The 576716-nt window shown below is 45.9% G+C and overlaps 1 protein-coding gene across 7 annotated transcripts; it reads right to left on the reverse strand.

Annotated features, from left to right (window-relative positions):
- Nucleotides 1-73062: 73062 nt before the first annotated feature.
- RFFL (ring finger and FYVE like domain containing E3 ubiquitin protein ligase) lies at nucleotides 73063-440792 on the reverse strand. 7 transcript variants are annotated; one of them, XM_086954727.1, is made up of 7 exons: nucleotides 440389-440598; nucleotides 397033-397226; nucleotides 258198-258381; nucleotides 197195-197596; nucleotides 169511-169594; nucleotides 99909-100119; nucleotides 73063-74099 (listed from the first exon to the last, which is right to left on the reverse strand). In XM_086954727.1, the coding sequence occupies exons 3-7, from the start codon at nucleotides 258372-258374 to the stop codon at nucleotides 73918-73920; spliced, it is 1056 nt and encodes a 351-aa protein (XP_086810853.1). In that variant the 5' UTR covers nucleotides 258375-258381; nucleotides 397033-397226; nucleotides 440389-440598; the 3' UTR covers nucleotides 73063-73917. The 7 variants fall into 7 exon arrangements, with proteins under 7 accessions (XP_086810853.1, XP_086810850.1, XP_086810851.1 ...); XM_086954724.1 differs by lacking the exon at nucleotides 397033-397226 and adding an exon at nucleotides 370480-370557 and having other exon boundaries at nucleotides 440389-440542; XM_086954725.1 differs by lacking the exon at nucleotides 397033-397226 and adding an exon at nucleotides 370450-370557 and having other exon boundaries at nucleotides 440389-440542.
- Between the last annotated feature and the right edge of the window lie 135924 nt (nucleotides 440793-576716).

Raw genomic sequence — 576716 nt, forward strand, 5'->3', positions numbered from 1 at the left:
AAGACAAGGCCCATGCAAGACTCACTACCCCTGGCTGGGCATAAAGGTTGAAAAGTAGGCAAAATGGTTGCAGGCCTAACAACAATGCCTGCATTCAAAATGGCCACTTGCCTCCCTGCACATGGCCAGGGCCTGTAGCAGCACTCAAAATGGCCCCCAGCCACATGGCATGTCCCTCCCCATGTCCTGCTGCTAATGCCAGATGAAGTGGAGGATGTGGATTGCCGAACTTCAGTACGTTTTGCACTTTCACCACCACTAATTGAGGTCGAGGTGGATGGAGGTCCCACTCCCTTCTTGCGAGGAAGAAATATGGACGAGGAGGAAGAAGACGATTCAAACACTTCACTTACACCCAGTACCCCTGTCAGCAGCACACCCCATGTGAGCCACACTAAGAGTGTGGGAGAGAGTGAGACATCAATGCGAAAAAGTTCATCAGCGAGCGTAACTGGGTCGAAGATATCATCATCATCCCGTAAATCCTTGGTCCAGGGCAACATTAAAAAGATGTTGTTTACAGAAGCACAATATGAACGCAACCACCCACTGACGCGTCTGTATAACACTAAGCTGGCTAAAATGCTAGCTCTGGACCTTCTCCCTTTTTCTTTTGTAGAAGGGGTTGGTTTTCTAGAATTAGTGGCAGCGCTCTGCCCTAAATGGAAGGTTCCTAGCCGGTTCTATTTTGCCCGAGTTGCGGTTCCAGCACTATATGAAGATGTTCTGAAGGTGATTGGGGCAGCTTTGCAGAAGAGTGCTGTTCACACTATACATCTGACAACAGACATGTGGACCAGTGGCGCAGGCGCTGATTACATGTGCATCACTGCACACTGGGTCTCTTTTTCAGGGGCTAAAGCAAAGCTAAACGCAGGTGTTGACGCGGACATTGTTTTTAAAGCTGCTCGGAAACATGCAACACTAGCCATGTTTGGTTTGGAGAAACGTCACACAGCAGAAAACATTTTGGATGTCTTTAACACAAAGGTCCTTAAGTGGCTGTCCCCAAAAAAACGCCAGGTTGGTTATGTTTCCACGGACAATGGCGCCAATATAGTTAAGGCCATGAGGCTGGGTGAGTATTTCAGAGTGCCGTGTTTGGCGCACTGTATAAACCTGGTTGTCCAAAAATTCTTGGGTAATAAAGACAGTGCAGCGTACAGAGTATTGGACACCTGCCGAAAAATGTGCAACCATTTCAGCCATTCTTTTAAGGCCCGGAAGCAGCTGAGGAGCCTGCTATATCAACGTCAAATGCCAGTGAAAGCACTCATCCAGGAGGTAGTAACACGTTGGAACTCAACCTTCTACATGCTTGAGCGTCTGTATGAGAAGTATACGGTACTCGATCAATTTTTCTTAACAGAGGGTACAGCTCAGGAGGACCTGAGGATGGGTGCGGCGCAATGGAACATAGTTCAAAGCCTGACACGCATGCTTCGTCCTTTTGAGTTCTTCACGCGTGCAGTCAGCAAGGAGGACTGTAATTTGGGAAGAGCTATCCCATTGTTGTACATGCTGGAGCACCAACTGAAGGAGGTGTGTTCTGTGTTTGAAAAAGATATAAAAAACCAAGACTCTTTTGTTCTGGCTGAGAAATTATTAGAGCTCCTACAAGGTGATGAACGTCTTAAAATGATCCACTCAGAACAGCATTACATTTGTGCTACTATTCTGGATCCACGCTACAAAAAGGCGCTGACAGGCCAAGCATTCTTTCCTTTTGATGATGAACATGTTCCAAAGTACAAACGTTGGCTAGCCTTGTCAGCCAAGAGGTTTGAAAGAGAACGGCAGAAAATTGAAGGAAATGGCAGTACATCAGCATCAGCAGGCCATCCCCAGTCAAAACAATCCACTTCTGCACCTGTGGCTGTGGCACAAGTGACCTCTCAGCCGTTAAAGACACCGGCAACCGGATCATCTGCACCAGACACAACAGAAACATTGGAGGCTGAAGAGGATTGGCTAGCTCGGCTTGGGTTTGGTTCTCAAAAGGTCAGAGGCACAGCAACAGCTAAGCAAAGTGGAGGAACCTTGGATGAGGACCTTGAGTCGATGGTGAAGGACTATCTGAATGACTCAACAGAGGTCTATGTTAATGCTGACCCATTGGCGTATTGGCATGGGAAAAAAGAATTGTGGCCACAGCTCACCAACCTGGCTTTAAACTACTTGTCATGCCCACTCGCAAGCGTGTCTTCTGAACGTGTTTTCAGTGCTGCTGGTGGCATTGTAACTTCCAAATGGAGCCGCCTCTCGCCCAAAAATGTGGAGAGGTTAACAATGATCAAGATGAATCAGCACCTCATACCACCAGATTTCAGAGTACGAGAAAGCGCGCCGGATGAAGACTAGGTGGCCAGCAACATAGATGAGGGAATTTCTACTCTGTCAGGTGACACTGAGCTCACCCTGCCTGAATTTGCAGAGTATGATGACGAAGCCTTATTCTTATTCCTGGACCGTGATACCGAGCCCTGAAAATCAGACAACGAATCAATAACTTTCTTTTTCATCCTTATTCACTTTTATTCCTGTGTGTCTGTCTTTCTTTGTTGTGCACAGTTAATATAATTCAAACTTTAATCAGATAATCACAAAAACAAGCCCATCAGCAGAACTGTCTTCACTTGTTTGCTAATTGATTTGAAGGTGCCGCAGTCTGCATTCCTCAGGTTCACAAGTTCAGAAGAACATGCTCCTCTATCCTCCTCCTCCAGACTCCTATTTCCATCTAAGCAGAGGGCTGGTTCACGGCCAATGAAGAAAGACTCAGCACTTGTGGGGGTGTTGTTCTACCTCTTTGCAGGTGAGTTGACGGCTCTGGGGCCATTGTTGGGAAGCTCTAATACCGGATAAAAGTGGTTTGGACCAAATCAGAGGCGCACATTTTTTAGTGTTTTTGCTGACTTGCTTGCCTTTGAGGTGCTCTTAGGGGGGGTTCCGTCTGTTTGTGGGCGAGTTTCGGGGTCTGTCAGCACTGCTGGGATACTCCAATCTTGATTGCATTTGCTTTTCAGGAAATCCGTGGTGGCAACCCCGACTTATGGCCTAGCTACGCAGCGCGTTTGGACCGAAGGCCGAGAAATATTGTAAGTAGGAGATGTTGCTTTTGGCCTGTTTGGGGGTGTTATGCTTTTTGGCGGATGGGTTGGCTGGTCTTGGGGCATTCCTGGGAAGGTCTAATACCGGGTAGAAGTGGTTTGGACAAAATCCACGCCGATTTTTTTTGTGCTATTTCTGACATTTTGCTCAATGTAGCGTTTTCGGGGGCCTGTTTGGGGGGCTTCCTGGTGTTTGTGGGTGAGTTTCGGGGTCTGGGAGCACTGCTGGGACACTCTAATCTTCATTGCATTTGCTTTTCAGGAAATCCGTGGTGGCAAACAGGACCTATGGCCTAGCTACGCAGCACGCTTGGACCGAAGGCCGAGAAATATTGCAAGTATGAGATTTTGCTTTTGGCCTGTTTGGGGGGGTTATGCTTTTTGGCGGGTGGGTTGGCGGGCCTTGGGGCATTCCTGGGAAGGTCTAATACTGGGTAGAAGTGGTTGGGACAAAATCCTCGCGGAAAAGCCTTTTGGCACTTTTTGTAACTTAGGGTTCGTTAGGGTTAGCCCTAGCAGCAGGATTGCATGTGTTTCGGGGTGTTCTAGATTTTTGCAACTGAGTTCTGGGGTCTTAGAGCACTCGTGAGAATGTGTAATTTTGGTTGCAAGTCATTTGAAGAAAATCCATGGTGGGAAAGGGGGGATTTGGCATAGTTAAAGAAAGCCTTTGCCACAATTCTTAACTTAGGGTTCGTTAGGGTTAGCAGTATTTCTATTGCATGTGTTTGGGTGGGGGGGTTTTCGAGTCTTGGAGCGATGCTGGCTATGGATACTTTTGCTTGGCTGCTTGCAAGTGGTTTGAATGCAATCCACGGTGGGTAAGGGGGTACTTGGGCCTACTTTTACTTTCAAAGTACGTTTTGTCACCAGTTTTCTGCTAGGCCTCGTTTTTTGAGATTTGATTGGGGTCTTCTACATTTTTGCGACTGGCTTTAGTAAGGGTCTGGGTGGGAGCACTGCTGGGAAGATCTAATTTTGTTCTAAAACACAGTTTACAGTACACCTAGCTTGAGGGGAAAGATCCGCTACATTAATTTGCCCATACTTATTTATCCTTCAAAAGGTGACTCAGACAGAGTACGCACTTTCAAAAATATTGTACTGTCTACTAGGAAAATCAAAGTGTGACTTTTTGCACTCCACAGCCTACATACCTTATATTAATTTATCAGTGGTGTTGTAATATTATATCACTTCCTGTTTTTCGTTGAATAATTACAGGCCGGGTTTCAGTCTGTGCAATGGGGAAAAAAGGATGGAGTCAGGCTTCACATTAGCGAGTAACAATTCAGCATCAGGCAGGCAGTGGACAGGGTGTCTTCTGGTCACCAACATTGATGGACGAAGCGTCAGCTGCAATGGAGGAGTGCCGCTAATGAGAGGAATTTGTTTCTGCATGCAACTTACTTACCAAATTCAACAGGACAACTACAACAACATACAGATACAGTATCCTTTGTGTTTTTCTCTGACTGTGACTGCATTTCTTGGATCTCTCTCTGCTTCTAAATTGATCCCTTAACACATCACTTAGTCCACTCCACAATCACATTTGCACCACACATAGTAATTTGTAAGTGCTCCTACGTAATTCGCAAGTCGCAGCACGCCCCAGCCCGTAGAGGACTGGGATGGCCCCAATGATGAAGCATGTCACCAAGGAGCAACCCTGGTGAGTGAGGGGACACCTAGAAAAAGAGCAATTTCTCCTTTTCTATCTACTATACCTTCCAGACCAACCCCATTGAGTGTTGTGAATGGATTTATAGTGACTAGCAAGGCTCTCAGGTATCTGGTTATAGAGACCTTATGTTGAATATAGTTATTAATAATTCCACACACGCCCTGTACTGTCGCATTCTTTCTTCCACAGTTGTCGAAAGTACTACTTACTTTTCACTGACATGCATGCAGTAGTGCATGCACTTTCAAAGATTGATGGATAGGTTTGTACCCAAAGATTTGTTTATGTTCAATTGTTTGTCCATGCTGTGCTTTTTTTACAGGGTGTCTTCTGGTGACCAACATCGATCTTGATTGCATTTGCTTTTCAGGAAATCTGTGGTGGCAAACCAGACCTATGGCCTAGCTACGCAGCGCGTTTGGACCGAAGGCCGAGAAATATTGCAAGTATGAGATTTTGCTTTTGGCCTGTTTGGGGGTGTTATGCTTTTTGGTGGGTGGGTTGGCGGGTCTTGGGGCATTCCTGGGAAGGTCTAATACCGGGTAGAAGTGGTTGGGACAAAATCCAGGCCGATTTTTTTTGTTGCTATTTCTGACATTTTGCTCAATGTAGCGTTTTCGGGGGCCTGTTTGGGGGGCTTCATGGTGTTTGTGGGTGGGTTTCGGGGTCTGGGCGCACTGCTGGCTATATATACTTTACTTTGTAAGAGGTTTGAAGCAAATCCATGGTGGCAGAGGGGAGTTAGGGCCTAGCTGCGGAGCGCGCGCGGAGTGATTTGGGAAATTTGGAAAAAAATGACTAAGTCCCCATTTTTGTACTTTTGCTCTTTGGCTGTTTGGGGGTCTTCTACTCGTTTTCTCCTGGGTTGACGGCTCTGGGGCCATTGCTGGGAAGCTCTAATACCGGATAAAAGTGGTTTGGACAAAATCCACGCCGATTTTTTTTGTGCTATTTCTGACATTTTGATCAATGTAGCGTTTTCGGGGGCCTGTTTGGGGGGCTTCCTGGTGTTTGTGGGTGGGTTTCGGAGTCTGGGCGCACTGCTGGCTATATATACTTTACTTTGCAAGAGGTTTGAAGCAAATCCATGGTGGCAGAGGGGAGTTAGGGCCTAGCTGCAGAGCGCGCGCGGAGTGATTTGGGAAATTTGGAAAAAAATGACAAAGTCCCCATTTTTGTACTTTTGCTCTTTGGCTGTTTGGGGGTCTTCTACTCGTTTTCTCCTGGGTTGACGGCTCTGGGGCCATTGCTGGGAAGCTCTAATACCGGATAAAAGTGGTTTGGACAAAATCCACGCCGATTTTTTTTGTGCTATTTCTGACATTTTGCTCAATGTAGCGTTTTCGGGGGCCTGTTTGGGGGGCTTCCTGGTGTTTGTGGGTGAGTTTCGGGGTCTGGGAGCACTGCTGGGACACTCTAATCTTGATTGCATTTGCTTTTCAGGAAATCCGTGGTGGCAAACTGGACCTATGGCCTAGCTACGCAGCACGCTTGGACCGAAGGCCGAGAAATATTGCAAGTATGAGATTTTGCTTTTGGCCTGTTTGGGGGGGTTATGCTTTTTGGCGGGTGGGTTGGCGGGCCTTGGGGCATTCCTGGGAAGGTCTAATAATGGGTAGAAGTGGTTGGGACAAAATCCTCGCGGAAAAGCCTTTTGGCACTTTTTGTAACTTAGGGTTCGTTAGGGTTAGCCCTAGCAGCAGGATTGCATGTGTTTCGGGGTGTTCTAGATTTTTGCAACTGAGTTCTGGGGTCTTAGAGCACTCGTGAGAATGTGTAATTTTGGTTGCAAGTCATTTGAAGAAAATCCATGGTGGGAAAGGGGGGATTTGGCATAGTTAAAGAAAGCCTTTGCCACAATTCTTAACTTAGGGTTCGTTAGGGTTAGCAGTATTTCTATTGCATGTGTTTGGGTGGGGGGGTTTTCGAGTCTTGGAGCGATGCTGGCTATGGATACTTTTGCTTGGCTGCTTGCAAGTGGTTTGAATGCAATCCACGGTGGGTAAGGGGGTACTTGGGCCTACTTTTACTTTCAAAGTACGTTTTGTCACCAGTTTTCTGCTAGGCCTCGTTTTTTGAGATTTGATTGGGGTCTTCTACATTTTTGCGACTGGCTTTAGTAAGGGTCTGGGTGGGAGCACTGCTGGGAAGATCTAATTTTGTTCTAAAACACAGTTTACAGTACACCTAGCTTGAGGGGAAAGATCCGCTACATTAATTTGCCCATACTTATTTATCCTTCAAAAGGTGACTCAGACAGAGTACGCACTTTCAAAAATATTGTACTGTCTACTAGGAAAATCAAAGTGTGACTTTTTGCACTCCACAGCCTACATACCTTATATTAATTTATCAGTGGTGTTGTAATATTATATCACTTCCTGTTTTTCGTTGAATAATTACAGGCCGGGTTTCAGTCTGTGCAATGGGGAAAAAAGGATGGAGTCAGGCTTCACATTAGCGAGTAACAATTCAGCATCAGGCAGGCAGTGGACAGGGTGTCTTCTGGTCACCAACATTGATGGACGAAGCGTCAGCTGCAATGGAGGAGTGCCGCTAATGAGAGGAATTTGTTTCTGCATGCAACTTACTTACCAAATTCAACAGGACAACTACAACAACATACAGATACAGTATCCTTTGTGTTTTTCTCTGACTGTGACTGCATTTCTTGGATCTCTCTCTGCTTCTAAATTGATCCCTTAACACATCACTTAGTCCACTCCACAATCACATTTGCACCACACATAGTAATTTGTAAGTGCTCCTACGTAATTCGCAAGTCGCAGCACGCCCCAGCCCGTAGAGGACTGGGATGGCCCCAATGATGAAGCATGTCACCAAGGAGCAACCCTGGTGAGTGAGGGGACACCTAGAAAAAGAGCAATTTCTCCTTTTCTATCTACTATACCTTCCAGACCAACCCCATTGAGTGTTGTGAATGGATTTATAGTGACTAGCAAGGCTCTCAGGTATCTGGTTACAGAGACCTTATGTTGAATATAGTTATCAATAATTCCACACACGCCCTGTACTGTCGCATTCTTTCTTCCACAGTTGTCGAAAGTACTACTTACTTTTCACTGACATGCATGCAGTAGTGCATGCACTTTCAAAGATTGATGGATAGGTTTGTACCCAAAGATTTGTTTATGTTCAATTGTTTGTCCATGCTGTACTTTTTTTACAGGGTGTCTTCTGGTGACCAACATCGATCTTGATTGCATTTGCTTTTCAGGAAATCTGTGGTGGCAAACCAGACCTATGGCCTAGCTACGCAGCGCGTTTGGACCGAAGGCCGAGAAATATTGCAAGTATGAGATTTTGCTTTTGGCCTGTTTGGGGGTGTTATGCTTTTTGGTGGGTGGGTTGGCGGGTCTTGGGGCATTCCTGGGAAGGTCTAATACCGGGTAGAAGTGGTTGGGACAAAATCCAGGCCGATTTTTTTTGTTGCTATTTCTGACATTTTGCTCAATGTAGCGTTTTCGGGGGCCTGTTTGGGGGGCTTCATGGTGTTTGTGGGTGGGTTTCGGGGTCTGGGCGCACTGCTGGCTATATATACTTTACTTTGTAAGAGGTTTGAAGCAAATCCATGGTGGCAGAGGGGAGTTAGGGCCTAGCTGCGGAGCGCGCGCGGAGTGATTTGGGAAATTTGGAAAAAAATGACTAAGTCCCCATTTTTGTACTTTTGCTCTTTGGCTGTTTGGGGGTCTTCTACTCGTTTTCTCCTGGGTTGACGGCTCTGGGGCCATTGCTGGGAAGCTCTAATACCGGATAAAAGTGGTTTGGACAAAATCCACGCCGATTTTTTTTGTGCTATTTCTGACATTTTGATCAATGTAGCGTTTTCGGGGGCCTGTTTGGGGGGCTTCCTGGTGTTTGTGGGTGGGTTTCGGAGTCTGGGCGCACTGCTGGCTATATATACTTTACTTTGCAAGAGGTTTGAAGCAAATCCATGGTGGCAGAGGGGAGTTAGGGCCTAGCTGCAGAGCGCGCGCGGAGTGATTTGGGAAATTTGGAAAAAAATGACAAAGTCCCCATTTTTGTACTTTTGCTCTTTGGCTGTTTGGGGGTCTTCTACTCGTTTTCTCCTGGGTTGACGGCTCTGGGGCCATTGCTGGGAAGCTCTAATACCGGATAAAAGTGGTTTGGACAAAATCCACGCCGATTTTTTTTGTGCTATTTCTGACATTTTGCTCAATGTAGCGTTTTCGGGGGCCTGTTTGGGGGGCTTCCTGGTGTTTGTGGGTGAGTTTCGGGGTCTGGGAGCACTGCTGGGACACTCTAATCTTGATTGCATTTGCTTTTCAGGAAATCCGTGGTGGCAAACTGGACCTATGGCCTAGCTACGCAGCACGCTTGGACCGAAGGCCGAGAAATATTGCAAGTATGAGATTTTGCTTTTGGCCTGTTTGGGGGGGTTATGCTTTTTGGCGGGTGGGTTGGCGGGCCTTGGGGCATTCCTGGGAAGGTCTAATAATGGGTAGAAGTGGTTGGGACAAAATCCTCGCGGAAAAGCCTTTTGGCACTTTTTGTAACTTAGGGTTCGTTAGGGTTAGCCCTAGCAGCAGGATTGCATGTGTTTCCGGGTGTTCTAGATTTTTGCAACTGAGTTCTGGGGTCTTAGAGCACTCGTGAGAATGTGTAATTTTGGTTGCAAGTCATTTGAAGAAAATCCATGGTGGGAAAGGGGGGATTTGGCATAGTTAAAGAAAGCCTTTGCCACAATTCTTAACTTAGGGTTCGTTAGGGTTAGCAGTATTTCTATTGCATGTGTTTGGGTGGGGGGGTTTTCGAGTCTTGGAGCGATGCTGGCTATGGATACTTTTGCTTGGCTGCTTGCAAGTGGTTTGAATGCAATCCACGGTGGGTAAGGGGGTACTTGGGCCTACTTTTACTTTCAAAGTACGTTTTGTCACCAGTTTTCTGCTAGGCCTCGTTTTTTGAGATTTGATTGGGGTCTTCTACATTTTTGCGACTGGCTTTAGTAAGGGTCTGGGTGGGAGCACTGCTGGGAAGATCTAATTTTGTTCTAAAACACAGTTTACAGTACACCTAGCTTGAGGGGAAAGATCCGCTACATTAATTTGCCCATACTTATTTATCCTTCAAAAGGTGACTCAGACAGAGTACGCACTTTCAAAAATATTGTACTGTCTACTAGGAAAATCAAAGTGTGACTTTTTGCGCTCCACAGCCTACATACCTTATATTAATTTATCAGTGGTGTTGTAATATTATATCACTTCCTGTTTTTCGTTGAATAATTACAGGCCGGGTTTCAGTCTGTGCAATGGGGAAAAAAGGATGGAGTCAGGCTTCACATTAGCGAGTAACAATTCAGCATCAGGCAGGCAGTGGACAGGGTGTCTTCTGGTCACCAACATTGATGGACGAAGCGTCAGCTGCAATGGAGGAGTGCCGCTAATGAGAGGAATTTGTTTCTGCATGCAACTTACTTACCAAATTCAACAGGACAACTACAACAACATACAGATACAGTATCCTTTGTGTTTTTCTCTGACTGTGACTGCATTTCTTGGATCTCTCTCTGCTGCTAAATTGATCCCTTAACACATCACTTAGTCCACTCCACAATCACATCTGCACCACACATAGTAATTTATAAGTGCTCCTACGTAATTCGCAAGTCGCAGCACGCCCCAGCCCGTAGAGGACTGGGATGGCCCCAATGATGAAGCATGTCACCAAGGAGCAACCCTGGTGAGTGAGGGGACACCTAGAAAAAGAGCAATTTCTCCTTTTCTATCTACTATACCTTCCAGACCAACCCCATTGAGTGTTGTGAATGGATTTATAGTGACTAGCAAGGCTCTCAGGTATCTGGTTACAGAGACCTTATGTTGAATATAGTTATCAATAATTCCACACACGCCCTGTACTGTCGCATTCTTTCTTCCACAGTTGTCGAAAGTACTACTTACTTTTCACTGACATGCATGCAGTAGTGCATGCACTTTCAAAGATTGATGGATAGGTTTGTACCCAAAGATTTGTTTATGTTCAATTGTTTGTCCATGCTGTGCTTTTTTTACAGGGTGTCTTCTGGTGACCAACATCGATGGACGAAGCGTCGGCTGCAATGGAGGAGTGCCGCTAATAAGAGGATTTTTTTTCTGCAGGCAACTTACTTACCACTTTCAACAGGACAACTACAACAACATACAGATACAGTATCCATTGTGTTTTTCTCTGACTGTGACTGCATTTCTTGGATCTCTCTCTGCTTCTAAATTGATCCCTTAACACATCACTTAGTCCACTCCACAATCACATCTGTACCACACATAGTCATTTGTAAGTGCTCCTACGTAATTCGCAAGCACGCCCCAGCCCGTAGAGGACTGGGATGGCCCCAATGATGAAGCATGTCACCAAGGGGCAACCCTGGTGAGTGAGGGGACACCTAGAAAAAGAGCAATTTCTCCTTTTCTATCTACTATACCTTCCAGACCAACCCCATTGAGTGTTGTGAATGGATTTATAGTGACCAGCAAGGCTCTCAGGTATCTGGCAACAGAGACCTTATGTTGAATATAGTTATCAATATTTCCACACACCCTGTACTGTCGCATTCTTTCTTCCACAGTTGTCGAAAGTACTACTTACTTTTCACTGACATGCATGCAGTAGTGCATGCACTTTCAAAGATTGATGGATAGGTTTGTACCCAAAGATTTGTTTATGCATTGTTCACAATTGTTTGTCCATGCTGTGCTATTTTTTCTTGCCTCCCAAAACCTTTCCCAAAAACCCCCGTACCCATCCATTTTTCAAACCCTAACCCTCTTCCCCCAGGCTGTGTGGTTTTGATTGATGTGTGACTAAATTACAGCAATAAATCCACACACTTGCTGGGGAGGATAAGGTGATAGCAACAGGCTGGTGAAGAAATCCGAGGATATATTCTTACTCTGCTTGACAAAGACTCATGGCTAATGTCAAAGAACTTCAACCGAATTAGTAGTTATACTTTACCATTTTTTAGGCTACAATGTGGCACTGTTCTAGTGTACTTCTGTCACCTGCTATATTCTCTATTGTACCGTTGAATTGCTCAGGAGGACAAACCAGATATCATTTTCTTTTTTTTCATAGGCATGCAACTGCCACTGTGTCACACCACTAGTACCACCGCTATGAGGAAATTTTATCCGCCCAGGATTGCCAACCTTATTCGCTGTTTCCCGTGGAGCCAGCCCTGGGTCTAGCCCTACTTTCAAACACAAATTACGGGTAAGATAAGCGTTTGGTGGTTTGGGGGTATAATGGAGTATTAGGAGAGACGAGAGACTGACGGTAGTACTACTACAGTCCTAGGACTCTTGAATGCACTTCACTTACTCTGTGGGAGGCACTTAGGGTTGAAAACATTTGGGCATTTACACTTAAAGGAAGAAAATGGAACTAAACTTTCAGGAAAACAAAGTCACTGTTAAACCCCCACCCACCCGGCAAGCAGTAAAAAACAGGTGTTCTCAGATAAAGTTTGAAAAAGTATATTTATATCCCTAACAAAATAATCTCCCGCAAGACCCTCCCTAACCCCAACGATTGTCCTTCAAAAGTCCCCAAAAACCCAACTCCCAATTCCCACCCCCCAAAAGTCTCTAAAAAAGGGGCAAGGGACACTATGGGTGGATGCTGTTTACTTTTTGGGCCAGGGCATCATGCTCCTGGCGGAGCAAGGCGTGCTCTACGCGGAGCCCCTCCAACACGTTTGTCACGCGGTGGAGCTCCTGCTGAAGGCGGGACACCATCAGGGTACTGCGGCGCAGGCGTGCCTTCACTGCCTTGCAGGTGCAATGGCTGTGAGAGGCAGCTGTTGTCCTTGCTGCTCGGCGGTGGCGTTTGGCTTTGGCAGCCCGGCTCAGTCTGGGTGGAGCACTGTGCTGGGTGGTAGCCCGTGGGGGCACAGAGGCCGATGCAGACGATGTTGTTGTGGTCGACTGCACACTTTCTTCGTCCTCCAGGGCCACCAGCCGCCGGTATTCCGCAACAGTGGCATCGATCCTCCGTTGCCGGGCCGCTCTAGCCAGCTCCTTCCTCCTTGTTCGTTTGGAAGGAGCATCTATATGAAGAAAGAAAGACATAGTCTGTAACCAATGCTCTTTAAGATTAACTCAATCATTCAGCAGAAATTTGTGTTGCAGACAGTACAACTAGCAACTTGCAAGCGCATTACATAACTATTGAGGCCAGTATCTATCTAACCTCCCACTTCTTCATCCTTGCTCTAACATTAGTGGGAGTTTAAGGAACAAATTCTACGAGCACTATGGACTTCCATTGGAGTCGACTATGAAAGTACACCAGTCTTATTCTTCTTCTTGTCTCTTGTTTAGGAAAATTGGTACGTTATCTTCTGCAAGCCGGCATAATGCCAGCGCAGTGAACTTGCACCCGAGAAAAAGAGACGCACGCCATGATGAGTGACCTAGACTTGCGTTGCGTTACTGTACCCGTCCAGTACATGCAGGTGGTGAAGCTCTTGATTTTCTATTACGGGTGGCACTGAGAATACTCTGTTACAAGGGCTACTGCTTAATTAATTTAACTTTCACCCTACAGTGCAAATGAGTACTAGAAATGGAAAATTGAAGAAGATAACTAATCACTTCACATGGGATGTTTTTGCTTATATATGGGATGACTTTAGGTGCTTTGCTTTTTGTTGAGTGACCAGTGATACATCCACACATGAATGACTGAGTACTACTAAACTTATTAAGAGAGGTAGGGAGTGGCCACCGTAATAACCGGATCTATACTGTGCTTGCAATACAAACTACTGCTACTATTGATGGTAGTATTTGGACAAAATTAAAACTTCTTTTCCTTGCCTTTCCTACACTGGAACGGATGTGCGGGTGCAGTGTTACATGCTCTTCAAAGTTACACTTAGTTCATCCACTGACCGTCTACTCTCTCTAGATCATGGGTACTCACAAACTTTCTCTCAGGGGCTAAATTTACAGTGTAGTTTGTGGCCGAGGGCTGCACTGGTGGGGGCGGAGTCAGAGGGGGCGGGGCTAAAGCAAAACGAAAACTTGTGACCATGAGGTTGCACACAGGTCCCTGCAGCAGATGCCTTCATCCACTGAGCCACCAGACCCAGCATTTACATACATCTCTCTCCCTCATGCTCTCCCTCCTGCCCTCCCTCTCCATCTCTCTCTCCCTCCTGCCCTCCCTCTCCCTCCCCCTCTGTCATCTCACTGTGTGTGTGTCTGTCTGTGTCAGCCTTCAGCCCGGGTTGAGACAGCTTCCTCAACGCGCACACACAGACAGCCACACCAAAGTACTTAACAGGTCTTTAAAAGACCATTAACATATTATTGAGGCTTTGTTTGTTGTAGCGCCCCTGCATCTCCACCCTGACAATCACTGCTTGCCCGGCCCCACAGAGCAGAGGCTTTGTTCTATTTCACCTCTTTGTGGCCCTGCATCTCCACTCTGCTCTGTGGGGGCCGGGGGAGCAGTGATTGTCAGGAAACCAACAGCTAAGAACAGCTTATTGTCCTATAAGAGTTACCATCCTCAACCGTTAAGGGACAATTTACCATATAGCCAATTTTTACGGTTAAAAAGGAACTGCAGTCAAAGAAAGGACTATCTGGCCCAATCAAAGGAACTCAGCAGTAGACTGTTGCAAAGGGAGTACAAGACATCAACTATAGCAAAATGCAGAAAAAGAGCAATGAACCAACCTAGAGAAAACCTCCTTAAAACTTTCGAAAAAAGTGAAACTGTGGATCTCATGACATGCGTAACCACCTTCTGTCCAGCTTCATACCAGGTGAATAAACTCATCCATAAAAACTGGCATATTGTCAATACTGGAAGATTCAAATGGCCAAAGCCACGCATGGCAAACAAACGCACAAAGAACCTACGGGATATGTTGGTACATACGCGACCAAGAAAAACAATCACGGCGAAATCCACAATGAATGCCCACATGGTCCCAGTAACAGGACACTACCCATGCGGATCCTGTTTGGCCTGCAAATCCACTACGAGTACAAAAACCTTACAACTGTCCCCTACACTGAAATGGACACAGAAACAACACAGTAATTGCAATTCATCCCATGTAATCTACATGGTTACCTGTCCTTGCGATAAGAAATACATTGGGATGACTTGCAGAAAGGTGAAACTACGTATAGGGGAACATAAAAGTAATATCCGCCTAAAAAAGAATACCACCAAACTTTGTTCGCATTTCATCGAACAAAATCACAGCATTGAAGACCTGAGATGGACGGTAATAGAAAAGATATCGGAAGCGACACCCAACGCAGAAAAAATACTATATGAGAAAGAACAACGTTGGGTGGACCGTCTTAAAACCAATAAGTTTGGTTTGAATGACGAAATCTCATGGCATCACTTTGTACGCTGAATTACTGAATTACTAAGCTAACATAGTCCTGTTAACATGAGCCTTAAAAACCTAATACAGGCCCCACACATCAAAGTGATATATTAATATCATAGTGACAAGCAAAGGGCACAACAACCACTTCTGTTGCCGATTTTTTTGCCGATTTTTCTAAAAAACCACCTAATTAAATTTTTTATTTTTTAGTTCTGACAATTGTATAAGAACCATGATAAACACCTAAAAATTATCGATTGTCAAATTAGAGGGAGATAACTGCATTATTTGTCCCTGTTGCTACATAACAATTGTCCGCTTTCCCTCTCTATGAGTAAACATAGTGAAAACGCCATCGAAAGCGTGCTCCTAGCGTCCGGGAGGCAGAGCCAGCACAAGACGCGGAACACGCTTCGAGAGCGGGTGAGTGTTTCCACCTCTATCGCCGAGTATCAGTTACCGGCATACACTCGAGTGACAACCTCCCTCTTAATGTTTCTACAGCCTGTATCCTCCTGCTGCAATGCGGTAGATCTCTTTATAAGGTAAGACCTCATTACGAGGTAGAAAGCCTACTCACAAATAAGAGCGACTTTGCTTTTCCATCGCCCCTCGCTACAAAAGCGCTCTTAGTCATTTAATCTAGTTACTTCACCATATATTTAATTGTGCACTGCCGTGATATCGCCGTTTCTTCCCCTTGTTTTAACTCACCACAATGTCAGTTTTGTTGTGCGTTTTCTCACACTAATGTTTGCAGAAATTATGCAATAAGCATATTGACACAATGCATGTCTTTACGACCACTTTTCTAATATGAAATAGTAATATAGCCATCAATTACTCCCACTTTGTAATATTTCTCTTAATTCCCCAGGTATTTGAAAACCTTCAAGGGTAAGACTATTAAATAATAGATTCCCTTATGTCATAATTGTGGCATCCCATTTTAATCACTTTGTGTTTTCTTGTGTATTTTGTCCTGACGAAAGCTCTTAGACCCTCGGGCCGACAGAGCAGAAACATGTCGACGTTATTTTTTTGTCCAATTGACTAATGCTAAGGATTCCTAATTATCCCCAGAGCATACCGAATAATTTTTAATAAGTGGTCAAGTGAACTGAATAAAACCTATAATCACCTGCACACTTTTTTATTTATCACTCAGCTTCTGTGGGGTAACTCGCTTTTTCTCTGGATACTGCCACAAAAAACCAGAGATTGCCTTGGGTGAGGCTGGCAAGACACTGACTGACTAAGCCCAATGACTGTTGCCATAACGCTCGCGTGGGGCGGAGAATAAGATATACCGCTTCTCGAGATACGCAGCGTTTATGAGGGCTTTTTCAAATCTCTTGGAATAAGTGGTCACAAGTGTCCTATCTCCTTCTGATAAACTGTACCTTGATTCGGGGAACCGATAGGACAGCCATTCCTCTTCCCTCCTATTGATAACTAAGTACGTACTATGAGTACCCCTGCTCTAGATACACATATGCTATCTAAGAGTCAGATAGTAGCATGATCCAGGTATATGGACACCCAGGCTGTTGTCCTTCCACCAATCATTGCTTCATCATTCACCCAGCCATGCATCTCATATTCTTTCCTTCCCAGCCACGTCTTCAATCTCAATAAGTAAGGAATATATAAGAGCTTACCTCTGCCTGCCACCACCACCGTCTGAACTCTCACAGCCGGCACTGGAACCGCCGCATCCTCCCCTGAGGAATTGCCCTCCGCCTCGAGCACCACCACCTCCGCGTTGGCCCCGCCACCAGATGTTCCACCTACAAAGTACATTTAAGAATGTTAGAATAAACCACTCACTAGTATTTGGTCTAGGAATGAAGACATGTGAAAACAGTGTAATGCAGCACTTTTTGGCACAACTGATGAAGGCTGGCTTTTTAACACGCACCATTTTTTCCACACAGACAGAAGATGGACTTCTAACAACAAGATCAAGTTGAAACAAGGTGAGAGCTCGGCTCGACCACAAGAAATGTCTTCAATTAATCGTCAGCACTAACCACTTTTCCATTCTCAGTTAAACGTTTCGTTTTTTTATTATGACTTCATTTTAATAAATGTGTTTACTTTTAATAAAGCTTTTAAACTTAGAGAGACTCTGTGTTTTTTGGTCCAGACTAGAGTGACTGAGTGAAAGGTTTTGCAATTTTTGCAAGCATGAGTCCGTGCCTCTGACACTTCTTGACTCTGACTCCGTACTCTTCAGCTACGTTGGATAATCATCATTGGGGATCAATGATCGATGAATTTGGGAGGTAAATGACTGTGCCACACTATGTAGTCAGTCAGTAAGGACATTGGGGGTTCAAAGTCTGTTATCACAGAGGTATGTGGAAACTCTAACAGCGCCTATTATAATTGATAAGCAATGCACTATTTATTGTCCATAGTTCTGTTTCTGCAGAAGAATTGTCCGCGCCACTGTAGTGGTATGGATTGTCCTCCTATCCAAACCAAAAGGTAGTATCTTATTCTTTCTTGGTGGTCATTCACATTTTATAGTTGGGAATTTTCAAAGCAGATAGAACACTTCAAAAGACATTATGGACAATCCCAGAGGACTGCACTAAGTTGATAGAGCTATTGCTGACTAGAATGGGAGTTTCGCCAACCGTGCAATCTTAGTTAGCTACACAGACAGACTAATAAGAATAATCTAGTAATACCACAGGGAGTCATAGTAGAGGCAGGATAAGAATTTTGATACAGTCTACAAGAAGATCAAAGACGATTTTGAAAAAATCAAATGAGGAACGATAGGAAAAATAGGTACTAGTCTAAAATGAAAACTTACTGGGGCCAGCAAAGGAGCCCTCGCCTGCCCGATCCTGGCCCTGTTCAACAGCATCCGCCGCCTGCTGCTCCTGTGTCCTCCCCTCGCCCCTGGGGGGAGCTGACGTACAACATGAAAGAAAGAACAGAAAACATGGATGATTGTTGCTTGTCAATGTCAACCAAATCAAACATTTCAAAACAACAATAACAAAATATTTCCGCGAAATTATATTGATTAGGGTTAGTTTTCATTGATTTGCGGACCTGTGACTTCGAAAGTCACGTAACTCACTAAACAAAGTACTGAAAGGTTCACCTAGGACAGGCAGGCGGCAGTCCGCAGGCAAGACGCAAAGTGACAGACAAACTCCATTGTGATTTCAGTCAGATCAGTGACAACACTAACAGTTGCCTGCTACATAACCAGTCATTTAAATAGTCAAACTATCAATCCACCGCCACTATTTTTCTTATTGTCAGGGGTACAAAGGAAGGGGCAGATTTAAGCCCCTTGCGGCTCTTTTGCTCCGTTCTTGCGTGACTTTTGTGACGCAGCAGCTAAACAAAAGAGGCGCCATGGTGCGGCGTATAATATTATAACAACGTGACGCATTTGGGAGATGCATCCCGTTATAAAGCCCTGCGCCATCAGGGGGCGTTCCGGCGCAAGGGAGGGCATTCTTGCGCTGGAACACATCCTAAAAGTGGCTGAGGGAAATCTACAAAATTTCAGTCACCTTTAGGACAATGATGCGTCACACAAACCCTGCACCTGCTTGAAGCAGACGTACGGCTTGACCCAGCATTGGGGAGATAGGGTACCCCAGAGCATTGCTGGAGCTGCGCCATCGTTGCGACGCAACTCCAGCAGTAAAGCTTCGGTGACGTTTTGGGCCCATGGTGCGCCGCATTGCAAATACGGCGCACCATGTTTGGTGGTGGTAGCGGGCCGCACAATTAATGGCGCATCCCTGCTACTTTGCAGGGATGCGAAGGTAATTGCAATTCTGCCCCTTAGGGGCATACTTACTTACGCGTTCTGGCGCATCTCCAGAGATGCGCCAGATCAAATGCGTCACGCAAAACTACCCTTGCGACACGGCAAATGCGCCTCATTTACAATGCTATATTTACAACAAGGGGTGGTGAGGGACAGAGTCTCTGAATTAAACAGAATACTCTCACCCAGTCAAGAGATCAGGGCTAGATCCAACACCGTTTTTTAGCTCACTGCACCATCCCAGTTTCAGAACCTGGCTGTATGCAAATTAGTCTGTTCCTGTCCCAGTGCATGATGGGAACAGGGCAAACCAAACTACAAAAGCCAATTCTTACACTGGGAAGGAAACAAGCTACCGGGGACCGGTTTCTGGCATTTCAGCCTCTTCGGCCCGGCTTGCTTGAATCCTGATGGTGCAATGAGCAAGGGACTCACATCTGAGTATACCCTTCCACGCTTAGGGTGGACAAAAATATTTACAACAAGGGGTGGTGAGGGACAGAGTCTCTGAATTAAACAGAATACTCTCACCCAGTCAAGAGATCAGGGCTAGATCCAACACCGTTTTTTAGCTCACTGCACCATCCCAGTTTCAGAACCTGGCTGTATGCAAATTAGTCTGTTCCTGTCCCAGTGCATGATGGGAACAGGGCAAACCAAACTACAAAAGCCAATTCTTACACTGGGAAGGAAACAAGCTACCGGGGACCGGTTTCTGGCATTTCAGCCTCTTCGGCCCGGCTTGCTTGAATCCTGATGGTGCAATGAGCAAGGGACTCACATCTGAGTATACCCTTCCACGTTTAGGGTGGACAAAAATATTTACAACAAGGGGTGGTGAGGGACAGAGTCTCTGAATTAAACAGAATACTCTCACCCAGTCAAGAGATCAGGGCTAGATCCAACACCGTTTTTTAGCTCACTGCACCATCCCAGTTTCAGAACCTGGCTGTATGCAAATTAGTCTGTTCCTGTCCCAGTGCATGATGGGAACAGGGCAAACCAAACTACAAAAGCCAATTCTTACACTGGGAAGGAAACAAGCTACCGGGGACCGGTTTCTGGCATTCAGCCTCTTCGGCCCGGCTTGCTTGAATCCTGATGGTGCAATGAGCAAGGGACTCACATCTGAGTATACCCTTCCACGCTTAGGGTGGACAAAAATATTTACAACAAGGGGTGGTGAGGGACAGAGTCTCTGAATTAAACAGAATACTCTCACCCAGTCAAGAGATCAGGGCTAGATCCAACACCGTTTTTTAGCTCACTGCACCATCCCAGTTTCAGAACCTGGCTGTATGCAAATTAGTCTGTTCCTGTCCCAGTGCATGATGGGAACAGGGCAAACCAAACTACAAAAGCCAATTCTTACACTGGGAAGGAAACAAGCTACCGGGGACCGGTTTCTGGCATTTCAGCCTCTTCGGCCCGGCTTGCTTGAATCCTGATGGTGCAATGAGCAAGGGACTCACATCTGAGTATACCCTTCCACGCTTAGGGTGGACAAAAATATTTACAACAAGGGGTGGTGAGGGACAGAGTCTCTGAATTAAACAGAATACTCTCACCCAGTCAAGAGATCAGGGCTAGATCCAACACCGTTTTTTAGCTCACTGCACCATCCCAGTTTCAGAACCTGGCTGTATGCAAATTAGTCTGTTCCTGTCCCAGTGCATGATGGGAACAGGGCAAACCAAACTACAAAAGCCAATTCTTACACTGGGAAGGGTACAAGCTACCGGGGACCGGTTTCTGGCATTTCAGCCTCTTCGGCCCGGCTTGCTTGAATCCTGATGGTGCAATGAGCAAGGGACTCACATCTGAGTATACCCTTCCACGCTTAGGGTGGACAAAAATATTTACAACAAGGGGTGGTGAGGGACAGAGTCTCTGAATTAAACAGAATACTCTCACCCAGTCAAGAGATCAGGGCTAGATCCAACACCGTTTTTTAGCTCACTGCACCATCCCAGTTTCAGAACCTGGCTGTATGCAAATTAGTCTGTTCCTGTCCCAGTGCATGATGGGAACAGGGCAAACCAAACTACAAAAGCCAATTCTTACACTGGGAAGGAAACAAGCTACCGGGGACCGGTTTCTGGCATTTCAGCCTCTTCGGCCCGGCTTGCTTGAATCCTGATGGTGCAATGAGCAAGGGACTCACATCTGAGTATACCCTTCCACGCTTAGGGTGGACAAAAATATTTACAACAAGGGGTGGTGAGGGACAGAGTCTCTGAATTAAACAGAATACTCTCACCCAGTCAAGAGATCAGGGCTAGATCCAACACCGTTTTTTAGCTCACTGCACCATCCCAGTTTCAGAACCTGGCTGTATGCAAATTAGTCTGTTCCTGTCCCAGTGCATGATGGGAACAGGGCAAACCAAACTACAAAAGCCAATTCTTACACTGGGAAGGAAACAAGCTACCGGGGACCGGTTTCTGGCATTTCAGCCTCTTCGGCCCGGCTTGCTTGAATCCTGATGGTGCAATGAGCAAGGGACTCACATCTGAGTATACCCTTCCACGCTTAGGGTGGACAAAAATATTTACAACAAGGGGTGGTGAGGGACAGAGTCTCTGAATTAAACAGAATACTCTCACCCAGTCAAGAGATCAGGGCTAGATCCAACACCGTTTTTTAGCTCACTGCACCATCCCAGTTTCAGAACCTGGCTGTATGCAAATTAGTCTGTTCCTGTCCCAGTGCATGATGGGAACAGGGCAAACCAAACTACAAAAGCCAATTCTTACACTGGGAAGGAAACAAGCTACCGGGGACCGGTTTCTGGCATTTCAGCCTCTTCGGCCCGGCTTGCTTGAATCCTGATGGTGCAATGAGCAAGGGACTCACATCTGAGTATACCCTTCCACGCTTAGGGTGGACAAAAATATTTACAACAAGGGGTGGTGAGGGACAGAGTCTCTGAATTAAACAGAATACTCTCACCCAGTCAAGAGATCAGGGCTAGATCCAACACTGTTTTTTAGCTCACTGCACCATCCCAGTTTCAGAACCTGGCTGTATGCAAATTAGTCTGTTCCTGTCCCAGTGCATGATGGGAACAGGGCAAACCAAACTACAAAAGCCAATTCTTACACTGGGAAGGAAACAAGCTACCGGGGACCGGTTTCTGGCATTTCAGCCTCTTCGGCCCGGCTTGCTTGAATCCTGATGGTGCAATGAGCAAGGGACTCACATCTGAGTATACCCTTCCACGCTTAGGGTGGACAAAAATATTTACAACAAGGGGTGGTGAGGGACAGAGTCTCTGAATTAAACAGAATACTCTCACCCAGTCAAGAGATCAGGGCTAGATCCAACACCGTTTTTTAGCTCACTGCACCATCCCAGTTTCAGAACCTGGCTGTATGCAAATTAGTCTGTTCCTGTCCCAGTGCATGATGGGAACAGGGCAAACCAAACTACAAAAGCCAATTCTTACACTGGGAAGGAAACAAGCTACCGGGGACCGGTTTCTGGCATTTCAGCCTCTTCGGCCCGGCTTGCTTGAATCCTGATGGTGCAATGAGCAAGGGACTCACATCTGAGTATACCCTTCCACGCTTAGGGTGGACAAAAATATTTACAACAAGGGGTGGTGAGGGACAGAGTCTCTGAATTAAACCGAATACTCCTTTCTGGTAAAGAATTGGCTTGGTAGTTTAGTCTGCCCTGTTCCCATGATGCACTGGGCCAGGGACAGACTGATTTGCATATAGCCAGGTTCTGAGCTGGGATGGGGCAGTGAGATAAATAACGGTGATGGATCAAGCCCTGATCTTTGGACTGGGTAAGAGTGTTCTGCTCAATTCAGACACTCTGTTCATCACCACCCCCTTTTGTAAATCGATTTTGGCCACTATAGGTGTGGCAGGGTATACTCAGACATGAGTCCCTTTCTCACTGCTCCATCAGGATTCAAGCAAGCCGGGCCGAAGAGGCTGAAATGCCAGAAACCGGTCCCCGGTAGCTTGGCTCCTTTCTGGTAAAGAATTGGCTTGGTAGTTTAGTCTGCCCTGTTCCCATGATGCACTGGGCCAGGGACAGACTGATTTGCATATAGCCAGGTTCTGAGCTGGGATGGGGCAGTGAGATAAATAACGGTGATGGATCAAGCCCTGATCTTTGGACTGGGTAAGAGTGGTCTGCTCAATTCAGACACTCTGTTCATCACCACCCCCTTTTGTAAACTCATTTACAATGCGGCGCGCCCTGGCGCAAGGGTAGGCACTTGCGTGACGCATCTCGTCACGTAAGAGCGGCGCATCGCTGGAGTCACGTCACCATCGCAATGCAACTCCAGTAATGCTCAGGGCCACCCAATACTTAACATGATGTGTCAGTCCTTACGCCTGCTTCAAGCAGGCATAAGGAATTGAATTGACGTAGCAGCGTCGCCGAAGTGCCTGCGTTAAATCTTGTAGATTTCACGCAGGCGGCGCACAGCCGCCGGACCGCCCACCCTGCGTACTAGGAACGCACCCATTGTGGTGCAGGCCCATGGCTTTATAACGTGACACATCTCCCTAGATGCGTCATGCTGTAAATGACTCGCAGGGATGCGCCACGTTTATGCCGCTGTTGCGTCACGCAAGGCAACGTAAACGTGGCGCAAGGGGCTTGTAAATGTAATCTGCCCCCTAGTGTCTAGCATTACGCAGTTCTGTAAAGTACACTCATACATAATAGTTACTCAGGCCAATGAGACCACAAAACAGAAAACAAATAAGCATAGTAGCAACGCCACTGAGGAGAGCAGTGCACCTGAAATGCACAGAAGATTTTGAAATATAATTTAACTACAATGTAATCGTCATCAGCGGCATTATTGGCTTGCTCCATGTAAAAAACAAATATTTGCAATACAACAACACAGAGCAGGAGAAAACATCATAGTAGTGAGTGATGAAATAGCTACTACTACTCACCAAGCCCCGGGATCTCGAAGCCGAGCTGGTCCAGCAGGTCGCGCTCCCGGTCCAGGAGGTCCGTCCAGCAGTGGGTGACCTGGCTGTAGGTGCGCTGGACCCCGTAGAGGTGGGATATGGCCCAGCACACCTTCTCCCACCGCTTCCGGCGCTTCTTGATGTTGTAGCCGCCGGCCGCGATCCTGCCGCCTCCCGCGATGGTCCCGGGCAGGCGGCGCTGGACGAAGTAGACCAGCGCGCCCACTTCCTCCGGGCTGAAGATCTCCCATCGCGTCACCTGCTCCCCCCTCAATCGACCGCATCGGGCCTGGCACGGGGTCCAGGACTCCTCCTCCCCGCCGCCACTGCGGCCCTCAAGTGCCTGGGCAGCTTCACGGCGCCTGGCTTCACCATGGTCTGGGCAGGTAAGGTAGGAAGTAGAAAATTAAGAAGGAATAGGATAGGGAAGAAGAAAAGAAAAGAGTTTAAAAAAGTAGTTTAAAAGTAAAGAAAAATAGCAGAAAAGACAAAAATATACAGCTAGGAAAAGAGAGGGATAGATAAGAAGCAAAATTGTTCAAAAAAAACTGAAAACAAGCAAAGGATGGCAAAGTTAGCAAGAGGATTAAACACCATGCCCAGACACAGGAAATGAATGAAAAACAAGATGGCCGCCCATTCACGAGCGCAAAAGTAAGTTCGCACGAGATTTTCCTCGCGATCTCGTGCGAACTTGTACTCGCAATGCGCTTACTGCGCGAGATTATACATAGCGGGCGGAAACGGAAATACGTCACGCAAACAAAATGGCCGCGCCCGTACTCGACCTTGGGGTAAATTCGCGTGTTGCGCTGCAAGCGGCTCGCGAATACTGCAAAAAAACTCGCGAAACAACAAGCCGCAAAAAAATATAAAGCTCATTCGCACGAATTGGCGGCTTCCGCGGTCGGTTTCGCACGACGCCGCGCCTCGCGAATAGCGCGAAAAAACCGAAAAACGATTTTTGCAAAAGCAATGAGCAGGTGCAAAAGGTCAACCTCATGATTTGTAACGATTCCCTGTAGTGCTTCCTGAGGGGCCCTCCAGAATTCGGTTGCCTGCTTGCAACTATTGTGTGACCCTGCTCTGACCTTAACTGTATGCCACAAAGGTCCTGATTTACAGCTAAGGGAGCAGACAAGCAGGTGCCAGGCTGGAACTTCAAATTCAGTGACACATTAATTAGCCCCTAATTCATTATTGTCAGTTGGGGCAGGGCAGGTGTTGTTAATAAACTAACCCCAAATTAATTCATGTCAGTTCAAGCAGGGCAGGTGGGCTTGCTTTTCCCCCCCATCTTCTACAGTGATGATGAACCAGAGGGTGGCATTGATGTAACAGAGGGTGGCATGGGTCAAAGAGAGGGTGGCAGTGGTGAAACAGAGGGTGCTGGGAGGCTGTGATGATGAACCAGACGTAGAAACAACATAGTCGCGACCGTTGCGAGCCGACAAGTAAGTTCGCAATTGCGAACTTATACCAAATCCTCACGAACTGGCAGAAACATTTGCGAACACACAAAAAAAATCCGCAATTTAGCGGGAATTCGCGGATTTTGCGGTTTGCCAGTTCGCAAATCCGCAAAATTTGCGAACGTGAGATTCGCAAAATTCGCCCATACTTAATCCTCTTTCTTCAAATCTCTTACACATTAGTAATTTTTCTGCCATAAATTCTCTATCAGTGCTACTGTTCCTTTTGTCTCTGATCAGTTACCTGCTGTTGGACCTGGCCCTTTTTGCAGGGTCATCCCTGAACTTTTTGCCTTCCTCCTGTATTTTTTCTGAACTGTTGGCTGTTTTATGACTCTGGGCACTTCACTACTGCTGATCAGTGCAAAGTGCATATGCTCTCTTTGTTATATTGATGTATAGATTAGTAACTCCATGATTGGCTGGTTTGGTTTACTTGTCAGACCCTAGTACAGTGCACTGAGTGGGCCCTGGGCTGGTAAATCAAATGCTGCTGGTGGGCTTGCAGCACTGGTTGTGCCACCCACAGAAGCAGCCTGTAAAGTGTGCCCCAGGTCTGCCATTGCAGAACCTGTGTGCAGTCTGGTACAGCCATGTTGACTGGGCAAGTGCACTCACTTGCCAGTCCCTAAACCTTCCCTTTTCTGCATATTAGTCACCCCTATAGTAGGCCCAAGGGCAGGGTGCATTGTAGGTAAAAGGTAGGACATGCCCTGATGTGTGTGGCATGTCCTGATAGTGAATTACAGCCATTTCCGTTTTTCACTGTTGCAAGGCTACCTGTTCCCCATAGGCCAAAATGGGCAGTTTAATTATAACATCTTATCATCCTCACTGACTCAGGGACCTAGGTAGAAATTCGAGTTTAGTATGCCTGAACTCAGAATGATAAAATACATCTTTTAGTGAAGTTGGTTTTAACATTCTATGTTTGAAAATACCACTTTTAGAAAGTAGGTATTTTCTGGCCTAACTATCCAAGCCTACCTCTGCTAGGTTGTATATTCCTTGTCTGCAGTTTGAGTGACAGGGACTCCAGGGATTCCAGGAAACAGGGTGAGTCAGTACAGGGCTGAATAGAGCTATCTGCATATAGATGGGTTGGAGGAGTTCCACCTGGGACCTGAATAGGGCTGTGCATGCCTTCCACAATGCTGGCTCCACCTCCTGTGGTGCGTCTGATGTCCCTGGCCCACAATGTCAAAGGAAAGAAGGAGTCATCAACAAAGTGCTCTAGGACTGAACATAACTGGTTTGGAATAGGCACAGACACTGCCTTCAGAGACAAAGGATTTTGGTGTATAAAAGAGGGGAATCAGACCCCAGAACCTTAGACCACGTTTGGGGAAACAAGAAGAACCTTTGCGGAGGAGAGTACCAGAGAGAAACTGAAGGAGGAGACTATCCCTAAGCTGAGTGCCGTTTGGGGGATTGGCCTGCAGCAGTTGCCTGGCTGCCAAAGAAAGGAGAAAGGTACTTTGTGCTACTTTCATCAACTTGTAAATGATCTCCAAGGGCTTGGAAATTCCTGCTGAAGTCCCAGGGATAACAGACTTCACCAACCAGCTCCCCTGAGTTCTTTTGAAGTGCCTGCTGTTGTGCAGGGCCTCCTGAGGAACTGTGAGATGCCATCGCAGAAACGCCTCGCATCGCCGGAGAAGAGTGTCGCCATTGCAGCAGACGCTGTCACATCAACGAAGAAGCGTGTCGCAGGGCCTGTTGTGGCTCAGAAGATTCGTTGAGTCGGCGCATGACTGTCGGGTGTGCATGCATCATTGTCGCATCAAGAAAACAACACCATTTTGTTTCATTACACCGGATCTTCATCGCATCACGGGCCACATTGCGAAGGAAGCGCAGTAAGAAACCGACGCATCACCTCCCCATGCAGAGAAGAACCGAGGCATCACCGCCCCCTACACAGCAGTAGGGAATCAACGCATCACCATTCTTGCGCGTAAGGAACAGACGCATCACCTTCCCTGCAACACTTTCATTGTATAGCGTTACGCATTCAAAGGTACATTGAACTTAAAGTGTCGTATTTTACATCTCAAGAGAACTAAGCTATTTCTACCATTTTTAAGGACAGTATTATGGATTTTTGTAGTTTGTGGTCTTGTGTTAAGTCTATAATATATATATATAGTGATGCTATATATATATATATATATATATATATATATATATATATATATATATATAAACATATATATGTGTGTGTGTGTATATTACAGACTATTTTGGGCCTGTCACTTTTAAATATAGATTTTTATACTACTGAAATGTGTGCAATTAAAGCACCAAACAAACATATAGGAAACAGATATTTCCCAATGTTTTTGCTCCCATTTTCACTCCCCACAAGGTTTTAGTCAGAAATAATCATATCACCTATTGGACTCACTCATACAAACTGTATAACTGTTTTCCAAAATTGGAACCATTGCTGTAACAGACTCCTGAGGCAAGTTCCCTTTGATCCACAGAACCAGATAGGTGAAAAGCCTTAGTCGTAGCACTGATGACAATAGCAGTGAGCTGCATGGTGGCTTTTGGTTTGTTGGCACCATGAGTCACTCTGACAATGGCTAGCCTTCGACGTCAAGGCCCAGCAGTCGGGGCACGATTTGTCGTTGTGGTCGGCCCCTAGACAGTAGAGACACTGGCGTCACACGGCTTGAAACCGGGCATCCCTACCGGCATCAGGAGTCGATGTAGACTCGAAAAAGATAGACCAAAAAAGTCCAAAAGTTAGTCAAAAAGTGACTACGGGTACGCTCTTCACGGATCTGCGCTTGCTGGAGCGGAAAAAAGAAGAACTGACGTCAGCAAACGAGGGCGGCGTCATCCTGGCGATCACGACACCGACGACGGACGCGGAGCACAGACGACGCCTACCGACGCCCAGGGGTACTGCTGACAAAAACTTTCCGGATACAGTCTGACGCCTGTGGGTTATTCTAAGGTAAGGAATCTAACAAACGTGTTTCTTTCAGATTATAAAACTTTACAGAAACTGGACAGTTAGTTATGAGAAGACTTACGCTTCAAGCTTCAAGGGTTATTCCAGTAGGTCAACTACAAGGGACCGCAACTAAAATCGCCCACAAATGCTGAACCCGATTATGGGAAGGATGCCCACTAAACATGAGCAAATTCCCTTCTGGATAGCACAGAAAATAGCACAGCTAGCAGCAGTGTTTCCACACACAGGCCCACAAAAAAACCCACAGAATACTAACAATCAGCTTGCCAATGGGGCTAGTCCCTCAGATAGAGGATTGTACCACTTGGGTTACAGTCTTTGCTGCCATCTATACCAGGACTCATGGCACCCCTTCAACAGCGGTGATGCCAGAAGTATTAAGACAAATACAGAATGAGTACGGGGCAGAACCTGCCCTGAACTTAAGGATGAAATTAATAGGCCTTTTTATCTACAATTAGGTTAGCAAATATTAAAGGGGAGGCAGCAGTGGTGGCTATATGCTTCACTGGGTAGAGATCATTTGGGAGCTAGACCTGTGAAGCCACAACTAATGGCAAATCCTGAAAAGGAGAATTCCAAGCAAGCACCTGATTCTTCTAAGATGAAATGGGATAATAAACAACAACAAAAAATAGGCAGAATGCATCACAATCACGGGGTGGATCTCCTCAACAGGAGCCCTCTGAAAGGAGGTATAACCTTAGGAACCGTGATGACATTAAAAAACATGCAGGTATCAGGATACATGTTCCTCTCGTTCCTTTCAGGGTTCATCCAAACCGGTCAGAACACAAATCAGAAGAGTGAGTCAAGCCAAGAGACCCACATCGCACTTCAGAATACATTATCAAAAAAGAAAATAAATCAAAATCAAAAACTCAATTCAAAAAGAAGATGGCAGCTGGCCTTAAAATAAGAAATGTCTAGGCTACTGAGGACCAACTCCTGAACTGGAATGGGCTCTGATGATGTAAGACAGCACATCAGAAGTAACAATAGCTCGAAATACCCTGATGGAATTTCTGGTGACAGCAGCGTTGAATGAGCATATCACGGTGGAGACACTTGATACTAGGGTAAGCGTCCCACATCAGTTATATGAAATAACACTTTAAATGGAGGGGGACATCTCCAGAAAATGAAAAGGCTCTTCTGGGAGAACCTGACTTTTGGATACGATATCCTATTGGCTGAAAAAGATGGGCCACCTAAATTTGTCATGGACTGCCCAAATGGAAAAAAGTAAGTTTACCGGCTTTCTCCGACCTCGTTCCAGAATCAATCAAACATTCATACGAGTAGGAGTGGGCGGTAGTGCTAGCTCCGGCATTATACCGTAATCATGTAGGATGGGATGCTGAGTCGCCTCACCATGAAATCCCAGTAAAAACGACTCCAAATCCAGAGACAGTACCCAAAAAAACAGGATGCGAAAAATCAAGTCAGGGAGATCTTAGATCAACTTGGATACCAGGGTGTAATCAAAAATTGCACCTCTTCAATGAATAATCCCGGATCACGTATTTTCAGTACAAAATGCCCACGGTGCCGCATTAATGAATTAATGAATAACAATGTACAAAAAAAACAAAACACTAGGGTCCCGATGTAGGTAAATCTCAGTTACCGACTCTAGAATACCGAATTTTACCGATTCGGTATTCTAGATTCGGTAAATGAGATGTAGGAAATAATTAGGTAATTACCGAATCGGTATTTACCGATTCGGTGATTGCCATTGATTCCTATGGGGCTTGAGGCCCATAGGAATCAATGTCAATTACCGAATCGGTAAATACCGATTCGGTAAAATTACCGAATTGTCAAAGGGGACAGGGTGTCACTTTGACACCCTGTTGCATCCCTGATTCTGGCTAGTGTGCCATGCCCTTTGGGCATGTATGTGTGCCACATGGCACAGGTGTACATGCACAGATGTGCATGTACACAGGAATTCGTCATTTACCACAAAATATTATTTTGTGGTAAATAACGAATTCTTCAGGGCCTGTGGCACTGTTTTCAGTGCCACCTACATCTAAATTTACCGATTCGGTAACTTTACCGATTCGGTATTTTACTGAATCAGTAAATTTACTGATTCTGTAAATTTTAGGCACCCTACATATCAAAAACCAAATACCAATCGGCAACGTCCAAAATCGGCCGATACCGACCGGTATTTGGTGTCCTACATCTGGCCCTAGATATCTAAAATGGAGTCTTTTGCCAAAATATCGCCTCTGAAAACAGATATTTAACAGCATTTTGGCCCTAAGTGCTCAGCCCCAATTCTTTAGATTGCCCCAAGGGTATACGAATAGCCCCAGGTTATTTTCAGCAAGAGTATCATAGTTACTTCCAAATTTTGACGAAGAGGCATTGTCCTATGTAGATAATATTTATCTGACGGACAATGAACTATTGAATCTTTTGATCAGGGTGAACAATATCATTTTGAGGTTCACCTCTGAGGGCTACAAATTTAACATTAAAATAATCAAAAATTGCCCACCTCAATGTCCTATTTTAGGATATGAACTCTCAAGTAAAGGGAAAGCATAGCAGCTAATTTTGTTTTTGAAAAGTGTGCAAACTTACAGTCCATTTTAGGCTTCCTAAATTTTGGAAACAAATAGTTGTTGTGACTCCAGTACCAACCTTAGAGGCCCACCCACTCCGCCTGCCACACTCTCGACCCCCTCTTCTCCGCAAGCCCCCACGTCTCTTTCAACCACACCACGAACTCCACTGGACCGACCATCGCCATATCCACTTCACCTTCCGGAAGCCCAGCACACACCACCACACCCAACAGATGCCTCGCTGCTGCTGGAGCAAAGTCACCGAAGACCAGCTAACCACCACCCTCGCCCAGAGCCCACTCACCGACCCCGACACCACCGCCCGCAACCTCAGACAATGGATCAACGACTGCGCCAACACCCTCACCTCGTTAAAAAACCTCCAATAGCCACACCAGTAAGAAAGTCAGCTGTTTTACTGAAGATCTCCAGCCTACAAGCAAACCTGCCGTAAACTAGAAAAGAACTGGCTCCGTGAAAGAACACTGGACAGCTACGAAGCCCACAAGACGGCCACTCTCAGACACTTGCACCTCATCAGAACTGCCAAAAGGGCCTCCTTCAAAGACGGCCTAGACAACAACGCACACAACAGCAAAGAGCTCTTCAACTTCGTGAAGGAACTCTCCAACACCAACGAAATCCCACCTTCGCAAGACCTGTGCGACTCGCTGGCCACCTCTTCCTTCGCTGAGATCCACGACAGCTTCAACACCACAATCGCCTCGACAACCACTGAGACCTCCGCCCCCACGACCACCAACCGCACCAACCGCCTGCTCTCCTGGAACAACACAAACAACGACGACACCATCAAGATCATGAACACCATCCACTCCGGATCTCCGTCAGACCCATGCCCACACCACATCTTCAACAAAGCCAGCACCGCAATTGCACCCCATCTCTGGAAAGCCATCAACATCTCCTTCAAGACAGCAACCTTCCTGGAGAGCTGAAAGCATACCGAGATCAACGCCTTACTCAAGAAACCCAAGGCGGACCCCCAAGGACCTGAAAAACTTCGAGCCCATCTCCCTGCTCCCTGTGAAGGTCCTCGAGAAGACCGTCAAACAACTGACCCGCTACCTCTAAGAGAACAGCATCCTGGACCCATCCCAGTCCAGTTACAGCAGCAACCACAGCACCGAAACTGCTCTCATCGCCACCACCGATGACATCAGGGCCCTGCTAGACAACGGGGAAACCGCAGCTCTCATTCTCCTGGACCTGTCAGCCACCTTCGACACGGTTTGCCACCGCACACGCCTCCACGACGCCGGGATCCAAGAGAAGGCCCTGGACTGGACCACCTCCTTCCTCTCCGGCAGAACACAGAGCGTCTGCCTCCCCCCCTTCGGCTCTGAAGCCACTGAGATCATCTGCGGCGTACCCCAGGGCTCATCCCTCAGCTCACCGCTGTTTAACATCTACATGGCACCGCTCGCCCACGTCGCCTGACAGCACGACCTCAACATCATCTCCTACACTGATGACAACCAGCTGATCCTCTCCCTCACCAAGGACACCCACACCGCCAATACCAACCTCCACGAAGGAATGAAGGCCATCGCTGAATGGATGAGGAACAGCCGACTGAATGTGAACTCGGACAATATAGAGGCCCTCATCCTCGGATCCACCCCCTCAGCCTGGGATGACTCCTGGTGGCCGACCGCACTGGGATCAGCTCCAACACCCACTGAACATGCACGCAACCTAGGGGTCCTCCTCGACTCCACCCTCTCCATGACTAAGCAGGTCAACGCCGTCTCTCCCTCCTGCTTTAACACCCTTCACTTGCTTACAAGTGGATGCCTACCGAAACAAGAACAGTCACCCAGGCCCTCGTCAGCAGCAGACTGGACTACGGAAATACCCTCTGCGCAGGAGCCTCAGATTCTTCAATGCATCCAGAACGCCTCTGCATGCCTGATCATCGACATCCCTCGCCGCACCTACATCACACCCCACCTGAGAGACCTGCACTGGCTCCCCGTCAACAAGAGGATAACCTTCAAGCTCCTAACCCACGCACACAGGGCACTCCACAACACCGGACCAGCGTACCTCAACAGGCGACTCAGCTTCCACAACCCCACCCGCCAACTCCGCTCCGCCGCCCTCGCCACAGTCCCCTGCATCCGAAGAGCAACCTCCGGCGGCAGATCGTTCTCCCATCTTGCAGCCAAGACCTGGAACCCCATCCCCATCCACCTACGGCAGACCCAAGACCTGCTGACCTTCAGAAGACTCCTCAAGACATGGCTCTTCGCGCAGTAGCAGCTCTCCCCACCCCCCGCGCCTTGAGACCCTCACGGGTAAGTAGTGCGCTTTACAAATGTTATGATTGATTGATTGATTGTTACAAAAGTGAGCGTTCCAAACGCAAAAGCATTACATCCACGATGGATACAATGGGGGAATTCTTTCACTGCAACAGATGTAGACTACAAATTTGATTCTACGTTAAAAACACAAGTATTTCTGCATTACGAACATGAATATCCTCTCCTGAATGAAATAATGCCTCTAGATCAGTATGAATACATAATTTACACTGACGGTTCTGCTCAACCGGCCATAGGAAATAAACTCAATGCAGCGCAGCATGTGCGATTGTAAAGGGATGTATGCGGTACGGTAAGTGCAGTCCTACCAATACACAGACTCAGTCCTACAATGCATATCTTCACTAATGGGGCCAGAATGAGTTTAGAGATTCCAAAGGTTGCTCAATAAAGCATCAGTTGCTTTAGGAACAAGTGGCAGAGCTGAAAAAGGGCTTACATGGGGCTCACATTATTTATACGCCGAGTCATCAGCGTGTTGGCGTACACGTTGAAGGGAATTCATTGGCTGATGAAGTCGCCAAGGCTTGCAATCACTCGTTCTAGCATGAGGATAGATGGACAGATAATGGTAGCTGTCAACGCTACGCGTAATAACAGCTCGGCCTTGCCAAAAGGTTTTCCACTCATGTACTCCAATAAGTTAGATGCGCAAAACATACCATATGCTCAAATTCCATAAGTGGGGACTAGAGTAACACCAAACATGGATAGCAGATTAGGTTTAATAGCAGCTGCACACGAGGGTCTGGGCTCAGAACATACAGTTATCACTGAGACAGTTTAATTACTGAAACAACGTTATTGGTGGCCAGGTCTTACCAAGCAGACTAAGAGTTTTGTCCTTAAGTGCAAAATCTGTCAACAGATGAAGGGTTCCACAGTGGCACGTCCACCACAAACACCACTGGTGATATCAGACAGTCCACTCGTGTGTCTATTTGGACCACTGCGGCCCCTTACAATCTGACGGGGCTTACAAGTACATCTTGGTGGCAGTGGATTTACGCTCAAGATTCCTGTGGATTTGGCCACAGCGCTCCGCTGATGTTCAAACTGTTATAAAGGATTTGCAAGTCTTCATAGGGACATACGCAATTGGCACATTACATTCTGACCATTGCCTTGCGTTTCAACCAATCAATCAATCAATCAATCAATGCATTTATAGAGCGCGCTACTCACCCGGGAGGGTCTCAAGGCGCTGGGGTGGGGAGGGGTAAGTTACTGCTCGAACAGCCAGGTCTTGAGCTGCTTCCTGAAGGAGAGATGGTCCTGGGTTCGCCGAAGGTGGGTGGGGAGGGAGTTCCAGGTCTTGGCTGCCAGGTAGGAGAAGGATCTTCCTCCGGCGGTGGCTCTGCGGATGCGAGGTACGGTGGCGAGGGCCCGGCTGGTTGATCGAAGCTGGCGGGCGTGTAGAAGGTCATGCGGTCGTTGAGGTACTTGGGGCCCAGGTCGTGGAGAGCCTTGTGTGCGTGGGTCAGGAGTCTGAACGTGATTCTCTTGCTGACGGGGAGCCAGTGCAGGTCTCTCAGGTGTCCGGTGATGTGGCTGTGTCAGGGGATGTCCAGGATGAGTCGTGCGGAGGCGTTCTGGATGCGATGGAGTCTTTTTTGAAGTTTGGCTGTGGTTCCGGCGTAGAGGATGTTCCCGTAGTCCAGTCGGCTGGTGACGAGTGCCTAGGTGACGGTCTTCCTGGTTTCGGTCGGGATCCATCTGAAGATCTTGCGGAGCATGCGCAGGGTGTTGAAGCACGAGGATGAGACTTGTCTGGTCATCGACAGGGAGGAGTCCAGGGTGAAGCCCAGATTGCGTGCGTGGCCCGTTGGTTTGGGAGCGGTGCCCTGGGCCGGGGGCCACCAGGAGTCGTCCCAGGCGGAGGGTGATGATCCCAGGATGAGGACTTCCGTCTTGTCTGAGTTCAGTTTAAGGCGGCTGCTCCTCATCCAGTCAGCGACGTTTTTCATCCCTTTGTGTAGGTTGGCCTTGGCGGTGGTGGGGTCGTTGGTGAGGGAGAGGATCAGCTGGGTGTCGTCGACGTAGGAGATGATGTTGAGGTTGTGTTGGCGTGCGATGGCTGCGAGGGGTCTCATGTAGACGTTGAAGAGGGTTGGACTGAGTGAAAATCCTTGAGGAACGCCACAGAGGACTTCGAAGGCCTCGGATCTGAACAGGGGGAGGCGGGCTCTCTGCGTTCTTCCGGGGAGGAACGAGCTGATCCATTCCAGTGCTTTCTCTCGGATTCCGATGTTGCTGAGGCGCTTCACTAGGGTGCGGTGGCAGACTGTGTTGAACGTCGCAGAGAGGTCCAAGAGGATGAGGGCCGCTGTTTCCCCGTTGTTGATCTGGGTTCTGATGTCGTCGGTGGCTGCGATTAGGGCGGTCTCGGTGCTGTGGTTGGCCCGAAACCCGGACTGTGAGGGCTCGAGGAATCCATTTGTCTCGAAGAAGGCGGCCAGCTGTCTGTTGACGGTCTTCTCGATGACTTTGGCCGGAAAGGGCAGGAGCGAGATGGTGCGGTAGTTCTTGAGATCGGTAGGGTCCGCCGTTGGTTTCTTCAGGACGGCGGTAAGCTCGGCGTGCTTCCAGCTCTCCTGGAAGGTGGCGGTGTGGAAGGAGGAGTTAATGATGTCCCAGAGCTGGGTGCGATGATGGCGTCGGCTTTGTTGAAGACGTGGTGTGGGCAGGAATCGGTTGGTGATCCGGAGTGGATGGAGTTCATTGTGCGGGGGGTGTCTTCCGTGTTGATCGGGGTCCAGTTGCAGAGGGTGGAGGTGGCGGGCGTTGGTTCTGCGGTAGGGTGCGTGGTCTGTGCGTCGAAGCTGTTGTGTATGTCTGTGATCTTGCTGTGGAAGAACGAGGCGAGTGAGTCGCAGAGGTCTTGCGAGAGGGTGATGTCGTTGTTTCCGGCGCTGGGGTTGGAGAACTCTTTGACGATGCTGAAGAGTTCCTTGCTGTCGTGGGGGTTGTTGTCCAGTCGTTCTTTGAGTGCCGCCTTCTTGGTGGCGCAGATCAGCTGGTGGTGTTTGCGGGTGGCGTGCTTGAGGGCGGTCCTGTTGACTGTGGTCTGGTAGAGCCGCCAGGCTTTCTCGAGGGTGCAGCAGTTCTTCTTGGATTGCTTGAGTTCGTTGGTGAACCAGGGGGTTTTCTTGCTACCGGTTCTGCTGGGAGGGTTCTTTAGTGGTGCGAGATCGTCGGCGCAGGCGGTCAGCCACTTGACGAGGTTGCTGGCTGCTTCGTTTGGGTCCGTTGTGTAGGTGGGTGTGTTCTGGCTGAGGGAGGCGGAGAGCTGCTCGGCGGTGATCTTGCTCCAGCTTCGGCGGGGAACCTGTTGCGGGTGGTGGTGGGTCGCTGTTTTCCTGTAGCTGAAGTGGATGCAGCTGTGGTCGGTCCAGTGGAGTCCGGTGGCGTGGCTGAAGGAGATGTGCTTGCTGGATGAGAAGACGGGGTCAAGCGTGTGGCCGGCGTAGTGGGTGGGAGTGTTCACCAGTTGCTTGAGTCCGAGGTTGTCCAGCAGGGTGGTGGTGTTTCTGTAGTTGTTGTTTTCCAGGTGGAAGTTGAGGTCCCCTAGGAGGATGTAGTTGGCGGAGGGCAGGGCGTTTGGGCTGATGAAGTCCGCGATGTCTTTGCTGAATTGTGTGCGTGGTCCTGGTGGTCTGTAGATGAGGGTGCCTCTGAGTATGGTCTTGGGGTCAGTGTGTATCTGGAAGTGATGGTGTTCGGCGGCGGTGAAGGTTTCGTCGGAGTTAGTCGAGATGCGGATGGTGTTCTTGTGTATGATGGCGATGCCTCCTCCCGTCTGGTTGACGCGATCCCTCCGGGTGATCTTGTATCCGCCCGGGATGGCTATTGCGATGTCGGGCGCTGAGGACGCGTTCATCCAGGTCTCGGTGAGGAAGGCGACGTCCGGTGCTGTCGCGTCGAGCAGGTCCCAGAGTTCTACGGCATGCCTGTGGACGGAGCGGATGTTCAGCAGGATGCACTTCAGGTGGTTGTTGCTGGTGCTCAACTTGGCGGGGTGGTGCCGGTCCGGAGGCAGGTGAATTGGCAGGCTTGGCAGGCGAAGGGTCCGTGGGTGCGTTTCGGGGTGGCTCGGTAGCAGGCAGGGTTCCGGCCGGTGTTGAGTGTGGCGGCGTCGTAGGTCCGTCGGGTCGTCTTGCATCGGCGGGGGCCAGAGGTCCTGGCACTGGGCGCGGACGGGCGCAGACGGGCTTGCCTTTGGCGCGCAATCGGCGCGCCCGCTGCGTGTGACCGCTGCGCATCCGCGCGGTCGCCATTTAAGGCTAAGTGGGAGGGAGGAGCAGCTGGGAGGCGGGAGCGGGGAGGGCACAGAACACAAAGGGGGTGTGGCCGGCGGCGGGGAGCGGGCGGGAAAGGCACAGGGGGGGGGGGAAACGAGCACGATTTACAGAAGGAAAAAGTACAAATTAAACAGAACAAAAGGCAATACAATCTCACAAGGCTGAAGAACAACAAAGAACAACAAAATACAGTCAAAAACCGGCGGAGCTGCGGGGGCAACGTACAGCGAGGCGGGCAGCTAGGGCGGCAGGCACACGGAACAGCGAGGCTGCGAGCAGCAGCGAGGGGCACACACACACAGCTGGTGGCCGTGCGGCGCGGGGGTGTCCTGAGAACAGGTCACAATCACCTGCGCCGCGCGGTCGCCATTTAAGGCTAAGTGGGAGGGAGGAGCAGCTGGGAGGCGGGAGCGGGGAGGGCACAGAACACAAAGGGGGCGTGGCCGCGTGGCCGGCGGCGGGAAGCGGGGAGCGGGGAGGGAAAGGCACATGGGGGGGGGGAAAACGAGCACGATTTACAGAAGGAAAAAGTACAAATTAAACAGAACAAAAGGCAATACAATCTCACAAGGCTGAAGAACAACAAAGAACAAAATACAGTCAAAAACCGGCAGAGCTGCGGGGGCAACGTACAGCGAGGCGGGCAGCTAGGGCGGCAGGCACACGGAACAGCGAGGCTGCGAGCAGCAGCGAGGGGCACACACACACAGCTGGTGGCCGTGCGGCGCGGGGGTGTCCTGAAAACACCTCCTAGCTCTTCGGCTTAAAAAGAAGCTATGGGAAGTTTGGGTGTAGTCTTAAGATACTCCTCTCTATATCATCATGAGTGAAAATCGATTGTGGAAAGGAAAAACCGGGACTTAAAGCAATCCTTAACAGCAAGAGGATTATGCTCGGTGGCAGTTGGGTCAATCCCCTACATAGGGTCCAGAAGGCACTTAATAACATGCCAAGAAGTTCCCTAGGTGGCCGTACTGCTTACGAGATTCTGTTTGGGATGAGAATGTGGGTACCCAACCTCAATTGTGGCAGCACAGTGGTGGATGAAAGAGCATTTGACATCAATGATCGTTTGGCTGTTTTACAGGAACTCAATGAATTACAAAGCAATGTACAAATAAAACACATCACCACTGGGGAAGTGAAAGCTGTTCCGGCAAGACCTGTCTAGGTTCCAAAGATCAGGGACCTGGTCAGAGATAACAATGTGGCCCCCAAATAAATGTGGGCCATCTTACAGCGTGCCTGTACCTTTCCTGGCTGTCGAAGGAACAAGAACAGTACTTCTACCGCCACTTGCCGCAAAAAAGAAAAGAGATTTGTCTCCATTGATCTGATTAAGCCACACTATGTGGCCGATGCTGAATAGCAGGCCGCATGGCCTCCTGGGTAGCCTTCAATCTCCTCTTGCTACCATACAGGAAGTACAGACAGAAAAACTAATAACATTTGAAGATTCTACTCTGTGAAGTAACTGAGTTGCCAACAATGGAATGGAACTTGTGCCTGCTGAAAATGAACAACAAAATACAAATGAAACACAGATCTCAATTCGGCCTAATACTGACATCTATGTGAATATGTCTCGAAAAGAGTCATCTGCCAGTTCATCGAAACCTGCTGAGATACGAAAGATAGATCGAACAGCGTCTGACTATTTCATCCATTTTTATACCTTTTCTCTGGATCCGAGTGAACCTGAGTCGCTGCCAGCTTCTGTTCTGTTCCTATAAAGAAAAAATATATGATCTCTACCATTAGCTGAAAAATACTTCCATTGTTTCTCCATGGCTACAGCTCTGGATTGCAATTGGTCTACTTTTCCTAGTCCTCTGCATAGGTGTAGTGACTGTCTTTTTCCTGCTCCTGAATGGACACTATCTCCCAGAACGCTCCGCAGTACAACATGTGAATTTGGTCCTGAAACCACATACATCATCTAATCGTGAACGAAGTGAACTGCCCGTTGTGAACATTACAGCAGCTCCGATACCTGAAGGAATAGTTTGGGATAGGGTTTTATATGATGTATTTGGTCCCACCGAACTTCTGAAAATACCACATGTATTTAAAATTTATTTTAATGATAACATCACCACAAGTACATTCTCTGATGATTGGGACTTTGAAACTGTGAATAGTATGCTGTCTGATTTAGAACAATCTGCTGTATTCTCTAATAATGAATTGTATGATGATGCATCTGATTTTGACACCATGTATTGTTACCAACATTATGGTCATCATTTCTTGCACAAAGCAAGTATCCCACCTAACATTTTCACTTACCGTCAATGGGAACATTGCCCAACACCACTGAAAGGTAGTTCACAAACGTTTGCACAAAAGTTTGCTTACTTTTCTGGGTTGAACACTTCAGACCCGACCTCAAATAATTATAAGGCTGCACCTACACCTGCAAAGAAAAATATGCTCACTAATACAAAACAAATCTACTCTGCTTCCTTTATTTCTCTGCCGTCTTTACAAAATCTCGACTTTTAAAGGCACACCATAGACACAAAATCTGTCTGGGGACTAAATATTGGCAAGTTCAGGGAACTGAGGCATTATTTCGAGCCTGCCTCATACTACATCAAATTATCTTCCTGAACAACACAGTGCAACAGACTTCTTGTCTTGGACTATCCAAGATCAAGGATTTGAACACCCCTCGGAATCCCTCACTTACACACTTTGAGGGATGGCAAAATTACAAACAACATAGTGAGGATAAACTAAATGATATTTTACATGATGGTTCATACAATTCATCAGACCCCAATTGGAAGGTATGGTTGGTTTGGCTGATTGACTCAAAACGATGTCAATCAAGATTCAAGGGTACTATCGAAGGATTTCGCATCTATAGGCCTGACCAACGATATGTAAAAAGGGAACACATAGGGGTGGTGACATCCTACTGTGTTTGGGAAGTTATGCCTAGAGTGGCTGAGACCCTCAACATTGTCCCAGGTGAAACAATACTTGTCCTTACCTTCAGATGACATGGATCTAAGGGATTTTTTGTTAGGTCCCCGGAAACCAAGGCGTAAGTGCTTCTTATATGCTATTTACAACGAAGTATGGAAAATCTCTCAACAGGAGGCTGCAGTGAGATTGCGTGAAATTGACAGGGTTAACCTAGAAAAGGATTTGGCAGTGGTCGACAATGGAATGACCACACTAATTTCCAGGATATATTCACGGGGCAACATTGTGTCTTCTGCAATAGATATAATAGAACAGGATCTGTCTATTCTTCAACATGGGCAATCGCAGCTGCGATCCATTCTATTATTACTCTGAACCCTACAATCATTGCGCTCTGGTCACGTGCCTTGGGGGTATATCAACAGTACTTCTCGGTTTTCTGCATATAATCTAACATAAAGGCAGACAACAATGGCACAAAGAGATGCAAAGTATACAATGCTGCACATTGAAAAATTGGACCAATTACCTTTCACAGTGGCCGAGTCACCTTCCACAGAATGGTTAATCCATGGCCATATTACATTGCCAGTCACGAAATTCCAATTTCTATATTGTCTACAGTACCATCAAGTAGGCAGGTATGAAGTGTTGGGTAAGGAATACATACATGAATCTTGGGAATTACCTTTCAGTTTTAGATTCAGGAATTGGAACACTGAAGTCTCTCAGAGGTTCAGACTGTGAGAAATCGTTAAGTGGGTCTCTAATATGTCAGGATATTATGCTTCACGGAGCTTATAATGCTTTGGTTGCAAACCTGTCATGCCACTTGAAAAAATCCCCAGCTGCCGTGAATTATTCAGTGTTCAAACTGCTCTCAAATGGGAGTTATTTGATGTTGAATGATCAAGGTTATTGTGGGATGCTGCCAGGCATCGCCTATCTGGACACAATAAGTTACAGGGTTCCATGTTGCATGCAAGTATTGTTCTAATCGACCCACACAGTCAGGGAGGTGCCGCTATGGCCTTCATTGAATGTTTCCCTTATACGGTCTAATTCTCCGAGCAGACTGAAAGCCATACTTTTAGTGAAGGAGGTGGCCTTAAACTTAGCCCGAGAGACTTTTGATCTTTAGGTTGCAAGGTCTTCAGCTGTGATACGGGCACGAATCCGAATCAACTTCCTGCTCCATTTTAGGGAAATGGTACATCGTATCTTTAACATGTTTGATATCAGTGGGATAGTACACCTATTTAAAAGCATGGGTTCTGGGCTATTAAGCACCTTCCAGACGATCTGAGAAGTTATTCCATCAGTGAAACACTCCTCATTGGGAAGTGTTTTTGGAGGGCTTTTGCTGGTCCTACTACTTGTAGTGGGTATCCTGGTTTTAATTTTCCTGCTCCCCAATGGACAACACAAATTCCAAGGAAATGGAAAAAGCACTCTTGGAGCAATGTTGACTTGAAGGCAAGGTACTCCATCTGGGCGCACCTTGGCTTCAGGAGCTAAGCAAGCATTAGTTTTGATCGTTCTGATCAGTCTGGGTTGACAGAGTCTTGCTTGTACTCCACTGCTGATTCTGCGGATACGAATGCATGTTGGACATCTGTCTAACACTTCCATTGGTTGCGCCTCCAAACGTGGATGTACTGCTGGACCCATTTAAGGCCAATTAGTGCAGGGTCCTCCGCGTATTCCAATGTTGATGTTGGCATTCTTAGAACCACCACGGGACGCTTCAGCTCCTGTTGGAATGGACTACGCTATTGAAATACAATGGTCTTCAACCATTACTTTCACTTAAATTGAATTGATCAATACATATTCAATATTTCCACTTAGTTACGGGATATGTCTCACAGATCAACCCTATACATTCAATGTGTTACAACATTTACGAAAAGAAGGACAAAAATGCAACAGCAATAATTACAAAATCAGGGGCAAATTTAATTCATTGCATTTATAACTATCTCTATGTAAGAGGCTTTTACGTTGCCCAAAGAGAGCGTGCATGAGATAAAGAAATGTCAGGTGCTTAGTAGAAAAAGAGGAATAAAGGAAGGCATAGAAATATTTACAATTATATATTCACAATCGATCGGTTGACACAATTCACCGTCTTGCAGCAACCTGGCCTGTGATATAAATTCTATACACAATTTTCATTGAATGGAGACATTGCTTCCAAGAATCTATTGCACCAGAAAATGTGTTTCACAATCCAGGTATTAAAAGAAAGGAGCGTCGACGTTTCGACTCGTCTTAGGGCCTAAAGGTAAGTTGGACCGTGGCCATGCGAGTCTTCATCAGGACTAATACATTGGGCAACCAGAAGAGTAGTGTGGGCCCTGAAATGAAGTAAATATGTACGTTAAGCTGTTGCACTAAAATTGCGACCAATTTCAGTATCGCAAAAAAACAAGGGCAAGAAGAACAAAATTGCTTACCCTACAGTGGTGGCGGACCAAGTGGAAAATCTTCACTCTTTGTCCCAAGATTAATTAATAATTCCTAAAAACATAATAGGGTGGTCATTTGACTCACTCTCTTGTAATTCTTCGATAGTACGCTAAACCAAAGAATTCTGGACGTATCATTACCTTGTCCACGGAACGTAGATGTGAAACTATGTTCTCATGATGTAGCAGGCTTTAAGTCTCTGCATACTCAATTTTCAAAGGGATTTAATGGTGGTCCTATAAATGAATAGAGGAACCAAGCACACTTTAATGTTGTTGTTGTTCCAACAATATAAAAGAATACTTTGATATTTAAATTATCATTCTTCGGTATAAGGGCTGAATAATTGAATACACAGGGTCCCTTGATTAATATTAAAAAACTGAGAACCTCTTCCTAGCGTGTAAAATATGGGCATAGGGATTCAGAAATATGCCTTACCCGTTAGCCAATTGTTTTTTGAAAGCTTATTTTCTCTCAAGGAGTCATATGTCGCTCAAACGATAGATTTACGAGCAGGAGTAAATCCGCTGCAAGAATGACAAAGTGCGAATCAGTTTGATACAATAAAGCAATGGGGATTGAAAAGGCGACTACTTAACTAAGCCTCAAAGAGAAATACAGTCACGGAAACTCACCAAGATAAATCTAGTCCGTTCCAAAACATTTGGCGTTCTGCAGTGGCCGCTGTACGCACGCCGTGTTTGTAATTGCATGCGTCGATATAGAAAGCGGACTGCTAGAGGTACATTCGAAAAAACCCTAACCAAAGAAGTCATATCGTATATAGCGGTCGGGGAACCACATGATTCATTGTGAGATTGCTTGCATTATTTTGGAAAAGTAATAAAATTCAGCAATAAAATAATGAGCGTATTAATAAATTTGAATAAACGCTCGAAATTTCAGCTCCGCCATGTTGAATTGGGAACTTGCTGATTCATTAGTAGAACTACATCAGATATTTTTTAAAACAGAAATGACTGAGAAGTATTTATTTCTGATGAAAAAAGGAACATCGAGAGTTCCACTAGATCCTTTTGGAACCATACGTTCATATCTCGTATACCAAAATAATATTGTGGTTACAAAGCTAGATGTCAGTAACCATTTTGGCTGTACATTTTGTGACGTAGAGGAATATTAAAATTCGACAACATAGTTGTTAGCGTGTTCATACATTTAAGTGTGCACTTGAAAGGCATATATAATTGGGAGCTTACAATTGCATGGGATAATTTGTGAGCCAATATTAGCGTGTTAATTTGAAAACATCATGTTCAACATCAAATTCAAATTGCATGGGTAGATATCAGTAACAATGCATTTTGAGACATTGAGAGGCAATGATATGTTACGAACTATTGCATAAAGAGTTACTTTGATCTATCAAAAAATGCTGTAATCCATCAATTTCTATACCTGACACTGAGCCCAAGTTGGCATATTGAATTGAGACTAGAAAAGATTCATTTCTAATACAAATAAAGAAGCAACCTGTGCATTCACGAGTTCCCCTGAATCGTTTGGGGGCCCACATCATATTGGGGTTCAGTAACCCGTATTCTTAACATTTCATGGCATAGAGGGCATGTTGCATACAAGAAATTGGTAAGATCTGTCAGTAATGCAAAACAGTGACTCACAAAGATGGTAAACGCTTCTAACAATACCCGATTTCAAATCGTCTACCCCCTCATTGTAACATTAGTTGTTATACTTAAAGATCATACATTTCATGCCTATAAGTATGTAATTTTCAACTAACACAATATACAGGCAATTCGTCGAATGGCTACTACCCAGGATTGACAGAATTCCACTTTTCTAGATCTTAAGGAGAGCCACCTGCCTATTAATTTCCTCCTGTTCGTTAAGCCCTTTATTAACTTTGTTCAGAGAGTATATCCATTTGCATTCTCTCAGATTTAGCACATTGTCAGTCACCTCCCCGTGAGTGAATTTCCACCTTCTCTATCACGCACCATCGAAGGCTGTTACAGTCATGTCCAAAGGTGATGAAATGTTCAACCAATGGTGCGCCGGGTGTTATGCATCGGATGAGACTACAATGCGGCAGGATTCGACATTTTACTCTTTGTGTAGTCTGTCCTACGTACATAAAACCACAAGGGCATGAAATAGCATAAATGACCCCTGTGGGATTGCAGTTACTGTGCTGTGTCAGGGTATATGTTTTGTTGTTATAGGTAAATGCGGTACATTCATTCGTTAAGGGACATGCCAGACATGTGCCGCATTTAGTAGGTCCCTTAATCGAGGGAAGACCCCAGAGTGTGGTCTGACTCACAGTTTGGTTTGTAGGGAGAAGCGATCGAACCAGATGATCCCTAACATTCATTCCTTTATGGTACGCATGTAAAGGAGGCGGTAAGCCTCCTAATTCATCACTGATAAGATGCCAGTGGCGATTGATCGATTTCTTTATTGCGTTACTTTTAGTATTGAATGTGGTGACACACCCCAGACGGTCTTCATTTTCTTTTTTTGGTTTGGGGACCAATAAATGTTCACGATGGTTATGCCAGGCCCTTTTACAAACCTTTTGTAAGAGTCGCAGTGGGTACCCTCGTTCATTAAGCCTTACAATAAGTAGGGAGGACTCTTCAAAATAATCCTCCTTTTTAGTACAATTCCTCCGCAACCTCAGAAACTGACCAAATGGCAAATTATCTCTGAGGTAGCGGGGATGATGACTCGTGTACCTGAGTAGTGTATTTCGCTCAATCCTTTTCCGGTATAAGGTAGTGTACAGTTTACCTGAGTCTGTCTTGATCTGAATATCAAGGAAGTTGATTGAGACCCTGTCATGTTCCAATGTCGACTGAATGTCCTCTGAGCATGTATAGAGCCACTCATGAAATTTCGTCAGACCCTCATTATTTCCTTGCCCTGTTGGAATGGACTCCGGCTCTGTACCAGGCTTACAGGCAAGTGCTTCCTCAGCAACAGCTGTGGGAAAAGAAGATCACCTTTGCTTCATTGACCTGATCCAAGATGTGTTACAGGGACAGTCATCTGAAAAGGAAAGCAGTAGTGATGCAGCCTCTCCCACACAGGACACAAACATTTGGCTGTGTGTGTGATGGGTACAATTCAGCCTTTTTTTTGTAAACAACCTAAATTGGAATTCAAAAACAATTTTGTGTTTTTTTTTTCCTCTTTTGCTCTGGCTGAGCACTATGGCTTTCATGGTGCTCAGTTAGTCTAGCAGTATATTAACTATTTAGAGGACTCATGGAGCTTTTTGACTTCTGCTTCGTTTTTGCACATACCATGTTTTTATACTCATATCTGAGCTATGTTGTTAGTGAAACGGCCAATACAACGCAACCATTTCCACAAAATCCTTTACCACGCGTACCTTTACTACGCGATGCATAGTACAGGCATGTGTGGTAAAGAAAAATAAAAAATGGGGGCATCGGGGGTCTCCCCCCTCAAAAAAAAAAAGAGAATAAAAAGGGGGGTTTGGGGTTCCCCCTTCACCCCGCAAAATATAAAATTAAATGACGAACCAAAGTGGAGACAATCTACAATCAGCGTCGTTAGAGAGGAAATGGAAAGAAACAACTGCTTCCTCTTTACGACGTAGGACGTCATCAATAAAGATGAAGGAGAAGAGACGATGACGCTAAGAGGTAAGGGGAATTAAAAAATGAAAAAAAAAAGATTGAGGGTTAAGGGCAGGGGTAAAGTACGAAGGTTTGGGGGCTGGGAGACACGTAAGGCTACAGGGGAGGGGTATAACCTTTCCCGAGTTTCCCTTACCATGCATAAATTAACAACGAAAATCGTTTTTAATCTAAGCGTGGTAAAGGAATATTCGTGGGAAAGGTTATGCGTAAAAAAAGCATATCGTTGTAACGCATGCGTGGTAAAGGCATGTGTTGCAACGGAATGCGTTGTAACAACATAGAACAATATTGTTATGCTTTTTAACCAGGCATATTTTAGCATTTGTTAGTCAGATAAGGAGTGGGTGTTATTAACCTCAATATCGGCCCAGGTAGCTGCACGACCTTTTAACTACATTTGTCCTTCCTTGCTCTACATAACCGTTCTGGCACTGACCTTTTACCTAGTTAAATGCCAAATAAATGTTGTGTGGTTTTCTCTGAAAACTAGCATTATTTATTAATCATGAGAGATTCTTAGTATCACAGCAGGATTACCATTTTCTGTATAATAACTCTGTATAAGGGTCACCGCTATTGTCATCCTTGGCCGACATTTCCACAGTGCCCTGGCACATCTAGTTAGAACCCCTGAGGATACCTTTTGGGAATAAAAGTACCACATCGTTGCTGGGCAAACCAGAGGAAAAAAGGCTTCCATGCTGACAAGAGACGCCTAAGTCCCTGGATGCAGACACTCCGGCACACTGTGTTCTGACATTCCTTGTGGGATGTCCAACTCGAGACCAAGATGGAGGTCCTTAGCCCCCTCCATCAGGTAATGGGGTTGGCTCTTTCCTAGAGGGGTTATTGGCTTTACACCTACATACATGCTAGGCACACTTAGGTACGCTTAGCTAGGTTTAGCATTATAGGAGTATTACCGATTATTGTTAAGTGTCTATATGCCTGCATATATTCACTTTTTTAGCACCATGGTAGAATTCTACCTTTTATTTTTTCTGTTGGTGCTTGTAATCGTATATATCGGTTTTTGTCTAATGGTTGTTGCAGCACACGTATTTTATACTAGAATTATGCTGGGTCAAGAAATACATCCCCACCGTTTATTCTGTATATCTCTCTGAGAGCGAGTGAGCACGAGTGACTAAGCGAAAAGTACGGCACTGTTTCCACGATCTCGGAGGGGTCAGAGTTGCCAGAAAACATTTGCTCCTTGGTAAGGGTATGGGGAATGTAGTGGCACTTTCAGCTAGCTGGTCTACAGACTAACATATCCTTTGGAGGTGTCTGGAATCAGTCTGGACATCAATCCCTTAGTTTATGTTGTCCAAAGGCGCAGATCCTATATAGATTTGTAGGACCTACATGACAACCTGAATGGTAGATTTGTACACCCCAATATTTGAACGTTTCATGGCACCACTCAAGTCGAAATCTTGGAAAGGCCCCCCTGTCCTCCTCAGGGACTGAGAGAGGGGAAACAAGCATGACTTAGACCAGTTCACCCGGAGGCCCGTAATGTTTTCAATTTCCTCTAGTGTCTCCATCAGGGCTGGAAGTGAGGCAGTGACATACTGCAAAAAAAACAAGGGCATCATCTACAGTATAAAGAGATTATATGGAATTTGTCATGCACCAATTGTCACCAGTGCTGAGCTTGCAGGTGGCAGCCCAGGTGCTCCATGGGCAGGGCGAAGATCAACGGAAAAATGAGATTCCCCGGCTTAGTGCCCCTCTTCTTGTCAAAGCTGTAAGATATCAACGGTCCCGTTCTGACTCTCATAGTTGGTTTCTTATAAAGAGCGTGAATCCAACGAAGGTAGCCCAGCCTGATGCCCATCCCCTCCAGCGTGGCCAGCAGGTAATCCCACCAAAGCATAACAAACGCCTTCTCTATATCAAGCGACACCGCTACCGGTTCCCTCCTCTTACTTGAGGCAAAGTTCATTAGACAAAGTAGTCGGCGTATGTTGAGGTAGGTATTGTGTTTGCGAATACAGATTGATCTTCACGCACTTAGGTACTAGCAACAGGAGTGGCTTATTTGCCAAGGCCTTCCCTAATATCTTTTATAAGCTACATTTAAAAGGGATAGCGGACGATATTAGTGGACGTCAAAGGCATCTCAGCCTATTTTAAAGAGTACCACTATCAGATCATCACAAAGCAAGTCCAGCAGCTGATGCTTTTCCCTTGCCTCATTAAACACTTCCAAGAGTTTTTGGGAAAGGTGCAGTGGCAGCTGGTGAAATTTGTAAGTGGTGGGCGAGAACTTCGAGCACAGCTCGCATTCCCCATTAATGACTGAAAAACAGCAGTGAAGTTGCACTTCTTGCTTCACGTTTCCTTATCTGCCTAACTTGCTGAAAAAGTAAACTTGGTAAAAACAATTTCACCCTATTTTTGAATCATTGAGACTTGTCTACATGTTTTTTATTTCAAGTACAGGACAGCAAGAATACATCAATCACCTGGTGGTTGTTGTTGCGGAAGTTACAGGAGGTATACTTGTTGAACTAGCAGTGCATGACAAAGAAAAAGCGTGTTCAGTGAAGACAGTTTTAAAAGTAAATAACATTGATATAAATCCACTCACTAGAGTCGGCTGAACTGGGGAAAGACGAAGAGCTGTTCACAGAATGCAAGACAATGTGCTTCTGACTTGATAGAAACTGAATGTTTGAATGTTGATTTCTTTTTGCAGCCAGCCCCTTTGCTTTAAGAAGGAAACCAACAGCGGTTGATAGTGGAGGAGGGGAATCACTCACTAAGCTGGTCACCATCCACTCCTTCCTTTAACTCATTGGTCTGCTCCACCCCTGCCCTTTGGATGAAATGAATTCTTCTGACCCCGCCCTGGGCACAGCAGTAAATGTCCAAATGGAAACCTATGTATCAATGCTGAACTTAGCCTCGTCCATCAGTGTGATCTTACTGCCCTGCCTTGTTACTCCAGGAAGAAGGCTTCCTCGACAGAGATTTGCGCAATCTAAGGTGAAACATCACAAGCATCTTCAAGCTCATTGTGCTTATATTTCCTTCTCTTCCTCCTCTCCCATGATGGCAATGCAACGCCCATCCATCAAGCCCATGCAAAGGTGTGCGCTGAAGGTGGCATACTATTTCATTGAGAGGCTATCCATACGCAGTTTTATTAAGGGATTTTAGGTGATAGGAGCAAGTAGTTCCTCAATTTGAAGGGGTTAATCTAGTTCTGGCAGTTGGAGCAGATTCAACTGGGGTAGCCGAATCCTATGAACACCCCTTGATCAAGTCAACTGGAGGGGGGTGGGGTAACAGACCAGGGCCACATACAGGGAGCAATAGTACTACGCAAAATTGGCATTAATGGGCACCTGTGCACTGACCACTGTTCCTCTCCCAAACTTAATTGCCCCTATCGGAGACTATACCCGGTCTCTTTAACCAGCCCCGCCAATAGCCTGCCCGAGCAATACCCTTCCGCATAATGAAGGGCAAGGCGGCACTTACAATTATGTGTCCCCTAACCCCACAAGGTACCTGTGACTCTTTCTCACCTGGTGGGGCTGTTCCATCTCATCAGTCGCCAGAACACCTTAGTCTCAAGGAGTCTCAACTCCTGCTCCAGAAGCTCCTCACTCAAAGCCCAATGAATTCCAGGTAGTGGCAATGCACTATCCTCGCACGCACCCTTCATGGGCCTCCCACTCCAGCTCTCTGGTGAGCGTGGCGCCCCCACGGAGTTCAAAATATTGGGCAATGTGATGATATAGCCTTGGGTGGTCCTGAAGTGCCTCGGTATGAAGAATCCAGGTTGGTATACTAGGATGCGTCCTCCCCCAATGTATCGTCATCAGTAGGAAGCAGTGATCGGAGAGGGTATGTGCTAAGTACTCTGCCCTATTTATCTGCATGCCCAGCAGTTTACTTCAGAGAAAAAGATCCAGCCTGTGAACCATCCAGTCCCAAAAGTATTGCAATGCTGAGGCACACGGAGCAAGCACCGTTCAGAGGAGGTGTAGAATGGTCCCGGGCGACGTCCGAAACACAACTGAAGTTGTCGCCTTATATGCCTGGAGTGTGTGGGTGCTGGAAGAGTGCCGGGGTTAGGAGATCTAAAAATACAAAGTCCTCCTCTCCCCAGGGGGCATCTGGGCACAACCACCTGTGGCTCAGCGTAGGCTGCTACAGGCACAGATCGCAAGGCACCCGCTGGTTGAAGGAACTGTGGGCCCCCACTGCGTGCTTCCTCACCGCAGGGCACCGGGCCGCAACGCTGCCTCTAGCACCAGACTATCCTATGCGGCAGGTGGAACGCCACTCAGTGGCCTCCTCCAGCCCAGCTCAGACTTGCATTAACTACACAGACGAAGGACCTGTTGCGTACCCAACCCTCTCAACCATAATAGTCAGCAGAAGCAGAAGGGAGATTGCTATCAAGCACCTCGGAGAATGGGGGCCTTCAGATCACCCGTACATAGATGGTTACTTCCGGGATAGAGCTCAGTAAAGCACGGCTGCTGTGGCCACAATCTTGGCCATACACCCTTCTAGTCCGCTGTAATTCCTAGTTTCAATTATTTGAAAGAAATCTGTGACGGGGTGGGCCCCATAAAGGGGGATCAGACTATGGACTGGTGGTCCGACCCCGCTATTTCACGTGCCTCCGTTCCCTCCCTGCAGCAGCCTCGCCATGACGTAGACGATGACTGGCGGACTGGAGACCCCGAGTACTGGTGGCCGACCGCGGACGGGAATGCGCCCTGTCTCTTTAAGGAATCAGATCCCGCAGTGGTAGGCCCGCCCCTGTGGAGAGACGCGCCAGCGTCAAAAGAGGCCCAGAACCAGGAAGCGACGGACGGCGTTTCCCCGGAGGCGAGGAGAGAAGGCGGAGAACGAGTGAGCAGTTACAGCGAGGAGAGGGAGACCAACCCGAGGACTGGAGAGGAGACAGAGAAGCCAGGAGGCCAACGGAACTACGAGCCGCCCGCCACGTTCCCACAGGAGGAGCGTGGCTCCAACAGGTACGGGCCGTGTGGCGGGTTGGATGGGACTTAGAGTCCCGCCTATTGTAGAGTCGTAGATCTGTACAGACCCGTGTAAAGTTCTCATCCCTAGTCAAGTCAAGTCAAGTCAATAAATTTGTATAGCGCGCTACATACCCAGAGGGTCTCAAGGCGCTTGAAGAAGGGTGGGGAATTACTTGTCAAATAGCCACGTTTTAAGTTGCTTTCTGAATGCTAGGTGGTTCTTAGTGAGGCGAAGGTGAGTGGGAAGTGAGTTCCAGGTTTTAGCTGCCAGGTAGGAGAGGGATCTACCTCCCATGGTGGATTTGTTGATGCGAGGTACAGTGGCAAGGGCTTGGTTGGAGGATCGTAGCTGGCGGGAGGGTGTGTAGAAGGACAGTCGTGTGTTGAGGCATTCGGGTCCGATTTCGTAGAGTGCTTTGTGTGCGTGGGTTAGGAGCCGGAAAGTGATCCTCTTATTGACGGGAAGCCAGTGGAGGTTTTTCAGGTGGCCATAGATGTGTTCTTTACGCGGGATGTCTAAAAGGAGCCTGGCTGAAGCGTTCTGGATGCGTTGAAGTTTTTTCTGGATTTTTGCGGTGGTACCGGCGTAGAGGGTGTTTCCGTAGTCAAGTCGGCTCGTGACCAGAGCGTGAGTGACTGTTTTTCTAGTTTCGGTGGGGATCCAGCGAAATGTTTTTTTGAGCATGCGAAGAATGTTGAAGCAAGATGAAGAAACGGCGTTGACTTGTCTGTTCATCAAGAGGTAGGAATCCAGGATGACGCCCAGGTTCCGTGCGTGGTCCGTCGGGATAGGTGCTTTTCCAAGGGTCTCTGGCCACCAAGAGTCATCCCAGGCGGAGGGGGAGGTGCCTAGGATGAGGACTTCTGTTTTGTCTGAGTTCAGTTTCAGACGGCTGTGCTTCATCCATTCGGCTACTTCTTTCATTCCTTCATGCAGGTTGGTTTTGGCAGTGTTAGGGTCTCTGGTGAGTGAAAGGATCAGTAGAGTGTCGTCGGCGTAGGAGATGATGTTGAGGTTGTGTTGGCGTGCGATGACCGCGAGGGGGCTCATGTATACATTGAAGAGGGTGGGGCTGAGTGAAGATCCTTGTGGTACGCCGCAGATGACTTCAGTGGCCTCTGACTTGAATGGTGGGAGGCGGACTCTCTGGGTTCTTCCGGTGAGGAACAAGGTGATCCAATCCAGTTCTTTTCCATGGATTCCGACGTTTCTGAGGCGTTGTAAAAGGGTGCTATGACAGACCGTGTCGAAGGCTGCGGAGAGGTCGAGGAGGATGAGGGCGACTGTGTCTCCATTGTTCAGTAGAGTTCGAATGTCGTCTGTTGCTGCGATGAGGGCGGTTTCAGTGCTGTGCTTGGCTCGGAAACCGGATTGTGAGGAGTCGAGGGATTTGTTGGTTTCGAGGAATGCGGCGAGCTGGTTGTTGACCGCTTTCTCAATGACTTTGGCCGGGAATGGAAGGAGTGAGATAGGGCGGTAGTTTTTGAGTTTGGTGGGGTCAGCTGTGGGTTTCTTCAGAAGGGCGCTGAGTTCGGCATGTTTCCAGCTTTCCGGGAAGGATGCGGAGTTGAGGGAGCAGTTGATGACCTCTCGGAGGTGCGGTGCTATAATGGAGTCTGCTTTGTTAAAGATGTGGTGAGGGCATGGGTCTGTGGGGGATCCTGAGTGGATAGAGTTCATCAGACGGATGGTGTCCTCAGTGGAGATTGGCTTCCAGTCATTGAGGATGTTCAGGGGGAGTGGGGGTCCTGCAAGGGGTTGGGTGGGTTGGTCTTCGGGTCGGTTGTCGAAGCTGTTGTGGATGTCTGCAATTTTGTTGTGGAAGAATGAGGCTAGGGAGTCGCAGAGGGCTTGGGAGGGGGTGATGTCGGAGTTGGCCGAGGGGTTGGTAAATTCCTTGACGATGTTGAATAATTCCTTGCTGTTGTGGGCGTTGCTATCTAGTCGGTCCTTGAAAGCGGCTTTCTTGGCATTCCGGATCAGTTGGTGGTGTATGCGGGTGGCGTTTTTGAAGGCGTCCTTGGTGCTGGTGGTTGGGTCTTTTTTCCAGGCCTTCTCAAGGGAGCGGCAGAGTTTCTTGGATTTCTTAAGATCATCGTTGAACCAGGAGGCCTTCTTGCTGCCTAGTTTGATTTGTCGTTTTTTCAGTGGTGCTAAGATGTCGGCGCTGTTGGATAACCATTGGGTGAGGTTGGTGGCTGCTTGGTCTGGGTTTGAGGAGTGGGCGGGGGGGTTTTGAAGAAGCGATGAGGAGATCTGGTCGATGGTGATTTTGTTCCAGTTTCTTCGCAGAGTAGGTTGGGGGTGGTTGTTGGAAGTGGGCTTGTTGTAGGTAAAGTGAACGCAGCTGTGGTCAGTCCAAAGGAGAGCTGTGGTGTGGCTGAAGGAGACATGTTTGCTGGAGGTGAAGATAGGGTCGAGTGTGTGACCTGCGATGTGGGTGGGGGTAGTGACAAGTTGTTTAAGTCCGAGGTTGGCCAGGTTGTCCATAAGGGTGGTGGTGTTGCGGTCGTTGTTCTTTTCAAGGTGAAAGTTGAGGTCTCCCAAAAGGATGTAATCCTCGGAGGGGAGCGCGTGTGGAGTGATGAAGTCCGTGATGTCTTCACTGAATTGTGCACGGGGTCCTGGTGGCCTGTAGAGGAGGGTGCCTCTGAGTGTGGTCTTGGGGTTGATGTGGATCTGGAAGTGAAGGTGTTCAGAGATGGCGAGGTTGACGTCTGAGCTGGTTGAGATGCGGATGGGATTCTTATGGATGATAGCGATACCGCCTCCTGTGTGGCCGGTACGGTCCTTGCGTATGATCTTATAGTCTTCCGGGATGGCAATGGTGATGTCTGGGGCTGAAGTGGTGTTCATCCATGTTTCTGTTAGGAAGGCGACGTCCGGAGAGATGGTGTCTAGTAGATTCCAGAGGTCAATGGCGTGCCTGTGGACCGATCGGGTGTTGAGCAGGATGCATTGTAGGTGGTTGGGGTCGGATATCTGTTGTGTGTTCGAAGATGAGGAGTTGTTATTGGTGCCGTCGAACTTGCAGGAGTTGCAGGAAAAGGGTCCATGGGTGTGGCCAGGAGCAGCTTGGACGCAGTTGAGGGAACGGCCGGGGTTGAGGGCTAGGAGGGTGGTGGCATCGTAAGTAATGCGGGAGGGGTGGTCTTTACGAGGACCAGGGGCTCTGGCGCTGGGCGCGGTCCAGGCGCGGACGGGCGTAGACGGGCTTACCTTTGGCGCACCTTCGGCGTGGCCGTAGCGCGTGGACGCTGCACGTGTGGACATCTGCCATAAATGGAGAGAGGAGGGGGCGGAGCGTGGGAGGGGCAGCAGCTGGGAGGCGGTAGCAGGGAGGAGGGGCGGGCCAGGGAACACACAACAAGATGGAGGGTCAAAGGGAGAGTAAGGCAGGGGCAGCAGATGCACCACGGCACCGGGGGAACAGACCAGTTCCCAGCGTGATGCAAATTTAATAAATAAATCACAGCGCTAGGTATATTAAATAATAAATCACAGCGCTAGGTAAATTAAATAATAAATCACAGCGATAGGTAAATTAAATAAATAAATCACAGCGCGAGGTTAATTAAATAAATAAATCACAGCGCGAGGTTAATTAAATAAATAAAAGCAGTTACAACTCTGCAGTCTCGATGCGGTGCCACCAGCAGGGCAGATCGTCAACAGGAGCTGGGATCAGGGACCGTGGGGGGAGCGACCGTGCTGGATGAGGTCCAGGTGATCCCTAGAAACCCTTAACTCACGAGCACTACCCCACGAACCTTGCTTTGTAAATACACTTGTCACCGGTTTCCCTCACTCCCGGCCCTACAACGGGTAGTCCCTATAACCCGGTCCTAATACGTCCTTTGTCTCTTTCTTTGCATACGGTGACACCTGGCCCTAAGGACGATCTGACCTGGCATCCGAGGCAAGCTGGATCCTACTCGCACCACAGCCTTTGGTCCAGCAGCGTTCGCCAGAGAACGCATTACAAGCAGGAGGAGAAAAACATATACGCAAATAAAGCCTTCATTGAAAAGTCTTTTTAGGTTCTCTGGCTCTACTTCACTTGAGCGTTCACCCAGGGTCGTTCCTACGGTACAAGAGGCTAGCCCGATCCCCAAGTCCCCACTCACCCCGGGACAGAATCAAAACCTTAATTTCGCTTTAGGGCCTAATCATTCTGCTCATTATTCTGTTTTACCGGTCTCTCACCCAGAAATTGAGAAGCATGATTATTTTGTAAAGTCGGAAACTTTGTATGAGGCTGTTTAAATGTGTGGTTAAAGTGAATGTTAAAGTTGCACATTTAGCTGGTAAATAATCTACAGCCTGCTTTGAAAAAGGTTTAAATGCGTTCTGATTTTTAAGTGTTTATTTCCTCCTGCACAATGTGTGTTTCTGGGAACCTTCATGACTGGTTATAGGAAGTGTATGTAAAAACGTAGTGGCAAAATGGGTGGGGAAGAACGGAAAAGCACGAAGCTTTTTGTATTGTTACAATTGGGTTAGATTTATGGCTGTTAGCACAAAATAGTATTGTAAAAATGGGCTTGCAGCAAGTGTAATTTGATATTGACTTGTGCTTTTCTTATGGTGAGGTCACTTTGCCAGCTGCTTTGTTTTGTGCATATGCAATAAATGTGCTTGTCCTCCCTTGGTTACAGATGCGGTCATTAAAGATTTTAGCTACATAAAGGATATTTCCCGACATCATTGCAAGCCAGCCAGGAGATCCCATTTGATACGGCTTTCCACTTTGGAGATTCCCCTGCGGACAACCAGTTTATTTGTGCACAATACGAGGAGGAATACAGATGCCTGATGAGACAAAAAATCTGTTTTTAGAGGACAGGAGTACTGGTCTGGGGGACGTATGCAGTGCCCAGATAAGGTAGGAAAAAAGGGCGCTCATCAATTCATTATGTATTGATCCACAACAATTACAAATGGAGATGTGTATTTAGTTAATCCTGGACATGGAGAGAAAGGACCCTTGGTCCACGATTTCCACATTTCCAGGAGACTCTGATAGAATAAAAAGACATTGTCAGGAATGGGCAGAAGGTACAAAGACTTCCCGGGTTCCTTGGCCCCCAGTGGGCTCTTTTGATAATACAGTGATAGCCCATGTAATATTGTAAATATAAAGTAGATAAAAGAAAAAATAGATTAGAATCATTAGAGATGTGGAAGATATTCAGTCAGGATTCCCATGTGGAATCTACATCACCACACCAACATATTCGGAGATTATTAAAGGGCCCTTATGCAGTCAGGGTATGTATCCATCATTGTCAATGGAAGATAAGGAATACACTACCTCAATAGACTGAGGGGCCACTGATGTGCCGGCTGTAGGATACAAAGACCCGACATTAACACCCCCGACTGACATAAACAAAATTACACCAAAGGTTGACATTTTGTTAAATACGGGGGAAGTTGATTTTGCTCAAAGAATTAATAAAGACTCTCTAAAACCAGAAGGAATATATGAGGGAACAGTGTCTCTAACAGGAGACATTTCAGTAAAATGAAGACAGGACAATAACAGAAAATTGTTGGAACAAAAGTCAAGACATATTGGAATGGGCTAGTAGGATACCCCAAAAACTCGAGTGAAGGAAATGGATACTATACCCCACAGGTGTAGTTTGACTAAGGTACACGATCAAAGATACAGCAGGAAGGAGGTAGGGGTTATCGTGACATGACCATCCGTGTAAAGGGAATACAGAGCAGCACAATTAAGATACTAAGTAATATTACAGATGACTGTTCAAATATATGAGAATCCATATTATTTAAGCCAGTTGCGAGGGATATGGGGTGTGATGTGGAAGACAAGAATGTGACAGGAGAAAATGAGGAAGAGATAAGCTTAGTGGGGAATAAAACTAGAAGAGTTCTTCACTGTTAACGCATAGAATTGTGGAAAGAGGCTGAGAACAGAAATACTGAAATAAATAGAAGATAAGAGGAACAAAGTGCCTTTAGAGAACAAACAAGCGTTAGAGCAGATGTTTCCCAGTAGTACAACAAGGTCTTGGCGTCCCTTTCGAACAGAGGGTATAATAGAGTTAGGACAAAGTTCTCCTGTGACTGGAGCAAGATCTCTTTATGTACGAAATATGCAGGGAATGACGAGTTTTAAACACAGACAAGAACGGAAAGGAACTAGTGACCTGACATCCAATGAAATAGTAGCAAATGGAAAAAATAGTTGGTATAATGTTGTCACATTTACTAATAACCTTGCAGGGGAGACAGAAGGAATAGTGCTGCAGATGAATGTGTGGCCAAGAGCAGGATCATTTGACCCTGAATAGATAAATGTGGCTGGTTTATGTATTTTACAAGGTTATGGAGACCCAGACTGGGATTATGAGTACATGCGTTAAAGTCTGTGCGAGTAAGACACTTGCAGAACAGCCTATGTTCAATGGCAATACATGAATAAAGAAAATCTAAAAGAGGGCCTGCCCCTATTACATGAAGGAGCAGGGAAATGGATAAAAGCATTTGAAAATGCAACAGCTGGGATACCTTTCATTCTTGGAGATGTGAAGAGTCTGCTGAGCTCCATAGTAGGGGGATGAGGTGGGAAGTATAATGAGAAGTACAGGGATACAAGGAGTAACTATTACTGAGTGTCTGCTTTTGGAGTAACGGGCTCTCGCGTGTGGAATGAATTAAGCAACAGGTACCCAGACCGTCCGGAAATACGGGCATTGATGACACAACTATGCCTTCAGAAAAGTCCTTGGCAGACTACATAACGATGATGAAGAAAAAGTGGGAAGCAGAAGTGGAACCTGTAGACACGGGAGGTAGTTGTAGATTATTCTACAATGTTTTAAAACAGGGGTGCCAAGAGACATACCAGACCATTTAGATCAGATTGTGGCCTTAGATGTGAAACCTGAGCAGAATTACAAGCCCATATTATAGATGTTTGTAGAAAAAAAGATGAAAAGGAGAGGAAAAATAAAAACCAAAGTGACAGAGCCCAAGCCAAACTAGTGACACAAAAAATACAGAAAAGTTAGAAGTAAAAGACAAGAAAAGAAATGACTGTGCAGGTTCCTGTTAACAGGGAGCAAGGAAATGGTCAAAGAGAGGGGAAACAGATACCAAGAAGGAGACATTTTAAATACAATTACTGCAGTAACATCGGACATTTTATTACTGAATGCCGCTTTAAGAAGAGTGTTGAAGCACAGGGAGTGACAGGGAGAGGGAGGGGACGACAGATGCGAATACGTTATGGCCAGCGCCTCAATGTGGCCCTTACCAGTATGTCCCTGTGACGGATCCACGTCCCCTACCTCGTCCAGGCTGCCTCGTCCCTCGAAGCCCCGGACTTTGCCATTCGAACCTGTGGCGTCCATAGCAACCGGACTCCACCCCTCTCTCCTTCTTTGCAGGAGCCAATAGCAACAAGCGGAAAACCGGAAGGACTCGCCAGTGACCCCGGAAGTCCCTCCCCCAACCCTGAGGCGGAGAGCGGAAAAGCCGGAATCGAAGAGAGCAGTGTGTACAAGCAGGAGAACTCGTGGCAGGAGACAGCGTGCGAAGAACCTATGGAGACGAGTGGTGAAGCGGAAGAAGAAGACGAAGTCTGGACCGAGGACTAGTGGAGTCTGGTGGAGGAGGCTGGAGAGCGGCCGCAACTCGCGGGAGAGTTGCGGCGGGGCAAGTGAGTACCGATTCCCCCTGTACAGAGTGTAAATAGTGGCATGTAAAGTAGTCAAACCCCCACCTTGCACCCAGCACTGTAGAACTCTGTATATTACCCGTTTGAAACCACAGGCACAGTTGTATATAAAATCCCACACTCGCCCGACACTCCATCACCCTTCTGCCCTCCCATTCTTCCTCTTTCCCCCTCTGGACCAGTCCCCTACCTTCCTCACATTCGTTCAAAATCCCGCACCCCCTTGGTGAAGGTATACGGCATCAGCCGGTTATAGTTTGTTGGACTAACGGCCCTCTTTCTCTCTCTCATTCCCATACCTCCGAGGAGCTGCCGTCCCGGTGACCAACCGACTACTCCCTCTGGAAGAAGCCCTCAAAACGACTTCCTGACAAGCACCTTCCCTCCGCGAAGAGCCATCGTCTCGACATCGGGCCAAGCACCGCTTCAGGACACTGTTCCTCCCCCCCCCCCCCCTTCGAACTCTGTACTGAAAATAAAAACCGGCTAAGAAGATAGCCCACTATATACGGCCACCACGCCTGTTATTCCGGTCCGCCTACACCCCACAATCACAGTCCCCTACCCTCAACAATAAATAACTCTACTACAACAGTTTTATAAATCACAAGAAGCAATTTGCCAATGTACCTCTCCAAGGAATGCCAGCCCCGTTAGTAGAGACAGGAGCCGACTACTGCAGTGGTGAGCACTGGGAGACAAGGGGGAGTAATTGTTGAAGGTGGAAACCTCTTTTATCGTACAGCTTGATGGGCTGCACCAGGGAATCCCAATTGCTCTGTGGTAGCTAGAACACTTGACCTCGAAGAAAAACCAATTGGAGAAATGATCATAAGGGGACAGAGGTATGCTTTAATGGTTGATACAGGGGCAACAAAATCTTGCGTCTCAGAAAGAAATGTTCCATTATTCTCTGCCGCCATGGATAGGCAGGACTTCTCTGGTGAAGTACAGCACATTCCATAAATTACATATATGCCTATGGAGATGGCAGGAGTGCAAACTCAGGAGAGTCTCCTTTATTCTCCAAACTCACCAGCAAATTTATTAGGAAGTGATATAATGTCTTAATTAAACATGACAATAAGGTTTTCCTCTGATGGGTCTAGGACATGTGAGATACCAGGTCAAGCGGAATGTGGGATACATCTGCTAAGAATACCAGAGAAAAACGTGGTTGGATGGGCAGAGCCAGTGCATTATAAATTACTAGCAGAAGCAGTACTTAAAGTCCTGAAGACAGAGGAAATTCTTTCAGGGAGATGGATGCAATTGACATCTAGACTCATTTTTCGGAGGCAAGTTAGTGGTGACAAACTGGGACAGGTGAACACTCTTTGCCTTGAGTGCATGGAAATAAGAAGTAAGTGGGGAGCGCTGGTGGCATCAGATAATGATGGAGGAATTTGTAAGGCCTGATTTTTCTTAAGCCTGGTCTGAGACTACTGACATTTCTGACTCAGAACTCTTTTCATACGATCCCACCAGAAATTATATAGTTTACACACTGCACTCTTGTTAGAGAGTGTTTATCGTGCACAGACCACGTAATAAGTTGTGCCACCCCCTCCCAGGACACTGAAGCACTTGCAGCGATCCCACCTTGTCTCTGGACATCAACACCAGATTAGGTAGGAATGGCACTGTCTGCAGAACCATTTAAGATAAAGTTGAAGCCGGGTGCCCAATTGCCTTGTGTAAAACAGTATCCACTGTCCAAAGAAGCAAAAGAAGGTATAAGAATGTCAATACAAAGACTGAACGATCAGGGAGTCCTGTATTCCTGTCCATCCCCAGGAAACACTGAAATGTATCCTGTGAAAAAAGCTACAGGAAATACTTGGAGGATGGTACAGGTTTTCGTCACCTTAATGTCATAGTATTTGCAGAGTACCCCATAGTGCTGAAACCCATCTGTAATATTGACTAATATACCAAGTGACAACAAATGTTTTATTGTAGTGGATCTACAGAATGCTATTTTTAGCATACCTTTACATCCTGACATTCACTATTTGACTGCGTTCAGTTTCAATGGTGAACATCTAGTCTACTCTCGCCTTCCACAAAGCTAATGTGAGTCTCCATCTGTGTTCAATAGAGTGTTGAGAGCCAATTTGTTAAATTTCCAGTCAGAAATTACAGTCCTGCAAATATGTAGATGATTTACTAATATGTAGTTAAACGGAATATGAATGTGTTTTAGACACTGTCAATCTATTAACGCTACTTGCTACTAAGGGATACAAAGAGGACAGGAAAAAAGTACAGTTTGCGCAACAGAACATGCTTTATTTGGTCCAAGTGTTGTCTGCAGAAGGCAAAAAGATAGCAGGTTCTAGAATACTATACATGATCAACCTCAGCCCAAGACCGAAAAAGACATGCAAAAATTTCTAGGTCTCTGTAATTTAGTTAGTTGATGGGTATTTGATTATGCTAACATCATACAACCACTATTATATGCAATGAAGCAAGCTAAAACTGATAACGCAGACATACAGTGGACTGTTAACAGCGTAAGTGTGTTTGAGACATTGAAAGAAGCAATTACTTAAGCCCCAGTGCTAGCAAATCCAGACTATAAAAATATTTTTTTTCTGTTCTCCGCTGCCACAGAGTATTCCATGATACCAGTCTTTCCTCAAAAATACCAGATGGGTCCCAAACTCGTTGCCTACTTTAGTGGACTGTTAGATCCAGTAATGAAAGGTCACTTTCCTTGTGAGCGAGCACTTTTGGCTGCAGCTTTAGCTGTAGTACTATTACTGCAGGATGCCCAGTAACGTACCTTGAGCACTCTCCATTTGCTTTGCTGCAGAAAAGTACACTGACCACTCAAAGAACGACAGGTTATGAAGTAATACTGTCAAATCCTTCTATCTACTTTGAGCAACTACACGCAGTCAATCCTGTAACTTTTTTAGTGCACCCACTAGAGCCCACTCATCATGACTGTAGACTAACATTGGAGGAGGACTATTACCTGGCACATGCGGACCCCTTTTCTGATGGCCAACAATTGTTCATTGATGGTTCCTCAAGGATATACCAGGAAACAGGCAAAAGGCGTACAGGTGCAGCTGCTGTTGAGGCTATTGGTACATCTACTGATTATACCTTACACACATTGCACCTCTGACCTTTGCCATCCCAAGACAGCCCAAGTAGCCGAGTTAAAGCATCAATAACTGCCCTACTAGCTTGTCAGGATCAGCCTGTAACGATATACACTAAGTCAGGGTATGTAGCCTTCACAGTTCACTCAGGACTGAAGAGATGGTAACAACAAGGATTTCTCAAATCTGATGGGACACCAGAGGCGCACCATCTCTTAGCTGACCTTACTGCTGCATTGCAAATACAATGTTAAGCAGCAGTGGTTAAGTGCCAGCCACATACAAAAGGAACAGACTTGATGTCTAAGGGAAATTAATCTGGTGATGCTGCAGCGCAGGAAGCTAGTTCATATGCAATGAAAACATGCAGTATGCACACTTTAGATGCAGGGGATGAAGTTGAGATCAAACACTAGGACAATATTTCTACAGAGGCCTTATTAGACATTCAAAACGCAGCACCACAACATGAAAAAGATCTCAGGAAATTGAGGGGGGGAGTGACTGGATTTCAAGATCTCTTTTATAGATCAGCAACTTCAGATAGAGCTATAATGCCCCAGTCCCTACTTATAACAGCCCTTCGACAACTTAATTTACCAACACACAATTTTAAAAGAGAAATGATGGATGAATTAAACAAAAGCTGGTTTATCCCTAATCTAGGCACACTAGTCGACTTATTCCAAGTTTCATGTCATGTGTGTTATCAGTACTCTAACAAGAGATCTCCAAAAATGCCTCCATTCTCCATTCCAAGACCAATAGGTCAGTTCATAGAGTTACACATAGACATTGTAGATAAGATAAAAAAATGTAATGGATATAGGTACTTATTGGTAGTGGTCTGTCCTTTTTCACAATGGATTGAAGTGGGACCCTGCTCCGAATGTGATGCTGACCAGGCAGCCAAATTGCTGGTGATAGAGGTGGGGGATTCCAGCGGCAATATGCAGCGATAATGGCTAACACAGTATTTCAGCAAATTACTAAACTACTAGGAGTGGAACACCAGTTTACCACCCAGAGAGTAAGAGAATTCTTAAGAGGATGAATGGCTTATTAAAGGAGAAAAGATTTGTGAGACATTGAAAAAGAATTGGCTTTACTGCCTTCCCCTTGCTCTGTTTGCGTTGAGAAATTAGCCTTCAAAGGATCATCATTTGACCCATCACCAAGTTGTAACAGGTAGATATTCTACTTTTCCATTTAAACAAAATCAAGTGATTTGTTCTGATACCAAGTCTGCGTCAGAAAGTGTTTGGCAAGAAATTAATTCATACATGTCTGCCTGAACAAAAACTGTACAGGTTAGGTTCAGCTGCAACAGGCTGACAGTACTGCACCACTACTGTTTTTGTCTTCAGCAATAAGCATTGGTTCCTGTTTTTTTTTTGCGAAACTTCACGAGGACAAGGAGGGACTACAAGTTTCTAGACCCCTAAAAAGTAATACAGAGCACATTATAGTAGTAAAAGTGGAGGGGATGCAGAACTGGGTGCACGTAATGGACCTTATACCATTTTCAGCCAATGACAATGAAGAGACAGTTAAATTATATTTTTCGTATTATAATAATGAGTTCAGTGGTTATGATTATTTCTTTGATAATTTGCTGTAGTATTTTGTGTTATGCAGATGCAAATGACCCCATCCATAGGGATAAAATATTACGCCTTTGCAGAACTGTTTTTAATGAAACAGATAAACATCCTTCGCATGATTCTTTACTTGATTATATGTGGTATAAAGATATGCATAATATAGGTACTTATATACAAAATGATAGTTGGTATGTATGTTCTCTTATACCTCATGCCATTAGAACGCCACCTTTAGTGTATCCTAAAAAAGTGCCTGTTACCATAATGAATTGTTTATTGCATCTTTTCTTGTGTAGGATAAAAGCACAGTTACAGCCAACTTGTGTTAGTCCTGTTATTGCCGGAGTTAATACAAGCAAATTTGATACAACTCCTGAAGGTTTACAAATTCTGACAGATAAAACAGAGATCATGATAGAGGTATCCAGAATGAAGGGAGCAGGGCAGAAACATAGTTATGTAAATTGGGAGAAAGTGGCATTGGAACTGTATTCTAGGGATACAGCACAGGATATAGCATAGGGATACATGGGCACAGCACATGCATGGCTTGCATTATTCTTGCAGGGTAGGACACAACGAGTGCAGCTGGGCGATTTACTCTCCACCCCGCGCCGATCACCTGCGGGGTCCCACAGGGCTCTGCCTTGTCACCCCTACTTTTTAACATCTACCTGCAGCCACTAATTGCTCTCCTGAACAGGATGGATTGCCTAGTGTATAACTACGCCGATGACACCCAGATTATCATCCGGCTGGATGATGGTCCAGGAGCATCCACTAGGCTACAGGACATACTGAAAACCACAGTTAATTGGATGTCCGAGAACTCTCTGAAGGTCAATCCGGACAAGACGGAAGTGTTGCCCATTTCCATCTCGGGCAACCCCTGGAGCGATAAATTCTGGCCTAAGGAGCTGGGTACACCACCTAAACCGGCAGCCGCAGTCAAAAGCTTAGGCCTATATGTGGATAACAAATTATCCATGGAAAAACAGGTTTCCACCGTAGTGGGCACCTGTATAGGCCTCCTAAAACAACTAAGGAAGATCTCTGCATTGCTTTCATTCCCTACTTTGAGACACGTGGTCTCAGCCACAATTCTGGCTAGGCTGGACTACGGGAACTCCCTATACCTAGGCTTGCCTCAGCGGCTGCTGGACAAGCTTCAGGGAGTTATGAATGATGCAGCTAGGCTCATATTCAAAAAACCCAGGACTGCACATGCCTCTCCCCTGATGCAGGAGCTGCATTGGCTCCCAATACGTCAGCGAATTGTATTCAAGGGATTGTGTATTGCTCACAAGGCTCTGCACGGCAAAGCACCCAAATACCTGAAATCCCGAATATCCCCCTACACGCCGGGTAGGACTTTGCGTTCGTCGGACGCCACTTTTCTGTCCCAATCTCGCTTCAAATTGACCACGGTGGGGGGCCGTGCGTTCTCCAACATGCTCCCAGCTTTATGGAATAAATTGGATTCAGATCTCAGGAAGGAAAGTAACTTACTTCTCTTCAGAAAAAAACTAAAAACTGTGTTGTTTAAACAAGCATGGAGTAGCTCTTAGGTGCACAGCTGGTTTCAAGTGAATGTAACATCTCATCACGCAACATCTTTCACGTAAATCTGGACAGACAGCGCTTAGAGACCCCTGTGGTTATAACGCGCCATACAAATTAAATAAATTAAATAAATAAATAAATATCTAATCCCTCATCCACATGTAGTAAATATTCTGCCAAACAACTGCCCCCCCGATTGTGCAGTCAGGCCACTATTAAGTATTGAATCATCAGTATTTGACAATAATAAATGGCTTACTGGAGCTAGGTTCACACGTAGGGCCAAATATTTATGGAATGGCACAGAAACAAATAATCATTTGAGATTTGATGATGTAAAAGCATCCAGTGAGAAAGTATGGAATGAAAACATACAGAGATGTACCTGGACTGGAACTAAACATCACACCAAGCTAGCTGTGAAACTAATGTAATTCTCCCTTTGCTTACAGGGAAATGGAATTTTTAAAGTGGACGGAATGTCATTTTTGGCTCAACTACATATAATGCCGATATACAGGGCGGTACCTCCAGCCTTATGGATTTATTCTGGAAGTGTGGTGCTCAAAAATACACACACTAACCCCCGTCCCCCATTCCCCCCCACTGACTGGAGTGAACTTTGCTCCTTGGAGACTCTGCACATCCCATTCATGGTAATACCAGCAAAAGGAATACAATATTTACATCTGTATTCTATAAGTAAAGCATCAACTTTGCTGCATCATCACTGAAGAAAAAGGATGGCGGGGTACATTGGAACTTCTGTGTGGCAAGAAGTGCCTAGAGAGTATAGGCTGTTCAATGATGCCCAAACATTTTTGGGAGTCTGCTTCCCATGGTTCAAGCAAAAGCAACTATGCGCGGGGTGCAGATTACCCATTGGTCTTTGATGAAAACAAATGCGATTGAAGTTGGCTTTAATGCCATTAGAGAGGAACTGTGTTCAATCAGACTTATGGTAATGCAGCATCAATATACATTTGACTTGATGACAGCGATCAAAGGAAGGGTGTGTAAGGAGAGGAATTCCTTATGCTGTACTTATATACCAACAAATGATGAAGAAGAAGGAAACCTGACTCAGGCCATATTTACTTTGCATAACTTGCATACACAAATGATTAAAGAGAGGGGTGCTCTGGAAGAGTGGTTCACTGGCTGGTTTGACTATGTGCCATCCTGGATGTAAGGTGGCTGTTTTAGGCCTTGTTGCCTATAATAGTTCTTTCTGTTGCTATTGATGTGCCTAGTATTTCAGATTATTTTAGCATGTTGCAAGAGGGTTGCAGCTAAGGTGGGAGATATGTTTCCTATAATAAGAAAACAGAAGAGGGAGACATGTACAAAGGTAGTGAAGAAGTAGTCGAAAAATCGAGTAGAATGGGGAATGAAAGGAATCAAAGCCTTGATTTAGCTTTAGGGTCTAATCATTCTGTTTTACCGGTCTCTCACCCAGAAACTGCGAAGCATTATTACCATGTAAAGAAGGAAATTCGTATGAGTCTGTTTAAATGTGTGGTTAAAGTGAATATATAAGTTGCACAAAGGTTTAAATGCGGTCTGACTTTTAAATGTTTTTTTCTCCATGCACAATGTGTGTTTCTGGGAACCTTCATGACTTTGATATTTTGCAGGAAACTCAAAGCAGCAGAGGATGTTCCAAACTTAAGATTTGTATAGGTAGTATGACTGCTAGAGTCCCGAAGACAGGAAAGCTGATCTACGAGGAAGTGTGTGTATTTACGTGGATATTTACAACAAGGGGTGGTGAGGGACAGAGTCTCTGAATTAAACAGAATACTCTCACCCAGTCAAGAGATCAGGGCTAGATCCAACACCGTTTTTTAGCTCACTGCACCATCCCAGTTTCAGAACCTGGCTGTATGCAAATTAGTCTTTTCCTGTCCCAGTGCATGATGGGAACAGGGCAAACCAAACTACACAAGCCAATTCTTACACTGGGAAGGAAACAAGCTACCGGGGACCGGTTTCTGGCATTTCAGCCTCTTCGGCCCGGCTTGCTTGAATCCTGATGGTGCAATGAGCAAGGGACTCACATCTGAGTATACCCTTCCACGCTTAGGGTGGACAAAAATATTTACAACAAGGGGTGGTGAGGGACAGAGTCTCTGAATTAAACAGAATACTCTCACCCAGTCAAGAGATAAGGGCTAGATCCAACACCGTTTTTTAGCTCACTGCACCATCCCAGTTTCAGAACCTGGCTGTATGCAAATTAGTCTTTTCCTGTCCCAGTGCATGATGGGAACAGGGCAAACCAAACTACACAAGCCAATTCTTACACTGGGAAGGAAACAAGCTACCGGGGACCGGTTTCTGGCATTTCAGCCTCTTCGGCCCGGCTTGCTTGAATCCTGATGGTGCAATGAGCAAGGGACTCACATCTGAGTATACCCTTCCACGCTTAGGGTGGACAAAAATATTTACAACAAGGGGTGGTGAGGGACAGAGTCTCTGAATTAAACAGAATACTCTCACCCAGTCAAGAGATCAGGGCTAGATCCAACACCGTTTTTTAGCTCACTGCACCATCCCAGTTTCAGAACCTGGCTGTATGCAAATTAGTCTTTTCCTGTCCCAGTGCATGATGGGAACAGGGCAAACCAAACTACACAAGCCAATTCTTACACTGGGAAGGAAACAAGCTACCGGGGACCGGTTTCTGGCATTTCAGCCTCTTCGGCCCGGCTTGCTTGAATCCTGATGGTGCAATGAGCAAGGGACTCACATCTGAGTATACCCTTCCACGCTTAGGGTGGACAAAAATATTTACAACAAGGGGTGGTGAGGGACAGAGTCTCTGAATTAAACAGAATACTCTCACCCAGTCAAGAGATCAGGGCTAGATCCAACACCGTTTTTTAGCTCACTGCACCATCCCAGTTTCAGAACCTGGCTGTATGCAAATTAGTCTTTTCCTGTCCCAGTGCATGATGGGAACAGGGCAAACCAAACTACACAAGCCAATTCTTACACTGGGAAGGAAACAAGCTACCGGGGACCGGTTTCTGGCATTTCAGCCTCTTCGGCCCGGCTTGCTTGAATCCTGATGGTGCAATGAGCAAGGGACTCACATCTGAGTATACCCTTCCACGCTTAGGGTGGACAAAAATATTTACAACAAGGGGTGGTGAGGGACAGAGTCTCTGAATTAAACAGAATACTCTCACCCAGTCAAGAGATCAGGGCTAGATCCAACACCGTTTTTTAGCTCACTGCACCATCCCAGTTTCAGAACCTGGCTGTATGCAAATTAGTCTTTTCCTGTCCCAGTGCATGATGGGAACAGGGCAAACCAAACTACACAAGCCAATTCTTACACTGGGAAGGAAACAAGCTACCGGGGACCGGTTTCTGGCATTTCAGCCTCTTCGGCCCGGCTTGCTTGAATCCTGATGGTGCAATGAGCAAGGGACTCACATCTGAGTATACCCTTCCACGCTTAGGGTGGACAAAAATATTTACAACAAGGGGTGGTGAGGGACAGAGTCTCTGAATTAAACAGAATACTCTCACCCAGTCAAGAGATCAGGGCTAGATCCAACACCGTTTTTTAGCTCACTGCACCATCCCAGTTTCAGAACCTGGCTGTATGCAAATTAGTCTTTTCCTGTCCCAGTGCATGATGGGAACAGGGCAAACCAAACTACACAAGCCAATTCTTACACTGGGAAGGAAACAAGCTACCGGGGACCGGTTTCTGGCATTTCAGCCTCTTCGGCCCGGCTTGCTTGAATCCTGATGGTGCAATGAGCAAGGGACTCACATCTGAGTATACCCTTCCACGCTTAGGGTGGACAAAAATATTTACAACAAGGGGTGGTGAGGGACAGAGTCTCTGAATTAAACAGAATACTCTCACCCAGTCAAGAGATCAGGGCTAGATCCAACACCGTTTTTTAGCTCACTGCACCATCCCAGTTTCAGAACCTGGCTGTATGCAAATTAGTTTTTTCCTGTCCCAGTGCATGATGGTGATGGATCAAGCCCTGATCTTTGGACTGGGTAAGCGTGGTCTGCTCAATTCAGACACTCTGTTCATCACCACCCCCTTTTGTAAATCGATTTTGGCCACTATAGGTGTGGCAGGGTATACTCAGACATGAGTCCCTTTCTCACTGCTCCATCAGGATTCAAGCAAGCCGGGCCGAAGAGGCTGAAATGCCAGAAACCGGTCCCCGGTAGCTTGGCTCCTTTCTGGTAAAGAATTGGCTTGGTAGTTTAGTCTGCCCTGTTCCCATGATGCACTGGGCCAGGGACAGACTGATTTGCATATAGCCAGGTTCTGAGCTGGGATGGGGCAGTGAGATAAATAACGGTGATGGATCAAGCCCTGATCTTTGGACTGGGTAAGCGTGGTCTGCTCAATTCAGACACTCTGTTCATCACCACCCCCTTTTGTAAATGTATTTACGTGGAGGCAGAATTGGTGGGGGTTAACTGAAAAGCACAAAGCTTTTTCTATTGTTACTATTGTGTTGGAGTTATGGCTGCTTGCCCAACATTTTATGATAAGAATGGACTTGTAGCATGTGTAATTTGAGACTGACTTGTGCTTTTCTTATGGTGCGGTCAATCTCCCAGCCATGGGTGTCCGCGGGGGGGGGGGGAGGGGGGGGGGAGGGGGCAAGAGGGGGCGAGGGAGACAGAGCGAGGGAGACAAACAGAGGGAGGGAGACAGACATACAGAGGGAGGGAGACAGACATACAGAGGGAGGGAGACAGACAGACAGACAGACAGGAGGGAGAGAGAGGGAGGGAGAGAAAGGGAGGGATAGAGAGGGATGGAAAGGGAGGGGTAGAGAAGGAGGGATAGAGAGGGAGGGAGAGAGAGGGAGGAGGGAGAAAGAGGGAGGGAGCGAGGGAGGGAGATGGAGGGAAAGAGACAGAGGGAGGGAGAGGGAGAGAGAGTGAGGGAGACAGAGATAGATGGAAAGAGAGGGATGGAGAGAGGGAGAGAGACAGAGGGAGAGAGACAGAGGGAGGGAGGGAGAGAGACGTAGGGATGGAGTGAGAGGGAGAGAGACAGAGGGAGAGAGGGAGAGGGAGGGTGAGAGAGAGGGAGGGTGAGAGAGATAGACAGAGTGTGTGAGACAGAGGGAAGGAGAGGGAGGGAGAGAGAGAGATAGAGAGAGGGAGGGAGGGAGACAGAGAGAGAGGGAAGGAGACAGAGAGAGTGGGAGGAAGACAGAGAGACAGACCGAGAGAGAGAGAGAGAGAGAGAGAGAGAAAGAAAGATGTGTGTATGCCGGGTCTGGTAGCTCAGCAGATGAAGGCGTCTGCTGCAGGGACCTGAGTTAAACCTCATGGTCATAGTTTTTTTGTTGCTCTAGCCCCACCCCCCTCCCTTCCTGACCCCGCCCCCACCAGTGCGGCCCTCTGCCACAAACCACACTGTAAATTTGGCCCCTGAGAGAAAGTTTGTGAGTACCCATGCTCTAGAACCGCATCAACCTGATTTAGAATGTTTTAGTTTTTTTCCAGTCATTTTTAGTTTTCCCTCTGTTTTTTTACTTGCCAGGTTGTCTGATGTGGCGCCTCACAAGATTTTTCTCTTCCCCCTATGGATTTCTTTGTTTATTTAAGCTCTTTGTCTTATTAGATTTTTTTAAATGTATTTAATACTTGTGCTCAATCATGTCGGAGGATGGTGATGAAGTTAAAATGTTGCCCCCCCCATGAAACATTTCTGCGGATGCCCATGCTCCCAGCTGCTTTATTTTGTGCATATGCAATAAATGTGCTTGTCCTCCCTTTGCTACAGATGTGGTGATTTATTATTTTAGCCACTTCAAGGATTTTTCCTGACAATTTATCTCCATGAACAGGCTCCACGGCTCTTGCGCCGGTGTTTAGTGGTAATGAGCACCTGCCATTGTTTTTTGAGACCAGCTCTTTTCTTCACCAAACTCACTCAGAGAATAGGAGAAAGAGGGAGAAAAAAGAAAGATAGAAAAACTGTAACAAAAGGAAAATGCAAAGATGGTGGAGAAGTGCCGAGTGGTAGAAGAAAGAAGCATGAAGTACAATCAAGAATAGGCATCCTTGGTTTTCAGAAACCTCTGTTTTTCAGGTGTGCTCGAGGCTGCTTACACTAAAAACAAAGGTTCCTGCGCTTCTTTCAGGGCTTGCAACCAGAATGAATTGTATGCCTTTGTGGCCTTTTACTTCTTAAGATGTTTGTACTTACTTTCCTTGGGCATTCATCAATAATCTGAGTTACCACTCGTACAGACAGTCCGACATCTGGCAGGTGCCACCATTACTTCAAAGTGTTAAGGACTAGCCTCCCCTATTGGTATTAGTTTAGAGAGAGATGCACCCATGGCATCCACATCAAGCACCCATGTGAATGGCACTTAGATGGTACCTAGACTGCTGATAGGCAAGACAGTGAGGGAATCGTAACTAATCCTTGACAAACCCCACAGAATATTGATAGACTTTAAAACAATTATGTACATCACGGAAAGAAATGTTGACAAGCGGTCTTGATTGTACAAACGTTGGGCAGTGAGGCACGAACAAGCAATAAGACATATAATGTAGGAAAGATCAGAGCAAACATGTATGCAATCAGTGACAGATATTGATGTAAACAGACTCTAAGTCAAGTAAATGTGGTGTTTGCAGATCGACAAATACTGATGCCGAAAGGACATGAGAAATGTTGTATCATCTGGAAGGCAAGTAAACAATTTTTATGCAGGAAAAAAAGTATGCAGGTCATAAAAGTTCTGAAAGACCCTGAATAAAACTTTAGTTGGTAACTCTAGAGAACAGATGTTTGGCAACAAATCACAGTTTGACAACAGTCAGCTGTTTTCGATCTACTCTCCCACCCCAACCCAAGGAATGACAATGAAAACTAATGTTACCATTGATGGTAGTTCTATTACACACTGGCTCAGACAGACAGAGTTTTTTGGAATTGTCACTCTAGAGTCATGCAAGTTTCATATTCCAATATTCCTCGACTCAAATGGATAGATGTGTGTAATAACTTGTTATGCCATTTCTCAGACATTAACTTGTCAGCACAATGCTCCCATCAGGTCCCATTCGCAATTTTCAACAAGAAGGGTGCCAGAACTCCTAGTCAAATAAAATGTTTAAATACGTTTTTATGTTCAAAATCATTTCATTGCTCTTTTATTTTGTGGCTGACACGACCTGCAAGGTTGGAATTCTACTATAGATTGTTGATGCACCTCTTTTAAAGAGATGAAGGTTATACCCAACTTGACTCACCTATATGCCATTCAAACTAAGCAGCAAAAAAAGAGACATCAGACAATTCTACCATCCTCCCCCTCCATTTATTTGCACAAATAAAACAGATTTTAATAGAAAGATCGCGAATGTTTAACATTTGCACCTGATTAGTAATGAATGATCCCATTACCAGTTGAGAAAGGTGAGCAAGAACCCAGCTTGTCACAGGCACAGTGGTGCGATAAAGGCATACAGGAATGAAACATTGTCCTTGGCTTCCCGTCTTTTTCTCCCATGTCCTTTTTGCAGGCCTTCCTCTACCTGAACATTTCTGCTAACCTGTGCTATAGTCTCTTGTTAATTAATTCTACAATTCTGCAAACATTACTGGAAGCTGTTTCTGGTGTGTGCATTTCTAGTGCACAATAGAATTTCAAGTCCAGAAATATATTTAACCAGGGCAGTGTGCCATTTAAGAGGGTCGCCATTTTGTAGTTGGCAGTTAGTTTCAGCTTTGCTGTATAAAGTCTTGCTTATTTTGATCATATTTGATGGGCGGCAAAGGAACCTGAAGCTTGTGTAGAGATGTAACCTTCTCCCAGAGGAGACATCACCCTTATAAAGGCACAAAGGTATTGTGGAATGGTGTTCTAATCACTTAGACCACTGAAACAACATTACTAAGGCGTTCATAAAATATCCAGTTGTCCATCAAAGTCCAGCAAATAATTGAAACCCTCCTCCCAAACAAGATGCTGGAATAATCAGTCAACAGATTTATAGCAGAATATATATGCAAATACCAGAACTCCACACCTTACCATTGCCAGGACGGTGTTTTTACTGGCAAATGCTCCAGTCTAAAAATCAACTCTATATCAATTTCAAGTTCATAGAAAGTTTATATTCACTCTTCTTCACATCGTGTCTACTTTTGTCAGGATCGAAAGACATGAACAGCTCGCACCACGTACTGCCGACAGATGGGGCATTCGCTCATACGCTTGCCACATTTGGTGCAGGTCACCATATGCCCACATTCCAGAAGGACGCAATCAATTGGAGAATCCATGCAGATTTTGCAGAGAGGGTCTTCAGAGCCAGGAAGGACAACTTCAGCTGGATGAGGGAAAATAAATTAAAGTTCAGAAACAGGTAGAAAATTCACAAAAGGAAAGAGAAAAGTTACTTGCCTATAACCGTAGTTTCGTAGCATAGGCGAAGTAGTTTGTGGTTTACACTTTTTTTAATACTGGTTTACATCTTTCAGAGAACAGCTGGACTGTGGTTGAACAAAATGTGCCTTCTGTCAAACCTATGTGGGGCTGGTGTCATGGACAAAGCAACAATGCAGGCAAGTCTTTTTTTACAACAACACTGGTTGTACATAATAAAAATAAAAGTAAAAAGGATTGGGGGAAAGTTTTAGGAGCGTGGGAACATATTGCTCATTAAAACATGCAAAAGCAAGGGTCACTGGGGTATAAAACAGAACACTGGACTTGGATGGCAGGATGAGGACAAAGCTGATGAATGGACCTCAGGTATGCAAAGTATCAGTCTAGTCTCAGTCTAGCTAGAGTTCTAGCCAAGACCAGAATAGTTATTAGTTTAGCTATCACTATGTTCATGGCAGCACTTGTCAGAGACTCCTAACATATGCATGACCAGACACTCCACACTGTAACCTTTCACAATACACAACAGCACTTGCCACCAAGAAACAGGAACGTTAAAGCCCTGGTGCAAAATCATCACTGAATTACGTTTCAGTGACAAAGAATAAATTCAAATAACCCATAGAAAGCACATGAAAGATGTGAGTTTCATGCGTAACCGAAGGACGGTCATTAATTAGCGCACATTTTAGTGTGTCTTAATCTAGAACCGGGGGATGGGGATCAGATGGTCCGCATCATTACAGCCCACCATAACACAGTTACCAGTGGATTCTTCTTCCCAGGTGTAAGCTGCAGGGGCTCCATTAGGGCTGAAAACTTCGATAGACAAAGCCTGGACAAATCAATATTTAGTAAGTCATCTTTATATTACCCAATATGATCTGGTGGACAAGCAACAGATAATGACCTACCATTCTCAGAAAAAAACTGACAGTATGTCTGCCAATGAGCACAGCCGGGCGTGGCTTTGCATTTGTGTCTTCAGCTCTTTCCTAAGACAGAGCAGGGTGGATGGCTACATGGATGACGTTCAAGATCTTCGGTATATAGATAGAGAGGGCCTTTTCCTTTAATTTTTTTTTTTTTCAGGGACATTACACTTGGGTATGGCACGTTGACCCATTTTCCACCAAGTAATGTTAGGGTACGCATATCCACTTCCCCTGAGGTCCCCACCTGCCTCACCCAACCATTTTTGAAATGCAGGTTCCTAAAGTTTGAAATGCCTCAGAGTAATCATAATGGGTGGTGATCACTGCTCTATTTGCTCCAGTTTAAAACGTTTAAAACAATTACTGTACCCCAGTGCAAGAAGGTCGGCTGTCAGTTGAGAGGGGTGAGAGCCCCACTCAAGTAAACACAATCCTAGTCAGTGTGAACCACAATAGTCACTAAATAAAACCATGTTTAACCTTACGGTGGCTTAGCTCAAAAGCAGTAAGACTTAACTTAGAGGCAATGCATGTCGTATTTGCGCAGCACTCAAACAGTAATTAAGTAAAACCACAACACAAGAAAAACAGAAAAGTACCAAACCAATTTAGAACAAGTAAATAAAGTAAATAAAATGTCACCAAAAAGACAATAAAACAATAAGCAGAACCGGAGTTACGATTTTTTTAAGTTCCAGCTAAAAATAGCACCAAGAAGCACAATTGACAATCACATTTATCTGGTTGGTTGGATTGGGTCAAAATCAAATGCTCAGGCAGACCCTTATGGGAACAAGTTTGTCCCTGTGGTCAGTTTAGATTCTCACTTAATCCAATTTCATGTAAGGAGCCTCTGCCAGAGCTTTGCGTTGGCCACAGGAAGATCATTATCGGTGAGAGGAGCTGGTTGCCGGTCAGAGGTTGAGTGCCAGGAGATCGATGTTAGCGTGAAAAGCAGGTTGCCAGTCAGAGCTTTGAATTGGCAGGAGCTGCAGGCAGTGGTTGCGAGTGTGAAGAGCAGGAGCTTTGCGTTGGCAAGAAACACAGGCGAACCTCTGTGGATACAAAGAGACCACAAACTCTAGATTTTAACTCCGAGAACCAGCAGCAGGGCTCATGAGGGCCCAGTTAGTGCTGGTCAGATCCCGAAAAGACCTCTGGAAGCCCGTTTTGTCCCTGTGGCTCAAATAGGAGGTCAGCCAACTGATCCTTAGTTTAGTCGTCCTTCTTCAGACAGCAGGGCAGTCCTTCTTCTGAATCTTCCACAGGTCCATTAGTGTTGTGATCCGAGATTTTGATGGTGTTATTTTTAAACCCGGTGCCAGCCTGTGTGTATGGGTCTCTCTTTTTGTCTACCCCTAAATTGGTGTTGGTCACTGGAGTGGTTCCCTGGAGTTTGGCTCCAATCTGTCAAGGGTAAAGAAGGGCAGGTAGGTCCAAGTGTGGGCTGCATTGGCCAGTGACAGGGCAGGAAGTTTCAGAAGTCAGGATAGGGGGTGGTCACAGCTCTCAAGTTGCCCTTTAAAGGCTGGCAGGCTGTCCTCCTCAGGAGTGGAAGACCGCCCCCCCATCAAAGACTCCTGTCTTGAAAAAATACAAATCACACCACAGAAAAGCCATTGACAGTCATGTGACCCTGGACACTGGCAGAAAGACACATTTGGTTTAGACAGGAAAATGCCAACTTGTAAAAGTGTCATTTTCAGAATAGTAACTTAAAATTTGACTTTACCATTAAAGTGGATTTTTTCTCATAATACAAATGGGTTGAAGACATATTTCTTTATCTGCTCTCCAACTGAAGGTAGAAGTTATTAAGTTTAATAATATAACCCAGTGTTAGTCTATAGGAGAGTTAGCCGTGCTTCATTGAAAAACGACGCTGGGAGTTATTCACTGCTAGGGCATATACGCCTTCAGTACCCATATACTACATTTTAAATACCATGCACCCTGCCGTATGAGATTTTAGGGCCTACCTTGGGGGTGTTTTATTATTATTATTATTATGCTGTTTTATTACGCGCTCAATTACTCCAGAGTATCCTGGCGCGAAAATGAAAAGGAGAAACAGAATACAAGCAGAACGATGAGACAGAGGGCAGCTAGAAGGCCAACCTGAACAGGTGTGTTTTCAACGCTTTTTTGAAAGAGCCGAAGTTCGGGGTAGCTCGCAGGAATAATGGAAGTTCATTCCAGGCCAAAGCGGCCTTTACCGCCACAGATTGCCCTCCAAGCCGGGCACGCCGGAAGCGTGGAACCAGCAACAGATGTTGAGTGGCAGAGCGCAAGGGTCTATTAGGAGAATAACGACAAAATCGTTTCATCAGATAGGCAGGACCTTGCCCATTAATGGCTTTATGAGCCAATGTAAGAATTTTAAAGATAATCCGTTGTGGGACTGGCAATCAGTGCAGACTCTGCAAGTGATTCTTTACGCTCACCCGGCTGGAGATATTGCCTAACAGTCTGGCGGTCGCATTTTGAATCACTTGGAGACGCCTCACCAGGAAAGCTGGGGAGCCACTCATTTAGAGACACTAATAACGATACGGAACCCCTCGTGCCCACAACCTCTGACCCCTGTGTTTCTTGTACACTTGATACAATTCCTCTCTTGGACACTCTTGGCCTGGATAAACTAACCTCCAAGATCACATCTGGCTCCCCCAACGACCCAGCACCCCCTCAAACCCTCATTAAGGTCATGGACGTTATTCGCCCGGTCATATTGGACGTTCTCAATACATCCATCACCTCCAAATCCGTACCACCTCCTTGGAAGTGTGCGATGGTGAGGGCTCTATTGAAGAAGCCCAATCTCGACCAGAACAACTTGGCAAATTACCGTCCCATCTCCTTACTCCCCTGGCTGAGCAAACTACTGGAGAGGCACGTAAATAACACCTTGGTGGACTACTTGGAGTCCAACAGCTTGCTGCGTGCCTCCCAGACAGGGTTTCGCCCTTTGCACGGGACCGAAACCGCCCTTCTAGCGGTAACGGAAGAGGCCAGAGCCGTGTTGGACCGGGGTGGAAAAGTCACCATTATCTTACTAGATCTCAGCGCCACGTTCGACACGGTCAACCATGTCACGCTATTACAACGACTGGTGGACATGGGCGTGTCGGGCGCGGCCTTGGAATGGCTGACATCCTTCCTGGCCGACCGCTTCTTCCAGGTCTTCGAGGGTGAGACGGTGTCTCCCAAACACCCACTCAGATGTGGGGTCCCCCAGGGCTCCTCCCTGAGCCCCACCCTTTTTAATGCCTACATGGAACCCCTAGACCGGATAGTCCACCCCTTCGGTGTGCGTATTGTCACCTACGCGGACGATACCCAACTGGTGGTCTCCTTAGACCACTCGGAGGGATCGTCCCACACCTTAGGCCCCTGTCTAGAGGCTGTCGCCAGATGGATGCAATCTTCTTGCCTAAAACTCAATGGGGAGAAGACAGACATCATCCTACTGGGCAACCCTTCTCCCTCGGCCCTTGCATCCATCTGGCCACCATGTCTGGGCCCGCCTCCCGTCCCCAAGCCTCAAATAAAGAGCCTCGGGATCTGGCTCGACACAGCTCTGGACTTCTCGGTCCAAGCTACTAAGACCGCCGCCACCTGCTTCGGGCTCATGAGGATGTTGCGGAAGGTGCTCCCGTTGCTCCCACTCCATGCAAGAAGGGTCTTGGTCCAGGCCCTTATACTCTCTCGCCTGGACTACGGGAATGCCCTTTATATGGGAGCCCCGATTTTCGTCACCCAGAAGCTCCAAGTCACCCAAAACAGTGCGGCCCGCCTACTCTATAACCTTCCTCGCTGGCAGTCAGCGAGAAATGCCCTAAAGGAGCTTCATTGGCTCCCTGTAGTGGCAAGAGTACAATTCAAGGCCATGTGTATCTTACACAAAGCCTTCTATCGTACAGGTCCTGCAATCCTACATCCCCTGGCTACTCCTTATGTCCTGTCCCGCTCCCTCCGTTCCTGCACCCTCCAGCTGGCCACTTCCATCTGAGTCAGGAAAGCCCGCTAGGGAGGACGCTCTTTCTCCGACACTGCGACTAAACTCTGGAACTCCCTCCCTCTATCTCTTCGAGGTAAGAGTAACCACATGTCCTTCAGGAAAGCCCTGAAAACGCACCTGTATGTCAGAACCTGATGAACTACCCTGAGCTCGCACGAAGCAATCAGTCACAAGCGCTGCGAGGCCTCCGGGTAGTTTAGCGCTATACAAGTGCAATTTTCATTCATTTCATTCATTCACTCAGCAAGGCATTGGCATAGTCAAGCCGTGAGAGGATTAAAGCTCTCGCTACTGACTCTCTGGCTTAAAAGGAAGATAAGGGAAAAACTTCCGAAGCGCTTTAAGGGTCCCAAAGCAGCCACCCGTCAGATTCTTAATGTGAGCCTCGAACCGGAGATCCTCTCCGAACCAGACCCCCAAGTTCTTAGCAAGGACATTGACTGAGCAGGGCATCGGAAAGCCAGCTGGCCAGAGAGATTCTCTGAAATTAGGGGGAAAATGACCATACAGCAGAATCTCTGTCTTATCCGCATTACACTTCAATTGTGAGGAAGCAAGCCAATTGAAAACTGAGGATAGGCAGGACTGGATTCGCGCTGTGTCCAAGATATCGCTAGGCCACGTAAATAGCAGCTGCGTGTCATCCGCATAGGCAATAATTTTGGCCCCCAGTTGTTCTGCCAACTTTATCAAGGGGGTCAAATAAACATTAAAAAGCAGAGGGCTCAGTGTGGAGCCCTGAGGGACCCCCGTCGACAGAGGCTTGGCCGTAGATGAAAAGGGGGGAAGCCAAACCTGCTGAGATCTAGACGAAAGAAAGGAGCTTAGCCAGTCCAAAACTAAGCCCGTGACACCAATATCTGCAAGCCGGGCGAGGAGGCGCTGATGAGGCACCGTGTTGAACGCGGCAGAGAGGTCCAATAAAATTAGAGCCGCTCTGCCGCCGTTGTCCAGACACTCCCTAACCGCTTCGGAGATCTCCACCAATGCAGACTCCGTGCTGTGAGCCGCACGGAACCCCGATTGTGCCGGGTGGAGAGCCCCTGACGATTCAACAAACTCATTCAGCTGCCGAAATGCCATTTTTTCACCAATTTTAGCCATAGACGGAAGCAGTGAAATTGGCCGGTAATTGGCTAGTACTGCAGGATCAGCACCCGTCTTTTTGAGCAAAGGCAGCAGCTTAGCCTGTTTCCAATCGGCCGGTACTATAGCTGACTTGAATGAAAGGCCAACGATATGTGCAACTTCCTGCACCACTACTTCAGCTATACCGGCAAGCACCCGCGCCAGACAAGGGTCAGTAGGCGACCCAGATTTCAGAGCTTTAATCACGGCCAGAGTGTCCGCTGCTGAAGGGGGCACAAACTCCACCATTCTGGGCAAGGATGACCCTTCGGGAGATGAGGGGTTATAAATACCATCCAAGATGTCACTGGAGCTAAAAGTGGACTGAATCGCAGTGATTTTTTGCTCAAAGAACATGGAAAGACTCTCACACCACGCCCCGAGGCCGGGACCGTCCGTTGCTCTGCGCAGGGGGTGAGAAAGCTCTTCACAATCGCAAAGATCTCACGACTGCTGTTGTTAGCCTTATCAATCCTGCTGGCAAAGTATTCGCCTTTAGCTGTTCTAATGTAGGCATAGTAATCCCTCTGAGCCTCACGCAAAGCTGCCTTAGCCAGAGGGCAATAGGCTTGACGCCAGGCCCGTTCTAACTTTTTGCAAGCCAGCTTATGAGTGCGCAACTCAGGGGAAAACCAAGGTTTAGAAGGGGTAGAGCGAGCTCTCCCGGTACTACCACCTTTGGAAGAAGAAGCCACGCCCACATCAACCCATTCATTGAAAGTCAACACCGCCTTGTCAAGCTCATTGCCGAGCACAGGCCTACTCTCATTCAGGGTAGCAGCTAAAGTGCACATATTGATTTTCTTGGTGCAACTCGTTTTAGCCGCTGTAGTGGTTACTTTCTGGGCTGACCATGCAAATCTGATCAGCCGATGATCCGACCACGTAAGAGCTTGCGGGGGTTCTACCCGAGGAGGAAAGTATTAAAAAAGAAGGTTTGTCCTAGCAAAAGGGTTTATTTTGCCAAGTCGAAATGGCAGTTTAAAACTCCACTACAGGCTGAAGTGGCAGGCCAGAGGCATGATTTATACAGCTACTTCAGTGAGTGTCGCAACTAGTGCTGCAGCAATATCATTTCATTCACATGCCCGGAGTGCAGGTAGTGCCATTTACTAGGGACTTTCAAGTAAACCACATGGGGAAATTAGGTGTATACCAATTTTACCATGTTTAAGGGTGACAGCACACGCACTTTACCACTGGTTAGCAGAGGTAAAGTGCACAGTGTCCTAATGTCACCAAAAATGGGTTCAGCAAAACAGGGTAGTGAAGGCAAAAAGTGTCGAGGGAATACAATGCCAAAGGTGTCAGGTCACCCAGTACTCGTCTGGAACTGGATATCAACTCTTGACACCCTAAAATCACCATTTAGTTTGCCTTGGATAGCATCATTATTGGTTGGTTTGTGCGTTTTAGGGCAAAGTGATTTTTTTTAAAAAGGAAATTCAGCAGCTAGGGCGTTAGCAGAGTTGTCCCATTTGAACCCACAGTCAGAGGACCAGATCTACCATACATGTTTACTAAACCTGTTGTAAACCGAACAAGTATTGAAGGTAGTTGGGAGCTTACAAACATTCCTCCATAGAATACCACTGGAAATGTTCACTAAGTTGCATTCTGTGCTGTGATGTATCAGAGTTTGTAACCCTCCTACCACAGATGATGAACCTTGACATCTCGAATTCATTACCACTCAACTTCATTCCCAATTGCAATGCAACAGCATTGATGGCTGTGGAGCTCTTGTAGTAACAAAAAACGTCACCACCAGAAGCACTGCCATGCTGACTGCTGCTAAGGCTCCAGGAAAGACCCCATAAGGCCCATGGAATTTGCCCGCTGCATCGGTCATTGGATCACTGAAGGAGGCCACCTCAGGCTTCACTCCTCCCTCTTATAACAAGAACAGTCCGGCCATTTCTTTGAGGACTTACAAGGGGCCTATACAGTGACTCTGCCCCAGCTCCTTAGGAAGGCTACCTAGTTAGAAGCTATTCCCCCCACTCTGCTGACCCCAGGCTGGTGAAGGTTCCCTTCGCCTCATTACAGTGGACCCTACCTGAATGCCTGGGGGAGCGAAGAACAACCTTGGAGGGATCTGAGGGACTTCGCTCCTGCAGTCACATGCTCCCAATGGGATATTCACACTTAAGGGGGATTCCCTTTTAAGGTTACTATTGGAGGCCTCAGCACTTTCAGCATGGCTTAACAACAACTCCTGCAATGAGGGGGAAATTGTGTTAACCCCAAAACGAAGGTATTTAAGCAGCTATGCACAGCTGTGATGTGTAATTGGGAGGAATTTATTAAAGATCCATTCTTGTAGTTTAGAGGAGGACACACCTGTGAGAATCATAAAGCCCCATGATTGTCACGCTCCTGCCCTTCACACCTACCCTCTTTCCTAGTTCTCCCACAGCAATGCATGCACCTGCAATCAGGGCTGCTTTACTTTCTCAAACGCCGCCCACTCGTTCCTGTCGAAGGTTCTGGAAGGGCGGGCGCTGGTCCCCGCAATGTGCAGGAAACCCTCTGTGCTCTTTTTAACATGGCCAATCCGCCTGCGTTCGCTTTAAGGCTCATTTATGAGAGTCGTGGAAAGCTCCAAACCTCTTCTTAACTGCTCTCTTCTTCTGTTTGTTGCTTTCAGTTTATATTTCAGAAGAAAAAATACATCTGCTTTTATTCACTTCCCCGAGGCTTTTACTGGCATCACCATAAAAATACTGGCCAATTCCGTAAATTACTCGGCGACTGATAAGTAACAGAAAACAGCACGCCTTCTATATGAACTTGTATTCGTTATCCGACCCCGACAGTTAATCAAAGATAGGAATGGTAGGCACGATCATCTAAAGCAACTGTCAGATACTATACAGCAGTGGGGGAGTCTGGTAAGCGCAAGAGTCAGTCATGCACTGAAAGGAATCACCATTTTCAATAGGTTTCATTTAGGTCGTCCTAGAAGAGCCAGGATTCCTTTACTATAAATAGGTATTTGTTCTCTACCGTTAGATGGCAGCATTGCTCCTAGTAATTACGCTTCCTCAGTTATGAGATGACGGTTCCTTGTTTCATTAAACAATATCTTCTAGTGTACATGTTCCGCCTATTAAAGATTACTTACTCGCTATTTGGCTGAAAAACGCGGTAAATCACGCGACAGAGAGGTTGGCTTTAGATTCCACATACTGGTCTTGAGTGCTGTATGCCGTGCACAGCATTTCACTTCTCACCTAGAGAGGTAAAGTAGAACGACCACTCTCAGTTTGCCACTCTGTTACTCACAATTTAACTAATAAGAGCGCCCGAGCGGGAAAAACAAACTGCATTCATTACAGTGGCATGTGCATGACCAGCTCTGCCACGCCAGAACTAACCAACCAGCTCGTTTTGTCATTGGGGCCAAAATAAGTGACCACATCAGACCCATACTTTTTTCTCTTCGATGGCTTCCCATCGAAGCAAGATCAATCTACAAGCTAACCTGGATCACCCACACAGCCTTGCACACTTCCTCCCCTCGATACAGGCAAATAAACTTAAAATCTCTGGAGGCTCTAGACCTTCACGTAGTGCGGAAAAATTAATGCTTGAGCCCCCCACCTTCAAAAGGGAAACATCGATGCCTCAATCCTTCTCAGGCAAGGCGGTCAGAATCCGGCACTCGCTCCCTCCACTACTCCGTACCACCACCTCTACCCGGACCTTCAAAACGGACCTCAAATCTCTTCTAAAGTTCCAGAATTAATACATCCCTTTTCATGCCCCTCAAGGAAGTTCTTAGAACGTTGTAAATATGTAACCCATGCCTGTATGATCCTAATCCTATTGTAACGTGTAAGTATGTAAATGTCCCCATGTAACGTACTTGGTTCTATTGTGAAGCGCTCTGACAACTTTGGGTAAAGTCTGCGCTATATAAAATTGCATTAAACAAATAAATAAATAAAATGAATCAAGAAAATACCCTGAAAGATGGCACATGGCTAGTAAAGAAGTCACAAACAGATTCACAAACACAGGTTACCGAAGTTGCAGAACAAATATGAGCCACTGCACAGAGGAGGACCCTGTGAATCTGGAACAGCCACAACCAGAGCTCAGCAGTGAAAGAAAATTGTGAACCTCTAATAGGGCGAGAATGGAGGCATGCCAGGAAATAGTAACCAGAAGTGTTCCAATACATCGTTTTTGGCCCATGCCATCCACAGAAATGATTGCATTTCCATGTGGCAGGCAGACCCGAAGCGAGGGGCGCAACTAAAGCTACATTTTGGGGGTGGGAGTCTAATATTTCCAGCATTGGACAGCCAACTTTCAGGGGGAGCGAATACTTCCAGCAATGTGTCCTTATATAATGTAACTCGTGCGCAGGCAAAAGTGCCTCAATACCTTCGGGTGGAGTTCGAGTTGTATAAAACTGCAAAAGAACAAAGTCTAAGGTTGCTTTTCAGGAAATGCATTCTCACACTGTGGCAGCAAAAGTAATTTGCAACTTTAAGGAATTGGCAGAATGGAGATGCAGGGGCTCTAGGAATGGGTGAAATAAACATGTTATGCAACTATCAAATCGTAAGAAAGAAAAAGGAAATGCTATTCAACTGCTTAACAGGGCGGTCATAGGTTCTTTCTACTTAAATAAACTACAGTAAACCAATGGAAAGGTACAACTGTCACTTAGGTGTACACCGAGATTTTTAATGCATACCAACAGACATCCTGATCGACCCTTCATAGCCAATGAACATTCATACCAAAGTAGGTTGCATACCCAAGGGTATGGAACCTACTTATCCTAAGGTTTTTAACTTACATACACTGAGAAACAATTATTTCATTGTTCTTAACCATAATAGTAATTTCATTATCCAATTTCTTTATACAATACAATACAAATGACTTTTTTTGATTCAGACTACAACTGAGGTCAACAAGTACAGTTACATAAAAAAGATGTTCGATTATATCTTTTAAAACGATTTATAAAAACTGTGCGTAAGAAAAAACAGGTAAAAAAAGTTTGTGGTCCGCAAGAACAACATACAATAGGTAAAACTATTAGATTTGAGCATTTTTCTTTAAAATAACTTCAAGAAACTCTTTAAAAATTTAAACAAGTTGTAGCAAACAAATTCATTGGAGGGAGACTTACACACTGCGATTAGATCTTGTGCTCAAATATAAACGGATTGGCTTTAAGAATAGACTCTACCAATCTCGTAGTAGGGCAAATTAGTAATACGTGGTAGAGATCTTGTGATCTGCCTTTGCACACGTCACATTTGCCTAGAGAATTATTTGGGTGCCGCTCGTAGTCGATTTGACATTGGATTTCCACTTCGCCACTTCCAGAGGAATTAAGCAGCTCTTGCCCTTGCTGGGTTACCAAGTGTGTCCGTGCTAAGCTACGGGAGACCGGGACTGCGAGGCCCACCAGGCAGTGCGCTCTGACATCTCGCACACCTGCCGCCTCTTCCTGGGTCTCCTCCCCTTCAGCCCTTTGCTCAGTACTTTAGGCGAACCCAGTGCGCGTTAGCGGGACGCGTGTGCGGGACGCAGCTCGGGACGAAGCCCGGACAAAGGGCGGGCCCTCTGAGGCCCTCGTAGGCCAGAGAGGCTGGGCTGGGCCCACCCATTTACATCTGTAGCCCAGTGGTCCGTGCTACAGGCAGGTGAATGGCTATTCTGGCTGAAGAGGAAACCCCTGGGAAAAGAGGAAGACTACGCAATGGGTCTCTGGACAATTACTTTCCTAAGGTTCTGTGTGAGGGTGACAAGGACTCTATTTTGGCTGAGCGAAGGGCTGAGCGGGGATGTTCAGTCGAGAGTATGAAAAATAGATCCCTTACTGACAGTACTCCTCTTGCTTTGGCCCGGGAGGGAGGTTTACTAGACACGAGTGGGGAAAATGCTAGCCAAGAAGGTGTCCCTCTTCTGTTGCGTGATTGTACACCTACACCCTGCTTGCCCTCAGACCATATTGTAATTGTTTCCCCTACTCCTAGTCCCGGCCGTATCACTGTTACAGCGAAGCCGAGGAAGCCGAAACCCAAGCAATTAGTTGTTGCCCAGATTCACCGCCCACCACCTAGTAAAAAAAGGAGGAAATCAAGGGCGGCCCTAGGTAAAGCTAAAATCCCGCACTCTGACTTTGGTAAAGGGTTAAAAACTCCCATTTCAAATGAGAGTGTTCTAGTAGAGGGGCCAGATTTTCCATCAGCTGAGGCACCACCGCCAAAAACCAAATCACCTGAAATAGTCACACAGGTTGTGGATTCTGATAGTAATGTTGGGGTCGTAGCATCAGATATTCCATCTCCCCCCACATTAATAGGGAACTTGGAATTTTTATTGAGATCTCTCCTCTTACCTATTAATGAGACCATTAAAAAAGTTGAAATTAGACTGACAATCCTGGAGACTGCTATAAACAGCATGGTTACTTTAACCAAAGCCCAGGGGAGCGGGGTGGTGCATCCCATACCTACAGTTAGGCTACCCACTAACAATGTTGCTAATACCCCAATCGCCCCACCCCAGCCGACTAAACAGAAGTCACAGCCCCAGGGTAGTGCTGAGCCCGGCTCTCAAAATCCACCCCCTCCTAAACACAAATACTCCAGTAACTGAAACGGGTGGTGACCCCAAAAGGCCAGTGTTGAAGGCCCCCACAAGTAACAAACGGGACAAACACGGGGAAGGTAGATATATTAGAGACCCAAGAAAAAAGGGTCCGCAAGTGGAAATTCCCCCAGAAGCATTGCCCTTTGTGGTAGTTTTGACCGGGGTTCCACCGTTAGCAGGAAACAAGAAGGAGGGATATGCTGAATTAAAAAATAAAATCATTCACTGGTTGAGGACATATAGGCCCATAGCACATAATATAGATGGGGATATAGTGCATGTCAGGCGGATCAACTGGCTGGGTAGCAGACGCAAAGATATTGAAGGGGACATAGTGGTGGTTAACTTCAGAGACCCTCGGGCAGTAGACTACATCTTAAACTGGCCAACTGGAAGTGGGGGCACTCGTATCATCCCTCGGGCCCTAACTTATTTCTATCCCAGGTCAGAGGCCTTTCCTCCTAAATACCAAAACAAGTTCCACTGTTATAGACCAATCCCTCCTTTACCATATAGCAACACTTATTCTCAGCATGGGCAGTACCCTGCCCAGGCTGCTGACCACTTTGCCTGGATTACAGTGCCCCAGAGACACACAATGAACCACGACACTAGGATGGAACATCTAAGACCCTTTACTCCTCTGGATACTTATAATAGGTTTTCACAGCTCTCCGGGATGGAAGACTGCGATTGAAGTTCACAGTCTAAGGGGGAGAGATGTGGTCAGTTAGGTGTGGAGGCTCCGCGGTCAGGTGGCCGAAAAGATATATGGCAGGAGGGATCCCCTGTAGTTCAAAATGCCGCTACCACCAGCACTATTGGGGCTCCATTGGTAGCTGCGAGTACGGTCAGCGCGGTTGGCTGTACTGTACACCCCAAATCTCCTATTCGGGCAGTGGGTAGCTGCACGACCAAGGTGGGTAATGATGGGGGGAGTAAGGGGGTCCATACCAAAGTACCCAAGGGTCGACGGGTAATAAACCTGTTATCTTGGAATGTAGCGGGGTTAAAAAGGAAGCTGGACATCCTGGAATGGCATACATTCATCGAGAAGTTCGATGTTTGTCTGTTTCAGGAAACCTGGAGCCTGCTACCCATAAACAAACCGGGTTATACCACCTATTTTTCTCCAGCAGTAAGCAGAGGGAAGGGCAGACCGGCGGGAGGCCTCACGGTCTGGATAAAAATTGATTTAGACTGGGATGTGACCCACCACGACTCTGAGTGTAGTGATATACTTCATCTCTCCTCTAGGGGTCACATTGAGGGATGTAGGCTTGAACTATTCAATGTGTATGCCCGAGGGGCACCAGGGGATACCACCTCATCAACCATATCATCTCTAGATTCAGCCTTAGCTAACTGCCCTCCTGCAGCTAAAATCATTGTGGGGGGGGGATTTCAATTGTACGTTTAAACCCCTCCTCAGAGACGACCCCTTGGGTATTGAAGAAGACTCGAAATGGTCCATCCCAACCCTGTCTTTGCCCCCTATTAGAAAATGGTCTGCTAGGGCAATCCAAATCAATGCACTAACCAGGGATCATAAGCTAAGAGCTCTTAACGGTAGGACTACGTCCGACCGGGCAGGTGCATTGACCTTTAATAGGCTCATAGGGCCGTCCCGAATCGACTACATCCTAATGGATGTTAGTTTGTGGACTGACCTAATTGACATGGAGGTGTTACCAAGTCAGGATAGCGACCATAATCCTTTGTGTAGCAAGTTTAAGTGGGGTAATTTTAAAGATAGGAGGGTGAGTGCCCCCATAAAGATAACTAAAGAGATTATTCCATATAACAATAATCGTAGATTGAAATGGGATAAGGCAAACTTGAAGGAGGACGAACTAGGGACCATTAAATCCCTTGTGGTGGGCCTGTACTCGGATCTGGAGGTTTGGATCGTGAAAACGGGATTAGCATGAACCCTCCCACTTCCCTTGACACAGTCTATAAAGCCACAATTGAGCAAGTAAGTCACTTCTTTATCTCCAAAGGGAAAAGCCATAGGAAGAACACCACACCCCCCATCTCAAGTAAACCTTGGTATTCGGACCAGTGCAAGGGTAAAAGGAAAAATCTGACAGAAGCCCTACTTTCAAGGGATCCTTTACTAGTTAGAGCGGCTAGGAAGGATTATTTGAAAGTATTAGCGCTGGCTAAACGCGAATGGGAGGAACAGCATTGGAAAGACCTAACAAATGCCGTGAGCAAGAGGAACCCGCATCTTTTTTGGGACTTAATCAATAGAGCTAGACAAGGGAGATCGCAACCATTAGCAGCTCACATAACTAGCCAGCAATGGTTTAATCACTTTTCAGCCTTATATGGCGGAAATGAGGACATAAATAGCCTCGGGGTAGCCAGCTGTGGTGATGGGGATCCTACAGGGGAGGACGAGCTCCCATTTACGGCCTCTGAAGTTGCAGTGGCTATTAGACATCTAACCCCCAAGAAGGCGGCCGGTCCGGATGGGATCCCTGGGGACCTCTTGATTGCGGAACCTTTGGCCTGGGCCAACCTAATCGCCACAATAATGAATCTGATTGTAAGGGGACACCCTGTGCCTGACTCTTGGAAGGGGGCCGAGGTGGTAACAGTGTTTAAGAAGGGGGCAAGAGATGACCCTGCCAATTACAGACCTATCAGTTTGATAGATGTAATCCAGAAAGTGGTTGACAGGGTCATTATCTCAAGGGTTGGCGATTGGATGGAGGAGGCTAGCATCCTCTCCCACTTCCAAGCTGGATTCCGAAGAAAGGTAGGCACGATGGACCAGGTCTTTCGCTTTTTTGTTATCTATTGGAAGACAGTTATCATCAAAAAGGGCAGTCTATATACGGCCTTCATAGATCTTAAAACAGCTTTTGACCTGGTCCCTCGGGTTAAATTGTTGGGAGATCCTGGGAGGGATGGGCTTCCCCGGTAGACTCTTGAGTTTAATTGTAAAGCTCCACGAGGGGAACTATGCGAGGATCAGATGGGGTACCCGGGACAGTTAACGGATAGGGTCCCTGTGAGGAGTGGAGTACGCCAGGGCTGTGTCATGGCCCCGACCGACTCTTTTCTCCTTGTTTGTGAATGGAGTGGTGGACCACCTGAGAGGGGAAGAGTCGGATGCCCCATCCCTGGCGGGGGAAAGAATCCCCACCCTACTCTTCGCCGACGACACTTTATTGATCTCCAAATCCCCAGTTGGTCTGCAAAAACTCTTGAATCGATTTAGCTCCTTTTGCACAAACAGAGGCTTAACCATCAACACCTCGAAAACCAAGCTGATGGCCTTCTCATCTTCCAAAAGATTTAAAAATAACTTTTCGCTCAATGGGGCCCCCCTGGAGATGGTCGACTCATTCGACTATCTAGGGGTGCGGATAAACAGTCGAATGACCTGGAAGGACCATCTGGCCAAAATGTTACTCGGTCACAAAAGAGTATCTGGGGTGACTCTGAGGGAGCTTCGTGAGTCAACCAGTAAACCTGTCTCCCCGGCCATGGCCATTTATGAGGGCCAGATACTCCCGGCGGCATTATATGGCTCTGAGCTCTGGGGGTTCGAAAATGTTTCGGAACTTTCCATAGCAGAAAATAAGTTCTTGAGGGAGGTGGTGGCTCTTCCCGCCTCTACTCCGCTGATCCCCCTGCGACTAGACTTGGGTAGACGAGCCCTTAAGGACCTAGTGAGGCTGCGCCCATTGCTCTTCTGTGTCCGCTTAAGAAGGACTGAAGAGCTTGTTAAATATGCTGAAGGGTTGGATGACCTATTACTGCTTGACACTGGCAATACGATTGGATGGCTGAACAATGTGAGAGACCTGGTTTTCAAACTAGGACTGAGAGATGCATGGGAGTCACAAATGCCGCCGCCCAAGCTAGTGATCAAGAAGCTATACTGGGATTGGGTACAGGGCGAGGCATTACGTGGAACGGTTGGGGGTTCACTCACTGAACGGTTTTTAGAATTCAAATGGGTGAGAAAGCTGGAACCCTTTCTTGATCTGATAACCAAACCCTTAGACAGAGCGCTATATTTAAAACTAAGGTACGGGACCCTCCCGGTTCATGAATTTACCACGAGGTGATCCAATTCTGGTGCCCCCTTGCGTTCGTGCCCTGGCAGCGCAGCACCTAAGGAGTCTGTGGCTCACCTATTTTTTGCCTGTCCCGTCTACAAAGTGGCCCGGAAGATCTGGCTGAAACCTGTATGTAGGGAGTTGGGGTTGAGGTGTCATAGTCTGGCCTTACGTGTACTCTCTACCGATTCATCATCCACTGTCATGATATGCGGGGTGGCAAAATTTTTGAGGAGTGCATGGCTGACGCGCTCACGGTTACTGAAGTTGTATTCTAGGTTACCAATTGATTGACTGCATGTAACTGAAGGCTCCTTTACTTAACCTAGTGACTGTTGAGTATGCTTCATCTCAGGTTTATATTAATAATGCTGCTATATTTTATCACTGTTTTTTAGCGGGGGAATTGTATATTTATTGTGTATATGTATTCTTTTATGGTGATCAAATTTTACCGAATAAAGATCTTCAAACAACAACATATTTGGGGCATCCCATCTGGCGGAATATGTTTTTAAAGGGAGAATACCCAATTGCAGAAGTAGAATACAGTGCCTTAGTCTGTGCTCTAACTGGAGCTGTAGATAGTGTTTGGGGTTTTTATATACTATATTTTCTGAAAATGTTTTGTAACGCTTTAATTGGATACAATATTCTTTGTCCATTTCAAAGCTTATTCTCGGCATCATACAAATACACAACCTTCAGTTAATCTAACATTTTTCCAAATAAATAAAATATAAATGTAGTATAGCCATTATACAAATGTGCGTAAAAGATCCTGATATGGGGATTCCCGACTCTAAAGTGCATTGGTGATCTAGCAGCATGACATAACAGTTCCTACCCCTAAGTATTCCATATAGTCCGATATCATTAGGGCTCCTGACCATAAACTGCATTAGTGGTCTAATAGCAGGACATAGCAGTCCTAAACTCAAAGTAAATTAATGGTGTCACAGCAACCTATAGTTACTTTAGTGGCCTCTTAAAATCAATGCATACGACCACCCTCTCATTAAATAGCCTTAAACCTGGTTATTTTATCTAAAAATTGTCCTAATCTGAAACACAGATTTATATTTTTACATTTAATAACCATACTACGTAATGGAGCAAGGAACCTAATCCCCAGAGCTTTAAAAACCAGAAGTCACATATTCCTCCTATCTTGTAAAAAGGCTGTTAAAGACCCAGTAAGTGATTAAGTGACCAGTAAGTGATTAAGTGACCACTGTATAAAATGGCGGTTTTTAATGTATTCTGTTGAATAAATGTATGCATTTTTTAGGATAATTCAGACTATGGATTGTGGCACCTGTCCTAATCTGAGCTTCATCATCCATCGCCTAGTCACCCTTGCCTTTATGTCTGTTAGATATTGCTGCATTTTACCTATATCTACAGAGTTCAACATGTGTGCAAGATGGGGACGTTGACTGCAGTCCATTTGATCATGTAAAGTAGCTGACTCTTTAACCAGGCATTTAATTATCTTCTTCCTATCAGCTCTTAGACAAAAATCTTGATCTAAACACCTCTTTAAATCCATATCCATGGCGCAGTAAGACTTCAGTATGTATCTAACCATGCCATTTTATGCTTCTGTAATACTGTCTCAATAATTTAGGAGTCGCCGAAAATATTTGTATTTTCCATTTATAAGACCCAACTCTTGGCGTAATGTTAAGTTGACGGACCCCCTTGGTTGACCTAACCACAGCTTTCAAATATTCATTTCAAGGACTTCCAAACTTTGGATATCCTTCGCTACCAAAACTCCTGACCCATAAAGAAATTCAGTAGTAATTTTCAGGCTGTACGTCCCTCTCAACACCTCCACCAAGTTCTGATCAAATTCCTTATCCATTCTACCCAGTGCACCTGCCACTGCTTTAATCCTCTGTTCTTGCAATCGGAGATAGTTTTGGAAACTGGGATTCCTGCTATAAATCATCCCCAAATACTTCTAATCTGGGACAAACTCGACCTGTTGCCAAATTAGCCACATTTTACACTTGTATGTTTTGGGCCATTTCAGCAGAAAAGACATGGCTTTTGTTTTTAACACATTAATTATCAGGTCATTCTCAGCACAATAGTCTGCAAAAGCCTCCAACAGCCAATGCATACCAACTATAGTTTTCATGCGTTTATCCTTTTCAGTCCACTTTATTCGCTGCACGGCTTTTCGATGTAATTTTCTCGCTTACTTGACTGGTACATCTCTCTTAAATGGGCCAAGTTTTGGGGACTTCCTTATGCTCGTATTTAAAATAGCTTTATCTTTGCCATTGCACGATTTCCTATTTGATAATATTTTACAGGCTTGCACCACATCAGAAAAAAATCTTATATGTTTTTATCAGATTGCCATTGTCTTGAATTATCTCCTTATGGGTATACAACTCATATTCGACCAGTATACCAGATATACACATTTTATTTTCGGATATCATCTTTGGTGACCACATAATCCTGCTATGATTCTTAATTTGAATCCATTTGCTATTAACCCATGTATACCTATTACTCAGATCATAGTGGATATTTAGCTGAAAGATATAATCGTGCAATCAATTAAAGAGGTTCTTCTGCCATTGTCAAATGTACTTTTTGTGGGGCAATTACTAATCAACCTCCCGTTTATGACTGTCAAATTAAGTCTGGCTAAGGCATGCCCTATTTTCTTTCCTCTGAGATAACTCTTCACTTGACCCAGATCTTGTCCAGGGACACTCAAGGCCCTCTCACATTCAAACTTCTCCCTATTAGTATTATTAGGCCTGGGCAGTGAACTTCGCTCAGTTCGCGGATTTTTCTGCACTACTTCCTCCGCGGAGCTCGCGGACTGCAGAAAGCTCCGCTTCGCGAAGTGCAGTGGAGTTTTTCCCCCGATCGGAAACGGTAAGTTCGCAAGCTGCCGCTCGGGTAGAATTTCTTTTGTAGTTTTTGTAACTTCACGGATTCCGCGTAGCAAAACTCTGCGAACTACGTCAATGGCATAAGTATTATATGAAGGAGGAAGTTTTATATTAGAACCTCCTAATAATATCGAAGCAGCTGGATATCTATACTTAATTTCCTCGACTAAAAGCATCAACCCAGTTAATTGTTGACATTGCTTTTTATTTGCTGGCAAGTATACATTCACAATAAATAACATTGTCATATAGAAGACCTTGAACCTCTCAAATCTGGTCTTACTATCAGGCACTGCTATTTTAAGAAAGTCAGAAAATTCCTTAAAAATTCTGAAGCTTTTTACATCCTTCTGCACAGCAACTAATGTTAAAAGTCCCCCGTAGGCCGACCCAAAAAAACCCTTAATTGCTTTTTTATAGTATACTGTATAGTCATGAAAAAGTGGCTCATCTGTCACCTAGGTTTCCTGGCAAGCAACTACTGTGCACCTGTTTTATTTTAACTTACTTTTAACATGCTTCTAATTTCTTGTACTTCCTGCTACATTCCCCAACAAAATACCTAAAGTGGAGTGATCAGGACAAAAATACTTTACGCCTAATAACCTAGAATTATTTGATTCAGCCATACAATTCCATACTGGTGTATTGAATGTCACATAAAGTGTATCCTGGGTTTCTGTGACTATCTTGCGCCCTGCATCTGATGTAGTTATTTTTAGTTTTTCGAAACCTAACTCTTACTGGGTACAAATGCTCTCACTTCCTGAGGGTGTTGCAGTAGGATGTCATCCTCATCTACCTCTCTATTGCCTAATAACACCCCCCCCCCCTTTACTTCATACATGTCAAAACCAGAGTGTATTTTAGCATCCATGGCTTTTAAAACCACATCAAAACAACCCTTGAAAGAAAATTAACTATGGCATATGCCCATCCAACACTGCCAAGATTGTCATGTGGTAGCGATACTAATGATATGTATTTTGTCAAAATGTTTGATAGTGAGGGAATTGACTTAAAAATCGTCAAGATTTTGGACCTGTCCATAAAGGGATTAGGGGCCCGATCAGCGAATATATCTACTATTCTTAAAGACAGTGACTCGTCCTCCCTTCAATGAGGCCTGGGGTCTTCGTTCAAGCTTAAATGTGTAGTAGAGCGATGAAACCTTGTAGTGCCCCTGGCCTTCCTAAAAACCTATAACCTTCTTTATGGAAAAACTCTTTCATGATAATGTTTGGTTCACAGTTGGTTGTATACAGTTGTCTCTCCACTATTAGCCCCCACTGATTTTCCCGGAATTTACATTGCCTTCTCTATAATCTGAAGGTTTCCTTGTGGTCCCATATTGGATGCCAAGTTAAAGAGCTTATTAGTATCAGTATCTCCCTCAACTTAGCCTGTTCTAAACAGATTTCTAGTTGTTGGGAAGCTGCAACCACTGATTCGGTGGTGTCAAGTTGTTGATTTCCTTGTGGCATCATACTCCGACTCAATATTAGAACAGCCCTCCCACCTACAACAGACTCATCCAAGCAGGCTCCTAGTTGTTGACAATCCTCAGCCACTAATTAATTTATGTCCTGGAGAGCATGAAAGCACCCTTTCACTTTTTGGGATATTCTCTTCTTTTAGAATAGATTTTTCCCTAGATTTATTGATTTGAAAAATTGGGAAGACTTATGCGGCAGCTGTCTTTCCCTTTGTTTCTAATGTTATTCTTCCTATTGCTTCTACTTTAGCACTCATACTGTTTTTTAAACAGTCTCCAATCCTCCCTGCTTTATTTTGGGATGAATTAACTTGCCACTGTTTCCCTCTATAGTGGGTATTAGATCGGTTTGAGTAGATATATTGTTCTTCACCTCTGCACAGCATCTGTAACCCCTAGAGTTTGTGTACTGCTGTTTGCTTTTGACACCTTTCCTACTGCTCTGGCTCCTTTGTCAGACATGTTGGATTTGGCTTCAGTTAGACATTTCAAGATGGCTGAGGTGACTTCAATGTTATGGTCTGAATCTTCTACCACTATATTAAGAAAATTTAAAATAGATTGTAGAATATGTCAATGAAGACCTAATAGATGGATTGTTATCTGTTCCGCTACCATCTTTGCCTATTTGGATAGTGGGTTTGCTTTCTCCCACCCAATACTACTATGTAAACTGCTATTAGTAATTGATGTGTCAGCGTTGTAAGGGAGAGAACATCTTCTCTTTTTTATATCAAGATCATATTTCATATAATCATGACTGAGTTAAGGGACCCATCATAATCCTACTTGATGTTTTATTTGATTATAATACTTCAAGTTGACCAGACAGCATTGAACAGAGTGGAATGTCCCTAAGATTCCGATCCCCTTGTAAATTTCAGGAATACATTTTTCGCTTACTGTATTAAACTCCAGTTTCTGTTGCTCCAAGCATTTACAATCAAGGTTCAAGTGTGTCCATTGTGCTGGAGTACCTGCATTTTGATACCGACTATGGTGTCCTAACATAGCTGTTGATTTGACTGGTTCATCTAATACAGTTCATGAAGTGAGCAGTACCTGTTGGGTTCTCTTTACCCCCACAAAGCTCTTGCTTGTCCTAACCAACGTTTAGGTACATCACGCATTTTGGACCCAGAGGAACCTTAATACGCTCCCTTGCAAGGGACACTATTATCAATAGCCCTTGCTCTGCTTTCTCCTCCGGTAATTATCACAAGTTCTTTTGGGTCCCTGATGGATCTCTGCGTGCATTCGAAATTCAGACTTTTGGGGGAATATAGAGTGGTCAGTTATATGGACAACATCAGTTAGCCCTCAACTACTACATTTCACATTTCCATTGCTCCCATGAAAATCAATGCTCACTTTTTGTACTTCATTCACTTCCAAGACATCGAGGGCCACTGAAGAACAATTTTTACAAATCCCAAAACCTTTGTTATTTTTCTTCTCATTGTCATTTTGCTCTGAGCACACTTCATAATCAGTATTGGTCCCGTTCCTGGCTGCCACTGTCATCCCGGGCCGAAAGGCTCAGCGGGGCTCTTTATTGCTAGGAAATAGTCCATTATTGAACCATTGCTAGGACTCTGGCCCCCAGCCCTCATCCATCTTCTTTGTTTAACAATAATGGACTCAAACACTCGGTTGATTTACTTTTAGCTTCAAATGTGCCCTCCATGTATGCCTATTATTGGCGGCAACTCGGGCCCAGTAGGGCTTACATTACTAGAGGGACCCAGTGTATCGCAAAAGACCCTCCTTTGACATCAAGGTTTCCTGTGGACGATCAGCGATTTCTTAAGTTGTATAGGTATGATTGTTTCCAATGTATTAGTAACAAATTAGATTTTGCTTTTAGGCAGTAATGTGTTTACTTTTGCTCTTTGCTGTACCAGTCTGTAATTTGATTTGATTTATTGATTTATATAGTGCAACATATGCCCGAAGGAGAATACTCTAAGACCGTCTCGACCTTTCCCTGGGGCATTGTCCATCTTATCACCTGGGACGCTTTTTGTCTCGGCATGATTATCATCCATAGACTCCCTTATTAATTAATTTAAAGGGTGTTTTCCCCATCATCCTAGCTAGCCCTCCTCAGCATCCTGCAGACCGAGTGTAGACTATTTAGTATGAAATATGAAGATAAGTAATGCCTCTAGACCGGCCTAGTGCCACCAGGCTCCCCGAGATCTCAATGCCAAGATAATTCACAGCAGCCACTTTTTGAACCCCCGGACTGCGAGCTCTCTGCCCTCCCCAGCCACTAGACTCGCCCGACTCCTCAAGCTGTGTGTGTGTGTGGGGGGCATGGAGCAGGTTCGTCATGGTGCTCTCCAGCCCAGGGTTAACCAGGTTCAACATACTGCTCAGCTGCTTATTGATCACAGACCTGGCATGAAAACACCTACAGTCTGATTCACAAAGGTAAACTGAGACAAAAGTCTAACTTTACAACTTTCTTTCGGTATTCACAAAGGACATTTACGAGTAGTAAAGTTAGACTTTTGTCACGGTTCAACATAAGTTTAGGTCTTAAGTTTAACTGAGACCAAAACTGAGACAAATGTCTAACTTTACTACTCGGAAATGCCCTTTGCGAATCCCTAGAGTTGTCAAGTTAAACTTTTGTCTCAGTTTACTTTTGTGAATCGGGCCCCTACTGTATCAGGAGCACCAAGACTCTGCGGCACCACTTCTTGGTGGATTTTCTATTTAACAATTCTTAAGAGCTGTAGAGTGAGCTGTAGAGTGAGCTCTACCGTTCTTGTGCACTGTCTTATCTGCTGCAGAAATCGCAGATTCCAGTCTACTTCTGATTTTCCCAGTGTTCTCCAGCAACTGCGTGCACTGCCAGCACAGTGGCTGCCCCAGGGAAGCAGGGCCTTGACAACGCCTACATAATATTTCAGCGCACCAAGCAAACTCCATACAATTCGGGCAACACCGACCTCAATGACACCCGTTACTCGGGCTGCAGCTTGCCACCTCTACAACCGCTTCATACCTTGCTGTGGGAGGAATCCATCTCTGGCCGCTACAGGCTTAAAATGTGCGCAGAGCAGGCAGGGAGAAAAAGCAGGGAGGGGAGTCAGGGGGAAGAGCAGTGTGGGGAAGTAAAGCGGCTACAAGTAGCACCAGCTATTAGCTCAGCCTGGGCAGTAAATTCCGTTCCACTCGCGGAATTGGTTTAATTTAGCGTTCCGCGGAGAACACGGAATTGCCAAAAATTCTGCGATCCACGGTTTCCCGGAATTTTTTACTTGTTCGCGCTTTCAAAATGCATGTTTGTGAGATATTTCTCCCCGAAAACGCAAACAGCATTCGCGAACAGGAAAAAAGCATTGCGAACGGGCGGAACAAGCAATTCCGTTTGTTCGCGGAACTTTTGCGTGCTTGCGGAGATTTTTTCTGTTTTGCGGAGCTTTACGTAGCACGTCTAGACAAATTCTGCCCACCCCTAGTATTAGCTGATCACTTCCGCACCAGGTGTCGCTCGACCCAACACGGCAAGAACTTAGTGCAATGCTCGCTCCGGCACCTCTCCTGGTCGGATCTGCACGAATCTCTGTCACTGGCCTGTCAGTCCGCTGGCCTCCCCACTAGCCCAGCATGAGCCGGCCCGCTGCCTCTCTTCTGCCTTAGCCCTGCCTTCACGTCCACATCAACCTGCTTAGTGCTTTTATGCACATTGGAAACAAACACTGTTGATCTCCCAACTTCTCGTAGGAAGACCTCCAGCCCAGGATATGAATCTGGAGTCAGACGATATTCCCTTTAATTAGTTCTAGGCTTTCACGTTTCATCTGAGAATAATCAAACTATATTAATTGTAACAATGGTCTTTTTGGGGGGTTTCTCATTGCCAGTAGGGTTCAAATAGGGACTTTTTTCCGATAATGAGGTGACGTGGATACAGAACGTGTTTTACTAGTCTGGATCCTTTTGGTGCAAGGTGACTAGGAGTTTCATATTCGCCAGGACATTCTTATGTTTTCACCATCTGGTTGGCAAATTTCAGTAAATTTAGCGTGTCCCGACTTTCAATGTGAATCGACTAAACACAAACCGATTCAAGTTTTCATGTGTTCCAGTGCAGAAGTAGTTGACACAACCCAGCATGTAGAAAATGCATTACCAATGGTGATACTGTGTGTAACACATGGAGTGCGTTTACTTTAGTGGTCCCCTGAATGTGTATCTATGTAGGTAAGGGCTGTCAATTGTCATCTGTGCCCCTTGGCAGATACAAAATTGTAGTCCTATTTCTATGTTTGTGGAATGTACTCATTTTTGGTTTTCAAAATCTCATTATACTATTCTGGGCTCAGAAAACATTCTAAAGGATTGTACTCTAGAGAAAACAGTGGCGGAGAGGCAACATACACGCTCTATTACAAGGGCTAAACGGTGTATTACATCTAGTAATGCAAACACAATCATCCAAGATGGCTTGATGGTCAAAATGAAACAGGAAAGATGTGTGGAATTGTAGGGGCCTAGACTTGACCACCCACCGCATGCTGCCTTACCCTGCTGGCGTATGTCCTGCTGTTCGTTGTAAAGCCGAGTAACCCGCTCCATCAGCTCCCACTTCTCGCAGCAACCTTTGTAATTGACAAAGTTGCGCGCCAAGATCTCCTTCAACTGGCGCACGGTCAAGGCTTCGATATCCTCAGCGCTCGAGAGGTCTGAAAGCGAGCATCTCCGTCCTGGTACCAGAATCTCCTCCGAATCTGTGGACTGAAAGAGAATCGCCTAAGTTTTAATTGAAGACAATCTGACATAGGAAGGCCACAGGTACACATTTCAATGGGCAGCAATACCAGCATGGACCAAAAGCCCTTAGAATTACCAGCCACCTTCATTCGATTTATTTTTTCACTGTTCATAATTTAATATGCATTGTACTGGTAAGCTCTCCTGCATTCATAGAGCAGAACCTTGGTGTGTCTTGCTCACAGACAAAGAAAACAGTGTTTTTAGACTACTGTGATTTTTACGCTGAGAGCTGATTTTACAAGCTGTCTTAATTTTTCCTTTGTCAGTGGTATCATGGACCTGCCAAATATCAGTGTGGGAAAAGCATTCTTCCCAAGGTCGAAGAACATATTTCCATGCACACCAATATTTGACGATCTTTAACAATTCTTCATAGCATCATGACATGCACACCATTGTGTCCACATTGTAGAGCAAAACCTACATTTCCTTCTCTTCAAATGTTATAAGCACAATTATATAAATCCAGGGTTTGCAGTAAACCTTTAGATATCACTTCAAGGCGCTGAACACTAGCATTCAATCCGTTTTTAAGCACACATTGTTTTAGGCAAGTACCAATACACAGTTTTTAGAAAGATGACCCAATTTGATCGAGCTGAGAGGTCAATGTTAGAGCTCCGTTCTCCTACATATATTGTCGATAGGCACAGTTTTTGTCCTGCTTGAGAATTGTATAGCACACGCATGTGGAGGCAATCTGAGTAAGCTATGTTCTGCATACTGGCATGCATTAATATTGACTGACATTTATTCGAGCTGTTCAGTAAATATATTCACAACAGCTTAATGCATTGAGTCAGTTCGTTAGTCAGCATGCGCAGGACACAATGGGCATTGCCAGTAATTGGTATGTACTCCTTTATCGTGTAATCTTGTTTTTATTAAGGTATTTGTCTTTGTCGAGCCACAATATGACTCTACACCTCAGTGCTTCAAAAACATTATGCAGGCATCTTCTTATTATAGTGACTTCATTAATTCTATTTCTTAGCTTCCTTAAGAAAACAATATAACATTAAAGGAAGATGCAATACTAATTTACACCACTCAGGGACATCAAAGAGGTATGAACTAAAATTCAGAGTAGTGAAGCACACATTCATGCAATGAAGGCAGACACACCCTTGGTAGCAGCACACAATGGGGAATACGGGGCTGAAGAGATATCAAACAATAGGGCGGTTTGGGGTTATTACACCCAATGACAGAAAAGTTTCCGAAGAGTGCAACTAAGTAGTTTAAGTTTTTGTTTGCTTTTTTCTTTTTGTTGTTAATCAAAATAAAAATGTCAACAGAAATGCAGTGCAGCTTGAAGTTTGAGCATGATACAGTGTTAATTTTAGGTCAAAATAAATAAGACAGAGGTCTATAAGGCAGTCATGTATTACAACAATCCTGATTGACAATGTGGAGGAAATCGCATGTATACAAACACTATGGTGTCGGCGTCTGCCCAGTGGAACCGGCTGTTCCCCTGTTTGTGACACATATGTGTCGCTGTTCGTGTTGTAATAGGCCGTGCTGCGTAGCCATGTCTTCAATGTGGGTGCGTGTTTGCTGCCCTAATTAAGGGCTACTTCTCTTTTGGCAAGGAGGTGCGCAATGGCGACAAACTGATGCCTGGATTTGGGAAGGTCATGTGTGTACCCCATAAGTGCAAGCAATGGTGTGGGTGCAAGCTCCATCTGATCATGTGGGAGATTTCCCCAAAGACTACCCTCCAATATCTTGCCATTTTATCACATGTCCATGTAATGTGTGCAAAGTCTGCTTCTGGGGAGCAGCACCTAGGGCAGGAGTGTGGACGGGATGGGTCTACATGGTGTAGTGTGTTTGGCGTCATGTAGGCCCTCCAATGGAATTTAAAATGCAGCAGCTTGTGCCAGTGATTAGGGGGAAACTCTGCGGATTTGCGTGCAGCAGCGACTCCACTGTGAGTCGGAGATCGGATGGTCCAGGTCTCGCTCCCATGCCACCTGCACCCCAGTGTCCCGGCTGGCTAGCATAGACACAGCAGACCTGTATAGTCTGGACATAAGGTGAATCCCACTTGTGTCTTTGATGATGCATGTCAGCAGGAGGAATTTGGGAGCTTCAAGCGGGTAACTTAAAATGTTGGCCCTCAAAGCCCTTTTGCTGTACGAAATGATCCATTACTGTGGCCTCACGAAAACAGGGGTCTTCTGTACGCGAGAAGATATGGCCACTGAGGAACAGGTCTTGCAGGCTACTCCGTCTTCTTTTTCTCTTGTGCATTTATCTTTCTGGGGGTGTGGTCGCCTCATATGGCAGGGAGGAGTTGGCCTAACGGCTAGGGCTGTCGCCCTAGAAACTGGGGATTAGGGTTAAGCATGGGCGGAAAATCCGTTCCGCTCGCGGATTTTGCGGATTTTCGGGAAATCCGCAATCCGCGAGATTTGCGGATTTCCCGCAAAATCCGCAAATTCGCACGCAGCGGATTTTTTTGGCGGCGCGCGGCGTTGGTGATACAATTTTTGCGGCGCGCGGCGTTTATCATCGTTTGCCGAGTTGTTTTTTTCGATAGTTTGCGAGTGCTGCGCCATTTTGGATCTTGCTGTGTGATCCCGCGGGAATTGGCGAGCGCGATTACGTCATCGCGGCTTGCCAGTGATACTTTGTGAACGCGAGTACGGCGAGATCACGTCTCGCGGTACTTCGCAATTGCGAGATTTGAGATGCGGCGCGCGAAAATATAAATTTGCAATTCTGCACAAGAAATCCACCAGCAAGCAGCATAAACCTTCTAGAAATGATGATTTTTATGTGAATAACTCCTTAGTTTGACATTTGCCTGCACTTTTTTAGCGAGGAGTCCATTTTGGGGAGGGGGGCAGGGGGGTGGGAGGAAGGAAGTGCCCCATAGTCTTCAACTTCCTGTTCCTGTTCAGCAGGCTCCTCCCAGTGCTTTGTCCATCTCCTGGTCACTTTTCATTTGGATGTGGACCTGGAAGGATTACTTTTTGTGGATGCTGCTGGATCTTTGGATTTGAGGCCTTTTTGACTTTCTTTGGATCACTGTTGGATTAGAAATTTTACAAGTAAGTTTGTTTGGGGCATTACAGTTGCTGCAACTAAAATTTTGGGATTTTCGATTTTTGGGCTGTTTTGGGGCCTTTTGCCCAGGGGTACTCAGTGGTGGGTGGACTGATTCTTTCTGTGGGTTGTCTTGAACTTAAACATCATGGAGGCCATAGATGAATTGGGATTGTGCTGATTTTTCTGTGTTTTTCGATTTTTTTTTTTTGTAAAATTTTGTGTTTTTCGATTTTTGACCTGTTGTTGGGGCCTTGACCAGGGGTAGTGAGTGGTGCATGGGCCTAGTCTTTCTGTGGGCTGTCTTGAATTTAAACATCATGGAGGCCATGGATGGAATGGGATTGTGCTGATTTTGCAGTGTTTTTCGATTTTTGGGGGTGTTCATGGGGAGGGACATGCCATGTGGCTGGTGGCCATTTTGAGTGCAGCTACAGGCACTGGCCATGTGCTGGCAGGCAAGTGGCCATTTTGAATGCAGGCTTTGTTGTTAGGCCTCCAACCATTTTGCCTACTTTTCAACCTTTATTTATGCCCAGGGGTAGTGAGTCTTGCATGGGCCTAGTATTTCTGTGGGTTGTCTTGAATTTAAACATCATGGAGGCCATGGATTGAATGGGATTGTGCTGATTTTGCAGTGTTTTTCGATTTTTGGGTGTGTTCATGGGGAGGGACATGCCATGTGGCTGGTGGCCATTTTGAGTGCAGCTACAGGCACTGGCCATGTGCTGGCAGGCAAGTGGCCATTTTGAATGCAGGCTTTGTTGTTAGGCCTCCAACCATTTTGCCTACTTTTCAACCTTTATTTATGCCCAGGGGTAGTGAGTCTTGCATGGGCCTAGTATTTCTGTGGGTTGTCTTGAATTTAAACATCATGGAGGCCATGGATTGAATGGGATTGTGCTGATTTTGCAGTGTTTTTCGATTTTTGGGCCTGTACTTGTGGCCTTTTCACCAGGGGTATTTGAGTCTAGCATGGGCCTAGTCTTTCTGTGGGCTGTCTTGAATTTAAACATCATGGAGGCCATGGATGGAATGGGATTGTGCTGATTTTGCAGTGTTTTTCGATTTTTGGGCCTGTACTTGTGGCCTTTTCACCAGGGGTATTTGAGTCTAGCATGGGCCTAGTCTTTCTGTGGGCTGTCTTGAATTTAAACATCATGGAGGCCATGGATGGAATGGGATTGTGCTGATTTTGCAGTGTTTTTCGATTTTTGGGGGTGTTCATGGGGAGGGACATGCCATGTGGCTGGTGGCCATTTTGAGTGCAGCTACAGGCACTGGCCAAGTGCTGGCAGGCAAGTGGCCATTTTGAATGCAGGCTTTGTTGTTAGGCCTCCAACCATTTTGCCTACTTTTCAACCTTTATTTATGCCCAGGGGTAGTGAGTCTTGCATGGGCCTAGTATTTCTGTGGGTTGTCTTGAATTTAAACATCATGGAGGCCATGGATTGAATGGGATTGTGCTGATTTTGCAGTGTTTTTCGATTTTTGGGTGTGTTCATGGGGAGGGACATGCCATGTGGCTGGTGGCCATTTTGAGTGCAGCTACAGGCACTGGCCATGTGCTGGCAGGCAAGTGGCCATTTTGAATGCAGGCTTTGTTGTTAGGCCTCCAACCATTTTGCCTACTTTTCAACCTTTATTTATGCCCAGGGGTAGTGAGTCTTGCATGGGCCTAGTATTTCTGTGGGTTGTCTTGAATTTAAACATCATGGAGGCCATGGATTGAATGGGATTGTGCTGATTTTGCAGTGTTTTTCGATTTTTGGGCCTGTACTTGTGGCCTTTTCACCAGGGGTATTTGAGTCTAGCATGGGCCTAGTCTTTCTGTGGGCTGTCTTGAATTTAAACATCATGGAGGCCATGGATGGAATGGGATTGTGCTGATTTTGCAGTGTTTTTCGATTTTTGGCCCTGTACTTGTGGCCTTTTCACCAGGGGTATTTGAGTCTAGCATGGGCCTAGTCTTTCTGTGGGCTGTCTTGAATTTAAACATCATGGAGGCCATGGATGGAATGGGATTGTGCTGATTTTCCAGTGTTTTTCGATTTTTGGGCCTGTACTTGTGGCCTTTTCACCAGGGGTATTTGAGTCTAGCATGGGCCTAGTCTTTCTGTGGGCTGTCTTGAATTTAAACATCATGGAGGCCATGGATGGAATGGGATTGTGCTGATTTTGCAGTGTTTTTCGATTTTTGGGGGTGTTCATGGGGAGGGACATGCCATGTGGCTGATGGCCATTTTGAGTGCAGCTACAGGCACTGGCCATGTGCTGGCAGGCAAGTGGCCATTTTGAATGCAGGCTTTGTTGTTAGGCCTCCAACCATTTTGCCTACTTTTCAACCTTTATTTATGCCCAGGGGTAGTGAGTCTTGCATGGGCCTAGTATTTCTGTGGGTTGTCTTGAATTTAAACATCATGGAGGCCATGGATTGAATGGGATTGTGCTGATTTTGCAGTGTTTTTCGATTTTTGGGCCTGTACTTGTGGCCTTTTCACCAGGGGTATTTGAGTCTAGCATGGGCCTAGTCTTTCTGTGGGCTGTCTTGAATTTAAACATCATGGAGGCCATGGATGGAATGGGATTGTGCTGATTTTGCAGTGTTTTTCGATTTTTGGGGGTGTTCATGGGGAGGGACATGCCATGTGGCTGGTGGCCATTTTGAGTGCAGCTACAGGCACTGGCCATGTGCTGGCAGGCAAGTGGCCATTTTAAATGCAGGCTTTGTTGTTAGGCCTCCAACCATTTTGCCTACTTTTCAACCTTTATTTATGCCCAGGGGTAGTGAGTCTTGCATGGGCCTAGTCTTTCTGTGGGTTGTCTTGAATTTAAACATTATGGAGGGCATGGATGGATTGGGATTGTGTTGATTTTGCAGTGTTTTTCGATTTTTTTGTGCTCTATAACTGAACTGATGTTCCTCTGTCTTCCATTTTTTTTAGGTGCACAAGACTCAAGAGAACCACCAGTGCCTGGAAGAAGTCCTGCAGCGGTGTGTGTGTGCAGCATAACGTCACGCGACGTCACGTCTGGCCTCAGACAACTCTACAATTCGTGCAACTGCGGCCTGCTGTCTGACCTGCTCTGAAGAAGATGGCCCCGCCCCCAAAGAAAGTTCTCCGTAGCTCCTCTAGCAAGAAAGTTGCTAGTAAGGAGCAGAAGAAGCAAGTTACCAAGGAGGCTGGTGTGCCACCCGCCACTTTTTTTGGGAGCAAAAAAAAAAGTACGCCTGCAGCAGCAGGATCTGCTGGGGACCAAGCTGGGAGCAGCACCCCTGCTCCATTGGGTTCAGTGCCTCCACCACCACGCCAACTTAAGTCAAAGCCCTTGAGTGCTTCAGAGGCAGTCAGTGTACTTCTCCAATCACCATCGACCAGTGATGTTGGCTCATCGCAAGAAAGTAGCAGCAATGTCCCTGAATCAACACAGGTTGTTGTAACTCATCTGACAAGTGTTGAACAACCACAGCCGCAAAAACAACACCATGTGCAAGTACACGCCCAAGTACATGTGGAAGGAGAGGCAGCAAAAGGAGATGCGCAAGCAAAGGTGCATGGAGGTTCACAAGTGCCCACAATAGTTGTTCCTCCCGAAGTAGGGGCACATTTGGAAATCGACAATGAAGCCGAGGTATCATTGGAAGCCACTCCTCCTGATGATCATTCATTGTCTTCCACATCCCTAGCAAGGAAAAGATCAAGGGGGGTGTCTACATCTTCTTCAAGCCCACCTCGTTCTGGTGCAAGTGATCTGTCTTGGGAACCACAACTGCGGTCTGACAGTGAGGCAGAGGCACACCATGATCTGACACCGGTACCTAAGCGTAAAAGGAAGGTCGTCCAAAAACTCAAACCTATGGAGTGTGATGAGGCTCAACAAGAAGTGACAGATACTGCTGGTGATGAAGCCTCTCACGATGACGACGAGCCAGTCATCACAAAGGTCACTGCAGCCCCACCGGGCATGCAGCAAAGAGACATTTTGACCCTATCCCGAGAAGCTGCTGAGCGTGATGATGATGTCGGCGAGGAGGCAATGGAAATGGAATCATTAGATTTGGAGTTAAGTAGTACACCAAAACCTACCGCTTCCATATTTCTTCCTCGCAAGAAGGTACCCACCTCGTCCTCGACCTCAATTCGTGGTGGTGAAAGTGCAAAACGTACTGAAGTTCGGCAATCCACATCCTCCACTTCATCTGCCATTAGCAACAGGACCACCACCACCAGTATCGCCGCCTCCTCTGCCCCCCGAAGACATTTCAAGTCTCCAGTTTGGGACTTCTTTAGTGTTTGCCCAAAAAATGAAAACATAGCCATTTGTAGCATTTGTAAGCTTCGAGTTAGTCGTGGTAAGTTGGGTTCCAACTATGGTACCGGAGGCCAGAGAGGTCATCTTAGGAGAACGCACGATGTCCAATGGTTTGCGCACCTACACACGATCAAGGAAGCCGCAATTGCACGCAATGAAAACGTTGTTTTTTCATCTGGTGATGACGAGGAGGTAGAAGACGATTCAAACACTTCACTTAAACCCAGTTCCCCTGTCAGCAGCACACCCCATGGGAGCCACACTAAGAGTGTGGGAGAGAGTGAGACATCAATGCGGAAAAGTTCATCAGCGAGCGTAACTGGGTCGAAGAGATCATCATCATCCCGTAAATCCTTGGTCCAGGGCAACATTAAAAAGATGTTGTTTACAGAAGCGCAATATGAACGCAACCACCCAATGACCCGTCTGTATAACACTAAGCTGGCTAAAATGCTAGCTCTGGACCTTCTCCCTTTTTCTTTTGTAGAAGGGGTTGGTTTTCTAGAATTAGTGACAGCGCTCTGCCCTAAATGGAAGGTTCCTAGCCGGTTCTATTTTGCACGAGTTGCGGTTCCAGCACTACATGAAGATGTTCTGAAGGTGATTGGGGCAGCTTTGCAGAAGAGTGCTGTTCACACTATACATCTGACAACAGACATGTGGACCAGTGGCGCAGGCGCTGATTACATGTGCATCACTGCACACTGGGTCTCTTTTTCAGGGGCTAAAGCAAAGCTAAACTCAGGTGTTGACACTAACATTGTTTTTAAAGGTGCTCGGAAACATGCAACACTAGCCATGTTTGGTTTGGAGAAACGTCACACAGCAGAAAACATTTTGGATGTCTTTAACACAAAGGTCCTTAACTGTCTGTCCCCACTAAAACGCAAGGTTGGTTATGTTTCCACGGACAATGGCTCCAATATAGTTAAGGCCATGAGGGACGGTTACTATTTCAGAGTGCCGTGTTTGGCGCACTGTATAAACCTGGTTGTCCAAAAATTCTTGGGTAATAAACGCAGTGCAGCGTACAGTGTATTGGAGAACTGCCGAAAAATTTGCAAGCATTTCAGGCATTCTTTTAAGGCCCGGAAGCAGCTGAGGAGCATGCTATATCAATGTCAAATGCCAGTGAAAGCACTCATCCAGGAGGTGGTAACACGTTGGAACTCAACCTTCTACATGCTTGAGCGTCTGTATGAGCAGTATACGCAACTCGATCAATATTTCTTGAAAGAGGGTATAGAGGAGCTGAGGATGGGTGGGCCGCAATGGAACATAGTTGAAAGCCTAACACGCATGCTTCGTCCTTTTGAGGTCTTCACGCGTGCAGTCAGCAAGGAGGACTCTAATTTGGGAAAAGCTATCCCATTGTTGTACATGCTGGAGGACCAACTGAAGGAGGTGTGTTCTGTGTTTGGAAAAGATGACAAAAAGAAAGACTCTTTGCTTCTGGCTGAGCAATTATTAGAGCTCCTACAAGGTGATGAACGTCTTAAAAAGATCCACTCAGAACAGCATTACATTTGTGCTACTATTCTGGATCCACGCTACAAAAAGGCGCTGGCAGGCAGAGCATTCTTTCCTTTTGGTGATGAAGATGTTACAAAGTACAAACGTTGGCTAGCCTTGTCAGCCAAGAAGTTTGAAACAGAACGGCTGGAAATTGAAGGAAATGGCAGTACATCAGCAGGCCATCCCCAGTCAAAACAATCCACTTCTGCACCTGTGGCTGTGGCACAAGTGACCTCTCAGCCGTTAAAGACACCGGCAACCGGATCATCTGCACGAAAGACAACAGAAACATTGGAGGCTGAAGAGGATTGGCTAGCTCTGCGTGGGTTTGGTTCTCAAAAGGTCAGAGGCACAGCAAGAGCTACGCAAAGTGGAGGAACCTTGGAGGAGGACCTTGAGTCGATGGTGAAGGACTATCTGAATGACTCCACAGAGGTCTATGTTAATTCTGACCCATTGGCGTATTGGCATGGGAAAAAAGAATTGTGGCCACAGCTCACCAACCTGGCTTTAAACTACTTGTCTTGCCCACTCGCAAGTGTGTCTTCTGAACGGGTTTTCAGTGCGGCTGGTGGGATTGTAACTCCCAAACGGAGCCGCCTCTCGCCCAAAAATGTGGAGAGGTTAACAATGATCAAGATGAATCAGCACCTCATACCACCAGATATAAGAGTACGAGAGAGCGTGCCGGATGAAGAGGAGGTGGCCAGCAACATAGATGAGGGAATTTCTACTCTGTCAGGTGGCACTGACCTCACCCTGGCTGAATTCGCAGAGTATGATGACGAAGCCTTATTCTTATTCCTGGACCGTGATACCGACTTCGAGCCCTGAAAATGAGACAACGAATCAATAACTTTCTTTTTCATCCTTATTCACTTTTATTCCTGTGTGTCTGTCTTTCTTTGTTGTGCACAGTTAATATAATTCAAACTTTAATCAGATAATCACAAAAACAAGCCCATCAGCAGAACTGTCTTCACTTGTTTGCTAATTTATTTGAAGGTGCCGCAGTCTGCATTCCTCAGGTTCACAAGTTCAGAAGAACATGCTCCTCTATCCTCCAGACTCCTATTTCCATCAAAGCAGAGGGCTGGTTTACGCCCAATGAAGAAAGACTCAGCACTTGTGGGGGTGTTGTTCTACCTCTTTGCAGGTGAGTTGACGGGTCTGGGGCCATTGCTGGGAAGCACTAAAAGTGGTTTGGACCAAATCCGAGGCGGAAAATTTTTTGTGTTTTTGATGACTTGCTTGCCTTTGAGGTGCTCTTAGGGGGGGTTCCGTCTGTTTGTGGGTGAGTTTCGTGGTCTGAGAGCATTGCTGGGACACTCTAATCTTGATTGCATTTGCTTTTCAGGAAATCCGTCGTGCCAACCCCGACTTATGGCCTAGCTACGCAGCGCGTTTGGACCGAAGGCCCAGAAATATTGCAAGTATGAGATTTTGCTTTTGACCTGTTTGGGGGTGTTACGCTTCTTGGCGGGTGGGTTGCCGGGTCTTGGGGCATTCCTGGGAAGGTCTAATACCGGGTAGAAGTGGTTGGGACAAAATCCAGGCCGATTTTTTTTTTGGCTATTTCTGACATTTTGCTCTATGTAGCGTTTTCGGGGGCCTGTTTGGGGGGCTTCCTGGTGTTTGCGGGTGAGTTTCGTGGTCTGAGAGCATTGCTGGGACACTCTAATCTTGATTGCATTTGCTTTTCAGGAAATCCGTCGTGCCAACCCCGACTTATGGCCTAGCTACGCAGCGCGTTTGGACCGAAGGCCCAGAAATATTGCAAGTATGAGATTTTGCTTTTGACCTGTTTGGGGGTGTTACGCTTCTTGGCGGGTGGGTTGCCGGGTCTTGGGGCATTCCTGGGAAGGTCTAATACCGGGTAGAAGTGGTTGGGACAAAATCCAGGCCGATTTTTTTTTTGGCTATTTCTGACATTTTGCTCTATGTAGCGTTTTCGGGGGCCTGTTTGGGGGGCTTCCTGGTGTTTGCGGGTGAGTTTCGTGGTCTGAGAGCATTGCTGGGACACTCTAATCTTGATTGCATTTGCTTTTCAGGAAATCCGTCGTGCCAACCCCGACTTATGGCCTAGCTACGCAGCGCGTTTGGACCGAAGGCCCAGAAATATTGCAAGTATGAGATTTTGCTTTTGACCTGTTTGGGGGTGTTACGCTTCTTGGCGGGTGGGTTGCCGGGTCTTGGGGCATTCCTGGGAAGGTCTAATACCGGGTAGAAGTGGTTGGGACAAAATCCAGGCCGATTTTTTTTTTGGCTATTTCTGACATTTTGCTCTATGTAGCGTTTTCGGGGGCCTGTTTGGGGGGCTTCCTGGTGTTTGCGGGTGAGTTTCGTGGTCTGAGAGCATTGCTGGGACACTCTAATCTTGATTGCATTTGCTTTTCAGGAAATCCGTCGTGCCAACCCCGACTTATGGCCTAGCTATGCAGCGCGTTTGGACCGAAGGCCCAGAAATATTGCAAGTATGAGATTTTGCTTTTGACCTGTTTGGGGGTGTTACGCTTCTTGGCGGGTGGGTTGCCGGGTCTTGGGGCATTCCTGGGAAGGTCTAATACCGGGTAGAAGTGGTTGGGACAAAATCCAGGCCGATTTTTTTTTTGGCTATTTCTGACATTTTGCTCTATGTAGCGTTTTCGGGGGCCTGTTTGGGGGGCTTCCTGGTGTTTGCGGGTGAGTTTCGTGGTCTGAGAGCATTACTGGGACACTCTAATCTTGATTGCATTTGCTTTTCAGGAAATCCGTCGTGCCAACCCCGACTTATGGCCTAGCTACGCAGCGCGTTTGGACCGAAGGCCCAGAAATATTGCAAGTATGAGATTTTGCTTTTGACCTGTTTGGGGGTGTTACGCTTCTTGGCGGGTGGGTTGCCGGGTCTTGGGGCATTCCTGGGAAGGTCTAATACCGGGTAGAAGTGGTTGGGACAAAATCCAGGCCGATTTTTTTTTTGGCTATTTCTGACATTTTGCTCTATGTAGCGTTTTCGGGGGCCTGTTTGGGGGGCTTCCTGGTGTTTGCGGGTGAGTTTCGTGGTCTGAGAGCATTGCTGGGACACTCTAATCTTGATTGCATTTGCTTTTCAGGAAATCCGTCGTGCCAACCCCGACTTATGGCCTAGCTACGCAGCGCGTTTGGACCGAAGGCCCAGAAATATTGCAAGTATGAGATTTTGCTTTTGGCCTGTTTGGGGGTGTTACGCTTCTTGGCGGGTGGGTTGCCGGGTCTTGGGGCATTCCTGGGAAGGTCTAATACCGGGTAGAAGTGGTTGGGACAAAATCCAGGCCGATTTTTTTTTTGGCTATTTCTGACATTTTGCTCTATGTAGCGTTTTCGGGGGCCTGTTTGGGGGGCTTCCTGGTGTTTGCGGGTGAGTTTCGTGGTCTGGGAGCACTGCTGGGACACTCTAATCTTGATTGCATTTGCTTTTCAGGAAATCCGTCGTGCCAACCCCGACTTATGGCCTAGCTACGCAGCGCGTTTGGACCGAAGGCCCAGAAATATTGCAAGTATGAGATTTTGCTTTTGGCCTGTTTGGGGGTGTTACGCTTCTTGGCGGGTGGGTTGCCGGGTCTTGGGGCATTCCTGGGAAGGTCTAATACCGGGTAGAAGTGGTTGGGACAAAATCCGCGCGGAAAAGCCTTTAGTTTTGGCACTTTTTGTAACTTAGGGTTCGTTAGGGTTAGCCCTAGCAGCAGGATTGCATGTGTTTCGGGGTGTTCTAGATTTTTCAAACTGAGTTCTGGGGTCTTAGAGCACTCGTGAGAATGTGTAATTTTGGTTGCAAGTCATTTGAAGAAAATCCATGGTGGGAAAGGGGGGATTTGGCATAGTTAAAGAAAGCCTTTGCCACTATTCTTAACTTAGGGTTCGTTAGGGTTAGCAGTATTTCTATTGCATGTGTTTGAGTGGGGGGGATTTCGAGTCTTGGAGCGATGCTGGCTATGGCTACTTTTGCTTGGTTGCTTGCAAGTGGTTTGAATGCAATCCACGGTGGGTAATGGGTAAATAGGGTACTTCGGCCTACTTTTACTTTCAAAGTAAGTTTTGTCACCAGTTTTCTGCTAGGCCTCGTTTTTTGAGATTTGATTGGGGGTCTTCTACATTTTTGCGACTGGCTTTAGTAAGGGTCTGGGTGGGAGCACTGCTAGGAAGATCTAATTTTGTTCTAAAACACAGTTTACAGTACACCTAGCTTGAGGGGCAAGATCCGCTACATTAATTTGCCCATACTTATTTATCCTTCAAAAGGTGACTCAGAGTACGCACTTTCAAAAACATTGTACTGTCTACTAGGAAAAACAAATTGTGACTTTTTGCACTCCACAGCCTACATACCTTATATTTATTTATCAGTGGTGTTGTAATATTATATCACTTCCTGTTTTTCGTTGAATAATTACAGGCCGGGTTTCAGTCTCTGCAATGGGGAAAAAAGGATGGAGTCAGGCTTCACAGTAGCGAGCCACAATTCAGCATCAGGCAGGCAGTGGACAGGGTGTCTTCTGGTGACCAACATCGATGGACGAAGCGTCGGCTGCAATGGAGGAGTGCCGCTAATAGGAGGATTTTTTTTCTGCGGGCAACTTAGTTACCACTTCCAACAGGACCAATACAACCACATAGATACAGTATCCCTTGCCTTTTTCTCTGACTGTGACTGCATTTCTTGGCTCTCTCTCTGCTTCTACATTGATCCCTTAACACATCACTTAGTCCACTCCACTATCACATCTGCACCACACATAGTCATTTGTAAGTGCTCCTACGTAATTCGCAAGTCGCAGCACGCCCCAGGCCGTAGAGGACTGGGATGGCCCCAATGATGAAGCATGTCACCAAGGGGCAACCCTGGTGAGTGAGGGGACACCTAGAAAAAAAGCAATTTCTCCTTTTCTATCTACTATACCTTCTGTCAGGTTACGCAGCCCCTAAGCGCCTACCGTACTATGAAACTACATTTCCCATGAGTAGGCGGGAGACTTGCAGACTATTTAGTGAGACTATATGAGAGTACCCTTGTATGTTAGGACAGCACTTCACTGATGCCTGTCTTGTCTTCTGTTACAGGTATCCTTTCCCTGCTGACCCTACCTTTACCCATCCCACATTTTTTATTTTAGTTTGTTATTTTTCTCCCCCGCCTAATGCCTCGAACACCCTGTGTTTACACTTCTGGGTGTTGGTGACATTTGGAGGTGGAACCATATTTGCATCGACTGGATCACGGGGAGTAAACCTGACACCTTCCAGACCAACCCCATTGAGTGTTGTTGTGAATGGATTTATAGTGACCAGCAAGGCTCTCAGGTATCTGGCTACAGAGACCTTATGTTGAATATAGTTATCAATATTTCCACCCACGCCCTGTACTGTCGCATTCTTTCTTCCACAGTTGTCGAAAGTACTACTTACTTTTAACTGACATGCATGCAGTTACAGTAGTGTATGCACTTTCAAAGATTGATGGATAGGTTTGTACCCAAAGATTTGTTTATGTTCACAATTGTTCGTCCATGCTGTGCTACTTTTTCTTGTCTCCCAAAACCTTTCCCAAAAACCCCCGTACCCATCCATTTTTCAAACCCTAACCCTCTTCCCCCGGGCTGTGTGGTTTTGATTGATGTGTGACTAAATTACAGCAATAAATCCACACACTTGCTGGGGAGGATAAGGTGATAGCAACAGGCTGGTGAAGAAATCCGAGGATATATTCTTACTCTGCTTGACAAAGACCCATGGCTAATGTCAAAGAACTTCAACCGAATTAGTTATACTTTAACATTTGTTAGGCTACAACGTGGCACTGTTCTAGTGTACTTCTGTCACCTGCTATATTCTGTATTGTACCTTTGTATTGCTCAGGAGGACAAACCAGATTTCATTTTCTTTTTTTCATAGGCAAGCAACTGCCACTGTGTCACACCACTAGTACCACCGCTATGAGGAAATTTTATCCGCCCAGGATTGCCAACCTTATTTGCTGTTTCCCGTGGAGCCAGCCCTGGGCCTAGCCCTACTTGCAAACAGAAATTACAGGTAAGATAGGCGTTTGGTTGGAGGTAGTATAATGGAGTATTAGGAGAGACGAGAGATTTGATTGACGGTAGTACTACTAAAGTCCTAGGACTATTCAGGAAAACAAACTTACTGTTATGTTAAACCCCCACCCACCAGACTCAAAAGCAGTAAAAAACAGGTATGGTCAGATAAAGTTTCAAAAAGTATATTTTTATAGCCCTAACAAAAGAATCTCCTGCAAGACCCTCCCTAACCCCAACGATTGTCCTTCAAAAGTCCCCAAAAATCACAACTCCCAATTCCCACCCCCCAAAAGTCTCTAAAAAAGGGGCAAGGGACACTATGGCAGGGTGCTGTTGGAATTAGCAGCCAGGGCATCATGCTCCTTGCGGAGGGTGGCAAGTTCGAAGCGGAGGCCCTCCACCACGTTCTTATAATTATGGACCTCCTGCTCCAGGTAGGACAGTCTGAGGGATAAGCGGCGCCGGTGTGCCTTGCAAATCCTGTGAGGGGCAGCTGCTTTCTTTGCTGCTGGGCGGTGGCGTTTGGCTTTGGTAGCCCGGCTCCGTACCGCTGGAGCACTGCGCTGGCTGGCAGCCCGCACGGAGGAGGAGGCAGCTGTCCCAGTGGACGTTGTTGTTGTTCCAGACTGCGTCTCCTCCTCCTCCAGGGCCACCAGCCGCCGATATTCAGCAACAGTGGCATCCAGCCTCCGTTGCCGGGCCATTCGAGCCAGCTCCTTCCTCCTTGATGGTGTCTTGGATTTGGAAGGAGCAACTACATGAAAAAAGAAAGACATAGTCTGTAACCAATGCTCCTTAAGATTAACACAAAATGATTGAGCAGAAAGTTGTCACAGTACAAGTAGCAAATTGAAAGCACAGTGCATAACTATTGAGGACAGTATCTATGTAACCTCCGACTTCTTCATCCTTGCTCTAACATTAGTGGGAGTTTAAGGAACAAATTCTACGAGCACTATGGACTTCTATTACAGTCGACTATGACAGTACACCACTCTTATTCTTCTTCTTCTCTCTTGTTTAGGAAAATTGGTACGTTATCTTATGCAAGCCGGCATAATGCCAGCGCAGTGAACTTGCACCCGAGAAAAACAGACGCACACCATGGTGAGTGAGACAGACTTGCGTTGCGTTACTGTACCGGTCCAGTACATGCAGGTGGTGAAGCTCTTACTTTTCTATTACGGGTGGCACTGAGAATACTCTGTTAAAAGGGCTACTGCTTAATTAATTTAGCTTTCACCCTACAGTGCAAATGAGTATTAGAAAAGGAAAATGAAGAAGCTAAATTATCTGATTATCTATCACTTCACATGGGATGTATTTGATGACATATGGGATGACTTTAGGTGCTTTGCTTATTATTGAGTGAACAGTGATACCCCCACACATGAATGACGTACTACTACTAAACTAAAGTTATTAAGGGAGGTAGGGAGTGCCCACCGTAATAACTGGATATATGCTGTGCTTGCAGTTGCAATACAAACTACTGCTACTATTCATGGTAGTCTTTGGACAACGTTACAACTTCTTTTCCTTGCCTTTCCTACACTGGAACGGACGTGCGGGTGCGGTGTTACATGCTCTTCAAAGTAACACTTAGTTCATCCAGTGACCGTCTACTCTCTCTAGATTCACATATGCTATCTAAGAGTCAGATAGTACCATGAATGATCCAGGCATCCATCCATTCAAAGTATATTGCACACATACAGTTTCTGTCTCACCCACCCAGGCTGTTCTCCTTCCACCCATCCTTGCTTCATCATTCACCCAGCCATGCACCATACCATTTTCTTACCTTCCCAGCCACCTCGGGGACCAAGCAAACACATATCATTCTTCTTTGCCAGTCATCATTACATTTCTCGTGCTTCCACACTTACTTACACCCTTCTTTCGCTTTTCGTTCATCCCATCCATCAAGTTCACCTCAGATCTGATTGGGATTCTTCTCGCCAAAAACTTCACAGCTAAGTCGAAGTACATTTAGAGGAGGCTACTACCTGCTTTTTTTATAATACACCCGTGCAGAAAGCACACTCTGCAGTCTTCAATCTCAATGACTAAGGAATGTATAGCTTACCTCTGCCCGCCACCACCGTGTGAACCCTCACAGGCATGTCCTTTTCCGGCACTTGCACCGCCTCCTCCCCAGAGTTGTCCTCCTCGTCCAATGCCACCACCTCCGCGCTGGCCCCGTCTCCAGATGTTCCACCTACAAAGTACATTTAATAATGTTAGAATACACCACTCACTACTATATAATATTTGGTCTAGGAGGAAGAAAGAAATGTGAAAAAAAGTGTACAATTTAATAATTTTTGACTGTGTACTCTAGAGTAAAAATGTCCCTTTTTCCAGGGAAGGCTGTTGTCTTGCTGCACTTTTTGGCACAACTGATGAATGTTTGCTTTTTACTTTTTAACACGCACCACTTTTTCTCCTAACAGACAGAACCTTGACTTCTAAGAACACGAGCAGGATCAAGCTCAAACCAGGTGAGAGCTCGGCTCGACCACAAGAAATGTGTCCAATTAATCGTCAGCACTAAGCACTTTTCCATTTTCAGTTACACGTTCACTTTTATGACAAACTTTAATTTAATAAATGTGTTTACTTTTAATAAAGCTTTTAAACTTAAATAGACTCTGTGGTTTTTGGTCCTCCAGACTAGAGTGGATGAGCTAAAGGTTTTCGAATTTTTGCAAGCATGAGTCCGTGCCTCTGCCATCGGTGACTTTGGGAGCTAAATGACTCTGCCACACTATCTAGTCAGTAAGGAGATTGGGGGTTCAACTACAAAGTCTGTTATCACTGAGGTATGTGGAAAGTCTAACAGTTACAGCACCTATTATAATTGATAAGCTAAGCGATGCATTATTTAGTGTCCATAGTTCTGTTTGTGCAGATTTGTCCCTGCAACAGTAGTAGAATGGATTGTCCTCCTATCCAAACCAAAAGTAAAGTAGTATCTTATTATTTCTTGGTGGTGGTCATTCACCTTTTTATTGTTGGCAATGGTCAAAGCATAAACATTTAGAATACTTGAAAAGACATTATGTACAATCCCAGAGGACTACACTCAGTGCATACAGCTATTGGTGACTAGAATGGGAGTCCAATGGAAATGCCAAATGTGCAATCTTAGTTAGCTACACAGACAGACTAATAAGAATAATCTAGTAATACCACACGGAGTCATAGTCGAGGCAGGATAAGAATTTAGATCCTGTCTACAAGAAGATCAAAGACGATTTAGAAAAAATCGAATGAGGAACGCTAGGAAAAAATAAGTACTCTATATTAAAATTAAAACTTACGGGGGCCAGCAAAGGAGCCCTCGACTGCCCGGTCCTGGCCTGCATCGACAACAGCACCCTCCTCCTCCTCCTCCTGTGTCCTCCTCTTGCCCCTGGGGGAAGCTGATGTACAACATGAAAGAAAGAAAAACAGAAAACATGGATGATATTTCTCAACCAAATCAAACATTTAAAAAAGAACTAACAAAGTAACAAAATATTTTTGCGAAATAGCAAATAGGTAACGACTCCACGGGATATATTATTGACCAATCTCATGTGGTCGACTACGTCATTACTTTAGTATTGCTTGATTTGCGGACCGTCGAATTGGAAAATACCCTATGTAACTCACTAAACAAAGTACTAAAAAGGTTTGCCTAGGATTGGCAGGCAGCAGTCCGCAGCACGCAAAGTGACAGCCAAAGTCCATCGTGATTGAAGATCAGCGACAACACTAAAGTTTCCTACTACATTCACCAGTCATTAAAATACTCAAACTATTAATCCACCACCACTATTTCTTCTTATCGCCATGTGTACAAAGGAAGGACTGGACTTGAGTCTGTAGGGGCTGATTTAGAAGGCCCTTGCGGCTCTTTTGCTCCATTGTTGCGTGACTTTTGTGACGCAGCGACAGCACAAAAGAGGCGCAATGGTGCGGCGTATATTAACAACGTGACGCATCTGGGAGATGCATCACGTTGTAAAGCCCTGCGCCAATAGGGGTGTTCCGGCGCAAGGGAGGGCGTTCCTGCGCAGGAACGCATCCTAAAAGTGGCTGAGGGAAATCTACAAGATTTCAATCAGTCACTTTGAGGACAATGATGCGTGACTCAAACCCTGCGCCTGCTGGAAGCAGACGTACGGCTTGACGCAGCATTGGGGAGATAGGGCACCCCAGAGCATTGATGGAGCTGCACCATCGTTGCGACGCAACTCCAGCAATGCGCCGCCTTTACGGCACAGATGCGTAACGCTTTGGTGACGTTTTGGGCCCATGGTGCGCCGCATTGTAAATACGGCGCACCATGGGTGATGGTGGCGTGACGCACAATTACTGGCGCATCCCTGCAACTTTGCAGGGATGCGCCGGTAATTAAAAATCTGAACCTTAGTGTGTAGCATTACGCAGTTCTTTCAACTACACTCATACATAATTTCACAGGCCAATGAAATGAACACAAAATCTAAAACAAATAAGCATAGTAGCAACACTACTGAGAAGAAGGAGAGCAGTGTACCTGAAATGCACAGAAGATTTTGAAATAAAATTTACCTACAATGTAATGAGCAGCATTATTGCTCTTGGTAAAAAACAAAAATTTGCAATATAATAACACAGCAGGAGAAAACATAGTAGTAAAGACATAGCTACTACTACTCACCAAGCCCGGGGATCTCAAGGCCAAGGAGGTCGAGCAGATCTCGCTCACGGGTCAGGACATCCGTCCAGCGGTGGGTGGCCTGGTTGTAGGTGCGCCAGACCCGAGAGTGGTGGTAAATGGCCTGGCACACCTTCTCCCACCGCTTCCGGCGCTCCCGGGCCCCGTACCCGGCACTGATCCTGCCGCCTCCCATGATGGTCCTGGGGAGGCGGCGCTGAACATAAAAAATGAGTTGGGCCACCTCCTCCGGGGTAAAGATCTCCCGTGGCATCACTAGCTCCCCCCTCAAACGCCCGCACGGGAGCCGGACACGGGGTGCGGGACCCTTCCCCTTCTCGGGATGCTTCCCGGCTCCCTTCACCATGGTCTGGGCGGAAAGGAATAAAGAAAATAGAATAGGGAAGAGAAGAAAAGAAAAGAGTTTACAAAAGTAGTATAAAATTAACCAAAAGTAGCAGTAAACACAAAAATATAGGGCTAGAAAAATAGAGGGATAGATAATAAGTAAAATAGATAAAAAAAAACTTCAAACAAGCAAAGGATGGCAGAGATTGACAGAGGATACAAAGACCATGCCCAGAACCATAGCAATGAATGAGAAACAAGATGGCCGCGCCCGTTCACGACCGCGCGGGTAAGTTCGCGCGAGATTTTCCTTGCGAACACGCGCGAGACTGTACTGGCAAGCCGCGGACTTTGCGAGATTACACGTCGCGCCCGGAAACGGAAATACGTCAGGCAAACAAGATGGCTGCGCCCTTGAACGACCGCGAGGGTAACTTCGCGTCTTGCGCTACGAGCGGCTCGCAAAAACGCACAAAACCTTGCCAACTAACACGCCGCAAAAAAAACAAATTGCATATTCGCACGAATTTGCGGCTTCCGAATCCGATCTCGCGCGTGTTCGCACCCCGCGAACCCCGCGAAATTGCAGAAAAACGAGTTTTTCAAAACTGAAAGCACTCGGCAGGGGCAAGAGTTCAAACTCATCATTAGTAACAATTCCCGGTAGTGCTTCCTGACTGGGGCCCCTCCAGAATTCAGTTGCTAGTTGCAACAATTGTATGACCCTGCTCTGACCCTCACAGCAGGCTCATACAATAGCTACAAGTAGGCCACAAAGAAGGTCCTGGGGAAAAAAAATGCACTGCAACAGAAAGCAAAATTACAGATAAGGAAGCAGGTGCCAGACTGGAATTTTAAAACAGTGACACATTAATAAACTAACCCCAAATTAATTCATCTCAGTTGAAGCAGGGCTGGTGTGCTTGCTTTTCCCCCCCATAATCTACAGTAATGATGAACCAGAGGGTGGCATTGATGTAACAGAGGGTTGCAGTGGTGAAACAGAGGGTGCTGGGAACCTGTGATGATGAACCAGACGTAGAAACAACATAATTCGCGACCGTTGCGCGACGAAATGTAAGTTCGCAATTGCGAACTGGTACGAAACCCTCGCGAACTGGCAGAAATCCTTGCGAACACAAAAAAAAAAAAAAATCCGCAAATTCGCAAGAATTCGCGGATTTTGCGGATTGCGAGTTCGCAAATCCGCAAAATTCGCGAACGCGAGATTCGCAAAATTCGCCCACGCTTAATTAGGGTTCGAGTCTCGGCAAGGACGCTGAACTTCCTGTGATTCTGGGCAAATCACCTAATCTCCCCGTGCCTAACAAAAATGAATGTGACATCATGTAACGTAACTGGTGCTATGAAAAACACTCTGATACCCGCTATCGGGTCAAGTTTGCGCTATATAAAAGTCCCCAAAAATATATATGGCAGATATTCCATATGGGAGCTTAAAGTGGTTAGACAGTATTAAACTTTACATACTAGTAACCCTGATCAACTTTCACTACTTCGTTTTTTCCCACTCTTCGGACACTTCTGATTTGGCTGGTGTGGGGAGGTAAACAGCCATGGGTTAGCTGGGACTAACGCTGCCGTACGAGAGAGGTGGGCTTGGGGTGCCAAACCTCCGAATTTACTCCTTGGTAGCTCAGGCAAGCTTTGCCTGGCACTGATATCACGCAGATGCAAGGATTCCATACGCGAGAAGATATTGCCACTGAGAAACGAGTCTCTGAACGTTTCCAAATGAAATTTTACCAATTTCCGTTTTACCAACGTCTCCTGCAGGATGGGGATCCAGCCCTTACCTACTAGTGGTAGTGCGGCAGAGTAAAGGAGGTGGGAACCAGTTTTTTAGGTCTGAGCTGGATAGCGCATGCGCAGTCTCGAAGACACTTGGTGTATTGAATCTGTGGACTTCGTCCCTCCCATAGGCTTAGCATTTACTCACTCCATCGTCGCTTTCATATCCTTTGTGCCCATTTGTCCATGGCATGCATGCGTCATGCCTCTTCTTAATTTTAACCCTCCCCCGGAGCATGGGCCAAGTACTTGTGTCAATCCACTGCTCCAGTTTTATGAGCTACTTTTTTCTTTGTCTTTCAGCACTCCACACTAGTGCTCATGTTTAAGTTAGCTTGGTCATCTGCTGAATCGTTTTTGTCTGCCTTGTTTCATTTTTGTGAAGAACTCCTCCTCACTCCCATGTTGCTCTGAAGCACTCGGTGCTTCTATGCAACCCAACGCAAAATGTTATGGCTCACTGTCTGTTTTTGCAGCACTCCCTCACCCGCGCTGCTATTCCTCACTCTACCTTGTGTGCTAGTGCATGCCTTTTTATAGTGGTCTCACTCTTCTCCCCACTCACTATGTCGTTCAAAAGTGCTGTGTGCTTCTCTGCACCCACCATGAAATGTTACGGTTACGGCCTTTTTCTTTTGCTCCCCTCCCTCACCCCACGCCACTATTTCTCTCTCTACCCTGTGTGCTTCTCTGTGCTAAGCTCCATTTATTCCTGTCTCGTTTGTGTGTTTCTCTGTGGCATCCTAGATCACAGAGTGCAGCTGACAGAATGCCAAGGCTGAACAGCATGATTTCGTGGAAAAAAGAGATAGATTGGTGCACAGTAACAGCATACAGGGAAATATGGACTGCCAGGCAACTTTATGGGACCTGCCCCCAGGACATTTCCCATGCAGGAATTGCTCAGTCTGTCCGTTCACGTCCCATACATAAATGATTGACCGTGGGCTTACTACTCCCTGGGAACAGAGCGCGCATACAAATTGCAACAGTAAAAACGTGAAAGACATTATCTCTTGTCCCTGTGATCTCAAATATGTTGGTATGACTACCAGAAAAATTAAAACCCGGATTAGCAAACACAGGAGTACCATAAAATGACAAAGAACAACAACCAAACTTACAGCACACTTCCTGGGAAAAAAACACAATGACACCGATATATATACTGGTCCATTATAGAGAAAGTAGAACACCAGATTGGGAACAGTAAAATACCCCTTAAGTAAGAAACAATGCCGGGTGTATAGACTTCAAACACATAAAATAGGATTAAATTATGAGATTCCCTAGAACCAATTGAATTCTGTATCCTTAAGCTTATCACCATAATTTTTCCATACGATACCTATATAAACCATGATGACACCCAAGTTACTAATCTTATGTCTTCTTTCTACGTACATGTCCAATCTTTTGCAGAGAATTTTCTCAACTACTATACTTAGTAATTAGTTGAGGCCATGGCATTAGGTGCTTGTACTTGTAGGTCCCGCATTAGGAACATGGCATTTTAAACGTTCACGGGTTACATTCCCTGCCGTATCAACTACTTTAACCAGAATCCATCCCTCCAGTACTACATACAAACGGAGTAGGATTGTTCAACACATACACCGTAGTGAGCATGCTCAGTCTCGCCCCATGGACGAGCCCCTGATCTTTTCGTATCGTCGCCCTATACGTGCTATGGGGTGTCACCTTGCATGGAACGATGGCCTGGACCGGACACTCTATTCCAGCCTCTTTGCGCCGGACCCAGCTTAACTAAGAAGACACGTAGCCCGGCCAGTTCTACAAACAAGCCTCCGGCCTTGCCCTATCAACGCCCTTTAAGCAATCATTGGCGTTGCCCTGTACAAAACCGAGGCATTACAAAGGTGCCCAATGCTGGATCGATCTAATTCAAAAGGTATTTAATACACCCTGCGTCAGTCAGAAACCCATTGCAAGCAGTGGAGCTGAGCCTAAGTTAGGTATGCAGACGGGATGGGACTTTTGACATAAGTATGTCCTTTCTAAGCCCCTTAGAACCTGGTGCAAGATTCTTCCAATTCTACTAACACTATGCCACTATGAGGAGACGCTGCTTTGATCTTGTTGGTTTCATGTCCCCCCAGCTCTACAGAGTTTGACTACAAGGCCTCCCTCTCACGCTCCCATGAGAACGTATGTAACACTCGGTTTGGGTGAGTGGCCCCATTCATATCCCAAGATGTGCATTCACCAGGTGATTACGCGTGGTAGATATTTTAGTGTGAAAGAGTGTTATAACCCCACTATAGGTTTTGGTTTGCAGGTTTGAATTCTATGTCAGGACCGGAGGCTTCAGATTATGCTTTTCTCTCTTCGCTGTTTATTAACATAACATCGCACAGCAGCCAGAAAAGCATCAAAACGTGAATTTTTTTTTAGTATTCCCAACACAGGAATATCAGAAAACATTGTAATAACATCGTTTAATAACTACAAATCCCACGAGATGAACATTAGGCAGTCCTTCTTTAGTGTCCATAAATCCCAATATAAGGCGTCCAACCAACGAACTCCTCCTCTTTCTTCGCTGCTTCGCAGCCAGTTAAGTGCTATTCTCCCTCTCTTGCACATTTGTGTTTGTTGAGGTTTTGTGTTTTTCTTCTATTCTATTTGCATTGATTGTTGCTTTGGGGGGCCTGTGGGGTTTTTCTTCCCTTCCAGAGCCCCTTCCATCGCAGGGACGCCTTCGCCCCTTACGCGATGTCCCCGTGTATTCCGCGGTGTTGAGTTCACCGCTAGAGGGTGCCGTTGCGTCTCGCCTGCACGCGCGCAGCTTTCGTCTCACTGATTGGAGCCGCGCTGGGAAGTCGACATCGCAGGTGCCCTGCTGCCGCCTAACCCTGACGCCCTTTGGGTTGTACTGTCCCGTGCTTGAACGCCCCGGTGGGGTCTGTATTAGTGGTTGTAACCACGTTGCCGCCTGCGGGCGATTTTCAGCACCTTTTTCTGCATCAGCTTCCGCTGGGGTGTTCCCCGCTCGAGCGCGCTGGGAGGCGGTGCGGCCCGGTCTCTGGAGAGAGGGTCGGCGCGCTGTGAAGGCTGGTGCTGCCTTTTAATTGCCCGGTTCCACCGGCCTACAACCCTTGCCAACCTTCGGTTGGCCCACACGTGGCCGTCTGTGTACGCCATCGGAACCCTCAGTTTCCAATTTCTTATCTACTGCGTGGTGGACGCCATGGCTGAGGGGTACTACGTCGAGGAGGAGGAGTCTCACCAATACCTCCAGGACGACGAGTTCTATGCGGCTGTGGACCAGTCGATTTACCGGTGCGTGCAGGAAATCGTTGGGCCTATGGAGGACAGACTTTCAGCCCGCATTGTCGTGGAATGTGCCAAGTTGGCACCGGGCCTAGGGGGTTCCCCCGCCAACGACCCTGGCCAGCCTGCGGCGGCCAAAAAGCCGCGTGGGGACGCGGGTCCCAGTGGTTCGCAAGGTGTGGACAAGGACGCCTTCGAGCGCCTACGCGACGCTTTCCTGGCTAAAGCGTCTGGGTCGGCCTCCGAGGCGCCTCCGCCTCAGACCCCTTCAACACCGGCGGACGTTGTCTCGGTCTCCCCGGGGGGGGCTTCCCCCGCGGATACGGACGACGACGACGAGGACTCCGTGCGGTCATGGCGACCGGCGTCCAATTCGACGGAGTTGCCCAAAGACACTTCGGGCATGCTGGACCCGGACGAAATCATGCACCCGCGGTCGGCTGCCTGGGCGCCTGGTGACAAGGTGGCGCAGTTTGTAGCGGGCCGCCTCCGCAAGCCCCTGGAGAAGGAGGCGCGCAGCTGTTTGAGGGGCGAATGTCCTCGCCCGACTTTGGATGGGAAGGTGGCCATGACGCCGGAGCTCGATGGGAAAATGGCCACCTTCATGGCGAAGTTCGTCAAGGACCCCCGGAAGGGGATCGACCGTTCCTGGCGCTCCTGCCAGGACAAGCTCTTGGACACCATTGGCCCCCTCACCAAGATTCTCGATATGGCCGAGGAGGCCAAGGTGTCGGGCAGCGCCATTTGCCCGGAAGTACTGTCCAACTGGGCGCAGCGGGCGGTTATCTTCCTGGGGAATGCCAACTGTGCCCTTTCGACCGAACGGCGTCGGTCGCTGCTGATAAAACTGGATCCCAAGTTGGGCGATTTGGCTTCGTCGGAAGCTGGCGCTGTTGCCCAAGGAGGGCTCTTTGGCGAGCCATTCATAAAAGAACTGGGGAAGTTTGTTTCCACCTTCACCTCCCTGGATAAGGCCCAGTCGACTATCAAGCGGGTCTTCCACCAGCGTTTTTCCCGGGGGGCTGGTCGTGGTAGGGGCCTCACGACCGGCCGTGGTGGTCAGCAACAGCCCGGAAAAGGGCATGGCTCCGGCAGAGGAGGCTACAACTCCTCCGCGAATTACAACAACTTTTACCCCACCAGAGGTCAGCGTTTCAGAGGACGCGGAAACTTCCGGAACGACTCCGGCGGCAACAATTCACACGGTGAGTGTTATCCCTGCGGATCAGGTTGTTATTGGGGGGAGGTTGGCGTGTTTCCCCCAGGCGTGGGAGGCTATTACAATGGACGCATGGGTCCTTCAGACCGTGCGGGGGTTCCGCATAGAGTTTTACGACCAGCCGTGCCAGGCGGAGCCTCCTCGGCCCATAACGTTTTCTCAATCGGACGCGCTCTTGATCGACGAAGAAGTCTCGGCGCTGCTGCGCAAGGGGGCTATTTGTCGAACAACGCGCCACCCCCGGGGTTTCCTGAGCAATATTTTTCTTGTGGAAAAGGTGGACGGGGGCAGACGACCAGTCATCAACCTCAGGGAGTTCAATGGCTGGGTGGTGTACAACCATTTCAAAATGGAGGGCATCCATCTTTTGAGGGACGTTTTGCTCCCGAACGACTGGATGGTCCGTCTGGACCTCAAGGATGCGTATCTGGTGGTTCCGATTTACCCCCCGCATCGTCGTTTCCTTCAGTTTTGCTGGAAAGACATGGTGTTCGAGTTCAAGGCCCTTCCGTTCGGTCTTTCCTCGGCCCCTTGGTGCTTTACAAAAATTCTGCACCCGGCCATCGAAACCCTGCGGAGTCAGGGGATTCGGCTTCTCGTCTATCTGGACGACATCTTGCTGTTGGGCCAGGACCCGAGCAAGTTGGCCGCCCATCTGTCTCAGACAGTCTCCCTGTTACAAGGTCTGGGGTTTATTGTCAACAGGGAGAAGCCGGTTTTCACCCCCGCCCAGCAAATGGTGTTTCTGGGCTTTGTGGTGGACTCGGTGAAATCGACTCTCAGTTTGCCGTCCTGAAAGATGGCCAAAATCAAGCATGTGCTACGGCAAACTATCTCCAAATCGCACACCTCCCTCCGGCAGGTGGCCAGGGTAGCAGGCCTTCTCTCATCGTCCATTCAGGCGATATTCCCGGGCCCTCTTCACTATCGGGCTCTTCAGTGACTGAAAGCGCACCATTTGCGCAGAGGACTATCCTACGACCGCTTGATCCCCCTGTCGGTGGAGGTCAAAGAGGAAATGTCTTGGTGGCTCGCCCACATGGAGGCGTGTAACGGCCGCGCGATTTTCGGGTCCGTTCCGGACTTGGTGATCGAGTCGGACGCCAGCAGGTCTGGCTGGGGCGCCCGCTACGGGTATTTCTCCACAGGCGGCGCTTGGTCGTCCGACGAACAGCGACTTCACATCAACTGCTTGGAACTTCTAGCAGGTTCGTTCGCCGTCCGTTGCTGGACGAGGGACTCGGTGAAGTCATGCGTCCTTCTGCGGATGGACAATGTCTCAGCGGTTCGGTATGTGAACCACTTAGGGGGTCCGCGATCAAGAGCCCTTGCGGACCTGGCAAAAGACTTTTGGGATTATTGTCTCGCCCATCAAGTCTCGGTTACGGCAGAATACCTGCCGGGTCGGGCCAATCAGGTGGCGGATTGGCACTCGAGATATCTTCGAGACTCCAGCCTGTGGAAGCTGGATGTTCAAGTGTTCCGCTGGCTGGCGGCATGCTGGGGACCGTTTTCCATAGACCTGTTTGCGTCCCGTCTGGACTTCCAGCTCACGAGGTTCTTCAGCTGGAGACCGGACCCCTTGGCGGAAGCGACGGATGCGTTCCTCCAAGACTGGAGTCAGGAACGGCCGTATGCCTTCCCGCCTTTCTCCATGATAGTGCGGGCCGCGGCCCAGATTCGCCGTCAGAGGGCGGACGTGGTGATGGTGACGCCCGTGTGGAGGTCGCAAGTGTGGTTTCCAGTTCTTCTGGAACTTTCCTGGGATTCTCCAATCCTACTCCCCCGGCTTCCTCGTCTTCTCCTCAATCCAGACGGGGTCCCTCACCATCTCCTCCAGGGTTCTCTCCGCCTCATGGCATGGAGGCTTTCAGGCGACGTTGGTCGCTCCCTGGCCTTTCGAATTCAGCTCAGCATTTTTTGTCCAAGGCCTGGGCAGGCAGCACTGCCAAGAGGTATAGATCGGCTTGGACCAGGTGGGTTCGTTGGTGTCTTCGACGGGGTTTGGATCCCATGGTCGCAGGCCTCCTTCCTATCCTGAATTTTCTTGCAGAACTCTCTACCTCCGGCTTCGCATACCGGACGATTAATACGATACGTTCTGTCATATCAGCGGCTCATGTGCAGATAGATGGAGTGGCGGTTGGGGAGCATCCCCATGTATGTCGACTCCTTAGAGGAGTGCGTCTGGCTTTACCGCCGGAGCCACGGTATTCCGTCCTGTGGGATGTTAACGTGGTGTTGAACCTTTTTCTTTCCTGGCAGCCTAACAAGTATCTTTCCCTAAAAGAACTGTCAGCTAAACTGGCGATGCTCCTGTGCTTAGTGTCTTGTCGCAGGGTGTCTGATGTGCGTGCCCTGGATGTCACGGCGAGAGCGTTCTCCCCGGATGGGGTGACCTTTACCGTGGGACGCCGCACGAAATCGGCTACGAGGTCTATTTCCTATCCGGCATTTGCAGATGCCCCTAAGTTGTGTGTGGTACAGTGTTTGAAAACCTATGAGGATGTTACAACGGAACTTCGCCCTCCGGGCGAACGGCAGTTACTGATTGCGCTGCGCAAACCGCACAAGGCTGTCTCTTCCCCCACTATAGCCCGTTGGGTGATGCAGGAAGCTGGTATTGATACGAGGCAGTTCGGAGCTCACTCAGCAAGAGGGGCAATGGCCTCAAAAGCTTTTGCCCTTGGGGCACGATTAGAAGACCTCATGCGCGCTGCGGACTGGTCTTCGGACTCCACCTTCAAAAGGTTCTATTTTAAGCCAGTGGTGGATATTGCTAGTTTGGTGGTGGACAAGCTTGAAACAAGCATAATCTGAAGCCTCCGGTCCTGACATAGAATCGAAATTTGCCTAGTGTAGTAACGGTAAGTTTCAATTCTATTAAGGACACGGAGGCGAGGATTATCCCACCCATACCTCCTGCGGAGATCCCGCTCGTACTGGAGTAAGTAATCCATTTTTCGACTTGCAGTATGATTACTGTTTCTTGGGTTGCATGTCGATTGACTTGATGCTCTGCTTTGTTGATTTGCCTTCATGCTTAGCGGGTATGGCTTAGCTCACGCTGTTCTTTTTTCCGCCAGGAAATGATGGTGCGAAACGAGATGCTTGAGACTTTGGCCTGACTCGCCACGAAGAAAGAGGAGGAGTTCGTTGGTTGGACGCCTTATATTGGGATTTATGGACACTAAAGAAGGACTGCCTAATGTTCATCTCATGGGATTTGTAGTTATTAAACGATGTTATTACAATGTTTTCTGATATTCCTGTGTTGGGAATACTAAACATTTTTTCAAGTTTTGATGCTTTTCTGGCTGCTGTGCGAGGTTATGTTAATAAACAGCGAAGAGAGAAAAGCATAATCTCGCCTCCGTGTCCTTAATAGAATTGAAACTTACCGTTACTACACTAGGCAAATTTCGATTAGTGGTTATATACTAAATGTATGTCATTGTTCTATGTGAATCACGGAGACAGACAATAGTACAACATTGTCTCTAGCTGGATAGCGCATGCGTTCGTATTTGTTTGTATGAATGTGATCACAAATAATGGAATGGTCCTTTGCATACAACTATGATGAATTGCACGATTTAATGCACTTTTGGGACCTTCTTGGCATGAATTGCCACTCCGAATGCAGACTACTTGCCCCTTGTAATGCATGATCTTTATTTATAGCCGACAATTGTTATACTGTTTATATCTTCTGTTACAGGTTATCCCCAGCATACGTACTTTACGAATGCTCTGAATGCTAATTGCATGCTTTTAGCAATAACCACACCTTAGTCACATCATTGGTGGAGTGACCTCTTTGCAACCCACTCTGACGAAAGCCCAGGACCTCACACAGGCCAGTAGAACAGGGCTTAAACATTTTGGTGGTTTAGGGTCATAGGACCATCATATCCCCACACCCTTAGAATATATTTGATCCTTCCCTCTCATTCTACTAAAAATGGATACTTTTGGAGTGGGAGAGGAATTTTATCTTTAAAGTTACGCCCCCTTACACTCTAACTTCATTAGTGCTGCCTGGAATATGGTAGAGCCCACTCTGAACATTAGGAATCGAGGTGAACTCGATGATGAGGTGGATGAGGGTTATATAAAGAAAAGAGTAACTTTTCCCTTCTCACCCCTAACAGTGGGTGTACCATCATGTGGCATACCAGTGGTCCTACATTAGCTAACAAGGAGCCAGACGCGTTCTGGAAGGGATACCTTTTGTTCAATAGTATTTCCTAGAAAAATACACTAGGTTTCTTTCTCAGCTTCAAAAAAACCCATCAGAAGCCGAAAGGACTTGGGCGCAGAGCACCTGCATGTTGCAGCAAATGAAGCAGCCCTCACAACAAACCTGGATTCACAGAGGTTAATTTATAGCCAGATGTTTCTTGTTAAGCACATTCATTCCATACCTTGAGTTGACCCTCCTACTGCCATAATCTCCATGACATCCTGTTTTCCAAACATTTGCTGGCTTGGCAAAGCTAGTCAACCATGCACCATGAAAACTTAAGAGCTTTGGCATATACTGCAGATGTTTATTAATGTGCATACAGAGAAGGTTACCATGGGGCTATTCTTCCCTGCTGCACACTGAATAGGACAGCAATCTGCAACTCTTTATACAAGGCCAGAGAATGCTGCTATATTGTCAGTGGGAAACAGGATATCTGGACACAATCTACTAGTTGAGGAAACCATTAATGGAAATATCCATCAACAATCTCTTCCTCATGAGACCAAGGAGAGGAATATGCTAGTTGACACACTGCTCCTGCTACTGGTGACTTACTCATGGCTTGAAGGGCACCGCTGGAAACAAAGTCCAAAGCGATATTAGTGAGCCCAGCCATTGCCCTGCTAGCCAGCCTCAGCTCATGACAGGTTAGAGTTCAAAATGAAAAAAGAAGGACAAGATAAAAAAATTATAAAAAATGATGTGCTTAGTTAGATCCCTTTCTCCGAGGGCTACTGCGGTGTCCCTCTTCAGTATGTGACCAAGGTTTTAGGGGGCTTAAAATTTGTAATGAGAGCTCACACAAACCGGTGCTCAATGAAACATTTAATACAGACAATGTCCAGCAGTCTTTTAAGAAGGAATATGTTTTCATACTTTTCAATTAATTTATTATGAATCAAACAGATTTAAATAGTGCTTAGTCCCGAGGAAGACTCAGTATGGACAAAAAATGTTAAAAAAGTAAAATGTGTCCACATCTTTAACTCTGCTAATGGTGAGAGAGAAGGGACCCCCGTTTATCTAGTTGTGGCAACCATTTTGTAGCTGACTCTAGATTCCCACTTTGTGAGTAATTGAAGTGAAAAAGATGTATCCAGTACCTCGAACAGCATCCCAGTATTCATTGAGACCACCCAAACCCTATTCAAAATTAGGAACGAGATGAGGCCATACCTCTTACACTATAATTATTCTCCCAGAACTTGGCTACCTCTTCAGTCCTCTATTGTACGCATCTTTGACCATGCAGAGCCTCCTACTGCATTTTGATTTGATTCACTCTATACAAATACCAAAAAACATATATAGCACAATCGCAGGTACAGCTTGGGCATTATAACTTACTGTTTTCAAACTTTTGTCAAGCACTGTTTGAAACTGGGGCGAGGACGTCCGCCAAGAACCCACCTTTAAACCCAGAATGGCTATGACTCTTATGTAATTCTAACATATAGGAATACGGATACATTTCTTGAAAATAAAAATATGGTTTTTCAGTGGTGTCACAAATTCATGTTATACCACTGACACTGCTCTCAAAGCAGCATATATTTCAACAGGATACTCAGACTTCACACAAGTCCTAAACATGCTGTATTACTTTTTATAGTGCAGCACGATTCCCCATGGGCCTTCTAGTGAGACACATATGTAATAAATATGACATTTTGTGCACCGCTCAGTAGGGTTGCCTCTTAAAGAAACAGAAGTTCTGTAGTGGGAACAAAAGAGAATACTGATCCTAAAGACATGTTGTAGCATTGGGGTCTTTTACTTTCAATGTGTGTACCAAATTGGCAGGTCAATAATGCCATGTATGGAATGCGCCACAAAATCGGCCCTTACTTGACTAATATGTGAAAATTAACCATAACTTGCTAAGAAGTTTAGTCAACCCTGATGCATTATTTGGTCCTCCACTGATGCATAATTCCAGTGGCTCTGGTAAAAAGTATAGTGACATTTTAAGCGTATACCCAGTGGCGGCTGGTGGAATTTGAAACTGGTGTGGCGTATGCAGACCGAATCAACGCATGCAAGCGCCGCAAGCGAGCCCGACGGCAATAAGGGGGGTTCGGGGGGGTGCAACTTGGCAGAACGAATTTCAGAATAACACAACAGCAAAACGCATAGTTATAAGAGCGCAGCTTAACATGATAGGCCAATGCAATGTTACTTATATTAACACTTACCTACATCTATAACACAGCGAACTAAACTAACCTACCTAGCATAGAGTAACATGGCAGCACAAATAGTAGCATTAGATAAGAGTTCACAATCGCAGTACTAATAGACATTGCATAAACGCAAAGGGCAACACCAAAGCGCACAGAGTATTAGTCATTTTTAGTCTCTGAATTATATTTTAGGCGCTTACTGCTCAAGACGAGATTGGGCCCTCCTGAGTATCGGCTAACTTCTTCCCTACCTCGCTTCTCTAGTCATCTCTCTGCCCTTCTGCCCTGCACTTCATTTTCATCTGCTTCTGTTTGACTCGCTTCCTCTCCGTGTCCTTCTTTGTATCTTCCTAGCAGCGGGGTACCACCAGAGCGTAACAAGCCCAATTCAAACAAGGAAAACAAATGTGCTCTCCATCTCCTGGCACGGCAGTAAAAGACAGCCACATTTTGGGTGCATTGTGCCCTTCACACTTCTTGCTCTGTGCCAGTGTACCTGCTTTAAGAATTGTACGTACGTCCCAGCGTGCTACTTCCCCACACCAACCCCACATCTAGTTGTTTTTATCAACCTAGTTACCTTGTTTTTTCTCAGCTCACAACCTTTCTACTTCACTATCTTTTTATCCATTGTCCCTCCCTCACCGTTCTCTGCCTAGCTGCTTCGCTACCTTATTACATGACTCCGAGTCAATAATGCATGCCACAGGCACCTCTGCAGTGCCCCTGCTCAGGAGATGGCGTCGAGAGGAGGCCAGCCTTCGTGAAATGTCATAGACCCCTCGTCAAACCACACAGAGCAGGCCCACCATTTTGTGACACATGCTGATCTCACTTCCCCGTCTAACCTTTACCTTCAAGCTATTTTATTTACTCCACTGCTTCTTTAACTCATACAGCTGAACCCTGTCCTCCCGCACCACCTCTGCTCCGACCTCTGAGGCACAGAATACCGTGCAGGTCATTCTCTTTCTCTCTCACCACACCACATTAAAGTTCCTGGCGCTGGATAAGCATTAAGCAATGCAAAACTGTCGCGTGCGCAGCAGTCTGAGATTATTGGATTAGCTTGAAATATATCATCTAAATTGCGACGGCCCCAGGTCAGACAGTCACCCACCTACGAACGAGACCCTTTTGGTGAGTTCTCACCAGCCACTGCACCATGTAACAGTATTTTCATAAATCCCACAGTCGCGGTCTGCATTACGGGCGGGTGGGGGCGGTGGGGGGTTTGGAAATGGGGTCGCACTCGCGACGACCTGAGGGGATGAGGGGGGAGGCGGGAGGGGTTTGGAAACAAAGCAAAGAAATATATATAAAATAAAGTAAACTAAATTACCGTCCGGAGACTCCGTCCCGACTCCCGGCGTCCTCGTTTTCAAGTCCCGCAGCACGTCACCAGGAAGGCGACGCGGCGGGCAACCTCCCTCTCCACCGCCGCGGTTTTGATTGGTGCGGCCGGCTGCCCCACCTACGTCATTTTCTCTCTGTATGCTGCTGCTGCAGCACACAGAGAGAACAGGGGGGAGTGGCTTTCCCACTGTTGTTAATAGTGTCTGTTTGGGCGGCCTCAGGCTGCCCAAACAGTCCGTATTAACAACAGTGGGCAAGCCACTCCCCCAAGCCACTCCCCCCTGCCCTCGAGTAACACACCGCCCACTCTAAACCAGGAAGTTCTGCTTTCTCGCGGTGCGAGAAGGCAGAAACAAATCACAAATGGTAGTTATATTACGGCAATAACTACCATTTGTTTCTGCCTTCTCGCACGGCGAGAAAGCAGGGGGGGCGGCGACCATACGCCCCCATGGAGGAACCGCCGTATACCTGTAGTAGATTCATATGTTCTTCAGAGCTTACGAAACAGTACCTCTCTGTGGAGCGGAATTGCATTAAACTAAAACCTTAAGCAATGTTTGTAAATCATGTTTGTAACACAATTGGTTGCTGTGTTGGTGCACTGTCAATGCAAACATAAGGTGTCCTATTCTCAAGGCTTTTTGTACATGCACATTAGATTTACAACTGAAAATAGCCTCACTTACATGAGTTTAACAACTTTTATAACTCAGAAAAGATGGCTTCATGTTGTAAATGGATTTTCTCGCCTGTGAGTAAAGATAAAAACAGGGCTGTGGAGAAGGAAGGAATGTTCAACGGCTTCACAAATTCATATCTGTATCCATCCCATCTTGGAAAATGTTGGGAGAAAATGTTGGGAGACGTACTGATGTCAACGGGTTAACAAATTCATATCTGTATCCTTCCCACCATGGAAAATGGTGGGAGACGCACTGATGTCAACGGTTTCACAAATTCATATCTGTATCCTTCCCACCTTGGAAAATGTTGGGAGACATACTGCTGTCAACGGGTTCACAAATTCATATCTGTATACTTCCCACCTTGGAAAATGTTGGGAGACTTACTGCTGTCGAGAATGAATTCCTTTCGAGTGTGGCAGAAGAAAGGGAACAAAACAGGAAAATATTTTGACAGAGGGCAAAAATGCTATTGCACACGTAATTAAATTTCCCCCAAGTAAAACTGAGCACTGTGTACATGCAGAAACGAGTTTGCATGGTCACAATTGCCAACTTGTTACAGGAATAAGCCTGGAAAAACCAACGAAGAACACATTTTATGCCCATGAGCGGCTGTAAAGCTCCGAGTTAGATTTACCTATTTGTTTGCAAATTAGGCCCATTATCTTCTAAAGGTGTACAATAGATAACCACAAAGCAGGCTTCCAAACGTCAACAAGATGTAGGTTGTCGAAAAATGCCAGGGTGTTACCTTTATTGAAAGTAGAATGTGGTCTAGACGTACAAGAATAATTACCTATTAGTAAGCTTGCATCACTTGTTATTACAGCAAACTACCAAATGTTCCAACCCAGACTTTGAAGCAGCTCATGTGCTTCATGTCCTTGTAGGAAAGTACCCCTTTAGGCATGATTACCCACCACTCTGATGTTTCTTTGCCTGAATGTGTACTGGGTTCCAGCTAACCAGGTTCCCAGTGCCTGTGTTCTTTCCCAAAACTGTATCTTTGTTTCCACAACTGACACACCACTGGCCCACATATAAGTCCCTTGTAAAAGGTACCAGCGGTACCAAGGGCATTGTAACCAGAGAGGGTCTCTAAGGGCTGCAGCATGTAAATATGCCACCCTCAGAGACGCTTCACAAACACATGCACACTGCCACTGCAGCCTGCGTGTTTTGGTGAAGGAAAAAGTGAGTCAACCTGGCATACATCCCTGTGTACCAGGCCTACCAGTACTGCAACAGGCATAGGTAAGTCATCTTTACAGCAGACCTTACAGCCCTAAGGCAGGGTGCACTGTGCACTATACCTCATGTGAGGGCATGACAGCATGAGCAGGTATGTCCCTATGGTGTCTAAGCCAAATCTTAGACAAGTGCACAGTGAAGCCATACTGAGTACATAGGCTGGGAGCTTGTCTCTACAAGTTCCACAGCTCCATGATGGCTTCTCCAAATTCAAAGATGTTTGGTACCAAACACCTCAGATTAATGAGCCCACATTGATGCCAGTGTTGGATTCATTAATAAATGCACTCAGAGGGCATCTCAGCGGTACCCCCTCAAAACCTAACAACCCACTAGTGTGTGCCTGAGTGGCTTGCACCAGCCTGCCACCTCTAGACATGTTCCTGATATCCTGAGGTAGGAACCTTTTGCTATTGTGGGTCAGAAACAAATCCTGCCTCGGTGGAGGTGTTTCACACCTACCCCCAAGCAGGAACAGCACTGAAAGGTGGCGAGCCTCCAGGCTTCCCATCCTTTGTCATGCTGACCAAGGCCTCTCCAGCCAGCAAGTGAAGATAACTGCCCTGCCCCCCCCCCCCGGCCAGGCCCCACTTTTGGTGGCAAGGTCGGTGGGAAAATTTGAAAGCAAGAGAGGTGTACCCCCTCTCAGCCAGGACCACCCCTAAGGGGGGCTGAGCTGAATTGACCCACTCCTTTTAAAATCCTCCATTTATTTTTGAGGATTCTAGCCAATAGGGTTAGGGTCTGACCCCTCCCCAGAAATAGTGGACATACAAAGGGTGTAAGCACCCTAAAGGTAAGTAGCCCGTTGGCTACTACCTTCTAACCCCTGTTACGCATCTAAATTGAGTATTTAGGGACACCCCTGAACCTTAAACCTCAGGTTACAGAAGGCCTATGAAGAAGAGGACAAAGAAGAGCTGTGCAGCAGTGATGACTGAAGACATCAACTGACTTGGCCCCAGCCCTACCGGCATGTCTGCAGCCCTCAAACTCGATTTACAAAAGGGGGTGGTGATGAACAGAGTGTCTGAATTGAGCAGACCACTCTTACCCAGTCCAAAGATCAGGGCTTGATCCATCACCGTTATTTATCTCACTGCCCCATCCCAGCTCAGAACCTGGCTATATGCAAATCAGTCTGTCCCTGGCCCAGTGCATCATGGGAACAGGGCAGACTAAACTACCAAGCCAATTCTTTACCAGAAAGGAGCCAAGCTACCGGGGACCGGTTTCTGGCATTTCAGCCTCTTCGGCCCGGCTTGCTTGAATCCTGATGGAGCAGTGAGAAAGGGACTCATGTCTGAGTATACCCTGCCACACCTATAGTGGCCAAAATCGATTTACAAAAGGGGGTGGTGATGAACAGAGTGTCTGAATTGAGCAGACCACTCTTACCCAGTCCAAAGATCAGGGCTTGATCCATCACCGTTATTTATCTCACTGCCCCATCCCAGCTCAGAACCTGGCTATATGCAAATCAGTCTGTCCCTGGCCCAGTGCATCATGGGAACAGGGCAGACTAAACTACCAAGCCAATTCTTTACCAGAAAGGAGCCAAGCTACCGGGGACCGGTTTCTGGCATTTCAGCCTCTTCGGCCCGGCTTGCTTGAATCCTGATGGAGCAGTGAGAAAGGGACTCATGTCTGAGTATACCCTGCCACACCTATAGTGGCCAAAATCGATTTACAAAAGGGGGTGGTGATGAACAGAGTGTCTGAATTGAGCAGACCACTCTTACCCAGTCCAAAGATCAGGGCTTGATCCATCACCGTTATTTATCTCACTGCCCCATCCCAGCTCAGAACCTGGCTATATGCAAATCAGTCTGTCCCTGGCCCAGTGCATCATGGGAACAGGGCAGACTAAACTACCAAGCCAATTCTTTACCAGAAAGGAGCCAAGCTACCGGGGACCGGTTTCTGGCATTTCAGCCTCTTCGGCCCGGCTTGCTTGAATCCTGATGGAGCAGTGAGAAAGGGACTCATGTCTGAGTATACCCTGCCACACCTATAGTGGCCAAAATCGATTTACAAAAGGGGGTGGTGATGAACAGAGTGTCTGAATTGAGCAGACCACTCTTACCCAGTCCAAAGATCAGGGCTTGATCCATCACCGTTATTTATCTCACTGCCCCATCCCAGCTCAGAACCTGGCTATATGCAAATCAGTCTGTCCCTGGCCCAGTGCATCATGGGAACAGGGCAGACTAAACTACCAAGCCAATTCTTTACCAGAAAGGAGCCAAGCTACCGGGGACCGGTTTCTGGCATTTCAGCCTCTTCGGCCCGGCTTGCTTGAATCCTGATGGAGCAGTGAGAAAGGGACTCATGTCTGAGTATACCCTGCCACACCTATAGTGGCCAAAATCGATTTACAAAAGGGGGTGGTGATGAACAGAGTGTCTGAATTGAGCAGACCACTCTTACCCAGTCCAAAGATCAGGGCTTGATCCATCACCGTTATTTATCTCACTGCCCCATCCCAGCTCAGAACCTGGCTATATGCAAATCAGTCTGTCCCTGGCCCAGTGCATCATGGGAACAGGGCAGACTAAACTACCAAGCCAATTCTTTACCAGGAAGGAGCCAAGCTACCGGGGACCGGTTTCTGGCATTTCAGCCTCTTCGGCCCGGCTTGCTTGAATCCTGATGGAGCAGTGAGAAAGGGACTCATGTCTGAGTATACCCTGCCACACCTATAGTGGCCAAAATCGATTTACAAAAGGGGGTGGTGATGAACAGAGTGTCTGAATTGAGCAGACCACTCTTACCCAGTCCAAAGATCAGGGCTTGATCCATCACCGTTATTTATCTCACTGCCCCATCCCAGCTCAGAACCTGGCTATATGCAAATCAGTCTGTCCCTGGCCCAGTGCATCATGGGAACAGGGCAGACTAAACTACCAAGCCAATTCTTTACCAGAAAGGAGCCAAGCTACCGGGGACCGGTTTCTGGCATTTCAGCCTCTTCGGCCCGGCTTGCTTGAATCCTGATGGAGCAGTGAGAAAGGGACTCATGTCTGAGTATACCCTGCCACACCTATAGTGGCCAAAATCGATTTACAAAAGGGGGTGGTGATGAACAGAGTGTCTGAATTGAGCAGACCACTCTTACCCAGTCCAAAGATCAGGGCTTGATCCATCACCGTTATTTATCTCACTGCCCCATCCCAGCTCAGAACCTGGCTATATGCAAATCAGTCTGCCCCAGAGACTCTGTCCCTCACCACCCCTTGTTGTAAATATTTTTGTCCACCCTAAGCGTGGAAGGGTATACTCAGATGTGAGTCCCTTGCTCATTGCACCATCAGGATTCAAGCAAGCCGGGCCGAAGAGGCTGAAATGCCAGAAACCGGTCCCCGGTAGCTTGTTTCCTTCCCAGTGTAAGAATTGGCTTTTGTAGTTTGGTTTGCCCTGTTCCCATCATGCACTGGGACAGGAACAGACTAATTTGCATACAGCCAGGTTCTGAAACTGGGATGGTGCAGTGAGCTAAAAAACGGTGTTGGATCTAGCCCTGATCTCTTGACTGGGTGAGAGTATTCTGTTTAATTCAGAGACTCTGTCCCTCACCACCCCTTGTTGTAAATATGCAGCCCTCAAAGACACTGCTAAAGGAGAGAATCATCCCGCAGTTCAGCGACCTCCAGAGCCATGGGGGGGGCTGTCTGCCTTCTAAAAAGACTCCTAATCTCCCGTAGACAGTGGACCTGTCCAGAAGAAAAACAACTTTACAAACAAAGTGCTCTTCCTGTGGAACCGCTAAACCGACTACCTCTGCACCAGAATGCCCAGGGCCGAGTTTCAGTGGCTCACCGGTCCAGCAAAGGTTCCCCAGCGATTTACAGCAAGAATCCACTGTGGGTTGACCACTGCCAGACTCCACTTTGATGGCTGCAGCCCCTGCATGACGATCCCCCACACCTCCCAACCGTGACCTGCAGCTGTAGGTTTCTTTCATCCAGCCTCCTTGCCTGAGCCTGCAGTCTTTTTTCAACTTCGAGATTCTCCATTTGTTTGCATTAGGCGCCCGATGCTGTGTTGGCACTCTGCACCCGACAGTCTCTGTGCTGCTGAGGGTGTATGTTTGGTGCTGTCTTGTGGCCCCCACCCCTCTGTGCTTACCTTAACCCCTGGAGACTGGATTACCAAACTGTTCTGCTTACCTGCGTGTAGTACCACTTTCATTGCCCCCTTTCTTTATTAGATAACATTGGCACCAGATCCCGAGTTTGACCTTTGCTACTGGCTGCCCCAGTGCCGCTGATGGTGCAGTTTTGTCACTTACCTGAACCTTGCCTTGTGCTGATTCTTTATCCAAAAGCTCAATATGATAGTTTGTTTACTTACCTGCATATTGCTGATTGAGTTTCCTCCCACTGAATAACATTGTTGATTGAAAAATGCACTAAGTGCCTACACGGGGGACAATCAGAAACTTCATGTTGCTAATGTCAAGGTACGGGAAGGCAGATAGCAATGCAGTTTATTCTTTAGGTAGTGAGGGGCATTGTCCATCAAGGACTAATGGGTGAGACAACAGATTTAAACAGAATGCACTAGCAGACAGGAAGCCAATGGAGATCTCTAAGAATGGGAGAACGATGAGGAGCCTGATGGGATTTTACAGGGGCAGCTTTATTTTGTACCACCTGGAGTTTACACAATAAGGTATCATTAACTGCCATGAATAGCGCTAAACTGTAGTCCAGGCAGTTAAAAAGCAGAGTCTGGACCAATGTTTTCCTAGCAGAGGATGGTAGCCAAGGAAAGACCTTCCTCTGAAGTCTCAGTCACATACAAGTGCCACAGGTAGCAACGAAATGGTTCTTCATGGAAATTTCCTGAGGCATTTTGACAAGCCAGATTTTTTACGGTGGAACATGGCGAAGGCCGGAAGTGTCGCCCGTGTCACCTGAATAGACGCCACCTCGGTGCACTGACATCAATAACTAAGACTTTCCACGCCAGAAGCACAGAGCCATGAAGTGAACGGACACTGGTGTGTGTCCAAACTGGGGTCCTAAAAGGATGGACCAGGCCTGACCCTAGAGATCTGTCAGCAGAGCAGGGAGAATATATATATATATATATATATATATTTTACAATGTTTTGTATAGTGCTAGCTAGACCTGTGGGTATCAGAACGCTTTACATACACAAAGGAAAAGAAAAAGTTGCACTACATCGCTGGACATGAGGATGCATAAATATTTAAGCAAAGACATCACACTTATATAGTGAAGGAGGGAAAAACGCATGAGGTTGAAACAGTCAGATAACCCACATCCTTGAACGTCAGAGAGAGAGGGGAGTTCATTAGTCTATTGATGCCTAGGTTGGTTGGCTTGGTTAGAGAAGTATTGGTTGAGGAGCAGGAGTTTCAGGTCCTTTTTGAAGCAAGGGAAGGAGGTGTTGCATCTGAGGTCAGTAGGGAGTGTGGTCCATATCCAGGGAACATTACCAGAGAAAGATCGGCATTGGGTCGCTTTCCTTTTCAATTTCGGGGGGATGAGAAGCAGTGAGTTGGTGCTTCTCAGCGTTCTTGATTTTTCTGCTTTTACCAGTATGCTGTTTAAGTAATTGGGGGATTGGGCATGGAGGGCCTTGTGTGTAATGCAGGCCAGTTTGTAAATACATCTGCCTTCCATGGGAAGTGAGTTTAGGGTAGGTGTGATGTGTTCAAATCTTTTTCCATCAGTTATGAGTCGAGCCGCCATGTTAAGACCTGACCTTAGGGGGGCAAGGTGAGCTTTTGGAGCACCTGTTAGAATGGCGTTCCCGTAGTCCAGTTTAGAAAAGACTAGGGATTGGACAACTGTCTTAAGATCATCTTGGGGAATGAAAGGTTTGATTTTCTTGAGGTGTTTTAGAGAGTAAAGCGCGCCTTTTGCAGAGTTCTTGATGTGGTCTTTCATTGACAGGTTCTTATTGAGGGTAATGCCTAGTGATTTTACCGAGTCAGATAAGACGAGGGGGCAGTTTAGAGCATCAAGATTCTTGAGCCAGCCTTGAATAGGTCGGTGGTTACTTTTCGGCGAGAACAGTATTAATTCCGTTTTGTACAGGTTGAGCTTTAAGTGGTTTGCGTTAAACCAGGTTTGAATCTTGGTTAGCGTGGCATTGAGGTGTTGGACATCCTTGGGTGATTTGATTTTGTGGCATATTTAAGTGTCATCTGCATAAAGGTGGTAGGTGAGTAGGTACAGAATTTGCAGCTAGATATAGTTTCTACCAGATAGGGCATTATCGAATGAGAGTAACTTGTTCATCTGATGGATTGGCCCACAAGAAATGGCGTTACCAATTTCGGCAATAAAGAGGCCCTAGTGTGAAGCACCAGTTTGTTAGGATAAACTGAGAAGAAATGAGGCATGGAAGATAAATCCTGCAGATCACTCAGTCCCCCGGACAGATGTAATCGCCACAAGATAGGCTGTTTCGATGGTGAGCAGCCAGAGGGGACAATTGTACAAAGGCTCGAAAGGAGCACACATCAAGAATCTGAGAACCCTTCAAAAACCGATTTACAATAGGGGACTTGAAAAGGGAGGGATGGTCTGGCAGCTGCATGAAGACCGAAAGATAGCCCTTCAGAGTGTCCAGAGCAGAGCACTACTGGACAAGGGAAAGAATGAAAAATAGTACCTCAGAAAAAGGAGCAGAAAGCGTATCAATTTGTTTAAATTAATATCATGCCACAAATAGTTTCGAACAGCAGGCATATACCATCTTGGTGGAGGGTCTCCTGGCTGAAAGAATAACATTACAGACTTCAAGCGGAAGGTTGAAAGTTGTCAACTGCTGTTGTTCAAACTCCACACAAGAAGGTGGAGAGTGGGCAGGTTTAGGTGGAAGACCCTGCTGCTGAAACAGAAGATCCTCCCGAAGGGGTAGCCTGATCGGAGGATCAACACTCATGTTCAGGATACCAGACTCTCCGTGCCCAGTCTGGAGCCACATGGATGACTTGGGCCGATCGTTCCTGATCTTCTTGAAAACTCTGGGCAGGAGTGGTAAGGGCGGAAATGCATACAGGAGGCCTGAGCTCCGCTTACGATGAAAAGCATCTCCAAGCGAGAGCCGCCTTGGAAACTACAGCGTGACATTACGCATACTCGAAAACAGATCTAACCAAGGGTCTCCCAACTGCTGAAAGAGACCTTGCGCCACCTCTCTGTGGATACGTTATTCGTCATCCGCGAGGCATTGACAGCTGAGTTTGTTCGCAAAACCTGACGTGAGTACCCTCAGATTAAAAGAACGGCATGTATTTGACCATTTCAATTAGGAAAGGCCGACATGTTTCGTTGCCAATCTACTTGCAGTAACTTCATCAGGGTTCGGGGACCAGTCTTCACCTCACTACATGCCGGCCGTTATTTTAATCTGAGGGTTCTCACAGCATCCAATAAAGTATCAACATTTGCAAGTGAGTCATAACTCATTTTAGCTTGGAGAGGCAAATTTATTTTTCTCTTTTCACGACGGGGTCAGTTGGCATAGAATGACACAACCACTTATAGGTCATTCTTATACACATCAATTCCTTCTTTTCGTCACCTCTTAAATTAGTACACTCTTTCTTTTTCTTTATGGTTATGAAAGTTACAAATAATGATAGCGTGGTGAGTACCAAACAGCAGCTCCCTTGGTGATGCTTACGTGAGGTATTTTCTGACCTTTCACACATTTCATCTTCTTGGCTACATTTACAAATTGAAATGCTGCCTGGTGTATTGACAAACAGTGAAAAATTGAACACTTGGATCTGGAGGTGACTGGCAAAAATATTTTGAAAAGCCAGCCCGTGGGCAGAGATATTGTTAAAACTTCTCCGGATATCCGTAAAAAAAATGTTTTTGTGTTCGTGAATAATCAGGCTTTGTGTATTCACACAAGACCTGAGCCAATGTGAGCAACTGGAACTGGATCTATGATGTTACAGCGCGTTATTTTACAACGCATGCTGTAACATCGCAACTTTTACAACGCAGGTTCCATTACATCGGATGCCATTACAACGCAGGACATTACATAGCAGATGGTATTACAACGCATACCATTACATCGTAAGTATAGGTAAGTATATCTATTTTAAAAAAATGTAATTAAGTTAATTTAATTAATTTAATTTAACTAATATAATGAAATAAATTTAAAAATTGTAATTAATTTAATTTATTTAATTTAGTCTAATTAAATTTAAAAATGGAATTAATGTAATTTAATTATTTTAATATAATTTAATTAATTTAATTAATTTTATAATTGTAATTATTTTAATTTATTTAATTTATTTAATATAATTGAATAAAACTTAAAATTGTAATTAATATAATTTAATAAATTAAATTCAATTAATTAATTTAATTTAATTAAAGTCGTACTTTAAAAATAATAAACCCTAAAAATACCCCTGTACCCCAAAACCCAAACCCAGCCCTAAAACCTAAAAATACCCCTGTACCCCAAAACCCAAACCCAGCCCTAAAACCTAAAAATACCCCTGTACTCCAAAACCCAAACCCAGCCCTAAAACCTAAAAATACCCCTGTACCCCCAAACCCAGCCCTAAAACCTAAAAATACCCCTGTACCCCAAAACCCAAACCCAGCCCTAAAACCTAAAAATACCCCTGCACCGCAAAACCCAAACCCAGCCCTAAAACCTAAAAATACCCCTGTACCCCAAAACCCAAACCCTGCCCTAAAACCTAAAATTACCCCTGTACCCCAAAACCCAAACCCAGCCCTAAAACCTAAAAATACCCCTGTACCCCAAAACCCAGCCCTAAAACCTAAAAATACCCCTGTACCCCAAAACCCAAACCCAGCCCTAAAACCTAAAAATACCCCTGTACCCCAAAACCCAAACCCTGCCCTAAAACCTAAAAATACCCCTGTACCCCAAAACCCAAACCCAACCCTAAAACCTAAAAATACCCCTGTACCCCAAAACCCAAACCCAGCCCTAAAACCTAAAAATACCCAAACACCCCAAAACATATACCTCAGTACCCCAAAACATATACTCCTATACTCATACTTATTAAAAACATTACTTAAATTAATAAATTTGATTTATAATATTAAAAAACAAATATATTAATAATTAATATTAATTAAATTAATTATATAATATTAAATAAAATAAAAAAAATTATATACTTACCATTACTTACGATGTAATGGTATGCGTTGTAATAGCATCTGCTATGTAATGTCCTGCGTTGTAATGGCATCCGATGTAATGGAACCAGCGTTGTAAAAGCTGCGTTGTAACAGTATTCCGATGTAAAAGTTGCGATGTAACAGTAACATACCACTGGAACTTTTCCTTTCTGAGGAAGTAGATGAGGGCTTGGGGGGCTAGAATAGGGCAGAGGCCCAGGTCCTTTTTGGGAGTCAGAAAGTAGCGCGAATAGAAATCACAGCGTAGGTCACCAGAATTCTCTCTAAGGCTCCCTTAGCCAAGAGAGTCATGACTTCCTCACGGAGCAGAGACAAGTGATCCTCCATCAGCCGGTCATAAGATGCTTGCATGGAGAGAGGTGTAGTCTTTTTTTTTTTTTCTAAATCTTTTTATTGTTATTATAAAAAACGAAAAACAATAAGAGCGTAACAAGTGCAATGCAGTCCAAAACATACTAAGAATCAAACAATTGAAAGGTCGCAATATCGGCAGCCGTTGAAGCAGGACACTGAGACTCTAACACACATTTGACGAATCAAGATTATAAAACTAGCTGAGTTAGCCTATATCAATGCGTGCTACCCACAGGCCCCTCCACCCACAAAATCAGGATATCAATGATCATTGCGCCCCTTGATACTAAAATCGTAAACAGGATAAAGTACAGACACTTGTATGCAAAAATGGACAAATCAAAATAATAGAGCTCGCATTGGCACCTTAATACTGAAAACAAAGTCAGGATATCCAGTAAGTAAAGAAAGAAAAAAAAAAAAAACAACACGCGCAACACCCCACCCCCCACCCTGCACCCCTGCATGTAGCTTACGCCTGACCCCAACTATCAGTGTGCCCGTCGCCCCATCTAATCTACAAATACTAAAAGAAGTAAGTGGAGGAGGGCCATTCGTACAGGCTCCCGGCCTCTCCTCCCCCGCTAGTTCTAAGCCTCCCCTATTACGGATATATTATCATTTCACTATCAAGCGAAAATAGGAGGATACATTACTCGCCTACACTGCCTCCTGGTACCAACATCATAGAGAGAACCCCACACTGCCACCATTTGAATAAAAGTCTTGAAACGATAGGCCATTCTCAGCCTTGACCCGCTCGATCAGGTACACGAATGTTCTTCAACCGAACAGCCGCCATCTTGAAAAATTCGAAAGAACAGTAGCGAGCCAGAAATAGCTGGGCTTTCTCAGTCTCATTGTCCCTGGGTCCCATCTGTGTCGATAAGAACCACGGATGTTGTTTAAAGTCCAGGTACACTGAGTTCGGAAAGGGATAAAGGGCTACCCTGTCGAGCCACTCCTGAGTCATCACATGAGTCATCAGATACATTGCCTGGTGCGATTTACCCTCAGTCGATTATAATATTGTGAGCACTGACACGACCGGGACCTCCAATACACGGGCATTAGCTAATTTGCAATCCAGGGTCTCTCGCATCACTCGTTTTATGGGGTTGCTGCCCGCCATCAGTCCGGGTGGTGTGGATGTTGTTACTTCCGCAGTGCCATTGAATTGAACAAAAGCTATGTCACTATTTCCCAGTCCAAAAGCTACAGCGTCCAATTTGCGCTCCAAGGATTGGGCTTTCCAATTCAGGGAGAGATGAAGACCCTCGATCGCCACCATTATAGCCCCAAGCGTAGGTTCAACCCTTCTCAGCACTAGTTGGTCCCCCTCGATAGGGAAATTCTGGTCCGGTCGCAGAGATCCCTTAGATAGGATAACGGAGGATCGGGTCCGATTCACACGAAGGCCGATATTGAGCGCCTTTTTGCGCATTTCGTTCACGGTCTATCTTTGGGCCCTTCGGGATAGACCCAGTAGAATCAGAAGCACAGACACACGTTCCAACCCCTCTGCATGCAAGGATATTGCGGAGCTGTCTTCAGGATATTTCCGAAACCATCAGGTCGCAGTTTAGACGGTACCAAGCCGTTTATATTCCGGGCTCCGACAACCAATTATTCAGCTCGCATCCGCAGTATCATTGAGGTGCCCAACTTCGGAGCTAATCCATACGGATATTTGATGTTGAGATCGGACAAAATGTACTTTCATTCAGTGGACCGGCTCCTCCCAAACTCTTATGGCCGATGTTGTTCAACTAGAAGCCGGCTGCATTCTTACTCGAGGCCCCGGCTTCAATGCTGATGTAGGCCGCAAACTTCAAGGTGATGTTTCTCCGTTCTTGAAGCATGTGGAACTTTCGGGGTCACTCGGTGTAGTGTTATTTCGTTTCGTCTACCCGGGAGAGTTGCATAGTCACAGGATAACTGGCAGGATCTTGTAGCAAGATGAGAAGGTCTGCGGAGCCGGGAGCCTAAGCGGCCATCTTGGTCACCAGCTTGGCTCCTCCCCGAGAGGTGTAGTCTTGAATGTGAGTGAGTAGCCCCTTCAGGCGATCTGCAAAACCCACCTGTCCCACGTTCTAGACTGCAAGTGGTTGAGGTGATGGTGAAACCTGCCACCAACTGGACGCCCAAGAATTAAAAGGGCAAGATTAGGAAGGTTTGGAGGATGCAGCAGGTTGGGGGGGGTGTGTGAAATTGGCTGGCAAGACCGCTGGCTAATCAACTGAATAGCCCAGTAAGAACCGCACCCTCGTCCACGTGGAGGCTGTGAGCTTGTGTAGCTCTGTGGCTGCCATAGGGTTGGCACAGTTGAAAACCCCTTCTGTGTCCATGAAAGGAGCGAAAGCAGACTGGGATGATGTGGGGTAAAAGAGAGGCCCAAGGGCTTGATCGAAGCCTGCGAGTCCGAAGAGATTGGTGCTATCGAAGGGCATGTCCATGAGGGAAGTTTCGACATCCCAAGAAAAGCCAGACGTTCTCAGACAGGCTTGGCGTCTGAGGGTCACTGTTGATACCATTCTGCCCAGCGAGTCAGTTGTGTCCAATTCACAGCGTATAGTGAACTTCACTGCGTCTCTCCTGTCTGTGTCTGCTTGGGATAGAATGGCTCTGGGCCTCCGCCGGGGCCTATGGTAGCACATGCACAACCGTTTCTCACAGCAAGTGGGAGGCTGGTGGAAGAAAATATTTCTTTCCTTAGCTGTACAGCCTCTTGGATTCCCTGACCGCAGGAGCGGCAGGCAGGGAACGCACCATGGGAATTGGAGGCTTGGACCACTTTCCAGGGTAGGTTGCTGGTGAGAAAATGTGGGTCCCCTGCAGCAGACAGTGTCGGCTGACAATCGTCCAATTCACAGGAGCCCCTGTGCTGGGTTTGGATCATGTCCCCAGAAGGACGTTGGTGAGGACTTAGTTGAATGGGAGTAAGGGTTCAGAGAAGGAGACTTCCGGTTGCAGCCCTTTTGTCAAGCTGTTGGTCTCGACTGCCACCGAGGACAACGGAAGGTCGTGGACCTCAGCCGCCATTCACACCAGCATTACGTATATAGCTCCCTCCTCCGTAGTCATGGTGGAGGGAGAAAGCATGCTGGTATCAGGAGACGTATATGTTATGTCTTGAAACGATAGGCCATTCTCAGCCTTGACCCGCTCGATCAGGTACACGAATGTTCTTCAACATATATGTTATGTTATGTTATACTTTTATTTGTATAGCGCACAGCTACTCAGAAAGAGTGTCCTGGCGCTTTATGCAGGCAGCTCAACGTAAACAAACATAACAGCATAAAACAGAAACAAAGGAAAGGAGAAATAGCCTAAAGGTTAAAAAGCCAGGTCTTAAGGCTCTTCCTAAACAGGAACAGATTGGGAATACTGCGTAAAGTCAAAGGTAAGGAATTCCACAACTGGGGGGCCCTGAGACTGAAGGAACAGCCCCCAGTGCGAGCCTTCCTCACTCGAGGGACCACGGCCGTGAACAGGGATTCCGACCGAAGTGAGCGAGCGGGGCGATAAAAGGCAAGCCTTCGCTGCAGATACCTAGCTCCCGAGCCAAAAAGTGCTTTATGCACCAAGGTCAGAGTTTTAAACATAATCCGCTTCCAGATGGGCAGCCAGTGAAGCGAATGTACCAACCCAGATGCTCTCGCTCGCCTATGAAGGCCATAGATGGCGCGGGCCGCGGAGTTCTGCACCACCTGCAGGCGCTGAACCAGATAGTCCGGGAGCCCTAAATATAGGGCGTTGGCATAATCCAATCTAGAGCCTATAAAGGCTTGAACAGTGACCTTTCTGTGCTCTTCTGTGAGCAGCGGTAAGAACTACCGAAGCATCTTCAAGATGCCAAAACAGGTGCCCGTCAGACCAAGAATGTGTGATCTTAGCGTGAGGTTGTTATCAAACTTGACTCCCAAGTTTTTGGCCACCAGAGATGGCTGAGCAGGGGGACACATGTCCACTGGCCACCACTCGCGCCATTCAGGGTCTGCGGCGCAGCCAAAGAGCAAGACCTCAGACTTTTTGGAGTTGGCCTTGAGGCTGCTCCGCTGGAACCAATCAAAGACCATCCCCAGGCACCCCCGGATACTCTCTCCATCAAATGCCTGATCTTTCCTGCACGTGAAGAGCAGTTACGTGTCATCCGCGTAGGACACGATCTGGGCCCCAAAAGACTCCACCAGTGCCGCCAGTGGGGTCATAAAGATATTAAAAAGAGTCGGGGTCATAAAGATATTAAAAAGAGTCTGCTGGCAACACCCAGTTCCTCACACCAGTCCATATCCTAATCGCAGCCTGCTATTCTAAAGAGCCCAGCGATTTCTCCCATTCTCCCACTCCCCTAGGCATAGCCCTTCAGCCCTTCGGAATAGGGCGTAGGATCTGACGCCACTGACCGTCCAATTCTTCCTGAATGGGGCGACTCTTGAGTCTGCAATTTGGGATCAGAGAAATGCATGAGGACGCCATTCCCAGAAACGACTTCAACATACGAACGGAAACGGACTCTTTTGAACAAATGAGAGCCACTAAGCATAGAATCCGCAGCTGACGTTCGTGAGATACAAATGCTTTGGCTTGTGACATAGCCAGAGTGGCGCCTAGAAAGGTCCTGCAGGGAGCTGGGTTGACCTGAGACTTCTCGGTATTGATGGAAAGACCAAAGGAGCAAAATAAGGTCTGACAGAGTTGAGTGTCTCGAGACAGCTGGTTGCGAGACTGCGACTTGATGAGACAATCGTCCAGGTATGGAAAAATTTGAACGCCCTGTAGACGTAGGTAAGCCACCACTGGCGCCAAGACCTTTGTGAAGACACCAGGGGCGGAGCGCAGGCCGAAAGACAGCACCTTGAATTGAAAGTCTCTCCACCCCACCCGAAGCGCAAGTACTTCGGGTGTCGAGGAAGAATTGGCACATGGAAATAAGCGTCCTGGAGGTCGATTGTGGTCATGAAATCGTCCTTGCAGAGAAGACGTAGAATCTCCACCAGCGTGAGCATGCGGAAGGATTTGTTCAGTGCCTGTAAATCGAGGATTGGACGCCAGTCGCCTGTCTTTTTGAGGATGAGGAAAAATCGGGAATAAAATCCCATCCCTTTCTGAAGTTCGGGAACCACTTCGATGGCACCTTTTTGAATCATGATGTAAATCTACTGGAAAAGTTATTTTAGGTGCGCTGGAGGTGGACCAGTTGGAGGAGTGTGAGGAGGAAACTTTACAAACTCCACAGCATGACCCTTCGATACAATGTCCGGCACCCAACGGTCCGAGGTGATTGAGGACCATTTAGAAAAGAACCGAGAGATTCGACCTCCAACCTTGTGCGGGGAAGGCAAATCATTGCCTTTTGGAAGTGGATCCTCTATAGGAAGACTTTCCTCGATATGATTTGGAAGACTGATGACGAGAGGTCTGTTGTGGTTGGTTGGAATACTGCCGATTTCCCTGGCCGTAGGAGTGATACTGATTAGATCCGCCATGAAAGGAAGAGGTGGTGCCGTGTCCGCGTGCACCACGAAAGGGCTGTTTGCGGAACTGTAAAGTGCCCAAGGAACGAGCAGTGTCCGTATCCTTCTTCATAGTCTGCAGTGCCTCATCGACATTTTGACCAAAGAGCGACTCGCCGTCATAAGGCATATCAAGAATTTTCGCCCGAATCTCCTGGCGAAAAGAGGTAGAACAGAGCCAACCCTGACGGCACAGAACAGCTGCCCCACAAGCTGACGGAAGCTAGTGCAGGCGATATCCATGGAGCAGTCTATGATCTCCTCTGACGCGCTTTCACCCTCGTGAAGAATTTTAAGAGCCTCGCCCTGGAGGACTCAGGAATGAGGGCAACAAAGGCAGACATGTCAGACCACATTTGACGGTCGTAGCGTCCCAGTATGGCCAGAGCATTAGCAGCCCTTACAGTTGTGGAAGCCATAGTTGAAAACTTTCGCCGATAGCATTGAGGCAACGACCCTTACGATAAGGCGGAGCCGTAATCGTGGAAGATGGGTTTCTGGAACGGCGCCGGGCGGCTTGGGTGACCACGGAATCTGGCTTCGGCTGCGCCACCAAGCAAGCTGGAGAACCCTGTGGCGCCTTATACTTTTTCTCCAAACGCGGTAGTTGAGCCGGGATGGAATTCGGCGTTTGCATCAAGTTGACTACCTCATTCCAAATGAAGTCGATGATGCGGACTGTCCGAACCTGTTTGAAAGGTTGACTCTTAAAGTCGTAAAGAAAGCAGTCTTCTTCCCTTTGGACCATAGGAAGCTTAAAGCGGAGTGCCGCTCTGTCCATGAGTTGGTGAAAGCCTGCGATGTCAACTGGAGGGGAATCCCCAGGAGTTGCAGGAGGCGGGGACAGTGTCTGAATCTGATAATCGTCCCAATCTTGCACATCACCATCACCGTCCTCTTGAAGCTCGGGTTCCTCTTTGTCTGGGCGAAGATTATCATCATCATCCCCTTCGTATACTGTAGCGTAGACCTGAATAGAGATCGTAACCGGGGCAGATGGCGGTGCCGGTTGCGGCAGTGGAACAGCGGCCGAAGCCGGTGCAGGTGCTGTAGGCAAAGGAGAGCCAAGGCGAGATGGCGGAAAACGCCAGATGTAATCCTCCAGCATATACTGGAGATTGGAAATGAGGGAAAGTGGAAGTGTTGCAGTAGGAACCTGAGTGGAGGGTTCCTCCTTCTGAAAAGACGAATCCTCATGATCATCCCCATAATCCTGACACTTTAAGACTAGTTCAGAAGGACTTTGTGTTGCCTGGAAGTGATCATCTTCGTCTTCCTCAGAACCAGAGTCCTGTTCAGAACCTGTCGCAAACAGGGGTGACAGAGGGTGCGTGTCCCCTGGAATGGCAAGTTGTTCCAAAGGCACCTGGCGACGTTGGTGTAGGGGGTCAACGGTGGAAGAACCAGACCGGGATGAAGGAAGCGGCACCAGAGGCAAGGATGCGAAGGCTGATGGAACCACCGTCGACGATATCGTTGTCTAAGTCGTCGACGACGACAGTACAGACGTCGACGAAGCCACCGTCGACAGAGTCGTCACCGACGGGGCTATCGTCGACGAAACCGCTGTCGAAGATCCTGACAACGACGAGAGACTTTTCTTTGACGTCGAGTTGATTGGAATCCGAAGTTGTCGACACAGTTGTCGACGATGAGCCGGAGACGGCAGATCTTGTCGTCGGGACGATAGTCGACGCTCCAGTCGACGATTTTGCACGTTTTGTGGTTGAAATATGCTTAGAAGAAGCCGTAGATGCCTGAGAGTCACATCTTGGGGGCGTAAGAGTAGCAGGAGGAGGTGTAAACACCACAGGAGCCTTCAAGAGGGAAAGTTTCTTTTTCTTCAAGAAGGGAGAAGGTAAATCCTGTACACTGCTACACTTTGAGGTGGCTTTAGACGTACCTGACACCAGGCTGTCTGAGTCAGAGAGAGCTGAATCCTTGTCTTTCAGGCTCTGTAACCAAAGGAGGAGACAACCCTCTCTATCCTTTAGGGTTTTGGTGGAAAAAGTCCTTCAAATTTTACATTTGCCTACCTCATGGTCAGGTTAGAGGCAGTATATACACTTCTTGTGGGGGTCCTCAGAATAAAGTCTTAACTTTCCACAAGAAGAACACGTTCTAAACATAGACTTCTTACTTGAAGACATTGTAGAAAAACACTGGAAAACCAGAAGAAAGTAGAAAACTGAGCAGAGCTCAGGGATACTCCCTTCACACAACGTGCGGTAGAAAACCTGAGGGGCTGAGCCTCTGAGGAGAAGGTTCTAGAGGGGTGCTTGCGCCCGATTGGCTGTAGTTTGGACTAACATAATGACAGGGATATGTTACAAAAGTTTTCTTTCGCTCTATGTATTCCTATGTGAGAATACTAACCTGGTACTTACAAGTATTTCTGGTTTGTGTATTTTTGTGTTATGTTTTTACATACATATTTTATTGGGATTTTATTGCTATTTTATTTACTGTGGGGCTCCCACTTCGACGACGGGGAGTATTCAAGCATGTGAATCTATGAAAGACACCGTAATACTGGAGAAACATACTTTCATTGGACCAATTCGAAGCCCTGAGGATATCTTGCAGACCTCCCGCCAAGAAGAAAGCTTTGGAGGCTGGGGCACTCCTAAGGAAGCCTGCACCAAACATAGTAATGTCTACACCTGTTTCTTTCATTACTTCCTACACCCACCGTGCCAAGGTGGGAGAAGACACTGCTCTATGAGGAGATCTATAGGATATTAGCAATTGTTCTGTATTTCCTCTCATACTCTCAGTCCTTCTCTCATATTTCATCAAGCATTTCACCACACAAAGTTTTTCATTCTGTGTAAAGAAGGGGAAGAAAACAGAAGTTGACATGGTCTTTGTTCATCTTTTTAAGTAAAAGCTAACCCCTTCAGGTTGGTATGCCCTGCTGGTGATGTCTAGGGCTTTTACATCTGAGGTCCATCTAAAAGATACCAGGCATAGCAAGACAGTGAGTTTATAAGAGATACGTTTTAGGGATAACCCAGAATTATTGCCTCAACTGTAGGACATCTCTAACGTCCCATAATGCAGCGTATTTTGTAGAAGGTGGGTTTAGTACCTGCATACTTCACATGATTTTTTTTAACATTTCTATAAGAGAGTCAAGATGTAAATAAGCCAGGTAAATAATTAACTACATGTACTAAATCAGTTGAAAACGGATTGTAGTTCCTTCAAAGACACCAACAAACCAATTTCTTCCAAGCCTGTCTATATGCTTTCCTTGTGCCATGTGTCCATGGCTCCGATATGAGTCTGAAAGTGTCTGCCGAAAGGCCTGGGATCTGCCTGTGTCTCTTGAAATCCTTCAGGCCATTAGTGTCAGTCATCCTTGCTCTACAAGAGAATGTGACTCTCCTTATGGGCCTGTAATCGTTCCCCTGAACGTTGGAATTAACATTGTATGCTCATTTCTAATAGGATTGGGAACCAGGCCTGTGACCTCCAAATTGGTGTTATCACTACCATGACCTCTGTGGTCCTGTGAACGTGCAACAGTAGTCTTGGTAGCATGACAAAAGGAGAGAAAGCATAAGGTGCTAGGCTTTGCCAATTTTGAAGAAAGGCATCCACTCCAAGGGATGAGGGTTCGGCCTTCTGCTGAAAAGTTTTGATAGTTGAGTGTTCAGTCTGTCCGCAAAGAGATCCACCCAGAAGGGTTCCCATATCGACTGGATACTGAGCTGAGGAAAATGTCCTTGTTCAACCTCCAATTGCTGGAGTCTATGAAATTCCGGAAAAAACAATCCAAAACACCGGTGCTCAATCCCAGAATATGCTCCACTGCTACTGAAATGCCCTTGCTCAGACAATAACTCCAGAAGACCTTGGTTAAATCTGCAAGACCCTTGACTGAGGGCCCCCCATTTTGTTGACATATCTGATAGCAGATTAATTGTCCATGCGTAACATCACAGAACACTTCATTTATTCTTTGGTGAAGCAGCAAATTGCAAATGAACCTGACAGTCATTTCACACAGTTGATGTGCAACTCCTTCTCCTGTTCTGTCCGATTCTATCACTATCTTCCCCAAAAATGGCTCTGCCATTCCATGCTTCTGAGTTCCTCAGCCACCGAAGTAGTTCCTTCTTTGAATCTGGGTCCAGAGACAGCATTTGAGAATAAGAGTGACATGTTCTCAATGCTTTGGCTTTGAGTCTTAGAAGTGCCTCGCAGTACAAGGGACCTAGGTAAACTGCTTGGAGTGTTGAGGACAGAAGGCCTAGGATCCTTGAGAGAGCCCTCAAGGGGAATTTCTTTCTCCCAAAGAGTTTCCTCAATTCTTTGCGAAGTTTCCTTAACTTTTCTCCTGGTAATCCCAATTCTGCCCTTATTGTGTTTATGACAAACCCAATATCACCCTGCAAGATTTTTTCCTGTTTATGACAAAAACCCCAGGTGTTCCATCTAATGGTAAGATCTGTGTGGCGTAAGACCACTTCTCTGGACTGTGCCATTATCAGGATATTGTCCAAGTAAAGTATTGCTCTAACCCCTCTTGCCCTCAGCCATCCCGCTACAGGTCGAAGAACCTTGGTGAAACACCATGTGGCTGAGGAAAGTCCAAAAGGGAGACTGTAGAATTGCCAAAGTTTGCCCATCCGGGTGAATTGGAGAAACATTTGGGGTGGCGGCCAAATTGGGATGGCCAGGTATGCATCCTTTAGATCTAACCAATTTAGTCAATCCCCTTTCCTTAGTACATTTCTTAGGAGGTGCACCCCTTCCCATTTTGAAATGGTGGTAGACCAGCCATTCGTTTAACTTTTTTAGGTTTATCACAGGTCTCCTCCTTTTGTCCTTCCTCTCTACTAGAAAGCTATTGCTGATAAAACCTGACTCTGTTCCCTCACGTATTGCCCCTATGGTCTATAAATCCTCTACCTTTTGTTTTGCTAACATAGAAATGCCTGGTGATAATATCATTTCTGGGGGAATTTCCCTTCGTAGTGGTGTATCTGTAAATTCGATCTTGTATCCCTTCACTGTCTCTAGGACCCAAGGGTCCTGAGTCACCAAATTCCAATTTCCATAAAATTGGGCTAGTCTGTCTCCCACCTTTATAGGGATATCTGAAAGGTCTTTCAAAGGTTCTTAGCTGCTGAAAGGCCTCTTTCTCCACTCACTTCTGAAGCCTCTTCCGTGAGGTCGTTGTTTCTGTGGGTGTAATGAAGAGTGTGGAGCCAAGTTTTTTTGTGCACAAATTCTGGTCCCACGTAGGTTCTTAAAGAGCTTTGGCCACATCCAAACCTGTGTTTTTCCGGCCCTGCCAAAAACCATATCCTGGAAGATTTTCTTAATGTCTTTCTGGGACTTCTTAATCGAGCAAAATACTACCATGTACTTAGCCATGTCCCTGATAAAGTCATCCCTTATCAGTAGACCCTGGTAGGCAGTTCCTCCTCTTGTGGCCAGTTCAACCAATTTGGATCTATTTTTAGCAATATGCTTTTGCTTCTCTCTTTGGGGAGTGCAGCCCATTGGCGCAATACCTTGGGGTCAATGAGGGCATCTTCATGATAAGCCACTTCAGCCATCTCAAACATTTTTGGAGTGGGCCAGTAATATCAAGTAGACTGTCTTGGCGAGACTTGAGGCCTTTATTGATACCTTTCTTAGGGTCCTCTCCTCCCTTGGCGATAAACGGCACCACCTTTTGAGTCTAGCTCTGGGGTTGACATAACTGTATCAGAGAGGGAGGGGCGTGGGCATCCAGATCTAAGACGGGACCTGACCTCTTTTTGGATTTACTTCCTAAGCCAACAGGAGAAGTACTCCGCAATATGCTGCAATGGAGCCCACTCCAGAGACAAGGGGTATTTGATATTGCGCGGGTCAAGATAGAATACTCTGATCTGCAATGCCCATTTTTGACCCGGAGGCCTTTGATGCCTTGTCAGTTGTACACATAATCCTCACCTTTTTCTCATCAATAGCCATATCAAAGTCGGAGGAGTAGGATAGGTTAATTTCATCCTCCAGTCTTCATCACTATCAATAAGAATAGGTACTTCTGGACCTTTTTCTTGCCAATCTGCAGTGTCCGAGGCACCATCCTCGTCACCGCCAAAGCATGAAATCTTTGTTTTGGGGCTTTGGGTCTATTTTTTATTTTTGTACACACCCTTAGGCAGGTTTTTCAATGCAGCCCTTTTCCTCTGGGCCTTAACTGCCCCATCTGCCCCTTCTGGGTGTCGTGGGACAGCAACTGGCCAACCCTTCTTGAAGAGAACCTCCAGATTTGTATTAATTGTCTCATCCAGTGACTCCATTAGCTTATCCAGCGCGTTATTTATAAGTCCTTTCAGTCTATCCTCCATACTATTCTCTGAAGGTTCGAGGGGCATGGCAGAAGGTAAATATTAATTAGTTCATTGGACTACAATTGCCAAAATTCAAGCAGTTTGCCCAAATAGTTAAAATGGCCACTGTAGTGTCTTTACTAGGGTGTCCCACTCTCATAAAATGGGCCCCGGCACCAGATCATCTCTTAGGGGTTTTCCTCTACTTGTGAGGTCCTTTCTCTATTATTGTGCCCTAGTCTGTTTATCTCTTGTTCTTTTTTTGTTTATTAAACTGTACAATGGTTGTGCATTGCACCGTTGCCCTTATTTACATGGGCTGGCAGCTGCTGAAGGGAGAGGAGGACGGGCGTCTTTGTTATGCAGGCAGACTCCCTTCAGAGGCAGCGCCCCCAAGATTACTCCACCGGACTACTTCTGATGGGTGAATCACCACGGTCAGGTCAACAGCCTCTGCGGGAGGTGTCCTTTGCGAGCCAGTCTTTGTGTAGAGTCAGCTCACAGGTTTGTTTTCTTCCCAGAAGCTCCAGCTACTATGGCAGTGGGGCACAGGCTCAGGCTTTTCAAAGAAAGCCAGCCTGCAGCAATAAATAGTGCAGTCTGGTCTTTGAAAGAAAAGACCGGTCCACAGTGAGGATATTTTGCTCGGCCTTAAGAAGCCGAGGGAAAACGCCAAAAATTTGTGTCGGGTACGGAGGTAGTAGGACCTGCGATCCGATGCTGTAAGAGGAAAAGATATAAAACAACCACCCTTCTTCCCAGGGTTAGGAAAAGACATTAGGAGACATTGGGAAGTTACACAATAACCTGGTTGAATGCGTTAGTACCAGGGTAAGAGGGGATATTAATATTTTATTTAGGAGAGGGTGGGATATGTCAAGGTAAAATACTTATGGTAAGTATTAGTATTATAAAAGCTATACTTATCTTTTGAGCAGCAGCAACAAAGAAGGGAGAACACTGCGGGTGGAGGGACATTACAGCCTATTAGAATGTTATTAAAGTGCTATATTCTTCAATTGTTGCTGCTTTGAGCTGGCAATAAAGGAGATTTGCTTAATGGTAGCCTCAGTGTCATGCCATAAAATCCAGAAGGACAATGGCCTAAAGCAAAGGTGAGTGCTCGCACCCCTATTATTCAAAGTGTATACAGCTGACATGTGAGCAGCACTGAAACACCCAAACTAAATTTAGCAAAAATTGGAGATACCGATGTCACAATATAACAATATGCAGACCACATTGTCCTGCTGGATCCCTCCAGAATCACTCAATACTCTTCAAAAATACAACCTGGCCGAAAAAATTGCTGCAACTGCTGTAAGACCAAAGTATTCGTCTTTGGTAGACCATCTAAGAAATTAAAACGCAATTGGAGCCTGGGTCCACTAAAAATGCAAACTGCTGATTCATAAAAAATCCCTAGGAGTCAGGCTATCACCAAAGGGAGGAGTCAAAATGCACTTGAGGCACTTAGAAACAAAGGCGTAATCAATCATCATTATAATGGGCCAAGTGAACAATTCTCTAGAAAGCCCATCCAAAGGCCTAACGGGAGCAACTCCCATACCCATGACCAAAAATGTCAATGAAGCCTAGCCAGGTCAGCTTGTCAACACCATGAAAAGATTCTAATTTAAAGCCTACAAATGGGTCTTTAGATTACGGATATACTTACAGGGATGCCTGTTAAGGCTGGAATTTAGACTGGAGGGTCAAACATGGGCCAGTATGGTGTCCTTTGTAAACTTCTACTACAGGATCGAAAAAGCACAGCCTAAGAGCCTGAAAGTAATCTTACAGGATATCTTCAAATCAGAGGGGAATCCCTGGTCACACTATCTTCAAAGATCAATCGACACTCTCCAAATTGATCAGATGGTATTAAACAAGTTACAGCATTCGCACACAGCAATACTGAAAAAGCAAACATGGATATTTTTGAAGGTAAGTGGCATAGGCCGACTTAAGAACTCAACATTATTACCAGATGGGGAAAAACTGTACGCCAAAACGCAGCTACACTGCCTCAGTCTTCAGCCATATCTCCTTTGAAAAAGATGCATCAAACAAATAATGTTTGCAAGGCTAATAAGCCTACAATCTAAATAACTAAATCCCAAATGGCTTTCTATTGCCAAGATCGACAACTGCATACTTTGCACTTATAAGTTTGAGTACTTCAACCATCTACTATGTTGCTGCCCGACACTTCTTCAAGCCCATCGTACATTGCTAAAACCACTCTTTCTTGCTCACGGGATTAAAACTTGCAAAGAGGCAAGGAACCTGGTGTTCACTACCACTGAGCCGACGGAGGTAGCCACATTTGGCAAATACATCAGCATCACACAAGCTCATACAGAAGAGGTGAATTAAAGCTGTATTACATCTCTGGAGAAGGACAACCTTGGAACTGGCTAACTATTTATTTATGTATTTATATTAAAATTTATAATGCGCAACAGCTACCCGCAGTGGGTTTCCCGGCGCAAGGGATAGACTGAAGAAGAAAAGCAAACCTCTCAACAACACCATGAATCAGCTAAAGCGGCAAGCAGATCATTGGAAAAGTATGGTTTTCAATTTTTTCCTAAAACAGAAAAGGTTGGTTTCTGATTTCAGAGTGATGGGTAGCGCGTTCCAGTATTTGGGCCCTAGATGGAAAAAGGCCCGACCCTCCATCCTTACAAGCTTGAATCTTGGGACCACAAAGTCGCAGTTGGCAGAAGATCCTAATGTGCGACTAGGCTTGTAGGGTTGGACCAGACTCAGCAAGTATTTTGGGGCCGAACCCTGCTTGATTTTAAAGAGATAACACAGGGCTTTGAATTTAATACGGCTGGGGATCCTGAGCCAGTGTAGATCGCGAAGAGCCTGTGATGCAGATAATCTCCTCGGGATGTTACAAGGAAGTCGGGCCAACAAATTTTGAACAACTTGGAGTTTGTTAATGGTGGCAGCGTCAGCACCGAGATAGAGGACATTACCATAGTCCAGGCGAGATGTTACTAACGCCTGGACAACAGTTCTCCTGGTGGCATGAGGCAGCATCCATAGAATTTTCTGGAGCCATCGCAAGGTGGCAAAGCAGATGGCGGCCACCTTAGTGGCCTGCTGTCTCATAGAGAGTTTGTCGTCTATGGGGAATCCGAGGTTGCTGTAGTATCGGGTTCCCAAGGCCTACATGCTCCGAAGATAACCCACTTACATCGAAAGAACTGTTGGCACGGAAACTGAAAAATTCAAAGAACAAGTTTATTAAGACCCCATGGGGTGGTGGTACATTCCTACAGCACCCTTCGGTAATGCAAGAAGTATCACACCGAACATCGGTGTGACTTGCTCTTTTATACAATTTGCAGGTAATAAAACAATAGGCGGTACAAGGTTACAAAGCGTTATGTACATATATGGTCATCTTTGGAACACAGCCAGCTCATTGGAGGGGTTACAACTCCGCTGGTCAGTTTAGGCGGCACATTCCAGAGGGGTGACTGGTCAGTGGGGACTGCGCATGTACGGGCTTGACCAGTACTAAAAATAGCCTGTTGCTGGGCAAACTCGAGTGGTTAGTGGCACGGACAAAGGACTAAAGGCCATGCTGGCCACGAGGCCGCTTATGATCTAAGATGGCCGCCGTAACACACAAAATGGCGTTTCCGAGTATGGCCAAGTTAAACGGAAAAACGTGTAGCACAGCTAAGCGCTAACTCGGCCATCGCCAAATTACGACATTGCGAACCACAGAAGTTGGCTGGGGAAGGAGTCCCATGTCACTGGGCCAATGTTGGGGGCCCCACAGATCTTTATGCTTCCCTAAGATGAGAATCTCAGTTTTTTCACCGTTTAGTTTGAGGAGATGCCTTTGCATCCACTCAGCTATACGTGACAATCGGTTTTTAAGATCGATACACTGTTGCACTCGCTGCTGGAAAGGAAAAAAACTATTTGGGTGTCATCGGCGTATGAAAAAATAGTCAGCCCGGCGTCCTCCGCGATGGTAGCCAGGGGTCTCACATAGATGTTGAACAACAAAGGGCTGAGTATGGACCCCTGCAGAACACCGTACGCCGATGGACAAGTGGCAGATGTGGCTTTAGAGGAAAGGACTTGGAAAGTGCGCTCACTTAAAAAGGAGGCAATCCAGGCCAATGCCAGACCGTCCACTCCCAGGTACCGAATCGAATTCAAAAGGATGGAATGGGACACGGTATCGAACACCGCGCTCAGGTCCAAAAGGATGAGTGCAGATGTTTCCCCGCGGTCGATACCGTGTCGTAAGCTCTCCGTCACCCCGAGTAGAGCGGTCTCTGTGAAATAATGCGCACGAAAGCGTGACTGGGAGGAGTGTAAAAATCCCGAACTTTCCACGAGATGGTTTAACTGAATGTTAACATGCCTTTCCAGCACTTTTGAGAGAACGGGCAACAAGGATATAGGTCTGAAATTGGCGAGATTAGACACATCGGCTCCTGCTTTTTTTAGGAGAGGAACAACCATTGCATGCTTCCAATCCTGTAGCAATTGAGATTCTATTAATGATGCATTTAGAAGTCTCATGAGAACCCGCCCAGGTTCAAGATCCAATTGTTTGAGAATTTTCGCAGGTACAGGGTCACGAGGTGAGCCAGATCTCACGCTGCTTAGGCAGGAGAAAAACAAGGTATCATCGAACAATTGCCAGTTTGTAACCTTCGCCATAGGAAGTGGCTGTTCAATCCCTGCGACCTGTCCCGATTGATGTTCATTTGCAGTCGGGGGAGCGCTCATGGAGTCGTATATGCGCTCAACCTTGGCAATGAAAAAGTTCGCAATGGCGTTACACTGGGCTTCCTCTAAAGCTGGGGGTGTCGGGATACGGTCCGCTCCTGTCAATTTTTTGACAACGGAAAAAAGGGTACGTGGGCAATTCTGAGCTTGCGTCACTGTACTCACAGTGTAGGCAGCTCTCGCAGTTTTACATTGCGAGTAGTATTCCTTTAGAGCCTCTTTATAAACAGTCTTCCGTGAGACCGAGTAAGTGTGCCTCCATTTCCTTTCTAGGGCCTTACATTTGGTTCGTAAGGCCTTCAGGTCAGCGGAAAACCAAGGTGCCGGGAGACGGTGGGACCTAGAATGTTTCGAAGTGAGCGGAAGGAGGGTGGTTACGGCATTGGTAAGCCAGTGAGAGACAGCGGTATTCAATTCCATGACTGAAGCCTCATTGTCCTCAGGGCGGGTGTTCATAAGGTGCTGGTTCAACTTAGTAATATCAAGTTTACCCCACCGATGTATTGATTCACCCTTATCGCGGCCACTGTTTACCAAGTTCTTAGTGTAAGGTAAAGAGAAGTGGACTGCGAAATGGTCGGACCACTCCAGTGGGTGGGCACTCTGAGAACAATCAAAGGGAAGATTAGAAAGAATGGGGTCCAGTTGATGTCCAGCAGAGTGAGTGGATCCAGAATTAAGCAGCGGAAGGTTAAGAGCCTCCAGATCAGATAAAAACGCTTGCTGGTGGTACATAGTGGATCTTCTAAATGCAAATTGAGATCGCCAAGAATGGTGAAATTTGCTGCCCTAAGAAGTAGAGGAGCTATGGTCTCAGCAAGTAAAGAAATCCAGGTGAGAGTATTGCCAGGGGGGCGATAGACCAAGAGGCCCGATAAAGTAAATTGGGGGTTAATTACTAGTTTGAAAAGAGCGGTTTCGCTTCCGGATAGGGGAAAGGCTTCAAGCTTACAAGTGTAGGTAGACTTGAAAATTATGACAATACCCCCTCCTTTCCCAGAGTCTCTGTCCAGTCTCACCATTACATAGTTATTAGGGACAGCAATGGCGATATCAGGACCAGAAATATCCTGAAGCCAGGTTTCAGTAAGAAATAACGCGTCGAGCTGCTCTTCGACAAGAAAGTCGTGGATGTAATGTTTGTGTTTCGGGAGGGACCTGCAATTAATACTCCAGAACAGGAGTGTAGAGCAGTTAAGATGTGTTTTAAATCTCCTCCGTCTGATAGTGGCTAATCAGTAGACCACCCAGGATAGTGGCTAATCAGTAGACCACCCAGGGACTGTCTAGCAATCAGCCTGTTTTTCAAGGTAGATCAAATGACCGAGAGTAACTGGACTTAGCCCATAACTTGCTAAACTAGGTCATCCATCGCCCTGAGTATGTATAACCGCTGGTAGATAATTAAACTGCACTTTCTCTTTTGATACCAGCACAACATTTGACAATAGTACTCCGCACTACTTTAGTTCGATTTCTTCTTGTTTTTAGGTTTCCTCCTGTGGCTACTGATGTTCTACTCCACTGAATATATTTGCCTGCCTGCAACTATATGCACTTGCCTTTTTATTTCTTGCAAAGATTCGAATCACTTATACAAGCACTCTATCGCTTTAATGTGATTCACAGCTGCTTCATTTGACCCCATTTGCACATCTAGAGGTTTTATTTCATTTTAATAGACTCTGGTTCCCAGTGATTTTATGTATTTGTTCTTTCAAGACTTGAATATTGTAAAGATGTAAATTAGTTACACAATAAAGTCTTACTTACGACAACTGGAAAATCGAGCAACTCCATCACACTTCCAATTAAAGGGTAGTAGTGTGCTGGTAAATGTGTGAATACTGGTCTCTCTTTCGATCTCCTACAGTGTTCTTTATAGAGAGTGCCTTAACTCTTTAAATGGTTAACAAGTTAATAATAGCAACTAAGAAAAATGAGGGCCTATTTCTGAATATGTTCAAAAGGAGCCACAAATAGCCTTACCACTGCGCTTAAAAACAATAAATGACACTAGCAGCCTCCTTGGTGGATTCAGACTTTTGAGGGCTTCTATGAAATCTAGATTTGCTGATACTTTAAAAACAATGATTCTTTTTTTTTTACCTCACAATAATATCTGCACTTCGCTTTTACATTCAGGATCACACTCAAAGAGCAAAGATTGAATCAGCTACGTCAGAGATCTATCCGATCACGGATGGAGTTCCACAAGGATCCCAATTCAACTGAACATTATTTCTTAGTAATGCGATTCAACTAGATAAGCTAATTTAATCTTGCGGTTATCAATTTATGATCTAGGCAGATTACACAGAGCTGGTTATATACCTAGATGGGGGATTTAGAGTACAATAGTACCTCTTTTAAAAGAGTGTCTCTTTGCCTCTATCAATTGTATGCAAAATAACACCTTGAAATTTAACTCAGATAAAATTGAAGTACTGGTCTTTGGGCAAACAAATTAACTTGGTCAGATACCTGTTGGTCTTAATCTCAACTTTAAGGTTTTTCTTTTTTTCTTTTGCCTGTCCTGTTCCATATTTAAGTCCTATTGATTTTAGCTCCTATGCTTATCATGACATTACCCCTTATGGTTGCTTAATATGCATCACAAGTTAGCGGATGATCAAAGCCAATTTGTTTATTTTCTTTGGCATAGTTCTCTAATTGTAGCTTGATGGTGGCAATCTTATCTAGATCCCATACAATTTCTCGATTCATACACCAAAATGTGTTCTCCTATTTGGGTTGTTCCAGTTAATAGATATTGAAATTGCAGGGTGGTAAAAAATAACATTTGGTTATATATCTGAATTTGATTATAGTAGTGTGTGGAGGTGATTGCCAGGGAAGCAGAAAAAGGAGATTCTTGAGTGTGACTAAGAAAAATGTGAAGTCCTTTTCGTCAAGATGTTCAATCCTCTACGACTTTAAAATTATACTAGGATCAAGGCTGCCAAACATTTGATGCATCTTGCGTGGTCAAAAGCTGCAGTTCGACATTTTATCTAATGTGCTCTCCAAAGGTAAACTGAAATCCCCTCCAACTATAAACATTTAGTCTGGCTGAACTACACTAATGGTATCATCTATATTACACAGGAATTTTGTATACACTGCGTTGGGGCATAGATGTTAAAGCCACGAAAAGGTATGCATCTTTTCTAAGTTTTACTAAGTTCCATCTGCCATTTTCATCTGACAGGCTAACTAATAATGTGATATTTGCTTTCCGAGCTAACACGACGATGATCTGTTTATTTTATTATTTGTGTGAGAGTAGGTGAAGTCATTCACCTATTCTCCTTAAAGCAGGAAATTTCCGATGTCAGTGTTTTAGTCTCATGGAGAAAGACCAAGTCCCCTTTCTTTTATATAAGTAGTCTGAGATCTTTGTCTTCTTGGCTTAATGGTTAAAAAGCTTAACGTTTAGCAACATTACTTTAAGAGTACTACCTCTGCTATACTGAACTGAGAAATAGTGCAGCACTGCTCTAGGTAATAATATGGAAGAGATTTGTGCTTACTTCTTTTGTTCTCATTAGTATGTTTTGGCTATGAAGACCCCAGCTAGCTTGTCTAGGATGGAAAACAGGATGGTTGAACAACAGTGGTAATAGAGTCAGGAAACGTAGGAAAGTAGCAGGGTGTGAAATCAGACAAAGGAATAACAAAGAACATAATACCCTCCAAAACTCTAGGGGCACCCTATCCCTCTGCCCATCCTTCCCTACCTCCCCATCTGAATAGGAATTGTGTGAAGAAGGGAAGAACATCCTCCATGTACAATCACCCTAAGTTCAAGCTTACAGATTTACCTAGCTAGTACATCAACAAAACTGACTGAATATTTTAAGAACTTAACCATGTACTCAGCTAACACGAAGGGTTAAGTCTGGTATTCAGTTAACCCTCAACAGAAACGTATTAATTACTGCACCACAATTTTGTTCCAGAGTGAGATTGTATATCTTCAGTTAACCCTTCTGTATTTAGATGGCCTAAATAGGTGCCAGAGTTTATCGAACAACAGAGCAGTTCATAAGGTTTTGGGTGCTGTAATGACATTTCAAATTCTGTAATATTGTTAATAAAGCTCGAACTTTCCTTGGTGTCATGAAAGATCTCCAACTTCACTTTGTATATGATTTTTAAACTTTGCTGGTCCGACGAAAGAGAAGGGGATGTTGAGATTGCAGAGTTTTGTTCTCAGGGTGAAGAAGCCTTTCATTTTGAGGATAGTCTCTTTTGAGTAGTCTTGATATATGTTTATTCTTTTTTAGTCCCAAGTGATGAATTTCGGGTGGCAGACATACTTACAATTACTATTTACTCGCCATTCCAATACTCTGTTTGTGCACAAAGAGTGTTAGATGATTCCTGTTAAGAATGTTTTGTAGGCAGGAACTCTGTGTGCTCTTTCGAGATCAAGGTCTTTTTTGAGGGACATACTCACTATTTTGTGGATCCAATGCTCTAAGAAGTCCACATAGAATCAATGATTTTCCCCTACTCCCTTTGAATCCCAAATATCCTTAGGTTTCCTCTTCTATTTCTTTCTTCAGGTTCAGCTAGTTCTTTCTGGAGCATAGATGTCTTGGTCTTAGTCACTATCAGATTCTTTCTGAATTGATCTCCAGGGTCTTGTAGGTTGCTTATTCTATTTTCGGTTTCAGCAATACCCCTCATCAAGTTGCATATTTAATATTACCTCTTATGCTTCCGATCTGTACTTACATCAGGTTGGTGATTTCTTTTGGTCCGCTGTACTAGGTCAAGAACACCAGAGTTTTATTAGAAGTGCATCCATTGTGCTATTAATTTCTCCCTTGCCCTTTATCACAGTCAAGATATTGAGCATCAGCTTTTGTTGCAAGGAGCTTCCTTTTTTCTCCATCATCTATCCTACATGTTACTTTATAGGTAAGACGTGTTTTCCGATTTTATGATCCCACATATTGAGTGAGGCAATCATAGTTTTGGCTCGACAATCTGTAAGATATTGGTTAAAGTTTCATTATTTCAAGACACCTAGTATGTATTCCGAGAATTCTTAAGACTATATCAAGTGGCAATAATTCTGCACAATTGCCCAAAGTTATTTCAGTTCTGAAGGACACCTGAGAGACCTGCACTGGCTCCCGGTCAGCAAGAGAATCACCTTCCGTCTCCTCACCCACGCACACAAAGCCCTACACAACCAAGGCCCAGGATACCTCAACAGCCGCCTCAACTTCTACGCTCCCAAACGCCAGCTTCGATCGACCAGCCACGCCCTCGCCGCCGTCCCCCGCATCCGAAGAGCCACCACAGGGGGACGGTCCTTCTCCTACCTCGCCGCCAAGACATGGAACTCCCTCCCCACCCACCTCCGCCTGACCCAGGACCACCTCACCTTCAGGAAGCAACTCAAGACCTGGCTGTTCGAGCAGTAGCGGACCCCCCCAGCGCCTTGAGACCCTCTGGGTGAGTAGCGCGCTATATAAATGCGATGATTGACTGATTGATTGAAGATTGCAACACACATTAACAGATGCAGTATTGTAGTTACCATTTACCATTACAACAGTTGGATTTTGTGTATCTCTCAAACTGGAAAAGTTTAATGTAATGCGCACATCAACCCAACGATTCTGTACAGTGTGCTGGCCTAATTATAAGTTCTGTCTCCACCCAATCACATCCTGTATTCTGTACTAAAGTCTCAATTGGACACTGCACCATGCAGAAACTACTATTATAATAAATGTTCTGTGTAAAGCACTCCGATGCTCTTTTGAGATGGGAAAACATACATAAAATACTGACTATCTTCAGTGCTTTACCATTAATGTCATGAATTGTGGAATTTTAAGGGCCTGGACCAAACAGCTCATCTTTAAGTATTCCATGAACCAGATTCATATCTTCATAAACCGAGATTCCAATTTCTGCTAGTTCTAAGATAAATAAAAATGGGTCCATAACTGAATTAACTGTCTATACCAAATATAGAAATCAAGTATACAAGCCAACCACGAAAACAAGTACAAGGATGGTTCAGACACACTTTGTCTAACGTTTGCATAACCTTTGCCATTACTGTATGCAGTTGAACAAAGGGATGCAAAGGCGTAGTCTTGTCTTCTGAATCAGGAGAATCAGTGTCCACATTTACTCCTGGTCTTTTAGAGGGAAGTTAGCGGTGGAACAGTGTTAGAACCTTCTTGAGTTTTTTTTCAGTTGATGTGCCTTTTGCAGATAAACCACATTGAAAGTCTCAATTTTATGTTTTCATTTTGATCTGAAAATTTTTCCCAAAAAGTACCAAGACATGCATGCAGTCATCTTTGTCTGCTGACTTCAGAATACCTGTGCCTCTCTGGTAACAGGAGGGTGCTATAAAAACGAATATTGTCAGTGTTCACTCTACAGTGTAAAACATTCAGTACCACTGGCATGAACATTTGACTGTTAGTTAAGAAACTGACGGACAGAGAAGATATCCAAAACATCTGAAAGGCGCGTGTGGCTGAAGAGAAAATGTAACCAGAAGAAGTAAACTGTACAATTAGGAGTCTGCATTCATCCCCATGAGAAGCAAGCACTCCTCAGGCAATAGTATATGATGGAGTAATATGAGGTATTTAAATCCACAAATTCCAGTTGAACAATGTTAATTGATTCAGGTTGAATTGATATCGAATGCCGAAAAACAACCTTCTGCACTTGAAACAATTCACTACAAATTGCCCAGGGTAAATCTGTGGGCTAACTATGGGCATTTCTGGTACTAATGCAGGTAAAGACTTTTTTAAATTCTATTCCCGTTTCTTAATGTAGTGTTTCTTCTTGTTTTATTTACATCAACGAAAACAAGGAACTGGACCAACAACAATCTCATCTTCTAATTTACACTCAGATTCTGGTGCCTTACTCTTTTTGTGCCCTTTATAGAGCTCTTTGTGAATTTCAGAATTATTTTTGGGAATTTGTATGGGATTCAGAACTGCACCAAAGCTAGATAACACCATATAGCATCAGAGTCTGATAAAGCACATCTATGAAGCATTGCTTAAACAATCAGTGAAGTAAATGTATAAATATGGACATTTTGATAGGTACAGTAAATGGGGAAAATGGGATTCTACACACCTGCACCTCATCTTCGACTCCCCCTTCCGCTTGGCTTGCTCTGTCTTCAATCGATTGTGTAATGACAGGAACAGGTTCATTTGTCTACAATAAAAGTGACAGAAAATAAGGAAACATTACTCATGTATAGAAAAAAAGTGGACTAGTAGGTCCTTATTTAGAGTTGAGAAGCAATGAAAGAGTAATTCTCTTCCGTAGAAATGTAGAGGAGAATCAACTAGGGAGATTTCCTTCAACATATCTTCAATATGGTGTTCCTCCAGAAGAGTGCTTTGCAGATATAGAACACTCTCCTGAAATGTAAAGTGTTTCCAAACCACCCATCTTCAAATTGAGCATTTGGTAGTCATCTGCTCCATTTCCCTACCTGCTACCATCATCTGATTTTTTTTTGGGGGGGGGCGGGGGCTAATCTTTTTTAAATATAAGCTTGGCAAAACAAGTCACCCATCGTGAGAAGTGCATCGTCATTATGCAAATATCCATAGCATTTTACATTTCCAGTTTTCGTTACAGTATAAACTTGCTACAACAGGGTATTATAGGTCCCAGTTACAATGTAAGTCTCTTGAGCCCTTTTCATAGTCTTGATTGAACTTCTCAGCTAGTCTCACTGAGTTGGCATTCCTCCTCCCTTGGTTCCATAACCACCTGGATCTCAGTGTCTTCTGTAGGCCAGCCATCTGCCCCAAATCTTTTGCCATTTCTTTTGGCATCCCCTACTTTGTTACACCAATTTTTCAGCTACGCAGCACCAGTGTAAATCCTCTTACCATTCAGTGACCCCTGGTGATTGGGCTGCTATCCATTTCCATGCTATATTACTTTTAGCTACCATTGCAGGTATCTTGAGCCATAGTGCTGTGTATTTAGGCCAATTGTTTTAGTCTTCCTTACATAGTATGTGCCATCTAGCCTCCCTTGGGATTTACTGGCCTACTACATCAACCTTTACCTGTAAGATTACTTCCCAATATTGCTGAATATTAGGACAAGCCCACAGCATGTGGAAAAATGTGGCTGTTTCCCCACATCCCCGGTTGCATTGGTCAGTATCACTATGGCCCATTTTGTGGAGAAGTACCTTTGAGGTGTAGGATCTATGTAGGATTCTTAACTGTATACAGTGAAATCGTGATCGACTTGCAACCTCTCTAGAGCTCTGTATTGCCTCTGTACTGTCATCTTCTTCCAATGTAGCTAGGTCCGCTTCCCAACACCCTCAGAGAGTTCTTAATGGGTCTGGTATGTTGTTAATTATTTTTTTTATAGGTGAGGGAAGTGGCCTTATCAACCATGGGATCAAATAGCAGTCTATCCTCCAGTGGCGTGTACTCAACTATATGTTCGCCCACTGAGATGTGGTATTACAAAGCGTGTTTCAGTTTGATACATCTGTAGTATTCGGTGTCTGACAATTCATATTACGTTTTAAGGTCTTCGAAGTCAATCATCTTTTGTCCCCTACATATATCTTCCAGGTAGTCAATACCCAGTAGTTTCTGCTTGCCAAAACCCTTTAATCCACCCAGTTCCCTGAGAAGGTCACTATCCCACAACAGAGTCCTTCCTGTGAACTTCCCCTCCTATCATAGGGATTTTATTGCCTTTCTCCATATCTTTATTACTTTTTGCATAAATGATGGTAATTGGGATCCCCTCGATTTTGGTAAAGGTTATCCCCTTTGTCCCATTGACTGGTGGTCGACCCTACATGCTGGGTCGCCTCTGTCCGCAAATGTCCAAGCATTAATTGTTACTAGCTGTGCTGCCCAGTAATATTGTTTAATCTCGGGAATGGCCACCCTGCCCTCAAACACTCCCCTCTGCAGTTTTTTAGGGTTAATCTAGGGCTTCCTCCATCCCACAGCAATAGTCTTATTTCCCTGTTAATTTTCCGCAAGAAGTCTGGTGGTACCCTACATTGGTTATTTTGTAAAACATAGAGGAGTCTTGGTAGCGCCATCATTTTGAACAATGCAGCCCTACCCATTAGAGACAATGGTAGTTGTCTCCAATGCATCACATTGCTACAGTCTGTTTATTTGTGGGAGTATATTGTCTATTAGAAATTCAGTGTCTGTGGTGGAGATCACGATTCCCAGGTATCTGAATTCATCATTTACTGCTAGGTTTCGGGCAATGGATGGTAACACCTGCACTGTACCCACCAGCACAAAGAGGTGTGATTTATCCCAGTTTATTTGATACCCTGAGTATCCCCAAAATAGTTGAAATATGTGGAGTATCCGGCCTAGGGACGATATCCGCTTTGTAATGTATAGTAGTATATCATCTGCGTACAGTGATATTCTCTCATCCCAGTCGTTTCCTCCCGTGTATCCCCTTTATCAGTGGGTCACCTCTGACCTACACAGTTAGTGGTTCCAAGGCTAAAGCAAATAGCATAGAGGCTAGTGGGCAACCCTGTCGGGTACCCTTAGGTAGGGTTATTAGCTACAATGTTGCCCCATTTACTCTCACCCTGGCTAGCCAGTTGGTGTATAAGAGGCGGATCCATGCGCAGTACTTTGGGCCCAATCCCACTTGTTCTAGCACCGCGAACAAGTACGGCAATTCAATGCTATCAAATGCTATACGTGCATCCAGTGATATGAGTGCTACATCCTCTTCCACCTTTTGCTTCGTAAGATGGAGCACTCTATATAGCTGCCGTGATGTAAGTCTAGTGCTTCTGTGCGGCATGAAACCTGATTTGTCGGGGTGTATAATAGATGTTATTACCATGTTCAATCTCGTCACCAGCACTTTTGCCAGTACTTTCGCTTCTATATTGAGCAGTGAAATTGGAATGTAAGAGTAACAGTTTGTCGGTGGTTTACCCTTTTTCGAAATAACCACAATGGTGGCCATCGGTTGGTCTTCTGGGAGTATTCCATGCTCCAATGCCTCCTAAAACATGTTTAGCAAGTATAGTGCCACTACAGTCGCCACTTCTTTATATAATTCGGCTGGTATGCCATTTGGTCCAGCCGCCTTCCCTATTTTCAAAGCTCTACTTGTGCTTCCTATTTCTTCTACTGTTAAGTCTTTGTCTAGTTCTGCCTGGTCGTCTGAGAACAGCGTGGGGAGTATAACTTCTCGAGGGAGGTCAACACAGTCCGGTCCCGTTCTGTTTGTGGTAGTTTGATACATGTTCACGCAATGCAAATGTCAAGGCTATCTCTTCTGCTGTCTTCGGTATTTCGCCTCCTAGGATGCGGATCTCTAACACCCAGTTTCTTTCTTTGTCTCGTTTCTCTAGCCAAGCCATCAGCTTATTAGCTTAATACCCTACCTCGTACAATATTTTCTGGTCGCTTTAGCTTGTGCCTGGCCTTTCCCTCCGCAATGTCCCTCAAATCCTGCCGCTTGAGTCGAATCTGGTGTTTAAATTGGGCGTCTAGCCCCCCTTCATTTCTATCTTTTGTTTCAAGTTGGGCCAGCTCAGTTTCTATAGTATAGTATTGGAGCCTCTGTTCCTTCTTTTTAGTTCCTGTTATAGCTTGCACGCACATTTTAATCACAGTTTTATAAGCTTCCCACACTATGCATGTCGAGTGTACAGTGCCTACATTTTCTTGGTAGTATTGCTGTGTCCGCTCTCTCACTATTTCTGGGAGTTGCTTATCCCTGAAGAGCAAAGGGTCTATTCTAGGTGGCAGTGTGGTGTTTTTAGAAGGTTCCTTCATGTGCACCTCCACTGGCGTATGATCGGATGTGCCCCTTGCCTCGTGGGTTGTCCCCCAAGCCACCTGCTGTGATGGAATGGGTCATTAAGTAGTCTAGTCGAGAGTATCCCCCGAGAGAAGAACATGTATTGTCTGTGCTCTCCATAGATGTAACAATCGGAGGACCTCCGTAAATGCTTTCAGGGGTTATGTGTTTGATCCCTATCTGAAGTTGAAGTTCTGTCTTTTGTGGGATCTATTGTATCATTCATGTTGCCTCCCAAAATTAGGATACCAGTCAGTAGTTCTATCAATAGTGTACTAATGAGGGCACATTCACCAACAGCTATGCTAAGAAATACCCTAGTTCATCAGGAGAGATACCAATCGACTGGTACCTAGGGTTCCCATTGGCTTCTCAGGCTGTGAAACTTGGTGGTATGTATACGGAAAATATGTTGATGACTTTCCCCTCCCAGTTCCCAGTCAGCGACATATCTGCCTATCCGATCGCTCCAACCCCTGCCTGGTATAAAGGGAAGTGCAGTTCATACCAAAATCCCTGTTCCCCGTGATCCCGTTGTGAATCCTGCGTGTGCTAGGAGTTTATGAAGGCCCCTGTCTACGGCTTTGTAGTTGTTCCCTTTTAAGTGCGTTTCCTACAGCAATACAATGTCTGGGCTGTGTCCCTGGAGATATTGTACTACCATTGTACATTTTATTTTGTGGCCTAGGCCATTGATATTCCAGGTCATTATTTTCAGGTCTGCGCTAAACTGTGAGCCCTCCTGGTGTGCTTGGGAGCCCTGCCTTTTCACCACTTGTTGTCATGTGGTACACATGTGTCGTGTGGGTATATATGCCAAACCAAGTGGGTGGTTGTCTGCCCCCTCCCTTTGTACCATGTCTCCCCCATTCTTCATGTTTACCAAGCTGAACATCTAAATATAACTGTAAAACCAGGCCTCCTTGAACGTGGCTGCTTAACTTAATGCTGCCCAACTCCCCCTCCCTGCTACCGTGCATAATGGGTTCAGTACTACCCACCCCCTACCTTGCAGAGCGCCTGTCACCCCGTAACAATAACACCGTAGATCAGGCGGTTGTAGCCGTGTTTGTGCCCGCCGGACGGTCCCCAGTCCCTAATATGTATGTGCCAGGCATATCATAGCATGTCTTACATCCTAAAGCAGCCCATTATATCCTGCTGCTAACTAATTATACATCAACTTAGCTGTGCGTGTAATCTCTGTCCGTAGCATCCTCATTTCTTCTGTCCCCGATATCTCCTTCGACGTCTGTACATGGTGTGCTCATTGGACATATTTTCATTGATTGTACAGTTTCACAGATTATAGTCATTCCCTGCCATTCTTTGAGGGATCTGAGCTCCGTGATGGGCCCTCCATTTGATCCGGGGCCAACCGTGTCCGCTCCTTGGCCAATTTATCGGTTTCTGAGTGTTTTTCCCCCAGGCATTTCCTGCAGCCCTCCAACTGTCGAGCCAATCCTCTTCGGGAGTTGAGAAGCGCCAGACTTTCCTATCTGAGACTATTCTGAGCGTTGTGGGGAAGAGCATGGAGTATTTGATTTCTTTTTCTCATAGGGCTTTTTTCATCTCCAGGAAGCTCCATCTCTGCCTTTGTACTTTTAGAGTGAAGTCAGTAATGGTAGCGTAGTCAAACTTAAGCGGCGAGGCACTTTGTGCAGTCTATAATATCACATCCCTGTCTTGAAAATTGAAGATCCTCCCTATAATGGGGCGCAGAGGCACTATCAGCTTGGGTCAAGTGCCTGGGAAGCAGTGTGCCCGCTCCACTGAAAAGTATCTGGATAGTCCCCTTTGTTGCAGCATTTTGGTCACTAGTTCCTCCAAGAATAGGTCTACTGCTGGCCCCTCTGCTTTTTCTGGCACCCCTATATTTCGAACGTTGTTGCAACTGGAGCGTCCTTTCTGGTCTTCTATCTTGGCCTCTAGCTGTCTGGTCACTTCTTCAAGTTCACTGACCTGTTTAAGGATTATGATATTGTGTATCCGTCGTCAGGCTGGCTGTGATCCGTTCCACCTCCTTTACTCTGGACGCCATATTTTGCATGTACGTTCTCAGTAGGGAGACCTCTGCCGGTTCACAGCGAGGTCCGTGCTGACCTCCTGGATAGGCCTCATGATGTCTTGCAATGTGGGTTCCTGCGCTGCAGATGGGGTTAACATAATGTGTGGTCCGCAGTCCTTGTTCCTGGACCTGCCATTGCATCCTCTGATAGGGTGTATTTGCCCAGTTTGGTTTGTTACGTGAGGAGGTGCCCCCTTCCCTCGGTCATCGTGTTACCGCGAGTCCCTGCTGGTACTCTTCGCCTCCTGCCTAGGCGCAGTGTTGCTCACCTGTCTGGTTTCCAACCCTGGGTCCCCCTGCTGGTAGATCTCAGGCACTCAGTTCATTCTGTGGTGTCCCGCCTTAGGTGGTCTCTATTAAGAGTCTCAGGCCTTGCTCTCTGATCAAACCCCTTCTTCAGGGTGCCACTCTCTACACTCCTTTGTGGATCTTTTGCTGATGTGTTGAAGAAAATGTTTTTTCTCATGTTGGGTGAGAAATTCCCCTTACACCTTTTTTTTTGCACTATCAAGGGGGAGGCCAAACATATCACATAAACCTGCTAAAAGCGTGGGAGGGCCCCCAAAAGACATCCCCAAATGCAGACACGTCAGTGCTACATGTCATCCTCACTCAACCCCTGGATATCCCCCTTGCACCTCCATCTAGCATAGAAAATGATCCTGTACGCCTCGGTGACCAACTCTCCCTCACCCAAACACAGCAGATGCAGGCTTTATGTAGTGAGTACACCAATGTATTATCAGGAACACCAAGAAGGACGTCTCTGGTAGAACATAAAATAGACACCGAGGGGGCTGATCTGATTAAATTGAAACCCTAACGTATACCTGCTGCACGAAGGCAAGCCGTGGACCAAGAGATGAAGGATATGTTTAAGGCGGACATCATCGAGCCCTCACATAGACCCCGGTCTTCCCCAGTCCTTCCCTTTCCCAAGCCGGACAGGAGCATACAATTTTGCATCGTCTTTCGCAGATTAAACACTAGGTCCAAGTTCGATGCTTACCCTATGCTCTGTGTCGATGAGCTGATTGAACGACTGGGGGAAGCAAAGAATGTCTACAATTGATCTCACAAAGTGATATTGGCAATCACCCCTTGCCAAAGAAGACAAAGAAAAGTAGGCCTTCTCAACTCCATCGGGCCTCTGCCATTTTAAAGTTCTTCCCTTCGACCTTCATGGCGCACTGGCCACCTTTCAGAGGTTAATGGAAGTTCTCCTGAAAGAACACCATACCTACGCTGTGAACTATCTGGATGACATTGTCGTCACAGCCCTGACTGGGAAACCCACCGTATATATCTGAGGGCAGTACTAGATACCCTGAGAAAAGCCGGTCTCCCTGTTAATCCCAAAAAAATATACATTTGGAACGGATCATATTGAGTATCTCGGTTACGATATCCAGGCTGGAAAGATCAGGCCCCAGATGAACAAACTCGAAGCTATCACCCACATTCCAGGTACAAACAATAGGAATGATGTCCGTTCCTTCTTGGAATTGGTGGATTATTACAGGAGATTTATTCCCTGTTTTTCTGACATAGCCTCCCCCCTTACTGACCTCCTAACTAAAACCACGACAGGAAAACCCTTCCAGTGGTCCCAACCTCAGGAACATAGTTTCACCCTACTAAAGACAATGTTATGCAATTCTCCGGCCCTTACCTGAACTGACCATACCAAAACATTCGTTCTTCAGACCGATGCTACATGGAGGGGGCTTGGGGCTTGAGGCTGTCCTATCCCAGCCAGACGACAAGGGTGAACTGAGCCCTGTGCTTTTCTAAGTATGAAGCTTTTCTTTAGGGAAACCAGATACGCTACAATAGAAAAGGAGTGTTTGGCCATCAAGTGGGTAGTGGAAGCATTGCAATATTACCTTCTTTGCAAGCGATTCCTTCTTTTGACCGACCATGCCCCCTTGACCTGGCTCTCCATGCATAAAGACTTAAACCCAAAGGTACTCGGGTGGTTTCTTGCATTGCAACCCTTTTCTTTTTGTACCTTACATGTCCCCAGGAAACTACAGGTGAACTTGGACTTCCTCTCCAGATATACTGTGACTGAATGGCCCACACGTCCATTCCTGGATGGAAGGCAATGTGGCGGTTTCTCATCAAGGCAGAACTACACGGACTCCTCCAACATGGTGGACAAGGGACCCCAGAGAGGAAGTGGACTCAGCGGTCTAAACGCTCATTCCGGAACCTACAGGTCGGAAGCAGCAAGCCCCTGTAGGAGGGGCTAAAAATGCTGTATTCGCGCTACAAGGAGAGTTCAAGGAGGAAAAGCAGGAGAGCACTGACCGAGAAAACATGGAAGAAAGCCCGGAATCCGAGAACACGAAGGCGGAGGAAACACCACGATAGCGGGAACAGTCCAGACCTGAAGTGAAGACCAATGAGGACAACCGGTCTGGGAGCAGCGCTCACGAGTCCGGTACTCCAGCAGGGGAAGTGGAGGCTGCAACTCCCCTTCCCACGACCCAGGAGGGTCGTGGGTTCAGGCAAGTGCCGGGATCCTCTTTGTTTTGGGGTTGGTGGGCGGGTATACGGGGCACAGCACACTAAATCACTTAGGCACCGCACAGTTAGGTTCAGGTTGCGGTAGCACTAACCCCTTTCAACATTTAGAAAGCCCAGGAGACCTGACATTTCTTTTCATGTTTTTTTCTTCTGGTTCCCCATCCGAGGATACGGGTCCCCAGTACCTCAAGAGTTGAACAAACCTGGAGTACCTCATAGCTAAGACAGCCAGAAGGACCAAGAAGGACCCCTCCCAGACATAGAGACATTCTAAAGACAATCACTTAACAGTTATTTCTTCTCTGATTCTTGCTAAACTGGATTACTGTAATGGTCTCTATCTTGGCATGCCTGAGAAACAACTCAATAAGTTGCAAATGATTCAGAATGAATGTGGCCGCAAGACTTCTGCTGGGAATCCCTAGGCACTTATCAGTTCAAAAACATCTGAATAAGCTGCATTGGCTTCCAGTCAGGAACTGCATCTTTAAAGCCATCTGCGTTACCGATAGAGCACTTCGGTATGTCCCAAGAAGCCATTTGCGCTCTGAAGGAGCTAAATTGCTAACAATTCCAAGAGTTTCCAAATCTGATTGGGGTGGCAGATGCTTCAGTGCGGCTGCCCCCAAGCTCTGGGATGCACCCCCTTTCTCCATTAGAACACTACCAACTTTATTTGCCTTTAGGAAGGCCTTGAAAACTTGGCTATTTGAGGAAAAGAGACCCACGCCTTACAGGAACCTGCTTACTCTACCCTTTAGCACGAATACACCTTCGGGTATTCGCGCACGTAATAAATATATTAACAGAACAGAACAAGATCGACTGTGCTGCACTAAAATGGAAGTCAGATGGGTAGTGATGGAGCGCCTACGAGTTGTAGTTTTGGATCTAAGTGGTTACAAATGTTTCAGGACACTTTCTCAAACAAGCATTGGCATAGCCAATAGGTCCCGCCCTTTGGGACCTTATGCGTTTAGCCAGAACTTTTGGCTATTGTAGAGCATTGTGGCTGTTGCGCATCATGTTGAAAAGTTATAATAAAAAGTGTTAAGCATTTTTGTTACCTTTATACAAACCAAGACAACATTATATACAACTTAACAACTTGATTAAAAAAAGATTTTAACATGAAAAATGCTTTTTGTACTTTCACTGCTGGCAACTTCTTCCTGCCTGTTCTCATTCTTGTTTGTTATAAAAAAAATTGCTATGGGGGAGCGTGACATAAATAACAGGGGAGTGGAGGTTGGAAAGATGTAATTTAATTAGAACACGAGCAGCGGACGGACACTAGGGGAGAATTAACAGATGCCAGATTCCGAGGTCCGACTGACGTGATGCTTGGGTGATGTTTAGGTGATGCTTAGGTGGTGCGCTGATGCAAAATCGTGGTGGTGAATGATGATTGGTGCTCAGGTGGTGCCACTATATGGTGTGGATTGGAGGTACGTTGTGGATTGTGGAGTTCAAATATGTTGTTTGGTGTGTAATTATGTGGTGTGTATTGGAAATGTGTGGAGTTGAACTGTGTGGCCTGGAACTGTGGTGTTGAGTGAAATTATGCTTAGTGAAATTGTGTCATGGTGTGGAGTGCATTTATGTTGATTGGTGGAATGTGGCATAGAGTGCATTTATGTGGAGTGTATTTATGCTGCATGAAGTAAAGTGCATTTATGTGGGGTGTAATTATGTGGCACTGAGTGGTATTATGTGGAGCGTATTTATGTTGCAATGAGTAGAGTGTAATTATGCGGCTTGTAATTATGTGGTACTGAGTGGTATGTGGGGTATTTTATGTTGGTATGTTGGGTATAACTAGGTCACACGGAGTGGTATTATGTGAAGTGTATGTTGCATTGAGTAGAGTGTAATTATGTGGTGTGTAATTATGTGGCACAGTGTTATTATGTGAAGTGTATTTATGTTGCATTGAATAGATCAATTTGGTGGCGTGTAATTAATTGGTGTGTAATTATGTGGCATTGAGCGGTATTATGTGGAGTGTATTTATGTTGCATTGAGTAGAGTGCTATTATGTGGTGTGTAATTATGTGATACTGAGTGGTATGTGGAGTGTATTTATGTTGCACTGAGTAGTGTAATTTTGTGGCGTAACTATGTCGCACTGACTGGTATTTTGTGGCGTGTATTTATGTTGCAATGAGTAGAGTGTAAATATGTGGTGTGCAATTAAGTGGCACAGTGGTTTTATGTGGAGTGTATTTATGTTGCATTGAATAGAGTATAATTATGTGATGTGTAATTATGTGGTACTGAGTGGTATTATGTTGAGTGTTTTTATGTTGCATTGAATAAAGTGTAATGTGATGTGTAATTATGTGGTACTGAGTGGTATTAAGTTGAGTGTATTTATGTTGCAATGAGTAGATAGATAAGATATATTTATGTGTACAATTAGTTAAAATCATTGCAATTCATACAAAAAAAGACGTAAAATAGCACTTTCCACTCTCGACTTAAGAGTTTTTTTTTTTAAAGGAAAAAGGAAGAAGTTCATAGGTAACACAGCGGAGGTTCATGGGTGATATCTGCAGGTAAAATTGAGTTTATCTTGATCATGAATTTTACAAATCCGGCAGACATCTGAGCTGAGTCCCTTTCATACACTCCTCTAAGGCTTCTTGGCATGTCCACACGTTGAGAATTCTCCAGATGGGACGCAACCAAAAAATTCGAAAGGGGAGTAGGATTCTACAGATGCACAAAATGTGTATTACGTTTTCTTCCCAGTTGTTGCAAAAACGACACTGAGAGGGCAGATCTACCTTGTACCCCCGACCATACTTGTACGCCATTAGGGGGCGTAGTCACATTAACTGGTGTTTCACTGATGGCTTCATAGAGGATGACAGATAATATGGTAAGGTTTTAAGATCATAAAGTTTTGACGCCCATCTGCCATCGATAGATTTTTCACGGCTGATGCATCGTGTGCCACTGAAAGAATCTTGGCTCATTTAGTCAAAACTTTAGGAGCCACCCCTATGGGCAACAAACTTGCCCATAATTCATGAGCTTCTCTTGCGTCCAAGCAGAATATAAAAAACTTAATCCAGATATTTATAAGTGGCAACTACCTCTATATGTCTCCCAGCGATGTACCAGGGGCGCTGTCTTGCTCGACGTCTCGAGACTACCATCACCTTAGTTTTAGAAATATTGATCTTCAGAGCGTTTGTTTCACAATACGATGCCAGGGAACCAAAAAGTAGTTGAAGGCCCATCTGAGTTTGATCAAGGAGAATCGGGTCACCAGCATATTGCATGGACTGGATTTTAACAGATACGATTCTGGGGGGGAAAGCTCGAGGGCGGGCCAGCCACTCAGGCAAATATGCAAGGTGCAAATTAAAGAGTAGAGGAGCCAAAATGCATCCCTGCTTTAGGCCTCGGTTGGTCAGCATTTTATTGGTTGTAGAACAACCAGTGGAAACTTTTATTTTGACCCAGGTATCAGAATAAAGAGCGTTGAGGGCATTCAATAGGGTCTGCGGGATACCACATTTGAACAATTTTTCCCAAAGCCTGGGACGGACGACGCTGTCAAATGATTTTCCCTTTGTTGCAAGAGTATCCTCGATCATGTGGGCTAAGCAGATCAGATTGTCCTCGCTGTGACAGCCCTTTTGGAAACCGGTTTGCGTAAAGGGTATTAGTTTTCTGTCTTCCGCACAGCTGGTCAATTCTTGTAGACAGATGCTTGCATAGGCTTTGCCTTCAACGTCAAGGAGGGCAATCAACCGATAATTATCGGGATTAGACCGCTGGCCTTGTTTGTAAATTGGGACGAGGAGAGAACCTTGCCAAGAATCAGGAATGGGTCCGCCCATTCTGCATGCCTTAGATAGCGGGGTCAAGAGCGCTGCCCACTTGTGAGTAGAAGCTTTGTATATCTTTGTTGGTAACCCATTTGGGCCTGGGCCCATCCTGGACGCATTTGCTTTATAATAAGTACAACTTGTTTAGGGGCGATCTTGATAGTGGGTGACGTTCCAGTACGGGAATTAGGGGGGGGGGGGGGGGGGGGGGAGTAGAGCTGTGATAGTTAGTTCAGTTGTGTCTGTCGGGCTCAACGTAAAGTACTTCAATATAAGCCTCCCAATCAGTGGGAGAGGTATTTGTTGCGGAGGATGGTTGGTCCGATCTAACAGTCTTATTTACCCAGCTCCAAAATCTCTTTTGATCCTTTGATTTTATAATTTCATGGGCAAATGTCCAGTGCTGTTCTTCTTTTATCCTCTTATACTTGAACCTTGCCTTCCTATACTCTTTACGACTAGAGTGTAAATATGTGGCATGTAATTATGTGGCACTGAGTGGTATTATATGGACGAAGGAGGTGAAGGTCAAGTGCCTCAGCAGCCCTCCTAATAACAGCAGCAAGTGTGTTTGTCTTCCCCTTGGAGTGCTGCTCTCGCCCATGTGCTTCTCCCTGCCCTACTCCGTGATGTGCTCGCTGCTGACCCATGACGCTCTTACCTGTGTGCTTGTCTCCCCATAGCACCCTTACACTCAGTCTTGCCCGTTTGCTTTTATGCCTCGCACCCCATGCTGCTCCACCCCTCAGTTGCTTCCAGTCCCTCGCCCGTGTTTCCCCCTTCCAGTTTTGTCCCTGTGGCTTCCACCCTCCACTCGCTTCCCAAAAAACAAACAAAGAAGGTTTCCCACTTTTTTCTTCATTTTGTATGAGGAGGATGCGGTAAAACTAGGCTAAAAGGAATTGCCAAAGCCGGGAGTTAATTGGCTTAAAGGTAAGGCAGTAGAATTAGTTGAGATGTGATATGATGGAGTGCTTTTAATGGAAGCCCCTCCTTTTAAATGCCCTTCCTTTTAAATGCCCTCTTCTTGGGAGACTCCACACAGCCCCTCTACATTTTACACAGAGAAAGACGGTCTGATGCTCTCCTGGGAAAGGTGGCCTGATGTTCCCCAGCCAGGAGTGAATGGAAATATCTATTGCCCGTCATAGAAGACCGTAGACAGTAGAAAGCCTCCTTACAAACTATAAAAGCGCTTTAGAGCCTCCAAGGTAGTAATTACTATATAAATGCCTATAATATTCATGAGCCGGCATGTCTGCATTCCTCCTTTACTGAGTCTTATCCTGGACAAAAACAATACACACACCTTAAGAGCTGGAGCCTCAGGGTTAGTAAAATCGACACATGGATGTCATCTATACAGATGTCTACAGTACCAAAGCTGCAAATCACAGGTGTTACTTTAATCCACTTTATGCTGTCATATGGTTACTACGTTTCCATATATTGTGTTAAGTTAGCATGTGCTTATTAAATGTTTAAACGCCATATTTTCTTTCTGCTTCGGTTTGCACACGACACCTAATTGTTATTGTAGCTTTAAACCTAGACGAAAGATGTGATTTATTTGAGAATAATATGTTATTGCCCTGGTATCAGTCGTGCTTGGTACACTTGGTACAACTGTCTGCACACTGTGAACTGCACACTCTAAGAATAACCTAACACAAGGTTGCTGAAGGCCTGATCCTCGCACCACGTTAGTCATAACACAAATAATGTTGCTGCCAACATTGGGCTCTACGTGGGTTTAAGATAGAGTTACAGGGAATGAAACAACACACTTGATGCTTCGCATGCTGAGAGCTGGTAGCGGTTGATGTGATCTCCTCCTACTGAGAATTAGAGGTATGGGTCCGCCCTGCTAAGAAACCAGATGAGACCTTCTTAGATATAATATAATATGCTAATTAGGGTGCGCGAAATATAGGTGATACATATTCTATAGATTTTTGCATCATAACATGCTATCACCTTTTGCTTATTATGGATTAGTGACTATGCTGCTAACTCTGATTTTTATAATATGTATGTTGATATTATACAAGATACTGCGTTTGAGAATGTTGCATTGAAAAATAAACATTTCAAACTTGCACGTGTGTTCTCTGCCTCCCAGTTTCGGTTTGTAATGATTATATAACGAATAAGTGTTCATGTGTTTCACGATACCTGAGGTATTCTAAGTTCATGTTCTGGATTGTCTAAGTCATTGGTAAGTTATTACTGCCAATGAGACACTGTAGCTAGCTTGGTAAGGGGATTTCTGAAACAAAGGTGAGTTTTGGGTCACCCTAACTCACCCAGGTTCTAGATCTCTGTGCACAGTTCTGTGGGAGAACGGAAACCATGCTACATGGCGCCCATACGTTGATTGGCCTTATATCATGACACTCGAGTAGTATATCATTCGGACCTTAACGCCTTCATTCCCGTTTCCGGAAAACGGCAGTGTCGGAAAAACCTACCTATTTTTGAAATAGGTCTTTTTCAAGCTTGAATCTATCTGTAAACGGTTTCTTTGAATTACTACCCAGTTGTGCTACAAAGTAAACTTTGTGTTTTCACTTTCCTGTGCTGACATGGCACAAGCCGTGGACATCCCGCAGCATAGTCGCATTGCGGTGCGTGACCATTTGCGGATGTATGATGTTCCTGTGGAAGGCTTGGCTGTCGTTCTGGTAGTGAGTGCGGAACATGCTTACTCGTACGAACTGTTTTATTCGTGGGTGACGTTTCCGCCAGTGGACGCTAATTCTGGAGTGTTCCATTCATACACTGCTACAGCTGTACCGGCTGCGTATGCTCCGTACAGAGCACTGGAAGTTCCTATTGATGCATGGCAGCATGGAGTTTGGTTTGGTGGCGCCCTACCACACTCATTATCGGCTTCGAGGTTAGGTCCTTTGTCCATTCCGGGCACACCTTGGCCCGCTTTGGCTGGGTTCACTCCTCACCCTCAACGCGCCACTTGTAACGTGGCTGATCTGCGGCGGCTTCATGAAGTCGCAGTGGCAGTGATTAGAGCGCTTGTTCATTACACTAGCCGTAATGTTCAGGACGCGGCCCCACGGGGCGCACAGCTTCGTGCAGAACATGCTGGTCTGAAAATCAATCCGGTCATGGTAAATTCAGTGATGGGTAAAAAGCCCCAGGAAAAGGATGATTTTCCGTTCTGGCTTGCTGAGAAATTCGGCCAGCTGGAAGCTGTGTTTCCCAACACGAGTCCGGGTAATAAACACAGGATTCTTACACTAAGTTTGCCTAAGGATTTGGCTCCTGAACTTGTTGACTGTGAGACCTGGGGCAAGACTTTTGGAGCGGTCTATTGGAGGTGCTATGGCTCCCCGTCGGTGACCAATCTAGATGGGGTCCTTAAACGTGTTCAAGATGAACACGGACCGGAGTCGGCTGTTGAATTGGGTATGCGCCTGTGTGGCTCCTTTGATGTAGTTTGCGATCTAATCCTTGCGAATGTCAAGGGGGATGCAGTGAACTTTCAGGTTGCTAACGCATTGGCGTTGGTTCCCGAGGCCGAACGACCCCGACGGTTGGCAAGGATAATTGTAGCTGCTTACAAAATGGTTGGCCGCAATGCAATGGGGGTTAAAGCTTTTCCTGAAAAGGAGAAGAAGCAGCCCCAGGGCCAGACATCGGAAACTAGTGGTCAACAAAAGTCCAAAAAACAAAATTGGCCTAAAAAGCAGAATCAGGGAAAGCAACAACAACAACAAACACAGGTTTCTGCTCCTGCGTCTCCGTTGCCTGCGCAGTCGGATCGTGTTTATGATTTGCGCGACAGCGCGATGATTAAATCGCCTGAGAGATTTCAGGCTTCAGACCAACGCTCTCCTCGTTCCTTTCAGGACTCATCGGCTCCGTCAACCGGTGGTGGAGGGGGCGGCAGGGGCCGGGGTGGCCAGCAAGGACGTGGTCAGCCCTGCCCGCGAAACAGTGGAGAGCAGCAGGAAGGCTCTACGCCCAAGAGACCCCAGTTTGCCACGAAGAAAGTCGCCGCCCTGACAGCGCATCGTTATGGCCCAGATAGTGAGAACGCGGCTTCGGAATCTGACGTGGGCTCTGACCTTGCTGGACAGCGCAGCAGAGATTACCATAGTGTGAGAGGCCCTCCGTCCACTGTTGAAGGTGACAGCGACTGATACTTATGTTGTGATTGAAACAGCTGATACGCATGTTGCTCCCCCTGAACGTCTTTTTGAAATTGTCCTGTTAATTGAAGGTGACATGCAGCGAACTGTAAAAGGGGTATTTTGGGAAAATCTCTCGTCTACGTATGACATTTTGCTTTCGGAGGCTGACTGGCCCCCACCTTTTGTTCTCGCAGCTCCGCGAGGGGAGGAGGTAATCCTGCCCAGCTTCGCGCACACTGTGCCGAGAGTGGAAGCGCTGCATTTTGCAGAAGAGTGGGCTCTGGCGCTTGCGCCGGCTGTGTACCGCAATCAGTGTGGCTGGGATAAATTGTCACCAAGCCACGAGATTCCTTTACGGTCTCAGCCACAGCCTCAACCTCAATATCCCATACGGCGTGAAGCCAAAGCTTCAGTCGCGGCTATCCTTGAACAATTGGAATATCAGGGTGTAATTGAAACGTGTGTGTCACCGATGAATAACCCCCTTTTTACTGTAAACAAGCCAGACGGCTCATATCGTTTGGTTTTGGATTATAGGCATTTGAACTCGCATTGCCGTAACTGCGCAGTACAGAATACTCATGGCTCTGCGTTAGTGAATAGTCTTGAGCGTAAACGGTTCAAAACCACGCTTGACATTTCCAACGGTTTTTATGCCCATAGATTAGACGGTCTAAGTTCCCAATGGACCAGTTTTACATGCGGCGGTGTGCAAAAAATGTTTTGGCGTCTCCCAATGGGCTATAAGAACAGTCCTGGAGTATTCTCCGCCCGCATTGTCTCTCTTCTGGAGAGCTTCGACCCAGTTGCTTGTTCGTATGTGGATGACATTTATCTAACAGACGACGATCTTTGGGAGCATCTGTGTCGAGTAAATAGCATTATTTGTAACTTTGCTGACATAGGTTACAAGTTTAACTTTGCAAAGTCGCACATTGCAGAGTACACAGTGTTGTTTCTAGGTTACGAGCTTAACAATGAGGGGAAGGGTTTAGCACCCCATTTCCTGGAGAAGTGCGCACAGTTGCGCTCTCCGACAACACTGAAAAAATTACAATCTCTGCTGGGCTTTTTGAATTTCGGGAGGACTTACATTCCGGAATATGCCCAGCGTATCAAGCCTTTGTATGCTTTGATACAACCATCTTTTTCCAAATCATGCTGGCTGCCTGAGCATTCGGCCATTCTGCAGTCTTTGCAGGCTGATTTGCTCGCTTCTGAATACTTACAGACTCGTGATAACCAAACCAACCTGGTGATAAGAATTATCCCTGGGGCGGTGGGTTTCACGTACCTGACTTTTAATGAGGGAGATACAGTACCTATTGCTTACAAGTCACACTTGTACACTTCGGCTGAATTGCGTTTTTCCACTGTGGAGAAAGTTTTAACGGCTGTGCAGATGGCGATTCTTAAGGAATGTGCCCTGTCACAAGGGAAGCGCATGTTGGTTGTAACCCCGTGTCCTGCCTTAGAGGCAGTTACGAAAGCCAGTGTACCAAATTCAAAAGCTTTGCACCCTCGTTGGATTCAATGGGCTGCATCCTTGACGTCACAAGATGTCACGTTTATTTTTTACGCCACTTTACGGTCGCAGGAGTATTTACAGTATGAATTTGTTCATCCTGCTCCTTTAGCAATGCGGCCGTTGGAGGATTTCCATTGCATCATTTACACTGATGGTTCGGCGCAGGTTGCGCATGGCTCTAAACATGCCTACGTTTCCGCTTGCGCCATTGTGGTCGGTGCCATGGTGAACGATGAGTTCAAGTCCAGTGTCGTGCACACGCAGACGCTTGGGGACTGCACCGCACAATTAGCAGAGCTTTGTGCTCTGATGCTTGCATTGGAGTACGCAGATCCTAGTGTGACGACTTTGATCGTAAGTGACTCTTACTACTGTGTCCAGTCTTACAATGAAAACTTGTTCTTTTGGATTCAGAATGAATTTCGTGATTCCAAAGGTAGCACAATAAAACATAAAATGATCTGGGTCCGAGTGGCGGAACTTAAAGAGAAGCTGCCACCCGTGTTTGTGATTCATACTCTCGGTCATCAGCGCGTGGGGGTCCACGCTGTTGGCAATTCGCTTGCTGATGAAGCAGCGAAGTCAGCGGTATCAAAATACTTAGTTGCAGCAGTCACGAGGTCCAAAAGCAAAATAGATGATGACATCTTAGCAGCAGTTGCTGCAACAGAGAAGGGAAGTAAATATCCTGCGGGGTTCCCTTCTAAATACACATACCACTTAAGTCCCGATAAGGTTCCTTATGTGAAAATCCCTGATGTTGGCGAACGTCTAGTTCCCAACTCGGATCGCTGGGCTGTTTTGATTGCAGCGGCTCATGAAGGTGTGGCGTCTGCGCATGCGGGCGTCTCGGCCACTGTAACTCAGCAAAAACAAAGATTCTGGTGGCGGGGACTGTACAAACAGACGCGCAAATATGTTCTTCAATGTGACATTTGCCAGCAGATTAAGCCTTCAACTGCTGCGCGTCCGCCTCAGACACAGTTGTATATCTCGAATAAACCGCTTGGATGCGTTTATTTGTTTCACTGCGGTCCATTTTCTTTTGATACTGCATACAAATACATCTTAGTAGCAGTAGACTCATGCACACGCTTTGTGTGGGTATGGCCACATCGGAGCGCTGATTCACGTACTGTCATTAAGGATTTGCGAGTCTTTGTGGGAATTTTTGCCTGTGGTACCTTCCATTCGGATCAGGGTCCGGCTTTTGCCTCTAAGGCATATAAGGATGCTATGGTTTCGATGGGGGTCCAAGTCAAGTTTTCGAGTCCCTACAGACCCGAGGGTAACAGTGTAGTTGAACGAATGAACCGCGACTTAAAGCAATCTTTGACAGCTCGAGGTATAGGCACTGGCAGAAACTGGTTAGCCCACATCATAGGCGTGCAGCGTGCGCTTAATAATCTCCCTAGAAGGTCTCTGGGTGGGCGGACCCCATACGAAATGCTCTTTGGTATCAAGATGTATGTTCCTGACCTCGATGGGCTGGACTACAAGGCCCAGACCACGGCCTTTGACGTAGATGAACATTGCAATGTTTTACAGAATCTACAAAAGACCGGAGACAGTCTTGCAAAGGAACATTTGCCCTCCACATCGGATGATGCGCTGCAGATCCCGGTAGTTGGCTGGCTACCCCAAGTTGGAGAACTGGTTCGAGAGAAGATCGATAACAAGAAAGAGTTTGGTCCCTCATATCGAACACCGGTTCGAGTTCTTGGAGTGAAGGGCACAAGAACAGTCATTTTACCACCACTTCCAGGTCGTAAGGAAAACAGATTTATTTCTATTGACAATGTCAAGACACACAGGGTGGCCGATTCTTCATAGCATGACACCGGCTGTATCCTGTCCTTCCATGGTGAGGCACTCTGTACTAGCAATAACATCTGGCGCAGAACAGGAGGTGTCCCTCGAGATGCCTGCCATATCCAGTCCTTTATTAAATACTATTCCTGCTACTGACATTGATGAGTTAAACTACACTTATCCTGCTGATTTATCGATACCTGATTTACAGACCCGTTTGGCCAACCAGTCCAGATTCTCTTTTGACTCTGTTTCGGAACCTTTAAAGAAAACCTCGAACATTGCAAGATATGCCACGTTGTTTAAAAAACATTTTTGGATTCCCCCTTGGACATACATTTGGTTGATCCTATTTTCATTTTATCTTTTTATGTCAATTGGTTTTGTGTTTTATTTTTTCCGTCTGATTGATGGTCACTATGTTAAAGAAAGAACAGGAATTCGGTACCTTAATGGAACATTGGCCCCTCTTTCCTCTTCACATTCAGCGCACAGACTGAAACGAAACTTAAATACAGTTAACATTACTGCTTGGCCTGTCCTTGATGGGATTGTGTGGGATGCGGTAGGTTTCAGATACATGGGCCCACTGAAGTGTTTAATGTTCCGAATGTGCTTAGAGTAAATATGGGAGATGTAATTAAACAGAATATACGTTCTGATGATTGGGATATTCAGGCCGTTGAAGCATTATTCTCTGATTTGAAGTATTATGCTGCCTTCGATGCTGAGGATCTGTACACAGATTCTATTAATTATGGAGATTTGTTTTGTTTTCAACACTATGGTAATCATTTTTTACATAAGACAAATTCCAGGAGGGTTGCTGTAAATTATACACAATGGGAACATTGCCCTGCTCCATTCGGTGGCAGTTCCAATACGTTTCTGAAAAAATATACCTATTTTACTGACTTTAATCAGTCTAATCCCGAGTCATTTTATTTTAAAATGACACAAAAGTCCATGTCCAAAGTTAGACTTACCGATACAAAATTGCTGTATTCGAAGTCCTTTCTAGACAGGTTGGCTGTAGATGGCTACGAGTTTTGGAAAGGAACAATTGACCTTAAATCGGTTTGGGGTACCAAAGATTGGCAGGTACAAGGCACTGAGGCTTTGCACCGTGCATGTCTCATCCCGAATCACATGTTGTTTTTAAATCCAACCATTTTCCAAACAACATGCTTTGGATTGGCAACTTCTAAAAAATTAAATACACCGACCATCCCAGATTTAGAGGCATATAAAGGTTGGGGTAATTTTACTGATTTGTCCATTCATGAGTTGCAAACTCTTTTACACAATTCGTCCTTTAACATTTCCAGTTTGGATTCCAAGGGTTGGCTGGTATGGCATAGGAGTGCTGATTCTTGCCAACGCCGTTTTCTGGGTTTGGCTGAGGGGTTCACAGAAGTCAGACTCGATCCCCGTTTTGAAGAAGACTATACTGTCACGACTTATTCTGTGGGGAAGCTGTGTCAGAATTGGTTACAACATTCCACATTAGCTGCAGTTAAACTACATCTATCTCTATTAAATGATAATGTGGATGTGAACGATTTTATTAAAGGCCCGGCTAAAGGTAGATCTAAACGATGGCTGTATGCGATTTGCAATGAAATTTGGAAAGTTACCCAGGTTGAGGCTGCTAAACGCCTGAGAGCTATTGATCAAGCAAATTTAGAAAAGGTGCTTTCAGTTGTTGATAACAGTATTAACACGCTTTCTTCCAGAATTTACACGTTAAACAATATTGTGTCTTCTGTTGTTGACATTGTACATGATGAAGTGTCCGTGTTATATCATGGTCAGAATCAATTACGTTCTGTGATGCAGTTTGCTTGGACACTACAGACTCTTAAGTCTGGTCGAGTGCCTTGGAATTTTGTGAACGTCTCATCACTATTTGCCCCATTTAATCTGACTGAAAAACAGCGCATGCTATCAATGAGAGATGCGACATTTTCTATGTTACACATTGAAAAATTAGAATCCTTGCCCTTTTCTGTGGCTGAAGTGACCACTGCTACATGGCTTATCCATGGTGTTATTACCTTACCTTTTGCTTTGTATAAATTTACAAATTGTATGAAATATATAGCCATTGGGCGGTATGAACCATTAGGCAGTGCTTTCCTCCATGAGACATGGTCTTTACCATACACTTACAGATGCCTAAAAGAGGGAAGTGAAGTGAATCTGAATGGTGAAGAATGTACACAGTCACCTGGCCGCTCACTAATGTGCAGACACATCCAGTTGCATGGTTCTTGTAATCAGGACAAACCTAATTTGGCCTGTGTTTTGAAAGGGACACTAGTTCCTGCAATAGTTCCCACGTTCACTTTGTTGTCCAACGGTAGTTATTTACTTTTGAATAACGAATTTTGTTGTGGGTTAGAGGCTGGTATCGCTTATGTGGTTACCGTGTCAGAAAGGGTGGTTTGCTGCAAGAATGTGTTATATCCACCCATGCATGGGAATTCAGATGTTTTAATTTGGCCAAGAATACCAACCTTGAAAGCTGAGTTCAATGGTTTAGGCCGTATAAGAGCCCTATTGTCTCAAAAGCAGGTGGCCCTGAGCTCTGCCCGCGAAACTTATGTCCTTCACATAGCAAACACACGCACAGAAGTACAGGCACTTTTAAGTACTGATTTGCCGTTTCATTTCTGCGAGCTGGTTCATCAAATCTTCAATGCCTCCTCCACAACGAGCCTGGCTCATTTTTTTAAAATGGTTAGCAGTGGTCTCGTGACTACATTTGAAAAAGTATTTGGTATTATCCCTGCGTTCTTTCATTCTATATTCGCTAGCCTGTTTGGCGGATTTCCTGTTTTGCTGGCTTTGGCTGCAGGCGTTCTGGTGATATTTTACTTTATAAAACATGGATGCCCATCCTGCGCAAGGAAACGCTCAGCCCCTACTGATGCAGTTTCGCAACCGGATGCTTGATTACTATGGCTCCCTGCCGCTTGAGACTTTAAGCACGGCTTTTGGATTATCCTTCAGATTTTCCTATTTCACATGTGTCCAGCCCGTGTTTCATTGCCTGAGCTGTGATTTCGACTGGGCCATTGATTTGTGTCTCTGTTTACAGACTTCTCCTGACGTCAACTTTGATCAGCTGATGAACCCCGTAGTGGCTCACGAGCTGGTCTGTTCTGGCGAAAGGGTTATGGCTGTGGCAGCGATGCATGGACTAATGGGTCAGTGGGACATATTCGCAGCGGCGCATGACTTTCTGGCACAGAGCGTTCTCGAGAACCCACTGAGTTGTCCTCTGATGTTGCTAGAGGAATCGGTGTTGGAGGAGCACGTATGTTCTTTCCCATTGCTTAATTGGATGGCTGAACTGTTTTCGGATGATGACAGTGATTTCATGTTGGAAGCTGTAGCTACCTATTTTGCATATTCATTCAACCATGAGTGACTTTGAAGACTTCCATCATTATGGCACGTGACTTTTTAGTAATTCTGAATGGTGCCTTTTTTCAATACGAACATTCGATTTTTTCATATGTTCTAGGCCTATTAACAGAGTAGGCCTTAAATTAGAATTTTTATTTTGTGTGGCCACTATAGGCATTCATACATAAATTTTGTTTTTGAATTTTACATACATTTGCATACATTTAGCTTGGCTCAATATCATTGAACTCTGCTTTCATGTCTTGCCTCTCATAGAGTATTGGCTTATATTTTTCGTTTTTAACCGTCCTCGGATCATTGGGGGGGTGTCATATGGTTACTACGTTTCTATATATTGTGTTAAGTTAGCATGTGCTTATTAAATGTTTAAACGCCATATTTTCTTTCTGCTTCGGTTTACACACGACACCTAATTGTTATTGTAGCTTTAAACCTAGACGAAAGATGTGATTTATTTGAGAATAATATGTTATTGCCCTGGTATCAGTCGTGCTTGGTACACTTGGTACAACTGTCTGCACACTGAGAACTGCACACTCTAAGAATAACCTAACACAAGGTTGCTGAAGGCCTGATCCTCGCACCACGTTAGTCATAACACAAATAATGTTGCTGCCAACATTGGGCTCTACGTGGGTTTAAGATAGAGTTACAGGGAATGAAACAACACACTTGATGCTTCGCATGCTGAGAGCTGGTAGCGGTTGATGTGATCTCCTCCTACTGAGAATTAGAGGTATGGGTCCGCCCTTCTAAGAACCCAGATGAGACCTTCTTAGATATAATATAATATGCTAATTAGGGTGTGCGAAATATAGGTGATACATATTCTATAGATTTTTGCATCATAACATGCTATCACCTTTTGCTTATTATGGATTAGTGACTATGCTGCTAACTCTGATTTTTATAATATGTATGTTGATATTATACAAGATACTACGTTTGAGAATGTTGCATTGAAAAATAAACATTTCAAACTTGCACGTGTGTTCTCTGCCTCCCAGTTTCGGTTTGGAATGATTATATAACGAATAAGTGTTCATGTGTTCCACGATACCTGAGGTATTCTAAGTTCATGTTCTGGATTGTCTAAGTCATTGGTAAGTTATTACTGCCAATGAGACACTGTAGCTAGCTTGGTAAGGGGATTTCTGAAACAAAGGTGAGTTTTGGGTCACCCTAACTCACCCAGGTTCTAGATCTCTGTGCACAGTTCTGTGGGAGAACGGAAACCCTGCTACAATGCTATTAAATTTTATTGCGTCAATAGTATGGTAGGTTTAATACGTTTTGTCATAAATCACTGTATTCGATGACGGTGAATGCCCAACTGACTATGCCATCATTCATGTTTATAAAATGGCAGTGCAAGATAGTGCAGATCTTTACTTATCTTGCCACATAGTCATTAATGGGACAAAACAATTGTTTACGTAATGTTGTGGTACCTGTACTAGAACTGACAGCTTCACGCATAAGGAAAACACGAATACTAAAAAAGAAAGTGCTCAACGTAGTTATTTTTTTTGCAGCTATTCTTGAAGCTCTATGGTCTTAGTTAATGTCGGCCAAGCCGCAAAATAATCTCAGTGTGACGCAGAAAATTTGGAATGTGTGCAATCTCAGCCAGTGCATGACACGTCATTTAAAGTAATTAAGTCAGCATATAACTTTATATTTTCATACATGAAGCACAGCAGCAGAGCCCGGCACTCAATATGTCACTGGCGCTAAAGGCTTACTTCTGTCACACACATGGGAGAAGCGAAGAAGGCATGAGTAGGGTGGGTTAAAGTAGGGGGTAAAGGAGGAGCGGGTGAGTGAGCAGAGGGGAAGAGCAGCTCACGATGGAAATAGAAACACAGGGGCTGGGGATGGACTCACACAGGGGCGTGGGGGGGGAATATAGAGCATAGGGTGAGGGAGAAGCGTTCTAGAGGGGGGGGGAATATAGAGCATAGGGTGAGGGAGAAGCGTTCTAGAGAGTCAGCAGCAGGCAGAGGTGATAGCAACACTGGGAGCGGGGAGAACACAGAGCCTGGGGGAGAAGTACATGAGAGAACAAGTAACCCGAGACTAGAACATGGTTCAACAATGATCTAAAGACCATGAAATCCAGGTGCAAGCACTTGGAAAGAAGATGGCGTAAATTCTATGCCCCCAATTGTAAGTCTGATTACAAGGCCGCCCTTAATATGTACCACCTGGCCTGCAAGGCGTCAAAAGCCTCCTTTGTTTCGAACACCATTATCAACTCACTGAACCGTCCGCGAGCATTATTCTCTATGGTTAAGAAGCTGGCAGGATCCAACACCTCACCTTTGCCACCCGCCCTTGACGAGACTCAGTGTAACAATATTGCAAATTTCTTTATCAATAAGGTTGAGACTATGTACAGAACATTAACGATCTCCACTCCCGTTAACACCAAGAGTCTCTTGTCCGGTACGACCTGCGCGAGCCACCTACCCCTAACAGCGAAGATCTCTACATGGTTTCCTTTTGACAACAAATCTTTTTTAGACTGCCTAGCCAGGGTAGAATCCGGCTCTCCTCGAGACCCCTTACCTGTTAAAATCCTGCAACAGCTTTAACCAGATGTCCGTGGAATTCTTAAAGAACTTCTAAACTCTTCTTTACGAGAGTCTTTCGTTCCTCTGGACTAGAAGCGTGCTATGGTGGTCCCCTTGCTAAAAAAGTCCAGAGCCACAAGCGTACCGAAAATTAGTTAACAACCTCCCAGATCCTACGGTAGTCCTACCTAGCAAATGGGAGGTGGAACTAGGGGACAAAGAAGACTCGGACTGGATGGATGCATTGGCATCGGCCAGAGAGGCGGCGATCCCGTCTCGTTTGAAATTAATACAGCTCAAAGTCCTGCATCGTGTATATTACTCCCGCACCATGATACACAAACTGGGGCACGCACCCGATTCACTATGCTTTTTTCTCTTCCAATTTCTCATCTACTATCCGGTCATCTGCGTACGGAGTTCCCCAGGGGTCCACTTTACGTTACTCCACTCAAGGCGATTATGTAACACCCAGTTTTAAACTAACCAGAATGGGTGGCCGTTCCTTTTCATGTCTTGGGCCTAGACTCTGGAATTCCCACCCAAGTTCTATGAAACACGAATCTACTTACCTCAGGTTTCGCCGAGATCTCAAGACCTGGCTTTTCTCTCTGTGATTAGCTCCCCGTTTATTCAGTCTGCAGTAGTGGACATGCCTGCGCCGGGAAACCCTGTCAAGGGTAGCTGTGCGCATTACAAATTTAATTGAATGATAATAATAATAGAATGCAGCCTGCCCTCCATCTGCTGCTGCTAATTAAATACAGATGGCACCCCGCCACGCTGCTGTTCGCTCACGAGCTCCCTAGGCCAGGGGAGAGAGAAGGCAGGACATGCACCCGCCTTTGGCCAATTGTGTGCTGTCTTTCTTAGAAAGACGCACACAACGGCCAATAGCAGGGTATGAAAAAAAAAAAAGCACACATACAAGTATGTGTTCAGAGTTTAAGGTCCTTACTAAAAGCCTCACAGAGCAGCGCATGCGTGCTGGCTCAGGCGAGTTTAAAAGTGAGTTCGCTTATGGGTCAAACATAAAAAAAGCCAATGGGATTCAAAATAATTTGTTTAAAAAAGGGTAATATTTGGTTCGACATGAATGGCTGAATATACCCCTGACAAAAGGTGCATTTTCCCAGTAGGACTCAGAAATCCGCAATCTGGGTGATAATGCTTGCTGTCAAGCAGGCTGTCAGATTTGTCAGAGTATGCTGATGGTCGCATTGTAGCTAGAAAATCATGGGATCAACTTGTTTCAAGGGAAAAGTTAGCAGATAGTAATCCAAGAGAAAGGGCATGATAGAACATTAGGTAGATGTTGGTGTTTAAACAGGACAGGCGACTAACAGGCTGAACGTGATCAGTAAATGAATTACTTATTTTAGACACCATCTTGAAGGAATTAAGAAAGAGCCACTAGGGTAGCTGGAGGGTCAGCATTTCGTTAAGCCACTGGGAAAAGCTACCAAAATTAGTTGTAAGCTGAATTCAGTAATAGCTTCTTACGTAGATTGAGTAGGTTGGACTTTAAGAGGCAGCTTAAAGGATTTAGCTGGATGAGAGAGTTTGGAAAATGTGCTTATTTGAGAGTAGCAAAACTATCACAACTCGCAGTAGCAATAGAAGAGTAAGCAGCTGTTGCTTCCTCAGTGCAGCCCAGCAGCGGTACTAAGGAGAAGGCACCAGTAATTGACGAAGTCAGCAAGTATAGCAACACAGAACTGAAGGATCACTGAAGCATGGGAAAAAATAAACCATTGTTATTCCATTTTTTAAATAAGTGCTGCCATGAATTGGCTTCTGCAGTTTATTTCTCAGGTTATGAGAGTCATATTTGTTAATCTATGTGTTAGTCTTGGTGTAGAGGACAGCTAGCATTTTGTATCATTTGAGAAGTCAATACATTGAAGGGAAAAAATTTGATAACTGCTAAACAGAAACTCAAAATATCTCTACTTGCTTAGTATCATATTGCTAATTGTGCACAATACTGAAAATCAAATATCACCTACACAGTAGTTACCTGCGTTTGTTCTGTCCTGTCGCTGGAGGGAAGTATCTCAGAATCTGATAAAGACGAAAGACTTCCTGCAAACCTCCTATCAACCGGGGTCTGTGTTGGAAGGGTGTTCTCCTCTGAAATGCCTGGGTTAAGTAAGGTAGAGGAAGTCCGTGGGTCTCCCGCCGCAAGAGGCTGCTGGTTCAACACCAGATCAACTAAGTCCGCCTTCTCACGACACAGCTCAGTTGAAACATCATGCAGGGTCAAGTAGTCCCGAAGATCCTTCACTTTCATCTTCATCAATTCCACTCGCAAAAAGGTCGTTGTTCGGAAGCGCCTGCAGAGGCCGCACAGCCGGGGACCACCAACGGGCTGGGTGGAGCATGAATTGCAGAAGTTCTTCCCACAATCAATGCAGCTGTGCTGTTAAGAGAAATTAATACAAATATAAAGGTTTATAAAAGTCTGGTATTATCTTAATCACCATATATCTGAAAAACAGCACCCATAGATGGCTAAGACAGGAGACAAACAGTGATTCAATCATCCTATTCTGCTCTTTAATCCCAAAGTCTACAAAACGAAACCAACTCTACAAAGTGCAAATGTCTTGTATTCTTATACACGACAGAATGATTTTCGTTTGTCAGCGTAAAGTAACTGGAATTCATTAAAAACATTTTGCTTGTCCCTTAACATCTATGGGCATCTATGGAACTTATACTCCTCTATGCCAGAAAGTCTGTGAAGTGCCCAAATCACCATGCATTAGTCAACAAACTTTTTGGAAACAGAATCAAAATAGCAGGTCATAGAAGCCATTCTATACAACAACCAACAATCGATGTGGCTCAGGGGAAACTGTACAGAGGAGGTAGTCATGGAGGCTACGTTCTTTTGCTGCTCCATGATGGAAGTACAGGCACGCAGGAGAACAAATAGTTGCCATGCTAAGAAGCCTGGTTTATATATTGGCGGTACCCATACTCCTTCACAACAGAGATGGAGCATACTTACCGCCCATATAATGTGGTCCATTTGCCAAATGTATATGTGGGCGGATCATAGATTTTATGAAGTCGACTACTCCATCTCCTCCTTGGCCATCTCCGATGGGCCATCTGAGAATTAGCTATATGTCTGCCTGCCCAAATTAGAAGGATGGACATATAGCTATTTTTTTTTTTACTGCCCATTGGGCAGTAGTAACCAAAAATACACCCCTCGCCATGGGAGATACCGCTTATGACGTGGGGGGCATTTCTTTTTTCCAAAACGAAAATCCAACTTCTGAACAGGGCAGGTGAGGAATGTGTAGTTAGATAGAGTCTCTACCAGAAAAGATGTTACGGAAGGTAAATAACTTGTTCATCTGATAGAAACTTCTAACCACAGATTCCCCACCATCTGAATAGATACCAAAGCAGTACCTCCTAGGTGATGGGTCAGTGGAATGATTCAGACCAAGCAATCTTGTAGAATAGATCAGGCAAACTGCCCATCCCGCTGAACTTGGCTGTCTAGGTAGTAGTACCTTGTGAACGTGTGGAGGAATGCCCACCTACCAGCCTGATACATGTCAAAGACTGGTAACGTGCTAGCTCCCTGGTACAAGCCTTTATTCTGGTCAAGTGAACACGTAAACCCTCTGAGGACTGCTTTTTGGCCAGTCCATAGAATCCATCTTGAAATAATCCTTTTGTGTTCCAGGCCTTTGTGTGTTCCAGAAAACCAAACAGGTAGCTGATCGTCCTGTCTAAATTGCCAATTTCACTCTATGTAAAAACTAAAGGCCCTATTAGGATCGAGACTATGTAATCGTTACTTCTCCTTTGAAGGATGAGGTGCATAAAAAGTTGACAGGGTGATGGATTTCCCTGCGTTAAAGGGAGTGACTACCTTGGTCAGGAATGCTGCCTTTATTCAAAGGACTACTTTGTCCAGGAAAAAAGGAAATTCATTGTGGAAAAGAAGTCAATGCCTGAAGTTCACTCACTCTCATGGTAGACATAACTAAGAGGAACACCATTTTAAGCGTAAGTAATCATAAAAGACAACTGTGCATAGGCTCAAAGGGCAAGCACATCCGGTAGGTCAAGACAAGTTTAAGATTCCACTGTGGTATTTTAAAAGGAGTAGATGGGAACATATGGCGCAGCCCCTTCAAGAAACACATCACAACAAGTGATCTTAAGAGGATAAGTAACTTTTAACTGAGGCCACAGCCAGGCTTTTCTGGGTCAATGATAAACAAAACAATAATATATCAGACAGGGAAGCCTGTAGGGATTGGAAGTGACAAGAAGAAAACCAAATAACAAACTTCTTCCAGCATCCTCCATAAACAGTCTTTGTAGAAGGGTGTTTAGCTACTAGAATAACACCAACTGCATCGAGAAGAAGATCAAATTCCAGCAACTGTGGTTGATCAATCTCCACGCAAGAGGTGTACATTGTGTAGACTCCGGTGTAGTACCATTCTATGCTGCTACGACAGGCGATCTTCCAAAAGAGGTAGCCGGATTGCAGAAAGGAATATGCTACTTACCAGTATGCATCTGTTCTTGGTATGGAGGGCTGCAGAGTGGTACATTATGAACAGATCGCCATCTGGTGTTGGGCTCGGATGATTGCACTTGTTTTTCTCTTGGAGAGTCTTTTGTAGACTGGCGACTCCTCCTTTGGTTGCTAGTGCGCATGGGCATCGGCTCCATCCTTAGATTGCTTTGCCATAGTAGGGTTAGATGGAGTAGTATGATAGAATACAGATAGAAATGCCCATGTAAGTGTATCTAAATAAGATAGTGTTGGAACAGACACAGGTTTCCGGGGAGGCTGGGAGGGCATGTACCACTCTGCAGCCCTCTATGCCAAGTACAGATGCATACTGGTAAGTAGCATATTCCGTTCGAGGCATATGGGCTGCAGATGGTACATTATGAATAGACTATACAGCAGTTATCTCCCTAGCGGTGGTCCCCCGTGTCTGTTGCAACAGTCTGAAATAAAACTTTAATACAGCTTGTCCCACTCTAGCTTGTTGTGTTGTCTGCACATCTACACAGTAGTGTTTTGTGAAGGTATGCGGCGTAACCCAGGTAGCTGCTTTGCATATGTCATATAGTGGAATGTTTCCTAAGAATGCCATAGATGCTCCTAGTTTACGTGTAGAGTGAGCTCTAGGAGGAACAGTTAATGTTCTATTTGCTTTTAAGTATCATATTTGAATACATTTTACAATCCACCTGGCAATGCCTGCTTTAGAGATGGGATTGCCCTTATGTGTAGGAGAAAACGCTACAAATAGCTGTTTTGTTTTTCTGAAAGTTTGTGTTCTTTCTATGTAGTACAATATTGCCCTTCTGACATCTAATGTATGTAGGGCCCTTTCTGCTACCATCTGTGGTTTTGGAAAGAAGACCGGTAGTTCCACTGACTGATTGATGTGGAATGCTGAAATTACTTTTGGCAAGAATTTTGGGTTTGTTCTAAGAACCACTTTATTTTGGTGTAACTGCATAAATGGTTCTTGTATTGTAAACGCCTGCAATTCACTTACTCTTCTGAGTGAAGTGATAGCTATGAGAAAGGCCACCTTCCATGTGAGGAATTGTATTTCACACCTATGCAAAGGTTCAAAGGGTGGTCCCATTAGTCTGGTAAGTACTATGTTGATATTCCAGACTGGGGAAGGTGGTAGTCTTGGTGGAATGACTCTCCTGAGGCCTGGTACTTTAAACAGGGAAAGATGTTGTCTGTTTTGTAGGTACGCCGCTATAGCTGCGAGATGAACTCTAATAGAGGTGTATGCTAGGTTACATTGCTGCAAGTGTAGTAAATGGCAAATAATCTGTTTAGTGAATGCGTCCAGAGGATTGATGTTATTACTGTTACAGTATACAGCAAACCTTTTCCATTTTGCTGCATAGCATGCTCTGGTGGTAGGACGTCTTGCTTGTTTAATGATTTCCATACAGTCTGGAGGTAAATCTACGTATCCAAATTCTATGACCTCAGGAGCCAGATTGCTAGGTTCAATTGTTTGGTATCTGGGTGCATTATTTCTCCATGGTTCTGTGTAAGGTGCATGGGTAATAATCTCAGCTTTTGATGTGGGACCTATGAGAGTTGCAGTAGCGTGGTGAACCACAGCTGTCTTGCCCACGTGGGTGCTACTAGTATCATTATCATTGAATGTTGCTGCAGTTTCCGAACCACTAATGGAATTAGCGGGAGAGGGGGAAAAGCGTAAGCAAATTTGTTGGACCAATTTATCCATAGCGCATTGCCCTGGGACCGGTGGTGTGGGTACCTGGATGCGAAGTTTTGGCATTTTGCGTTCTGATGAGTGGCAAAGAGATCTATCTCTGGTTTCCCCCATCTTTGGAAGAATGGCTGCAGTATTTGGTCGTGCAGTTCCCATTTGTGTACTTGTTCTGACTCTCTGCTTAGGATGTCTGCTATCTGATTCTGAACTCCTGGTAGGTGTTCGGCTAATAGATAGATCTTTTGAGGAATGGCCTCTCTCCAAATGTCCTGTGCTAGTCTGGATAGTTGGAGAGAGTGTGTCCCCCCTGTTTTTGAATATAATACATTGCAGTCATGTTGTCTGTTCTGATCAGGACTGCCTTGTTGGGTATTTGCATTTGGAAAGCTTTTAATGCTAGAAAAAGTGCTAGTAGTTCCAAATAATTGATGTGCAGTCTTTTTTGCTGTACACTCCATTTTCCCTGCACTGTGTATTTGTCCATATGTGCTCCCCATCCGGTGAGCGATGCGTCCGCTGTCAGTATCACTTGTGGAATCGGTTCTAGGAACGACCGTCCCTTGGAAATGTTTGTTGTGTTCCACCACTTCAGAGAGCGATGTGTGCGGTCGTCTACCAACACCAGATCTGTAATCTGACCTTGAGCCTGATTCCACTGTGTTGCTAGACACTCTTGCAGTGGACGCATTTGTAGTCTGGCATGTGGTATAAGCAGTATGCAGGAGGACATTATGCCTAACAGCTGCATGAACACTCGAGCTGGTAGTGAGTGTTGTGGTTGAAATTTTTGGATCAGCGTGATCATTGTTTGGATCCTGATTGTATTGGGGTATGCTTTGGCTCTTTCTGTGTCTATAGTAGCCCCTAGGTATTGTTGAATCTTGTTTGGTTGTAGGTGGGATTTTTTGCAGTTCACCGTAAACCCTAGCTGGTGCAGCAATTGAATGGTCTTCTGTGTGTTGTGAAGACATTCTTCTTGTGACTTGGCCTTTATTAGGCAATCGTCCAAGTAAGGGAAGACATGTATTTGTTGTCTTCTTAGGTGTGCTGCAACTACTGCTAGGCATTTTGTGAACACCCTTGGTGTCGTTGTGACTCCAAACGGAAGGACTTTGAACTGATAATGTTGTCCTTCTATTACAGTATTTTCTGTGGACTTTGTGAATTGGGATGTGAAAGTAAGCGTCTTATAGATCCACTGTAGAAAGAAAGTCCCCTTTCTTCAGTAAAGGAAGTACCTGTTGGAGCGTGACCATGTGGAAATGTTCCGAGTTTATGTATGCATTGAGAGGTCTGAGGTCTAAGATTGGCCTTAGAGACCCGTCTTTTTTGGGGATTAGGAAGTATAGAGAGTATACTCCTGTCCCTTGCTGATGTTTTGGAACCTTCTCTACGGCATGCTTTTGTAACAGTGATAGTACTTCTTGTTTTAACAATGTCAGATGGTCTTGACTCATTGGACGCTGTCTGGGGGGCATGTTTGGTGGGGTAGCTGTGAGTTCTAGGCAATAACCATGTTGGATAATTTGTCTCACCCACTTGTCTGATGTGATGTTTTCCCAGACAGGTAGGAACTGTGATAGACGTCCCTCGACCGGTGTTATGTGGTCTGGGGGGAGTTGTATTAAGTCACTGTTTTGGGGTTGGGGAGCTGCAGTTGTTATTATTTCCGCGACCTCTACCCTTGTTGTTGTTACCTCTGTAACTGCCTCTTGAATTACCTCTGGGTGATGTTGGTGTAAAAGAGGTAGATTGCTGACTTGTGCCTGTATTTTTTGAGCCCCCTCTATAGGTGGATCTACGAAAGGAACCCCTTTCAGTTGGCTGTTGTAATGCTCCCATTGACTTAGCCGTTTCTGTGTCCTTTTTCATCTTTTCTAAAGTGTCATCTGTACCTGAGCCGAAAAGTGTTTTTTGATCAAAAGGTTGGTTCAATAAAGATGTTTGTACTTCTTGTTTGAACCCTGAGACCCTAAGCCATGCATGTCTTCTTAGCATGATACTGGTGTTGATGGATCTTGCTGCTTTGTCTGCCGCGTCTAAGGCGCACTTAATGGAAGTGTTGGTTATTATCTTTCCTTCCTGTATAAGCTGATCTTCCCTTTTTTGATGTTCCTTAGGAAGATGTGTGATGAGTTTTTCTAACTCATCATAATGCGCCCTATCATAGCGTGCAAGTAGCGCTTGCGTATTAGCTATGCGCCAGCTGTTTGCTGCTTGGGATGCTACTCTTTTGCCTGGTGCATCTATTAACTTGGACTCCTTATCTGGAGATGGGGCTTCTCCTGTAGATAATGAGTTAGCTCTTTTACGAGCGTTTGTAACTACAAGCGAGTCCAGAGGTACTTGTCCTTTGATAAATATTGGGTCCTTTGGGGCTGCCTTATATTTTTTATCAATTCTTGGATTTAACACCCTAGCCCTCACTGGGTCTTTGAATATATCTGCTGTGTGACTGAGAAGACCCTTCAGCATAGGTAGAGTGCCTGATGTTCTTTGTGCAGCAGGTAGTGTTTCTAATAGGAAATCCTCTATTTGAGGTTCTGTATGTAGATCTACCTTATGGTATTTGCTGCCCTATTAATCAACTGCACAAAAACTGTGTTATCATCAGGTGGTGAAGGTTTTGAGGGGTATAACTCTGGGTCGTTGTCATCATCTGACCCTGCATCATAATTCTCCCATGGGTCTTCCTCATCTGGGATAGTGTCGTCATCCCCATGAGGTTCTCCCTCCCCTGTATCACTGTCTTCATCTGTTTGAGGTGTAGATGGTCTTGGTGTAGAAGGTGGAGGAATAGCTGGCATAGTGTGAGGAATAGGAGAAGAGGGTGTGACTCTAGGTCGAGGAGAAGGAGGAGGAGTTGTATTCGTCCCCATTGTTCTCTTTTTGGGAGGAAGAGCTTTGTCATCTAGCTGTTCATTCTTCCTTTTATTCTGTGATTTTGTCACTACTTTGCCAGTTTTCGGATCGATAAACAAAGTATTTTGTTTTGGATCTATTTGCTGCTCCTGTGTCGGTACCGAAGTTCTTGGTTCCCAAAGGTGCCTTTGCTTCTGACCGACAATGTTCTGTGTTTTCGGCACCGAGGATCTGCTCGATTCCGATTTTTTCGGTGTCAAGTGAGTCTTCGACGTCGAAGCATGTTTCGGTTTCGACATGGAATGTTTCGATGCCGAGCTTTCTTTTGTATGGAGCTTCGGTGTCGAAGTCGATGTCGACCGTTTCTCGGATCCGACATGGTGGGAGAGGGAGAGTTTCTGTTTCTGTTTCGGTTTCGTTGCCGAGCCCGAAGGCGGGGCGTCGGAAACTTTCTTCAGTGGTCTGACCGGGCTCGAAACCACACGGGGTCGGTTTTTTGGTAAGGGGACGTCGTCACTCACGGTTTGTTGAACGTCGATTTCCTCGTCATCCGACTCGTCCACTTCCGACCCCGACTCTCCTTCATGTTCCTCTTCTTCTACGAGGTGCTGGTCTTCGAACAGCTCCGGGATTGCCTCCGACTGCATTCTCGAAACCTCGTGTCTTCGAGCTCGACGGTTTCTAATCGTCGACTTGGAGGAGAATGCTGCACAGGCTTCGCAGTCCCTGGATTCGTGTTCAGGTGATAGGCAGGGATTGCACACCTCGTATAGGTCCTTGTGTGGGAACTTAGCACCACACGTTGAACATTTCTTAAATGGAGTCCTTTCCATGGACTCCGGGCTGGACTACGTCGAGAAAGGCCTCTCGGTCGTCGACGTAGAAGAAAATGTTTATTGTTGAAGTCGAAACGCGTCGGAATGGCAATGAAATCGCGTTCGATAACACTACCGTCGAATTGGAAAGGGAATACGCGCCGAAATATCACTTCTTCTCGAAGTCGATCTGGAGCGCCTCGATCCTCATCCGAACCCGATTGCGGAAAAAAACAATCTAAGGATGGAGCCGATGCCCATGCGCACTAGCAACCAAAGGAGGAGTCGCCAGTCTACAAAAGACTCGCCAAGAGAAAAAAAAGTGCAATCATCCGAGCCCAACACCAGATGGCGATCTATTCATAATGTACTATCTGCAGCCCATATGCCTCCAACAGATGCTTATGGACAGAGGTTCAGGGTACCACACACTCCTTGCCCAGTCTAGAGCCACAACGATGACTTGGCCACGGTCTTTCTCGATCTTTTTCACCACTCTTGGCAGCAGAGGTAGGGGTGGAAATGAATATAGGAGTCCCGTGCCCCAATACAGGCGAAAGGGGTCTGCAAAGGACGACTGCCTTGAGAAATCAAACACAAAATTCGGGACACTGCGCGTTCTCTGCAGTAGCAAAAAGATTATACTAGATTTCTCCCTATTGCTGGAAGACTTCCCGTGTCACCTCAGAGGGTAACCTGCCACTTGTGATCCGCTAGGCAACATCAACAGAGTTTGCCTGCTCTGGGGTTTAAAGATCCCACCAGGTGCGGGGAGTGACCCACGCTACTTGCCACAATCCTGATATTTTAGAATTGCTTTTAAACAAAAGGTATTCTTGTGTTTTTTTAAAACGTACTTTACCCACTTTCTCATTTTGCACATCCGCCTGCTCCCGGTTAGAAGTATACCGCAAGGTCTCTGCAGGACTTCCGACACCAGGGAGGCCATCTTGAGGGGATTTAGGTCAGCGGGCTAGGTGTCATGGTCCTCACAGTACTTAAGAGCACCATGCCGCGAGCGCGCAGCGGATGCGCTGCCGGTGCGCAAAAGGCAAGCCCGTCTGCGCCCGTCCGCGCTCGAAACGCGCTCAGCGCCAGAACCCCTGGACCAAACGGGACAGACACGACCCCAGGTATAAGTTATTCAGCTGAAGACTATCAAATTTAATCCCGCCTCCACTACCCAGAATTGTATTATCTTTCACCCTGAATCCATACGCCCCATGGGTCCCGTCAAATGTTTGGGGTGCAATGCCAACCTACTTAAGTTCATTGCTCAGCCAGTTTGTGATAGAAACCAGGCTCAACCCTCAACTAAGCAGGACACCCCCAAATGTCCTTGGAAATTTGCCTCATTTAATGCTAGGTCACTGGTGAAACATAGTATAGAAATCGCCTCCCTTATATCGGATGAGAGAATACACGTGGCTTTCATCACGGAGTCATGGACAGATATGGGATCTGGACCGGATTTAGTTAAAGCTACCCGCCTGACCACTTCGGTCACAAACTCAATAGACAAAAGAAACGTGAGGGGGCTTGCTATTATCTACCATCATTCTATCTCTGCTTCTTTTAATTCCCTAACTGTAAAAGAGTATGAAGCACTAGAATTTTGTCTTAAACTCTCCCATTACTATACTTTTAGAGGCACCCTTCTGTACAGAGCACCAGGCCCGAGAAGCCCTTTTCTAACTCAACTCAGTAGCATATTAGAAAGGGGTATTTGCTCCAACTCCTATACCATCGTAGGTGATTTAAATTACCATCTGGAATTACCCTTGGATCCGGACACATCTAATGTATTAGACCTCATGAGAGCTGGTAACTTGGAGCAACTTAGTTCATACACTAACTGATTCCATCACTCCCATTCCTAACAATTTAGATCATATACTAAATGGCTGGAAGCTGCAGGGAATAAGTTAGCCCCCCTAAAATGCTTCAACCATACCAGACAGCATCCCTCTGTCCCATGGTACTCGAAGGACCTGAAGGACCAAAAGCTGGCCTGCAAACACTTGGAGAAAATATAAATTATAAGAAAATGATAAAAAAGGAATATAAAGTAAGCTCGGCACTTTACAAACAACTTCTTAAAAATCACAAAACAAGACGTTTTTAGCAATAAAATTTCTTCAGCAAAAAACCCCCCTAAAGAACTTTTTAAAATTGTAAAATCGTTGGCTCACCCCCAGACTCCTCCACTCGTGGCCAGTCAGGAGCTCTGTGACAGAATTGCCCAAAGTTTCTTTGACAAAGTCAAAAGTATTTTCCTTACATTTTCAGAATCACTGTCTGACTACAACATCAGTCCAACTGAATGTCCTCAGGCTACTAATCCTGATATGCCAACTCTTAACCGTTTTGCCAACTTGGAGGTAGCAGATACTCTTAAACTTCTGGACAAAGCTAAATCAGGTTCTCCAACGGATCCTTGTCCGTGTTCAATTGTAAAGATGGCAGCTAGGCCTTTTGCTACACAATTAACCGACATTTTTAACAGCATTTACCAAGAGGGATATTTCCCTAAGGAATGGAAACACGCCTCCATCCTACCCCTCTTTAAAAAAATCTTGGATGTTGGCGATCCCAACAATTTCAGACCTATTTCTAGGCTACCCCCTCCCGAAAAACTCATGGAAAGTAATTTGAATTCTCAACTCAATAAATTTCTGCAGGACTCACTGGACCTTCACCCAACCCAATATGGGTTTAGAGAGGCCCACAGTACAGAAACAGCTCTTTTGAAGTCCACAGAAGAAATGTTAACTATTTTGGATCGAGGGGGAAAGCCGTATTGATCATGCTAGATCTATCTGCAGCTTTCAACACGGTTCATCATATTCTGTTGATGGACCGGTTGGACAAGCTAGGGATAAAAAAACAAGGCCTGGAAACTTCTTAAATCATTTCTCAATGATAGAACCCAAACAGTAACATTAGATGGATTTGAAGCCAACTCCTTCTCCCTGCCCTGTGGTGTGCCGCAGGGGTCGTCATTGAGCCCTACTCTGTTCAATGTATACGTGTCATCTCTAGCCCCCCTGATCCAAAGCTTTGGGTTTGAACTAATCTCATACGCTGATGACACCCAAATCGTGGTGACACTACTTCCCGGGAACTTTTACGAAACTACAACTAAGATTAAGGAATGTATGAAAGCATTAGGAGACTGGATGTTCCAGAACTATTTGAAGCTGAACACCGGTAAAACGGAGGTTGTTCTCTTTGGAAATGACCCTACCTTCTGGACACCTAGCTGCTGGCCAGATGAGATGGGATCACTACCTGTACCTATAAAAAAAAGGTCAAGAATCTTGGAATCTTGATCGATGACAAAATGAGTTTTAGAGATCAAATAAACCAGGTTGCCTCCACCACCTCATACATCCTCAAATCCTGCAAAAAAAATCATGCCCATGCTGCCCAAGGAAGCACAACAAATTATACTCTCTGCCCTCACAATGTCTAGATTAGACTACTGTAACAGTCTATATCTCATGGTTCATGTAGGATCGATGAACAAGCTGCAGAAGCTGCAAAATGCAGCAGTCAGACTTATAACAGCCACACTAAATACAAATCTATCTCAGCCAAAATAAAACAAGTTCACTGGCTGACGATCAGTAAACGTACCCAATTTAAGTCACTTTGTCTCGTTTTTAAGGCACTTCATGGCATCGGACCTGATTTTCATCAACAACGCTTCATTTGGTATAAGCCTAAGAGAGTTTTACGGTCTGCTGACCAAAAACTTATTAGCATCCCTCGAGTCAAAAAAGCTAATTGGGTGGGAAGAAGTTTCACGATCAATGCGGCCCTAACATTGTACATCAGAAGCATTCCCAATCTTCTGCTTTTAGAAAGGCATTAAAAACATGGCTTTTTTTAAGATAACCAGCTAGTTATATGCTCGACCCACAGTAGGTCTTCTATACAGCGCCAGGACACCCACGGGTATCAGTCTGCGCTCTACAAATTCATATAACATTAACATCAGAAATATGCCCTGAACATTCAGCCACTTCCAGAGACAAAGAGCTTCCTAGCACACAGCGCTCAATCCCACTCCAGCCTATTTGTTGTACTACCACATGGCGGTGTATTGTCTGTACCACATCCGTTCTCCTACAACAGTAGGGTAGAATTTACAAATCACTCACAACTTCAGCTGGTTGATGTGGAGAAGAGCTTTCTCCAGAGACCAGAGTCCTCTGATCTGCACCTCTCTCAGATGACCTCCCCAAGGCTATAATGATGAATCTGACATGGTCGCTAACTTTGGGTGGGGTCAAAAGAGGGGTCTGCCACGGGTTCAACTGCGGTTGAGCAACCACCACTGCAGATCTTTTGCAGTTTCCTCCCACACCCGGATAGAATATGACAGATTTCCTTGGTGCTCAGCCCACTAAGACTTCAAATGCCACTGCAGAGTCTGCATGTGCCATCTGGTGTGAACCACAAGCAGGATGCAAGAGGCCAAGAGGCCCAGAAGCTTTAGAGCCACTCTCACTGAGACACAGCTCACAGGACGAAACACTGGGATCATAGTCTAAATGTCTTGGACGTGTTGAGGTGAAAGAATTGTTCAGAAGATCTCTCCTTCCAAGATGTCTCCAATGAAGAAGAGTCGCTGTGAAGGAGTCAGGTTTGACTTCTGCACATTGGTGGAGAAACCAAACTATGTCCACAGGTTGGCCATCATCTGGAGAGGTTTCGTAAATGTTTGAGGCAAGCCCACCTTCAGTAGCCAGTCATCGAGGTATGCAAACAATGGTATTCTCAGCCTCCACAGAAGGGCTGGGACCACCACCATCACCTTTGTGAACTCTGAGGTGCACATGTCAGGACAAAGGGGAGTAATGAGAACTGAAAGTGCTCCAGACACACCTTAAACTGCAGGTAGCACCTGTGGGATTGCAGGAAGGAAATGTTGTAGTATGTATCAAACAAATCCAACACTACCATCCTGTCTGACGGATTGAGGACAGAGAGAGCTTGGGCCACTGTGAGCATCTTCAACTTGTCTTTCCTTAAGAAAAACCTAAGAGTGTGAAGATCTAGAAAGGGATGAAGGCTGCCAACCTTATTCAATATCAGCTAGAAAAGGGACTAACAACTAGTCCGGATTTCTGAAACGGCACCCTCTCTATTGCTCCCTTAGCCAAGACCTAGAACTTCTCCTTCGAGTATACACAAGTGGCCCTCTGAGAGATGTTGTAGTGTAGGGGGTGTGTCTGAAGGATAGGTAAGAAAGGGTAGGGAATAAACATGTTCCACGACCTGGACTACATATCAATTTGAGGTAATGCTCCTCCAACCGGAGAGGTAAAAGGCAATTTGAACTGCAACCGAGTGATCGTGGGATGTCAAGCTCAAATTAAAGAGGTTCTGATGCGGCTGCGGAAGGAGGGGGTGTGGTCTGGGCAGAACACTGCCCTTTAGGATCTGAATGTTGCAATTCTGCTCCCCAACCAACACTTCTAAAGGACTGGGCGGGGTACTGCAATTGAAACAAATACTGCCTTTGTCTCCGTAGGTTTACTCTTCCAAAGTCACGAAAAAGATGTTGCTGTTGGGAAAGCTGATGGAGCCAAAGCCAGAGAGCGGGCGGTTGGCTTTGCTCTCTTCAAAGCTTTGAAGGGCTGAATCTGCCTTTGCTCCGAATAACCTAGAGCTATAAAAAGGTATATCCATCGGTAATTGTTGCACATCTGTAGAAAGGCTTGTGTAGCGAATCCAAGCGTGGTGCCTAAGCAACATGCTGACACCAACTGTCCTTCCTAGACAGTCAGTTGTGTCAAATAATGGAAAATTCAGCCTCATCCTGGCCATCAAAAACAAGCAGATGTTTATTAGGCAAGCAAGGCTCATCAGGACAGCAGCTAATAACACATCAGTCACTTTATCCAACAAAGCATGGGAGTATGTCCGCAAACGACATAAAATACTTAAAGACTCAACAGCCAAACTGGCCATCTTTTTTGCATATAACTTTATCTACTTTCATTCCCTATCAGGGGGAGTTGTTAGTTAGTTAGGGGGTGTTTTATATAGCGCTCATCTACTCCCAGGAGTGTCCCGGCGCTTCAGACCCAACACGGACAAGGGCACGGAAAGAGGGGGTGCTGGCGCTACTGAACAAACAGTCAGGATTTTAGATCCTTCCTAAAAGCCAGCAAGTTAGCGTTCCTGCGAAGGGTGACAGGCAGGGTGTTCCACAACTGAGGAGCCAAGCGCTTAAATGACCGGCCGCCAATCCGCACTCTTCTTATGACCGGAACCGACGCCAGGGCCAGCGACTCTGACGTCAGAGATCTAGAAGGCTGATAAAAAGCCAGGCGCCTTTGAATGTATTTGGCGCCGGAATTGTGAAGAGCTTTGAAGGCCAGAGTAAGTGCCTTGAAAACAATCCGTTTTCGAATGGGCAGCCAAGGAAGAGTCTGCAAGAGATCAGAAGCTCTAGTTCTCCGATGTAGGCCAAAAATGGCACGCGCAGCCGAGTTCTGAACTATTTGCAGGCGTTGGAGAAGATACTCTGGCAGTCCAAGGTACAGTTGTAGGAAAAGCATTAGGGTTGGTAAGGCTAGCAGAAGCTTGTATGACAAAGCTTTCCAGCATCAATGCTGCAAAAGCAAATCCGGTACCCAGGAGCAGGTCTTAGCGTTCTTGCAATATGTCTATTTATTGAGGGGATGGGGGGCCGGGGGGCAAGATACTGGCTTAGCCCAGGTGCCCATCAACAATTGTCAGAACCTCACTGAATGTGCTGGGTCCAACATTTCTGTATACAAAGTAGTTTTGACCTCTTGAGTAAGTAGAATAAAATCAAGAGTTTCTACCCCCTCCTCATTATTGCAGCAACAAGGGCTGCATTTAGGTGGTCATAGCAGGATTGGGTGATGCCTGTCCGATTTCAGGTGAAGTGTCCAGATCACTTGCGTACTGCAAATCCTCCATCCTATCCTGAGTATAAGGCTGATGTACAAACAGATACTACTTTCTAAAAAAATCAGGCTCAGACTAAGCATAAACCCTACTAGTAGGGAGGGGCTTTTGCTTCAGAATACAACAATATAATTGGATCTGAAGCCGAAGTCGGTGATGCCGATATCCGCAATGGCCAGGGCAACAGTGGCGGCATGGCACCAAAGATGAAGCCAAATACGTTGTTGGGCCAAGATTTGATGGACCTAGAACCAGCACCGAGCTTAACTTCAGAATGAGGTCAAGAGGCACAGCTGGACATAGCTGCACAATAGAGAAGATGTTCAAGAAAATCACAAATCTGTCAAATGACTGTTGAAGCTCCGGATCCGTGTCGGTTGGAGCAGAAAGGAAGGACATCACAGAAGCGTGAGCAGGTGACTTATATATACTGGTCCCGATGTCACATCCGTACAAGACAGGGCAGCACGAGGTAGCGTGACATGGCCTGGCGTCACCTGCCGGCGCTGTATGTCCATGCAAAAGTGTACAGATCCAGATTGGCACCCGGGGACATTCATAAGGTGAGGAATCTGCGGTTAGAAGTCTCCATGAGAACAAAAGAGCAACCCTACAATCTTTGGTCCAGACGAATCACACAAGGCCTTTGAATACAGGCACACATCTTGGAACACTTTCATCATCTTCTGGACTTTAATGATTAATTCAAATATAAGAACACTAGTGGTAGCGTGCGTAATAAATGGCATGTACAATAACATTTTGTCATATCCTTAATGTTATGCCACAACGTTTTTTAATCACCTCCAGCATTGATGGCAACAACAGTTGACTCAGGTTCTATGTTAAGGACTGCCCTTTCTTCACCCTTATCTGTTTTTTAGCATTCAATATACCTCTCCTCTGCCAGTTGCTTAACACTAAACAACATCATCTACCTACATCTACTTTATGTAACCGTCTTCAACACAATTACGCACCATAATAAAAGGGCTGGTTCCCTGCAAGACATCATGCTTTTATCTAGACCACTGGTCTTCAAAAAGTTTCATGTCGAGCTAATGTTGAGTGAAACAAAATGCTAGCACGCCAAAATCTGATACAAGCTGCTCATAGGTTGTTCTATACGTTTCTGTACACTTGCATCAAACAAGGGCTCCCTGTACACATAAATACAACGTATACCCCTAGGTCAGGGAAAAAAACATAATGGAAAGAACAACCTAGGCGGAGATCTTAAATTGCCTACGCAATGGTCACAGGACAAACAATGGGAAAAAGGGGGGGGGGGGGCAGTTTCCAATAAGATTTGTACTATTGTTATGTATACTAAATAAAGTTTATTTTTAGACAGAAAAATATAAAATTGCATATATTTCAATACAGAATAAAATCACATTTCATAAACACAAATACACAATAAAAAACATATGATTTCTTTCACAAAGTTGGTGTGTCAAGTTGACACACCAACTTTGTGAAAGAAATCATATGTGATTTTATTCTGTATTGAAATATATGCAATTTTATATTTTTTCTGTCTAAAAATAAACTTTATTTAGTATACATAACAATAGTACAAATCTTATTGGAAACTGCCCCCCCCCCCTTTTTCCCATTGTTTGTCCTGTGACCATTGCGTAGGCAATTTAAGATCTCCGCCTAGGTTGTTCTTTCCATTATCTATACGTTTCTGTAGGCACACCCAGCTGACTAGGTCTGTCTTTGCTGGCCCTCAAAAGCACCTGAGAGAGCCAAAGATAGATCCCAACAGAAAAACAGTAGACAGACGTCCTTAACACCTCCCACCCTTACAGCAACCAACCTAGAATAGGCTGTCAAGAACTTCTCCGCCTGGATCACTGACTGCACCAACAGAGTCGTCCCCATCATTTCCACCAAACTCAAGAGATCCCCAAAAAAAGCCAGTTGGTACACCACTGAATTGAGAATCACAAAGCATTACTGGAAAGGAAATGTCGCACCACCAAGGAACTCACTGACTGAGCCACATTAAAGGCATCCTTCAACCATTACCCTCAACTCCTGAAAGAGACTAAAAGGAGTGCCCGCCGACCCCATCAAAGCCAGTTCTTACCACAGAAAAGAACTCTTCAACATTGTCAGAGAGTTCTTCGATCCCTCTGCCATCGGAAACATCATCACCCCTTCCCAGGCACTCTGCACCAACCTAGTGAATTTCTTCCACGACAAGATCTTAAACCACAGCCGGACTGGCCATAACGGGTAGCAGGCATTTTTCTAGTAGGCTGGAAGGGTTAAGCGGTGTGGGTCGTTTTTGTTACTGGGGGCCAGTTTTGCAGCAGTGCTGCAATATCAGCACCCTGTAACAAAAGCAGGAGCAGGGCTTCTCACTAATATTTCGGCCCCCCTCGCCCCTCTCCCCGGGCCTGTCCATCTGAATTGTAAGGGCTGGTTTGTGTTCCAAGTCCTGCCCTGTCTACAACATCTACAACTTCGAACCCCAAATCATCCTCAGCCTCCTCTTACTCCCACAGATACCAACCCTGACCACATGCCCACCATATGGGGCTAGCTCACCACTCAAATAAAACAGCCACCATGAACTCCGTCTACTCAGGAGCACCCACAGACCCCTGTCCCCACATTTTCAACCTCAGAAGCAAGACAATCAGCAATGAGCTTAGAGTCATCTTCAAAGAATCCATCACCACATCCACCTTCCTTGAAGAATGAAAACACGCAGAGGTCAAACTCCTTCTCAACAAACCACCCGCCGACCCCAGTGAACTCAAGAACTACTGTCCCATCTCTCTGCTCCCTTTTCTCGCCAAAGTCCCTGAAAAGGCCATCAACCGCCAACTCATGGAACATCTGGAGAACAACAATCTGCTTGACACCTACCAATCTGGATTCTGTACCAATCACAGCACCGAAATCGCCTGATCGCTGCCACAGATGACATCCGAACCCATCTTTACCGGAAAGAAATGGTGACCCTGGATCGTTCCCGACCTCCTAGCAGCGTTTAACACTGTATTCCACAACACACTTATCAAGAGGCTTCAGCACATTGGAATCCAAGGGGGCGCCCTTAAATGGATTGTCTCCTTCCTCACAGGAAGATCCCAGACAATCCGTCTACCACCTTAAACCTCAGAACTTAAGAACATCATATGAGGTGCCTCTCAAGGCTCACCCCTCGGCCCTACACTGTTCAACACCTTTATGGTCCCCTTGGCCAACATCGTCAATACCCACGGTCTGAACATCAGATCTCACGTCAACGAAACCCAGCTCATTCTCTCGCTGTTAGAGGATCCCTCCACCACGATGGCCAACTTCCACAGGTGCATGACAAGCGTTGCCGACTGGATGAAAGACCACTGCCTAAACCTCAAAACTGAAGTATTCATCTTTGGGAACAACCCCTCCCCATGGTGCAATACCTGGTGGCCTTCTGAACTAGGACCCTCACCCACTCAGGCAGACCATGCCTGCAACCTTGGCATGATCTTGGACATCAAGTTCACCACGAAAAACCAGATCAATGCAGCATCCTCTACTTGTTTCCTCACTCTGCGCATGCTACGTAAGATCTTTAAATTGCTCCCCGAAAACACCAGACGAACCGTCACTCAACCTAGTCACCATCCTGCTGAGCTATGGCAACACATTCTACTTAGGAATCACATCGAACCTCCTGAAAAGATGGCAAACCATACAGAATTCAGCGGCCAGATTCATCCTCAACCTCCCAAAACGACCCCACATCACCCCCCACCTCAAGACACTCCACTGACTCCCCACTCAGAAGAGATGTCAATTCAAGATGCTGATCCTCACCTACAAAGTCCTACACAATCAAGGACCAGCATACATCAACCACAGCCTGAACTTCCACCAACCCTCCAAACACCTGCGCTCCGCCTCCCTCTCTCACCTTCCAGCATCCACCAAAGCAACAGTGGAAGACGTTCCTTCTCCTACCTTGCTACAAAGTCATGAAAAGACCTCCACCTCAGGACCTCATCCTCGCTGTTGGAACTCAGGAAGGGTTTGACTTGGCTGTTCAACTGAACCTTCCCTAAGCCACAGGTTCACAGTAACTTGATACCCTCACAGGTGATTAGCCGTGCATTATAAGTCCTCTTTGTTTGATTGATTTTGTTAACGGAACCACGAGGAACCCTGGTGGGCCCTCACATAGGCCTCACAGACCTTAATCAGGCTATTGCAGAATCTTGGTATGCTCTTTTAGACCCTCATCAACTTCACCAGCCACACTGTTTTGCTCACCAAAAACCCTCAAAGAACTCTTTAAGAGGCATTAAAAACCAATCACCCAACCCTAAAGACCGCCACCACCAGCCCTAAAACACTCTCACTTGATTCCCATATAAGCCACAGAACATCTGCTAGTTCTCAGGCCCGCACTCTGACTCTAAGAGATATCCATGTTGTGACCCTCAGGGTCATCACAAAACCCCTTGATCCACTTGCCCTTAAAGTGAAGTGACTCCCTGCCAGTGTGACCTCAATCTCCCAGCGGAGACAGGAAATGTATTATTATGCAGCTAGTAGAATACCAATATCCCTTCAAACAAAATCCAGAATTTAAGCCTGTCCAATCACAATTGTAACATTTTCATTTTATAAATCCCAGGTTCAAATCCTAGTAAAATATCTTTGTGGACTGATGTTCAGTGTTGATCTCTATGTAATCTACATATCACAGGTTTCCATCCGATGGTTATACATCAGCTGCAACATCTGAATGGCATCTGTATGACATATGTATAAACTGATGCTAGGCGTAATTTTTCAAAGATGAATTCAATTAATACCATGGAGTTGGGCTTTTGTAGTAATAATTCCATTTGCACTCCGTGGATGTTCATGGTCAATATTAATACAACTACCAATATATGAATGAATCATTGCACATTATTGAATGAATGAAGACATGACGCAATACAGCAGTTCTTTCTATTGCTCTTCTGACATTGTCACTCCCATCAAACCATCCATTCATCACTCTTATCAGGCTGCAACCGCACAATCACATCTCAGCCCGATACAATATGTGAGGCACTGAGCTATGCTTTGCAGTGGATACCAGGATGTAAGGCGGCTGGTGCACAAACTCCTCCGCTGTTCTGTAGAAGTGAATATGAAGCCTATTCCAGAAAAGAGAATGTGCACACAGAATTTCAATACCTCTACTAACAGCACCTGCGGCCGAGATGATTGCACAATTTTAGGTGGTAGTTGCCTAGAAGATATAGGATGGAGCTAAAGTAAGTCCTCCTGGCAGCACCCCTAGGTGATCCAACACCTCTGCCTTACTGAGGAGATATTCCTGCCCTGAATGTACTTACACTACCCAATAGCTTTAAACTAGTCACTTCTGCACACTTTATCCAGATTAAGCACCTTCAATTCTTGCACATTAAGCACCTCAAAAATTCTTCGCAACTGATACACTTCTGATTTTTATCACATTATTTAGTTTATACTTTAAAGATACATCTTTGTTTGTTGTATAAATGCTATGCAAGAAATGTTCCACAGAACTTAACCTCGCTAAAAAACAATCTTTTCTACTTAAGGTATTGTTCTGTTCATTTTGCACCCCTATGATTTTGCACCCCTATGAGGCGGATTGCTATCATGGAGAGACCTTGAGCAATTGGCTAACGACAAATGGTTTTAACATACATTAAGAGGGTCTTTGATCGCTTGCTGTTTATTCGGATAGGACATTAATATTGTGTCTATTTAATGATCACTCACTTGCCTGTGGGAGAAGTCAGTAAAGGCTTCAGGAGAAAGTTATGTTATGTTATGTTATTGGTTTGTTTAAGCACGACAGCTGCCCCAGCAAAGAGGCGTCCCGGCGCTAGAGATCAGCAAGTGCAGTACCGATAAAAGTGAAAGGCTGGAACGACGAAACTAAGGGGGGGGGCAGATGGGTCTTAACGGCTTTCCGGAAAGCAAACAGGTTCTCCATAGAGTGGATGTTCAATGGCAAGGAGTTCCAGAGCTTGGCTCCCAGCACCCTGAAGGAACGGCCGCCCATGCGACAGAGTTTCGTGCAAGGTACGGTCACTAGATGTTGACCCAGTGAGCGCAGACTGCGCTGAGGCACATATGGTGTCAGAAGCGGGCATAGGAGTTTAGGGCAGCTGAATTTAAGGATCTTAAATGCCAGGGTAAGAGTTTTAAACTGAATACGAGATTCAATAGGAAGCCAATGCAGCTTTGTGATAGTAGCTCTGGCAGAGCATCTGCGAGGAAGACCCACCAGAGTTCTTGCTGCCGAGTTCTGTACTCGTTGGAGTCGCACAATCTCGACTTTGTTAGCACCCAGAAGGAGAACACTAGCATAATCCAAGCGAGAGAGGATTGTGGCCTGTACAATGAGCTGTCGAACTTTGGAGTAAAAAAACGTTAGCATTGGATTGAGACTACTCAATAGACCCACACACGTAGCTGCCACTCTTTTAGTGTGGGTCTGAAAACTGAGCGTGGAGTCCATCCAGACTCCAAAGTTTTTCACCAGTGATTTAGGTGGTGGGATGGTACCCAAAGAAGATGGCCACCAGTGCTCATTCCAATAGGCGGTATTCTTCCCGACAAGCAGCACCTCCGTTTTGCCTGCATTAAGCTGCAGGCAGTTGTCCGTCATCCACTGGGCTACTGCAGCCAGCCCATCCCTAAATCTCGAGGTCGATCTAGATGACCCCTCGGTAAGAGTGATGACCAGCTGAGTATCATCTGCATAGAATACCAGCGTACGGTCCCACTCTTTAGCCACTACCGCAAGTGGCTGTACGTAGAGATGGGCTAAGTGCAGAGCCCTGAGGGACTCCCTGGCCGATGGAATGAGGCCGAGAGAGCTATGGGGGAGCTGACACCCGGAAGGATCTGTCCTTTAAGAATGAACGGAACCATTCCAGGGCAGGACCGGTAATCCCCACTGTCGCCAGACGACATAACAGAATGTCATGTGATACCGTATCAAAGGCCGCGCTGAGATCTAATAGGATCAGCGCAGCCCTCTGACCGGCATCAAGAATCGTCCGGAGATGTTCGGTCGTGGACAGTAGGGCAGACTCGGTGCTGTGGCAAGGCCTGAACCCATTTTGAGATGGGTCCAGGATGTTGTTTTGGTGCATATATTGGGACAGCACATTATTTACGTGGGACTCCGCAAGTTTGGACACCCATGGGAGCAGGGAGATAGGCCTAAAGTTTTCTGGTTTGGAATAATCCGGGGTAGGCTTCTTAATAATAGGGGAAACCCATGCCTGTTTCCAGGCAGTAGGGACACTAGCCGAAGAAAAGGACTGATTGAGTATAGAGCCCAGAGGTCGCAAAAAATGCGCCAGTGACTCAGTAAATTGTACCGGCCGCATAGGATCTGCTGGAGATCCAGACTTGACTTTCCTGCAGAGTATAGTCAGGTCATCAAGTGTGATTGCTGGTATGAGCGCCAACCTCATGCCACCGGTGTTGGTATTAATAGGGTTATGAAGAACTGCAGAATGCTGGGGGAAAGACCTATATATTTTGTGCACTTTTTCAACAAAAAAAGTGGCAAGGTCCTCACACTGCTGTGCAGAGGTGATACTGGAGACAGGGGTTCTGCTGCTCTGGAGTTCTTGTACCAGTTTAAAAATACATTTGGTGGGATTAGGACTAGGGGTAATTTGATCCGCGTAAAAAGAGACACGCGTAGAACAGATTCCTTGTAAATGTAAATGTCAAGGTATTTGTAGAGAGCACTGTCACCAAGCGGTTTCCTGGCGCTATTACTCATACCACTGAGGAACCCATCCTGGCTTTCCCTGTGAAGTGTCAACTCCTGGGCACCCCCAGGGTGAAGCCAGGCATCCTAGCGTTGTTGGGGCCGATGTGGAGGTTAAGCAAGCTATTGCCCAGAGTTGCAGTGTGGGGCCCATGATTAGAATAGGCACAGAGGCGAGAATTGTCAGGTCTAAGGAAATTAAGCCCAAGACCCGCCGAGGCGGAAATTGAACCCTGGTCCCGGGCCAGAGCTCTGCATCAGGTTCTGCCGCTCTAACCATTGAGCCACACTCCTCCTTTGTGATAAGGTTTTTGTTTGGCCAGGTACAGTACCTTATCGCTGTCTTTGTAGTCCCTTCTCCAGATTCGCTCAGCCTTTTTACAATCTTTCTTCATGGTTCTCAAGATGTCATTATACCATGGGTTGGAGGGAGATCTACGCCCTTTAGTCCATTTGGCTGGAATAAGGGCATCTAATCCCCTGGTGATCCAGTCACGGAAGGCAGTATATGCCATATCGGGGTCCCAATTGTCCTCACAATTAAACACTCCTAAGGTAGTGTGGAGGTCTTTGGATTTAAGTTTATGCCAGGGTCTTTTGAGGAGCCTGGTCGGCTCATCCATAATAAATGGTTCCATGATCATCATGGTGACATTAATTAAATAGTGATCTATCCATCCCATGGGTTTAGGCACATAAGTCCTAACCTCCAGGATGTTAGTGAACACAGGGTCTAGAACATGTCCTGCCTGGTGTGTGGTGGTCTGAATCTGTAAGGCCGCTAGATCGACCAGAAGATTTTTAATAATGGGGTCACACGTCAGATCAAAATGGAGATTTAGATCACCCAAAATTATGCAGTTAGCTGAGCCCACAACCAGAGAGCTAGCCACCTCAAGAAGAGAATCAATAAACTTAGCGGCAGGTCCAGGGGGTCGATAAATGTAAAGCCCTGACAGTACAAAATGTGGGCCTATAGTGATCTTAAATCTGGCACCTTCGCAGCCCCAGATTTCTTCCTTAATAAAGGAGCAAGCATATTGATTTTTTAAAATAACCGCTATACTGCCACCCCTAGCAACTCTGTTTAGAGTCCTAATCAGATAGCCATCTGGCAGCGTAAGGTTCGGCAAGCTAGCTATGTCATCACGAAGCCACGTTTCACATAGAAAGAGAACATCAGGGGATTCGTCAAGGATGAGTGTGTGGACCTCTAAGTAAGGTTTTACAAGGGATCTAACATTCAGTTGGAGGACAGTGAGAAGAGTTTGTTTAGGCGAGCCTGCCCTGTGTCAAGGCAGACATGGTGAAGGTGCAGAGAAGTCACAAGACTTACATTGTAAGCAAGTCTGTCCAAGATGGCTTGGTAGCTCACCACAGGTCTGGCCCGGATTCAGTACAAGCAAGGACTCCTTAGCATAGTAGCGAGTTTTCTGAAGACTTTGGCCAGGGGGATAGGCGAGAGTAAACGGTTTGCAACTCCAGTACTGTCGAAGAATGCAAATGCTACTTACCAGTATGCATCTGTTCTTGGCATGTAGGGCTGCTGATATTCATATCTGTGCATAGTCCGCCACCTAGTGTTGGGTCCGGATGATTGCACATTGTTGTCCTGGAAGAGTCTTCGAAGTATCACGAGATAGGTGGCTCCTCCCCTGGACTACAGTGCGCATGGGCATCGCCTCCATCCCCAGATTGTTTTTAGCCATTGGCAGAGATGGAGTGAAGAATGTGAGTGATGACCATGCTATGAGCATATGTGTATATATGAATAAATACTGCAGCTGCTACAGGCGCCGGGGAGGAGGGTGGGCGATATGAATATCAGCAGCCCTACATGCCAAGAACAGATGCATACTGGTAAGTAGCATTTGCAGTTCGAGGCATGTGGGCTGCTGAATTCATATCTGTGCATAGAATACATAGCAGTCCCTCCATTAGCGGCGGCCGCCCGTGCCAGCTGCAGCAGTCTGAAAAAGTGTTTTGAGAACAGCCTGACCAACAGCTGCCTGCTGTTTGGAATGCACGTCTACACAGTAGTGCTTAGTGAAAGTATGAGTGGTAGACCAAGTGGCTGCTCTACAGATGTCTTCTAAGGGAATGTTACCTAGGAAAGCCATAGAGGCCCCCAACTTCCTAGTGGAGTGGGCCCTTGGTGGGATAGTGAGAGTGCGCTTAGCTTTAGCGTAACAGATCTGAATGCACTTTACTATCCATCTAGCAATTCCTGCTTTGGAGATAGCGTTTCCCTTGTGTTGTGTGGCAAAAGCAACAAAGAGTTGTTTGGTTTTGCGGAAATCTTTTGTCCTGTCCACATAGTACATCAAGGCCCTTTTCACATCAAGAGTGTGGAGCATGCGCTCCGCCAGCGTCTCTGGGTTTTGGAAAAACACCGGCAATTCGATTGTTTGGTTTATGTGGAATTGTGAGACCACTTTGGGTAAGAATTTAGGGTTAGTGCGGAGCACAACCCTGTTAGCATGCACTTGGAAGAAAGGTTCTTGGATGGTGAGCGCCTGCAGCTCGCTAACCCTCCGTAGCGATGTAATTGCTACTAAGAACGCAACCTTCCAAGTCAGAAATTGAAGCTCACAAGAGTGCAGTGGCTCGAAGGGAGGACCCATCAGTCTTGTAAGAACCACATTGAGGTTCCATTCTGGAGCTGGTGGGGTCCTTGGTGGAATGACTCTTTTGAGTCCTTCCAGAAAAGCCTTGATAGCAGGGACCTTAAAGAGTGACAGGTGCTGCCTATTCTGGAGGTATGCTGCCATAGCAGACAGGTGAATGCGGATGGAAGAGTACGCTAGATTACATTGATAGAGGTGAAAAAGGTAACATATAATGTTTTGAATGGAAGCATCTAGCGGGTCAATGTTGTGGTTCACACAGTAGATGACAAACCTCTTCCATTTAGCCGCATAACAAGCTCTAGTAGTGGGCTTCCTTGCCTCCCGAATGATGTCCATGCAATCGGGAGGAAGATTGAGGTAGCCAAACTCTAGGACTTCAGGAGCCAGATCGCCAGGTTGAGCTGTTGCGGATCTGGGTGCTGAATGTCGCCATGGCTCTGCGTCAGAAGGCTGGGAGTGAGATGGAGCCTTTGATGCGGTACCACGGAGAGTTCCAGAAACGTGGTGTACCATGGTTGGCGAGCCCACGTTGGAGCAACTAGGATGAGCGTCATCGAGTGTTGCCTGAGCTTGCGTGCCACCAGCGGTATCAGAGGTGCTGGGGGAAAAGCGTACGCAAATCTGCCTGACCAGTTCATCCACATCGCATTGCCCTGTGATTGGGGGTGTGGGAACCTGGCGGCGAAGCTTTGGCATTTTGCGTTCTCCTTTGTGGCGAACAGGTCTATCTCTGGATGACCCCACATTTGGAAGTACGGTTGGAGTACTGATGGATGTATCTCCCACTCGTGCATTTGATGGCTGTGTCTGCTGAGCAGATCCGCCATTTGATTGTCCTTGCCCGGGAGATGCTCTGCCATGAGGAAGATGTTCCTCTGAATGGCCCACTTCCACATGCTCTGAGCCAGATGAGACAGCTGTGGAGAGTGTGTACCTCCCTGCTTTTGGATGTAGTACATGGCCGTCATGTTGTCCGTCCGGATCAACACGACCTGGTTGCACAGATGTACTTTGAACGCCTTTAAGGCCATGAAGATTGCCATCAGTTCCAACACATTGATGTGCATCTTCCTTTGCTGAAGTGTCCATAGTCCCTGCACAGTGTAGTGGAGTACATGCGCTCCCCATCCCTGGAGAGAGGCGTCCGTCGTCAGGATGATCTGTGGGACAGGCTCTTGGAATGGTCGGCCCTTGCAAAGGTTTTGTGGATTCCACCAATGCAGAGAGTTGTATGCCCGACCGCTCACCAACACTAGGTCTGTCAGTTGCCCATGAGCCTGAGTCCACTGACGTGCCAGGCACTCCTGAAGCGGACGCATATGTAATCTCGCGTGCGGGACAATGGAGATGCAGGAGGCCATCATGCCTATCAACTGCATGAACACCCTTGCTGGAAGCGAGTGTTGGGGTCTGAACCGTTGGATCAGCGCCTGGATACTGGCGATTCTCACTGAACTCGGCTGCGCAGTGGCTGCCAGAGTGTCGATTGTGGCGCCCAGATACTGTCGCACATGGGCGGGCTGGAGATGGGACTTTGGGTAGTTCGGAGAAAATCCCAGATCGTGCAGGAGGTGAATGGTGCGAGACACGTGGTCTACGCACTGCTGTTCCGTCTTTGCCTGAATAAGCCAGTCGTCTAGGTATGGAAAGACATGGACGTGCTGGCGACGGAGATGCGCCGCCACAGTCGCTAGGCATTTTGTAAATACTCTTGGTGCCGTGGTGACCCCGAACGGCAGGACTCTGAACTGGTAATGCTGGTCCAAGATTGTGAATCTGAGATACTTTCTGTGGGAAGGATGCAGGGGAATATGAAAATATGCATCCTTCAGATCCAGCGTCGCTAGGAAGTCCCCCTGCTGAAGCAGGGGAAGCACCTGCTGCAATGTGAGCATATGGAAGTGCTCCGAATTGATGTACCAGTTCAGGGGCCTGAGGTCCAGGATCGGCCTGAGTGAACCGTCCTTTTTGGGGATTAGAAAATATAGGGAGTAAACCCCCTTTCCCCGTTCTTGCAATGGAACGAGCTCTATTGCCCCTTTTTGCAGCATGACCAGAACCTCCTGCTGCAACAAGGTCAAGTGCTCGTTGGACATAGCACGGCTTCTTGGCGGTATGTCCGGTGGAATGGACGTAAGTTCTAGACAGTACCCGTACTGGATAAGAGATCTCACCCACCTGTCCGTGGTGATGGACCTCCACGCCGACAGGAACTGCTGGAGTCTCCCCCCGACAGGTGTCGTGTGATCGGGGGGGAGTGACAAGACGTCACTGCTTGTTGGTGGCGGCGGACCTGGATGCATTGTTTCCACGTCCCCTGCCTTTGATATTATTGCCTCTGTATCCACCCCTGCCCTTGTTGTTGTTGTACGAGGACTGGGTGTTACCCTTGAAGTATTAAGTGGACTGGGATGCCTGCCCCCTTGAGGCGCCTCTTGAATTGGAGCGGCGAAAAGAACCACCCCGAAACTGCTGACTTTGTAACGCCCCCATAGATTTGGCAGTTTCGGTATCTTTTTTCATTTTTTCTAGGGAGGCATCCACCTCAGGTCCGAACAGGTGGTCAGGATTCACTGTTTGACCCAATATTGTGGTTTGTATGTCGGGTTTGAACCCTGAGATGCGAAGCCAGGCATGGCGTCTAAGTAACACACTTGTATTGATAGCCCTGGAGGCAGTGTCTGCTACATCTAGGGCGCACTTGATGGATGCATTTGTAATTAATTTACCCTCCTGAATGAGCATCTCCCCCGCCTCCTTGTATTGGTCAGGCAAGTGTTGCAGGATGGCCTCTAATGTGTCATAATGGGCCCTATCATAACGTGCAAGCAGGGCTTGAGTGTTAGAGATCCTCCAGATGTTTGCTGCCTGAGCAGCAATGCGTTTGCCTGATGCCTCAAAGATCTTAGACTCTTTGTCTGGGGGAGGAGCGTCACCGGTAGTCTGCGAATTCGCCCTCTTTCGAGCGTTGGAAACCACCAGGGAGTCCAATGGCAGGTGTCCCTTAATATATGTGGGATCCGTGGGCGCCGCTTTATATTTTCTGTCGATGCGAGGATTGACCACCCGCGCCCGGGTGGGCTCTTTGAATACCTCCTGCGCATGCTTCAGCACCCCTTTAAGCATTGGTAGTGTCTTGACTTGCTTTTCGGCCACCGAGAAGGTGTCGACCAAGAAGTCCGCATCCACGGGGTCTGAGTGCAGTTCTACGTCATGGTTTGCTGCAGCTCTCTCTATTAAAGCATTGAAGGCCGCCGAGTCCTCCGTTGGGGACGTCTTAGCGGCGAAAAGTTGAGTGTCCTGCCCCGACTGCGGGTCGTCTGCGTCGCCCCCTGCTGTCCAGGGCACATGCTCCTCGTCCGGATCCGAGTACGCAGGATAGGTGTACTCGGCTTCTTCCTCGTCCACATCAGGCACGGGGGAATGGGCCGGCGAGTGTTCCAGGGCTTGTGGAGACAGAGGTTCCATCAGAGCCGAAGAGTCCGCAGAGTACCTTTTGTTCTTGAGCGGAATCCTAAAAGGTTCCAAGGCCGGCTCCGACGTAATCTTTCGTTTGAGGAGCGACAATTTTCCGGTGTTGGCGTCGATGAGCACCTCACGACGTTCCTCCACCGCAAGCGGCTGGAGCCGAAGCTTCGACACCACCAAGGCCGCCTTCGGCGTCAATACTTCCTGAGAGTGTCCGCTCTGCTTAGGCGCGAAAGCCTTCGGCGCCGACTTGGGAGGAAGGGTAAAACGAATGGGCTGTTGCTCTTTAGCAGTCTTCGGCGTGGGCCTAGGCACCACAGTGTCCTGGCTGGGAACCACAGTGGACTGTTGGATCCGCCTTAAGGATTCTCCCACCTTCTTTGTAAGGGATGCCGAGGGCTGAACCGTCTCGAGCGACTCTTCGTCTCCGATAGCCCGGCTGCCGGTAGGCTTCTTCTTCGGCGCCGACGCCCCATGGCCTGACGCACCGTCGGCGGGACGTTTCTTCGAAGCCGTCTTCGGGTCCGCGACCCCTTTCGGTGCCGACGCAGCCGCGTCGGACGCTTTTGCTTTCGGCGCCGACCCCGAGGGCTTCGGGTCGGCCATTTTGGCGCGGCTCTTGTGGTCGGCCATTTTGGCGTGGCTCTTCAAGTCGGCCATTTTGGGCTTCGTGGAAGTTGACGCCTCCAGAACCTTCTTCACCAACGCCACTTTCGGTTTCGGTTTCGCATCCGAGGGTGCGTGACCAGTTGGCTTCACTTTCGGTTTCTTATTTGAAATGTCCGTGACCGGGCCCGGAGGCGGGGACGTAGGACTTATAGTTAGATCTTGGGTAAGGCCCGGAGGCGATCCCTCGACCTGGGCCGTATGATGGGGAGTAACCCCAGAGTCCGGTTGGGGATGCTCTTCCTCCGAGCTATCTCCCATCGTGGCACAAACCAGTTCGTCGTCCCCTACCTCGTCGGAGGCTTCGTCGCCGGCCTCCTCATCCGCGTCGTAGGTTTCTTCCTCGGACGCGGGGCCAGGGTCCGACCCTTGTACGTCGTCTTCTTCCTCGACCGATTCCTGGAAGATGTCATCGGGTGGGGGTGCCGAAGCCGACAATTGTGCCTGGAGCCGATTAGCCCGGCGAATCTTCAAAGTCTTCTTACTTCTAAATTTCGAACACGCCATGCAGGTGTCTTCACGGTGATCCGGTGACAAGCATGTATTGCACACGGGGTGCACGTCGAGGTGCGAATATTTAGAATGACACAGCGGACACTTTTTGAACGGAGTCCGCTCCATAGTAAAGGGTGTAGTGTAGGCCCGTCCGCGTCGAAAGCACGTGGAAGGGCAGCGAGAGATAGGAGCTGAGAGTCAGTAAGAAACCCGAACGCAACTATACCGACGCCCAGCCTAAAGACCTTTTGGTCTCGAGTAAAAGTTAGAACAACTATCGGTTCCGACAGAGGGAACCGAAACACATCCGAACCCAATGGCGGAAAAAAACAATCTGGGGATGGAGGCGATGCCCATGCGCACTGTAGTCCAGGGGAGGAGCCACCTATCTCGTGATACTTCGAAGACTCTTCCAGGACAACAATGTGCAATCATCCGGACCCAACACTAGGTGGCGGACTATGCACAGATATGAATTCAGCAGCCCACATGCCTCGAACCATGTTTACCAAACTGGGAAAGGTTTCCCATCAAAGCATGGAGACAACTGCAAGCTATCCATGACATTGCTGCCATATACTAACAATCTTAATCATGTTTACATTCCTGACCCACCATGGAAGGATTGCAAATTAGTCTCAGCCAGAGGCAATTTGTCACCACAATGACTCCAGCACAGGCGCCTCTTCGCTGTAAAGAAAAGTGTACCCGACTGAAAGAGCAAACTCCTGATTTGCTTCCATCTATCAATGCACCAGGATAATCTATCATTTGCACTGATATAAGATATGATCAACATAGATCTATGTGAAGTTCAAGATCTTTCTTGCAGGTGTCAGTGTTTAGTAGCTATTCGTACAGATGTAGGTAAATAAAGATTCCCCATCTTTTGAGACACTGAGAAACAATGCTAAAACCGAAGAGGCATCAGGAGGATAAACTTGGAACTTTAACTATAAGTAGTTGTTATTCACCACACCCCAGTAAAGTGATGAGAGTTGTGAGGACATTCTTTTATCAATAGCTAGCATCCAGACATGCTCTTTCACATTAATACAGTTTTCAGATTTAGATCCTGCTTTTCTTATTGTTTCCCTCCTTCATAGATGCATATAAAACAAGGGACCCGTTGTTTTTTTAATCTTGGGCATTTACTCTATTGCCTGTTCCAATTGTAAACAATACCTTCTTGAAAGAACTTGTCCCATTGTGCGACTACTAGACTTTGTGGATGGGATGTTAAGAGATGGAAACCTAAACTTCAGGATATAGATATGCCTCACAATATTTAATACCCATCTGTATTTTGAATTCTTCTGCCAAGTTTTCAGGTGTTTACAATGTTCCCCGTCCTCAGTGAAGTGCGAAGGCGAAAAAGAGAAATAACTATTAAGCTGATGCCAGGTACTTTCAGTGAAAGGCAAATTGTTGCTCGACTCATATTTCCTTTATAGTCTTCTCTGAAGGAAGTGGTGTGGGAGGTGGTGATGCTGTGAATCATGATGCCCGAAAGGCTGCATACTACTGTGGGAGTGCTTCTCTGAAGATGTATACTAATGACTAATAACATATCCTCTCTTTAGGTCGAGCATGCGTGAACAAGTGCTAGCGCACACGCTCTCCTTTGCAAAACTTTTGTGTTCAATAATGGGCTAAGAACCCTCCCATTCTTACCATTTGTTGGAATCACCGTCACTGTTCTTTCTGCTTTCTAATTTGGCAGTGCTTGCCATGCAAAACTTTCTTTTTTGTGTTGCTCATGGACCAGGCACAGATTAATTAAGTTTGATCAGAGTCCCTCAGTTGGCCTTCTCCTGCTGGCGCAGTGATTCAGGAACTATATCTTCCAAAAGAAAACTCTATGATGTGATCAACACTGACTGCATAAAAGAGTTCTATGTTTACCTTCTCACCACCCAGTTCCTGTTTCTTCTTCCCCCACTTGCAGCAATTTCTTCTCACATCCCACCCACCCCAGCCCGTTTCTGCTCCCCCCTTTTCACCCCCCCATCCTGTTTCATCTCCCGCTTTTCTTCTCCCCGGACTGCCCCACCCACCCTCAACCAACTCTGTTTATTCTCCCCCTTCAAACTGACAGAAGGACAAAAATGTTAAGAAGCAGCCGCTTCATAGTGCTTTTTCTAACCGTCCTGTTATCCACCTATGATACCAAGCCCCACCCATTTTCCAAAACCAATAGCCCGTCTGTTAGACCTGTCAGCCTTAGGTTGGTCTTCCCCCAAACTTTTCGCTTTGGAACTCCACATTTTTGCTGCATCTTTTAGTTGACCTTAGGACTTTGAGGGCTTTACCACTGCTAGTCAACTCTAAAGTGCATGTGCTTCTTCCCTAAACAGGTTTGTGACTGGTATATACCCGATTAACACATTTAATTTACTTGTAAGTCCCCTGTAAAGTGGTACATAAGGCTACTAGTGGGCTTGCAGCACTGATTGTGCCACCCACAGAAGTAGACTTTCAAACCTGTCTCAGGCCTGCCACTGCAGAACCTGTGTGAACAGTTGACTGCCACTCCGTATTGGCATTTAAAACCTACTTGCCGAGCCTTAGACTTGGCAAGTATAAGTCACCCCTAAGGTAGGCCCTAGGTAGCCCTAAGAGAAGGATGCTATCTATGTAAGTAAAAAGTAGGACATGCACCTTTATGTTTTGCATGCCCTGTAATTCCTACTTACTTGTGAGGCTGGATTTAACTTTACTATTTTAGAAATGCCACTTTTAGAAAGTGGACCTTTCTCTGCACTTACTGCTCTGTGTGCCTGACAGCCTGTCTCCAATATCAGTCTGGGCTTGGAGACAGCTAAATTTGTGCATTCCCTCTAGACAGTCACAACACGGAACACTCAACTGCATCTGCATTCATCTACATACTGATGTGTCATCCTAGGCAGAAGGGAGGAGAGAAGGTAACACTTCATTAAAATAGGTAGTGTCCTGTCTCCACACAAAGGCTGATTTGTCCTCCATAGCTAGGCTGGCAGACAGGACTGGGCTGAAAGGGGACCTCTGCACTTTAGAGAGTTCTTTTGAAGTCACCCCACATCAGACACTTTTGGTATAAGTACTGGGTCTCTGAACCCATCTAAAGGAGAAATTCTTTGTACCTGTATCCCAGACACCACTGGCTCTACATCTGCACATTGCCAGAAGGACCTGCTACGCTGCCAGGTAGGACAGTCACTCTGCTAATAGCTTTGCTGTGTTAGCCTGCTGCATTTCGAGCTGCACGAGGGACGGTCACTTTGCTCTGTGCCGTGCTGGCCTGCTGCTGGTTATATTTGTGCTATGCAGACTTTAAAGCAAACACAAGAGGATAATAACAGAGTGCTGAAACTTTTCAGACACTCACACCCAGTCACCGATCTTGGTTGAATCCACCATCATTCTTTAGCACGCTTCGCCACCCCAGTTCAGACACAGCTATATGCAAATCAGCCTTGACCTTGTGCCTCATGGGAACAGCCCAGACCGATCTGCCAAGCCATGTCTTCCCTGGACCAGAAACAAGCATCCTGGCACTGGTTTCGGAGAAACACCTCTCATCAGCCAGGCTAGCTTGAATCCAGTGGCAAAGTGAGCAAGAAACCCACGCCTGGGCATACCATGGCAACTTAGGGCGAACAAAGCAAAATCGGTCTAGAACCTGTGCTTCATGGGAACAGTGGGACAGGTATGCCCAGACGTGGGTCCTGTGCTCTCCAAGCCACCGGATTCAAGCTATCCTGGCTGATGAGGGAGGAAAGCCCGAAACCGGTCCTAGGATGCTAGTCTCCAGTCCAGAGAGGACCTGGCCTGGCAGTTCGGGCTGGACTGTTCCCATTGGGCGCAGGGTCAAGAATGATTTGCATTTGGCTAAGTTCAAACTGGAATGGTATGGTAAGCAATAAAACGATGAATGTAGGCCCAGATCTGTGTACTGGGGTGAATGTATGACATTGTTCTGCATTCTGTCCATCAATTGTTCTTTTTTCATTTGTCACGCCGAGTGGGACGGGTATGCCCAGACGTGGGTTCAGTGCTCTCCATGCCACTGGAGTCAAGCTATCCTGGCTGATATATGGGTGAAACCCTGAAACCGGTCCTAGGATACTGGTTTTCAGTCCAGGGAGGACCTGGCCTGGTAGTTCGGACTGGACTGTTCCCATTGGGCGCAGGGTCATGACTAATTTGCATATGGCTGGGTGCAAACTGGAATGGTATGGTGAGCAAAAAAACAATAGATCTAGGCCCAGATCTCTGTACTATGGTGAATGTATGACATTGGTCTGCATTCTGTCCATAAATTGTTCTTTGTGCTGACTTTAAAGCATTCTCCAAAGGCTTGTTAGCTTATACTGTGTTCGGGAAATAACAGGGCCAACAAAAATGTTCTTTTCTTACTCCCACCGTGGGACTCTGCCACTTGAGAGTCAGGTAGGTGGCTGCCAACAATAATCAGAACACGTCTATCGATAAAACCCGCTGGTAAGTAAAGCAAACACTCCTATTTGGCTTCGGTTCTCTTGCTGTGTGTGACCAAGATCAGTTCTTTTCATAGGACTTGTGCTGCCCTCCCTGCTGAAACGGCATTCCTATGATTTCCGCCCAGCCCGGCCCCTCAGCAAAGCCCTCCCAAGATGCATTGCCTGGGTTATCCAGGCCGTCCCCGAGACGCACGGCTGGTCAGCCGCCTATGACCGCTGGAGTAGCGCCTCATTGCCCGTCTCTTCCAGTAGGAAGCCAACCTCAATGATGCAGCCCTGCTCATAAGGCCTGCCTACACTATCGACACTTGTGTTTATTTATTTTATTTATTTTTAAAGTTTTATATAGCGCGAACAAGATCTTTGCAGATATCAGAGCGCTTTACAGAAACAGTAGGTAGGAAAACAAACTGTTGAAAACAGTGTAATATTCGGTAGGGAGTGAGTTGCAAAGTAGGGTAGTAATCGCACAAGAAGATGCACACTAATAACAATCAAGAAGCAATAATATTGACGCCGTGCAATGACGATTCGAGTAAGATTATAGCACCCCAGAGGGTGAGTAAACACACTGTTGAGAACAGAATAGTAGGCAGTAGTGAGTGGATTGCAAGTTAGTAAGGCACTCAAGTCACAGTGTATAGCCCTAGTAAACAATCTGGAAACCAAATAATAAAGCATCCGTGCTATGATTTTGGTCCAGTAGCAGTCGTAAAAGAGTCTAATATAGATAAGCAATCAGGTAGCCGGTAGACTAGGAGCCCTGTACTGTCATTGATCTAGTAGCAATAGGGTTCAGGTGAACTTAGCCATAAGGATGGCTTTTACCTCTTTCTTGAAGAGCACAGAGGAGGGGATAAGCCTAGTTTCTGGCGGGAGTGCATTCCAGATCCTGGGTGCCATTCCTGATTGTGCTGCCCCATCGAAGCTCGGTTCTCCCCCCACATTGGCGTCCCCACCAACAAGGTACAGTGCTCAGCGAGTCCTGGGGGGAAACCCGTAATTAGTTGGTTTGCATGCATGAGTGGGTGAGATCAACTAAAAGTGTGGTCTTGGAGAGACCTGGTACTACCTTTCGGTGTTGGGTGACTTTATGCACATATAATTCCAGATCCCCAGTGGGGGTGTCATGTCAGTCACCCCGGTCCTGAGTGATCGCAACTAAAGTGCTAGACATCAGTATTAAGTTAAATACTGGACTCTCCTGCACAAGGAGATAAGATATTTGTAACTTGATTTTAATGTGATTTTTAAACGTGCATAGCTCGAAAAGTATACAGGTGAATTGTTTTGATCTGGTTTAGTTCAGAATATAGAAAGCTATTTTTCTAACCAGGTGTGGAGTCTTTTTGTGGTGTATTTATTGTGTTATTGAGTGTTGAACAAATACTTTACACATTGCCTTTTGAGATAAACTTGCCTGCTCTATGCCAAGTTACCCGAGGGTGAGCACAGGTTATCCTAGTAGTGTATCTAGCCTACTCTGACTAGAATGGTGGGTTCTGCCTGGATTGGGTGTATAACTTAGCCAACCAGAAACACCATTTCTAATGCTCACTGATGACACCTATTGGCTTTGTGAAATGCTTGTTTCAAATAACTGCCTAAAAACGGTGAAAAGCCAGGGTATGCATTTGTGTTAAACATTTACATATCTGTAATTCATCAACAGATTAACATATCAAGAAGGTTATCGCCATATCCCTTAATAGTTCTGCATATTGTACTTCACAGACTGGTTATTAGAGATGTTTTTGTAATGGACATAGGTGTTTCACAACATTAATCTTTTTCCTGAGGTTTTCTTCTTTTTTTCAAATCATAGGATTTTAAGCCATGCAGTTTCTCTAAAAATCTGCAATTTCCTCAAAGGAATTAAAAAGGAGGTTCTGTCCAGGGTGGTCTGTCTACTGTAAGATAGTCGCTATCTTTCTTTCCTGACTGAGCCTTCCTAGAACTGCATTTGCAATCATCCTCTTTGCAGACTCATTCAGATTGGTTAAGTGGATTGGAGAAAAAGGCTGCTCAAATGGACCATCCTTGGGTTTTAGACTGGGAACCCGTGTTCCCTGTAGAACTTCGTCCCTCTTCAGCCCAGTGTCTGTCATGGTGGTCTGTGTACTTTCTGGTAGGTGTTCAGCCTAAAGATCATGGGGAATGCTAATTACTTTTTGATAAGTGTGGTAGGCCTATTTCTCGGACTACAGGGTGCAGCAAAAGGAATTTTCACCACTCTGGGTTGTTACATAGATCTCTTCATCATGAGACTAAGCTCCTGGCTACACCGTAAGTTTACATCCCACTATAATACTTTATACAGGTCACACATAAAAGCCACAACCAATGACATCCACAGATATCTCGAAGACATCACCCTACCACAAGTCACGTCTGAGCAAAGGGCCGAATTAAATGACCCCATTCTTCTAGAAGAAATCTGGCAGGTATACGTTCACTAGCGACGGGAAAAACTCCTGGTCCGGACGGCCTGCCGGCGGAATATTATAAAGCTTATGCGGACACCCTGGCGCCCCAATTGCTGAACATATATGATGCAGCGATTGCGGATTCTGCTTTCTCTGACTCACAAAACGAAGTGCTGCTGCTCTCCCTCCCTAAACCTGGCAGGAACCCGGAAAGGCTGGGCTAATACAGGCCACTGGCTTTAGTCAATACGGACTATAATAGTCTAGCGTCCATTATAGCGGCCGGACTAGCCCCATCAGTTCAGACTTTGGTACATGTTGACCAAAATGGTTTTGTCCCCACCAGGAGCACAGCTCTCAATATCCGTAGGCTCTTCCAAGTGCATCATTATGCAGCAGATGTCTGGCGTGACCCGGCTGCAAGGTCTTAGATTTAGAAAAGGCCTTTGACTCTCTCGAGTGGCCGTACCTTTTTTATGAGGTGCTGCAGGGGTATGGTCTGGGCGACTCATTTCTGCACATGATCCGGCTGCTATACATGCAGCCATCTATCAGATTCCGGACCGGCCGACTGATATCAGAAAAAATCCAGATACACAAAGGGACCAGGCAGGGTTGCCCTTTATTGCCACTTCTTTTCTCACTTGTCATTAAGGCACTGGCGGCGCGCCTGCGCAAGGAGGGTGTAGACCTGGGCATTCAGTTGGGGGATAACTTACATGCGGTTTCTATGTACGTCGATGCTATTATATCCCCGCTACTATTGTGGATACTTTACATAACTTTGCAGAGGTCTCTGGTCTCCGGGTGAAACGGGGAAAAGTCAGGCTGTATCCCTTTCGAGGCGGAATCAGTAATCCCAATGTTCGTATGAACGATTCCCGTCTCTGCTGGCACCTGTCTACATTCCGCTATATTGCTGTTTTTATATACAGAGACCCCACTGATATCCTGGAAGGTAATCTAATTAGAGCAATATCTGCCATTGGGGTGCAGATCCAGTTTTGGAAGACACCCCCATTGACCATGATGGGTAGAGTAGCACTCCCTAAGATGGTAGTCTTGCTGAAGCTGCTGTACTACTGTACAAACCTTCCAGTTTATGTTCCAGCCACTATCTTTCACGACTAAGAACAACTAATCCATGATCTCATTTGGAGCCGAGTTGGTCCCGGATGGCGCTTTGGAAGCTTCATGCCCCTATCAGCGGAGGTGGCTTGGAGGTCCCCCACTTGGAGTTGTATTACCTGGCGGCACAATTACAGTGGGTGGCGAAATGGCTGGCGGGTATTGGCCTAGATGACACGGCCACCACACAACAGCTGTGGTCCCAATTCCAGATATATCAACAGTTTCACCCTACTGCTCAGCCCTTGCGGCAGACATGCCTTGCTCTGGCACATCTTTGTTACAGCAGAAGCCTATACCTCACTAGGAACATGATCCCTTATGCCCCGTCATTGCCACTTCTAGGAATGCCCAGGGGCAAAACGAGCATCACCAATGGGGCACAGGTGTGCTGGCATGAGGCGGACCTGCATACGTTGGGTGACCTTTACACCTAGAGTGTCTTGATACTATTTGAAGAACTAGCAGAGGACTATAATTTACCCACAGATCAATTCTCACTATATAATTCCATTTTGCAATCACTCACTGCTGCATGGAGCGACATTAACATTGAACCTGAAACACAGCTCCTATTGCAATACTTACACATTGTGGGTAACGGGTCCCACAACATTCACTGGTTGGCGGAAGCACAACTTATACACACAACACAACCTATAACGTCCCACCGCTCTAAATGGGAAGAAGACAGAGGTAACCCATGGATAGACCGATCAGGGCCATGATACGGGCCACAAATATACCACGGAATTCCAGATTCGGACTTATATAGACATATATTGTAAATAGGGCATATCTTTCTCCAGAGAAAATAAACACATACTTCACATAACTATATCAGCATGACCCGCTGTCTTCAGGTGAATGAAGACTTTTCACATGTTGTGGTCCTGTGCCTTCCTGCATACATACTTGAGGGTGGTTAACGTGGCACTCACAGCATGCACTGAAAGGGAATTGCCACAAACATGGGAGGTGTGCTAATTCAATCAATCAATCAATCAAAGCATTTATATAGCGCACTACTCACCCAGAGGGTCTCAAGGCGCTAGGGGAGGGGGGGTCCGCTACTGCTCGAACAGCCAGGTCTTGAGTTGCTTCCTGAAGGCGAGGTGGTCCTGGGTCAGGCGGAGGTGGGTCGGGAGGGAGTTACAAGTCTTGGCGGCGAGGTAGGAGAAGGACCGTCCCCTTGTGGTGGCTCTTCGGATGCGGGGGACGGCGGCGAGGGCGTGGCCGGTCGATCGAAGCTGGCGTTTGGGAGCGTAGAAGTTGAGGCGGCTGTTGAGGTATCCTGGGCCTTGGTTGTGTAGGGCTTTGTGTGCGTGGGTGAGGAGACGGAAGGTGATTCTCTTGTTGACCGGGAGCCAGTGCAGGTCTCTCAGGTGTCCGGAGATGTGGCTGTGGCGGGGGATGTCGAGGATGAGTCTTGCTGAAGCGTTCTGGATCCGCTGAAGTCTCTTCTGGAGCTTGGCGGTGGTTCCGGCATAGAGGGCGTTGCTGTAGTCCAGTCGGCTGGTGACGAGGGCCTGGGTGACTGTCTTCCTGGTCTCGGTGGGGATCCACCGGAAGATCTTACGTAGCATGCGCAGGATGTTGAAGCACGACGAGGAGACGGCGTTGACTTGTCTGGTCATGGAGAGGGAGGAGTCCAGGATGGAGCCCAGGTTGCGTGCGTGGTCTGTTGGTTTGGGTGCGTTGCCTAGGGCGGGGGGCCACCAGGAGTCGTCCCAGGCGGAGGGTGAAGATCCCAGGATGAGGACTTCCGTCTTGTCCGAGTTCAGTTTCAGGCGGCTGTTCTTCATCCATTCGGCTACCTCTTTCATCCCTTCGTGTAGGTTGGCTCTGGCGGTGGCGGGGTCGTTGGTGAGGGAGAGGATCAGCTGGGCGTCGTCGGTGTAGGAGATGCAGTTGAGGTTGTGCTGGCGTGCGATGTCTGCGACGGGGCTCATGTAGACGTTGAAGAGGGTTGGACTGAGCGAGGAGCCTTGAGGTACGCCGCAGATGACTTCGGTGGCTTCTGATCTGAACGGGGGGAGGCGGACTCTCTGTGTCCTTCCGGCGAGGAAGGAGATGATCCACTCCAGTGCCTTCTCCTGGATTCCGACGTTGCTGAGGCGCTGCACTAGTGTACGGTGGCAGACTGTGTCGAAGGCCGCGGAGAGGTCTAGGAGGATGAGGGCTGCTGTTTCTCCGTTGTCAAGCAGGGCTCGGATGTCATCGGTGGCTGCGAGAGGTCGAGGAATCCGTTTGTCTCGATGAAGGCGGCCAGCTGCTTGTTGACGGTCTTCTCGATGACTTTTGCAGGGAAAGGGAGCAACGAGATGGGGCGGTAGTTCTTGAGGTCGGTGGGGTCGGCTGATGGCTTCTTAAGTAGCGTAACCAAAACTAGGTCTGGGCTCACGGGCAATAAGGACAAGCCTCACTATAAACTGAAAAAACCAATAACGAGCACCAATATTGCCGTTTGTGTTTATAAGGGGGGGTAATTGATGACCACTTGGTCTACTGATTTAAACAGTACACCTCAGGACACTTTTTTTAGTCCAGAATGAATCTATTTTAATTTTTTCAAAGTTCAGCAAACACAAAATTCATAAACATTTCATAAAATTCAACAATACATTGCCTATACTACTCAAGATTCTCTCATACAAATACACAGTCATTCACTCATCCACACAACCAGTACAAAAAGCAAACATAGAAGTAATATACAAAAAACCACTATACATCAGTTATTATACATTTTCAAGTCAAAAATCACAATATATACAGCAAAGGAACAATTTTTTCGCAATTAGAATATTTTCCTTTTTAGAACCCTAATACTGTAGGAAAAGGTCTACGCGTTTCGATGACCCTTTGACTCTAGGGAAATCTCGTCAGGACCACGTAGCTGCGAATGTAAAAGAAAAGGATTGAGTCTGTCTGCTAGAAGACCCACCCTCTGTCACTCTTAGAAAGGGAAGGGAGAACTAGCCTACCTCACAGGTGCTCGTTACTCTGTTGAATCAAAATCTAGAAAAACCAAAAAGACAAGTGCAAACTCTACTTAGTAACCATCATTTTCAAGTGCATTTCAAGAATAAGCAAGATTCAAAACATACTCACAGGCTCCTCATTTATACCAGCCTATATATCAGGAGAACGGACTCTGTTTAATGAAAGAGGAATGGATCATAAACGAGCAGTTTTCGAAAAAGAGGTAATTAATAAACAGTTTCAACAGAGCCTCGCTTACTTGTGACTCGGCGGAGTTCCTCGGAATAAAGTTTTAATTTGGAACGAGGGCGGAGAACAATTCACGCCTGGAACAAGCGTAAAAACAGAATCAAATCGCTGTATACACGGGCAGTAAGTGATGCGCGCTGTTGTTTAAAATGAATAAGGTGTCAAACACCTCTCGCTGTTGCACAACGTATTACACGCTGGAAGTTTAGAAAGTCGAGCTGAAATTACCTGAAGTGCCCGGTCAATGAAGCACCGTAGGGAACTCCTCCATCCGTCTCTGCCTCCAAGTACGAGAGACTGGTGTGGCTGCTGCTGACCTCGCGTTGTCATATTACCGCGTCGGACTGCTTCCTGATAGTATGGGCTTCTGGGATTTGTAGTTAATTGAGATGCACGTGTCAATTTTTCTTCTAGGTCACCGCCTCTTGGGTCTTTTTCAATTTTGGCTACAACTGTCCATTTCAGTTCCTCAATCGTATGGTTCTTGGACATCCAGTGGTTAACCAGAGGTGCAGTAATCACGTTGTTTTTAATACGTGATTTATGTTGGCTTATTCTGCAGCGGACCTCTTGGCTCGTTTTACCAATATATAATTTGTCGCAAGGGCATCTTATGCCATATACCACAAATCGTGTTTTACAATTGGTACATTTTTCATGTTTCCAATGTATCTGATTATGTGAGAAGAGGGTGCCCTCCTCTGTACTTGAGCAGCAGCTGCAATCCCCGCACTTCTTCTTTAGCTGATTTGATTTGAGGCGGTGACCTAGAAGAAAAATTGACCCGCCATGAAGCTCTATTAATTGTGAAATTTAATACAGCTATCGATGGCCTCAATGAAATGTCAGAAATTCACCGATTGTAAATATGACACCCCTTTAAAAATGATACACTTCCTCTCACAACATTTTGATATTCAAAACCCTGTAACTAGAGCTGTCTTTTTCATACGATCTAGTGACCATTCTAAATGCACTCTCCTGCTTTCTGAATCAAGCCAAGCACATGGAGGCAGAGACGGATGGAGGAGTTCCCTACGGTGCTTCATTGACCGGGCACTTCAGGTAATTTCAGCTCGACTTTCTAAACTTCCAGCATGTAATACGTTGTGCAACAGCGAGAGGTGTTTGACACCTTATTCATTTTAAACAACAGCGCGCATCACTTACTGCCTGTGTATACAGCGATTTGATTCCGTTTTTCCGCTTGTTCCAGGCGTGAATTGTTCTCCGCCCTCGTTCCAAATTAAAACTTTATTCCGAGGTACTCCGCCGAGTCACAAGTAAGCGAGGCTCTGTTAAAACTGTTTATTAATTACCTCTTTTTAGAAAACTGCTCGTTTATGATCCATTCCTCTTTCATTAAACTGAGTCCATTCTCCTGATAAATAGGCTGGTATAAATGAGGAGCCTGTGAGTATGTTTTGAATCTTGCTTATTCTTGAAATGCACTTGAAAATGATGGTTACTAAGTAGAGTTTGCACTTGTCTTTTTGGTTTTTCTAGATTTTGATTCAACAGAGTAACGAGCACCTGTGAGGTAGGACTATTTCTAAGAGTGACAGAGGGTGGGTCTTCTAGCAGACTGACTCAATCCTTTTCTTTTACATTCGCAGCTACGTGGTCCTGACGAGATTTCCCTAGAGTCAAAGGGTGATCGAAATGCGTAGACCTTTTCCTACAGTATTAGGTTCTAAAAAGGAAAATATTCTAATTGCGAAAAAATTGTTCCTTTGCTGTATATATTGTGATTTTTGACTTGAAAATGTATAATAACTGATGTATAGTGGTTTTTTGTATATTACTTCTATGTTTGCTTTTTGTACAGGTTGTGTGGATGAGTGAATGACTGTGTATTTGTATGAGAGAATATGAGAGAATCTTGAGTGGTATAGGCAATGTATTGTTGAATTTTATGAAATCTTTATGAATTTTGTGTTTGCTGAACTTTGAAAAAATTAAAATGGATTCATTCTGGACTAAAAAAAGTGTCCTGAGGTGTACAGTTTAAATCAGTAGACCAAGTGGTCATCAATAACCCCCCCTTAAAAACAAACGGCAATATTGGTGCTCGTTATTGTTTTTTTCGGCTTCTTAAGTAGAGCGCTGAGTTCGGCGTGCTTCCAGCTCTCCGGGAAGGTGGCGGTGTCGAAGGAGGTGTTGATGATGTCCCGCAGGTGGGGTGCGATGACAGCGTCGGCCTTGTTGAAGACGTGGTGAGGGCAGGGGTCGGTCGGAGATCCGGAGTGGATGGAGTTCATCGTGCGGACGGTGTCTTCGGTGCTGATCGGGGTCCAGGTGCGGAGGGTGGTGGTGGGGGGCGGTGGTTCGGTCATGGCGTGAGTCGGTTGGGTGCTGAAGCTGTTGTGTATGTCCGCGATCTTGTTGTGGAAGTAGGAGGCGAGGGAGTTGCAGAGGTCTTGCGACGGGGTGATGTCGTTGTTTCCGGCGTTGGGGTTGGATAGCTCTTTAACGATGTTGAAGAGTTCTTTGCTGTTGTGTGCGTTGTTGTCCAGTCGTTCCTTGAATGCAGTTTTCTTGGTGGCGTGGATCAGTTGGTGGTGTTTTCGGGTGGCGAGCTTGAGGGCAGTCATGTTGTCCGGTGTTGGGTCTCTGCGCCAGGCTCTCTCGAGGGCTCGGCAGTTCTTCTTGGAGCTCTTGAGTTAGTCGGTGAACCATGGGGCTTTCTTGGTACCGGGTTTGCTAGGCGGGGTCCTCAGGGGGGCGATGTCGTCTGCGCAGTCGCTGATCAACTTCGTGAGGTTGGTGGCCGCTTGGCTGGGGTTCGTTGCGCCGGTGGGAGGGTTCATGCTCAGGGAAGTCGCGAGCTGGTCGGCTGTGATCTTGTTCCAGCTTCTGCGTGCAACCTGTTGCTGGTGGTGGTGGATCGTGGTCCTTCTGAAGCTGAAGTGGACGCAGCTGTGGTCCGTCCAGTGGAGTCCGGTGGCTTGGCTGAAGGTGATGTCCTTGCTGGATGAGAAGACGGGGTCGAGTGTGTGTCCGGCGTAGTGGTTGGGGGTGGTCACCAGTTGCTTGAGTCCGAGGTTTGCGAGGTTGTCCAGCAGGGTGGCGGTGTTGGGGTCGTTGTTGTTCTCCAGGTGGAAGTTGAGGTCCCCGAGGAGGATGTAGTCAGCGGAGGGGAGGGCGTGCGGGCTGACGAAGTCAGCAATGTCCTCGCTGAATTGTGTGCGTGGTCCCGGGGGTCTGTAGATGAGGGTGCCTCTGAGGGTGGTGTTGGGGTTGATGTGGACCTGGAAGTGCAGGTGCTCGGCGGGTGCGAGGGTGTCGTCGGTGTTGGTCGTGATGCGGATGGTGTTCTTGTGGATGATGGCGATGCCTCCTCCCGTCTGGTTGATGCGGTCCCTCCGGATGATTTTGTAGCCGTCTGGGATGGCGATGGCGATGTCGGGCGCTGAAGAGGCGTTCATCCAGGTTTCCGTGAGAAAGGCGACGTCTGGGGCTGTGGTGTCGAGCAGGTTCCAGAGCTCGACGGCGTGTCTGTGGACGGAGCGGGTGTTGAGCAGAATGCATTTCAGGTGGCTGCTGCTGTTGCTCGTCTTGGTCTTGGTCGGTGCTGGAGTAGTGCAGGTCCGGATGCAGGTGAACTTGCAGGAGTGGCAGCAGAAGGGTCCGTGGGTGCGTCTCGGGGTGGCTCGGTAGCAGCCCGGGATTCGGCCGGCGTTGAGTGCGTTGAGTTCAGTGGCGTCGTAGGTCCAGCGGGTGGGCGGGTGTCTGCGGGGGCCAGGGGTCATGGCACTGGGCGCGGTCCAGGCGCGGATGGGGGCAGACGGGCTTACCTTTGGCGCACCTTCGGTGCTCAATCGGCGCTCCCGCTGCGCGTCAACGCTGCACGTTCACCCGGTCGCCATATATGGCGAAGTGGGAGGGAGGGAGGGAGGAGCGGGGAGGGTACACAAAGAAGAGGGGGCGTGGCCTCGAGCAAGGTGGCGGGAAGCGGGGCGGGGGGCACAGGGGCACAGGGGCACAGGGGCCCAGGGGGAGCAAAAACACAGTGATTAAGCAACAGACACAGGCTCAGGGGGATACAAGACAGCAAATTACACTGGAGAAAAAAGCACGAAATCACCGAGCACACTGGGGAGAAATCCGATTAGCGCGGCAACAGTCAGGCAGAGAGAGCGATCCCGCTAGTGCAGCGGGGGCGGGGTTGAGGCGGCAGGCTCAGCGAGGCTGAGTGAGGTAGAGGGCAGGAGGGGCACTCGCTGCAGCTGGTGGCCGTGCGGTGCGGGGGTGTCCTGGGAGCAGGACACACTCACCTGCGCTGCACGGTCGCCATATATGGCCAAGTTGGAGGGAGGGAGGAGCTGGGAGGCGGGAGCGGGGAGGGTACACAAAAAAAGGGGTCGTGGCCTCGAGCAAGGCAGCGGGGAGCGGGGCGGGGGGCACAGGGGCACAGGGGTAGCAAAAACACGGGGATTAAGCAACAGACACAGGCTCAGGGGGATACAAGACAGCAAATTACACTGGAGAAAAAAGCACGAAATCACCGAGCACACTGAGAAGAAATCCGATCAGTGCGGCAACAGTCAGGCAGAGAGAGCGATCCCGCTAGGGCAGCGGGGGGCGGGGTTGAGGCGGCAGGCTCAGCGAGGCTGAGTGAGGTAGCGGGCAAGAGGGGCACTCGCTGCAGCTGGTGGCCGTGCGGTGCGGGGGTGTCCTGGGAGCAGGGTTTTTACCCCAGATCAAAGAAACACAGGGTTACATCTAGGTTTATTGACCTGGGCCTTATTATAGCTAAAAGGCTAATCACCAACAGATGAAAGGATGCCGACCCTCCCACAGCAGCCAGTTGGAGAAATTCACTTCTAGTATTGGCACGTGTGAAAAGCACGTCATTATATAGGGAGAAAATAGCAGGACTATGTAAATACCCTAACGCCCACTTATGGGATGCTATAAATGCAAATAAAGATATTTAAACAAAAAAAATGAGACTAAGCTCCTGGCCTTGCAACGCATCTTCTCATGCAGATGTTTCAGCGGAGAACCAGGAAAATAAGTCCATATTAGATTGTAGAGATCCCTGACTGTGGAGCACTGTAAATGAAAAAGACTGAAGGGTTTAAAACAACTGTTAAACTTGGTAGTTATTGTCCTTCTGGTGAGATAACCAAGTAAGTGGAGAATGGTCCCTCAGATATAAAAAAGCGCCGTCCCAAAAAGTAAAGGGGAGGGATGCTTCTGCCCACTTGATGGCTCAGTAATCCTCGTCAATCGTGGCAAAATATTTTTCATGCAAAAACTTCCAGCTAATGAACAAAACTGGATACATCCCATCCTCCCATGTATGCAACAGAACAGCAACAAGGCCAGTACCGGAGACATCAGTCTGTAGCGAAAACCAAGACACCTAAGAACAGGGTCACCACTCTCATTTTAAGGATATAAAGTGCTTCTCCTGTGGGGCATCCCAAACTATTTATTTTCTGTTGATGTTCTTCGAGTAGAGTTTTCAAGAAGAAAGACAAGAAATGAGGATCGAACTTTATATAACATAAAACCCAGAAAGGTCTTTATCCCTTCTTCACTCGAGGCCTAAGGCTTTTTTTTTTTAATACTTCTATATTATCTACCTGGGGTTGTATCATATAATTCTCTTAAGAATATCCTAGATATCTGACTGAAATGGCAAAAGACCATTTAGAGGTATTAATAATCAGTCCCGCCCCATGTGGTGAACTGAGAACTGAATCTAAGGCCTTGTCTGAGGCTGCTAGTCGGCGCTAAAGATTACAGTGTCTTACAACTAGGCCAATAAATATGCTTAAAGAGGGGATGAGATGCGGTCCATTAGACGTTTGACTGTTGCCTGGGCTCCACGCAGGCCAAAGATAGGCATGGTAAATTGAAATATCCCTGAAAGGGTATAAAATACCGTTTGGTACAGATCAGCAGGTCTTAGGGGTATTTGCTAGTACCCCTTTGTCAGATTGAGCTTGCTTATGTACGTGACTTTTCCTAGTCTCTCAATTAAATCCTTCACCCCCAGCAGGGGATATGCATCAAAAGCACAGAAATCTTTAATTTGTAAGAAATCAAAACCTGATTGATTGTCACGTCCTGAAACAAGTATGATAGGTGATGTCCCTGTGCGTCTGGAGGATTCAATTCGGTTTCATTTCTACATGCTTTTGTACCTCTTGTTGCAATGCTCTTCTCTAAGCATCAGATATCAAGTGGAGACTTTTGAAGACTTTTTTTCCTTTAATTTTGTATACCATGCCTATTTTCTTATACTGTTGCTAGAGTGAGCTATTCCTAGCACAAGCATTACGGACCGTTCTTCCCATTTTGTTACTAAGTTAATGTGGTATAACTATGTGAAATGTTTTCAATATAGATGTTCTACTCAATATGTGACAGAACCTACTGTTTCCAACATATTGAAGGGGCAATGCCACTCTGCCAAAAGGCTGTTAGCAACCAGATTTGAGGGGGCAGTCCTTATGGTATCTGTACATCCGTTAGACTCCGCTTGAGGACTTTTCCACCAATCCATGAAGATCATATCAAGTAAAGACCAGGGCGGTCTTCCAAACAGTAACTCAAATGGCCTGTATCACGAGGAAAACGATAGTGTACTTCATAGAATCAACAAAATCAGCAGCAGCACATTATCGCAATCCTTGCCATTTTTCCAATAGCTTTACTTAGCATTTGTTTTGTTTGTTTAAAGCGTTCCACCAATCTGCCCGTGTGAAAGTGGTACAATGAGGGCTTGATATGTAGTAAAGTCTTTAAAAGTTGTGTCATTAGTGGAGACATGAAGTTGGTCCATGATGATTTCACAGGGGACACCCATGCATGGAAAGAAGGGAATAAGGATGTTGCATATGTGGGCCACTACTGTCCTCCACAAGTGCTTCAGGGTAGTTGGCCGCATAGCTCGTGATCACGAGGATATATTTATGGCTCTTCCCTTAGGGCTTTACTAGGTCAACTAAATCTATTCCTACTCTTTGTATTGGACTTAAGAGCACAGGTGATGGCTAAAGCTGGGCTCTAGGGATCCTTCCTGGATTCATTAGCTGACATTCTGAACACTGCTTGCGACACCAGACCATCTACATATACACTTCAGGCCCCTTCAAATGTAGCACGAGGTACATTGTTTTTTCAGCTCCCTAAGACTGTAGGTGAGTTGCAGTACAGCTTTGCAAAATTATTTGGGCACTAGGAGTTGTTTTGGGAGGTCTGAGGCACAATTATGTATCCTAGTCCCTGTTCTGATTGCAAATAAGGATAGGAGGAAGTTTTGGTAGAGTAGTCTTCCTTTGTGGCCCGTAGTAAGGTATATTTTAGAGCAGTACCATTTTGCTGCTCTTGTGTTAAAGTTTATTTTCTGTCAAGGTAACAATCAATGGATTTAAGTTGCTGCTTTTTGGCAATTTTCTGAAACACGGGGATTATTTCTTCTCATCTAGTTTCTACTCTACCAGGTTTCGAGATCCCTTTATCCGATGTCCTTGTGAGCAAAAGGGCGTCTTCCTACTAAATATTAAGTGAGTTGGTCACATAAAACAATTACCTGAAATTATGAATAAACAATTCTTTGAAATCGAAAAAATATCTGACCAATAACCACTTGTATAGATAAACTGGTTAAGATGCCTACAAACATGACCATAGTACTACCAGCTCCCACTAGTATAGCTTTCTAGATGGGATGTATTTTAGTGTTGCTATGGAGATAGGGTAGTGGGGTGCTCCTAATACCTAACTTTAGGCTGTGGATACAGGTGGGATCCCGTCGGCACTCATTCTTGGGGATCAGTACTTATTTATTTCTCTGCAATCTTTGATCCAATATAAGACAGAAAAAAAACAAAAAAAGGGGGGGGGGAGAGAGGAGGAAGAGAAAGCAGAGATCGAAAAATCTGCAAGAGCGAGCTTAAGAGGCAGAGAGTGCCTGGTGGGGGATTTAAGAGGAATGAGGTGGAATGAAGACTCCTCCTTTCGTGGTATTCAGCGACCCGATATTGGAAAGTGCCGGCCACATGCTTCTGAAACAAACTTTGGGCCCAGCACTTACTCTTTTATGCCTATGGGGAAACTGGGCAGGGTTCAAGAGCCGGCAGGGTTATTATCACTGGATGCTGAAAAGGCATTTAAATCTCCCGAATGGCCATACCGAATAGCAGTCCTCCAAAATAAATTGGCCTGGATGTGGTTGCTGTACTCCCTGCCAGGTGTGATGTTGCCAGTTAATGGGACACAATCAGAAGAATTTCAGCTAGGTAGAGGGATGAGACAAGGTTGCCCTACCTCACCCTTATTGTTCGCTCATGTGGCGGACCTGACAGCAGAGTGGGTGAGATAAGCGGTGTTGGTGAGGGGTCTCCATTGGGACCCACACTGGGAAGATGTTATCAACATATACGTGGACGACCTCTTGCTGTACCTGGCAAAGCCCAAAAACACGATTCCAGGGTGCTAGAAATACTTGGACTCTTTGCACAATATGTGGGCATAAATATTAACTGCCACAAGTCCAAAGCATATTTCATACCATATTCCCTGACCAGCTAGTAGCCCCCCACAATATGGGACTGACACTCACAGTGGAGAGCCGTGGGTTTCAAGTATCTTGACATTTTTATTACAACAGACCCCAAAGACTTTATGCGTCATAATATTGTCCACATCCTAGCTAAATATAAAGCAATGGGGAAAGCATCACTATATAAATTGGCTAAAACGCCTGTTAGAACGCTCTTTAACTATACAAAACAGGTTGGGAGCTAGTCACACGACCACTCAGGTTCATGATGGTCGAAGTCCTCTCTTTAGCAGCTCTGAGGTGCAGGAGGACAGTAACCTTTTGCTTCCAGCAATCTCTGGGTGCAGGATGCTGAAGATGCTGGTAATTCTGCAGACATGCAGATAGTGTTCTTGGGGCCACCCTGGTATGCACGAGCATCATAGGAAGTCTCTGACCTCAGTTCAGTGCAAATGCAGTCGCCACTGGTCACCTGGTCTTCAAGTTCCGGCGGTCTTCAGCGGATGCTTGCAGGTAAGTTTCTCTTTCTTGGTGGTCCACTGGAGTTCACTTCAACTTTGGTCATGGGTCTCACGAGGATAGGGACACCACAGGCAGATCAGGACTCTGGCTCCCAGCAGGCACTTTGGACTCCAGGACGGGGAGGCTTTCCTTTATAGCTGGGCCCTTGGGAGAGCTGGTTTCCTTCAGCTTTTGCATACATGATGCTGAACAGGGTTGCTATTCCTCGAGCCCTTGAAGTCACTTCTTCAGTCCAGGCACCAGTGGCGTTTCGTTAAAAAGGTGGGTGCAGCAGGCACAGTCTTCCAGGGTGCAGCAGATTCAGTCCAGTGAAGCATCTCTTTGTTGGTTCCAGGGAGAAGCAGGGCAATCCTTATTCGGCCTTCTTTTTGCCCAGTAGTGATCTGAAGACTGTGGGTCTGGGAGCCACTTTTATGCAGTCTTCTCGTTTGTGGGAAGGGAGGACTCACTAGCCAATGGGCAATAGTTCTCACGAAGTAATTCTTTCCACTTTACATAATTTCCTGAAGGTCAGGCCATCAAACAATCCCGGGATAGTCCTCTCTACACTAAACCAAGAAAGTGAAAGACTTGTTTCCCTGTGAGGAGTTCTCAACACATTCCTGGGGTGTACCCAGCATTAAGAGCTACTCCACCATTTCTTTCTTCATTGTTCCTGGGAGAGCTTCACACTTCCTAGCAGGGAGGCAGCATGTTGACTCGGATGACAAATGCTACAGATAGATAGGAAAGGCTGCCGGAGGTCCGAAGCAACAAAGTGGTGACTTTCTAAAGTTATCGATCTTTTAAAAGTTATCTTAATTCTGATCTCAGCAAGTCAAGTTTAATGTAACAAATAATTTGACACCTCAGAGTACTCTCTTTGGTGGTCCCAAATGGAAGTTAATACTTAGTGAAGTTGTTAGTGCAAACCCATACAGGGCCGTACTGGGAACTACAACCGGCCCTGGCAAAGTGCTTGGCTGCCCTCCCCCCACTCGGGGGGTTGGAGGTGCCGCCGAACACTTTGCCGGGGCCGGTTTTCGGGCGATTATGGTACAGGGCCGATTTTGCAGCTATGCTGCAAAAACGGCCCTGTAATAAAAACGGCACCCAGGGGCCCAAAACCGGCCCCCACCCGTGCGGCGCATTGGGGATTGCCCGGTGCCCGCTATGGCCAATCCGGCCCTGAACCCATATTAGCCAATGGGATCAGCGGCACTGCTACAGTAAAAACAGCAAATTCGCATTTTCACTGTCGGGGCATGTGAAACACAAAAGGAATATACCCTTCTCTTGAATATTGAGGACCCCTGCTTTGTGGGCTACCAAGGCCTTACCTAAGAAGGACTTAAAAGTGTTTATTCTGCCATATCAAAGTGGCTGTTTTAAATCTGTTTGACTAGGCTACATTAGCAGGCCTAGAGTCTCGTTTTCACCTTGTCACTGCAGTGGTGGCACAATTAAGTACTGCAGTCCCCTAGAAACAATTAACTTACCAGCCTTAGTCACTTGTTGGTAAGTTAAATGAGCCAACTGGGTTTTAGCCAATAGTACATGTACTTTAAAGGGGGAGTCAGAGAATTTGCAATGGGCCTGGAAAGCAGGGCCCAGTGCATTAAATAATTTAAAAAAACAGTAGCATCAGTCCAAAAACATTGGGGGGGGGGGGTTGGAGGGGAGGGAAGATGATAATACATAAAGAGGTCCTTTCCTACACCTTGAAAATCCCCTTATGGGAGTCAGATACTATCAAGGATCTGACAAAACTAGAGGAGTTTCAGAAATGGGGCCATGTCTGCATATTAAGGTTGGGTGGTGTGTGGAACTTGCGGCATGCTGCCCATTAAAGTGCTCCAAGCACAGTTTTAGCGGACACAACTGCAATGGTATAAAAAATCTGCAGATTAAAAACACACTGGCCAAAGGTGCGCTGCAAAAGGTAGAGGAGGAATCACGTTGGAATAAAGGGTGGTGCTGACACCACTCCATTTGCGTTCAGTTTCACATATCTACAAAACTTAGTTAAGTAACTGCCATCGACCCCTGGCAAGACTGGAAGAGAGGTGAGAACAAGATCGTGGCAGGCTTGAGGACTCATGTGTTTGGAAGCATGCAGACACCTAAGGGAAGAGGTGACTAGAATAGATTTCAGACTAATACAACAGAAAACAATACACAGAGGTATTACACTATACCCATACTGTATAAAATAGAAAAGCCAGATGACAATTTGCGCTTATGAGGGTTCCAACAAGAGTGTACAGCGACGCACGCGGTATTGGCCTGACAGTCCTCCGCAGGGGCTCTGGCAGGGAATACATCAACTCCTTACAAAGACCGTGGGGTTGGAGCTTGATCTGAATGCCCAGGAGGTGTGTTTGGCAATATGGGGGTGAGCAAACGTTGTCATGGTATGCACTACTGTTTGATTTGATTTGATTTGATTATGGATTTGTAAAGCGCAACGAATGCCCATAGGCGTCTTGGCGCAAGATGGAATACTTGACCAAGCTGCTCAATCGGAGCACGACTATCCCAGACTGAATAACCATGTTTTTATCTCTTTCCGAAAGGAGAGTAGAGAGGGGCAGTTCTTAATTGAAATTGGAAGCTGGTTCCACGCCTTCGCTGCATACAGCAGGAAGCTTCTCCCTCCCCATCTGCATTGTTTATATCTGGGAACCTGGATCAGGTTGAGGTCACTGGACCTCAAGGTCCTGTTGGGCTGGTACCTACCCAGGTGGGTTTTTAGAGACTGTGAGCCTGCACCAAGTAGGGCTTTACATGCCAGACACAAGGATTTAAATTTTATTCTGTTTTTCATGGGTAGCCAGTGCAGAGCTCTCAAACCGTGGGCTACGGACTCATGTTTGGGTACGTTCAGCACCAGTCGTGCTGCTGTATTTTGTAAGCGTTGGAGTTTCATGAGATGTTGGGACTTCCCGCCATAAAGCGCATTGCAGTAGTCTAGTCTTGCTAACGCCAGCATTGTTACTACTGTTTTGCATGATGTCAGCGGGATGAAAGGTAGCAGCTTCCTGATGATCTTCAGGATGAACCATATTGATGATGATAGCTTGTTAGTTTGTGCTTCATAGGACAGTTTGTTATCAAGGAGTATGCCTAAGTTTTTTACCTTGTGTACTGGTGACGGGCATTGCCCTAGATTATCTGGCCACCAGTCCTGGGACCAAGATTGCGAGTCTGAACCTAACCGCATCACTTCGCTTTTGTCACCATTTAGCTTGAGGCAGTTAGTCTGCATCCAGCAAGTGATATGTTCCATGCAGTATTTAAAACTGGTCACTGTCTCTAGTGTATTGTCAGAGATGGAGACAACTATTTGCGTGTCATCTGCATATGAAACTGGGAGAAAGCCACAATTCCTAATAATAGCCGCCAGGCGCGCCACATAAAGGTTGAAAAGGGTGGGGCTTAATGACGACCCCTGGAGATCGAAAGGCTTTGGATTTGGCTTCTCCCAGTTCCACTGTAAAGGACCTGTTGGATAAGAAGGATGCTAGCAGGGCCTGGGCCGACCTGTGTAATCCAGCCTCATTGAGCCGGTTGAGTAGAGTGTCGTGGTTTACCGTGTCAAAGGCCCCCGAGAGATCCAACAAAATCAAGGCGGCCTTCCCCCGGCATTCAGGACACTCCTGAGCCCCTCGGTAGCCATCAGCAATGCAGTCTCTGTTCCGAGCCCTTCAACGAAGCCGAATTGCGAGTAATCCAATACATTTGCTTCTGCCGGGAATTGCGACAGCTGTCTGTTCAGAAGCTTTTCTAATACTTTCGAGGCAAACGGTATCCTAGCAATTGGTCTGTAATTTCCTGGTTCTTGGGGATCTAAATTGGATTTCTTGAGAAGGGGTAGAACCGAAGCTGTTTTCCAAAGTGTGGGGAAATGGTTAGATTTGATTATTTTAGTAAAAAGTAAGTATAATTGCTCGCTCAGGAGGTCGTCAAAGAGGTGCATCACCTTCGGCGGACAGGGATCAGATGTACCACCTGATTTTGTTGACCTGACCACCTGAAGAATCTGTTCAATCGAGGGGGGCCGAAAAGGAAAACTGTGACCATGTGAATGGCATGAACTCTCTTCTTGTGTCTGTATTTTAGTCTGCTTGTGCATATCTGCCTCCGATCCTCCAAAGGACACTGTTCTGTAATATCGCTCGAAGAGATATTGTCAAACTTTGGGGGAGCGCTGTATTTTGCCAGGAGCAGCTGTGGGCATAAAATATGGACAGGTGCATGAGGTAGAAAAAAAAACATATTCCTTGCAAGGAGTTGCCCTCAAAGGTTAGTGAAGGTCTAGAGCCCCCCGCTGGAGGTGCGGGAATACAAGGAAATCCCCAGGATTAGAGGGTATTTAGGGAGACAAGGGCAGCAGCCTCGATGTCTGGTTCACTTAGCTGGGACTGTAGCCAATAACTAGGTCTTTGGAAATACATTAATCTCTACAAAGATTGGGTGAGAGCCACCTCTGCAGACAATTCCCAGACTGTAATGTGTTGTCAGTTATTCTGGCGAACATTGGATGTAAACAAGATTGCCATTAGGTTTTGTTTTATGTATGTTACTTTTTAAACAATTAAATGTTTTTTTTTAAATCATCCATAGTGAATATGATGTGTTAGACCTGGCATCTTTGGCGTGGTTTCCCCTGACTTTTTTCCTCTACCTCCTATATTTTTGACGCGATGCTGGATTTCGTTTTTGCTGGTTTAGATGCTTTGGGCACTTTACCACTGCTGATCAGTGTCAAAGTGCAAGTGCTCCCTAGGTAAATCGTTATTGTGATTGCTTATCCATGATTGGCATATTTGTTTGACCAGTAAGTCTCTTGTAAAGTGCACTAAGTTTTTCAGGGCTGGTGATTCAAATGCTACTAGGGGGCCTGCAGCACTGATTGTGCCACCCACATGAGTAGCCCTAAAATGGTGTCTCAGGCCTGCCACCGCAGTGCCTGTGTGCAGTTGCTAACTGCCATGCTGAACTGACCAGTGTCCCTACTGGCTAGGCCTAACCCTTCCCTTTCTGTACACATTGGACACCCCTATGGAAGGCCCAAGGTACCCCCCCTGGGAAGGGTGCAGTGTATGTGAAAGGTAAAGCATGTACTAATGTAGGTGACATGCTCTGATAGTGAAATACCGCCAATTTCGTTTTTCATATATAGCCTGTGCCATGGGGAAATACATAAAAATGTTAAAGAGCTCCTAAAATGTAAAAAGTACTGATGAGGGTTAGATCTTTTAAGTTACAAGGACAATGAGCTATTAATGGATAGAAGTAATGTGTGAGACATAGTTGAAGGACTATGTACCTTTAAAATGAAATTGTTGGTTTTAATAAATCTTAAATTGTCTTTTATCTTCTATTCTAAATATATATTGATTATAGGCTAAAGGAGGTGTATTGAATATTCTATGATTCTGACTTGCATAATTTATTGAATGATATGCTGCTTATTTGTACACTTTTATGGTTGTAAAAAAACAAAAAAAGTTTTACTGACTGACTGACTGACTCCAGCGCTTTCACAACATTCTTGGCAAAACTAACCTAGAAGTAGTGTCCAAAGAGCCTTCCATAGAAATGGATGCCACAACATCACACCTCTTGATACCAGCCCCAAATGGTATGAATGATGGTGGTGCTTCCTTTTTACTGACCTGACCCGTGGGAGATGGTTAACAGGAATTCTTCTAGAATGTTGAGGTGGGGGCAGCCACTTCTCCTGGTCTTTCTAAGAGGTTGTGATACCACAGCAGACTTGAATTAGACTTTTTGGGATGTTTGTCAATTTGCCCTGTCCTTTAGGATTCTCATCATCTAACATAATGGCCATTCTTCAACAGTAGGACAGTCTTGTAGGCTAAGGATAGAGGAGGCATGTGCACGGTGCTCTGATTTTTTTGGGTCACAAAATTGACACATCAGAAGGAATGACGTCATTGTGATCCTGTAAGAAAAGGGTTAACAAGCATTTACAATGCAATGGTTTCGCCTTTGGATAAGTTAGAGCTATTGGCATTGTAAATGACAAAATTTGTATTTATGTGTTAGTTTTGAAAACAGATAAATAAATGGCATTGTCATTTACATTGCCATTAGCTTAATCTCTCGCAAATGTGAGACCTATTGTACCCTACGGACGAGCTCAGCAGACAGCAGTTACTACCACACACACACCCAGAGCCACACACAAGGTTGATTTGTGGAACGGTGAGATTAGAAATCAGCGGGTTTAAGGCAGTTTTTTGTTTCTGGGCTGAGGGTGCAAAAGAAAGGGCGATGATCTCTGATGATCTCAGATGTTCATTGCAGCGAGGTGGATGACAAAGGTTTAGCTAATAACTCCTCTCCACAAGGGCCTGGTCAATTAACTCCGGGCTCTGCAGTTTACTATCACCATTACTCTGTTATGCGCGTCTCTGCTTTTCGAGTATTGTAGAATGACTACCTCTGCAAACAGCACGTGTTCTCCCAAAATAGAACCCTTTCCACCTCGATTGAACATGCACATCTGTGAGTAAAGCCTTCGACACAGTTTTAATGTGATTGATAGCCGTCTAAATCAATAAATATGATACTGTGCAGTACGCATAAACATTTTATGGGCGCTATAGGGAAATCGGGAGATGCCCTCCTGACAGCGGGTGCCCATGAACTCCTGAAAAGGAGGGTAGAGGTATGGTTGTTTAACGTGAAGTTGTTAGAAGCATGGGCATAGTCACCCGCTCTACGGCACAGCTGGGACACTTTTTGACAGCTTTGGGCTGGTGCGCGAGTTTAATTGTTATGTTGAATGTTTGGATGGCGCTTTTGAGAATATAGCGTTACTTCGAAGCGCCCGGAGAAGCAAGAGGGATGGAAAAGATACAGGCGGGGGCTAGAAAGCGAGGAGGGGGTGTTGGATGAAAGCAGCTTCTCCAAAACGCTGGCAACGCACTGGACTGAATGACAGCACTTTACGGGAGCGCCTGGAGGGTTCTTGCAGGAAGGGAGGAAGATGAGCTGGAAGGTAGAGGAGAGATGACAGCAAGAGGGCAGGAGGAGAGGGGGGGCAGTCAGGTGATGGTGCGAGAGAGCACAGTTTGGGGAGTCCAGACCGGACTGAGTGAAACATCACAGTACGCCGGCTCAAAGATAGGTGTGACTGGGAGTCCAACAGGGAGACCCCCCCCTCCCCCTCCCACACTCTGCTTTTAATGGGGGAACATCTCGTGGGCCCTGGGCTTATAAGACGCAGCACCTGAGTGAATGAAAAGTAAGGCGACGGACCCCCCTCAGACCTTGTCTAGTACTGCCAGTGCCTACATGCCAGGGAATGAATGAAATAAGGCAGTGCGTCCAGATGGCATCACAACCTTTGGGATAGCCCTGTGTAGCATATACAGGCTATTCACCCACACAGACCGCTAGTAGGGTCGGTGCAGCAGCTTCTTAGGGGCGGTGTCTCTGAGGGCCGCTTGGCCCGGGGCAGAGTCACCGTCCCCTCGAGCTCCGCCTGACTTGGCCCTGGCGCCTTTGGTGTGTGTCAGCAGGGGGTGAGACGGTGAAGAGCTGCCAAGGGGGGGTATTGGGATGGTAAAAACAGTGCTCACTGTGTGATAATGAGGGATTAGAACCACTTTAAACTGGAAAATCAGACAGAAACATGCACACATGGATAAGGCTGAAGCAAGATGCTGTTGGCATTAACTTAATGCACACAGCTCCCTGCGCCCCTCTATATTGGCGGCCACCCATGCTAAATGAAGGCCCTGGGTTCCACAACTGTTCAATGAGGATTCTCCCATTACCACTGTGTGACACTGCGCTTTATCAAACTGCACCATGACATGCTATATTCTTTTGTATCAACACAGTTAGGAGTGTGCTGCGTTTTGAAAAGTCTTGGCACCAGACATGGCAAGGTGCATTGTAGTAACTGTACTTGGCCTACTTGTTCTTCGAGAAGTATGCAATTAGTGTTTGCACAACCTCATGAGCAATCGGAGTTGGACAGGTACTAGGACACTGGATAGGAATTAAACTAGACTGCAATAAATATGAAGTCTTAACGTCTTGGAAGTTTTTATTGAAACTTAACAGACACCAAGTGACAAGGGACCCATTAAGGATTGCACTGTATGCACAGCAAAAATGTTCTGATTTTTATATATTTATATAGATACACACACATACACCCATACACATATACACCCACACACCCATATATACACATACACCCATACATGTGTGATATCCAAACTCTTCCACAAATTACCGGACCCTTTGCTCTCCTCCCACACCCAACCCCTTACATTTCCGATCGACATGAAATGGGGACCTGAGGGTCTGGGAGCAAGCTAGTGATTTCCAAAATAGTACCGAAAAGCTCTACTCTGAGCCATTTAGCAAGGTTTAATATCTCTTATGGTGTAATAAGTAATCCGTTCCGAGAGTAAGACGCAACTGTGACGCATATGGGTATAAAAACCTAAACGTCCCTTACAAGAGTCAAAGGATCTAGTCAGGCAAACTGCAAAAAGATGCCTTGACTGAAAGAAACACGGTAAACATGGAGCACATAGTTGAAATGGCGAGAACAGTCAGTGTGTATAGGAACTTCATAAACGAAAAAATAAACAGCAAATGTTTTAGGAAAACGCTGACTAAATGGGCCTTAAACCACAAAAGGAAGCGTGACAAACCAATGCAGATTCAGTCATCCACTTGGGAAGGGCAAGAAAGCTAGCGGTCGCTCTGTCGGGAACTCATTTAACGAAGTTAGGGCCTGCAACAGAAGATGTGCGATTTTCACAACCTGCAACACAAAACGACAATTTAGACCAAAAAAAATACTTTTCCGCACTGCCTCGTCAAATCAGTTTCTAAACATTAGCATCCGCCGTTTTTCATAGCTTAGTGGTTTGGCATTAACTTCTATACATTAACAAGAGTGGGAACATTTGAAGAAATTTTGTATAAAATATGCTTCTACTTCCTATGTGTGCCTTAGGCTGCGTAAGTTACCCGCTCATACAAATTACTTTAACTCTTGCATCGGCTCAGACTACGGATTCCCCCAGCAGAAGTGACGTCTCGAATTTGTCAGAAACATTATTAAAGATACCATTTGTAGGAGTCAACACAGTTTTCAAGGAGGCCTCGATAACGATGAAAAAGGCGTCACGCTAAAAAAAAAAAGGCTTTTTTGGAGGGATGGAGAAATGCGTCGGTGTATTGTGAATTCAGTGCCTCGCAGCCCTCCTACCGATCAATTTTCAGAGTCGACCATGACGTTAGGATTCCAAGCATAGCACCTTAACACAAACCATATATTGTTGAATGCACGCTGCTCTGGAGCGTACACCCACAGCTCTTAAAGCAAACTACGTAGGTTGAAATCCTCCTCCATCGCCCTCCCACCACTTCACCTCCCGCCAACCCATTTCCCCAAGGGTATGAAACCGTGAGCGGCGCGTTAATGTTTAAATCTTACCTCGACAGCGTGTAAAAGGCAGCAGTCGGACGAGCAGGACGGCATATTTAAAGTAAGGATTGTCCGGAGAGTTTACTGCGCGGTCTCTTCCAACCCCTGGCGAGCCCGAGCTGCACCGTCAAGGACGCCAGACCGTGTCAACGGATTACTGTACCGTACCTGTCACGTCGCCAGTGTTGCATGGCACCGCTCCTGGGGAGGAAGGCAACTCTCGAAGCTCGCCTCTCAAAGGGTTACAGAAGGCTTTTAGGTAGTGAGAGAAACTGCAGACGGCAAGCCAAGAGCAAGGGAGGTGCCGGCAATGCCGGACCAGACACGGGGGCGTTCCCGGCGTCCCGTGACGTCGGCAAAAGCCAAAGAATGTCGGGAACGCCCCCGTGTCTGGTCCGGCATTGACGGACAGGCCCCTCGTCCAATGGCAAGGCTCCGTTTACGGAGCCAGCCAATCAAGGACGAGGGCCGAACAAAGCCACCTTACAGTTCTCAACAGGATTTCGCCTGCGCCGAAAAGATGCGCAGAGCGCATCCTTCGGCGAGGCGAAACCTAAAAATGGCAAAAATGCGTGTCAAAATGCTGAAAAAGGAAAGGTCAATGGTCAGCAAGCTTGCTCCATAGAATGGAAAATTAACTTTTTCAGCTGCCACAAACATTACACATTATGCAATTACATTTTCGGCTGAACGGAGTGGGACTGGCTGACTTAAAGTGACAGTAACGTTTTTCCACTTTATTAAGCAGTAAATATCTTCTCCATCTTTATTGTTTAAAACTGGAAAAAACGATGTTGCTACGTTTAAAAATGTTCTTCTGAAGAATTAAATTATTTGTTTTTTTAAGGAGAGTATTTTACTTCATTAACGTGTTCGACGATCCTGTACGTTGGCAGAGACAGTTAGTGTTTATGAGTTCAGTGTAGCTTTCATAATGGCAGGTCTAGGAGCCTAATCAGATCATGTCCTTCAATACATCCACACGTACAGCATTCACACAAGGGCGGAACAGCATTCTCCTTCCTTACTCCAAAGGTATGGACTGATGTACCTTAGTACCGAAGAGAAGCGAGCCATCTAAGCTAAGGATTGAAAGCCTGGCTGTTCAGTCAACTGTCATTTTTGAGGTGTTGCGGTATGCTAAGGACAGATGAGTCCCCTATTTCTGCAAATAACTATTACTTTTCAATTGACTCTCCTTAGCACCAGCACATCCCATTCGCAGTATTAATAGCATTTTCATAAATATTCCATCATCATCCTCAATTAAGAACATGGATCAGCCACTTACTTTTCTTGCAGCATTTTCAAAGCGCCCCCCACAGCCTCTGCAGTTAGACGATGGCATGGAATTGGGGTGTGTGCTGTAGCCAGGGTTCGAGTATGCCTGTGTTCGGTTTCCAGCATGTGGTGTGATTTCCTCTGGCTGGCTGTCCAAGCAGAACCAATTACAGCAGGCAGCCCACATAGTGGAACTAGGAGGAGTGAGAAAGAGTGCAAAACAATGAAATGTTGCATGCTAACAGGATGGCAAGCTGTGGACTGCAAGGCTACAACATTACATGGAATAAAACTGCATGGCTGAGCTACGTGACCAGGAAACACTTGCATGCCAAACTCTGGTAAGTTTGGTACTGAAGTATGAATCTCGTAGACAAGATACATCTCAACTATATATCTCCTGCAACAAGTTCTTCAGGTCTCAAATCACTCAGAATGCTTGAGGAAATAGCAATAAGGTGGTCAGTTGCATGATAGAGAGAAGAACAATTGCAAGTGGCTGGAGTGTGAGATGCTTAAGGAGTGCCACAGACATAAGAGGGGATGTGATATGCGGAGAATTGGTGAGGTCCAAAGGATGAATGGCGCATACAAGATTCGAGTCTGAGAAGGATAACAGAGATGAGAGGATAGTGACAGATGAAAGAGTTATACAACATGGAATGGGTGAAGAATGGATCTAGAACTCATGCAAGAGATGGAAGTTCAGAACGAGTAGGTGGGTGGTTGTGACAGTCTGCTGCTTCTCAGTGTCAATCAACTGTTTAAAAGGGTAGCCCGAAGGGCAGAGAAGTGGTGAGGCCAAGAGATGTGACAGGAAATTGTGGTAACTGGAGTTTCTAGTTGTCTGGTGATGGGTAACTTTCTAGCCATCACCAGGTGGTATTTTTCTCAGAACTTCCTTAAACGTAATCTACTGAAAATGATTATTTTGCTTGTACCTGCAGACTGTGCTCAGCGACTCGAAACTACCTGGCCTGTAGTGATGGGCCCACGTCCAGCTTCTGTAAAGTCTGTAAAAATGTAAGCATCTATCTTGACTCTTAGCTCCAAGGTGGACAAGAGCTGCTTTCTCCAGCTAAAAAAACTTGAAAAACGTCTTCCTCATCGGGATCTCGATTTTCATATCCCTGTCATCAATGCATCAATTCAGTTTTGTCTGGGCTATAGTAATTGATCTGGCATTGCCTTCCAAACTAGTCCACCTTCCTCAGCTCCTGCAAAATGCAGCAGCTCTTCTTGTTGATTGTGCCAGATGTAACCAGCCTACAGGGACATGTCTCCATTGGTTATCTATGCATATAACATATTTATCTTCAAATTCATGGCCAACATACAGAAGGCTGTTCATAGAAAAACCTCCACTTTTCTACCTGCTAAATTGTCCTGGCACAATCCAGAAGAAATCTGCATTCAGCTACTCGTTTCCTTCTTACTTTCCCTCGATCTAACAAGGTTTCTATTGGTGACTGGGCCGTTTCCACTGCTAAGATGCAGAATTCAACGCCCCTCTCACCTCACTATCAAGGTAGTTGCCTCAGTTTCAAGAATCAATTGAAAAAATGTTTTTTTAACCAATAATCCAGTTTTACATTTTTCAATGGGCTGTGGTAATGCACTACAGCACGAAGGGCCTCTTGCATATATGTGATATGTGCCCTTCATATATACTACACACATAAAATACTGGAAAGGGTAATCGGAGTTCAGATAAAGTTGGCAGATGAGCTACAGCATTAAAAAGCATGATAAACTGAAACTAGGTTTTGAAGGATAAGTAGGTAGTATGTTAATGGACAATATGAGATGAGTGCAAGTAGAACAACGGGAAGGAAGGATTTTCCAAAGGCAGGTTTTGAATAACAGATTATTTTCAAATGAGCGTATTAGACATTACAGAGAAAGAGCTGGAGGAAAAAAAAAAGACCATGCTTTAAATTCAGGGAGGACACTCATGAAAGGTTTATAATTATATTAATTAGCAAATATAATAAAAATAGAATGAGAACCAAGTGTTAGCAGGCTATCTATGGCGGGCTCTTATGTCCAGAATCTTACTTTAGATAGCAAAACTCATTTGCTCAACTGAAAACTGCTACCACATTATCAAAGAAAGACATGCAGCTTTTCACTCTTTTCGATTAATATATACTCCAACTGAGGCACTAAGATAATGCTAACAGAGGGAGAAGGGTTAAAGCACTATGGCTCGCTAATATTTTTAAAATTTTTATTTTCATTCTCAATAAAAACAATGCAGACATATACAGCAAGTTGTCACTGTCCATGCAAACTAGCCTGGCATGTACACAGAAAGCGCAACTATAAGTGTTGCGCATAAGGCATCATAACAGTGGACTCACAACCAGTGCTATTCACGCATATTTGGTGATCACTAGAATGTGCAGTTACCTGTCGATTTGAATATGAAGGTGTTCAGGGTCTAAGATTCAGACAGCCAGGTACGTATGGAGCGAGGTTCATGTATTCTTAGGTCTGGATGAAGGAGGGAGAAGTGTGCTATAGTTTTCTGCAGGCTTGGTGCAGTCAGTAAAATCCCAGAGCCATTAAACATATGTAGGGAAGGCTTGTGATTTTCAGTTCATGACTACCCTACATTTACCCAAACGCAGGGCCAGGACTACAAGTTTACGGTAGAGCTTTGCCATGTCCTTAACATAGCCAAGGAGTGCCAGCATGGAAGTTCTGGTCAGACCTAAGTAGATCACTGCCTGCAGTTCGGTGATACGTTTCTGCTAGTAGTAATAGATTGTAGGATATGCCCAGGCCATATGCAAGAAATTTGCAGCGAGTGTTCTGTACCTCCAGCACTTTGTGTCATGGGGAAAGGCAGTATCTAAACATAGCAATGGGAGTAAGAAGTTTACATGTATGAATCTAAACCGGTCAGTAGAGGATTTTTTTGGGGTCTGATAGCTGCAATATGCCCATTGTGCGTCTGCCAGTTCTTGGCCGAGTTCGCATTCCTGGATGAATTCAGTGTACACAGTGGCTGACAGTGTAGTGGATGCTATTGCATTATACATCAGAGATTTTAGCTTAGTGGCCATAGGATTTGTGTAGTGCGTTTACAATAACAGCCATTCTGGGGGGTGCCTCCCAGAATGATGTGTACAGCTCCCGCATGACGTTATGGAGCCAGGGGTATGTCAAGATGTGCCGTAGGTTGCCTATAGTGCCATGTAGGCATTCCATGTATGACATGAAACCATAATTTATAAAGAGGTCGCCTACTGTATGTAATGATTGTTTTTGCAGTTGTCTTTCCACCATTACCTCCGTCATCACAGTCAGTAGCGGGTTGTTTGGCAATGAGAAGTATAGAGAATACAAAGCTTTGGATAGTGTAAGAGTGGACAGTCTTGCCCATGCCCATAGCATGCAGATGACAATGAGTACTGCCTCTCGAGAACAAGGGAGCTTTAGTAGGATGTCTTGGCGCAGCAGGGCGAGATAAATAAAAGCAGACACCACATTCAAGTGGAGGAGGGTGGCGGGGAGGCGCATCTGGATCCAGTAATGTGCATATTGTGCCTGGATAATTAGGTAGTAGACTTCAAAGCTTGGGGTGGAGAATCCGCCATGCTTGTAAACCAGTGGCATTACTGACCATGCTATTCTGGGCTGCTGGCCAGCCCAAACCAGTCTTAACATTAGGGTTCTAAGTTGGTCAAAGAATGCTTTGGTGACTGGTATGGGGAGATCCTGAAATAGGTAAAGTAGCTTGCGGAGGCTTACTCATTTTCATGAGGGCCAACTTGGCCGCCACCAACAGCTTTGTCCAGCAGTCCACCACAACTGCTATGCCGGAGATGCATCGGTCATAGCTTGCCCGGGTAACCGCTATGTCTGTGTGCTATTGGATACTTGGGTATCTCACCAGGTGAGTTTTCCTCCGGAGTGAGTACGAAGGTGTGGGCTGTAGGGTATTCAGTTTGAGGGGCATTAATATGGATTTCTCCCAGTTTATTTGTAGGCCAGACAGTGTTCTGAATTGTGTGATTTTGTCTAACATAGGCGTTTGGTGTACAGCTGGATGGTTAACTATAAGTAGGATGTCATGGGCGTACATTGAGAGCACCAGTCTACAGGTGCCCATTTGCATGCCTCTGTGGTGATGGTATTCTCAAAGGATACAAGCCAGGGGTTTCACAGTCCGGTCAAAAATGATAGGAGACAGGGGGCAACCCTGCCTCGTCCTTTTGCTGATGGGAAATGGGACCAAAAGAAGGGAGTTGATGCTGATCCTGGCCAATAGGTTGATGTATAGCAATGTGACCCACTTTAATATGTTCCTCCCGACTCATTTGCTCGATCACTGTTAGCACGTAGGTCCATTCGACTAAGCCGAATACTTTACTTGCATCGAGAAATGTAGCCTCCATCGGCAGAGCTTGGTCGGCTTGATGGGTAAACAAGAATAAATTGTGTAGGTTGTCGGGGGTGGTTCTGATGAGGATGAAGCCCGATTGATCCAGTCATATCATGCTAGGTAATAATAACGGGAGGCAGTGGGTGAGTATTTTGGCCAGTATTTTATTGTTGACTTTTATGAGAGGCAGATGTGAATCGCAGAGGTGCGTTTGCTTACTTTGCTTCAGGAGGGTGATAACTATGGCTTCATGTAATGTAGGCGGAGGGAGCCCTGTTCAAATGCTTCATTATAGACCTCAAGCATTATCAGAGCTAACTCTTCAATATAACTTTTATACATTTCTATAGGGAAGCCGTCTCCGCCAGAGGCAGAACCGTTCATCATGGAACTGATTACCGATTTGATCTCTTGCATGGTGATTGGCTGGCAGAGCAGCTCATGTTGGTGTAATTCTAGCCAGACCAAAGTGGCTATGCTTAGGTAGTCAATGATGGAGTGAGCAAAGTTGGTGATCTGTGTTGTGTAAAACATGGCGTAGTGGCGTACGAAGAGGGTAAGTATGTCTGCCATTTTCTACTATGGGGTTGCCATTGGCTTAATCTACCCAGAAGATGCCCAAAGCCGCCCACTGAGGTTGGATAATGTCAGCTAGCTTTTTACCGTTAAGTTGCCCTCTCCATAGCAGCAGGCTTCACTGGATTTATTGAGAAACTTCACCTCCCTCTCAGCTTCTTCGTGGCTCTCTATAAACTTCAAGCTGAGTTTGGCTAATCAAGGAGGGCTGGGCCTACCATCATCAATGAATGAATGAATGAATTGGCAATTTATATGGGTGCAACTTAACCCGAAGGCATCAAGGCGCATCAGATGGAAGAATAAACAGCTGAATGGTCGGAGGCAGAAGGAGGAAAGAGATCTTACAGGTAGGATTCTGCAAATAGCCGGGTTTTTAAATTCTTCCGGAAAAGGGCAAGAGATGACTGGCCCTTAAGATAAGCGGGAAGGGTGTTCCACAGTTTGGGGGCGAGGGAGAAAAAAGCTCTCCCTCCCCATCTGGCCTTAAAGATCCGGGGGGTCGCCAAGAGGTTTTTGTGAGCCGATCTCAAGCCCTACCCGGAAAAGGACACAAGGTAACATCAATCTGTTCAAGAGAACGTATTTACGGTCTCCAATTTGTTAAGTGAGGCTCATAGTGAATTGAGAATACTGTGCACGTTCAAAAAACATTCTTCACGGATCACCTCTTTGAAGGCTTCCCATAGAGAGGCAGACTGAATTTTTGTTGAGCTCAAAGTATGAGAGTATGGCGATGCGGATTTCCGAGGCGAATACTAGCTCCAATATTTCCGTTGGCTGCAGCCTCCACAATCCAGATGGGCAAAGGGTAACAGGGATCCGTAGTGACAGTAGTGTATGGGAGTGATCAGAGTGTGTTCTGGTTATGTCACAGAGTCTAGCCAACCAACCACGTCTCGGGAACCCAACCAGCCATCTAGTCTGGATTGAAATCCATGAACCGCAGAGTAAAAGGAGAAGTCAGCGGCGTCCGGGTTGTGCACGTGGTACAGGTCTAGAATTTGAAATTGAGTGAGGATATTTTTCAATCTGTCTCATGTCATGGGAACATGTGCTTGTCCAGTGCACTGCCTTGTAGTCTAGGTGTGGCTGTAGGATAATATTGAGATCTCCAACCCAAAGTATTGTGCGGCGAGTGGCAGTTGTGAGGTCTTGTGCGATAGACAACAACAATTCAGGGTTGTCACTTTGCAGCCCTTGGGTGTTTAGCAGCGTGTATATATAGTCCATTCAGCAGGCCCTGCACTTGAACGTATCTTTTCTGGTCACCCATTATGTGATTGAGTAATTTGAACTGTGTTCCCTTTTTAATAGTATAGCAATGACCCTCAATTAGGTGGAGGAGAAGTATTTGTAGACGCCCCATTTGCTAGAAAAGCTATTTTTGTGGGGCTTAATCAAGTGTGTTTCTTGGATGAACGTAATGTCAATTGCATGCCTGGTGAAGATACGCCAATGTGAGGCATGCCTTACAGAAGTTGCTAATCCCATGGACATTCTAGGACAATATCTAAATCGAGGTCTTTGGATGGCTGTTGGTAAGTGTGAAAGTAGCCGAGGGAGTGTTTGTTATGCGGGTAGCATCTACCATGCCGGTCGTGCAAGTGATGCATATGACAGTCTCTGTGTCGTGTACTGTATGCATAATCTGGCTATTAACCCACTCCCTAAAACCTTCCCATGTCACACTCAACCTCCTCTACATATTTATCCAGACAAAACTGATAATTAGAACATAAGAACATATTCACTAGGTTTGATTTATCGATGATCAGTACTTGGGTCACTGAGATAAGCCAGATGTATCTTGGAAAAGTCACGGGTCCCGAGCAGCAGTAAAATGAGAATGTCAAACCATGCAATTGTTAAAGAGCACAGAGCAACAGGGGCTCCCTGGCATGCCGCGTCTGCCCCAAGAGGAGTGTGAAAGTTGCTGCTAGTTTACGATGGTGTCAGCCCCGGGTTTCCACCGTTCAGAGAACGAGAACCTGGCCTGGCCTCTCCACTGACCGTCATGACTTTAGCGATGAAGAGGTGCAGTCAATGCCCTATTATGTCTGTTGACAGTTATTAGTTTGGTTGTCGTTAACGTCAAATTATCGAACATGTTGGGTGACGAATCGGCATCACGTGGGCTAAACATTCTGCGTTTTCTAGATATCTGTTTGACAAGTTTGGTGGCATCGTCCGGAGAGTCTATGATATGGGTTTTACTATTTACAGTTAACACACAGTTAGGGATGGCATAGCATGGCATAAGGCATTTCCATCTCCTGTAGTTTCTTTTTGACTGGAACACATTTTCTGCAGGCTTCTTGAACTGGCTGGGTAAAGTCTGGATAAAAGTAGACCACCACATTGTGTCTAATGTTGTGTTTTTGCAGGCCATCTGAAGTATTTTATCTTGGTCTATGTAATTTAAGAATTCTGTGTTTATTGGGCATGGATGGACCCGGTTACTGGTTGGGGTGCAAGCAAGTGGTGCATCCTTTCAACAACGAACATCTGGAAGAGACTCTCACTGATGAAAACCGCAGTGAGCAGTGTTTCGATCTAGGTTTCTGCCCGTTGCATACTCATGGGTTCTGGGATGCCAATGATGCAGAAATTAGATGCATTGAGAGCATGCTTCCATTCAGTCTGTTTTTGGTGCTGTTGAACATTAGCATGGCCTGCCTTCCGTCAGGTTTGTCCATTCTGGCCAGTGGGGTGGATTTTTCAGCCATGTGGTGAGCCAGAGCTTGCCTACTGGTTTTGGTGCAGCGTAATGGACAACGGGCGTAGATGGGTTGAGGTCGCCTTCCACCTCCACGCCCAGATCAGTTATCAGGCCTGCTTGACATAAGCTCTGACCTGGAGGAAGATGTGATGCTTTGACAGGTGTCACTAAGGAAGAGCACAAGCCCAACAGTCAGTGTGCCAGGATTGGGGAAGCACCATACTAGACTGAAGTCTTGCCACAAAAGGCCGACGCAGCCTGCTCCGGGCGCTGCTATCCAGCACCCGCCCACCCAGCACTCACACTGTGTTAGTTGATGTGGGCACACAGCGCTCAGCGCGAAGTATTACAAAGCCCACCGTCGCCAAAGGATGTTGTTGCAGGAGCATGATGGTGCTGGGAGTACAGCCTCTCTGAGGCAAGTGCCGCCGGCTGGCAACACTCTTCAGCACCATGGGCTGACTGAGCCCCACTCGGCCACATTCTTCCTCTGTGCCCACTTTTTCAACAGGCCGCAACCACTCTTCTTTCTTCATGAACCAGGTTACTAGCTTTCTTTCCCTTTTCATGCAATTTATTTCTGTGTAGCCAGGTACAAGGCGCTAGCATCATCATGTACTGCAGATCTGTACTCTTCTCACAGACACCCCGTTGTCTTAGAGCTAACTGCAGAGGAAGGTTCTTTATGGATCTCTCTCTCCTTAGACGATCCTCCTTTAGTTTCCTTGCATTTTTTTCCACACTGTTGCCTATTTGTGATGTACTACAGCTATGGCTAGCCCTTAATCACAGCCTTCTATCCTTCCTAGAGGACCACTATACAGCTAACTAACCCTATGTTGTCCTCACTATCCCAGGCCGATTGTCTAGGTTTTCCTGACGCTTCTTCGCCTTTGAGTACCAAAGCATTCAGTCTCGAGACTGTTCTTTGCCTAAGTACCTCACTTTGTACTAATAAATGACGAAAGATTAGAGATCCTTATTGCCAAGCACTCCCAAAATCCTTGGGCACTCCATACTCAGTATAAAGAGATAATCCAGACTGGAGAATGTGCAGTGAGCACCTATGAAATAGGAATATTGTGACTTTCCAGCATACTTTCATCTCACTACATCCACCAGCTCCTAGTTACTGATGAATCTCTCCAGTCTTCTGTTACCTCCTCCTCTGCCCTCACTCCCCCTTGACCTATCCATTCTGGCGTGATCACTTGGATAAAACAATTAAATACACCATATGAGGTGTGTCGAATTAGAGGTGTCAAGCAGTAGAAGATCCCCCTTGCTCTAAATTTTCTCCTGTTAATTAGGGATGGGAGGGGGAGGCTAAACACTAATAATAGCATACGACTGCCACTCCTATATGTCTGTGACCCTTGGGAAGTAGCCATTTGTGCCAGACCAGATTTCCATGATGGGGAATGGGATCATTTTCCTTGCAATTACCATCACCCCTCTTAATCCCCAACTGGACCTGGCATGCCAGGAGCATATATTTAGTTTAAGTGTTCACAGTTATTGTCCCACTGTTGCTCTCCCAACCCGATTGCATTCCACGCCATAATTATAAACCCAGTTTCGGACCCCTCGTTCTTCCAGCCATATTGCTCTTGTATTCCTTCCTATCATATACATTTTGCAAACTCGAATCTCCTCAACCCCTTCCTTTTCCTCACATTTTCACCTGGTGGTTCCGGAACTACCCCTCCTTGTGTTGGGAACACCAAGTATGCGACCCTTCATGAACTTCGTTGCTCCCTGTAGATGTGCCTCTTCCCCACCCGCCCCTTCCTTCATTCCGTTTCACAAACTTATGAGCAACTCGGGTCCCTGGGATCTTTTTTTCCCAGCTGAATCTCACGTTCACAGTTCCATGTTGTTGTAGCCTGATCCTCCTCCTTCCTCCTCCTCTCACTGGCTCCTGCACCTGCTTTTTCTGTTTACATCTCTCCGGGACTACTGTCTGCAATCAGTCCAGTAAATTGCGAGTAACCTCTTCTCGGTTTCCGCTTCTTTGGCCTAACCACAGCCTTTTAAGTTACCTTTCTCTCCCGTCTCCCACTCAGCTCCTTGTTCTGGTCTATTCTTTCTGCCAACCTGCAGCTTGCATCTTCATTAGTACCAACAAGCATTTGCAATGCAATATCCCTTGCATTTGCAAGCGTTTAAGCTATTGCCATTCTAAATGACAATGCCTTTTATCTATCTGTTTTGCTAATGAACACATAAATAAAAGGCATTGTCATTTACAATGCCAATATCTCAAAGTCTCGTAAATGTGAGACTTATTCAAAGAAGCGGCCGCCATTGTCCGGGGCTGCTTGGAAAGTAAAAGAGCGTACGGCGCGCTAAATGTTGCAGGAAAGCATGTCGTGCCTACAGTAGAAGAAACTCATTAAAGAAAATAGTGTGTACAGACTGAAAAAGACGTACTGTGTAACAACTGAAATAAAAGGTCCAGTCCTCATGGGAGGTTACAAATGAAGACAAGGTGGTACTAAGGAGGGACTAACAACCCTATTAACGAATCAGAAGCCAGTATTTACGAAGGGCGATGACACAAACCAATGATAAATATGAGCGGAGAGTGGACGGGGCTTCTATTCCATGCGCGAAGAAGTGTGGTTCAACGGTTAGAGGCGGCAGACCCAGAGGCAGAGGTCGGCCCGGGACCAGGGTTCAATTCCCGACGCGGCCGGGTGCAGGACCAATGTCAGCGGGCCCGATACATCTCGCCTCGGTGCCACTCTAACCATAGGGTGGGTCCCACGCTGCAACTCTGGGCAATAGCTTGCTTAGTCTCCACTCCGGCCCAATCACCGCCGGGGATGCCTGGCTGCACCTTGAGGATGCCCAGTAAAGGGACCATCTCACAGGGAAAGCCAGGACGGGTTCCCCAGTGGTACAGCGCTGGGACGCTCCATAGTAACCACGCGCTCTATAAATCCAACATTAATTAATTAATTAATTAATTCATTCATTCATTCATTCATTGCAATACAGCATGCCGCAGAGCAAGCGCTGCCCAGGCTCAACCTAAAATGGTGGTTCTCGAGTTATGTATTACTTTTAGCTTGGATAGAAACGGAAGGAAATAAATCAGTTGCATAGCTTGATGTTTCTCCTTTACATCGTCAAAGAACGTCCTCTGGTGTCATTTGGGATGATTCGAATATCACCTTTTCTCTCTTCCTGGCTGCTCTCAGACTAGCATCCATGTAATTAGGTCTCTTGGCTATAAATGATATGGGGTTGGGAGGGAGTCTTGGAGGTGGCTGAGACGCTAGAGCCCGATAAGCTCGTTCCCCCACAAAGCAGTGTGGGTAAGATTGCCCTTAACCACTTCTCAGGAAACAATACTTGTTTTGTGTTGTCCACCACCTCTATACCAACTACTATCCTAAAAATGATTATCTTTACCTTCCCTTCTGCATCTTCTCCTACCAGTAATTGCGTTGTTTTTTTCTCCCCAAGTGCCTCATTGTGTCTTACAATCTGATGCTCTCTCCTCTGCACTTGTGAAGTGTCCGAATACACAACGAAGGTCTTTGCAGAGTAGTGCCATGTTTGTGCTTACCTCTGTGATTCTAATCCCCAGGGCCAGGTGGGTGTCCCTTATGGTCCGCAATATCATTTTCGTGTTCCACTCCTACGCAGGCCCCTCACCTCCAGCCATCAACGCAACAGGCATGCAGTACACTGGCAGAGCAGTTACTTTTGCGTCCTTGTTTATTTTACCTTAGTTCATGGGTGCCTCAACTTTCTCCTTCGTCTTTTTCCAGTGTGTCAGTTCTAGTAGACTGAATAGAAAAATACTGAGTTACTTGATTTTTTGCCCCCACGCCTCTTTCTCTTCCGTTTGTTCTTTCTCTTGCTCCCCCCGTCTCGGTCCATGCGCTCTATTTCGCCCCTCTATTTGTTGCAGAAGAGGGAGAGCCCAGTAATGTGTTCCACTCAGCTAGTGGATGTACAGTCTGACTTCCAGGTGCTCTTTGTCAAGCCAAGAATGGAAAAGCCTCTACCCTAAAGAGGAGTGGACCCCCGATCCCCTTCATGAACTACTTTCTCCTTGGCACCGGCACCCTTTATGCTTCAGTCTTTTTCCCCATCGGAGGGGGAGAGAATGGGAGGAGATAGGGGAGATGTCCCCAGACCCTGTCCTCCAAAAGTTTGGAGGCAGAAAGTAATTGAATATAGCAGGACTGTTGGAAACTGTTGCTGCATATTTTAAACTTAAAGCGTCCAGAATGTCATTGCAATGTGGTCCTGAAATATGCTCAGGATCTTGTTTTGTTGGATGACTCAGGGATGCATTTTGCAACAGCTCGATGGATATACACCTGCTACATGCGTTGGACAACACACATTGGTTGACCCATGAACGTACGTCAGCTATTAACTCCTACATACCTTCCTCTCCTGTGTCATAGATTTTCTTATTGTGTTCCTTATGATCTTTACCATTGGCCACTAAAAGTGGTTCATTCTTGTTTTTCCTAATTAACAAAGGTGAGGGATATGAACTTGACTGACTCTAGCCTTTGATGGGTATTCAGCTTTCTTATAACTCCTGAACAAATTTCATGCAGTCGATCGTGAATTTAGTTATGCCTGAAATGACCGGTCCGCCTCTAACATACGACTACTATAGCTGGTAAATGTTTTAGCCCAGATGGCTAAGAAAGAAAGAACATGATTGCTTACATATCTGTAGTGCGATGATCGGACACGGAAATGTTAAGATCTAAAGCAAAGAGCAAGACAACTGTACCCATGTACCCTATAAAAAGTTGCACAATTCGGGGAGTGCGGGGAGGATGGGTGGGTGGGTCGGTAAGGAATCTGCAGTTAGATCATGTCTCTACTAGTTAAGGCATTACCTAAGGTAAGTAACTTGTCCATCTGATACAGACACCTAGCCGCACCTAGCCGCAGATTCCCTATCTTTGAACAGATACGCAAGTAATACCATACCCGGAGGAGGGTCTGTGGAAAGGTTTAGAGCAGAAAATTCTGCAAAACCGAGCAACTGAACAGGCCCTCTCAGCTTACCTGGGAATCCAGGCAGTAATGGCTTGCAAACGTGTGCTGTAATGCCCATGTGACTGTTTGGCAGATTTCAGAAATGGGAACACCACGCTGAAGAGCCGTGGTGGCCGCTTTTGCTCTGGTGGAATGGGCTCTAAGCCCTTCAGAGGAATCTTTCTTCGCTGAGGCGTAACAGATTTTTTTATACAGAGGATAACCTAGCGGGATATAGTCCACTTTTCAACAGCACACACTTTCTTTGCAACCAACGTACCCTATAAAGAATTGGTCATCCACTCAGAACTCTCTGGTTCGATTGTGGTAGAACATTAAAGCTCTTTTTGGGTCCAGACGATGGAAACGCTCCACTTCCTTGGAAGGGTGCAGAGGTGCATAGAAGGTGGGTAGAGTAACCGACTGCCCCATATGAAAGGGTGTTTTAAGCTGTGGCCTCCCACCATGTCCGTTTCTGGTATATAAGGCCTTGACTCATACCTTTGGACAGCTGTGGGGAATGGTTAGGGAGGAGCCTGAGTTACATTCTGTTTTATATTTGTTTTATACCCTGGGCACCGCGTCACACAGAGTGAAGTGGCACTACATCTCCTTGCACTTCACGACCCTCACTCCATAGGGAGAGCTCCGGGGAAAATGGGAAAAAGTGGTAGACAGGGAGCTTACAGATGCAGAATGGGGTAAGATTCTTAAAATCTTCTAAGAAGATCTCTCAAATATACGAAATTCAACTACCTACCCATGACCTGTACGACGCGGATGCGAGAGACCTCCACCAGGGCAAGGTCTACGGAGCGGAGGGTCCTCTTGGGTACGTGGAAGGATACTCTCTCGTTGAGGTATTTGGGTCCGATGTTGTGGAGGGATTTGTAGGCGTGGGTGAGGAGTTTGAAGGGGACCCTCTTTTCGACTGTGTGAGCTAGTGGAGGTTTCGTAGGTGTTGGGTCATGTGTTTGTGACGTGGTGTCCCGAGGACGAGTCTGGCTGCGGCGTTCTGGATGAAGTCTGTGTAGAAGAGTTCTGTTGATTCCGGCCTATAGGGCATTGCCGTAGTCCACTTGGCTGGTTAGGAGCGCGTGGGTGACAGTTCTTCTGCAGTCGAAGGGAATCCATTTGAAGGTCTTACGGAAGATTTGCAGGCACTTGAAACTAGTGGAAGCGATGGAGTTGATCTGGTGGTTCATGGAAAGGGAGGAGTCGAGGATGATGCAGAGCTTGCATGCATGGTCTGTAGGGGTGGGTGGATTCCCGAGAGTGGAAGGCCACCAGGTGTTTTCCCAGGCGGAGGTACAGGGTCCGAGGATGAGGACCTCGGTCTTTTCTGAGTTGAGCTACAAGCAGCTGTCCTTCATCCAGGCTGCCACTTTCTTCATTCCTTCCTTGAAACAGGGTCTGGTGTCTTCAGTATTCGTCCTGAGTGAGGGGATGAGTGGGTGTCGTTAGCGTAGGAAACAATGCTGAGCCCATGCTGTCTGATGATGGCGGCGAGGGGGGCCATGTAGATGTTGAAGAGTGTGGGGCTGAGCGATGAACCTTGGGGTACTATGCAGTTGAAATGGGTGTTTAAGTAGAGGAAAGGAGAGAGTCTGATCCTCTGGGTTCTGCCGGAGAGAAAGGATTGGATCTAGTCGAGGACGGCTCCTTGATTCCCTGCGTCATAAAGTCTGTAAATGTGAAATGGTGCAGAAGGCTGAGGAGAGGTCTAGGTGGATGAGGGCTGCAGTGTGTCCCTGGTCGAGTAGTATGCGGATGTCATCAGTGACGGCGAGGAGGGCGGTCTTGGTGCTATGGTTGCTCCGGAATACAGACTGGGAGGCGTCTAGGATGGAGTTCTCTTCGATGAAGGCGGTCAGCTGGGAGTTTAAGAGTCTCTCTGTGACTTTGGCCGCAAAGGGGAGGAGAGAGATGGGTCAGTAGTTTTTCAGGTCCATTGGGTCAACCGTTGGTTCCTTGAGGAGAGGTTTAACGTCCGCTTGCTTCCATTCGTCTGGGAAGATGTCGGATCTGAAGGAGGTGTAGATGGTGCGTCCTAGTTTGGGTGCGAAGGCGGCGGCCTTAACATATAGAAGACATGGGTATGCCATGGACTAGAGTGGATAGCTTTCCAAAGAAGAGAGGCTGGAGAGAACAACATTTACCTTGAAGTGTGAGTAATTGCAATGTATCTTGACAGAACAAAAGCCAATAATCAGATTGTAGAATCAAGATGGACCTTGTACAATGTTGTCCCATGTAAGAAACAAAACACATAATTGGAAATCTGCTTTATATGTATATATTAGAGTTTTTTAATACAAAATGTCAATAAAGATTGATTTTAAAAATAAATAAATGAGTGTTACCACCTTAGGCAGAAAAGATGCCCTTGTACGGAGCACCACTTTGTCCGGAAAGACCGTCCGGTAAGGAGGTTGTGAAGCCAGTGCCTACAGTTCACTTACCCTCCTGGCAGAGGTTATTGCCACCATTTGATGGTGAGCAACCACAGAGGGCAGTTGTGCAGCAGCTCAAACGGTGCACACATTAGAAAGGTGAGGACCAAATTAGAGTGCCACTGTGGCATAATAAAAGGTGAAGAAGAAACAAGTGGGTTACCCTCTTCAAGAATCTGCACCAGAGGTGATTTGAAAAGAGAAGGCTGATCAGGCAGTCGTAGAAAAGAGAAAAAAGCTGAAAGATAACCATTCAATGTACCCAGAGCATAGCCCTGCTAGGCCGAGGAAAGTATCAACAGAAGGACTTCAGATAAAGAAGCTGATAGGGGGGTCAATAGACCGGTCTGTACTATATTTACAAAATGTGTTCCATCGGCAGGCGTATAATGATTTTGTGGAGGGACGCATGGCTGCCAGAATAACCTCACAGACTACAATCTCTACGCAAGGTTCAAGTGAAGAATCCTCCCCTGCTGCTGCGACAGAAGATCCTCCCGAAGGGGCAAGCTGATGATTCTCATATCTAGAAACTCAGGATAACAATGTCTCTGTGCCCAGTCCAGAGCCACAAGAATGACTTGTGCCTGGTCGCTCCTGATCTACTTGAGCACTGTGGACAGGAATGGTATGGGCGGAAAGGCGTATAGGTGGCATGAGCTCCACTTGCGGTGAAAAGCGTTGCTGAGCAAGAGCCACCTTGGAAACTCCAACACGCAAAACTGCCAACATTGCGCATTCTCTTTAGAGGCGAATAGATCTAACCAAGGTTCTCCTCACCTCTGAAAGAGACCTTGTGCCACACTGCCACTTCCGGATGGAGGCACCATTTGTGTTCCACAAGGCACCTTTAGCTGAGCTCACCCATCCTGGAATACTGAGAACTGGCAAGACGTTCAACCACCAGGAAAATGCCCTGCTGTTCCAGCCAAATCCAGAGGTGCAGGGACTCTTGACAAAGAATCCATGACCTCACTACGCCCGGTTTGTTGCAGTACCACATGGCGGTAGTGTTGTCCGTGAACACCAGTACGAGCCTTCCCTTTATTGACGGCAAGAAGGCCTTCAGTGCCAGTCGGCTCACCAGAGTCCTCTGATCTCCACCTCCCCAGATGGCCACCTCATCCAAGAAGGGACGCATCCATCACTACTATGAGATCTGGGTGGGGAAGGGAGAAGGGTCGGCCCTTGAACCAATCAAGGTCTGTCAGCCACCACTGCAGGTCTCTCGCAGTGCCCTCTGAAATCTGAACCAGGTTGGTGAGATTTCTTCTATGCTGTGCCCATTGGAACTTCAGGTCCCACTGCAGAGTCTGCATGTGCCACTGTGCATGGGTTACTAGCAGATTGCAGGATGCCATGAGGCCCAACAGCCTCAGAGTCAGTCTCACCGAAATCCAGGAGAGAGGCCGAAACATCAGTATCATAGCCTGGATATCCTGGACTCGCCGTTCGGAGGAATAGGCCCGAAAATGCACTGTGTCCAGAACCGCTCCAATGAAAGGGAGCGTCTGAGAGGGGGGTTAGGTGTGACTTCAGCACGTTGATAGTGAACCCCAGCGAATGCAGGAGGCTCGCCATAGTCTGGAGGTGGGAGACAACTGTTTGGGGCAAACCCGCCTTCATCAACCAGTCGTCAAGATAAGGGAAAACTGAAACCCCTGATCTCCGCAGATGGGCTGCGACCACTGCCATCACCTTTGTGAACACCCGAGGGGTACTGGTGAGGCCAAAGTGGAGCACTGCATGAAAGTGCTCGTGGTCCACCATAAACCCCAGGTAGCGACGATGGGCAGGCAGGGAGGGAATATGAAAATAGGCATCCTGCAAGTCCAACGCTAGCAAGTGTACTAAAAAATTCTTAGGCAACTATATATATCAATACCACTGGCATAATACTCTGCTGTATTTGGGGCATCCTAACGTGTGACCAACAAGACGCAGGTTATAGTCAAATACATCACGTTTATTGTATCAAAAAGATAATTAATAAATATATTCATATCAATATATATACAAATTACACTTTATACTTTTTCTAAAACATATCATCCCTACTATTTATCATATGGCTCTCGGCCATACAATCATTCATCCACATTCTTCGATATTAAACAATGAGTCACCACTATATGATATCGCAATATTCGTACATAGTTAGAACATGCTTTTCTGTTGTTAACAATGTTTATATCACTGTGGAAGTGCGACTAGCGCCGGTACGGACCAGGGAGCGGGTCCAGTCGGAGGCCATGGCACCGGGACCGGAGCCGCAGGCACGGAACCCACAGGAACTCTTCCATTATCCAAGCCTGTGGGGCACGAAGGCACGCCGGCAGGGTCAGACTGCCCAAATATGATGCACATGGAGTCGTAAAACTCTTTAAGCTGGGCGGGGGTGGCTCCCGGACCCGGAAAGGGAGGGAATGCAGAGCTGACCCAGGCACCAGGTCCGCGGAGCCTCGAATGTGGAGGTTCCTCCGCCATGTCGCCAGACAGGAGGGACGACTTCTTGTCTTCTTCCTGACCCTCCTGGTATGTTGCTTCCCCTCCGCACAGCTCCGCCTGTGTGCCCCTGCCGAGGTCTCGCTCGTAAGTGTGCTTCTTCCGTCTTGGTGCCCCGTTTTTTTTGCCTTCTGTGCCACTGTTTTCCCCCTCCTTGTGCCCCGTTTTTTGCCTTCTGTGCCACTGTTTTCCCCCTCCTTGTGCCCCTTTTTTTGCCTTCTGGGCCACTGTTTTCCCCCTCTTTGTGCCCAGTTTTTTTGCCTTCTTTGCCACCGTTTTCCCCCTCCTTGTGCCCAATTTTTTTGCCTTCTGTGCCACTGTTTTCTCCCTCCTGTGCCCCATTTTTGCCTTCTGTGCCACTCGTCTCCCCGCCGCTGTGTCCCCTGCGGCCCCGCCCCCCTGACTGACCACTGCCCATTTGCTGCTCCCTCCTCCCACCTCCCCATTTTTGCCGGACCCTGCGAGGCCGCGCCGCAAGTATGGCTAAGGCAAGCATGTCTGCGCCCGTCCGCACCAGGACCGCGCCCAGCGACAGGAACTCTGGACCCCACACACACCATGACACCCGCCTCCGCTACGACTCCAGCACTCTCCAGGGACTCATAGCCGGACTATCTCGCACCTGCTGCCTGGCCGCCCCAAAACGCACCAAGAACCCTTCTCCTGCCGGAACTACAGCTTTACCAGCATCCGGCCTGCCAACCCACCCAACATGGGAACCAACTTCCTCAGATGTAGCCTGCTCAACACCCGCTCCGGCCACAAACACGCCATTGAACTCTGGGACCTACTCAACACCAACGCCCCAGACGTCGCCTTCCTGACTGAGACCTGGCTGACCCCCTCCTCGGCACCTGACATCGCTAAAGCCATCCCGGAAGGCTACAAGATCACCCACAAGGACCGCACCAACGGAATAGAAGGAGGAATTGCCATCGTCCACAGAAACACTCTCAAAAACTCGATACACGAAGACGACACACTCAGCACCGCCGAACACCTGCACTTTCAGATCCACACCAACCCCAACATCACCCTCAGAGGCACCCTCATCTACAGACCCCCCGGATCCTGACCACAGTTCTGTGACTTCATCACCGACCTCGCCGGCACACACGCCCTCGACTCCACGGACTACATCCTCTTTGGGGACCTGAACTTCCACCTTGAGAACAACAAATGTGAGAAGTTAGCCTGGCATATGATGTCCACTATTCTAGTGGGCACCTTGCACCAGTCTAAACGACCCATATTAATGGCGGTTGTAAAGTCAACCTTATAGACAAGCTATCCTAGTGGTAGCGTGGACCAGCAGTCTTGGGCTAAACCCCAAAGAGCATGTGAAGCGGTTTGTTTTACCAATTATAATCCCTTGAATACCAAATGAAAGGACAAAACACAAGGTATATATCAAATATATATGTATTTATTTCTAACACAACCCCTCTGAACTCTTTATGAGGTCAGAGACCGAAGTACATCACAAGTTATTTAAATAGCATACGATAAGTTGCACATATACAGTTTTGCCCCAGGGGCCTCACAAACCATATACTAAGTAAATGGTATAAGAACCACTTCAGAAAAAGTGAATAGGCCTAGGGCCTAGGGAATCGCTGGGGCTACACTAGACAACCAAAGGTTAGGAAGTAGGAGACCCGCGGGAGACGCGTGCAGTGTCTAAACACAGTCGTGAGTTACCATTGACTTATAATGGAGAGCGTAAAAGTTACAACGTTATAGATTCAGGGCACTTCCGGATGGACTACGACAAAACCACTTTAGACTACGACACTTGGATAGTCAATACCCACGGAAGCACCGGAGTACTAGAGTTACCTCACCCAGGGAAGCCGGGTGCATAGGTGTCTTTCGGTGTCGGGTTTCGTCAATGTTTTCTATGGAGATCTGCAGAGAAGTGCTGCAGGCGACCAGAGGAAAAGTGTCCGGAACCTAAAAGTAGAGGGGACATAGTCTGGGTCACTGGCCAGTGACCAGGAAGGAACCAGGCGATGTCGAGGAGATTTCTGTTGAGGAGGTGAAGCTTGTCTCTGCAGCCACGAGGACCAGGAGGTGTTGACGACGACCAGGAGCTGGATTCGAGCTGTCCCACGAAGGATCTAGTTGACTGCAGCGTCGGTATCCGGATTGGACCCAACAAGCCTTGACAACCGCAACCCACGCAGGAAGTGAAGATTGGCTTAGAGACCCGACCAGCAAGGTCTGGGGAGCTTCTCCTTTGGAGGGAAGCTGCAGCAAGCCTGGAACAACCAGGCCAGCGGTGTAAATTCAAAAAGAAGTCTTCAGAGGGCTAACTAGCCAGCAGGCAAGCAACCAGGAAGACGCGTCGAGCTGAAATGCAGGAGCAGGACGCACGCGGCAATTGTGGAGTGTGGAGGGCTGAGCTTTGGTGCAAATGGCGCTCGGGTCTGGGGCTTCTCATGCCCCAATGCACAACTGCGAGGGTACCTCGGGAGTCGAGCAGTTAGCAAAATGCAGGAAGTCCAGGGTGTCCGGTCCCACGTCTCTCGTGTTCGCCACGGGTCTCAGCTTTGCTGTGGATGTGGATCGGAGTCAGAGAAGTCTGGAAGTCCAGTTCCTGAGTTGCTGAGTCTTCGGGGTCCGACAGGAGCGTCGACAAAGCAAACCGTCAAGTTACTGGTGGTGCCTGTTTGCACAGGGTGGTCACTCCTTGACCACAAGGGAGATGTCTTCAGTCTTCTAGTTTATATAGAATGCTGAAGGTCCAAGAGTTTCGTATCATAGTTTCATTCCAGGATAATCTAAAGTCTGTAGACACCGCTCCTATCTTTATACTGATTTTAGGGGCTGGATTACCTGCTAGGTCCCTCCTATGGGTGGACCTGGGAAGGGGGTGGTTACACCCAATTCCCTTTGTCCAGCTTTGTGCCAGAGTGGGGCTGGAGTGCCCCAGCAACTGGTTTGAACCGGGCTATGCATGGAGCACCTAGTGTGCCCCAGGCAGTGTCTAGAAAAGCATCTTTCCATTCAACCCACCCTGCCCCAATAAACTACAGACTGTATGGGGAGGTGCTAGCACCTCCCTCGACAGGAAACCTATTGTCCAGGCCTCCCTTGCCGGAGTTTCCCTCAGCAGCAGGAGGTCAGACTCGTGTCTGTGGCAGCAGCATCCATTTTGTGATGCTGAGGCACTGTTTAACTTTAACCGGGTAAAGTAGTAACTACATGTCTTTTCCCTCTAGAAGGGTGGAATGCTACCCCCGCCGCCAGAACTGGCGGGGGGGGTAGTATTCCAAAGTGTTTGACGCCTTACACGACATGTTTTGATAAAGCCAAACCAAAGTTAGCATTAACCACGAGGATTATAATGCATCTAAGAGTATATGGTATGGCTATATCATAGAACAGCTATAAGGAGATGGTTCCGAAAGCTGCAGAAGGGCTCAGCTCATGCACTCTGCCTCCAGGATTGTTAAGGCCTGCCATAGGAGTGACTTATAGGTTACTATGTGTCTATATATAAGGTAGATATAGATATACTATATCTAAGTAAGGGGTGATTTGTGGTAAATTCTAATTACCGGTGCTTAATTTCTATGCGGTAAAATCAATAAGAATAACTCATAATAAATAAGAGGCAAAATCCGTGATATTTGAGGTTTCTCAAAAGGGTTTTATTCCTATAAAAGGAATTGGGTGATTAGCATATTGGCTCGAGCCAAGGTGGCATACCATTCCGTCACCACATGGGTTCGGGAAGGGACTGACAGACAGAGTCAATGGTAATATGCAAATATGCAAGTATGCGACAATACATTATTGACAGGCATTCATATATATAGTCAATGCATTACAGTAAAGGCATATGCAGGAGGCGTAACAGCTGAGAAGAGAGATAAGAATGCATGTACGTAATACAAAAGGCGTTACAATAGGCGTGCATGAAGGCATGAACAAGAACGTCATTTAACATGATGTCACAGATAGGCGGATCCATGAGTGAATCCGGCAGTGTCAGCAGAAATACATGGCAGAGATGCGCGCGCAGCAGTATGACGTGTAATGTACGTGTAACTCGAGGGGTGAAGGGGGATTTGACATTTAGCCCTACAAGTGTAGACGGATGTCTGGATGTCAGATCAACCTAATCCCAAATCGTATCTAATATCTCATGTTTAAGGAACTGTATTATCTGGAGGGAAAAGGTCTCTCGGACAAGAGGCTATTCTATACTGGCTGTGAGTGCGTGTATGAGCGTCTACGTGTCTGCATGAGACGCGAGGGGTGCGAGGGAGGGCATGGGCCTACCATGGAAACAGAGTTGTGAATCACTTACATAGAGACAGTGAGGCCTAACCCTTCGCTCTGCAGCTGGAAGGATGTTGACGTGAATCTACCAGACAGGAATGTATTTTCGAGGAGTGGAGCAGATAATTCGAAGGTTGAATGCAGTCTTGGCAGGCAACGGGCTGAGCCGAGCACCGTTAGCCGCGCAAGAAGTAGAGCAAGGGTCACTGGCACAGAGGCAGCCTGGGCTGAGGCTTTCAAAGTCAGAAGGCAGGAAAAAGGCTCGATGGCAGAATTCAGGCCTACTTCGCCAGAGCTGAAAAACGTGTAAGGTATACCACAAAAAGACGTTGGCATAGCATATTTAGGAACTGAATATCCAATCCGTTCATGGCGGATCGGAAAGAGAACATGTTAACGTTGGACGCAAATGTATTTGCGTCTTCATAGCTGGCACAGGAGGGAAGTTACATGCACTTCAAGCTAGTACATGGAGTCGGTGGGGTCTAAGATAGGGGACACAATCGATCATAAAATTTATATTACCTCATTCCCTCCTTGTCCCCTACGGACCCTTCATGATATATCGATCTGCATGAACCGATCAATCTGTTCATGTAACATCATTTGCTCTTCTTTCTTCTTTTGACGTTTTGAATGGGAATTTGAATGCGGAATACATGATGTGGCGCACAAGCCGCAAATCGCTGGCCCACATTGTAAACACAGGCAGCAACTGAATACTATGAGAAGGCCAATGCCTAGGAAGGATAGGATCTTCCATCCCCAAGCGGTTAACGTTGTCCAGAACCAACCGGACCAAGTCCAGGTGCCTGGATTCTGATGTATCAGACTTGCAATTTTATGGAGACGTGTCATAGCTTTATATACCGTTGGCGCGTTTTCTGGAATGAAAACACAGCAACTTGACCCGATGACCTTACAAGCTCCACCCCTATCAGCTAGGATGACGTCAATGACGAGACGATTTTGAAGAACAACAACCCGCATGGCGGACTGCTCCTCTGTTAAGTTGCCTAAAGCGGAAGTAGTTTCGTTCACTACTGCTTCAAGGGTTCTAGTTAATTTGCGTATCAGTTTACTGTTAAAAACAGCACCTAAGTAGGGGAAGAAACCTTTATTGAAGTCTGTGTATTGCTCCCATGCCGTTTCAGTGTAGTCGACAATCGGGAGGTCTCTTCGGAGTCTATTGTTTACTAGATTGGTATTTCTGTGATAATCAGGAGGAGCTAGGAAAACAGGTGGCAGAAGGAATGCAATGTAACAGGTACCATCCCAATCTGGAGGCAAACGTATGTATGCGATATGACCACAAACAAAGTAGGAATGACGTGTAGCTCTAAACGTGGATTTGCCTTGATCACTGAATTCGATCACGGTAGTACATTTACTATGACCTAAGTGTATGGAACCATTCTTTCTGATACATAATTCACCTTTGACTGGTAACACTGACATAGCAGGCAATACTGGTGCAGTTTCAGATTCAACAGTAAGAATCATGAGGTTAATTGTGTAATTTCCCAATCCATATACTTCATTTTCTAGATCAGTTCCTGTTCTAGTGGGAAGTCCTTTCTTGTCAGGGTAACAGACTTTAAGTAGAACTGAGATCAGGTTTCCCCAAACCCAATTCCCATCATAAACAGCAATGTCAGAATCTAAGGAATTAATCAATCTGAACCATGCCCCACAGGAGCCATTGTGAGTGAACGGGTACGGAAAAAGGGGCAGAACTCCCTTGTATTTCTGGTAAGGAGGGAGTCGGCCACATATCCAACAGTTTGTAGCATTGTTAGTCTGATGAGAGTGATGTAACATACTAATGAATGTGTTGTTGCGCAGCGCAAGTCTGTAAGAAAGTTCGTGTGGAGGTAACTCGCTAAAGGAATGTTCGGCAGTGACGTTATAAGCAGATTGTACATGCTTGAAGATAGGGTAGTAGATGTGCAGCAAGATACTAGCAGCAATAATCAGAAGACTTAGAAAAAACATAATTAATAATGTCACTATACAGTGACTACGGAGTGATTTACAATATGCACGTTTCTTGAGTATTCTCTGTCTATCTCTCTCTCTGTCTCGATCTAGGGGATACATGTCAGAAACTAATTTAACCGATTCACCTAGGGGAGGACTTAAACAATTAAACTGTCTGACTTGCTAGATCGTAATTTCAGTCTATATTCTTCAGAAGTCGTTTTCTCAACCAAAGGGAGTTTTGAGTCAGTTTGCGTAGGAGGGCAGGGCTTAGAGTCCAAGTCCGAAGGGAGTCCGTGGAACTTTTTTACGTGGCTGGAATGCAGCCACCCCTTCCTGCCCTCTACTTTGACGGCTGTCCTCGTTGTTAGAAGAACCAATTTCGGGGTTTGCCAGCGGGGCTCCAACGGACTTCTCCGATCGAAGTTGCGCACGAAGACATAATCCCCCGGGACCACCTCGTGGGGCTTCACATCGGCGTTGTCGGGAAAGGCTGCAGCTACCTGTGAACGACAAGATTGTAGTGCAGACATCAAGGAGGCAAGGTAATCTGTCAGCATAATACCGTCAACATCTGTAATTTTTCGCGGAATAGGCGTCCCCCACATATTCGGAGGCCTGCCAAAGACCACCTCATACGGGGATAGCCCGGTTCGAGAATGTGCAACCATCCTCATATAGAAGAGGGCTACCGGCAAAGCAACTATCCAGTCAACGCCCTTCTCTCTACAGATTTTGGAATGTCGGATTTTTAGGGTCTGATTATGACGCTCCACGAGACCTGCTGCCTCGGGATGCCGGACACAGTGGAACTTCCACTGATAGCCTAACAGGAGTGTAATGTGTTTCACAAGCTCGGATGAGAATGGCTGACCGTTATCTGAGTACACGATACGGGGCAAACCGTACCGCGGGAATAACTCGCGAACCAGTTGCTTGAATGTTGTCCGAGCGGTATAATCTGGGACTGGGTATGCTTCTGTCCAGCGGGAAAGTGCACATACGACTACGAGGACATACTTGAATCCTCGGCAACGGTCCATCTGGATATAATCCATCTGGAGGACTTCAAAAGGGTGATCGGGAGGCTGAAATCCACCTTGCTCTACAGGGATGCTTTTACCTGGATTAAACTGACAACAAATCATGCAAGTACGCACTTTTTGTTTCGCTGCTGCTCGTAAGTTCTTGTTGTACCATATGTGTTGAATGCTATCTAGCATTGCCTTTTCTCCTAGGTGTGCTGGACTATGTATCGTGTTAATGATGACCTGAACCATAGAGTCGGGGAGAAACCATGTAGATTTTCCCTTCGTCATCCATCCCTGATCTGTTTGGATCCCTCCTTGTTCAGTCCACTTCTTGATTTCGTCTGGTGTGGCATGTGTCTGTATGTCGATTACATCATGGGCGGGATCCCTGACTGTCATGCAGTGTAATGGTGTCGGAACTATTGTCTTTGTCAAGTCGGTTGCATGCATTCGATTCTGAGCAGTTTGCTTAGCTGTTCGGTCTGCCAGGTCGTTACCCTGGGAGATCGTGTCGGTAACCTTTGTATGTGCCTTACATTTCATGATAGAGATTGCAGTAGGTAGATGTATTGCATCTAATAAACCTTGAATAAGGGGACCGTGTTGGATGTTGGCACCGTGAGAAGTTAAGTAACCTCTCTCTCGCCAAAGGACTCCAAAGTCGTGAACGACTCCGAATGCATAACGTGAATCAGTGTATATGTTGACTCTCTTATTCTTGGCTTGAATACATGCTTGTGTCAGAGCGATGAGCTCTGCTGCTTGAGCTGACAGGGTGTCAATACAATTTGTTTCTATAACTTCGGTGTCTGTAGTGACTGCGTAGGCTGCCACTAATTCTCCTGTACCTGTTCTCATACATGAACCATCCACATAAAGTGTCAGGTCTGGATCTGGTAATGGGACATCTGTCAAGTCTTGTCTGGGTTTTGTTGTAATAGTAATGACTTCAATACAATCATGTGCCAATGGATCTACTCCATTTAATGGCAACAGTGTGGCGGGATTTAATGTGCTGCAGCGTCTGATTTCTATGTGTGGTTGAAACAATGTCAATTCATAACCTGTCAGTCTTGCTATGGTCAAGTGTTGGGTCTGTGTACGATTTAAGAGAACTTCCACGGAATGTGGAACTTGTACTGTCAATTGATGCCCTAATACTATGGCATCGCTCTGTCTGATTGCTAAAGCTGTCGCTGCCACTGATTTCAAACATGCAGGTAAAGCTTGAGCTACTGGATCTAATGTGCTAGAAAAGTAAGCACACGGTTTGTGTGAACCTGCTTGTTCCTGGGTGAGGACTGACAAGGCAGTACCTTCACGTTCTGTGACAAAAAGTGTAAAAGGTTTACTGTAACATGGTGTTGCTAAAACTGGTGCTTGGCATAAGGCTTTCTTTAAGTTTTCAAAAGCTTGTGTATGTTCCTGAGTCCAAGGGAGGACAGTCGATGTCGCTGCCTCCTGGGTTGTCAACTGGATGAGTGGCTTTGCTAGAAATGCATATTGGGGAATCCATTGTCTACAGTACGAGGTGAGGCCTATGAAAGCCCGCACCTCCTTTTGTGTCTTTGGTGGTGCCATGTTTACGATTAACTGAATGCGGTCAGGAGTGAGCTGTCTCCCCACTTTGGACAGCAAGTGACCCAGGTACACAACTTGCTGAACACAGAATTGCAGCTTCGAAGGGGACACCTTGTGCCCCTTGTCGGCCAGGAAATTCAGAACCGTCAGTGATGCATTTTCACATTCGGGTTCGCTCCGTGCGGTGATCAGTAGATCATCGACATACTGGAGTAGGGCAGTGTTAACTGGCATATGAATACTGTCAAGTTGTCTTTTCAGTGCTTGACTATAGATGCTGGGGCTTTCTGTGAATCCTTGAGGTGCGCGTGCAAATTTGAAAGATCGCCCATTTAAACTGAATCCGAACAAGTATTGGCTTTCTGGATCAATTGGGACACTGAAGAAGGCGTTCTTGAGGTCAATTACAGTAAAGAACGTCGCTTCTGAATCAATAGCTGTCAGTAATGAAGAGATATCTGGGACCACGGGATACTGTGGTACAATGCATTTATTCAACTCGCGCAGATCAATAACTAATCGATAAACTGGTGGTGCATTTGGATCAGTACGTTTAAGAACTGGGATGATAGGAGAATTACATACATTGGAGTCGGTTTCCACAACCACTCCTTGTGCAATGAGCTCGTCAATAATTCTCAGTAAAGCCGCTACAGCATCTGGAGGTAACTTGTATTGTCGAATTCGTGGTAGTACCACTCCTGCTTTGAGTGTGACTCGATATGGTGTAATGTGCATACAACCTACATCAGTGGGGCCTTGTGCCCACAAGTGTGCAGGTACATTCTGTAACCGGGGATCCATGTCTCTTAATACATAATGGCCTTTAAAATCTCGCAAAAATAAGCGTACTCCTTCCGGAGAACAGCATATAATAGCTCCTAGAGCTTTCAGTGTCTTTATTCCTAATAAGTTTTCCGGGCATGATTTTGTGAGCAATAAATCTGTCGTCCGTGTCAGAGGACCGACTGCAAGGGGGAGTGGCTGTGATACTTCCTTAATAATAGGTTTTCCTGAAAATCCAAGGGAAACATTCTGTGAGCCTGAGAGGGGTGCCCCTGGAACCTCATTGTGACTGATGGTGGTCCTGCTTGCCCCTGTGTCAATTAAAAACTTTCGGTCTTTTCCTAACACCTGACTGTGTACATAAGGACCCTCTTGATCTACGGGAACTTCAATAAGGGGCAAGCCAAATTCCCTCTCTAGGCTGTTTCATGTGTATCGTTGATAGTCGGGATAATCATTTTGTGCGTACTGGTACATCTGTTGTGTTGTGTTGTGTTCTGTGTTGCAGTAATAGGCTGTTGCTGTGGCACTGCTACAGTTTGTGATGAAGCTGGTATAGGCGGAATATGTTGTATATTCTGTGGTACTTGTTGCTGGGCCTGATCTTGTCTAGGTGCGCGCGGTCTCTCCTTGGTCTTACCCGTGGAGATATTGTGTTTCAGAACGGCACAATCGTTTACATAATGACCTGGCTGTTTGCAGTAGTTACATGTCCCTTTAACAGGAGCTGTCGTATTACTAGGCTGGGTCCCACCCTTTTTATGGCCATCGGCGGGAACTGACTGAGCAACTAACATTTTCATTTTCATGTCTTTCATACGTCTTTGTTCATGTTCTTGTTCTTCTCTAATTCTATTCTGGTGGTACTGTAACATTTGTAACATTTGTGAAGGGGTGTTAGCTTGCCAGGTGCTTTCGACTTTCAGTACTCTGTTCTTAACCTGGGGCAGTGAATTCTCGACTAATTTTGTTACAAAAAGATGTGGATATGACTCGCTACTTGCTTTCAGACCGCTATTAATGCCAAAACATTTTTCAAATCTGGTATAGAAATCACTGGTATCTTCATCGGGTTTCTGTTTACAAGCTGAAATGGCACCCCAATCTTCCTTTTTAGTACTTAATAAACGTGGCAACACTTGTACTAACAATCCGGGTAATGCTTTAACTTTATCCCCGAGCCCTTGGCCCGGAATTCTAGTACTTTCTTCGTTTTCTAATGCAGCCCAATCAATCTTTGTGTCTCCCACCTCCCACTCTTTTTCTTTGAGTTTCTCGTATATACCGGGAGGCAGTAATACTTTCAATATTTTCATAATGTCGGGATAAGTATAGTCACCCATGAGTATCATGTCTTTTATTTCACGGTGGAAACCTGCGGGATCTTTGTCATGACTAGGTACTAATTTTTTCATTTCCAATAATTCGATTTTAGTTATGGGTGTGTACACAAACACACGTCGAAATGTATTGTCTGCGTTCTGTACTGGGTGCACTTCTCGCAACGGATTCTGTCCGTCCATGTAATACATTTTTCTTTCCATGACATGTGCTGACTCGGTCTGTGGACATAGGAAGGCGTTATATCTGTGTCGGTGTTCTAGAATTACTTTAATTAGATCGGTACCTAGACCTCTCCATTTGTTCATGAGCAGTTCTATTAATATATCAGGCAAGGGGCCTGGATCAGAATGCTGGCTTCTATATAATAAGAGCAGGTGTTGTATCATGTATGTACCAGCTAAACGCTGTTCACTCGGTGTCAGGTTCAAAAACGTATGCGCTAACGCATCATCACCATATTTCTCAGAATTGTCAGCCCATTGCACGGCTGACCTGGCTAATTCCTGTTCGTCCATGGAATCGAGTACATGGTACCCCATTCGTTCTCGAAGTCTGTTATCAGTAGCTTGGAATAAGTGTTCAGGAGTTCTTGGATTACACATGGCTTCTTGGAATATTCTTTTACTTTCTGGACGCACTGGGCGCATTGAATTATTGAAAGGTCTTCCCTTACCTACATATGCTATCGTTTCTCTGACTGGTAATTGTGTCTGCTCTGGGGTCTGGTCTGGCTCGTCCTCCTCCTCTGAGGATTCAACTTTGTCTGAATCTATTTCCGGTGATGGCTGTCTTTTCTCATGCATCTTCTTTATTGCATTTCTGATTCTTCGGTACATATTTTCTACACAGGCATCTTTATCGTGATTCCCAGCTGCTATATTCTGGCCCCACCGGTGGAGCGCTTTTATGTCTTCCGGGTTCATACCCGGCCTATCCACTTCCCTTATAAAACAGTTTATAAGAAACCGTAATATCTTGGCTTTAGTATCCACTTTCTGATAGGCCATGGCCTCCTTAATACTTTCAGGCCCTACTCCTGTCTGTACAAACTGATATATTCGATCTAGATGATCTACCATTCCAGGTAGTGTTAATAAGAAGTTCGTGACTCGTCGCAAGCGTATTGAGGCGAGCAACATTCTTTCGTCATTCTTTTTACCAGGTACTGGATCATATCTACAGTCTCCAAGATGATCTCCATATAGTGTAATATCGCCTGTTCTAGGTGTACGTTGCTGTGCTAGGTCTCTATAGGTCAGCCGATGGGCGGATGGCGGAGTCTGGAAACCTGTCGCTCCTCCGGACGCGCCTCCTGAGGCGCCCGCTCCGAAGGGGTTCGTTGGGTGTGAAACGGGGGGGGCAGGACCAGGAATAGGTGGAAGGACAGCTGGAAGACCAGGAGGAACAGGAGGAGGAGTAGCTTGTCGGGGAGGAAGAAGCTGACCGTCTTGGCCGGCAGGAGGAGGTGTGTGTGGCGGTGCGGTATTTACATATGCGGGGGCCACATCGTCTAGATAGGACGAAAGGAAAATGTCCTTTGCTGTTTTCTGGTGCATTTTAATCGGGAGCAGTGGGGGTGGTAGTTCTTTCGGTACTTCCGGGGTGGCTTTAGGCAAACCCTCAGTCAAGAGGGGGTACATGCCGTTCATGAGTGTGTTTCGCTGTCTGTCTACCTGTTCTAATTTTACTCGGGTACCTTCCTCAACTAATACGTTTTCCTGGGCTTTCTCTGGATCCTCCCTCCTTTTCTCTTCTTTTCTAAGTGCTTTTTCTGTACGCCTATGTGATTCTTTACGCCATAATTCAATGGCATCCTTCTGTGACTGTCTGGCTTTCTTTTTCCACAATGCTTCCTCTACTCTCATGATGCAATCTGCATCCCATGTCCCAGCAGCAGGCCATCTCTGATTCTCGGATAATTCTTTAGTGTAGTCCACCCATAAGTCAAGGAATAAAACGGCATCTAGGCCATGTTTGTGGTACATAAAGTACCCTGGAGTGTCCCTAGGTGGAATGGGAACAGCTTCTTCTAGTACCCCTTTTCTAGTTTTTATTTGTCTTAATTTGGAGAACAACGGCATCCTGAAATCTGGCTACTTGGTTCTTACTCAGATATGAACACACTGAACACAATAATCACAATAATTACGATCGAACAATCACTCATACCACGACATTTTGAGACACATTAGAACATTTTAACATGAATGATGACAATTAGAAGGTAACTTGCTAACTGCATAATACTAGATACACTGCTCAACAGTGCAAACTGGATATACTGCTAAACAGTACAGATACACTGTCTAAAACAGTGCAGACCAGGTCTGTGTACCCACACCTGTCTTGACCGGCACAAACTAATGCGCACGTCTAGATGCGTCCCCAGCAACGGTACTCACCGGGAAGCACGGAAACGGAAGGCCTCGGAAACCCTGGACTGGATTCGGACTGGATTCGGACTCGACTCGTGACGCAGATACTTCGGAACTTCGGAACCTGGTGGGCCTCCGTATACCTCGGATCTTGCTCTCTCAGCTAGGCTCTGGTCGGGATCCTCCGCACTTCTCACCGCCTCGTCTGGGTGTCGATCGCAGCCTCAGTCACCTCCGTTGGCCTGAGGGAGATACAGGAAATCCTGCGGGTACGCGTAGTTGTCCGTCCGGCTGTGGCAGGGGGCCAGGCCTGCAACGCACCACCGGCGCGTGAGATGGGGGAGGTGTCCCTATTCGGGCGCCAAAATGTGGTAAATTCTAATTACCGGTGCTTAATTTCTATGCGGTAAAATCAATAAGAATAACTCATAATAAATAAGAGGCAAAATCCGTGATATTTGAGGTTTCTCAAAAGGGTTTTATTCCTATAAAAGGAATTGGGTGATTAGCATATTGGCTCGAGCCAAGGTGGCATACCATTCCGTCACCACATGGGTTCGGGAAGGGACTGACAGACAGAGTCAATGGTAATATGCGAATATGCAAGTATGCGACAATACATTATTGACAGGCATTCATATATATAGTCAATGCATTACAGTAAAGGCATATGCAGGAGGCGTAACAGCTGAGAAGAGAGATAAGAATGCATGTACGGAATACAAAAGGCGTTACAATAGGCGTGCATGAAGGCATGAACAAGAACGTCATTTAACATGATGTCACAGATAGGCGGATCCATGAGTGAATCCGGCAGTGTCAGCAGAAATACATGGCAGAGATGCGCGCGCAGCAGTATGACGTGTAATGTACGTGTAACTCGAGGGGTGAAGGGGGATTTGACATTTAGCCCTACAAGTGTAGACGGATGTCTGGATGTCAGATCAACCTAATCCCAAATCGTATCTAATATCTCATGTTTAAGGAACTGTATTATCTGGAGGGAAAAGGTCTCTCGGACAAGAGGCTATTCTATACTGGCTGTGAGTGCGTGTATGAGCGTCTACGTGTCTGCATGAGACGCGAGGGGTGCGAGGGAGGGCATGGGCCTACCATGGAAACAGAGTCGTGAATCACTTACATAGAGACAGTGAGGCCTAACCCTTCGCTCTGCAGCTGGAAGGATGTTGACGTGAATCTACCAGACAGGAATGTATTTTCGAGGAGTGGAGCAGATAATTCGAAGGTTGAATGCAGTCTTGGCAGGCAACGGGCTGAGCCGAGCACCGTTAGCCGCGCAAGAAGTAGAGCAAGGGTCACTGGCACAGAGGCAGCCTGGGCTGAGGCTTTCAAAGTCAGAAGGCAGGAAAAAGGCTCGATGGCAGAATTCAGGCCTACTTCGCCAGAGCTGAAAAACGTGTAAGGTATACCACAAAAAGACGTTGGCATAGCATATTTAGGAACTGAATATCCAATCCGTTCATGGCGGATCGGAAAGAGAACATGTTAACGTTGGACGCAAATGTATTTGCGTCTTCATAGCTGGCACAGGAGGGAAGTTACATGCACTTCAAGCTAGTACATGGAGTCGGTGGGGTCTAAGATAGGGGACACAATCGATCATAAAATTTATATTACCTCAGATTACACCACCTTACCCAAGCTGAGTGATCAGCCTGTGGTGTCAGTTTGGATGGCCAGCCAGGGGTGGCATAATACATGCTGCAGCCCCTGGATGCACCTATGCACTGGGTACCAATGGTACCCAGGGCATAGGTGCATCCACCCTGATCGACAACCTCGGACAACTCGTCACAGCACCCACACAATACCCTGGTCACACGCTTGACCCCATCTTCTCAGCTAGCACCCATGTCTTTTTCGACCGCACCACTGAGCTCTACTGGACCGAACATCGCTGCATCCACTTCACCTTCCAGAAACCCAACACACACCACCGCACCCAGCAGATGCCTTGCCACAGCTGGGGCAAGATCACCGAGGACCAGCTAACCGCCGCCCTCGCCCAGAACCCACCCGCAGACTCAAGTGACCCAGACGCCGCAGCCCGCAGCCTCAGACAATGGTTCAACGACTGCGCCAACAGCCTTACCCCGCTCAAGAAACCCCCGAACACCAACACCAGCAAGAGAGCCAGCTGGTTCACCGAAGACCTCTAGGCCTCCGAGCCAACCTGCCGAAAACTAGAAAAAAACTGGACCCGCGAAAGAACACCGGAAAGCTACACAGCCCACAGGAACGCCACCCGCCGACACCACCAACTCATCAGATCTGCTAAAAGGACCGCCTTCAAAGATCGCCTAGACAACAACGCACACAACAGCAAAGAGCTCTTCAGCATCATGAAGGAACTCTCCAACCCCAGCTCCAACACCAACAACATCCCACCGTCACAAGACCTGTGCAATTCGCTGGCCACCTTCTTCCATCGCAAGATCACAGACATCCACAACACTTTCGACGCCTTCACCACCCCGGCAACAGCCCACACCCCTCGCTCCCATGACTACCACCCGCACCAGCCGTCTGCACGCCTGGACCAACATAAACGACAACGACACCATCAAGATCATGAACACCGTCCACTCCGGTTCCCCGGAAGACCCCTGCCCACACCACATCTACAACAAAGCCAGCAGCACCATCGCACCCCACCTCTGGAAAACCATCAACATCTCTTTCGAGACAGCGACCTTCCCGGAGAGCTGGTAGCACGCAGAGATCAACGCCTTACTAAAGAAACCCAAGGCAGACCCCAAGGACCTCAAGAACTTCCGACCCATCTCCCTGCTCCGGTTTAAACAGCGAAGGTCATCGAAAAGGCCATCAACAAACAACTGACAAGCTTTCTCGAAGAGAACAACATCCTGGACCCATCCCAGTCAGGGTTCTGCAGCAACCACAGCACTGAAACTGCCCTCATCGCCGCCACCGACGACGTAATGAACATGCTCGACAACGGAGACACCACGGCCCTCATCCTCCTGGACCTGACAGCCGCTTCGACACAGTCTGTCACCACACACTAAGAGCACGCCTCCACGACGCCGGAATCCAAGAGAAGGCCTTGGACTGGACCACCTCCTTTCTCTCCGGGAGAACCCAGAGCATCTGCCTCCCCCCCTTCCGCTCAGAAGCCATCAAGATCATCTGCGGCGTAACCCAAAGCTCATCTCTCAGCCCAACATTGTTCAACATCTACATGGCACCACTAGCCCACCAGCACGACCTAAACATCATCTCATACGCTGACAACACCCAGCTGATCCTCTCGCTCACCAAGGACCCTCACACCGCCAAAACCAACCTCCACGAATAAATGAAGGCCATCACCCACTGGATGAGGAACAGCCGACTGAAGCTGAACTCGGACAAGACAGAGGTCCTCATCCTCGGCTCCACCCCCTTGGCCTGGGACGACTCCTGGTGGCCCACGGCACTAGGAGCACCCCCTACACCCACCAACCACGCATGAAACCTAGGGGTCCTCCTTGACTCCACACTCTCCATGACAAAGCAGCTCAACGGCGTCTCCTCCTCCTGCTTCAACACCCTCCGCATGCTTTGCAGAATCTTTAGGTGGATCCCCACCGAAACTAGAAGGACGGTCACCCAGGCCCTTGTCCGCAGCAGACTGGACTACGGCAATGCACTCTACGCAGGAGCCCCGGCCAAACTCCTGAAACGACTCCAATGCATCCAGAACACCTCTGCACGCCTGATTCTCGTCATCTCCCAAGCAGCCACATCACACCCCACCTGAAAGACCTGCACTGGCTCCCCATCAACAAGAGGATAACCTTCAAGCTCCTCACCCACGCACACAAGGCACTCCACGACACCGGACCAGCGTACCTCAGACGACTCAGCCTCTACACCCCCGCCTGCCAGCTCCACTCTGCAGACCATGCCCTCGCCACCATTCCCCGCATCTGAAGAGTGACCGCCGGCGGCAGATCATTCTAGCACCTCGCCACTAAGACGTGGAACACCCTCCCCATCCGCCTACGGCAGCCCGAAGACCTTCTAACCTTCAGGAGACACCTCAAGACCTGGCTCTTCGAACAGTAGCAGCACCCCCCGCCCCCAGAGATTTGAGACCCTCACAGGTATGTAGTGCGCTTTACAAATGCTATGATGGATTGATTGCTTTTTGTGGAACCTCTTACCTGACTTCAAAGATTTTGATAGAGGACTTCGATTCACCAGAACGGTGATCGGACCTTCCTATCGACCAAGACCTGGACCGGGATCGAGACCAACGAGGCGACCTCTGCGGTGCCAGATGGCGGGCAGCTTTAGGGACCACTACCTCTTCCGGATCTAGCCTGACGCCTGGAAGTTCAAAGGTAAGGAATCTGCGGCTAGATGTCTCTTTCAGATCGTGTTGTCAATTTGAAAAATGCTGGAAAAACAAATGAACAGACGGAATGCTGAACAAATCAAACATGCACCCTTAGTCAAAAGATGTGGCTTAAATCCATTGTTCTTCTCCTCGCCATGCCACCCCAGTTTGGAACCAACCATATGCAATTTAGTCTGCGCCATGCTCCTTATGGAAACAGTGCAGCCCGAACTGCCAAGCTAAGTCCTCCCTGGACCAGAAACAAGCATCCTGGGAGCAGGTTTGAAGTATCAACCATCATCAGCCAGGCTAGCTTGAATCCAATGGCATAGTGAGCTCGGTTCCCACTTCTGGGCAAACCCATCCCACTTAGGACGAAAAATGCTGCGCAAGCAAATGATGGACGGAAAAGTGAACAAATCAAATATTCACTGCCAGTTATGAGATCTGCGTTAAATCCACTGTTCTTTTGCTCACCATGCCACCCCAGTTTGGACCCAGCCATATGCAAATCAGTCTGGACCCAGCTACTCATGGGAACAGTCCAGACCCAACTGCCAAGCCAGATCCTCCCTCGGCCTGAAACAAGCATCCTGGAACTGTTTATAGGGCATCAACCCTCAGTCAGGCTAGATTGAAACCAGTGGCAAAGCGAGCAAGGAACCCACGTCTGGGCATACCCATGATCCCACTTATGTGAAGAAAAGAGCCGACCTTAAAGCCATTCTCACAAGGCAGTATAATGCTATGTGTTTTTGTTTCATTATTAGGGCTGGTTTCCTAGCGACTACCCTTTCAGTATGCACGATTGGGATTTCCCGCGTGATCATTGCTTTGTCTCATTCCTTTTTTTTAGCTCATTGTGTCACTGCTAGAGCGACGAGTGCAGAGATCTCTTTTGTCACTCGCAGAGCAACGGTTCCAGTATCGCAAGGATCGACTCGAACTTTCATCTAACAGAGTTCAATACAGGAAATGACTAATTGAATATGAAATGGACACCCGTATTTAAAAATGTTAGAGGCAAAAAACTTAGGACAAAAAAATATTACAGAAACTGCAGTATGCGATGGGATTTGGGAAATACGTGCAGTACTGTATACGAAAACGAGGAGCGACACTGTGAGGGAGACAGAAGCCCGGGCCTTTATTGTTTTCTGTGCATGCTTCAAAAAACATATGGTACGCTATCTACGGTCCTAAGGCGGTAAAACTTGATCACCTTTAGTTCCTACATATTTTTTTTGTTTTAACTGTCCAGGGTACCTCTAAACCAAACAAAGGGGATCGCAAGGTCTGCAGAATCACCGAGCCAGTTAGGAGTAGAAGAGAGAAACGCCTCCCTAAAAGGCACCAGCTCGTCAGAAGGAAATACACAGGATTAGATGGCGGGAAAAAGGCCCTTTGGGAACCCAGTGAGGCATCCACCCAAGACGGAGTCTGCTGACGTGCGTCACGCCGCGCGGAGGGCTGCTCTTCAGTCAAGGCCCAATATGCAAATCACCCCACTACTTGTAAATATAAAATATAAGGCCACAACATCACTCCGTATTCATGCGTTCCGCATAACTTCCGTGTCTTGGACTTCGCTTGTGTTAGGGTGACCAACTGGCATTGGTGCAAATTCAGGACGGTGAGTGTAAAAATTCAGGACAAAGGGTCAAAATTCAGGACACAAATTCAGGACAGGAGGTCAAAATTCAGGACAAAACTTCAGGACTATAGGTACGTTTTACAGACACATCAGAGGCCGCGCAATAGTATATAAGTAAGCCCAGCCATTTCCAAACATATTCAACCATTTGCAAACCTATCCATCATGTATCCTTCCATCTATCATTTCACTCATCCATTCCCTTCATCCATCCCCTCATCCATCCTTTCACTCATCCTCCATTATCCATCCATCCATCCACCCTTTGACCCTATCCATCTGTACACTTATCCATCCACTCTTCATCCCATCCATCCATTCAGCCATTTACCCTTTCACCAATCCAGCCATCCTTTCACTTACTAATCCTTCCACCCATCCACTCTTTTAGTCATCCATCCATCCTCCCTTTCTCTCTCCATCGACCCTTTCACTTAGCCTTCCTTCCATCCATCCATCCACCCACCAATCCATCTACTCATCCACTCATCCACTCATGAATCCATCCATTGCCCCTATCACTCATCCATCTATCATTTCACTCCTTCACACATCTATTCATCCTTTTGTCCATCTACCCTCCCTTACACTCACTCATCCATCCTTACACCCACCCTTTCACTCATATGTCCATTCATTCACCCTTGCACTTATCAATCCATCAATCTATCCATCATTTCACTCATCCACCTACCCCCCATCATCCAGCCACCCACCATCTCATCCATCCTTTCACCCACCCACCATCCATCCATCTGTCCTTCCCCTCATCGTCCATCCATCCTTCCCCTCATCATCCATCCATCCTTTTCCCTCATCATCCATCCATCCTTTCCCTCATCATCCATCCATCCTTTTCCCTCATCATCCATCAATCCATCCATCCATCTGTCCTTCCCCTCATCATCCATCCATCCTTCCCCTCATCATCCATCCATCCTTTTCTCTCATCATCCATCCATCCTTTTCCCTCATCATCCATCCTTCCCCTCATCATCCATCCATCCTTCCCCTCATCATCCATCCATCCATCCTTTCACCCACCCCCTCATCATCCATCCATTCCCTCATCATCCATCCATCCTTTCACCCACCCCCTCATCATCCATCCATCCATCCATCCATCCACCCTTCCCCTCATCATCCATCCTTTCACCCACCCCCTCCTCATCCATCCATCCATCCTTCCTTCCCCTCATCATCCATCCATCCATCCTTCCCCTCATCATCCATCCTTTCCCGTCATCCATCCATCCTTCCCCTCATCCATCCTTCCCCTCACCCATCCATCCATCCCACCCATTTATCCTGCCCCTCATCTATCCATCCCCTTCCCCTCCATCCATCCATCCATCCATCTCATCATCCATCATCCTTCCCCTCACCCATCCATCCCATCCATTTATCCTGCCCCTCATCCATCCATCCATCCATCCATCCATCCTTCCCCTCCATCCATCATCCTTCCCCTCATCCATCCTTCCTTTCATCCATCCTTCCCCTCACCCATCCATCCATCCCATCCATTTATCCTGCCCCTCATCCATCCATCCTTCCCCTCCATCCACCCATCCATCCATCCTTCCCCTCATCCATGTATCCTTCCCCTCATCCATTCATCCATCCATCCATCCATTTATCCTGCCCCTCATCCATCCATCCTTCCCCTCCATCATCCTTCCCCTCATCCATCCTTCCATCCATCCTTCCCCTCCATCCATCCATCCTTCCTTTCCCTCATCCATTTATCCTTCCCCTCACCCATCCATCCATTTATCCTGCCCCTCGTCCATCCATCCTTCCCCTCCATCCCTCATCCTTCCCCTCATCCATCCTTCCTTTCATCCATCCTTCCCCTCACCCATCCATTTATCCCATCCATTTATCCTGCCCCTCATCCATCCATCCTTCCCCTCCATCCATCATCCTTCCCCTCATCCATCTTTCCCCTCATCAATCATTTAGCTACCCTTCCACCCATACAGCCAGCTATTTACATTTTCTCTCCATCCTTCCCCTCACTCATCAATCCATCTATCCTCTCTCATTATCCATTTATTCAATCTTTCATTCATCCATTCACCCTTTCACTAATTCATCCAGCCATTCACACATCCCTTCACTTACTTACTCGCCCACCTTTCCATATTAATTTTGAGCTGAGCCCTTTTGAGAAGAGGCCCATCAAGAACTTCACCCTCGCTGCAGGAGACATTCCAGGACTGGGACAGAAGCCACCCAGGGCGGAGACAGGATCCACCACAGGGGGGGACAAGAGCCATCACAGGCGGGGGTGGACTGGAGCCACAACATGGGGGACAGGAGCAATCACAGGCGGGGGTGGGGGGTGGACTGGAGCCACCACATGGGGGGACAGAAGCAGGAGTCATCACAGGAGAGGGAACGTGATCCACCAGGGTGGGCATGCAGTATTCTAGTATAACCTTGGGCTTCTCGCCCCCTCCTGCACAAGACAACGAGAAGACAGGCTCTCTGTCCAAAATGCCATCCTCCACTGTGATATACAGTACTTACAGGAGATACTCTAAGAGAACTGATTGAACTGATTGTCCTCCATACTTTGTTAATCAGTGTGGGTGCGATTGTGCCATTTCTTTATTGTATTACATTATGCTTGTTTGAAGAACCGAGGTTTGCTTAAAAATTAGTGACAGTAATTAAGCTCTGTGAAGAGAAGCAGGTAGTGCCTCGTGTAATCAGCGGTGTAATCTGGCCGAGTCTAGGATGTTTGGGGCCCTAGGTAGAAATTAAATGTGTGAGCCCCCCTCTAAATAGCAGATACAAGACGCATTCAGGGCTGTATACATGTGAATAGATGCCCCTGCTCCGAAGCTGCAGCCCCTCCCTCTCAGTCACCTTCAAGCACCTCTTAACAGCTCATCAAGGGCTGGAGGTGTGAGGGTTGCCATCCCGCTGTGCCTCTACTGTGCTGCTGGGGGTCTGAGCTTTCATACAGCATAGGAGTCAAGAAGGGAGGTGGGGGCAAGCTGTGCCCGGTTAAAATTACGGACAAATGGCGTCCGTTAAAGAATCCTTCACGGACAACGGACAGACAGCCAAAATTACGGACTGTCCGTGAAATTTACGGACGGTTGGTCACCCTAGCTTGTGTGTGCTGAGGGAGAGGGAAGGGGTGGGGCCTGGAGGTTAACTTGTCAGTGGTCAGACTGAGGAGCCCGAGGAATAGTGGCGGCAACAAAACGTAATGAAAAATAAACCTGGAAAAATAACCTCAACAGCTGTATTAAGTATTCAAATGTGTGCTTATTAAGCTATGGAAGCACCTTATATTCCGCGATGGATACGCATGAGCGAAGCTTCGAGTATTAACGTCAGGTGATAGTGGCGGGAGGGAAATGTAACCTGAGAGCTCTCTCCGGCATAGAAACCACCTGTCTCACTAGGGAATGGAAGAAACTTTCCGCAAAGAGCCGGCAGTCACGCGAGAAGTAATTCAATCGAAGGGCTGCAGCGATGGAATCCAGGTCACCTTAGTGAGAATGGTTTCATACGAGGAGCCAGATGGCGAGCGGGGGGAGGGGCGGGGTCACAGAGGGCTTCCAGGCAAGCGGCAAACTTATAAGCAATAGGAAACCTAGCAAATTTCCGTCAAAATCCGTAGCAGTTTTGCCAAAACAGTGAAACGTGAGTCAGAATGACAACATCGACCCACTTACTTAAAATAATATACCATCCCTCTTTAAAGGCAAAACCCAGCAAGAACAATATTCCTACACTAAAGGACAACCTCTTTTAAGCGCCACCATTCTCGCAGTAGGCTGAAAAATAGGTTGAACATCCTGCGAAAAATTAAACTGGTTTACTCGATTAACCGATCCGACGGCAACATTAATACTCCCACCCACCACATCGGAAGAGGCCAGCACCTGTAGCCATTACTAGAGTGGCTAACCATGCACTTCTACCAGAGGCCTTTAGGGTATATAAAACTGCGCTGAATTTTCTGCTACAGCTGCAAATCGCATCAGTTCCAGTGGCGAGTCAAAAGCTTGGCTGGAGGAAGCGTAGTAGATAGCTGCCTTCAATTAATGTCGGTAATAATGCTGCTACAATTGTTCCGACATTTCAACCGCTAAGGCAGATCTGAAATGGGCGTACTGAGCGGTAGGTGAAAATGTGGCAACATCCCCGTGTTCAAAAGAACATGTACCAGCTTTTACAAGGTTTTGTTTTACTGTTGGAAGAAACACAATTTGTTCAAAGGCCTGTGGAAGAGAGGTGTGGAGAATTTGCCTGTTCCTATTAATTTAACACACTGATCGATCTGGGTAGAAGTGGAATTATGAACGAGCACACAACGTTTACATTTAATCTCTACAAAATGTATATTTATTTTATTCATCCAGGCTAACTAGTTACATCCAAAATATCTCACTCAAGACACCACCATCTTCATAGATTGAAGCCGGGGTATTGTAACAAGGGAATAGTGCAAATCAGTTGCAACACCAAGTTCAAATAGAGGAAGGTAAAGAGAAGTAATTTATCACCACCACATAGGAGATATTTAATGGTCACTTTCATCTTCGAAAGCGGGACTGAAGTAGGTTATAGTCAAGCAAAGACATGCTAAAGAACTGCCCCATACACTTTTCACCAGTCCTGTTGCTAGTGTAACAGAACAAGCTATTCAGCCTGTGTAGATTTCTCCAATTAAAAACCGTGGCTACTGTGGACCTTGCTAAATGAGCCAATAAGCGCGAAAGCAATGTGGCGACGTCTAGGAAGGTTATGATATGAGAAAATGCAGACCACTAATTCCAATTGAAATACTTTAATGTGTGATTACTGAAAACCATTACAATTTTTGTTTAAGGAAAAATACGTACAGGTCATGTGTACAAAAAACAGAGTTTTAAAAGACTCACATTGATACTAGTATTTACAACAAGGGGTGGTGAGGGACAGAGTCTCTGAATTAAGCAGAAAGCTCTCACCCAGTCAAGAGATCAGGGCTAGATCCAACACCGTTTTTTAGCTCACTGCACCATCCCAGTTTCAGAACTTGGCTGTATGCAAATTAGTCTGTTCCTGTCCCAGTGCATGATGGGAACAGGGCAAACCAAACTACAAAAGCCAATTCTTACACTGGGAAGGAAACAAGCTCCCGGGGACCGGTTTCTGGCATTACAGCCGTCTTCGGCCCGGTTTGCTTGAATCCTGATGGTGCAATGAGCAAGGGTCTCACATCTGAGAATACCCTTCCACGCTTAGGGTGGACAAAAATATTTACAACAAGGGGTGGTGAGGGACAGAGTCTCTGAATTAAGCAGAAAGCTCTCACCCAGTCAAGAGATCAGGGCTAGATCCAACACCGTTTTTTAGCTCACTGCACCATCCCAGTTTCAGAACCTGGCTGTATGCAAATTAGTCTGTTCCTGTCCCAGTGCATGATGGGAACAGGGCAAACCAAACTACAAAAGCCAATTCTTACACTGGGAAGGAAACAAGCTCCCGGGGACCGGTTTCTGGCATTACAGCCGTCTTCGGCCCGGTTTGCTTGAATCCTGATGGTGCAATGAGCAAGGGTCTCACATCTGAGAATACCCTTCCACGCTTAGGGTGGACAAAAATATTTACAACAAGGGGTGGTGAGGGACAGAGTCTCTGAATTAAGCAGAAAGCTCTCACCCAGTCAAGAGATCAGGGCTAGATCCAACACCGTTTTTTAGCTCACTGCACCATCCCAGTTTCAGAACCTGGCTGTATGCAAATTAGTCTGTTCCTGTCCCAGTAGTTTAGTCTGCCCTGTTCCCATGATGCACTGGGCCAGGGACAGACTGATTTGCATATAGCCAGGTTCTGAGCTGGGATGGGGCAGTGAGATAAATAACGGTGATGGATCAAGCCCTGATCTTTGGACTGGGTAAGAGTGGTCTGCTCAATTCAGACACTCTGTTCATCACCACCCCCTTTTCTGAATCGTTTTTGGCCACTATAGGTGTGGCAGGGTATACTCAGACATGAGTCCCTTTCTCACTGCTCCATCAGGATTCAAGCAAGCCGGGCCGAAGACGGCTGAAATGCCAGAAACCGGTCCCCGGTAGCTTGTCTCCTTTCTGGTGAAGAATTGGCTTGGTAGTTTAGTCTGCCCTGTTCCCATGATGCACTGGGCCAGGGACAGACTGATTTGCATATAGCCAGGTTCTGAGCTGGGATGGGGCAGTGAGATAAATAACGGTGATGGATCAAGCCCTGATCTTTGGACTGGGTAAGAGTGGTCTGCTCAATTCAGACACTCTGTTCATCACCACCCCCTTTTCTGAATCACATTGATACTAGAACAGCTAAAAAAAGAAAGGGATGTGATTAAAATATCCTAGTATTAATTAATTACCGATGGAATTCAGCCCCTAGGTTGCCTTATCAGTCGAAACATCACTTTTTAAAATCTGGGGCGGAACAACTAGACTTACAATGTCGAACAGCCATGGAAATAAGTATAAACAATCAATATTTGGCGAGAAACAGTGTCCAGTGGCAATGCCAAACGGTCACGAGTTCGTATGACCACTATCATTTCTACTCATTAACCAATTAAGACAGAAACAGCTGATTTGGGATTTTTAGAATGGTTTAAATTTACTGTCAATAATTACAGTACATGGCTTTATAAAGCCTAAGTAAGAACAGTAGCTAAATAAAAAAATCATGTTGGTGTTATTATGACATGGGCTACTGAGGTAGCCCTTGGCACAACTTTACCTAGGTGTATTACATAAAGAGGACAATAAAGAGAGCATAGCATGTACACTTAACTATGCTAGTGGTAGCTATTTGCACCATATGAGGATAACGTTTGTTATCGATCACTGCTGTACCTTAGTGATACTTTTTGCCATTAGTGTTGCTGGCTTGTTATATTTGTCAACGGGAAATTTCTAGCCCCAGAACATAAAGATGGCAATTAAAAGTGCCACCAGGCTGAGTTATACGGTTTCTGGTTGGAAAGCACTCAAAAAGCTCCTGCTTTCCTTAGCCCTAAGGGTAACTATCATAACTCACTAGTAAATAATAGTGACCACTGGTTGGTACCAGTGCCAGCTGGCATAATTTGTGGGTACACCTGATTTTCAAGTCCACCTAAGGGTAAGATCAACCACCGCTCTCTCCTCCCTCTAACCTACACCTGAAAAAAATCAACTGCAGTTTGGCCTAAGCCAAATTCAGATACAAAATGCATTTTCTATATTCTAGGACTCTGATTGCTGGTATGTATGTATGAGAAATCGTGTTATGCACTTCAACAGGGCCAACCCTCACCTATGTGTGCCTGTGCTGTGACTCAAGTTGCCAAGGTTCCAACTGGGGTCAGGCACAGCCCCTTTGTTACTCACGACCTTGCCCAACATTTTGCTGACAGCACTAGTTTTTGTGCAATGGTAAGGCTTTCATGGCTGAATCCTCATCATTCCCTCAGCCCAGCCTCCACAAGCAGAAACTAGCTTTCCAGAGTGCCAGCTCAAAACTCAAGGAAAGTTATATTAACCCATCTGTGTCCTTTACTAGAATGTCAAAAAGAGAAAATCACTGATTATTGAATTTGGGTTTGTCAGAACCCCTTTCAGAGGGCCTTATGGCAGGAAGGGGTAACTGGGCCCAAGTGTGGGGGTTGAGGCCTTTTACTCCGGATGTCACTAGGCCGACTTACTACTTTTCTACTGCTACCAACAGAAAGGAAAAATACTACATGAACAAACAATCATACACCTGCCCCTGAGGTCGGGGATCTAGTGTTTCTCTGGTGATTCCCTGTCCGACTCTCTCCTCGTGTTAGCTACAGTGATTATTCCCCATTCACTACTGGCAACATCCAGGACATGTCCCACTAGTAGTCTGAGTCTCAAGAGTCCATTTTAAATCGAAGTTAAAGTAAACAGTGTTCTAGTGCCACTAGCAGTAAGTTCCCTCGGGTCCGACAGGTCCGAATTCAGTCTTACCCTCACCAGCAAACTTGCAAAGTTTGACTATCCAGAGCCCGCCCCATCTATGGGCGCTCAAAGCGGCTATAGCAGAGTTCAGGTGAGTCTGCCGTACGCAGCCCAGATGACTGCACTCAGAATGCGGAGTCCCTCACTCGCGGTGGTGCTCCAGAAGTGACCAGTGGTTCTCTGCAACTCCTCCCGCTGGTTAAGTGTCCAGTTTGGCTCCTGGTGGCGCACGGTTGGGATTATCCTATTGTGGGTTCGATGCCTACTGAAGGTGAACAGGTGCCCCCATGACATCCTCAGTTTTCCAGCAGGGGAATTGCAGGTCAGGCCGCAGTTCTTGATGATACCTGTGAGTCCCCTCTGGCATGCGGTGTCACCATACCTCACAGTACACAGGCTCCCATCCGATCAGCACAGTGAAATCCTCAGCCCTCCCTCACATATGGGGTCGCGGCCCACTACCATACAAGGCAACGGCCGTTATCTCACAGCGTTTTTTTCCCATCAGCCCCTCAAAGCATACAGGGTTTCTGAGGCAGGACTACGCAAGGGGCCAGACTGGCACAGAGCGCCACACGGTTCACTTCATGAAGGCTCTCCGCTGGCATACAGGGTTGCAGACACTGTCCTGCACACAGGTAATGACCCGATCAATGCAACAGCCATTTCCTCATATCTCACAGAGGGTATTCACACCACAGGGCTTATCACTGGACCTCGCTCCCTCCAACACTCTCCTCTTTCTCACAGGGCATCCTGATCTTGGCTAGCAGGCGCTGGTGCTCCTGACTCAGGGCAGGTGATCTTGGATTTCCTGGGTGACGTACACTCAACCAATAGGTATACTAGCATGCCTTGGCCCCCACTTCTGGTCACAGGCCGAAGTCTTGCAGAGCTTCCCCTCCCCATGCAGCCCATCTGGCTGCTTGGCAGATGACACTTTTTGGGTCCCAAACTCCCCTTCTTATAGTCCATATCCAGGCCCCGTATGTGATTTAGGGTCGGAGTCATTGTAATTTTATGTTGGGGTCTGCCTCTTTTGAAAAATCCACTCCTTTGCTCTCTTTTCCTCTGAAAAGCATTCTGTCACAGCAGGAGCAATACCAAAACAAAAGCTGATAGTCCCACAACACAGGCCACCGGAGTGACTAGAGTTCACACCTGGATGTCAGCCACAGTGCAACCAACGGTTAGTCCAAGGACCCCAGCCCTACTCTTTATGATTCTGTTATCAGCCCCAAATCCTCTGTCAGATGCATCTAGGCTCTACCTCTGGCATAATCAAAGAGCACCCATTAAAGCATACAGGGGAAGCCTGGCTCTCCCCTCCCCGTTGTGTCCCATCAAGCGTACAGGAATGCAGAAATACACAAATCTGTCCAAGGGGAGGAGGCGGTTTCACCACCTCCTCTCCATGTTTCACCATGCAGGCCTCTGCCTCTGGATTGTGCAGCACTTCACAACAAACCGATGTAGGCCTAGGGCGAGTTAAAAGCAAAAGCAGCAGATCTTTAAAAATGAGTGAGCCTGCAGGCCTACCTCCAGTGACATAGACCTGCTCACTCCTACTGATCACTACAGAGTATGCTGCCACCACCACCACCACACTTGTGCAGCTTATCTCCTGGTGAAAACAGTCTCCTTCCATCACTATGAGGGCAGTGCTTTGGGTGCCCCTTCTTGTGCAACAAGATTACAATCCATGAGACAGGTCTATGTCATGGCACATATGCATGATCCACATTTACCTATGTCAACTAAAAAGCATTAGGGATCCAGACATCAGTACAGCTGGGCACTTGGAGCAGGGGTGCACATCCATTACCTTTCAGAGGATTTTTCCGTCCAAACAGGGTTCCTGTTCAACTTTCACCAATACGAAATATATGATGAACAGTTGGGCATACTTGTAGAAGCTTTTAACCTCTACTTGGCATGTGGGATCTGTGCTTTTGAACCTCTGAACATGAAAGAGGCATTGTTGCTCAGTTCCCAGCTTGAGTCTAGCTGGGTGACGCTCTACTCAAAGGACAGGCTGCCTAATTAAGAGTCATGTGTAAAGCAAGAACCCCCGCTCCCACTAACTTGAGTAGCCATCAGAAGTCCAGGACGGTCTGTCTTTCCTATCCCCAAGTTTATGAACAGTTCTTGAGTGAGAAGAACACATACAGCAGCCCATAATAACTTCAATGATGGCAAAGGACAGCTGAGCCAGCCCCAATTAGGAGACCCTGCGAACTTGGCTTGTGAATCAGTGTGCACACTAAGCAAACTTATTTCATCCCCACCAAGTCAAGCCCCAGAATCACTGTTCCACCTCATCCACTTCCCCTGCCTCTCCCTCTGCTCTGCAGTCTGGGATCAACTCTCATCCTGCCCTCTACATTTGCTATGAGGTTGTCAGAAGACACAATGGAACTTTGAGGGCAACCTTTTGTTTGCCTTACATTCCTGTGGGTCTTGAACCTGGAGATGCATCCCAAAATGTATTTATTTATTTATTTGGCGTATAAAGCGCACTGTCACCTTGCAGGCATCCTGGCGCTGATGGCTACAGGAGGGGAAGGAGGGGGTGTCTGGCGGGCAACTGGAACTTGGCCTTAGGAAATAGCCTTATGAAATAGCCAAGTTTTCACACTTCTTCTGAAAGGGAGACGCTCCCTGATTTGCCTAATCTCCCAAGGGAGGTTGTTCCAGAGTTTGGCCGCTGCCACCCCCAAAAGATCTTCCCGCAGACCTTGCTTTTTTAAACCTAGGTTCTCTCACCAGTCTAGCTGATGAGGAGCCAAGAAGTCTGGTGGGAGTGTACCAAACACATTTAGATTGCATAACTTGGGGTCCTAGCCCATGGAGAGCCTTAAAAACGAGGCAGAGGGCCTTGAATCGAACTCTTTGCCTAAGGGGAAGCCAATGTAGTTCCGCCAGAGCAGCAGATGAAAACGAGTTACTTACCTGTAACTACGGTTATCCAGTATTGGTATCTTTCATAGATTCACATGCCTGAATCATTCCCCGTTGTCGAGGCGGGAGTCCCACAGTAAAAATATATACAATAGCAGTGCCTAAAAATTTCTTGTAGTAGGCTGGAAAAGCCCGAAGGCCTAACTAGGCCTCAAAACTTAGCAGCCTATCTACATCATTATGTAAGAAGACCTGAAATATTAGCCTCAGCCAATCAGCTGTCCTCACCCTCTAGAACCTTCCCAGCTCAGGCAGTTCTCCTCAGATTTTCCCAGCACAAGTGAGAATGAGTATCCATAAAATAGAACTGCCCTGCCGGGGAGGAGGGTGGGTGCATGTGAATCTATGAAAGATACCAATACTGGATAACCGTAGTTACAGGTAAGTAACTCGTTTTCTTATCCAGTATTAGGGTATCTTTCATAGATTCACATGCCTGAATCAGAGTAGCAAGCAGTAACATCATGTCTGTCGATAGAGGAAGGTGGGAGACAAAAAAATCATATATCTATCCCCACTCAACCAGGAAGGTAATAGAGTACAAACTTGTTAACATAACACATGCATCAAAACCTTCATAAAAAACATCATTGATAGGACAGCATTATAAATACTTAAACTTTAAAAGAAGAATAAAAGACCATAAGTTATCCAACCTTAGTGAAGAAGATGCTGCAGCACCGCATCACCAACTGCTGTATCATCATGAATCGCCGACTGCAGACAGTAATGTTCGGTAAAAGTGTGTACACTTTCCAAGTCGCAGCTCGGCAAATGTTCTCCAGCGTCACTCCAGCAGAAAGGGCCGTAGACGCTGACATTGTTCTCGTGGAATGCGCCTTGACTTTCATTGATAAAGGTTTGTTGGCCTTGTCATGACAAAAAGTAATCGTAGAAGACAACCACCTAGCTATAGTTGCTTTTGTGACAGCTTGACCCAAGGTGGCTCTGCCATAAGCAACAAAAAGTTGCTTAGATTTGCGGATTTCCTTTGTCTTCTGAAGATAAAACTTCAGGCACCGTTTTACATCCAGAGAATGTAAGACTTTCTCCGCAGGAGTTTTAGGATCCGGGAAAAAGGTTCTGAGTTTGACCGGTTGATTGATGTGGAATTGAGTTGGTACTTTAGGAATGAACTTTGGATTGGTTCTAAGCGTAACAAAGTCTTTAGAAAATTGCAAGAAAGGGTGAGTAATAGTGAAGGCCTGTATTTCACTAACTCTGCGAGCTGAAGTAAGAGCCAGCAAGATAGCCACTTTCCAAGTAAGAAACTTCAGTTCCGCTTTATGAATCGGTTCAAAAGGCCTTTTTAGAAGCTGAGAAAGAACACTATTAAGATCCCACTCAGGTGGAGGACGACGAACTGGTGGAAAAGCTCAAAATAGTCCCTTATGGAATTGTTTGATCAAAGAGGATGAACATAAGGATGGTTTGTTGGAACTCTTCCTGAATCTGGATATCGCTGCTAGGTGCACCTTAATGGAAGAAAAGGCTAGACCAGCCTTGGCCAAAGACAGTAGGTATGGAAGGATGGCTTCAGGAGGAGCCTGAAGTGGATGAACATCATTGTCTCCACACCATGAGCAGAATCGCTTCCACTTAAAACGATATGTTTTGATGGTACTTTGCGCACATGCTTGCGACAAGATCGCTCTGCAGTCCGAGGAGATGTCTAAGTCCTTGAACTCTAGGAAGTCAGGAGCCAAGCGTGCAAGTGCAGCGATTGAGGATCCGGATGACGGATTTGACCTCCCTCTCTTGTCAACATCGACACTGTCGGTTTGAGACAAAACGGAGGTTGTTGAGAGAGCAGAAGGAGCTCCTGAAACCAAAATTGCCTTGGCCAACGGGGAGCAATGAGGATGAGAGTGCAGTGTTCCCTCTTCATCTTTTGCAGTACCTTCGGAATCAGCAGAATCGGAGGATAGGCGTGTGCAAACATTCCGGTCCATCTCATCAGAAGGGCATTTCCTCTTGACCCCCGCTGTGGGAACCTGCTGGCATAAAACAGGCATTTGCTGTTCTGTTGTGTGGCGAACAAATCCAGCATCGGTGTCCCCCAAAGTCGAAAGATCATCTCTATTTGATGTTGTTCGAGTTCCCATTCATGACAGTCTTATGAATGGGCTTATTGCAATTGGTCGCCCACCCAGGCTGAGGATTTAGATCATGTATCTTTAATGTGTATTGGAAACATACCGAGTATGGCACCGAAAAACAATGAAAACGAAGGATTTTCTTTTAAACTAGTGATTCACATATTTTTACCTTACTATAAAAATCCCATGCCGCTAATGAAGTAGCTTGTCTTTGGATGTACAACGAGTCCAGATGAACACTCCCTCTACATAGTTTTTGAAAACTGAGTCAATCTGAGCTTCCTTATTAAATCGGCACGATGGTACAGTCCTGAAGAAGGCACGTTAAAGTGTCGAAACGCGTAGACAGGAGACAGGAAACCATCCAACAGTTTTTATATTTATGAATTATTTGAAAATTTAAAGTTATGCATATGCTATAATGCTACAAATTTTTTATATCTTTTGTGTATAATTATGTATCAATTTTAACAATTATCATGTTATTGTAATAAGTATTAAATTTGTATTCTAAATGTGTACAAACAGTAGTGGAATATCATTTCTTTATGTGGCCTAAGCCACTCTTTATGTGTTAGTTGGTTCAAAAATTTTCCTGGGTATTTTACTCACACATGCTATTTGCCCTGACCCAGGAAGTTGAACGGTATCAGGGGGTCCTTGCTGTCTCGCATATTGACATCCGGCAAAGCTCATTGGCGCTTGTTGGAATCTCGCCCTTGATTGCTTGAGCGTCGTTTCCCTCCTTGCCGAGAGAAAGAACCAGAGGCAGGCTGCCTGTATGAGGACTGATAGTAAGGTTTGTTGTAGTTAGATTGATACTGACGATTTTGTTGGTTGGAATAATTGCCTCTGGAGGAGTAACCACGGCCTCTTGCTCCTCTAAAGGATCCCCTCTTGTATTGCAGGGTACCAAGAGATTTAGCTGTATCAGTATCAGTTTTTATAGCCAGCAAAGCGTCATCGATGTGCTTCCCAAAAAGTGAATCGCCATTGAATGCCATGTCCAAGATTTTGGTTTGGACCTCAGGCCTGAAGGTGGTAGCCCTGAGCCAACCTTGACGCCGAAGTACAGCTGCTCCAGCCAATTGCCTGAAATTGGTGTTTGAAACGTCCAGGGCGCAATCAATGATTTCTGAAGCCGCCCTTTCACCCTCCTGTACAATTCTGCGTACCTCCATCTGATGATCCTCAGGGATCAAATCAAGATATTCCGTGAGATCAGACCACATTTGTCTATCATAATGAGCCAGGATAGCCAATGAGTTAGCTGCTCTAATGGAGGCTGCTGCATTTGCTGAAAACTTCTTTCCAATTGCATCAAGTCTTCTGCCCTCCTTGTCAGGTGGTGTTGAAATGGGAGCAGAAGGATTTTTGGATTTCTGCTGCGCAGCCTGGGATATGACAGAATCAGGTCGAGGGTGACCTATTAAACAAGATGGAGTATCCGATGGTGCTCGATACTTCTTCTCTATTCTTGGAAGGACTGCAGGAATGGAAGCGGGTGTTTTCATTATGTTGAGGCCCTCCTTCCATATATAGTCAATAATGGGGATAGACCTGGTAACTCTGCGATATCCCTCTTTAAAGTCATGTAAAAAGCAGTCCGACTGCTCAACTGTGACGGCCAATTCAAATCTATTAGCAGCTCTCTGCATAATATCTTGAAAACCGCCAATATCTTCAGGTGGAGAATCTGAAGGGCAGGGCGCAGGTGGCGAAGGCATAGGAATAACATAATCATCCCAAGGATCCACAGGTGTTTTATCCGGCAACTCGCCTTCTTCCCTGCTTTCTCCGTCATCATTAGAAGAAGTGTCCGTATCATTTTGAGGAGCTGGACCAGTATCTTGTCTTGGTGACAATGAAGCTCTTGGTGACGGCGGTCTTGGCACGTCAACTGGAATAGGCGACCCAGCGGGTGCAACCGGGGTTGGTGGAAATCTCTGGCAATAATCCGCCAACATAGCCTGCAAATCCTGAATTAAGGAAGTTGGCAAATGACTAGTGTCCTCAGACCGAGAAGGTCTAGTATGAGGTGACTGATCTGGCGTAGAATAAACGGCATGTGTATAATGACCATGGACATCCTCGTCATCATCCTCCTGATATTTAATATTTAATTGAGAAGGGTGACGGGCAATCCCAAAAGGCCCATCATCCTCTTCCCCTTCATCTGACTCCTCCTCCACGTATGTCTCCAAAATGTGCGATGGTAAGAGTGGAGAAATGTGTGAATAATCTTGCCTTTGATACGTTTTCATCTGAAAATGAGTGTATTGTATCTTTGTCGGAGGTGAACTGTGCAACAGATGAGCAGATGTCACTGCGGAAGCCACTGTTACAGGGATTTCCGTTGACGGTCCTGTCAATGACAAAGATTTTGCCTTTGACGGGGTCGTCAATGGTGTCTTCGTCGACGAACCCTTCGTCTTCGGGACCGTCGATAGCGTCTTCGTCGACGAGTCCCTCGTTGTCGGTACCGTCGATGGTGTCTTCGTCGACGAGCCCTTCGTCGACGGGTCCGTCGATGGTGTCTTTGTCAGCGAGTCCTTCGTCGACGAGCCTTGCGCCGACGAGACCGTCGATGATGTCTTCGTCGACGAGTCCTTTGTCGACGAGGCCGTCGATGGTGATTTCGACGATGAGTCCTTTGTCGACGAGGTCTTCGTCGACGATGATGTCGGCTTCGCTGACAGAATCGTCGTCGACGGACCAGAAGATTTAGCCGACGGAGACGTCGACGATGGCATCTTGTTTTTAGTCACCGATGGTTTAACAGACATCAATGGTGAGGTAATAGCCGAAGTGGTAACCGTAGATGTAGATGAGGAGGCAGAAGTCAAAGTAGTAGTAGGTACAGACACCAGAGAAACAGTCTTAGCCTGGGTTGTACTCACAGTTGTTAAACCTGAAGAAGCCGATGCACTCTGAGGGTTCTGAAGTTCTCTGAGAGGTTTTAAGTTTTTTCTTTCTCTCAGGAGAAGCACTTTCTCTGGATCTAGCTCTCTTGCTGGAGGTAGAGCCCTAGTCCTCATCATCAGTGGAAGAAGACTTCAACCACAAAAGAACCCTTGCCTCCCTATCCCTGATAGTTTTCTGAGGGAAGGTACGGCAAATCCTACAGTCCTTCACAATATGTCAAGGGTGCAGACAATAAATACAATCAGAGTGCTGGTCATCCACATGGACCCTCTTCTTGTAGCAGGTTCCACAAGCTTTGAAAAGAGCCTTCTTTTAAGACATTTTGAGGAAAAAGATCAAAACTGAGTAGGCACTCAGGGAGACTCCCTTACACACGAAGTGCGGTGAAAATCTGAGGAGAACTGCCTGAGCTGGGAAGGTTCTAGAGGGTGAGGACAGCTGATTGGCTGAGGCTACTATTTCAGGTCTTTTTACATAATGATGTAGATAGGCTGCTAAGTTTTGAGGCCTAGTTTGGCCTTTGGGCTTTTCCAGCCTACTACAAGAAATTTTTAGGCACTGCTATTGTATATATTTTTACCGTGGGACTCCCGCCTCGACGACGGGGAATGATTCAGGCATGTGAATCTATGAAAGATACCCTAATACTGGATAAGCAGATGATCTTCGAGACAGCCCTAAAACTAACTTAGCTGCAGCTGATTGGATTCTTTGGAGTCTATCCAACAGGAAGCCAGGGGATTCAAGTAAGAGGGCATTGCAGTAATCGAGTCTACTCAAGATAGTACATCTAGCCACTAAAGCCCATGCGTGGGAGGGCAATAAAGGTAAGATCTTCCGAAGGGACCTGATAATTGCAAAGCAACAGGTGGTTGTTTACGCAACCTGCGCTTCCATGGAAAGCTTATTATCCAACATAATACCCAGATTGCGGACAGTTTTAACTGGGCGCACCTTGATCTATGTTTCAGGAGGCCAGAAATTACCAGGGAATTGATGAGGAATCCTGTTCCCTGCACAGAAGAACACCTCGGTCTTGCCAGCATTAAATTGTAGGGAATTATTCTGTAGCCAGCCGGCCGTATCCCGAAAGCACTCGTTAAACACCTCCAGTGGCGTCGAGTCCACACCCTCAAAGGAGAGAATAAGCTGAGTGTCGTCCGCATAGTTTATAATATCAATCTTATGAGATTTGATGACCGTCATCAAGGGTTTTGGGTAAAGATTGAACAAAATAGGGCTAATTGCCGAACCTTGAGGAACTCCATACGGCACAGAGGAGAAAGCGGATTGAAAAGGGGGAAGGGACACAGCCTGCTGACTATCCTGCAGAAAGGAACGAAACCACCGCAGGGCGCACCCACTCACTCCAACCTCACTCAGTCTTTTCAGAAGGATTTCGTGGTTCACCGTGTCGAAGGCGGCAGACAGGTCTAGCAGGATCAGGGCTACTGCCTGACCCCTGTCTGCACGCCTTTGAAGCTCGTCCACAGCGATCACCAAGGCCGTCTCGGTCCCATGGGCCGGCTGAAATCCAAATTGTACTTCCTCCAACAGCTGATGCTGCTCCAGATGTTTGGAAAGGGAAGTGCTAACCGTGCGTTCAATAATTTTTGCAGGGAAAGGTAGCAGGGAAATCGGCCTGTAGTTTTTTGAACACTTCGGGTCCAGGGAAGGCTTTTTCAGCAGTGGGGAAACCAGGGCCTGCTTCCAGTGAGAGGGGACTGTGCCGCTGGCCAGTGACTGATTACAAATTAGAAGAGTAGGGAAAAGTTCCTCTTCATACTCTTTCCAGATCTTATGTGGGACCGGGTCCAAAGGAGAGCCAGAGGAGATCCCCCATACCAGCCTGCTGAAATCCTCCTCTGTTAGCGGTGGAAATTCCGATAGTTGGTCGGAAAGCTGCATGATGGGGCCTTTATCCACAGCCTCAGAGGCCCGGACCCCAGGAGCAAGGACACTACTGGACTAAATTAACCCCCAAGTATGTAGGGACCAACTAGTTAAAGAACTCTTTGACCCAAACTGCTGTTTGCCACAAGAACAACAGCCTTTGATGTTTCTGTGGTACACCATTGTGTATCTAGCTGCTGGCTCCTAAGAGGTACTGCTATATTTTGACTTTAGCCAACCAGTTTTGTGTTCCTGGTAACTAATGCCTAACTATTAGGCTCATCTGTTAACCCTAAGCCTATGAAGACTTCAGGACACAAATTGACTATGGAAAAATATTACCCAGTAAACCTATGTATAAAAGGTACACTCAAACCCACCATTATTGACTTTCTCAGTTGGAAGGCAAATAGTTTTACTACTGCTCCGCTGAAGTATTTCATTGGCTGAGACTTGAAAATATCAACACAGTATTAAATGCACTGTGGGGTTGAGGGGTGGTGATCACAGGTCATAAGTAGCACATAAAACTGAAATCTTTATTAAAACCAAATTGTAATAATCCGAATCCACAGCTTGATGGTAGAAAAGGGCACAGCATGTGATCTACAGCAACATATACCACAAACACAAATTTCCTGCCATATGACAAAACTGCATCTAAAATCCATAAAGCATTGACAAATTTTCATACCAAACAGGACACATAGCAAACAAGGCAATAATATAATTGGGGGAAGGTGTGAGAATAATATAAATATTATATAAGCAACGTCTGGTTATACGGAGTAAACTATTCAAAATCTAGAAGAAAATTTGGAGATTTATTTCTGTATGTCACAGGAAGGCACACAAAGGCAGAGAGAACGTTCCTGCAGTGCAGTATTCAGAAAAACCAGATGTAAATGAATACCTTTTAACTCCTTAAACAGAGCACATATTTCTCCACAGATCATGCACTAAGTAAACTTGCAAATCAGCAAAATGTGTCCCAAAAGCACTATCAATTGTCAATTTCTACACGTGTGTGGTGGTGACAAACAATCTCATTGTCAATGGAATGCGGACTATTAACAAGCTACAGCATATGAAAACGGATATACTGTGCCTCCAAGAAACACATTTAATGACTACAGAGTCCCACAAGCTACAAGCCTTTGGCTATAAACTGGTCTGCGCCTCAGAGCACGAGGGACCAACCATAGGCATGGCTATGTCGACCCGTAGCAAAATATGGTCCTACGTAAAATTAGAATGTGACAGCTGCTGTCGTTGGGTAATAGGCTACATGAAAACAGTGGTGGATTAACACAATGTACACTTAATAGTGCAAATAGGGATGACCAGACTATATATCAACAGCTGCTTTGTGAGCTCTAAATCTGGGAGCAGCCACTGATCATTTGTGGAGATTTTAATTCAACTCTTCACCCTCGAGCTGACTCTACTAACGCTGAGAGTTACATACATATGCATCAAAGCTGGAAGCTGTTCCGGGCCGAAGAAGCCTTTTATTCCACCATGCATTTCCTAGGTGCGCTAAAGCCCTTGGAGGCCGGTTTGGAGAGCCCAGGGCAGCTTCCAGTGCATTGGTCACTTTCCCCAGCTCCCCAGGGTTAATTGCAGCGGCCACAGGGAGTCTTTGTAATAGAGAGCAAGGGTTGAGAGAAATCGATCATTCGGGAGAAGAGAGTGGAGAGAATGGATGGATGGCTGAAAAAAGAGAAATTGTAAGAGGAGACAAAGGGAGCGGACTGGTTTGAGCATTTTTGCCAGGGCTGCTTTTGGTTCCCCATTACAGCCCTAAAGTTGTGCAACATTTAATGGACACACATGGTCTGATGCTTGACGGTATACTAGACCTACCTCTACAGCCTTTACATTATATTCTCGCCCTCATAAACAGTACTGTTGGATAGATGTAATGCTTTTTTCACAAGTGATAGTATTGTCTGTTCTTCCCATTGTGATTTCCACTTATTTTACCAGCCCATAACCCGCTGGCTATAACAATCACACAAAAGGGTCGATTGGAATCCTTGAGTGAGTGTAAGTGGACATTTGATAGACCTCTCTTATCAAACACGCAGTACTGTCAATATATGTTAGCTGTGTTATATTCTTTTTTCATGAAGAATCGAGGCTCAATCTCTCCCGACAGTGTATGGGGTACCTTGAAAGCTGTTGTACAAAGAGCTACCGTTAGTTACAAGTTCCAACAAGATCTTGCAACCTGAAATAAGCAGAGAAGCTGCATCAAGCCCTTATGGCCCTGACAATCCTGCAGGCTGATCTTCTCTTCTGTAAGAGGCCTGAGCTAGAAATCTCTCCAATCTATCAAAACTAATCTCTGTTAAATGCTGCTGCAAAGGAATCGCTGGCAAGGAATAAAGCTGTTCAACCTGCGCCTCAAACATTTTGAGAATAGTGGGGACATGGAACGATTTTTAGCTTTACATGTCAGGGAAAAGGAAAATAAAAAACAAGCATTTACAATGCAGAGGTTTCGCCCTTTGGAAAAGTTAGAGCTATTGGCATTGTAAATGACAAAATTTGTATTTATGTGTTGGTTTTGAAAACAGATAAATAAATGGCATTGTCATTTACATTGCCAATAGCTAAATCTCTCGCAAATGTGAGACCTATTGTACCCTACGGACGAGCTCAGCAGACAGCAATTACTACCACACACACACACCCAGAGCCACACACACACACACACACACACCCAGAGCCACACACACACACACACACACACACCCAGAGCCACACACACACACACACACAAACCCAGAGCCGCCACACACACACACACACACACACGCAGAGCCACACACACACACCCAGAGCCACACACACACACCCAGAGCCCCCCCCCACACACACACAGAGCCACACACACACACACACACAAACACACACACCCACCCAGAGCCACACACACCCACCCAGAGCCACACACACCCACCCAGAGCCACACACACCCACCCAGAGCCACACACATCCACCCAGAGCCACACACACCCACCCAGAGCCACACACACCCACCCAGAGCCACAGCTATTCGTTTTAGACAACTGCCCAGTGTGCTCATTTTCTGCAACTCTGTACTCCTGAGAGGTTCCACAAGACATAAATGGTTAATGATATTAGAATATCCATGTGATGTTTTTAGTAATGGGTGCCATGTTGTAGCGTGCTTGCCAGTGCCCCAAATGCAAGCATGAACCAAGTGCCCCATGCACCTGAGCTAGTGTTAAAGGACAGGCCTCCTCGGGGTGAAGGGACCCCAGTGCCACTGTACCTGCTGCACAAAAGTTAACTATGTTTCTGAACGGGGTGGTTATTCATATCCAACTTAACAGAACTCATTTTGTTGTCCTGTGTGGACTGAGACTGTGTAGACTCCCTGCTGGGCATCGAGCCTGAGACCTCTTTGTTAAACATTCACTGAGTTCCTTCCACACTTTGCCGCCTGAGAGCCACAATAATATTGTGCGTTGGGCCGTTGCATGGCATGAGCGTCAAGCAAGACATTGGCATTTAGTTCTCCGGCCACCATTTTCTGACGTGGATCCTTGACTTCCGGTTTGGGAGAACACCTTTCTTGCACTCCCTAGCGCTCGCCGAACGTAGGCACTGCCTGGGGAGCGGAGGTAAAACCCATCAACAGCCAGAAAATTGTAAAGCTTCACAGCAGGGAAAGAATGACTGCGGAGGAGGGGGATTCTTAAATGCCATGGTTGCGTGGGAGTAACAGGTGAACTTGTACTAATAATGCATACTTTTCAGAAAGCGTGGGAAACGGAATCTATACTTGGGCCAAGAATGGAAGAAAATTTAAACTAGTCAGATTTGTGTTTCTGGTGTTAGCTGTGACTGCGCTGTAATCTGGAGGTCTCTGGTTGGTGTAAAAAAATACACGACACCACACAGACTCTCACTAGCAGGCCGAAGTCACCAGTCAAACGACCCCCGTACCTGCTTCAACTCCGGTCAGCGAGAGATCTTCATCCGAGTTCCGACTCGCTACCACGTCGTCCGTGCATGTCGAGTATCCGGCCCTCCCAGCGAGACCTTGCAGGACCACTAAAATCGCGCAGCCCACCCCGGCAACAGACACGTCGGAAATGACAATAACATGCCGAGAAAAAAAAAAAAAACATCCGCCCACCGCCGCAATGACGATCGCAAAGGGGGGAGAGCGAAAAAAATCGCCGAACGCCCACGAATCTGCTCGGGCAATGAGTGACGCATCTCTGTTCCAATGGCTAGCCTCCATTTATGGAGCTAGCCAATGGAACAGAGAGGCGGGACAAAGCCCCAGACTGCTTCTCAAAAGATTTCGCCTGCGCAAACGCTGCTGCGCAGCGGACGCCAGGCGAAACCTAACGAACGAAGGCTATCAGAGCACGATGGTGGCCTGAGCCTAGACAATACAAACGCATACATATGCAACATTCCCTCACAACTTCAAACAGCGCTGTGGCGACACATGGGGCTCCTATAGTAAAGGAAGTGCTGCCCAACCCCCCCACCCCATTCTGTAAAAGTGGAAACAAAACATATCAGAAGTGTATTATATAGGAAATGTCACAAGTCACACCTGTAATGCCGCTTTGGCACTGCGTACATGTAGGGAGACACAAAAAGTATAGTACGAAAATAATAGAATGCTCTGCTGTTATTGTTATGTATGTTTGAATCTGTTGCACAATCTTTAACCACCAGTGCGGACAAATTCAGGCAGATCGTGCCCAGCACTACTTACCGGCAAACTCATTGAAGTAATACACAAGGTGTACAGTGGGGAAACACGAACTGAAATGTACGATTGCGAGTATTGCTTGAACAACAAAACTGCTCAAAACCTTGTACAAGTATGCAAATGTCATTTATATAATATGTAAGCAAATGTTTATTAACAAACTTCAATAAACAAATGTTTACAAAAGTCATAGATCACAATGGTAAAATTCAGACAAATGCTAAAAATACTATTAAGGCATGTATATTATCAATAATTTGCATAAGAGAGGGATGGAATCTTCCTTGAACAGACTAATCAATATGTTGGCCTTGTGATGTCCAATACTGCCTATGAGGCAGAAAGTAACATTCAAGATGCACCATTCGCTCTACAAGATGTTACCAAAGCTATTGATCTTTAACAGATGTTAAGGCAGCTAGCCAAGATACAACCCTGGCAGAATTGTATAAAACGATTAATGGAATTTTATTCCCAAAATTATTTTTGCTACTTCTGCATATTGAAAAAGATTAGGGCCCGCCCACTTCATGGTGTGAAACCTTCATTACCATCTTTTTTCAAAATAGGGAAAGAACCCACCGCTCTCTCATCCTATCGACCAATTACTTTAATCAATATCAACAGTAAGATTTATTCAATGCTTCTGTAGAATCAATTACCTCCATGAATTAATAATTAGGTAGATAATAAGCTAAATCAGTTTATCCCCCAGACAGACACTTTAGCACATATAAATCTGGCCATCTCCGTTTATGGTGTAACTAGGACCCTGGGGGTCCTGGCTACTATGATTATGTCAGATGCAGAGGAGGACTTTGGCAGAGTGGCCTGGCTGATCCTACTGGACACCAAGTTAAATAATGGGTTTGGGGCACGTTCTATCCATGAAGCAAGTTTTGTATAGCAAAATGTATGCTCGGGTGACATGCATGAGGATATTTCAGAGATAATTTCCATAGCTCGGGGACCCGATAGGTATTTCCTCCCTCATCAGTTCTATTTGCATTCTAATTGGAGCCTTTCTTACGACATCTAAATATGTCAATTCATTTTCATCAATTGAAGATCAGCTATTAACATATCTGCCAACACAAATGACATCGCAGTTCTCATCTCCTCCAATCCACAGGAGGCAATCAAGGATTTGGAACTAGAAGTTGGCACCTTTGGCGAACTATTTGGGTATAAATTGAATACTTCGAAAACTCAAATTTTATAATTATGCTGACCTCGCAGTGGAGGTCAGCATAATTATAAATGCAAAATTATGCATGTTAAACTGCTGCATATCATTGTGTTGAGCTGTCTCTTAGAATTGATACAACCGCTACATTGAATTACAATCCATTAATTGGTAAAAGCTAAACAATGCTTGGAGAGATGAAATAGGCAACCCCTCAAATTAATTGGGTGTTGTAACTTGATCAAGATGATTGTATCTTTTTAGAGCGATAACTTCCTAATACTTGGAATAGGTTCATATGTGAAGTGTGAAGTAGTGTGGCTCATCGGTTAGAGGCGGCAGACCCGAGAACAGAGGACAGCCCGGGACCAGGGTTCGATTCCCGGCGCGGCAGGTTTCTGGACCAGGGTCAGCGGACTCGATAATTCTCTCGCCTCGGTGCCCACTCTGATCAGCGATCACACTCGGCAACTCTGGGCATTAGCTTGCCTCATCTTCACTAACGGCCCCACCAGACCGCCAGGGATGCCTGGTCTCACCCTGGAGATACCCATTAAGGGACCATCTCTCAGGGAAGCCAGGAAGGGTTTCGCAGCGGTCGAAGCGCCTTGGGACCCTACGGGTAAGTAGTGCGCTATATAAATGCCTATACATTTACATTTACATTTAAATATGGCATTATAAGCTTCCTCAACATGCACTCTGCTTTTTTCAGCTTCCGTTAGAGAAGGGAGGGCGGGCTCTCCCTATCCTTAGATTATATTTTGGGGGGCATTTGTAGATTGATGTGTTCTGGTCTTATCTATTTGGAAAACATGACCTTTTCACTCACTTTAAAAGGACAACTAGGCCTAAAATTGGTTGTAAGGAGCCTTCTTACTTCAAGCGTTCCCGCTTAAAGAGGTTATTAGTATTTGTACAGATCTGTTCCAACTTAAAATCCATGGTCTACATTCCTGATATCACCCAATATATTTCTCACATGACCACTTCACTGCAGAACGGTCCCGCTCTAGATTACAAACAGATGAACAACTCTTGGACTGTCATTGAATGCGATATTTCATCCGAAGAGGAAAGTTTAGTGTGTAGCTCTGGTTATTTTGTTGATTAGTTCAATAGAACTTCAGTGGTACTTCATTTTATAGCAAAAGTGCACGTTAGCTCTCGTGGTACACTCATGTGCAGAACACAGCATCAAAGTTATATAGATTGCCATGTGTTAGCACCACAACCAAAAACAGGTGTTCCATCACTTGAGGAATGGTGCATAGTCCTAGCAAGCACACAGCACTCCAAGCTTATGTAACAGTGCACCACAGCAAGGAGGAGATACCCATGTGGAAGGTTTAGGTGCAACAACACACAGGACATTGAAAATATTTCTTAAAGAGTTGTTCGAAAATAAAGCATTGTCATTCATACCAGCGAAAATTGAGAAAAACAAATCAACTGACTATCCTTGTTGCCACCAGACTGAAATGGGCTTAGGTATAGCTGCCACACATCTGAAAACTTAAATGTAATGAGAAGATTGAATTTTTATTTAGCTAATCATAGATCCTGCTTTAAAGAGGAGTATAAGGATTTTTATGGATTTCAACTTGTAATATTGAAAAGATCCAGGTTTTGGGATGCTGCATTTGGTCATGTTACAATGGGGCGATTCAAACCAAGCTTTAAGTTTGTTACTTCCCTATCCAACCGGAAAACCATCCCAACCACTAACCCGCTTACGTAATCTGGTTGACTGGTACCTGAAGTAAAATCACTAAAACCAAATAGAAGGTTCGTCAAAAGAGGAAACCATACAAGAATACTATACTTGTGATCTGACATCACTCCAGAACCTATAAAGCCAGCATCAAAAAGACACAAAGATTCCACAATTCAGATTAAGTTTCTTAAACTATTTGGTCTTTTAAGGAAAAACATAAAATTATTAGGGAATTCTAAAACTTTAAATGCATTATCTCAAACGTTGACTCTTCCATAGGAACTATGTGACCACTTCATTAAAATACCCAAAAGCCTGGAATACATAACTTGAGAAGAGAAATGAAGAAAATGCAATTTCCCAGTAACACCTAACCAGCAAAACTAGTTGAAGCCCAAAACTACTCCAATCGAACACCCTTTCCTTGAAGACTACACCAAAACCAGACAAGTCTGCAGCTCAACTGGATCACATAGCTAACAGATATTTTCAAGGATACCCCCCTCAAATGCACTGCTGCTATTCAGATCATCAGCCACATCTTGGTGACTGGAACCTCCACAGTGAACTCAAAGCCACTGCTGAATATCTAAAGGTCTGTTTCTAAGCAAACTCATCTAAAAAGCTGGCTTCAGTCAGTTCAGTTCAAATAACTTTATTCGATTCAATCGAATCATAAAAGTTTACATACATACATTAAATAATAAAATAAAAATGCTTCGGAAAATTTTGTGCAAAGGGCAAAGAAGCTCCTACCATTCTGCAAAACATTTATACAAAATACCAAAAATTAAAAACCCCTAAGATCTCTAAAAACTTTAATTCATTTTAGGATTTATAGCGTTTTCTGATTAAAAAAGTAATTCTGATGAAATTAAGCACCGCGCTGCAAATAACAGCAGTAGATAATGATCGCAAATAATTAAAACCCTCCTGGTAAGTGCAGGGACGAATTTCCTTTACACTGGACTTGATAAAACGTGCCCTTGGGCCTTTATAATGTGTGCAAAACAACATAAAGTGCATTGTACTCTGATGGGCTAAATGATTGCAAGGACAAGGGGTTAGGCTCCGACACTAACCCGCCTGTATAGGAAAAAGCCACAAGAAAGTGCACTGTGCAAAGACGGAGTCTAGTCATAAGGAAACACGAGTGATCATGCATGGTAAAAGACAATAACATTGCTGTTGGCTTTGAGACCCACAATCTGGTGTTCCAGTACCCTGATTAGACATACATAGTTCAGTTCGAAATGCTTTTTTTGTAACCTGTTTCACGTTTGATTGGATACCATCGGGATTATCATAATCATTTTCCAAGCCTATTTTATAAAAAGTATCTTTATTATAACGAAGCCAAGGGAGTGACACTGCGTTATCAAGATTCATACAGTCTAGGATGATACTTCTTGAGAATAATAGGTCCTCTGAAGCTCAGATTTTACCCCATAAAATCAATGGGGCAATATTTATCCTATCTTTCAAAAAATCCAAACCTACTTCAGAGTGGTAAAAATGTGTTGGAGAACTGCGGGGAATCATCAATAGTCTTTTTAAAAATGTGTTCTCTAGAATCTGAATCTGGGAACTTTTGTGGTAACTCCATATTTCTGCCCAAAGGTGGCTACCGATAGACATTTTAATTTATATATAGTTATCATTTCAGCTACCGGCTTGTGTCCAAGCATACAAGCAAAGTGAAAAAGACTCTCTATTGTTCTGCTGGTTTGCTGAATCCTAGCCACAATTTGGTGTTCCCAGTTTAATTTATTATTAAAAACATTCTCCAAGTAGGTACAATTTGACACCTTTTGAATAACTTTTTCCCTTACTACAAATGTCCTTGTTTTTGTTTGGTTGGGGCCGCATACCATAATAAATGATTTGCTAAAATGTACCTTTAGGTCCAATGCCAAGATATATTCAGTAAACACATTCAGACATTTTTGGAGGCTATTGGCCGTTAAGGACATCGCTGCCTTCAGTCAAATATCTGGGTTCAGAAAAGAACCTTCTGTCACAACTAACAAAATGTGTTCCAGCCTGGTCGTGGTATTGGCGCAGCGCTGACCGCCATGTGGGATGCTATAAAAACTACCACTGACTCAAGCGAAGCAGCAGCAGTTTTATTTGCAATTCCGATGCATCACACCTCAGCACCCTACACTTCAACAGAGACAGCATTTCAATGGATTGTCCTAAATGGATGCCTCTTACCTTAATGATAGATATCTAAATCCTCTTTTCTCTCCACCATTCAAATCCATGGATGGCATACCCCGAGACTCAACAGGTGGTCGTTTTGTTAAACGTTTACCTTTAGCCCGTATCTGAGCTACTCTTGCAATGTAAAGCATTTTTTTCTATTAACTGAAAACGTTAAAAGTGGCATTACAGGCTGAAGCATGTTAACATAGTGTGTGTTTGCAAATTAAATAAGGGACTTTGTGTGTGCTCATGTGGAACAAGCCTGAAACGCAGGCTCTTGTTTCAAGCCGATGGTCTAGTCTCTGCGAGTAATATTGGCACATTTTCTGTTCTACACTGTTTTCAGTCAAGAAACATGATTAAATTACTTGCTAAACATTATCAGTGGCTACAGCTTTGAACTCTGCAAACGGAACCTGAGACAAGCTTCAACTTCTTAGGCCAACTGATATTTCCGCGATGTTTTGTGTCAAAGCATTGTTTTCAGCTTGGCGTTGCAAACATGGCGTGCCGAGTGAACAAACACCATCTGCTTCAGAGAAATCCAAAGTAAAGAAAGAAAGGTATAAAAACTCCCTCTAATTTGGGAGGGGCAGAATAAGAAACCAGTTGCTGAGAGGCATGCTGCCATTTGGCATACGGAAGAATAGGGCATATAGGTTGTTTTAGACTAGTCGGTTAGGCATATGTGGTAAACACGGTTTCAGTTGCATTTCTTATTCAATCTGGTAATATTTGTAATTGCTGGGGTTTTAGGTTCGAAATTCTTATTTAACTTATTTGCAGATGAATATCTCATAACAAATACTCTTAAACAACGAAATGTGCTTTGTGCACCGACTCTAAGGTTTCAGTGTGGTCCATTTTGCAAGAGATTGCATGACTCAGACTCAAACACCCCTGGACTGAAAATTCTGAGGTAGGGGGTGAAAAACGTGTGATTTACTTTTTTTCATAGAGGTCACGGTTTTCTTTGGAGGATGGAGAAATCTATCCAAGTTTGAGCCCTAAAACCGTGGGGTTCTCATAACACTCTTCCAATTGGAAAATCCACCTGCCACAGCTACATTGATGACATGCAAATTATATTAACTCTTGAACAGCCATCAGATCTGGAGTTTTCCATCACATAGAGCAATCAATGAAATTGGACTGTTGCCCCTGCAACTGAAACTTTAACCACATCTCTGAAACAAACCAATTAAGTGCCAGGCTGCCCCCTCTTTTGACCATCTCACCCTTCAAAATGTCATAAACTGATGAAAGGTCATCCTCCATCCACAAGACAACCTCCCTGACTCCCATTTCCTGCTTGAATAAAAAGAATCACCAATCATCTGGCATTACAGAGAGCAGTAGAGTACTAATTCTTGCCATCCAGATGACTGAGTATATCATTTGAAAAGCTGGTATGCACAAATTCTTGTATTGTCAACCTTTTAATAACACACAATACTTATGGAAACAATGCAGGCAGCATCATGTTTCAAGCAAGCATTTGAACCTCAAACGTCCCACACAGCACTGCCAATCTAGGACATATTACATCCAACATCTTTCCAACAATACCTTTTAAATGGGAGCCTACGAATGTAATTCCAATCTGAGCACTTCTGGCCTTGAGTGGGGTATGAAGCGCCACTCAAAATATACAATAAAATCCAATTGTACTTGCTTAATTTTTGCTGCTAGCGTGAGAACTCATGGGGAATTTAGAGAGTATAAGCATGCAAAGTGGTCACTAATCGCATCTTAATCTGGAGAGTAGTGGTATGACCGTGCGTTTAGAAAATGGGTTCTCATTTGAATGATTACCACAGATTAGACTTTAAAGACAATTGTAAAGGAGTGGAGCCCTTGGAAAAGACCATCCATGTGTGTGAGGCAATTAGTGAGTTGGCATGTAGCTTCTGTACTGTAAATCTATAGGGAGATCGGCAGAAAACTGACATGCAGGTAAGACAGAAATGGAAAAAAGTGGTTTAAATAGAGAGCAATACACAAGCAAAACAAGCATTTGCAATGCAATAGGTCTCAGATTTTGGAAAGTTTAAGCTATTGGCATTGTAAATGGCAATGCCTTTTATTTATCTGTTTTGATAATTAACACATAAATAAAAGGCATTGCAATTTATAATGCCAATAGCTCAAACTCTTGTAAATGCGAGAACTATTTAATTTCAAATAAGCGGTCACCATTGTCACAGGCTGCTTGCTCTTAATGTTGCAGGAAAGCATGGCGTACCTGCAGTAGGAGAAAATCATTAAATAAACAAGCATTTACAATGCAATGGTTTTGCCTTTGTTAAAGTTAGAGCTATTGACATTGCTCTTGACATTATTTTTATTTATGTTTTTTTTAACATAAATAAATGGCATTGTCATTTACAATGCCACTAGCTTTATCTCTCGCAAATGACACACACAAACACACACAGAGCCCCCCCACACACACCCACACAGAGCCCCCCACACACACAGCCACACAGAGCCCCCCACACACACAGCCACACAAAGCTCCCCACACAGAGCCCTCCACACACCCACACAGAGCCTTCCACACACACCCACACAGCACAAGCTGGCAACAGGGGCACGAAAACGGAGGCACAAGCAGGCAATAGGGGCACACGGAGGCACAAGCAGGCAACAGGGTCACGAAAACATGCACAAGCAGGCAAAAGGGTCACAAGCAGGAATTGTAATTTAGACGGGGCTGAAGTGGAGAACGGTCAGTAGGGAAGTAGTGCGGCTGGTGCAGTGGTACCAGGCTGAAAGGTGAGAGGGGCTGTCTGCACCCCAGTTTGGACAGTTTCCACTACCTAACATCATCATCTTGGTTCACTGATGTTAAAAAACAGGAGCAGCCACGATTTAAAAAACGTTAGAAGAATTTAATAAAATTGTACCTGCGTCAGCTTAGGTGTGCCTTCTAATTAAATTGTGCCGGAGGAAATCAAGGCGGGGATTGAGCCTAGTGTATTAAGACATGGAAATGATGAACGGTCTGGCGCACTTAGCATACAAACAATTAAATGAAATTCATAAATTAACCTAATTCACTGATAACTATTCAGGGCACATTCCATTCCATCATTGTCATCTTATTTATTCTGTTCTAGCCAGCACCCAGCTGCATTCGAGTCAGTCTTGACCACTTCCTAAAAGGGCCAGTACAGCCTGAACTGCAAGGATACAAGCGCCCTGAATGGTAGAAAGTTACCCCAGATGCGTTTCAGCTTCATCAGCGAGGTACAGTTGGGGTTACAATGCCACAGCCATCTCGGGTACAAATGGGGTTACACCCAAATCATTTGGGGCGACTAAGGCCGCAGGAGCATTATGGATGGAATGACGGAATCAATCTGAACCTCTGGTAATTATCTCAGGGCATTCTCCACTGTTTTAGCCCATGGTCATGTGAGACCGTGACCAACCACAATAAAACCAGCGTTAGCCACTACAGGATTGGGCATAGTTTCAGGAGCACAACCAACATTAAAATGACTGAATAGAGTAAAAAAAATCCACACTGTAATGATAGTACACGAGCTTGATACACCAAACACAAAAAGTTGGAAAACACACACAAAAAAAATTGGCATCCACTACAGATTTGCCAAGCTCATATAAACTCATAAAATAAAAAAAAGTCTGCCCTGTTCTTCATGAGAGTTATCACGCTGGAATCATCTCTTGGCTTTTTAGGCCTGGCTTGACAGCGCAGCAATTTATAAAAATTAACTTGCATAGAGAAGTATTCTGATCCACACACAGGTAGATGACTCATACCAAATAGCCAATGGCGCAAGGTACCATTTCATCGTCCAGGAAGTGCTTCCATTGGAAAGTACGCCATATCATCAGGCAGTTTGTCACTTCTAATTCTTCATATTTTTTATGGGCTCTAAACAGAAAGCACTTTTTTTCACTTTTACGCAATCATTGGCAAAGCCAATAGGGCAGTCTTTTAGTGTGCTAAAACGCATTTGTGCTTGCATTGTACACAAACGGCATCAGTGGATTGAGGCACCCTATTTGAGATAAAACCAAGGAAGCCTTTCAAAGTGGCAAATTCTAAGAGGTATATACGGGCCAAGAGAACAGCACAGTTGGTTACAGTATGCATTTCAGCATGGAGATGCCAAAATGTGCAGAATACAAGGCCTCCCAGGTGCAGTCACTCATCACTACAATGGGTGAGACAGCATGGGAAGCTGGGGTGCCACCACACTGGTTTTCAGGAGTAGTCTCCTCCTAGAGACTCCAGTGGGGACCTCAGTGTCAAACACTGAAACCATCAAGGGGATCATGAACTTCAAAACGGAGGGGATATTAATGTACTGAGTAAATTGGGCCCTTGTCTAATATAATGCTCAGCCCAGTTACTGAGCAGCGTCCCTGCAAGTCATTTGAACAGCTGAAAGATGGTGGATCAGAAGTCAGATTTACAGCTACACCACAGTTACGCCTTGCTCTCAGGCCAGAGTGTAGAGGGGTAGGTGGCTGCAGGGAAGCATGGATAGAGAGGAGAGGTAGGTAGGTGGATGGAGGGAAGCATGGACGGAGAGGGTGATAAGAGGTGAGGGGGGTAGGTGGATGGAGAGAAGGATGGATCGACGGACAGGGGACAAATGGAAAGAGTATAGATTGAAGGGGTGGATGAGAGAAGGGTGGACAGAGGGACAGACACAGATGAGTGGGTGGATGGAGCTAGGGATGGCTGGGAGGGAGGAGAGAGGGACAGATGTATCAATGGAGAAGTGAGGGATGCCTGAGAGAAGGGTGGATATGGAGAAGGAAGGGGAGCAGGTCAGATGATGGAGGGAAGGAAAGAAGGGTGGAGAGACGGGCGGATGGAGAAAAGAAGGATGGATGAATTATGGATGGAAGGAAGGAGGGGAAAAGACAGGCACAAAATAATAGAAGGAAAGAAGGATGAATTGGTGGAAGAGGACTGAGAAAAAGATGAGAGAAAGAAAAATGGAAGGATGGATGGAAAAAGACAATAATCGAGAACTGGAAGGACTAAAGAAAGACGGTCCCACACCCTGCTCCCCGGGCTAGTGTCGACCCCACCCGCTGGTTCAGTGTTTCTTCGGATCCGTTCCAAGTGGGGAGCATCCATTTTTCTTGTGACGCCCCTCAAGAAAACTAAACCCACAAGCACCAGAATGCAAAGGTGGTTCCATTGCTTGGAGAACTCCCCAGGCCCGGGTGGGGGCTTCAGTGTGAGTGCAGGGGGCATGGTACCTCCCTCCTTCCCGCCCTGCTTACCCGGTGGCAGTCTCTGCGCTGCGCCCTCCTACTCCGAGTACCACCTGAGCTGAGCTGCCCGGCTGGACAGACTGCCCACCGCCAGCAGGTCGTCGGTCAGCGCGCGCGCGTCCATCCCGGGTCCTGGCACCGTCCCCGCGCCCGGGGATCCGACTCCTCTTCCCACGGCCTCAGACGGGAAATGCCGCCCCCTCGGAGGCGCCGCAGCTAGCACCGGCGAAAGTGAAAGCACCCGAAGCCGAGTGGGCTGAGTATCGGTGGCCCACACGCACATACCAACCCCGAAAAGCCCAGCCTAATTTTAGAAGTGGGCTTGCGGTTAATTATCCCGGCTTCCCCAGAAGGCAAAGAGAAAGCGTGTGATCTTGTGCACACCGATTTATATAAGGCGAGGCGCCTCAGATAAATCGGCGAGCAGCGCTGCACGAAATTTACGTGCAAAGCAGTGCACAGCACGAGTTTTTCAGTGAGAGCTGAGAAACAGCAGGATGTAGCAGGAGGGGCGATTCTCACCGAAACACAGTTCATTTATCTGTAATGTCAAGAAATAGACTCAACAGCATTTTATCTTGACGTGCTCCAGTGGTTAAATTGGCAGCTTAAACCCAGTGTAATGGGAGGAATTCTTGCAAATAGTCGAACCGCGGACAAACGCTCTGGGACAGGAAAGCACCTGCCCCCTCTCTCCCAAAGGGACAGTTTGTCCACCTTGGCCATTCCTCTGCAAACCCCTTACCTCTCAAGTTGTTTTCCTTTAGGCTGGGTACTGTTTGAGTTTTGCGCCCGTGAGCACATTTCTGCGGTGATGAAGGCCATAGTCAGCGCTCTGCCACTCTCCATGAAATCTCCGGCGCATCTATGCTGCGAGGCGGTGGACAGCAAAGCGCCCTGCCCGGACACTCGCATGGTGACACTGCGCAGCCCTGCTGGATCCCTCATTTGTTTTGGTTTGCCGCTAACCAGGCAGCTTTCCTGGTAAAACCGGTTTAGGAAACAGGGATTTCAATTGAAGGCAGCCACACACTACCTCCAGGGATCCTTTGAGGCAACGTCCTCCGCATCTCCCGGGGTTCCCTCCAGGCCACGGGAGCCCCGCGGGCGCCGCCATACTGCTGCTGTCTTCTTCTCCTTCTTCCCCCGGGCTGCGGGGGGCGGGCACTTCCGGCCGGCCGCGCTAGGATTGGCCGGCCGGCCAGTCACGGGGTTAGGAGAGACGCAGAAGTGCCGGCAATGCCGGACCAGACACGGGGGCGTTCCCGGCGTCCCGTGACGTCGGCAAAAGCCAAAGAATGTCGGGAACGCCCCCGTGTCTGGTCCGGCATTGACGGACAGGCCCCTCGTCCAATGGCAAGGCTCCGTTTACGGAGCCAGCCAATCAACGACGAGGGCCGAACCAAGCCGCACTATTCTTCTCATCAGGTTTTCGCCTGCGCCGAAAAGATGCGCAGAGCGCATCTTTGGCGAGGCAAAACCTAAAAAGCACTTACAGACTAAATAAGGCATACCGTGGGAGATTACAAATGAAGACAAGGCGGTACTAAGGAGGGACTAACAAACCTAATAATGAATTCGAAGACAGCATTTAGGAAGGACATTGTCACAAGCCAATGACAAATATGGGCGGAGAGTGGGTGGGGCTTCAAGACTAAACTTGATTGCAGCATGCTTCGCAGAGCAGCGCATCCGATGCCCAGGCTCGATCTAAAAATGAGAAAGATGGCGCAGAGCAAGCAATAAGGAGTTCTTTGTTAAGAGGTCTCAAGATTAAAAGGAAATCGCAGTAACAACGTGTTACCAATACAGAAGGCCTCACACAACTTCCTTCGTGGTTTAATAAATTTATCTAGGTCCTGGGTAAGGTTTAAAACAAAAATCCTTCATTGTTTACTTTCTTACCTTATTATGCCCAATTGTAAGATGAAGTTGCTCACACAGTCCTTGTTATTAAGTTAAATCAAGTCATATGGAGGATTAGATGAACATTTAATGTTGGGGAAAATTTCACACCAAGACACATTTTTAGGAGCTTAAAAGATTTTAAGAAATTTCACTTTAGTAAATTCTTCCTGCATTTCTACTGAACACATGTAGGACATTGGTTGTGCTCTGTTAAAAAACAGTAAATTGATTAAATATTTTCAAGAATTTTATATTCAACAACCTTGCTAGAGTCGTACTTAATGAGTCCTGTTACAGTGGTAATGAAAACATTAAGCAACCACATGACCGAGTCGGAGGTCGCATTCTAAATGTACATACGACTACACCTGCTAAGGGGCAAACATCTGAACAAACTAAAAATCCTAAGTAACTGAACTAAATACAGTTGTGGAGGACATGACTCCGCAGCCACTCTTCAAGCCCATCAGATACATTTGCTTCCACACTCTTCCCTTACACATCATACGCTGCATTGCACACCAACAAGCAAAAGCCCAAGAAATAATTCCACTCACGTCTGAAAGCTGCAGATTACCAAATGGAAACATTCCCTTGCAAACCAAACAACATTAAATCTTCTTCGTTTGTAACTTCTATTTACTCCTTAGTGAGAGCAAATTAGAATTCCCAGTGACTTTACTTGCTGCATCTCTTGTGATTTAATTTAACTGGACCTGAAAGGAATGAAACACAAAAAAGGTAATGATACTCAATGAGTATCTGTAAAACCTCCTCACTTGACACTAAATTTAGAAAGGAAATGACAAAAAAAATCTTAAGGAGTCACAGTTTAAACAAGCAGTGTCAAAGCAAACAGGTCTTGCCTTGTGTGCCTTTTGGCTCTGCCAATGATTTGTTGAAGAGGAAATAAAAAAGAGGGAGACAAGGCGCATAGACTCAGCTGCCTCATTTTGTCAGTGCGCTCCTGTATGATGATACATGCATCACATACGGAATAAAGAACTAAATATTTTATTTTGTCTTTATTTGCCAACCCAAAGTGGCCACTTACATCTGGAAAGAGCTCTTAGTATCACGGGGCGGGCATTAAGCAAATGACACCTGTCTGACCCACCCAAGTAGGTAAAATGAACACATTTATTTCAAGGACCATGAGAAGCAGAGGGTCAAGTGTGAGTAAAGGGGAAGCAACAGGGCTATGAGTATGGGGAGTGTTAGAAATGGGGGTCTCGATTTGGCAGAGGTAAGTACCTTTGTCCAAATAGGGACCCTTGCTTCTAGTCAGGGTTAGCAGGATACACACTTTAGATAAATCCCTGCTCACCCCTTGGTAGCTTGGCAGGAGCAGACAGGCTTATCTCAAAGGTAATGTGTAAAGTATTTGTACCAACATTAACAGTAAAACAGTGAAAACACCACAAATGGACACCACACCAGTTTAGAAAAACAAAATATCTTTATCGAAACTAAACAAGACCAAAACGACAAAAATCCAACATACAGATGTCTTTAAAAACGGTTGTTGCAAAAAGAAACTTGTAGATGGTAAATGCAACACTTTTCTCTCAAAGTATCTTGGATACGTAACACAGAACAAACAAAAAGGTCGCAGAGAAGGCGATGCATCGCTTCTTCCTGCGCTCCGGTTATGATGCGACAAGATGGCGCCTCGATGTGTTGCGACGATTCAGTGCGATGCGACGAAACGGCGTCTTTGATGCGATGAGTCACGTGGATGCAATTCATGCACGCCTGACGGCGATGCGGCAAAATCAGTGGTTTCCTTAGCCGCGACAGGCCCTGCAACACGCTTTTCCGGTGATGCAATGGCGATCAGCGGCGGCACGCTCCCTTAGCGATGCGACGGCCCTGCGAAACGCTTCTCCGATGATGCGGCGGCGAACAGAGGCAGCGGCAACACGCTTCCTCGGCAAAGCGACAACGGTAGCTGCTGCGGCGGTGTCAAGCTTCTCCCTCGTTGCGTCACGCTTCCAGGCCCCAACAGCAAGGTCCTCACACACAGTTACAGGCACCTCTGGGCAGGTCAGGGCTTCCAACAAGGAAGTCAGGGACGCTGGGGGTGAAGTCCTTCTGTGCCTAGGACTTCAGAAACAGGAGGCCAGCTCTTCTCAGGCCCTTGGAGACTTTTCCTCAGATGGATACAGCAAACAGCAAAGTCCTTCTTCAAGCAGGGGAAACATCACACAGCAAAGTCCCTTTGGCCTCTCTTCAGTAGAAACAGCAAACAGCAGGCCAACCCCAGACACACAGCAATGGCAGTACTTTTCCTCAGTCTCTTCAGCTGTCCTCTTTGGCAACAGGTTCCTCTTGATCACGAAGTAGTCTAAAATTCAGGGGTTTCAGCTCTCATATTTATACCCCAAAAGTCTTTGTTCTCTATGTGTGCGGGGTCCTGGAACCAGTCAAAACCAGTTCTGGGTGCACTCGGCCAGTGCACAACTTCTTCCTTAGTGAATGTGGGCCAGGGTCTTCAGACGCACAGCAAGAGATGGAGCCAGGGTTGTGGAAGGCAGGCACAGGCCTATTTACGCCCAGGTGCTACTCCTCCCACCACTCCAAACGCAGCTCGATCTTTTCAGCCTAGTGCTGACTCACCCCACCCCAGCCCCTGTAACTCCCAAACCAGACAGTCAATCCACAAACAGGCAGAGGCACACAGAAAGGTTGAACAAGAAAATAGCCATTTTCTAATAGTGCTATTTTCAAACACAGAATTTAAAAACCATCCTTCCTAAAAGATGAGTTATTACATTCCGAGTTAAGGGATACCAGACTCCAAGTTTCTTTCTCACTCCTTTGGGAAGATATGCAGGTAAACATGTTACACGGCATTCCCCATTCTGTCCTATGAGCTAGTTAACCTTTCAATAGTTAAAAAACGAAACTGGCAGTATTTCACTATCAGAATATGTTACCCACACTAGTACTTGTCCTACCTTTCACATACACTAGTGGAGAAGTGTGGCTCACTGGTTAGAGGAGGCAGACCTGGAAGCAGAGGTCAGCCAGGGGCCAGGGTTCAATTCCCGGCTCGGCGGGGGTCTTGAGTCCTAATAACGTCCATGGACTCGACAATTCTCGCTCCGGTGCCTACTCGATTCACGGGTTCACACTCTGCGACTCTGGGCAACAGCTTGCTTAATCTCCACAACGGCCCCTCGCGGCGGGATGCCTGGCTTTCACCCTGCGGATACCCTGCCGGGGCTATCTCACAGGGGAATACCAGGACCGGTTCCCTAAGCAAGCGCTTAGAAACCGCTCGGTGATTTGCGCTATATAAATTCCTGTACATTTACATACACTGCATCCGGCCAAGGGGGATACCTTGGGCCTACCATAGGGGTGTCCTATGTGTATGAAAAGGGAAGGGTCAGGCCTGGCAAGTTGGTACACTGGCCAGGTCAACATGGCAGTCAGCAAACTGCGCACAGGCACTGCGGTGGCAGGCCTGAGACTTCTCTTTGGGGCTACTCATGTGGGTGGCACAATCAGTGCTGCAGTCCCACTAGTAGCAATTGAATTACCAGCCCTGTGCACTTTACTAGGGACCTACTGATAAAACAAATATACCAATCATGAATAACCAATCACAATAACAACTTACACAGAGCGCATATGCACTTTAGCACTGATTAGCAGTGGTAAAGTGCCCTAAGTCCTAAAGCCAACAACCACAGGTCAGGAATAAATAAGAGGAAGAAGCAACACGTTTGGGGATAACCCTGTAAAAATGGCCATTTCCAACAAGGAGGATAAGCAGCATATGAGAGAGAGCAAGAAAAAACGTGCACTCTTACAGAGTGCTTAATGAAAAATAAAAAAGTAGTTCCCTAAATGTGAGCAGTGGAAGGACCCCAGTTTTATGGATGGATTTATAAATCATGCCAACAAAGACCCCTAAATACCACACGGAGAGATCAAGATGTTTGCCTTGCATATGACCCATATAGGCCATGTGGATACCAGCAGTATTTGTGCCTGGGCTCAACTCCACTCAGGGAAACCTTCTAAACTCAGACATTACTGAAAGCTAGACACCCAGCGCATCCAGACTGGAGTAACTTGCATGAATCCCACAACATTGTATTCCCAAGCATATCCTTCAGCCCTTCATCTATGGCTAAAATCACTTATTTCTTCACATTTCTGTGAGAAAAAGTTCCGGAATCTGCCTGAAGCTACAAAACTCTTATGGCAACGTGTTCCCTCACTTTTAGAAAAAATGGTGCCCCACTTGTGAGGCTGGACCTATCGCCGACAACAGAAACAAATGAAAACTGTTACCATGTGAAGTCTCTTGCTTGGGTAATCAACTCAGGTGTATGACCTGGAGCCTGAATATTGCAACCATTCTCCATGGCAAGCTGAAAGAATGTAGGCGTTACTCCTCTTTGTCGGCAAATATGCTAAAACGATGCCCAAAAGAACCCTAACCCAATTTCCTGTTTCTTACCATGGGGATGCTTTAGGTCACTGGAGGGAAAAAAGACCGATATCAGGGCGAGTCAGCCCAAACACTTATTATAAAAAATAAAAAGCACACACACATCCTTAGTTCTTGCAAGGGGCATATTGAGGGTAAACTCAACAGAAAGAAAAACAAAAAAAGGATTGTCGGGCTCTTTTTGGGTAGGCTCCAGTACTCTTGAAAGTGAAAGCAGTCGGTGCCTGCTGTCAATTTGTTATACTGTGACGTCAGCGCGCTATGCACTGCACTTCTCAGTGACAAAAAAAGGAACACGGGAGAGCTCTTCTATCATGCTTTTGATTATTTTTAAAAATATATATATGTATGTATATATATATATATATATATATATATATATATATATATATATATATATATATATATATATATATATATATATATATATATATATATTTATAGTTGTTACTGCATTTGACCAACCGCTCATGTCAACCACACTACAGAGGTAGAATGCTTCACAGGAATATGCTAAAGAGAAAGTACACTAAAGAGAAAGTACACTTGACATGAACGCTTCATTAGGTGCACCTATGAGGTTAATGTAACTAAACAGTCTGAAATAAATACCCCAATGAAGAGGCTCATTATTTTCTAATCTCAGTGGCATTAAGGCTTATATTCGATTTTCAGCAAAGCAGTGGGTGGGGATAGTACTCCGAGGCAGCAAATCACCAAACTCGTCAGATGAATCTTAAACAATGAGAAGGATGCTTGCTTGGACGAAGTGAGATGGAGCTCCTGCGGTGCTTCCTTTTTGGGGGTCAGGGTGCTTATAGCCTTATTGTCCTTACCAGAACGGTAATAACCTCTCTGGCTAATGGTTCGACCCTAACAGGCAACGCTCAGGAACAATAAAGGCAGCTAGTACCTTGACTGTGAAAGCATCTCCCTTGGAACGGAGAGGGAATCTTTGATGGAGAACAGATAAGACATATTCCTTCAAATGGGCGACCCATTACCTCATGTTTTTCGATTGATTGTGGGTTTCATGCTATTGCAACGATGACTGAGCAGTCTTTCAACTCCTATTTCCGTTCTAGAGGTACTACTTTCACTGACGTACGTCTGAAATTTCCCTTGAAGGTATGCGAGAATATCACACCGCAGTGGATATCCTTGCCGGTATCACAATCATCCCCAGTTGTACTACTTCTTCTGGAACAGGGTGTAGCTTACCTATTGGTCATCTATGTCACTCGCAAATGAAGAACAGCATCTATGCATGCACTGGCCTATTTGGAATCTACGGGTGGGGATTAAAATGAATGTTCGATTATTCCAACACTCGATGAGCAGGGCAAAAAGGTATATGGAAACCAAATAAAATAGGCAATACAAGTCTAGCGATGGTCGCCACTGTCAAGCAACAATTCCACAAAACGTTATCCAAAACATATGCAAATATGCCATAGGCTGCACCACCATGAAAGGTATGAAAAACAGTAAAAAAAAAAAAAACATTTTTGAAAAGCACCTACGAGATAAAAGCTTCAGGCATTTATGCAGCCCTAAAAAAGGCACCATTCAAATGTGTGCATTTGGATGTAAAACTATGACATTTAAGGTGAAACACACTGTGGTGGCAAAATCAGGGTGGAGTGGAAGATTCAAGTATATTGGCCTACTCATCCATCTTCAGCTTTTCTTTCCAGCTGATTTCTTGAAGCCCTGGACATCCTCGATTAGCACTATCAAAGTTTATAAATACAAAATATACTCAGAAACACTGAAATATACACACGATACAAAGTACTGTGTACCCTGGTAAAGGTGACACAACTAGTGTGTAATGCATGTTTGATCACGGAAAAACAAAATGTGAAATGTACTACTACCATAAAAAACAGAATTTACTTTTACCAGTCATTCAATATTTGCATTGAACGCTTGAACCATTTCTAAAATTAGAATGAAATAGGAGTGGAAAAGTATCTTAATAAAACAAAAACAAATAGAAAGCCCAAAGACAATTAGATAACTAGGACATGTCATTTTGAGTTAATAGGAAGTGTAATTAAAGTGCTTGAGAGAGAAATTCTCCTCCTTTTCCCATCCATACCTATACACACGCAGTAAACATCAATAAGAAAAGCTGACCTGTTAACCGATTATCAGAATTGTCAATGTTGCCACGGAAACAAACCCAATCATAGAAAAGAAGATGAAAACTATTCCCTACAAGCATCACGAAGGCCACTACTTATACAAGGAAATAACCACTAATAACCATTGGCAAAGCCAATAATTCTGGGGTTAATGAACAAGTTACTTATCTTTGGTAACACTCATTCACAAGGATATTGTAACCTAAGATTCCTCATCTTAGAATAACTTCTAGACACCAAAATGGATCTGGAGAAATGCATAGCAGTATTACGGAGTCGCTAGGTGGTATTTGTATAGCTCCACACAGCAATAGAAGTGATGGAGCAAAAATAAATCCAAGCACTACCCCTGCGTGCAAACATTCTCGTCTGATCCCTTTCCACACCGTCAGTAACATTATACAGAGTGCTAGGTTGGGATGTTTTAAGATGTTAAAAAGGGGCACCTCCACAGACCTGGGAGACAGGACGGCAGTGAGGAATCTGTAGTTAGATACATCCTCCATCAGAAAGAGCGTTATAGATGGTAAAGTAAGAAAACAAGTTACTTACCTGTAACTTTGGTTCCCCCAGTATTGGTAACTTTCATAGATTCCCATGCTTTGTACCATTCCCCGTCGTCAGCCTGGGAGCCTCGGTAAAAAGAAAATACCATAGCAATATGCACAAAAGAGAAAGCAAGGCCTTGGCCTCATCTCATTTGTAGCCTATCTTCCTCTTTTTGTAAAAGAGACCAAATTTTTGCAACAACCAATCAGATTAGCCTCACCCCATAGAACCCTCAGGAGAGAGCCTCAGAGCCTCAGATTTTCGCAGCCGTTGTGTAACAGTAACCACTTTTGCTGAAGGCTGAGCTTTGCCCGGGTAGGAGGATGGGCGCATGGGAATCTATGAAAGTTACCAAAGTTACAGGTAAGTAACTTGTTTTCTTGGCCCAGTATTGGAACTTTCATAGATTCCCATGCTTTGTATCAGAGTAGCTAGCAGTAAAACCCCCAATGCACATTTTGTTACAAACGTATCCCAACATTTCAGCATAAATATTCTCCTAAAAGCATATATACCTTAACCATACATGCAGAAAACGTATGCGATACAAAATGTGAAATCATAGGTAGGAGGGATAGAAGGGAAAGCTTACCTCTCATTGGGAAAAGATCCCACAGTACTGCTTGTCCGAATGCCGCTTTGCTCCTCATGAAAGAGTCCAGGCAGTAATTTTTTGTAAAGGTACGGGCACTGCTCTATATGTCCGCCCTACAAATGTACTTTTCGAGGTGCACTAAAAGCCACAAAAAGTTGAGAAGATTTTCTAAAATTCTTCGTCCTTTCAAGATAAAATTTGAGACATCTCTGGACATCCAAAGAATGAAGAGATCGTTCTGCAGGCTTCGTAGGATGAGGAAAAAATGATTTTAGAACCACTGGTTTGTTCAAATGGAAATCCGAAGGGACCTTTGGGATACATTTCGGATTGTTCCTTAAAAACATAGAATCCTTCTTGAACTGTAGAAAAGGTCCCAGAATGGAGAGAGCTTGCAATTCTCCCACTCTCCTAGCTGAGGTAAGAGCCAGAAGGAGAGTTAACTTCAAAGACAAGAATTTCAAGTCCGCTTTGTGAATTGGCTCGAACGGAGGTCTCATCAGATGAGCCAGAACTAGATTAAGATTCCAGGTCGAAGGTGGCGGCTGCACTGGTGGAAAAACCCTGAAAAGACCTTTCAGGAATTGCTTGATAATTCTAGCTGACCAAAGAGATGGACCCGAAGTTGACCTTCTGTACCTTTAAATAGCCGCCAAATGAACTTTGATGGAAGAATGAGAAAGGCCCGATTTAGCCAGTGATAAAACATAGGGCAGTATCTGATGAGGAGCAGAAGAGAATGGATGGATGAGCTCCCGATGACACCACAGGCAGAATCGTTTCCATTTAGCACTGTAAGTCTTATTCGTACTTGGTGCGCAAGCTTGAGACAAAATCTCTCTGCATTCCTGAGGAATATCTAGAAAGTGGAATTCTCTGTGCTCAGGAGCCAGGCCTTCAAATGGAGAGAGCTCGGATCTGGATGAACCACCTGTCCCTGGGACATTGTCAACAGAGATGGGATGGGACAAAGGTGATATGGATGATCCTGGGAAAGTAGGAGGAGTTCCGTGAACCAGAACTGGCGAGGCCGGCCACGCTGGTGTTATTTAAATCATCCTGCAAGGTTCCATCTTTATTTTCCTGAGAAGCCGTGGAATTAGGGGAATTGGAGGAAAGGCGTAAACAAATGCGCCTAACAAGGACATCGAAAGAGCATTCCCCAGTGACCCTTGATGGCGATCCCTGCTTGCATTGAGTTGGCAATTCCTGTTTTCTGGAGTCGCGAACGTGTCTATTGTTGGAGTTCCCCAACGTTGAAACACTTCCTCCAGAGTGTCCTGATCTGATTTCCACTCGTGACAGGAAGATTTTAGACGACTCAGGGTGTCTGCTGTTGTGTTGAGAGTGCCTGGTAGGTGCTCTGCCGAAAGCACTACATTATTGAGAATCGCCCATTCCCATAACATCTGGGCCTCTTTTGAGAGCAGAAGGGATCTTGGACCACCCTGTTTGTTTATGTAATGCATGGCCGTTGTGTTGTCTGTCCTGACCAGCACAGTTGTATTTTGAACCCTCCGTTTGAAAGCCTGCAAGGCTAGGCAAATCGCTCAAAGAGATGGATATGACGAACGCTCTTCTGCCTTCCAGCGATTGCTTACTTGGAGATCTTGTAAGACTGCGCCCCAGGCTTCCATTGAGGCGTCTGTGGTTAAAAACAGAGGGGACAGAAACATTCTGAATTAGAAACCTTTCGAGATATTCTTCTTGACAGCCCACCAACCTGCTGCTTTCTGAATGAGAGGGGTGACCTTTATCCTGTACTCGAAAGAGCCGTCCACCTGGCGCCATTGCTTGTCCAGTTGTTCTTGCAAAGGGGCGCATTCGCAGTCTGCAATGCTGAACAAATGGTATGCAAGATGATATCAATCCTAGAAAAGACTTGAAAAGACAAACTGATAGGGATATTCTCCCTTGTAACCGGATTGCTGAGGAGATTAGCTTTTTCTGCCTTTCTTCCGAGGGAAAAGCTTCGCAACTTCTTGTATCCAGAATGGACCCTAGGATCTTGACCCTCCTGGATGGAATAACGACTGACTTGTCCTTGTTGAGACGCAGACCCAGGCATCTGAAAAGATGGATGCAATTCTCGACTGCCTTTGACGTTGCCTGAGAAGACGGAGCCTTTATCAACCAATCGTCTAGGTAAGGGAAAACTTCTAGCAATTGTTTCCTTAAGAATGCCGCTACAGGGGCCAATGCTTTTGTGAAAATCCGCAGAGTAGATCTGAGCCAGAAGGGCAGGACTTTGAACTGAAAGTTGCTCTTGGCTACTGTGAAGAGTAAGAATTTTCTGTGAGCTGGGTGGATCGGAACGTGGAAATATGCGTCCTTGAGATCCAGAGTCGCCATATAATCCCCTGGGTTTAGAAGACGTAAGAAGTCTTGAAGAGATACCATTCGAAAGGAGAGTTTTATGAGATAGGTGTGTAGCTCCCTCAGATCTAAGATTGGGCGCCACTTTTCTTCTGGCTTCTGAATGAGAAAAAATCTGGAATAGAATCCTTTTCCTCTTTGCGAGAGTGGCACTGGTTTCATCGCTCCCTTGGTGAGTAAATTAGAGGCTTCGAGACGGAGAAGGTGCAGATGTTTTGATTCTGTGGCGCGAGGGGCTCTTGGGGGTGGTAGGTTTTGGAACTCTAATGTATGGCCAAATTGAACAATCTGTAGGACCCACTGATCTGTTGGTATGATCTTCCAGCAATCGAGAAAATTCGTAATCCCTCCCCCTATCGTTGGAACCAGAGGTGAAGGACCAATAGGCAGAGCCAGGAAGCCGCTATTGACGTTTAGAGGTATCTCTACCCTCCGCCCCTGTCTGCCTCTTGAAGATTGGCGACAGAAAGACGCCGATTGATTTTGTCGTTGAGAGTACGGAGGCTTGAATGATTGAGAGGATTGCGAATAGGAGGAGTATCGTTGCTTATAGCCTCCCCTATAAGTAGAGAATCCTTTGCCTCTTGCACCCCGGAAAGGTACTTTTCTGTATTGAAGCGTTCCCAAGGATTTTGCCGTTTGGGTCCTTCTTAATGTCCTGCAAAGCGTCATCTACATGCTTGCCAAACAGAATGTCTCCATCAAATGGCAGATCCAGGATTTTATTCTGTACCTTAGGGCGAAACCAGGTACATCTCAGCCAACCTTGACGCCTCAGGACCGCTGATACCGCTAAGGTACGAAAAGCCATTGTAGCAATGTCCATTGCACAATCTATAATTTCCGATGAAGATCTTTCCCCTTCCTCTAGAATCCTTCTCGCTTCCGTCTTGGCAGTCTCTGGAAGTTGGTCAATGAAAGGAGAGAGATCGCACCACATTTGGCGATCATATCGTCCCAAAATTGCGAGTGCGATCGATGCCCTAACCAGGAGGCTAGACATAGAAGAAAACCTCTTCCCTACATTATCCAAGTGCCTGCCTTCTCTGTCTGGCGGAGCCATCAGGTGTGCCGTCGGCTTCCTTGACTTTCTTTGAGCTGCCTAGGAAATGACCAAGTCCGGTTTTGGTTGGCCAATAAGACATGCAGGACTGTCATCTGGGGCCTTATATTTCTTCTCCAGCCACGGTAGAACCAGAGTTACGGTAGCTGGAGACTGCATCCCTTTCTTACCCTCATTCCAAACATGTTCCACTATTGGTATGGAATGGATTGATTTCTTGTAAGGCTCCTTGAAATCGTAGAGGAAACAGTCTGACTGCAAGACAGGAACAGGAAGGCCAAATCGTTTAGATGCCCTTTCCATAAGGTTATGGAGCCCCCTATGTCCACTGGAGGCGAATCCACAGGGTCCGATGATGGTGATGCCGGAACTGAGATAACTATCATCCCATTCCGTGTCGGGATTCTGAACATGTTCTCTATCTTGGTCCTCATCTGAAGTGTCATAATCGTCATCAGGCACTGTAATCACATCATGACCCTCTGTCACAGGCTGTCTGAGAGGTTGATGCCCCAGGAGTAGATGAAGCTTGCTGAGGTGGAGGCGGAGGAGGCGGAATGGTTTCAGAGGTCTGAGATGGGAACCTCTTCTTATAATCTAATAACATCAACTGCAGGTCGGTTATTAATCAAGTCGGCATGGCCACCATACCTTGGCCAGATGTTTGCTGAAGTGAGACCTGAGGAGAGAGTTGAGATTCTGGATGATGTTGATCCAGGAAATAATCATCCGAATCAGAGTCCTGATACTTTACTTGAAGTTGTGAAGGACTATCTCCATCCCCAAATGGATTTTCCTCATCATCAGAATATTCCTCCTCTAGCAGAAGAGGTGGAGGTAATGGTGTCAACCTACGGGGTGATGTAATTTCCGGTATTATTAGTCTCTTTCTGATGGAAATATTTACTTTTTGGATAGTCGACGGAGTCATCGACGAGGGATTTGTCATCGCTGGAGGCGTCGTCGACGGTGGAGTAATCGTCGACTGAGGGCTGATCGTCGATGGTACCGTCGACGAGGTGACGTCAGGATCATCGTCGCCGTAGTCATAGTCGTCGACAATATTGTTGGCGACATCACCGTCAACGTCGAGGTTGTCCGTCTCGTCGACGTAGGATGTATCGTCGACAAAGTCATCGTCGATGATGTCGTTGGCGAAGCACTCGACGGCGGGCCCGTCGACGCAGCAGAAATCGAAACCAATTGAGTTTTTGACATTGTCGTCGTCGACGTACCTGAGGAAATTGTCGTCGACGGACGAATCTTCTTCTCTCCTTTCGCTTCCTGAGGCGTACTCAAACGCTTCTTAAAGATATTCTCCTTTTCTGATGGCGAAGAAGCAATAGAAAGGCCTTGACTTGCCTTTTTTCCATTTGACACCTCAGGAAGCTGTCCCTCCTTCTCCTTTGGGTGATGAGGAGATTTTTGGGGACTAAGCCTTTTAGACCTTTCAGAGGTCTTTTGAGAGGCTTTAGCAGAAGGTTCTGGAGACCTACCCCTTTTTGTAGACCTCCTCGAAGATGTTGCAGAGGAGGAATCGTCACTATCACTGGACCGAACCTCTTTTTGAGACTTCATTTTCTGTAGCCAAGTCAGAAGTCTTCCTTCCCGGTCTCTCAGAATCTTAGTTGAGAAGGTCCTGCAGATCTTGCACTCAGTGGCCTTGTGGTCTGGGTATAAGCAATAAATACAATCTTTTTGCTTATCCTCCACATAAAGTCTTTTCTTCGAACAAGTAGCACAGGCTTTGAACAAAGCTTTCTTTTCAGACATCCTGAAGAGAAAAAATGGGGTAGAAAACCAATTGAAGAGAAAAAACTGAGCAGAGCTCGGTGGAGACTCCCTTAGCACAACGGTTGTTTCAAAAATGTGGTCTCTTTTACAAAAAGAGGGAGATAGGCTACAAAATGAGATGAGGCCTAGGCCTTACTTTTTCTTTTGTGCATACTGCTATTGTATTTTCTTTTTTACCGAGGCTCCCAGGCTGACGACGGGGAACGATACAAAGCATGGGAATCTATGAAAGTTCCAATACTGGGGCAACTTGTTCTTCTGAAGGATACTTCTAACCACAGATTTCTCACCTTAGAATAAATGCCAAAGCCAACGTGGAGAGTTTGTAGAGTAGGCTCAAACCAAAAAGTGATGCCGAACCAAGCGCTGGACCCAGCTGTCAAGGCAGTAGTGCTTCGTGAACATATGCACCAACTCCCATGTTGAAAGCTGGTAGATATCAATCAAGGACAGGCACCCTTTGTGTCAACGCCGTTGTAGCGGCCTTGTCCCTAGTGGAATGGTCTCTCACACCTTCAGGGGATTGCTTCTTGGCCAATGTGTAGCAGATCTTAATACAGAGGATTATCTGCCTCAACAGGGTTCTCTTCTGCAGAGCTTTCACGTTCATTGCTTTGTAGAACCCAAAACAAGTTGATGGTCTACTCCATGGTACTTGGTACAATATCTGTAATAGTTTTTAGCACTTTAGGTTTTAAATGATGGAGCCTCTCCCCCTCTTTTGAGGGTCAGTAAAGAACACTGCTCGAGTCATGGATTGTCCAATGTGGTAGAGAGTCCAGACTTTCATCATAAAAGGTCCCCAATGGCCTCCGCGATAAGTTGCCTGGAAAAAATGTGGTGTAGGGTGGTTGCACTGATGGTGCCTGCAATTCACTCACAACAATCTGACGTAATCACAATGAGGAAGTCAGTCTTCAGGGCAAGCAGACAGTGAGCAGCTATGCATAGGCTCAAAAGGAGAACACATGAGGAATGTCAAGAACATGTTAAAGTCTCACGCTGACATCACAAACTGCTTTGGAGAAAACGTGTCAAACCTTAAATCTCATCACAGCAGTTGATTTGAACAAGGGATACAAAATGAACAGTGCCCACTGCAAGGCCTTGCAGGGCTAAAGACAAACAAAGGGCATTCAACAGTTCTAAACAGAAAGGGAGGTCTCCTCTAAAATCCAATCCAGGGACGAGGAATTAGGGGAACAGAAGAAAACAGGGTAGACCCTCTTACTTACTCAAGAAAAGGGGATAGCACTTGCTTGTATAATGCCACTATAACTCACGAGATCTTAACAATTGAAGCCACTCATAACAGTTGTTACAAATTCAAAAACAACAATTCAAATAAAATGTCTCAATGATTTATTAAAAAAAGTTTTTTTACAATGTCAAACATCAGATAACTGTGCCACAGTAGAAAATTAAAAAAGAGTGTCAGCATCATGCGAAAATGATGTACATCTCTCAAGTATTCACAATACAAAATTTAAAAACAGCAGTAGATTTTAAACAACAACTTGTTTTTAAAATCTACTGCTGTTTTTAAATTTTGTATTGTGAATACTTGAGAGATGTACATCATTTTCGCATGATGCTGACACTCTTTTTTAATTTTCTACTGTGGCACAGTTATCTGATGTTTGACATTGTAAAAAAACTTTTTTTAATAAATCATTGAGACATTTTATTTGAATTGTTGTTTTTTAATTTGTAACAACTGTTATGAGTGGCTTCAATTGTTAAGATCTCGTGAGTTATAGTGGCATTATACAAGCAAGTGCTATCCCCTTTTCTTGAGTAAGTAAGAGGGACTACCCTGTTTTCTTCCATTCAACAGTTCTGCCAGTAAAGGAATCAGTGATCTGAGCACGAGAGCAGGCATCAAATTTTCCCCAGCGCTCTGAAAAATTGGAATAAGTAGAGGGAAATCTAGCGGCCAGGATGACAAGTGCCACTTCAGATGGCAGATCGACAGCAGTTAATGGTTGTCACTAAATCGCACGCATGAAGGTAAGTTCAAGTTTGGTCTGGAGCCCAGGCACCAAAGGCACACCAGGGACAGATCCTAGACCGACATCTGCTTCCTGCAGTTGCCGCACAGCTTGAGTCATATTGTTTTCGGGGTTGGGGGAACATTGTTCCCTACCACACTGTGGAAAAGTTTTGGATTTGTCATAAAGTCGACAATGTCAGGTGCGGAGCTCAAGAATAGTCAGAAGGTGCTGAAAGAAAGAAAATATTACAAAAAATGGGGTCACCCAAAATGGTCTTGGACCTGGGTACAATCTGATACAAAAGACAATGGTCCTAGACCTTACTTGTAAAAAAGAGATTGATCAGTTAACCTTTAGTGTATTCAATAAATCATTTCTGAGCATGCTAAAGAAAAATACATCTGCTCCTAATACTTAATAAATGGGGCTCGGGGTCGTGTAACTAGTTAGCATAATGACCGAGACTCCTCCATGCTAACTAGTTACGCGACCCCCAGCCACCAATTGACATGAAAATAAAATGCATAGTGAAGTAGAGTCTGGTTTGTTGCACTTCTCGGTTTTTGTTTGATTAATTTATTAAGTATTATGAGCAGATGTATTGTTCTTTAGCATGCTTTTAATAATTTAGAAATTATTTATTGAATACAGGTTAACTGATTAATCTCCTTTTTACAAGTAAGGTCTAGGACCATTGTCTTTTGTATCAGAAAGAAAGAAACTGAAATCAGCCCACAGGAGTTGCATTTGTATGCAGCTCCACTCCAACACTCATGGGATGGTATTGAGCCAGCACAGAGCTACACAACACCACCCAGTTGTACATGGGACTACCGCAACCAAATTCTATGGGTCCAGTCTGGGGGATATTCTAAGGTGAGGAATGTGCGGTTAGAAGTATTATACCTCCTTAAATTTCATTTGTATACCTCTTATGCCTCTCATTGATTGACTGTATTACATTTTGTATTTATGCTATGTTTTTGGTTTCAATAAACTTGAACTTAAAAAAAAAAAGAAGTATCCATACGAAATGCTAACACATGCAGTGTTAGCAGCAGGACATTGGAGGAATTCAGCAGGAGTGGAAAGATGTCAAGTAGTCCCTCATGTAGTTTAAGGCACGCAGCGGAGTGGAGGCGGAATGTCCTACCCAAAAAGTCAACAGCATTAGGTTAGAAATAAATACTCTACCAGTTTCCTCCAAGAAATGACTGAAAGTCACAAGCGAAAGGGTGAAAGAAGCTTGTGGAATAAAGATAATGTTCTAGGTGTGGAACCAAAGCCCACTCCATGTGTATTGTTAACAACAGGTAAGATTGACAACTGAATTCAGTATACATACTTCACAATGACTATGTCTAAATGTTGGCACATAATGGGACCTATTCTGTACTTTAGAAACATCAATAGCCAACAAGCTAAAGCAGACAATTAAAATGATTACCGTGGCCTTTTTTCGACATAAGATACTGTTTGGATTTGTTGATAATCAAAATACCAAAGTGTGCATACAAAAGCGATATACGGTCCCACCATGAGTAATTAAAAGCTATTGCTACTTGATGTGATTTTGTGGTTGTGCACGTATCTATCTGTGTTCAAATGTTAGGAAGTTCAGAGAGCAGAACAAGGATGGATATTGGTAGAATTAATGGATGTGTATAGTCAAAGGTATCATTATATTAATACCGGATTCAACTTAAAAATTGAATGGTGGTAGGTGGGAAGAGCAGAAGTACACTATTGGGGAGGAATGTGAAATGGAAAGTGAACCATACGAGGATGAAAGGTTGCAAGACAGGAGTCCATTATTAGAAGTAGTTGTAAACAGAGTCAGTAGGGAGTGGGCATGGAATGGTCTGAGGTGAAAAAGTCACAGTAGTTAGAAGTACTTTGTCATCAAAAAAATAAGAAAAAAAGCACTGACAATGCCAACAGGTCTATCTTTAAAAGAATGTTGTATGGTAATGTGAAACATTACAAGTAAATGTCATGGGACTGGATATGTATTTGTGTGGAAGCAAAGAACTGTAGAATGATATTGGTGTAGGTTTAAAGGTCAAGTGATAGTTGCACTGTCAAGCCAGACCTAAATATCCATGTAGGTTAATGACTGCCCCCTTCTCCCACCTGTGCTGTTGCCAGAGAAAAACAACATAAATGATCTAGTTATCCAGACACTTTAACAGCATTACAATGTCATGTGTGCACCCGGAGAGTTCATGCTCAGGCAGCAGGATAAACACAAGGATCAGTCTTGTGTGGAGGGCAAGCACATTTTTGTGGAAACTCACAACTTTAGCCCAATCAAAACGGTACTCCGGGAACCCAACACGTGGACGGAGTCAAATCCCCTCTCCTGGAGGTTCTCACGTATTTGTCTGGGTACAGCTGCGCTATCATGCCAGACCATGAAAACTACCTAAATACTAGTGCTGCATAATGCTAAACAGAGGACAGCTGGAAGGTTCTAGAAGGCTAAGAAGAGAACGTGATTTCCGAAAGTGACAAACAGTGCTGCATATTGATACAGATACTTCTCACCAATCGGTAATTGCAATTGCATTTATATAGCGCTTCCTACCCCTGACGAGGCGTCGAAGCGCTTTTTCGGGGAGTGGCACGCTAATCCGAAACTAACAGAAGCAGGGCTGCTGTGCAATATTCAGTGCATATTCTGCCGCTTCTGTATTTCCGACGAATACCACTGAGGCCGGGGCCGCACGAGTTGCAGTAAAGGCTGCATCTACCAAACAATAGTATTCAAAATGACAAATTCTATTTTTCTGCGTGCACAGTGAAAGTAGCGATGCAAAAGGGCATGAACACAATGAGGCGACCAGTGCAAAGGCCGTGCGCGCACACAGCAGCGCTTCGCCGCCTGACACCACAAACACTTGGTTATTGTTTAACCATCATCAACCTCTCTGCCAGGGACGCGCATCTCGGGCCGCTCGGACAATGCGTGCACACAACTCACTGTGAAAGTACACTTGGGAGAAACGCAGGCACCGTTCTTTTAATGCACAATTAGCACTGGTCGGTGGGGCGTCCGTCCATGGTTTGACCGATGCGTTGAGCCCAAGATCACAAGATTCGAACCCGTGGCCCTCTCTCGTGCACTGTTCACTTCTAAACCACAGGACATGGATGAGTGATGACAGCCTTGTGTCACCGGTGCAAGTGTCGCGATGCGGCACGCCGGCATCCATTAGAGCTGAATACACCCAGTAAATCTCTCCTAGTGCACAGAAGCTTTCCAGTTTTGACTACATTTCTGGCCGACATCCCTTCAGCTTTCAAGGCAGGCACAAGTGTTCCTTACACGGTCCCCAACTATTAATACGTACGTTCTGCTCTAGGCAACGATTTAGTTATCATTGGGTCGCTCCCAAACAGGTCTCCAAAAGCAGATGGTTACTTTGGTGTACATACTGTTCCACTAATTACGTGGCACCCAACTACTCAACAAGCATTGGCAAACCCAAACGGTCTGGCGTTGGCTGCAATTGCTTTTGGCTTTGACAACATTTCTTTTTTTTGTCATGTTTTTGCAAAACTTTATTGTTGGGTTAGCAGTGGGGCCCTCATCAATCTATAAAAAAAAACATTGGCTAAAAGCAAAAAAAGCATTTTTTGGGGCTCGAAAAGCACGTTACCCATTGTAGTTTCTGACAATTGAGGGAACTACTTTGTTCGTAGGGGGTTTTCCTTGAAGGATAGAATGCTGTCTCTCACAGTGAAGTCAGCCAATGACTGAAGAAGACTGACCTCTTGTTCAATGCTGTATACTGTACTGCGAAGAAGTAAATGTGAAACAAATGGAAGAAGTCTGGCAAAAGCTCATGTAATTAGATTATGTATATAATTTCAGCAACATAAAAAATTCTTAGCTAACGCCAGACAAACAAGCATTGGCAAAGCCAGTAGGTCTCGCCTATGTGAGAGCTACTGGCTTTGCAATATCTTTAGCCATGTTGTACAGCAGCGTGGCTGCTGGTCAGCATGGCTAGTGGTGTAGAGTAGAGTTACATGAAGGAGAGGGGAGTGGAGTGATGTACAGTAGAGTGGTTTTGAGTGGAATGGCATACATTGGAGTAGCGTGGAGAGAGTGGCGTAGAGCACAGTGGCTAGAGTAGAGTGCCACTGAGTAGCGTGGAGAGGCATGATTGGGGTAGAGTAGAGTGACGTAAAGTGGAGTAGAGTGGCATAGAGTGAAGTGATGTAAAGTGGAATAGAGTGACATGCAGTGTAGTGGTGTAGAGTAGTGTTGTGTAGAGTTGCATTCCGACCTAGAAAAAAACTCTACTCTGGTGATATCAAGTGAGTGTTCAGCTTGTCTGAGCTCACACCGGTAAGACATCTTAGGCTCAGCGTGGTCAAGATATCACTTTTAGCTGATTGACAATTTATCAAGGACTGCTTTCGATTGAGAAATGCTGTTCCGGACTCTTTAAAATATCTGATCTGGAAAGAACAGCAAGCTTAACTGAAAATTCATAAATGAAACGGTATTTCGATTCTGAATGTCATTTTAAGTGAGCTGCCGCTCTAGGAAGTCTGGGACCACAAGACAGAAGAAAATAATTTTAAAGATGTAGGTAAAGGTGGCTGCTAGGCTGGATTCTTATTTGAAAATTATTGAGACCTTGGCACAGCAATTATTATCCTCAAAATCCTCGTAGTCCCCTTGACCATATCTCCTGATGAATATGAAACAATCTTTGCGAGCCATATATATTCGGTTCGGGTCCCCATTGCCACCTATCAAATCATTTGAAACCTGTAACAATCGTTCTATATGTACTTGCTGCAGAGGGAGTGTTTGTTGGAAGGATGACTATCACACATAATTTGCATTGGTCTATTTTTACTGTTCCCAAGAAGAAAGCTCCATTAATCATAGTTTAAATTGACTAGGAGCCGGTCATTATAATTCCTGGATTTAAAAGAAAGAAAACCTGGCCACCCATGCCACTTCTTGTGCACTTGACTGAAGACTTAATGTCCTGGAGGTGGGCACACAGAGTGTGGCACGTGTGACTTCAGGGCGTAGGACAAGTATGGCTAAGAATATGGAAATCGTGTTTTTTGATCTTTTAAGAGCGTGGCACTTTACTGTACAATCAGGTCTGTTGCTTATGAACTAAATGGGCCTAACATGCACTCAGCACTTTAAACCAGTTGCTGGGTTATTGATTGACTCTCGAGATCCAGACAATAATTCAGAAAGTGAAAGACTTAAGACAATCAGACTGAATATGCACAGATCACTTTATCTATATTTTAGTTGCATTAAAGTGGCTCACAAGGTCTTTTTTATAGAGCCCCACATGCACTAGGCACCTTATCTTTACACCAAATGTTTGAAGTGAGCAGTTGCTGGCTTATGATGGTGTCCTGGAGAATCAGGTAATAATGTTAGAACGGGAAATCCTTGAAATATAGGACAGATTGCACCCATTGAATTGTTTTGCTTTTCTGTTATGATGCTAGAAGGAAATCTGTATTTTTCAAGGTTGGATGGAATGTTCTTAAAGTACGAGTTACTTACCTTCGGTAACGATGTACCTGGTGCAGACGATTGTAGCTGCAGGTTCCTTGATGTAGAATTATCCCCAGGCGTGAGACTGGATCCGGAAACATTTCTGCCACAGCATCCCTGCGCGCCAGGTGGGATGGCACCACGTGACTCCGCCCTGATGTCGTCTGCGTTTGTGACGTCAGCGAGGATACAAAAGTCCCACCCCAGCACGCCTACGTCAGTTTTCTTCTGAGAACTTTTCTGCGCCACAACGCGGAGCCATCACAAACGAAACTGTGAAAATACTGGAACAGTGTGCGAAAACCCAACTATACAGAAGGGAAAGAAATGAAAGGTGAGGAACAGCATCATCCAGAAGAGTGCCAGGCACTGAGGCACCAAGTCATGGAATGAAAGAATAGAGCGCAGCTACTGCAATCAAGCCTGCAACCAACAGAACAGCCTCCCTGGAGGCAGAAAGCATGTGAAAAAGGGCACAGCAGACGAAGAAGTGTGCAACCATCGCCCGGAGCCAAGAAGGGTCAGGATAGAAAAGCAATGACCAGTCATCCCCCAAAAACACCAACAGGGGGGATCCCCCAAAAGAACCAAGGGTCAAGACCCAGCCAGGGGACCTCAACCCCAAGGACTGTAAGAGTCAGAAGTGCAACCAACACAAGGAAGCAGGGCACAAACAAACCCTACATTGGAGACCAAATGCATGGACACCGAAGCACCCAGGCATTCGTCACCCAATCACCAGAAAGAAGGAATGGAGCAACAACAACAACAACTAGGCGAGCATCCTCATAGGGAGGAAGTAAGAAAAAAGGCACTCGCAGTGGACCGCCGTCCTGAAGAGGGCGAGTGCAGAAGACCGAGAAGGGTCCTCGCAGAAACAGGGAGGAAGGGCGGGTTGTGAAGGAATCTGCGGCTAGAATCGTCTCTACCAGATACATCGTTACCAAAGGTAAGTAACTCATACATCTGATAGAGACTAATAGCCGCAGATTCCTTAACGTAGAATAGATACCCTAGCCATACCCAAAGGGGAGGAGGGTCTGCAAGAAGGCCTCTCCAGCTCAGACGAGCACAAGACCCCCAAGCAGGGGACCAGTCATGGGGACAAGGAAAAATAACCCTGTCCACCGCAACAGGGGATGAGTCACAGGCCCTCAGCTGAAGAGAACCTCAGCATTGTGGAGGAACACCTGCCCCACAGGGAAAATATTAGAACGACAAAAAAGGCAACCCAGTCTTCACCAACAGGAGAAGCAAGGGTAATACGAAAGAGGCCAAAACACCTCAAGCTCAGTCAACGTACCAGGGACCTCCACCAGAAGCACCAAGGTACCGACAACGCAGAGGAAGAAGAGCCACCTACAGACTCCAAGGAGAAGAGGCAGAAGTACGGCAAAGCACTCCACCGGGAAACATACCCAGTGACAAGGGCAGCCGAGACCATCGCAGCCTGAAGACAAGACAGAACTGCGCCTCGGCAATAGGGCGGGCGGAAGAATAAGAACGTAATCTCACAATGGCCCCGCAGGACAGAAGCATGAGCGCCAGGGCCCACGCCAAGGCCTCTTGCCACACAACAGAAGAGTAAGTGGGGCAGCCAGCCGCTGACAACGCTACAAACTAAACGCCCGGACCATGTCGGGCTCAAAACAAGGGCAAGGCCAGTAAACTGTCGCTAACGACCCCTAAAGGAGACCGCCCTGGACAAAACTGATCCACGAAGCAGTGTGATCAGCTAGAAGAGAAAAGGAGAAACAAGTAGGACAGACCAGGCAGTCAACACAGAAAACGTCAGGCAAAGGGCAAAACGCCATGGCACAACGCCGTAGACGGCCAAGCCATGTCCAATAAGGGCCAAAGACTGCACCATCGTAATACAGCCCCACCAGGAAGGGCGACGAACCCGCAAGGTGGAGTCCACACCCTCCCCGCATAAGACAGGGCTATACAATAGCTACATGTACCCCACATAGGGTAGGACACATCCCAAGAAAGCATGGGAACCACTCTAAGGGAAAAAACAATCCCGCATCAGAGGACAAAATCATCGACTTGCGGCATAAACCACAGAAGGCGTAGTAATCAGCCAGAAAGCACAGATGCACCAACAAAGGGGGATGGACCAGCAGCTAACTGAAGAGAGGTGTCAACCAAGGACCTCAAGGGCACAGTAACCCTCACAGAAAGTATAACAGCCATTCCAAAAACCAAATACCAGGAGTAAGTGAGACAACGCCTCCCACCAAGATCCGGAGGATCAGCAAACCCACTTACTGAGGAGAAGGAGGAGGAGGTCTGAGCCCCGCAAGAAGACGATGAATGGCAGAGTCTGCATGAGTATTAAGCCCCGTCAAAAGGGAGGTCGACCAGACGCTCTCTAATATTTCCAGGAAAAACAGCATCGCGTAGCCAAGCATGGCGAAGGAGAGCCACAGAAGTGGCAATAGCACAGCCAATAGCATCAGCAACATCCAAAGCCGCACAAAGAATACATGTGGCCAACTCTCTACCATCCAAAACATGGCCCACAGTTCAGCATGGACACCCTCATGGGAAACATGAGAAAGAAGGGACTCCACAGAATCCCACAGTCTAGAAGTAGCCCTGGTCAGCACACACAAAGTGTTAAGTGCCCTCAAGGCAGCACTGGACGAAGCAAAGACATAACGATCCCATGAATCTAACCTCCGGGCCTCCTTGATATGCTCTCTTTTTTATGACTAACTTCAAAGGAAAGGAAGGTTGGAGAAATAGGAACCATCTCAAGAGCCAAAAAAGGGTTAGCACATGCCTAGGCTGGGCTCCTTTAGAACAATTTAAAAAATAGTAGAAGGGGCAGAGAGGTTGGAGTAATTTGGTATTAATCTTGGATAATACCCCAGAAGACCAAGTAAGGCCCTCAAGTTAAAGTCTCTTTCATTATTAGGGAATGGTATCCGAGATAAAGCTTAAATCTTCTCCTCTTGAGGACAATAACACCACCTCCTAGGAGGTAACCCAAATATTTGACCTTACCGCAAGCTATCTTGAACTTCTTGAGGTTGACATGGAAGCCAGCTTGTTGAAGGGTTTCAAGGACCACTGTTAGATGGTCATGTCAACTTGGACTAAAAATAACAATATTGTCTAAATATGCTGCAGCAGATTGACAATGTGGTTCTGGCAGTCAATTCGCAAATCGTTGGAAGGTAGCTGGTGATCCATGTAACCCGAATGGTAATAGTATGAAGTTAGAATGGGGAAGACCCACCCCATTGTTTTATTAAAAATATATATTAAAGGCCACAGTGGGCTTCTACCCCCTTGGGGGGCAGATCTGGGTTAACTACCATCATTTGCCCCCAGAGGGGCAGAAAGACTCTTGCCCCATGGCCATTCTCATGCTGGGTAGCCCCCACCCCAATATTTCAAAGAAATAAAAACATTACCTGGCATTTAGTGGGTATTCTGCACCCTCAGAGGAGCAAATAAGGGGTAGTTCTCCCAAACTGCCGGGGGGGTCGGGGGAAGGGAGCAGAAAGACTGGTGCCTCTTTCAGTTGGGGTGGGCAGCCCATACCCTTTTAATATCTATATAAAAATAAACCTGGTGCCTAGTGGACTTTCTCCCTCCTCACAGGGCAGATCAAGGGTAAGGGCCTCCATCTGCTTCTAGATGGACAGAAGTCTCAAATAAAATAATTGCCAAATGGAGAGCATAAGCCCTTGCCTAAGGGGGTCACTCCCCCTATCCCTGGTGTCTAGCGCTAGAAATGATCCCCAAGCAGGGCTACTCTGGGCAGAGGTACTATTGAAAAGGGAACATTTCATTACAAGACCAGAGGCTATCATTATGCATGAACCTTTATTGCTGTCCCAACATAACACACACATCATAAAGGAAAAATATTCCTTTCTGGAATCATGGTGCAGTGTATATATAGCCATGGCAACAACCATCTTCCTCTTTTATTAGCTGTTCCCTCATACAGATAAGTATTTTTGCCTTAGCTATATAAACTGTTATATGAATGGGATATCAGAATTATTTAGAGCTATTCCAATTTATGGAATAAACTCTTAGCTTTTTCCTGGAATTTTACATGAATTTGCATTTTTATATATTGTTATTGTTTAAGGGTTTGTAAAATTCTTGGGGGCTTTTTCATACCAGAAGGTAAATCAGTCATTATTAGACTCAATCAGTTTTTGCCACATATGTTTCAATTTGTTTTGTAGAATGTACTTATTGGTAATTCCAGCGCTCCATTGCGGCGGATTTAAACAAGTTTTCAAATTCACTCTCATCCCGTGCAGTCTCCCCGCACTTGGCTGGTCACTCCTGATGCCTCAGTTGTGCAGGGACTCAGCCGGAGGCAAACAACTGAGCCACGCTCAGACGAGGCCGCGACCTCCCTCACAGTCCCCAACCGCAGCAGTCACTTCTTAAATAAGCATCGGACTGCCCAGGTGCATCTGATGGAGCAAGGATTCGCACGTTACGCAACTTGCTTGTATTCTTGAACCTCGAATAACGTTAACGTCATAAATCAACCTGTTTGTCTTACTAATATTGCACTTTTACACTACACAAGGGTGTCCCAGTGATGCTTGCCTATGTGTTTACTAATCCTAACTACGCTTGCATATAAAATGGTCGCTGCTTTGCGGGATTCTAGTCTGCGCATGCGTCGGTCATACCCAGGTGATGTGACGCACTCGCAGTTCTGGAGGGAACTTGTCGCTCATGCTCAGTACTGCTAAAGATGGCTGCTTTGTTTCTCACATGCTCTTCGCTTGCACTGCTGCTTCAGCACAGCTGTTTCGTTCTGCTTAACTCCTAATGCTATAGTTTTTATAAAGTAAGGGGTGTAGTATAGCCAATCATGGTATACAGTGTATTCATTTTTTCTGTGTTTCTAAATTGTTTTCGCTTACTTTTCATGAAACACTCTCCGGGGGCCTGGGAGAGGGGTGCCATTCCATCTTGGAAGCCCGTGCGGTACCAATCACGTGATGGGGGAAAAGCGAGTCTTGCAGCAGTGGAACTCAGCCAGCTGGCTGCCGAAGCTAAGATGCTCCTGGGAAACTGACCCATGCCCAGCGAGAAGAAATCAACCCGTACCTGCACTTGATACATTTGTGATATTTTTCTGTATGCTCTATTATATTCTGAATTTCTATGCCATGGGAACTGGAATGTAAGGGGTGGGTTCGAAAATTGAATATTTAGTCTGGGAAAGTGCAAATTATAGGTGGTGTCATGACCTAACCACCTCTCTTGTCCAATCCGAAGTTAGGGATCCTTACACTTGCAACATTGGTGGGTGGTACACTGACCCGAAAAACAGTATAACTAGCCTAGGTTTAGCTAGAGAAATTGTCCGACTTGTCCGAATAGCTGACCTGTCACTGACCCTACGAACTCTATAGGTGATTGATACAGAGAGCTGCGGAGCACTCTGTCCGTAATTTCCACAAACTCAGTCTGGGGTGGAGAAACCTTAAGTGCTGGCGAAGCACTTTGCTGGGAGATTCGAGAGCCCAATCGGGGTTATTGGCAGATTCCTTGCAGAGAGGGAGTAGCGCAGGCGTTGCATCCGAAGCTGCAGGTGTTGGTCGTACCCTTTGGTGAGCCCAGTCCTGATCCAAATCCTGGGATTATCCTGTCTTGACTGTCCATAAGCTGTACCTGCTCGCCTACTGGCATCCTAAATCCTTGAGGGGGGTCCTTTCCCGCCTTTCCCAACTGACCCGTGGCCAGGGTTAGTCTCCGTCCTGTTCTAGGTAAATATATTCTGTGTGGGTGTTTGTCTATCTAAAACTTTCTCTCTCTCTCCCATTTCTTAAATAAAGCAAACTTGCGCATGTCAATTTCTCTGTCATTTAACTCTCACGTAAAGTATTTTACTAGCATGTTCCATATTTTCTCCCTACCTTTAGTCAAATACTGAACTGTTTGCATATATAGTAAGTTCCATTCTTACCCTTCCTATAGAAAATAAGCACATCTTGATAAGTTTTGTTTCCTCTGAAACGTTAGTATATTTCGAAAGTCAACATTGATTAGTATGTTCCCTTTTCTTACCCACCTTTAGTAACGTTGTGAAAGTCTGTTAAACAAAATTTAGCGTGTTCCTTATTTTCCCTTTCCTTTATTCTTCGATTTATAGATGATTCTTACTTTAAGTCGTAGTTACACTATATTCTTGATTTTAGTTATAGATGTTTTGATCTGTGTGAATTTCATTCTCATGGCATATAAAGAAAATGATGATTAGATAAAGGTTTTTAAAAACGTCTTGCGTTTGTGGTTATTTCAAAAGTGCAAAAAGTTTTCGATTGTATATGGTATTTGGTTTGTGTTATCTTCCTACCCTCTGATAGCTCCTGATCCATTGAGATCTTAGGTACCTGTGACAAGGAGTGGTAAGTCAGGTACACGGAATTAAGAATAAAGGAACAAGGATTACTGATAGCGGTGTGTAGGTTACCTGACCAATGAAATATAATGATAAAACACGTTATGGGCCCAGGAGTGCATATTTGTGGAGAAGTGTGGCTCAATGCTTAGAGCGGCAGACCTTGATGCAGAACGCTGGCCAGGGACCAGGGTTCGATTCCCGCCTCGGCGGGTTTCGGGCTTAAATTCCTCTGACCGGATATTCTCGCCTCAGTGCCGATTCTAAGCATGGGTCCCACGCTGCAACTCTGGGCAATAGCTTGCTTAGTCTCCACAAAGGCCCCCTGATACACAAGGGATGCCTGGTTTCACCATGGGATGCCCAGGAGTGGACACCCACAAGGAAAAGCCAGGAGGGGTTCCCTTGTGGTAGGAGTACAAGCGCCGGGATGCCTCCGGGTCACTGTTCGCGCTATACAAATACGCCACATTTACATTTACATTTACATTTACATTTGGTAAAATAAGAGTTGGGTGACCTCCGCGCTCTATCAGTAATTTTCTGGTAGCAGAGCTATGGTTAGGACTAGTTAAGATAGGTAGATAAATTACTTGCTGATAAACTGTAAAAAATTTAAAGTGCTGCAAAAATAATTGCTGCTAATATTTTTTTTGCCCCCCAAAACCGATCGGATGTATAAATACTGTTTTGAAATGTTATGAAATGTTTTTATAATTTATGAAATGCTGCTATATTAAGTGTTTATTAACAAATTGTTAGTGATTGTTATATGTTTGTCTGGAAATTCCCCGGGGATAGAATAGCGGGTGGTGGGTGGAAGCCACTCCGCGGAGAGGTCACTTGCTGTGAGGAAAATTAGTGCATGGTTAGGCAGAACTGGAAGCGCTAATAAGGGTTTTCTGAATGAGTAGTTGAATAAATGTTAGCAACGAGTTCGCTAGTGAAACTTCAGATGTGATATAACCTAGTAAGGGTCACACGAGGAAGGAGTAGTAGGTTCATTGAAGCTTGAGTGATAGCAAAGGAGTTCACTGGTGAAACTTTAGACTTAGTATATATCCCGGAAAGAGTGGATGAGTCAAAAGAAGTAACAGGTTCTCTAATGCTTGTATGAAGGGTAGGCAGAAGGGTCTATCCGTAGTGTATGAAAAGTAGACAGAAGAGGTTTACTTGCAGTGAAACAAAGTGTTCTTTATAGACACTCGAGTACAGTGGCGAATGTTATACGTTGTATATTAAAACTGAGCACTTGCACTTAAAGAAAAATTCAAAAGTTTCTGTTACCTTGTAAAGGAGGGAGTCGGTCGCGGAGCTGCGCTGACGTCACTCTGTGCCGCGCTGGTATTGGTCGAAACAGCGGGTGTGTAACAAAGCTAGTATTGTAAAGGAGGGGTGAGTGCCGGAGCGTGAGACCGCATCTCGCGAAAAAGGCCGCGCACCCATTGGTCAAAACATTTGAAATCACAGTGCTGATTGGTTGTTGAAAGGTTGAAAGACGCGCTAGTATTGGTAAAGGATTGTAAACAAAATACGTAGTTTCATACGCAAACTTAGGTTACGAAGTATATGTGGTATCCCGAATTTTTACCTGATCCGCAACACTTAGGTTTTCGTAAAGATCAGATGCTAAGAGGCAGACCTTACAATATGTACGGAAGCAATATGTACGGAAGCAAGAGAAAAATGTCTTTCACAGACAAAGTCAGAAATTATTTCAAGAAAGATAAGTTCATTAAAACTAGAGAAGGTGTAATCATTCCACCACCTAATACTCCTGCGTCATTTATGATGTTTGACAAAGGATATCATACCTGTGTATGGTTGGAAAATTGGGTAAAGTATACCAAGGACGACGGAATCTTAGCATTTCCCCTAGATGGTACCTTTAATAGTAGAATTCTGTTTAATTTGAGGACCCGAATGAATTCCTTACACCCCAGACCAAGATTGACGCAATATGAGGCTTTAGAGGAATGGGAAATTGAGGCCTTGGAGCGAGACAGACCCAGAATGGATAAGGGAATAAGTAAATGGTACCCGAAAATGCAGAGAGAAACAAAAGAGAAAAAGATGAAACAATGGAGACAGAATATGATGGTTGAGGGATTATTTCCAGTATTTGGTGTAGACGAAACAATAGGAGGAAAAAGCAAAGAAAAAACCCGACACCAGATGGTTGCGGATGATTCAGAAGACGAATACTTGGAAGATTTATTTATGAAAAATCCACCCCCATATGATGAGGAGTCTAGGTCCCTGAGTTCGAAAAACCCATTTTTCAGACATCCTAGGAATAGAAGGGCCAGTACCACTGAAGCGACTGGACTAGGCTGCAGACCAAGTGGCAATGTGAGATCAAGCATGTCTGATCCAACTATTCCTTGTTATAGACCGATTTGTGGTGAGGGAGTAAGTAGGACAGTTCCAACTGCCCCGAGTCTTTACCCTCCTTTAGTTCCGCAGGTGATACCTGAAACCTCTATGGAAAAGATTTTACAGGAACGAGAAAAGGAAGCCTTAGAGAAACAGAGAATTGAACTAATTCAGAAAATAACCCAGCTAAACACCAGTCCTGAAGCTCTGACCATTCCAGTAACTATTGGCCCAGTTGTTCCTCTCTATGGGGATAGACAGGCTAGTCCAAAAACTCCAGTTATTACTCCAGCTGTAGTACCGCCCAGAAAAAAGCCTTTAATAATTGATGACCATGAGTGGGATTTCAATGGAAAAGATGTAGGATTAATGGCAAATGTAGACACGATCCAAATAGCCATAAAAGCAAATGCAGTTTACCCAAATACCAAGCAGTATAAAATGAGTGCAGAAGTGAAAGCAGGGGTTGCCATTGAAATAAAAAGACTGCTAGAAGCAAACATCATACAAGAAGTGATGAGCAGTCCTTGTAATTCGCCCATAATTGGAATTAAAAAGCCTAGTGGGAAGTACAGGGTAGTGCAATACCTGAGCAAGGTAAACAAGATTGTTGTCCCTTGTTGTCCTATTGTGCCAAACCATACAGTGAGTTTGAACCAAATTCCATGGAATGCTGGATGGTTTACCGTCATTGACTTATGTCACGCATTCTTTTCCATCCCATTGCATCCAGACAGCAAATTTCTTTTCTCATTTGAATTTGCCAGTCATATTTATGTCTGGAATCGTGTTCCTCAAGGGTACACAGAGAGTCCTTCGATTTTCAATCAGATTTTGAAAAGATGCCTTGAATCATTAGTCCTACCTGGAGAATCAGTCTTGGTCCAGTACATAGACGACTTCTTGGTGGCGTCTAAAGGTCGGAACGACTGTGTTACAGATACCATTGCTTTATTGAATCATTTAGGTAAAGGTGGACATAAAGTCTCACCAGACAAATTACAGTTCTGTACAAATTCAGTGAAATATCTGGGGCACCAGATAGAAAAAGGTATCCGAAAAGTTACTTCAGAACGAATTAGGATAATTCGAAACATGGAATTGCCAAATACTCAGAAAGAAATCAGAATGTTCCTGGGAGTGGTAGGATACTGTAGACAGTGGATTGTGGGATTTGCAGTCCTAGCAAAGCCATTAATAAAAATGACAAAGAAAGGAGCAAAAGATCCAGTGGAATGGGATGATGAAAGCATGACATCTTTTGTGAAATTGCGAGACTGTCTATGCACAGCTCCTGCATTGGGAATGCCTGACTATTCAAAAGACTTTGCTCTATTTTGTGATACCCGAGACAATTGTGTACTCTCAGTCTTAACTCAAATTCATGGTCTGACTAGACGTCCAGTGGCATATTTTTCTGCTACCTTGGATCCAGTGGCTGCTGGATTGCCTGGATGTCTGAAAGCAGTAGCTGCAACTTGCATGAGTCTCGAACAAAGTGAATCCATTGTCATGGGACATCCTGTAACTGTATATGTCCCACATGCAGTTGTAATCCTACTGACCCAAACCAAGACTCAGTACCTCACACCTAGTCGGCTGACTAAGTATGAAAGAATCCTAGTGGGTGCAGCAAATGTAACCATCACTAGATGTAATATACTGAATCCAGCAACTCTATTACCAGATACACTGGTTGCAGAAGTCAAAGAAGAGGTCGAGCATAATTGCATTGACCTGACTGAATTTAGCACAAAACCACGCCCAGACATCAAGGAAACGCCCCTGCCTATAGAAGATTTTGAGTTTTTTGTAGATGGTTCATGTTTAAGACATAGGGATGGAGGTCTAAGTGCTGCCTATGCCGTGTGCACTCTAGAAAAAACAGTAGAAGCATCCTACCTATTTGGAGTAAAGTCTGCACAAGTAGCTGAATTGGTTGCATTGGCAAGAGCCTGTAAAAATTAGAAACACAAAAGAGTAACCATATACACTGATAGCAAGTATGGTTACGGGGTTGTGCATGACTTCGGCCAATTGTGGCTGCAAAGAGAATTTATGACTTCCTCGGGTACCCCTATCAGAAATGGGAAAGTAGTGCAGAACCTACTGGAAGCAATCCAGTTACCAAAAGAATTGGCAGTGGTCAAGTGTGCTGCTCACAAATCTGGCAATGACGATGTGACAGCCGGAAATAGATATGCTGACCAAGTAGCTCAACATTGTGCAAGACATAGAATGTCAGTGAATATCAAATTGGGGGGAATCGGAAACAGCTGCCAACTTATGGTGTTTGAGGATGTATCAACTTGGGAGGAACTGAAAGAGTTGCAAGGGGCAGCAGAACCAGAGGAAAAGGAAAGATGGGAAAAATCTGGTTGTCGGCCAAGGAATGAAGATGGTGTCATTGTCTGTAGTGATGGTATGCCTGTGTTGCCAGACAGCTTGATTGCTCCTATGGCTAGACTGATACATGGAGACACACACATAGGGAGAGATGCAATGGTCCGTGTTTTCAAACAGGAATGGTACAATTCGAAGTTCAGAAACATTGCAGAGGCACTCTGCCAGAGGTGCTTAACTTGTCAGCAGTTTAATCCTGGGAAGAAAACAGTGGTGTTGCCAAGTACAATTGGAAAAGCAGAGGGCCCTTTTATCAGACTACAAGTTGACTTTATACAGTTACCCCGTTGTAAAGGAATGAAGTACGTCCTTGTCATAGTCTGCCTATTCTCAAAATGGGTGGAAGCTTACCCCGCTAAGAAAAATGATGCTATTACTGTAGCAAAATTGTTACTAAGGGAACTGATACCTAGGTTCGGTTTTCCGGTCACAATTGAATCAGACAGAGGTGGGCATTTTTCAAATGACGTAATAAGTCAGCTCTGTGAAGCATTCAAAATTACACAAAAACTGCACTGTGCATATCATCCAGAGGCTTCTGGAGTAGTAGAACAGCTGAATGGTACTATAAAGTCCAGATTGGGAAAAAAGTGTAACTCTACTGGATTGAATTGGATAGACGCTTTACCCCTTGTCCTGATGGGACTTAGAAGTATTCCAGACCGAAAAACAGGCCTGAGTCCCCATGAGATACTGATGGAAGAGTGATGCGGCAAGCATGGGTACCAGGACACAAACTGCTAAGTATTTCTGATGATTTGGTACTAGAGTACTGCAAGCAATTGGGTGACCAAGTGCGTTCTATCTCTCACCAGATTTGGGAAGACGCCGTCGCCAGGCCAACAACTCCAGTCCATAATCTGAACCCAGGTGATTGGGTTGTTCTAAAGAAACACACCCGGACGAGTTGCCTTGCACCGAAGTGGGGAAAACCAAGACAAGTGATTCTTGTCACCACAACCGCGGTGAAGTGTGCAGGTGTGTCAAAGTGGATCCATGCCAGTCATACCAAGAGGGTGACAGAAGAAGAAGCAACTGAGGCTGAAGGTTGTGCAGCTGAAGGGTCTCCAGACGTTAGTCCTGAAATAGCTGATGACGAACAACAGAGCACCAGTCAAGACGAGTGGGTCCCAGTAAACGATCTGACTCTCGATCCAATAAGAACCTGAAGATACACCTACTTAGATAGAGAGTGGGAGAGTGAGGACGAGACAGGATTAGAGGGAGATAATCAGATAATCGAAATTCATGTCAAATCTGATGAGGAGGAAGGTCAGATAGGGACAGGGCAGGTTATCGATACACCTCCAAGAACTCCAGAGACTGAAAAGGGACAGTTATAAATTAGGGCTGAAGTTCATGCGGAAGAAAATCAAGGGTTCGAAGTACATGAACAGGATCAGATAGAAATAGACGAAAGTGTTCAGGAAACAGAATCTGAAACAAACAAAAGTCAAAATCAGTTCACCCCTGAACAAGGCCAACTTAGTAACCAGGCAGAAGAGACTGAAATAAGACCTGGAACTAGTCAGACAGGAAGGGAAGAAGACAGCGTTGAAATAAATGTGCCACAACTGAATGAAAATAAACGACCGTTAGAAGAAAGCAAAACCACAGTGCCAGTTAAAAGACTCAAAAGGAAGAAAAATGAACCGAGATTCATAAAAAGACAGACTAAGCTTGAAAACTGTAGAGGAAAAGCTAGAAGACAGAAAAAAGGCCTCCAGTGAAAAGGAGAAAGCCGGAGCCAAGCCTAAAAGAAGAAGTAGCAGAATAAAAAGACAAAACGAAAAGTATCAGAGTCCTGAATGGACTTACCTAGTGTTAGAGGAATTTGAAGACCTTGAAATAAGTGACGAGAGTGATGAAGAACTGGTTGCTGACCAAGTTTCCGAACAAGAAGATCCTACCTGAAAGTTACCCTGCGTAAGCAACCTGTGTAAAGTTACAAAGAGGGGTTGAAGAAAGAAAAAAAAAAACTTCTTTTGAGCCACAATGTCTGATTCTAATGTGAATGGAAGACCTAGATGAAATTGTTGTAAAACATGCTGTAAAATATGTTTGTGTAGTGTAGCAATAGTACTGATATTATGGATAGGACTAACAATTACAATACCGTTCATGATGAGTAAAGACTCTAACCTGTATCCTACTAAACAAGTAACAAAAGACACAGAAGTTCTGCCGACAGAAGAGACACCACGAAGTGTAGAAAGACGTGAGAAAACATTTAGTCTTAGACAGACAAAAATGGACTTAGATGCATAAAGGGAAGACTCCATTATCACAGAATCAAAAACAGAACACATTTAAATGTATTTGCAAACCTTTTAGTACACTATGTAGAAGCCATGGAAATAGAAGACTGCTATGTCTGTATGAAGCTACCCACTTCTGTAGCAGAAGGTGTGACCTATCACCATTTACCCCTAACCTATGGAATTTCCTGTAGTATTTTAGCAAGCTTATTTTATAGAGGAACTTTACAGTATTATTATTCTAACTCTGACGTAATCTTTTCTGAACTTCCTATACGTGGAAACCTGAATATTGTACATACTAAAAGTGACGTGACACGTAATATGGGAGAATACTTTCTGACAATAGGTACTATAGATTTAGGTGAAGCACACAGAGATAACTTGACCTGTTCACTACATGAACAAGAGAAAACGTTTCTAAACATGGCAGAGAAAAGAAGGGAAAGTTTCCAAAGAAAGGCAAATGATAAAAGACAGAAAACTCCTAAATGGGCAGAAAACATGGAAAGCACCTCAAATGGTGAAGCTAACCCTGCACTGTTGCTGGATTTCGAAAGAAAAGGGAAACTTTGTCTTCATAGAGAAAATACTAGTTATTATAATAATATATTCATTGGTTCCAGTGAATGCGAACACAATTACAAGGTAATTGGAGGTTGGGGTTTCAAAAATGGGTCAGAACCTGTGTTTCCCGGAATTTATTATATATGTGGAAACAAGGCTTATTTCAAATTGCTGGATCACTGGTATGGAAGCTGCTATTTTGGAATTGTCTTCCCGAAAATATACCATGTGAATGACGCCGCTGGAAGCAATGAAAATACTAATGGTTTAGTACGTAGTAAAAGAGAAAGTGTAGGAGAAATTTTAGGTGATATATTTAGTGCACTGATAACTGGAGAGGGAGTGGTTCTGAATACACACCGAATTTGCAAATTGTCTACAGTGGTGGATCGGTTATCAACTGACACTGCTGCTGGTTTCCTGCTGGTCAATACTGAAATGGTTGCGATCAGATCAATGGTTTTACAAAATCGACTTGCTCTTGATACCTTATTGGCGAAAGAGGGCGGAGTCTGCAGAATGTTGAAAGCGCAACATTGTTGCACTTACATTCCTGATAAAGTGTTGAAATTAAGAAATATGTGAGAAACATAACTAATTTGGAAAAAGAGCTCAAACCACTGGAGGTTGACAGTGCCTGGAAGAGACTAACTGATGGTCTCTCCTCTGTAGGTAGTTGGTTTTCTAACATAGGCAAATGTCTTGAGAGTAAAATACTGATGCCAATAGCAGGAATAAGTTTAATTGTGCTAATAATAATAATTTGCTGTAAGTGTCAAAAATGCAAAAAGAAGTATGCTGTGAATAAGAGAGAAGTGAAACGGAATGTTGATGAACTTGAATTAGAAGAGCTGAATAATAAAATTTACAAGAGAATGAAGAATAACCATCCTAATAAGGATGCAGAGAAAAGGCTCAACCAAAAATTTGTAGAAATTGAAATGGGTGAGCTGTGAAAGGGAAAAGTTGGCATCTGGTTCCATTAATAGTGATGATAGTAAATATCATCAAAGAGGGGATTGATGGAGCAAGGATTCGCACGTTACGCGACTTGCTTGTATTCATGAACCTCGAATAACGTTAACGTCATAATCAACCTGTTTGTCTTATTAATATTGCACTTTCACACTACACGAGGGTGTCCCAGTGATGCTTGCCTATGTGTTTACTAATCCTAACTATGCTTGCATATAAAATGGTCGCTGCTTTGCGGGATTCTAGTCTGCGCATGCGTCGGTCATACCCATGTGATGTGACGCACTCGCAGTTCTGGAGGGAACTTGTCGCTCATGCGCAGTACTGCTAAAGATGGCTGCTTTGTTTCTCACATGCTCTTCGCTTGCACTGCTGCTTCAGCACAGCTGTTTCATTCTGCTTAACTCCTAATGCTATAGTTTTTATAAAGTAAGGGGTGTAGTATAGCCAATCATGGTATACAGTGTATTCATTTTTTCTGTGTTTCTAAATTGTTTTCGCTTACTTTTCATGAAACACTCTCCGGGGGCCTGGGAGAGGGATGCCACTCCATCTTGGAAGGCGGTGCGGTACCAATCACGTGATGGGGGAAAAGAGAGTCTTGCAGCAGTGGAACTCAGCCAGCTGGCTGCCGAAGCTAAGATGCTCCTGGGAAACTGACCCATGCCCAGCGAGAAGAAATCAACTCGTACCTGCACTTGATACATTTGTGATGTTTTTCTGTATGCTCTATTGTATTCTGAATTTCTATGCCATGGGAACTGGAATGTAAGGGGTGGGTTCGGAAATTGAATATTTAGTCTGGGAAAGTGCAAATTATAGGTGGTGTCATGACCTAACCACCTCTCTTGTCCAAACAGAAGTTGGGGATCCTTACACTTGCAGCATTGGTGGGTGGTACACTGACCCAAAAAACAGTATAACTAGCCTAGGTTTAGCTAGAGAAATTGTCCGACTTGTCTGAATAGCTGACCTGTCACTGACCCTACGAACTCTATAGGTGATTGATACAGAGAGCTCCAGAGCACTCTGTCCGTAATTTCCACAAACTCAGTCTGGGGTGGAGAAACCTTAAGTGCTGGCGAAGCACTTTGCTGGGAGATTCGAGAACCCAATCGGGGTATTGTCAGATTCCTTGCAGAGAGGGAGTAGCGCAGGCATTGCATCCGAAGCTGCAGGTGTTGGTCGTACCCTTTGGTGAGCCCAGTCCTGATCCAAATCCTGGGGTTATCCTGTCTTGACTGTCCATGAGCTGTACCTGCTCGCCTACTGGCATCCTAAATCCTTGAGGGTCCTTTCCCGCCTTTCCCAGCGGACCCGTGGCCAGGGTTAGTCTCCATCCTGTTCTAGGTAAATATATTCTGTGTGGGTGTTTGTCTATCTAAAACTTTCTCTCTCTCTCCCATTTCTTAAATAAAGCAAACTTGCCGATGTCAATTTCTGTCATTTAACTCTCACGTAAAGTATTTTACTAGCATGTTCCATATCTTCTCCCTACTTTTAGTCAAATACTGAACTGTTTGCATATATAGTATGTTCCATTCTTACCCTTTCTATAGAAAATAAGCACATCTTGATAAGTTTTGTTTCCTCTGAAACGTTAGTATATTTCGAAAGTCAACATTGATTAGTATGTTCCCTTTTCTTACCCACCTTTAGTAACGTTGTGAAAATCTGTTAAACAAAATTTAGCGTGTTCCTTATTTTCCCTTTCCTTTATTCTTCGATTTATAGATGATTCTTACTTTAATTCATAGTTACACTATATTCTTGATTTTAGTTATAGATGTTTTGATCTGTGTGAATTTCATTCTTATGGCATATGAAGAAAATGATGATTAGATAAAGGTTTTTAAAAACGTCTTGCGTTTGTGGTTATTACAAAAGTGCAAACATTTTTCGATTGTATATGGTATTTGGTTTGTGTTATCTTCCTACCCTCTGATAGCTCCTGATCCATTGAGATCTTAGGTACCTGTGACAAGGAGTGGTAAGTCAGGTACACGGAAATAAGAATAAAAGAACAAGGATTACTGATAGTTGTGTGTAGGTTACCTGACCAATGAAATATAGTGATAAAACACATTATGGGCCCAGGAGTGCATATTTGGTAAAATAAGAGTCGGGTGACCTGCGCGCTCTATCACATCGAGGATCCCAACACTTACTTGTCAGCCCAGCTGCGGCGGTAAACTTTCACAGTAATATCACCTGGTTGCGGCAGCTAGCAGGTCCTCATAAGTGCGGTGTCTTTCAGAAAACTGCCATTGCAATGGAGAGCGGACTTCTTTAACCACCCGCCTCCTCCTCCTCCCAGTCAACAGTTTTATTTGATTCAGACCTCTACTGAGGTCAACAAATACAAAATACATAAATAAAACAATTATTTTTATACACTTTATAATAATTTTAAAAAACGTTTTAAAAACTTGAACAAGTTGTAGCAGACAAATGCATTTGGTGGAGACATACACAGCTTGATTAAATCTTGGGTTAAGATAGCATTATATCTGAATCGAATGGGCTTTATAAACCGACACAGGGACTCTACCAAAATCGGATTTGGACAAATTAACAACAAGCTAGTAAGAACTTGTGTTCCTCCACCCGCCTCTTTCTTTGGGCTAATGCTCTCCGGTCGGTTACAGTAACCGCTTTGTCTCTGCTTTAGCCTCACGATCAGCTGGTTTTTTCTCTGACACCAATCGCTCCTTTGCCCTTTGAGTACCTTAAAAAAAAAATAGGGGTTACTACTGTTTTGGATTTTTAGGATTAGTTTTGGGGGTCAGATATAATATTTTAGACTTGACTTCTATTCTTCTAAATAGAACACAATACCTTTTAAGGTTGGAATTTTTTAACTGTGATTGACGTAGTATTAATAATTTTAGTTTTAAGTTAAGTAAGTCTAGTACAGTTTACTATCATCTAGGCAACATGGCTGAGGAGAAATAGTCCCCTCAGTTGGAGGTTAGTAAGGATATGTTTAGGAAATATTTTGAGGAGGGTCTGAAGAACTCTATCAAGGACGCGGTTGAGAAGGCTACGTCTAAGTGGAAGAGTAGCTCTCCTTATGAGAAGGAGTACTTCTCTGTCTTTGAAGATCCACAAACCAAAAAACAGCAGAAAGGCACTAAGAAAAATAAGACATCTGGACAGAACTAAGAAAACCGGGTCAAGGACAAAGATGCAGGAAACCCTGTTCTCCATGTGTGGTACACTTAGCGCTCCAAATATTATGGGCAGCCATAGCACTACAAGTAACAATGGTGTCCGCTGCACCACAAGAGAACGCGGTGTCCTTCACAGCACAATAGACTACCAGGACTCACTTAGCCTGAAGAATATATTCGTTGTCAATGATGATGTTAATCGGTTTGATAAATGAGTCTTTGATCCGGATGAGGGCTCATATGCCTTTGGCAGTCTAGATGGTGATTTACAAGGCACTTCGTTCACAAAACCAATTAAGGACCCTTTGGGAAAAGAGATGCCCAGACTGTATTGAACCCCCACGCAGTTCTGAGTGGTGGGCACATACTCGCGTGGCAAAATTTATAAAGCAGTGAGTAAAAAGACCTCTTGAGAGGCAACATCGAAATCTAATGCGGGCCGAATGCCCCAGACCAGAAATAGACAAGGCATGCCAGATACCAAACTTAGACCCGGAATTGATAAACTTCCTATTTAAATTTGGTAAGGACTCAAGGAAAGGCCTGGAATGATGCCTGAAACAGTGTCAGGACTATCTCTTGGATGTATTTGGCCCTTTGGCTCGAATACTGGGCATGGCCTTAGAAGTACATATCAATGACTCTGTAGTAGACCTGGACCTCCTTAGAGGTTGGAGCTAAAGACCAATCTCCATGTTGGGTGATGCCAATGCAGGGCTGAAAGAAAGAAGGCTAATCTTATGAGAAAGAGTAGAAAACTCGTTGAGCTGCCTAATAGAGTAGTAGAAGGCGACTTTGGGGGCTTTCTCTTCGGCCATGATTTATTAAATTATTGGGCAAATACGTGCCCACCTTTATGACCTTAAGCAAAGCCCAATATAATTTGAGACGTGTATCTGGTTCACTTTTTTTTTGGAAGGCCTGACAGGAGGGGACTGGCTGCCGGCCGAGGAGTTAGAAGGTGCCATTTTCTTATCCAAAACTAATACACTCAAAGTTCCAGGGGTTAAGGCAGAGGCTTCCAAACGTCATCAGGTTTCTAGAGTAGAGTGAAAAATCAATACCTAGAGGATAAAGAGCAAGATTTCAAGGCTCAGCACTTGAAGGTTGGTGGAGCGACTTGTGCTGGTTCTTTCCTAGTCTAGTATGCCGGAACGCTGAAACATTTTGTTCACAAATGGAGAGAGGTAACAAACGACCGCGGGGTCTTAAAAATGGTATCAGGTTTCAGAATAGGTGTATGGGAAACCACTATTCAGACTTCTCAACCCCAGGAGACTGCCTTCAAAAAGAGAGAAAGGATCTGGTGGACTTGGAAGTTTCTCAAATGTTGCAGAAGGGTGAAGTAAATAATTTGGTAGACTCAAACAATGGGTTTGTAAGCACATCTTTCCTGGTACAAAAGTAGGACAAAGGGTGGGGCCCCATTATAAATCTAAGAGACCAAAACAAATTCCTGGTCTACCACTTCTTAAGATGGAGGGAATCATCTTCTACGGAATATCCTGCAGGGAAAAGATTGGTTAGCAAAACTGGACCTAAAGAATGTGGATTTCACGATTCCTATGGCAGAAAACTCACAGAAATACCTCAGATTCGAATGGAGAGGTGTCGTTTACCAGTTTTGTTGTATTCTCTTTGGGCTTTCCTCTGCTCCGTGGTGTTTTACCAAGGTTCTATGGCCTGTGGTGGCCTCTCTGAGGGAGAAACAAATTCAATTAATAATATATTTGGATGGTATCCTGTTGCCGAGTCAGTAAAGACAGAGTTACTGGACCATCTTTGTTTGACAAAGGAACTTATTTATTTAATTATCTATTTATAATATGCCTATTTATATATTCCATATTTACTCGCTTGTATTCACCAGCAAGGGCTATGTATCCATTGCTATCTTTTATTCTTATAGTATTTTTGAAGTATGTATTAACAATTTATGCTGCCTTATTTTGTTTTCAACATGCATTATATTTAAGGCTCCCTGTTTTCTGTTTTTGCTGATTTTTACAGGTAAATACAGACAAACATTTATTTTCTTGTCTGTATTTATTTTTAAATGTGGAAAGATTGAAATTGGGTGCTTTTTGACTGATTTTAAATACACTTTGCCATGACTGCCAGGCCAAATACTGTGTGGATTGATAGGTAAGGGGGTTAAAAAAGAAAGTCATTTTAGTAAAGAGACTTAAACAGCAGTAGCAATGCACAAGGCTGATACCGAAATGTGCATATTTTCATGGAAGTGCATTGATTTATCTTATGCGGGTGTTCATATCACTGAAACCTGGCAGGCATTCAAGCATGACTGCATATTTATTGGTTAAATACATGTGGAAATATACCAGATTCAGCTTTACTTTTTTCACAAAACCCATATTAAATATGGATAAATACAGATAAAGTTGGCAAAAAAGAAATATGGATATATACAGACGGAAATGACAAAAAAATAAATATCATAAAACCAGGAGCCCTAATTATATTGTAAAACTCAATAGAAATTTTCAACACAAAAAAAATCAGTATTGGAACAGAGTCAGTCCTTGTAGTTTCTTGACTTTCAGGTAGATATGCTATAATTCCAGCTACTTTTACCTCCTATAAAGATTTTTTTAGGAAAGGAGGTTGTACCTCCCTGGGACTTAGCAAGGACTATTGGCCTCCTGTCCTCATCTATCCAACCTGTTTTATCAGGCCCCCTGCATTACTGGGCCCTTCACAAATTAAAGACAGTTAGATTATGAGAGAGCTTATTGTATGTAGATTCAATAGGTTTATACCCAGACGCACAAACGGACCAGAAGTGGTGGTTGAGCAGTATAGAGCTTTGGAATGGCAAAGCTATTTTTGAAATATTTCAGAGTTTATTATAGAGACAGATTGCAGTTATCTGGGGTGGGGAGCCAGTCTGAAAAACCTAGAGACATGGGAATGTTGGTCAAGCCTACACAGTTCATTGCACATAAATTGTTTGGAGTTGATGGCTGGATTGAATCGTTTGAAGAGCTTCAAGGTTCATTTGGCAAACAGTGTGGTTCTAAACGCAAGGACAATGTCTCTGCAGCTTTATATATCAATTGTCTGGGAGGTTCGAAGTCAAAGCAGTTAGCCGAGCTAGCAAGGGACATATAGTATTTCTGTTGGGAACACAACATTATATTGACAGCAGGTCGCATTCCGGGCGAGCAGAATCAGAGAGAAGATTGGAATACTTGTCATCTCAGGGATTTCAGCAATTGGCAGATTTTCAGGAAAGTTCAGGATCTTTGGGGCCCAATAGATTTAGATGTTTTTGCCAGCAGGCTCACAATTCAGGTGTCAAGGTATTTCAGTTGGAGACCAGACCTATAGCCCTTGCAGAGGATGCCTTTGTTCAGGATTGATACACAGGAAGGGCTTATAACCTTTCCACCATTTGCCATGATCCAGAGGGTACTTTGGAAGGTTCGGAAGGAAGGGTGTGAGTTAGTGCTAGTGACCCCTGTTGGACTTCACAAGTTTGGCTCCCAGGAGTGATGGATCTTGCAGTGCAGGTACCTCATTTTATACTGGTACATCAGGGTTTGGTGATAGGCAGAGATGGGGAAGAGCATCCTTTGTTAGTAGAAGGAAAGCTGGACCTTCTTGTTTGTAATATACCAGGGGCTCTTCAAGATTTATAGGTCTTTAAGGAAAGGCCAAAGATTTACTGAACGATTTGGTTGCACCTGGTACTAGGAAGAGATATAAGGGGGTTTAGTGTAGATGGTGTCGTCAGTGCATGGAAAGGGGTCTGGATCCCATGGAGGCTCCTGTGATGGATGTGGCCAATTATCTAGCCAAACCATTTCAGTCAGGTTTAATTTACAGGACCATTAATTGCCATAGTTTGGGAGTCTCAACAGGCCATGCCTTGGTAGGTGACATCACAGTTATGTGCGATCCACTGATATGTAGGATGATGAAGGGAATAAGGATTAGGCGACCCCACTAAGCCTCACTATACTTCCCTATTTGTATGTTATTTAGTGTTCAACCTTTTTGACTCATGGCCAGGTAATTGCTATCTTTCCTTAAGCTAGATTTCTCAGAAATTGGCAACTCTTTTCGGCTTAGTATCTTTCAGAAGGGTTTCTGATATTAAAGTTCTAGAGATTTGCAACAGGGTTATTCATCAGATGGTGTTCATTTCGATATTTGGAAAAGGACAAAGAATATGTCTGGTCATGTTTTCTATCCTTCATTTCAGAATTGCCTAATACTGTGTGTGATAAATTGCATGAAAGTAAATGAGCAGAGGATGCTGGAATTTAGACATGATGATGATAATCAATGTTTAATATCCTGTATGAAACTGCACAAAGCAGTATCTACTGCCACTACAGCCAGGTGGATTAGAGCAATTGTGAGTGAAGCAGCCATAGACTTATCACCATTTGATGCACATTCAGCAAGAGGTGCAAATGCCAAAAAGGAATCCTGGACTGGTGGTACTCTCTCTGAGATCCTTAAAACGTCAGATTGGTCGAATGCAAGGACCTTTGCAATTTTGTATTTGAGGCCAGTGAAGCATGTAAGCAATTTAGTTGTAGACATCTTTAAACATGTGTAATGATAGCCTCCGGTCTTGTAATGAAATGACAATTCTCCAATTAACATACAGAGAGAATCTTGATTTCATTAAAGATAATGGAGGCGATCATTATCCCACCCACCTCACCCTGTGTTTTTCATATGGGTAAGGTGAGGCAATATAATAAAGAAGGTAAAAAATTTGATTTGGTAAAAAGGAAAAAAAGAAGAGCACCATAATATGGAAAGTCTAGGATTGTGCATACCAGTCATAGGGAAAGTTTATTAATCTATAATTTTTCCCATGTGAAACAGTTTATGATTGGACCAGACCTCAAGGGAATGTTGGAATCCTTCCTGTTGATGACTCTGTTACAAATGTCCTAAGCTGTTTCAAATTGAAGTTTCTTTTTCGTGTCGCAGCCTAAAGGAGGAAGATGGTTGTTGCCATGGCTATATTTACTGTACCATGATTCCAGAATGGAATATTTTACTTTATGATGTGTGTATGTTATGTTAGGACAGCAATAAAGGTTTATGCATGCTGGTCTATAAGTCGCCGGACTGCCCTAATAGCTGTGTGCCGGAACTATGCAATTACATTGCCCAACTGACGTTCCATTACACTAACTTCACGGTTCTGGGAGATTTTAATATGCATGCCGATTTCCCGATCTGCCCTCAGGGTTCCCAACTAATCTTGACCTTAGCTGGCCTCAACCTAACCCAGTTAGTTACCTCCTCAAGCCATAGGGCGGGCCATACTCTGGCTGGACTCAATCTTCTCAAATATTTCCAGTATGAGAATAGAGGCACCCATATGCTTGCTATGGATAGATCATTTTCTTGTCCCTCTCAGCTTTTGTGGCGAAGGCAACCAGCCAATGAATCGCAAAACATAAAAAAAAAAAGAGGAGGAACGGTGGAAAAACATGGCGGAGGCCGTTGGCCCGCCCGTCAAGAAACTTTGCCACTCCTGACAGGCAACCCGGACAGAGATTCAATCAGCTTTAATCTATGGGTCTCTAATGCTCTACGCATGCTCGCCCCCTTTAAAAACAGTTATAGCCAAGAGACCTAAGCCGTCAGCCCCCTGGTTCTCTGCAGGACTTAGAGCAGAGAAAAGCCTATGTAAAAGGTTGGAGCACTGTTGGAGAAGGTCATATAATTCTGCAGCTAAATCTGCCTAGAAGGAGGCTCTTGAAAAAGTATGCATACTTATACAACATAAGATGAGAGAATATTTGTCGAGGCCCATACAGAACGCAGAGAACTTGTCTAAAGAAATCTTCAATATCGTAAAATATTTCACAACTCCAGAAGTGATGAAAAGTGCCTTTCTTAATTCCTCTGCTCTTTGCATTAGCCTTTCTGATTTTTTTTGAGGAAGAAATACAAATACCTTACACTTTTTTTCCATCAGAAGCTGGTCTAGACAAGAACCAACAACCATCATCCAACAACCCTCCGGCTACTGTCTCAGAATTTCTTCCAATACCCGAAGGGCTCACTTGAGGAGCTTCTGAAGTGCAGATTTGGCTCCCCAGAGGATCCCTGCCCAAACCAATTTCTCAGAATGGTGGCAGCCAGTGTAAATCCATTGCTGAATCAAATCTGGAATACCCCTCGGAAATCAGGCATAGTCCGTGCAGTATGGAAACAGGTGTTTCTGCTGCCTCTGCTTAAAAAGCCCAATGTGGACCCTGGAGTGCTCAGCAATTTTAGGCCCATCTCATTGTTATCGGCACTAGCGAAAATCCTAAAAAAGATGTTTCAGCGCCAATTGTCCTCCTTTTTAGAGGCCAATGGTTTGCTGCATAATACGCAATCCGGCTTCCGCGCAGGGTACAGCATGGAGATCGCACTACTGGAAGTATCTGAAACATTCAGAGAGACGTTGGTGCTTCCGCTATGGTAGTACTACTAGATCTGTCAGCAGTATTCAATACAATAGCCCAACCAACTCTGCTGAAGAGATTAAGTCATCTTGGCTTTCAGGGCACGGTGCTATCCAGGCTGCGGTCCTTCTTAGAAGACCAATCTCAACTGGTCTTCCTCCGTCCTTTTTCATCTTCAGCCAGACCGTTGGTTTGTGGAGTGCCACAGGGCTCGGCTCTGAGCCAGTTTCTTTTAATTCCATATTTAGCCCCTTTGGCTATTCTCTTTGAAACCTGGGTAGTGAAGATTGTTTCTTATGTAGATAACAGGAAGTTAGTGTTTTCATTTAAGGAACACTCCGTCAATGCTTTTCTTAACTTTAAAGTGGATGAACAGCAATTTCTTGAAACTGAACGCAGACAAGACTGAGGTACTCTTTTTTCAGTCAGTAGACACCGCCTACATCTTGCCTCTGGTGGCCTTCAGATTTGAAACCTCCACCAGGCCTGGTCTCTTCTGCTAGAAATCTTGGAATCAGGTTTGATGCCGATGTTTCTTTTACAGCTCAAATCTGGCATATTTCCTCCGCCTGTTTTGTTAAATTAAGATCTGTCAGAAACCTATTGCGTTTTCTCCCGGAGGAAAGCAGAAAGTTCATTGCCCATGCGCTGGTGACCTCGCCGTTGAATTATGCCAACAGCTTAAACTTGGGCTGCTAGCCTTTCTAATCCATAGATTGCAAATAATTCAGAAAGCGGCAGCTAAGATCATTGTCAGGTCCCTCTTCGCCATCACATCTCCCCCACCTGAGGCAGCTCCGTTGGCTCTCTGTGGCCAAGAGGGTCGAGTTAAGAGCCCTAACTTTGGACTTCAGAATCTTAAGGGGTCCTATAGGGACCTTTAAGCTAGAAGAAACAGTTTGCAGAAGCTGTTTAGTTAACATGTGCAGAGAAGCCCAGATAGCAGCCTGACAAATATCCAGAACGGGGACTCTACGAGCTTAAGCAGTGATCTCCACCTTTGCTCTGGTGAAATGAATTTGATTCTTCACCAATGTGTACCAAATTTTAATACAGCGCACAATACACCTGGAGATGGTCCGCTTCTCCACGGCCTTCCCTTTCTTTGCCCCAACGAACTCAATGAAGATTTGATCGTCCAGCTGATGTTCTTTGGTGCAATCAATGTAAGACGACAATGCTCTTTTTTGGGTCCCGGCGGAGGACTGGGCACCCGCTGAACCTCTGGTTCCCGAAGGGAATTCAGATGGTTGGCCCGCCAAAAGAGGCAGTGCATGGCCTCATAAAACAGCTTTAACTGGGTGCGGGTTGCTGCGGGAAATTCTGGGAGGAATGGAGCAGACTCCAGCTCTTTGGATGACGCATGGGAGAGGACCTAGAATTGTGTTGTTGTTCCCATGCCTCGTTCGAAGACATCAGTGCAGTGAAGTTAAAGAGCTCTTTGACTTTTTGGATTCCTTATGCACATTACCTGATGATGACTTGGAGCACAAGAACGAGCGCTGGGAACAGCTCTTCGAGCACGACGGAGAACTTTCGCTAGATCAGGTCCTGGTGGTCACAGAGTTGACAGTCAACAGGCGGCCAAGAGCTTCTGGGGTTGCGCTACCCATTGGTCAGGGTTCACTGCTCAACAGTCGGGGCAGGTCTTAGAGTTCCAGGCACCAGAGGCAAACTAGGTGACGGCCTCTCACAGACAACTGCCTGTGACATGAACCACAGGATTTAAACCCTTCAGGTTTTTTAGGGAACATCCCTATTTGCACACTTGGAGCAAAAGCTCAAAAAGATTCGACAAAGCTTTAAAAAAATTGTTTAAACAAATGGACTGAGGTAGCCATCTGGGTGAGGGCCCAGAAAGAAAAGTTCTGATTTCAGCACACTGTGGTGGTACCTACATAGGCACAGCACACATCCCAACCAGTGCAGATGACGCATAGCCGATTGAACCCACCTACCGGCATGAAGAGCCGGCATGAAGAGGTACTCCTCCAGATTTTCTGGATCCAGTCTGCTGTCTGGGGAATATTCTAAGGTTAGGCATCTGAGGCTAAAAGTATTGATCAAATATAATTGTTTTCAGAAAAGAAAATGGAGGGGGCGTTAGTTGTTCGGGGGTAGGAAATCTCCTTGTCAGGGTTTTTCTGTTGGTCAGCATTAAATAGATATCAGGGGGTTTATTACGGGGAGTGGATGGACAATCACAGCCCGGAGACTTTGGGGGCCTGGTCAGGGAGAAAGGAGACAGAGCACATAAGAGCAGCAGGGGCTGATGGGGTGATTTTACAGTAGACCACTGACTAGTAGGACAGGGTTGGAGTGTGTGTTAGTTGGGCAGAGAAAGTGGGAGTACGGTAGGATATTAAAAATGGGATTTGGTCAGGCAAATTTTCATGAATCAGTGAGGAAGAGTTGTTTTAGTCCATAACATAAGACGTATGCCTAAGGGTTGATTATTCAGTGTCCAGATGTGCTCGATCAAAGCAGACTTTTTCACTTTTAATGGTTATGGAGTGATGTATTTGCATCTTGTCGCCTGGGAATCACAGCGATACGCCAATTGCCTATAGAAAAGACGTTACACAGTCCTCCCAGGGGCCACACATGCTCCTTTAGAGATGAAGAGGCTTCATTGGTCGAGGAGGATAGGAGCTGGTTCTGGTGGCCACTTCCTTTGCCTCTGCCCTTGTGTTGCTGCTGTTACACTGTCTGGGTGGGGTGAAACTACAGCTCCTTTGAATGTTCGAAAACTACAAAAACCTTCACCTGGGATTCATGTCATAGAGCCCTCGCTGTTGCCCTTTCCACTTTAAAGCATTCCAGCACCACATCTGCCTGGTCTCCGAAGCGACCCTTGCCATCAAACAGCATATCCATAAGCATGGCCTGGACACCGCCAAAAAAGCCTGCAAAACACTGCCAGGCATGAGGGCAATGACCACTGATGATCCCATGGCCCTAGCAGGGAATTTTCTGTGTCCAGACCAGTGCTGAATATATATCTGGGTGCACACATATCATCTCTGATTACCTCCTTAAAGTGATGTCTTGGGTATTCAGAGAAGTTAGGCACCACCACTGCAGCCACATCCAATAAGCCATAAGTATAGCATCCAAGCAGACAGATGGCGATGAAGGAATTTTTACTACTCCTTTTAACTTTTTACACTCGCTATCCAGTGGATACGTGGGGAAGGAGCCGGGATTAAGTTTAGTGGTTATAAAAGCCTGAACCACTGGACTCCTGGGGAAGGGTGCACTGAAAGGAAAGCTGACCTGCACCACTTTGTTACTGTGCCACTGACTACCAAGTCAATGGATGGTTTGGTCCAGACCCTTTCACGGATTTTAGAAGTGCCTCATTAAATGTAGTGGTTCTGCCGATGTGGTAAGCTTGGGCAGGACCCTGAGGCGGGTCTATGTCTATATTAGGAGACATATCAGCCCACTTATATTCTGCAGGGGTAACAAATCGCCTATCTCTGATATTTGAAGCGGTTGATGGGCTCTTTGTCCTATGTATCTGAAGACAATGTGAGGAGAAAATTGGCAGGGATCTGAATCTGTGCCAAATACCTCATGCGTGGTGTTCCAATATCTTTGGAGGGCACCAACACATTCCTCTTTGCACTTGTCCTCCTAGGGCAAACACTGAGCCTCCATCCACTTAAGAGTCTCAACTGGGACTAATTGAACTTTCTGAAGGATTTGAGGAGGAGGCCAAGGCAGTGGGTGAGGTAGAGGATCGCAGACACTGGCACCAAAGCTAAAGGAACTGGAGAAGACCCCGGTACAATATCGTACAGGGCCAGAAGTGGTTCCAATGGAGCCAGTAGGATGATCAGAGAACCCCTAAGCAGAGCTGCGGTCGGTCCCCAGGGGCTGCGAGGTGCTCTAGTTGGGATCAATGCCTGCCTCATCTCCATTACAGCATGGAGGAATAAGGTTAGGTCGGGCCCCACGCAGGTAACTCAGGGTAGCCTGACCCCAGTAACATGAAATGTATCAGTGTCTGAAGTTGTGCTGGTGGGTCTTCTAGAGAAATTCCCACCAATTCTGGCTCTGGAAGAGAAGGATATGGGGGACACTGAGTGACTGAGTAGTAGGGACTTATCCTTTGGCATCGACTACTACTAATACCTACTGGTTGAATCAAAGTGATTATTTTTCCTTTGCCTCCTCTTCTTTCTGGTAGACTATGATGAGAGTGAGGTTTGTGAAGGGGACCTCATTAGGGACAGAGACCTCAATCGGCAGCGATCATCTTTGGCCCAGGCCATGAAGCGTTTGACCTCCCCTCAATTGCCTAAAGGGTCATTTTGAGGCATAGGTTGCAAGATCTAACATCACACCTCGAACCCAGGCACCACAGTGATCATGGGGGTCTGTAATCGACATCTGACCATTGCACTTGCAACAAAGCTTCAACTCTGACTATTTTGGTGGGGGAATGGCCCTATTAGCACTGCGCTTACTGATAAAGCAGAACAATTTGGAGAGCAAATAATTACCTCAAGCTCTAGAACTTCGCTTGAAATATATTATACTGATTTCAGTCTGACAGGATGGGAACTATATGGATAAAAAATATACAGGTAGAATATCAGAATCAGCAGCTGCCTAGCCCTCCCTCCTTTCCCAAAATTGAGATCTGAAGGTAATTATTTCTACTAGTAATAAGGGACAGGAGAGTTTGGAGTTCTCAGGCAGTAGTGGAACAACATTACCAGAGGAACAAGAGCAACTCGAAGAAGAGAACTTTTGATACAGTGCAACACCATTTTGGTATATCTCAGACAAAGAACGCTATAGGACAAGAAACTACAAACCAATTGAATGATGTTGAGAAAATCTATTTGAGCTGCAATTAAATAGGGAAATCGGGAACAGATAGTTACGACAGAACAGGCTCTGACAAATACAAAACACCAAAGACAAGAATTGGAAAAAGTACAAATATAACACTGTAAAGGTTGTGACACGAAACCAAATAGCTCATGACCCTTCAACCTGGGCAGCAATCAGCCAAGACTCCAAACCCGACAATCGCAGCCACTGAATTAGGTGGAAAGCGGCAAGACTTGAGCTTCCCCCTACAGAGTGACCTGCAGAAATAATTCTTGATACAGTTAACACTCACAAGAGTTATTGTGAAATCTAATGCGACTTCACCCATACTTGTATGGGACATGAGAAGTGGAGAAGAGTGGCTCAATGGTTAGAGCGGCAGACCCTGATGCAGAGGTCTGGCCCAGACCAGGGTTCAATTTCCGCCTCGGCGGGTCTTGGGCTCAATTTCCCCGGACCTGATAATTCTCGCCTCGGTGCCTATTCTAATCATGGGTCCCACTCTGCAACTCCGGGCAATAGCTTGCTTAATCTCCACAACGGCCCCAACAGCGCTAGGATGCCTGGCTTCACCTTGGGGGTGCCCAGGAGTGGGCACTTCACAGGGAAAGGCCAGGAAGGATTCCACTGTGGTATGTGTACGACGCCTTGAGACCCCTTCGGGGGTGATTTGTGTGCTATATAAGCACTACATTTACATTTTTACATGAGGGACATGAAATGTCTGGCAAACCCACAACCAGAAACTGTCTGCAACACAACCAAAGGGCACCAAGAAATCAAGAAATTGGTAAAGTCTGCACTAGATCCAAAAGAAGTTGCATAATCTGAAAAAAGACAATCAGTGCTTCGTGTGTGAGAGACAATGTAGCAATTTCTGATTCTTTATCATCTCCATACCATACCAATGTCCTCCTTAGAATTCACGAGGCATCCGGTTTTGCGCGGCCAAAAGAGAAATTGTACTGCTATGGGGAGCTAAAATGGTGGAGCGCCCGGCCATCTGGGTAAATAACATGAACTGGTGCATGCAGGCGGAAGTCACAGTATACAAAGCAAGAGTTTGCCCCAGGAAGTTTAATAATATATGGTCCAAAGGAAGGGATATATAAGACAACGTTTTAGTCTTCTGAGGAAGAGCGTGTGGGATACATGAAGAAAAGGATAACATTGCAGGGTTAAAGAATAATGCAGACAACAAGGGTAGGAGGGCCCCCAGAAAAGATTATATGTAACAGCAATATGTGGCATCTGGCAGTTCCCTGTCAATGTGGCAATATGGTGTACCGGAAGCGGTCAGATATGATGTCATTTATTGGTGGTCCTTGACATCAGTTGTGTTGAAGTTGGAAAAACCAATAAAAAGAGTTAAAAAAAATAATAATAATAATTCAAGAGGCATCCTGCCTGAACTGTAAGCAGGCGCTCGCCCTTCTCAGATTAAAAAGCAGCAAATGTATTTTAAACTACACACAACTAGCGCTTCAGAAGATGAGGATCCATAATTTTAAAGATGCAAGAACAGATCCTTAAGGAATAAAAGGGTGTCCGGCTGTATGATATTTTACCTTACAAATTACATAATCGCCTCACCGTCGCAGTGTATAGTAGAAGGTTGTACTATATGACAGGCCTTTCTCGAAATTAAAAGAAAAGTAGCTTTAAGGGTTCCACACCGGGACATAGCCAGATGGTGTAACTGGGTAATGAAAACCTATGTAATCAAGACATCAGCTAGAGACAAAACGCTAACCACATAAAACACAATTTGCGCTGACCTTAGCATCAATATTTAGTATTCTCTTTTGTCCTGCTGCAATAACTAGCCATCAGGCAACAAACGAGCTACCAATTCAAGAGACCAAATGAGACTATTGTTAATTATGAACATCTGTTGCGTTTAGGTCACAGATTTTGATTAAATTACAGAATTGTGAACTAAAATGTAGTTAGTGGTGAACTGAGCTGTGTTACACTAACAACCTATACTGAGGTGTATAAAAGCATACAGGCAAGGTCCTACTACTGGAATCAATTTCTTCGGGTCACGACCTGCTTACGAAGCCTTATTCTTAGCAGATTTCCTCACACACTTCACTACACATTACATGGGCTCATTATTGCCAATAGTCTCACGAGATATGGAGAACTCTCACATTCATCTCAAGCCCCTGCTGCACAGACTTCATGTATCCCAGGAGCATTAACTTGCAGTTCCATTACGCTCACAACATGGGTAATTTGCTTAACACCATCAATGCTGATGGTATTCCCCTCCTGTGCTGGCCCTTATTTATTCCCATTGTTCATGACGAGCTCGAATGAGTGTACGAGAGGTGTACCACATGACGAGCTGAGCTCGTCATGAGCATCGAAGGGGTTAATACTGCCTTAGGCTCACCATGCAACTGCCTCAAATGTTGTTGTAAGGAGCTACCACCTACAAAACCTCACCACATACTTGTTACTTGCCTACAGCAAACCGTGTGCGAGATACTTTATAACATTATTGGATTATGCAGACCATTTGCATTGCCACCCGGCCAATTCTGTGTTGTTCTTATGTATCAAACTAACCAAACAAAGCGTGCAAGGACACGCAACTGCAGAAATACTGCCTTTTGAATTTTTATGTGACAGGATATACTTTGTGAATGCTTGTGGACACCAAATGCAGAAGATGAGGCTTGTAAGAGAAAGCCGACCTCCATCTCTGCATTTTCAAAATTCCAATATTGGGACATCTGATAGGGATAAGGACTGCAAAATGTAAACAAGAAGTGCCACTCTCTGAAAGGGGGAACCATGGAAAAGCTCTCTGCACCCCATAATAGCCACAGCTGCCACTTTCACAGCTGAAGCTCTCCCAAATGGACAGCTTCTATTCTGCGAATGTCTAGCGACTGACAACTTTTAATTACATTTAATGAACAGCTGCAAACCATTAATACCCACAAAAATATATATTCGCACGATTCCTCGGATAGGATTCCACAATCAAAGATTCCTATTGCCTAAGGCAAGCCCGTCTGCGCCCGTCCGCGCTCGACCGAGACACGGGGCACAACACTCTGCGCAATTCCTCACTTACACCTCTGATCAACTGTGCTCTCTAAAAGCCAATTGGCAACTGAATCAGGCCACATTGTCCTATGCCCATAAGCTTGGCATTGTCTCTCCCATGCCCATTACACAAACTCCCCCCTTCTACCACTACTGCCCTCCTCCTTGACACAAGATCAGCTGTCAAACACCAGACCGAAATCTATGACCTTCTGGATTCCAATTCCCCAGACCTTTTGTTTTTAACTGAAACTGGGTATAGGCCCGACTCCTTGCCAAGCGTCCTTGCCTCCCTCCCTCCTCACTACTCCATGCTCCATGCTCCGCGCCGATCGACCTGAGAGCAAAGCAGGAGGTGGGGTAGCTCTGATTGCCCGCAAGGAGTTCCATTTTCAGACTTTGGCCTCGCCCAAACTACCAGCAGCCGACTGCCTTGTAGCGCGTTCTACCTTCCTCACGACCCCGGTCACTTGCGTATTAACCTACCGACCTCCTCAGTCGTCCCCAGACTTCCTTTCCGCCTTTCAGAACTTACTAGCCACCCTGGTGATTAACAACGCTTCTGTTCTGGTTTTGGGCGATTTTAACTACTGGCCTACCGACCCTGCCGAGGACTCTACCTCTAAAGATTTTACTCTATCGCTCCTTAGTCTTAATTTTACCCAGCACGTTCAAGGCCCCACCCAGATCCGTGGCCATACTCTAGACCAGATCTGGACACTTAACATTCCAATGTCCATCCCTACCATCTCGCCCTGTTCCTGGTCGGATCATTCCCTGCTTGCTTTTTCCCTGGACCTGAGCCAAAAAACAGCTCTTCCTTTTCCTAAAAACACCTGGACTAGGAATTGGCATAAAGTTGATATCCCTTCTCTTTGTAACTTGTTAGCTGCCACCTGTCCTGATCTTTCGGGCTTGGACCTTCATTCCCAGGCTGCCACACTTGATCGGTGGCTCACCAGTGCCTGTGATCCTGTGGCCCCTTTGAAGCGGACGACTATCAACCGTTCTCATAATGCCAATAAATGTTTCAGTCCCGCTCTTAAAGCTAAGAAATTAGAGGTAAGGCAGGCTGAACGAGCCTGGAGACGAGCATACTCCCCCACCCGCAGACAACCTTTCGTTACCGTGCTCAACGAATACAAAGTAGCCATTTTGACAGCTAAGAGTATTTCTCTGGACGCATTTTAGCGGCAGAATGCCAATCTCGTGAGATATTTTCCACCGTCCACGAGTTGGCATCGTCGGATAGAACCCTACCCAAGATCCCCCCCTCTCAGGTCTTATGTGACTCGCTTAATGAATTTTTTATTGACAAGATAACTCTTATCAAAGCCAACATCCCCCCCTCACTTTCACTCCCCCTCAAACCCCTGAAAATAACCGCTTCCTCACTATTATCCCCCCACTCACCAGAGAATCCCTGTCCTCTCTGCTTAGCCGTGTCAAGTCGGGCTCTCCAGCTGACATTGGCCCGGCACGCATCCTCAGCCAGTTTTTCTCGGCGTGTCCATCTCCCGCCCTTGCCCTCTTGAACAACTGCTACACCTCAGGCTCTGTTCCGGCCTCCTTGAAGACTGCCATAATCTTTCCTATATTAAAAAAAACAGGAGCCGACCCTTCTTCCCCTGAAAACTACCGCCCTATATCCCTTCTCCCTTACTTGGGAAAAGTAGCAGAGTCCCATGTCACCCAGGTGCTTAGCTCCTTCATAGAGAGCAGCAATTATCTTGCACCCTGCCAGGCGGGCTTTCGCCCCCGGCGTTCCACTGAGAAGGTGGTCATCTCAGTTATGGACCAACTAAGGAAAGGGCTTGATACTAACACCCCTCAGGCTTTGAACCTCCTGGACCTATCCGCCGCCTTTGACACGGTAGACCACTCCATCCTTCTGTCCCGTGTCAAGGCGGCGGGCATAGGGGGACAGGTCTTCACCTGGATAGGATCCTTCCTGGAGGGGCGTACTCAGGCGGTTCATCTGGCTGACTTCTCAGCCTCACCTAGCACGGTGCAAAGCGGGGTTCCCCAGGGCTCTTCTCTTTCCCCCCTTTTATTTAACCTCTACATCTTTCCTCTTATTTTTGCACTCCAACAAATGGAGGTCACAGTCTACAACTATGCTGATGACCTCCAACTTATATTTAATTTTTCTTCCTCTTCACCAGACGCCTCCAGCTTCCAGTCAGTCTTACTGTTTATCCGGGCTTGGATGAATGCAAACCACCTTAAACTCAACCTCGGATAAGACAGAGCTGATTCTGACTGGAGGCTGCGGCAACCCCTGGTCACCTTCCTTTTGGCCCACCTCTTTTGGTCCCCTCCCTCTCCTTCTTATTCTGTCAAGACTCTTGGGATTAGGCTTAATCACCACCTGACACTCCACACCCATATAAGTTCTGTTGTCTCTTCCTGTTTTTTTACTTTACGCATCATTAGGAAAGTATCCCGGTTTTTTTCTCCTTCCGCACTTAAACTGATTGTTATGGCCATGATTTTATCGAAGATCGATTACGGGAACATCATTTACAATGGTGCCCCCGCCTACGCATTTCAACGCCCCCAGATGGTGCAGAACCAGGCAGCTCGCCTGGTGCAAGGCCTATCAAAATTCCATCACTCCTCCCCTCTTCTTATGGCCCTCCACTGGCTTCCAATTAAGCAAAGAGCCCTCTTTAAACTTGGTTGCCTCACCTTTCAAGCTCGGGAAGGCACTGCCCCCGCGTTTATAAATTCTGCCATTATCAATTATAGTCCCGCCAGAGACTTACGCTCTTCCTCCAAATCCCTGCTAGTCATCCCCCGGTTCAAGAAGAAACGATCCGGTGGCCAGAAATTTTCGGTACTGGCTCCCACTTTCTGGAACTCCCTTCCCCCCCCTCTTAGATCCTCACCCTCCTGCATGGAGTTTCGTAAAGACCTCAAGACTTTTCTGTTTCAGCAAGCCTTCAGCCCATAGCTCCTTTCTTTCTCCACAGTTTGAAATCCTATAGCGCCAAGAAACTGCCAAGTGAATGTCCGCTCTACAAATAGCTCAAAATTCAAATTCAAATTGGTTGTTTACATTAGAGCCTGATCCTTCAAACCACTAATGCTGGGTGCTTCTTAGGATCCAGAAGATTTAAAGGCCCCGATTGTGACTTGAGCTTTGTTCTACTAAATGAATGAATGTATTCAATCAAAAGAAAAACATCTAAGAATATAGCAACCGCACAAGGCAGCACTCAGTGGACATGGTAGACTGTAACACTACAAATCTGCTGTTGATCACATCATTCATGCTCATCATGCTACTGAAGCCTCATGATTACGTAAGATATCATAAGGATTGCCAATCCATAGGTTATAGCTTGTATACCATTTGACTTCCTGCACAGAAGAAAACGGAAGTGAAAGTATTGCTGGGTGGGGTTTTCGGTGCACATTCAAAAAATAAAACCAATGTGGTTGTGAGTGCATCACGATATCTACTTCTTTAGTACCAGTTACAAACCTTTTTTTTTTAACAACAAAATGTGCAGTTGAAACCTGTGCGGAGATCTACGCCGATCTACGCTGATTTCACTAGATGGAGGTCCTTGAAGTGAAAAGAAAACAAAGACAACAGCAAGTGAAAAAGTAGACTTAGCAATTTATATAGGTTAATGAAAATCACATATCACCAGATAAGGGAACTGGCTGACTAACCGAAAGTGAATATTCAGCAGGTAAGGGTAATGAAGATTAGGGGCAAGTAATAGGGCATCATTTGGATCAGAGTGGGTGTTCCCCACCACAAAGACTGTGGTTGACATTTCTGAAAGAAAATATTTGGCTGCTGTAAGACAGCAGCCAGGGAGCAGCTATGTAAACAGAAGTGTACATTCAGGGCGCTGTCGACGTTCCCTCCCTGCATTCTCTGCACTTCCACTCCCCCCTCCCTGGGAAATCCCCTGGGTCAGCAGGCTGATTTCAGACCGTCATGAAGAGAAGCTTTGTCCTGGGTAATAACTGACCAGAGCAGTCCACACAGGGCCAAATCTAGCCTCGCCTTCATGGCGGCAGCTGTGTCATGACTCAGCAAAAAATGATCTCTTGAGCAAGAGTGGAAATGTTTCACGGAGCCAGAGCCACCACTAAATGCTCAGAAGTGTGCTACCGACTGGGCTGGGCTGGGGGTGTCCCATGTGTGCCCCCACCCGCCTATCCTTGCACTCCCTGTTCTTCCTCTTCTACTCTCAGGCCCCGAGTCTCGCTCCCTGCTGGTATCCAAAGGATTCCCGGTTATTGATACCCCAGTCCCTTACAGGGGTGTGATGTCTTTTCCCAACTATGGTTCGCAGAATGTTGAGGCCACTGTGATCGTTGTGAGCACTATGTGCTGTATCTTTGTATTGCCACAACAAACTTAATAAAGAATTGAAACACTGACACGGAGTGGAGCCTACCCCCACCCAAAATTCAGGAGGAAAAATGCAGTGTTCGTTTATACGCTAGGACATATTTTAAGGATATTTGCGAAGGTGTTTCTTGCGGGACATTTGGCTTTAAGCAGTGGGCAGCGATAATTTTAGGGGTGGGTGATTTTTTAATTGTGCCCGTGAGGTTTTGCAAGCTTTATATACTTCACGGTTTGTAAAATGTCGGAAATCTTTCCCTACATGTGCGCTTTGGCTACGATTTTCTTCCACAAGATCCACTCTTGCTGGAGTTTGTTCTTCCAACTTCAATTTTGCAAAGGTCATGACGTTCTCTCAAAGCTCATGATCATTTTTAAAAAGTGTAGATTCGCACAGGGCATCCTTAACTTGGATTCCCAGCTTCGGACATAGGCTCTTCAGCAGACGTTTTCCCTCCATCTACCCCTCCCACTCCTATGAGGCAACAGACAAGCCACAAACAGGAAATAATCGACTTCTTGCTCTGTTGTGACAGACTTGAACTGGAGCTGGTCAGCGAAGGGACGGCACAGAGGACCGAGGTCTGGGAACAGTGCCAACATTTTCAAATGTAAATTGGGATAGGCCAGTTTCCTTCTGAGGGAAATTTGAAAAACACCTCTTGATCGCACTAGAACACTTTGTATTACAGGAGGTGAATATACTCTGGTGTGAAATTTCAATAAAAGATTTTAAACACATTTTACTGTTAAGAGTTTAAAGGAAGACCTGAAAGCTATAAAGCTGACCGCTGACACTACAGACAATGACTGTAATTTAGCGATATTTTGGAAGGATCACTGAGAAAGGGAGGCCAAGAAAACAAGAAAGCGAAAAGAGAAACTGAAAAAGAATTGCATTAAAAAACGGAGAAAAAGGGAAAAACAAGAATGCAGTGGTTGGTCATCAAGAGTCGATGATACCTAAATCGAGGACCCTACCACCCTCGCTCTGCCACTGTTCACACAATATACAGGCATCATAAGGCAATAAAAGAGGAACAATTCCACACACACGAAATTGGCACTGTATTGGCAGCAGGGTAAGCCTCCCTTGCACATACAAACGGTACCACAGGGCTGAAGTAATGCAACATTTACTTACAAATCGAAGAGGGGGACTATGGTGTACGCACGTGCACACAAAGATTTATAAAGTGCACTAATAGGAAAGCTACAGCGGCGTAAATGTAAGCATCCCTTATATACTGATCGTGAACTTCTTACACAGCAGCAATGTGAGCTCCAACCACACATAAGAAGTACCTCACAGGCAGTGATACACGGTTCACTCACACAAAGTTAGATTGCAGGCAGCAATACACGAGCCTCACACATACACAGCAGACAGGCAGCAGCGGTCCAGGATTCCCTCAGTAAGTTCAGGAAAGGCTAGGGCAAGCTTTCCTCATACACATAAAAAGTACACCACAGACTAAAGCGGTGCAAGCTTCCCTTGCAAAGGGCAGGTACAGCGCAGGTATGCTGCAGGGCTGAAAGGCGTTTACGCAATCAATATAACAACTTGCTCCTAAGTTCATCATTCTGACCAAAGTGGTATGCATTCTAGGCAGGAGACCCATGTCAGAAGTCCACTAACATGTCATGTCTGGAGCCCACTAACAAATATGCTAACTTCTTTAGTATGTTGCTCATCAACAGAGTGTTAGACTCGGTTTAGTGATGGGGTGCACTCAAAATGGCACTCTTAACATGGGTGGCAATGCCCCTATGACATAACAAAAGGTTGGTGGCCACAATTTAACAGTGGAGGTTCAGGCCATTTTAACTGCACTCCTGTGGGCACTTCTTAATGGCTCATCCCTATGTAAATCTGTTTAGTATGTCATAAATATGCAATACCTATTCCCCACTAATTGAGTATGATGTACATGCAACAGGGTACACACGCTGGGAGTCAGTCTTTGCATGTAGAGCCTATTGTTTTAGGGTACTTCATTGAGTTTAGTGTTGTCAGTGCCACTTTTCCACCACTCATCCACCTGCTCCCCCAGGTTTGCCAGAATGCATTGTAAATGCAAGTGTCTGGTTTTGAATTCACATCGACTGAATGGAACAGGAAGAAACATTTGTGCCTTACCTGACCTAGACCAGACAAGTTCCAGCGGGTCAATATGTGGCGCGAGAGAGGCAGAACTTAAAGACTGTGGCCTAGAGCATGGCAAAACTCCAACAAAGATGGACTGCTTGCCCACTGCACGCCATGTTCTGCGGTAGAAACAAAAGCCCCACTAACAGCACCCAAATGAGTGAACATCTTTTCAAACCCAATACACAACCTGTGGGTGACAGTTGGTTGCATATAGCTGTGCCCCCTCCCCCCCCCCCCCCCCCACCCCCGGAAGGAAATGCCCTCTCTGAAATGTTGGCAATGCCTTTAAATCAAAGTGGTCAAATGCTGTACTTTGGAGTACAGCTGCCACTACACTACATGCTTGAGGGGGGAGAGACTACATTCCACGGCGGAGGGAAAACACCTGCTGCTGCACTCTGAAGCAGACGAGGGAGGGTGTCTAGCGATTGGAGATCCTGACTCAATTCAGCTCATAGTCACTAATGACAGTATTGTCATTAGGACCGTCAATATGTGGAAGACCACAGGAAACAGAAATGAGTGTCAGCTGCCCATACTGCACTGGGGCAAACTTTGATCTAAATATAATAAACTGTCTCGTAAGGAATATTCCATGGACGCAAATATCAATTGATAACATCAGCCCTGAACAAGCGGATTATCCCTCTAAACACGTGTTGGTTGGCTGTAAAACAATTCCAAATAAATACACATTTTGTATTAAATCAAACAGGAGTGACTAATGTGGATTATTTTCGAATCATGGAATATCTAGTGAAATTATGATTTCTAAAGGAATAGAGCTCATCCTATACTACCATAGGTTGGACTTTAACTTGGAAAAATAGCCATGAAGTTGGTCTTGGAAGATAAGGCTCCAGGCCCGTTTTCCCTTAACCTCTTGTTTGTTGGTACCAATAACAATAAACATCTGTTGTTGGTCAATAGCGCTTAGTGAGCCTCGGGATGAACACACGCTACATAAACATGCCTGTTTTTTTATGAACAACAAAGTTCCACCAGCTGTGAGCAGCATAGTCAGAGAAGAGTGCCATCTGAGTAGACCGCGCCTGACTGATATCCCCATTCAGCAACAAAATCAGAATGTGTGCTTCAGCCCAAACAGCGACTCTGTGCCTTTGCATGTTTGAGGGCGCCACAAGACAGTGACCTCTCTGGTGACATGCACGATTGTCAGTGGCTGCGACCTACAGTGCACAAATCAGAAATCCGGATCCCGCACTCTGGGCTGGATTGGGACCAAAAATAGGCCCGGCTAAACCCAAAAAAAGGCTTACATATGTGGAGCACAACTTTTCACAAAAAATTGCTTGCTTGGTATCAAGCATCTAATTTTTGGAGAAATGTGGGTAACTGAAGCATTTTAAAGTTTGTATGTTCAGTATCATTTGGTCCAGACTGCAGATGCTGCAGATGTAAAAACAGAATACTTATAGGAGTCTCAGCACCTTGTACAACGTGGTGAGATATCTACTCCCAATCAACTGTGTCTTTGACCGAAATTATCACATAAATCGCAATTTAAACACAAAGCTAATAAGGAAAGTGGGTAGGTCAGGATCTCTGGGAAAAGCACGTACAATCAGAAGATAAAAAAAAAAAAAAGCGGCTCAGAAATTCCTCCTTGATAATCCACTACAGAGGGGTTACAGAGAATACCAATTTTCAGTGGCAGCTCTGCCTTGTTTCTACCAACTTTTTAGGTCTCACCTGAGACAGCACTTGCACTGTTACGTGCAAGACATCTTGTTAACTTGCAGTGGGTTTAGAGACCGCCCATTGCTTAACATATGTTGGCGTCATAGTCATTCTCATTTGCTTGCTTCTCTTTGGCCAGCACAGGCCAGCTTCCATTACTTCTTTGTCCCTCTCCTGAAGCATTACCAAGTACTTTTGTCCCTTTGTAGATACACTCCATAAGAGTGCATGTCTTCGAAGACTATCGCCCCTCCGCGCTTCTTATCGGCCCGTCTCTCCGTTTTACCAGTCTGCTTTTGTCCCCCTTGGTGTTGTTGCATGCCACCTCCAGCTGTTCGTGTTTTTGCTTGTCCCCACGCACTGTCTGTGTTGTTGAATGCTTCCATCCACTGTCCATGTTGCCTACTTGCCCCTTCCACCCTCCATATAGTTGCTTGCTCCCAGCTGCTGTCTGTGCTGTTGCTTGTGCCATCCCACCCTGCAGACTGTTGCTTGCTCTACCCTCCTGCCCTCGGTGTAGTTGCTTGTCACCCCACTGTCAGTGTCGCTGCTTGCACTCTTCCGCTACCCATCTTGTTACTTGCCACCACCTGCTATACTTCTTTTTCCTTGCCCCTCCTGTCCTCCCTCTGCTGTCCATCTTGCCCCCACCTGCCATAACAATAAAAATAAAGTGTGAGGATGCGACCAGAGCTGGCTACGCATAGAGATTTTTAGGTCTCGCTGAGTCAGCTCATGCGCTGCCAAACATTTTGTAGTATGTTTTTAAAAGTGCTACCCCAGGCTTCTGCTGGCCTAGCGCTCGCGGTCACGCGCGCAGCCGCCAGCTTTCAGCGTCCGAGGGGCCATCTGGAGCGTGAGCGCGTCTCTTCCTACCCCTTCCTTCTCCCACTATGTGCTTTCACTTTTGCTGCAGCGGGCGCTCGCACCACTTTTAAAGCCGGGCTTTCTTGATTCATTCACGTTAGAGCCCTGCATCCATGTTTTTCACCTTCTTTGCTAAATACAAAGGCGTCTTGGTGTGGCCTAATGGCTTGAATTGCTTTACCCTGTCAATACCAGGGTACTGCTTTAAAGCACTCTGATGCCTTAGGGCTACATCAGCCATCAGCGCTATATAAAATTACAAAAATAAATAGAATCACCTACTTTCCAGCCTCATGGTTGAAACAAGCAGGAGCCAAGAATGCCATTCGCTGAAGCCCATGTCACCTCCAGGCTGACATGGTCTGCCTAAGACAGGTACCTCTCAAAGAGGTTTCACAGCCACTGATGCGAAAAACCCACACTTCAAGAGAGTCAGCACTGTCTTTTGTGGCAAAATAAACAAAATTACTCTTCGGGGGTAACAAACGTAAATTTTGCAAGTCCTTGTTTTCATGTAGAACTGAGCCACGCCCAGTCTTTAAAACAAGACATTTTTCTGCATGAGGTTTTGTGGCTGTTCGGGTGTATTTGTATCTCAGCACGTGCCTCTCCCGCTGTGCGTCTGTATGCGTGGTCTGTGAACTGTGTGTTTCTCTCATTCTCTCTCTCTCCCTCTAGGTATGCATGTGTCTACCAACTCTTGTGTTTGTGCGTTCTTTTGTCTGTTTTTTTGTGTACATCTTGTGACTGTACGTTTGTCTATAGTTATGCGCCATCCAGTGCCATCCATGTAGGGTTTCAAGTTCTCTGTGTGTGAGACAGTGCACAAGTATTTACATTCAGTGGAAGACCAACAAATATGTCTCTGCAACTTATGTCAATGGCAAACACGACAAAGGCGCATTAGAACCCTACTTGTGTTGTGTCCCTTAAAGTGAAACATCTTGTACTAGGGAATATGGTATTTCTTACCTTTTACAATCTCCAAGTTCACACCTTACCCCGCAGCTGCTAGCTGTGTGCCTACCAGTATCACTCACACTCTGATGATCCTGCAAATGCTCTGTTAAAACCGGTCCTTTTTTTTTTTTAAATAAAAGGATGACTGGAGGCACCTAATGTTTTTCTCAGAACCCAGTTAGCGCCGCTGAATGCCGCGGTTTCTCCGTCCCAAGCTTTCAGTGCTCTCTTAACGCTCCTCCGCCCTTGGCCCGCTGTGTTTGCATTAATTTAAAACATATGTGCTTTCACTTTCATTGCGGCAGGCGCTCGCGTCCGCACCACCTTCAAAGCCGGGCTTGTTTACAAATGATCTCAATGCATTCAATTTAGAGCCCTGCATCCATGTTTTTCTCCTTCTTTGCTGAATAAAAAGGAGTCTTGGTGTGGCCTAATGGATTGAACTGCTATGTTTGGAAATGGGGACTCTGGTTTAAATCCCGGGCCCGACTCGCGATTTTGTGATTCTGGACAAACCGCTTAAGCGGTTTGTCCAGAATCACAAGATCGCGAGTCAGGGCCCGGGATTTAAACCAGAGTCCCCATTTCCGACAGTAACATGACCACGCTTGTGCACACAAGTACTGCCTCTGTGTGCGCGTGTGCGTAGGGGATCAGGCGTGCTGAGTTGTGCTGGCAGGCCCCAGAGGAGGTCTTGTGTCCGTCAGCCTGGCCACCTCCGGGTGCTGTCAGAACAGGAGACAGGCAGGAGGTCTGCTGATCACAAACTTCCAACGTGGCCTCTCAGCCCCTTAACACTCTTCTTCCCTGCCCACCATGGCCTCGGTTTGTAGTGTAGTTCCTATATTCCCAATAGGCTCTGCACATTGGAATAATATATCCTATAGTTCAGACGTAGGACTGAGGTCGACTAGGTCTCTATCGAATATATTAGACTTAATTGTGAGTGCCAGCTAGCTCAGAGGTCACTAGGAACTTTCTCGAATAAACAAGAAGGGATTAGTTTCTGACAACCGTATAAACATGACAACTTTGTTTCCCCAAGATAAAACGTATCTTCAGAGTTGTGGAAACAATAGATAGATATTTCACTGAGTCAATCGTGCATGCTTCGTTTCACCAGAGGGAGAAATAGATAGATGGGAGTTTTCAATAAAAAGGTTTTATTGCAGTCTTCTTTCTCAAGCATAAGAAATGAACTGCTACAATCGTAATACTGGTTGTAAAATATAATGCAAACAGTATAAAGAGTAGAATAAAATAATACTGTAAGAGCATTGTATGGTTCCTAAACCATGGATAAATACATACATAAATAACAGAGGCTAAAAGTACTCAACTGGTGCTTCTAAAATACGCCTAACCTGATGAACCTAACCTAAGCTTAGTACGAGGGAAGAAGTGAGGTGTAGCATAAATATAGTATTCTTTTGCCAAGAATCTGTCCAAGATTTCTCCGAGGGTCTAATCAGCTCCGTACCTTAGTTTGGAATGAAGAAGGTCAGGCTCAGGAATCGATTTCCCAGCAACCCGGGATAGCTTGGAAACACTGGAGCTGGATTTCTCTGCAGGAGAAAAGACAGCGTCTCTCAGTGCGTCTGCTTCCTTCGGCACTTGCAGTAGCAAGGCGCGTCGGGCAAGTAGATAGTCAAACTGTTCCAAACCACTGTGTGTTTGCTAAGGCTAGTGTGGGCATATTTATACCTTGAAGTAAAGGTGGACATAATAACATAATTAAAGACTCTCAGTTCTTTGAAAACTCCATGAGTTCTTGGACAAGTCAGTTCTTGAGCAAGGGAAAGTCCCTAGCTGCTGAAGCCGAGTTTACCAATAAATAGTTATAGATTTTCGGAACTAGTGCAAGTAGCCCTGCCGCAATATGGTTGTGATTCTTATGCCTATATAAGGACATAGTGATTTATACCTATAGAAGAGCATGAATTGGGAAATTTACAATAGTGTCCTAAAATGGTTCACAACACCCACTCCACATTATCATGTTCATCTAAGATTACGTACTAAACATAAAAGCTAGAGCATGTGTCTTTACAATCCCACCCTAAAAATACATAAAATGTATTAAAAAATGGTCATACACAAAATAAGCATTTGTACAATATGCATCTAAGGGTAATGATTCATTGTAAGCATATGATATGATATTAGCAATGCTAACCAAATGAATCACGAAATTTACATTTATGAAACGGCTCTAGATACAGAAAAAAGGTCGAGAACATCACATAGCAGAATATACAAGCTAGTTCGATTTATGCATTAGGTAAATATTGTTTCTAGGAAGTAGTCAAAGAATTCTTGTTCTCTAAGAATAGTTCTACTTTAAGCAGAATACTTTGTGCCAAAGTTCAGTCTGTTTTGGAAAAAAGTCAAATTAAATTGTAGTGAAATAGAGTTCCAAACTTGGAAGCTTTTATTTAGAAAAAGTGAAGGTCGAATTTCAGAGTTCGAAAGAACGCTGTGTGCTAATTTGAAAAGTTATTCTCGGTGTCAGGAGAAAACATTAAGTCGTCAAGGCTGGCAAAGAAATAGTCTACCACAGTAGATGAAAGTCCAACTACATCATTGAGAAGGTCAATTGCACACGTCAGCGTGAGCCGCATTAGCAATGTTCATAGCAGATGGTACCTGTTGGTCCGCGTAGCTCACCCCAGTTGGATTTGCCGGTGAGATCTCAATGAATGCCATCATCAGGATTTGTAGCCGTTGGGGGAAACACAACACATGAGCCGTTACTGGACCCAGTAATGCGTCAACATCCGTTGGCAAAGCCGATGGTAGGGTTAGACAGATATCTAACACGCATTCTTATCCACACAGCAGGCATCGTAGAACAGGTAAGATGCATTCTTGCCAGATTGGTCTGAATGACAGGAACCACGTGGTATTCAGATCTCTCAAACGAGCCAAGCCAAGGATCTGTGTTATTCTGTCACGATACCTCATGGCCTGGAGCGCATTCTCCATGCTGACTTGGGCATCGCTGGTGGCCGGATTTGCCATAACGGAGCAGGATAAAAATAAGATCCCTGCGATGAGTCCCAAAATGAGAGGCAGGCTGCCGAACACAGAGTGTACGAAGTTAGGAAAAATGCCAAGGACTGCTTCAAAGGGTGCTAACAGTCCCGAAAAAATGCGTAAGCAATACCGCTGGTATCAAACATGTTAAAGATACAACATTTCTAAGAAATGTATTGGGCAGTTTGTTAATAATAATGCATGTATCTCTGCAGAGGACCTTGCAACTTGCAGATCATACGTCTCTCTGGAAAAGGTCAGTGGCACAGTTTTTTGCAAAAGAATGGCTTTCATTTTGCTTAAAGTATCAATTCGTATAGAAAAGATGTTCAGTGAAGGCCATAGTGGCGAATCCCCGTCTGTCTTGGTTGTAGGAAACAATACTTGCATACAACAAGTGACCCTGGCTGACACACTAACAAGATAGCCTATTCCTGGCATCATTCCACAACAGCTGTGATCATTTAACATAATGGAGCTACCATTGGAAAGCTGTCTCAAAACTGGATATATCACCCTTGTGGGCGAACCCTGCAGGTGGCTAGAAAGGTTATTGGAAGAACCCTCGCAGGCTCCGTGTAAATTAATACCTAGACATAACAATGTACCGCTTAATGAGTTTTTACAATTTTTACCACTAAGAAATACCTCCTTTCCCCCACTCCAACATTTGTGTGTATATGGTAAATCCCAGGTCGACTTAATGTATTCTTTACCCAACCTTTCATACAGGCCTGCTGGTAGGTGTTTTAAGCAATACTGAAAACTGGAAAGTCGTCACTGGTATTGTGATGGTGCCATGTATTATCCATTCAACTGATGGTTTCTCAGAAACGGTCAAAGGCAATCTCTCCAGTTTTTCTATGCTCAGCACCATATAGTCTGCTCCCCTCTGGGCCAACGAGATGTGTTTATCTGTAAGGTTAAACACAGTAAACAATGACATAGTGTTGATTAAACGCCAAGGCACATAGTCAGAACAAAGGTTTTGTAAGGTCCAGCCTAACAGCATTATAGAACGGAGTTGAGACTGGCCATGTTGTAACATTAGCAAGTCCTGTTCCGTTATGTCTATGGCAGAGGATACAATGCTGTCCAAAGAATATATTCTGGACGACAGAGTTGTTAACCCATTGTCAACTACAGAGAGTGATTTCTCTAAGTTTAAACAATCAATTTCTCGTATTCTTTCTGCTGTTTCAATTTGCATGACTTTCCTTGCTTCATTGTATGCAGCATATATACCGGCGTATATGAAACGTTTAAGACGTGGATTACGAGGTCCCAGTAAGAATTCTCGTAAATCAACGCCATCTTTAAGCAAAAATAAGTGTTGTTTTATTTCTGGAAGTGTAGATTTCTGCAGCCACTTAAGGCATAGTTTACCTACACTCTAAGTTGTTATTATCCTTGGATGTTGTCTTTGGATATATCTTGGATCTGGCCGAGTTACTGTGAACCCTTATGTCTTGTTCAGGAATCTATTTTGACAGTTATTAGTGTCTGTGGGCCAGATTAACCATTTTTTCCATTCAGGATTTGTTCTGTTCTGTTGTAAAATATAGTTTACGTCTACCTCCTCACCTGAAGTTAAATTACTAACAGGTGTGGGCTTAGATATGGACGGTTTGTTTAAATCTTGTATCTTGGCAATGCCAAGACAAGATGTCGGTTGAACAGTGTCATTTAAAAACATCATTTGTTCTGAGATGATGCAGGCTCTGAACAATGCTTCTAAACCTTGTACCTGCCAGTCCTTTGTGCCCCAAACTGTTTTTGTCTCAATGTTGTCTTTCCAAAAGTCAAAGCCTAAGGTGGACAATCGAGCATAAAAGGCCGCAGAATAAATTTGTTTAGTATTTGTCAACATACTTTTCATTTCACAAATGGGAGTCTAGAGGGAAAGACAAACAGAACTAGGACGCCCTCCACTCTGAAAGCTAATGAACACAACAGTCCTAATTCTCATGGCAATATTCATTTGTTGGACTGTAAACATCCATGGTCGAAATTCGTTATCCACGGGATCTCTTTAGTCTAAAGAAAATCCTAAGATGTTTCAATCTATTGCCTCTTTAAAATGACAACCTCTCTGATTGATACAAACAAGACAGCGCAGACAAAAAATGTGTGAAAAAGCGAGATGGCACCTCACGGGCGCACCACCAATGGGACCCCTGGTTGGTACTCACCAGGATGGCCCTGTTCTCATCATTGGTGCCATCAAGCTAAAACCAAAAAACGTGCCTCGACCCTCAAAAAATAAAAGGACAGTGAATGGTGCAGTGGACACAACTTATATGTGACAAAACTAACAACATGTAACATATTACATATAAGTCACTGAGCAACTGGGGCCTTAACTTTTTATTCTCATTCCCTTCTCTGTTGCAAAACAGTGAGCACACATATACTAAAAAAGAAGAGAGAAAATACTACCAATCGATTCACTCTCTACTTACAGCCGACATGTTTCATTGCCTTTGATTTTTTGGCAATTTCTTCAGGGCAATACATTTTAAATGCCACTGCAAGAGACACTGAAGTTTGGGTGCCTACATGCAGATTTGTCTCTCATACCAGTGATGTGGTTATGTTAAAATCGGAATCCAGCTCCCTTAGGTGAGCATGGTCCTTACTCCCCGTTTCAAAAAAGGTACGGTGTAAGAGTAGCGGTCGGCGTCCTCTCAACCCTCGAGCCATGTCTTGTTTGTATCAATCAGAGAGGTTGTCATTTTAAAGAGGCAATAGATTGAAACATCTTAGGATTTTCTTTAGACTAAAGAGATCCCGTGGATAACGAATTTCGACCATGGATGTTTACAGTCCAACAAATGAATATTGCCATGAGAATTAGGACTGTTGTGTTCATTAACATACTTTTCATGCCTGTCTTATTAATATTTTTAGGTTTAAAGCATTTTATTGAGACATTTACAAAAATAAAAAAAAGTTGTCGCAAGGAATCCGTGCTATGACACAGCCATTTAGGAGCGCATTCGGCGTGCAAAGTCTCATCGAACTAAATGCCAATCCGAGCTCAATGCTTGGTGCGTATGAAGCGACAATAACACAAAAAAATAAACAACCCCCCTTCCCAACCCCCCCCCACTCCCACCCCTTCTGTCCCCTCTCATTCCCTCCCCGTCCAGTGCTCAGTTCGCTCTCCCGCCTCACGCCGCCTTCCCCTCTCAGCCAGTTCTAATCTAAGACTCATCGATCAGCTGAATCAGCAGGTGATGTTAATCTCAAAAGTCAGAGGTATCGTGGACATGTGAGTTCTTTAAATTCCGTAACCAGTAGTAAGTGAAACGGTTGCCACAGGTCGTTAAACTGCTCCACCTCTACAGCCACTGTGAGCGACAACTTCTCCATGCCCAGAACATGCCATAGTCTATGCAGCCAGCCCGTGATGGAGGGGAGTGTGGTGGTGCGCCAGTGTATAAGGATGTTTTGAACCGCTGAGCCCAGTGCTATTGCAATCTGCCTGCCCCTGCGGGACTTTAGGGGGTACATCAACCGGTTGGGCAAGCCCAACAGTACATACACAGGGAAGCGTGGCAGCTCGATGTCAAAGTGTGTGTCAATCTCGTCCAAGACCTCTTTCCAGTAGGGGCACAGCAGAGGGCAATCCCACAGCACATGCGTAAGTGTGCCTATCTGTCCACAAGCCCGCCAGCATGTGTCCTCAATGTTACGATTCATTTCATGCAATCTTTCTGGTGTGTAGTCCCAGTAAGTGGTTACCTTAGTGAACGTTTCAGTAAGTCCCGTGTGTTATGCGGAGTGGCGTGCTCAGTATGAAATTTGGTCCCACTCTGTGTGACTCAGTGTCCTCCCCAATTCTCGTTCCCAACGTACCCTGCCAGGGTTATAAAGATGAGAGGAAGGAGGCTGCAAAAATTTGTAGAGGTCAGACATTAATTTCACATCTGAGGTGCGTGTCACAAGCCACTTCTCATAGGGTAGAAGCCTCCTATCCGCTGATTCACGCACCTGCGGCTGCAGCGCCCAGTGGCGCACTTGTAGATAACGCATTCTCTCCGTTTCAGGTAGTTGATAGTCTCGCCTGAGATCCTGAAATGGGGTAACGCCATCTGGAGTATACATATGGAACAGCGTCCTGCACCCCGCAGTCCGCCGGCGCGTAAAGGCCCCCTGTTCCATCCCGGGGTTGACATCCGGGTTCTCGACCAATGGCGTGAACCGAGAGGGGAACGTGGTGAGACCATGCACAATATTAGTGGCATCCCATATCTTCATTGGTACTCGCGTGATGAAAGACGCATACAGATTGGGGGGACGGTGCACCCTGCGCAAAAAGGGCACCTCCTGCAAAGGCCGGCCCGCTACTGCCGGGTCTTGGAACCGCCAGTGTTTATCCGACTCCCATCTGCTCCACTCCACAAGATATCGCAGTTGTGCCGCCTGGAAATACTTGCGTAAGTCCGGTATACCCAGACCCCCTGCCTCAGGGGCTAGCGTGGATAAAGCCCTCTTCAGCCTGGGTTTGCGGCCCTGCCAGATGAAACGTGCAAGGTCCGCCTGAGTCTGTTGGATCCACCCTTTGGGGGGTTGGAGCGGCAGAGCCCGGAACAAATACAGAACCTGTGGTAGGATCGTCATCTTCACCGCGGCTATCCTGCCGAGCCAAGATAGCGTGCCTCTGTTCCAGCGCCCCAGTTCCTCTTTAATTTTCTTTCCCAAAGCTGCATAGTTGGCGGTTACCATAGCGGGCAGGGTAGGTGCCAATAAGATGCATAAATAAGGCACCAGGTCCCGTGACCAGTGCATGGGGAAGAGGTTCTGGAGTTCGGTTCGCCTGGCAGCGGACAAGGACACATCGAGGGCCGCCGATCTCCCCATATTCATTTTGAATCCCGTGACCGTCGAGAAAGCCTCTAGCTCTGCGATACATGCTGGGAGTGCCCTCCCTGGTTCAGCTAGTGTCAGTATAATGTCATCTGGGTAGAGGCTAATTGTGTGGGTATACCTCCCCATCCTCACTCCCTTCGCGTTCGGGTTCTGGCGTATCCGTTGGGCAAGGGGCTCCATGTATAGTGCGAAAAGCAGCGGGGATAGTGGGCACCCCTGCCTGGTGCCCCTCTCTATCGCAAACCTCTGGGAGCTGCAGCCATTCACCCGTACCACCGCAGATGGAAACCTGTAGCAATTGAAGACTAGGGTGCGAAATTTCTCCCCTATTCCCACTTTCGCCAGGACCCGCTCTAAATAAGGCCAATGTACCCGGTCGAACGCTTTCTCCGCGTCTACGACTAACAGCATTCTCTCTCCGGGAATCCGGGAGGCCTTCTCTAAGATGTGAACCACTCTTTTGGTATTGTCTACCGTCTGCCTCCCGGGGACAAATCCTGCCTGGTCTGAGTCTACCAGTCCCGGCAGGTGAAGTGCCAGCCGAGCCGCAAGGATCCCAGTGTACAGCTTGAGATCAATGTTCAGGAGAGAGATCGGTCTGTATGAGCTGCAGTGAGTCTGGTCCTTCCCTTGTTTGGGGCTGACCGACACGGTTGCCTGGAGTAGATCAGGTGGGATAGCTCCAGGAGCGGAGAATGAGTTGAAGAGCAGGGTGAGGATAGGTGCCAACGTGGAGCAGAATGTTTTATAGAAGAGTGACGTATAGCCGTCCGGGCCTGGAGCTTTCCCATGTTTGAGATTAGAGATGGCAGTAATCACCTCCTCAACCCGAATGTCCCTTTCCAGGTACTCCGCCTGCTCCGGAGTGAGGGAAGGGAGGGCGACCGAGTCCAGATAGTCTGCCTCCGTATGCGCCAACGGTGGTTCACCGGTGTATAGTTCTGCATAGTACTGACGTAAACCCTCCGCTATCTGGCCGTCCTCTGTTACTCAAAAAACACAAATGTAAGGAGGGTCAAATGGGGATATAATTTAATGACCTGTCAACTTATGATATAATTTAATGACCTGTCAACTTATGGATATAATTTAATGACCTGTCAACTTATGATATAATTTAATGACCTGTCAACTTATGGATATAATTTAATGACCTGTCAACTTATGATATAATTTAATGACCTGTCAACTTATGTTACTGTCACTCCGTCTGTCACTCCGTCGGAGACCGAAAGCTCCTTCACCAACTGCCGTTGATGCGCTACTCGGAGTTTGTTTGCCAGAAGCCGGCCGCACCTGTCTCCACCGTGTAATACGCATGTTTAAAACGTAACGCTGCATACTCCGCTCTATCCGTCTCCAAGGCCGACAGGAGTTTCCTCGCTGCCTTGAGCTGCCTCCAGATTCTAGGGTCTCCGGTACGCTGGTGTACCTGTTCCAGCTCACGTACTTTGTGCGTGAGTTCGTCTCGTTTATGTTGCCGCTCTCTATTTTCTGCTGACCATATTGCTATAAATTCCCCTCTGAGCACCGCCTTCAATGCTGCCCACTGCGTCGCTAAGGAAGTGTTGGTATTATCATTGTGGGTCTGATAATCGCGGACCGAGTCCGTGATGTGCTTCACTACTGTTTTTTTATGCAATAGAGTATCCCTGAAGCGCCAAACTCCGCGCGAGGGGGACACCGGCGGTAAGCGAAATGTGCCCGTGACAGGCACGTGATCTGATAAGGAGAGAACCCCCATTTCGGAGGCCGTGGCTAGGTCACAGACTGGCCCTGTGACCAAGAGATGGTCCAATCTTGCATATGTCTTATGTGCATGCGAGTAATAGGAGTAGTCTCTGTCGGTGGGATGGAGGCGGCGCCAGAGGTCGTGGAGATCCAGGTCCTCCAATTGGGATTTGCCCATCTGTGAAATCTCCCCAGTCTGCGGGTACCTCTGCGTTGATCTGTCTAAAGACGAGTCGAAGACCATGTTCAGGTCACCTCCTATGATAATGTGCCTATCTGAGGTGGCTGTAATATCCACTAAGGCCAAGTTGAAAATCGTTCTTGATGTTCGTTGGGGCTGTATATCGACCCAATGGTAAACACCAGACCTCCTGACTTAACTCTATACACTAGGAGTCTCCCTTTTTGTTCTGCAAATTTATGTAAAACCTCCCCTTTAAATGTTCGGGACACTAGGATTGCTACCCCGGCTGTCTTGGCAGTGTTGGAGGAGAAAAATTGTGTTGGGAATTTGTGAGATCGCATACTATGGCAATCACGGGCTAGTAAGTGGGTCTCTTGCAAGAGACAGATATCTGCCTGTGTGTTTTCCAGCAGGGACAGGACCGCCCCCCTCTTGACTGGGTTATTCAACCCCTTCACATTAAAGGTGACTTCCTTAAGGGCTGCCATCGGTGTACGGACAAATGTAGCGCAAGCACTGAGCCATAGCCCCGATGGGGCGGCACTGAGATATGTAGTGTGTAGGAGCTCTGTCAGGCCAGAGTAGATGCATCAAAAGCACTGGACGATCCCCACCCTTCTTCCCCCAACTCCCCCCGAACTTCCCCTGAACTTCCCCTGAACTTCCCTTCCCTGTCCTTCCCACTCTCCCCCACACTTCCCACAACAACCCCCTCGTGCAAACAACCACCTTCTTCCAACCCCCTCCCTTCTTCCCCTCCCGCAACCCCCTGAAACTCAAACAACCTTTAGTCCCAGTCATGTCCCAAGTGGACAAGTCTGTGGTGAATTACCTGAGTGGACGTCCGGCCACTTACTCCTCCCCATGGCCCCCCACCTCCCGGGACCCCAAACCTGCAATATCAGTAAGGGTGTGATGTTCACCCCCCGGAGTGATTCTATGCCTTCAACGCGACATTACCATTGGAAGCCGTGTCTCTAGCCACTTCGGAAACTGTGTTTGCCATGCTGGCTCTAATGGTGGGTGAGTCTGGCCTCAGGGGGGTAGCAGGGGCTCGTCTCCTCGACACTCTCTGCCAGCCGTCTCTAGGGCCCCGTCTCTGGCTTGGCGTAGCTGTATCTTCCTCCTCCGCGGTGATCCCCAGGATCTCGCATGTCTCCTGCAGCGATCGTAGTTGGTGCATCGTGCCATTCCACTTAAAAATAAGGCAGAAAGGGTGGCCCCAGGCATAGGGCGTTTCGTGCTGTCTCAAAAAATCGGTCGCTATCTTAAATGCTTTACGCTTCTGAAGAGTGATAGCGGACAAGTCCTGATACAGAGCAACAGAATGACCGCGAAAGGTGAAGGATTGTTGTTTTCATGCCTCAGCCAAAATGTGCTCCTTCAATGGAAAGTCTGGGAGAAAGGCCAAAATGTCCGGTGGTGGTGCCGACGCACGCCTCAGCGGTCCCACTCTGTGCGCCCTGTCAATCCGGATGGGAAACTCCGCTGTTTCTCCAAGATCTCCCTGAATAGGTCTCGTAGGTAACCGGCAACATCTGTGCCCTCTTCTTTAGATGGGATTCCCCGGACCCGAATGTTATTTCGTCGAGACCTGTTTTCAAGGTCCTCGTTGTGTGAGATCCAAATGTTGGTCCCGTAGGCGCAACACCTCCTGTTGCAGCTGTACGATTTCATCGTCAAGCTGGTGGTGTGTGCTCTCCACAGTGGCCACCCGTTCACCCAGGCTGCCTACTTCTCTGCGCACTTCTCGCACCTCTCCCGCTACTTCCTGCTTCAATGTTTGAAAATTGTCCCTGAGGGCGCTGAAGAGGGATTCCAGGAAGGATCTAGTGACCGGTGGCTCCCCTCCGCATGAGTTCTGCGATCCTCCGGCAGAGCTCGGTGACGGTTGTCCCCCGTCTCCTCTTTGCTGGGTCCTGCTGAGCATCTCCGGGAGAGTGCGATCCCCTTTCTTGCTACCCCTGTTGTTCGCCATCGTGGTATGGATGCGGGCCAGATCCCCTGCTCCACCTGTTCCACTACTTCAGGCTCTCCAGACGTCTTCCGGGAACTACTGAGAAATCCTCGCCAGGTACCACCGGTCTGCTCCGGAGACCCTCCCTCGGGGCCCTCCGCTGCGAGGCCTCAGCTGCGACCTCAAGTTCTGCTGCTCTGCCCCTCCTTTTCACTTCTGGGACCCGCTGGTCTCCCAGTGCGGCCGACACCGCCGGGCCCTCCGCCTTGTTGTAAGACTCTCGGGTAGGCGGGCTCGCTCCGCTCCGAATAGCCTCCGTTAGAGGCCTTGCTGGTGGGCCGCAGCTGCGATCCCTGGCGCTGCCGTTCCGCCCGTTGTTTCTGCTGGGCCTTGTTAGGCACCGACTGCGGCCGACACCTCCCGGGCACACAGGCAGCTGACGGCTTCTCGGGGCGTTTCCCTCTGTGGCTACTCCGACACAGCCGTGCTCCGGTGTCCTCGGCGTAGCAGTCGCCAGCCGGTTAGTGTGGGCCAGTCCGCACTTCCTGAGCTTTCCAGGTCACACGGGACCCCCTCTGTATCTTCTTTCGTCTCTTAGCCTGGGGGGAGCTCCGGAGGGAGTTCAGTGCCTAGGACCAGGGGCGGAACTCCGGGCTTCGTCTCAGTCAGCGTCGGGTCACCCCCAGCGAGCGTCCGGTCCGCTAGGCCGCAGCCGCGGCCTCAATTACCGCCCTGCGGCGACCCTTCCAGCGCGGATCCACTCGCCGGGCCGCAAGCCGCCCTTCGGGCCGTCCGGGCGCCACAGAGTCCTTCTCTCTCCTTCGTTATACACCGGGCCAAAGGTTAGTGCGGTGTGCAGCCGGCTGTGTTACCTTCTTCTGTTTCCTGGAGGTCGGCCTCTGTCTCCTTTGTCGGATCGGGGAGCCGCGAGGAGAAGCGTCCTCTCACGCCGCCATCTTGACCACGCACCCTTATTAATATTTTTAAAGTAAAATCTTTCTGGGTTTGTAACATTAAAACCTGTAAAATGTGGAAATGTTCTAATAAATGTTTTAGAACTACCTTTTGGAGGTGTTGGACAATGTTCCCATTGATTATAAGTTAAAACATTTCTAGGGTTTTCAGATTTATGCATGTAATGATGGCCAAAATTATTAAAACAATACATTTCTTCATAATTTGATGAACCTTCTAAGTATTCATGTTTTGTAAATTTAGCTGACATTTCTAAGTCTGTCATCATATTATTAACAGTTTCAAAGTCACAATCATCAGAAAATGTGCTGGGTGAAACAAAGTCACTCAAGGAAACCTTAACCCTTTCGATGCTGATGACGAGCTCAGCTCGTCATCACCCACGGGTGTCGTGTGCTGATGACGAGCTGAGCTCGTCATGTAAACAGCAAAATGATCATTTGCAGCACAGCGCAAAAATCCCTGCAGCAGCCATGTGGTTAAATTGGTGTGGAATTTTCAGCAGCTCGACAGGGCCATAAACATCATAATCAGTTGTAGCCCAAGCTATTCCACCAGGTAGAGGAACCGCTGTGATGTTCACCAATGGCAGGTCTCGTTGTTCGCGATGAGATGATCTGATCTGTGTGGCTTCAGGAGCAAGTTGATGTTTTTACTTACTGTGTCCATTTTAATGTGTTTTCCATCTATCAGCTTTGCCAAACTTAAAACAAGAATGAGTCATAACAGTAGATAAAATACAGCTAATCCAATCCAAAATTCAACCCATGGTGAAACCAGATAAGTTTTTGCAAGCTCTTGACAAAGTTCCATTCATTTTTCCTTGAAAGTTTTATTTGCTGGCCTAGTTTCTGGTTCACTGGGATCCTCAGAAAAGTTATCAAAGTTGATAAAATAGCCAGAGGCAGTTCTGTCAATAGTCGGTATTGCATCCGGATTCTCTGAAATCGCTGGAGTTGCTTGTTCTCTTGACATGTTTGTATAGTCAGATGCTACATCATTGTAGACAGGAGTTTCTTGACTAACTGTTATTTGGGTTTCATGAGGCACAAGTTCCATGGCTTTGGTGCATAGTCCTTCTTTTCTCACTTTAGAATCTTCAAACGTGACGAGTCTTTCAGTCTGAACCTCTTGGATAGTAGCAAGATTTGGTCATCTGCTACATCTTGGGAGCCCACTGGGCCTCTACTTATTATTGGCCACATGGTGTGGTTTTACCAGGTCAATTGATACAGACCGGCTCTCCTTTCTACCAGTAAGGGGCGGCAGTAGCACTGTTCTTGATCCGTGGATTGCTAGTACAGGTACTGGTTTTCTGTAAGAAAGCCCAAATTCCTCCTTATCCACTATTTTCTTCCTGACCAGATCTCCAATCTTTGGAATCCAGACAGGTCTTGCTGGGACAGGTGGTTTTTCTTCAGTGGTCGTTGGCTTTTCACTGGTGTTCCTTAGACTTCTTCCCGTTTCATTTAAGTCTTGTAAAACAGCCAAATGATCTTTGAAATCAAAAGGTTTTTGTTCCATCACTGAAGTGTGACAATCGAGATCTTCAACCAACATTCTAGTACCAAAAAGGATTTCATATGGAGTGATTCCACCCAGAGAATTTTTTGGTAGGTTATTAAATATTAGATATTTGACCCACCCATCACCCTAACCTAATGCCCTAGCTGTTATAGATTGCTTTATGTCACAGTTTTTTCTCTCCACAACCGAATTTCCCTCAGGATGGAATAGACTCGAAAATCGCAATGCAACGCCCAAGCTGGCCATGGCCTCCTTGTAAGCCCTAGTGCTAAAAGCCGGACCCTGGTCAGAATGTAGCGTGCCAATTGCGTATGTGCCGATAAAGACTCAAAAATCTTTTATTACAGTTGGGCCGTCAGCTGAGCGCTGAGGCCACAGCCAAATGAATCTTGTCCTAGTATTTGTGGGACCGCTTGTGTCCATTGGGACATTTGCGCGTGGATAGTCTAATGCTATCTAACAATGGTGTCTGTATTGGGCTGGCTACACTGTAGTCAGGAATCTGGTGGTGTTCAAAGCTGTGGTATTTGTAACAGTCATCACAATTAATTCCGAATTCGTATACATGAGCTTTCATCCCTGGCCCCCAGTACATCTCTTCTAATTTTAATAGAGATTTAGAGATCCCTTGATGTATCAGACCCTCTCCCATATGTGCTTCATGAATCGAGAGCACCTCTCCGGTTCCTGTTTGGAATTACCCTATCCCCCACTCAAGAGATTCGAGCAAAAGGAACAGAGTTGGCATCAATTATGTATATATATTTGAGTGGGTAATTTAGAGGTAACGCGGCTCCGCTGCCTTTGCTCGTGGCATTGACAGCGAGCATGGTTTCACCGTCTATTTCAGTTTTTGAACGAGTAATTGCAGCTACGGAAGCCGTTTGCACCGCTGCCTTCGCGGCGTCATCAGCCAATTAATTCCCTTCAACCTGAACGCCATCACTCTGATGACTCAGTGTATGGATCACGTGAGTCTTTTGTAGTTCTTTCTGCAAAAGAAGTACTTGTTCCCAAAGCTGACGATACACAACTAGTTGTATCACTATCTCACCCCAGACAACAACCAGCAGATTTATTTAACTGCCTTAAGCAGGTCCAATGCTGGATGAACAACTCAGCCCTAAAACTAAACGGGTCGAAAACTGAGGTTCTGCTCCTCGGCCCGAAAGGACTTACACTCCCCCCGAACATCTGGCCAGCCTGTCTGGGCCCCCCCCTGAACCTAAAGAAGAAGTAAAAAGCCTGGGTGTGTGGCTCGACACCGATCTCTCGTTTTCCGTGCAGGCAAAGAACATAGCCGGGACTTGCTTCGGGCTCCTGAAATCGTTAAGGAAAGTCCTGCCCCTATTGCCCTCCAACTCCCAAAAGCTGCTAATTCAAGGCCTAATACTCTCGAGGCTTGATTATAGCAATGTGATCTACCTGGGCGCCCCCGAAGCGACGCTGAACAAGCTTCAGAGAATTCAAAACATTGCGGCCCGGATTCTCACAAATACCCCTGCCAGAGCTTCGGCCAAACCTGCCCTAAAACTCCTCCACTGGCTTCCTATAAGGGAGCGGGTCAAATTCAAGGCCCTGTGTCTAGCTCACAAACTACTCCAAAATCAAGGCTCCCCTGTTCTTAGGAAACTCATCACATCCCACAAATCCCCAAGACCCCTCCGCTCGGACTCGGAAAACTTCATCTCTATCCCCAGATTCAAGAAAGCCCGCTCAGGAGGAAGACGTTTCTCAGTCCATACTGCACGTCTCTGGAACTCACTCCCCTGCGACCTGCGACTCGAACCACAATACCTTCGCTTCAGGAAGCGGCTCAAAACACACCTTTTTCCGCAATGAACCATGCTCGTCCGTAACCCTGATCTTCTGTGCCCCCCTTCACCCCCCCTCTTCTTCTTCTTTCTCCCACTGAACTTAAGAGACAGGATCTTTTAGCGCTGGGATACCTCCGGGTGACTACGCGCTCTACAAAAATAAATAATAATAATAATAATAATAATAATAATATTTTATGCTTGATTGTGCCACCTTTTGCGTCTTTTAAATAATTTTGAACCCAGTTCTGCAGATATTCATTGTAAGACTGGACGCAGTAATACGAATCGCGCACTATAAGTGTGGGGAATTTGCGATCGGTATTTTCAAGCGCCATCTTGAAAGCCTGTAGTTCAGCTCGCTGAGCTGTACAGTCTCCTAGTGATTGAGTTTTTGTGACCATGGGTCGGAATTTACCATCGCGCCAGCGACATTTAACAATCTCGCACGCAGCACTATACGCTGGTTTACCCCCAATTGCGGGCAGTGCTGACTCGTCTGTATATATTATACAGCCGTAATGTTCTAGAGGTAGAATTTCAGTTGGCAGAGGACATTCTTGTTCGTATTGAAGTAATTCTTGTGTCTTCAAGTACGGGTCAAAAACGTATTCAACGTCTGTTGCAGCAAGAGAATTAACCCATTGTATCCATCTTGGATGTAGAGCTTTTGCATTTGGAATGCTAGCCTTTGTCACTGCCTCTAAGGCAGGTACAGGTGTAACAACTTTTATGCGTTTACCCTGTGCGAGGGCTCTCTTCATTGCTACAGCCGTCTGAACCGCTGTCAGAATTTTTTCTGTTGAAGTGAATTTCATTTCAGCTTGTGTGTACAAGTGGGATTTGTAAGCTATTGGTACCTTTTCACCTTCATTAAAGGTTAGGTATGTGAATGCACACCTCCCTGGGATGAACTGCGTAAAACAGTGTTCATGTGGTTGGTTCCTCAGGGAATCATCTGGTAGTGGAACGCAAATTATCGATTAGGTCCAGAAGCATTAGAGTGTGCATCACAACACCTGCAATGGTGTCAGTGACTCAAGGCATTTATTTGGAAACTTCAGGAGACAAACACACCTCAGAAAATCTCATTCTAGCTGCCCCACAGCAGACTAAATCGCATCCCTACAGCCGGAGAAGTGAAAGTTTTCATCAAAGGCAAAGGCCCCTTGAAGACTCCTAAGGAAGTCCCAGCACACATTAGACACGCAGAGCAATGTCACCAGGTGTGCGGTTGAACTCCAGGGATTTTTCTATAGCAAATATTTTACCTGAGCACATCCGATCATCTGGAATGAATCAAGACTACAACTCACAGGATACATACTGCAATGAAAACCTGGGCCATGTGTCCCAGTTTCATGGACTGTCCTGATCAACACAGTCTTCGAACTTCAAGTCCAGTACCCGCCAAAGGATCCATGTCCAAGAAATGTTTAACCACGTACTGTATGGAGCTTCTCCATGCGCCCTTCACAGTGAGATGTAGGAGCAATTTTTCCATAGAATAAAAAACAGTCGCCATGCCACATGTATTGTTTTCAGCCTCAACTTCTCGATGAGAAGGAGGTTGAAAAATCAGGACTAGCGGAAAGTGGAGCCATTCAGATAAAAGAAAAAAAAGAGGACTAAGAAAGGAGCCTATTGCTATGAGCTAGAACCTCCTGTTGGAATCCTTTAAATCTGCTGACATATTCAATCCATGAGACTCTAGGAGCTCCAGACACACTCACAATCATTAGACTCTTCTTCACATAGCAGCGCTCACTCTTTAGAGTGAGAGATGGTGACAGCCACAGTCAGCACCCCCAAAGTTTCCATCCCCCCCCAGTCTAGTGACCGAACTCCGGAACGACTCTCACTCGCAAAATAAGTACAGTTTTTTACTTTAGTACCCACCAGGCCCGGTTCTAGTGGGTGGGCCAGGCCCACCCAAACATGAGCCTGGCCCACCCAAACAGGAGCCTTGGCCCTCGCAGTGAGGGCTTGAAGGCAGGCGCGCAGCGTCATTGGGCTCAAAGGGCTGTGTGTGTGCACGCCCGGGCTGAGACAGCTTACCGAGCGCACGACATACACCCACGAGCCACGCACACGACACACCCACACACACACAGATTATCGCAGCCGCACCAGAGTACTTCACAGGTCTTTAAAAGACCATTTACATGTTAAGGAGGCTTTGTTCATTTTTTCACTCCATCTCCACATGGTGAAAGGCAACACATCCTTTCTTTGACAATGGTAAACTTTGGTAACCTTTGCCTACTGTCCTGCTGCGTTGATATTTCTTTTTCGATGCAGCACAGGAGAAAATAAATGTGTTTATTCCTATTCACCTTTCCTGTCCCTGGCAGTGGCTTATCACATCAGGCTGTGACACAAAATTTGACTAATGGAGTAGGTAAGAGAATGTGTAACTTATTTGTATTTATTTTTAAAATGTGTACAGGCCCAGCAGGACACATACTTCTTGTGTGCTACATTTGAACAGTTTTTATCGTTATTATGGCTGATGCAGGACAACAAAAAGACAATTCAAAATGCCCAGATAACGCTGGTGATTAATGATCCTGCTGGAGAGCAATCATTTGTCTGTTAGTACTTTTTAAATGCAGATGAACTGTATTTTTATGTTGATAGCTCAGTGGGATACTGTTTTTGTCACAGAGATCCTTGTGTTACTTGCAGTTCAGAAATTACATTCCTAACATAGGACAGTGACCAATGAGCTGTCACCAAACAGCTGCATACAAACATGAATGGTATAGCTAGAACTTCGCTTTTTTTGTTTTGTGATATAGTTAGAGATTCTCCAGTCTTTCATTATTCTAATGTTGCTAAAATGAGTATGTTTGGGCAGATATACATTTTTATCAGTAAAGCTGACCCCCATGGAATACTCTTTAAATCCTAAGGAACCCTCTTAAAATATACTGCTCACCAGTATGGATGACATGTGATTCCTACACATTGCAATCCTCGTTGGCTTATGTGGCATTCCCTGTAGACCCATTTATATACTTGTATGATTCATTGTCCCGGTATAATGTGTGCGTGGTGTAAAGTACTGACACAAACTACACTGATATGAGTAGCGCTATACAACAAATGAAATGCATATGAGAGAGTGACTATGGAAAGATGAGGGGCGCTGGTGGAGGGTGGCAGTGAGGGAATCCAAGGAGGAGGTAGTGGGAGAGGCTATGGAGCGATGAGGGGCACTGTTGGAGGGTGGCAGTGAGGGAATCCGAGGAAGAGGTCATGGGGTGGAGGGAGGAGCTAGGGAGAGATGAGGGGTACAGATGAAGGGTGGTAGTGAGGGAGTCTGAGGAGGAGGTCATGAGGGGGAGGGGCTACAGAAAAGTGAGGGGCACTCGTTGAGGGTGACAGTGAGGGAATCCGATGAGGAGGTTAATAGTGGGGGGGCTATTGAGAGATGAGAGGCACTAGTGAAGGATGGTAGTGAGGGAGTACGATGAGGAGTTTAATAGGGGGGCAACGGAGAGATGAGGGGCACTGTTGGAGGGTGGTAGTGAGGAAGTCTGAGGAAGAGGTCACGAGGGGGAAGGGCTATTGGGAGAGGAGGGGCACTTGTGGCGTGTGGCAGTGAGGGAATCAGAGGAAGAGGTCATTAGGGGGGCCATGGAGGGATGAGGGCCACTGTTGGAAGGTGGTAGTAAAGGTATTTACGGAGAAAGAGGTCCGTGGTGGGGGTGCCAAAAAAAGACTTTTGCATCAGCGCTGAAGCCGGCCCTGTCATGGCCTTTCTGTTTTTGTTTATTTAATTAGCAGTCGGGCCATAAGGGCTACTGTGGAACATACTTTAAAGTGCGTGCTAATTATATTTACTGCTATATTCAATGTTTTAAGTATGAAGGTGATTTTACTAATGTTTTTACCAAGAAAAATGAAAGTGGAGCCCGATGGTGCCTGATATGGGACTGGGGCCCAAGGTCATCTGTGAGATAGGTGCACAGGAGAGGAATAGTGGCTAATCAAGCCTGTAAGGGAGTGCTTTGTAGAGTCCATGGTCCGGTGGAGATAGTAATGAAGAGGAATTCTCCCTGAAGGCTCGCAGAGAGGGAGCCTGAGGAGTGTCACTTGCCTGATACTCCCACCTCAGAAACCTCCTCTTCCCATCAAAGGAACATTACGTGGAAAAATCACTTTTTTGAAAGTGATAACATTAAAAAGAGATTTGGAAAAAGAGTGAGTTTTACTGGGCCTTGTAAGACTAAGATGAAATAAAGGAGGTCCCTGAAGCTGGCCTGCCTAGACATATATGCGACAAATCAAGCCCATAGTGGCCCACCCAAATGCACCCTTAGCCCATCCAAATAAAAATTCCTGGAAGCCGGGCCGGGTACCCACAAACCTAAACAGGCACGTAAAATCTTGCCTCCGCGATCCAGTCCCTGATTTTTACTTTTAATAACTAGGCTTTTCTTTACCATTTAAAGGCCCGTCAGCAGGGCAGGGGGGTGGGGTGTTTAAAAAGTTGTAGACTGGTTCTATGTTCCTCCAGGAGGATAGTACTATTGATGTATTAGCAAGGAAAATGGTTAATACACAATTGGACACAGGCAGAATTGCCAGGTCCCAAACAATATGCGATTGTAAACACGGTGAAGGGTCAAAATATAATGTAACAGGAAACAATTGTATCGTTCTTATGTGTATATACGTGATCCTGCTATTATATGCTGTAATTGGAGAAAATGAATAAAATTTGTTGGAAAAAAAAAACTTCTTGGTAAGAAGACATGGCTATGCGTGAAACACACCTGTGTGAGATTCAATAGTTGGAAACACTTTAGTAACACAAAGAACGTCTCACACTGCTGAGTCACTCACATCTAACAAGGACATCATCTCTTTCCTAGAACAGCTTAAACAACGTGTCTGTGTAAATGGTTCAGTAGAGTCTAAAGCGCCAGGATACCCTTTGGGTGGCAGATTCGCGCTATACAAGTGCACAATACATACATACATACATGCTGGTATCCAGTGTACACGCCCTTGACAATTCTGGGACAAGTCTGCCCAAATTCATGCAATCTACGTATACCTTTTTGGCAAGCACGCAATCGCAACGCCTAAAAATTCAGTTAAAAATTAATGTCGTACAGACTCCTCTGACCAAAGTGAAGGGAGTGGGCCTTGAGTGGCTGAAACCGATTTGCAGTGTTTTGATATCAGAGCCATGGCCATCGAATTTACGCTACAGTGGAAGACTATGTCATGTGGCAGGGTTGACAACGTTAAGCAACAAGATACACAAATGATACCGCTTAATGCAACACAATCTGTGTCAGTAACAGTTCGTATCAAGTATTATTTATACAGACCGGGCAGAGCTACACCTCATTGCCTCACTTCACTTATTTAACACCTGGCTGCAGCAATAGAATAGCCAAGCATTAAAACAAAGCAAACAAAAACAATCCAATGTCCCTGTAACATTCTTGAATGTTTTATCCCCAAATGTTTATGGTTCTGTCCTTCAATAATCATCAGGAACACAGTATCCATTAGCCACTGCAAGAACACTTTCAGTCTCAGCAGCCCCTGACAATGATGTGCAGCTAGCCCTCGACATCCACACGATTGAATCAACTGCACTTTCCCTAGAATATGTTCTACCTCCACAACAGCTTCATCAATGCTAAAGGCACAGCTCTCAATATGGCTTCTTCTGTACTGTGATTAGGCGGGTTTCTTATTTTGTAGAATACTCTTCTTGTCAGAGCCTTTGCACTGCAGCCTTGACTATATAACAATAGCTGGTCCTATTCAGTACAATTTTGAGATAGTTGAAAAAACTCAATTACAGTTCTTCAAGAGTTTCGTGGATCTGCACATAAAACGTAAAACCGTAAAAAACTGTGCTAAATTTTGAAGGATGATGTCAAGTAGACCAATATCAATTTTCAACACGCAGGATGAATTCATTTTTGTAGAGATAACATTTTGACCATGAGAATTTATGCCATGCTTATGGTGAAATCTGATACATTTCAGCTGGTTTCTGCAACATACATGATGGTTGTCATTTGATTAGAATAATTAACTTGTTTACCGCGGCAGTTATTTCGGCGCAGTGCAGGCGTTCCAAGGAGTGGACGCCGCGTCGGCCGTTGGCCGTTGGCAGCACCAGCCAGATAGTGCTTGCGACGGCCAAAGGCCGACGGGAGCACGGAAGGGGTTAAACATTTAAATTTGAGGGTGCTAAACCTAAACGTAAATGATTAATAACTAATTCTGTGTTATCTATCTGTAGAGCACTTACGAAGTATGGTATCCCAATACCTACAAAACAGTTTAAACCATAGTGGAGGGGGTAACTTTTTACTTCTTTGAGTATGCTGTGAATATGTTGGGACGATGAGGTGTCCCGTATTCATAAGGCTAGGGGTATTCCTAATGTGTTGGAATGGGTAAATACGATGTCAATGAATACCATATGTGAAGGCCCGACGACGGCAATACCAATAAATGCAATGTCAACGTGTGCCATCACCTAATCTCACACAACCGTGCTGATACAGACAGTGACAATATCATTGTATTCCATAATCCATGTATGAATGACAATGTTGTTACCACTAAAGGCGATGCCAATGTACGTTATGATATAGGAATGCATAATCATGTTAATATCGGTACAAACATACCAATGTATGCTATGACAACTGTACACAAATTACTGAGAATGTCGATAAAAAGGAAACTAGTGACTGCCAAATTATTTTCAGGAGATGTGACAAAAATGGTGCGAGTTCACTGGAAGGTGTCCTCCCCATCAACCCAGAGTCAGAGATATGAGGTTAGACAGGCCCTGCAACCCACGCATATTGAATAACAGGTCACAGGTGGGGTCTCTCTTAACCCAAAGACAAATGCACACCCAGGGAAAACCTTAACCGATTCCACATGTAGATAGTAGCACCACAATCAGGTACATGGCAATTGGCTCCAATACAACACATTTGGCCCAAGGCTTGTGTTCCCCAAAAATATCATTAAGCTAGATACCACATGTAGATAGAATCACTCAGCCAATACATAGTGATCACGGATTCCTCATGCCGGACATCTGGACACATACACAATGGCAAACAGTAGTGTGGAAAACGTGTAATAATTTCCGTTACCATAAGCTGAAGCTATCTTGTTTGTGGCATCCATTTTGTTAGCTATGTAATTCTTCTGTCTTCACTGTTGCTTGCCTTTCTATTCTGCTTGTGTCATCAAATTTAGTTAACTCCTTCTGTACTGAGCCAAAGCAATGCACGTGCTGAGAAAAGGCCTGTAGCTGCTGGAATGCACCTGATCCAATATGTAACTATCGACTATTTGTGGCTGCTGTAAGCAGTTCTGTTCCCCCTCCCACTTTGCCGACTGAGTGATCTCCCATCTGCCCATGTTTGTCGGTAGTTATTTTTGTGTATGCTTGTACCTTCTATTTGTAACTACATGCTTACTCTGCAAAAAACTCTGTATATAAGCACCATGGTCAGTGTAATCAATGTACTACCTCCTGGAACACTTGAGGGTGTTGTATGGACGTAGTCCCACTCATGAGTGATTAATAAATGTGTTATTTGAATTCCAGCTTCAGTGCCAATCTCTACTTTGTTGGTCTACGGACCCGTGTACAGAGAAGGCTGACCCCTGCACCGGTGTGGCCATTAAAAGGTACATTTCCACAGTTGCTCTCCCAAAGGTGGAGAGCCACCTGTGTCCGTATCAGATGACCAAACTTGTTAGCCCGTTTACCGCGGCGGCAATTCTGCTGCGGATGCGGGCGTTCCATTGAGTGAGCGGGGCTGCGTCGGCCTACTGACGTGCGCAGCACTACCGAGGTAGTACTCGCGACGGCTGTTGGCCGACGGGCTCACTTAAAGGGTTAATTTATGATTGAGATGCTTTCCAAGAATGCATAAATGTGTTTATTGTACCTCACAAGATGTGTATAAAACCAGTCTAACCTTAGTACACTAGGAGACTTTCCTCAGACGCATTCTGTCGAGACACTCCAGGCCACTTTGTTTAATTAGACTAACTTGTTGTGTAAACACCTCCTGTCTTTTAATGTATTTAAGGTCAATTCATATTCGAGCAACAATAGAAAATATAAAAGAAGGGTCTAGACAACTTGAGAAATTCCAGATTAGTGGTATCATAGAGCCAATGAATCTTCGGAATGGGTCACACCTTTAGCTGTAGCACGACGTGCCAATTGAAAACTCTTGATAATGCTTTGATCTTAGAGACTTGAGAAAAAGTATCTTAATGGATTCATTTTCCCTTCCTACAATCAACAAAAGGTTGACAATAACTAAAGGTGTAGAATGGTTGACCACCATAGATTTGACTTCAGCGTACCATAAGATATCTTTTCAGATGGACAGTTGCAGATATACCGCTTTTATCACCCTTTATGGGTGTTTCCAATTGGCTAGGGTTCCTTTTGGCCTATTGTGAGCCACAGCTATGTTTCAAAGGCTTATGTTTCAAATATTTAAGGGTGTGAATGATGGAATTATTTTTCAGATTGACATTCTAGTTATGGGAAAGACAAAAGCAATGTATGTCTCAAAGCTGAAGGAGGTGCTAAAAATCTTGGAAGATAAAAGGATGAGCTTAAAAATTTAGCAAAGTAAGATTGTTAGGAAAAGTGTCACTTGACTGCGGCATGAAAGTAGTGGAAAGGAAATTGAATTCAAGGCTGCCTGAGTGGAACCAATAAGGTGCGCCTGTTCCCACAAATAATGATGCGGTATGGGCAACCCTGGGTCTTGCTGAGTTTTATTCCAGGTATGCAAATAATTTTTCTGGCAAAACATTTCATGTTTGGCAACTTTTGAAAACTCAGAATGAATTTGAGTGGTCAAAGGAATTCAGGAGACATTCCAGATATTAATACACATTATTTGTTGTGCCCCTGTGTTGGAGGGATTAGCCCCCTGTTGAAAATGCATAGTTACCACAGATGCGAGTTGCAAGGGAACTAATGCAGTTCTTACACAAACTGATTTGCTAGACAAGGAAGGTGTAATCGCATTGGATTCCTGTTCATTAACACCTACGGAAGTAAGAAACTCTGTAATATAAAGGAAAGCCTTGGCTTCTATGTGGAGGTTAGAACACTAGAGGCAGTACATGGGTTCAATATGTGGTTCAGGCATAATTTATGCAGTGATAATAAACCGATAACTAAAGTTCTAACTATGAAGAGGATATTGAATGCATCTCCTTACCTGGCTGTACGTATGTCAAATTTCTAGATTATAATTATGATTTACATTATGTGCCAGGTGTTAAGAACAAAATTGTAGCAGGATCCCTTTTCCCATGAGATCTGCGCCGGATGACAAGTATCAGAAATGTTGTGTGGCAGTTGTTACTGACAGAATCCATGGGGTTCAAGAGGATGAATGCAAATGAGCCTCAGAGAGGGATAGTACTGTGCAAAAGGCACTGGTGTGCATGCAGGAGGGCCGGCCTAATAAGAAATGTCTTTAGCAGAAGTTGCATGTATTTTTGGAATTAAAACATGAATTATGTTCTGAAAATGGTATGGTGGTATATAAAGGCGGACAAAGAGTAAAGTAAAACAAGCATTTGCAATGCAATAGGTCTCGCATTAGTGTGAGCTATTGGTATTGTAAATGACAATTTTTTTTTAATATGTGTTGGCTTTGAAAATATATAAATTAATAGCATTGTTATTCACAAAGCCAATAGCTTACACTTTCCTAATGCGAGTCCTATTGGCTATGGCAATGCTTGTTGGTAGCAAGCAAGGACAGTGCTGTTTTGGTGCTGAGTGATGATGTGGTTGGGCTGAGTGATGTGTTGGTGCCCCCAAGTGATGCAGTGGTGCCCCCGAGTGATGTGGTGGTGTCCCCGAGTGATGTGGGGGTGTCCCCGAGTGAGGTGGGGGTGTCCCCGAGTGAGGTGGGGGTGTCCCCGAGTGAGGTGGGGGTGTTCCTGAGTGATGTGGTGGTGTTCCCGAGTGATGTGGTGGTGTTCCCGAGTGATGTGGTGGTGTTCCTGAGTGATGTGGTGGTGTTCCTGAGTGATGTGGTGGTGTTCCCGAGTGATGTGGTGGTGTTCCCGAGTGATGTGGTGGTGTTACTGAGTGATGTGGTCTGTGAGGGTGAAGGTGTGTGAGGGGGTGAGGGAGGGTGAGAGGGTTGTGAGGGTGAGAGGGTTGTGAGGGTGAGGGGTGGGTGAGGGTGGGTGAGTGAGGGTGAGTGAGGGTGAGTGAGGGTGAGTGAGGGTGAGTGAGGGTGAGTGAGGGTGAGTGAGGGTGAGTGAGGGTGAGTGAGGGTGAGTGAGGGTGAGTGAGGGTGAGTGAGGGTGAGTGAGGGTGAGTGAGGGTGAGTGAGGGTGAGTGAGGGTGAGTGAGGGTGAGTGAGGGTGAGTGAGGGTGAGTGAGTGAGGGTGAGTGAGTGAGGGTGAGTGAGTGAGGGTGAGTGAGTGAGGGTGAGTGAGTGAGGGTGAGTGAGTGAGGGTGAGTGAGTGAGGGTGAGTGAGTGAGGGTGAGTGAGTGAGGGTGAGTGGGTGGGTGAGTGAGTGAGGGTGAGTGAGTGAGGGTGAGTGAGGGTGAGTGAGTGAAGGTGAGTGAGTGAGGGTGAGTGAGTGAGGGTGAGTGAGGGTGAGTGAGGGTGAGTGAGTGAGGGTGAGTGAGGGTGAGTGAGGGTGAGTGAGGGTGAGTGAGGGTGAGTGAGGGTGAGTGAGGGTGAGTGAGGGTGAGTGAGGGTGAGTGAGGGTGAGTGAGGGTGAGTGAGTGAGGGTGAGTGAGTGAGTGAGTGAGTGAGTGAGGGTGAGTGAGTGAGGGTGAGTGAGTGAGTGAGGGTGAGTGAGGGTGAGTGGGTGAGTGAGTGAGGGTGAGTGAGTGAGGGTGAGTGAGGGTGAGTGAGTGAGGGTGAGTGAGGGTGAGTGAGGGTGAGTGAGGGTGAGTGAGGGTGAGTGAGGGTGAGTGAGGGTGAGTGAGGGTGAGTGAGGGTGAGTGAGGGTGAGGGTGAGTGAGTGAGGGTGAGTGAGTGAGTGAGGGTGAGTGAGTGAGTGAGGGTGAGTGAGTGAGTGAGGGTGAGTGAGTGAGTGAGGGTGAGTGAGGGTGAGTGGGTGAGTGAGTGAGGGTGAGTGAGTGAGGGTGAGTGAGGGTGAGTGAGTGAGGGTGAGTGAGGGTGAGTGAGGTGGTGTGAGGGGGGAGGGTGACGGGGTGGGGGTGATGGGGTGAGGGTGTGTGAGAGTGAGGGTGGGTGAGGGTCCGAAGTAAATGGTGGCAGGGCAGACATCATAAGACAGAGAGAAGAGACTGTGTTGTGACTGCGATGGTCAGTTTCAGAATCAGGAGGGGCAGAGTCAGCACAGTCTGCGAGGGATCAACGCGTTTAGAGGCAAAGCATAGCGGATGTAGCATTGCAGCTAGCAAGTCGAGTGTTTTCAAGCTGAGTGTCCCTAGAGAGATAGCAACACAGCAACAGCATTTGAGGAGCAAGGCTACTGTAAACAAGCACGATAGGCTTTCACTTTCGTCCAGAAGCAAGCTCTCGGCATTGCTGTGGCGGGGGGGCGGGGAAGCGGGAGCGCATTCCTTTGAAGTCTGATGCCGAGGCACAGACAAATGGTGGTGTGTGATGTGCACGCCGGGGGGCGGGGGAGCGGTAGCCTTTGAAGTCTGATGCAGAGGCACAGACAACCGGTGGTACGCTATATGCATGCGGGGGCGGGGGAGCGGCAGCCTTTGAAGTCTGGTGCCGAGGCACAGACAAATTGTGGTGTGTTATGTGGCTGGTGATGGTGTGCACTCGCATAGATCACATGAACTGTATGCGATCCGCAGCTGTTTTGGTAGACTTTTCTTTTCCGCTTACTATAATTTCGCCGGAGCAATGCGCAAGCGCATTAGCTTAGGCGAGGCCTAAAAAATCTCTATTGTAGGCCAATGTTGGACGTTGAGATATAAAGTTAGGTGACAGAGTGTGTGTTCTGCAACAATTCTAAAAAAGCTTTTGTAACTTTTAAAAATACACTTTTTCCGAATTAAGTCCTGCTATGCCATGGGAAAGTATTGGAGTATTCAAATAAAGAAAAATATCCAAATGCACACCTTTTTAGGTCGAAGCCTGCATTGCAGGGCATGCCCTGCTGCAGGCAAAGAGATATTATGAGCAGGGGATTTCAGTATGGCGTGAAGCCACGCCCCTTTTTTCCATTGGCAGGCCTCTGGAAACGGAGGCCTGCCATTGGAAAAAGCTCCTGTTTAGCAGATTTGTCTGCTCTGGATCCCGCCTCTCGAGGACTCCATGACCTGCCTTACGGTAGCACGACAATCTTTTTAGAAATATTGCCTTGGCAAACATGAGGCAGGTCAGGGAGTCCTGGAGGGGCGGGATTCAGTATCCTGTTCCCGCCCCTTTTTTAGGTCGAGGTAATATCCGGTCTGCCAAAGGCAGACCGGAAGTCCGAGATTTAATGTTTCTTACTGTGGCTATTTGTCCCGCCTCTGTTTTTGCCTCTCTCCCATTGGCTGGCTTCCTAAACGGAGGCCAGCCATTGGAGGAGAGATCCGTCCCTCCGAATAGGCTCCGTCTTTTTCGGATTTGGGGGCGTAAGTTTTGCTGTTCTTTAGACAGTGACGTTGTCTGTCACTCAGAACCTCAAAACCACGCCCCCAATTCCGAAAATGGCCGTAGGATTGTAAATGCCATTTTGCGCTGATCGTCTCTGCAAGAAGTCGCTGATTACTTCTTCCGATGGTATGTATGCTTGCTTGTATTTTTGTCGTTATGCTTTTTGTTTGCTAATCTAATGTTTTTTCTCTTTTTTCTAGGTCCAACGTGGCCCGTGGCATCTCCCTGCAGCCGTGTGCACTACTGTGCACGAAGTTGTTCAGACGGGTATGTATGTGGTTGTTGTTTTCGTTTAGAGGTAAGCCATTTTGTTTTATTTTGCTAATGTTATGTTTTTCATCTCTTTTCTAGGTCCAACATGGCTCATGGCGTCTCCCTGCAGCCGTGTGCACTACTGTGCACGAAGTTGTTCAGACCGGTATGTATGTGGTTGTTGTTCTCGTTTAGAGGTAAGCCATTTTATTTTATTTTGCTAATGTTATGTTTATTATCTCTTTTCTAGGTCCAACGTGGCCCGTGGCGTCTCCCTGCAGCGATGTTATGTTATGTTATGTTAAAAAAAATGTATAAAGCGTGCATACGCCCGAGGGCTTCTTGGCGCTGGAAAGAGATAAAAAACATAACAAGGGGTGAGTCTACGAGAATCTTTATTTCAGTATGCCTGTGTGAAGAGGTGAGTCTTAAATGCCTTTCTAAAGGCAAGGAGGTCCTTACTCTGTCTGAGGGCTAGTGGCAGAGAGTTCCATAGGGTGGCTGCTAAAAAATGGAAACTACTGCCTCCTTGTCGTTTTTTCTTAAAGCGTGGTACCTCAAGTAGATCTTTGTGGGCTGATCTCAAACTGCGTGAGGGAACATATCTTCCAATCAGCTGCCTGATGAATAAAGGTCCCTTGCCTTGCAATGCCTTGAAGATAATACACCCAGCTTTGAATTCGGCTCTTTGAGCCACAGGTAGCCAGTGCAGGGTCTCTAAGCCTGATTTAATCGATTCCCATTTGGGTACATTGCAGATCAGCCTAGCGGCCTGGTTCTGCAGGTACTGCAGTCTTCTAAGTTGGCCTACAGGTAGGCCAAGATAGAGACTGTTTGAGAAGTCGATGTGAGAGAGGACAGAGGCCATGACTACCTGAATTAGGGCGGAATGGGTGAGGAAGTGTGCGATTTTCCTAATTTTCCTCAGTTGAAAAAATCCAGAGGAAACCACGGTTCCGATCTGGGATTTTAACGTGAGGTCCTCATTGATGGTTATCCCCAGGCTTTTTACAGTTAGAGATTTCTTAGGGGGGAGGCCCATATCAACTGGCCAGAAATTAGGGCTCCAACTGATTTCACTCTTACCGGGCAGGATCAGCTCAGTTTTCCCCGGGTTTAATTTAAGATGGTTTGAGGACATCCAACTCTGGATCAAAGTCATGGTGGCTTGAAAATCCTCCACAGCATTTGGGGAATTAAGTACGAAGACTAGCTGCAAGTCATCTGCATAGTTGAATACAGTGACTTTGTGCTTTCTTAAAGCAAAAAGAAGGGGCCGCATATACAAATTAAACAATAGGGGAGATAACGAAGAGCCTTGGGGGACCCCGCAAAAGGACTTGATTTTAGCAGCAGAGAAAGAGCCTAGACGGACAGACTGAGTATGTTCAAAAATGAACGATTTCAGCCAGGCTAGGGCAGAGTCTCTAAGGCCTGCCTGTTCGACACGGTTGACCAGAATAGAATAGTCAACCGTGTCGAATGCGGCGGACAAATCAAGAAGTACCAGGGCTTGATGAAGATTTTTGTCAGCGTTGGACCTCAAGGTATTCTGGACAGCCAATATTACTGTCTCGGTAGAATGACCCGGCCGAAATCCTGCTTGATTGGGTTGAAGATAGCCCGATTCCTCCACAAAGTTGGAAAGGCAGTTGGTAACATGAGCTTCCAACATTTTGGATAGGAAGGGCAGCAAGGATATAGGCCGGTAGTTCGTGAGGTCCATCGGGTCAATACCAGGTTTCTTGGTAAGGGGTATCAGTAAGGCCTGCTTAAAGCTACTGGGCACTGTCCCTGAAGTGAGAGAGTCATTCAGCAAGGGTATCATGCTATTGGGCATGGCTCGACCGATTTCTTTCATGATTTGAGGAGGGCAGACATCCATAGGGGAGCCTGATTTGACTCTAGACAATAGTTCCAAGAAGGTTTTCAAATCAATGGGTGGAAAAGAGTGTAAAGTTAAAGGATTGAAATAGATATCATCCACTGGGGCACAAGTTGGAAGTGTGGAGATGTTCTGTTTAATCAATAAAATCTTTTCGCGAAAAAAGTCATTCAGGGAGTTGCATAGTGCTTGTGTAGGAACTACCGGAGGAGAGGTTCTGTCGTCATTACATAGGTCGTTCACTATCCTGAAGATTTCTTTCGACTTATTGGTGGAGTTTAGGATTTTAGATGAGAAGTAGGCAGTCTTGTGGATGTGTAAAGTTTTTTGGTATGTCTTCCTGGCTAAGCAATACGTGGCCCTGGCTAGAGGGCAGTACTGGGAGCGCCATGTTCTTTCCTTTTGCCTCACTTCCAATTTCAGTTTTTTAAGCTCAGGTGTGAACCATTTATGTGCGTCCGGACTCCTAGAGCTACAAAGACGCGTAGGAGGGGCATAGATATTGATTGCTGCAGTAAGCCATTCAGTGAACCGAAAGTCGGCCTCCTCCACATTAGTACTGTCAGGGGGAAGGGAATGTGCACCTCTGTCTCGGGCGTGGTTCTGATCTGCGGCTATTTTGCAGTTTGGGGTAAGGTATCTTTTCCATTTCACTAATCTATTGTTTTTTATCTCTTTTCTAGGTCCAACATGGCTCGTGGCGTCTCCCTGCAGCCGTGTGCACTACTGTGCACGAAGTTGTTTAGACGGGTATGTATGTATGTTGTTGTTTTCGTTTAGAGGTAAGCCATTTTGTTTTATTTTGCTAAGGTTAAGTTTATTATCTCTTTTCATGGTCCAACGTGCCCCGTGGCGTCTCCCTGCAGCGATGTGCACCGCTGTGCAACTCTGTCCCCGGCGTGGTAGCCGTGTGCTTATGTTAGAGGTAAGGAATATTTTAATTTTTCCTAATGTTATGTTTTTTTATTTATTTTCTAGGTCCAACATGGTCCGTGGTGTCTCCGTGCAGCTGTGTGCACAGCTGTGCACAAAGTTAATCCAACAGTATGAATGCTGTTACCATATACAGGTTAGTGAAGTTTTTGGACAAGTATTATACATTTTGAATTTTTTAAGTCTATTGCATTTGTGTAAAGATATTATATGTTTCTATGTTATTGCTAATTTGTGTGATGCTTTTTATATTAATACATTTTTTATTCTTAAAACCATTTTAAACGTGCTTATTTTTTATTTACATTGTGTACAGTTTTTTTATATTATAGCTGCTAGTTTATTTATTATCTATTAATAATGTTGGTATGTATTTGTGGTTGATGTTTTTGACGAAAGTGCTGTAACGCGTGGGGCACGTTTTTTACGGGAACGCCAGTTGGCGATATCTTCCAGCAAGTTCGGCAGGTAAGAACACCTTTTCTGTGATGTTAATGTAATAGTTTATTTTCCGATATAATGTTTTTTTTTGTTACACTTTTTATGGATTCCGTGTGTGTGTTCTGTTTGGATACCGTCTGTAACTTTTCTACACTACACCGTGCAGTTTGAGGTAAGCGATGTTTTCGATTTTACTAATGTAATGTTTTTTCTCTTTTTTCTAGGTCCAACATGGCTCGTGGCGTCTCCCTGCAGCCATGTCTACTTTAAGTTAGAGGTAAGCTGACTTTTCTACACTTCACCGTCCCTGCTGCTGTGACGTGCACAGGTAAGTGTTACATTTTTATGTGGTGGAAGATTGCGTTTCTTTTTTTTTACATTATATTTTTGTAAGTAAATAATTGCGAATTCTTTTTTTAAGGTGTACAGGTAAGTACTACATTTTTTATGTTGGTATATGGCGTTTCTATTTTTGACATTATATTTTCTCGATAGTAAATAATTGCTATTTGTTTCTTTAAGATATATAGATATTGTTTACCTGTTTTTTACATTGATTACTCAGGACAAAAGTGCTTAGGGGATAGAAATGTAATGTATTGAATTTAATATGACTGTGTGTGCACATTTTACATTTCAACTCCATGTACCGATATCTTTAGTTGACGCTGGAATTCATCGTCCGTGATGCTGCGAGATACAGGTAAGTGTAAATTGTTTTATAAATTGTATACAATTGTTTTAGTAAATGGTGTTTTGATTTTTTAAGATGGTATATGTGTGGCTCTGTATGTATGTCTGCATGATGCACTTTGTATGTGAGTGGCTCTGTGTGGGTGGCACTGTATGTGTGTGGAGTTGGCTCGCTCTCACTACGTCACTCTCTCTCTCTCTCTACCTCACTATCTCTCACACTACTACACTATATCTTACTAACACACTCTCTCTCTACCTCACTCTCTACCCCACTACTCAACTCTCTCTTTCTCACAGCATCACAATATCACTACAACAGTAAATATCTCTCTCTCTCTAACACACTATTTCACAACTTCACTCTCTATCTCACTACCTCAATCTACATCACTACCTCACTCTATTTCTATCTCACTCTCACTACCTCACTCTATCACGACACACTCTCTCAAAACTTCGGAACATCACTCTATCACTACCTCACAACTTCACTCTCTCTCTCTCTAACTCACTACTTCACTCACTCTATCTCACTACCTCACACTCTCTCTATATCACTACCTCACTATCTATTTCTATATCACTATCTCTCACTACCTCACGAAATCACAACGCACTCTCTAAAGTTCACTACATCACTCTCTCACTACATCACAACTTCACTCTCACTCTAACTCACTACTTCTCTCTCTCTCTCTCTCTCTCTCTCTCTCTCACTACCTCACTCTCTCTCTCTCTCAAATACAATAACTCACTTTCACTTTCTCATTCACTACCTCGCCCTCTCTCTAGCTCACTACTTCACAACATCACTCTGTTTCTATCTAAATACATCACAACAAATCTCACCCTCACTACATCATAATTTCACTACCTCACTCTCTCCATCTCTCACTACCTCACTCTCTATCTACTTCACTCTGTCACAAAAAACTCTCACTACATCACTACTCTAAATATATCTATAACACTATCTCACTATCTCTCTCCCTAACATCACTATTTCAATATCACTCTCACTACCTCACTATAACACAACACAACTCAATACATCAAAACATCACTACATCACTCTCTCACTAACTCACTCTCTATCTCACTACCTCACAACTTCACACTCTCTCTCCAACTCACTACTTAACTCTCTATCTCACTAACTCACTAACTCACTTACTCTCTTTCTATCTCACTAAGTCACTTTCACTCTCTCTTTCACCACCTCACTCTTTCTCTATCTCACTACGTCACAATATCACTCACTGTTTCTATCTCACTACCTCACAAAATCCCACTAACTCACTCTTTCACTACCTCACTCTCTCTGTCTCTCACTACCTCACTCTCTATCTATCTCACTCTCTCACTACATAACTCTCTATACATCACTACTCCCCTCTATATCACTACCTCACTATCTCACAACTTCTCTCTCTAAAAACATCACTACCTCACTCTATCACTACCTCACTCTCTATCTCACAACATCACAACTTCACTCTCTAACTCACTACATCACTCACTCTCTCTCTACCTCACTCTTTCTATCTCACTAACTCACTTTCACTACCACTCTCTATCTAACTACATCACAACATCACTCTCTGCTTACATATAACTACCTCACAACATTCCTCTCCCTCACTACATCACTGTTTCAATACATCACTCACTCTATCTCACTACCTGACTCTCTCTCACTACCTCTCTCTCTCACTACCTCACTCTCTCTCTATATGTCACTACCTCACTGTCTGCTAATGCAATAAGTAACACATATACAAAATATTACGCTAATGCCAACAAAAATGACAATGCCATTTTTTGAAAGATAACAAGAAAAAGAAAACAATACCAATAGCTCTACCTATAATATTGTCAAGACTATTGCATTGTAAATGCTTGTTTTATTTTGTGTGCGTGCTCTTTTCGTCATTGTTGCCTCGTTCTCCTTGGTGGAAGGAGGCATTGCAGTGTACGCAAATGAGGGCTTTCACGGCCGCGCAGCTTTACTGCCGCGCGGCCAATGCTTGTTATTTTGTTCAAGGCGAAACCTTCCTATAAATCGCAGCACCACTGCCCGTCTAATAGGCGATGCTGGATCCGTTGCCATGACCCAGTGAACCAGTGAATTTGGCTGTTTGCAGATCCTATTTAATGTGACCGGATTGACTGGGGAATAGTTTTGGCACTCTTGCCTGGCTGTCTTTCATTCGTATGTGTGTACTAGAATAAGTCCTTTGTGTTCTCATTAACAAGTCCGTGTTTACATGACGAATTGTGATAACTATTATTGAAATAACTTCGCAGTAAATTCGCGTGGTAAAATGCACTCAGATATGTCTTTTGATGCCATTATGTATTTCGATGTCATAAAAAATGCATTACACTGGAAAGGAGTCCTCATTATAAGGCGTAGGCAGCCACTCCCCCACAATAAGGTCTTAAAAGATGAGAAACTATTCAGTCGATTATACAAAACAATGAAAGGACTGACTGCTATCTAGAAATGCACCCACAGTTATTACCTGTCAGGTATGTAGTAACACATTTCGAAAAAATTGAAAATGTGTGTATAAAGTTTTTTTTATGCTCATGTGGCCAGTCCATGAAGTTTAGTTATTTACATGGGCGGTTCACATTTCTGTTTTAAGGGTGCAGAGTGAAGCCCCTTTGGTACGTGTTGGTGACCTTTCACAACTTCGCCTCATGTAAATATTTGTTTCCAGTCCCTGCCCTAGTGCTTCTCTCAAAAAATCTGAAACGGGGAACGCTTGTGTGTAACGGTAATATTTATAAGCAGCCTGAAAGGTTGGGGTCACGTGGCATTCATTCCCTCGACTTCAAAAGACACATCGACCGGGAGGCGAGAAAGAAGCAGCAAAAAAATTGAGCACATGTGCTGCAGGCTGCTGGTGAGCAGCGCCTTCCGCTCATTGGTGCAGCTGTTCAGTAGGAGTCTGCGAGTACCTGGTTTGATTCTGCTCATGCCGGCCCTGAAGTGTATCTAGACGATGGGACTGCGGCCTGCTGACTAAGAGCAGAACCCCTCCACGCTGTACCACCTCAGCTGGCAGCCCCACATCTGTTCAGCAGGGTCGGATTGGGATCACAATTCGGCCCGGGAACTGACGAAAAAAGTGGCCCGCATTCAAGAGGCGTGGCCCATATTTAAGGGGCGTGGCCCACATTCAAGGGGCGGGCCCTTTCATGAAACACCATTTGCACAGACAAGGAATGAAAGTGGGAGGATACTGTTCTTGCTCACGACACAGGGCCAAGGTGACAATGGCCTACATGCTGAGCAACTAAAAAAAATAGCAAGGCCCCTTTTTATCACAAAATTATTTCAGCCCTCCAGCACAGGAGCACCTGAAAAGCAGCAAAGCCCCTGCTATTACTAACCTATTCAGCCCTCCCCAGACCTTCAGCTCAGGAGCACATGAACAGAGGTAAGGCCCCTGCAATTAGTAAATTAATCAACCCTCCAGGCCTTGGGAAAATGTCCTGGCAGGGGAGCACAAAACACAGCTTTCTGGGTCATCCAAGGTAGCCAGGTAGCCAGGGGGGAGGCTGAGGTGAAGCTGGTGCATGGGAAGTGCCTTCCCAGTGTGTTCTGGCAGTTTGAGTGTTTACCATTTACTGTAGTATTACCCTTGTACCTGTGTATGGTACCCTTTTGTAACTTGCACAAGTCACTTTTCTCTTGTAACACACTGTTTGCTCCTCTCACATTTTGTTTGCTTTAGATACTTGCACAAGTGCCACCATTGCCAACGTAACGTTTGTTCTTGTGCTGCATTAATTGCAGTACTATACCTCTACTTGTATTTTGTACGCTTTTGTAACCTGCACACATGTCACTTTTTCCTCCTGTAATGTATCGTTTGCTCCTCTTGTATTTTGCTTGCTCACTATTGTCACTTTTGATTCATGTAACTTAACGTTTGCTTTTGTAATTTCTTCACTTATAATTTTCTCCTCATGTATTATTGCTGTTCCTAGTGTGAAGCGCTCCGACACCTTCGGTAAAGTCTGCGCTATATAAAATCGCATAAATAAATAAATAAAACAAAAAAATTCCAAACATCACCAGGCCCCCACAGCAAGACCCATTCTTCCTCGCCCACTATGCCCTGAATGTGAAGGGCTGTGGGCGAGGTGTTAAGACTAACACCGTTTCTGGGCTGCATGGGCGCCAGGGGGCCGAGGTGCAAATGGCTCAAAGGCCTGAGAAACACCTGGCCCCCAGGGAGGCCGATTATTGCAAACGATCACCCCTCCCCAGCCCAGCCTCAGCTTGATTGCTTGGCAGGGTAGGGGTGAAGGAGAGCCCACAGCTGACAATTAATATCCGGCCGCATAGCGAGGCTGCTTTCATTTGATCAGTCTCTGTCTCCGTGCACTCTGTGGGCCGGTTTTTTTTTTTCTCCCCTTTCCTAGTCCACTCTCTGTGGACTGGGACAGGGGAGAAAAAAAAACGGCCCAGAGAGGGCACTGAGGCACCGGCCCTTCGGCCCATTCCCGAATGCCCGCCTTGCCAATCCGCCCCTGCTGTTCAGACATTAGCCTGCATATTGTAGCTTCAGGTGGGGGATTGCATAGTACGACCGAAGACCTGTTTATTCTCCTCAGCGGGGAAGCAAAAGCTGTGCTGTGTATTAACCCTATTGTCTTGCCGCCCACCATAAGGCACGCCCTGGAAGGTTCTTCACGCACAGCACGAGCCGGCATGAGGGTCCCAGACGTTCTAATACAGGCAGACCTATCCTTGTGGTTATTATGGGCACCAGAAGCAGAACTGTCTGCGCAGATTGAATGCTGGCTGCCATTTGCATGAAAGTCTTATTGAAACGCGCATTTGCAATGCAATAAGTCTCGCATTTACGCAAGTTTAAGCTAAAGGCATTGTAAATGAAAATGCCTTTTTTTAAACATAAATTAAAGGCATTGTCATTTACAATGCCAATTGCTTAAACTCGCGTAAATGCGAGACCTATTGCATTGCAAATGCTTGTTTTTAATTGTTTCAATGTCGCTGTTCACAAGTTTAGTCTGTTGTGCGTGCAGCCCGGAATCGTGGTCTGCCCTACAGCCACCTCTATGAAATTTCATCAAGAACTGGAGCGAAGTCTCACTCCATGCCGGACGCACAGCTTATCCGTGAAAAGATTCACAAACGTATCCACTTTCAATGCAGTTTTATTCCATTTTATACGAATGTTTCATATTTAGTCCTTTCTTTTACTCAAGTCACAAGAGAGATGCAATGTATTTATAAGTCTAATGCAGCAGATATGCCTATCCAGGGCTTTTTCTGTAGCAAGAATTGGAGTAGACATTATGGGGCACATTTACGAATGCGATGAGCCAGATATATTTTTGTAATTGTGGATCACATTGCCTAGAGGCCAGAAATTTATATTGAAATCAAAGGCTGATTCCCAAGCTATAGTGAGTCTTCTGGACAAAACCTCCCTGAGAAAAGGTTTACCAAAAGTATTTTAATGGTCAATAGTCCACCGTTCACTAAGGAAACTTAAAAAAATGTTTTTAAAAGGAATGGTGTTGTACACAAGACCACTTTGATATATCATCCTGCGGGTAATGGTGCTGAACGAACAATGGACAGCTATGCAACCCACAAGAACGCCATCCGCAAACACCATCACTTCATCAGATCGGCCAAAAGAGCCTCCATAAAAGACCGCCTAGACAACAACGCACACAACAGCAAAGAGTTCTTCTTCTTGTAGCGTGATAATTGCACTGTGACTGCTGTAACGCTTTCGGTGTGCAGCGCTTGTTGAACTGGCATTTAAATTTGTAGCGCGATAATCTCTGGCGCTTTGTTGATACTGCTTTACCCTCCGCTGCCATTTTGTTGTTGTTGTTTTCCCTGCAAGCCCGTCCTCTAGAGCCCGCCCCGCCTCCCAGCTGAGCCTCCCTCGCCCCTCCCCCTCCACTCATTTATGTCAGATGCACTTGCGCGCAGCGTTCACGCGCAGCGGCCACGCCAAAGGTAAGCCCGTCTACGCCCGTCCGCGCCTAGACCGCGCCCAGCGCCAGACCCCCTGGTCCCAGCCATACCCAACCCACTAGAATCACTTATGATGCTGCAACTCTCCTCTCCCTTAACCCCGGACGCACACTACAATGCTGCGTAGCTACCCCAGGACGTACCCACGGCCCTTTCGCCTGCCTCTCCTGCAAGTTCAACTGCTTCAGGATCCTCACCAACCCCACCTCCCCCACACATAGCTCCGACTCTAACCGCCTGAAGTGCATCCTGCTTAATACCCGCTCGATCCACAGACACGCAACTGAACTCTGGGACCTACCTCGACACTGCGTCACCAGACATCGCCTTCCTTACAGAAACATGGATGAACACACCATCCGCCCCCAACATCGCCATAGCCATTCCGGACTCGTACAAGATTACCCGAAAAGACCGCACCAATCAAACAGGAGGAGGCCTCGCCATCGTCCACAGAAACACCATCAAAATCACAACCAGCTCCGACGACAATCTTGCAACCGCCGAACATCTCCACTTCCAGATCCACACCGACCCCAGGACCACACTTAGAGGCACCCTCATTTATAGGCCTCCAGGCCTCCGCACTCAATTCAGCGACGGCATCACAGACTTCGTCAGTCCACACGCCCTGGCATCCGAGAACTACATTCTCCTAGGAGATCTCAACTACCACCTTGAAAACAAACACGACAGCAACACCACCACCCTTCTGGACAACCTGGCCAATCTCGGACTCAAACAACTTGTTGACACCTCCACCCACATAGCCGGACATACGCTCGACCCAATCTTCACCTCCAGCAACCACATCTCCTTCGATCGCACTACAGCTCTCCATTGGACGGATCGCAGCTGTGTCTACTTCAGCTACAAAACCCCCCTGACACACAACCGCCCACAACCTATTCCTCGGAGAAACTGGAACAAAATCACCACCGACCAACTCCTCACATCTCTCAAACAAAACCCTCCCACCCTCTCAATGGACCCAGACCAAGCGGCCACCAACCTCAAGCAATGGATTACCCACAGTGCAGACGAACTAGCACCCCTGCAAAAGCACCAGATGACATCTGCCAGCAAAAAGGCTCCCTGGTTCAATGATGAACTTAAACAATCCAAGAAGCTATGCTGCACCATGGAGAAGAATTGGAGAAAATACCCTACTTCGGACAACATGGCCTCCCTCAAAACAGCCACCCGCAAACACCACCAAATGATTCGTTCCACCAAGAAATCAGCACTCAAGAATCGTCTCGACAACAACACTCATAACAGCAAGGAACTCTTCAACATCGTCAAAGAATTCCCCAACCCCACCGCAGCATCTAACGACATCACTCCCTCCCAAGACCTCTGCGACGCGTTATCCTCCTTCTTCTACAACAAAATCGCCGACATCCACAACAGCTTCGAGAATTCTCCCAACGATCAACACTCTCCACCCCCTTCAGATCCTACTCCGCCAACTAACAACCTCAACGCCTGGAACCCAATCACCACTGAAGACACCATTCGCCTCATGTACTCAATCCACTCTGGCTTGCCTTCTGACCCCTGCCCCCACCACATCTTCAACAAAGCTGACTCCTTCATCGCACCCCATCTCCGCGATGTCATCAACTGCTCTTTCAACTCTGCCACCTTCCCAGAAAGCTGGAAACACGCCGAACTCAGCGCCCTTCTGAAGAAACCCACAGCAGACCCTTCTGAACTTAAAAACTACCAACCCATTTCCCTCCTCCCATTCCCGGCCAAAGTCATCGAGAAAGCCGTCAACAGCCAGCTTGCCGCCTTCCTTGAATCTAACAACTCCCTTGATCCATCTCAAACCGGGTTTAGAGCCAAACACAGCACCGAAACCGCCCTCATTGCAGCGACCGACGACATCCGAGCACTCCTGGACAACGGAGAAACAGTGGCCCTCATCCTACTCGACCTCTCCGCCGCTTTCGACACAGTCTGCCACAGCACCCTTATTCATCGCCTCAGCAACATAGGAATACAAGGAAAAGCCCTGGACTGGATCATCTCATTCCTAGCTGGGAGAACTCAAAGAGTTCGACTTCCCCCATTCTACTCAGAGGCCACCGAAGTAATCTGCGGCGTACCCCAAGGATCCTCACTCAGCCCCACCCTCTTCAACGTCTACATGAGTCCTCTCACCTCTATCGCGCGTCTACACAACCTAAACATCATCTCTTACGCCGATGACACCCAGCTAATCCTTTCCCTCACCAAAGACCCCAACACCGCCAAAACCAATCTTCACGAAGGCATGAAAGAAGTAGCCGAATGGATGAAACAGAGCCGCCTAAAACTCAACTCAGACAAAACGGAGGTGCTCATCCTAGGATCCTCCCCCTCAGCTTGGGACGACTCTTGGTGGCCCTCCGCTCTGGGCACAGCACCCACACCCACAGATCATGCACGCAACCTTGGCTTCATCCTAGACTCCTCCCTCTCGATGTCCAGACAGGTCAACGCCGTCTCATCCTCCTGTTTTAACGTACTTCGTATTCTCAAAAAGATCTTCCGCTGGATCCCCCTCGAAACAAGAAAGACTGTCACCCACGCACTGGTCACGAGTCGACTGGATTATGGTAACACACTTTACGCCGGAATCACAACAAAATTACAGAAAAAACTCCAGCTCATCCAAAACGTGTCAGCGAGACTTATACTTGACATCCCGTGCCAAGATCACATCACCAAACATCTAAAAAACCTCCACTGGCTTCCCGTCAACAAAAGAATTACCTTCCGCCTTCTCACTCACGCACACAAGGCACTTTACAATCTAGGACCCGAATGCCTCAACACTCGACTGGCCTTCTACAAACCCACCCGCCAACTAAGATCGTCCAATCAAGCCCTCGCCGCAGTCCCGCGCATCCGGAAATCCACCATGGGCGGCAGATCCTTCTCCTTCCTGGCTGCCAAGACCTGGAACTCCCTCCCCACCCACCTCCGCCTTACTCAGAACCACATCTCCTTCAGAAAAGAACTCAAAACCTGGCTATTCGACAAATAATGAACCCCTCCCCCTAGCGCCTTGAGACCCTCTGGGTGAGTAGTGCGCTATTCAAATGCCCGAACTTGATCATGAAGGAACTCTCCAACCGCAGCTCCAACACCAATTACATCCCACCTTCGCAAGACCTGTGCGACTCCCTGGCCACATTCTTCTACCGCAAGATCGCAGACATCCACAACAGCTTCAACGGCACGACCGCCCGGGCAACCACTGAGACCCCCACGACAACAATCCTCACCAACCGCCTGCTCTCCTGGACCAACATCAACGACGACGACACCATCAAGATCATGAACACCATCCACTCCGGATCTCCGTCAGACCCATGCCAACACCACATCTTCAACAAAGCCAACACAGCCATTGCACCCCATCTCCGGAAAGTCATCAACATCTCCTTCGAGTCAGCAACCTTCCCGGAGAGCTGGAAGCACGCCGAGATCAACACACTACTCAAGAAACCCAAGACAGACCCCAAGGACCTCAAGAACTTCCGGCCCATCTCCCTGCTCCCGTTCCCAGCGAAGGTCTGAGAAGACCGTCAACAAACAACTGACCCGCTACCTAGAGGAGAACAGCATCCTGGACCTTTCCCAGTCCAGGTTCCTCAGCAACCACAGCATCAAAACTGCGTCCATCGCCGCCACGAATGACATCAGGACCCTGCTAACCAACGGAGAAACCACGGCCCTCATCCTCCTGGACCTGTCATCCGCTTTCGACACGGTCTGCCACCACACACTACGAACACGCCTCCACCATGCCGGGATCCAAGAGAAGGCCCTGGACTGGACCACCTCCTTTCTCTCCGGCAGAACACAGAGCGTCCGCCTCCCCCCCTTCCGCTGCAAAGCCACTGAGATCTGTGGCATACCCCAGGGCTCATCCCAACGCTGTTTAACATCTACATGGCAATGCTCGCCCACGTCGCCCGACTGCACCACCTAAACATCATCTCCTATGTCGATGACACCCAGCTGATCCTCTCCCTCACCAATGACCACCACACCGCCAAAACCAACCTCCACGAAGGAATGAAGGCCGTCGCCGAGCGAATGAGGAACAGCCGACTGTAGCTGAACTCGGACAAGACGGAGGTCCTAATCCTCGGGTCCACCTCCTCGGCCTGGGATGACTCCTGGTGGCCGACCGCACTGGGAACAGCTCCTACGCCCACCGACCAAGCACGCAACCTATTGGGCATCCTCGACTCCACCCTCTCCATGGCTAAGCAGGTCAACGCGGTCTCCTCCTCCTGCATCAACACCCTTCGCATGCTCTGCAAGATCTACAAGTGGATCCCCACCGAAACGAGAAGAACTGTCACACAGGCCCTCGTCAGCAGCAGGTTGGACTACGGAAACGCCCTCTATATGGGAGCCTGGCCCAAATCCTGAGAAGGCTTCAATGCATCCAGAACGCCTCATCCTCGACATCCCTCGCTGCAGCCACATCACACCCCACCTGAGAGACCTGCACTGGCTCCCCGTCGACAAGAGGATAACCTTCAAGCTCCTCACCCACGCACACATTCACTCCACAACACCGGACCAGCATACCTCAACAGACGACTCCGCTTCTACACCCCCACCCGCCAGCTCCGCTATGCCGACCTCGCCCCAGTCCCCAGCATCCGAAGAACGACCTCCGGCAGCAGATCGTTCTCCCACCTCGCCGCCAAGACCTGGAACACCCTCCCCGTCCTTCTACGGCAGACCCAAGACCTGCTGACCTTCAGAAGTATCCTTAAGACCTGGCTTTTTGAGCATTAGCAGCGTCACCATCCCCCAGCACCTTGAGACCCTCACGGGTGAGTAGTGCGCTTTACAAATGATATGATTGATTGATTGGTTGACTACCACTGAAGCGGAGTGTGAAGCGACAAAAGCATGTCACCTCAGGCCATTCGAATAATTTAATAACAAGTCCATTCTACCTTCAAGTTCATTCCTTCTTTATTTAATTACTTTTGCAGTTGAGATACCCCTCAACTTCCCTAAAATTTGCTTTATGACTCTGGCGACATGGTCAGATGTGGGGCAAATGTTAAGAAAAACAAAACAGGAAAAAGAAAATGTTTTAAAATCAGTGATGGGATTAAAAGAAGCACATCATAAACGGAAACAAAAGTTCCAACAAAAACGAAATAAAATAATTACACAAACACCTCTTGGTTACATATTCAAATATTAGGGGACTCTCAATAAAAAATGCGCTGTTTGCAACCACCACTCGGCTAAAACAGGTAACAGAAAGATACAACTCAGGGGCACTGTTTAACACCTTCTTAGTCCTAGAAGCAAATTTCATTGGGCTTAACTTCATTAATGCCAGGGCACTGTAAGAACGACCGGTTCTTAGTGACATCTTTATTGACGTCTTATGTCCAAAAACTTACGTCAAACAAGGCACCTTTCAGGTATAAATAATACCAACGTTGCCTTAAGCAAACACAGCGGTGGTGGTGGTGAATAAAGGAGCAGAACAGCTGTCCCTTGCAGAGACCAGTAGATGCGAGAAGCCCACGGACGCTGCCCCTCCTCCTCCTTGACGCGCTGAGAAAGACGCTGTCTTTTCTCCTGCCGAGAAAATCCAGCTCCGGCGTTTCCAGCCTACCCTTGCGGGTAAAGGGATATCGAGTCCTGAGGGGAGATACAAGACCTCCAACATTCTATTCCAGAGGTACAGTGTTGACTAAACCCTTAGAGAGAATTCTTGAAGCAAACCCTTGGCAAAACCAACTTAACTTAAACTGCTACTTACTTACTCCCTTCCATGTATTAGGCTTAAGTCAGGTACACTGGGGTAGGCGTAGTTAGAAGCACCAGTTGAGGACGTTATCTAAATGTATATATGAATGTATATATTTTACTCATTTTAACCATTGTATGGCTAAGAAACCATATCAATGCTTTTACAGTATTATTTCGCAATCCTCCTTTTACTGTACGCACTTTTTATAACAACAAGTCTTGCAATTGTGGCAATTCATTTCTCTTGCATGAGAAGAAAGACTGTTCAATAAATAATACCTTTTATTGAAAACACCCATCTCTCTATTCTCTGCATCCAGGTGAAAGTAATTTTGCACAACTGACTGAGTGAAATAGCGGTCTATTGTTTCACACAACTCTAAAGATTGACTCTTATTCTAAGGAGCAAAGTTGTCATGTTTATGCGGTTGTTGGAAAACTAAATCCTTTCTTGCCTGAGCCAGGGAAGCTGATCACTTCCTATTCAGTCAAGAAAGTTTCCAGTGACCTCTGAGCTAGTTGGTACAAACCCAATTAAGTCTAACATAGTCAGTAGAGACCTGGAAGACCACACTTCTACGTCTACACTGCTGTTTATGTTATCCAATGCGCAGGGCCTATAGGGGAAATAGGAACTACACTACAAAACAACACCCTGTGACACCTTAAGGGCCAGGCACCACAGCTACAACTGGCAAATACAATTCTAAGATAAACAAACATAGTATCCTGTGAAAGAAGCACCTGAAATCCCATTAGATAGTAAGCATTCCACAGCAAGACATGAATTACATAGTAAGTATTATAAATTAAGACAGTTTCGTTCATTAACAGTTTGATGTCATGCCTAAAAAGACCATCCAAAGAGTTCATGTACACACATAGCTCAGATCATATTTAAAAGCGCATACTTTTTCAATTAAGAAAATGTCTTTGGCACTTATACCAGCCCACATACAAGCATTTGAAATCAACATGTACTCAAAAAGAAGAAGAGAAGATAAGTGGTGGCTAAATGTAGTTCTAGTCAAGAAGGTAAAATAATATCACTATCTTGGCCTTCTTTTAAGATACAATTATTGAAAAAGGCAAGAAAGCTTTTAGGACCTACTTCAAATCTCAACTGAAATATCCCTTGTGAAAGAGAGCAACAAAAAGTCCCTTGCTTTCCACAGATGAAAGACATTAGTCAGAATTAGTAAAAGAAAAAAACGCCTAATTAGATAGGGCAGTCTTTGTAAGGGTCCCCGAGAGGCACTGCTTTAGGCAAGGTAGTTCGAATATCTCATTGATACTAATCTATAGAAGCCACAAGGACTGTCATTTTTATTTTCAAAGCACAGAAAAGAACGCTATTTTAAAAGAGCCACATGAAAAAAGTTTCACTTTTAAAAAGCGTGAGTAAAGAAGGGCCAGACCCTCAATTCAAAGACCCTTCGAGTTCTTTGTTGTGCATGGGGGATTGGGATGCTCAGTCAGTCAATGTTTAATTTGTTAAAAACAAGAAGGGGCGTGCCAGGGCCCTTCTGAGGAAGGCACTGCCGCTTACACCACCCACTACCCCTGCAAGTGCTGCCAAATACACTACCAACTAAACTACTAACCATCACCCTCCTACAAGCGTGACAATTCAGACTATTCCAGACCACCCAAACATACAAAAAGGAGGCAAGTATTATTATTTTTTTTCAATGTATATTTAATTATTAAACAACGTGGTTGTCCTAACCTCAACATTACACAGACAGCGCCACCATGTGATGGGCTGTCATTTGTGCCAATAATGAGACTTAAGTGCCGAGCACAGGAAACCACCGACTCAAATTAAGCACTCTCCCGGTCAATGTTCTTGACTTTACAGCTAGGTGTAATAAAGTAAATTATTGACGTATTTTACAGACAAGGCTAGCATTTTAGAACAAAGCAACTAAAAGTTACTAAAACTTTTCATAAACGATTATTAAAATCAAACAAATGTAGAAACGTCAGTTTATGAAAATGCAGTTTTACACACGCTTTTATTTAATCACCGGCGCTGGCTTGACCCATCGAGGATTAGAAAACATTAACTGTGAAGTGCTGTTCACTGAAAAAAGGTTGCAAATTAAATTTATATTCAAAGGGTACGGGTCCATATCTGGGAATCAGGGGTTCTCAGTGATAGGTGTTGCAGTCACTCCCGAAGAATCGGCTGACTGGAGTATATGACTGGAGTTTATGAGCCGGTGGGGCTCTTCTAGGGTCTGCGGGGGCGGGGCTCTCTAAGAAGGGAAGGAGGCGGGGGTTCTTAGCGAGTATCACCGCCCCCTTTATTACGAACTTTGTACCTTCTTTATCCAGCTCCAGAGTTCCCATCCACGGGCCCCGGTGTCGACCCGGCACCGTTGTTTCCTAATAAACTCTCATACCCGGAAGCAGCGAACTGAGCACAACTCAGCAACACCAGCTAGGCACACGGTTCCGCCCATCGCACGGATCCATAGCGACGCCCCGCCCACAACGATTTCACCCCTGCCTGTCAAAGCGCACCCCACTATGACTAGCATCCGCTTGCCTGACACTCAACAGTCAACAGACTCCGCCCACAGCCTAATTACCCAATTGGAACCGCCAATACCAGAGGAAAGCAAGTCTTTCTTACACTACTTCGCCAATGGCGGCCGTCCGAACAAGTGATAAAAGTACTCCCAAAGTCCACCAAGACAGGTCTTGCCAGAGGGAAGTACTTGGCACCGCCTTTGGAGGCGGAGTCAAAACGGGGATTTTTGTACCAATCACGAGGGCTCAAATTTCGAGAAAGTTTTGGATACATAATATTTGTCAGTGACACGTCATCACGTGACTACAGTCCACTGTTTCTGAAAGGCTAATGTCTTTGAGGAAACGACGTATTAGGTAGAGCTGAGGTTAGCTGATTTTCCTAAGACTTGAATATCTGGGCTCTGGTTTCAACGAGGAGCCATCAGGAAAAAGTCAGAAACAACTCGTAAGCAAAGCGTGATCTCGAAAACTTACGAGAGCCAGATCTTTTCTTAAATGGGAACTTGTGTCAAGTTATAGGCCCGCGTCCTTCAACAGGTGGGCATCAAAACTTGTTCTGGAATTGGACAAACATTACTCTGGGAACCCATAAATGGGGGGTTGGAATGGGGGACTAAAAGGGATTTGAGTCATAAGGGGCAGAGCAGGGCTTTAAGTGGGAAAACAAGCCTTGGCCATGCCAATTGGTTTCGCCATATTAGGGTATTAGGAAAATATGTCCTCGGTGCAGTGCAGAGTCGGAAAAGCAATACAATGACACATGCTGTAAAGGTCAGCTTCCACCTCAATACCAACACGGGAGCCCAGGGGTGGTAGGTACTGCCTTTATTTCACTGATTGCCGGGGAGAGCATTTGACGGGCTCGGGAGTCGCGGCTCTCTGAAATGGCTGCACTTCAGTTTCCGCCCGCGGCTCTCCATGCTGAAATCTTCGAATTTATTGGGGGTCTTGACCGCTCTGCCCGACCTAGTTCTCATTGGCGCCCGACCGGTGTTTTCGCCTTATTTATTTATTTATTTATTTATTTATTTATTGACATTTGTAGAGCGCGGCGAATACCCGTGGGCGTCTCGGCGATAATTAAGGGATGGATCAGCAACTGGGGTAAAGAAGATATAGAAGGCTATTGGTCAAATAACCAAGTCTTTAGCTGTTTGCGTAATGTGAACAGGGAGGGACTTGCTCGGATATGTGCAGGAAGGGTGTTCCAGAGTCTAGGGGCGGCAACCAGGAAACGCCTGTCGCCCCAGGTGACTGTTCTAGTGCGAGGCACAGCCTTGGGTCTTGACAGGCCTTCCTTCCTCTTTAACAGTTGTCGTTCTTGGTTCTTGACTGAGTCTGTCACATCCTTGGCCCCTTGGCGTTGGGCAATTGGCCCTTCCGGCTTCTTCCTTTTCCTCCTGGTAGTGCTGGTATTCATTGACTTACCAACGCGGTTGATCCCCTGACCTGTCCAAATCCGCTGTCACTTCGGGTCTCTGTTCCTCACCGTTAACTCCACTTAGTGGACTTGTCTCATCGGGATTCTCCCACTTTAGGATTTTGCTGCACCTCGCCATCCTGTCTTGCGACCATACCTTCCCATCGCTGAGCAGAGCTGATCTGGCATATGGCTCTATCACTTGTAGTGGTGGTGTGAATTTGCTGTTACCCTTCTTTTTCATCACCGCCAGCTTTACTCTCACCCACTCGCCCTTTTCCAGGGCCCCGTCCTGAACATTCCGCCTTTTGTTGTAATGTTCAGTGTACAAGGCTTGTGCCCTTTCAATGTTCCGTCGCACCACCGCAGGGGACAATTTGCTCTGGACAATTAGATGTTTCCACGCCAGATTGTCCTTCGTGAAAGGGTCTTGTCCTCGCAGTATTCGGAAGGGTCTGTACCCCGGGCTGGCTGGAGTGATGCAGTACGCCCACAACATCTTCGGGAGCTCTCTTTCCCAGTCTTGTCCGGCGCTGATTGCTGCCTGCACCGATCCCATTATTACTCTGTTGAATCGTTCTGCCAATCCGTTCCCCGCTGGGTGGTAGATAGGGGTATGTTTGACTTCAATTCAGTTGCGGACCATGAAAGTGTCCCATTTCGCTGATACAAACTGCGGTCCATTGTCACAGGTGATCACCTTGGGGATCCCTTCCCTCACGAAGGTAGATGTTAAGAAGGACTGCTTCTGTTAAGAAGCACTGCTTCTGTGTCCACTGTCTCTTTCACCTCCACTTCCGGCCATTTGGAATCTCTGACCGTTGGAGTGGATTGATGGCGGCGTGAGAGACGGAAAGAAGCAGATTTCTCGGCGGCTTCGGCTTGCTCACTGCCTCGGGTGCTGCTGGCTGAGCAGAAGAGAGGGGCGCGGGACTTTGGTACTGACTTTGGTATCGACCCCCACTGTGGTTACCACAGTCCCTCAGGCTCTGTCATCGGTTTTGGGTGCCCCAGGCAGCGCCGTGGGCGAGCTGCTCAATTGCGGAGGGTTTACATGCTCTGGACGGCTGGCTGACCCGGTGTCTTCTCCCTGAGGCTCCAGCAAAGGAATTCAAGATCTCGGAGTGGTTCACAGCGGCTGGTGGCGTGATCTCGGGGGCTCTTTCATCTCGCCTACAATATTGCGGTTGTTCTGGCGCCCAGTAAGTACTTTTTTTAATTCACTATCAGTGCCAGCAAGATGGCGGGCCGTGAAAGTAGGAGTAAGGCCGTGACTTCGGGAGGACATTTAGTGGGGACACTGGAAAACTTTATCATTAGAGCTAACTCTGTTATTGATCATGAACTGATCATGATGGAGCGTCGCCTTTCACAAGATCTTGCCTTAGCAAAAGATCCTCTCTGGGCCATTTTGCCAATGCTCGCACACCAGAGCCCACACCGCAACTGGCTAATGCGGAAGTCCCGGTGACTGTACTCAGCGCAGAGGATATTCAGGTCCGGGGGCAACTATCTCTAGCTGGTGAACCCCAGCAACTACCATCAACAGAGTCCACGAGGTGTCAATTGCGGACAGTTCTCCGGAAAGGCCTAACACTCGCCAGTTACGGGGGAGAAGCGACGGGGGCGATACCCAAAAGGAAGCAAGGGTCAGCCGCCGCCGCTGGTGGTAGGAACCCCAAGCATGTAAAGCACACTAATAACCAAGATATTACTACCTTGTGCAAGGTACCAGAGGTTTCGAGTGCTGCGGATAAAAATGACATACCATCTCTAATTGAAAATACTCCAGGAGTGGTAAATTCCACCATTACATCGCCACCAATGGAGGATCCGCTTTTTTTTAAATTGAGTGCCCTCCTTAGGTCTTCACTATAATCTATTGAAACAAGACTTTTGCAGATTGAGCAACGGTTGTCCAACATTGAGAAAGTTACATTGGCAACTGCGGACTACTTAAAATCTAACCGAGTTACTCTGGGTAATGTGCAACCTAATAAAGGCCAGGGGAAACAAAACCACAAAACACCACTTTGGCAGTCGGGCTGTGGAATTTTGACTTGCGATCTGAACATCATCTGCGCCAGCTTGTCACCTATGTACTACATGCACAGCAGCTATTCTAGGTCACCTATGTATTACGTGCATGGCAGCCATTTTAGGTATCATGGTCTCCCTGTCCACGATCGATCGCCAGCACGTCCCTCTGACCCAGCAAGCATCCTCCGCGCACCCTGACTCCCCCTCCCTCCTCCTCCTTACGAGCAGGACCCTTCTGCATGACCCTGTCCTTGGGAGTCACGCTAGCGCCTGACCAACACCTCCTCTCCTCCCATGAATGCCCCTCTGTTGACAAACCTCCCTCCTGCGCTGGATTGTCCACGCGGCATGAATACCACTCCATTGATAGCCCCTCACCCCGTGTCCGACTGTCCACACAGGTCCGAGGCCATTGCCTAAGCCGGGAGATATCATTTACTGCCCTATATTGTATGAGGTCGCTCTCCTTCAAAGGGCCCTCTATTGATCCAGGCCTCCCCACCCCCTGTGATATGATCAGGCGCACACATCCTAAGACTCGACGGAACACTCAGCTGCGTGAGGGCCCCCCTCCTCTTATCAGCAGGTTGAGAAACTCTATTGTGAAGGTATATGGGGGTGGGATTGACACTAGGATTACGGGGATGTCTTTTTCTTGCCTCACAAGGATCTGATTGTATCAAAAGAAGGTCACATGCCATAAACCAGTGTATAAGAGGCCAGGCCTCCGAGAGGCTGTTAGAGCACCTCGAGATGATACCTTGTTGTCTGATCTGATGTGTTCTGCTCCGTCGGAATAAACTTCTGTTTCCTGCCTTCTGGTCTCCGGCGCCTGCCTCATTGCTTGGTAAACTTGAATGGTACAAGGGCGGTTAGCGCCGGGCAAATCTTGAGAAAGGTCCTAGCCCTACCTTTTTCTACAAATTGGCGTCCCAAAGCGTGGGGCCCATCAGCGACACGTGGATCCAGTGGGAGAGGTCCCGATGACAGAGTGAACGACTGCAACGATCGGGAAGAGCTCGTGTCCGATAGACCCTCGTCTGACAGCCGATCATCCGACCTTCACTAGTTCTGAACAGACCTCTCTCGAGTGATCTACGGTCCTGACTGGGAACCATCAGGAGTGCCGCGAACAACACGAAGGAGAGAGGACGATCGGGCGCTGGATCCAGAGGACAGGAAACCGTCCATGCGGTCCGGGTAAGGTCGTGTAAACACGACGAATTGAGGAAATTGTTTTTGGATAATACTAGTATTACGCTTTGTTGAAACCCTCTGGAGATTCACTGTCTGCAAACGGGGAAAAGCAAACAGGCTCTCTCTTTGCAAGCAGTGAAGGATAGGTAACACAGACTTTTGTCCCCATTGTAATCCGTCGTACCTATCTTCCTCCCCCACTGTTTCCCGAACTATCGTTCGTGGATTATTGTCTGGAGATTCTTTGTCTGCAAACAGGGGAGAACAAGGCCTCTCTTTGCAGGTAGAGAAAGAGTGGGTAGCGATAATTTTTCGTGCCCACTTATTCTCCCCACTGGATTGTTTGATTGGCCGATTATTCGGTATTGGGTCTTTTGAGGTATTCACAGCCTCCAAACAACGTAGAATAGAAATATTCTGTCTAGTCTTTGTCCGCCGTGATAAGATAGGTAGTGCAGACTTTTGTCCCCGTTGTAATCCGTCATGCCTGTCTTCTCCCCACTGGTTGGTAGCCTGTTTAGCCCGGACCGCTTATTAGAGATGAACCATCCAGCTCCACTGGAGGGCACCCCTAATAAGGACATGTTCACTAAGTATGGACTAGTCGCTATAGCTTACACTAAACTATGGCATAAATATACGAAAAAGAACCTTGAAAGTCAGTGGCCACTGATAGGTTCCTTTGACGAAAATAAAATAAAAACATTAGAAATAGCGCTCCAGAAGAATAAGACCACGCCCACTATGCTCGACAGTATCGGCATGTGGCGCAAAGAAGCGGAACAACGAAAGAAAAGAGAAGAAGCAAAAATAGGGAAAGAAATACGAAAGGCAGCCCACCTAGCCGCAAAGCAACTAGAAGAAGAAATAAAAGAAAGAAAGGAAACTATGCAAAACCAAGAATCAGGGTCGACAGGCCAATGTCCTGTTAGGACCCCCTCTGCGCTCTACCCTGAATTGCCCTCCAAACAACGGGCGAACGATGAGCTACTACTAGGTCCCCCAACCATCTACATGCGCCCTCCATATGCCCCCTGCCGACAAAGCTTCCACGCTCCGAGTGTGAGCGAAAGCGATCTCAGCGCTAGTGCACCAGCCCTCACGGCCTTTGCACCGGCCACATTAACAACCTCATCAGACGACCCCGAGTCTAGCAAACAATCATCGGCCAGATTAAATAGATTAAGCAAAGATGAGCGGGATGGGATCGACAAAATAGCAAAGACCTTAGTAGAACGAAGGGAGAGCGAAGAGTACACAATGAACATATATAATTCACATGCCGACAGCCACAGACGGCATTTCATCTTGCGATTCAGCTACCACACCCTGAACGCGTATGAAGATAGGTATCAGAGCAAGGGTCCCGCTAAATTAACAACGCTGTATAGGAAAATTGATGTTGGAGATGGGACTGAACGCGAGGCGACGGAGCTCTTCATGCAAATGCTTGAGGTCCTCCGCCACCTCACGGAACAGAAACCAGAAGCCAAGGTTACGGTCCCTGAGGCACGGTTGGCAGAAGTAGCCAATACTATGATGCCTATCAGAGAAGCGGCTCCTTACTGGATCCCGCCACGGGGCCAGGGAACGAGCGATGATATTAATAATGAAAATGCAAAGGGAAGGGTTGTGTACAATTGGGTTTACCAACCATGGGACCGACAAGATATCCTAACCTTTAAGCAAACCCTGCCCGACTTAAGAAAGAACCCGACAGCATTTTATACCGAATTAGGCACAGCCTTGGGTTCGACAATAATGACTTTAGCAGATATTGACTTGTTCTTTGGGCTATGTCTGCCAGCCGACGTGTGGAAGCAAATCCGGAAGGCTGACCACACGGATCTGTTTGGACATACCTGGGACCAACTCGGTAAACTAGACAGACAGCGAGAGCCAGGGAGTAAACCAGTGAAGGACATACTGGAACTCCCAGATAAAATAGTTCAGAAATTAAAAACACTGGTCCCGGAAAGAAAAGTAGACTGGTCGATAGTCACGGCCTGTCGACAGAAACCCCAGGAAGATGTGTCAGAATACTTCTCCCGATTCGAGACAGTGTTCTCCGACTACAGTGGCCAGGACATGACCACCCCAACCGGACAGCACTTGTTTGTGCAAAATTACATAAAAGGACTAACTCAAGAAGTCTCCCAAAAACTACAGACAAGTGAGAGTAGTTGGGGGGCCTCCAAACCCGCAGCTATCCTTCAGATGGCTCAGTATTACGAGCACCAAAAGAATGAGAATGATAGGGCGTCCGAGAAAAAGAAGAAAGATTTGAAGGAAAGGGTAATGATAGCCCAGATACAGGGTATAGCTCTAGGACGGGAACATCAAAGGGGGAACTACCAATCAAACGCCCCCAGAGATCTACCTCCTAAGGATCACACCCCGACATCTCACACTGGACGGAGAGACGTTAGCAATGACCAATGCGCTTTCTGCAAAGGGCTCGGCCATTGGAAATTCCAGTGTCCGGTTTTGCTAGAGATGAATAGAAATAGGGATTCCAGGGATGTGGCAGGTGGTCCGAGGAATAGAGTACAGGGACGAGGGAACTCCAACGACACTAACAATGACAGATCAGGAAGACTGAATACATTTGACCGTCCCCGACAGAATCAATATCAGCTATCCGAAGGTGAAAATGCCCCCGATTTTGCATAGGACTGCCAGGGGCAAGGGAGGGATCCAGTCGAGCTCTGTGTTGACCAGCAAGGTTCTTATGTCACCGCTAAGGTCTTGGGTACAGAGTCTCCATTCTTGGTAGACACTGGGGCGACACGTAGTGTGTTATCAAAACGACTGATTCCAAGGGCACCCTTGTCTGGCTCACACATAACGTCGATAGGTTTCGATGGGACGCCCTCCACTAACCCCCTGTCCGTACCTATTACCTTTGACCTAGAAAGCAACACTGCTGACGCGACATTTCTACTCTCCTCCAACTCCCCTGACGCCATAATGGGCATTGACTTACTGAAACATTTTCGAGCTACCATTAGGTGTTCCCCAGACGGAATACGAGTCATTCTGTACGACAACCCAGACATGCCCAGATCCCGTCCCCCACGACACATGTGCCCCATAACTGACGCTGACATGTCCTTGCTTGACGCCCTGCCTCCGTACCTATGGGCCAAAAATGACTCTGATGTGGGGCGAATGATGATTGACCCTATCCATATAACTGTACGACAGGACGCTATGCTCCCGAAACTCCCGCAATATCGGATATCCCCAGAGGGTGAGAAGGCACTGGTAGCGATCATTCAGTCTCTGGTAGATGCAGGAGTGGTTGAAGAAGTGGTTAGCAACGTCTGCAATAGCCCAATCCTACCTATTGTTAAGAAGCAAGGTGAAGGAGATGAGAAAGCGTACCGCTTCATCATCGACTTACGAGAGATTAACAAAGTGGTTGTACCCCAATATCCTGTGGTCTCTGATATCACCACCATTCTGACCCTCATCCCGTCCACTGCCACCACCTTCTCTGTTATCGACCTTAAAAACGCATTTTTCTCTATCCCCATCCATCCAGACAGCCGTTATCTTTTCGGCTTCACTTTAAAATCTCGCTCGTACCGATTCTGTAGAGCTCCCCAGGGGTACACTGAAAGTCCCAGCATTTACAGCCAGGCTCTCAAAAGACAGCTGGATGCCTTCCAGCTACCAGAGGGAGTGGTGTTGATCCAATATGTCGATGATATCCTTTTGGCGGCCGACACCACCCCGCTTGCAACGACAGCCACCGTCCAACTCCTACACTTCCTTGCAGAAAATGGCCATAAAGTCTCCAAAAAGAAACTACAGTTCTGCCAGCCACAAGTAACTTACCTAGGCCATCTTCTGTCCAAGGAAGGGAGGAAACTTACCCCTGACCGAATCCAAACTATCCTAGACACCCCCATCCCAAAAACGCAAAAGCAGGTCCGCTCTTTGGTTGGCCTAACCTCTTTTTGCAGACAGTGGTTGCCTAATTACAGCCTCATTGTGAAACCATTACTTGCCCTGCTGACCAGAGATGTCCCCTCCCCGCTTCCTTGGACCACTGAGTGTCAAGCCTCCTTTAAGGAATTACGGGATGCACTCTGCTCAGCACCCGTCCTCGGAACGCCGGATTACTCCAAACCCTTCTCCCTCTTCACCCACGAAAGGGAGGGATGCGCATTGTCTGTCCTGACTCAATCGATTGGCCCTAAGCAGCGCCCTTGTGCCTACTTCTCCGCCACTCTTGATCCTGTAGCCAGAGCCTTACCTGCCTGCCTTCGAGCAGTAGCTGCCGCTGCTGTCTCCATCCGTCAGAGCGAGGGAATCGTACTTTCCAACTCCCTCACTGTATTAGTGCCCCATGCAGTTGACACCCTTTTGAACCAGACAAAGACCCAACACCTGACTAGCGCACGACTGACAGGGTACGAGTTGACTCTGCTTGCACCCCACATCACACTTAAGAGATGCACGACTTTGAATCCTGCCACATTGTTACCCCTGCCTGAAAACGACCCCGACGTTCCTCCCATACACGACTGTGTGACCCTCACAGATGAACAGACTAGGAGTAGGGTTGACCTCCGAGACACTGCTTTTCCTGACCCCGATGGAGAGCTATGGGTAGACGGCTCATGCATCAAACTCCCAGATGGCACCACTTCAGCTGCCTATGCAGTGACGACAGCCCAAACAGTAGTTGAGACAGCCTGCATCACACAACGATCTGCCCAGGCAGCGGAGCTGATAGCCCTCACCCGAGCATGCATCATAGCCGCAGGGACCACCGCGAACGTATATACGGACAGCCAGTATGCCTTCGGGGTGGTCCACCATTTTGGGCTCCTGTGGAGGGAGAGGGGATTCCTGACGTCCCACGGCACCCCAATCCTCCACGGAGATTTAGTGTCCGCTCTGATTGAGGCAGTTCTCCTCCCCAAACGATTAGCGGTGATCAAATGTCAGGCACACAAAAGAGTGACAGACTTAGTCGGACAAGGGAATGCATTAGCCGACATCACTGCACGAACCACAGCTGAGAATAGGACAGTGACACGCATATATGTGACTAGGTCACAAGCAGAAAAATGGAGTGACATAAGGGAAATGATCAGAGACATACAGTCGGCCAACACCCCTCACGAATTGACTAAATGGGCAAGGGTGGGTTTGAAGGACGAAGAGGGTTGCTGGCGAACAAAAGATGCAAACAAATGGTTGCTGCCCGACTCATATCTGATTCCCATACTGACAATGGCTCACTCCCCCGCACACATAGGATCTGCACCCATGATCGAACTCATTTCCAAAGTCTGGCATAACGACAAAATCCCCGACTCAGCCAGACGCCTAGTTCAGCAGTGCCTCATCTGTCTGCAACACAACCCCGGGAAAGGGACTGTAGTACCCCGGGGAGGGTTCGGGACCCCCAATCACCCCTTTGAGGTCCTTCAGATGGATTACATCCAACTAGAGAGATGCCAAAACCTGAAGTATGTACTAGTCATTGTGTGTGCCTTCAGCAAATGGGTGGAAGCCTATCCAACCCGTGACAACACTGCCATGACTACTGCCAAAGTACTACTGAAGGAATTCTTCCCTCGCTATGGCCTTTGTCGGATTTTATGGAGCGACAATGGCCCCCATTTCATAGCTGAGGTTATCCAATTAATCCTAAAAGGGTTGGGGGTGAAGCAACGCTTTCATGCGGTCTTCCACCCCCAATCCGCTGGTCTAGTGGAACGCCATAATGCCACCCTGAAGCTGAAACTGGCAAAAATAGTGGCCACCACTGGACTTAACTGGCCGGATGCCCTCCCACTGGCCTTGTTATCAATGCGCTCCACTCCCACCAAGCACCATTTGACCCCCTACGAGGTCGTGTTTGGGCGTCCGATGAATCTCTGGACTGCTCCCAAACCGACCTCCATACATGACGTCCCGGACGTCCTACTATCTGATTATTTGTGCAAGTTAACTAAAACGTTGTCTGTCATCCATCAACAGGTGCAGCAGGCTATCCCCGATGCTTCCAGGGGCCCCGGCCATGACATCCAACCGGGAGATTTCGTGCTGATACGAAATTTCCAGCGAACCAAGAGTCTGGAACCTCGGTGGACGGGCCCCTGGCAAGTGCTGATCACCACCCGAACGGCGCTCCGAGTGGAGGGGAAGAGGCATTGGCTGCATGCGCACCATTGCCGAAAAGTCTCTGCAACCCTGGCCACGACAGAAAACGTCAGCACCCAAGAAGAGCTCCTGAGCAAAGACCGACCGATATTGGACTGTTATCCCGATACTGGGGAACTCGAACTTGCAAAATTCTCCGATCCCACTGTGCCGTCCAGAGAAGGGTATTTCCTGCGTCGAAAGGGGGGAGTTTCGGCTAAGTAGGCCACGGACTAAGTTAAAATCTCAGAACGGTGACCTAAACACAATCAAAGGTTGCCGGGAGAGAAGCTAAACGAAGTCTGTGGTTCTGCCCGCTACCGAACTCCCTTGAAGGTGATGGAAGCGCCAGATAAGAAGATGATGGAAGCGCCAGATAAGAAGATGATGGAAGCAACAGGAAATACCCAGTATAGAAATCCAAAGACTGACAACTTGCACAAATCAAAGACAATCGCACTCTTCATTGTCTTCCTCTTCTGCCTCCTCCTCATGACCTCCTTCTGGATTCTGGAAGAAAGCACACCGGCTCATGAGGCATTGCTACCTACTGTGCAGCCGACCCCCCTGAAGGAGCATCACCTAATCTCTCTGTCGCCTCAGCTCCGAGAAAGGCGCAGGGAATTCTGGAACAATTCCTTTGTGCAACTGTTGCACCAACACAACATTGCTGCCAATGCTACGAACTGTTGGATCTGCGGGTTGCTCCCGCATGCCACCGGACACTCTATTCCCTTCATCCCTTCACCCTTCTCAGTTCACGGCTCTTGCCTCGCCTGGCTGATCCTCATGCAAGAGAGCCACAAGGATAACGCCACCTCTGGCCGGACAGTATCACACTTCTACTCTGGGTTCTGGCTGAACAGAACCGGAAAGACTCCTGCTGCCCTGTGTCCTGCACTCACAGGCGCCACCTTCATCAAAAACATTCCAGCCAAAGAGCGAGTCGAAGTACAGGTGCTCCACAATCCAGCCAGGACCACCTTTTCTCATCTACAAAAACAAACTACCACAACACTGACTGTGGCTCTGTCTGTCATCAATGTCACAGGTCTTGTGTGTCTCGAAGGCCATGGAACGCAGCTGGTGGGTCACAGCGCCTGCCAGACCACCAGAACATTGGACTCAGCTGACCCTCCTTCCTTTGTTGCTTCTCCAAACATGTACTTTGTGTGTGGCACCAAGGCCTACACCTGGCTCCCGAAGGGCTGGAAGGGTACCTGTTACATTGCCTTCGTTCTCCCACCCACATATGTAGCCCCCGCCAACCATCACAGGCAGAGGCGTGCAGACGACCTTGGGCAAGCCGACTCCACCGGAGCACAGTTCCTAGATGCAGCAAAGGGACTTGTTCCTCTGTGGGGCCCAATGGCAAACAGCCGTGCTATCCGGCACCTGACCCAGGCAGTAGAAACAACGATCAACATCACTGCCGGTATCCTCGCCAACAACACTGCAGAACTTCAGGCGGTCCGCCTCGTGACCCTCCAAAATAGACTTGTCCTAGACGTGGTCCTAGCCGACCGAGGAGGAGCATGCCGCATCATCGGATCCAGCTGCTGCACATACGTGCCTGACAACTCGCCTTCAGTCTACAAAGCCATTGAACACCTCCACAGACTTTCCTCAGAGGTTCACCAAGAACAAGAAGGATGGTCGCTTGGGAACTGGTTTTGGGACACCTTGAAGAATTGGGGTTGGAAGTTGTTTTCCTTTGTGTTGATACCTGTTGTGATCTTATGTGGGTGTTGTTTAGGTATCCAATGTCTGCCACCCTTGTGCGGCCTTGTTTCTAACTGTATGTGCCCAAAGACTTTGGACTTCCGAAATGAGCACATGAGCCCCCTCTATGAAGTAGAAATACGTGGACTTATGGGGATAAATCCAAACTGACAAGTTGGCGAGATATGTTAAAAGGGAGGACTGTGGAATTTTGACTTGCGATCTGAACATCATCTGCGCCAGCTTGTCACCTATGTACTACATGCACAGCAGCTATTCTAGGTCACCTATGTATTACGTGCATGGCAGCCATTTTAGGTATCATGGTCTCCCTGTCCACGATCGATCGCCAGCACGTCCCTCTGACCCAGCAAGCATCCTCCGCGCACCCTGACTCCCCCTCCCTCCTCCTCCTTACGAGCAGGACCCTTCTGCATGACCCTGTCCTTGGGAGTCACGCTAGCGCCTGACCAACACCTCCTCTCCTCCCATGAATGCCCCTCTGTTGACAAACCTCCCTCCTGCGCTGGATTGTCCACGCGGCATGAATACCACTCCATTGATAGCCCCTCACCCCGTGTCCGACTGTCCACACAGGTCCGAGGCCATTGCCTAAGCCGGGAGATATCATTTACTGCCCTATATTGTATGAGGTCGCTCTCCTTCAAAGGGCCCTCTATTGATCCAGGCCTCCCCACCCCCTGTGATATGATCAGGCGCACACATCCTAAGACTCGACGGAACACTCAGCTGCGTGAGGGCCCCCCTCCTCTTATCAGCAGGTTGAGAAACTCTATTGTGAAGGTATATGGGGGTGGGATTGACACTAGGATTACGGGGATGTCTTTTTCTTGCCTCACAAGGATCTGATTGTATCAAAAGAAGGTCACATGCCATAAACCAGTGTATAAGAGGCCAGGCCTCCGAGAGGCTGTTAGAGCACCTCGAGATGATACCTTGTTGTCTGATCTGATGTGTTCTGCTCCGTCGGAATAAACTTCTGTTTCCTGCCTTCTGGTCTCCGGCGCCTGCCTCATTGCTTGGTAAACTTGAATGGTACAAGGGCGGTTAGCGCCGGGCAAATCTTGAGAAAGGTCCTAGCCCTACCTTTTTCTACAGGGCCACCTTCGGTTAATGCGGTCAGCACTAAGCAGGTAATTCCAGGAGCTTCCTTTGACAATGTACCGATGGTGGTTATTAGCGATAAATCTAAGGAGGATCGCCAAGATCAGCTTAACAGAGGTTCCACCAAGGAACTCAGAATAGACATGCCTCCAGAATTGAGCCTGTACCTTGTTGTCTTAACAGGGGTCCCGAACTAAGTGATGCCAGTAGGGAATCCTTTAGTTCACTAAAAAACAAAGTCTCTGACTGGCTCAATAAAATCAGACCACTCCCCATCACATCAGTAGCGAAATTTTGATGGTACGTAAGGTGTCTTGGGTGGGGCGCAGAACAAAGTCTATAAAGGGTGATTGTGTGTTGGTAAATTTTAGAGACCCATGGATTGTGGCGCATATCTGTGAGGGGACGCGCCACAACCCTGGGTCAGCTATCCAACCTGTCCCATTGTCTTATTTTTATCCTCCATCCGACACACTAGACATGGAACGGGATTGGAATTGGGTAGAGTCTCAGAGAGTAGGAAGGGTGGACTGGGGTAGGTTCGCACAACATTATGCTCCCACCGGCATCTGCACCCAAAACAAATACAGTGCCCTGGATATGGTAGACTGACTGCAGAACAACAGGCAGGGTTCTTTGGAGGCTATTGAAGAAATGAGCCACGCATCTCCCGGCGGAGATGTGGAGGTTGGCAGCGGTCGAATTTCCAAACACACACTCGCCTATTTTAGGTACTATCACAGGTAGTAGTGATCAAACATCTAGTAGAACTGGGATAGGCCACAATATGGATCCCACGAAGATAACTTCGTGCGAAGAAGGCTTATTGGGGAGTTGTGATATCAGTGACAGGGTTTGTAATAGAGGCTCCCTAACAATATTGTCGTGGAATGTCGCAGGACTACCACACAAAATAGCTTGCCCAGAGTGGGGTACCTTCATAGACAAGTATGACATCTGTCTCTTTCAGGAGTCCTGGGCCCGAGAGGAACAGCTTCATCAAGGCTATGCTGCATTTCATGTTCCTGCTCGCTGGGGGAGAAGGGGCGACCGTCTGGAGGTCTTACCACCTGGGTGGGTGTGCATTTGGGCTGCACTGCCAAAACGCTGAACACCTATTCGGAGTATGTACAGTGTATAGTTCTGGTTTGGCCAGACGCCTTTAAGCTTGCCCTTGTCAACGTCTATTCGCGACCCGTAAGTGTAGCCAGCGAATCAAAAACTATTGAGGAGCTGTCGCTTTTCTTGCATACCCTCTCCAGTGATATCCATCTCATGGTAGGGGGTGACTTGAACTGTCACTTTGAGCCCCTAACCGGGTTGAAGGATGGCGCCTTATTGGCGGAGGACGAACACTGGGCAATACCACCGACCCAGTCGCCGTCACCAAAGACATGGTCTCCCCTAGCAATTCAGATCACGGCCCTAACTTTAAATCATTCTATCAGGGCCTGCAATGGCCACACGCCCTTTGATACTCCAGCTAAGTGTACATTTAACAAAACTGGACAGGAGTCTCGCATTGACTATATTATGGTCGCTACACTGTTGTGGCCTAAGGTGATTGACTTTAATGTAAGTCCAAGAGTCGATAGCGACCATAACTCTCTAATTTTGGAGCTGGCACCTCTTAGCCCTAAAAAGATTGGTACTGTAAACCCGGGGGATTCGGGTGGAGGGATCACACTATCAAATGACAGACTTAGAGTTAGGTGGGATAAAATAGTGACAAATCAGGAAGAGCTCCGTAAACTATACAAACAAATTGTTCCTTTGCTTATGGCGGTCAAGGCCCTAAACACCCAACCCCTGCCTTCCGATCATGATGCTAAAATGCTGGCTCTCCACTCGGATTTGGTATCTAATCTAGTAGAGGTATTTAATCCCCAGGTGGTTAATAGAAGAAAAAGGGCTCCTGCAAGCTCATGGTACAATGCAGCATGCAGAAAGGCTAAGACCGAGCTAGTGCAGATCCTAAAGTCTACTAGTAATAAACCCCACATTCAAGCTAGGAGATCACAGTATAAAAATGAAATCGAGCTTGCAAAGCAAGAATGGGACCAAGAAAAGTGGACCAGTCTAACTCTCGCTCTTGAAACAAGGGACGCACGGAAATTCTGGTCGATAGTCAATACAGGTTCTGGTGAACTGAAATCGGTTATCGAACCAAACATAGATGCCAAAGTCTGGGAAGAGCACTTTCAGTCTCTGTACTCTGTAGAAGACGGCACAGAATGTACATTCGTACTCCTGTTGCTGATCCCCCAGTCTGAAGAACTAGAGTTTACTTTAGAGGAGGTGTGCAATGCAATTGCTAATCTTGCTGTGGGAAAAGTCCCGGGTCTTGACAAACTCCCGGGAGATCTTTTTAGTCATGAACCAAGGATCTGGGGCCCGTATTTATAAATACTTTTGAACACAGTCCTGAGGGGCATGGGGTTCCCTGTACTTGGCTGGGAGCAGAAATTGTTCCCATGGTTAAGAAGGGCTGTCCTCTGCTCCCAGCCAAGTTAAAGAGCAGAGGGAACCTGCCGAGGGGATATTAAGGGTGGCCTAGAATAGGTCCAAAATTTATGTATCACTCTGAGCCCAAGGGGATATTTCAAAGACGCATAGTAGGAAGAATTATATCAAAATATATTTTTATTGTACGTTATGAAAATTCATTCTTTTTTTCTCATTTTCTTAGACAATTTAAGGTTATAAATACACAGTAAAACACATTCCTTAAGAGGAATAACATAAATACTAGACAGGGCCCATACTCACGTAGTTACTCTCACCAACCCTCACACAAACATTCATAAACAATCATACTTCACTTTACACAATTGCCACCGATGTATAAGATGAACAAAAGACAAGGTGGTATACAGTCACAAAAAAGGTTTTTTATAGGTTCCAGAGATGGAACAAGCGCCGACGCACGTTTCGGTGTGTCGGGCTACACCTTCATCAGGGCGGAGGGGAGTGGGGCAAGAGACAAAATGGGGGCCACAGATGATAGCGGGTTTCCTGTTGAGGTAATGCGTTAAAATAATATTAGTCAAATGAATATCCAAGAGGGGTTCAGAGTGATCAAGTTTTCAGTAATAAAGAAACAAATTGGCCACAAAAGACAGTACGAGTTACACTCCAGAAGTTAACGATACTAGATGGCCCGCATACAGTAAGGACTCACACCCACAGAAAACAATTCTACATAGGGGGAAGCAGGCAGATAAGGATGGGGTCAAGAAACATAGTAGACATAATTACAGGGTAGATAATAACTCACAAGGGAAGGGAATTTTAAATCTAGGGTGAGGGAAAGGAGTGGAGCATTTTGGGGTGAGGTCTGACACTTACCTCTAATAGAGGTCACACTACATATGGATTCTTGAATGGCGGGAGGGAAGGCACGTTACTCTCAAAGGCTCCTGGGGTATAGATTAGGGTAGTGGAAAATCTCTCCTAGATATAAAGAATAAATACAGGGGCTATAAGTAGGGGGCTAGCTCATAAGGGTGGAGCGTTAGGGAAATGTGGCCAGGGGGGTACAGGGGAAGCATCTTACCTATTAATTCAATACAGTACACCTGTAGTTTAGGGGATGCACGCCGTCTTTGGTTCCAGAGGAGACTCTCTCCTATAGGCAAAGAATAAATACAGGCACTATGAGATGAGGGACTAGCTCCCCAGAGTAGAACGATAAGGGAGCGTGGCCACGGAAACACAATGCGGAGCGTCTTACCTATTCATTCAATAGGGTAGTCCTTTGCTTATGGAGGTCAAGGCCCTAAACACCCAACCCCTGCCTCCGATCATGATAATAAAATGCTGGCTCTCCACTCGGATTTGGTATCTAATCTAGTAGAGGTATTTAATCCCCAGGTGGTTAATAGAAGAAAAAGGGCTCCTGCAAGCTCATGGTACAATGCAGCATGCAGAAAGGCTAAGACCGAGATAGTGCAGATCCTAAAGTCTACTAGTAATAAACCCCACATTCAAGCTAGGAGATCACAGTATAAAAATGAAATCGAGCTTGCAAAGCAAGAATGGGACCAAGAAAAGTGGACCAGTCTAACTCTCGCTCTTGAAACAAGGGACGCACGGAGATTCTGGTCGATAGTCAATACAGGTTCTGGCGAACTGAAATCGGTTATCGAACCAAACATAGATGCCAAAGTCTGGGAAGAGCACTTTCAGTCTCTGTACTCTGTAGAAGAAGGCACGGAATGTACATTCGTACTCCCGTTGCTGATCCCCCAGTCTGAAGAACTAGAGTTTACTTTAGAGGAGGTGTGCAATGCAATTGCTAATCTTGCTGTGGGAAAAGCCCCGGGTCTTGACAAATTCCCGGGAGATCTTTTTAGTCATGAACCAAGGATCTGGGGCCCGTATTTATAAATACTTTTTAACACAGTCCTGAGGGGCATGGGGTTCCTTGTACTTGGCTGGGAGCAGAAATTGTTCCCATATTTAAGAAGGGCTGTCCTCTGCTCCCAGCCAACTACAGGCCTATCAGCCTGATTGACGTCCCGCAAAAAATCTTTGCGCGACTCATTCTGGACCACCTCCAGGACTGGATCGAGGAGCACGCCATTCTAAGCCCATACCAAGCAGGGTTCAGGAAGAACACCTCCACCATGGATCACATTTTCCGCCTAGCTTTACTATTCTGGAAAACCGTGAGGATAGAGGGTGGCAGCCTCTGCATGGTGTTCGTGGACGTGCGCGCTGCTTTTGACCTGGTGCCCGCTGGAAACTATGGTCCGTGCTCCTTGAACTGGGGATACCGGCTCAACTTTTAACTATTCTGATGAGGTCACACGAGGCGAATTTCGCCCAGGTCAGGTGTGGGAAGAACGGGGCATTATCGGTTAGGTTCCCTGTTGACAAGGGGGTAAGACAGGGTTGTGTATTGGCCCCAACCCTGTTTTGCCTCTACGTTAATGGGGTAATCGACCACCTAGATGAAATACATCACAATGACGCCCCGAGTTTGGCAGGTAGTAGGGTGCCGGCGATCATGTTCGCAGATGACACCCTCCTGCTGTCCAAGTCTCCCATGGGGATTCAGCGTACATTGGAGGGTTTTGAGGAATTTTGCAGAGGCAGTGGCTTGGAGATAAATGCCAATAAAACAAAATTCATGATCTTTAACCCACCTGCAACTACTCGCCCAAATCCAAGCTTGGGCCCAACCATATTAGAAAGGGTATCGACTTTTGAATATCTGGGGGTTACCATTAATGAGAACTTGTGATGGGCCCCCCAGCAAATAAAATCGCAAATGAAATTGGCTCAGCAGGCTGGGGGAATGCTCAAGCTCTCCAATTCGTCGACATTTAAACCTGTTGGTCCCCCTTTGGAGATTTATAAAACGCAAGCAAGGGGTGCAGTCCTGAATGGCGGGAAGTTATGGGGATACTCCTGCAGACCTGAAATTGTCAAAACAGAGAACACATTCTTAAGACAATTGCTGGCCCTACCACCTAGTACCCCACTCCTCCCTCTGAGGTTTGACCTAGGGCTGAAACCTATCGATGAGGAACTAGCACTCAAGCCTCTTAGGTTCTGGTGCAGGATCTGGATAACCCCAGAACTGCTAAAATATAGGCTAGAACTTATGAAATATTAGCCCATCATAGTGCCGCTAAAATTCCTTGGTTCATGTTCATAAAGAATGAATGCATAAGATTAGGACTACCCTCCCTATGGCATGACCCCAAGAGGAGTTGCAAGCTGATTTCGCAAAAGTACCTCACTAGGACATTCGCCGAGAACAAACTTACTTCTGCATTGTCTAACCCTCATGTCGGCACACTAACTGATTCATTTTTAACGACTAAAGTATCCTATCACTTCGAGCACTTTATAGATGACATCTACCCTATTTTAGCCAGGAAACTCTAAGTACAATGGAGATATGGTACTTTACCACTAAGAGCCTTTACTTGTAAATGGTCCGCCTCTACAGCTATAAATTGCCCGGGGTGTAGCTGTGACATAGAAAATGAACGGCATGTTCTCTTCTTTTGTCCAGCCTACTGTAAATCAAAAAAGTATTGGCTCGTACCCCTGTGCAGGAATCTGGGTTTTGTACAGTGTATGCATGCCTTTAGAGTTTTAAAAACAGACACAACTAGGCATGTTGTATTTGCTGTTTCGAAATTTCTGGCAGCTATATGGCACAAGCGCAGGAATTTGATTGGAAGGGCATGATAGTGATTAGGTTCTAGTTGAACAGATTAGTCCCATCCAAAACTATGTATTACTTTTAGCCTGTATGCTTTTAACTACCTAACATGTATGTAACAATGAACTGAATCTCCAACATGGATTAATGTTGTTTTATTTATTTTCACATGATAGTGATTAGTTTCTAGCCGGAAAAACTTGCCTTACTAAAATTATGTACCATTTTAGAACTCGCGCTTCAAATATCCAATTAGTATGTAACATTGAACTGAATTATCATCCCTGTATACTGTTTTTTATCTGTTTCTGTACTCTTTTATGGCTAATCGCCGAAATAAAGATTTTATGAATGAATGGAATACTGGTCCACCAAGACTATGGCATATTTCGGCACTCCATTGGTATTGAGGATGGGTCCTAAAATGTCCACAGATAGCATTTCCCACTGGCTGGAGGGAACAGCAAATTTACCCAGGGGTGGCCTCAACAGGATCTGTGTTTTGTACGCTCTGCCACATGGTTCGAACAATCTTACATGTCTTTCGACTTGGCTGTACATGGCAGGACACCAATAAGCTTGCGTCGCTCTGGGTTTTGTTTTTATTATGCCGAGGTGTCCCTCATGGAGGATAGTTAGGAGGTGTTCCACCAAGATCTGTGGGGGAACTACCTTGTCCCCTCTCAGTAGGAAGGCTGGGTTGTCTCCAATCGACAATTCCTCCCGAACTTCCCGAACTTCTTCAACTGGCTGTCGAGGTGTTTCTTATCCGGCCATCCATGCAGCACGTAGCCTTTCACTGCTTCTAAGGCCTCATCTTGGGCATACTCTTCTTCCCATTCCTTTTTGCTGATCACCCTTTCATGGTCTTGCGTTAACGCCACCATGTAGCTTTCCCATCCGGAGTGTTCTTGGTCTTCCGCCCGTTCCACAGCCGCAGCTCTGCTTAGGAAATCAGCTACTCTGTTTTTGTTTCCAGGGATGTATTCTACTTCATATACATAGTCTAGTAATTTCAAGGTCATCGTTGCTATGCGGGGCATCGCATGGGCATGTCCGCTGGAGGTGAGGTCTTTCACTAGTGGTTCATGGTCCATGCGAAGTAGGAAACAGGAGCCCCACAAGAACTGTCGGAACCGCTCCATGGCCCACACCGCTGTCAGCTTCTCCTGTTCGATTACGCTGAATTTTTCTTCGTTGGGCGCCAGCGACCTTGAGGCAAAGCTGACCGTGGAGATTTCTCCCTCTCGTGACCTCTGCATCAATACAGCTCACAAACCTTTGTCGCTTGCATCAGTGGTCAGTACGGATAGGGCTGCTTGGTCGAATCCCTTGAGGGGTACTGCATTGCAGATCTCTTGTTTCAGGGCCTCAAGCTCCGCTTGTTCCTCACCAGACCATTTGAACATGTTCTTCTCCTTCAGAAGCTGCCTCGGGTGATGGGTCTTGGACGCAAAATGCCGAATGAACTTGCTGTAAAATTCAGCCATTCCTAAAAACGAGCGAATGTCCTCCTTCTTCGTTGGTGTCGGTGCATCTTGGATGGCTGTCACATTTGCTCTCTTTGGTTCTATTCCCTTCTCGCTGATCTCGTGACCCAGGTGTAGGAGAGTAGGGTCTGCTATCCTATGGTCACCCCAAATTTTTGCTTTTTGCTTCACTGGTTTATGACTTAATGTGGCTGTGGGCCTGCTAATCAGACCCACAGCCTGCTGTTCTCTCTCTAAATTATTGCCAATGCACTCTAGGTGCATTACGAATTGGAACTGGTTCACCTTATAGGCCCCTGTAACAGTGTACCATAGGTACCCAGGGCATAGGTGTAGCCAAGGCCTACCAGGGGCTGCAGCATGTATTGCGCCACCCCTGGCCTGGACTCCATATTTTGACACAACTGGCTGATCACTCAGCTGGGGTAAGTTGGTGTAATCACCTCTTACTTAGATATAGTATTCCTATATCTAACCTTAACTGGACACATGTTAACCTATAAGCCATTCCTATGGAAGGCCCCTGCAATCCTGGGGGCAGAGTGCGTGGTTTCATGTGAGATGGTGCTCTAGCATGAGCTGAGCCTGTCTGCAGCTGTCGGGAACAACTCGCTTAGCTGTTCCGGGATATTGCCATACCATATACTCTTAAGTGCATTATAATCCTCGCGGTTATATGCTAACTTTGATTTGGCTTTATCAAAACATGTCGAGTAAGGTGTCATACGATTTGGAATACTATCCCCTCGACAGTTCTGTCGACGGGGATTGCATTCCACCCTTCTAGAGGGACACGACATGTACATAGCCTTAACCCCGGTTAAAGTTAACCAGAGCCTCAGCATCACAAAATGGATGCTGCCACCACAGACACAAGTCTGACCTCCTTCTGCTGGGAGTCCTTCCAGCGATGGAGGCTTGGACAAAGGGTTTCCTGTCTTGGGAGGTGCGAGCACCACCCCAGACAGGATTTTGTGTATTGGGTAGGACAGGCCTGAATAGAATCAGACATGCCCGGGGCACAGAAGGTGTCCCCGTGCATAAGCCAGTCCAAACCGGTCCTAGGACTTTCCAGACCCAGGCCTGGCGAGGAGCTGGACAAAGGAAAGGGGGTGTAACCGCCCCCCTTCCTGGTCCCACCCAGAAGAGGGACCTAGTAGGTGATCCACCCCTCAGATTGGGAATAAGAGTGGGAGCAGTGCCATAGCACCTCAGATCATCCTGAATCAACTTGAAACTAAGAAGACGACTGGACTTCGATATTCTGCTGCACAGAAGACTGAAGAGCATCTCCCTTGTGGCCTAGGAGTGGCCACCCTGTGAACACAGGCACCAACCAGCAACTCGACGTCTGCTTTGCCGCCGCCTACCGCCGGAGCCCTAGCCCAAAGCTTGACGATACCCAGACTCCCAGACTTCTCACCGCCCGATCCACAGTCCTTGCAAAGAAGGGACCCGTGGAGGCATCGAGAGACGTGGGACCGGACATCTCGGAAGACCCCCGAAAAGCTGACTGCGCAGCACCCAAGGCCCCCTCGACGCTGTGCTTTGGGGATTGAGAAGCCCCACAACCGAGCAGTCCTTGCACCGAAGATCAGCCCCCCAGCATCTCCACGATCTGCGTGAGGCCCTTTTACATCGTGCCACTCAATGTGCCATCCCGGCCATTTACCACGTGGTCAGTGGCCATCTTGGCAATGCAACCTACAATTTACACTGCGGGTCTGGTTGCTCTAGACTTGCCCTCGCTCCTGTAAAAAGGAGCACCCGCTCTGACCTTGCTGGTCCGAGTGATAAGCCTTTTTTGATTCCTGCGTGGCTTGCATTAGCCAAGGCCTGTTTGCTCCGATCAAGTTGCCGACACTGCCATCAACTAGAGCCTTCATGGGACAGCTTGGGACCGACGCCTGGACGTCCTCAACCTTTTCGTGTCCACGTGGCTGCAGAGAGAAGCTACACCTCATCGCCTGTTTGCACCCGACATCGCCTGGTTCCAATCTGGTGACACGGTAGTCACTGGCTAGTGACTTTGAACATTGTCCCCTCTGCTTTCAGGTCTTCACCACTTCAGATCCACCCTTGGATCCACCGGAACTCTTCACATCGAGCCGCCTGCAGCATCTTCAGCTCCAAGCACCATCGACCTGCGTGACGAAACCTGACACTACTTCGCACCTGTGCACCCGCTTCCTGTGGGTGAGGTAACTCAGCAACGCCGGTGTTCCTACACTGGTACACACCTCTAGTGCCTGTGTCTAAAGTTTCACTCCTCTAGGTCACTCGGAAGGTTCCTAAAACACTAACTTTGTAACTTTTACGCACCATAGACAATGCATTGGTGAATGCGTGCACTTTAAACACTGCACCCGAGACCCGCGGGCCTTTCCCGACTTAGTCACTGCTAGTCCCGATCAGCTCCAGCGATTCCCAAGGCCCTAGGCCTACTTCCTTTTCGATTGGTATCTCTTATACCACTTTCTTAGTATATGGTTTAGGTGGCCCCTAGGACTCATCCATATTGTGCAACTTTTGTGTATTTTAACTGTGTTTTGTTTTAACGCTTGTGCTTCTGTGCTCATAAAGAGTATAGGGGATATTTGTAGTTAATAAATATATATATTTTCAATATATATCTGTGTGGTGTCCTTTCATTTGGTATTCAAGGGGGTTGTATATGGTAAAACAGTTTGCTTCACATGCCTTTCAGAGTTTAGTCTAAGACTGCTTTGTCCACGCTACCACTAGGATAGCTGGTCTATAAGGTTGACTTACAACCAATCATCATAAGGGTTGCTTGGCATGGTACAAGGTGATCACTAGAACTAGTGAGCATCACATACCAGGCCAACTTCTCACATTGGTGAGCAGCGGATTGGGATCTGAGCTTGCTGTTTGTTTTACCATTACAATCTTTGAGAGTAGCATTTGAAAGATCATACAGGTACCTGCTAGGTACATATAAAACAAGACTAGTATACTTAAGTTCTACTGAACTTAGTTGTTGTAGAGGATAGGGAGTAGCACACCCTGACTACAACTACTAGATAGGTTTAGTAGGTAAACACCAGTGTAGGTAGATTGCAACATATCCACCGACACTAGAGCAATGTCTGGAGCAGAGGGTTCCACTGGAAATGTCTCTGTTGAGAGTGACCCTCCAAGGGCACCATCCAAATTTGCTATATTCTCCTTTAAGGAACTAAGGCAGCTTTGTGCCTTAAGAGGTCTTAGGACAGGGCTAACCCCTACTACAGACCACCTTAGAGAGCTCTTAGACCAGTCTGAGGCTCTAAAGACCTCTAAAGCAGACCCCACAGGGAATGCTGAAGAAGGCTCTCCCACTGAAGATGACAATACTGATGCCCCTGTCCCCATAGTCCAGATAGATGAGGATGACCAAGTCACTGGAGATGTTCAGCCTAATGAGGAGGAAGATTAAGAGGAGACAGAAGGGGGAGCAGCGATTCTGATGATGGCAGAAATAGTCAGGTGCTAGTCAGCAGGCTTAACCAGACTAACTTAATTGTATTTGGGACTGAAGCAAGGATGACCTTGCCCAGACACCCCAGGTGGACTTAACCAGGAGCATAGGAGGAGGAGGAATCACTCAGGTGAATCCAATACCTCCCAGGCTTCTAGAGGTTCTCATGGCCACTCCAGAAGGGGGTTGACTAGCCCTCAGAGAAGGGAACATGAGGCCAAAATGAGAGAGGCTGAACTTAGGATCCAGAAGCAAGAGTTAGAGGTTGCCCTGGCCCAAGAGAAACTTGCTAGAGCAAGGCAGTCTAGAGAGAGTGGGTTAGAACCCACTGGTGGCAGCATTATCCCTAAGGATAAAGACAGGTCTTTTGATAACAGAAACCTGAGTAAGATTGTGCCCCCCCTACAAAGCTAGGGATGATATCCACAAATGGATGACTGCACTTGAGAGAGCCTGCAAAGTACAGCAGATCCCTCAGGAGCAGTGGGCAGCAATCTTGTGGCTCTCCTTTGAAGGTAGAGGCCGAGACAGACTCCTCACAGTTAGTGATGGGGATTCTAGAAACTACCTGGTCCTGAAGAGTGCTCTGATTGATGGGTTAGGCTTAACCACTGAACAGTACAGGTTAATGTTCAGAGACACCCAGAAGACACAGACTCAGGACTGGTCTGAATTTGTTGAGTGTGCCACTAAGGCTCTGGAGGGATGGTTGCTGGGAAGCAAGGTTACAGACTATGAAGGATTGTACAATTTGCTTATGAGAGAACAAATTTTAAATAATTGTCAGAACCAGCAGTTGCATCAACATTTGGTTGACTCAGATTTGACCTCTCCCCAAGAATTGGGAAAGAAGGCAGATAAATGGGTTAGAACCAGAGTTAAGCAAAAGAACCAGAACCAGGGTGGTGACCAGAAGAAAACAGACCAGAAGGGTGGGGAGCAGAAAGCTAAAGACCAGAAGTCTTCAACAGGGCCCCAAACTAATACAGGGGGTGGGTCCCAAACTTCCAAGAAGAAGAAGAAAGAAGGTCAAAGAAAACCCTGGTGTAGTACATGTAAAAACACCTCTCACTGGACAAGTGAGTGTAAAAAGGGTGGAGCCCCCAACACTGCAGCACTTAAGGCTCCTGCACCCACTAGTACAGTTGGCAGTGTTGGTCCACAAACTAAGGGGGTAGTGGGTATCACCTTGGGAACTGAAGGAGATTCTGACCTAGTCAGAACCCTTACACAGGCTGTTCTGATTTGTGAGGGGGACATAGATTTGGCCCCTGCCATAAGTCCCAGTAATCTGGGCACATACAGACAGACGCCTTCGATTAATGACAAAGTGGCTCAAGCATACAGGGACACATGTGCCAGTGTCACTATGGTGACAGCTAGCGTTGTGGACCCTGGACAATACATGCCAGGTGATAATTACCTGGTGACCAATGCCAGCAATGTCACCACTACACATAGTGTGGCAATTGTTAACTTTTCCTGGGAAGGGGTAATTGGCCTAAAAAGAGTTGTGGTTAGTGTTGATCTCCCAGTTGAATGTTTGTTGGGCAATGACCTGGAGAGCTCTCTATGGTCAGAAGTTGAGTACAGGACTCATGCGGAGATGTTAGGGATATCATCACATGTCCTTGCTGTGACCAGGTCACAGGCCAAAAAGTGCCTCTCTGAACCTCAGGTCTTGGATCCTGGTACAATGGACCAAGCACCTTCCAAGAAGAAGAACAGGAGGGTAAAGGCTGTGCCTTCCCAACTGCCTACAAGTGAGGATCAGCCTTCACAGGAAGCTGATCCTGAGACCCCTGAAGGAAATGTCTCTGAAGAACTTGAACCTGATCAGGTTGAGTTTCTGGGGACAGGGGGACCTTCTAGGGCAGACTTGGGGCAGGCTCAGTTAACCTGTCCTTCTCTTGAACCCCTCAGACAGCAGGCTGCTGCTGAGGCTGCTGGGAATGCTCAAGGTGCCCATAAAGTATATTGGGATGATGGGCTCCTTTATTCATAGGGTAGAGACCCCAAGCCTGGTACCACCAGGAGGTTGGTTATACCTCTGCAATTTAGGGGCTTCCTTCTTACCTTGGCCCATGATATTCCTTTAGCAGGACACCTAGGCCAGAATAAGACTTGGCCACTTTCACTGGCCTCACATGTCTGAAGACACCAAGGAGTTTTGTCGCTCCTGTGTAACCTGCCAAGCCAGTGGTAAAGCAGGTAGCACCACAAAGGCCCCCCTGATACCACTACCTGTGGTGGGGGTCTCCTTTGAAAGAGTGGGGATTGATATTGTAGGTCCAATGGATCCCCCTACAGCATCTGGGCACAGATTCATACTGGTGGTGGTGGACCATGCCACCAGGTACCCAGAGGCAATTCCACTTAGGACCACAACAGCTCCTGTTGTGGCCAGGGCCTTACTTGGAGTTTTCTCCAGAGTGGGATTTCCTAAGGAGGTAGTATCTGACAGAGGTTCCTACTTCATGTCAGGATACTTGACGGCTATGTGGAAGGAATGTGGTGTCAACTACAAGTTCACCACTCCTTATCATCCACAGTGTAATGGGCTTGTTGAAAGGTTTAACAAGACCCTAAAGGGTATGATCAAAGGATTACCAGAAAAGCTCAGGCGGAGATGGGACATCCTTCTACCCTGCCTTTTGTTTGCTTACAGAGAGGTCCCTCAAAATGGGGTTGGCTTCAGCCCCTTTGAATTGTTGTTTGGGCACCCTGTAAGAGGACCCCTATGTCTGTTGAGGGAAGGATGGGAGTTACCTCTCAAAAAGCCTAAACAGGACATAGTGGACTATGTACTTGGTCTCCGCTCCAGGATGGCTGAGTATATGGAAAAGGCATCCAAAAACCTTGAGGCTAGCCAAGAGTTACAGAAAGATTGGCATGACCAAAAGGCTGTCTTGATTGAGTATCAGCCAGGACAGAAGGTATGGGTGTTGGAGCCAGTGGCCCAGCAGCACTCCAAGACAAATGGTTTGGACCCCATACAATTGTTGAGAAAAAGGGAGAGGTTACCTACTTGGTGGACCTAGGAATTCCCAGGAGCCCCCACAGGGTGCTCCATGTCAACAGACTGAAGGCATATATTAACAGGGAAGACATGGGCTTGCTCATGGCTACAGATGAAGGACAGGAGGAAGAGAGTGACCCTCTCCCAGACCTGCTCACTCAGAACCCTGAGGATGGCTCAGTTGATGGTGTGGCCTTAGATGGCAGCCTCACTGAACATCAGCAACATGACTGTAGACAAGTTCTGCAGTCATACAGACATATGTTCTCCTTGACACCCAGTCAGACTAACTGGTGTACCCATGTGGTGGACACTGGTGACAGTCTTCCTGTAAAAAGCAAGATTTACAGGCAACCTGACCACGTCAGGGACTGTATAAAGACTGAGGTGCAAAAGATGCTGGAATTAGGTGTTATTGAGCCTTCAGAGAGCCCCTGGGCTAGCCCAGTGGTTCTGGTCCCCAAACCTCACACCAAAGATGGCAAGAGAGAGATGAGGTTCTGTGTGGATTACAGAGGACTCAATGCTGTCACCAGGACAGATGCACACCCTATTCCAAGGGCAGATGAGCTCATTGACAAGTTGGCTTCTGCCAAATATTTGAGTACATTTGACTTGACAACTGGCTACTGGCAAATCAGGTTAGCTGAGGAGTCTAAAGCCAAAACTGCATTTTCTACCCCAGGTGGGCATTATCAATTTGTGGTGATGCCCTTTGGTTTGAAAAATGCACCTGCCACCTTCCAAAGGTTGGTGAATCAAGTAAGCATGGGCGGAAAATCCGTTTCGCTCGCGGATTTTGCGGATTTTCGGTAAATTCGCAATCCGCGAGATCCGCGAATCTCCCGCAAAATCCGCAAATCCGCGAGCAGCGGATATTATGGCTTGCTCGCACTGTTCGCGTGAGTTCGCGGCTTGCCAGTACAACTTCGCACCCCGCGAGTAAGTGCTAAATTGCAGAAATACGATCTTAGCAAAACTGAAACTACTTACCAGGTTCAAAAGTTCAGGCTCATCATTAGTAGCCATTTCCTGTAGTGCTTCCTGAGGGGCCCCTCCAGAGTTCAGTTGCCAGTTGCAACAATTATGTGACCCTGCTCTGAACCTCAGAATAGTTACACATATGCCACAAAGGTCCTGAATTACAGCTAAGGGAGACAAGCAGGAGCCAGGCTGGAAGTTAAAATCCATTAATCAGCCCCTAATTCATTATTGTCAGTTGGGGCAGGGCAGGTGTTGTAACTAATTTTGCAACAATGAAAGCACTTAGCAAGTGCAAAAGATCACTAATCAGGAAGCACTAAGGAAGCAGGTGCCAGCTAAAAAAATATTCTGTGACACATTAATCAGCCCCAAATTAATTCAGGTCACTTGAGGCAGGGAAGGTGTGCTTTGCTTTGCCGAAAATAATGTACACTGGACAACCAGAGGGTGTGGTGATGAAACAGAGGGTGGCATGGGTGGGCCAGAGGGTGGCATGAGTAGTCAGAGAGTGGCAGTGGTGACAGAGAGTGGCAGTGATGAAGAAGAGTGTCCCAAACAGGCTGGACACATAGAAACAACAAGTTCGCAAAACTTGCGACCCGACAGGTAAGTTCGCAAATTGCGAAATTGTAAAAACCCTCGCGAACTGGCAGAAACACGCGCGAACACAAAAAAAAAAAAATCCGCAAATTCGCGGGAATTCGCGGATTTTGCGGATTGCGAGTTCGCAAATCCGCAAAATTCGCGAACGCGAGATTCGCAAAATTCGCCCATGCTTAGAATCAAGTCCTTACTGGGTTGGATGACTTTTGCGCAGCATATCTGGATGATATTGCTGTCTTCAGCTCCACCTGGGAGGATCACCTGGTCCACCTGAAGGAAGTACTTGATGCTCTGCAAAAGGCAGGCCTCACTATCAAGGCCACAAAGTGCCAGATAGGGCAGAAAAAGGTTGTGTACTTGGACCACCTTGTAGGTGGAGGCCAAGTTCAGCAACTGGAGAGTAAGATCCAGACCATCAAGGACTGGTCCCCTCCAACTACCCAGACTCAGGTCAGAGCTTTCTTGGGCCTGACTGGGTTCTACAGGAAGTTTGTTAAGAACTATGGGTCCATTGTGACTCCTCTTAATGATCTGACATCCAAGAAGATGCCCAAAAAGGTTCAGTGGACAGTAAACTGTCAAAAGGCATTTGATGACCTGAAGAAGGCCATGTGCTCTGCACCTATCCTGAGGAGTCCTGACTACTCAAGAGAGTTCATTGTCCAAACAGATGCTTCTGAGTTGGGAGTGGGAGTGGGAGCTGTGCTTTCACAACTTAATGTAGATGGTCAAGACCAGCCCATTGCTTTTATTAGCAGAAGGCTGACCCCCAGAGAGAAACGTTGGTCAGCTATAGAGAGGGAGGCCTTTGCTGTGGTGTGGGCCCTGAAGAAGTTGAGACCATACTTGTTTGGTACTCACTTCAAGATTCAGACCGACCATAAGCCCCTCTTATGGCTTAATCAGATGAAGGGGGAAAACCCCAAACTACTCAGGTGGTCCATTTCCCTACAGGGGATGGACTTTACAGTGGAGCACCGCCCAGGGACTGACCATGGCAACGCAGATGGTCTCTCCAGGTACTTCCACTTAGAACATGAAGACACAACTGGTCAAGGTTAGTCTAATGTCCCTGCGTTTGGGGGGGGGGGTTGTGTAGGAGAGTAGGGTCTGCTATCCTATGGTCACCCCAAATATTTGCTTTTTGCTTCACTGGTTTATGACTTAATGTGGCTGTGGGCCTGCTAATCAGACCCACAGCCTGCTGTTCTCTCTCTAAATTATTGCCAATGCACTCTAGGTGCATTACGAATTGGAACTGGTTCACCTTATAGGCCCCTGTAACAGTGTACCATAGGTACCCAGGGCATAGGTGTAGCCAAGTCCTACCAGGGGCTGCAGCATGTATTGTGCCACCCCTGGCCTGGCCTCCATATTTTTACACAACTGGCTGATCACTCAGCTGGGGTAAGTTGGTGTAATCACCTCTTACTTAGATATAGTATCCCTATATCTAACCTTAACTGGACACATGATAACATATAAGCCATTCCTATGGAAGGCCCCTGCAATCCTGGGGGCAGAGTGTGTGGTTTCATGTGAGATGGTGCTCTAGCATGAGCTGAGCCTGTCTGCAGCTGTCGGGAACAACTCCCTTAGCTGTTCCGGGATATTGCCATACCATATACTCTTAAGTGCATTATAATCCTTGCGGTTATATGCTAACTTTGGTTTGGCTTTATCAAAACATGTCAAGTAAGGTGTCATACGATTTGGAATACTATCCCCTCGACAGTTCTGTCGACGGGGGTAGCATTCCACCCTTCTAGAGGGACACGACATGTACATAGCCTTAACCCCGGTTAAAGTTAACCAGAGCCTCAGCATCACAAAATGGATGCTGCCACCACAGACACAAGTCTGACCTCCTGCTGCTGGGAGTCCTTCCAGCGAGGGAGGCTTGGACAAAGGGTTTCCTGCCTTGGGAGGTGCAAGCACCACCCCAGACAGGATTTTGTGTATTGGGTAGGACAGGGCTGAATAGAATCAGACATGCCCGGGGCAAAGAAGGTGTCCCCGTGCATAAGCCAGTCCAAACCGGTCCTGGGACTTTCCAGACCCTGGCCTGGTGAGGAGCTGGACAAAGAAAAGGGGGTGTAACCGCCCCCCTTCCTGGTCCCACCCAGAGGAGGGACCTAGCAGGTGATCCAACCCTCAGGTTGGGAATAAGAGTGGGAGCAGTGCCATAGCACCTCAGATCATCCTGAATCAACTTGAAACTAAGAAGACGACTGGACTTCGACATTCTGCTGCACAGAAGACTGAAGAGCATCTCCCTTGTGGCCTAGGAGTGGCCACCCTGTGAACACAGGCACTAACCAGCAACTCGACGTCTGCTTTGCTGCCGCCTCCCCCCGGAGCCCGAGCCCAGAGCTTGACGAGACCCAGACTCCCAGACTTCTCACCGCCCGATCCACAGTCCTTGCAAAGAAGGGTCCCGTGGAGGCATCGAGAGACGTGGGACCGGACATCTCGGAAGACCCCCGAAAAGCTGATTGCGCAGCACCCGAGGCACCCTCGACGCTGTGCTTTGGGGATTGAGAAGCCCCACAACCGAGCAGCCCTTGCACCGAAGATCAGCCCCCCAGCATCTCCACGATCTGCGTGGGGCCCTTTTGCATCGTGCCACTCGACGCGCCATCCCGGCCACTTGCCGCGTGGTCAGCGGCCATCTTGGCGCTGAAACCTACAATTTACACTGCCGGTCTGGTTGCTCCAGACTTGCCCTCGCTCCTGTAATAAGGAGCACCCGCTCTGACCTTGCTGGTCCGAGTGATAAGCCTTTTTCGATTCCTGCGTGGCTTGCATTAGCCAAGGCCTGTTTGCTCCGATCAAGTTGCCGACACCGCCATCAGCTAGAACCTTTGTGGGACAGCTTGTGACCGACGCCTGGATGTCCTCGACCTCTTCGTGTCCACGTTGCTGCAGAGAGAAGCTACACCTCATCGCCTGTTTGCACCCGACATCGCCTGGTTCCAATCTGGTTCCACGGTAGTCACTGGCTAGTGACTTTGAACATTGTCCCCTCTGCTTTCAGGTCTTCACCACTTCAGATCCACCCTTGGATCCACCGGAACTCTTCACATCGAGCCGCCTGCAGCATCTTCAGCTCCAAGCACCATCGACCTGCGTGACGAAACCCGACACTACTTCGCACCTGTGCACCCGCTTCCTGTGGGTGAGGTAACTCAGCAACGCCGGTGTTCCTACACTGGTACACACCTCTAGTGCATGTGTCTAAAGTTTCACTCCTCTAGGTCACTCGGAAGGTTCCTAAAACACTAACTTTGTAACTTTTACGCACCATAGACAATGCATTGGTGAATGCGTGCACTTTAAACACTGCACCCAAGTCCCGCGGGCCTTTCCCGACTTAGTCACTGCTAGTCCCGATCAGCTCCAGCGATTCCCAAGGCCCTAGGCCTACTTCCTTTTCGATTGGTATCTCTTATACCACTTTCTTAGTATATGGTTTAGGTGGCCCCTAGGGCTCATCCATATTGTGCAACTTTTGTGTATTTTAACTGTGTTTTGTTTTAACGCTTGTGCTTCTGTGCTCATAAAGAGTATAGGGGATATTTGTAGTTAATAAATATATATATATTCAATATATATCTGTGTGGTGTCCTTTCATTTGGTATTCAAGGGGGTTGTATATGGTAAAACAGCTTGCTTCACATGCCTTTCAGAGTTTAGCCTAAGACTGCTTTGTCCACGCTACCACTAGGATAGCTGGTCTATAAGGTTGACTTACAACCAATCATCATAAGGGTTGCTTGGCATGGTACAAGGTGATCACTAGAATTAGTGAGCATCACATACCAGGCCAACTTCTCACGGTACGCCACTGATTTTACTCCAAATTTGCATTTCGCCCATTCCGCGTGAGCCCATTTTTCTCCAGTTTGGAAAACACAGCCTGTAGCTTCGTGTCGTGGTCGCTTTTTGACTTCCCCATTATGAGGATGTCGTCCTGGAAGTATTGCACTCCTTCCACCTTCTAGAATAGTCTATGCATCTGTTTTTGGAATACTGCGGCTGCTGATGCTAGTCCGAACGGCATCCTTAGGAACTTATAACACCCGAACGGGGTTATGAATGATGTTCGGTGACTACAGGACGGATGTAATGGAATTTGATGATACGCGGAAGAAAGGTCCACTGTGGAGAACCACTTTATTCCCTTGGTCTTCGACAGCATTTCGTTGATCCTGGATAGAGGGAACTTGTCTACCCATATGTTCTTGTTCAGTTCCCTGAGGTCCACACACAGACGCACCTTCCCACTTCTGTGCCACGACGAGGGGTGCGAGCCATTCTGCACTCTCAATGGCCTCTATGATGCTGCTCTGTTCCAGGCGCCTCAACTCCTCCTGTACCGCTTCAATGCTTCGGAACTGAATGTTGCTGACCTTGTGGCTCACCGGACGTGCTCCTTCCTTTCAGCATATTTTGTGCGTGAACTTGGTCATCCGACCAATAGTTCCTTTGAAGACCTCCGGGTATTCTCTTCTCCATGCATCCACTTCATATCCATGTTCTGTGTCCGTCATTAACACCTTGTCGACGACTCCTGGGTTGAGCTGAATACCCAATGCGCCTTGATCCATCCATCCTAATACTGATGGTCCTTTATCGGCCACATACAGCTTGTCGTCTGCCTTGCGTCCTTTGAATTCAAATGTGAGGGGACAACACCCTACCATGGGTATAGGTTTGCCCATGTATGTGACAGGGCGTATGTCCGGGGAAATTAGGCTCGCCTTCGTCTCATTTTGAAAGTTCCTTTTCCTCACTGTTCGTTGCACTATCGTGTAAGGGGAACCCGAGTCCGCCACAATGTCGATCTCTACTCCAATTCTCATTCTCAGTACTGGCTTTTTGGACCCGTGCAGTTAATCCTCAGGACTTGGTCGTTTATGCAAAAACCTTCCTCCTCTTCTTCCTCTTCTCCCTGTGTTTGTTCTTCTTCCTTGCACTCTTGAGCTACAAACTTCACTTCTGCCTTCCTGGGTCAGCGTCGGCACACTTTTTCGTAGTGACCCATGATGCCACAGTACGAGCATTTGGCCATGAAGGCTGGACAGACTTTGTCATTGCCGGCGTGCGTTGAGCTTCCACACCGGTAGCAGTTTTCCTTGCTGTCCCATTTGGGCCTTTGCATTCCTCCCACTTTCTGAGGGTATCTTTTCTGGGGCCTTGTTTTGAATGGTCCTATCTGTTGGGTCTTACCTGGTCTGCTCCCTTCCGTCACTTTGCATACTGTTGTTTTGCTGATCATGTCCTTCCTCGCTGCTTCTGCGCATCTCTTCGACAGTTCAGCCTTTTTCACCAGTGCCAACACTTCCTTGGGTGGAGCATCGCTGTTTACCCACAACTTTTCTTGGATGGCTGTGTTGGACGTGTGCATTATTATTTGGTCTCTAATCAGTTCGTCGTGCAATGTGCCAAATTTGCAGGTCACTGCTGGCTTCTGTAAGGCTGCTACATATTCGTCGATCGATTCTCCTCCGCCTTGTTTCCACTGGAAGAAGTTGTATCTGTCTATGGCTACACATACCACGGGTCGGTAGTGCGAGCCTAAATCCTCGATCGCATGTTGGAACTCATTTGTGTCCATGGGAAGCCTGGTCTTCTTCACTAGGTTGTCATATACTCTGATTCCCTCCGGGCCTAAGTTGTGCAGGAGTATCTTCTTCCTCCTGGAGCTCGAGTACGCCCCTTCGCTCTCTTCTTCCAGGGCCAATAGATAGTTCAGAAAATACCTCTTCTAGTCTTCCCATGGCATCGTCGGTTCGCCTCTCTTGGGTAGGAACGGGACCAGGTTGGTGAGAGAGGATGACTGCCACTCATTCTTCCAGCGTTGCGTTGGACCTGGTTTTGCGGCGCGACAGCTCTTGGCTGGCTTCCTGGCGCTTGCCTCTATTCCTGTCTGCCTTCTTGCGTGGGCACTGGCTTCCTTCCTCACTGCTGGACGTAGTGGGGAGTCCAGGGCTGCGTTTGAGACACGTGTGTGGGGCTCGGCTTGCTCCTTTCTTTGGTTGGCTCAGCCAGAGGCAAGAACCTTCCGGGGTTTTGCTCACAGCTTCTCCCCTTTGTCCTCCTCTACCGTATCGCCGTGGACCAAGGCATTCCTCCTCTTTCAAAACGATCTCTTCCACTGTCGATTATGGGCGCCTACTCTCGTCGCCCTCTAGGCCCTCCTCTGTGTCCCTGTTCGCTCTTTGCTGGGTGCCTTGGGTGGTACTGTGCACTCACTGGCTGTTGCAGGGGTGGTGGGCTCTCTGGTGGCCTGTTCTTTCCCCCATGCACCGCCTCTCTCCGCTGGGGCCACGTCCTATGGGTGCACTCCAATCCCTCTGCCCCGCTCAGTGTATGTGGGCCACCGGGTGCACAGCACCGAATTTGCACGCTGTTAAACCATCTCGTGCCTCGTCGCCATTTGTAAAGGTCAGCTTCCACCTCAATACACCACATGGGAGCCCAGGGATGGTAGGTACTGCATTTATTTCACTGATTGCCGGGGAGAGCGTCCGGCGGGCTCGGGAGTCACGGCTCTCTGAAATGGCCGCACTTCCTCTCCACCTGCGGCGCCCGCCCCTAGAACAACTAGAGCGCCACCACAAATGCGTGGCTCAGACAGGGTGGGAGTGGAACCCTTGCCAACTTGTAGTTGCCTTGTCATCTGACTCCGGCCTCAGAGAGGGTGAGGGTAGAGCCACGGAGAAGCACCAAGACAACCCAGCAGTAGGCACCTTTGGGGTACCTGTGCCCAGCAGCAGAGAGGATCCTGCAGAGGTCACGTTCCGCATCGGGAACGATGTTGGTCATTTCTACTACCCAGGGCATCACTCACTGTGACAGCAGCCAGTTTAAATGAATATTCTGCATCTTGTATTCGAGGGATAGCATCAGCACTTTGCTTTATCCGGTGTAATGCACTGACTGCTACACATCCTGTGAACTGCACATGCTTTAGTGCGTGTGATTGTCATCTTTGGCCTTAAGGTTTGCTATCTATGAAGCACGCAGTTTCCCTTAATCAAAACTTAGAACATTGAATACTACATTTCTGAGTAAGGTGAAGTGAACAGGCTTGCTACCTACAAACACTGTTTGAGGGCACGCATTGCCTTGATGCAGCTTTGTTCTCCCATAGAGCCCAGACATTTAGCCGGAAAGAGCGCGCCGCTGTCCTCGTTTGCAGGCAGGAACACTTTAACCCTCAGCCTGCCCCCTGCAGTCTTGTGCCCACAGTAATGAACCCTCTCAGTGCATAGCTACCAAGGATTCAGAATGCTTATCTATGACATTTCCTTAATGTCAGTGTAATTATGAGTGATATTTGGGGACTATGACTGACACTTTCCCGCAAGCAAAACCAAGAAATAAAGATGAGGGAAACCTGTAAATACGAGACATTAAACCCTCATTGCTGCCAAGTTTTCAGTGTACTCATGAGCGACATTGAACCCATCAGCAATTATTTAAAAAGGTACTCTTTGACTGGACTTACTGACGGCTAAAATCATTATACCCCGAGCGTTCGGTTAAGATTCCCCCACCCCTGCCGACCAGCAGTAAGTGTGCATTCAGCTATGTCGCACAGCTCCTGAAAAGAAACTGTACACCTCAGACTACTAGACTGAGACTGTGTGTGAACTCCAACTGAGAGTACAGTAAAAAAATAAACACAAATCAGGGCATCGGCACACTTACTTTTTCTGGCGAGTAGAGTGGCATTTCAGTTACTCCCGCGACAAACGTCCTATGCAGTGGCGGCTGGTGACATCTGAAAGTAGTAGGGAGTAAAAGTTAAGATTGAGTGCCAAGTGGTGAGCGAGGAGGGTTCGGGAGGGTTCTCCCTCCGAAATTGTTTGGGAAAAAAAGAGTGGGTTAATGGTGTATTTTTAAGCATATTTGAGAAAGCATGAAGGTTAAAAAGACAATTATTAAATTGTAGGTATGACATCAATAAAGAGATTTCATATGATAATGAGGTTTGAGACTTTTGTGGGGTTAATGGCCATCTGAGTCTCGATGTAGAGGCCAGATAAATGTTGTGCATAGTTAAGTAGCATCTGTCTCTTACTGGATCCTGTGATCCCTGTACTGGGATCGCCTCTAGAGACAACCTACATTGGAACTGAATAATTCATGCCTGGGAACTCAACTGACCCTGACTCCTGGATGCTCATTTTATAACAAATCAGTTGTGCGCTTCTTTTTTATGTTGACTCTTTCAGATAAGAACCTTGAATCCTGGAAAGTGTATTTCTCTCGATGACATGGCATGTAAAACACAGCTCTATGGTACAAACATCATGATTCCCTGAGGCCTTCTTGCTGCAGCTCACAGTAGGATAAAAGGCTGGTAGGTGCCTTTGGGCAGTTACAGAGATAGTGTTTGACTCTAAGGCCCTCTCCTATATCCTCTGTCCCTATGCCGTATGTGCATCCAATGAACGCAAAGGTCATGGTACAAGATTTTTCCTGGAAACAGACTTTATTAAGGAGTTTCACTAATCACTTGAGTAAATACACTTCGTATTCTAGCAATCAAACATAAATGTGAGAAACAGATGCACAACATCAGGGTCAGACTGCCATACACGCAATAAATAAGCTCCAGCACTGCAGCATGTGAGCACCAACATAAAAGCAGCCCTGGCTCAGAGATAGCTAATAAACCGGCCCACATGATTGGATGCAAATTTGAACTTATGAAGACTGAGTAGACACGGTGCTGGTGTAGCTATAATTCTCAAAGGCTACGGCTGATATTATTTAGCAGTTTAACTTTCACGCATTCCGGCAGCCAAACGTTAGATGGGAAAATCAGATGCACGCACAACATCATGGTTAGCTGGTTAGACTGGCGAACAGAAAAACAAGCATTTACATGGACGAGGGAGAGAGGGTTGGGGTAAAGCAGCAACATGAACGAGGGAGAGAGTGAGGATGGGGAAAGCAGCAACAGAGAGTGAGGGAGTGAGGGTGGGAACAAGCAGCAACATAGATGAGGTAGGAAATGAAAGTTTAGGGAGGGAAGGGGCCATTAGCAACACAATAAGGATGTGGGCATGCAGCAACATGGATTAGGCAAGGGAGGGCTGTTGGGTGACTAGCAGCAACACAGATAAGGGAGTGTGGCAGGAATAAAGAAGGGAGGGAAGTATACAAAGGAGTCCAAAAAAAAGGCGCACCCTGGTAGAGGGCTTAAACACAAAGGAAAAAGTAGTATCTAACAAAAATGAGCAGTGGAAGGATAAAAGAAATGTATCAGTGCTCCAGGATATGGACAAACACATGAAGAGGAAGAAAGCCTATGGAAGTTGACCAATAAGAAGCAAGTACATGAGACTGACAATTATGTCAACCTATGGTAAGCAACAGCAGCCTCTACATCCACTGTATGGAACCCAACAGAACTCGCAAGTAACACAACAGCGCATGCACTCACAAATGGGCAAATAACTTATTTGCAAGTAAATGTTCCTAATTATTGACATAATATTACATGGCTTGCCACACAAAAAAGTTGTTCCTGTTCATATTTGTCTTTCCGAAATTCTGCCATATTTAACTGTACGGTTTCGTAAAAGAATTTAATTAGGAGATAAACTCTAAATTTGAACAATTGCACTAGCTATGAAAACTTTTTTTTGTAGAATATATCTGGTGATCATGGGACCAATGTAACCTGTTTTAGCATCGAGTAACAAAGTGTGTACCTGAGACTTCAAATAAATATCCCTCTCCTTTCAGAAAAATCATATTAGCAATTCATGTCAGGATGTTTTTTTCTGCAGTTAATTGCCGCTTGACATCTCCCTCCAGCCTTGTTTCCTTTTTAGGTTCAAATCTCTATTTATCAAGCCGTGGAACACAAGCACTGGCGTTGCCAATAGGTCTCGCAGTAGGAAAGTTGGAGCTATTGGTTTTGTAAATGACAAAGCTCTTTATGTTTTTAAAATGAAAATAAAAATAAAAGGCATTGTTATTTGCAATTGTAATAGCTCAATCTCTCGTGAATGCGAGACCTATTGCATTGCAAATGCTTGTTTTAATCCCAATCCTGTTTTATGCAATTTCCTGGGCTTTATTGTTGGGACAAAGCTGAAATTTTTGGTTTTGTCAACAAAACACTATTTCTGGTTTTGAAACCTGACAATCCTTCAGGAAACGGTGGATATATTCAAGGAAGAGGCTTTGGAAAAGATTAGACAGCCACCTATATTAAGTATGGGCGGAAAATCCGTTACGCTCGCGGATTTTGCGGATTTTCGGTAAATTCGCAATTCGCGAGATTTGCGAATTTCCCGCAAAATCCGCAAATTCGCACGCAGCGGATTTTTTTTTTCTTGCTGATACAATTTTGGGGCGCGCGGCGTTGGTGATACAATTTTTGCGGCGCGCGGCGTTTATCATCGTTTGCCGAGTTGTTTTTCTCGATATTTTGCGAGTGCTGCGCCATTTTGGATCTTGCTGCGGGATCCCGCGGGAATTTGGCGAGCGCGATTACGTCATCGCGGCTTGCCAACTTGCACAGCGAGAGTTTGTCAACGCGAGTACGGCGAGATCACGTCTCGCGGTACTTCGCTATTGCGAGATTTGAGATGCGGCGAGCAGCAACAATCTCGCACAAGCGAAAATATAAAATTTGCAATTCTGCACAAGAAATCCACCAGCAAGCAGCATAAACCTTCTTGAAATGATGATTTTTATCTGAATAACTCCTTAGGTTGACATTTGCCTGCACTTTTTTAGCGAGGAGTCCATTTTGGGGAGGGGGGTGGGAGGAAGGAAGTGCCCCACAGTCTTCAACTTCCTGTTCCTGTCCAGCAGGCTCCTCCCAGTGCTTTGTCCATCTCCTGGTCACTTTTCATTTGGATCTGGAGCTGGAAGGATTACTTTTTGTGGATGCTGCTGGATATTTGGATTTGAGGCCTTTTTGACTTTCTTTGGATCACTGTTGGATTAGAAATGTTACAAGTAAGTTTGTTTGGGGCATTACAGTTGCTGCAACTACAATTTTGGAATTTTCGATTTTTGGGCTGTTTTGGGGCCTTTTGCCCAGGGGTACTCAGTGGTGGGTGGGCTGAGTCTTTCTGTGGGGTGTCTTGAACTTAAACATCATGGAGGGCATGGATGGATTGGGATTGTGCTGATTTTTCAGTGATTTTCGTTTTTTGGGGCTGTACTTGTGGCCTTTTCACCAGGGGTATTTCAGTCTAGCATGGGCCTAGTCTTTCTGTGGGGTGTCTTGAACTTAAACATCATGGAGGGCATGGATGGAATGGGATTGTGCTGATTTTTCAGTTATTTTCGTTTTTTGGGGCTGTACTTGTGGCCTTTTCACCAGGGGTATTGAGTCTAGCATGGGCCTAGTCTTTTTGTGGGGTGTCTTGAACTTAAACGTCATGGAGGGCATGGATGGAATGGGATTGTGCTGATTTTTCAGTGTTTTTCGATTTTTGGGGGTGTTCATGGGGAGGGACAGGCCATGTGGCTGGGGGCCATTTTGAGTGCTGCTACAGGCCCTGGCCATGTGCTGGGAGGCAAGTGGCCATTTTGAATGCAGGCATTGTTGTTAGGCCTGCAACCATTTTGCCTACTTTTCAACCTTTATGCCCAGGGGTAGTGAGTCTTGCATGGGCCTAGTCTTTCTGTGGGGTGTCTTGAATTTAAACATCATGGAGGACGTGGATGGAATGGGATTGTGCAGATTTTTCAGTGATTTTCGTTTTTGGGGGCTGTACTTGTGGCCTTTTCACTAGGGGTATTTGAGTCTAGCATGGGCCTAGTCTTTCTGTGGGGTGTCTTGAACTTAAACATCATGGAGGGCATGGATGGAATGGGATTGTGCTGATTTTTCAGTGATTTTCGTTTTTTGGGGCTGTACTTGTGGCCTTTTCACCAGGGGTATTGAGTCTTGCATGGGCCTAGTCTTTCTGTGGGGTGTCTTGAACTTAAACATCATGGAGGGCATGGATGGAATGGGATTGTGCTGATTTTTCAGTGATTTTCGATTTTTGGGGGTGTTCATGGGGAGGGACAGGCCATGTGGCTGGGGGCCATTTTGAGTGCTGCTACAGGGCCTGGCCATGTGCAGGGAGGCAAGTGGCCATTTTGAATGTAGGCATTGTTGTTAGGCCTGCAACCATTTTGCCTACTTTTCAACCTTTATGCCCAGGGGTAGTGAGTGTTGCATGGGCCTAGTCTTTCTGTGGGTTGTCTTGAATTTAAACATCATGGAAGGCATGGATGGAATGGGATTGTGCTGATTTTTCAGTGATTTTCGTTTTTTGGGGCTGTACTTGTGGCCTTTTCACCAGGGGTATTGAGTCTTTCATGGGCCTAGTCTTTCTGTGGGGTGTCTTGAACTTAAATTCAACTCAACCCCAATGATAAAATATTGCTATGTACAGCTGATGTTTGCAGCTTATACACAAACATACCGCACAGCATGGGCATTGAAGCAATAGAATCAGCCATTCTGAACACGGATGTAGACCATGACTTTCAACTGTTTTTGATGGAGCTCATGCAATTCACCTTATACCATAGCTACTTTAGAGTGAAAGACAAGTGGTACCAACAACTTACAGGGATGGCAATGGGCAATTCGGCCGCACCTGTATACGCGAACACATTCATGCATTGGTACGAGACCCAGCATATTCTAAACGACACAAACTGGACAGATCATCTGAAAATGATATCAAGATATATTGATGACTTCTTCATCATATGGACAGACTCGGAGGAGAAATTAAGACATCAACTGAACAATTTTAACTCCATTGATCAAAGGATCCAACTAACTTGGGATATCTCTGACACATCAGTAAATTTTCTGGACGTTAAAGTTACAGTAACCCCAAATGGATTCAATACAGACCTCTACGTCAAACCCACTGACAGGAACAACATGCTATTGCATTCCAGCTTCCATGAACCAAACCTGATCAGAAACCTACCATATTCACAAATGGCAAGGGTCAAAAGAATTACTTCAGACCAAACCACCCTTAGCTTAAGACTAAGCGAGATGTCAAACAAATTTTTGAAAAGAGGTTACCCTACGAACCTAGTGGATGAAACAAAAAGGAGAATTGAGAACCGGAAAAGAACTAAACTTTTGACACCAACTGTAAAATCTGAACAAACCCAGATAGTAGTGGTTTCAAAATATTCCACCAACAGCAGAAAATTCAAACAAATAATAATGAAGCATTGGACCATCCTTAACCTTGAACCTGATTTCAATAGAGCATTCAACCAACCTCCGCTATTTGCTTACACAAGAGCCAAGAATTTAGGGGAAATCCTGCAAAGCAAACCAAATGATCCCACCACATACCACGGAACAAAACCTTGCCTGAATTGTGGCAATTGCAATAACATTATCAGAGGACACACCATCAACCATCCAACACAGGGTTATCCAATAAAACTACGAGTTAATGCCACCTGTGACTCCAGCAACTTAATATATGGGATCAAATGCCCGTGTGGAAAAACGTATGTTGGGAAAACTGAGAGACGCATAAAGGTGCGCCTGACTGAACACAAATCCAACATCAGACTGAAGAATTTGAAGTCAGCTCTCTCGGCTCATTTTGTAGAATTACAACACAATGTTTCCCAAGTCAAGTTTATTGTTTTAGAGACTGTTCCCAAACATGAAGGGGTAAACAATAACAAATTGCTGTTAAGACGAGAGAATTACTGGATCCACAAACTGTCAACCCCGAAACCTATGGGTTTAAACGAAAGAATAGAATTTTCCTGTTACCTGTGATAGAATTGCTCTGGAAATCGACTCTATTGTTAATGTGCATGTTCCCAACACCTTTGACACTATACAACCCAATCTGTTACCCGACCCCATCACGTTCATGCTAGCTCCAATCACTGAACACCACATAATACCATCCCCTAATTGGCAGTTCGATCCCCTGAACTCTACTATGTAATTTTTCTATTATTACGTGTATTTCTCCCACGTGAGATTTTTTTAGGGAATATTTCACCATATCATAGTGAGATGTCACCCCCACATCTACTGTTGTCCTGAACATTTATTCGATTCATAACCCGGCGTATTCCGCCTTTTGTGAACACGCATCGGTTAAGGCACGAAAGTCTTTCTTCCCTTTTAACCCATGTGACCCATCACATGACCGGGGGAGTTTTTGAACTTATGAACGCCGGAAGCTTCCTAGCTTCACCGGCGAGTCAAAGAGACGAGCATCGGACAAGACGCCATTCCCGTAAATCTTTCAGGTTAGTTTCAGCGCTCGCTTTAGAACTTATCATAGCGCACGGGTAAACTCTGGGCGCTCACGAGCTTGATGGAATTCCTTTGACGATTTCTTATCCTTTTCAGATTATCCACTAGCGTTTTACTACAGGCATGTAAGTGAATGTCTGAACATTTTTTGAGTTTTAAGACACCCAACGCAGTCACAATCCCCGACCTCTTTTCCCCACATCACCGCTCACCTTTGAAACTGCATGACACGCACGTGATGGAAACAATGTAATTCTTGTTGCATTCCTAAAATGAATTTTGTTGCAATGACAATGATGTACAATACTTAAATTGCTTATTCTAATGTTTACTCATATCATTATTCCTAGTGTCAATTCCCTGACGAAGGGCATGCTATTTTAATGCCCGAAATGCATTGGACACGCCTTGATATTGCCTGATTTTGAATGTTGATAATCATGAAGAAATGTGACATGAAATGATATAAACAGAAACGAAAACCATGAAATAAATGATGAAAACAATGAACATGGAATGAAAGTGTTTTCTTAAACCAAGGAAACACAACATAAGTGTGTGCCGATAAGGGATGACACCAGAGTCCCTCTGGTCTCACGTATCAAATAGTTTTCCTGACGTCGTAGGGTTCTCGACGCCTCCTCATTGAGCACCACCAAACCAAACTAACTGAAACAAAATAGAGTGGAACCTAACAAACAAAGCTGTGCATCTTCCCAAACTTTATCACATTGTGTCTTGAATTTAAACATCATGGAGGGCATGGATGGAACTGGATTGTGCAGATTTTTCAGTGATTTTCGTTTTTTGGGGCTGTACTTGTGGCCTTTTCACCAGGGGTATTGAGTCTTGCATGGGCCTAGTCTTTCTGTGGGGTGTCTTGAACTTAAACATCATGGAGGGCATGGATGGAATGGTATTGTGCTGATTTTGCAGTGTTTTTCGATTTTTGGGGGTGTTCATGGGGAGGGACAGGCCATGTGGCTGGGGGCCATTTTGAGTGCTGCTACAGGGCCTGGCCATGTGCAGGGAGGCAAGTGGCCATTTTGAATGTAGGCATTGTTGTTAGGCCTGCAACCATTTTGCCTACTTTTCAACCTTTATGCCCAGGGGTAGTGAGTGTTGCATGGGCCTAGTCTTTCTGTGGGTTGTCTTGAATTTAAACATCATGGAAAGCATGGATGGAATGGGATGGTGCTGATTTTTCAGTGATTTTCGTTTTTTGGGGCTGTACTTGTGGCCTTTTCACCAGGGGTATTGAGTCTTTCATGGGCCTAGTCTTTCTGTGGGGTGTCTTGAATTTAAACATCATGGAGGGCATGGATGGAATGGGATTGTGCAGATTTTTCAGTGATTTTCGTTTTTTGGGGCTGTACTTGTGGCCTTTTCACCAGGGGTATTGAGTCTTGCATGGGCCTAGTCTTTCTGTGGGGTGTCTTGAACTTAAACATCATGGAGGGCATGGATGGAATGGGATTGTGCTGATTTTGCAGTGTTTTTCGATTTTTGGGGGTGTTCATGGGGAGGGACAGGCCATGTGGCTGGGGGCCATTTTGAGTGCTGCTACAGGCCCTGGCCATGTGCTGGGAGGCAAGTGGCCATTTTGAATGTAGGCATTGTTGTTAGGCCTGCAACCATTTTGCCTACTTTTCAACCTTTATGCCCAGGGGTAGTGAGTCTTGCATGGGCCTAGTCTTTCTGTGTGGTGTCTTGAATTTAAACATCATGGAGGGCATGGATGGAATGGGATTGTGCAGATTTTTCAGTGATTTTCGTTTTTTGGGGCTGTACTTGTGGCCTTTTCACCAGGGGTATTGAGTCCTGCATGGGCCTAGTCTTTCTGTGGGGTGTCTTGAACTTAAACATCATGGAGGGCATGGATGGCATGGGATTGTGCTGATTTTTCAGTGATTTTCGATTTTTGGGGGTGTTCATGGGGAGGGACAGGCCATGTGGCTGGGGGCCATTTTGGGTGCTGCTACAGGCCCTGGCCATGTGCTGGGAGGCAAGTGGCCATTTTGAATGTAGGCATTATTGTTAGGCCTGCAACCATTTTGCCTACTTTTCAACCTTTATGCCCAGGGGTAGTGAGTCTTGCATGGGCCTAGTCTTTCTGTGGGTTGTCTTGAATTTAAACATCATGGAGGGCATGGATGGAATGGGATTGTGCTGATTTTTCAGTGATTTTCGTTTTTGGGGGCTGTACTTGTGGCCTTTTCACCAGGGGTATTTGAGTCTAGCATGGGCCTACTCTTTCTGTGGGGTGTCTTGAACTTAAACATCATGGAGGGCATGGATGGAATGGGATTGTGCTGATTTTTCTTTTTATTTTTTTATTTTTTGGGGGTGTATAACTGAACTGAGGTTCCTCTGTCTTCCATTGTTTTTAGGTGCACAAGACTCAAGAGAACCACCAGTGCCAGGAAGAAGTCCTGCAGCGGTGTGTGTATGCAGCATAACGTCACGCAACGTCACGTCTGGCCTCAGACAACTCTACAATTCGTGTAACTGCGGCCTGCTGTCTGACCTGCTCTAAAGAAGATGGCCCCAAAAAAAGGTCTCCGTAGCTCCTCTAGCAAGAAAGTTGCTAGTAAGGAGCAGAACTAGCAAGTTACCAAAGAGGCTGGTGTGCCAACCGCTACGTTTTTTGGGAGCAAAAAAAAAAGTACGCCTGCAGCAGCAGGATCTGCTGGGGACCAAGCTGGGAGCAGCACCCCCGCTCCATTGGGTTCAGTGCCTCCACCACCACCCCAAATTAAGTCAAAGCCCTTGAGTGCTTCAGAGGCAGTCAGTGTACTTCTCCAATCACCATCGACCAGTGATGTTGGCTCATCGCAAGAAAGTAGCAGCAATGTCCCTGAATCAACACAGGTTGTTGTAACTCATCTGACAAGTGTTGAACAACCACAGCCGCAACAACAACATGTGCAAGTAGTACAAGCCCAAGTACATGTGGAAGGAGAGGCAGCGCAAGGAGATGCGCAAGCAGAGGTGCATGGAGGGTCACAAGTGCCCACAATAGTTGTTCCTCCCGAAGTAGGGGCACATCAGGAAATTGACAATCAGACCGAGGTATCATTTGAGGAAGCCACTCCTCCTGATGATCATTCATTGTCTTCCACATCCCTAGCAAGGAAAAGATCAAGGGGGGTGTCTACATCTTCTTCAAGCTCACTTCCTACTGATGATCTGGATGACGAATGGGTACCACCACGGCAGCCTGAGAGTGAGGCACACCATGATCTGACAAAGATACCTAAGCGTAAAAGGAAGGTCGTCGAAAAACTCATACCTATGGAGTGTGATGAGGCTCAACAAGAAGTGACGCATACTGCTGCTGATGAAGCCCTTCACGACGACGATCCAGTCATCATAATGGTCACTGCAGCCCCAGCGGGCATGCAGCAAAGAGACATTTTGACCCCATCCCGAGAAGCTGCTGAGCGTGATGATGATGTCGACGAGGAGTCAATGGAAACACAACAATCATTGGATTTGGAGTTAACTAGTACACCAACACCTACCGCTTCCATATTTCTTCCTCGCAAGAAGGGACTTCCATCCACCTCGACCTCAATTAGTGGTGGTGAAAGTGCAAAACGTACTGAAGTTCGGCAATCCACATCCTCCACTTCATCTGGCATTAGCAGCAGGACCACCACCACCAGTATCGCCGCCTCCTCCGGCCCCCAAAGACATTTCAAGTCTCCAGTTTGGGACTTCTTTAGTGTTTGCCCAAGAATGGAAAACGTAGCCATTTGTAGCATGTGTAAGTTTCGAGTTAGTCGTGGTAAGTTTGGTACCAACTATGGTACCGGAGTCCAGAGAGGTCATCTTAGGAGAGCGCACCCTGTCCAATGGTTTGCACACCTAGAGGCGGTCAAGGAAGCCCGAATTGCACGTAATGAAAACGTTGATTTTTCATCTGATGATGACGAGGAGGAAGAAGACGATTCAAACACTTCACTTACACCCAGTACCCCTGTCAGCAGCACACCCCATGTGAGCCACACTAAGAGTGTGGGAGAGAGTGAGACATCAAGGCGGAAAAGTTCATCAGCGAGCGTAACTGGGTCGAAGATATCATCATCATCCCGTAAATCCTTGGTCCAGGGCAACATTAAAAAGATGTTGTTTACAGAAGCGCAATATGAACGCAACCACCCACTGACGCGTCTGTATAACACTAAGCTGGCTAAAATGCTAGCTCTGGACCTTCTCCCTTTTTCTTTTGTAGAAGGGGTTGGTTTTATAGAATTAGTGGCAGCGCTCTGCCCTAAATGGAAGGTTCCTAGCCGGTTCTATTTTGCCCGAGTTGCGGTTCCAGCACTACATGAAGATGTTCTGAAGGTGATTGGGGCAGCTTTGCAGAAGAGTGCTGTTTACACTATACATCTGACAACAGACATGTGGACCAGTGGCGCAGGCGCTGATTACATGTGCATCACTGCACACTGGGTCTCTTTTTCAGGGGCTAAAGCAAAGCTAAACACAGGTGTTGACACGGACATTGTTTTTAAAGCTGCTCGGAAACATGCAACACTAGCCATGTTTGGTTTGGAGAAACGTCACACAGCAGAAAACATTTTGGATGTCTTTAACACAAAGGTCCTTAACTGGCTGTCCCCACTAAAACGCCAGGTTGGTTATGTTTCCACGGACAATGGCGCCAATATAGTTAAGGCCATGAGGCAGGGTGACTATTTCAGAGTACCGTGTTTGGCGCACTGTATAAACCTGGTTGTCCAAAAATTCTTGGGTAATAAAGGCAGTGCAGCGTACAGAGTATTGGACACCTGCCGAAAAATGTGCAACCATTTCAGCCATTCTTTTAAGGCCCGGAAGCAGCTGAGGAGCCTGCTATATCAACGTCAAATGCCAGTGAAAGCACTCATCCAGGAGGTGGTAACACGTTGGAACTCAACCTTCTACATGCTTGAGCGTCTGTATGAGCAGTATACGGTACTCGATCAATATTTCTTTACAGAGGGTACAGCTCAGGAGGACCTGAGGATGGGTGCGGCGCAATGGAACATAGTTCAAAGCCTGACACGCATGCTTCGTCCTTTTGAGTTCTTCACGCATGCAGTCAGCAAGGAGGACTGTAATTTGGGAAAAGCTATCCCATTGTTGTACATGCTGGAGGACCAACTGAAGGAGGTGTGTTCTGTGTTTGAAAAAGATGTAAAAAACCAAGACTCTTTTGTTCTGGCTGAGAAATTATTAGAGCTCCTACAAGGTGATGAACGTCTTAAAAAGATCCACTCAGAAGAGCATTACATTTGTGCTACTATTCTGGATCCACGCTACAAAAAGGCGCTGGCAGGCCAAGCATTCTTTCCTTTTGATGATGAACATGTTCCAAAGTACAAACATTGGCTAGCCTTGTCAGCCAAGAGGTTTGAAAGAGAACGGCTGAAAATTGAAGGAAATGGCAGTACATCAGCAGGCCATCCCCAGTCAAAACAATCCACTTCTGCACCTGTGGCTGTGGCACAAGTGACCTCTCAGCCGTTAAAGACACCGGCAACCGGATCATCTGCACCAGACACAACAGAAACATTGGAGGCTGAAGAGGATTGGCTAGCTCTGCGTGGGTTTGGTTCTCAAAAGGTCAGAGGCACAGCAAGAGCTAAGCAAAGTGGAGGAACCTTGGATGAGGACCTTGAGTCGATGGTGAAGGACTATCTGAATGACTCAACAGAGGTCTATGTTAATTCTGACCCATTGGCGTATTGGCATGGGAAAAAAGAATTGTGGCCACCGCTCACCAACCTGGCTTTAAACTACTTGTCTTGCCCACTCGCAAGCGTGTCTTCTGAACGTGTTTTCAGTGCTGCTGGTGGCATTGTAACTCCCAAACGGAGCCGCCTCTCGCCCAAAAATGTGGAGAGGTTAACAATGATCAAGATGAATCAGCACCTCATACCACCAGATTACAGAGTACGAGAAAGCGCGCCGGATGAAGACGAGGTGGCCAGCAACATAGATGAGGGAATTTCTACTCTGTCAGGTGACACTGAGCTCACCCTGCCTAAATTCGCAGAGTATGATGACGAAGCCTTATTCTCATTCCTGGACCGTGATACCGAGCCCTGAAAATGAGACAACGAATCAATAACTTTCTTTTTTGTCCTTATTCACTTTTATTCCTGTGTGTCTGTCTTTCTTTGTTGTGCACAGTTAATATATTTCAAACTTTAATCAGATAATCACAAAAACAAGCCCATCAGCAGAACTGTCTTCACTGGTTTGCTAATTGATTTGAAGTTGCTGCAGTCTGCATTCCTCAGGTTCACAAGTTCAGAAGAACATGCTCCTCTATCCTCCTCCTCCAGACTCCTATTTCCATCAAACCAGAGGGCTGGTTTACGCCCAATGAAGAAAGACTCAGCACTTGTGGGGGTGTTGTTCTACCTCTTTGCAGGTGAGTTGACGGCTCTGGGACCATTGTTGGGAAGCTCTAATACCGGATAAAAGGTGTTTGGACAAAATCCGAGGCGCACATTTTTTAGTGTTTTTGCTGACTTGCTTGCCTTTGAGGTGCTCTTAGGGGGGGTTCCGTCTGTTTGTGGGTGAGTTTCGTGGTCTGGGAGCACTGCTGGGACACTCTAATCTTGATTGCATTTGCTTTTCAGGAAATCCGTGGTGGCAACCCCGACTTATGGCCTAGCTACGCAGCGCGTTTGGACCGAAGGCCGAGAAATATTGCAAGTATGAGATTTTGCTTTTGGCCTGTTTGGGGGTGTTATGCTTTTTGGCGGGTGGGTTGGCGGGTCTTGGGGCATTCCTGGGAAGGTCTAATACCGGGTAGAAGTGGTTGGGACAAAATCCAGGCCGATTTTTTTTGTGCTATTTCTGACATTTTGCTCAATGTATCGTTTTCGGGGGCCTGTTTGGGGGGCTTCCTGGTGTTTGTGGGTGGGTTTCGGGGTCTGGGTGCACTGCTGGCTATATATACTTTACTTTGCAAGAGGTTTGAAGCAAATCCATGGTGGCAGAGGGGAGTTAGGGCCTAGCTGCAGAGCGCGCGCGGAGTGATTTGGGAAATTTGGGAAAAACTGACAAAGTCCCCATTTTTGTACTTTTGCTCTTTGGCTGTTTGGGGGTCTTCTACTCGTTTTCTCCTGGGTTGACGGCGCTGGGGCCATTGCTGGGAAGCTCTAATACCGGATAAAAGTGGTTTGGACCAAATCCCAGGCGGAAATTTATTTGTGTTTTTGATGACTTGCTTGCCTTTGAGGTGCTCTTAGGGGGGGTTCCGTCTGTTTGTGGGTGAGTTTCGTGGTCTGGGAGCACTGCTGGGACACTCTAATCTTGATTTCATTTGCTTTTCAGGAAATCCGTGGTGGCAACCCCGACTTATGGCCTAGCTACGCAGCGCGTTTGGACCGAAGGCCGAGAAATATTGCAAGTATGAGATTTTGCTTTTGGCCTGTTTGGGGGTGTTATGCTTTTTGGCGGGTGGGTTGGCGGGTCTTGGGGCATTCCTGGGAAGGTCTAATACCGGGTAGAAGTGGTTGGGACAAAATCCAGGCCGATTTTTGTTGTTGTTATTTCTGACATTTTGCTCAATGTAGCGTTTTCGGGGGCCTGTTTGGGGGGCTTCCTGGTGTTTGTGGGTGGGTTTCGGGGTCTGGGCGCACTGCTGGCTATATATACTTTACTTTGCAAGAGGTTTGAAGCAAATCCATGGTGGCAGAGGGGAGTTAGGGCCTATCTGCAGAGCGCGCGCGGAGTGATTTGGGAAATTTGGGAAAAACTGACAAAGTCCCCATTTTTGTACTTTTGCTCTTTGGCTGTTTGGGGGTCTTCTACTCGTTTTCTCCTGGGTTGACGGCGCTGGGGCCATTGCTGGGAAGCTCTAATACCGGATAAAAGTGGTTTGGACCAAATCCCAGGCGGAAATTTATTTGTGTTTTTGATGACTTGCTTGCCTTTGAGGTGCTCTTAGGGGGGGTTCCGTCTGTTTGTGGGTGAGTTTCGTGGTCTGGGAGCACTGCTGGGACACTCTAATCTTGATTGCATTTGCTTTTCAGGAAATCCGTGGTGGCAACCCCGACTTATGGCCTCGCCACGCAGCGCGTTTGGACCGAAGGCCGAGAAATATTGCAAGTATGAGATTTTGCTTTTGGCCTGTTTGGGGGTGTTATGCTTTTTGGCGGGTGGGTTGGCGGGTCTTGGGGCATTCCTGGGAAGGTCTAATACCAGGTAGAAGTGGTTGGGACAAAATCCTCGCGGAAAAGCCTTTTGGCACTTTTTGTAACTTAGGGTTCGTTAGGGTTAGCCCTAGCAGCAGGATTGCATGTGTTTCGGGGTGTTCTAGATTTTTGCAACTGAGTTCTGGGGTCTTAGAGCACTCGTGAGAGTGTGTAATTTTGGTTGCAAGTCATTTGAAGAAAATCCATGGTGGGAAAGGGGGGATTTGGCATAGTTAAAGAAAGCCTTTGCCACTATTCTTAACTTAGGGTTCGTTAGGGTTAGCAGTATTTCTATTGCATGTGTTTGGGTGGGGGGGTTTTCGAGTCTTGGAGCGATGCTGGCTATGGATACTTTTGCTTGGTTGCTTGCAAGTGGTTTGAATGCAATCCACGGTGGGTAAGGGGGTACTTGGGCCTACTTTTACTTTCAAAGTACGTTTTGTCACCAGTTTTCTGCTAGGCCTCGTTTTTTGAGATTTGATTGGGGGTCTTCTACATTTTTGCGACTGGCTTTAGTAAGGGTCTCGGTGGGAGCACTGCTGGGAAGATCTAATTTTGTTCTAAAACACAGTTTACAGTACACCTAGCTTGAGGGGAAAGATCCGCTACATTAATTTGCCCCTACTTATTTATCCTTCAAAAGGTGACTCAGACAGAGTACGCACTTGCAAAAATATTGTACTGTCTACTAGGAAAATCAAAGTGTGACTTTTTGCACTCCACAGCCTACATACCTTATATTTATTTATCAGTGGTGTTGTAATATTATATCACTTCCTGTTTTTCGTTGAATAATTACAGGCCGGGTTTCAGTCTCTGCAATGGGGGAAAAAGGATGGAGTCAGGCTTCACATTAGCGAGCCACAATTCAGCATCAGGCAGGCAGTGGACAGGGTGTCTTCTGGTCACCAACATTGATGGACGAAGCGTCAGCTGCAATGGAGGAGTGCCGCTAATGAGAGGAATTTTTTTCTGGATGCAACTTACTTACCAAATTCAACAGGACAACTACAACAACATACAGATACAGTATCCTTAGTGTTTTTCTCTGACTGTGACTGCATTTCTTGGATCTCTCTCTGCTTCTAAATTGATCCCTTAACACATCACTTAGTCCACTCCACTATCACATCTGCACCACACATAGTCATTTGTAAGTGCTCCTACGTAATTCGCAAGTCGCAGCACGCCCCAGCCCGTAGAGGACTGGGATGGCCCCAATGATGAAGCATGTCACCAAGGGGCAACCCTGGTGAGTGAGGGGACACCTAGAAAAAGAGCAATTTCTCCTTTTCTATCTACTATACCTTCCAGACCAACCCCATTGAGTGTTGTGAATGGATTTATAGTGACCAGAAAGGCTCTCAGGTATCTGGCAACAGAGACCTTATGTTGAATATAGTTATCAATAATTCCACACATGCCCTGTACTGTCGCATTCTTTCTTCCACAGTTGTCGAAAGTACTACTTACTTTTCACTGACATGCATGCAGTAGTGCATGCACTTTCAAAGATTGATGGATAGGTTTGTACCCAAAGATTTGTTTATGTTCAATTGTTTGTCCATGCTGTGCTTTTTTTACAGGGTGTCTTCTGGTGACCAACATCGATGGACGAAGCGTCGGCTGCAATGGAGGAGTGCCGCTAATAAGAGGATTTTTTTTCTGCAGGCAACTTACTTACCCCTTTCAACAGGACAACTACAACAACATACAGATACATTATCCCTTGCCTTTTTCTCTGACTGTGACTGCATTTCTTGGATCTCTCTCTGCTTCTAAATTGATCCCTTAACACATCACTTAGTCCACTCCACTATCACATCTGCACCACACATAGTCATTTGTAAGTGCTCCTACGTAATTCGTAAGTCGCAGCACGCCCCAGCCCGTAGAGGACTGGGATGGCCCCAATGATGAAGCATGTCACCAAGGGGCAACCCTGGTGAGTGAGGGGACACCTAGAAAAAGAGCAATTTCTCCTTTTCTATCTACTATACCTTTCAGACCAACCCCATTGAGTGTTGTGAATGGATTTATAGTGACCAGCAAGGCTCTCAGGTATCTGGCAACAGAGACCTTATGTTGAATATAGTTATCAATAATTCCACACACGCCCTGTACTGTCTCATTCTTTCTTCCACAGTTGTCGAAAGTACTACTTACTTTTCACTGACATGCATGCAGTAGTGCATGCACTTTCAAAGATTGATGGATAGGTTTGTACCCAAAGATTTGTTTATGTTCACAATTGTTTGTCCATGCTGTGCTATTTTTTCTTGTCTCCCAAAACCTTTCCCAAAAACCCCCGTACCCATCCATTTTTCAAACCCTAACCCTCTTCCCCCGGGCTGTGTGGTTTTCATTGATGTGTGACTAAATTACAGCAATAAATCCACACACTTGCTAGGGAGGATAAGGTGATAGCAACAGGCTGGTGAAGAAATCCGAGGATATATTCTTACTCTGCTTGACAAAGACCCATGGCTAATGTCAAAGAACTTCAACCGAATTAGTTATACTTTAACATTTGTTAGGCTACAATGTGGCACTGTTCTAGTGTATTTCTGTCACCTGCTATATTCTCTATTGTACCGTTGTATTGCTCAGGAGGACAAACCAGATTTCATTTTCTTTTTTTTCATAGGCAAGCAACTGCCACTGTGTCACACCACTAGTACCACCGCTATGAGGAAATTTTATCCGCCCAGGATTGCCAACCTTATTCGTTGTTTCCCGTGGAGCCAGCCCTGGGCCTAGCCCTACTTGCAAACAGAAATTACAGGTAACATAGGCGTTTGGTTGGAGGTAGTATAATGGAGTATTAGGAGAGACGAGAGATTGGATTGACGGTAGTACTACTAAAGTCCTAGGACTATTCAGGAAAACAAACTTACTGTTAAACCCCCACCCACCAGACTCAAAAGCAGTAAAAAACAGGTATGGTCAGATAAAGTTTCAAAAAGTATATTTTTATAGCCCTAACAAAAGAATCTCCCGCAAGACCCTCCCTAACCCCAACGATTGTCCTTCAAAAGTCCCCAAAAATCCCAACTCCAAATTCCCACCCCCCAAAAGTCTCTAAAAAAGGGGCAAGGGACACTATGGCAGGGTGCTGTTGGAATTAGCAGCCAGGGCATCATGCTCCTTGCGGAGGGTGGCAAGTTCGAAGCGGAGGCCCTCCACCAAGTTCTTATAGTTATGGACCTCCTGCTCCAGGTAGGACAGTCTGAGGGATAAGCGGCGCCGGTGTGCCTTGCAAATCCTGTGAGGGGCAGCTGCTTTCTTTGCTGCTCGGCGGTGGCGTTTGGCTTTGGTAGCCCGGCTCCGTACCGCTGGAGCACTGCGCTGGCTGGCAGCCCGCACGGAGGAGGATGCAGCTGTCCCAGTGGACGTTGTTGTTGTACCAGACTGCGTCTCCTCCTCCTCCAGGGCCACCAGCCGCCGATATTCAGCGACAGTGGCATCCAGCCTCCGTTGCCGGGCCATTCGAGCCAGCTCCTTCCTCCTTGATGGTGTCTTGGATTTGGAAGGAGCAACTACATGAAAAAAGAAAGACATAGTCTGTAACCAATGCTCCTTAAGATTAACACAAAATGATTGAGCAGAAAGTTGTCACAGTACAAGTAGCAAATTGAAAGCACAGTACATAACTATTAAGGACAGTATCTATGTAACCTCCGACTTCTTCATCCTTGCTCTAACATTAGTGGGAGTTTCAGGAACAAATTCTACGAGCACTATGGACTTCCATTACAGTCGACTATGACAGTACACCACTCTTATTCTTCTTCTTCTCTCTTGTTTAGGAAAATTGGTACGTTATCTTATGCAAGCCGGCATAATGCCAGCGCAGTGAACTTGCACCCGAGAAAAACAGACGCACATCATGGTGAGTGAGACAGACTTGCGTTACTGTACCGGTCCAGTACATGCAGGTGGTGAAGCTCTTACTTTTCTATTACGGGTGGCACTGAGAATACTCTGTTAAAAGGGCTACTGCTTAATTATTTTAGCTTTCACCCTACAGTGCAAATGAGTATTAGAAAAGGAAAATGAAGAAGCTAAATTATCTGATTATCTATCACTTCACATGGGATGTATTTGATGACATATGGGATGACTTTAGGTGCTTTGCTTATTATTGAGTGAACAGTGACACCCCCACACATGAATGACATACTACTACTAAACTAAAGTTATTAAGAGAGGTAGGGAGTGTCCACCGTAATAACCGGATATATGCTGTGCTTGTAGTTGCAATACAAACTACTGCTACTATTCATGGTAGTATTTGGACAACGTTACAACTTCTTTTCCTTGCCTTTCCTACACTGGAACGGACGTGCGGGTGCGGTGTTACATGCTCTTCAAAGTAACACTTAGTTCATCCAGTGACCGTCTACTCTCTCTAGATACACATATGCTATCTAAGAGTCAGATAGTACCATGAATGATCCAGGCATCCATCCATTCAAAGTATATGCACACATACTGATAAGCGTGGCTCAAATCCACCCGAGTGACTTACCGCACTCACCTATAGGTATTCTGTAGAAAGTCAGCCGGACAGTGGAGAAGAATAAACAACAGTCTTTATTAGGCCAAAACACACTCATATGAGAGGGCCCTGTCCGACCTCACTCCTAGGAGTGCGAACGAGAGGACTGACTCTCTACATCACAGCAGTACATTATAATGCAACACAGTACATTGGGGTACGCCCCTTCTGGAAAATTACTGAGACCCAGACAGAGGAACAATGTCCTCATACAGTAGGCATCTGCACCTGCAAGAGATACATCATTATCTTTACTCAAGGTCGTGGAGCTAGGCTTCAGCGTCTCTGGGGCATGAGAACATTACTGATAAAGAGACTTGTTAGTTTCGGCCACCGTTAGCTGAGAAACAAAAACTGCTGTCTTAGTGAATTTCTCAATTCCTACGGGAGGGGCAGATGAGCGAGTGCGACTCGCAAGCTCAGGGGGGTATGCAAAATGGAGGCACGCAGGCTAAGCTAAGGAGCTAATATCGTCACACATATAAGTGAATAATAATGTCAAAAGCAAGAGCAATGTATCAGTTAGTCACATGATGCTAACTTGCATATAAAAATGGGGATGAGTGAGGCATTGAAAACTCAATTCTATCAGACCCTCCTTTTAGCATCATTGGCTAACTGTGTGCCATTCATTTATTTGCCAAAAGGTAGCGCCTTCACAACCATTCTAAGGGCAGGGCATCATATTTATTCAAAAACATCATCAGCAATAAGCATTAACCAATGTGCATCAGGAAGTTCAGTAATAATAGAGGCAGTATATTGACCTGACACCTTCTTTTGTTGTCGCAAATTCGTAGCACACATTGAGCAACATGGGGGAAGGCAGTATACACAAAGGCAACAAGTCAGTATTATGCTTACCACACCAGCTAAACCCATCAATATTTTCCAACCCCAAGAGGAGAAAACGCCCCAGAGCCACCCTTGTAAGGACCATGTCCTGTTATCCTGATGGAGTTCAGTCGCTAATCTATGAAGTTTCTGTACTGCCAAATTAACAGTCGGAGCTGAGTCTGGAATATAAACACAACAAGACGTCCCGATGACACGACAGGCCCCGCCCCTATCCGCCAGGATGACGTCAAGCACCATCCTGTTCTGAATCGTGAATAATCTCATAGCCTGAATCTCAACGGACATGTTAGTCGCAATGTCAGCTTCGGTAAGGACTACTTTTTCCATCACCCTGGACAGTCGTCGAATGACCCTGCTATTAAATATCGGACCCCAGAAAGGCAGAAGGCCCTTAGAAAAATCAGTCCATTGCTGTAGAGAGGTGTCCGTCTGGTCAACGTCATCTACCTGAAGTTCCCTCCTTTTACGCTGCTCTTGTGGACTGGGAAACCTACAGTGAGTCTTGTGATAGTCGGAGGGTGCCACGTATACAGGAGGAATCATATAGGCTAAGTAACATACCCCACCCCAACCTTCAGGCAACCATAAGTATCCATTATCTCCACACACAAAATAGATACTGGGGGGAGTAACCAAAGAGGGGCTGAGAGGCAGACGTATTAATGCCGTCACGTTACAAGAACTATTACCAACCTTGATGGGACCCCTACCCTCTATACAGAAAAATGGTGGCAGACCCACTACAGCCAGGGGTATCAGAGACTTAACACTGTCATTTCCCTTTGGTGGGTGTCTATAAGACAAGGAGGAATTCAGTCGTAGAAAGCTTTCCCTAACTTTGTCAGTGTCATTTGGAACTAAAAACCGACCCAACTTTTTCTCACACGTCTCTATAAATGTCTGATCAAAACGTCCGTCAGTATATATCCGTCCAAGGGAAGAGGGAGGCAGAGGACGTACTCGCATTGTCATTGTCGATCCCCTATTCTGCAGCCGAGGAGTCAGGAAATCTGGCTGCTGAAAATATTTGACAAGACCTATGAGAGTATACCACCCCACACAACTATTCACAGGTGTCAAAGGAAGCGCTAGAAATCTATCCTTCTTGTAGGCAGCAGAAGGTAAGAGCCCACAAACCCAACAATCCGTAATATTGGTAGTGGCATGAGCATGGTGCAAAGTCTTTATGAAAACATTTTCTTTGTACCCTCGTCTAAGCATTCGTTCACCATAATCTACAGTAATAATGTGTTCAGGAACAGCAGTAGGTGTGGGCGCAAACACATGAACGGGATAGGCTTTATCCAAGAAAAACAGTATACCAAGAGTCACTAGAAAAGCAATGAGCACTATAACAAGGAGTACTATTTTTCCTTTCCGGGAAAGGGCCAACCAGGGAGAATCAGGCAAGGGTCTTGGAGGAGCCGCAAAGGGCTGCTCCTCATCAGGGATGGGGCGACCAAAAGGATACATATTTAAAATTGCAAAAATATATCAAAAATGGAAAAAACACTTCTAAAAAAAATAGTTCCAGACTATCCACCGAAACCGGCCAGAGGGGTTCTTCAACCCTAAAAGGGGATCTTCTCCCTGTGTCCTTCAAAGCCTCACAGGCAGGCTTTTACCGTCCATACCTTAATCCCACGTCGCTTGACACACAGCAATTGAAACAGAGGAGCACTTAATCTGGGCCCCACACCACTCTATAGTCTCATAGAACACAATCTTCGGCTAAACACCAGGGCTCTTACAAGTCCATCCCTACCACTAAATCTTCTTTATATCGGAATGTCCACTAAGCCCTTCTTCCAGTGTTTAGTCCAGTACACTGTCACTTTTTTCGGGGCCGCAGATTATAGCGAGTGCTCCCTCGCACTTCGGGATCAGTAAACAAATCAGGTGTATCCGTAGCATGCACTGAACTCTCGGAATCAGCTCCACTAGTAGCAATGGGAGCAACGGAGCCCTTTGAAGCACTTTGTTCTGCACGTGACTTTAATTTTGTCTTGTCACCTTGCTCCTCTCCCCTCAGTGAAGCATCCGAGAAGGGAACATATCTGGGTATTTGCTCATGTTCCTCGTCAGCAATTCCTTCTCTGACCCACTGGTCGTAGGGTAGCGGCAGCGGGACCCTTTTGACGTGGGAGGCGTGCGTCCACGCCTTCCTACCTTCCACTCGAAGTGCCGTACGCCACGTCAAGAGTACCTGGCGTGGCTCTGACCACCTGGGCTCCAGACAGGATTTCCGTTGATATTTTCGGACGACGACCCAGTCCCCTGGGCGGATGAGGTGTCCAGGCCCCTCCGGCAGCGGCTTCAGGGTGTCTGCTACCTGCTGATGAATAGAACGAAGATCTTTAGTCAAAGCATACAAGTAGTCTATCAACAGAGGGTGTTCAATTTCAGAAATGCACTTAGGTCTGGGTACTCCCCAGACGTTGGCCGGACGGCCAAATATAACCTCATACGGGGAGACCCCCGTTTTGGAGTTAACAGTTAGTCTGGTAGAAAGCAAAGCTAAAGGAAGGGCATCTGGCCAACGGAGTCCTGTACTCTCCTGTATTTTGGCCATCTTTAATTTTAGCGTTCCGTTAAATCTTTCCACAAGTCCTGCGGCCTGAGGATGTTGAGCCGCGTGGAACTTTTGGGAAATCTGTAAGCCTTTACATATTTGCTTCATCAATTCTGCATTAAAGGACGTACCATTATCACTCCAGATCACCCTAGGCAATCCAAAGCGGGAAAAGTACTCCTTTATTAACATCTTTGCTGTAGAAATGGCTGTGCAATCCTTTGTTGGAAATGCCTCCACCCATCTGCTGAAAGCACATACAACCACCAAGACGTATTTGAGATTGTTGACCCTTTCCATTTCAATATAATCCATCTGAATCACCTCAAAAGGGAAAGAGGGAGGTGCAAAATTTCCCACTGGAACAGGGGTACCCTTTCCTGGATTGTGCCTCAAACATACCATGCACTGTCGGACCAAGTGAGTCGCCACTTTAGAGATATTTTTGTTGCTCCACACTGGGTCCAACAGCTTGCATATACCCTTGGCGCTAATATGTGCAGGCCCATGAGCCATCGTCACCATGAGGTAATATAAATTTTATGGTCAAGTTATGTTCCCTAGCGCGTACCCCACCGACTCCATGTACGAGTTAAAGTGCATGTAACTTCCCTCCTGTACCAGCTATGAAGACGCAAATACATTTGCGTCCAACGTTAACTTGTCCTCTTTCAGACCCACCATGAATGGGTTGGATGGTCCGTTCCTAAGTATGCTATGCCAACGTCTTTTTGTAGTGTACTCCTACGTTTTTCAGCCCTGGCTGAAGTAGGCCCTGAATCTCTGCCACCGAGCCTCTTTTCTGGCTCCTGACTCCGAGAAATCTCTGCCCAGGCAGCCCCCGTACCCGTGAACTCTGACTTACTTCTAGCGCGGCCCTCCGTGCTCAGCTCAGCCTGCTGCCTGCCAAGATTGACTATAACCTTCGAGTTATCTGTTTCCCTCCCCGAAAATACATTCCAGCCTGCTAGCTTCAGTAAACATCCTTCCTCAGCTACAGGGCTAAAGGGCCGACCTGTCTCTATGCAAGTAATTCATAGCCTCTGTTGCCATGCTTCCATGGAAGGCCCCTTGCCCCACGCTTCTCATACAGACACCCAGGCGCTTATACACGCACTCACAGCAAGTATAGAATAGCTTCTGCCCTAGAGACCTTTCTGCCCCGATAGCTTAGTTCCTAAACATCAGATATCAGATATGATAGAAGCACAAGTTGATCTGACATGCCAGACTTCTGTCTCTTTCCGTCAGTGTAAATGTCAAGTCCCCTGCACCCCTCTAATTACACGTCATGCAGCTGCGCGCGCATCCAAGCTTCCGATTTCTGCTGACATTGCAACATTCTGTTAGCACCACCCCTTGGTGCCACCCACTTGTGTCACCTATCAGTGACGTTTCCAGAACACACCTCTAGCTCACGCCTCTTGATTACGTACATGTGCCACGTGTATATTGTTATCTTGTCTTCTCTCAGCTGTTACGCCTCTTGCACTGTTACTTATGGAATGAAATAAGTATATAAGCTATGTACTGTTAATAAAATGTAGCGCTCTATCCCTTCTGACACCCTGTGTGGTGGTCAGAACATGATATCCTGATTCCTTTATGAGGAATAAAACCCTTAGAAACTCTTACACCACGGACTCTGTTTTCCTTCATTCTGATTGAGTTATTATTGATTAAGTACTTACCTGCATAGAAATTAAGAGAGTAAATTAATTATTTACGTCATTTTGGCGCCCGAATAGGGACCCCTCCCCCACCTCACGCGCCGGTTGGCGCGTTGCATACTGTGTCCCCTGCCATCAGTTAGATGGAACACACGTGTACTGGCAGGATTTCCTGCATCTCCCTCTGACCCACGGAGGTGACGAAGACTGCAATCAGTGCCCAGACGAGGCGGTGAGGAGTGCGGAGGATCCCGACCAGAGCCCAGCCGAAAGAAGCAAGGTCCGAGGTGTGAAGAGGCCCACCAGTTTTCCGAAGTTTTTCCGAAGTTTTCCGAAGTTCCGAGTCGAGTCCAGTCGAGTTTTCCGAGGCCTTCTGTTTTCCGTGCTTCCCGGTGAGTACCATTGCTGGGTCGTATCTAGACGGGTTTGGGTACGCAAGTCCGGTCTGCACTGTTTTTAGGCAGTGTATCTGTACTGTTTAGCAGTATATCTAGTATTCCGAATTTCTGAAATTCTGCACTGTTACAACAGTGTATCTGTACTGTTGAGCAGTACATCTAGTATAGAGGGGTAGTCATCTATGTTTTAAATGTTTTTGTAATTAATGTCGTGGTATGAATGTGATTGTTTTGTGCATTATTGTGTTTTTCTTGTATAAATAGTTACAGTCGAAATTAAGTATCAAGGATCAAGCATTTCAGTATCAAGTAGGCACAATGCCGTTTTTCAACAAGTTAAAGCAGATAGGAACTAGGAAAGGGATGTTAGAGGAAGAGATTCCAATCCCCCCTAGGGACACTCCAGGTAATTTTATGTATAATAAGCATGGCATAGACGCCATCCTGTATCTAGAGTTATGGACCGATTATACCAAGCACCTAGAGGAAAGATACCGATGGCCAGTTAACGGAACATGGGATGCCGAGTGCATCATAAAGGTAGAAGAAGTATTACGGAAAAAGAAAGCCAGACAATCTCAGAAAGACGCCATAGAATTTTGGCGTAAGGAATCACGTAAACGTGCTGAAAGAGCACTTCGTAGAGAAGACAGACTTAAAGAATCAGAAAAGGCCCAAGAAAACGAATTAGTTACTGAGGGAATTCGAGTAAAATCAGAACAAATAGATCGTATCCAAAATAGCCAAGTGAACAACATGTATCTTTTGGCCGAAGGTACCCCTGACGCCATTTCAGAAATACCGAAAAATTTGCCGTCACCATTGGTTCCAACTAAAGTAATGCACAAGACTACTAAAGACATATTCCTAAATTCCTATCTAGACGATGTAGCACCAGCTTACACCAATCTGCCTGTTCGTGCCCTGCCTACAGACAGGGACGGGGGTGGTATTCCGCCCCCAGGTCACGTTCCGCCGGTACCACAACAGACTTCTCCTGTTCCGCCAGCCCCGCCACTTCCCGTACTCAAGACTGGCCTACCGAAACCACGTTTACCTGATCCACCCAAACGACAAATTCCAGTCCAGATACAGACTCCACAGGGAGGTAATGTACAAGCGTCCGCTTCAGGAGGTGCGACCGCGGGTCCTCAGACCCCGCCACCAACTCACAGATTCAATCTCAAAGATATGCAGAGTCCTCTCACCTACAGGTCTCCCCACTCCTCTAATTCATCCCGCCTTGACGCATTAAAGGAAAACATGTCAGTTTGCAGATATGATCCAGTACCCGGAAAGGACGATTTAATGATATTGGCATCATTACGGTTAAGATCGGCTACTGATAGTTTGTTATGCTATGCAGGAATGAAGGATCGTCTAGACAGAATATATGAGTTCGTTCAGACAGGAAAGGACTCTGACAGTATTAAGGATGCCATGGAGAAACAGAAAGTTGGCATGCAAGCACTGATACTACGATTTTTCATAAATTGTCTAATAAGAGAACGAGACAGGCCCGGAACAGATCAGAGTGAATTAGACGCATTGAACAAGTGGGGTCAAAATATAGCTGATGGAAAACATGACAGACAAAATTGCATAGACTCCATGTACAAGAAGATTAAGAAAGCAGTGATAGCAGTACACCAGAAAGAGAAAGAAAAGGCTTCCTCCGAGGAGGAAGAAGTACAGGAAGAATCCGAAAGAGATATAGGAACAATAGCATATGTAGGTAAGGGAACTTACCTTAGGAAGGGTATCCGTCCGGAGAGCAAGAGAGTTTTCTTCTCTGCCTTAACAAATCCGAATTCTGCTGAGCATCAGTTCCAGGAAACTGATAAACGGCTTCGAGATCGAGTTGGGTACCATGTACTCAATTCTATGGATGAACAAGAACTAGCCCGATCAGCTGTATCATGGGCCGAAAATGCAGACATATATAATGATGACACAGTGGCGCAGACATTTCTGAACCTCTCCCCCGACGAACAGAAATTAGCAGGTGTATACATGATTCAGCACCTTCTTATCAAATACAGGAAACACTATTCTGATCCAGGTCCTTTACACGAAACACTAGAAGCACTACTGATGGATAGATGGAGAGGCTTAAGCACTAAATTAATTCAAATAATTCTAGAACAACGACACAGATATGATACCTTTGTAAGCTCTGAATATGTTCCCGCCCCACCTCCAGAAAGGAAAATGTACCATATGCAGTGCGGGGGTGGTATTGAAAGTCAGAACCCCTTACGAGAAGTGCACCCTGTTATGGGTGAGGATAAAATTTTGAAACGCGTGTATGTACACACGCCTCTGACTAAATTGGAACTGTTAGAAATGAAGAAACTAGTACCATGCCATGATAAAGACCCTGCAGGTTTTCACAGAGAGCTTAAAGACATGTTACTGATGGGAGATTACACGTATGATGACATCATGAAAATGTTGAAAGTATTATTGCCTACGGGAATATTCGAGAAATTAAAGGAAAAGGAATGGGAGGTGGGAGACACAAAGATAGCATGGGCAGAAATAGAGGACGAAGAAAGAAAACGGGTTCCAGGGTTAGGCCTTGGGGACAAAACTAAAGCATTACCAGGTTTGATAGTACAGGTCCTGCCCAGATTGTTGACAACTAGAAAAGAAGATTGGGACGCAATTTCGTCCTGTAAACAGAAACAAGATGAAGATACTAGTGACTTTTATTCAAGATTCGAGAAATGTTTTATTATAAATAGTGGTCTAAAAACTAGTAGCGAGTCATATCCACACCTTTTTGTAACCAAATTAGTCGAGAACGCCCTACCATTAGTTAAAAATCGAGTGTACAAGGTTGAGAGTACATGGCAAGCAAACACGCCATCTCAGATGTTACAAATGTTACAATATCACCAGAACAGAATTAGAGAAGAACAAGATCAGGAACAGAAACGTATGAAAGACACAAAGATGAAAATGTTAGTAGCTCAGACGGTCCCATCCGACAGTCACAGAAAAGGTACGACCCAGACAAGTCACACTACGGCTCCCGTTAAAGGGACATGTAACTACTGCAAGCAGCCAGGTCACTACGTACACGAATGCCCAGTTCTGAAACATAACATAGCGACAGGTAAAACTAAAGAAAGACCGCATCCGCCTAGACAAGACCATAACCAGCATCAGTCTACACAGAATACACAGCCTATGCATGCATCCGCACAGACAGCACAGACCGTAGCAGTACCACAGCCACAGCCCATTGCTGCAACTCAGCAAGTTTCACAACAGATGTACCAGTATGCCCAGTCTGCTTACCCCGAATATTCCCGATATACATGAAACAGCCTAGAGAGGGAAGGTGGCTTGCCTCTTATTGAGATTCCTGTAGATCAAGAAGGTCCTTATGTACACAGTCAAGTATTGGGAAAAGACAGAAAGTTTTTAATTGACACAGGGGCAAGTCGCACTACAATAAGTCATGACGAAGTTCCAGGGGCACCCCTCTCAGGCTCACAAAATGTTTCCCTTGGTTTTTCAGGACAGCCTATTGTAAATGAAGTATCCGAACCAGTTCCCCTGGCTGTGGGTCCATTATCACGCGTTACAGACCTGTTACTCACGAAATCATGTCCAGAAAATCTGTTAGGAATTAAAACATTGAAGGCTCTAGGAGCTATAATCTGCTGTTCCCCGGAGGGAGTTAGACTCTTTCTGCGGGATTTCAAGGGTCACTATGTTCTGCGTGAGTTTGACGTCAGATTAAAAAATGTACCTGATTACTTGTGGGCAAAAGGCCCAACTGATGTAGGATGTATGCACATTACACCATACCGCGTTACACTCAAGGCAGGTGTTGTATTACCCAGAATCAGACAATACAAGTTACCACCCGATGCTGTAGTGGCTTTACTGAAAATCATTGAAGAGCTCATTGCCCAAGGAGTGGTCGTCGAGACCGACTCCAATATCTGTAACTCACCCATCATCCCGATTCTTAAACGTACTGATTCCAATGCACCGCCAGTATATCGGCTGGTGATTGATCTTCGAGAATTGAATAAATGCATTATCCCACAGTATCCTGTGGTCCCCGATATCTCATCCTTATTGACTGCTATTGATTCAGAAGCAACGTTCTTCACTGTAATTGATCTCAAGAACGCCTTCTTCAGCGTGCCTATTGATCCAGAGAGCCAATATCTCTTCGGATTCTGTTTAAATGGACGCAGTTTCAAATTTTCGCGCGCACCTCAAGGATTCACAGAAAGCCCCAGCATCTATAGTCAAGCACTGAAGAGACAACTAGATTGTATTCAAATGCCAGTTAACACCGCTTTACTACAATACGTCGATGATCTGCTGATCACCGCACGAAGTGAGCCCGAATGTGAAAAAGCATCATTGACAGTTCTACACTTTCTGGCCGACAAGGGACACAAGGTGTCTCCTTCGAAGCTACAATTCTGTGTTCAGCAAGTTGTGTACTTGGGTCACTTGCTGTCCAAAGTGGGGAGACAGCTCACTCCCGATCGCATTCAGTTAATTGCAAATATGCCACAACCCCAGACACAAAAGGAAGTGCGGGCCTTCATAGGCCTCACCTCGTACTGCAGACAATGGATTCCCCAGTATGCATTTCTAGCCAAGCCACTCATCCAGTTAACGACACAGGAGGCAGCGACTTCGACTGCCCTCCCTTGGACTCAGGAACACACACAAGCTTTTGAAGACTTAAAGAAAGCCTTATGTCAAGCACCAGTTTTAGCGACACCATGTTACAACAAACCGTTTACACTTTTTGTTACAGAACGTGATGGTACAGCGTTGTCTGTCCTCACTCAAGATCAAGCAGGTTCACATAAGCCTTGTGCTTATTTTTCTAGTACATTGGATTCAGTAGCCCAAGCACTCCCTGCGTGCTTAAAGTCAGTAGCAGCAACAGCGTTAGCAATCAGACAGAGCGATTCAATTGTTCTAGGTCATCAGTTAACAGTACAAGTTCCACATTCTGTAGAGGTTTTATTAAACAGAACCCAGACTCAACACTTGACTATAGCACGATTGACAGGTTATGAATTAACACTATTCCAGCCACACATAGAAATCAGACGCTGCAGTATCTTGAACCCAGCAACACTGTTACCTACAGTTATGACAGATCCAGCTCCACATGATTGTATAGAAATAATTAATGCAGTAACTAAGCCTAGACGAGACTTAACAGATGTCCCATTGACAAATCCAGACCTGACACTTTATGTGGACGGTTCATGCATGAGAACAAGTACAGGAGAATTAGTGGCCGCGTATGCCGTGACCACTGAAACTGAAGTTAAAGAAACACATCGTATTGATACACTGTCTGCTCAAGCAGCCGAGCTCGTCGCTCTGACCCGAGCTTGTATTCTAGCCAAGAACAGAAATGTTAACATATATACTGATTCCCGTTATGCCTTCGGAGTTGTACACGACTTCGGAGTCCTCTGGCAAGAACGAGGTTTTCTGACTTCCCATGGGGCCAAGATACAACATGGCCCCCTCATTCAAGCACTGTTAGAAGCAATACATTTGCCCTCGGGCATATCAGTCATGAAGTGTAAGGCACATACTAAAGTCACAGATTCTGTTTCCCAGGGTAACGACCTGGCAGACCAGACAGCAAAACATACAGCACTAACTCACACCCAGATTACTGACATAACAAAAACAATAGTACCAACAAAGTGTATGGCAGTTAGAGATCCCGCCCTAGACGTAATTGATATCCAGACACATGCTACTCCAGAGGAGATAAAGAAATGGACTGAACTAGGAGGGATTCAGACAGATCAAGGTTGGGTGACGAAGGGAAAATCTATATGGTTTCTCCCCGACTCAATGGTTCAGGTCATGATAAATACAGCACATAGCCCGGCACATCTAGGAGAGAAGGCGATGTTAGACAGTTTACAGAATCTCTGGTACAACAAACACTTACGAGCAGCAGCAAAACAGAAAGTGCGTACTTGCATGATCTGTTGTCAGTTCAATCCAGGTAAAAGCGTCCCTGTTGAGCAAGGAGGATTTCATCCTCCCGATCACCCTTTTGAAGTCCTCCAGATGGATTATATCCAGATGAATAGCTGTCGAGGTTTTAAATATGTCCTTGTAATTGTTTGTGCTCTGTCCCGTTGGACCGAAGCATACCCAGTCCCAGACTACACTGCTCCGACCACTGCCAGACAGTTGGTTCGTGAATTCTTCCCACGGTACGGTTTGCCCCGTGTCGTGTATTCAGATAACGGACAGCCGTTCTCGTCCGAGTTGATGAGACAGGTTTCCCTTTTGCTAGGATATCAGTGGAGGTTCCACTGTGTCCGACATCCCGAAGCAGCAGGCCTTGTAGAAAGGCATAATCAGACACTAAAAATCCGCCTTGCCAAGATCTGTCAGGAAAAAGGGGTCGACTGGATAGTCGCCCTGCCCGTGGCACTATTCTACATGAGAATGGTCGCCCACTCAAGATCAGGGCTATCCCCGTACGAAGTGGTCTTTGGCAGACCACCGAATATGTGGGGGACGCCCATTCCGAAGAAAATCACTGATGTTGATTGTAATATGTTGACAGATTACCTTGCCTCCTTGATGTCTGCACTCCAATCATGTCGTTCACAGGTTGCCGCAGCCTTCCCTGACAACACCGATGTAAAGGCGCATGAGGTCCGTCCTGGGGACCTGGTACTCGTCCGGAATTTCGACCGGAAAAGTCCGCTGGAGCCCCGCTGGAAATCCCCGAAGACTGTTCTACTCACCACCAGGACCGCTGTGAAAATCGAGGGGAGAAAGGGGTGGGTCCATACGAGTCACATCAAACTTTGCAATGAACTAAAAAACGGACTGAAACAGGACTCTGACTCGTCCACCCCCACCAAAGACTGTGCTGAAACGAAAGACTTTACCGTTAGCGAACGAGAAAAGACTCCCCAAGAACTATATCGAATGAAGCTCCGATCTAGCAAGTCAGACAGTTTAATTGTTTAAGTCCTCCCCTAGGTGAATCGGTTAAATAGTTTCTGACATGTATCCCCTAGATCGAGATAGAGAGAGAGAGAGAGAAGCAAAGAAACGTACTTACTGCAAATCACTGCGTAGTCACTGTATAGTGACGTTGTTAATAATGTTTTTTCTAAGTATTCTAATTATTATTGCCAGCATTCTGCTACCTATATATTGGCCTATTTTCAGGCGTGAACAATTTGCTTACAATGTCTCTGCTGAACACACTTTTAGTGAACTTCCTGCACATGAACTGTCTTACAGACTTGCGCTGCGCAACAATACATTCATTAGTATGTTACATCACTCCCATCAGACAAATAATGCTACCGACTGCTGGATATGTGGCCGACTCCCTCCCTACCAGAATTACAAGGGAGCTCTGCCCCTCTTTCCGTACCCGTTCACTCACAATGGCTCCTGTGGAGCATGGTTTAAAATAATTAATTCCTTAGATCCTGATATTGCTGTTTTCGATGGGGGCTGGGTTTGGGGAAACTTGAACTTAGTCCTGCTCAACGTCTGTTACCCTGATAAAGAGGGACTTCCCACTCGAATAGGAACTGATCTAGAAAATGAAGTATATGGATTAGGTAATTACACAATTAGCCTTATGATCCTTACTGTTGAATCCGAAGCTGCTCCAGTTTTGCCCCATATGTTAGTATTACCAGTCACAGGTGAATTATGTGTTAGCAAGAAAGGTTCAGTACACGTAGGTCATAGTAAATGCACTACTGTGGTCGAGTTCAGTGATCATGGTAAATCGTCCTTTAAAGCTACCAGTCATTCCTACTTTGTTTGTGGTCATACCGCATACCTTCGTTTGCCTCCAGATTGGGATGGTACCTGTTACATTGCATTCCTTCTGCCACCTGTTTTTCTAGCTCCCCCTGATTACCATAGAAATACGAATCTAGCACCGAATAGACCCAAAAGAGATATTCCCCTTGTCGACTACACAGAAACGGCATGGGAACAGTACACTGATTTCAATAAAGGATTCTTTTTCTTCCTAGGACCTGTCCAAAACAGTAAATTGATACGCAGATTAACCAGAACACTTGAAGCAGTAGTACATGAAACTGCCTCCGCCTTAGGTAACTTAACAGAGGAGCAATCTGCTATGCGGGTTGTTGTCCTTCAAAATCGTCTTGTAATTGACGTCATCTTGGCAGATAGAGGTGGAGCCTGTAAGGTCATCGGGTCAAGTTGCTGTGTTTTCATTCCACAAAATGCACCATCTGTCTATCAAGCTATTACCCGTCTGCATAAAATTGCAAATCAGATACATCAGAATCCAGGCACCTGGACTTGGTCCGGTTGGTTCTGGACTACGTTAACAGCTTGGGGATGGAAGATCTTATCATTCCTAGGCATTGGCCTTGTTATAGTATTCAGCTGCTGCCTGTGCCTACAGTGTGGGCCAGCGATTTGTGGACTGTGTGCCACATCCTGCATTGAGCATTCCAGTTGTCTCTCAAACAGTCAAAGAAAGAAAGATGAACATATAATGTTACAAGAACAGACTGATCGATTCATGAGGATCGATATATCATGAAGGGTCCGTAGGGAACAAGGAGGGAATGAGGTAATATAAATTTTATGGTCAAGTTATGTTCCCTAGCGCGTACCCCACCGACTCCATGTACGAGTTAAAGTGCATGTAACTTCCCTCCTGTACCAGCTATGAAGACGCAAATACATTTGCGTCCAACGTTAACTTGTCCTCTTTCAGACCCACCATGAATGGGTTGGATGGTCCGTTCCTAAGTATGCTATGCCAACGTCTTTTTGTAGTGTACTCCTACGTTTTTCAGCCCTGGCTGAAGTAGGCCCTGAATCTCTGCCACCGAGCCTCTTTTCTGGCTCCTGACTCCGAGAAATCTCTGCCCAGGCAGCCCCCGTACCCGTGAACTCTGACTTACTTCTAGCGCGGCCCTCCGTGCTCAGCTCAGCCTGCTGCCTGCCAAGATTGACTATAACCTTCGAGTTATCTGTTTCCCTCCCCGAAAATACATTCCAGCCTGCTAGCTTCAGTAAACATCCTTCCTCAGCTACAGGGCTAAAGGGCCGACCTGTCTCTATGCAAGTAATTCATAGCCTCTGTTGCCATGCTTCCATGGAAGGCCCCTTGCCCCACGCTTCTCATACAGACACCCAGGCGCTTATACACGCACTCACAGCAAGTATAGAATAGCTTCTGCCCTAGAGACCTTTCTGCCCCGATAGCTTAGTTCCTAAACATCAGATATCAGATATGATAGAAGCACAAGTTGATCTGACATGCCAGACTTCTGTCTCTTTCCGTCAGTGTAAATGTCAAGTCCCCTGCACCCCTCTAATTACACGTCATGCAGCTGCGCGCGCATCCAAGCTTCCGATTTCTGCTGACATTGCAACATTCTGTTAGCACCACCCCTTGGTGCCACCCACTTGTGTCACCTATCAGTGACGTTTCCAGAACACACCTCTAGCTCACGCCTCTTGATTACGTACATGTGCCACGTGTATATTGTTATCTTGTATTCTCTCAGCTGTTACGCCTCTTGCACTGTTACTTATGGAATGAAATAAGTATATAAGCTATGTACTGTTAATAAAATGTAGCGCTCTATCCCTTCTGACACCCTGTGTGGTGGTCAGAACATGATATCCTGATTCCTTTATGAGGAATAAAACCCTTAGAAACTCTTACACCACGGACTCTGTTTTCCTTCATTCTGATTGAGTTATTATTGATTAAGTACTTACCTGCATAGAAATTAAGAGAGTAAATTAATTATTTACGTCAACCACTGGAAGAACATATGCGTTCGGAAGTAACCATCGTCTTTTATCGGTCACATCTGTCCAACATTCATCAGCATCCAATCGCCCCCCACCATCCTTCCATGTCCTCAATTCGTCTTCAGTCACTTTCTCTTGTATATTTTTCACACTCTGTACAGTATCTGCAAACATGTTAACATCTGGCACCCATCTAGCTGGCTCTCTAATAAAAGAGAGAGGGACCCTCAACCAAAGGGATGGGGTACCAACTGTTGACTTTGTCAAGAAAAGTAATTCCCTTTGGCCACACTTATCCACACAACATCAATGACAATGCAAACAAACTAAAGAGCAGTGCATAAAAACCCAAAATCTGAAACAACAAATAAATTACCAAATGTACAAATTTATTAAAATATCATATAAAACCAAGTAAAATAAGATAGTCAAAAATCAAGGGAAGACAGACAATAAATGGAACATATAATATTCACAGTTCATCCTATACGTTCCTACAATTACAGATGGAGGAGGAATTCAATCAGGTAATATTCAGAAACAATCAGAATAAGCCTTAGCTAGTCATAAGAATTCTCTCCCCCCAGTTCTCAACGCGTTTCGACGGGCAGTTAAGATTACAGCCGTCTTCTTCAGGAGGGTTATTAGCTGTATTCCCAAGAAATACTATAATTAAAAAAGAGAGAAATAGATATAAACATCGATTTCTACGCTATATAAACAAGAAAATTAATACATGAGGATAACATCCATCTGTTAGTCAGAAAATTGAAAGTCTAAACCACCGCTCTATATACTATAACATTTTACATCCACATTCACAGTAAACAATACAACATATATCTGAATCGTATTATTGCAGTTCATTCAATATTCAACGATAAACAGTTCATCATTTTTAAATCATGATCTAGTGTGCGTTATAAACACCATTTACATATGATCATTTACCATTTACCATACATGATTCGACAGAGAGCACAACACTCTATGTAACTCATTGTCGTTACTCTCCCTTGCCACATTAGGTACACTTAAAGGAGATGGTGATTGCGTTTCCAAGTTGGCTTAAATTGTATATCCCCGGGACTGCATATATGCCCAGGCTTAGCCCCAATGAAAAGCTAAATAGCTAAGTTATTCCTACTCTTTAATAGGCAAAGAGGAGCACATGGCTACAGTTTGATAAAAACAAGCAGGGAATTTTATGGAGACTGATTAATAGGAGATCTCCTTGTTATCAAGTAACTAATAGCTTGCAGCGACCTGAAATAATCGTTTATTCAATGAATAGGCATCTCCTACGTATACTGCCGTGTAATCATGGTTGCAATAGCAATCCGTTCAGCATAATCAGAAGATACAAGCATCCAATACTTACACCTTGTAGTTCCTATATGTTTCTCTTATCAGTGCTAACGGTGTGGTCCCAAATCTCGTTATTCATTGGGTGTTGCCTCCTACAATAGAATTCACATCTTACTCTACAGATTCTTACATGGCAAAACAAAGTAAAAAAGCAATCGACCGACAATTCCACTTACTAATGAAAATGTGCAGGCTTTTCTACACGCAAATGACGGGAGAAACCGAATTAGATCATTCCTCCATAGGGAACTCTGTAGGTAGATGAATAGAATACCATCAGTACCCAAATCCTGTGCACAAAGGCTGATAGGACCTTTTACTAAGCCATCACTTACTTTAAAATAATGTTGGTATCCGCTGTTAAGTGATGTGGGGCTGTTAACGTCCTCCTATTTGATCCTAAAATAGAGCAGAAGCCTCACTTTCCATTGTCATATGAGAAGGCATATTTTATGTTAAAAATGTAAACAAAGCTGACTTTTCTACTTACACTGTAATTCATACAGTCTAGTATGCACGCGGTAGTGCCGGTATGTAGATAAACACGGCTCGCTGTATATGGAAGCACTAAGAAAAAACGTGTGATAAAATGTCAATAGCGCCCATACTGCGTACTCATAGCATGAAGAATGGAGTAAGGACGAAGTGTTACTCACATTCAGTAGTTAAGTCGCCAACTCGTAACTGATAGGGGGCTATTTGAGTCTTCCCGTTCAGTGGTAGCTGCTATTCCTAAACAAATCACAAAACGTAGACCCATCTAAGTATCAAAATAGTTACACCCAGGGGTAGGTAGCACTCCACGTTATCCACTACGCGGCATCACATACCTCTTTCTAAAATCTGCTATGCTTTCCGCGTGCCTTCTCCAACAAGAGCCCACTTTGCGAGTGCGCCGTTTTAAATACTGTCTTTCGGCGTCCAAATGCGGAAGTGAAAAAAACAACCGCCCATGGCTCGTCATAGACATAAAAAGAGGCCTGCCGATCGGAGGTCGAAGTAAAGTAACGTAACTAATATTGTTAAAGTTGTGCCAATTATGCACAATCACTAGTTAAGCACGCAATGGGTTACTCAGCCTTTGCATTGTTGCCATTCGTGTATTTATGTGAAAACGAACGGAAAAAATATATAAACCCACAGGGCAAAAAGTGATCGGAATTATTGGATCGCGCATGCGCGTAATCAACGAGATTTTTCTATCGGCAGTCTCATTATTTGTATCTGTGCAATTTACACAAAAACCTTTGCACTTGATATTTGCCGACATTTTCGTCAGGTTAAATATATAGAGTATCACGGGAAAAACTAATGAAAGGTACAGGTATGGGCAAAACCACAGATATAGTTGCATTGTCATGGACAAAAGAAGTTAAAAGGTCATCACCCAATGAGCCTGTCCCACTCTTCCCGGGAGTTAAGACCATTTCTTACTGTATCAAAATAAGAGATGTACCATTGTTCTCTTTGTTTTCGTTTACTCGTAATGTTCCCTCCTCTCTTTCCTATTTTGACTCGTTCCAAAATAAACCATTTGAATTCGCATTCACCATGATTTTTTTCTAGGAAATGTGCAACAATCGGTGCAGTCACCTTTTTTGTCCTAATGGCAGATCTGTGTTCCTGCAATCTGATCCTTGCTTCTCTCCCTGTTTCTCCCACATAAAAAAGCTCACAAGGACATTTTATTATGTAAATTATGTTTTTGCTTTTGCAATTATTATGAGTTCTACTCCTAATAGTTTTGTGATTACAGGTGATCTCTGTGGCTACCATGCACTGGTCACATATGTTACAACTTCCACACCTCGAGGTACCAACAACCGTGGTGTTGTCCAGAGTTCTTTGGTTCTCTCTTCCCTCGTCTTTGTATGTGTGGACTAGCAGATCTCGTAAGTTTTTATTTTTCTTAAAGGCAAAGAGAGGTTTTGCCAATGCTGTGTCTTCCTCATGGTTGAGAATGTGCCAATGCTTATTGACCACATTCTTGATCTGGTTACTAATGTGGGAAAATTTTGTCGCAAAGACAATTCTGTTCAAAGGGCTTTTTTGGGTCTCAGATTTGTTGATTAAGGCTTCCCGATCATAAAATCTAGCCCTCTTCATAGAGGTAGATAAGAGTTTTTTTGGGTAGCCTCGATCCCTAAACTTTTTCTTTAAAACTGCGGCATGTTTGTAATAATCATTAACATCTGAACAATTTCTCCTCAGACGGAGGAATTGACTAAAGGGAATACTTTCCCTCTGTGATTTGGGGTGGAAGCTACTAAAATGAAGAAGCGTGTTTTTTGCCATGGGCTTTGTAAACAGTTCCACAGCTAGAGAGCCCTCCACATTCTTAATGGAAATGTCTAGGAAGTCCACCTTAGTTGTACTATGAGTGGACGTGAACCTCAAGTTAGGGTCACCAAGATTGATCCATAAGAGGAATTCTTCCAAAACTGAAATGGCACCTTCCCAGATAAAGAAGATGTCATCAATGTAGCGGTACCAGCCCGCTACATTTTCGAAAAAAGGTGCCAGTTCATTGTAGATGTGTTTGTCTTCAAAGTTTCCAACATAAAGACAGGCCAAACTTGGGGCACAGGTGGCCCCCATGCTGGTCCCCTTTAGCTGTTTATAATATTCATTTTTAAACAAAAAGACATTGTTGGTTAAGATTAGGCGGACACAATCCACTAGAAATTCTTTGTTAGCTCCATTCAAATGTTGGTCAGACAAAAGTTCTTCGATGACTGTAATTGTATCTTCTTGGGGGATATTAGTATAAAGAGACTCAATGTCCAGGGTAACTAGACACTGAGTCTCTTCACAAAAGGGCAGTCCCTCAACTAAAGAGATGATGTGTGCGGAATCTCGCACATACGATCTCAATTCACATACTAATGGCCTTAAGAAGTGGTCCACATATTTACTAATAGGCTCAAGAAGAGAATTTATGCTGCTAACAATAGGCCGCATGGGAGGGTCCAATTTGTGTTTGTGGACCTTAGGTAGGCCATAGATAGCTGGAGTTTTGGGTTCCATGTTGTTTAAAAACTTGAATTTCTCCTCGCTAATATGGCCCTCATCTCTAGCATTAGTTAGTAGCTCAAGACAGGACCTGGAAATTTCTAGAAGGCAGGAAGCATTGGTCGGAGAATAGTGTTCCTTTACTTCAAGCATTTTTCTAATTCTATTCTCGTAGTCAATGGTGTCAAAGATAACTACTCCACCACCTTTATCGGCGGGTTTCACCGTTATCGAATTGTCACTCTTAAGTTTGTCTAATGCCTCCCTCTCAACCTTCGACACATTGTGTGTCGGTACTTTCTTTTCTTTGTCAAGGATTTTGAAAATCCCACTCTCTACCGCTATCTCGAAGGCTTCAACATTTTTGCCTATCATCCCTACAGTGGGGGTAAAGGTGGATTTGGGCTTAAAACCAGTGATGTTCTCAGTGATTCTACTCTCTCTGTTTTCAAAAAAGCGCTTCAATCTAATTTTTCTAAAGAAAGCCTTGAGATCTTTCTCCAATTGGAATTTGTCTATGGTGGTAGTGGGGACAAAACTAAAACCTCTACTTAGGATATTGAGTTCGGTGTTACTCAATTCTCTGCTAGATAGATTTATTACTGGTAGTTTGCAGGTCTCCAGTACTGCTTGCTCCGGGTACTCATGTATTCCTGCTGTTGAGGTGCACGGTTGTATTGAGAGTTGCCCCGGTTGAATTGTCCTCGTCCCTGACCTTGGTTCCCATTGAACCGTCCACGCCCTCGATTCCCGTTGAATCTCTGGGGTCTCCTTGGGCGGGACTCTAAAAAATCCTCTTGCTCACGGACATTCACACCAGTATCATTTGTATTGCAATCCTCCTCCTCACTCCCGGAGCCTGAGGTTTCTGAAAATGTGACACGTTTGTTCCCACCTCTCGAGTACCTTTGATAGGTATATGGTCTATCCCAGTTACCATCGTTCTTGGTTTGGTAATAGTTTTCTTTCAAAAAGGGATAAACATTCTCAGCAGAGAAGCGTTCAATGTCCTTCCTCAATTTATTTGTTTTTTTGTTTATCAAGTACTCACTATATCCCTCAACATCTTGGTTTATTTCAGCTAACTTCTTTTTTGCTTCCTCTAGAGCAGGACATTTTCATTAGTAAGTGGAATTGTCGGTCGATTGCTTTTTTACTTTGTTTTGCCATGTAAGAATCTGTAGAGTAAGATGTGAATTCTATTGTAGGAGGCAACACCCAATGAATAACGAGATTTGGGACCACACCGTTAGCACTGATAAGAGAAACATATAGGAACTACAAGGTGTAAGTATTGGATGCTTGTATCTTCTGATTATGCTGAACGGATTGCTATTGCAACCATGATTACACGGCAGTATACGTAGGAGATGCCTATTCATTGAATAAACGATTATTTCAGGTCGCTGCAAGCTATTAGTTACTTGATAACAAGGAGATCTCCTATTAATCAGTCTCCATAAAATTCCCTGCTTGTTTTTATCAAACTGTAGCCATGTGCTCCTCTTTGCCTATTAAAGAGTAGGAATAACTTAGCTATTTAGCTTTTCATTGGGGCTAAGCCTGGGCATATATGCAGTCCCGGGGATATACAATTTAAGCCAACTTGGAAACGCAATCACCATCTCCTTTAAGTGTACCTAATGTGGCAAGGGAGAGTAACGACAATGAGTTACATAGAGTGTTGTGCTCTCTGTCGAATCATGTATGGTAAATGGTAAATGATCATATGTAAATGGTGTTTATAACGCACACTAGATCATGATTTAAAAATGATGAACTGTTTATCGTTGAATATTGAATGAACTGCAATAATACGATTCAGATATATGTTGTATTGTTTACTGTGAATGTGGATGTAAAATGTTATAGTATATAGAGCGGTGGTTTAGACTTTCAATTTTCTGACTAACAGATGGATGTTATCCTCATGTATTAATTTTCTTGTTTATATAGCGTAGAAATCGATGTTTATATCTATTTCTCTCTTTTTTAATTATAGTATTTCTTGGGAATACAGCTAATAACCCTCCTGAAGAAGACGGCTGTAATCTTAACTGCCCGTCGAAACGCGTTGAGAACTGGGGGGAGAGAATTCTTATGACTAGCTAAGGCTTATTCTGATTGTTTCTGAATATTACCTGATTGAATTCCTCCTCCATCTGTAATTGTAGGAACGTATAGGATGAACTGTGAATATTATATGTTCCATTTATTGTCTGTCTTCCCTTGATTTTTGACTATCTTATTTTACTTGGTTTTATATGATATTTTAATAAATTTGTACATTTGGTAATTTATTTGTTGTTTCAGATTTTGGGTTTTTATGCACTGCTCTTTAGTTTGTTTGCATTGTCATTGATGTTGTGTGGATAAGTGTGGCCAAAGGGAATTACTTTTCTTGACAAAGTCAACAGTTGGTACCCCATCCCTTTGGTTGAGGGTCCCTCTCTCTTTTATTAGAGATTTAGTGCACAGTCCCTAGTGGATTGGAGAGTCTTTGGGTCTAAGAGACTATACTATTGTATATTGGTGAAAGTGTGATGGATCAGATTAAGACCTTTGGGTTTAGCGATGACCAATTACACCGTATTATGAGCACAAAAAGAGGAAATAAGATCACCTTAGTATCAGGAAAAGGCGAGAACTGGGGTAAATTACTAAACCTAAAAAAGAAGCTAATTCGCACTGAAGCACATGCGGACTTCTTAGCGGAATATGTCAAATCAGGCATTATTCCGATTGGCTTACAGGTTCGGAATGAACCAGGTCTATTCACTGACAACAAAAAGTTTCTAGAAACATGGACACTGATCTCTAACAGGTGCAGTAGAGATTGGATGCTCCTTATAATAGAAACTGCGCAAGGACTTATTATACTTGAGCAGGAAGAAATAGACAAATTAGAAGCAGAACTAAAAGGATGTCCTGCTCTAGAGGAAGCAAAAAAGAAGTTAGCTGAAATAAACCAAGATGTTGAGGGATATAGTGAGTACTTGATAAACAAAAAAACAAATAAATTGAGGAAGGACATTGAACGCTTCTCTGCTGAGAATGTTTATCCCTTTTTGAAAGAAAACTATTACCAAACCAAGAACGATGGTAACTGGGATAGACCATATACCTATCAAAGGTACTCGAGAGGTGGGAACAAACGTGTCACATTTTCAGAAACCTCAGGCTCCGGGAGTGAGGAGGAGGATTGCAATACAAATGATACTGGTGTGAATGTCCGTGAGCAAGAGGATTTTTTAGAGTCCCGCCCAAGGAGACCCCAGAGATTCAACGGGAATCGAGGGCGTGGACGGTTCAATGGGAACCAAGGTCAGGGACGAGGACAATTCAACTGGGGCAACTCTCAATACAACCGTGCACCTCAACAGCAGGAATACATGAGTACCCGGAGCAAGCAGTACTGGAGACCTGCAAACTACCAGTAATAAATCTATCTAGCAGAGAATTGAGTAACACCGAACTCAATATCCTAAGTAGAGGTTTTAGTTTTGTCCCCACTACCACCATAGACAAATTCCAATTGGAGAAAGATCTCAAGGCTTTCTTTAGAAAAATTAGATTGAAGCGCTTTTTTGAAAACAGAGAGAGTAGAATCACTGAGAACATCACTGGTTTTAAGCCCAAATCCACCTTTACCCCCACTGTAGGGATGATAGGCAAAAATGTTGAAGCCTTCGAGATAGCGGTAGAGAGTGGGATTTTCAAAATCCTTGACAAAGAAAAGAAAGTACCGACACACAATGTGTCGAAGGCTGAGAGGGAGGCATTAGACAAACTTAAGAGTGACAATTCGATAACGGTGAAACCCGCCGATAAAGGTGGTGGAGTAGTTATCTTTGACACCATTGACTACGAGAATAGAATTAGAAAAATGCTTGAAGTAAAGGAACACTATTCTCCGACCAATGCTTCCTGCCTTCTAGAAATTTCCAGGTCCTGTCTTGAGCTACTAACTAATGCTAGAGATGAGGGCCATATTAGCGAGGAGGAATTCAAGTTTTTAAACAACATGGAACCCAAAACTCCAGCTATCTATGGCCTACCTAAGGTCCACAAACACAAATTGGACCCTCCCATGCGGCCTATTGTTAGCAGCATAAATTCTCTTCTTGAGCCTATTAGTAAATATGTGGACCACTTCTTAAGGCCATTAGTATGTGAATTGAGATCGTATGTGCGAGATTCCGCACACATCATCTCTTTAGTTGAGGGACTGCCCTTTTGTGAAGAGACTCAGTGTCTAGTTACCCTGGACATTGAGTCTCTTTATACTAATATCCCCCAAGAAGATACAATTACAGTCATCGAAGAACTTTTGTCTGACCAACATTTGAATGGAGCTAACAAAGAATTTCTAGTGGATTGTGTCCGCCTAATCTTAACCAACAATGTCTTTTTGTTTAAAAATGAATATTATAAACAGCTAAAGGGGACCAGCATGGGGGCCACCTGTGCCCCAAGTTTGGCCTGTCTTTATGTTGGAAACTTTGAAGACAAACACATCTACAATGAACTGGCACCTTTTTTCGAAAATGTAGCGGGCTGGTACCGCTACATTGATGACATCTTCTTTATCTGGGAAGGTGCCATTTCAGTTTTGGAAGAATTCCTCTTATGGATCAATCTTGGTGACCCTAACTTGAGGTTCACGTCCACTCATAGTACAACTAAGGTGGACTTCCTAGACATTTCCATTAAGAATGTGGAGGGCTCTCTAGCTGTGGAACTGTTTACAAAGCCCATGGCAAAAAACACGCTTCTTCATTTTAGTAGCTTCCACCCCAAATCACAGAGGGAAAGTATTCCCTTTAGTCAATTCCTCCGTCTGAGGAGAAATTGTTCAGATGTTAATGATTATTACAAACATGCCGCAGTTTTAAAGAAAAAGTTTAGGGATCGAGGCTACCCAAAAAAACTCTTATCTACCTCTATGAAGAGGGCTAGATTTTATGATCGGGAAGCCTTAATCAACAAATCTGAGACCCAAAAAAGCCCTTTGAACAGAATTGTCTTTGCGACAAAATTTTCCCACATTAGTAACCAGATCAAGAATGTGGTCAATAAGCATTGGCACATTCTCAACCATGAGGAAGACACAGCATTGGCAAAACCTCTCTTTGCCTTTAAGAAAAATAAAAACTTACGAGATCTGCTAGTCCACACATACAAAGACGAGGGAAGAGAGAACCAAAGAACTCTGGACAACACCACGGTTGTTGGTACCTCGAGGTGTGGAAGTTGTAACATATGTGACCAGTGCATGGTAGCCACAGAGATCACCTGTAATCACAAAACTATTAGGAGTAGAACTCATAATAATTGCAAAAGCAAAAACATAATTTACATAATAAAATGTCCTTGTGAGCTTTTTTATGTGGGAGAAACAGGGAGAGAAGCAAGGATCAGATTGCAGGAACACAGATCTGCCATTAGGACAAAAAAGGTGACTGCACCGATTGTTGCACATTTCCTAGAAAAAAATCATGGTGAATGCGAATTCAAATGGTTTATTTTGGAACGAGTCAAAATAGGAAAGAGAGGAGGGAACATTACGAGTAAACGAAAACAAAGAGAACAATGGTACATCTCTTATTTTGATACAGTAAGAAATGGTCTTAACTCCCGGGAAGAGTGGGACAGGCTCATTGGGTGATGACCTTTTAACTTCTTTTGTCCATGACAATGCAACTATATCTGTGGTTTTGCCCATACCTGTACCTTTCATTAGTTTTTCCCGTGATACTCTATATATTTAACCTGACGAAAATGTCGGCAAATATCAAGTGCAAAGGTTTTTGTGTAAATTGCACAGATACAAATAATGAGACTGCCGATAGAAAAATCTCGTTGATTACGCGCATGCGCGATCCAATAATTCCGATCACTTTTTGCCCTGTGGGTTTATATATTTTTTCCGTTCGTTTTCACATAAATACACGAATGGCAACAATGCAAAGGCTGAGTAACCCATTGCGTGCTTAACTAGTGATTGTGCATAATTGGCACAACTTTAACAATATTAGTTACGTTACTTTACTTCGACCTCCGATCGGCAGGCCTCTTTTTATGTCTATGACGAGCCATGGGCGGTTGTTTTTTTCACTTCCGCATTTGGACGCCGAAAGACAGTATTTAAAACGGCGCACTCGCAAAGTGGGCTCTTGTTGGAGAAGGCACGCGGAAAGCATAGCAGATTTTAGAAAGAGGTATGTGATGCCGCGTAGTGGATAACGTGGAGTGCTACCTACCCCTGGGTGTAACTATTTTGATACTTAGATGGGTCTACGTTTTGTGATTTGTTTAGGAATAGCAGCTACCACTGAACGGGAAGACTCAAATAGCCCCCTATCAGTTACGAGTTGGCGACTTAACTACTGAATGTGAGTAACACTTCGTCCTTACTCCATTCTTCATGCTATGAGTACGCAGTATGGGCGCTATTGACATTTTATCACACGTTTTTTCTTAGTGCTTCCATATACAGCGAGCCGTGTTTATCTACATACCGGCACTACCGCGTGCATACTAGACTGTATGAATTACAGTGTAAGTAGAAAAGTCAGCTTTGTTTACATTTTTAACATAAAATATGCCTTCTCATATGACAATGGAAAGTGAGGCTTCTGCTCTATTTTAGGATCAAATAGGAGGACGTTAACAGCCCCACATCACTTAACAGCGGATACCAACATTATTTTAAAGTAAGTGATGGCTTAGTAAAAGGTCCTATCAGCCTTTGTGCACAGGATTTGGGTACTGATGGTATTCTATTCATCTACCTACAGAGTTCCCTATGGAGGAATGATCTAATTCGGTTTCTCCCGTCATTTGCGTGTAGAAAAGCCTGCACATTTTCATTAGTAAGTGGAATTGTCGGTCGATTGCTTTTTTACTTTGTTTTGCCATGTAAGAATCTGTAGAGTAAGATGTGAATTCTATTGTAGGAGGCAACACCCAATGAATAACGAGATTTGGGACCACACCGTTAGCACTGATAAGAGAAACATATAGGAACTACAAGGTGTAAGTATTGGATGCTTGTATCTTCTGATTATGCTGAACGGATTGCTATTGCAACCATGATTACACGGCAGTATACGTAGGAGATGCCTATTCATTGAATAAACGATTATTTCAGGTCGCTGCAAGCTATTAGTTACTTGATAACAAGGAGATCTCCTATTAATCAGTCTCCATAAAATTCCCTGCTTGTTTTTATCAAACTGTAGCCATGTGCTCCTCTTTGCCTATTAAAGAGTAGGAATAACTTAGCTATTTAGCTTTTCATTGGGGCTAAGCCTGGGCATATATGCAGTCCCGGGGATATACAATTTAAGCCAACTTGGAAACGCAATCACCATCTCCTTTAAGTGTACCTAATGTGGCAAGGGAGAGTAACGACAATGAGTTACATAGAGTGTTGTGCTCTCTGTCGAATCATGTATGGTAAATGGTAAATGATCATATGTAAATGGTGTTTATAACGCACACTAGATCATGATTTAAAAATGATGAACTGTTTATCGTTGAATATTGAATGAACTGCAATAATACGATTCAGATATATGTTGTATTGTTTACTGTGAATGTGGATGTAAAATGTTATAGTATATAGAGCGGTGGTTTAGACTTTCAATTTTCTGACTAACAGATGGATGTTATCCTCATGTATTAATTTTCTTGTTTATATAGCGTAGAAATCGATGTTTATATCTATTTCTCTCTTTTTTAATTATAGTATTTCTTGGGAATACAGCTAATAACCCTCCTGAAGAAGACGGCTGTAATCTTAACTGCCCGTCGAAACGCGTTGAGAACTGGGGGGAGAGAATTCTTATGACTAGCTAAGGCTTATTCTGATTGTTTCTGAATATTACCTGATTGAATTCCTCCTCCATCTGTAATTGTAGGAACGTATAGGATGAACTGTGAATATTATATGTTCCATTTATTGTCTGTCTTCCCTTGATTTTTGACTATCTTATTTTACTTGGTTTTATATGATATTTTAATAAATTTGTACATTTGGTAATTTATTTGTTGTTTCAGATTTTGGGTTTTTATGCACTGCTCTTTAGTTTGTTTGCATTGTCATTGATGTTGTGTGGATAAGTGTGGCCAAAGGGAATTACTTTTCTTGACAAAACCCATCTAGCTGGGCCTGCCACAAACATCCGTGGTAAGTTTGTCCGAGCAGTCTCTTTTGCTGTTTCGTCTGCAAAGGCATTGCCTCGTCCCACATCATCCACTATTGTCTTGTGTGCGCTGCACTTTATCACTGCCAGTCGCTTGGGTAACGTCAATGCTGCTAACAGTCGTAATATCAGCGGACCATGCTGTATGCGTTGTCCATGTGAAGTCAGAAATCCCCGTTCTGCCCTCAGTCGCCCATAATTATGAGCCACGCCAAAGGCGTATTGGCTGTCAGTATAAATGTTCACGTCCAGTCCCTCACTCAATTCACATGCTCTCAGTAAAGCTATAATTTCTGCAGCTTGGGCCGAATTGTAAGGTATCCTAGAAGTCTCCACTACCGTCTGTAATGTCGTTATTGCATATGCTGCTGTCGATGTACCATCTGCAAGTTTGAAACAAGACCCATCCACATACAACTCCCCATCCGGTTCATCTAAGGGTTTGTCCGTCAGATCCACCCTCCCCTTTGTCTCTTCTTCTGTCCGAAACAAACAGTCATGTATGTCATCGTCCTTTGTATCCGTGGGGATAGGTAACAATGTGGCAGGATTCAGTGTAGCACACCTTTTTATTGTCACATGAGGTGCAAAGAGGGTCATCTCATAACCGGTAAGACGAGCACTCGTTAAATGCTGCGTCTGTGTTCTGTTTAGTAAAATGTCCACAGCATGCGGTACCATTACTGTGAGGTCTGAACCCAGTACAAGCCCTGCCGATTGTCTTATAGAGACCGCAGCAGCCGCCGTGGCTCTCAGACAACTCGGCAGCACTCTTGCCACATTGTCGAGCATCGCAGAAAAGTAAGCGCAGGGTCTCTGTTTCCCTCCGAAACATTGTGTTAAGACAGACAACGCGCAACCTTCCGCCTCGTGTACATAAAGAACAAAAGGCTTCTGGTAATCAGGTGTTCCCAGAACGGGTGCAGAACATAAAGCAGTTTTTAGTGACTCAAACGCTTCCTGACATGCAGGGGTCCAGGGTAGGGGTTCGCACACTTCTTTGGTAGTCAGATACAATAGGGGTTTTGTTAGTAACGCATAATTAGGTATCCACTGGCGACAATATGATGTTATGCCCAAGAATGCGCGCACCTCTCGCTGCGTTTTAGGTATCTTCATGGCTGTTATCGCTTTTATGCGTTCTGGCATCAATCTCCTCCCCACTTTCGAAAGGAGGTAGCCTAGGTAGGTAACCTCCGTTCGACAGTATTGAAATTTTGGAAGGGACACCTTATGCCCCCTTTTTGCCAAATGATGCAGTAATTTAATTGTAGCATCCCGACAACCCTTCTCGTCGTCCGATGCAATCAGGATATCATCCACATATTGCAACATAACGTTGCCAGGTGGAAGTTCCAGTTCATCCAATTGTGCCTTCAGTGCTTGACTATATATGCTCGGACTTTCTGTGTAACCTTGGGGAATTCTCTTAAACCTGAAGCTTCGGCCAGCCAATGAGAATCCGAAGAGGAAACGGCTGTCTTCATGTACTGGGATACTGAAGAAAGCATTCTTCAGGTCCAGAACAGAAAAATATTTAGCAGATGGGGGAATCATTGTCAATATCGTAGTGATGTCCGAGACCACCGGGTATTGTGGCTCCACTACTCTATTCACATGGCGCAAATCAATCACAAACCTATATATATCAGGAGTATTATCAGTAGCTTCAGGCGACCGTCTTTTAAGGATCTGTAGTATGGGGCTGTTACATATGTTCGAATCCGTCTCTTCCACCACACCTGACCGAATCAAATCTTGTATTATTTGCAACAGGACTTTCTCTCCCTCCCTAGGAATTCTGTACTGTGGTACCCTGGGTAGTTTCGCTCCCACCTTTACCCTTATTGTTACCGGGGCGATATCCATTTTACCCACATCTGTATCATTGACAGCCCACAAACTGTCGGGTATCCCTTCAAATTCAGGTGGTAGTGGGTCATCTTTAGAGAAACATTGTAGTGGGCGAGCAACAGTCGGGCCTAACGTGAGGTACACGCCATCCGGAGAACAATAAATGGTGGCGTGCAACCTCTTCAATAAGTCTAAGCCCAGTAAATTTTCTCCACAATTCGATGTCAATAAAAACGGTGAATCAACAGTGAAAGGACCAATCGTTAATGTAAGGGGTTTGGAAATGGGGCTAATCACCGGGGTACCTGAAAAACCCACGGAGATATTGTTCTTGCCAGACAGAGCCGCCCCGGGGACCCGAGAATGAGCCACTGAACTTTTCATTGCACCCGTATCCACTAGAAATTTTTGCTGAGACCCCAATAAGTCTGCCTCGACATAGGGTCCCCTCTGATCAACTTCCACAGGCACTGGTCCCTCGCTTCTTCCTACGCTGTCCTAGTTATGGGAGAACCCTGTCAGATCGTCCACGGAGTAATCATCATTATAGTATTGACCACCGCCCCTTTGTAGCTGTTGCCTGTCTGCACCATTGTCGAAGTAATTACCTCCCGGCCTCCCGCCTCCATCTGATCACGCATTCTGTCTCCCGGAGTCACCACTACCTCTTCCTCGACCTCGTCCTGAACCGGCATTCGACTGAAACAGAGGGCAATCCCTCCACCAATGCCCCTCTTGCTTACACTTCGCACACTGATTCGGTCCCAATCTTTCCCTACTTTCACCTCTGCCATAGCCGCCACCTCCACGTCCTGGTGCCGCACCTCTTCCTCGACCCCTCGACACTTGCTGTAACAAAACCCTTGTCTTCAAATCTTTTGCCTTCTTTTCCTGCTTGTCCTTACTCTCATTTTCTCTGTGTTCATAATACTGAGCCATGCTGAGAATACCGGAAGGAGAGGACGTCGTCCACGTACTCTCCGACGCTTGCAACCTTGCCGAAATCTCTGGTAACAAGTTCATGACAAACCTATTAACAAAGAGTCGCAACCCTCCATCCTGTGACACATCTTGCCCACTAAAATCCATGAACGTCTCTTCAAACCTCGTGAAGAAGTCCGAAACTGCCTCATCCTTTTTCTGCTTACAAGCCGTCAACTTGTCCCAGTCTACCTTCTTCGGGGGAATGAGAGCGTGCATGTATTTTATTATGCGCCCCGGCAACGCCAAAATCTCAGCTTTCGGCTTTTCTCCTGGCTTACGTTCCTTATCCCAATCCTGTAACTCCTGCCACGTACCACCTAGTTCTTCTGAATGATCTGTGCCCTTTACCTGGCGCCATACATCGACCGGGACCAGAAGCCCAAAAAACAGTTCAACATCAGCTAAAGTCCTTACAGTGGAAGACGCAGCTTCCGTCAATTCTTTATAGTATGCAGTTGGGTTCTTTCTAGAGTCTGGCAACTGGGCCTTTAGAGCTAATACCTCACTTCTCTTCCATGGTGTATACACCCACTGCTCCTGGAAATGTGCATCTACCCTATTCCTGGTGACAGCCCTCGTGACTGGGTCTACCATCTCGGGTATCTCGGGATGAAAGATAGGGTGCACTTCACGCATTGGATGTATACCTGGAAAATGGGGCACACCCGCAGAGGGCAATTCATTTCTATACTGCAATAAGGCACGTAAACTGCGCATCACCTCCTTCACCCCAGTATTCGTTCTGTAGGCTCCGCTCTGTATATCTCGTAAAGTCGCCGGAGCCACACCTCCATATCCCTGCTCCCATAACGTTATCAATACATTTGACATGTGCCACAAAGCGTGCTGTTGCATCAAAGGCTCAAAATCTTTCATTGTAGACCAAATGTCTTCAAACGAATAAATGTTATTCCTAGCCCACTGGCATGCCTGGTTGGCCACTATACTTTTCTCGTCCAAACCAACCGTAGAATGCGTAAGCAACTTCCGTACCTGTGAGAGCAGTCCGCTACCTGCGCCTCAACTCGGCGTTGACATCTCCTGACTAGGGGTGGTGCTAGCTGAGGCAGTAGGGAGTGCTAAAGAAAATGGGCAGGGAGCGGGTGAAGTGGTCTGGAGCAAAGAAACGAGGGGTGTCGAGGGCGGGGAAGCAGAAATCGCTGCGCCATGTTGGTGCGGGGCACTTGCTAATGGACCCGGAACCCCACTAGTAGAGGCGGGAGCGGGAGCTGGCAGAGAGGGATACAATGACTGCGGAGCATAAGGAGGAGGGGGTCGAGTACTCAAAATATCTTCCATTTCATCCTGTTCGTCCTCTCGTACTACATAACTTTTATTTTCTTTCAACCTGCAAAGCCTATCTGCGCGCTCCAAACGCTGCTCATTCTCATTCTTGGTATGTTCTCTCGCTTTCTGCGCCATTGTCTGCGCGGACTTTTTAAAAGCCTCTTTCTCTTCTCTCAAATTACGTTTCCTGGCTTCCTTTTGCCACACTCTTAGAGAATCAAACATGCTTTGACGGCTACGCCTAGCAAACAATTTGTCCTGCAAATAGTCCAATTTAGCTTCTTCAAAAGAACCCGTCAAGGGCCACTGCAAATCCACATTGTCAGCGGTGTACCGGTGCCATAAAGTGCCAAACAAAATCGGGGGCAATCCATGCTTGATATACATATCAAAGCTTGGAGTGCCCTCAGGGGGGGCAGGTTGGCTCTCAGCCAGTCTAGAATCCGAAACACGACAGCAACATCCAAAACATCGTAACTTACTAAAACACGGCATCTCTACTTAGGTGTAAAATAAAGCACTTCCCCTCAAAATTCGTCACCTTGAATCACCAGCTCGAGCTCATTCATACACACATATAATTATACGTTAGGAAATCACACACACACACATATAAAAAATTCCTCCAAACACGTGTTACCAAATGGGACAAGGCCCGTCGACCAAGTCCTGGGGAACCTGGACCCTACCGCAGACCGAACAGTACACTAACTGTTCTGAGGATGGAGAACACATCCGCTCCCCGTGCGGCACTACGGATCACTGCGCACTTTACCACGGGAGACCCAGGACTCACCTCCACTGAACCACCACTCTAGGAGTTCAGGGTAAGTTCCGGAGTCCACCCGCAATGAGCCACGCCTTCACCACAGTACCACCCGGTCGGATTACTACAAATAATATATCCAGATATTCTCCCACCCTCGTTAAGTCTGTCAGAGCACCAATTCGCACTCTGAGTTCCCCGGAGCACACTAGCCCCAGGAGCACACCGGCTCCTCAAACCACCGGAGACACCCTAGTCTCCCGGAACACTCCAGTTCCTTAAACAATCACAGGCGGACCACTCACCTTCTGTACGCTGTACCGGCCTCTACCGTTCTCCACCTCCGGCTGCCAGGACCAACACGGTCAGCTCCGAGTTCCGCCTTCTGGACCCCGGCATAAGATCCGAACCGGGACCTCTCCGGATCAGCAGGGTGGGGCAGCGCTGCGAGAACCAAGCTCGGCATCAGATGGGTACCCGGGCCCACCGTGCCGACCAGCGGGTCCCCGGTCTTCTGCTACCCACCTACGGGTGAGAAAGATCTTTATTGCGGGGTCCCTATTCGGGCGCCATCTGATCAGCGTGGCTCAAATCTACCCGAGTGACTTACCGCACTCACCTATAGGTATTCCGTAGAAAGTCAGCCGGACAGTGGAGAAGAATAAACAACAGTCTTTATTAGGCCAAAACACACTCATATGAGAGGGCCCTGTCCGACCTCACTCCTAGGAGTGCGAACGAGAGGACTGACTCTCTACATCACAGCAGTACATTATAATGCAACACAGTACATTGGGGTACGCCCCTTCTGGAAAATTACTGAGACCCAGACAGAGGAACAATGTCCTCATACAGTAGGCATCTGCACCTGCAAGAGATACATCATTATCTTTACTCAAGGTCGTGGAGCTAGGCTTCAGCGTCTCTGGGGCATGAGAACATTACGGATAAAGAGACTTGTTAGTTTCGGCCACCGTTAGCTGAGAAACAAAAACTGCTGTCTTAGTGAATTTCTCAATTCCTACGGGAGGGGCAGATGAGCGAGTGCGACTCGCAAGCTCAGGGGGGTATGCAAAATGGAGGCACGCAGGCTAAGCTAAGGAGCTAATATCGTCACACATATAAGTGAATAATAATGTCAAAAGCAAGAGCAATGTATCAGTTAGTCACATGATGCTAACTTGCATATAAAAATGGGGATGAGTGAGGCATCGAAAACTCAATTCTATCAATACAGTTTCTGTCTCACCCACCCAGGCTGTTCTCCTTCCACCCATCCTTGCTTCATCATTCACCCAGCCATGCACCATACCATTTTCTTTCCTTTCCAGCCACCTCGGGGACCAAGCAAACACATATCATTCTTCTCTGCCAGTCATCATTACATTTCTCGTGCTTCCACACTTACTTACACCCTTCTTTCGCTTTTCGTTCATCCCATCCATCAAGTTCACCTCAGATCTGATTGGGATTCTTCTCGCCAAAAATTTCACAGCTAAGTCGAAGTACATTTAGAGGAGGCTACTACCTGGTTTATTTATAACACACCCGTGCAGAAAGCACACTCTGCAGTCTTCAATCTCAATGACTAAGGAATGTATAGCTTACCTCTACCCGCCACCACCGTGTGAACCCTCACAGGCATGTCCTTGTCCGGCACTTGCACCGCCTCCTCTCCAGAGTTGTCCTCCTCGTCCAATGCCACCACCACCTCCGCGCTGGCCCCGTCTCCAGATGTTCCACCTACAAAGTACATTTAATAATGTTAGAATACACCACTCACTACTATATAATATTTGGTCTAGGAGGAAGAAAGAAATGTGAAAAAAAGTATACAATTTAATAATTTATGACTGTGTACTCTAGAGTAAAAATGTCCCTTTTTCCAGGGAAGGCTGTTGTCTTGCTGCACTTTTTGGCACAACTGATGAATGTTTGCTTTTTACTTTTTAACACGCACCACTTTTTCTCCTAACAGACAGAAGCTTGACTTCTAAGAACACGAGCAGGATCAAGTTCAAACCAGGTGAGAGCTCGGCTCGACCACAAGAAATGTGTCCAATTAATCGTCAGCACTAAGCACTTTTCCATTTTCAGTTACACGTTCACTTTTATGACAAACTTGATTTTAATAAATGTGTTTACTTTTAATAAAGCTTTTAAACTTAAATAGACTCTGTGGTTTTTGGTCCTCCAGACTAGAGTGGATGAGCTAAAGGTTTTGGAATTTTTACAAGCATGAGTCCGTGCCTCTGCCATCGGTGACTTTGGGAGCTAAATGACTCTGCCACACTATCTAGTCAGTAAGGAGATTGGGGGTTCAACTACAAAGTCTGTTATCACTGAGGTATATGGAAAGTCTAACAGCACCTATTATAATTGATAAGCTAAGCAATGCATTATTTAGTGTCCATAGTTCTGTTTGTGCAGATTTGTCCCTGCAACAGTAGTAGAATGGATTGTCCTCCTATCCAAACCAAAAGTAAAGTAGTATCTTATTCTTTCTTGGTGGTCATTCCCCTTTTTATTGTTGGCAATGGTCAAAGCATAAACATTTAGAATACTTGAAAAGACATTATGGACAATCCCAGAGGACTGCACTCAGTGCATAGAGCTATTGCTGACTAGAATGGGAGTCCAATGGAAATGCCAAATGTGCAATCTTAGTTAGCTACACAGACAGACTAATAAGAATAATCTAGTAATACCACACGGAGTCATAGTCGAGGCAGGATAAGAATTTAGATCCTGTCTACAAGAAGATCAAAGACGATTTAGAAAAAATCGAATGAGGAACGCTAGGAAAAAATAAGTACTCTATATTAAAATTAAAACTTACTGGGGCCAGCAAAGGAGCCCTCGCCTGCCCGGTCCTGGCCTGCATCGTCAACAGCACCCTCCTCCTCCTCCTCCTGTTTCCTCCTCTTGCCCCTGGGGGAAGCTGATGTACAACATGAAAGAAAGAAAAACAGAAAACATGGATGATATTTCTCAACCAAATCAAACATTTCAAAAGAACTAACAAAATATTTTTGCGAAATAGCAAATAGGGAACGACTCCACGGGATATATTATTGACCAATCTCATGTGGTCGACTACGTTATTACTTTAGTGTTGCTTGATTTGCAGACCGTCGAATTGGAAACTACCCTATGTAACTCACTATTAAACAAAGTACTAAAAAGGTTTGCCTAGGATTGGCAGGCAGCAGTCCGCAGCACGCAAAGTGACAGCCAAAGTCCATCGTGATTGAAGATCAGCGACAACACTAAAGTTTCCTACTACATTAACCAGTCATTAAAATACTCAAACTATTAATCCACCACCACTATTTCTTCTTATCGCCATGTGTACAAAGGAAGGACTGGACTTGAGTCTGTAGGGGCTGATTTAGAAGCCCCTTGCGGCTCTTTTGCTCCATTGCTGCGTGACTTTTGTGACGCAGCAACAGCACAAAAGAGGCGCAATGGTGCGGCGTATATTAACAACGTGACGCATATGGGAGATGCATCACGTTGTAAAGCCCTGCGCCAATAGGGGGCGTTCCGGCGCAAGGGAGGGCGTTCCTGCGCAGGAAAGCATCCTAAAAGTGGCTGAGGGAAATCTACAAGATTTCAATCAGTCACTTTGAGGACAATGATGCGTGACTCAAACCCTGCGCCTGCTTGAAGCAGACGTACGGCTTGACGCAGCATTGGGGAGATAGGGCACCCCAGAGCATTGATGGAGCTGCACCATCGTTGCGACGCAACTCCAGCAATGCGCCGCCTTTACGGCACAGATGCGTAACGCTTTGGTGACGTTTTGGGCCCATGGTGCGCCGCATTGTAAATACGGCGCACCATGGGTGATGGTGGCGTGACGCACAATTACTGGCGCATCCCTGCTACTTTGCAGGGATGCGCCGGCAATTAAAAATCAGAATCTTAGTGTGTAGCATTACGCAGTTCTTTAAACTACACTCATACATAATTTCACAGGCCAATGAAATGAACACAAAATCTAAAATAAATAAGCATAGTAGCAACACTACTGAGAAGAAGGAGAGCAGTGTACCTGAAATGCACACAAGATTTTGAAATATAATTTACCTACAATGTAATGAGCAGCATTATTGCTCTTGGTAAAAAACAAAAATTTGCAATAGAATAACACAGCAGGAGAAAACATAGTAGTAAAGAAATAGCTACTACTACTCACCAAGCCCGGGGATCTCAAGGCCAAGGAGGTCGAGCAGATCTCGCTCACGGGTCAGGACATCCGTCCAGCGGTGGGTGGCCTGGTTGTAGGTGCGCCAGACCCGAGAGTGGTGGTAAATGGCCTGGCACACCTTCTCCCACCGCTTCCGGCGCTCCCGGACCCCGTACCCGGCACTGATCTTGCCGCCTCCCATGATGGTCCTGGGGAGGCGGCGCTGAACATAAAAAATGAGTTGGCCCACCTCCTCCGGGGTAAAGATCTCCCTGGGTACGACGTCCTCCCCCCTCAAACGCCCGCACGGGAGCCGGACACGGGGTGCGGGACCCTTCCCCTTCTCGGGATGCTTCCCGGCTCCCTTCACCATGGTCTGGGCGGAAAGGAATAAAGAAAATAGAATAGGGAAGAGAAGAAAAGAAAAGAGTTTAAAAAAGTAGTTTAAAATTACCCAAAAGTAGCAGTAAACACAAAAATATAGGGCTAGAAAAATAGAGGGATAGATAATAAGTAAAATAGATCAAAAAAAACTTCAAACATGCAAAGGATGGCAGAGATTGACAGAGGATACAAAGACCATGCCCAGAACCATAGCAATGAATGAGAAACAAGATGGCCGCGCCCGTTCACGACCGCGCGGGTAAGTTCGCGCGAGATTTTCCTTGCGAACACGCGCGAAACTGTACTGGCAAGCCGCAGACTTTGCGAGATTACACTTCGCGCCCGGAAACGGAAATACGTCAGGCAAACAAGATGGCCGCGCCCTTGAACGACCGCGAGGGTAACTTCGCGCCTTGCGCTACGAGCGGCTCGCAAAAACGCACAAAACCATGCCAACTAACACGCCGCAAAAAAAACAAATTGCATATTCGCACGAATTTGCGGCTTCCGAATCCGATCTCGCGCGTGTTCGCGCCCCGCGAAATTGCAGAAAAACGAGTTTTTCAAAACTGAAAGCACTCGGCAGGGGCAAGAGTTCAAACTCATCATTAGTAACAATTCCCTGTAGTGCTTCCTGAATCCTGACTGGGGCCCCTCCAGAATTCAGTTGCTAGTTGCAACAATTGTATGACCCTGCTCTGACCCTCACAGCAGGCTCATAGAATAGCTACAAGTAGGCCACAAAGGTCCTGCGGAAAAAAAATACACTGCAACAGAAAGCAAAATTACAGATAAGGAAGCAGGTGCCAGACTGGAATTTTAAAACAGTGACACATTAATAAACTAACCCCAAATTAATTCATGTCAGTTGAAGCAGGGCTGGTGTGCTTGCTTTTCCCCCCCATAATCTACAGTAATGATGAACCAGAGGGTGGCATTGATGTAACAGAGGGTTGCAGTGGTGAAACAGAGGGTGCTGGGAACCTGTGATGATGAACCAGACGTAGAAACAACATAATCGCGACCGTTGCGTGCCGAAATGTAAGTTCGCAATTGCGAACTTGTACGAAACCCTCGCGAACTGGCAGAAATCCTTGCGAACACAAAAAAAAAAACGCAAATTCGCAAGAATTTGCGGATTTTGCGGATTGCGAGTTCGCAAATCCGCAAAATTCGCGAACGCGAGATTCGCAAAATTCGCCCATACTTAACCTATATCCGAAGAGCTGCACTTGACCTTTAAAGTAAGAAACTTCACCATAAAGCTGCCTAACTTCACTGCATGATCATTTGCATGCATGCCTGTGTCTCTGCCTCTAATAGGGTTCTATGCTTTCACTATATAATCGCTGTACAGTGTAGGGAGCCTCCCTGCCTCTTAGCTGAGGCCTTTTGATTTTACTAAAAGTCTATGTTTAACGTACTCAGTTATTGAGGCGGCGAACCCCCAAAAGGTTCACTGGATGTTGTGTATGCCTGATCCTTGTTTGGCTAATCATGGGCTGGGCAGGCAGCCAGCTGAGGTCAAATGTTTACTGCCTGCCCTTGGATCGCCTGTTACTGTACCAAATGAACTTGCAACATAAACTGGTCAGTGCTTTGTGAACCATATTCTACTAACAGTAGTTATTAGCAGATATTCGTGTGTTAGTAGCACGTCCCAGCGCCGCCATTGTAACCAGATACATAGTCAGCTTGAACTGCATGCTACAAAGGGGTGCAGTAGTAACATAAAACTGTTAGGACTACAGAACCGGGCATGCTGGGGGCTGACCTGCCTTACGACCCGGAAGTTGATTTACGTTTGCGCGTGGACTGGAGGTTCTTACAGAAGTGTGCATAGTTACTTGCACACTTAGTTCCTGGTGTTTCTGTTTTCAACGTTTTGTTTGAGGGTAAGTTGAACATACGGGAGCGAACCTTCAACTTTGGGAAGACCAACAGATTTACTTTTGGGGCGTAGAGAAGCGTCCCACGGAGGAGAAATTAAAAGTTACGCGGAAGTGTGACTCGGAGACTGGCGGTCCTGCTTTAAAAGTGACGGCTGTTGCGAGCTCCATTGGGTGGGGAATAATCTTTAAATATGAGAGGCGCAGAGGCACCTTGAGAGCAGGTATTTCGGGAGGCGGTAAACAGCATGTGTAAGTAACAGGTCACTGTTGACTTCATGACATCCACTTTTTTGCTCGTTAAGCCATTCTGCCTCCTGGGAAGTGAAGCTCATGAATATTGAACAGCAGCTCCGATTCAGTTTAAACCCGGCATTTGTGAGAGCGCACATAGTGCCGGCTGTGTTTCGTAGCGCGGACGTGGCAGCGCTCAGAGGCACTTGTGTTCAGGGAGCTGCGCTGTAATCTGAGACTTGCAAATCTGTTGAAAGCGCGAGTCACTTATGTGACACACTCCCCCCATTATACGTGGTTAGGAAAACAAGTACGGGAAATGCAAGAGAGCAACACGAGTGGTGGGGGAAAAGCACGAGGGAGACAGAGAGCGCCGAAAAGACAAACAACGAGAGGGTCGACGGAAGAGGAAAGAATGAACACGAAAATTAGTCAGAAAGGGGGCGATTGAAAGACTTAAAGAAGGGAGCGGAAGAGGGGAAGTGAAGCAGGAGAAGAGCTCAGGAGGGAGAGATGGCGTGAGAAGAGAGGGAGAGACGGAGAGAGGGGGCAGGAAGAAAGGCAAAGCCCGGGACTAAAACTAGGAACGAAATAGCTTAAGAAGAATGGCGGGAAGAAGCTGCACCGCCGATCATGAAAATGTGTGCGTAACTGACACTATAAAGAACAGCACATGACAGGACAGTTAGCAAGTTCACTTACAAAAACTGAGAGGGAAAAGGGCACGTACTAAAAAGCAGAGACGTATAGACAGACGGACGGAGGTGCGGAAATGTTGACAATGGGATAAGACGGGTAGGAGATGAAAGGCAAGAACAAAAAATGTGAACAAATGCGTGCGCCGGGAAACTGAGCCATGAATAATTAGGGGAGTAGAAGCCGCACAGCACACACTGGGAGAAGCCCTTTGACGTGCTGTGCGGCCGTGAAAAAATGCAATTAGGAGGGAGGGAGGGAGGCTGATGCGCGTGCTTGTTTGGTCACGTGATTCACGTGAACTTAAAGAAAACCGCACGAACAAAACCCTTGGTTTCACGAGCATTTTGAGGACATGAATTCTCGCTCTGCTCAATGCGCTTGCGCGCATTGATAGGTCGCGAGACCTAAAAAACGATGACAAACTTTCCTTCAACTGAATGTTTATTTCTTTGAGATTGCCTGCCCTCCCAGGCCTCTCCCAGCTCCGTCAATATGTTATTTGCAAATTGCAATTCCCTGTGAAATATCGCGCGCCAGTGCTGGAAAGATAATGTCCTAGGATAAAACAAGGAAGAGTTTTAACCTTCGCTGTTAATAGAGTTGCCTCCAACTGCTCTCCCTGGTGAGCAACAGCACTAATATTAGAGCACAAAAGATAACTACGGTGGGTGACCTAATTAAAAACTGAAAATAGTTTTCACAACTGCTAATCCCAAAAAGTTTTGCTTTTCGTATAGAGGAACTTTTTAAAGACGTTTCTCTGCACAGTGCTTTAAAGCTATTACCAGGAACGCATGAACACAAAACTGCTGGAAAATAGCAAAAGAAAACAATCATGGGCAAAGACAGCAGCCCTTCGCTGATTGTGTGGAATGGTTGTGTGGATGGGTGGGTAGATGAGTTCAGTATCAAAAATCAACACCTATATAAAACGAGGGATGTGAGAAGGATGTGGAACAGGACACTGCAATGAGAGTTGAAATTGAAGAGGGGAAGTGGAAATAGCAGAGAGTGAAAGTAGGGAAATATTTTGAGAGGCGATGATAACTGCTTAGCAGCAAAATAAGCCTTCATTTAAAAGGTGGTGAACAAGCAGCAGCGCTGTACATTTTTATGGTAATCAAATTGCAGGATGTTTTCTACCTCTTCGGTTCCCTTATTATAGCAGGAGCTATTGCAAAACCGCACGGTACATTGCCACTGCTCAAAGATGCATGATCTACCAACAGTACCTCAAGTAGGTGTAGGCGTAAAATCTGTTTCGCGGGCAAATTTGCGGATTTTTGGCAATTTCGCGATCCGCGAATCGGGCGAATTTGCTCAAAAATCCACAAATTCGCAAGCTGCGAATTATTTTGCTTAGTCGCGCTTGAAAAATACAATATCGCGCGTGCAGCACTGACTTACCGTGATTCTGAGTCCGCCGAGTTGTTTTTTTCCCGGCTTGCGTGTGCTGTGCCATTTTCGATCTTGCTGCGTGATCGCGCGAGAGTTTTTCGAACGCATTTACGTCATCGTGGCTCGCCATCTTGCACAACGAGAGTTTGACAACGCGAGTATGTCATAAGGGCCCGCGATCATGCATTGCGGGAGTAAACAATGGCAAACACGTAGATGCGGCACGCAGCTGACTTCCGGCAGGAGATTTGAAGAGCTCGCGTTCCCGAAATTGCAAAAATTGCAATTCTGTACAAGAAATTCACAGCAGGAAGCATAAACCTTCTGAAAATGATGATTTTGATCAGAATAACTCCTCAGATTGACATTTGGCTGCACTTTTTGGTGCAAGGAGTCCATTTTTGGGGGGGGGGGGTGGGAGGAAGGAAGTGCCCCAGAGTCTCCAACTTCCTGTTCCTGTCCAGCAGGCTCCTCCCAGTGCTTTGTCCATGTCCTGGTCACTTTTGATTTGGATCTGGAGCTGGAAGGATTACTTTTTGTGGCTGCTGCTGGATATTTGTATTTGAGGACTTTTTGGACTTTGGAGTTTGGATCACTTTTGGACTTGAGATTTTACAAGTAAGTTGGTGTTGTTTGTTTGGGGCATTGCAGTTGAGGCAACTACAGTTTTAAAACTTTTTTCACAACTTAAAAAAAATATATATTGTGGGTAGCCACAGTATCCAGTAGGCGCAGGGTTAGTCATGGGTGCATGATACAACTGTTTCTGTGATTTTTTAAAAAACTTAATTCTCATTCATGTCATGGAATTTTAGCTCACTGTTATATGTTGATTTTTTTAAAAAAATGTGGGATGCCTGTAAAGCCTCACTGCCAGTAGGCCCAGCTGTAGTGAGTGGTGCACATGGACCTAGTCTTTCTGTGGGGTGTCTTGAATTTAAACATCATTGAGGGCATGAATGGCATTGCATTGTGGTAATTTTTGTGCGTTTTACGACTTTTTGGGGTGGTGTTGGGGCCTGGCCATGTGGGTGGGGGCCATTTTGAGGCCTGGTCCAGGCAGGGCCTGGCCATGCTGCTGGGGGACGAGGGTCCATTTTGAAGCCAGGCAGTGTGCTCAGGCCTGCCCCCAGTTTGCCTTGCTTTCAACCATTATGCCCAGGTGTAGTGAGTGGTGCATGGACCTAGTCTTTCTTTGGGGTGTCTTGAATTTAAACATCCTTGAGGGCATGGATGGCATTGGATTGTGGTGATTTTTGTGTGTTTTTCGACTTTTTGGGGTGTTGTTGGGGCCTGGCCATGTGGGTGGGGGCCATTTTGAGGCCTGGTACAGGCAGGGCCTGGCCATGTGGTGGGAGTCAAGGGGCCATTTTGAAGCCAGGCAGTGTGTCCAGGCCTGCACCCAGTTTGCCTTGCTTTCAACCATTATGCCCAGGTGTAGTGAGTGGTGCATGGGCCTAGTCTTTCTGTGGGGTGTCTTGAACTTAAACATCATTGAAGGCATGGATGGCATTGGATTGTGGTGATTATTGTGTGTTTTTCGACTTTTTGGGTTGTTGTTGGGGCCTGGCCATGTGGGTGGGGGCCATTTTGAGGCCTGGTACAGGCAGGGCCTGGCCATGTGGTGGGAGTCAGGGGGCCATTTTGAAGTCAGGCAGTGTGCCCAGGCCTGCACCCAGTTTGCCTTGCTTTGAACCATTATGCCCAGGTGTAGTGAGTGGTGCATGTACCTAGCTTTCTGTGGGGTGTCTTGAATTTAAACATCATTGAGGGCATGGATGGCATTGGATTGTGGTGATTTTTGTGTGTTTTTCGACTTTTTGGGGTGTTGTTGGGGCCTGGCCATGTGGGTGGGGGCCATTTTGAGGCCTGGAACAGGCAGGGCCTGGCCATGTGGTGTGGGTGAAGGGGCCATTTTGAAGCCAGGCAGTGTGCTCAGACCTGCACCCAGTTTCCTTGCTTTAAACCATTATGCCCAGGGGTACTCAGTGGTGCATGGACCTAGTGTTTCTGTGGGGTGTCTTGAATTTAAACATCATTGAAGGCATGGATGGCATTGGATTGTGGTGATTTTCGTGTGTTTTTTTACTTTTTGGGGTGCTGTTGGGGCCTGGCAATGTGGGTGGGCGCCATTTTGAGGCCTGGTACAAGCAGGGCCTGGCTATGTGATGGGGGTCAAGGGGCCATTTTGAAGCCAGGCAGTGTGCTCAGGCCTGCCCCCAGTTTGCCTTGCTTTCAACCATTATGCCCAGGGGTACTCAGTGGTGCATGGACCTAGTCTTTCTGTGGGGTGTCTTGAATTTAAACATCATTGAGGGCATGGATGGCATTGGAGTGTGGTGATTTATGTGTGTTTTTTGACTTTTTGGGGTGTTGGTGGGGCCTGGCCATGTGGGTGGGGGCCATTTTGAGGCCTGGTACAGGCAGGGCCTGGCCATGTGGTGGGGGTCAAGGGGCCATTTTGAAGCCAGACAGTGTGCTCAGGCCTGCAACCAGTTTGCCTTGCTTTCAACCATTATGCCCAGGGGTACTCAGTGGTGCATGGACCTAGTCTTTCTGTGGGGTGTCTTGAATTTAAACATCATTGAGGGCATAGATGGCATTGGATTGTGGTGATTTTTGTGTGTTTTTCGAATTTTTGGGGTGTTTAACTGATGCTCCTCTGGTTTCCATTGCTTTTAGGTGCACAAGAGAACCACCAGTGCCAGGAAGAAGTCCTGCAGCGGTGTGTGCAGCACAACGTCACGTGACGTCATGTGTGGCCACAGACAAGACAACTCTGCAACTCGTGCAACTGCGGCCTGCTGTTCTTACAGCTGATGAAGATGGCCCCAAAGAAAGGTGGCTGTAGCGCCTCAGCGAAAAAAGTTGCCAGTGCCACTGCCAGTAAGAAGGAGCAGAAGAGGCAAGTGGCACCACCTACCAGGGAGACTGGTGTGCCCACCGACACCTTTTTTGGGAAAAAACTATGCCTGCAGCAGCAGCGGTGTCCGCCGGGGACCAAGCTGGAAGCAGCACCTCCGCTTCATTGGGCTCAGTGCCACCACGCCAAGTTAGGTCCAAGACCATGAGTGCTGCTGTGGCAGCCACTTTGGTTGTTCAATCACCATCGACCAGTGATGTTGGCTCATCACAAGAAAGTACCATCCAATCAACGCTGGGTGCAACTCAGCTGACGAGTACATGCGCAAGGAGAGGCGCAAGGAGAGGCGCAAGGAGAGGTGCAAGGAGAGGTGCTAGGAGAGGCGCAAGGAGAGGCGCATGGAGAGGTGCAACTAGAGGTTCATGGAGCGGCACCACCGCCTACAACGCTTGTTCGTCCAGAAGTAGGGGCACATCAGGAAATTGATATTCAAGCGGAGGTACTATCATCCGAGGAAGCCACTCCTCCTGAGGATGATCCATTGTCTTCCAGATCCCCAGCACGAAAAAGGTCAAGGAGGGCTACTACTTCTACAAGTTCTTTTACAAGCCCCCTTCATTCTGATGACCTTGATCCTGATTGGAACCCACAAATGCAGTCTGAGAGTGAGGCACGCCATGAGCCGATAAAGGTAGCTAAGCCTAACAGGAAGGTTCCCGCAAGGCTTGGACTTATGTGTGATGACAACGAACAAGAAGTGGTGTCTTCTGCTGCTGATGAACAGTCTGACGATGACCCAGTCATCACAGACTTCACTCCAGCCCCACCGGGCATGGAACAGACAGACATTTTCACCCTATCCCGAATGGCTGCTGAGCGGGATGTGGGCGCTGTGGCACTGGTACCACCGTCGTTAACTACAACACCAACACGACCTACAGCTTTCATCTATTTTAGTCAGAAGGGCCGGCATGGACCTCCATCCAGCTCGACCTCAAGTAGTGGTGCTGTAAGTGAACAACAGAAACGAATTCAGCCACGCCCGTCCTCCACTTCATCTGGCATTGAAAGTCAAAGTAGCACCTCCACCTTCAGCAGACATCACCATTCCCCAGTTTGGGACTTCTTTACTGTTAGCGCAAAGGTGGAAAACATGGTCGTTTGTTCGATTTGTAAAGCATGCGTTAGTCGGGGTAAGCTTGGTTCCAACTATGGTAATGGAGGCCAGAGAGGTCATCTAAAAAACACCACACTATTGAGTGGGAAGCACACATGAGGAAGATCGAGGAAGGCAAAAGAAAAACAAATCCAAATGTATCCCTTGATATTGCATCTGATGATGACGAGAATCTGATCGTGCAGGGGGGAAGTAAAGAAGCAACAGACATTTTTTCTGGTACACCCAGTTCTGCTGGCAGCAGCACTGCAGTGGTATCGCCCACACCCTCTACCCCTGCTACATCTATGAGGGACACTAAGAGTGTTGGAGAGACACCAATGCGAAAAACTACATCAATGGGCCTAACTGGTTTGAAGGCGTCATCATCATCATCATCACGTAAAATGATCCAGGCCACCATTCGCGGAATGTTCTGGTCAGAGGCGCCATTTGAACGCAACCACCCAACGGTACGTCTGTATAACGCAAAGCTGGCTAAAATGCTAGCGCTGGACCTTCTCCCTTTTTCTTTCGTGGAAGAGGTGGGGATTCTAGAATTAGTGGCAACAGTCTGCCCTAAATGGAAGGTTCCTAGCCGGTCCTATTTTGCCAGAGTTGCGGTTCCAGCACTACATCAAGATGTGCTGGAGGTGATTGGGACTGCTTTGCAGAAGAGTGCTGTTCACACTATCCACTTGACAGCAGACATGTGGACCAGTTGCCAAGCCCTTGATTACATGTGCATCTCTGCACACTGGGTCTCTTTTGCAGGGGTTAGAGACAAGTCAAGTGCAGGTGTTGACCCGAACACACTTTTTCAAGCTACTCGGAAACATGCAACATTAGCCATGTTTGCCATGGAGAAAAGTCATACTGCACCTAACCTTTTGGAGGAGTTTGATAGGAAGGTCTCTGAATGGCTGCATGCAAGAAATCGCATAGTTGGTTATGTTTCCACGGATAATGGCAGTAATATAGTCAAGAACATCCTCCTCCTACACAACGTGAAGAATCAAATGCTTAATGCTTACGTTACGTTGATGTGTCCTTTGCCTTAATTTCTTATAGTAGTCAAACTCCACGCAACTACTACTTATATTTACATTAATTTAGCACTGCTTAGGCTACAATTTATGGCACTGTTCTCTACCGTACTATCTATTGTACTGTTTCTAATGCTACGCTCAGGCCACTCAATGTTTCATTTCCTTTTTTTTCATATGCTGCTACTGCCAGTGTGTACCACTACTGCTACCAGCACAACAATGATATTGGATCCATCGAGGATTCAAGTCAACAACCAACCTTAATCAACATTTGCAATGCAGTCAGCCCTGTGGCTACCCCTATTCTCAAACACGAATCACAGGTAAGATCAGCATTTGGAGAGGTAGAATAATGGGCTAGGACTGGGAGGAGAGCAGAGACTGACAGTACTACTAGTAAAGTACAGACATAGGGCTACTGAATTCACTAACTCGGTTACTTGCATTTTGGTACATTTCAGGACTAGATGTTTCATTCATGCTGGTAAGTTTGAAGAAACCAAACGTCCAGTAACCACCGCCAACCCCCACACAAAATAATATGAACGTGTATACTGTGTTTTGGTATGAAAAATAGAATTATTAAGAAATATATATTATTGATGTTGTTGTCCCAAAAATAAAATAAATTACCCCAACTCACCCCCCTCACTAACCAAACCAATGTCCAAAAATCCAAAAGTCCCCTTTCCCAAAAACCCAATTCCCACCCTCCCAACATTCTTTGAAAAAGGGGCATGGGACAGTCACTTCCTCCGGTGGCGTAGTGTGGACAGCTGGTGCTGCATGTCCTGCAGCTCTTTGCGGAGGTCCCGGAGCTGGCGCTGATGTTTTTCGCCCAACCGCTCCAGGTATTCCACTCTTTTACGGAGCTGGTGCTGACGTTCCATCCAGGATCTGGGGCGGGCAGCTGATTTTGTTGCTGCTGTGCAGCGGCAGCGGGAGGCTGTCGGGCCACGGCTCTGTTTGGCTGGAGGCTTCTGGCTGGTGGACACGGGGGCACTGGAGGAGGATGTAGTGGTTGCTGTCTCCTCCTCCTCCCGAGCCCACAGCCGCCGATACTCAGCACAAATAGCCTCCAGCTTACGGGCCCTGGCCCGGACAGCCATCTCCTTGCGGGTGAGCTTTGTTGGAGTAGCATCTATGAAGAAAGAAAGAAAAATACTGTAGCCAATAGTCTTTAACATAAAGTTAAAATAATTCAACGGAAATTTGACTCTCAGTAACACCAGCAAGTAGCACGCACAGTATAACATTTTGGAATGTATCTTTCTGCCGTCTTTGTAAGCCTGTGACATTACTGGGAGTTTCAGGAATTCCACTAGCAGCACTATGGGTGGACTCACTACTACATACATAGTCAGAGAGTACTAAAAAAAGTCCTTTTTTACTTTTTTCTCTTCTTTTGCAAAAGAAATTACTAGTACGTGAACTTGTGGTAGCCGGCATAATGGCAGCTCACTCAGCTTGCACCCAAGAAATACAGACACAAGCCATGATGACGCAGACTCGCAGTACTTTAAGCAGTACATGCAGGTGGGGATAGGAAGGTCTTACTTTTCTATAGGGTTGGCACTGTCACTGGCCCTACTTCATCCACTCAGCGTCTGCTCTACTACATTATACACCTCTGCTATCGATGAGGAAAAAGAAGATAACATCCAGGCTTCCAAAGTACGTCTATGATTCTTCTTAATGTCTCAAATGTGCCAAAATAATCTTTTGTCAACAACCAACTAACACTTTTTTCATTATATTTTGGAATCCACCGTCTTCTTATCTTGACTTGCATTAAAAAAAAACATTCTTTACAGTCATAAATATTAAGACTCGCTCGTCCTTCGTTTCACCCTTCCTTCACTTTTCGTTCTTCACATCCCTAAACTACATCTGATATGACTTGGTTTCACAATAAAAATTTGCCAGCTGAGTTGAAGTGAAATAGAGGGGGCCATTGCTTACCCAAGAAGTACCGCTGCTAATGTTATTACAAGTCCAGGTTGACTGTCTTCACCGTGATAGCCCAAAAAGTAGTTCTAAATTAGTAACTGTTATTAACAGTACAGTGTACTTATACTAGTGTACTGTGTACTACTGTACAGTACATCATACACTCCTTTGCGAGCCTCCTCAAAAAAATTTCAATAAGTAAGGAGTATAATAACTTACCACCGTCCGCCGCCGCTGAGTCTTCCCCCCCAGCTCCTTCTGTTGGCGCCGCCGCATCCAGCCCTAAAGTGGACCCCTCCGCACTGCTGGCCCCGGCAGTCATCTGTGCCCCATCAGATGTTGTGATGTCTAGTAATACTAATTTCATTCATGGGAATCTTGTTTAAACTTTAACGTCATCTTCATTCATCACCATTGCTCGCTCCGTATACTACGCTATTAAAAAAATAAAGAAATCATGTTTTCATTTCTTAATTGAAAATAAAACTTTAAAACTAACAAACACTGTGTGGTTTTTGTTCACGAGTGAGTGAGCGGAAGAGTTTGAACTACTGCACTTGGCAGTCATGTTTCAGTGACTCAGTTAGGCCGGGACTCGGCCGTAGTCTTCTTCTGTTCTTCTGGGTCGTAAAATCGTTGGTCAGACACACTAGATACTCGGTCAGTGGATTGGGGGTTCAACTTCTGTTTGGACTGAGGTATGTCGAAAGTCAAACTGCACCTATCATCAACAATGTCCTATTTCTCTTGTCCATACTTCTTTATGTGCAGAATAGTCCCTGAAACACTAGCGGTATGGGATGTGCTCCTCTCAAATCAAAAAGGCAACTGCTACCTTTTACTTGGTGTAAACAATGATATTTTGTTGTTGGAAATTGTCAAAGTACTTACATTAACCTCTTCGCCGCTAATGACAAGGGTAACTCGTCATGGACTTTCCATTGATTTCAATGGAAATTGCAGCACAAGAGTAATTGTACCTTAGCAGCCAAGTGGTTAAGAAGACTGGAATAGACAGCAGGGGCAACCCAGAGGACTGCACTCAGTGCCTAGAGCTATTGCTGGATCAGGGTTTTGTTTAACACCGTTTGCCGACTGGGCAAACTTAGCTACCTACACAGACCGACTCATAATCGTAAATAGTAGTAGCACAGAGAGTGACGGTAGATGCAGGATAAGAATGTAGAAAGTAGTCTAGATTAGAAAAAGATCAAAGACTATTTTGTAAAACATAGAATTAGGAAACAGTTTGTAATGAATAGGAGCTGTAAAAGTTATTATTGTCTGATTTGGGGTGGCAGAGTGGGCTAAAGAACGATGATGGATTAAACCCAGATCAGTTGACTGGGGGTGAGTGCTTGTATTGTCAACGCTCCGTCCATCATTTCCTTTGGTTTTTCAAAGTATTAATATAACAATAGAACAACTTACTGGGGCCAGCAGAAGAGCCTGGAAGGGACTGATCCTGTCCACCTTCTTCCACCGGAGTCTCAGTCGCCTTGCCCCTGGGAGGTGAAAATAAAGAAACACAACATGGATGATTGTTTTTTTGAAATATTTGATTTCTTTGAACACAATCTAAAATTATCTCGGGGAAACAAATTAACAACAATTGCATCTGATCTGGTCAACAAGGAGGATAGTAGTACAGTATTGCAGGATTCGCAGACCGTCTAATAGGAAAGTTATGTAATTCACTAACTACACCAACAACAAAAAGGTTCTACTACGACTGCCATCACTCAGCAGCACGAGACGTTGCATGACAGACACAGTCCGTCATCATGATTGCAGACCACTAACAAATGTCCTATAACAAGTAATACATAATATACTCAACGTATCAATCCACCACTATCTCTTCAAAGTGGCAGCAGCAGGTGTACAAAGAAGGTCTAGACTTGAGTCTACTGTCTCTAGCATTACGCAGTAATGCTCTCAAATGAGCAAAAAGTTGCAAACAAGTAAGCATAGTAGCAACGCCAATAACCAGGCGAGCACCTGCAATGAGAGAAGCTATTTAAACATTAATTTACCTGCAATGTAATCAAATCAGCAGCATTCGTACTCTTCAGGAAAAAAATAGATTAGCAATATAACAGAGCAGAAGAAAACAAAGTAGTTATCAAATAGCTACTCACCAAGGCCAGGGATCTCAAATCCTAGCAGGTGGAGCATGTCCTGCTCCCGGTCGAGGATGTCAGACCACTGGTGCGTCACTTGCTGGTAGGTGCGCCGGACCCCAGACTCCCTATGCATGGCCCGGCACACCGCCTCCCACACCTGGCAACGCTCCCGTAGGCCATAACTGGAAGCAATCCTCCCACCTGCTGCCACGGTCTTAGGGAGGTGTCGCTGAACATAAAACATCAAGTCGGACACCTCCACCGCAGAAAAGAGCTTCCTGGCCTGGACTTGCTCCTCCCTCAAACGCCCACAAGGGAGCCGGCTATGGGGTGCTGGGCCCTTCCCCTTGCCCTTGTCCGCTCCCTTTGCCATGGTCCTGGGCACAAGAAGTAAACAATAGGTGTGAAAATGAAATAAAATAAGAGAGAGAGCTAAACAAATAAAGTAGGTAATAAAGTAAAAAAAAGTTGAAACAAAATATAGATGTAGGAAAATAGAGAGATAGATAAAAAGCAAAAAAGTGCAAAAAAAAGTTCAGAAATACAAAGGATTGCAAAGATTAGAGATCGATTGAAAGGATAGCATGCCCAAAACCATAACAATGAATAAAAAACAAGATGGGCGTGCCCATAGAAGACCGCGTGGGTAAGTTCGTGCGATATTTCCCCCTCGAGCACACAAAAACGCCCGCAAACCCGAAAGCGCGCCACGTGCACAACGCGAGCATGCAGAAAGCCCCCGGAACCGGAAATACGCAACGGAAACAAGATGGCCGCACCCATGTAAGACCGCATGGGTAAGTTCACGGGCGATGCGCTGCAAGCGGCCCGCAAATACGCAAAAAACCCAGCGAACACGCAAAAAAAGAAATCCGCAATTTCGCATGAATTTGTGAATTTTGCGGATCGCAAATTCGATTTCGCACGAATTCGCGTACTGCGAATTCGCAAATTTTGCTCATACTTTCGTTTCTCATTTTCCACAAAAACTTTAAAAAACATCCAGAAATGTTATCGCTGCTGCTGGACATAACTTGAGGCCAGTTGTAGAGTGTTTCAATTGCGCAGGAGAAATGGTAAATGATAAAAGAAAAAGGACGTAAGTGAAGCTGGGGAGGTGATTAATAAGTGATGTGATTGTAGGTGAGATGGGTGAGACGGGTGAAGCAGCTAGGCAGGTGGGGTGGGATGGGAAATATAAAATAAAACTTACTGTCCCGCTTGTGGATGGTCTTGGACTCATGCTCCATCTGTCCTGCTTTCTTCAATTCCCTGCAGCTCTCGTCATGAAGGAAAGACGTCCAAGCAATATGGTGGTGTCCGGGGCTCTCCTTGGTGCACGGGAGCCCCGCCTACACTCACGCAGGAGACGCCTGCCTTCTGTTGTTCGCGCTTTCTTTACTTAGAGCACTATTTAAAAAACAAGCATTTGAAATGCAATACGACTCGTATTTACGCGAGACGTATTGCATTCTAGATGGACGTTTTGCATTTAAGAATTCACAAGCAGGAGTGGGGGGGTTAAGGGGGTGACAAAAAAACAGCGAACTGCGGGAGCGGGCGGGTGGGGACCACAGGGCAGCAAACAGTGTTCCAGTAAAGGGGCTGATAGCCTCGGAAGGATTAAAATGATGACATAGGCGTACGGGGGAGCCTCGGAAGGATTAAAATGACGACATAGGTGTCAGGGGGTGGGACTAAGAAGACAAACACCAATTATATGCTTAAAGCCAATGAAAAAGATGGGCGGCAAGTGGGTGGAGCATCTTTTGTCGAGACAGCGCATGCGCTGCCTAGACGAAACCTAAAAAACTGGTGGTGCTCTAAAAGTGGCGTGGCACATTTCTTAAAGGGGTGTGGCCTATCTGAGTAGGGGTGTGGTCTAAATCAAGATAACTAGCATTGTGTGCTTAAGAAAATCATGAAGTCGCATCCAGCAGAGGATAATAAAATAGGCAAAAAAGTATATTGAGTATAAGCAATAAAATACCAAAAACTTTATAAAAACATGTAAAAATTATTTACATTACTTAGAAATGTATTGCAGGATTTTCCAAATCCCTTGAAGATATTCACTGTGTCTATTTTGCTGGGGTTTCTCACAACAAGTTTCTTTAGCAGACCTTCTACCTTTTGCCAGCTAACTCTTTACATACAGCTTTGCGTCAAATGTTTCAAATAGAGGACCATTGACTTTTACCCATAAGCATGAAGAAAAGGTCTCTACAAGAAGAGAGGCCCTTGTTAGACTAGCAATTAAGTTCATTGCGCTGAAACCTCTCTCGCAATCATTTGCATTACTTGCTGGCAGGGTTTCCATGCAAACTACTAACTTTTTTAATGCTTCAGGGATTTTCTTTCCACCAAAATCTTTGAAAAGTATAAAAGATTGGATAGTATCTCTTGCTGGCAGCTGAAACTCTGAACACAGTTTCTGGATCTCTGTTTCACCATCATGAATATATTCATCACTAGAAACCAAGTTGCCTGCATCTAGCACACTGAAGCTGGCTATAAGTCCTTTCTCAGAATCCGGGGCACATCGTTTATTAATATTTACAGACAGAATTTGGTAAAACTGATTTGGATTAAGGGGAAGAGAGTTACTTCTACCATGGAAAAGAGGAACATTCTTGAATTTGCCCTCGTCAACTGCTTTCTTAGCCGCAGAAGCAAACTCCCCTGGTGAGTCCTTCATTGCTCTAAATATACGTACTTGACTAACCAAAAGTCTGTGGGCATTAACAATTGTAATGTCCCTCCTCTGTAAGGAGAGTGATAAGTCTTTGAGCTCTTGAAGTACATCACACATTACCCCCAAATCTCTGATAAAAGAATAAGATGTAAGCTTCTTCAAGAGACCTTCATACTTACTCCAGTCTCTTATGGGTCTGGATGGGTCTTTAGAAGCATTCTCAAAATGTTTGCACAAGGCAGGGAAGCAGTTCCAAACAGCTTTCACAGATCTGTAACTGGATGATATCCATCTAGTATCACGCATTTTCCCTATCTTCTGAAGCTGTACACATAGCTCGCTGACGGCCAGATTTAGCTGTCTCTGATTTTTTGGTGACATGTTGTATGTGGCATACAATGAGTCCATGAAAATCTTGAAGTAATTGACCCCGGCAACCTCAATAACTGTATCTGCCACAGCAAGTTCTAGTCCGTGAGCCAAACAGTGCCATGTCAGTACAAGATTTGGAAATTCTGATTTCAGCAATGCTACTACTCCTCCTTTTTTACCAAACATTACTGCTGCTCCATCTGAACATACTCTGCCAGTGCACCTCTTCTTCCTTTGTGAGTGTGGGCCTGGGCGATCAGACGCACCGCAGGAGGTGGAGCCAGCATTGTGGCAGGCAGGCACAGCCCTATTGAGACCCAGGTGCTACTCCTCCCACCACTCTACATGCAGATGGGTCTATTCAGCCTTATGCTGACTCAGCCAGCCTCCTCAAGCCGCCCCCAGCCCCTGTCGCTCACAAACCAGACAGTCAATACACAACCAGGCAGAGGCACACAGAAAGGTTGAACAGTAAAATAGCCACTTTCTAAAAGTGCTATTTCCAAACTTAGAATTTAAAAACCTTGCGCTAATAAACGCCAGAAAAAAGATCCCTCATCTCCAACCAAATCTCCTCTCCCTATTACGCTAGAGGATATAATGGATGAACTGCGTCTTATTCGCCCATTTATTTCACACACTACTACAACTCTTCAAAGAATTGAGGAAAAATGTTCTGGCTTGGATGTACGGTTAACTGATGTTGAACAAAAAGTAAGCGATGCTCAGGATGTTATTGCGAAAGTAGATGCTCTAAACAAGGAAGTTACCTTATTGAAGAAATCCACGGAGGATTTGGAAAATCGAAATCGTCGCAACAACCTGCGAATTTATGGTATTCCTGAAGGTTCAGAGGGGTCCGATATGATTCTCTTCTTGAAAACCCAGGTCTTACAGATCGCTGGTCTTTCCAAAACCGCCGACTTCAACATCCAGAGGGCTCACAGATTGGGGCCTCTGCATCGTCAGCTGGTAAACCAAGAGGTATCATAACGTATTTTTTGTTGTACTCCGTTCTAATGACTATTTTAACCGCGGCTAAACAGCACAAACAAATGTTCTGGTCAGGACACAACATCTTCTTCAGCCAAGATGTTTCCAAACAAACTGCCACCAGACGCAAATCATTTTTTGGATCTCAGGCCAGCTTTGAAGTCGATGAATGCCTGTTATGGTCTCATACATCCTTGCTTCTTCAAAGTGACTTATAAAGACAGATCTTTCTCTTTTGAGGATCCAGCTGACCTTCGGAAGTTCATCCATACTCATCAGGAAGAGCAGATGGAACTGATCAAACGTAAATACATCCTTTAAGATGTTTCTGATTCCCTTCTGTTTTGCCCTTTGGTTTTCTGTCCCATCTTATATTTAGGCTTATTGTCCTTTGTTCTGTTATTTGTTTCAGATCCATCAGTTACTGAAGTTTGTTTAATCCTGTGTTTACCCTTCGTGTTTTTGTGATTCTCACACCCCGTTGATGTCTCCCCATTTCTCCTGGTAAGCTCCCCTTTTACATTATCTTTTCTACATTTTTTGTCTTTAGTCTTGCCTGTTCTCATTACCTGTATCCAGGCTTGTTTATTCCCTTCACGTTATCGTAATGTATAAAGTCGGCTCCGCCTTGTTCCCATCCCTGTGATGCAGCTGTCTTGTTTTCTCCTTTCCACTCCCCCCCTTCTATTGTCTGTTCTCCTTTTTTTGTGCTCTATGGCTAAAGCCTTCTGGCTTTCTGTCATCTATTTCTTTACTATTATGAGAACACTTGCTCCCAACTTTCTCTCCCTTTCTTTCTCTTCTTTCCTTATCCTTCCTTTCCTTCCCTCCTCAGTACAAGGTCCTCATTCTCCCTTCATTTTCCTTACTCTTTTACTTTATTATGATACATTTACTTCCCTTCACTTCTTCTTCCTTGGCAACGTTTTTTTCAATTACCTGTTTCTACTCTCTTCTCTTTTCCTGGTACACTGCTTTTTTGCTTTCTTTCGCTTTCCTGTCGTAACTTGGATCTTCCATTGGTGGTGGTCACACATTTTTTCTCTCTATCACACTGATATATTGTTCCTCTTCTCCTCTACAACTGTTTTTTCTAACTTATCTCCCTTTTTCCTCTTTTCTCTTAACTGGCTTACGTCTTTTCTCATACTCTATCTTCATTTCTTCTTATGAGTGGTCTTCGCATTATTTCATGGAACGTTAAGGGTCTTCGAAACCCTATCAAAAAGCAACGTATTTTATCTCATTTGGCTCGTTTGAAATGCAAGGTAGCTTTGTTGCAGGAAACTCACCTTTCTTTGAAGGATTTACCTTCGCTACGTAAACAATGGGTAGGAGAAGCCTTTTGCTCCCCAGCTGTTAATAACAAAAATGGTGTTGTTATTTTATTTCATAAATCGTTATCGGTTCAAGTTAAAAATGAAATTTTTGACTCTAATGGTAGATGGTTGTATCTAGATAGCATTGTTAATAATGTTCATCTTTCCTTTTGTAATGTTTACGGTCCCAATGGTGTGGATTTATCCTTCTGGAATGAGTTCTCTTACCTTCTTTCTTCTCAAGTTGCTGATGATTTGATTGTTGGTGGAGACTGTAATCAGCTCATGGATCTCTTTATAGATCGCAAATCCCAAGTACGATATGTCCCCAATAAAACGCAAAAATCCTTTCATAAATCCATTTCCTCTAGAAGCCTGGTTGACTCATGGAGAATATCCCACCCTGACTCCTTTGAATTCTCTTTTTTTTCTCCAGTACACTCATCAAATTCCCTTATCGACTACATTTTTCTCCCACAACATGCATTCCAATTCATGACTCATTCTGAAATAGGTTCCATTCTCATCTCAGATCATGCCCCAGTCATCTTAGATATGGACTATCCCTCTCCCCCTCCTGCCTCGCGTCACTGGCGTTTCAATAATTCACTACTTCTTGATCCCCTCTTAATTACCCACTTCACACTTTTTATGGATGAATTCTTTTGTAATAATTTAAACACTATTTCAGATTTTCATTTTCCCTGGGATTCTTTCAAGGCTACTGCCCTTGGCTGTGTCATAGATTTTGTTTCCCGTAAAAAGAAAGACGCACTCAACCACGCCTCCCGCATCCTTAAACAGATTAAGGATCTTGAACACCTCTATTTCTCAACTAATTCACCTGATTCCTTATCTTCCCTTATCAAAGCTAAAATGCAATATAATAAACACTCTTGGGACTCTGCCTCCAATCACCTTTTTAAATTTAATGCCAAAATATACGGTGGACGCAATAAAGCAGGCAAATTGCTTGCCAATTATCTTAAAATTAAAAAACAGAAATCCAAGATTGTTGTAATTAAAGACTCTCAGGGAATCTCCCATTCCTCGGACGCCAAAATTGTTGATTGTTTTGTTAAATATTACTCTTCCCTTTATACGCCTGAATCTAACCCCTCCCCTGAGCAAATTGACTCTTTTTTCAATCTATCCCGAAATCCCCTAACGCGCCTGTGGATCTTTCCTCCCTTGAAGATCCAATCTTCGAGAAGGAGATCGTTGACGCACTTTTTCTTCTACCCAAAGACAAAACTCCTGGCCCTGATGGTTTTACAGTGCACGTTTTCCTTCACTTTAAATCTGTTTCAATCCCTCACTTGCTCACTTTAATCAATCATTTCCTTGCTACTGGTGAATCCAAAGGTTCTTTACACAGGCAATGCTTTGCCTCCTCCCTAAAAAAGATAAAGATCCCTCCCTCTGTAAAAATTATAGACCCATTTCTCTTATAAATACAGATTGTAAAATATTTGCAAAAATTCTAGCTATCCGCATTAATAAAGTTATTCTCAATTTAGTGAACATATATCAATCCGGCTTTGTTAAAGGTAGGTCTATCACCGATAACTCAAGAACCCTTCTCAACATTATACATTTAGCTGCAAAGATGAACTCTCCCATTGCTGCTATCACACTAGATGCTGAAAAGGCCTTTGATCGAGTAAATTGGGATTTTATGTTTGGAGTGCTTAGTTGACATGGTTTTAGTCCCCCTATTCTTAAATATATTCAATTATACTCTGAACCAAAAACTTCCATTTAGGTTAATGGTATACAATCAGATTACTTCTCCCTTAATAGAGGAACCAGGCAAGGATGCCCTATTTCCCCACTCCTCTTTATCCTTGCCTTAGAAACTTTTTTGGAAAAAATAAGACGCTCTTCTTCTTACTCCGGCTTTCAATATAAGGACGTAGAAATTAAATTTACTGCTTATGCGGACGATATTCTGCTTTACATCTCTAACCCCGCTGTTTCACTACCTGCACTTTTTTCTTTACTCAATGATTACTCCATGGTTTCCGGCTATAAACGTAATATTGCTAAATCTGAAGTCCTCCCCCTTAACAAGCTTTGTTTTTCTCATATGTTTGAAGGCTCAGGATTCGAATGGAACCCCGGATTTATCAAAGGTTTAGGTATTCTTTATGCTAATACCACCAGAGAGACCATCAAAATAAATCATTCTGATATACTTCAAAAACTCTCTTCACTCATTAAAAGTTGGTCCCCACTGTTCCTCTCTTGGTGGGGCCGATTGGCGACTATTAAAACGATGCTACTCCCTTTTGTAAATTTGTACTTCTCTATGCTTCCTATCTCCCTCCCTCATTACTTTTTCAAATCCATTAATCGTCTTCTAACGAATGTTTTATGGAATAATCGCAAAGCCAGAATCTCCCTTTTTCGTCTCCAATAACCCAAGAATCTTGGCGCTGTTAACTTTCCTAATATCTGCCGTTTTCACTCTGCATTTACACTCAAACAGATTTGGCCATTCCTTACTGATTTGTCTCTGTTCCCTTTAACAGCCTGGCACTCTATAGAACTTGCACAACTTGCTCCCTTTTTATTTCTTACAGCTACCCGTCTATCTCAGCCTCCTACAAGATTCTTAACCCCTGTTTTTAAGCATTCAAAGGCACTAACGCTTTCACTTTTCCGTTCTTTTCTCTCTCCCTCCACCCTTCATTCGATGACCCCAATTTGGTACAATAAATTCCTCAAGATCAACAACAGAGCACTTTTCCGGAAAGAATGGATTGATAAAGGCATTTCTACCTATGACCACCTGCTCAAAGATAACTTTTTAAGACCTCTCCAAGATCTGCGAGACTCTTTTAATCTTTCTACCAAACACTCTAACCATTTCCTTTCACGTACACATACTCTTTCTTCCACTATCTGTTTTGACATTCCCCTCTCTGATGATGCACTTCCCCTTTGCTCCCCACCAGACTTTACCATTCCTTTTAGAGCTTCGACCATCTATAAGCTTCTCTCTCATTCCCCTAATGAACGGCCCAAGTCTAAATTAGAACTTTTATGGGAAGCGGACTTAGCCCAAGAATTCTCCCTATCAATTTGGGATGCTCTCTGGTCTAAAATTCACAAAGTCTCCCGCTCTGCTAGCACTACACAGACTCTCTGTTTTTTTTATAATAGGCTTTTTTTACACCCTTAGACCTTTACAAATTCAAATTTCTAGACTTCAAAAAATGTTGGTCCTGCCCCTGCAATCATAGTGATTTTCTTCATATGTTGTTTCACTGCCCAAAGGTCAAAGCTCTCTGGTCCTGTATTTGGTCTACACTTAATACCATTTTGTCTACTGATATCCCCTATGAGATGGTACATATTTTTCTGGGTGGCTCCTCTCCCATATGGAATGTTCAATGTAATGTTCGTAAATTTATTGACCTTTTCATAGCAATTTCTTTTCAAATAATCACTACTAATTGGAAAGACACTTCAAATTTTGCATACAATGATTGGTGGAATCTGCTTTGTCACCATCACAGACTTGATCGGGCTTATGCCACAAATGTACCGTTATTAATCAAAAGAGATTTTTTATGGTTACCTTTAACTGATTACCTCTCTAGACATACCCCTTGATTTGTTTCATGTTTCTTTTTTTATTCTCTCTTTTCTTCCTGTTATTATATATATATATATTCTGCAAATACCTCGCAGCAGCGCTCCTTTCCAAAGGAAACTCGAGGCAAGGACCAACTTTCTTTCAGCATTCTTTATTTAGTCATCAGGTAGTCTGTCATGACGCGTTTCAGCCGTCAAAGCGGCCTTGGTCACATGACGATACAGATTGCTTTTTGCCCATTTAAAGTGATAACGTGTGGTCACATGTCAGACAATGGTGGACATAGAAAAAATACTCCATGTATGAATACATTTTACATACACTTTCTCACACTGCCAATATTAAAACTTAGAAAATACCTGTATAAATACATAAATAAATCATAATATTGCATCGTTATAAATTGATTTAAAATTATGCATATACTGTTTTCAAATTCAATGTGCAAAGAGTATTGCCAATTCGATAAAAATTGGTGATAAATGCATAAATGCCTATATTACTCTTGCCGATGGCATTGGGAAAGAAATATACCAACTTGTCCATCACAATCTAACAAGAATTATTGTGCTTAAAGGATATGTGCTCACCCTAGTGAATTTAAGGTATAATACAAAATTATACAGCTATTCACTACTCATGTTATGGTTGTAGTGAAAAAAGAGAATCCAACAAAAAAGGGGAAGAAATTTATTCTATCATTGTGGATCTCTTTTGTTAAAAAAAGGGGGGAAAAACAATAAGAAATGAATTCAAGACGTCAAAAATATCAGCCACAAAAGCTCAAAAAAGAAAAAGATTGTGGCGCCTAAACATACATCCGGCTCCATTATATCATTCTTATCCTTTGGCTGGACTATTGCACTTATATATTTAAAGTGACCTCGTGTCTCTAAGGGAAAAATTATTATTAATTGTAATTCCTTCCTCTAAAGTGACAATGTGCGGTCAATAAAGTGCAAATACAAATAAAGTGGCTGGTGCTGGAGGTTATACAGTACTAGGATAAGAGAGGAAGGGAAGTCTAGGCCCTATTAGAACAGAGCTTAGCTTCCTATTATCAAAACAAGTTAATTATATACATCATCAATATTGCACATATAAGGATAATCTTCACACCATAAAAACAGTCTAAAAAGGAGGGAATCGGTAACATGACTAAAATCAGTCGCCATATCAAAAACCAGGATAAAAAACGAACTATCCTAATATCTAAAACGACGGCTAAAATCAATCAGTTAATATATTTGTACACACACCTAATATATACACTCAACATATAAATTATACATAGTATAGTACAATATAAACACGATATGTAAACAAAGTGCATGGTGCGGACCAACTCCTATAGTTCTTCAGACTGAGATCTTGTCATGGTGTTAATAATATGGTGAGGGTGGCCTTGTCCCAAAGTGGTCAAAGGTATGTGTGGAGGTCCTCCGTGGTGTTAAGACCCCCCGGCCACTTTGAGTTGAATTCCAAAATATATTTGGTTTCCAGCCTGCGCATGCATGCCTCCCTATCACCTCCTCTTCTGGTGAGTGCTACAGACTCAATAGCAAAATATTTCAGACACTGAGGTTTACTGTTGTGACATGCCTCAAAGTGTCTGGCCACTGGATAACTTTGGTCTTTATTTACAATGGCGCGTAAATGTTGCAAGATACGCTTGAGTATTTGTAGCTTGCTGCTGCCAATGTATTTGAGCTTACAGTCGCACTCTAAAATATATACACAGTATTCTGTCCTACAGGTTAAATGCTGTTTTATTTCCCTGGTGGTTTTGGGAATCACTGTTGTATATCTTTTGGTATTAACACCATGTTGGCATGCTTTGCATGCCATGCACTTGTAAAAACCCCTGCTGATCGGTCTCCAGGGCTCCTTGCCTATGTAATCTTGACTATTTTTGGAGAGAATAGAGCCCATACACAAACCTTTTCGAAAGGTAATTGAAGGATTAGGGGGCATCACATCACCAATTGTGGGATCATCCTTTACAAAGTGCCAATTTCTTCTGACAATACTCCTTAGTTCTTTCTCCTGTTTGGAGTATGTCAGGATGAGTCTAACCTCATTGGTATTGTTACTTTCTTTTACTCTCCTGGTCAGCAGATCGCCCCTATCTTTGACCCTAGATTTCTTTATAGCAGTGTTCACTAAATTGGCAGTATATCCCCTATCTACAAATCTAACAAAGCTTTCCTGTTGTTTTGCAAACATATCTTCTTGATTGCTACAAATCCTGCGGATGCGAAGCATCTCGCCATAGGGTATTGACTTGATTAGATGTTGGGGATGAGCACTCGTAGCGTGTAAAAGAGTGTTACCTGCCGTCGGCTTTCTAAAAAGAGTACTGGAAATCACATTGTTACATATAAAAACCTGTACATCTAAAAATGTTACCGATTCCCTGCTAATGTCGGAGGTAAAATGCAAATTAAGATCGTTGTTAAATATAGACTTTGAATTTACAGTTGCCTCTTTCCCTTTTCCTTCCCACTTTCCCCTCAATGAAAAATTACCCACAAAAGCTTAGTTTATTGGTATAGTTATATACCCTCTTTGGGGTTAGTAGTCTAATTATTACTGTTTCTCAAATATTTCCTGCTTTTTTGTAACTATTTACTTTTGTAATGATGTTTTATGTGGTCTTATTTTCATTCAATAAAGCTTTTTAAACTCAGTTTTTTTTAAACCATCTTCACTAAAGGATGTGTTATTAAATTCTGAGTTCAGGGATGCCAGATTCCATATGTCTATCTTGCCTTTATGGGAAGATATGCAGGTAAACATGTTACACAGCATTCCCCATGTTATCCTATGGGCAAGATAGCCTTTCAATAGTAAAAAACGAAATTGGCAGTATTTCACTCTCAAGACATGTTACCCACACTAGTAACACCAAACAAAAACCGGGACGTCTGGTCACCCTACCTTTGACCTCTGAGGCCCGAAAATAGAGCCCCCTAGAGCCCCCTTTCGAGGCCCCCCCAAAAAACTGGGGGGCTCAGACCCCACTAAAAGCCCTGGGGCAGAGTCGTGAAAAGCAGTCTTGCAGTCAGGGGTTTAATTGCAATGAAAAAACTGTGGGGTCTCTCAAAGGGGTGTGGTTGATGTAATTAAGGGTGTGGCCTACACATTTAAGCTAAGAATCTGTGCTTGGCATAGTGTGCCACCTGACTAGTATTTTGCCTCTTCTGTCATTGCATCCGTATATTTAATACAACACGTAACATTACACCTACAACAAGCCAGGACTATTGGTTTTGTCAGTGGTTGTTAGTTGCATAAGATAAATAAGCAACAACTATGGCTTTGTTGTATAGAATACTGAAAATTCTTCAGCTCTGCAATGATGAGACTGTGCAAGAACTATAACAAGTCTCTTTGAAGTTACATCACAGTGAAGGGTGGTCCTGCTGCAGAGTTACTATTTTTTTTTCACCCTGATGGTGAGGCAAAAATGGAGAGCCCGATAGAAACCCGTCTAGGCACCTGCTTTTTAGAACTGCCGGTGCTGAGCACTGGGAGGACCTGGGCCACTTAAAGCCCTGATGCATGACTTTGCCTGAGTGCCTGTCCTGAGGGGTGTTTAGGGTGGTTTCTAGGAAGGATGCAGAGGCAAGCAAAATGGGTCCCCACTCTGGTGGATGAATAGTAAAATGAAGAGATAAGAGTAATTCCGTGTGTCTCTGGACCCCAGTGCCACTACACTATTGTGTCGACCCTTCTGATACTGAAGGGTTAATGGAGCACACTCAAAACACAGTCTGTGCATGGATGACATCTGTGCTTGAAGAGGGTGCCTGTTCAGTCTGTAAAGAGGATGTGCTGAAAGAAGAATCTGCGTTAGCTGAAGTACTGGAGAAACCTGAGGGTAGAGAAACGCTGCAGGAACCCACACAGATGGAAGTTTTGTTTAACACCTTAGCTGCGGCGCAATTCCCTCCCCAGTGCTGCGCTGTCCATTCGAACTAGTGCTGAAGGAACGTTCAATGGACGTGCGCAGCACTGGGGAGGTAGTGCTGCCGTCGGCCAACGCCCCGACGCAGCACTTAAGGGGTTAAACTAAGCGAGAATGGTTGCTTTAGCAGGCTAGATGGTGTAGCACCTTGCAAGTACCTAGAGCAATGGAAGTACCATAGGAGCCTGGAAGGAATGAATAGATGCAGAAGCCTAGAAGTGGGGGACTACTGCAGGGACAGCAGCACCGCAGGAATTTGGAAGAAGGGAAGGGTTGGAATAACTAGCAAGAGGCAAGTGCTGCAGGAACCTCTCAGGGAAGGAAGTGCTGCAGGAAGTTTGTTAGAAAACAATGCTGGAGGATGCAGGCAAGAAGGAAGCAATTACAGAAGCCAAATGCGAGAGTAGTGCAGCATGAGCCTTTGGGGTGGGAAGAGTTACAGGAAGAGGTGCAGTAAACTGGAGCAGGGGTGCTGCAGCAAACTGGAGGAAAGGAGTTCTAGAGAAAGGCAAGTGTTTCTGGAGCCTGGGGAGGCATGTGCTGCAAGAGTCTCAAAGAAAGAAAGGTCTGTTTGAACCAAGAGCCTGGAGGGAGAGGCAACTGCAGGGAACTGGAAGGATTGAAGCAATGGAGGAGCATAAACCAAAGTGCAGAAGCCTGTAGCGAGGAAGGCACTGCAAAACATTACATACCGAACAAAGCGTTGCAAATACCAGGTGAAAGGAGTGCAACATCACCCATGATGGAGGCTTAAAGGAATGACTGTTGATCCAGCGCTCCAATTGAAAAACTGTCTCACAAACACTATTTATCACCTCAATACTCACCATACACCTTTAAACACTAATACAGGCCCATAACACCAATGAGACACATTTTGAGCAACTGAATCAAGTGATTTGATTTGTAATCTATTCATATAATATTTACACTAATATGTACAACTGCAGTTTTATTCTTCATTGTCATGATTTTGAATCAATTATTCACCAAAAATCAAACCACTATGGTTGATGGATCAACGAATGGAAACTAGACCATGAATAAACAAGACCAGCTTGTCATTTAAAATCTAATTTTATTTACTTTATTTTCATAAAGAAAGAGCATTTTACGTTTAAGAATCTTTATTTCATAAGTAAATAAGAAAGCAGCATTTTAATATGGAAATGAAAATTAGAACTGACATTTCAAAGTAAGCTCAGAAACATGAAGAATTAGCAAAATAACAGTTTCCATTCCCTGAATCTATTTCCCTGTCTAAATCTCTCTTTACCTAGAAAAGAATAAATCATTAAAAGTCTGCTGTCCTTACATGCGCCAAAGGTCCAACGGCATGACACACCATTCAGGAATCGGAAAGTAAGAGTTTTTTCCCTACTCATGGTGTCATAATTTATACCTTTCTCTCTAGCTAGCCAACACTGATCAAAACAAATGTACGCGAACAATGTATGCACCCAGAAGCGTGTCTTGGCGAGCCATCATAGTGGACATGAGCTGAGAGCACTCCGTCCAGCCTCACCTTGATCCTATAGATATCCTACCTCTCCGGTCATTGTCCTGATCCTGGCGCAGCTCCATGTTAAGTGGACACTGTGGACCGTCGCCTAGGCCGATTCTTACACCGTGGGGTGCCCCATGTCGGCCGTGAGACACCCAGCGGAGGACGCAGTCTATTGGTGATGCGGCCCTGGGAGCTGCCGGGACGTCGCCTGATTATGCAGCCGAGGAGTAGAGACTTTGCGGCGGCAGCGGTGTTTGCGAGCCACGCGCTGCTGCCTTTTGGTGTCCTGGCCGACTCTGATGAGGCGCGGCTCCTCTCCCGGGGCTAGTGTACCCCGAGGTCTTTTGCTGGGGTGCGTGATGGCTCGGCAGCCATTTCAGGCCGCGGCGGTGAGGCATTACACAGGTGACGGTTGCCATCTTGGTGCGGAGCCCCCGGCAAGACGGTGGGCCAGGCAAAGAAGATCTGGGGCTCTTGGACGCGATGAGAGCCTTTCGTCCCAGCAGATGGTTGGTTCTCGTGAGTAATCCCTCATCTTTGGTTGGGTGGCTGGGTGCCAGCCCTCATTCGCCATTGTCCCTGGGCCCCCGGCTCCCTGCTCCCCTGTTTCCTCTGTGTGGCACTTAGCTAGCGGTTTGGCAGCTTGGTTGGGCCGCAGGGGGGGAAGTGCATCGACGGCTGACATTGGGGGATTATTGAGGGGCGGCCCGCTGGCGCACTTCTGCCTATTATTTAGTCGTCCTCCCCCCTCCATCTTGCATTACTGGGCGAGGTCGGCCGGGCTCTCTGTGCGGAGGGCGCCGCAGAGGGCTCGTGCCCCTCTGGTATAGACGGCACTTGCGGAGGGGTCTTGCGAGACGAGGCAGCCACGTCGGGCCGCTGCGAGGAGGGGCTGCAGGGTGTGCGAGGCCTGAGCTGTGTGGAAGGCCCGCATTAGCGCCCCCAATTTAAACATAATTTAAGACTGTCTGCATCACTTACGAAGTTTTACACACCTCTGGTCTCCATTGAAAATTGCTTCCTGTTCATGGGGTCTGTGTAATTCAGAACTTCTCTATAACTCTCCTTTAGTCAAAGAAGAGCGACTTATGAGACAGTCTTTCTCTCGCTTGCAGACCTACTTGACCTTGGAATTCACTTCCTGCAGCACTACATCCCTATCTATGTCTTGACACTTTAAAAAAAAAAAGAACTTCATAGCCTACAGCTCTGAAGATACATTGGCCCATACAGTGGTCGCTTGGGGCCGTTGTGCATGCCTGGGCTCTACCTCTGTCCCCCCCCATTTCTCCCTGTGTACACCTGCTGGAGGTTCGGTGGTTTTGCCTGGGAGGAGACTTGGGGGTGTCGGCGGCCGGATCGGGCCGCGGTGAGGAGTGTCGGGGGGTTGTCACCTGAGCTCACCGTTGTGGGATTCCCTGGGCCGGCCAGATGAAAGGTGAATTGGGGGACAACCAGCTTCCATTGCAACGCTGTTGGAGGTGGGATCTTGGCGTTAGTGGGGGCGGCTGCCCGACGCTCATGGAAACTGCTCAAGGGGCCCCCAGTTGGGGTGGGTGGTGGAGACTGGGCCACCATGACCAGGGATAAGCCTGGTGCGGGCTCATCTAGGCAGAGCACTATGGATCAGTTCACAGGACAGGGGCTCCAGCAGGATCTCAGACCGCTGAACCAGACAACGAGGCCCTCCTGGCCGCCATTACCCAGTCCATCTACACTACATTGCAACAGAAGATATCCTCTCTCGAAACCACGCAGCGGGGCCTGGCATCGAGAGTGGAGGACGCGGAGGGGAGGGCGCGACACAACACCCTGTGCTTTGTCGGCTTTCCGGAGGACTGCAAAAAGGGGAATATGGAGCGCTTTCTTAAGGAATGGCTGGAGGGCTGGATCCCCCTCCGCGGAACTTTTGTCCTGTTTCGTGGTGGGGCGTACACATAGGGCCCTGATGCAGAACCCCCCGCCCCCCGCCCCCACCCCCGGTGAAGAACTGGGCTTTTAAACCCAGCGGCGCCAGGGGCACGCCCAAAGTCTTCGGATTCACCTGTCTTGGTATACAGAGACACAGAATACTTCTGGGTGGCATCAAATACCAAATTTATTAGCTGCAGCTAGTAACAGTGATCCTAGAAGTACAGCATGGAGTTATTCTCAGGAGACTGCTCAAATTTGTAAAGCGAAACATCTCCTTTTATACACAATATTCACTTTACAAACATATACCCATTGCGCAAAATTCTGACCAATAAGGTACATTCTCAAACAAAGTATCACATGACGAAAATCTCAGTTTGCAATAACCCAACCCAAAGTTAATTATTAGGAATGTCCCAAATCCAATCTCCACAAGCTGGACAAACCCATAATTGAAAGCACAATGCATGTAATAAAGTAGCATAGAAAAGGAAACAATGACAGATAGCGAGCAAGATAAGGCATGTGTATGGAAACTAAAGTTAACGATGTCCTGAACATTGATTGGCAATCTCAGACAACGATCAAACCAGGGAAATTGGCTTTGCAGGGTCAGTTTCAGGTGAAGGAGTCAGGTCCTTACAATTTACCTTAAAGTCAAGAAAGGACCTAGTTAATGTGTACCAGTACGAGAAGGCCAGGTCGCTTCATTCGTTCGACCTCATTCATCGGCCTAACGTGATGGCAACACAAAATGGAGGCACGGACAAAATGGAACCCATATTCGAGACAAAGTCTCTGAATACGTAATGAACTTGCTAGTTAACGTGACAAATTCACTCCATATTAGCCGAACTTACTAAATACGGTACAACATCACCAAAATCGTGACGGAACCATAACCTCACGGGACAAGATCGGATTTCACAGAACCTCACCGGGCGGCTGTCCACAACCTGTCATCGCTAGACTCCTCAACTACCATGACAGGGACACTATCCTGAAGCAGGCCCGAGGGAGCGAACCACTGCTCTTCAACAACTCACGAATTCTGATATTTCCAGACTACACTAAGTTAGTACAGCAGTGCCGGCAGTCGTTCCTGGCCACCAAGGCCCACCTACGTGAACTTAAACTCCCCTATGCCCTGCTTTATCCAGCCAGGCTATGCGTGGTATACCCCCGCGGTGGTTCCGGTGGGTGAACTCTGCCCTAGATCAGTTTCTCTGGGATGGGGGTGCGATGAGAGTGGCGGTACGGACATGCTTCCTATCTACGTATTGTGGGGGACTGGCTACCTCCGATATCTCGTCCTACTATGTTGCATCACATTTACTTGTTTTAAATGAATGGCGGTTGGGGACAGAACGCACCCAGCCTATGCAGTGGAGCGATGCTGCATGGGTGACTGGTCCCTGCATACTCTCTTTTATTCTACCCCGATGAGGCGTCCCTTGCCGTCAGTCATGCGGATCGTGTTTCAGTTGTGGAGGCAGGCTCTGCGGAGGATGGGCTGGTGGAATAGGCTGACCCGGGACACCCCACTTTGGCACAATGGCCCTTTCCCGCAGTTGCTGACTCTCTCCGGGTTTCGTGATTGGGACAACATTGGGATTTCCACTCTGGGGGACGTTATGCGGGGAACGGTTTTAAAATCCTTTCAGGATCTCTAGAAAGATTTCCAAATGCAAAAAACCCAATTCGTCAAATATTTACAATTTAGATACGCTATTTCTCCTAGCTTGGAGGGTCTCGACTCCTTGCTGGAGTTTAGACCCGTGGAGGCTAAGGTATTCATGGGAGACCTCCTAGACCATAAGATCTCTAAAATGTATCAATCCTTGTTTACGCATTGCTCCCCCTACTTGCAGCGTCTGCGTGGGGCATGGGAGGGAGATGGAGGTCAGATGGAGGAAGAAGACTGGAGAGAGGCCTTGGCCTCCCCGCGTGGGGCGGCTATCGCAGTAAGCCTGCGACTTATTCAATTCAAATATCTTCATAGGGTCTATTTTACCAGGGTTAGGCTCTGGCAGGCGGGCTTAGTGGCTTCCCCGATGTGTCTTTATTGTGGGCTCGAGGAAGGGACCCTGCTACATACCTTTTGGCACTTCACACCACTCGCACGATTTTGGAAGGGGGTTCTGGCCTGCCTTTCCGAGGTTCTGGGGTCAGAGCTACCTAGCTCGCCAAAACTTTTGCTCCTTCATGTGACTGACGTGATCAGGGGCAACATCTATAAGCGCCACCTTATGCTACTAAATTGAAACAAAATGTATTTACCTATGCCTCCAAAATATAAGTTAAACACCACTTGATTGAGGATAAACAATAGTTTATTAGTTTACCCCGACAATGATTTATGTCTTTGAATCATATCTTAGTTAACGACAATTCTCTTCATTGTTTTCAAACAACAGACATAAGATCACCATCAACCTCATATCTAGCCATATACAATTCAAAAAGCGATTTGTGCATATAAACAGTGCAGAAGAAACAATCACACACAATTAAGGAAAAAATACATACTCTTTACATGGACAAGAATTGTCATGAACAAAAATCAGAAAAAGAACAGTTCATGGAAGCAAATCACAATTAAGGGGCGAGCGAGAGAAAACAGTTTTTTGTCAAAATTCAACCCTCAACTCGTCAAACACAATCAATATGTACTCTTGAAGAAAGTAAAGCCCATTTTATGCATCAGTCATATCGACCCTTAGTGACAGGGAAAATGCAGACGCGTTTCGAATCCTGAAACTTGTTTACAGGATTCTCATCAGGGCGCTGTGATTGTGGTCCATGGGAACTGTTTAAGAAAAGGGGAAAGGAGGATTTTATTCAAGTTTTGGACCTCTAGCCATTTGTGACGGTAAAAAACACACGCATGAAGATGCGGGTTACCTTGTTTTATGATGCCACGGGGGGCTCCTACTTGGATGAAGGATCGTCTATGCCACGTGAAGTTTGGGCTGCAACAGAGCACACCTTGTAAGTATTGTGTAATGGGCAGGGGTGTAGACTGGCCGCGAGCTACGTGAATATTAAAAGTTTACCTTAGATGCAAGCCGTCCTTCGGCGGGTGTGCCGGTAACGGAGTTTTAATTCTCCATGCTATCGTGGTTTATCTGAAATTGGAGAATTTAAAGGAGGGTTGAAGTAAATCAACGTGGCTGAAGCCGAATGTAACGAAATTAACATATCGCCGGGGAACTTACTTGTACGGTGACGCATTGGCAGGCTCGCCGGTAATGAACGCTTTTTTGTTTTGGATCTACGGAGCAAAGAGGGAGACGGGTGTAAATTGTCTCATTCATTTAAAAGAAGCATTACGTCCCAGAGACGAGTTGCGGGGGTTGAGTCTTACCGTCAATTAACGCGGGGAACTCTGCTGGTCACACTTGCTTGGAACCGGCACACTCTGTTAGTGTTTGTGGCTATCCTGTGCAGTACCAAGCCGGGTTCCTGAAACAAACACCATGTGGTATGCATTCGTCCAATCAGGGACGGGGCCATTTTTGGTGCTTTATGGGAATCGGAGTCAGAAATCGGGTTTATGCCCGATTGATTTCACTAAGGGAGTTAAGGCCCGTGTTGACGCTGTCAAATTTTAAAATCAAATATGCCTCTTTGCGAAGTAGCATAGTTTCCACATCTGGATAGCGTTTGGGGTCTATCCAGACCAATGCTGTCCATTTAAAATCATTTTCAGTGTGGTTATTGTTTAAAAAGTGTTCCACCATTGGCGCGGATATAACTTTTCTCTTAATGCGAGAACGGTGTTGAGTGATTCTCGCATTGATGGGTTGATTTGTTTTCCCGATGTAAACTCTGTTGCATGGACAAACCACTGCATAGACGATGTTTCGGGTTTTGCAGTTTGTGAAGACCTTGTGTTTCCACTTGGTGCCGTGATTGATGAAAGTGTCACCCTCTAATGTGGTGGAGCATGATATACAATTTCCACATTTGTGGTGCCCACGAAGAGGTCTCAAATTCCACTAAGCTATGAGGTCACTTTTGGGTGGAGGGATATAGCTGTCTGCTTTGATAAGTTGTTGACCAATGCTCATATTTTTCCGCATTGCAAAGATGGGTTTTGAAAGGGGGTACTCAAGGGATTCCAATAAATGCCAATTCTTACGGATGATATTTTTGAATTGGTTTGTGTGTTGACCAAATGTGGTAACACACACCAGTTTGTCCATTTCCTTCTTTTGTTTTGTCTGTAGGAGTGTATCTCTGGGGGTGTACTTGGCCCTGTTTTTGGAATGTTTGAGCAATTTTTTGGGGTACCCTCTTTCAGCCATCTCACTGCAAAATCTGGTTGCGTCTGAGTCAAAGTCTTTGAGATCGCTACAATTGCGTCTGATCCTTAATAGTTGGCCGTAGGGCAGATTATCCTTTAGGCTTTGCGGATGCGAGCTGGTGTAATGAAGGATCGTATTCCTGTCTGTTTTTTTCTTATGCAAAGAGGTTGTCAACTTGGACTCACTGGTGCCTACTGTGACGTCAAGAAAAATCATTTCTTTGGAACTCGAGTTCAACGTGAATTGGATATCAGGGTGCCTGGAGTTGAGCCATACATGAAATTGATCAAGTTCCGTCTGGCTCCCCTGCCACAGGAGCCAGACGTCATCAATGTATCTGAGCCATTGAATGATATGGTCTGAGAAGGGATTATTGCTGTAGATGAATCTCTCCTCGTATTTTGCCATATACAACACCGCCAGCTCCGGCGCATAAGGACAGCCCATGGCCGTCCCTTTGATTTGTATAAAGAAGTCGTTCTCGAACTTAAAGTAATTGCTCCGCAGAGTGATTTCAGCCAATGCAAGAATAAATGAAGAAGGCACTCGTGGGGTCTTTCTCGTTGTTCTAGATATAGCTCAATTACCTCAAGTGCCTCGTCCTGCAGTATTTGGGTGTATAGCGATGCGACATCCAATGTCACCATCAAATCAGAAAGTTAATTGAATGTGCGCCCCTCAATTCGAGTGATAAAGTCTGTGGTATCCCTGAGGTGCGATTTCACTTGTGTTATGCATGGTTTCAAAAAGAAGTCAATGTATTTTGATATAGGTTCTAACACAGAATCGCACCCGGACACTATGGGTCTTCCAGGTGGTGCCTTCTCGTTTTTGTGAATCTTGGGTAAGAAATAAAGGATTGGCGTCCTTGGTGACTTTTTGTTCAAGAATTCAAACTCTTTAGGCCCTAAGAACCCTTCGTCCAAACCTGTCTGCGTGATTTTAGTTATTTTATCCTGAATGGCGAGGACTCAATCAATCAATCAAGTGGTGTTTAACTTATATTTTGGAGGCATAGGTAAATACATTTTGTTTCAATTTAGTGTGGCCCTACCTACCCTCCCTCCCATTGGGCCCAGCCACCCCTTTGTTTCTATATTTCTGAGCGGGCCATTGCCCGAGTGGTTTGGGAGTGACGTAACAAGCGTCTTCTACAGATTTGTCAGCATCAAGTGTTTGCAAGGGTTCCGACTCTTGCGTAACATGGCAGACAAAGATACGCTGTCCTTCACGGAAAGCCATATCCAAAACCTCATTGAGTCCTCGCCATTTTCTTCAATTACCCTTAGCACCTCAGCTAAACAACAAAATGAGGCAGACAAACTGATAAGGCTTCAGAAGAAGCACATTAGAACTGAGCTTCATGGTTACTTTTTACTTAAACATTTAAAAGCGGGGACTATTCCCTGGGGCCTCCAGGTTAAGAACATTCCCGTCATCTTTACAGAGGACGCTGATTATAAGAAAGGTTTCAGCCAAATTAACACCAAATGCAGTAGAGATTTAATGGTACATACCATAGAGACAGCTCAACGCATTTGCAGTCAGGAAGAAAAGGAAATTGAAGATTTAATCAAAACCATCAATGATAGTCAGACTACTAGTGAGGCAAAGGCCCTCCTTGACAAAATAGAAAAAGAAATCGCTTCATTCAAAGACTACACTTTGAATATCAAATCAGCCCAATTCGACAAAGACTCCAAAACATTCCGACTAGAACAGGTCTATCCTTTTCTTAAAGAAGACTTTTACACCTCGGGGGAGTCGAGAGGGGCCCTAAACACATTTCAAGGTAGATCTAGAAACAGATTCATTACATTCTCTGACACCACTTCATCCGACTCTTCCTCTGAATCCAGACAGTCCAACCCTAAAACACGAGGAGCAAGAGGAGGATCGACTCCTTTTTTATCCAGGGGCGGACAAACACGGACACGCTTCAAACAACCGTGGCAAATGCGCACTCGCAACAAGAATTACAACAATTGAATTTGTCCACCATAGTAAATCTTTCTGACAGAGAATTATCGAGAGATGAGGAAATGCTTCTAAACCTGGGCCTCAAATTTGTCCCCACCAAGAGAACCGATTTCACGAAACTGAAATTGGAGGCACTTGACTTCTGTCGCAAAGTCAGGCTGAAAACTTACTTCGCTGGTGCCGAAATGACGTCAACACAAGAAATTACTGGACTCAGAGTTAAATCCAGATTCACCCCGACAATAAATATTCCAAAACAAATTATTGCCTTTGAACAGGCGGTTCTGTCTTCACTCACCAAACTTGAGAAGCAACACAACTTTGTCAAAAATAATATCAGTAAAGGCATTCAAAAAGCAATTAGTGATCTGATATCTGACACGTCAATTGTTATAAAGCAAGCAGATAAAGGCGGGGCGGTGGTCCTTTGGCCCCGTCCCATGTACCTCACTGAAGGCCAACTACACGTTAATAATCGGGAGTGGTACAGACCGTCCAAAGAAGATCCCGTTCTCGCCATTCAGGATAAAATAACTAAAATCACGCAGACAGGCTTGGACGAAGGTTTCTTAGGGCCTAAAGAGTTCGAATTCTTGAACAAAAAGTCACCAAGGACGCCAATCCTTTATTTCTTACACAAGATTCACAAAAACGAGAAGGCACCACCTGGAAGACCCATAGTGTCCGGGTGCGATTCTGTGTTAGAACCTATATCAAAATACATTGACTTCTTTTTGAAACCATGCATAACACAAGTGAAATCGCACCTCAGGGATACCACAGACTTTATCACTCGAATTGAGGGGCGCACATTCAATGAACTTTCTGATTTGATGGTGACATTGGATGTCGCATCGCTATACACCCAAATACCGCAGGACGAGGCACTTGAGGTAATTGAGCTATATCTAGAACAACGAGAAAGACCCCACCGAGTGCCTTCTTCATTTATTCTTGCATTGGCTGAAATCACTCTGCGGAGCAATTACTTTAAGTTCGAGAACGACTTCTTTATACAAATCAAAGGGACGGCCATGGGCTGTCCTTATGCGCCGGAGCTGGCGGTGTTGTATATGGCAAAATACGAGGAGAGATTCATCTACAGCAATAATCCCTTCTCAGACCATATCATTCAATGGCTCAGATACATTGATGACGTCTGGCTCCTGTGGCAGGGGAGCCAGACGGAACTTGATCAATTTCATGTATGGCTCAACTCCAGGCACCCTGATATCCAATTCACGTTGAACTCGAGTTCCAAAGAAATGATTTTTCTTGACGTCACAGTAGGCACCAGTGAGTCCAAGTTGACAACCTCTTTGCATAAGAAAAAAACAGACAGGAATACGATCCTTCATTACACCAGCTCGCATCCGCAAAGCCTAAAGGATAATCTGCCCTACGGCCAACTATTAAGGATCAGACGCAATTGTAGCGATCTCAAAGACTTTGACTCACACGCAACCAGATTTTGCAGTGAGATGGCTGAAAGAGGGTACCCCAAAAAATTGCTCAAACATTCCAAAAACAGGGCCAAGTACACCCCCAGAGATACACTCCTACAGACAAAACAAAAGAAGGAAATGGACAAACTGGTGTGCGTTACCACATTTGGTCAACACACAAACCAATTCAAAAATATCATCCGTAAGAATTGGCATTTATTGGAATCCCTTGAGTACCCCCTTTCAAAACCCATCTTTGCAATGCGGAAAAATATGAGCATTGGTCAACAACTTATCAAAGCAGACAGCTATATCCCTCCACCCAAAAGTGTCCTCATAGCTCAGTGGAATTTGAGACCTCTTCGTGGGCACCACAAATGTGGAAATTGTATATCATGCTCCACCACATTAGAGGGTGACACTTTCATCAATCACGGCACCAAGTGGAAACACGAGGCCTTCACAAACTGCAAAACCCGAAACATCGTCTATGCAGTGGTTTGTCCATGCAACAGAGTTTACATCGGGAAAACAAATCAACCCATCAATGCGAGAATCACTCAACACCGTTCTCGCATTAAGAGAAAAGTTATATCCGCGCCAATGGTGGAACACTTTTTAAACAATAACCACACTGAAAATGATTTTAAATGGACAGCATTGGTCTGGATAGACCCCAAACGCTATCCAGATGTGGAAACTATGCTACTTCGCAAAGAGGCATATTTGATTTTAAAATTTGACAGCGTCAACACGGGCCTTAACTCCCTTAGTGAAATCAATCGGGCATAAACCCGATTTCTGACTCCGATTCCCATAAAGCACCAAAAATGGCCCCGTCCCTGATTGGACGAATGCATACCACATGGTGTTTGTTTCAGGAACCCGGCTTGGCACAGCACAGGATAGCCACAAACACTAAAAGAGTGTGCCGGTTCCAAGCAAGTGTGACCAGCAGAGTTCCCCGCGTTAATTGACGGTAAGACTCAACCCCCGCAACTCGTCTCTGGGACGTAATGCTTCTTTTAAATGAATGAGACAATTTACACCCGTCTCCCTCTTTGCTCCGTAGATCCAAAACAAAAAAGCCTTCATTACCGGCGAGCCTGCCAATGCGTCACCGCATACAAGTAAGTTCCCCGGCGATATGTTAATTTCATTACATTCGGCTTCAGCCACGTTGATTTACTTCAACCCTCCTTTAAATTCTCCAATTTCAGATAAACCACGATAGCATGGAGAATTAAAACTCCGTTACCGGCACACCCGCCGAAGGACGGCTTGCATCTAAGGTAAACTTTTAATATTCACGTAGCTCGCGGCCAGTCTACACCCCTGCCCATTACACAATACTTACAAGGTGTGCTCTGTTGCAGCCCAAACTTCACGTGGCATAGACGATCCTTCATCCAAGTAGGAGCCCCCCGTGGCATCATAAAACAAGGTAACCCGCATCTTCATGCGTGTGTTTTTTACCGTCACAAATGGCTAGAGGTCCAAAACTTGAATAAAATCCTCCTTTCCTCTTTTCTTAAACAGTTCCCATGGACCACAATGACAGCGCCCTGATGAGAATCCTGTAAACAAGTTCCAGGATTCGAAACGCGTCGGCATTTTCCCTGTCACTAAGGGTCGATATGACTGATGCATAAAATGGGCTTTTCTTTCTTCAAGAGTACATATTGATTGTGTTTGACGAGTTGAGGGTTGAATTTTGACAAAAAACTGTTTTCTCTCGCTCGCCCCTTAATTGTGATTTGCTTCCATGAACTGTTCTTTTTCTGATTTTTGTTCATGACAATTCTTGTCCATGTAAAGAGTATGTATTTTTTCCTTAATTGTGTGTGATTGTTTCTTCTGCACTGTTTATATGCACAAATCGCTTTTTGAATTGTATATGGCTAGATATGAGGTTGATGGTGATCTTATGTCTGTTGTTTGAAAACAATGAAGAGAATTGTCGTGAACTAAGATATGATTCAAAGACATAAATCATTGTCGGGGTAAACTAATAAACTATTGTTTATCCTCAATCAAGTGGTGTTTAACTTATATTTTGGAGGCATAGGTAAATACATTTTGTTTCAATTTAGTGTGGCCTACCTACCCTCCCTCCCATTGGGCCCAGCCACCCCTTTGTTTCTACCTTATGCTACTAGGCTTTACCTTAGCAAAGAGAGACATAGGTAGAGTCTGGAATGCGGTGGTGGCTCCCTCGCTCTCAGCCTAGAAAAGAGGTTTGGACTTCTGTATGGGTCTTGAGTTTCCCATCTTTGAAGCTAAGGGGCGCCCCCGTAAGCGGTGGGCAGATTATCACTGTTTGGAATTGGAGCCGCCGCGGGGGGCCATACCCGGGATCTGGAGTGACCTGTTGGCCTTCTCTGTTGTCATTATTCTTTCATGGGTTACCCCTATTTCCATGCCAGGAGCTGATATTCTAACATTGGGTTTGTATGTAGAGCAGTGGCAGTTTGGTTTAAAGATATGTTTTTACGCGCAAGGAGACGGTGCATTAGGGGGAGGGGAGGGACGGATAGTGGGTGTTTGCAGGGGTTGATTTTATATGTAACGCCTTTCATATTCTCCTGTTTTAAACGAGTAAAATGGTCAAAGTCGATATCTTTTGTATGATACATGCGGCAGTTGTCGCTGGGATTCAGAGATCTGCATTATATGTGTTATTTTGACGAATAAAATTTGTTTTACAAAAGAAATTTATGCACCCAGTGGGCAAGACTTCCATAAGACAAGTCCTAGGTGGCCTTCTTGTGGTAGATGAAGTTTACAGTAATAAAGGGCAAATAATGATTTTTTCCTGGTATATTGATATGCAGCAGCTTGCAAAATTATATTTTAACCGTAACACTGAAAACCATTGTGTTCTTCTTGCCAGTGGGTATTGGGAACATTCGTGTTTTTTCAATAAGTGTTGCTATGCTGATCCCCAATTGACACATCATCTCCAGTGCAAAAATATGTGCAAGCGTCTAGCACTCCAGGCCTAAACATACATTGCAGATTCTCCTAGCCAGTTGGTGAATGAGAGTCCTGATTTTATTAAAGACAAAGGAGACTAATATTATACAGCAACACACTATAAATAGGGGCAGTCAATCAATCATGTCATCTTTTCTTGATGGTTGAAGTTCATAGTCCATGGAAAAACGGAGACAGTATCAAAAGTAACATAATTCCCAGAAGTAACCAAATAACATCTTAGCCTTGATGAAGTTCCATAAGGAACGTGTCCATCCAAAAGAAATGACTTCCTTTCAACGCATCACTACTTGCCCCCTCAGAATGTTATTTGGTTAGTCGCAGTTCACACTAAGAATGAGCAAATCAATATGTTACAACAATTTTCAGGGCAAATATACCCCTTAGAGTTGAGATATTAACTTATTTTTTCTTTAATTAAACTGGGACTCTCCTTCACCAACTAGCTAGGAGAATCTCCAATTTTATTTCAGAACAGGAGGCTCATATTGTACAAGTATAAAACATATAAACAAATGTCATTGTCACATGATCAACTGGCTTACTGTAAAAGGTCTTAAGCGTTGAAACCCTAGACCAGTCCACCGACTTAAAGATATCCTAATCTAGCTCCTGCCCAAAATTGATGTCATGGCTCTTTGGGCTGAATGAGCCCCAAAGCACCTTGTGTCCACCCCTGCAAGTGCCCGCACCCCTTTAAAGCATCTATTAGGGTTGATGGGGATGAGCATTTACACCATGCTTAAGGTACCTTACTATGCACAACTCAAGATGCAAGCGGAATGAAGGAAACTCTAAAGAGAAAGAAGTATTCTTAGTATGCCTCATAATGGCAAAATGGACCCTTTCTGTAAAAAAGTTAATTGTATAAATATCCAGGGTGTCTAACTAACAGCTGATATTCTTCTAAATGATATCAAGAACAATGGCACAACCATCTTGGCGACAACAGCTTAAAAAAAGCTTATCTTTATCTTCCCATGATTGTAACATTTGTAACAACAAATTTACATCCCATAAAGTAGAGTATTTGGGTTTAGGAGGATTCACATATCTAATTCCCTTCATCAGTCTGCAATCCAAGGTGTGCTTCCAGTTGGTTTACTATAATTGTTGTGATTTCCTGTTCCTATTGTTGACCTGCCGCCAAAGAGGTTAAGTAATTCAAAACTCCTCTGTCAGCTGATTAAAACAGATCCATTCTCTTTTCTTTAGACCAGCCATTCCAAACCTCCAAGCTCGAGTTATAGGCCCTAGTTGTGCTCTGTGCCAATGAGGCTCTGAAGTACCAAACTCCGAAAGTGGTGGCATGTCTATAAGTAACCGTAAAGATTAAATGCTACCTGTGTCAGGTTGCACTCCAAAACTAGCCGAGGATACTGGCTTTGAAGGCCCCTCAACAATTGTGGGAAGATGAGCAGATATAATGGGCAATTTGCCAGAAGCTTCAAGAGGGAGGGATACCAGGGCTGCGCCATCCAAAGTGGTGTTAGACCAACCTTGCTGACTGCCTGCACACCAGCACCACACACGTGGGTATCATGATGAAAGGTAGAAAAACATTTTGAAAGACCACTTGTTTACTATGAATATAAATGAATGACTTCATTCAGATAAAAATAGTAATACTCAAGCTCTCTATCTGTCATTATTTATTAGGTATTGAGATTGTATCCCAACAGGCGTATTCTAAAGGTTGCCCCTAACTTTTTAAACTGCAAAGTAGCATGCAAGAAGCTCCAAACAATTTATGTGCAGTGACTACTCCCTCGCGGACCATCTTTC

Source organism: Lissotriton vulgaris, chromosome 2_1 (genome assembly GCF_964263255.1).
Source record: "Lissotriton vulgaris chromosome 2_1, aLisVul1.2, whole genome shotgun sequence".
In the NCBI taxonomy this organism is placed as follows: Eukaryota; Metazoa; Chordata; class Amphibia; order Caudata; family Salamandridae; genus Lissotriton; species Lissotriton vulgaris.

Excerpts from the sequence above, each read along its gene's own strand:
- RFFL (XM_086954726.1), bottom strand. The coding sequence starts at position 258,374 with ATGTGGGCTGCCTGCTGTAATTGGTTCTGCTTGGACAGCCAGCCAGAG. Across the intron at positions 197,597-258,197 it reads TTGAAAATGCTGCAAGAAAA|CACAGCTGCATTGATTGTGG; the intron begins GTAAGTGGCTGA and ends TTCTCTTAACAG. Across the intron at positions 74,100-99,908 it reads GCAGGACATACGCCAGCAGG|CTGAAGTTGTCCTTCCTGGC; the intron begins GTAAGGCAGCAT and ends TCCCTCATCCAG.